General features: G+C 39.4%; 2 protein-coding genes across 4 annotated transcripts; one reads left to right on the plus strand and one right to left on the minus strand.

The window, feature by feature from the left end:
- Positions 1-10,703: 10,703 nt before the first annotated feature.
- On the minus strand, positions 10,704-357,882 carry NKAIN3 (sodium/potassium transporting ATPase interacting 3). The gene is made up of 5 exons (XM_074146537.1): positions 357,829-357,882; positions 180,078-180,215; positions 170,398-170,478; positions 75,517-75,714; positions 10,704-10,775 (listed from the first exon to the last, which is right to left on the minus strand). The coding sequence occupies exons 1-5, from the start codon at positions 357,880-357,882 to the stop codon at positions 10,704-10,706; spliced, it is 543 nt and encodes a 180-aa protein (XP_074002638.1).
- An 82,692-nt stretch (positions 357,883-440,574) lies between these two features.
- Positions 440,575-545,243, plus strand: ASPH (aspartate beta-hydroxylase). 3 transcript variants are annotated; one of them, XM_074146230.1, is made up of 28 exons: positions 440,575-440,726; positions 443,767-443,916; positions 445,980-446,048; positions 461,125-461,169; positions 468,411-468,500; positions 470,075-470,149; positions 470,655-470,816; positions 471,616-471,675; positions 472,941-472,997; positions 473,507-473,551; positions 474,312-474,347; positions 475,003-475,041; positions 476,428-476,472; positions 476,656-476,697; positions 478,150-478,200; positions 479,171-479,215; positions 489,967-490,008; positions 504,613-504,701; positions 506,808-506,894; positions 510,050-510,200; positions 511,252-511,388; positions 517,999-518,097; positions 518,780-518,869; positions 523,780-523,917; positions 531,427-531,562; positions 532,422-532,513; positions 537,204-537,337; positions 542,604-545,243. In XM_074146230.1, exons 1-28 carry the CDS (start codon positions 440,711-440,713, stop codon positions 542,752-542,754), a joined length of 2,373 nt encoding a protein of 790 aa, XP_074002331.1. In that variant the 5' UTR covers positions 440,575-440,710; the 3' UTR covers positions 542,755-545,243. The 3 variants fall into 3 exon arrangements, with proteins under 3 accessions (XP_074002331.1, XP_074002332.1, XP_074002333.1); XM_074146231.1 differs by lacking the exon at positions 461,125-461,169 and having other exon boundaries at positions 478,153-478,200; XM_074146232.1 differs by lacking the exons at positions 461,125-461,169; positions 468,411-468,500; positions 470,075-470,149; ... (20 more) ...; positions 537,204-537,337; positions 542,604-545,243 and adding exons at positions 444,692-444,736; positions 452,600-454,140 and having other exon boundaries at positions 440,711-440,726.
- The last annotated feature ends 1,922 nt before the right edge of the window (positions 545,244-547,165 follow it).

Raw genomic sequence — 547,165 nt, forward strand, 5'->3', positions numbered from 1 at the left:
TGCTCTATCTTCACCTTCAAGTTGTCTTGCTGATCTCTTAATATTTCTTTCTGGCATTACCGTCTCTGTCACCAATTCAAATTAGCACCTCAGAACCCCAAAATGTAATATGACTCCAATCTCAGCTTTGAAAATAGAGCTAAGAATGTAGAGCAATACAAAATTGGAGCTTACAATGGCCAGCTGTCTTCTCGTATATGATGGAGTGAAAAAAGAAATATCACGCGTGTCAGCAAACATGATGGCTAGGAAAATGGTTTTCTCATTGTTAGAAAGTTGGTCTCATTTCATATTAGGAGGAAGATGAATGTGTAAAAGGGGAACAGAGTCTGCAGCAGGATTAATTTTCATTTTGAAGCCGCCAGTGAATCAATCTGTTAATGATAAAGAAATATAATGCAATACTGACCTCATCAATAAAATATCCTCTCCCTGAAGAAAGATGAAGTAAAAAATCCACTTTTATGAAAACCTTGTAACTCTCAAATTTCAGTCCTCCAAAATAACACATCGTCATGATTAAGGAGGAAAAGAAAATGAGTAGAAATCAATGCGAGGGAATAAGAGTCATCATATAAATGGTGAGAGTCATATGGCATTGCTTGGTTTTGCTGCACCTACTCTGTAATACTGAGAAAAACACAGATGTACTGAGATTAAATTTCTGCTAACAAAACCAACTGTATATTTACTGATTCAATGTCAAATGAAGTTTAAAGTGAGTCCAGCTATGACCCAGATCACAGAGCACTGGTAAGAGAAAGACTTGTTATGGTATAGAACTGAAAAAGCATATCAGCAGCACAGACTAAATACAGTAATATAATGTAGACTTTTGAAAAAAATAGGTTTTTTAGCAAGTGGTAATATATTTTACTTGATCAACTGGCCCAGCTGGAAAACCATATCAACTATATCACCTGACTTAGTAAGATAACACCTCTTGCTATGAATCTTGATTCTTTCATATCCTGAAATCATTAGAGCTATTGAAATAGTATAACTAGAAAATCTGAAAAGTACAACGTAGAGACAAGTCCAGATTTACAAATGGAAGGAATTTAGAGAGGTTATTTTATGAAGGGTTGAAGGTATGATGACATCAGAGATACAGTAAAGAGAACTAAAGAATAGGTTACAGTGAAAATTCAACAGGATAAAGAAATGGGCTTAGCAAAAAACTCCTTATGCTGTTTTTAGTATTTTAATATCTTCTCCTTTCTCTTGTTCTTTGACTGCAGTTCTCCTAAGAAATCCTTGTGGTTTTCTATTTGCACTGGTCTTTCTTTTGCTTGGATTTTATCAGTAATCAACACTGTTATCCCTTCCTTTTACAAACAAAATTGACAACTTCTCTTGGTGGAACAGGCTGGTTGCCTTTAGATTTATGAGATTTAGAGCTGAGATTTTCAAAGATGCATAGTGGATAGTTAATTCTAATTAGAGTTGTTTGATTTTGCCACATTTTGAGGAAATACGTATTACCAAACAAGATGATCGTCCAAAATTACCTGACTGTGACCTGAAATTTATGGCTTGGTTCAACGTGCTTCACTGACTTGTGCTGGTGAGTCATCTCTTTTTTAATTTATACAATAGCTACTTTGCAAAGTAGTTGTCTGAGTAATCTCTAGGGCTATAATGTATGATTACATACACTGGGGTGCATTATACATACAATGGGATCCATATTGTATGATTTTTATCATGGATACTCCGTTAAAACAAAAAACGAGCAGCTTTGGCTTTTTTAGAGCTGTATTTCAAAGCTTAGTGTTGTTAGAAAGGAGAATTCAGTGGCAGTCTCTCAGCTTAGCTTGTCTACATGGATCTGTTTTCATTTTTGAGGTTATTATCTGTAAGGAAAAAATGGGGACATTTCTTTCTTCTAAAACGAAACCCCTCTGTCAGTCTCTCAGACCAGACACAGGCATAAAGGAGATGGCGTTGAGAACTCTGGCCATCTATTTCATCCACGAGTCTGTTGAGTGTGTCAAACACGAGGAGATACTTATAACGGGAAGCCATAGGAATATTTATCTCAATTGTAACTGTTCAGCTCACTGAACCCCCAGATTCCTTACCAGCATATAACCCCGATAACTTATGGCCAGGTGCAGAGCCTGATTAATTCTGTACTCTCCTTGTCTCAGTGCGCCGTCTCATCACACGGGCCCACCGCTCGCTCCAGGCTTACGTGTCCCACACCAAAGGCAGCAGTTACTACAAGACAGAGCTCTTAGGCATGATAAAGGGGAGATTTAGATTAGATATTAGGAAGAAATTCTTTCCTGTGAGGGTGCTGAGGCACTGGAACAGGTTGCCCAGAGAAGCTGTGGCTGCCCCATCCCTGGAGGGGTTCAAGGCCAGGCTGGATGGGGATTTGAGCAACCTGCTCTAGTGGAGGTGTCCCTGCCCATGGCAGGGGGGTTGGAACTGGATGATCTTTAAGGTCCCTTCCAGCTCTAACCATTCTATGGTTCTATGATTCTATGTGCTAACTGGGAGATTATGACTCAAGCAACAATAACAATGTAATGCTATTACTTAAACTGAGGCCCAGAAATTAGGATAACCCGCCTGCATGAAAGTTAAGACTTGGGGGAGATGACATTTGCACAGAAGAGCGTGAGTCTGAAAAGTTCCTTTTCAAGCTCCACACGTTAGAACAGACACAAAGCTGTTGCCATTTAGAAATGAAGAAGTAAGAAGATTGGTAGTGGGACTGGAAAATGGATTTGGACAGAGGTTTCATTTTAATGGAGAAGCTGGGCGAAAGGCAGGGACAGGAATGGGCACCACTTAGGCCTGTGTGTGGTGTCAAGCGGAAAGCTCAGGAGAGGGATGCTGGATGCTGGAGTAAGATTGATTTAACAATAGATGCAATTTAAGTGAAAAGGCTAAGGTGCTGGCAGCTGGGGGTTGGGATAGCAGCCATTTAAAAGCAGATTTAATTTAAACAGAAAGGCCAAGGAGGTGGAAGGTGGAGACTTAAACAAAATCAATATTAAATTAGCTAAGTAGAAGCTTGAATCAAATCAGTTAGTTAGAAAAAGGGGATACTGAGTATTTGAGAGTAGAGAAGCAATGCATGGACCTAAGGAATGTCGAGGACCTTTCAATAAACAATATATTCCCTCTAGCAGAATAATTTTTCCACTTTAATAAGAATGTTATTTTTTACAGTAGTAAATCAAAAAAACTTAAAGGAAGGTATGACCGTCATTTTAAGGAAAATTATATGATTATAATTATATTCCTATTTGAAGTTAATTGCCTTTTATAAATATATATATATGCTTGTATATATATGGGATATGGCATATAATATTCAAAATCAATGGTGGAAATATTTAACATGAATTGCAAAATATATAAATATACAAAATACAAAATATACAAACATGTGTCCATCTATATGTATATACATATCTATCTACATACATATATATATGTATGTATTAACCCAAACAGGTAAAAATTGGCCAATATGTGACATAATACTGTTGTGACACATTTCTCTGTTTAAAGCAATGTTAGTAATTTCTGCAAATAATACATAAAAAATACTTTGCTTTCCATACAGGTATTTCTAAATGCTTCACCTGTACTCCTGAAGCCTCATTTAAACCATTATACATATGTGTGTATTTCTACAGTCAGAATCCAAAATCATGGATGGAAGCTGGTGATTGCAGCTCTGTACCTTTTGGTATCTGAGAGCTCACACAATTCATCGCTATAAATGAGATCTTAAAAAATACTAACTTTCACGCTCCTAAACTCTCCCTCAACTTCATACAAAAAAGAATGAGTAGATAACTCCAACTTGATCAAAATGATCAAGTATCATGTCGATGTATGACATAGAGGAGAGTACGTATCATCTACTGAGCTGTCTGTGGCACCAGGCAGCTGTCTGTGGGGACTGGGGCTTTTCTCACCCACACGGGAATATTTCACATGTTCACCATTACTGCTGCCACCTACTAATATTCTGGGGAATATCCATAATAATTCTTTGCTCTAAAGTGATTGAGTTGGTCCTTTCCTGCTGAATTTCAGGAAAAAGTTTCTGTCTTGTACTTATGGAAGGATCAGTGGGAAGGAAATGGAGAACTCTCATAATTTGAGCGATCTACCTTTTTCTTAATGAAAAATAAACAAGCCGCTGGCTTGCATGGAAACGGCATCTTGACTTTCCAGGCAAGTTAGTCTGAGTTTGAAGTCATAATTAAACTTGGTGCAGGAAGAGCAAATTAGAGGCAACCCTGCAATAAGAAATGAGTTCTTTACTGAAGATCAACGGAGATATTTTACTCAAGCGGCATAGAAACTCAAGGGGGATTTCTTCAAGTTGTTTGGTTCGCACATTATGGAAAGCTATGTTCTTTCAATGAATCATAGAATCATAGAATGGTTAGAGCTGGAAGGGACCTTAAGGATCGTCTTGTTCCAACCCCCCTGCCAGGGAAAGGGACACCTCCCGGCTCAAAGACCCATCCAGCCGGGCCTTGAACACCTCCAGGGATGGGGCAGCCACAGCTTCTCTGGGCAACCTGTGCCAGTGCCTCACCACCTTCACAGGAAAGAATTTCTTCCTGAGATCTAATCTATATCTCCCCTCTTTCATTTTAAAACCATTACCCCTTGTCCTATTGCTCCACTTCCTCATAAAGAGTCCCTCCCCATCTCTACTGTAGCCCCTTTAGGTACTGGAAGGGGCTATAAGGTCTCCCTGGACCCATGAAAAAGTGGAATTAGTTTACACATCACTTAGATGATGCTATTTTCTCATACTTTGTCTGCACCCTACCTGGATAAACCTTATATGTTGCAGTACACGTTAAACGTGTGGGACTTTCAAATGCAGAACTTCTGTTGCTGCTAGAAACCTTCCACAGCCAAGACTTTTCATATGCAGTGCACTATCTATTATTTAAAGACAATCTCTCAGATAGAACAAGGTGTTCTGTAACAGTCCATGGAGATTACAACTGGAAATGAAGAGTATTTTGTACATTTTGCTAGTAGAACATAAAAGCAGAGGGTGGCAGGGGTATATCTTTTTTTGAGTTGTTTTCCTGTGAGGCATTACTCATCTATAGTTTTTAAACAGAAAAAAGGAAGGGAGAATCACGCCTCCACTGCATTTTTTTTTTTGCCACTGGCTTAACTAGGGTCAAGATTTCTTCTAGTGTTTAGTATTTATATTGCATAGCTGCTTTTATTTTACACCACCTGAGAGGATTTACCCTCATCTGTGTGCATTATATCTAATGTTTCCATAGGAATGAGAAGAAGCAGGCAATGTATGATAAGAATGTAAAAAAAATGGAAACAAAAACAAAATAAAAATTGTATTAGTATGTAATGGTAATTTAAATCATATAACATCACTGCTGTATTTCTTCCTTCATTAAATACTTCAGAATTTATTTTGTTAGTTTAGTGTAGGAGTGACCATGCATTTTCAGTTAAATCACTCATTAAGGCTGATGATATATACTAGGACACCAATGGGACCACACAATGTTGTTAGAATAACAGGCTTATCCTTTATATTTCTAGTGTGGCATAAAGTGGAGTCAGGTATGAGTAGGATAGTCAATAGCTGGGTCTGCATGTAATCAACCAACTCCAGCTGGACAGACTTCTGAAGTCTTCAGAAACTGGATTGTTATATTTGTCTCCATTAAATGTTTGGTGGGATTGGCCTGGTCCACAGCTGAACTGAGGGACCTCCAGGATAGTCCTGGTGCTATTTCTGGTTACACTTCAGCCTCTCCTTTAGTTCACGATGGACATCTGCAAGGGGATGCGAGCAGCTGCTAGCAGGGAACGAGTCACTCCCTGGCACCAGCTACCCTGAAACGTGGGCAGAACCTCAGTGCAAGGAGCAGCACGGACCACTGATCATCAGCCAGATGTTTTATGGCATTAGCTGAGCTCCCTGGCTTTCCGGATGTCACAGAGCACGATTGAGGACACCTGTGTTAAACCCCTCATCTCTGCAGGAGTCCATGCCTGTTTATTTTTAGACAACCGTTTAGTTGAATGAGCACTTACAGAATACATTTTGGTTATGGATCCAATATAATTGGTTACAATTCTGTGCCTAGAGATACATATAGTCTATGCCTGGAGAAAAGAACTCATTCGGTGGTTTTACCAAAACTGGTATGTCAAAATACTGGGGTTTGGGGTTGCTTGTCTCAGATGAACAGAAAGATGTAAATTGCTTTTCAAGCCTTCCAAAAATGCTGATAATCACTGCCATTTTACAGAAACACCAAAGCCAGGAGAATGCACTCAACCTGGCAGCTGTAGCGCTGTCTCAGTGCCAGGCGGTAAAACTTATTATAATTTTAAAAGTCTGTGTCAAGCATATTCATCCGTTGGTCAGTAACAACCCATTTTGTTTCAATATCTGAAGTCATTATAGTCTAAAGGTAAGAGCAGCAAGTGCTAAAGCCCAGGGATGATCTGTGCTGTTGGATACTGTTGGGAAAGTTTCATAAGGCCTCATTTTCAGTGAGGTAATTTAGGATAGTCACTGTCTGGGGATGTTTGATTCTTGTAATGCCCAACAGAAGCATAGCCCAGGGTCCTCCTTCTTGGTCATCTTTTATATTAACCACTTTATGATAAAAATTCTCTTTTCTAGAAGGTAAATGGATTCACCACATGGGAAATTGCAATTGATGTAAAGATATTAGTAGTGTGTTCCCCAAAACTGCTTAGTTAAGGAAACTTCTGTATTTATATATAAAGGTAATCCCATATACAAACATCTATGGGTCTGTTGCTAATCTAAGATATTGCTAATTCTTAATTCCTTTTGCACAAAATAGCATATTTATAAGAAATTTATCACTGCTGGACCTACTGTGTAAGTAGAAATATTAAATTCTATGTGAAGAAATAATTCTTTCTCTTGTTTGATTCCTAACAACAGATGCACAATGGGGTGTATAAATGTAATGCCACATGTCAGATAAGGCAATGTAGTAGCTTTTCAACAATGGTAATAATGTATCTTGCTTTACTTAATATTTGTCTAATGATGGCATATGGAGGTTCCTATTGATACCATAGTATGGGGAAACTCTTTCTTTTTTAAAACAGATTCATGTCCCTCTCTGTTCTGAAAGTACAGCTGAGCTCTGAATATATTTTTTTTTTTAATTAATTTTTTTTATTTAGGGCATAAGTCTTTCCTTCATGGTGAATGAAAGCCCTTTCCTTTGTTTTTGCTCATGCACAAAAAGGCTTGAGGTTTGTTGGACTGACCTTTTGATGTTTCAGTCTTGTTTTTATAATAAATGCTGAAATCACAATTGTAGGTTTCTAGCAAATCTTCCCCTCTGATATAACCTTTTTTTTTTCCCTTATGCAATTTGTATTCAACTCAGCCTCCACTCCACAAATTCACATACAGTACAGCACTATCACTTCTGATATGTGTTAATGTCATATTCATGAACTAGTATTTAGCAACAATACTGCTATCAACTGCTTCTCAAAGAAAGTCCAGAAACTATTTAGAAATTTAATAATGATTTTAACAATGCATTTTGCCTAGTCTCCACACTCAGCTTTATTAAAACCATTCACTACCTCTGACAAGGTAGCAACAAGCTTCTGAGTTCATTTTTAGGAGAAAATGATTCACAAACAGGATAGCGACAGGCTTTTATGATTACAGATTTCACATATTCTGTTCCTTCAGAAAGGCTTATATAGATTGATAGATCTACAAAGAAAGAAATGAAAAAATGAAGGGAAGAGATATAAATAGACTTTTTCATTAGGATGAATGATGGAAGGTATTAACCCCACTACAGCAGTGTGCCTTTTACATGTCTTTTTCATTCCTTTTGACCTGCTATCATCTTCCTTCTAAGTAAAAGTTAACTACAGTCTGAAACGTAGGTAAGGTGAGCAATATCTGGAAATAAATGTTTCCTCAAGCATTATTACTGTTCAGAAAAGTGTCCATCAGCTGAAATGTCAGGCTCAAAATCCATTTAAGCACTGCACAGAGGCTAAACAGGCAGCTATTATTAATTTTTAAGTCTGCCTGACGGGTTTCAGACCAAGAACTGGGGTTAACTTGATGCACTGAATATTGCAGAGTATATTTAATTAGGTAGGCTCTGACTCTCAGATAGCTGAGGATTTATTCTGAGCAAACTGCTGCAAAAATATGATAGAATAGCTGCATCTAAAAAGCAGGTCGGCCTTGGATGCCAAAGACAGAGCCTGCCCCGACTCTTCCTAAGTAGACACATTTTCTGAGTGAATAAGACCATTAACTTGGCAATAACCAAATTGTGAGGCCCTGAATATAAACCACATATACTCTTCAGCAGGTGACTACATTTTCCAAGAACATGTTGTATTCTTTGGTGGGAGTTTTGTCTTTCTTTCACGCATGCATTTTGTGTTTTATGCAGATGCGTGAAGCGTGCTATAAAGGACTGCACAAATCCCACACTAATATGGCATACTTCTGTCAAAAGTGAAGAGTCTGTCTTCCCAGGTATAGCTATAGCTGTGTATGCACGTGGCTGTGCATGTACACACGCTATTACTCTTTTAAAGGCACCATAGTTTCTGTCTTCCTTATCAGTCTGCCGGCCTTCCTAATCATTTAATGAAGCTTCCCTGTTCCAGGAATTTTGTTAGTAATCATCTCAAACAAAGTTTCCAGATATCCGTATGAAGCCCTAGCTACCATCATGACTCACCACAAACACACGGAAAGGACAGCTGTCTCTGGATTTCACTGACCAAAGACTGTTTGTAAATCCTAAATTATAGTGCCATCTTGTTGCCACACTGTCCTCTGCTGTCACTCTGTGTTACTGGTTCCTGACTGGCGGCAGTTCCTGACTTTCTGAGGGAGCATTGTCTGGGTTTTTCCTCCACCTCAACGCCTACGTTTCAGACCTTAGAGCCCCTTCCAGTCCCTAAAGGGGGCTACAGGAGAGATGGGGAGGGACTCTTGATCAGGGAGTGAAGAGATAGGACAGGTTAACAGTTTTAAACTGAAAGAGGGGAGATTTAGATTAGATATTAGGAAGAAATTTTTCACTATGAGGGTGGTGAGGCACTGGAACAGGTTACCCAGAGAAGATGTGGACGCCCCATCCCTGGAGGTGTTCAAGGCCAGGCTGGATGGGGCTTTGAGCAACCTGGTCTGGTGGGAGGTGTCCCTTTCCCTGGCAGGGGAGTTGGAACTAGATGATCTTTAAGGTCCCTTCCAACCCAAACTATTCTATGATTCTATGTTGCTTCTCCCAAGTGTTCATATTTCTCCTTTGCAGCACCAGTCTTTGTCCAGGCTCCTTCCACCTTTTCACAGTACATGATGTACACAACATGCTTATGACTCCTTCCCACTCAGCTTTATCTGAGAATCTCTTTGATATATTTTCTTCCTATTAGAAACCTAAATGGCAGTGTTAAAATAGATTTGACATTAATGTCTGTTGCATTATGATGAAGAACTGAACATGATACAGTTTGTGGCAACGGAAAAGTATTTTGTTTATGGTCCTTCACCCTGTTTTCAATCAAAAAGTCTGTTTTTCCATCACAGCCGTGAATCACTTGAATTATGTTTTCAGTAAGATTTTCCAGATATTATCAAATGTTTCCCTACAAACCAAATTATTTTTTTTCTGTTATATTCATTTCACCCACTAGTGCTATTCTGTGAAGAAACAAAAAAGCTATGTTAAGATTCATGAATAAAAGTTTATGAATAAATATTTGGTTGTGCATTATTTATCCTATAGGCATAAAGTGTTATTGACATTTGTTCATTTTCCCAGAGGTAGACATTTTACTACTTAATTCCTCGTATATTAGAGGAAGGAACTGACATGATCACATCTCCCTTTTTTAAATAGACTTGTTCTTGTATTTGCTCATCTTTATTCATCCAATATCATTCCAGTCTCACTACTTCTTTTACCAACCCCTTTGTTAGTCATGTGGGTATGGTGAGCTCGTTAGATAATTCTCACAATGTCTTTTCACACAGCATCCCACCAAAATGTTCAACATATTCAGATTTTTCCAATGTCCATTTAATGACTTTCGATAAATGCTTTTTGGAAGGTGTTCACATTTTCAAACCTTTTCAACAATATGGTTATGTATAAAAGGGTTTTCTTGAAAAAGGCAGGCTGAGAACATGGGGTCAGCATTTCAGATGCATGATCTCATTACTTGTAAGCGTTGAACAGGTCTACTTAATTATTGATCACAGTGACATTGTACACTGTAAATTACTTGACCTGTCATCTGCATTAACTTTACTGCTGATAAAACTGTCATTTGGAAAAATAGACTAAATAGTTTCAGGAGCTTTGATTCAAATTTAAATGTACGTACATAAAATATACATAAATAAAAACTTATATACATACACAACACAGATCGCACTCTTTTCAGCAACATGAGCAGCTCATGCAAGTGGTTCACAGCTCCTTATGTACAAGTTTAGTAAGTACAATTCTGATACCTAAATAAGGTGGTAGTACCTAAATAAGGATGTGTTTGAGCAAAACTGGTTGTGCACATGAATGCCAGATTCTGCTATTTTTCAAACTTTGTTCTTCATCTTGGGAGTTAATGTAAGACTAAGTCTCACCCCAGGTTCTGTGGCTCCAGACATGGAGAGGTGTGTATCAGTACTTACAGCTGTCCTCTTCCTCCATGAAAATACTGATCACGTAACAGGCGTACACAAATCCAATCAGCTGCATGAAAGAGGAGGGAAAGCAATCGTTAGAACACATTGAACATTTATTAAGCTTTTCGTACAATGCTATATAAATACAGGTATCACAGCTATATTCCATTTCCTGAATTCAGATGTAAATGTCATGCAAGTGGTCACAAACAGCTAAATTAAAGAGACTTTCTCTCTTTTGTTCGTATTGTATTACATTTTTAAATAATTTCCTAGCCCCACTGAGATCAGTGCTGATGAACACTACTATTGAGTAATACTGATGGAAAACACTTGGACCTTGATGTTCAGCTATTACTTACATTCCTTTGCTTGTTTGGTAGCTCTGTTCTCACATGAACATGGCCCCCCTAAGCACCTAATTATGTATTAAAAATGTGAAATATTTATTGACTGGTACAGGATTAAGTCATAGTAAAGTTTGTATGGAATCCACAAGAGATATTTTTTTGTGTTGCATAAACTGTCCTGGTGAAGAAATGCTTGGCAAAAGCTTAATTTGATATGTGAAAATGGTAAAGCTGGGTTATGATTCATCAGCATCAGGAAACACGTTATCAGAAGAGCCTATTGGTAAATCACATTAATTATGCCAGAAATGAGCAGACTCATTTCCCCAAAAGACGACACCAGCAATTTCATGCCATTATTTTAACAGCATCTCCCACAAAAACATCCTCCTCAACCCAGATCTCTGTCACTTGTGCCACTGAGAGGAAAGGATTAAGATCCTTAGGATCAGGGAACGGAAACTCCTCTCATTTGCTTTCCATATAGACAAAACGTTTTCTTATGACCGCCACCAAAGAAGAAGAAAATCCCACTGGGCAAGGAAACCTATTAAACTGCTCTGCCCAGACATGTCCATGCTTGAGAAAATATTGTTTGTGCAGCTGTACAAAATTCACGCTATCTGAAAGCCTTGAAAAGACTGTTCATGAGAGATTTCTAAAATAACCCAGAGATTAGTTTTAAGAAAACTCCTTTTTCTCTGGTCCATTCAAAAAATCTAATTAAAATAGTTCATCTAAGGGTGTCACGGATCAACCGTCTGAAAAAGAGGTAATTTAATAGTATCTAGACAGGTATAAGCTCCTTCAGAGGCACAGAAATCATTCCAACCTGCTTTCTGGTTGGACTGCATGAGGAGCTTTACAAGCAGCTCCAAGAGCCTCTCTGCAGACAAAAGCTTGTCCACACAAGGGAATTCAGGGAAGTTAAGATGAATTAACTAAAGCTGTGAAATCAATGCACATAAGATAAAGTACATTAAATCCCTGTGTGGCCTTTCCCATTCAGAAATAAAGTGGCCTTAGTTCACTGTAGCTTAATCCTCCTCCAAGGGATTAATCTTCCCCATGGAGACTTAAGCTACCGTACACTAAAGCTGAGTTACTTGTGAATGGGAGCTGTCTTGGCACTGCCACGCAGTCCTGTTGGAGCTTCCTCTCCGGGGCATTCACCTCTGGTGTTTCGGGAAAGTGAGTTTAATCCAACTTTCCTCTCGCTCTGAGAAGGCTGCAGTACCGGCAGCTTCCTTGGCTTTTTTTTTTTGGTCCGGTTTCCTGAGGTGGTGTTGCCACAGCCTCTATCAGGCGGATGCCGCTTTGTTGAACTGATGCTTGGAGCCATCTAAGTGCAAACCAGCTCCTGAGAAGGCACTTGATGAAGATAGAATCATTCAGGTTGGAAAAGACCCTTGGGATCGAATCCAACCATCTACCCCGCTCTAAAAAGTTCTCCCCTACACCATATCCCCCAACACCACATCTAAACGGCTCTTAAACACATCCAGGGATGGTGACTCAACCACCTCCCTGGGCAGCCTATTCCAGTGTCTGACCACTCTTTCTGTGAAGAATTTCTTCCTAATGTCCAGTCTAAACCTACCCTGTTGCAGCTTGAAGCCATTCCCTCTTGTTCTATGGCTAATTACCTGTGAGAAGCGACCAGCACCAACCTCTCTACAATGTCCTTTCAAGTAGTTATAGAGAGTGATGAGGTCTCACCTCAGCCTCCTCTTCCTCATACTAAACAGTCCCAGCTCCTTCAATCGCTCTTCATAAGATTTATTCTCCAGGCCCTTCACCAGTTTCGTTGCCCTCCTCTGCACTTGCTCCAGCACCTTGATATCTCTCTTGTACTGGACACAATACTCAAGGTGTGGCCTCATCAGTGCTGAGTACAGGGGGACAATCACCTCCCTGATGGCTAGGGAGGCTAGGATCATGCTAGGATCACGTCCCTAATGGCTAGGATGGCTAGGATCACGCTGTGCCTGTGCTATCATGCCCTGCTGTGCCCGGTGTCATGGTGGCTGCAGCTGGAGGGGACTCAGAGCCACGGTGGGGCTGGTCAGCTCAAAGCGAGCCCACATTTGCCTGCTGTAGACTGTGAGGGTGGATAAGAGGAGTCTAGCCTCCAGCTATTAATGAAAATGAGATCTTGTGGTTCTGCAGCCCCGCACCTCCAGGACCATCACTGGCTTACAGAATGCTTGAGATATTAAGTGCATTTTTTCCCTAAACTTCACAGTTTAGAGCACCTTTCAGGCACGACAACTGAAGCAGTATGATATAAAGGCTTCCAAGGGATCAAAAACCCAATCGTACTTGAGATATATTGCTTTTGCTACCTAGAGGTTACATATAGATGAAATAATTACTGCATTAAGTACCACACAACTACCAGAAAAGAGGCGGCTTTTCATGAGGGAATGTCACCTCTTTATTTACAGTATTTTCTGTCCACCATTCCTGTTGTGCGATTTGACTGTGTAAGTCACTTGGTTTTGTTTCTTTTTCCTAAGCATGACTGGAACATTTGAAGAGTAAAACTGCTGCATAAATAATGAAGATGATACAAATGAATTGTAGTAGAACTTGTGGGTTAAATGTTTGTGAAGGAAGATCAAATATTTACAATTATTTACCATTTTCCAACCACGTATTTCTTTCTTTTTTCTTCTTTAGTATTCTGTACTAAATTAACTTTACTTTTATAAATGCAATTCCTTCTTTATATATGCATGTGTACTCCATATCCACACATATTATATAAGATATCTATCCATGAGGGCTTCCAGCAAATTTCTCACACGTCTAAGATGTTGGACAGGTGGATAAAGCCCAGAAAGAGACTTCCACTCTAATGTGTAATAAACCACCTGACACAAAGAAGAATGCACGAGGGAAAAATACTCTAAGAGACCTTCCCTCCAAAAAAATTAGGATTGTTTTTTATAGTCCTAACAGCTTACATATTGGTCTTTCAGTACATCTTCTTAAAGTAAATCTTTTACGTCTCTCTTCAGTGTTTGAAACACACTTTGTCTAATCTATGACCTTCTTGCAAAATCAGCAGCCTCTCCCTCCTTCTCAGCATTTCTTGATATTTCTCAGCATTAGTGGATAAATATTCCTCAGTCAGATAGAAATCACTGCCACCTGTTGTGTTTATGGCATATACTTATTTTAAATATACCATTTCCCCCTAGTCTGTTTAGTTATTAATACCAGCAGAAATAAAAAAATACATGCACCCTCTCTCATTTTCATGGTGTTTTTGGGGAAAAAGAAAGATCAGGTCTCTAAACACGCCAGGAGGTATCATAACCCACCATATTCCAAGAATACCTTTCTGTAATTAAATGGCAGAATGCACATTTCTTAAAGAATAAAGCAACAGAAGAAAAGAGCCCTTTAGCATCAATTGTCAGGTATTGCTGTTCAGAGGTGGACAGCAATGTTTGATTTGTAACTAACAAGCTGGTAATTATAGTTGGCTAACTGTTATCTATAGTACAATTAACATAACGTGATAAAGTGGGAATATAGACTTCTGCAGGTGAGACCTGTTTCCAGATCCCTAAACAGAGTTACAGCTACCACAGTGTGAATATTTTTATAAATGAATTAATTAAAATCTCTTCTTTTGCTTTATTGATGGACACACTAATAAAATATTTATTACAACAAATTACTTTTGCTATCTTGATTAACCCAGCTGCTGTTTAATTAATAACGTTATGCTCGTGTGAGCCCATCTAGCCATCATGTTAATTGCCAATTTGCAGTGAGCTGACTGATGTGTACTGTCCAGTTTCTCGGTATTGGAAACATTGGCTATTGGCCTGGCACCAAATGATAGACTTAAATGTGTGTTCTCTGATAACTAAAGAAACTGTGATGCAAACGAGCTGGAAGATACTTAGTTTTCTCATCCTGGGTTTCAGTAATTGTTCAAAGGGACCAATGAAGTGGTTGGAACAGGATGTCCAAAGCATCAAAGGTCACTAGCACTGGAAAGTATAAATGGGAACCTCTGGCTTGATCTAGAGAGCAATTTAGATGCCAAAGTGGGCTTGTCTTGACAATGTTGAGTTTCAAGGCATGGAAACCTGGGATGCCTGCACTCTACAGGGGACTTGCCTGCAGAGCCTAACTTAGTAAACTGTCTCAGAAGACACTTGTCAGTGCTATTCTGCAGACAATCAAGTGGGAAACTTTGGGAAGAGACTATTGTCCCCTGATTTCATCCAACTACACAGTGGTCAGAGTACACATCTTCTCTAGAGAGAATAAGCAATACATAAAATACTCAGATATTTAATGGAATCACAGAATGGCTTGGGTTGGAAGGGACCTTTAAAGACCATCTTGTCCAAGCCCCCTGCCATGGATAAGGACATCTTTCATTAGATCAGGTTACTCAAAACTCCATCCAAAATGGCCTTGAATACTTTGAGGGATGGGTCATCTGCAACTGCTCTGTGCAGCCTGTTCCAGTATCCCACCACCCTCATCATAAAAAATTTCTTCTTTATGTCCAATCTAAATATACCCACTTTCAGTTTTAAATTGTTGCCTCTTGTCCTCTCACTACAGAAGATGGTAAAAAACTTCTCTCCTTCTCTCTTATAAGCCCCCTTTATATATCGAAAGACCACAATAAGGTCTACCTGGAGTTAAATAACCCCAGTTCTTTCAGTTCTCTGGTAATTCTCATGGCCCTCTTCTGCACCTGTTCAAACATATCCCTATCTTTCTTGTGCTGAGGTCCCCAGAGCTGGATGGACTCTAGATGGAGTCTCACAAGAGAAGGGCAGAATCACCTCCCTTGACCTGATGGCCACGCTTCTTGTGACGCAGACCAGGATATGGTTGGCTTTCTGGGCTGCGAGTGCACATTTCCGACTCGTGCAGTTTTTCATCCACCAGGATCCCCAGGTCCTTCTCCACAGTGTTGCTCTCAATTCATTCCTCCCCCAGGACCTTGCACTTGACATTGTTGAACTTCATGAGGTTCTCACAGGCCCACTCCTCGAGCCTGCCAAGGTTCCTCTGGGTAGCATCTGTTCCCTCAAGTATATCAATTGCACCACTCAGCTTGGTGTCATCAGCAAACTTGCTGAGGGTGCACTCCATCCCACTCTGTCATTAATGGAGATATGAAATAGCATTGGTCCCAGTATGGACCCCTGGGGGACACCACTTTTTACTGTTTTCCATTTGGATTTTAAGCCATAACTCTTTGGATGCAGCCATCCAGTATTTTAAGAACCACCAGTATTTTTGTAACAACCCCCTTATTTCTACAATGACCAGCTGTTAAATATTGCTCACATTCTCCAAATCATAGCGATGAACAGGCTCAGGGTGGGGGGAAACAATTGCCACCTACACTAAGCTGGCAGAGACTTCAGTGTGCATTGCACAAAAGGATTTCTTCTTAGTAGAACACTGGTACATTTATATGATGCTATTATCAAGTCTTTTGATGTATAATTTATTTTCTGCTGATAGCCTTAGGTAGAAATGAAGTAGTCGTCTCTGTTATTTTTCTCTTGTGCAGTATAGTCTCTAGAGGACCTAAATGCTTTACTCTAACTAAAATCTCTAGGCTTAAGCTATGGACAGCTGCATGAAATATAAATGCCTAGTTTAATAGAAGTAAAATTAGATTATGTAATTGTCCATCATTAAACTGTAAGAAACTATGAAAACATGTAAGAAATTAAAAAACTAATCATCTGAGCAAATATATGCTGTGCCATGTAATTGCTTTAATAAATTAATATTGCTAGAGTATATCCTATTAAAAAGAAGAACCAAACTGAGTATAAAATGTATATTTACTTGCAAATTAATGTATTTTAATAGTTACCACTTAATGTGGATTAACCTTTCCTTAGGAAAATAAGGACAAATGCAAAATAAAATTAGAAGTGATTATTTAAATCAAGTCTATTGTCTGCAGACTGAAATATTTTTGATTAAAATTGATGATTTAGATAATTTTGATTTAAACCTCTCTGCTTGGCTTTGTCATCAGCTGTGGCCTTTAAATACACTCTCACTGTATGTGATTACTTTCTTATCTATCTGCTTCGCATACTACAGTTCCATGGGTTCAAAAGAGATATGAGTATATATACCGGGTATTTAAGATAACATGAGGCAGTGCCCTAGGCTATCAGGTTAATCTTCAAGATCAGGTGTACAATAGGACACTTATCACTGTTAAGTTACCGTCCAGAGTTTTGCAGACATCTTATTATAACAACATAGGACCATCCAAGTAATCTAAATAAACGTTCAGTAGTCCTGGCTCCTGGAGAATGTATACGAAATTATAGGCAAAACAAATCTGAAAGATTCATCAAATCAAAAAAGTAAGACAACCGTGCTTCATGTCCTTCCTACCCAGTCCACCCAGATTGTCATCTCACTGAGTATGGCTTTTTCTTGACTTGTTTTTTGCTGATGACAGCTGAAGAACTTTATTTCCCAGCTATCTCTTTGGTAATTCAGAAGTGCAACTTGGTGAACACAACTCCTGTTTTCTGCAACATGTTTCACTATTACCCAATTTCCCACAAAGATTGAGGGAGTATGAAAGGAGAAGGAACTTTTAAAATTTAATGTTTATGTATAAAAAGTGTGTAGGATACAAAGCTTGGCAAAATGTCTTTAAATTTAACTTATAAAATGGAAACTGTGTAGCGAGAGTGAATTTACTGAGTAAGAAGATAAAAATGCATTAAATTACAAAACATCCTGACTATTACTATCTCCTGACTAGTATTTTCAGGACAGCTAACAAAATCTGAGGAAAAGGTGAAACATGAGCAGTTCATCTTCTTAGCAACCTACCTGCCACTATAATTTTTAATACTCTGCAAAGGGGACTGTAAAGCCTTTTTCTTCCATTAAAGACTAGAAAAGCATTAAATCAGAATGGGAGATACATAAGAGAAACAGGATATTATCCCAGGATCTGTGTGTATGCAGGAACCGGCAATATAGAAATATGACTAAGATTATCAGACGCAAAGAAATTATAACTCCACATATTTCACGACGATGACAAAGGAACCAGGATCAAGAGTAAGACTAGTATAATCATAATAACCATTCAATTCACTGTAACCGCATGATTATATAATATATACTATTGTATATAGTTATCCAGTTATATGACTGTATATAACTGTGCACTATAACTGCTTGATTATATATATTTGATTAGAAAGACATTGTAATACTATATAATTATAGGCAATTTAAAAACTGAATGCAATTTTTTGAATTAAAGAAGAGAGTGTCTCAAAGGTATATTCTCATTTTCTAGAACTAAATGATGACGTGCACAACATTTTACAGTGGTAGCAATAGGAGCCTCAACCTTAAAGTACTTACAAATCTAAAACCATAAAAGCAGACAAACAACTGGGAAAACGTGCAGAAAAAATAGCAGGACACGGTAGCAGCAATGTGTGAAGTACACTACTTTGTTCAAGCATTATTTTTTTTTCCCTTTCCTTCATCTTCCTAAAATCTATTGGATTTGGCTTCAATAAAATTCAGGCTTTAGGGGCATTGTCTACCAATTTCATCAGGAAGACCCAGAGCCGGTCTGGTCCGACTGAGCTGATTACAGCTGTAGTGGAGAGATCCCAAAGGCTACAACTCTGATAGGCCTTAAAATGTTTAAGGGCTCTAAAAATGGGTGGCAGGAGTTTACAGGTACTTGTGCTTTATATCGATCGAGGAGAAACTAGTAAGCAGAGATACAAAAATAAATGTCTATTCTTAAAGTACATAGAGGTTGCTGTTGGCTAATACTGCAGGAGATAATTCCTCTTGAATGCCATCTACCTAGCATTGGGAGGGGGGAGCAGCGTGCTGGAAAAGACTATACCCATTAGCTACCATGCTTTTTGAAGTCCTACCCTGCATCTGTTCTTCACAAATTCTGGTCTCCACAATGTCCCTTTGTCCTTAAATTAAAAATTGTGTTTGACAGTCTGTTTTTCGCAGGCCAAGATCAGAACCATTGCTACCTGCACTTGGTCTGGGAATTTAATCCTCCAAGAGCACAGGCACATAACTACCCCTATCACCCACTTTCCCAAAAGGACTTTACCAATTAAGAGGGAGGAATGCTGTGTTATATTGGCAAGTCCCAGCTTGGTTAGGGTTGAGAAAAACAGGTGAGAACATTGAGTGTTCTCTTTGCCTTTCTCCCTCTCACAAGTGTTTAGCTCAGTTACAGCTTATTCTCCCTGCTTTGTTCTTGTCGCAGGACCTCTAGGAAAAATATTGTCTGTTCTGAGAACAGAAAGTTGGAGGATTTGGAACAAACTCTTTAATCCAGACTCCTGTATAATTCTGTAGGTCACAGAATTTCATCTAGGTACTCTGGTAGCCCAAAGATAACATTGTCAGAGCATCCCCCACAGACTAGGTAGGGGGTACTTGTGCTCCAGGTGAGTTATGTCCATATAGAAGGAATTTGGAACCTTTGTCCTTTACTCACACAAGAGAAAGAAATAAGCACCAAGAATTAACCCTATTTATTTGGTTGTCTATCATGTGATAGACATCTAAGTTGTACATTTTGAATAAAATGAGATTTTCAATACGTAATAACATCAACCACAATATTTAAACATGACTGGCTAGAATAGTGTGTTTTATCTTGCAACATATTAGTTGCTTGTTAATGATTTAAATGAATACAGTGAAAGTCAAACATTGACAAACCTTGAATATTTAAAGAATAAGACAGTGGAAAAGGAAGGGAATGAGGGTGGTAAGATGGAAGAGGGAGAGAAGGGAGATCTACAGCTAAAGATACTCTAACAAAATCACCAGAAAAGAGATGAGTAAACAAGCAAGAGTTTCTCTAGATCTAGTTTTCCTCTAACGTGCAAAGAATATAAAAGTTGTCCTAAGAATGGGGTCAAGATTCTCATATTTAGTTTAATGACTAATTAGCTTGTCAGCTAAATAACAGCTAGTGAGAAAACCACTTACATCGAATTTTACACTAAGCAGACAGAAAGATGGCCTGCCTTCATTTCTGTAAACCTGCATTTGTGTTATTTGTTCTTATATTTTTTAAATAACTACTTTTATTTGCTTTTACCTTAACTTTTCAGTGTTAAATATAATTTAAGAGCTACTTGCAGATGGCACGATATTTCACATCTTTTGATAAAGCAAGGAAATTCAGGTTTGATTGTGTCTTGTAACCCAAAGTGTTTCTTCAAGGTATCCATCAGGTAATGACTTCACCTCCACTAGGTTGCACGTGTCACTTTGGAAGCTGGTAATGAAATCAGAAGAAAGAATGAAAGAAATATCTGCCAGTGACTACAGCCAGTGTAAATCTCTTTGGCATCTGACAACGTACTTGGGCAGGTTTCTGAATCCTAGGGAACCAATTATGCCTGTAGGAGGTTCCAAAGTAGCTCTTTTCAGAACGGCAGCATATTGCAAATCTTGGCCATTTTTTATGCTAATACTCCTTTTAAAATTCTTCCACTGCTTATACTGCAATTACAAAAGACGTCCTTTGTTGATAGAATGCCAAAAGATATTTTTTCCCTCCTTATTAGATCAGAAGGCCCATAATGACAGTATTATTTCCACTTACTTGTGGCAATAGGCACAGAGAATGCATTTTAACTCCAACAATGCATTGCAAACTGTAAGAATTACTTATTTTCTTCTGCATCATTTCTTTCCCTTCATACACCACGTGAATAACACGTGCATGAAACTATTATATCACCGTGAGGAAAGACAGACAAAGTGTGGCACAGAAATAATGAAAACTAGTTCAAGATTTCAGTGGGGTGACAGTGAGTGTAAGAACAGAATTACTACAGCCTGATCCCCACTATTCTTTAACCTCCTTTATAGATACTTCGTAAATGCCCAGATAATAATAGCTAAGATTGAAGACATACATGATTATTCTAGCTCCTGTTAATCCACAAACATGGCTTGAAAATTGTGTGAAAAATGATGCAAAGCTTTCACTAACAACAATTATGCCAGAGGAAACCTCAGGGAAAAATAGAACAACAAAAGTCAACCTGCAGATAAAACCTAAGCCATCATATTAACTCATGTTAGGAAATGTTATATGATCTAATGAACTGCAAAGTAAGATTTAATCTCTACCCATACCAGGATGCTCACATTAGCCCTCAGTGGAACCCTCAGAGAGGATTTTCAGGAGTGGTAGACACAGAAATGCAACTCAGAAGTAAGCTCCAAAGCCTGAAAGACACGCACCAGCTTAAACATGGCACTAATTAAATCAAAGGGAAGAAAAAGGTTTCGGTAATAACCAAGAGCTGGTTAAAATTCACATGAGTGTAGAGATTCATATAAGGCAGCATTGATGAGCACAGATTGTCTGAAAATTTTTCTTATAATCTAGTCTGCAGGGGGAGCTGGAAAAACAGCGTAGAATCATAGAATGGTTTGAGTTGGAAGGGACCTTAAAGATCATCAAGTTCCAACCCCCCTGCCATGGGGGGGGTCCCACCAGACCAGGTTGCTCAAAGCCCTATCCAGCCTGGCCTTGAAGTATACAATATTTCTCTCTGTGGGTCTCAATTTCAAATTATTTTTGGATATTGCATAGTTCAATTTTCATTTTCTATTAATATTTTGTTGAATACAGACAAGGAAAATCATAAAAAAATAACAATGTTGATATTTTTGCTTGGGTGTATAAATATATACTAGAAATTCTTAAAATCTTATCTTCCTTAGAGGACCGCAGATGATGTCTGCCTATTCTTGGCAAAGAAAGTTTACTTCCATCCTTAGGAAGGTAAAAAAAGACAGGTTGTGCAAACAGATAATGGCTTTTTGATTCTTGAAAATGAAAAATTAAACAAATCACTTCTACGTCCACCAGACTGATGTTGTTTTGCCTTTTTGTGTGTGTTTGTTGAAATACTACAGTGATGAACAATAGTACATCACAGATAGCAGAGGTGAAGATAGGATCCTTCCTCTTGATCATCAATTTGTTTTTCCTGATCAGTTTCCATCTAACAGGACATTTAGCAGATGATCTACCATGTGTGCTTTCATCTGTGTATGAATCTGCCGTATTCAATCCACTGAACAAATGACTCGATTTTGAGTCGCAGTTGAGCTGGTTTTGCTCTTTAGAAGAAACAATACTATAATCAGGAACGTGGCTGGATTTATGTGTTTGGCAGGTAACACAGCAGCCTCTTCACTCAGCTGTAACACCAAAACTGTGCAACACAAAGAATTCTACAATGGCAATCCAGGTCATTTTGAAAAATTCTTGTTTGATAGTTGGTTTTCTTTTATGGATATCCTTCCCACTGTAATTCTTCTTACTATGGCTAACATTGTTTAACTCCTTCAAGCTGCTACCTGAAAGTGCAGATGAAAGTTCATAAAGACACACACACACACGTGTGTCCTTCTAATGCTTTGTGGAGTGGTCTGCTGTGATATGTGAGAAACAAGACTACCATAAAAGCACCAATGTTATCAGTTTGCTCAGGTATTCCCAGTTAAACTGTGTGCTAAAAGGCTTTTGTGCTGGATTCCCACTGGGCAGAAAAGCTATCAAGAATTGCAATGAAGCTTCACGTTCTATCAATGCCTAATGAATTTCAGAAGCCGCTTCTCCAGTCATATCTGACCCAGTGTGATCTCTTATGCCACATCTCCCTGGCACAGTTTATTTGCTTGCAATATATGGTCCCCCGTGTGTACATTGTGGCTTTGTATCCTATTCACTTCTGTTTCTTACTAATGGCTTTCACTTGACACTGCATCCCACTGCTCCCTTTACCTTCACCTGGGTCTGATTCTACAGCCCAAAGCCCAGGGTGCACCCAAAATCGATATTTCTTTCCCAAGGAGGAAAAGCTCAGCCTGTAATCGGGCAGTGTGCAAATACACCAGCTACTCCGAGCCATTCTAGATAGGACTTTGTCTCCCACTGTCAGCACAAAACCAGCAGAAGCATCCCTACATGGCTGGAGAGAGTGCCCCCCTGTGCTGGGTGTACGGGTGGTAGCAAAGGTACTGCCCCAGAGCCAACACCCAGGATGTTTTAGCAAACAGGAGGCAGATTTGGCCCTAACTCCTACCTTGAGGCTACTCCTACAAAGAAATGCAAATGAAGCAAGAGAGGCTGCAGCTGGTAAAAGCAATTGCAAAAGAAGACAAAGCAGAATTTACTTCAGAGAGAATATGTCTTGACCGGAGAGAGATATTAACCGGAAGGGTGTCTTTGATGTCCTTGACACTGGGTCACCCAGACTGAGCTCTTGGCTACAGCACATAGAGTTTCTTTCCAGAAAACAAGCTCAGATTTAAAGAAATCTAGGATAGGTCGTGGTGGTTATTCTGGTCTTGTCCTGATGTGACCACAGCATCTGAAATAGACAGCCTGAAGGAGAAAAAGTCAGGCAGAGAGAATGCTAGCCCACTTCTCCTTCTCCTTCTCCTTGCATCTGGAGCTGGGACTGATCTTTGACAAGAAAACTTGTCTCCTGTACATGGGGGACACCAGGACCTCAAGGGTATGTCCTTAGTCCTTGGAATAAACCTTAATATACATGGGGGAGGCTGAAGACATCACCAAAACGGGCAGCTTTGGACATCTGGAATACATTTCTAGCGTCCCTCTGCTTCCGTTGGACTGGCTGTTTGCTCGAACTCTTTTCCTTTGCTTCCTTGCAGGCACAAAGAAGTTTAAGCCTACTAAACCATGCAGTGCTGCAAAGACTAGCTGAATAAATATCTGGGAGGTTAAGCTTCACGGCACTTTCCCCTGCTTTTACAATTCCCTTATATTGTGAGCAGAAGTAGAGCTGACTCATTTAAAGGAAACTCAGGTAGGTCTATTTTATTGACAACTCTCACAAAGAACACAGTTCTTTGAAATGTTAACTTCTACAGAAAGGCAATTTTCATCAAAAAGAAAATAAAGGAGAGGCAGTCTGGCTCCTATAATAAGCAACTTGGCACAAAGTTTAATTATTCAATATAAGGACACAGGGACAAACATGACAAAACAGTGAAGAATGAAATATGATGGAAGGGGAAAGCCATGTCCCATAATAAAGCCCTTTGGGGGATAAGGAGCACTAGGATTGGTAACAACACAAAATGAAAGTCCACTGTGAAATGTTATAGATGGGTCTCATGACATTGAGAAACTGGGTGATAAAATTAGAATTAATATTCAATGTCCATAAATGCAAAGTAATGCACATAAGGAAAACCAACCGTAACTACACATATACAGTAATAGGCTCTAAATTTGTTATTACCTCTTGGAAAACTTCTGAATAGTTCATTACAAACATCAGCTCAGTGCTCAGCGGCAGTCAGCAAGGAGAATCAAATTGTAGAAGAGCAATAGAAAGAAAGTAGAATACATCATTATGCCACTGTACAAATCCCTCATGTCCTGCATCCTCAGTATTAGGACTTTCATCTCAGAAAAGAAGTAGTTGAATAAGAAGTAGTACAGAGAAAGCAGTCAAAGATAATCAAAGATATGGATAGCTTTAGAATAAGGATATATTAAAAAAATTCACTCTTGGAAAGGAGACAGTTGATGGCAGAATTACAGAAAAAAATAGAATCCTGAACAGCTTGGAAAAGATGAATATAAAATAATTAATTCTACTTTTCACTATATAAGAACAATGGAAAATCAAACCAAATTATCAGATCACAACTAAGGGGTTGCCTTTCATCACAAACTGATGGAAGGACATTTTCCACACAAATCAGAATTAAACCGTGGAACTCAATGCCCGGAACATGCTGGAGAGGTGAGACCTATACATGGGTCAAAAGCTGATTAGGCGCATTCAGGGAACAAGTGTCCATCAAAGGCTATGAAAAACAAGATTTCAGCTACCACAGATTTTTTTTCCCAGGAAGTCCCAGGCAATATTGCCAGGAGATGTTAAGCACTCATGTTTGCTGCATTAAACATGTCAATTTATTACTATTTACATTCGCTAAACTCAGCTGTAAATCACATAGCTGGAAAATTAGAAACATGGAAACCTAACTTACACAATGGGAAAGAGATTAAAATGTTAGCTCTAGGTTTAATGTATATATTATAATTTCAACCCCCTATTTGTTGAATTGAAATGCATTAATCGAAGATTGGTTGCATTCAGGTTTTGGAATTCAAATGAAATGGTTCGGTTTAGGTATGCTACCTATTCCTGATGAAAGGGAAGACATTATGCTAGATACTTCCACATAAAATATTGAGAATCAATAGGAGTGATACCCATCTATCATGCTAGATTTCTAGGATTACTCTCAGCAGTTCATAATCCAAGATTTCCTTGCAAATTTATTCATTGTGAGAAATATGGGCTATGATCGGAGCTTGGCCAGGAAAACTTTTATTGTTTAATTATGAGAAATTGGCTATAACAAAATGTCAAAATACTTTATGGATTTGGTTCTGAAGTCTTTGAAAAGTCAAAAAGTCACACTAGTGAGCCAATCTTTGCTGGTAAAAAGTCATTAATACTTAAAAACTAAAAATATTGCAGGGGAAAAAAACCAAACCTCTCTTAAATGAAAGGAAGGATGCGTTACGTTAATCATTACATTTCTAAAATACTATTTAGCTGGCTGTGGGAATCATATTCACAACCTTATCTCAAAAACTGACATCAGACTTTAAGTACAAACCATACCTATGAGCCCTTTGTATTTTTCAGATTTTTGGAAAATTAGTTCATCCATGGTCAATTTAGCAGATATATTGAAATGAAGAGCTGTGCCACATACACAGCCTTCCTCTGTGACCAAAGACCTACAATTCTGTCCAGTGGCAGAGGAGTGAACTCTATTCATAATCCAGAATATCAACTAGTTGGTTCTGAAATCTGGCCAGAGAAAATCATCCCTGAAGGAAGAGTACTTAGAAGAAAATTGTTCTTTTGTTATGTAGCTTATTTTTTTTATAGACTGGCCTACAAAATTCAATGCCCCTCTCTCTCCATTTAGGCTCTCCAGAAAAAGTAGTGACCTGAGGATTTAGTCAAGGGAGTTCAGTAAGTTTACTAAACTCTAAAGATCTCATATTCATCAGGTAAACTCCTACTGCCCATTTAGAGATATTCACAACTGTGTGACTCAAGCTTCACTAGAACTCATTCTTAATTTTCCTCTGTATTTTCTTAGCTATATGGCTCATTCTTTACATGTGTACATAGGAAAATGTATGTGCTTACAAAAGGACACTTCCAAAAATTCCCAGTATTAAAACCCAAAGATTTTTAATCTCTAAATTATATGTACAGTAAATATTTAAAAATAATTATCAACCAAAACCCATATATTATGCTGAACTTGACCTTTATTTATTTTAAGTTAGGGGAAAGATTCTATGTTACTACATGAAAAGAGGCACAGAGCGACAAACGAATAATATTTGGTAAGTACGAGGTTTAAGAGAAAAATGATAAAATAGCTTCACCATGACAGAGCCAAGGGACATCTGTTTTTTGAGGGAAATACCCAATAGCCATAGTGCAATAGTCAACACACCAATACCTATACTGTGACCTCTGGCTCCTTACATCTTTTGCATGCTTAATGCTAAAATTGTATTGATCAGTGACAGGGTCTTAAGCAGGAAGGAAAATGGAGTCTAAAGAAATAACAAACAATTATTTCCAGTGGCATTCGATCTGATTATCGGCTGGTGTATTAGATGGATGATGTGATAAACTGAACTCAGTGGTTCATTGACTCGGTCTTAATAGTAGTCTTGATTTGATCATATATTCCATCCTTTCCATTAGCTGAATTGAAGTAAATTATCTTAATAATGTGCTTTCTTAGGCTACTTTTTGTTTGCTAAATGTTTTAACAAAATCCATAAGAAGTTTATAGAATAAATTGTCTTCTCAGATTGCAACATGAATCACGAACACAAGCACAGTTAAAGAAGATATTTACAAGGCACTTAACTCTGTGTCCAAAGTGACAGGGATGTTTCAGAATGGATAAACAGTGAATTAAAGAAAACAGTATAATACAATTCCCCAAATTAATCTAAACAAAGAAATCATTTTCAGATCAGTTCTTTAAGACAAAAAAAATAGCTTGCGCACCTTTACTGGTGAAAAAGTTAAAATACAGATCCCAACACCTTTATTTAAAAATCTTTAATGTATTAATTTAAGATAAAAAGAAACTTCTTAAAATAGCTTTTGATAAATTATAAAGGATTGTATAAGGAAATGCTAAAATTTCAGTAATCCCTTTTACAATTAGAAATATTTTTGATTGCCAGGGAGCAGACAATAATGTTCTACATGGAAAATGAACATACAATTTCAGCTTGGGAAATTCTTATATAACCTTTTAAAATTATTAAATTTAGCAGTTTGAGGAACCCAATGCAAACCCTGTAACTGATAATGTTTTTTGTAAACTTGTAATATCCTTAAATAAATATTTTTATTTGTTTTAAGAACACAGTCATTTTGTTTTCTATATGGCTTCCCTAAAATTTTGCATCACCATGAAGAAAAAAAAATTACATATTCCTTATATTCCTTAGAGGTAAGAACTGATGCAAAGGAAACTTTAAAATCTGTATGATCTTACTCATTTTCATGCAGAAAGTCCTGTGAAAGGGATTAGATTTCCATTTTATTTTATAATGAACAAAACTGATAACATCTATTAGAAATAACATTGAATGGGAAGTCAGCTTGCACTACAGAAACCATGAAATACTGGAGATAACAATTCCAGGAGGAGAGCAGTGGAACAAGGACAGTAAACACCCAGGAACCATATTGCAGTGACTTGAGATGGCAGGTAGCTTCTAGGAGCAAACAGGTCTATCAGAAAAAGGAGTTCAAGAACGCAGAGTGACTGGAAGAACACACACTGAAAGAGCATGAACTTTTCCAAGCAGAAGAATAGAAAGTGGTGGATTTGGCTCAATAATGGGTCTCTTGGGTGACCTGCATAGAGATTACCAGAGACAAATATAAAATAAAAACAGAAGTGCATAGGGATGAACTCAGAAAGGTCAAGACACAAGATACAACTAGGAAGAGAATAAAGCATAATAAGAAACATCCAGTGGCATATTACTAATAAAGATTAAGCTCCAGCAACGAGCTGTCATAGTCCTCAGTGATGTGACCCTGAGGCCGTAGGTGCATGTGGCAGCAGTAATTATTTTCCAGCAGGGAAGGTCACCCATCCGCTGGGCAGCCCACTGCAGCTGTGCAAACATCTCCTCCAGCCAACTGAAGGCACGGGTCCGAGCAGCTGGATATAAGGCTTGGCCACATTAAATGGCATTGCCTTTGAGGGTATGAATACAGAACCAAGGCCTCGAGATTGTTGAAAAATCCAATGTCTTTTCTCTTCATCCCCCTCTTCAGTAGAAAGAATAACTGTGGCCAGTGAAGTAATGCCACTGACACTAATGAAGGACTCGGGTGAGAATAAGGAAGAATATGTTATTGATCATTTGATTAAATTAGAAATCTGAAGAAACTTGGATGTACCAGACCTGGTAAATTCACTTTAAAGCATGTAGAAGTCTGACCAAAGCGATCTCAAGCATTTTATGACATACTTGTGAGAATTTGATTAAAGCAGGAGAGGCTGTAGATCTGAAAGTCAAAGATTGTCCCTGTCTCTTTACACAAAGACATGAAAAGAAAAGGGCAAGAGGACACACGGAATTATATCCCTAACTTCATTTTCTATAAACTTATTGAAACCAGGAATCAAATTATTAATGGGTGAATTAACATACTAGTAAGAAGACAAGGTGGTAAGTAAAAGCCAGGAAGAATTTATCAGAAACTGAATCATGTTAAATCAAGTCTGCTCCTTTTTAGGAGAGAAAATGGGCTTTGTGGTTAGGGAAGGAGCAACAGGTGTGACATAACTTGATTTTAGTAAACATTTTGACACTGCTTGACATTCTTACAAGCAAACTATGAAAATATTGCTTAGACCAAAGTACTGTTCCATAGATTGAACAACTGGCTTGAAAATTGCACTCAGAAATAGCTACGCATTGCTGTCCATCAAATTAAGAGACAGTGGCTAATCGGGCTCCACAGAATTCCACCTGGGTCCAGTACTATGCAGTAATTTCATTAGTCACTTGGTTATCTGAAGAGATATTATGCCTTTTACACTTCCAGATGGAGGCAAGGCCCATAGAGGGCAAGATTAGAATTAAAATAATCTTGACAAACTGACCAAGGGTCTGGGAGAAAATAGGATGTGATTCAGTAAGGCCAGGTGCAAATGACTATACTTAAATAGGAATAATGAAGTACTCAAAGGCAGAATAGGGTGAACAACAGGCTACGTAGCGTTTCCACAGAATAATGAATCGCACCCAGGCTATGACTTGATAATATCATAGCATTGGGGCGCAAAACTGAATTTCAAGGTGAATCAGGAGTGCCCTAGAACACAGCACCAGTAAGGCATGGGTTGACAGATTCTGTATATTTTGGAGATTTCCCTTCAGCAAAGATGAAAACCGATTAGAGGAGGTCCAGGTGAGAATTATAAGGATGATGAAACATCTAGAAAATGTGACCTCTGTGGAAAGCTTATGATACTAAATTACACACTCCCTTAAAACTTCTGGATCTGGGAGACCACATTTACAGTTAGCTCACATTGTTCATAGAAATATTAAGTGCAAAGGGCTTCTTCACATTGCTGCCATCTAAACCACTTATGAAACAATTTTGTTCTAGAAATAATAAGTTACTGTCAGAGGATAAAAATCTTAACAGAGCTTTTCAAATTCAATTACAACATGAAACAACTACTAATATCAAAAGACTCAAGGGTTTTCTCATTAGTATTTTAAAGCAGCATGACAGATTATTTTGAGTGTGTCAATAATGATTCATACTTCTTGTTGAGTCCCCATTGTAAGGGAAAATCTTGAGACAGTTGAACTGCCTTTTTTTCAGGCCAATAGATGAAAAACATCATTAAAGTTGTTATGAATCTAGACAGGGCATAACTTTGTCTGACAGCTATAACAAGAGCAGATGAGATGCAAAGTAGAATCTGATCACTTCAGGTTTTGTACTGGGTACTATGTGGGCAAGATTCAATTACTGTGAAAGAAATATGACACACAGGAAATCTGTCCAAAGACGAAAAGAGAAACAAGGGGTGCGTGGGGGGATACTTTTCTCTGGTGGAAAAGGGATACTCTTCAAGGTGGGATATTGCCTTCCCGATAGCCTAAATGAATCATCACCATGAAATAATAAACATCTTCAACATTAAAAAAAAAAAAAAGGCAAATTACTGTTGGAACCTGCACTGTACATGAGAATAATGCTGTGATTCTTTCTAGGAAGAACCTTTGAGACAGTGCCAGCCAGATGTCCAGACGCTCACAGCTATCCAGAAAGTGGATAGAAGCTTAAACATACATATATACATAATTTTAGGAAAGATAGAATATTCTGCCAAGCTTCCAGCTGCCACTCCAGGAGGTCGATACCTTGTAGGTCCCACTTCACACCTATTTACCATATGCAGATGTCTTGGGCACTTAAAATAGCCAGTGGAAAACTTGGTGGGATAGCATAAGGTGCCTCCAATGACACCAAATACTTTCATTTAGAAAGCACAAGATATTCTCCAAACTGGGGAGAATTGACCCAAATGCAATTAGGTTTTGTACAGTTGTACCATACAAATTGCTTGATGTTTTTGCTATCTACATAATACAATCCTGAGACTATCAAGAGAAGTTGAATTAGATGTGGGTTGAGGGTGGTTGTACCTAAACTAAAGTCTTCTCCCCAGAGCAGGCAGAGAAGCACAGGAATCTAGAATTGGTCCTTAGGGCATACGAGAATATTCTTCCAAAAGGCATAGGTTTGTGCTGTCGTCAAAAAGACACCAAGAAACCCAAGTTTCAGATGAAAACAAAGTGGTACGGGTGAAAGATATGTGTTGTACTAAAAATACTGTGTGAGCTATGGAGATCGCCCTCCAGACTCTGGGAGAATAAAATGTTCAGACAAAGTCTGAAATGGTAGTCTCCCCTGTCCTGCATGTACTTACAGAGATGTTTAACTATGAAGAAAGCAGGCAATCTTAATCCAGACTAAGAATCAGGAATTACTTGTTTACGAGACAGTATTGATAAGGAACAGAATAGTTATTATATTTTGGTTTGTGCCTTAAGTTTTGAAAAACGACAACAGAGTTCAGGCAGTATGTTTGTCTTTAGTCTGGACACTCAAAGGAGGACATGAGACCGTTTGTACATCCTTTCCTCTATCAACTTTCCCAAGATCATCTGCAAAATATAGAAGAAGGGCAGAGCGAGAATTATCAGTTTTCCAAAGAAGGTGGTGAAGAAAGCTGGAAGGAAAGCAGAAGTGCCTGGCTGTGTGTGTGTTTATCCAGCAACTTTATTTTCAAGAACAGTTTGATTCTCAGTGCTTTTTGTTTGGGTAATTAGGGAAGAGGAGTTGTACATCAAAAGGCCAGCGAAGGATCAGGATTTGACTGCTTGTCCTACTCTTGCCTCAGTGCATACCTGGCTGCCTTTTGGAAAGTGTACGCAAAATTAAAAGACTGTGCTTTCCAAGCTTGGCTGAAGAGTATGAAAGAGGTAAAATCTTACCTTAGAATATGTTAAGATATAGTCCAACTGCATTTTAGAGAGCAGAGAAAGATGCTGAATAATAGCAATAACGCTGCAGTATAGTGGGGAGGCGACATGAGTGGTGGATCTCACTGTGAAAACCTTTATCAATAAGGTTTGTGTAGCTTTATTAAGATTAAGTTGACTAAAATGTAGTGTACAAACACAAGTGAACAATGACAGGACCAGAGGAAATGATCTGAAGTTGCGGCAGGGGAGGTTTAGATTAGGTATTAGGAAGAATTACTTTACTGAGAGGGTGGTCAGGCACTGGAACAGTCTGCCCAGGGAGGTGGTGGAGTCGCCATCCCTGGAGGTATTTAAGAAACGTGTAGACATGGCACTTCAGGGCATGCTCTAGTGCCCGAGATTGTCTGTGTCTGTTTGTCTGTGTCTGTCTGGTGGGTTTTTTTGTTTGGTTGGTTTTTTTGTGGTTGGGCTCGATCTCAAAGGTCCCTTCCAACCATGAAGATTCTGTGATTATTATAGTGAAAAACTGGTAGTATTATAGAGAATTAAAATATTTTATAATTGCAACATTTCAACACAAGAATTTCTGAAAGCTGTTTCCATCTTAGATTTCAAAGACAGATCAAGAGGTTACATTGGCAAAATAGCTATTGTCTCATCTTTTTTTTCAGAAAAGGAAGCTGTAATCTTTGCAGTAAACAGCAGTAAATACAATTTCCTTACTGCATTTTGCTCACTTTCTTATTTTCTCTTTTCAACATATGCCTAGCCTATCTGTTTTGTATCTATGCCATGTCCTATCTGCATCACAGAAGGAGAATAATCCAGGCTGAAAGACTTTTCTCTGCTTATTTGGCTGTACAGAACCCTGGGAAATGAGATATTTTTACTGGTTTTCTAGTTTATTTTACTGTTAGTTATAGCAATATTATATCTCCCAAATACTTCCTAAAAATGTTTAATTCATCTGGAGCTTCCTTAGATGAGTTGTGCAGGAAAACAATTATTATATCATGGTATATAAAAATTAACCCCTATTGTAGCAGAATTCCTACTTGTGGAAGACAATTAATTCAAAGAAAGACTTAATGCATGTGAACATCATTTTAGGTATTGAGTTACAGTCAGCAGAAAAAAAGATATCGGCATACAGGCAGTCAGGTAAAGAAATCTTCTAACATGCATTTCCCATATTTCGAATAACATCTTATTAGTACAATGTATCCTTTATCCCAATAAAGTGCTTTACAGACCCAGTTCCATCTACTTAAAATATTATTCTTTTTTAAAGTGTTAGACAAGCAAGAATAAAGAATTCCAGTTGGTGCAGTGCACATGAAAACATTACCTCCTCTTAGGTAAGTGACTGCAGTTTTGTCTTCTGCCCATTTAACTAGTTTAACACGACTAATATGCAATAGGCATTAACATAGGCATTAATAGTATCTTATCTTACCTTGCTTCCTACGGGTTTTTTATAACCATGATGAAAATTGACAGAAAGGAGAAGTAAAAGCAAAGAAGAAGAGATACAAAAAGTGAGCTAGAAGTTGTGTGGGAAAGAGGACTGGCTAAACCAGAGCAAAATCCTTCCTTATATTTTCTCATCACTTGCTGGCTGGAGACCAGTTGACTCCACAAAAGGCTATGGAAATAGCTGTCCATTATCTACAGCTCAGCAAGGATTTCAGACTAACTGTTCTTTCTAATGTTATTGCCTTGCTTGTTTTCTCCTTCAAAGGAAGATCTACTGGGAAGTCAGATTTATATTACATATAGATTGCACACCTTGTATCTTGTGGTTAGTGTCTCCAGCTGCAGAGCTCAAGGACACCCTCCATCATGGTGGTTGGCTGTTTTCTGTCCTCAGTTCTCATGGAGTGCAACAAGTCAAGATCAAGAAAAAGAGGCAACTTGGCTTTTAGGATTTATATATCTAAAGCATCCTGCAGTCAAAGCTCAGCTAAATTCAAAGAAAAGCACTTATGGCAAACAATTTCTCTACTTTAAAAGGCATCTCACTCTAGCAGTAGATCAGATTGGCAACCCCTGGTTGGCACACCTGAGACTGCTGGGGTCTTTAGGGGAGGAGAACTGATGTCAGCTGGATCCAGGTGGGCTGCCCTAGTGATCGATACATGGACAGAAGAATGGGTCACCACAGAAACTCTTTTGGCATGGCTCAGGAAAACCTTTTCTATTCCTAAAAAACTCAGTAGAGGGTTTACAAGGCCCTACAACAACTGTTTGAACTGTTACCTTTATAAAATATTTTAAACAAGTGCTCAATAAAAATACGGTACACTATTGTAGAGAGTGGATATTCAAGCCTGCTCAGATAAATTTGCAAAACCTCTAAAAAATCCTCACTAGATATTGCAACTGAGGCAGCTGAGAGAGAAGTCATTTCTTCAGTGAAAAAAAAAACTGATACTGAGATAGTATTTACTGGATTATAAACATGGTAGCATTCAAACATGGGTTTATTGAAACATTATTTTAATACTGTTTAAGATCAAATGATTCCAGATGGTTAATCTGGAATCCCCACAGCTAGGCCTGTCAGATATACTGAAAGTTTAATCAGACTTTTAACACATCGATGGGCTTTGAACAGCCTGGATCCTCAGGAAAAAAAAAAATTCCTTAGGAACAATCATGAAGAGATTGATGAAGATATCTGAATAGTAGGCGGCTGCAGTTATGAACATCAAGAGAATGCTTGGGTGCACTGAATTCAGGCAGAAGGTAACAGCATATTAAAGCAAAGCGATTGTAGCCAAGAATAATGCACTTCTAACATAAGAAGCTGTGCTTTTGATTTTCCCTCCGGTGCTGAAAAAACCTGTCTGAGACTTCAAATCTTGAAAAGAAAGGCACATATATAAAGGATTAGCAAGTATTTATTTTAATGCTTTGTGCAAGACTTACCTGTAGACAAAGATCACATTAATCGTTATCTCTAACATTTCACTACTGACCGAATATGACAAATGACTGACCCTGTTTGCTGCGGACAGAAGCTATTGGGTTGAGTAGAATGAGTCCAGAGTAGTTATTTTCCACAACTTTCCTTTCACAAAAATGCAAAACCTGTGCTTACTTCTATAAGTACAAACACTGCTAATTAACCCTCATATGAGGTACATAGCTACATACTGATATTTTCATGTTGTAGTTATGGAACCATAACTTTAATTCCCCCCCCCCCCCCCCTCAGTATCAAGGCCTATTCTTGTGAACCACTTAGATTTTGTCTTAGTTTTTAAATGTACACAGTGTGCTAAAAGATATCATCAAATAATGGTAATAATGGACATATTTTAGAGCTTTTGTGATTAAGGCCCAAAGAGACATAAGGTCTTAAAATTACACCAAAAAAAGTTAGGTACTGTAGTTTAACTATAACCTGGCAGAATAAGAGAAGCCTAAATCCTGTTCCCACATCACATGCTGGCCAAAAATCTTGTGTTAATGTAAGCAAGACAGGCAAAACTCCCAGGTGCAAATCAGGTCTCTAACTCATTCTTATTTCTGTTTCTTGCCTACAAAAAACTTCTGGTAGTACCTCACACTGAATTTTTCCAAGGCGAAGCAGAAGACAATATAATCTCATGACCAATAAACACATTTCAAGAGGTGTTTCTGAGAGGTACTGTGATATAGTGAATAAGAAGCTGATCTGACATGAAAGAAAATGGGCTTATTCTCTCAGATCAGCTAAATCATCCCACTGAGTCCACTGTGTCCTCTATGTTTCACCTATCACATCAGTAAAACCAAGTGAAAGGGCAAACCCCTTTCTTAGGGATGTGGCATCCCATCACCCAAGACTTTGGAAACATCTGCCTCTCTCAGACACTCCCTAGAAATGCAATTCTCCTGAGGCTCATGCTGTCCTGAAAAGCGACTCTAAAACCCAGTCGTACTCAAAGGCTCTTGACAGCATTTCTGTGGCTTTTCACAGACGGATTTGAGGTTCCTCCACACCACCCACCTACCCCTGGCTCCCCAGAGGAAAATCCACTCGGTGCAGGAGTCTGAGCCACTGCACCACTGTCCTCCTCCATAGGAAAGGTGGGGGAATAAGGATGTGCCACACAGGTAATATTGGCCGGATTAATTGGATGACTGTATCAAAATCCCTAATAACAGCGTTATGTGTACTACAGCCCCACAGAACCTCTCCTGTCCACAGCTCATTATTTCTGCTGTGGGTATCCCCGGCCTTATAGGGGTGATTAATAACACATTCTCTCATCACTAGAGTTTACATCTCCCATATCAGGTCATAGCCTATTTCTCCCATAGGTAAAACTCATTCAGAGCAAAATGAGGGATCTTGTGTCATGACAATTATTGTCTCAATTAGTGACATTATTAATATGCTCTAGCAAAAGAACAACCTCACTTTACTGCATTAACAGGTGGAAATGTTCAATTCTTAATTAACTTTATAGGACAGAAAATTATTAGACTACATCTAGAAAGGTCAAATTAAAGGGTAAGAGAAGAGCAGAACTATACCATAATAAATTCTGTAGCCAGGGAGCCCATTTCAAGTTGTGGAACCCTCTGCAAGGGGTAGAAATGCAAAAAGCCAAAGATCTCTTCACACAGGGAAAATTTCTGTATGCTATGTTCTTCTAAGAAATCAATACTGCATTTGTAGAGCAAATTACTGCACAAATGCTAACCTGCAGATACACCGTTGCCTGCCTCCGCATTTAGAAACTCCCAATCATAATTTGGAGTAACAGAAAAAGCCTCCCCAATCTGATTTTTCATTGACTACTTAGCCAGCCACGCAGCAGGAATTCTCTCGCCTTTCATGCCATATGTCCTTCTATTATTTCCTTGGTTTCCACCCTTCTTACTCAATGAAAGATGATCTGAGGATGATCCACAATCTAGTTGAGAAGAATGTAAAAATAACAGGTTTTACACAGCACTTGCAAACGGTTGAACGTTGCTGAAGCTTCAAAACTCAATACTTGGCAAATCTAGGTTCTGTTTTGAAATTCCCAGGCTTCCAATGAACCTTTTTTTTTTTTTTTTAGCCCATTCACTCCGGTTTTAACACTCTCTCTTCCTGTTTATGATGGATTTTTCTAAGGATTATCTCATACAGTGTTTACAGAATTAGTGATTGGCTTTTCCGAATACCACTAAACACTCTGTTTCTGTGGAGGATTAGTCTCAGTCTTTAAAGACTGGAGCTTTTTTCCCTTAATAAAGCCTGTTTTCATATTTTCAGTCCTCAGAGCTTCACCGCAACAGAACTAAACAATATGGTGTTTCACATGCAAACTTAGCCATGGAAATCCAGAACAAAATCTTCAAGCTTCATGTTTGGGTACACAGCAGGTCAAACAGTCTGAGGAGGTCTCAGGGCACTTTCCCAAATTATTTTGCATTGTTGTATTTCAAAATTGATTTAGACTGGAAACTCATCTCTGTCCAGAGTTTTTGGCAGATGCCTTCAAATGCTTAGACATGGAGGGCAAATTGAATAAACAATTATTTATATATTTAAGAGGATTTATGTGTATTTCATAGAGTCTAAAATCCTTGCAACAAACATTGCCTGTTCTGCTGAGAAGCTTCTGTAGTTGATATGGTGCCAACGCTTGCTTTCAGACTTTGTGTGGCCTCAGCGAAGTTGGCCACGATGGAAGGACTGACAGCCAAGGAACACGTACAAAGGGAAAGAGAGCACTTTGGGGTATGGGAATAGCACAAGAAACTCTGTGAGATGGCAGAATTAGCTTGAAAGTGAGTAGAATATGGTATTCTGTAATGATTGCCATGGTCCTGGCAGCAGACAGATGTACTAAGTGAAGAGTTTCTCTCCCTTTCATTATTATTATTGCTGTTTGTCCCGGTTTGAAGTAAAACCGAACCAATTTTCTGTTCTGTAACTTTACATCCTAGCTAGGCCTCCTCTAACTCTCTGAAATTAACGGCATATTGTGGAGAAAACTGCTCGTTCTCAGAGTGATAAGACCAATGTTTATGCTCCATGCCAAGGAATGGTATGCAGGGAGGCCCTTGCTTATACTTATTGCTATAACAACCAAGGTCAGCCAATTTCGTTATTTGCCCCCTTAGAGGGTCGGAAACGGAAAAAACGTAGAGGGGTCACATCGGTGGGGAGGAGCAGACAGGACAGGTGACCCAAACCTGACCAACTGGGGTATTCCATCCCATCTGCCCCATGCTCAGTATAAAGGCTGAGGGATCAAAGGGTCAGCCTCCTTCCTGCGATGGCCGACGTCCAGAGAGGACTCTGTCTGTTCATCTGCCTTTGATCCCGATCCGTGTGTTCCTGACTCCAGAGCTGGAATCCAGTTCCCATTCGTCACTGAGTCCAGTCTGGGACTTCCTCAGTGCCTGCCGGTGATGTAACTGACATCCTGGGAGCTTGATACGGTTTTGTATATATTGTATCTATTTCATTATTTTCTTCTTTATTTTTATTTTAATATTAATTTTTCATTAAAGTAGTTTAGTTCATTCTAAACTTCTGAATCTCCTTATCTCTTTCTCCTCCTCTCTCCTCTTTTAGGGGGGGGAAGGGGGGGGGAAGGGCCATCTGCCGGTCCGGTTTTGGTAAATTCAGCCAAAACCACGACACTGTTGTAAGGAAATAGTACCTGAAAATTGGTCAGGTTGATGCGTTATTTCTTTTTCATTAGCTGTTGTTTTTACTTAATCTAAACTACAGTTATCACTTAAACTCTCAGCATTTTTGGTATTTAAATGGCATTGGAGAATGTATTCTGTATATGTAGTAAAAACTGTACACAAAGTTAAAAAAAATTCCCTTCTTGTCTAAACCAGTGGCGGTTTTGTGATTCGTTGCACCTGGGCCAGGATTTCATCCACACTCTTAACTTCTCTCAGCTTCCTGCTTCTCAGTTTGCTAACAACAGTGATGTCTAAAACTAATTTCCCATTTTAGAAACTCTCTCCCTCCCCTTTCCCTGTTAACTGTTTCTGTGTCTCTTGTCTGACAAGGCGCGAGTAGGGGGATTTAAAGACTTTGGTTGTTTCCATTTGTATGGAAAAAAGCAAAACATTTTCCTTTTCAGCCCCTAGAGTCTTTGGCAATGGAGGCTGAAATTACCCAGGCTCTTCCATCACCAGCGAGGTGGGTTCCTCACCCTGAATCCCCCTTGGTGTCTCCTGTTTGCCCATGGCATGATCTGCTGCTCTTCTCTCAGCTGTGCTGTTGGCACTGTTTGTGCACACAGCCTTGTAAGACTGGTGGTAGAAACATCCAAGCTTTTGAAAAAGGTGAAGAAAAAAAGCTTCAAAATATTAAACAGCAAAGAAAAAGACTTAAAGCGTGACAGCACAAGTATTTACATCAGTAACGAGAGAGCTGATCCGATGCCGAGTCAGAAGATCTTCTGAAATTGGCTTTCCCACTCTGAAAGCAGGCTGGTGTCACTGCGCCCAGAGAGGCTCTTCCCCCTTGGAAAGTCCTGCCTTGTGGGGGTGAGATTCCCACTCCGCATTGCACAAGCAGTGATAAAGCTTTTCTTACAAATTAAATGACCTACAATCTCAAATCATCTTCAGCCTTCAAGTTTTTTGCCCTCTGTCTTTCTCCGTGTCTTTTTATTTATTAAAATATGGATCAAAATCACATTTTCCTCTCATGCTCTTTCATCATGACTTTGAATGAGTGTGAAATTTTCCCTGGAAATAAATGACTCTGTTCATTTTCCAACAGATATTCAGATAATGAAAATGCTTTCATAAGTCATGTCTTTATGGATTTGATTGAGAGTCTATTTTCAAGTAGAAGGAAACAGTCACATTTATTTCGGAGTTCCCCAGATCAGGCATTATTTGTCAGGCATATATCCTCCGTCTTCTTCAACTCTCTAATTATATGTTTTATAATGTACTTATATCATGATACCTATTGTGACTACTTTTAATCCAGTAGATTTATGTTTAGACCTCACTTTAGTATCTCAGGTGGCATATGCTTAGAATGGATATTGTACCTCTCTGCAAGGTAGCAGACTTTGCTTCCAGTTTTATCTACTGGATAAAAGCAGTTTGGCTTTTTTTTTTTGTCAATAAAAAAAAAAAAAAAGGCAGGAGACAGCTGCTTAGTTTTACTGCTCTTGTCTCCACTAACATCCTCATTTGTTCTTATGAGATGAATCATTTTCTTCCTTCCAATCAGAATCAGTGGTCAAATGGAAAATGTGAATGGCACATAACGAAGTAAATAAGGCATGATGCGAGGGGAAATTTGGTTGGTTAGAGCAGAGGTCTAGGATATAAGGACAATAATAGAGCTCTAAAAGTGCCATATGGTGACTAAAAGGCTCAATTTGTTTCACAAGCGCTGCATTACACTAGATAAAAGACCTTTTATATCAGCTTCTTTATCTCTCGTCTTTGCAAATCAACCCTACTTTATTCCTTCACTCATTTACATTTTTTTTCTGTTGTTAACAGCAAGTGTAAGAAAGCTCAAAATTTCCCAAGTTCTGTGAAAAAATCAGATTTATTCTTCACAAGGTTGCAAATGTATGAATAGTCTTAGAACTAGAAAATATATCCATTATACTGTTAGCCATGATAAATATAGTAAAATACACTATATGGAGTTATCTATAAAATCAGAATTCACTAACATATAACAGATGATTGTGTTAATCAGCTAGACCATGAAATAAGTAATTTGCATATTTTATTTTTTGATTGACATAACGTCAGTTTAATGTATACATATGAAAATATGTGATCTGTATTTCAATTTTAGAGAAAATAAGGCAAATGGGGTTTTAAGAAAGAAAATTAATATCTGGCTACAAAGAAAAATTACATTGGGGTGCTAATTATATACACCCCAAATTTGGCCAAAACAATGAGCTTTATATCTAAGCAATTCAATTGTATGAGTTTTCATTTCTGTACAAATAACAAAAAGATACATAAAGCCAGCACTTGATATATAGGACTTGGTTTTAATCTTGCTTAAACTAGCATAAATCAAAGGCTGCTTGGCTAATGGCAGTAGAAATACAGCAATGGAAAATAAGTGTGAAATGAGAATTAAGCCCGTACTCTCCTTTTGGCATAGCTTTTTTTCTCCGAGATGTAGTATTATGTGCTGTTCTCTCAGCTCCAAAGACACTATCTTTGCCAAGGGCATAAAATGTATTGCCTGGCACACAATAAAAGAACTCATATGAATGCAGAATGACACTTTAGAGTAGGGATTGGTTTGCCATATACTCCTGAAAGACATAGTAAAGGATAATTGCTATTTTCATTAACTATCTCACTTGCAGAGTTACTTGCAGTGGTTTAGAGAGCCAGCAACTTGGACTGATCCCAGGAAACCACAGATAGCTGTCTCTCTGATACCCTGGTAGCCAGAGGCAATATTCAGTCACTTCTGATAGACATGCAGTATCTTTTAATTGAATGCTAGCACTTCTTGTACAGTCAAGCAAAAATCTTGGAAGTATATGGAACAGGAATGAAAACTGGCCAGGAAAACGTTTTGCAATTGAAATACTCCACTGCAGACAGCGGGACAAGATATTTATGGCTGTGAAAATGCCACATGAATCTCCACTTCTCACTTTAGATTCTTTCTTTTAAAAAGAAAAAGAGAGGAAAAAAAAAGGCATAACAGCATGACTATTATAGTTCATATTCCACTAAGGCTTCATTCAGTTTTATTTTCCATAATCCACATAAGAAATGCAGGTCAGTGGCCATTAGCAGCAATGTATCCTCAGAACATTTAGAAATATGTGTCAGAAGCCCAAGTGTAATAAAAGACAGAGCAGAGAGTAAAAGTACAGCATACTCTACCCTTGAGTATCCAATGTTCTTGGGGAAAAGGCAAGGAGTCACTGGATAGACATTTAGCAGCGAAAGCCAGCCAAAGGAAAATGGAAAGAGGGGATGAAAGAGAAGGCAAGCAGACTGTCTCTTTGCTTCCCTTTAACCTCTCTCCTTGAGGTTCACTGCTTTAAAAAAACAAAATAAAACAAAACAACAACATCAGGAAAACCTGAATCTGAATCTCCAGCAACATGCCCAGTGGAGAATCAAAGAGCGAGCTGTTATGGCCTGGGGAGTATGAGCTTCCCTACACCATAAATAAATGAGTGCGTAAAGAGCCATGGAGCTATGTATTTTTCATGAGAGAAAAGATGGACACCAGAATTTAATGAGAGGCTGACATTTTATAACAAGGAGATCATATTCTCCTTATAGTTACCTAAAACAGGAGATAGTGAGAGCAGTATATGAGAAAAACAGAACAAAAAGCATATATAAGGATTTTGTTGTAAAAATGCCATTTTTAATACTTAAATGCACATTGATTTGGACTGTTTCATATCGTCTCATGTATCTATTTTCTGGAAAGATTACAATTTGGCCATTAGCCTTTGTGCCTGAATATCATATGAAAAGATTAATTTCTGCCATATAATTTCAAAAAAAAACCACAAACAAAACATTGCACAATACCCATTCTTCTTTAGATAAACCCAGGCCAGTATTTTCAGTCATTGATTTACAAGAAAAATGTTGGTCCAGGACTTACTTAAGTCTTGCTGCTTGCATTCAAATATTGTTGCTGCCAATGTGCACTCCGTTTGTACGAGTGAACTATGCCACAAAAAAATGGCATTCCTGACTTTTAACTCTTATTAATAATTAAATTAGAGTGTGCTTTGAAAGGAAACCATTAACAACGGAGCAAGTAGAACACTCCTCAATTCATCCATTTTGTTCTGGGCCTCCAGATAGCTGATTCTTTCTCAAGAAGAGTGTGGCCAGCAGGTTGAGAGAGGTCATTCTCCCCCTCTACTCTGCCCTGGTGAGGCCCCATCTAGAGTACTGTGTCCAGTTCTGGGCTCCCCAGTTCAAGAAGGACAGGGAACTGCTGGAGAGGGTACGGCAGAGGGCTACAAAGATGATGAGGGGCCTGGAGTATCTCTCTTATGAGGAAAGGCTGAGAGACTTGAGTCTTTTTAGTCTGGAGAAGAGAAGACTGAGGGGGGATCTGATCAATGCTTATAAATACTTAAAGGGTGGGTGTCAGGAGGATGGGGCCAGTCTTTCTTCAGTGGTGCCCAGGGACAGGACAAGAGGTAACAGGCACAAACTTGAATATAAGAAGTTCCACCTAAACATGAGGAGGAACTTTCCTGTGAGGGTGGCAGAGCCCTGGAAGAGGCTGCCCAGAGAGGTGGTGGAGTCTCCTTCTCTGGAGACATTCAAAACCCACCTGGACACATTCCTGTGCAACCTGCTCTGGGTAGACCTGCTTTGTCAGGGGTTGGACTAGATGATCTCCAGAGGTCCCTTCCAACCCCATGTCATTCTGTGTTCTGTGATTCTATGTTCTGACCGAGCGTACAGGAGCATTAAAAGAGCTGTATTTTCACCCTGCTTTCAGTGTTAAAAAAAAAAAAAAAAAAAAGTGTTAAAAGTCATCACCACCTTACCCTGTAATTTCCTGTGATTACTTTGCAGATGTCTAACTCATAATATAACAGTGAAGCTGTAGTACCCTCTTACATTGGAAAGCTGATACAAAGTTTCCTGGAATCAATGAAAGGCGGAGAGTGTTACACTTATTATCATGGTAAGCAGAAAGTGTGGGCTGCTAGACAGCCCATTGAGTGTTTTCAAGTGTTCATTCAAACCCTGAACTTCAACCGTTCTCTCTTTTTTTCTAATCAGACAACTGAGAGTGTAATTATCTTGATATAGGAAAGGAGGAGGGCTGAGCAGAAACAATTAATACTTGCAGTACTTGTTTTGTCTGCTGGCAGTGGACTTCACCATCCCTCACTCCCTCACCGTGTCATTTAATTCCTGTTTAAACAGCTCCTGTCTTCTTATTTCTTCAGCTGTGACTGTTGGACCATTTCTCATAGTCATGGCTCTCAATATGATAATGGCTTTGCAATTTTCAGGCACCTGTTCCAAGAGTTGTTTTCCTTCAAGTTTCCTTTATGAACATATATCTTCTAGACTTACTATCCAGCATGAACAGAATAATTTACCTAGAGTGGACTAAAAATAACACTCCTCCACGACTGAATTTAGAGGATTTTTCTGTCAGCTCCTAACCCTCCTAATATATGCGTTTATGTGGTTCTCCGTGTCTCTGCTTTTTGCTTTTGTTGTGTTAAAATACATTTATATTGATTGACCACATTTGAATTAAATAAGCAAAGCCTGTGTTGAAGAGAAAATCAATCCTGCTTTAATTCTGAACATGCACTTTGCATGTAGGAGAAAAATATATCCCCAATTAAACATATGCGTGAAACTACACAGAGAGAAATACAGGCTGATCTTTCAAAACCATGTCCTTTAAATATGTATGTGATAAAAATGGGCCAGAGTTTACACAGCCAGTGTCAAATAAAGAGAGAAAGGACAGGGATTCAAAAGGACCTACTGAAAAAGACAAAACTATTTCCATTTTTCTGCATCCTCATTCTATATTTATGATGTTTTAACTCATTTTGCAGCTGTCTTATCCCTACCTCTGGAATCTATATCTTATGCTTTTAGCAAGAGTCTAGCTTGTCAATTTTTATCAGGGGCTTTTAGAAGATGCTAATAATTTACATCAATAGATATAGATTACCATTACCATTGAGCCTGGTTAAAAAAAAAAAATATTCCTGAATCCTAACTGTCCATTTCTAATGAGAATATTATAACTCTGCATTCAGTAGTTTTGCATTCAGTGTGCCTTTTGATAGTCCTAAGGAACTCGTTCATTGTGGGCTTTCCATTTTAAAATCCACAAGAAAAATGAAAGCATGTTACAAAGGATAAAAAATAACAGCACTCATCATCAATCAGTTTCAGGACTATAGGCTGCTCTAATCTCCCTATAGATACTGGTTGCCCGGATACAATCTTAACCTTTGTGTTTCTAACCCTCATTTTGGTTTTTCCTCCCATGAGCATTTCACTGGTAACCAGAGCCACATAATTCAAGCTGATAAGTCTACGAACATACTTAAGGATTATTTACATAAACCAAGATTTCTAGGACTGAGTCTCCAGCTCCTCAGCCCCATCTCGCACCTTCCACTGTTTTCAGAGTCAGTCTCATCAGACTTATTTCAATAAAGCCTGAGTTTGTATATGCCTAACATGTATTTCAAGCAATGTCTAAAAAGCATCTTCTGCTTCTTTTCTTTCTCTGCAGTCCTGGATTACTTACCTCTTCAAGGAGCTCTCGGATACACTTTCTGTCGAAATGTCTAAAAGGCAGCTGCCACTGTGCTGTATTGCTAAAGAGGAGATAAAATGTTATTCTTCAGAGCCAAGAGACCTTCTTTCTCTGAAAATAGCCTTGAAACCCAAATGCATTCCTGAACCGAGATTTGTCAGGGCAAAGAAGTAGAAGATAAAAGCAGTGGCGACTCTTCCCACATACATTGCGGAGAACCAAAGACATCTAGATTGTGGCTCGACTAAAATTCAAGATCAATAATGAGAGGCTATCAACAGAAGCAGCATAAACACTGCTGGCTACAGTAAAATGAATATTGCATTTTCCCTCCTTAGTGGGAACTCTAGACATCACAGGCTATTGCTTCACACCACTTTTTAGCCCTATCCTTGTCAAACATACAAATCCTACTATTTTTCTCTATAGTTTGGTGATGTGATGGATCTTTCTGGCAAGGTTCAAAGGCAGAAATAGGACACACATTTTCTCTGTTCCGTATTAGTTCCTTTATCGCTCATAAAGCCATCTATTTTATTTCCTCTAAAAAAACGTAAAATGTGTTCTCTCCATGTTCTCTGCTCCACCCTCCATCATTGCTTGTGTCTCAGACCTTGTGATCATGACATCAACTGCTTGTTTATGCCAGCTGCAGTGTCTCAGTGTTACCCATTCTGCTATCACCTTGTTCCTCCACTTGGTGTTCTCATGGCCTCTCCCTGTCCCCATACCTTTACATTTGACTGCCCATCCCCATCAGCTCCTACAGTCTCTCACATGATGCCCACAGTCACAGCTCTCAAACATAGCTCTTCATCCGTGGTGTGACTCCCTGCTCCTGTTATTTCATGTGTCTCTCTGTTTTCAAGAATGTCGACCCTTCCAAAAGCAGAACTGCTGCACCTCTTCTGTAGAAGCTACTTTCATATTCCCTTTTTTTTTTTTTTCAACTACCATATTATCTGAGTTTCTCTGATATAAAATATTAAAGTTGGTTTTGATTAGTTTCCCTTTCCTTCCTTTTATGTTCGTATCAGTATTCTCACACACAAAATAATCTTCTTACTTCTCCCCTTATAACTGTTCTAAATTCCTCTGTTCTCCTCCACTGTTACCTAAAACCATGATACGGCTATGGTTTTATTTTTTCTTTGTCTCTTATCAGAACAACAAATCATCCTCTTTTTTAGCCTTCTTGGACTTCTTTGCTTTCAAAAATGAACTTACAACTATTTATAGCAACAAAACTGGAGGACAGTATCTGGAAGGACAAAGCATGTTCCGATAAGACTGAAATGAGTAATCTGTCACAGGATGGACAAGAGAATGAAGTAAGGCCACGTTCATTAAAAATGCATGTTAATTCCCTGAGCAATGTTTCTCATAGCCTTTCTTACACAGCCTAAGCCTTTTACTGCTAGATGGGACTTCTCAGAAAATAGATATTAAAGAAGGCTTACAGCAGTGATGAATAGAGAGTAGAAGAGCCTTCAGCTCTCTGTGAAAAGAAAATGTCTTTTAGTGGCAGAAAATTAGACTTTTATTCTCTGCGGTCCAGAGGGAGCCTTCAGTTATGCAGTTAAACAAATGGCATGTACTCCTCTTCTCTTCATTTGTTCTGTTGGCAGTAGCCGTGCAGACTTTATCCTTGTGAGAGTGTTAGCATTATGCCATTTAAGATTAATTGAGCAAGGTTAGGAATTAAATTAATATGATTCCATTAATATTTGAACAGCATGTTATAACTGCCTATAAGATTATTTATAGCTCTTTGTGCACGACAATATCATTAATATATATTGTCTAACCAAAAAAAACTTGTATTCAAAGTATGTTTGATATTGTGAATTAAAATACATACTACAGGGCGAATGCATGTACTAAACACATTAATTATTAAAATAAATGCATATGTGCATTAGCTAATTATTTTGTTCATATTGCCCAACTAGCAGCAGAACGGATCCATATGTGTGACACAATTCCATAAATTAGTGACACCATTAGTAAATTGACCTTGCTTCACCTTTCCAAGCACCCTCAGAAATTTTTTTTAAAAAAAGAATATTTTTGCATGCTCAGAAATTCAATTACTCAGGCCCCAAACCCTAGACTTATTTATAGAAAAAATGTACTAATCTTAAGTGAAGTCATAATTTTGGTTTTACTCTGTTGGCCCAAACACAGGCAGTTAGATAGAGTGAGGCTCGGAGAACTCCCCAGCACAGCAAACGCCCAGACCAGTCAGTGCAGCGGTTAATGTTTTATACAGAGGAAAGATCAAATTTGTTGGTGGTATAAAAAAATTTGTCCCAAATATGCACATTATGACAAACTAGGAGAAGTTAACGAACAGAAAAAATCAAAATAACAAGGAACAAGGTGGCATTATGGGCAGGAACAGGAGCTTGAGATTTGAGTGGCGAAAAAAACAGGTCAGCACATTCTGAAAATAATAATCTAAACCATAACTTTTCTGATGGAAATACTGGGAAAGCAATAATGCTGGGAGAGACCAAGGGGAGATACAGGGTAGTAAATTGGATGTGAATCTGTGCTGGGAAACAAAGGAAGCCAGGATGATTTTGAGCCGGATACACATAAACACTGTGTACCGGGACACCGATAGCCCCTTTCTACACACCACCAATAAAACCACATCTAGAATCTTCCATCTCAGTATGAAAAGATGCTCACAAACAGAGAGAAAATTTGAGGGCAAGAAATAAATATGTGCATGAGAGAAATGGAGTTTTCACATGTGGAAAGATGAAAATAATGAAAAACCCCACCCAAGACTCTAAAAATGGGAATATAACACTGGACTCCTGAATTTTACAGTTCTATACCTTTATGCGTGATTTAGTTAATGACTTAATGCTCAACACTGTTCAAGTAAAGCTCCTTAAAGAAGAAAAACAAAGATATTAACACAGATTTAAATTCAACAGATTAACCCACTTTGTGTTACTTTAATTTTCATTTTCAGTTGTTGGCCATTAGGCCATTGTTCAGGTGAAGTGCTGAAATAAAGAATATATAATTCGGGAAGTACAAAACTGAAGAGGAAACAATAAGACTTTGCTCAAAGATATAACAATAGTGAGTAAATAGTATTTCTTTAGACTTCCTGAAGTTCAGTGTGTTCTGAGCAAGTGGTCGTGTTTCGCTCTTCTTACAGCTGTAGCAACATTTCCAAGCTCTGGAAGACTTATGTCAGAGTCTTTTATATACAGCATATATTATATATATAAGTAAATAAATGTTAAAGGTTAAAAAGATGAAAGAATCAGAAAATAGCTGTGATAATGAGATAGAAAAAGAATCAGATTTTTTCTCATGTTAAACAATGGGAAATATTATAACTGTCATTTAGAATTGAATTGTATGTTTTGAAACAGACTTCTTTGACCCTGATGGATGTTGAACAGAAGACCTATTATTTTTGCTTCTGTGATTTAAATGGATTGTTAATTTCTACCTTTGCTTGTAGGAAAACAGAGCAACGACAGAAAGAGGGCAGGAGGGTGAGCCAAGCCAGGCTCTAAGCCACGACTCGAGGCAAGACGCAGGGCGACAAATTGCTCAGATTCACCGTTTTCGATCTGAAAATCACTGAGGTCGCACAGAGAAATTAGGGTTGCCCAGTATTTAGTCCCTGATAGTTCCCATTTCCTCCTATCACTCGTTCTCCAGGATGTGAACCAGCCAGTGAGTTCTCTGGTTTCCCCGAGCATCTTTCTTTGCTAAAGCTGAGAGATTTGCCATAATTTATCGCCGTGCCTGGAACAAAATGTCAGATGGTTTTAACCAGCTGTTTGACTGAAGAGCAATGCCTTGGGTTCATTAGGGCAACGCAGGAGGTATTTGCAGACAGGTCTTTATTGCTAGGTCTTTACTGTTGTTTCATTTTCAAATTAAAGAAAATAAAGAAAATGCCAACTAGGCAGAGTTGGCCAGTTAGAAATGCTGGAAAAAAAAAAAAGCCTGATTAAGACCTAGCATATATGGAATTTAATATTAATGGCAAAAAAAGGTGCATGGTCTGAAATGCAGGTACCATATATAAGTATCTCCGTGTCTTGGATAATTATAATTAAAATAATACTGCTTAACATCTTGAAGAAATAAGAGGGGATTAATGATAAAAAGAGCAGGTATTTCATTTAATCCTGGACCCCTTCTGGAGCTTTTGTTAGTGATAATGACTTTTGAAGCAAACTAATTACCTGATCAGAGACCTACCCCTAAAAAGGCCTGAAGCAAGGGTCACTTCAAAGGTTTTGCTGAATGTAATTCTGGTAGATTTTCAAGGCTGTCACATTTTGAATTGGATACTTTTGATTGCTCTGATTCCAACAAAGATTTCTTTTCAACTGGGAAAAAAAAAAAATCTTGTGAGAAATACATGAACGATCTCACAGAAAAAGATATTTTATGGAAATGAGAGCAGTGTTTCAGAGAATGCAGAAGTGCTCAACTCTCAGGGGTTTCTTTCTCCCTGTGCTTCAGCAGTGTTTTAGCATGTCTCTTCAGAAAAATTTCCTGCAGACAATTGGGTTGGCAGAGCGTTTTAGGCAGTAACCTCTTAAATTTCTCCACAAGGCATTGCCAGGGCTCACCTGCGCACCTGCTGAGTTGCTTTTTGAGAATTTTTGTAAGCAAAAAACCTTTGGTCCTCACTGTTTTATCCCTTTACAACTTCACGCTAACAGTCCTTTAACTTCTGAAGGGAGCTGAATTGACCAGGGAACGATAGCTGCCCTTTCAAAAGGATGGCTAGCATAGAAAGTGAGCATAGTAATATGTGTCACGGCAAGTCAAAGGATAGGGAAGACCGGGAGGAGGAGATGCCAAGGAGGCACGTGAAACCTTGTGCAAGCAGTGGGACAATTGGGAGGGTGCACAGATGAACCAGGATGCAGTTCAAGCCCATTTTGAATGCACATCTCTTGAGATTAACGTCAGAGTCTGGGCCTCAAAATTTCTTTTCCTGGTTTGGGTTTTTTTTCCTTTTTTTTTCTTTTTTTTCTTTTTAGGTGAAATGAACAGGTCTTTTTATCGAACTGACCAAAACAAAGAACAATTTTACTTTTTAAGCACGTGTATCACAAATTCCAGACATTTGCAAATCTAGCAGCAGATGCTGCTTGAGGCTGCTGCTGCTACACGGTATATCTTGATTTAAGTTGAACAAAATAAGTCTTTTCAAATACATCTGGTGATTATTCGAGCAGAATTATGCACAATGAAAATTTCTGCTAATTTATTTTAAATAAGGAAATGCATTTTCAGCATATATCTTTTTTTTTTCTCAGGATGTAACTTTCCAAATTGATCTTTGGAAAAGATCCTATCCAAAATTAAGCTAACAAAACCCCAATAACCTCTAATCTATTCCTCATTTAAATACCAGATATTAATCAATTGAAATGAGTAAAGACAACTTTGAAAATAAAATTATGTAACCTTTTTTTTGAATTTAAGATTTTTTCAACATTTTACAGCCAACTCTACTTGCAAACTGAAGTTCATAATCAGTATAAAACTTGGTAGTTTAGCCAAAAAAGGGAAGAAGAGTTTGCCAACAAAGCCAAATTATGCCCTGTAGCAAAATAAAAAAAGAATAAAGTATGATTACTTACTGTTGTAGTAAAGCACAATTTGAACTGATTTTAGGAAAATTATTTTCCCACTTTTAAATACCTTTCCACAACCCTAGAATTCCTAAGAAATTATATCGATATATATTTATAAATACATATTTACAATATATAAAGTGCTTATTATTTTATAAGTGTAATAAAATGTCATATATATTGTCCCTCTAAGGGCTCATTTCTGTATAATTCAACCACAAAAACAAAGACAGAAGGAAATACTGGAATTGTTGAGAACTTATGTTTTCCTTCATATAAACCATTTAGGTTAATATGTTTTTTTCCCCTTGCATATTTTGGGAGTGGACGGCAGTTACCCCATGAAGCCAAGTGGACTGAGCAGTGAAACAAAGCCTGAGAAAGGCTGGCAGTTTATAATAGCTGCAACATCATTCCTGCAAAAGTTTACTTTTCCAAGGAGAACAATATTTATGAACATAAAGTTACAATGCAATTAGTGTTTTATGAAAAATATTAATTTATTTACATTGTTTCTTCTTTCCTGAAGAATATATATCAAGGTGCAATTCACATTCAGATTGTATAGTCCTGTGAGTATTTTGAACGTAACGAAGCTAAGATAGAGGTCGGCAAAGTGCAATATCCCTCTCATTTTTTTCTGCTTGTAAAAGCATTTTACAATGAGGTAATAGGGCAGAAAAAACATAAAGGTAAAAAAAAGTGCCTGCATGCCTGTGAACCACACTTTCAGATAGCATCGATATAATGAGATTAGTTCAAACTGGGATCATTTCCCAGCCTCATTTCAACCCGCAGGTCTTCCTCAGACACTGGGCTTACAGGTTCATTTGAAGCACGGGGGTGCTCAATTAGACTTATTGATGATGCCTATTAAATTATACAAGGTGGTCTATGCTCCTGTAACCTTTAAGGCACTCATTAGTGTGGCCAGTAAGCTGGATTGCAAAAGTGGAGGCTGAGCAACTCGTTCGTGTTTTCTGAATGAAAATGGTTTTAATTGCCTGCCACCTTCTACTCTGTGCCATTGCGATGCCTCATAGAGCCATAGAATCATAGAACCATAGAAATGTCTAGGTTGGAAGGGACCTTTAAGATCATCTAGTCCAACCATCAACCTAACTCTGATAAAATAAACCCCAACACTAAACCTTGTCACTAAGCACTATGTCAACCCGTTCTTTTGAATACCTCCAGGGATGGCGCACACCTCCTCGTCCCAACCAACAGCATCAAAGGCTCTACCAGGTGTGCCCACCCTTCCATCTCCCTTCCAGTAACAGCCTACTCAAGAGAGCTTAGGACACAGGACCGTGTTTAACCAAGGGAAGGCGAGCACTCCACAGAGCCCCTGGAAGAAGGCAACCCCCCCTCCAGACAATGAGACCAGCACAGCTCTGTGCTCAGCTGATCAATGGTGCTGCAATCCCTGATGGTGTGTTTGACTCTCAGATCAGAAATAGCCAGCTTGACTTGATTGCCTTAACGTGCTCCCAACTCTCTCTCTTGCTGCTTTCCAAGGCTGCCGGAGCCTGATGAAAGTTTCCAGCAGCCTGGAAGCTGTCTCTGAGCTTCTTATTTAATTTGATGTTTCTCTCAAGCCCTCGTGTTCAAAGGGAGCATCAATCACTCCAAATCAGAGACTGATAGCTTGCATGAAACATGTCTGTGAGTCCCACGCCTCTGACTTGCATCCCACCTTTGTCTGCTCTTAACCCTACCACTCCTTGCCTTCTCTACTCATTTCTACCTCTCTTGCAACTACCCCATAACTCAGCAGAGATGGTGACACACTGTGTGGCAAGAGTATGTCAACACCGAGTAGCGAGAGGTCGCAGGACTAAACCAGTTAATAACAGAGTAAGGGCTGCACATCCCAGGAAGGGATGACACCGGCAGTGCCTCGCCAGGGAAGAAGATCCCCCGAGAGATGCCTGTGGCTGAGGCCGTGTCTCCTCTCCCCACATTTGGTGACATGTTTGTTACTTCACTGATTTTGATGAGCTTCCCTCCATGGTCGGGTGCTGCTCAGCCGGCAAGACGCGGCCTCATGGAGCAATCGCCCGAGGTAGTTGGCAAACCTGCTTCTAATCCACAGCGCAATTTCAGGCTACATTAGACTGGTGCAAAACACATTTAACACAAATATTTGCTAAGGGATGACTAACTAAGTAGTACTGACATATCCCTTACTGTTTCTATTCCCACATTGACCTCCTTAAGAGAGAATCTATACCTTCTGCATATTTCATTTACAGCAAAAGTAATTGAAAAATCGCTTTGCCTCTGGCTGCTATGTAGAATATGGGAAAATGGCATTTTCTAGGTTTGCTACACAATGCTCACTTCATTTTAAGGACTCTCTGAATGGAGGAAGTGACTTTTAGTGATTGCCTCAGTAGCAAAATAATATACGTACAGCAAGACAATATCTGTTATCAGATCTGCTTCCAGACATGAAGAAAGAATCATGTACCTGGAACCTTGTTTGTTCTTACCCACTACAACCGTTGGTCTGGTTTCCATTTCCCGTGTTTTGTACGACCTTTGTAGGTGCCCAGGGAAGAGCCTCAGAGATGCCAGCAGAGAGACATGATAAAAGTTTAGACTGGCAAGACAGCAGAGGTCAGAGTTAGGGAGGCTCTTTGGTCACACCGTGAGAGCAGAAGCAACCCATGAAGAAGTAAGGCCATTTTAACTAAGATATAAATGAGGCTCACTGCTCAACTCTTCTTTATCATTTAGTGGGTGACATTTTTAAATGGGGATTTGGCGCAAATATGTGGTAGGATGAGAGCAGTGGTTAAAGTTTACATAAGCTACCATGTGCTCTGCTGGGCACCACACTTCAGGAAATATTGGAGAGAATTCAGAGCACAATGACAATGATCACAGACTTGGTGAGAGTGACCTAAGAACTGGAAGAAGTAGCTAATCTGGAGAAGAAAAGACTATGGTAACCAGCAGGATGTATGATAACGGTTTTAAAATATATATAAAAAAAAAAATCCAGAGAGAAATGGACTTTTTTTCCTTGTTCACTGAATGAAAAATGTGGGGGGAAAAATGGTCTTTATTTTTAGCAAAGAAAATTTAGGTTGGAAAACTTTCTAGTTATGAGAATTGTTAATGAGGAAGACCGGAAAAGACAGCGTGGTCAGACTTTGCAGAACAGATTGTATGAACATCTATAAAAGATAGTAAAGCTTACTTGATCTTGTCTCTGTGCAGAAAGTGAGGCCTGATGATCTCTTGGAATACCAGGGAACTTTTTTCAGATATTCAGTGATGTCTTAATGAACAAATATTACATGCACTAGAGTAAGCATTGCAAGCAGTAGAATTTTTTTAGCAAAGATATGTAATGCCGAGCCACATTAATAAGCATTGCAGATTAGAAAAAGACTTAACTGAGAGCAGGTTTTTTTTCTATGGCTATATGCCTGGGTCAGTTATTTGCTTACCTGTTATCCCCAGCAGCTATGTCTGCAGTAAATTAACCATGTAGGCTACTTTCTCATAGGAAAAAGACACAAAGAGGATAATAAGTCAATGTCTAATCATTTCTTTTTTTTAGGTATTGCATAAATACATATTTCTAATGCTTTTCAGAGTCCTGGGAGCTTGAACAATGGTTTCACACATATGTCTTTCTGTGAAACGCATACTGTGTGTTAGCAAGCTACAAGCAAAGTGTGTGTGTGTGTTTGTGTGGTGTATGATAATAGAAGGAAAGATCTAAGGAATTCTTTATAGGCTGTAGGTTAGATAAGGCAGGTGCTAGTAGTTGTCTAAAAGTCTCCACGAACTACTGATGGGTGGGCTGTTATCAGTTGTGGAGAGGTTCAAAGCAGAGAAAATAATTCCTTGTGCATGTCTCGAAGTCGTTTCTTTGGACATGTCTTTCAAAAAAGGCGCTGAATAGCTCATTGGCTAGTGCTATTTACTCCAGAGATAGTGCAAGAGAGGAAGACAGAAAGAAATGTTGGCAGCAGGATGAAGAGACTTGTATGCAGTGCCTGGAAGCAGAGACAAGATGGGGCACTGGTAGTGTTCATTTTCATACCTGGAAACCAACACACAGTGGATAGCTTGCCTTTTAATACTTCCACTCAGCTCAAAATAGAGTCCTTAAATGCAACAATAAGAAATGACCATGAAGTGCCCTCACCATGGGCATGGAGAAAAGGAAGGACCAAAAAAATAAATCCTACGTAGGGGTTGAGAAGAAAGGCACAAAGCACTGGATGTGTTGCATGCTTAGGGAGGGAGGACATCTAGGTATTTATATTTATATATTTTTACTTCTTGTCCCATTTTGAGCAGCAGGTAGTAGAAGGGTGAGAGAAAAGAGACTTAAAGCTCAGGAGGACAGAAGGGTGATTAGAATGGTGGTAATGCAATCATGCTCACAATCAACACAAGCCTTTCTTACAATCATATTAATATCACACTGTGCTGATTGAATACAGTCTCCTCTCATTCAACAGATGTGTGATAGCTCCTCAAACAAGTTTTAGACAGTATGAAGTCTCCCAGAGGCCCTATCATTTCGCTAGCACTCCTCCAACCTGCCACAAGCTCATCTGCTTTACTGCATTGCTGCCTTCCATCCCAGCTTGTTTATCCCGCTTGCGGAGCTGCTAGGCAATCCTGTTAAGTGGCTGTTAGTCACTCAGAGGGACTCGTGCTTACCCTCTCTCCAGAGAGGAATGGTACCAGCAGTCATAATGTGAGACTACCCAGAAACATCTGCACACCCAACAAGGGGCGACATCCAGCTGCACAGCCACCTTTCACCAGGGAGGTGACACCGGGCTGGGGTGGTCTCAAAGCACCAGTGGCACACACAGGCAGGCTGGCAAGCCAGGGGACACCCATGAGAAGGCATGGTCATTGCATGTCACTTCTAGGAGAGGAAGCATGTGGGCTTGTTAACAAGAAGGGCAAACCAGCAGCTTCCAAAGGAAGTGTCATAGTGCTCATAAAGCGGACATACTGTACCCAGGCACAGAAATGGCTTATGAAAGGAAAAGGTGTGAATTAAAATCATTCCTAATTCACCCACAAGAAATCTGAAATTCAGGGACATCCTCATCCCCACAAGAAATATTCCTTTTTACTCCCTGAGAGAATCAAGGGTTCCAGCACTTGATCTTAATAGTCCTCCTCTCTATTACAGTCATGTTTGTATAACTAGAGAACAAGGCTTAAAACACATGGCCCAATGACCCATTTCCAGCTGATAGTTATTTACAATTAGTAAAATCAAAAAATTGTGCAGGTAACAGACTGCCTAAACTTTATTTGTGTGGAAGGTTTCCGGAATAACTTTCTGTAACATAATAACAAAAATAACAGTCTGTTCACATAAGATTCATGAATGAATGTGGGAAAAAAATTTATTTGTAATTATTTGCTGCTAGAAGTTGTCCCCTCTAAATATTCTCTCCAATTTAACAGATCCAGGCTGTGATTGCACAATCACAGATATTAATAGTGGCAAAGAACCAGAAAATTCTCTCCTCTGGCTGAGTGCTCTTGTTCTTTCTCTTTGTGATATGTTTCCTAGCAAAAAGCTGCGAGGAATTTCTACAGTATCTATGCATTCCTTTGATGCTTTGTGCTTGTCCGGTCTCAAAATCTTCAGCATTGCTTTGAGCGTGTCTGCTCAGTTGAAACCGTGTTAATGACAGTGGTTTTTTTACTGCTTACTGAGACTGATGCTTTCTTTGAAGGCTCCTTGCTCATTTAAATCTTTGCCTGGTAGTTAAAAAGCAGTAGTACATGTCTGTGTGACAGGCACCCGTGTTCTGTCTGCTTCGTCCCACGTGTCTCCCTTTGGCTGTTGTAAATCATAATCCACAGACAAGGCACTACTAAAACTTAAGTGAACGGATGTTCTGAGAAACTCGAAATGCCAATTAGCAAATGACAGTCAGATGCAATGTGTGCCTGCTTATTCAGGATTATAACTTCTAAAACAAATTGATCTTGGTGTCTAAACCAGCTTTTCTGGCCACTAAATTATCCTGAAGAAGCTCTGGAAAGTTTCCGATTACCACTGACCTGTACGACAGTAGCCCAAGGTCAGGCAAACAAACTGGTGAAAACGGTCACCCACTCTCTCTTAACCAGATTGTATTTTCAGATACATATCACTGGATGAAGCCTAATCACAGCATCTAAGCAACTGCTCACAACACAAAAGGAGAGAGGAAACAATGGGAGGGAAAAACCATCTCACGGTCTGACTACTGCTATGAGCCCTTCCTCCAGGGCTGCCTTATTTTACTCATTGGCAGATGATGGCGTTTCTGTTTGCCAAGCACTGGGCACTGTGCTTACCTGTGTGGACAGGCACAAACAGAATCACTCCGCCAACACATTTACATCAAAGAGTTTGATCAGGAAGGTGCTCAGAATCTGCTGAAGATCTCCAGCATTTTTTTTTCAGAATCAGACAGATGAGAGAAAGTCACTACAAAGGAAAAAAAGAATGATAAAAATAGTGTAATTTGCCCTAGATTTTACAGTACACGTCACCTGAGCAGCAACTAGCAATTCTTCTGAGCCTTTGCATCCTTTTTTTTCTTGAAAAAGAGTAAACAGCAATTAGTCCTAATATGAGCAGCTATGAAATAGCCCAGTGTCAATTACTGTCTACATAAAGGCATAGAAGAATAAAGCTAAGAGAATTGGGGTATTTCAAAATTGGTACTTAATTAGTAATGGTCTTTCACTTGAGTTCAGACACACTAACTGTGGCTAACACTTAACCCAGAAATGTCAGGCTAGATTAGGCAAGCACAATAGTTCAGGTACTGATATGGAAAGGTGCTTAACGCTAACTGTGAAGGATGGATCAAAATGTGTACAAGAAAGAGAGCATCTGTGCTTTCATATGGGGTGTGAATGTACTGCCTAGAGTCAGCTTATGTCTTCTCTGAAGAGCACACCTAACACTAGAGGCAGAGAATTTCCACTCTTCTTTTATCACTTGGCCTCTTCATGCATTTTTCACTTTTCTGTCTTCTCTGTTGGTCCTTGTTTACCTTGCCTCCGCACATGTCATCAGCAAAAACATGAGATCAAAAGGCAATCCCTTTCGGTCGCTCCTGGAGGAGCTACTCTAAGTGAAAGGTTTGCTGGTTTCCCCTTGCAGCTCATCTATGGGGACAGTGCAAGGCAGCTCTGAGGGCTGGAGCCTGCTCTGCATTAACAGAATCATCAGAGAAGGAATATGCACATGTAAGAGAAATTACTGAAACAAGACTCCGTCAGATTTCTGTGTAGTCAGAGAGCAAAAACATTGAATGTTAGAGTCTCCCTTCCATCTCTTCCTCCCAGCAGACTCCTGTTCTACAACAAGGATCTCCTCATTTTTTCTAACTGGCAGAGTGGAGCAGTTTATCTTGGTCTCATTCTCAGAAAAAGTTGGATAGTTAAGTCCGGCGTTAGCTACCAGGGAAAATTTTAGGCAGGATGTTTCAAATTTGGTAGAATTATATGCTAGTGGAAAATGTTTTATAAAGGTAGGCAACCTCAATGACAATGACCACCAGGGCTGTGGGTAGACTAGCAAGCAGTTCAGACCAACAGGCACAGAACTGTGCAGTCAAACAGCTGGACGTGAGACCCTCATATCCACACTATGTAAATACCAGGTTCTTCTGTTTTGGTTTGGCTTGAGCTTTTGGACTGGCTCTAATCTGATCCCATCAACTGAATGCCCCTTTGGGGCTCTCATGACTGAAGTGCTCATCTGCCCGATGAGTTTCATGCAGAGGGAATGCAGCTCATGTACTTGGAGATCTCTCCTTGATGTGACCCAGAGCACAGGAAGCTGGCATGGCTGAGAGACGTGCTGTAAAAGTCAACCCTCATCAGAAGTGAAACACCAGTATAAATGTACACTATCAGTACTAAGTATTGCAAGAACTGTAACAAGATTATTCATCAAACGTTAGCCTGTTCCCATGGGTTCTGGACACCTTAATCTTCTGTGTGCTCACACTAGGGTTCACCTGGCATCTCTTGTGTTCAGAATTAGAGGTTCTGATTTCAACAGAACCTGATCTGGGGTTCAGCAGAAACCTGAGTTAATGCCATTTGCTTATGTCCACTCTTCAGAGTGGAACATACGTGACATGACTGATCAGCAGCAGAGAGACATGTCAAAACAGGAACATAAATGACTTAACCCTCAGTTTAGAACAACTGACAAATGAAAAAAAAAAAAAAAGTCCTAAAGTTGATAGGTAAGAGAAAAGTAGGAAGGGAGCGTATTTTTTGCAGTCTGTTTTATAACTAAAGGTGAAACATGGAGGAGGTAGACAAGGAAAGCATGGAAATTGCTCTCAGCTGAAAGATATTAACACTAAATTTGAACTGAGCGTAGACTTATTCATGTGATAGTATCAGAAACCAAATGAGTTACCTATTTCAGGAACAGGGCAGCTTTGCAGACCATAAGGCTCACTGAGTTGGCAGTTGGCATTCTTAAAGCCATTGTACCTGCAAAAATCCAACCAATAAAGTCTAATTTGATTCTCCTGGGGTTTTTATGTTTGTCTCCATTACTTTCCAGTAGGAGTGTTGCTCAGACTGAACTACCCATTTATAAACTACTAATCCACAGAGCCCAGCTGATGCTGTCTCAGGTCAAAGTGTGAAACAACTCCTACCTTACATCCTCTTCAGCCCCACCGTATGCTTCACGTATTGGCTTTGAAAATTACGTGGTCATAGACTAGTTCCTCCTGAATTACGCCCCAAAATATTGTCTGTGAGTAACTGTCTAGAGAGTACGCATATGTGAGGCAGAGCCATGCTGTTAGATGTATTAAGTAGTAACCAAAACATTAGGTTTTACTTTGAACTAACATGGTGCACATTATAAAATCTCCACATGCTGGAAGAAAGAGTAAATCCTCTGTGGTTTACTCATAAATATTTATAGGATTATTCAGTCCATTGTGTAGTGAATAACCAAATGCATTCTGATGTAAACCAGCCCAGCTTCTGTGTTTATAGAGTCTATCTGACAGACCACAATTACAAAACATGTTTTTCTTTTTTAAATTTCTACTTGAGCTCCTTGAAGCACCTAGAATTTGAGCATGGCAATATAGAACTGTAATTGTCCAGGGACCTGGCATCTTACAGATTAGAAGTGCATGTATTCTTCAAGGACAAAACTATATTCTGTATAGTTTATATTCACATAAATGTATTCTGTAAGGACAAATCAATATATTACATTCGTACATCCAATATTTTTGCTCCTGGTAGGAAATTCTATCAACAAGCAGAGCAAACCCACAAAAACAACTTATCTCTACAGAGTCAAGAAAGGAATAACTGCATTTAGTTTTTATTACTCTATTTTATGTTCAGAATGAACATGGCTCAGGTGTAGGATGTGAATTTCAATTTAACGTATTCATGACTGGGGCAATTGGCAAGGTCTGCTATTTCTGACAGGTGTAAACAGTCAGGCTTAGCCCTAAATGTGTCTTGTCTTTTTGTATTTATTCTGGTTGTCCCCCACTATTCAGTTTATTTGCTGTTGAAACTTCTCTTTTATCAGAAAATCATAATCTCAGCCAGAGACTGAAATGCTGACATCAGCGACAAATTAGAAACTGAAAAATAAGAGATGAAAGGAGTTTGAAAGTGAGTCTGTGCTGTGCAGATGCACTTTCATTCTCAAGAGCCTCCGTTTCCTCTGTTTCCTCAAATGAAAGGAATTCTGTCAAAAAAAAAAAAGGGTTTAATTCAGCATGGAAATATGCAAAACTTTTCAAGGAAAAGTCTTTGCATATGCTAAAGGCACAGATGATGTTCCATGTAAAGCATTACTTTTATCTTTATTGTTTTGAATATGTTGGATCATAAGAATGGATGCACTCCAACTGCCACTTCAAAGCTGTACAGATAATCCCACATCCCACTTACTTTATTGACATTTTTAATTTTGCTCAAGTAAAAGAAGAATCAAAGCTCATACTTTATTCTCTGAAAAACTTCTTTACAACCTGCCTCAAAAGTCCAGCTCGTCTGCACCAGGGTAAGTTACAAAGTTCCTAACTCATTTCAGGATATTTCCATTTACTGTGTGTGTTTGCCTTATTTTACGTGATAAAGTGCTTCAATTTCTCACTGGATGGAGGTCATCAATCTCCACCATGCTAAAAAATTCTTCCTCTGCAGATCAGGGGGCCCCTAATCTGTGGAGCAGGTGTTGGTGTTGAAGCAGGGGCAGCAAGAGGGGTGTAATTGTTCCTGATGCATGTGACAGGCATTGTCACTCAGCTTGCAATGCAGGTGTCAACAAAAGCAAGGTCAGACTCTGAGTTGCAGGACATTTTTGCCTGTTCTTGTCCCTGAGCCTGAAAAATGGAGCTGAGACCAGGCAGTCTGTCCCCAGTTTCCTTATCCCCTGGCTGCAGGCTCCGTGGGCTGGTGTGGTGCTTGGGGTGGCTTGCTCAGAGGAGAGAAATGGCTGCAATTGTAAAATTCCTTCATTCACTGGTAAAACTTTCCCAGGTGACAGGGAGCAGAGAAGTCTGGTGCCTCTTCATCTCCCAGCTCTCTCCTTTCTCTCTTTGAAGTCTTTGAATCTCTATTCAGGCTCTAAAGAAGACCCCAAAAGATAAGTCCCCATGTTGACATCTACCGCTGAAAGACTTTCCCCTCAAGAAAGAGGTCGAGAATATTAATATGAAAGCGAAACAGTTGGTTTGGAAGGGTTTATAGATCAAGTACTTTTCAATGTCATTTCTGTTCAAAGCATTTCAAAACACAGAAATAAATGCAAGTTAGGAGAGCTTTAAGCGAATAAAGCCTTTTTCTGGATGACATTATTCCCTCGGGTGGCTTGATATGCAGTGGCTGGTAGTTAGAAAGAAATATATCATGCTGATATTCCTTTGGTCTTTCATGAAATCAGGCACCCTGTATAGCACATGTGTGGATGCATCCCTTCTCACCAGAGGGAATACAACTTCCATCCCCTCTGTAAAACCCTACAAAGAAATGAGTGTCTAGAAACACGCTATTTATTGTAATGAGCGCCCTAGGTTCAATAATGCTGCTGGAAATATGTGAAAGTCCTGGAAACTGCAAGGCCTGGGCAATCTTCTCCTTATTCATTGTTTCCTATATAAATTCTTTATCAATGAGCACCTAGGGGCTTATTTTTCACTTTCATCAGCTTTACAACTGTGTATTTCCATTTATTTCACCGGAATTATTTCTGATGAAAATGGTGGTGTGTTTTAGTGGTGTTAGTTTACAGTATTTTAATAAAAATGAATGACTCCCCTATGAAAAAGAAAAATCCCTAATCAGCTATTTTCAAGTGGCACCTCTAGACTGAAACTAACAGACCAAAGGAGAAAACACCAGTGGCTATGAAATATTCTTAGCCTGGAGGTATGAGGATATGCCAATATAAAATCATGAAAAAAACAGTGCCTGGGAGATTTCAACATTATTTATGCTTCTTGTCTACAGACCTCCTATGGAGCCCTATCTCCATCGTCTGGGGACAAAATCCATAAATCAGTAAAATAAGAAGAATTTCTGAAAGGCTTAAAACCGAAAGCAAACACCCAACTCTTACAGCCACTCTATCACAAGAGTAAATTGGATACCTCCCACATTTGGTATAGGAGCTGAAGAGTGCATTTCTATGAAATAACAAACTGATTTGGTACCAAGCAGTCACGTTCTGCTGAAATTGAGTATGTTTCCTCAAGAATTCCTGGAGGTTAAGTATGAAATCTTGTTCATGTGGGGTTGTGTGTGATCTCAGACCTGGCCAATGCAGCCTCTCTGTACCAATGAAAACTGGACAGGAAATGTGGAAAACAGGGGAACAGGGAAAAAAAAAAAGACCAAAATAGTCCCAAACCCTGAACAATTTTTCTAACTGCGTCAGGCACAAACACCATGGAAACGTCCAATTCTTGACAGTGAATCATGGAAAACCCAAGCAAATAAATCCCACAGCACTCTTGCTTCCATGGGCTACATGGTAGGAGTAAATAAAATGGGCCAAGGCACAATCTCGGCTGCCGCAGGGTAAGTGGTGTAGCTGGCATGGCTCGCACCTTGGCACCTATGTCCTCTCCATCTCACCCCCTGCACAATCCAAACAGGGTGGGTTCATCCACCTTGGCTCATGGGCATAGTCCCTGACCTCCACTGTGCCCAGCGTTGGCATCTGTCATGGCCAAAACTGTGATGATAATACTCAGAGAATCATAGAATCACAGAATATATCAAGTTGGAAGGGACCCATAGGGGTCATCGAGTCCATCTCCCTGCTTCTCACAGGACTACTTAAAACTAAACCATATGACTAGCAGCATCGTCCAGACGTGATAGGAAATAGAGGGTGATGCTGAAACTCATTTTCTGGCCCTGCTGGGTTCATTGGGAGCATCAGAGGGGAATGGTGAACTGCTCTTTTTATGACTTTCATAGCCCACTTCAGCTGACTGTGCAAAAATGAGCAGATTAAGATATCCTGAAGTCTTTGTGCTTTTCCCTTGGAGCCTAATTACTTGGATTATATTGTAGTTAGGTAAGATTGCTAGGGAGAATGATATTATTATTTATATATCATATGATAACATTAAGATAATTACACATTATACTGTATCACTATAATTTTATATTAGTATTCTAGCTCGCATTAGAAAAAATTCTGTGGTTAGAAATAGCAGACAAACTCTCTGGTACAACAAGCCCTGATTAAGGTCCCATCTTTACATCATTTATGTAGGATTTGCACAAGAAAATAAAAAAGTTAAGGCCAAAGAGAATGTTGTAATAGGAAAATTTCTCAGGATAGTCACTAAATTTGATCATTATATTACATCTATTAAGCATTCCAGTTGGAAGGGCCTGTCCCGGATGTGTATATTGTATCACATGTTAAAGCTTGGTAGCATGAGGCAGATACTGCCCACATTACCAGTGAACAACACGATGACACAGATAATGAGACTTTCATTACTGAAGACTGAAATGTGTTTAAATGAGGCTATGGTTTGTGTCCACAAATGAGTTAAACACGGCTTCCACCACTCCCTAAAAATAACAAATGGAGCACAGAGATTTTTCTCTTCCCTTTAAAGTTTGGTTTTGGTAAAGAATCACTTTGATGGGTGTTTTTCTGCTTACATGAACACCTAAATCACTGCCTTCCAGAATAGGGGGAAGTTTCAAATGTCTGCTGAATTTGGCTGATACCCTTGCCTATGTAGTTTATGCAGATAAATCTTTTCTTTTCAATTATAGTAGCTTTGTTTGGTTCAGTTTGAGATAAAAGCAATAGAACAGTTTAATCTATCATAGACTGTTGTTCACCCAAGCTTTTAAGTAAATAAAGTACTGAAGGAAAAAGTTCTGTTACATTTAGAAGAAAAAAAAATTACATAAAATGACAAAAGTGTGGAGAAAGCCAAAAACTTCAAACCTTCAAATATTACTTAAGATCTCCCCTCTCCACAAAACAAAAAAAAAAAAAAGAAAAAAGAAAAGGTGCAAATACTACTAACAAACATTCATAAAATTGTCCCTGGACAATTAATATTGATCCTGGGTTGCTATTCTCCTACACAAGAGTTGTTGCTGGGTCTTGGGTTGATAGAAACCAGGTTAGGAAGCTGGTTTCAAAATCGTTCTTAGGTCTTGTGAATGTAAGGAACTGATCATTAAACAGGGCCTGTAAATGCTGCCATGTGGACAGAAAATGTATTTTGAACCTAAGAAGGGGTAAGATGTTAATAAAATCTTTTCTCTTTATTGTAATATTTAATTGGCTCATTTTTCACTGTAAAATCCAGCTCTTTGTATATCTTTTTAAGTACTGAGCTAGTAATACAAATTGTTAAAACATTTGATATGTAAGATATCAAGGAAAAATTTGAATTAAGAAAAAAAAAGGAAAAATCTAGTATTTCTTTCCTTCAGGTTTGACTGGGAGAGTGAAGAGGCGAGCCATAATGCGGCAGGTCAAGCTGCCTTCATTGAATGCATGAACACGTGGCATCCAACCCGTGGCAAGTGCCACGACAGTGCCACCTCCCTGCCCACTGTGTATTTGGGCTAGAGAGACCCTGGGGAGAGACAGGCAAATGACTATGGGACATGACATATCCATAGCTCCAGATGTTGTTCCGCATTTTGGGTGGGAAAGGCATCTTTAAGATGATGTTTAAAGGGGAGCTTTAAACCTATGTTTTTAACTCAGCCTCTTCTCTTCTCTTCTCTTCTCTTCTCTTCTCTTCTCTTCTCTTCTCTTCTCTTCTCTTCTCTTCTCTTCTCTTCTCTTCTCTTCTCTTCTCTTCTCTCTTCTCTTTCTCTTTTTTATTTTTATTTTTTTTGTTTTTAAGAAGTAATCCCCTTCTCTATCTGAAATTTTAAGGAATAGCACCAAAGTTGCTTTCTAAAGCAAGTTAGGTGAAATGGTCTGGGGTAATCTAAGCTTGACTTTTTTCAGACAAAACAAGATAAACACATGCCAAAGAGTCAGAATATATAGGTTCACTTTCTAGCACTGGCGCTTACATGTCAAGTCGGTGCTGGAAAACCCCAGAATGACATGGCTGCCCATGACTCACTTCCACTCTTGATCATTTGTACCCATAACAAAATATTTAGAAAACTTTAGCTGCCTAAAGCAATGGTAGAGTCACAGCAGTGAGGCAACAGATGCCTTTCTTTATCGTTAAGCCAGATCTCACTGCACAAGTGGTAGAGAAAATAAGGAAATAAAGTGGAGAAGTAAAAGAAATTTAAAGCTTGCAGTCCAGTTGTGTTCTGGGCTTAAAGCTACCAGTCCTCTAGGGACTGGTTCAGGGAGATCATCTTCAGGTGGAGTTACTGGTGAAATTATGGTCCCAGGAAGAGGCAGGGGAGAAGAAGCAATAATGAAATGCTTGGTTCTTTCCAGTTCACTCCTGTTTGCCTGAGTAAAAAGTTAGTATCCAGGGAGGATGAACTTGGCAATCCCTGGCTCTTAGTGATGAGAGCTACCAGGAAGATCAAATTTGTAAGAAAAGCCTACAGGTGATGGAGAGGGTATTACAAATAGCCACCATGCAGGACTTTACTCTTGAAAACTCTTTCTGTAAATCAGTGTTTTATTTGAATAAGCACTCAAGCTACCTGGTATAAGTGACCAGAATGCAGCTTTAGTTTTCTATGCTGATCTTTGTATTTTAACTATTTATTTGAATGTGTATACTGTACATGTGTGAATATATCAGGTGCAAAGTAAAAATAAATTAAACTAATCACAAGTAAAAATGGAAATGATCATGTCCTTTTAGAAACTGTTTAATTATCTACTACTTGTTACTGTCATTCACAATGATTATCAATTAATCTACATAGCAGGAATTTACATAGGAGGTAATGGAAAGTTAAGCTAGAAAGGTTCCACATTACTAGGAATGTTTTCTTGAAAGAAATCTTTACCTGTATCATAGATTCAGAGAGAGATCTGGCAGATGTCTTTCACAACACCTGATTTATTCGATTATCATTTTAATTCAGATGAACATTAGAAGTACGGAGCAACAGCATTATTCATCTTTTTTGTCATTCAATGTAGGCAATTGTTTCAACGGAAGCCTTCCACATAATATGCAAGGGTGAGAATAAATGAAATTTGCTTTTCAGGCTTCTACTCGAAGGTCATTTTGTTCTCTCAGAACAGTTATTGACACCAGACAAAAACTTACAAGCTTGAAACTAATTCACATCAGTCTCCCTTTCAAGACCACTAGCAATATTACCTGTTCAAATCATAATCAAACCACAGCAAATAAATGCCTCAAGCATCCGTTTCACTCAATCTCTATCTACTCCGACCCTTCAGAGAACACAAATATCCTTATATATACTTATTCCTAGCCACAACCTCAACTGCCGTCCTCCTCACCTCTGTGTGTCTTTCCATGACATGAGACTCATTTCTTTTGTTCTGTAAAAGTGTATTAAAAGTGCTTACTTCCTTAGGCAAGCCTGACAGCCACTGGAAAACAAATTCAAGCTGAAAAAAAAACAAAGAAAAACACAACTTCTACCTAAATTACTACCTTAATATTGTAAAGCATCACTTCTTGGGTACTTCTCAACATGTGCCTTGGCTGTTCTCATGTAAAAACTTTGTATTAGTCTCCCGTGTTATATTGCAGTGTCACCTAAACTCTGCTGTCTGCTACCTGTGTGAGGGAGTCTTGTGGGTTATATTTTACATATAGGCTCAGTGTCTTTCCCTGCACGCTGTGTCTAAGGGATTTGCACAAACTGGGCTGTTTCCATGCCCAGCACCTCCACAGGAGAGCCGATAGGAGCTAAATGGATCTTTGTAGCAGAGGATGGAACAGCCCCATAACGAGTGCACTGTGCCCTGTTTCCAAACCTGTCACCTACGTGAGTGCTGGGGAAACACACCCCGTGCTGGACTGTGTACCTGCTGGTGGAATTCCCTGCTCCGCTTTGCAGAAATATAAAGGAAATAGTTAAAAGAAGTTTTACGACAGTTTCTGCAATACCAGACAGTGAAGAAAGAACTGTCAAAAGACACACATATACTACAGCATTTGGGCCAGCAGTGTTAACTATAAAAACTTCTGAAGGCAGCATTTAAAGAACAGAGGCCTTTTAAAACTTAGTCTGCATTTCCATCTTCCTAAATCAAACTATATTTTTCCAGAAAACTCTGTCTTTCTGTGAGTTGTCCTAAGGTGAGCACACACGCACGTTGACTTTATTCCTTGGTGAAAACCAAATCTTTCCCTCAAAGCTTGAGGAGTATGAGCTGTTTCACTGCTTGTTCAGTGAAATCCCTGCTCTGACTTCTCTTATTTCCCTAGGACAAAACAGAGCGCGCTGCAAATCATCGGGGACGGTGGCTGAGAGAAAAGAAGAGTTCTTTCTGCAGTCAGGTCACATTCAGGGGACATATTTTAATGGAAGAGCTAGGCTGTGAATTCAGTACATGATTAAAAGAAAAATGTCCTGTCAGCGGAAGCTTACACAGAGAGGGGCTTTAATCAGTGAATATTTTTTCCCCATATAAGAAAGTCTGGTCACATGGCTATCAGCTACAATATTCAGAAGGAATCATTCTGGTGAGTACGAGTGAGCACAGCTCTATTGCTGTAAGGATCGGAGAGACTGTAGCGTGAGGTTTCCCGCTGCTTTGCCAGCATCCTTCATGCTCCACGTACACGTGCAGACTAAGGAATCAGACCCTCTTAATTAAAATATCTTTTCATTACTTACAAGCACGTCTGCATGTAAAAATCAATTAGAATTTTGTTTTCTGGAAATAAAAAACAACAACAACAACAAAGTCAAGCCTATTCAACCAGAGCTGTCAATCACTGTGCACACACTTAGCCTAGAGAAGGAGTTAATTTCCTTGGCTGGTTGATCAGCTTTGCAACTGGAGCAGACCTGACGCAGCCAGTGCTGGAGACACAGCAGAGCTGCTGCATGGAACTGCAGGTTGCCAGAAAGGTAGGAATTTGATTCCACCTTCTGAGGAAACTATCCTGATTGTTACAGAGGTTGCTGAAATCTTGGGAGTGTCCTGAGAGGCATGAAGATAAATACCCTTGGGAGCACCGTGTGTGGTGGTGCAACCCTCCTCCCCCGTTAGGTGCTTGGCGTGATTTTCTCCCACCTGGGCCACGTAACAGTACAATGGACCAGAATGTTATCACAACAGATTAACACCTGGCGCACACGGTGATCCAACATAAAAGAAAGAAAGAACGTGTAGGGTGATGGACCAGAACGTTATGGCAAGGCCCTTAACACACCTGGGTCCTGTGTCCCCTATTGCTTGTCATCAACAATGATAATCGATCACTCCTGACATTATATAGATCATGGCCCAAAGAGGGGGGAGCGATACCAGAACTTCAAGATCTAGCAAGTTCTGGGCTTGCACAACTGGTGGAAAGTACGAGAATATCCCATTGTCCAAGTTGGGCTGCAGTGGAGCAGTACCTGACGAAAGTTTTGCATCCTATAAATAGTGGCTCTAGCAAGACCCTTTGAACTCTCCTGTATCACAGTGGGCTATGACCAGCATCTCCCCTGAGTTGGGACACCGCTCAGGCAAACAGCTCGAGGATTAAAGGGCCAGAGTGAGTCAACCCTCTGGAGTCTCAATTATTGCCCGTTGAGGAATGTCAGTACATTGTGAGAATCTACTCTAAACTTGAGAACAGGTAAATTTTAACTGTAGGTTAGCTTCTCTTCCATCCACTTCTCTGCCTATGGGTTTCTGATATACATATTATCTTTTATGAGTGTGGTTGTTCTTATATTTTACTGGATCCAAATACTTTCTGTCTGTTTCTCTGTGTGTGTGTGAGGAGTCGAAAGGAGTGACCCATCTGTTCACTGGAGTCGCCGGCTGTGAAGGGACCTTGGTCCAAGCAGTTAAAGACACTGTGCGTGTGTGTGTGGCCCCTCGAGCGATGTTTGTGTCCATACACATATGTATTGATTTAGAACACCCTATAGTAAGTTAGAGTCAATCTTGTCATTTTCAAATCCGTAATTAAGTCGCCGTTCAATTATTTTATTAAATCACCTCGCAAAATCGTGCAATTGTACTGAACTCATCGTGCCTCTGTACTCGGCACTGGTGAGGCCTCACCTCGAGTGCTGTGTTCAGTTCTGGGCCCCTCACTACACGAAAGACATTGAAGTGCTGGAGCGTGTCCAGAGGAGAGCCACCAAGCTGGTGAGGGGTCTGGAGAACAAGTCCTATGAGGAGAGGCTGAGGTAACTGGGCATGTTTAGTTTGGAGAAGAGGAGGCTAAGGGGAGACCTCATTGCCCTCTACAACTACCTGAAAGGAAACTGTAGAGAGGCGGGGGTTGGCCTCTTCTCCCAAGGGAATAACGACAGGACCAGAGGAAATGGTATGAAGCTGCGGCAGGGGAGGTTTAGATTAGATATTAGGAAGAATTACTTTACTGAAAGAGTGGTCAGGCACTGGAACAGCCTGCCCAGGGAGGTGGTGGAGTCACCATCCCTGGAGGTATTTAAGAAACGTGTAGACATGGCACTTCAGGGCATGCTCTAGTGCCCGGGATTGTTGGTTTGTGGTGCGGTGTTGTGTGTGAGGTTGTGGGTGTGGGGTTTAGTTGGTGGGTGCTTTTTTTTTTTTTTTGGTGTGGGTTTTTTTTTTGTTGTTGTTGGTTTTTTTTTTGTTTGCTTGTTTGTTTGTTTTTGTGTTTTTTTTTTTTTTTTTTATGTGGTTGGACTCGATGATCTCAAAGGTCCCTTCCAACCACTAAGATTCTGTGTGTGATTCTGTGTGAAATCCTTAAATCGGTTAATGATTAAGTGCTGATAAAATGCAACCTCTTGATCTACCTCAAATCATTAATAAATTTTTGAATTGCTGCTGAATCATAGCCGTGTGAAATATTTCCATCTGCGACACCGTGCTCTGAATTAAACACGTGTTTCCAGGATCTTTGGTGTCCCAGTCGCCCACCAAACAGTTCACGGTTTCAGACAATACAGTCAATAAAACATCCCTAAAGTATAAAGGAAACACTGCTTCACTTTTTCTAAATGAAAAATATTGGATCTCCTCATTCTCTAAAAAAGCGTTTAAATTGCTGGTATTTGTTGTAGTGCAGAACGGCACTTTCTCTTATAATTTCAAAATTCCTGACATAACATAAATTCTGCTCAGCTCTGTATTCTGCTCAGCTCTGAGGATAGCATTTAGGCACACAATTTTGCTGAGGCACTTTAACATGTCTTTACCTCTTCCACCGCCTCTCCTGCCTATTTGCAGAGATGCTGCCTTGTATTTGAATCAGCGAACACCGAGTTTACTGCACAGGGGGCCACTGCAGTTCCCTGTTCTGTGTTAGTTCAGATTAACTTGAAAACACTGGAAATGGATCCGAATGAAAGAATCTAGTGAGAATTACAGTAAATAAGTTGCAGAAATATAGTCTATTACACTGTTTCTGCCGTGGGGGAGGTAATTTTGGGCAAAAGGTGAAGGGGAAAAAAATGGATATTCTCCAAATCTTCATCTCCAATGTTTCTGCATAATTTTATTGAAATATTAATGAACTAAAAAAAAAGAAAGGAATTTACTTTTATTTTTAACCTAAATACTTTTCATGTAAATAAAAATATTTCATAATACCTGCACACAATTTCACTGAATTTTTGGTACAATATTGAAAAAAATGCCATAGTAATTTTCATGTAAAGTGGAAACCAAACCTATATCAAGTACTGCAAAATGTCTATTTAGTTCTCATATTGATTAGTTGACAAGGTGAAGGCACTACTGTATTGCTAGTGCTTAAATTGCTAGTGCTTAAATCCCCTCACCTTTAGCCAGCTCCACTGCAGAAGCTGCCTAACTCTTTTTCACAAATCCATATCATAACAGTTAATGAATAAATGAGTGGTTTCCGTTCCTTTAAATGAGCTGCTTGAAAAAGCAGATGCCCCCAGAGAGGACAACTGAGATGGAAAAATCACAGATTTTTCTTGATTGTGTCACATGTAGTTGTTCTATTGACCCAGACTGGTAATTAGACAAATATACTTGTGTGTTTTACTACCTACGCACCACCATGCATAACGAGGTCTAACTAAATCTAACGAGAAGCGACAAGGCCGTTTCTGGAATGTAGGTGCAGATACAGTCTCTCACTAATTTTTTTTGCTCTTGGTAATATTTTTTTAACACTGAAGGCTTGATACTGGCAAAGGGCTGTATGCATTCCTCATCTAATGCCATAAACTCTGGAGGAACTGCACGAGGCATAGATCGGTGTAAAAATATAATAAAGCAACTGCTACTAAGAACTGGGGGTAACTTCAAAAGCCATTTGCACAAGCCATCTTTTCTGCAGTCTGTTCTGGAGACCAACAGCTCTTGTGTCACATTGCTCAGGCTGAAAACATTCTTCTGATTTTTAATGATCTGGTGATCACTAAACTTACTAACAAATCTTTGAGAATCACAGAATCATATGGGGTTGGAAGGGACCTCTGGAGATCATCTAGTCCAACCCCCCTGCCAAAGCAGGTCCACCCAGAGCAGGTTGCACAGGAACATGTCCAAGTGGGTTTTGAATGTCTCCGGAGAAGGAGACTCCACCACCTCTCTGGGCAGCCTGTTCCAGGGCTCTGACACCTTCAAAGTAAAGAAGTTGCTCCTCATGTTTAGGTGGAACTTCTTATATTCAAGTTTGTGCCCATTTCCTCTTGTCCTGTCCCTGGGCACCACTGAAAAAAGACTGGCGCCGTCCTCCTGGCACCTACCCTTTAAGTACTTATAAATATTGGTCAGATCCCCCCCTCAGTCTTCTCTTCTCTAGACTAAAAAGACCCAAGTCCCTCAGCCTCTCCTCGTAAGAGAGATGCTTCAGGCCCCTCATCATCTTTGTAGCCCTAATGGCCCCCCTTAACAGACTATTTACATGGCTAAGAGACAAGTGTTCTTGGTGGTGATGATGATGATGATGAAGAAGAAGAAGTATATCTTTCATACCCGCTTTGGAATAATGTTGAACATTGTTAACATGTTAACATGTGATATGTTAACTGTTTTCTAAACAAAAAAGGTGAAAAAGTTGCAATTAAAAGTTCAAGAAAATATGTCACAAATACAGAAAGAGCCTTACTGTGTTAGAATTAAATAAATCCCTGTCGAGCCTATTCCTTGAAGCAGGGTCTAATGTAGTCACAGCTGCAAGATTCTGTGCATATAAAATTTTTTATAATGGTAAAAAAAAAAAAAAAATTCAATAAAAGTCACCTTTCAAAAATGGAGAGCTGCTGCTAGAGAGTTATATATCTCGACAGCTATCCAATATTTACCCCTGGAGGGATTTCTTCCTGCAGAGACTCTAACCCCTTACCCAATGGAAGTGCTCACCTTCCCAGTCGTTTGGCCAAGGGTTACCATGCTAAAATGATTTGTTATGCCAATAAAGTTTTTGTTACACTGTAAAATGGTTTGTTACGCTACTACTGCTACATAAAAATGTTATGAAAATTAAGTAGGTTGTAAGGTCCAAAAAGGAATAAGCTAAGACCAGCTACTAGGAAAAGGAAAGAAAAAAGAAGACTCTTCTGATCTACAATTCTTCAGTACTGTAAAAAGACAACCTAAATGACCTTTTAACTAACAATTGAAATTGGTACCCCAATTAGGAAAGGAGTTATGCATCCGAAATGAATGGGAACTTCCTCAGGTCAACAGTACTCAGAAAATGGGAGGAAACTACAACAAATCTGATAATCTAGGTGGTGACTTCTGTCCTGTGACAGTTAATTAAACAAGCCTATATTACAATTCAGAATGGAAACTGAAGTACCGACTCATGGTATGCTCATCATAATGCGTCACAGATGGGATAGCAAGACAATAAGACTGGATGAAAACCTTACTTTGTGTCTGGGATTTTAATTTTAATATTGTGTATATCAGTCAAAAGCAGTATCTGAAAGTGGCAACTATTTAATTCACAGTCAAGCCTTATAAATTCCTGGCACATTTTGAACTTGCAATGAATTGTATCCAGAGTTTATTTATGATTGTTTCAGGCAATCAGTCACTCCACAAGAAAGGGAAGGCCTGTTACATCTTATGCTTTATAATTATTACAAAATCTTTAAAGTTTTCCATTTTCATATTTCTTTTAGTTTGTATATACTAAATGTTTTAATTCTATTATTCTAATATTAATATTTTTGTTCCTGTCATTTGGTAAATTTTGACCAGAACTGTGCTGCACTGATAAGTGCAGAAGAAAACATTTCCTGATTTCAACAACCAGCTGTATTTCCACTAAATTCTAAATTTGTTTCTAATCACAAAAATTCTAGAAAATTTTCTAACACAATGCATTTTTTTTTGTAGAAGTGAGGAAGTATTGGGAATATTTATGGTTTTCTCCTGTTAAGCCAACCACACTTCAGTTTCACTTGTTCAGGCTCACTGAGGCAGAATGAATGACACTGCATTGGGAGGGGAATTTGCTACAACTGAAGAGCTCATAGGAGAAGCAACCTGCTTTGAGTTTCAGGTCCCTACAAGAGCAAGGAAGGTGCATTCAGTGAAGCTTTGCAGATGATGTGTGCAGAATTCTTCCGCAAGGCCTGCTTTCACAGAAACATAATGTATATTGAGGTACACAGGGCTGGGCCTCAAGAGAAGTAATTTTGTCTTCACTAGAAAAGATCCTGACTCAAAGTCTTTGCTGTCCGACTGAATGACATTCAGGAGAAGGCTTGTGTAGGTGCTTGTGATGTCACATGTTGGATATTAGGAAGAAAATCTTTACTGTGAGGGTGAGGAGGCACTGGAACAGGTTGCCCAGAAAAGTTGTGGCTGCCCCATCCCTGGAGGTGTTCAAGGCCAGGATGGATGGGGCTTTGAGCAACCTGGGCTGGTGGGAGGTGTCCCTGCCCGTGGCAGGGGGTTGGAACTTGATGATCCTTAAGGTCCCTTCCAACTCTAATCATTCTATGATTCTATGATTTGGTAATGTAGAGAAGTTACCTTCAACTTGTAGACTACTTCATTCTAGACAGTTGGACAGGATGACAGATGTAACCATGTGCACTGATTTTTTTCTTTCTAAGAAGAAATGTCCTTATCTTGAAAAAATGCAAAAATTAAAATTTGAAAATAATTTTAAACTAATGTGTGAGATTTTTCCTGCACATCACATCCCTTTTACTTTGCTAATGGCAGTATTTACTGGTCAGTTGGTAAACCAGCTTGAAGTATTGAATACACCAGGAATATCCAGTCTTTCTGGCTGCTCAGACCAGGAAGATCCCTTGACTACTAGCTGTGGACTGCAGACTGCATCTTTTCTCCCACTGCCTGACAAGCACTGGTGGCCACGGTTAGGACCACTACCCATGATCATTTATGTTCTCAGAATAGGTCTGGACATCTGGGGTGTATCAGACTTCTGTGCAACCACTTTGGGTGGGTTGGTTGCTATGTACTACACACAGCTATATAGAGAAAGAGCCACCACTTCTAGGAGATCATACACAGCTCATGCCAAACAACCCTTTCATCACAAGCAGAAGCAGCCATCAGATTGAGGAAAGACTGTGGCCAAGACTGGGCTGTTGCTCCCAAAGCAACTCATCCAGCCCCAGCGCTTCTCCACATTACAGGCTTTTTATAACAACTTCATGTGTTTGCAGTTTTTATTGCAACTTGTAGTTGTAAGTATTGCGACTACAAAACCTTGATCATGGAGGCAGAGTATTCTGACAACTCAGAGTTCCAGGAAAGAACAAATAATATGGTTAAATATAAACGAGTACTTTAGTTCCTAATACTCTCACCTTTTTCAAGTGTTACATCCATATCTCACTTTGGGAAGAAACTTAGCCAAGTATCATGTAAACTATATCTACATTCAGGGCTCAATAAATACCGTCCTTAATTGTGAACTTTGGAACAGTTTAGGCAAATTAATTTTGGACAAGTCTGCTCTCCTTTGCTGTACATTTCTCAATGAATGAGGGCCAAGAACTCAATTTAATTTTCACCCATCCCAGCAAAGGCCAGAATGGGGACTATGCCTGTACAGAGCTTTATGAGATATAAGGAAAGAAGAGAGTAGTGCACATTTTAGGATCATTATCTCCTTCTAAATACAGTTAAAAATCTGTGCTGTTATCCATTGACTCCTACGTCCCCCTTTCAGGACAGAGGCACCCAACAGCAGCAGGCTGCAGGCGAAAGGACTGCCAGGATCCGAGTACCGGAGGAAACGGGAACTTACGGAGAGGAGTATTTGGATAGCGCTGTGAATGACCTCTAGGTACTGGAAATCAATTATGCAGCCTGTGACGGAGACGTAGGAGTAATCTTCTAGGACGCCAGGAGCAGAAGGACGCACCACCCTTCGTACGCAGCCGGGCCCGTGTTCCCGCCACCAAGAGCGGTGCATGGAGATGTTAAAGGTCATGAGATCGGTTTCCTAGGAGACAGGGAGGGGAAAAAAGCGTGAAAACCTCTGACTTTGTGTTATTTAAGGTAAAACAGGGGGAATAAAAGATGTTTTCAATTATTATAAGAAAAATGAGATAAATAACTTGCCTCCCCCCTTACCCCAGTAATTTTAACATGAAAGTAGGCCATTAAACAGGAGAAACAAAATTGCAAACATTTATCGTTTATTTCGTAATTGTGCTTAGGAGCTTCTGTCTGGCAGAAGAACTGTCATACCAGGTACTATACAAAACACAGTGCCTATCCTATGTCTCCATGGACTTACAGCCTGAAAAGCAACTTCATTGATTAGAATGTCACTTAAGCATTAATTTTTTTTAACAGGCAACAGAGATAGATTTACCCCATGGTACTGGAGACAATCTAAAACAAAATTCCACCATATTTATTTAAAATATTAACTATAAATTATTGCTATTAATTCAAGTAGGACCACAGCCAGGCAGACTGTTCCAGCTGCCAAAGATTCAAATGAAAAGTTGTCTCCAGTAGAACACCCTGCTCTCTTTTCTCTCTTCTGCCCTCCATCCAGATTACCATAGTCCCAGTTCAGTGAAGAAACCTGCTTCTTTGAACTGATCTGGGTTTAAAATACCTGTCTTTGCTCAAATCATCTTCAGCCTCAACTACTGCTTGTCTGATCAGGCCTTAAGATCTACCCTAATGGGTACTGGCTGCACTGCAACCCACACAGTATATATAATGTCTGCTTAGTTTAGTAAACATCACCCACCCTCATTCCACTTGGAGCAGTGAAAGTGGCAAACATAGTAACGTACTAAAGATTTTCTAACAGCTTATCAATGAAGTACAAACAGGAAAATTCATCTGAATTAACAACAAATAGGTCTTTAGGTCATGCTCAAGGGAAATACACTGAAGTTGAACGGATGCCACTTTAATGCCAAAACCCAACTTCCTCACTGGAGATGAATGAGACTTGAGTTATCCTGATACTTTAAATAATTCATTCAGATTTAGATTTCCACATTTCCCCATTTCAACTCCAAGGTAGCTGTAAAATATATGTGCAAAATTGTCAGCTGTATGCCCACAAAATACTCCCGTTTCCACACACACCAGTTTGTGAGCATCTCCATGACACTGATTTGCCCTTTTCATCCCACCCCAAAAATCTGTCCTCTCAGTCCGTCTGTGGCCATTTACATTCACCCTGACCAAAGGGACACTCAGTGCAGATTCCGGCTCCAGGAGTCCTTTTGTTGTTTTCCTCTCTTAACTGCTTTATTCTGGCCACACCTGAAAATTAATGGGTGAATTACATCCTGCCAGTCTGTTACTGCTAGTTACCAGCAAGAAATCTGCCTTTGTGATTTGCTGCTTTGCTCTCCATAACTTCTTTACCCTCAAAATGCAGATTTGCTGGAGCATTATTTACAGTTGATGAGGCATTTGTCTTTTGACTTTGCATGTCATTCCTTGATATTGGCTTAGAAAATTTTCAGCTGCAATATGAAAATGACTTGGGAAATCAGGAGCTGACAGACAGTTCAGTTTAATGAAAATATAATTATGAATATATAATCATAGGAAACAGCCAAGGCTTTCTGTGTACAACAATGCCAGAGACTGCACAGTGTTATCGAGTGCTTTTAACAATTGTCAACTGTAAGGAATGCCATTTGTCTAACAGCACACACAGAGTCACTCTCATCTATTTCAGTAACTTCTTCTTGAGTAGGAATATGGATTTGCCATGTGGGTTAGCGTCTATCAAATGTTGCGAAGTAACACTTTGTTATCACAGCTGTGGGAATAAACTGTGAGGTCTGAGGCATCGGTGTCACAGCTTTCTTTGCTCTCAAGGGGTTTTGTCTCTTTTTTTTTTGTTTTGGTTTTTAATATTTGATTATTATGCCCTGTTTCAGTGTTTGCGCTTGGCTAGGTCACAGCCAATGGCAAAGAAAAATGGTAAACATGCAGAGGAAAACAGCTTGATAAATGTTGCTGACGCATTTAAAATGTAAGTATCTGGCACGTGGTCAGTGCAAACACCTCTTGTAAATAAAATCTTTCATTTCTGGAATACTGTTATGTTTCGTTCCCAAGGAGATTTTAAAAGATGCTCAATTTGATGGTCATGTTTAGAGAAGTCCCTCTGACCTTGTTTACTGAGAAACTGATGAACATGAGACATGTTTCATATTTCAAGGCTGCTGGTGATGCAGCAGGAGAAGGAAGGAGCAGTATTATACTTACAATTCCTTCATGAAAACCAAAAGAGATGTCATCACAGCACTTGATGCTCTTCTTTTTAATTATTAGTCTGAAATTATGGATAAAGGCTGGGAGAAGAGCTTTTCAAAATTACTTTTCACTGTGTGCATTACGTCCCGAGTCCTCAAAGCAGGTAAAAGCAGATAATGATGCCCAAGCAAAGATCAGTTTTAAAAATGCAAACAAAACCACCTGGTGCATTAGCTTGACCTATAAAATATCACTTCACAAAATGGCAGCCATAAGCTGTTTGAGCTGATAAATGTTAAGCTGCCAATCAATAAAAGAAAGCCTGACAAAAATCAATTTTTTTTAAATATTTTTTTTTTTTTTTAGTGGCTGAAACACACTCCTCTAATGTCTTGGAGATTCTTAATCCATAAAATGAGTCGAATGTGCCAGGCATTACAAAATTAACCTGTATCTTTATCGTCATTTACAGAAGTACAGAAAATTCAAAGACTCTTCACCTGGGTGTACAGGTTTTAAGTATCAATGACCTGCTGAAAGTGTTTCAATATTTGTGAATTCAGAGCTTGGAAACCCTGTGCCTGGTGGAAAAGCTGCTGCCCAAGTGGCTTATTTGCAGTTGTATGTTTAACAAAAGTTGAGATTTCTTTCAAAAAGCAGAAGCAGATGCTTGAATTTTTCCCATAGATCACATACTGTTTTCCAACATCACAAGCAATCATTAAGCAAATGATCATAAAATGCTTAATCTTCAGCAGGTGATGTAATGTAAACTGCTTATTTCTTCTAGAAGAATGCTGCTGCTTCATAGCAAGAGACTCAACTTCAGGCTCGGTACAAGAGACACCAAGTAGTCTGTTTAGATGAATCCAGTTGGGACTCATTTAAAAACTGAAATTTCAATCATGGATGGAAAACTGCTGTCTTCCGAGCTTCAGACTCATGACATATACCTTGAATTTAATTTCATACATCAGCAGGTAAACTATCCTTCCTCACCTGGTAACCTCTCAGACATAAATAAAAAGTGAGCAGAACACAGATAACAGGACTTCCAGGAAAATAATGCAGGACTTATGGAAGTGACACAGGGAGGGTAAATCCTATGTCCCACTCCTCCCTTTTTCAGCCAGCACTGAAGCAATACTCCAGTCTGCGGTAAGAAGTTTGTTCCTGAAGTGTAGGATCAGCCCAATAATCACACTTCTACTGATCCAGACTTCCACTTAACTGTCTACAGTTTTTAAGCTTTTAAACTATGTATAGTAATTGTGTTGGCTGTCAGCCCAAGGATTAATTTTGATCATTATTGGAAATCATTGCTATGGCAGGTACTTTCTTTTAGGTGAGATGTAATCCCTTTAAGACCCAATAATACTGTTTTTTAAGTGTTTGGAGATAAAGTTTAATTTCCATATATCTGCTTGAATTCTCCATTTGGTTTCAAGTGGACATTTTCTATTGGGCAGGGTTTTGAGCAACCTGACCTAGTGAAAGATGTCCCCACCCATGGCAGAGTTTTTGTCTAGGTGATTTTTGAACGTCCCTTCTGACCCAAACCATTCCATGATTTTATGATTCTACTTTTAGGTGGTGAATCTAGATAAATTTTAACAGATCTAGCACAACACAGTTTATTTTAAAACTAAAGAGCAATAATAGTTATTTGTGTATACTTTAGGTACAGTGCTTATAACACAACATGAAAAATTAATGAGAAATTAAGACTAAGTAAAATCAGTAAATATAAAGACAAAACCCCTAAAACTCCAGGAAAAAACCCAACTCACTGAGATAGCCTTGTATAACAAACAAATTATGATGTGACGATGATTGCGCATTGCAGATTTTTTTTTTTTTCCACTGTACGTTTCTGCTTTAGGACATGCTGTTTTGTATTTATTTCATTCCTTGTTATTATCTGAAAAATACACTCTTGGGAAAACTGTGAAAAAGACATTAGCATGTTGAGTGTGGTGGAAGAGAAGCACTTTTTCCTCCACATGAGAGCAGTCAACACTTAAAATTTCTCAGAAAGGTGCAAGAGCACAAAGACAAAAATGTTGGAGATCTTGACTTTATTGTTACTTGTGTGGTACCTAGCCCTTCCTAGCATTTTTTATTTTATTGATATATACTATAATGTTTATTATAAGCAAACATTAATTAGGCTGAGGCAATAAATATTCCCATCCCATTTCCTAAGAATAACAAGGATGCTCTAGTTCTGACTTGATACCCAGTTTCTGTTTTTACCAGTGAGGAGAAAAGATTTTCAGTCAAATACCTGGTGAATAGGTAATAAAAGATAATATGCATAATGTGAAGAAAAAAACAGTACACTTCCTTGTAATTCCCTACACCCAATTAAGCTTGCAGCTAAGGTGCAGTGGTGTTGGCATGGACAAGGGACACACAAATTCCTTAGTATCTAATTTCAAGGAGACATTAATCCTCATTAGATACAAATGATGTGTTCCAGCGTTAACGAAACCTGCTCTAATTGTAGAAGTACTTTGAAGCATGAGCATCAGCTATTAGCCCAAGACCCTCATTGGCAGCCTAACCTTAGTTTTCCACCCTTTCACTTCCTGAAACCACAGGTTCTGATCCCAGCTTGCTCTGTGTGTGACCAGTTATACTCCATCTCCTCTCACTACTGCTGAACCAGTTGGTTTTGAAGGCCTGGGCAGATAATACTAAAGAAGTATATTAGCAAATAGGGAAACTTGTGTCCCTTGCTCCCACACGGTCTTGATTGGGATGATCATTTTTGAACACTGTCTACTGGCTCAATTTTTTTTTCTCTTTGTTTTTAACTTAGACTCCTGCTTCAGTGTTACACAGATGGCTTTTACCTGCCCCGTGAGCTAGAGGTCAAAGGTAGCCCACTCAATAATTGTGACATTCCTGCTAAGAGGATGGAACAATGAACCAGGCTGCTTCCAGGCAAGCTCTCTAGGTTGAGGTCTCTGCTGAAAATGTAATACAGTCAATATCTTGTCCTCTTGAGCACTCTGGTGAAGAGATTACATGAAGAGCATTCTTAAATTGAAGCTTATGCGTTGGCTCTATTGGGACTATTCAGCCTGAACTGGCTGATAGACTGGACCTAGCAAATTAATCTCTTTGTAGTAGCAAACTCAATGCACACTAAACCAGAGGAACCAGGTGATAACCCTAAATTAATTACTGCTAAAAGAGAAAATTCACAGTATCAAGATCTTCAGACATAGACCATGAAGCAACCCCAGCACCATGGGTTGAGAGTGGTTAAGAGAGGTAAAGAGGCAAAGTCACTTTTGGTTGGTGTGGTTAGGGGTTCATGATTCCCACTTACCGAGATTAGAGGTTCACCGATTGAACAAACCCTGTAACCATGACATCAGACCACGACTACAGGAAAGGATTTTCATATCAAGCATAATTAATGTTAAAAGGTTACACTGATTTAAGCTATTTCTTTCCCAATCAATCCACATTATAACACTTGTTAACCATTTGGCTATAGGCTACCCCCCCCCAACCCCCCCTCCCTAGACCCCCCAAAAGACGTATATAAGTTAGTCAGTACTGTCTTCTCCTTCTTTTACTCCTTGGGCTGTAGAGAGTGTTAGATTTTATTCTATTTTTTAGAAGTGAACAAAAGAACTTTTGAAAATCTATTTGACAAACAGGCAGATGATCTAACTAAATGATAAAAACAGTTTCTCTCCAATATTTAATTTTCCACATGCTCAGGGATCTGTTTACTGCCTTGCAAAACAGGTAATTTTAAAATTAGATTTGCCAACCTTACTGGCAGAGTGGAATGTATTTAGAAAGCCAGAACGCTTTCAAGTCAACAAGTCAACAAGAGAAGCATACTGCTGTCCTCTTCATGTAGTGTTAGTATTAGTCACAAGAACAAGTCATAAGAAACAGCAAGGGGCTGTTTTCTGAAACTTGTTGCCCCTAATGATGAGCTCTAATCTTTGGCAATATCCACGCTCAGATCCCAGCTCCATGGCTTATGCCTTTTCCATGGTCTACCTCCCTTTTGCGTCGGTCTCCCTGTCTGAGAAACAGCCCAGAGAGGTAACACAGTATGGCAGAAACAAGCTCCAAGCCCAAAGGAGAAAACGGCCTGAGACAGGGAGATTGGATCAATATGAGCCTTACTCATCTCTTGTCACAGGGAGTTCAACATGAGCACAAAGAAGTCATGGCTGCCCAGCAAAGCTGTTGTGCTCCGATGGAATCCTTGAGATGTGATAAAGCTGAGCACTTAGTTTGAAAATTGCTCTCACCTGTTCTAGGTGATGTCCCAGAGGTATGAGACAACACTAATTTGGAGTGATGGCAAACTGCAAGCACTGCTTCAAGTTTTGAAGACTGGGAATAGGATAAGGGTTTGTGTGAACTCAAGGGTTTGTGCAGGTTAGTGTCAGGCCACATCATTGGCAGGCCATATATAGCCACCAGCACAAATGCTGTAGGAAAATTTCTCAGGACAGAGAGCCAGGAAATGTAAAAGAAGGCTTGAAAAACTCTCTGTATTAAAAAAAAAAAAAAAAAGTTCCAATTATGCGCCATAAAAAAATTCTGTCCCCAAAAGGTCATAAAACTATGAACGTTTGAAAAAGGAGTTTATAACGTAAAGCAATTTTGAGTCTCAGCAAGAACATTTTAACCTATCATTTTTATTTCTTTTTTTTTTTTTTGCTGTTGCTTTTAAATGAAATTGCTGAGATTCCTATGGGGTTATGCATACATTTGATATATCACAAAATTAAAATTTGTCATTAGCTTACCTTCCCTCAAAGATAAAGTGCCCCCAAAAACTATAGAAAGCTCTTCCCACACTATTTTGCAATATTTTATTGATACCTAAAGCAGAAGGGATCGGACTCATATGCCTACGTATGTCACCACTGTATACAGCCTCCAAGCACACAACAAATACATTGGTTAAGAAAGTACACACCTATTGAGAAGTCTCTTGCAATGTTGATGGGGACTGGATTTCTACCCAGCAAATGGACAGGTCTGGCCAGGCTTGATCATGTTAAACCTGTTTGTTCTTCTGTAGTTCTCTATCTTTTGTACCACGGACACCCTAATGTGACAAACCCTGCAAAACCAGCCCTTTCTTGGGGTTTTAGCTCTAACATTACTAGGAAATGTATGCAAACAGGAGAGACAGTTTTTGCCAAAAGCCCCCATAATCCAGTATGAGGAACAGATGCAATGTAGCCTCTAGATACAACAGGATTCAACTTTGTTGTTATCCAAATAACTGTATATTGTGCACAGTGGTTGTGAACAAAGACAAAGCATGGGGATAAAGGCATGATTAAGAATACAATGTTGCAATAATAGTACAGTTAATGTTAATAATTTCCTTCATTTCTGGTGGTTTCTGTGCTTTGTGTCTCTGCCCCAACTATAAGAATACCATAACATCTTTTGCTATACAAGGAGATAAATGCTACGCTGGAGATAAGTGCCTGAGAGAGTGGGTCCTAAATTTAAGGGTCTGTTCCAGATTCCAATGACATTAAAAAGCACCATAAAAAGACTTTTGAAAAATCACTTGAATGTTAAAATTCCTGACAAGAAAAATAACTCCCTCTTTTGAGACTAACCAGAATGTTCCTACCTGCATCCAGGAACACTTTTAAAGATTAATAGGCCAGTTTAAGCAGCTGCTGTTGTGTTCTCCGCTTTGCTTGCTCGAAGCGATGCAATTGCTCACGATATTGCCAACTCTTGTTGTTTTATGGCGAGTCTGGTTATGTTCAGCATTTTTGTTAAAGCCTCCATTCCCAGGGACATGAGATTACAATAAGAAGTTTGGCTTGTTACAAGAAAGTGAGCTGAAGAGTAAAAGCTTCAAAAATCACGAGCCCTACCACTAGGCATTTCCAATCTGTGCTGTAACTTGCATTATTTGCTGCTTCTCTTAAAGCTGTGCTCCTGGAATCTATATGGGAAGCATCTGCATGACCAGTTTGGATCACAGCTATCCAGGGCACCATGTGCCATAGTCCTCCATCTCAGACCATCATGGATCCATCAGGGTATAGGAAAGGACCAACTGGTTTTTAACTGTTTGACTAAAGAGAATGACCCAAGTGCAGCCCAAAAGCTTAAAAGACAGAGGTCATAAGAAATACCCAATTTTATTGATATTTAAATCAAACTGCCTGATTTCATGGAACTTCTCTCAGGAGATCCTGATTTTTATTTTAGAGCGTGTGCAAAGGGCAACCAGAAAGATGTGCTAATTCACTACACCTTTTGGGTGAACACCTATATAGCTCATCGAGTAAAACTGTCTGCTGCTAACAGATTGCCAAGAAGTGAGAACCTGCACTGCTGAGGCCCTCCCAAAGACTCAGAACCCAAAATGAGACAAGATGCAAGAAACAGCAGAAGGGCATTCAACTGCCAGGGGTCTATTTTCCTACTATTTTCATTTCAATGAAGCACAAGATGCTCCTAGAAACATATACTTCCTTGTGACACTTCTGTTTCTATATTTCTTGTCGGTGATATCTGGTCGTCATTTTTTTGCCAGTCCCTCAAGTTTTGTGGTGCTGTTTGCCAATGACCTTGGCTTTAGCAGAACAATCCTTTAATCGCAGGCCTCGCTTGCATTCTGCTGGAGCAATGACAGCCTCCAAAATGAATTTGATACACATTTTTAAAAAAGCAGTGACAGTCCCTATAGAAACTTTTAAGTTCAGATGATTAAATTTGAAATCCTCCCTTTCCTAGCAGAGGAAGTGAAACGCTGACAACTATGGAAAAGAGAATCTGCTGTAGCAGATCTCAGTTAATATGATTCATTTAATTACTGATTTCAGATTGACTATAGGCATTAATCCACATTTTAGGTTCCTTAAAACATTTTATGTATTTTTGTATTTTATTTATGTACACACAGTATGTATATATTTATATATTTACATAAATATATAAAATAAGTACACATATAATTATATTTACCTGCACAAATTAGTGACTGAACAGTGCTTTCCTGACAACAACAGTCAACCATAGGAAGGGAGCATTAACAATCTCCTTCAGCAATGCATTTTATCCTGGCCTTAATCATATTAAATTAATTTACAGCCTAATTCACCTCCAAAACTCAATAACTCTCAATAACTGTCAAAGATGTTCACACAAAAAAGTGTTTTCATTTGTCCTCTTCAGTCATTTTCAGATTTTCAGAAGACTATTTCAGGAGCAAGGACCCCTTTTTCTCTGACATACTCTCTCTATAGCAGGTCTATACTCACCATAATCATAGAATCAAAGAATCACAGAATGGGTTGGGTTGGAAGAGGCCTTAAGGATTACCTAGTTCCAACCCCCCTGCCATGGGCAGGGACACCTCCCACTGGACCAGGTTATTCAAAGCCCCATCCAACCTGGCCTTGAACACCTCCAGGGATGGGGCATAATCAAACTTCTCAAGTTATTTTGATGAGATTAATCAGAAGGATCTGATGGTGTCCAATAACTTTTGGATAATCTCATGTTAATCATGCCAAAGGAAATCAGTGAGGTTTTTCATTCTGAAGAAATTTCTCACAAAAGTTCCTTTAATAAACATGGTGGAACGTGTTCCCCGAAAATGTAGTTTAAAGTCAAGAGGGAACTTTGAAAGTCTCTGTCAGGAACTTCAAGTCTAGGTGGATTACTTTATAGTCTTTTTAACAGATGTTATATAAATCTGGTCACTTTAAGAGATTAATAAAGTCACAGAGAAACCAAATGATCTGTTCACTCTTTAACATCGCAGACTTATCTGTAATCCCTCATCATGCAAGTTTTAATATATCCTGCTTTAATAAATAAGAGCAAAATGAGAGCACTGCAAAGATATAAGAGCATATTGATATTTGAAATGATAGTTTCATTTCACTGTCAAATTTAAAATAATATTAACAGACAAAGGGAAGAACAGTAATCAGTTATTAGATAGGCCAATAGAGTTGTGAATGACAGCAGGACACAATTGTGAAAGGACAAGTAATATTAACATCAGTTTACATACTTATACTGAGTGTACAAAATCAAGAATACTGTGTAAAGAGTTTCCTCAAATATAATAGAAAAAGGATTTTTTATTTGTGTGAGGAAAAAAACCCAAAACATTGCCAATATGAGGCCTTTTTCTGAAAGCTTCTGATTATCTAGAAAATCCAATACACTTTGGAGACCATTTACAATAAATAATAGTAACTGCTAATACAACTAGCATATTCACTTTGTCTTTCTATTTTTAAAACTGGTTTTAAAAGCAGTGATGTGAGGATGTCGGTATGACTCCAGAAGGCAGATGAAAGTCTGAGAAGTCTACAAAGCTACGGAGCTGATTCGATGAGCACGCACACGCCTTACCTAATTTCAACAAGCATCCCATTGACGTTGGGGATCTACATATATTTGCTGGATTGGGGCCAGCAAGAGAGGCAATAAGAAAGATCTGAGAGGAAAAGGATGAGAAAGGTAAGAACATGTGAGTATATTCTTACTAGCCTAATTTTATACATCTTGGAGATAATTTCTTTTCAGTATGGTATGTGCCATACACAGTCGTGTAGCGCATTGATGCATAGAGGAAGGTTTCCTTGAACAAACACCTTTTTTGCTTTTAAAACTCTATATTTTGCTTTAAAACTCTAGTTAAGTCTGTGAAAACAGTTTGCAGGTAACTGTAGTGGATGTTAATGTTACTCTCAGGTGCAACTGCTTCAGAGCATGTTTTTAAAGGTGAATTTCCCTTTCAGCCTCTGGGAAAGGAAGAGGAGCATGAAGAGAGTAAATGTTGCTTACAAGCTTATTCCTTGCTTGTAGCACACTTAGCTTATTCCTTGCATACAGCCAGCTAATGTCTGTGTGCTAATTAGCGAAGTTATAGACAAATTCAGAGCTAAGCATGTCTGAGGGGTGACGGTAGATAGGATAAAGCAGGGAAATTTTGAGATGTGGAGATATTTAGTGGGATAGGAGAAAGTTTCTTGCCTCTAATCGCTCCCTGGCCCTTGCAGACTTCCCCACTGCTGCTGTCTCAGTAATTGCCTCTTCTCAGAGCCAGAGAATGAACAATAATTTTGCTTCTTAAAGCACTGCTGAGGGCTTGCTGGATGAGAGGGGATGAGGCAGCTTTAATTGCTCACCGGCTGGGAGCAGGTTGCATGTCTGGGGGCATCACAGCAGCACCAGCTCAGGTGACAGCCCATGTGGGGAAGAAGAGAAAACAGCCCTGCCTGGGAAAACCACCACCTCAGTGGCTTTGGATCTCATCAGTACTTGGATGCTGTCTAACGGGGCTAGGGATCAGGAAATATGATGGGGAAAATCTCACCAAATGCTACCCTCCTCTTCGTACTTCTAGATAACCCTCATGTCTTCACATCTATAGCATTGCAAGTCTTAACAGCTACACATTCGGTTTTAAATCCAAGTTGGTAGTAGCGATATAGCCATTGGTAATAAAGACCCTCGGGAACTTCAGACAGCTTTGGATCAGGTCCCTTTCAACCTAACTCTGGGACAGGGAAGCACACACCCCTTCGGTCTAAACCATAAGGACCTGAGATGACAGGGCAGCTACGGGTGGGTAGCTATAAAGGCTCATCGACATGCCCACCTAGAACATTGGTAGGCCTTCACTGCCCTCCACTGAACTTTGCTTTCACTTTTGGAATCAAAATAGATTTTGCGAACTTGATATTTTCTTTAAAAAAAGAAATACAATTACTCATGTAAACACAAAGACGGCATTAAGTCATTCGTATACTGTAATGAGGTATGTCTTTGGACAGCATGCAGAACATTGTGGGGAGAGATCACCTAGTTTTGCAAGTTAGAAAACACAGCAAACATCTACAGACGTCTGAATTTGACAATCCCTTTAAAAAATGAAATTGTTATTTCTGAACTTTTCTCTTGTCAACAGGAAAAGCACAGTAAAGACGTATGACCTGAACATGGAAAATTTAAATACCCTAATGGAAAAAAACCTAAACAAAAACCACTCAGTGTTCACATTCTGTTTCATTTTAAATGCATTGGAAAGGAAGCAATTTTTCAGCTGAAAAAAAACCACTTCCACAGTAAGAGTACTAAAAACCAGTATTAAAAAGACCATATGTCTCAAAGTTTAACTCTGAAAAAAGAATATGGCCAAGTTAGAAACTCATGAAAAGGAGGATTTCTAAGGAGAGATCTGATCTAATTTCACAGCTTTAAATATAATCTAGAATATGTTCCTGTATAATGCTGCTATGGGTCTATTTCTTACAGAAATATTACAATTATTTCACATGATTTTATAAAGTCATTATCATTATCAAAATTTGAAACAAAAAATTACATGTTTGAGATGTCACTTTTAAAATGCCCATTCACATGATTGTATTGAACTCTCTAACCTGGAGTTAGTGGTCTAGTTACCATTTCTTTTTTTTTAAAAAAAACAAAACAAAACAAGCTACCTGGTTTTCAAAAGATTCCAAAAACTTTACAATTAACTTGTTGCACTTTATTAAATACAGATTTTACTTGGGAGAAAAAAAAAAAAAAGAAGTTTTAATTATTTTTACTAGTACAGTTCAGAAAGCACGAGTCTTGTAAACTACACTAACTTTACTGCACTGTATTTTAGAGGGGTAAAATCTGTGGGCTGCAATTCAGATCTGTAAGTCCTGAGTTGTCATTCACTTTTCAGCAAATTCTCCCTACTGGAGGTATTGTGGGCTGCTGAGTGCTGGAAGCCATGTAACATAGTTCTGGGGGGAAAAAATCCTATCCTATAATCAACCATACTGCTCCGCTTTCTTTTCAGAAGCAGCACAGTGGATTGGATGCTCCATTGGTGTATCTTGAAATTGGCCACTGGCACAGGTTGCCCAGAGAAGCTGTGGATGATCCATCCCCGGAGGTGTTCAAGGCCAGGCTGGATGGGACTTTGAGAAACCTGGTTTAGTGGGAGGTGGCAGAGGGGTTGGAACTGGATGATCTTTAAGGTCCCTTCCAACCCAAACCATCCTGTGATTCTATGCTTCTATGAAATAATTCCATGGATTGAGGTTCCAATAAATACAGTTTATGTAAAAGTATATGGCAGGGCTACCTCTCCTTTTTGAATGAGCAACTGCTGAAGTCACTGTGAGTCAGTAATACCTTCTAAGACTACCATTAAATCCCTAAACCAAAAGTGAGACTTCAGAGTCATTCAGATTAACTCTTTTTAAAATGTAGATGACTACTCTTAATTCAACTTTGAAAAATATGCGATGAGAGATTGACAAAAGTAGGAAACAATGTCTAAATGTTGTTGTCAGATTACGGTGTTAACATGTTTACACATTAAGTAAATTTAAGTAGTGGCTGGCAGAAAGGAAACAGAATCACAGAATCACAGAATCTTAGTGGTTGGAAGGGACCTTTGAGATCATAGAGTCCAACCACATAAAAAACAAACAAACAAAAAAACCCCCCACAACACACAAAAACAAACAAACAAGCAAACAAAACAAAACAAAACAAAACAAACAAACAAAAAGAAGCACCCACCAACTAAACCCCACACCCACAACCTCACACACAACACCCCACCCAAACAAACAATCCCGGGCACTAGAGCATGCCCTGAAGAGCCATGTCGACACATTTCTTAAATACCTCCAGGGATGGTAACTCCACCACCTCCCTGGGCAGGCTGTTCCAGTGCTTGACCACTCTTTCAGTAGAGTAATTCTTCCTAATATCTAATCTAAACCTCCCCTGCCGCAGCTTCATACCATTTCCTCTGGTCCTGTCGTTATTCCTTTGGGAGAAGAGGCCAACCCCCGCCTCTCTACAGTTTCCTTTCAGGTAGTTGTAGAGGGCAATGAGGTCTCCCCTCAGCCTCCTCTTCTCCAAACTAAACATGCCCAGTTCCCTCAGCCTCTCCTCAAAGGACTTGTTCTCCAGACCCCTCACCAGCTTGGTGGCTCTCCTCTGGACACGCTCCAGCACTTCAATGTCTTTCCTGTAGTGAGGGGCCCAGAACTGAACACAGTACTCTAGGTGAGGCCTCACCAGTGCCGAGTACAGAGGCACGATGACTTCCCTGCTCCTGCTGGCCACGCTATTCCTGATACAAGCCAGGATGCTATTGGCCTTCTTGGCCACCTGGCACACTGCTAGCTCATGTTAAGCCGGCTGTCCACTAACACTCCCAGGTCCTTTTCTGCTGGACAGCTTTCCAGCCACTCAGCCCCAAGCCTGTAGCGTTGCTTGGGGTTGTTGTGACCAAAATGCAGGACCCGACACTTGGCCATATTAAACCTCATCCCATTGGCCTTGGCCCATTGATCCAACCTGTCCAGATCCCTCTGTAAAGCCTTCCAACCCTCAAGCAGATCAACACTCCCACCTAGCTTGGTGTCATCCGCAAACTTACTGAGGGTGCATTCAATCCCCTTGTCTAGATCATCAATGAAGATATTGAACAAGACTGGCCCCAAAACTGAGCCCTGAGGGACACCACTGATGACCGGTCGCCAACCAGATTTTGCTCCATTAATCACAACTCGCTGGGCATGGCCATCCAGCCAGTTTTTTATCCAGCGGAGGGTACACTTGTCTATGCCATGATTCTCCAGTTTCTCCAGGAGAATGCCGTGAGGGACGGTGTCGAAGGCCTTACCAAAGTCCAGGTAGACAACATCCAACAATTGACCTGCAAGGCTCTGTCATGGAATGACACTCCTTTATATCCCAAAATGAGCTTCTTGGAATGTAATTCCAGAATGGAGCACATCTAGGTGGTACTATATAATGAGAGGAATGAAATAGCGGTAAAAATGAGGGCAACTTTTCATGGAGGTATAACTTTCTCTTTCTTCCCATATCAGTACATTTCTGCTTTAAAATTCACTTTCTTATGGTTTGGGGAAAAACATCTTTGTTCTTCATAAAATTGTGTTAGTCTTAATTGTCAGGCAAAGTCAAAAACGCTGTGATAGAACAAAAAAGCTACTGTGATTACATTAACAAGGTTAACAAATGGACTTGGCAGCAAAAGGATGTTTCAATAGCTATGATTAGCTTAACTGATTACTTCTGTGGAAGATGCACTTTATTCAAGTGGGAAGACCACCTCCACTATATGATTTAGACTCAATTCAAGTACAATCCCTCCCACAACTTTTTGAATTTCAAGGTACATATCTCAGAAAGGCCAAGAAAGAGTGAGAACAGAAAAAAAACCCAAAGATAGCCTTCTACAGAGCATCTAATTTCTAAGAGAGCAAACAATCTGTTTTCCCTGAAATAAAAATCATAAAAACCTGACAAACTTTATACATGGATCATGTCTGTAGAACTAATTCTTTGGAGTCTTCTTACTGAAAGAAAAAAGGAAAAACAGTTCTAAGCAAAGGAGCTTGCTCCTGCTCACGTTAAATGCTGGCATAGATGATTCTTTCGACAGCCTTTAATCTCTAAGAACACTATTCGAGTAGGTTGTGCTAACTCATGAATGAAAAGCAAAAAAATAACCCAAATCCAGACAAAACAAAAAATCCCTATTTACACAGCATGAGTAAATCGTGCAGAAGCAAATCACACAGATTGCCACAGCCAAAGCCTGGTCAAAGAGTGGTACTATTTCAGCTAAATAGATATAATTAAATTGGTATGACTTCCACTGCTATAGAAACAATTATAGTGTTATAAAGGCATTTTAACAGTCTTTCTCATTGTGCTACAGTATGGAGAATAAACCATAATGGTATAAGGTAGCATCATAATATAAAGCATAATAATGACCACAGTAGTGACTATACCGTTTCAATAATTTAATTAAAACTAAAAGTTCACCCCTAACTCTTGTAGCACTATTGCTGTTTAGCCCAAGCCTTTACTTCCTGTAAAGTGTAAAATGATCTTTCAAGGAGTGAATTACCCTGCTAACGTCATACAAAAGGCCCTAACAAAATTACAGTTGGCCCACACTGCTGGTGTGATTCAAAGCCCACTAAAGAACTTTTCTGCATGTGGTTCTTAGAGACACTTTTTAAGGGAATGAGAAAGCCTGTTTAATCTGTACCTAACAGCTTCATCAATATGCATGGATGCAGTACTGCTTTTGGTGGTTATCTACTCAATTCTGATAGTGCTGTACCACGTTTCTGCACATCCTAAACAAAAGACCACACCTCAGGTAGAGAGCAACTCAAACGTACATTGTGCAGACTGTCCACGTATCTCAGGTCAACTGAGCATTTGTGGAACATTCCTAGTGAGAGCTGTTGGACCTATCAGTCTTGGATGGCCAGTACTCACGGGTGTATAATAAATCAGGTATGGTTTTTAGTCTGATCCTATCTGGTTTTAGTTTGATTTACTCCAGAAAGCAAGCTCATAGCATCTCAATACATACATGTGTCTGCCTCTCAGTCCCTTCAGGGCACTTTAAAGCATTTGCAAATGTGGAAAGGTCTCAAGTATATTAACTTTCCTAAAGATTTCATTAAAATAAGAAAACAGAAAGATGAGAGGGACCGTAGGGAAAGTTTGCCTTTTTCTGCTATCAGAGAAACCATAAGGGAAATTGATGCCGAAGTACAAACATAAAATCATTATACATAAACAACATTACTTCTGCTGCACATACAACTACTTGCGTTGCATATTTACTAGGGTTTCAACAATGTTATGATTGAATGTTGTCAGCAATTGATCGCTACATTTTTGGGAGAATGACCATCAGAAATTTGGAATTGTTTTCCAAGTATTGAAATATATTATATATCCGTTAAAAGGAAAAAGGAAAAAAAAAAAAAAGCTTGCCCCACTGGAACCTAGAGGCATAGAGTGACCATTTCCTGCCTGCTACATTCAGGCAGGATGTCCAGGGGTGCCTGACTTACAAGAAGATCCTGTAAGAAGCAGCTAAGTTGAAACAAAACAGACAGCTCATGTGAGAGAAGGAGTTTAAAATCCTAGAAACTGCTGCTGGTTGATCAAAGACCCTGAGAGGTGAGAGGAATTCTGCCCCACTGGCCAGCCTTGGCTGTTGCAGTAAGAACAAGCAGCAAAAGATCATGTTGTCATCGAGTTTTACGGGCAGAGAAGGATGTTTGAAGACTGGGCTGAGGAAGGCTCCCAAAAAGTGAGAGAAGGTGTCTTGAAATGAGACAAGGGAGCTTCTCAAGAAAACGGGTCTCAGCTCCATTGTAAGTAATCCCAGCCAGGGGAATTTGGTAGTTCTTTTTTCCCTTTTTGATACCTAAAGATAGGGGGGAAAGCAACAAAAGTCCAACCCAGGGTTTGGGAGGAAACATGGCTAAAAAGAGAGGAAAGGCTGTGAATAAACAACCAGATACAAACTGGTGATCTAAGGAAGAGAGAATGGGGATCTGGGAAACTCACTTTAAAACCTGTATGCAATGGTTGTTATCCTAAAAGTATATATGACTTAAATTTAAGATGAGAAAGTAAAAAAAAATCATAGTAGGAGAAAAAATAGAAGTTGCAGGCTGGGAAGGTATAGGACAAAGTATTAAAAAAGTCTGAAAAATACTTCACCAGATTTCTGGTCTGTCATGACCAGGAGAAACTGATGAGTGAGAGAAAGCATATAAGGAAATGAAAGTGCTTAGGACTGATCTTGTTGAGCTCTACATAATAGCAAACACCCTCCCCTCCTCAATATAAAGCAGGGAAGTCATCAGAAGACAGTCCCAGTTTAACTCTTAAAAGTATTTTGTGATACTCACTTTAGGTATCATTTCTTTCAATTCCTCAGCATTACTTCTACTTAACACCACATGCATTATTCTAAAGAAACCATCTGGGTTTCATGTGTCATTATATTTTTTTAGATTTGTGTCTTGTTCTAGCTATTACTTCAGCAGATATGAATCATTTATTCTTTATTGCTCTATTTTCATAATATAGTCAATTTTGCATACTTTGATCTGTTCAGAAAACAGCTGCAAAAATTACGTGAATCACATCTGGTGAAATGCTGGTCTACTGAAACCAACATATGTTTCTTTGTTGATTCCACTGGAGCTAAAGTTTCCCTTCAGCTGCATTACTTTTGCATCTGTCTCTGCTTAAATTTCCACATCCTATGTTGGAACTTGTCCTTGCCCTCCAGACCCTACTCATCCCCCACTCAGCCACCATGCTGGATTGCTATTCCTATCACAGTTATCTTTGATCCTTTAAATTTTGCCAAAGACTAGGTACTTTTTCTGTGCATTTTTAATGCCTGAAGAAGTAAACAAGAATAAGTGAAAACAACTATTATCTGCTACAACTCAAACTATTTTAAAAATGCTCCTCTGCAAATAAATCAGAGAATTTATTTTCTACCATGGTACAGTCTGCAAACAAAATATATAGTCATGGGAATTACTGCTCCAGAACATGACATAAAGCTATGGCAGTATGGAACAGTACCTCCTTTTATAATATATGCATACTCACCTGCAATACTTGGCTTCTTTAAAAGGTTATGAAGAGTTACAAGCCCTTCCATATTACATAAACAACAAAGGAAGAGAAAACATAACACAAAACTAATACTATGCTACAGGGGAAAAAAAAACCCACTTTGTCTCTAGAATATTTCCTTTCCTTCTGCCATAGCTTAGGTTCTCTGCTAGAGAAAATGGGCGATGAAATGCATTTATGCACCTGCACATAAGGGAATGCAGACAAGAATGTTTAGCTTGCTGAACAATTTGGCCTAGGCAATGTGGTAGTCAGGGAAGAACAGAAATTAGGCATTGGATTTTAGCTTGGAAAAGCCAATAGTAAGAGAATAGGAAACACCAACAGTTACAAATACTGACAGCATCACTCGGGTAACTGGGGTTTCAGCTGCAGCAACATTCTAGGCATTAATGCCATTGCCATTATAGCCATAGAGTAATTGTTAAAAGTTTTAAAATCTCCTGTGACTGAGGTTTACTCTTGCACATTAGACTTACAGTCAAATAACTGCTGCCATCGTATTTTACAGTATTGTCTATTGCCGTGAATAATTCCAGGTGTCTGACTGGAAAGATACAGAGTGATGTTAATGCTATCTTGTTAATATCTAATCCCTGTCATGTTCAGAGAATTCTGTTTTCCTATTTTTTTTTGCTTTCAGGATATCAGGGTGGATTTAGAGAGGTATTTTCGCTAATTTTTACAGGTAAAATTAGTTGAAATTATAAAATTGCAAATATCAAAAATATTTCTCCTATTTCAGTACTTGATTTTGTAAACTGTATAAAATACGAAAGCTGCAATCATGTTTCATTCAGCATGTTGATTAGTTAGTCCAAGGTCATTGCAGCCCTGCTTATTATGGATTGCTTAGGCTCAGTCTTTACGTGCATGCTGGCTAAGGAAGCAGAAAAGTACCTCCAAATCAACCTTATGCTTCTGCCAAATCTTGGCGTCAGGCTAATTTGGAGCATTCTTTTTGTAACTCCCTATCCCACAAGCTAAAATAATCCCTCTTAATGGAATCTCCTGCATGTAATGCACTTCTCAAGTGTTTTTTTAAAAACTCCTAGTGTTACAAACAGGTGAGGTAGGTTTACAATACAAGAGTCTCTAACTTTGAAGGAAATCCTCACTACTTAAGTCCTGATTTCAGCTGGGATTGGGTTAATTATATTTCTGGTGGCTGCTGTGTTTCAAATTTGGTATGAAAGGAATGTCAATAATGTATATTGTTTTAGTTGTTGCTAAGTGATGTTTATACTATTCAAAGACTTTTTGCAACTTCCCGTAGAAGCTGAGAAGGAGCATAGACAGACAAGCTGGCCAATGGAATATTCCATACCATAGATGTCATGCTCAGTATATAAATGGAGGTTGGCTGCGGGGTGAGAATCCGTGATCGCTGCTCAGGATGGGCTGGGCAAGCAATTCACCGGGTGGTGAGAGTGACTTGTATTGTATTACTTTATCTTATATATTCTTTTACCATTATTATTATTGTTATTATTTTCCTTTTTCTGTTATTGTTCTATTAAACTGTCTTTATCTTAACCCATGATTAAACCTTGATTATGTCCTCTCCTCTTCTCTCCTCTCCTTTTCCCTCTCTTCTCCCTGACCTTCTGGGGGAGAGTGGGAGAACTGTGCGAGCGGCTGCATAGTCCTAGCTGCTGGCCGGGGTGAAACCATGACAACTTATTTAAAGCAGGACTATTTGGATTTCCTTTAAAGTTCTTTCCAAAGAAGTACAAAGAAGAGCAGCGTCTGTTCCACTCTCTGTCTGTTTGTCCCTCCAGTTCTTCAGAAATGTCTAAAAGTGGCACCTGAGAGACACCATCTGTATCACTAGGATCATCAGTGGGATGTTGTCACAAACAAAATGCTGGAGGCAATGTCATCATTAACATCCTCCTCCTCAGTTTAGGCATAATTTTTTTTTTCCTGAAGCAGAAGATAATGTAAAATAGATTAGCAGTACCAGCCAGGCAGGGAGATATCATCAGTACCAGCGGCAATCACATAATTACTCCCACTGCATCATTTCTCAGATGTCACAGGAAAAGCCTAAACTATCCGTTTTCCAGAATGTGGCTAGTTTGCCCAGTGTCAAATAGTATAATAGCAGTGAAGGAGCTCTTCTATTGTCTGAAAATGGCTACAGATTGCTAAGGAAGGGCTTGAGTGTACTGGGAAACACAGTGTTTGCCTCAGTGCTCCTCTGCGAGTGGTTTATGCTCTCAGTTCATCATCCAGTGCAGTCTTTAATGTTGCTAGTGACGGTCTGAGAAAGAAAAATAGGTAAACACAGCAGCTAATGTTGAGAACCTCATTTTTTAATGATTTCTCTGGAAAATTTCCCAGATTCCACATCTGCCCTGGCACAACAGCCTGCACTTCAGAAAGCAAGTCTCTCTGGAGATGCACTGAGAACAGCTACATTTTCTCACAGTGGGTAGGTCCCCTCTCCCTCTCTTCATTTGAAATACTGTGCCTGCTACTTATCCTTTCAAAAAATCCAGCTGGTTAGTGAGAACAATATACTTTATAAAAGCCACAGGTAAGTCATTTTCCAGTTCCTAATATGCCAATTGAGATATCAAGCGCAGAAAAGGTGGAGAAATAGATCCACATGACAGACAGATGTTCAACACACTTATGATGCTTTCTTTTGTTGTCTCGTTGCAATATTTTTAGGTTGTTTCCTGTGTTTATGTCCTTAGTTGTAATATGGAAGTGCTAGTTATGGTAAAGACACAACAGGTACAGTCCCAGGCATTAAAGCTTTGGATAATTTTTCTAAAGTACAAATATCAGACTCAATTTCCCTTATGTCATTTTTTATCTCCCACAGAATTTAATTTTTAGAATATCTCTGTTCCTACTGCACAGGATTTATAGCCAAGAGATGTTAAAAAATAAATGCTAAAATAAATCAGGACATGACTTCATGAAAGTCATTGCTTTTATTCACAGTCAGTGAAGAGGACATCACAGAGTGTATGAAGGATTCACCTTATTTCCAACAAAACAAAGAAGTGGCAAGTATTTTGGTGTGTTTTTCCAAGGCATCCAACAGTAAAATGATACATGCTAAATAGACTGACTGGCTATTATTCTTAAATTAAACTACGTAAGTTTGAAAACAGTGCAAAACTCAGCCAGAGTTTCCAACACTCTCATATTCCATTTGTCCCTCTAAAAACAACTCTGTCTTCTTCTTGTGAGGAGAGGGAGATAAAGAAAATCCTAACATGAAACAAAAAAATAGCAGAATTTCTTGAGAAAATTGCATTTTCTTTTACAACCTGAAGAGAATTTAAGAGAGAAAACTCCTGTTCATTTCATAAGGAATTTTTGTGCTTTGCAGAGGGCTATTTATTTTTGTGTAAGGAACGAAAATTGAGCGACCTTAACACACAATGTAAGAGTGTCCTCTCTTTTCTTTATATGGTTAAAGGGGGTACTATCCTCACAGGACAGACCTTCCAGTCCTTTCTCCTGCCTTGTCCCACCCCAAAATAATCCCTTGCATTGAGGTCCCAGATCAAAACATTGAAAGAGTTTCTAAAAAACCCCAACCCCATAATGGGCCCTGTAAGGTCACATTTTTGTTTCATGGCTATTCATTCTATGGAGAAAATAAGTTCTGTATTGGCAATGAAATTCCATTTTTCTTCAGTCCCATTTAAGCACCTGAATGCATGTTTCCCAAGGACCCAGGAACATCTCGAGACAATCATGGCCTCAGGTGTGCTCAAAAGGTTATTCAAGAGAGCCCAAGGGCAACCACAGTCTCTTCATTCATGTACCTTTTGTCCCCAGTAAGGCTCCAGCATGCACACACAGTATTGGACATATTTTTTAATAAGTTTGAGATCTTTCTCATATGCTGGTTCGGTGCTCTCCCTGGCCCATAAGTCAGCTATTACATCATATTTTTCATAGGTTTCACTATAATTTCCTTAAAATCTCACAAAAGATGCTCGAACATCTATGTGACTGTAAATGCACATAAACCCCATTCTTGACAGGAACAGAGCAAAAGAAAAAATAAAGACAAAAAAACCCAACAAACAAGGAGAAGGAAAGCTACCGTTAGTTCAAAGGCTAGGAAAGGAAAAGATCAAAACCCCTTAACTCAGCTGAAGGAAAATTAACTGCTGATGATATAGACTAGGGGACTAAAAGATTATTTGTTAACTGCTGAAGGTTGGATTATGGTAGTGGACCCAAGGCAAAGAGTGACTGTTTTTTAAAGCTATTTCACTTAGTTCAGAGGACTACACAGACAGGGAAACTGAGCAGAACAGAAAGAGATATTCAGGTTAGTCACCTGGGAGTAAGGTGTGAACTGTTGTTAATATGACTTGTCACAAATATAATCAGCTGGTATAATAACTTACCTTCTCCAATTAGAGAGGGGCACCAAATTAGGTGCACCAAATTTAGTGCCAACAGGCAAGTAATACCTAGAGTTACTCTTTAACAGTGCCACTCTGACTGAAACTTTGACTTTCCCATCACTATATATCAAACAAATAGCCATTTTTAAAGATCTGAATTAATATTTCAATGGAAGGATGAAATGACACAGGCTTCCATTATTTTCCCTTGATAATAATCTTTTTTTTTTTTAAATAAAGAAAATAGAGAAAGATTTTTATGTAGGATAACAATTTCTGAGTCAATTAATAGCAAGCAGAGTGACAAAGAAAAAATCTGAGGCATCTTAGAGGCAAGAGAGATAAAAAGAGAATTTTGTCTCTCTTTATCAGTTAATTAGTTCAAGCTTACGTATAATTTTACCAATTCTTACTACTCATTAGATGGAACTAATTTGTAGAGCCATGCAGTCCATTTACCATTTATCTGAAGTATTTCAATGGCCTACAGTAGGAGTTCTTTTATAGGGTATCAAAAGGAAGCTAATGATTAGACTCTCAGGAGAAGAGATCAATCTCACCTATCTTCAGTAGGTCTAAAGTGTCTAAAAGTTAAGTACCTCATTTCACCCAATTGTCTATCCCTCCTGGAAAGAGAGACATACCTCCAAAAGGCATTTGTTCCTGCAAATGCCTATTTAAAAGTAGCGTGAGAGGCCTCTGGAGGACGTCTCTCCCTCTTGCCACTGAGGATGGAGGGAGCCTACATGATCAACCAAGAGATGATTAATCCTCCAAAGTGTTTTGAAATGTAAATCAAAACTTTAAATCCAGCAGACAGGATGTGCACTAGATGCATTTACTTAATAATTGGCATTTTTTAATCATTTAGAGGTACTGATGAGGCTAAATCCATTTATATGTATAAGTTGCTTTTCAAATCCTGCAAGATGGTGCATAATAAGGTGACTACTTCATATTTCTAAATAGCACACTGAAAAGCTGAAATATAGTAATTTTAAAAGCAGGCGACAGTTTGTTTTTTTTTAAAATATAGTAATCATACTAATAAATTATATTAGTAATTATTAATAATAAGATTTTCCTTTAATAAAATAGTTCATTCCAGATTGACATTTCTATTTTTTTCTTTTAGTGGTGAAAATCTAATCCAAATTCCCTCTATAAATAATGCGGTTCTGAGCTCTTCAGATTTTGAAAGATATTGACAAATAGAGGATAAAGTAGAAAAGAAATAAAATTATTAAGGAACTGAAGAGGCTGATATATGAGAAAAGTATTAATCATCTTTAACTTTGACAGACAACAAGTACAGAGAAGATATCACAACCATCTACAAGTATGCTCGGAGGTGTAAACACCAACAAGCTCCTGAATAATGAGGCCAGCTGGAGGAGGATAAGATCCCCTTCCCCAAGTGCAGATCTTAAGCTTTTTGGGTACCAGGTACTCCAAATTGGAAGAATATGTCCAAGTGCATAAACTGGATTTGGACCCTTTTACAAGAGTAATGGGGTCTTAAGAAGAAATCCAACGGAAGTTTGGGAGCGTGGCAAAGGGTAGCTTGGTGGGCAGCCCCACAAGGCTACAAGCCCTCCAGCCACGTTGCTCTGAACAATAACCACTGAAGATGGGGTTAATTTGTTCCCATGAGAATAAAAGGCTGAAAAAACCCTTGGAAACATCATGTTTTTCAAGCCTCCTCTATAAGAGAACCTTTATAATCCACCTTCATAAACAAAGATCAAATAAGGCTTATATGCCCTAAAATACATGGTATTGTGGCATTGTTGTCACCCTGTGTGGATGGCCAAAAAATCTCCAGTTTGCATTTTAGAGCTGATCCAACACTAAATCTCCTGTTGCTTTCAGATTGCTCCATCAGATTGCCATTCTTCTTTCCTCTAAACAATCACTGTTGCCTTATTTATATGCTCTGTTTCTGGTGTATAAGACATTTTATAACCCACAATCTCTGCTGTCCCCAGAGAGACTTTCTGGAAGGGCAGATAATTTCTTCATCACTTGTAGACCTTTATATTTACACTGCATTTCAGGAAAAAAATATTAATTTTTGTGTATTCACAATTTATCAGTATCTACAAAATAATTATTTCATAATTATTTGATTCTTTCCAAATTACAAAATAGGAAAATAAACTGAGGTCCTAATGTACACAGGAGCACAAAAATCAGTGTACTTCTAGAATGACTTGGCATTTTGTAGAGAATAACGTACGTGCATTTATCAAATGGAAAAGATCCTTTCCTTGGGGGTGCATAATCCTTTCTGCTCCTTGCATTATAATGAACTAGATTTATCCCTAACCTTCTCTTCTGTATAAAATTTCGCAGACCTACTGCCTGTAGGTTTTAAACCAAATCTGCAAAGCTATTGCTTTCCAATTTTCTCCAGAAAAGCAGTCTTAATGCTTTAAGGAAGTGACTTACTACATTTCCTTCTTGTTCTGCTTCCAGGCACGGAAATCACACCATTAATCTCCATAAGACTGAAAAACCCTGAAGTCTCCACCAGCCAATATTTTGCGAGTGTGTCTATTTTAATAGCTGCAGTTACTCTTGCAAGTAGACTGGCTGGATTCTGCACTTAGTGCCAGTTACAGAATTGTGTTAAATATGAAAGCCCAAACCCAAATAATACTCTATGTGTAAGAGTCAGCAATTTTCTCAGTGAGTAGTGGATAATGCTAGGGAATATCAATGACAGTTCACTTCAAATCCAAAGAGACATTTGACTTCAAAGTATTTGTCACAGAAGATGAATACATAACAGAAAAAAATCTCAAATATCCCTTTAAAAATAGCATGAAAAAAAATTATTCAATAATCCACTACTCTTCTTCACTAATTTTTCATCATTTATAGCTTAACATTTCTAAAGTCAAATTTGCAGAATAAGTAAGGGAAAATATTATTTTTTCTAATGAGGTGTAATTCTTTTGATCTGATGTAATTTTAAAGCAAATTGGGTTAGCAAAGTTAAGTTGTACTTAGAAATAGTCAGAAATATCCATGAAACCAAATGAAACAAAATTCACTGTTTCTCTGAACAGCCTTATCTGTGTAGGGAAAGACATAGATGTGAATCTGGCAGAATGGCTGCTCGCTTGTGGTATGAAGTCACATTTCCCTAAGACAGGCTACCACCAATATTTGTCCTCATGGAAATCATTGCCAAGGGAGAGTGAATGATGAGAGAAATTAATTACACTAAGATAACGGAATTATTCTTGAAAGAATGCAGGAAGATATAAGTTTCAAGACCGGTTCAGAAAAAAAGTTCTCATGCATACCCGAAGAGAAAGATATGACGTATGGTTATGTTTAGTCTATTGAATCCAGTTCATAGGTATGAAATTGAAATGCAATAGCTATGAAATTGCTGAGATTATGTGACATATGGACAGAGCAATAGTGTATTTGATTTCTCTGCCACATTGGAGTCCAGGCTCAGGACAAAACCAGAAATAGATGTGGTGGATTTCTCCTAGAATTATTAAAAAAGGACCAAAATCCTAACATTTTTCCATATTAACTTTTCCAAATAAAACAAAAGATAAAAAAGAATTCCAAGTTCATAGTAGCAGACGTATCATACACTCCAGTCCAATGTGTACCACATCCTCTAATTTGCTGGCTTTTCCTGGCAGCAGTGTCTGCATTCACCATGTGTTTGATAAAGAGGCACGAATCAAGCTAGTACCCCTATGAAAACTAAACCCTTCAAAAAGTTCATGGACAAAATAGGAAAATAATGCACTGTGCTCTTATATATTATCTCCTTCTTGACTGAAGGAAAACCAGTAGTGAAGCAAAACCAAACCAGGAATTCCTCCCTGAGGAAGACAGATTGGAGCTTTTTCTTTGATTATATTCAGGATGAGAATTTGACCTTCTAGCTACATTTTAAAAAAACTCTGGAAAACTTGCCCTCTGTTGCCTGGTATCACATTTAACTTTGTACAAAATCCATAAACAACACCGTCTCTTGCCTTGTGGATGCAAACAGAAGGATGATCATTGTCTAACTGAAACATAAACTAACTGGTTTTAGCAAGTAACTTTTTTTGGACCAGCAGGAATTTTCAAATAAAAGAAAAGCAACTCTGACATCAAACACCACTTGAGACGGAGCTTATCTCCATATGAATAATGGTGCATATCCTTTTGGATGACAAAGGACTGCGTGCTCACAGCACCTCTAAAGCTCTGCCAGCAGACTTATGTTTTCAGATGACAAATACAAAATGATGGAGAATGTCATCTTCAAGTAATCAGATATATTCTGAAGCTACCAGCAGCAACAATATATAATTGACACTGGCAAAGATGATATTCATGTAAATTAACTTTCTAAATGGCTACTGCAATAAGTAACTGCTGAACTAAATTTAGGGGAAATTATGGCTTTAATTTACAGCACTTGGGAGAATATTCTTTATCTTTTTTCAATGCATGTACAAACATGAAAAAATATTTAATTATTATATGAGAAATGTTTTATACGTCCCACGCAATTATCTATTTCCTCAGAACGTTTGTCAGCCACATTTGAAATAATCCAGTTGTTTAGTGACTAATTATCATGCAACCTGCAGTTTTTAGATCTCACAAAAATGGTGACTTTAAGAATACAGGAAAAAAAAAGGGGGGGGATAATTATGTACTACAAAGGATACTGTGTCATCAGTTTTTACAGTATAATTAGGAAGACGGCACATTATTGAATAGAGAAATAGGAGCTGACAGGCAGTGAGGCTGCATAATTAGGACTCCACCTCAGCGGTGATGTCAGATGTAAGGCCAAAGAGCGAATCATTTTCTCTCCCAGAAAAAGCAAGTAGGGAGTGCGCTCCCATAGCTGCTGATATGAGGTAGGATTTATGTGTAATGAGGGACACCAGATTCAGGTGTTATTGCCAGGGCTATGACTTTTAATACCATTGCAAGCACTTAAGAACGCTGTCAGGGAGAAATACGCCGAGTGCTTCACAGACAGAACCATACATGGGCAGGGAACGCAAAGTTCTTTTTGAGCAGCTCAAGCTAGTTCTTAGTTTCGAGCTACCCAAATCTTAATCATGATCATTTTCATGACCTTGTTATTAGGAGTTATTCCAAAACACTGAAAAGATTCTGAAACACTGAAAAGTTGGGCTGACAGCTGGAGAAGGCATGGTTTTAAGTCATTCAAATCCCCTCTCTGCATCTCTCATACTCCATTCAAACTAAAAAAGGTGCCATAACCAATAAACTAAAAAAAAAAATAAAAATCTTCTAAACTAACTTTCTGAATTACAAAGACATGCTACGAGTACCACCCCAAAAAATATCCAGTGGAAATTCTTCTTAGTGAGTGAATTTACTTCAGCAATTTTAGTTACAGAAGTTCCTACCACAGCCGTGATGATCATGAGGACCTTCCAGAGAAGGAATATCAGAAAGGAGAACTTCCTGAGCTGTTTTATCCTGTACCCCACTTTCAACAGAACCCAGAAAAAACTTTAGAAGGGGACACAAGAGCTATAAAGATTATGGCAATAGATTTTTAGTTCAGAAAGATCCATATGATTATCTTTCTACCTATTCCCATATCTATCCATAAAACCCTTCCCAGAACTTTATCGAAAATGTAAAACCTGCAGTACAAAATATAAAAACTGCAAAAATGTAACTTTTTTATTCTGAGTTCATCATGGTGCTGACATGACTGAATGTATACATCTACTTCAAGAAATTGCCTTGTATCCAGATCCCTTCATCTTGTGCTCTCATGGAGGATTTCTCAAATCAAAATTAGGAGTTCAACACCACCACGTAATGCTCTGTTCCTCTGGAATAGGGTTTTTTCTGTGTTTGGGTTTGTTTTTTTTTAAACTGTTATCAGAGCATCTTGCACTGTGTAATAGCTGACACAGCCAACATTTTTTCCAATGCAGTTGGTTAATTTTTCTTTTCTTACACTTCTTTGGGGAAAACTGTTTGACTCTGGGTTTGTACCAGCAAAGGAAGGATCAAAGCTATGTCCTTGCCAAGTCTTCCATCTTGGAAACAGAGCTGAGGTCTCAGTCTCAGTGTGTAGGATTCCATTTGGGGACGAAGAATTATAAGGCCAAGAGCTATCTATTTTATTTTATTGTATATATTACGATCTTCCAGCTGGGCTCCTGGCAGGCTGACAGCATAAACCTCAGCTGGGAAAGATCTGGGGCATCTGAGCCTTATCTCATTTGTGTATATTTATACCTGCCAAATGTCATGGCCACATATTTGTCCTGATGGCTCTGACCCCTCCATAAATACCACCCTTTGCTTGCTGCAACATAGGAGGAGATTATTTTCACTTTTCTCTTGTAGCCACTCAGGTTTGTTGATGAGCCATTAGATCTGAAATTGTTTCTCTACCTCATTCAGGCAACTGTGGATTTCAGCACTGTTTTCCTTCGGGAACAGCATGAAGCTATTCTATCTCCCTTTCCTAGGAACCGAGTCAACTAATTTGGGAATATTACAAAGGCTTATCTCCCTGGCCTTCCTGCAAATCCTACGGTCTTCTCTGTGTGCACCATAAAAGTTGAAATAACAAACAGACATCACTAACATTTGATGCTGAGTGTGCAAAACCATAATTTTTAATAGCTCCAATTGAGAAAGCTAAAGCTGCTTTAAAAGTACAGCTAAGAGGGAAAGTGAGGAGGACAGGGAAAAATTAGTGGTGAGGAGGAAGAACAGCAACGTCTACTTGTATTCTTGTCACTTGTGTTCTGACTCTGCATAGTAACAGAATCAAATTAGAACTGGAGAGAAATAAATGAGAAATAATACTGGGGCAGAGGAAGATGGATTGAGCTAGTGGAAAGTTTGTGTGATAGCACATAAAGAGGGCTAGAGCTGAAGGAAAAGGCACTAGCAAATATAAGAAGGTAGCAGTAGCAGAGAAGAACACAAAAAAGCCAAAGGAAATAAAAAGATTAAAGGGATACAAAGACAGAGAGAGGTAGGCAGAGGAGAGAGAACACTACAGATAAAAATAGATCTAGGAAACCAGACCCAATTATTAAAAAAGCTCCCTTACTTCCCGTGATCACAGTGATGAAAAACATCCCCCTTGAAGCTACGCCAACCTTCACAACTACGCATCCTGCCAAACACAGGATCACTTTTCTGTATTCTGCAATACCTGCTCACCTCTTCACAAAAGTACATTACTGAGATGAGCCATTAGCAAAAAGGTACTTAAAATTCATTTTTTTTGTGAGCACTTTAATTTCTTTCTTTCTCCTCTGTTCTGTCTCTTCATTACCTCACTGTGCTACAGAATCACAGAATCTTCTTGGTTGGAAGGGACCTTTGAGATCATTGAGTCCAAACAACAACAATAACAACAAAACAAAACAAAACAAAAAAAACATCCCAAAAAACCCAAACAAACAACCCAAAAAAAAACCCCAACCCCAAACACCAAAACCAAAACAAAACAAACGCCCACAACCCCACCCCACACCCACCCACAGACACAAACCAACAATCTCGGGCACTAGAGCATGCCCTGAAGTGCCATGTCTACACGTTCCTTAAATACCTCCAGGGATGGCGACTCCACCACCTCCCTGGGCAGGCTGTTCCAGTGGCTGACCACTCTCTCAGTAAAGTAATTCTTCCTAATATCTAATCTAAACCTCCCCTGCCACAACTTTACACCATTTCTTCTGCAGTCTTTTGTGCAAACCATTATTAGCCCATGCTCAAAAAAATTTTTAAATACTGGACACTTAGTTGTTTTGGAAACAAGATGGAAGTGGAATTGTTAGCCAGACTGATCCAAATTTAAGCTTTTAATGCTCTCTTCTTTGACTTACTGCTGTGACATTGTAAAATTGTATTTAATTTTCTTTTTTCCAGATCTTCAACAGCTGAGAAGCATGTAATAAAATGTAAAACCCTCACTAAGTACCTTTCTTGCCAAGCGTATGTAATGTATTCTGCCTCTGTAATATTTCATGTGTTCACTGATGATCTGGAAGAGAGAGTTTGTTATCAGCAATAAAGTTCAGGTAAGACGCCAAACTAGAAGATGTTTTAAATAGCAAAAAGTTTTGAGAAGAATCTTACTAAGATTGAAATCCATACACTGTTGAAATTTCATGCAGTGGGTGAACATCTTCTGCTAGAGAACCTTTTTTTTCAGAAACTCCTCTCCAGATGCTGGTCAGCTGCAAAGCTGAGATGCAATGCCAGGCTGCTCCTTGCGTGTCCAGATCCAGATCAGGGAGGAACTGGGGCAATAGTGGCAGTTCCCACACAGAAACCCTTTGTGGTTCCAGAGCGGGCTGCACAGAGCAGAGACCATTTAATTTTGTTGGGCTTTTTATTTTTTTGGGTTTTTTTTCTGTACATGACTAGTGCAGAGAGTGCAATTTATTGCTGGTGAAGTCAGAAGACGATTTACCACTTGTGAGTAACCAAAAATGCTGCAGTCTCCTCCCAGTCCTGATGTCTTGGCATTGAAATGACCTCTCAGCTCCGCAGTCTCTCTTGTGGCTGCAGGTGGATGTCACTGGAGACCTTTCACAGCAACACCCACCATGTAAATTGGTGGGTGAAATGAAATTCTTTCCTGTGAGGGTGCTGAGGCACTGGAACAGGTTGCCCAGAGAAGCTGTGGCTGCCCCATCCCTGGAGGTGTTCAAGGCCAGGCTGGATGGGGCTTTGAGCAACCTGCTCTAGTGGGAAGTGTCCCTGCCCATGGCAGGGGGGGTTGGAACTGGATGATCTTTAAGGTCCCTTCCAACTCTAACCATTCTACGATTCTATGTAGTAAAATAAACTTTAGCACATTCAGTATTAAATCATCACTCTGCATCCCACTCCACTCCATCCACAGTTGTGAAAAAACAAAACCAAAACCCAACTAATTTGGTCTCCTTTTCTCCACATCTCTCGCCTGCCGGAGGTGGAGGGCAGCCCTTCTCCCTCACCTCCCCACCTTGGCACAGGGCAGAGGCTCTCAAAAACGTGAGGAGCCACATCAAAACCAAGGAAAGCAAGGAGACATGGTTCCACTGACACCTTATGGAGCTGGGGGACAGTTTCTAACAGTTTCCTTTACATCCTCTGTCTGTTAGAGTAGTAGTGAAAAACAGGTAGAAAGAAAAGAAAAAAGCACAAAGGCTTAATGGTAGATGGCTATCTCAGCCAAAAAGAAACAGAAAGTCTCCCCAGGGAGGATCAAAAGCAGGGGGACGAAAAGGATGGCGATTGAAAAAAACCTGAGAATAAGTAATTCCTCCTTGGAGAGTAAGGACAATAGAGTAAAATACCAGTTTGTTCTTTAAAAATGAAGAGAATAATATGCCATAGATACAAAAATGTGGAAAATAGTTATTTAAAGGGAACAGTGATATGAGGAATAGAAAGCAAGGAGGTGATATAAAAGAGCAGAAAACAAAGGCTATCTATGTCTAATAAAATTTATTGTTTAATGTAAATTCTAAGTAACATCTCAATTCTACAAAAAGCGTGTTTCCCTCCTTCCATGCATTTACCCAGTTTGTGCAGGCAGGGAGACTGTAGTAGCTCACAGACCTTGAGAGGGCTTACACACTAATTGGGTGAGAAAGAGGAGTGAAATAGAAGTAAAGCACTGAAATGGTCTTTCTAGAAAGCGTTGCACATTCTTGAGGAAAACTGAGAAACCTCTGCTTCTTAAGATAACTAATTAAAATAATAATAATAAAAAAGATAAGCTCTGTGTAGAGAATACATTGTCAAAGACTAAGTCAGACCGAGGACATAACTAGCTTCTGGTAACGGACTTCTTCACTCCCCAGGTAATTTTCAAGATTCCATACTCCTGTAATTTTTGGTGCACAGTCTATGTTAAGAAAAATAAAATAAAAGAAAAGCATTTGCATGTAGAAATACCATTTGCATGGTAAAATTGGGTAAGAAGGAACCTATTTCATCTGCATGAATACTAGTTCATAAAGATCTGAGGGCCGAAATGCGGAGGTAAAGTCGACGATCAGTTACAAATTAAAGGACTTGGACTTTTTCGTTGTAATCTTTGAAATCTCATTTTGTTTTTCTTTCCATAGCTCTGGGGCCAAGAACCACATTGCTTTCAGAGAACCAAAGATGCCAGAAGGGCACGTCAGAGAATAGTTTAAAACATATGGAAAACAAAGACACTCAGAATAAAGGCAGAGAGAATACTAGGATTTTCTTGGCCACAGATTGCTGCTTTAAACCTCACAGAAAAATAATTGAAGAGAACAGATCATTACCCATAGATGAAAAACACAATTATTTCAGTTTCTTCTGGCAATATTGCAACTTCAGAGGTCACAGGAGAAAATAAACAAATATAATAATTATTATTATTATTAATAATAATAATTCTGCTAGAAATTATATTGGAAATTCTGTAGCTGTGTTGTAGAGCTCAGTGCAGACTAACAGAAAGAATCAATAAAAAAGAGGAGGCTGCAAATACATTGTGCTCCGCAAGGAATTAGCAGCACCACAGCGTAATTTGTGGCTGCCACAACAGCAATTGTTTCAGAGACCCAATTCTTGCTTCTTTTTCAGAGAACAGAGATGAATTGGATCCAAGGGAAATAAGATTCTCTCTTAAACTAAGAGTTTCAAAAGTAATAAAATACAATTTCAGACGAAATATCTTTATTATATATTTCGAGGACTTGTGCTTGTACCATTTCTTCCAGTCTTGATTGTGTTGGCTGCGTGTTATTTAATGCAGAGGTGGTTTAAAGCTCTGCTTTCAGGCTGTCACCAACCACAGATGCACATGCATTCACCTCCAGGCAATTTTACACACACAGAACACTTGTATGGTCATATGGATAACTCAGAAAATGGCAGATGTTTGTGTAGGTTCTGGAGAAAAAAGTAGGTAGGGCCTAGTAAAATTTTACTCCTTGGGACACACCAGAAGTAGATGGTATCACTTAAAAAAAAAGAGAATCACAATAATAAATGGCGTGAATCAACTGAATTTTAATAATGGATGAAATCAAATATTCCAAAAGTCTTTCACTTGGGGAATGTTAAAATTTGCATGCTATAAAATGATCATTTGGAAATAACCGAGTTTAAGCAAGAATGGAAGCACTAGTATATTTTGGAACAACTCAGAAATGCCAGTGCAAAAAAGGAAAAGGCAGCTGTGATCCACCAGAGGTAATTTCCAAAGGAATAGGGAAGCTGTGACACAAAGGGCTGGTGGGACCCCCACCGGGTCAGGTCACCTGTGTTCAGTTCAGATCATCCATGCTCAGAAGCTGGAGCAGATGCAAAGAAGATTTACAGGGCTGCTCAGGGCAATCTGGAAGTACTGGGTGAAAGGAGACGAGAGGACTGGCATGTTCAGGCCAAGCAAAGTGAAGTCTAAAAGGTTTATGCACTGATCAGGGGAAAAGGGGGAGGGAAGAGAGGAAAATGCGGGTGTCAGGGGCAGCGGGAGGGGAGGTATCAGCAGGAACCCACCCCCATCACTGACACCAGCCAGTTTTGTATGACCCTTATATTAGCATTAGTTAGGATCAGAAGCCAAAATCTAGGATCTAGAGGAGACAAGAAGGAAGCTCCCTGGAATACATTCAAGTGTGGCTGCTCAGTGCCTGTGAAAATCAGATCACTTTCTTGGTGCCTTCTTCAAACAGCCAAAATATACAAAATTAATCTTAACTCTCACCATGAATAAAACGAGGCTAATACTACCTAACATAGCATTGAAGATCTGTAATTTATACCAGTTTATATTCCAGGTTGCAAGGATTATCAAATCAACGAAAGGAAGCAAACTATTATTTTTTGTTTCTAAGTACTTAATTTTACATTAAAACATAATGATTGTAATGGTTTATGTATTTTTAATACAAAAATTTTAAAGTCATTCTGGATATATGACTCAACTGAAAGCAATGGGGTCCAGAAGCAAATATACAGAAATCTCCATGCTCTTCATTATGGAAGAAAGACTTGTGCCATTTCAAATAAAGTTAAAATATAGCACTCAGAAGACTTATGGAACATGCAACTGCAGCTTCCCCTGAATGCAAAGACAAGGAGAGACTGAGACAAGTTATCTAAAGGTAAAGCACCTAGTATTTTAATTTGAAATGTCAAAGTGATATGATTTACAAGAAAGAACTAGGAGAGGATCCATAAAACAGAAAGTATTATTGTTTTGTCCTTTCATGACACAACTTTTCTTATTCCATTAAAGTAGTCAGATTCTTAAGACTTGGTCTCTAAGTTCCATCCAATAAATATGTGATACTGTCATGGATTCATCTTCGATCCGTGTTTAGGTTAGAAGGGCAGTATTCATTTCTGAGTGAAAATCTCTGAGGACAGAACCTTTGTGAAATCATCTGTCTGACATGCTTAGCCTGTACAGGAACGAAAAGTACCTCTTAAATTACTTCCAAATCTATATAGGTTCTCCCCTATACGCTGCTTTATTAGCTTGAAAAGTGGAGGGGAAGGCAGCTCCGACTTCCCACAGTACAGCTGTTAGTAAACCTAATGCACTGGCCCAATATTTAAATACCCAGCTCAGCAGGATTTAAGACAGCTCCATCCATCATAGCACAGCTCCTTCCATACAACTATACCAACCAAATGGATGCAACATAACGGTTGCTTTAGGCAGTCAAATGAAAGAAGACAGTGAAAGCATAATATAGAATCTCTGGACACTCTAGCACTTCTTGGAAATCTTTCTCTTTCTCACTCTGCTCCAAGTTAATTTATTTGCTATTCTTGCAATATTTATTTCTGTAGCAGAGACATTAGGGTGAACATTGCATTGCAGGGGATATTAAGACTTTCTCATCTGAACTGAGATTACAGTAAAGAAAAAGGGTTAAGCAGGTCTGACAGCAAACTAAACAAATACAAATACTAAATAAATAAATACAAGCAGCCAGATCTCGGTCTCTAGTCCAACAGCTGGATGCTGAGGGTTGCATAAATAATGCATAACAATTTTTTTTATTCAGAATATTTTTATATTTTTATATATATTTTATATATATTTTTATTCAGAATATGAACTAGAATATGAACTAGAAAAAAAAAACAAACAAAAAAACCCCAAACATGTCAAGCTAACCTTAAATCACTTTTCTATAGTTTCCTCACTTAAAGGAAAGTTCACAATGTTACTTAAACTAATGTCAGAGAGAACTAGAGAACATACTCGTCTATTAAGTCTCAGAAATAGCTGGGTGGAACATTCTCACTTTACCAAAAACGTTCAGAAGTTTTATACAAATGGGTTACACAGCCCCTGTGAAGGATCTGGAGATTTATTTGGAAGCATAGGAAAGCAACTTGTAAAGCTGTGATCTGAGGTCACCTATGGCCTTTGAGTTCATACACTGTACTACAAGGTAATTAAATAAACTAGTTCTGCATGCTTTTAGGTGATTTTATTTAAAAGCCTAAGCAAGCAAACATACATGTTAACAGGTATATAATAACACATTTACTGTAATATAACTATCCATTAAAATGAAGCAACATCGTGATCAATCTGAAAGTGAGGCTCAGGCTATGTCAGTGCATCGTCTTTTTTTTTGTTAATAGATTAACGCAGTTCACAAAGAAGTAAAACAAGTGAACACAGGGGAAGGCTAATGTCTGCGGGACCTATCTTGTGCTAAGATTAAAGGTAGCAACTACAGCACTTTGACCCTTGGTGGATGGTACTTGGGGAAGAATAACCGCAGCAGCATTCACCCAGTTTCAGCATTATGCTGACATTATAGCAATATTTTCTGTTTAAAGCTGACTAACTGCTGCTGGGGCAACACAGAGTTCAAGATCAATGAACGTGCCCAGAGAGTCAACACCATATATTGGCTTGGTTTAAGGATATAAGGCTACCCAGCACAATCTCCTTGTATTTCACTGCTATCAGAAATCACTGGCTGGTTTTTTTTAACAAAAGATTCTACTGATTAATTCAATGACGGGTGGATTTGGTGTGCAAGTGTATGTATATAGAAACAAATAATAAATGATAGTAAAGTATCATTTCACTAAAATATAGGTTAAAATAGTTTGCACCTTTTTTTTTTTTGCCTTTTGTTTCTTGAATAACCTGATTCATGGGTACTATTTTCTCCCAACAGGTGGGACAGGCTTGAAGCCTTTCTTAAAGTTGCAGATTGTTCAGATTAATCCCAATAATTCACAGCTTTCACCTCCTTTTCTTCCAGACAGCCTGTTCAGGGGGCTTATAACTTCGGATCTTGACATAGATACATCCAGAATGAGAACTGTCTGCCTCCGGCATGCTCTTTTCTTACCTATTGGCTCTGCTCAGTGAATATTTTTCACAGTTTTAAAGCTCAGTTAGATCACCTTGAGAGTTTTCGAAAGGCGATGCTGAATTGTTCCTTCCATAGCGGACAGTCCTTAAGCTGGTTCATGCACAATACCTAAAGACTATGAGTCCATTCCAGGACTATTTACTCTGAAAAGATAAGCATGTGCAGAAACGCTTTGCCACACTGCCCTGGAATAATCATGGAGAGAAGTAACACAACAAAATGGTCTTGTTTCCCCAAGGTCAGCTCACATACTCTCCGAGGTATGCAAAGGAGGCTTTATGAAGAAAGTTTTGCTTTCAAAGCTGAGAGGCAGGAATCGTAGAAAGACAGAACTGGTACAGGGATGAGAAGGACCAGAGACATTAGAGGCACATCGGTTGCACCTTGTGCAGGAGAGATCATGCCACTGTGTCTTCTCCTCCCTCTTCCCCTCCCTGCTCCCCACCTCATGTCCCAACATCACCACTATGGTTCAGTCAACCCTTGATACTGGAAATGCACTTGAGAAAAATAATTTCTGTATTAAGTAATTAACACATCCTAAACACAATTCTCTTCCTGGCAAGTTCTTGATTTTTCTCCATACTGCTTAAAATGTTACAATCTTTTTTTCCAAAAAAAAAAAAACCCTGGAAGATTAGCAGAGCCCCCATGACTCTCCTTAATGGCTTTTTACCTAAGAGGACTAAACATTGTACTGGAATAAATTATTTAAAAATTTATTTACCTATCAGTATTTTTGTCTGAACCATTTAATTGGAACTTTCCAGAAAGAATTAAAATTAAGATAATTCAAACATCAGGTCTGGAAATGATCATCACAAATAGCTTTAAAAAGAAATAGATTATTACCATTTTTATTTACAACTCTGAACAGCAGACAAAGTGCTCAAATGTAATAAATTCAGTTTTAGTGGGACTAATCTGTTGCTTTCCCAGGCTGGATGAGAATGATCAACACCTTGGAACCAATTATCATTAAACACATTTCCACGCTGTCACATAACTGGTATTTTCAGTCATTTAAAAAACCTTAGCCAAATGTTAACTTATGCATTGGGCCCTTGCTGCCTCGAACTGACATTTCCCAATCACACCCTATGGAGGGACAGGAATTTTTGCACACAGTGTAGTCACTCAGTAAAAGCACACAGGCTTTTGCTCAAATGCATCTATGCATAACAACTTTCATTTATTCAACCAGAAAGATTCTACTTCTACGTGACCAACCGTACTGTTAAATCTTGATCAGAAAGTACTAAGCATCGAGTAAATTGTGTGTGATGGCTTTGGGAGGGCACTGTCACTCATTTTGCCCAGCAGACCATACCACAATATCCCCATTTGTATAGGGAAGCTGTTCACGACTGCAAGGAAAGAAATCTGTGCTGTAATGCATCATTAAATCAAATTAACCCAATCATCCACCTGTTAAGTGAACGAAATGAAGGAAAACCTCATTCTCAGCAAGTTGCTTTGCACTCAATTGGCAGGGAATGGTTGCATCATGCCAACAGTTCCTTAATCTCATTAGTTAACTTTCAGTTCTTTTATAGCCAAGTAATGTACTTTGCTTCTAATGTTTTAGCACATCTATTGCGGCCAAAACCACAAGTTCTTTCTGAAAATTAACTGCAACAGAAAAATTTTACTTCCTTTGAATGCTTTTACCTGTTTTCATGGGAAGTGAGGTGTTTTTGTAAAATAAATAGATAAATAAATATCCCCAAGAAGAATTATTTAATATTGAAGATGTCACTATGGTAGTTGCTACTTTTAGTTTGCGTGTGTTATGCACCCCATCTGGGCTTGGACTTCTACCTGAAACTACATTTTTCTTTATTTACCTCCTCTTTTTCTTCATTTACCTCTGTTAACAGTGACATGATGCACTGGGAACTCCCAGCCTTTGCTGGTTCAGAGTGGGGACTGATTTGCTTTTCTTCCTTGCCAACACAGAATCATGAAAACAAAAGAACTATCCTAGGGCATTTTTTCCTCTGTAAGACTCAACTTCAAGGGAAAGTGTGTGAAATTGCAATAGGGCCCTTATTAGAATATAAACTACCACCTATGAAAATTGAATCCTACTCCTACTTCAGTTTTACAAATCTGAGCATCACACTTCTAAGCCCTGCAACAGAACTTTTGTTAATGTGCTCTGACACCAGATGGTTTTATTATTCATACAAACATGGTACCTTTCTTGCATTGGCGATTTATTATATCAATAGTATACAGTTTTCCGATCTGGTGGAAAAGTGAGGTCTTGCTTAAGAAAGGGGTAGTCAGGAGAAAGAACATGATATATTGGCTGACATAGGAAAAGTTATAAGCCATTTTCTGATTATTAATTATGCTAAAAGAAATGAAATTATATTTGGATTTACACAAATAAATGAACCTTCTTGTTTATTAAGAATCCTTTCCAAATACAAATTGGAAAAGTAAAATGAAATCAGGAACGACTGCAGCTGATCTGATTTCCATAGCATCTGGCAGGTAAAGAATTGCGGATAGAAAATTTGAAGAGCTGTGGAAGATATGCATTTGTTGTGTTTATTATAGCAAAGAATGAAGAGAAAGGCCTTAGGTTTGACAAAAATTCAGAAGCCTTGAAGATCACACCAGAATATCAAATTGTTTCTTATAAGATGAAATGTTTCTTGTGATCCTACTATTAAGCCTTGGTTTTGGTTCTGAGGGCATACATACATATACCAACGAAGAGACTCAAAAAAAAACCAAAAAAAAAGGCAGCAAAAAAAATATTAATTTAAAATAATGTACTAAGGTTTCTATTTAAGATTACCTTTTTCTACACCCTGGTCAGTCTATTTCATAACTGTCATTCATGTGTTTTGAATTTAAAATGTGGGATAACACAAATATACAGGAAATCCTGACATTCTACAATTTATAACTAATCAGGTCATGACGGGAAAACCATCCAGCAAACAGAAAGTGAAGAAATGTGTGAGCAATAAACATTTTATTGCTCATTTTCCTGAACAAACAAGAAACTTTCAGTCTAGCTTTCAGATAGGATAAAACTTGATAAAATAGGAAAAAAGTGTGAAAAATAATTAATGCAAAAACCTACTTCTTTCAGGGATACACCAGGCTCTCTAAAAATTTTATACATTTTCAACATTTAAATTTTTTCCTGTACCTAGAGTAATCTGCAGGAGGTATGTGAAATTTACAGTGGAAAAGGCTTTTGTGATCAATGCTGTGGAAATACAAACTCTATTGGCAAAGAAGCAAGGTTCTTCACCCAAGGTGAACTGCTGTTGCACAGTATAGTAGCACAAAAGGAGGCACTGAAGAATAACACAAAACCATCATCCTTAATGGCCTGACAGTCATCAGGAAGAAAAAAACCCACCTGAACAACACCAAACACCAGCCCACAGAAAAAGAACCTGAGAATAAAAGCATCTGCTTTCAAAGCAGCACAACAGTAGCATTTGATGCAATCAGGACCATCACCCATAGCTCTGACCCTGACCTTCTTGAGGAGAAGGAACATGTGGGGTCAGTGTTACCAGGGGCTGTGAAAACGTCCTGCTTCAAGCAATGTTATAATTCTTGTACGGTATGAATTCTCTCTTCTACCCTTTTAGCTAACCTGGGAACCAGGAGTGTCAGCCTTTTACTCTCTCAGTTGCATTTAGGGCTTGATCCCAAGGTGAGACCTGGTGCTACAGACCAGTAGGGTGTATTTTCATGCTGGTCTCCGAGACGTCTCTTTGATGTTCACTACTGACAAACACCAAGTATATTTGTCCTCTTTTGAAGAGGCTGTAAGGGTGTTTGGGAACAACCTTTAAATGACTCCTGTTGCTCAGACTGAATCCCTACAGGCAATATTTTGTCTACATCAAACCTTTTTCTTCAAGAGTCAAAAGGCTCATCTACTATTGCACGCAGTTAAATAAGATTTCACAGGCTGATTTCTAAAATTAAAAACACTTAGAATTCCTCTATACAAAAACAAACCACCTTTCTCTTAGTTTTCTTAATGATCAAAGAAAGCTCCTCAAGCGTTACTACTTTTTAGCAAAACATTGAAGCAAGGGACTTCCTGACACAAAAATGTTCTTTGAAGAACATGATTCCTTTACAGCATCCCCCACTAGGGACAGGATCTTCACCTGTGTGGTTAAAACACCAGGATACTTGGGAGCTGCTTTTGAATATCAAGCAGATGGTGCTCTTGAATGTCCAGAAAAAGAACTGAGGGAAGAGGATTTCAAGCAATAAAATCAAGCAGAGAACAGAAAAAAAAATCCTTGTATATGTGACAGTCAGGTTGATTGAAATAATATGAATTATGGAACTACCATCAGAGAGTAAACACATTAGTTTCTCCACTGGATATCTCAGGTTACTTTGAACCTACCTCCTCTTCACTCTTTGCCCCTGACCAAGATCTCTCCTATGATATTTTAAACCCTCTGTAGCTAGATGTGATGTACACTTCAAAACTGTTAAACTGAAGAACAGATGAAAAGTTTAAACTCAGGAGAAAAACTGAAAACTCTCTAAAGTGAAAGACCAAAACCTGAATATGAGCTCGACCAAGCAGGAAATCAGATGGCTCCACGTAAAGAACATTTGCGGGACTTTATATTTCACAGTGTTCCCTAAATATATTTTCCTCTCCCTGTCTCTCCCTCACACACTACCTTTCTACCTCTACTCACTAAAAACTATAAAGCAAGTGAAGTGTCTCTATTACCCAAGTTATTCCCTTTTCAGCCAGACTGGGGAAAGAAAGAGCAAAGGTTCTCTCCACTCATTACTCATGAAATACCATGAGCTGTTCAGGCACTATGTGTTTTTTATACCACATAAGACTCTAAACAGATAGGATTCAAACTACTTGCATCACCATAACATGTAACACACAGAGAATTATGCTTTATAAAATTCATATTACTGTAGGTGAGGATACTAATTAGCACATGATATAGGTTTATATAATTATAAAATTTTAGTTGATAATTAGGGGAGAAGCTGGCAGTTAGGACCCAATATGGGGCTGAGTAACGCTGAATAATGCTGGATAATACTTAATGCTGGCAGGCAAAGGACACAAGGGACCAGCAGCTCAGATGAGGCTGAGCTTGTGAATAGCCATATATATATGCCATCTCCTTCAGAAAGTCACTTGCGAGCTGGAGCTATTCCAAACACGACTAGGGTGTGCAAGGGATATATGGTGGCAGAAGACACATATATGTACATATATATATCCATGCACCTGTAGTCTATAACTATATTTTGAAGTTAGGATATAATGTCCTGGAATATACAATGTAGAGAGAAGCTTTGATTAGTAAATGTTGGATTTCTAGCTCTGGGGAGCTAGAAATTTCTTTGTGCTCCTGCTTCCTGACGCATAATATAAACTGGGTTTTTGCTCTGCATCTTGCTATCTTGTCTGACAATCCTCCTGCTGTACTTGGTGAGGCCGAAGGAACCCAGCAGGAGGGGCAGCCACCACATAAAAAAACAAAACCATGTTGAAACAGAGGTCTCCAGACTAAGCTCTGCATATCTTTACATGACAAGTATACCACAGGAAAGCAAAACGCAGATCGTGGGTGATAAGCAAACATTTCATCTCCTCTATATATAGATGTATATATATATATGTTACTAGGTAGTGCTGCTTCTGCTTTCTCAGTGGGCAAGAACAAATTAGGAAATCCCTGTGTAGAACATGCCTGAACAGGAAATAAACCATAGGGCTTCTGCTGTAACAAATACAGCTCTGAGAAATTTCCTGCTCTGCTCCAAAGATTTTCTATCTCTTTCACTCCAAGCTTCACAGTTTCCTCAGCTGCAGGGTGGATGGCATGAAAGAAGCTTTTAGCAGTGATGCTGAGCAGCCCAAACATCTGCTTGGCTTGGAGAAAATTTGTTGAAAATATCTTCAACACTGAAGATCAAAAATTACAACTCTGGGATAATTAATTCCATTTAAAATGCAGACTCAACTTACAGAATCACCATGAAAATAGTAATGCAATAATATTTTATAGAACCTTCTGAAAAATATAGCTGACTGCTCATATCAGTAAAAGCATTGGAAATCATAGTGGATTGTACACACAAATTACTGAAAAGGGAGACAATTTTTAAATTTTCATTTTAATACTGATTTTCTCCTATGAATAATTTTGACTTTCTGGAACAATCTTTAAAAGTGGAACCTCTTTTATCATGCAAATGTGAATGCAAAAATGTGAACAAAAATTAAACTACAGGTTACACAATGAAGAAAGAAACATATCAAAGTTGTTCTGAAAAGCTCGCTTCTCCCTAGGGAAATTAAACTTGCAAATGTATTCTCTTTCTTTTCAAACATTTTTCCTTTTCTTTTTTTTCTCCCTTTTTTTCCTTTTGCAGGTGCTGGTGGGAAATCAGGGAAAGTATTCAAATGTAGATTAATTTAAAAATATACATTTGATTGGATACTCTATTTGCTGTGAGCTTTTACTGACTGCAGCTCAAAGGCTCAATTAAGACAATAAGAGGAGACTAAGATGAGGCTCTTCTAATAGAGGCCTTTTCTTTCCGTGGAGAGCAAAGATTGTTAATTTAAAAGAAAGGTCTTGTACAGCCAATTCCATCTGTATAGCTGAGCCACAGAAATCTTTATTTTCAAACACTCTTCCATAAGTGATGAATAAACACACACACACACAGAGGAATAATCACCAACATGCTGCAGACACACATTCAACATCCAATATTTAAATCTATATATTTTGCAAGCCTGACACTCATTAAAATTCTGGCACCCAGTGATTACAAACATTGGTGACTGTCCAAAAGGATTTCTTGTTTTCTTCATCAAGAATATCTGGTACTTGGAGAACAGGAGAGAGGAGGAGGCAGGATACTAATCACTCCATTTTAAAAAAAAACCCTGAAGCAAGTGAGAACACGTGAAACAATACAGAGAAAGCAGATTTTTCCCTTTCATACACCTTTGCTGTGGTCGCTTCCTGCATTTCTCCCGCCTTGCTAAAGTCTATGTTGTGACTACCAGGTGTGTGTGCAAGTTCTTTAGTTTTCCCATAGCATCCCAATGCAGCAGCACTTTGCTGGAGTGCTGGTAGTAGAGCCTCAGCTGGAAGAGGAACCCTCAGACACATTGGGTGTACTGGGCCTATGCAGTGGCCACATCTGGAAGTCCTCTCACCCAAAGCACCCTAAGTCTTCCAGTATCTATTCTGGTGAGTCACCCAGTACAGCACCCACACCGGTGCCCTCGGCATCGTGTCAGAGTTTGGGCTAATGCATTTACTAGGCAGTGGATTTGCTCAAAGTACTGACTGGAGGATGGCAGGCACCAGTCAGGATAATGAAAGCCACAGCATTTCCAATGTAAAAAAACCCAAAGACAAAGACATATTCTGTTAAAACAAGGCATGAGAGCAACTCTGACCATTCAAGAGCAGCTGCTCATCCTTTCTCTGATGCCTTTCAGCAACTGCCTTCACCTCATAAATCCACCCAAACCAGAAGCCCCTGGAACCTACCACATCACGCGGTACTCGGGTCCCTGGCTTTCCTTTTCAAAAGTCTCAACTTCGATCAGGAGGAAAATGCCCTGAGAGTGGACGTTTGAACTCTCCTCGTTAGCTGTTGTGGAGCTGAGGTGGATGGTGGAGGAACCCTGAGGGATGGTGGTCACCAGCACGCTGCACTGCACCCTATAGCAGGAGGTACCTGCCTTTACAGCAAAGATGTTTGTTCCAGCCGGAGCCACTGCTTAGTGACCTCCTGCTCTGTTCTGGAACTAACGCAGCCCTGAGAACCCTTTTGCTGTCTCATTACAGCAACCAACTTCATTGAAATGTCCATTCACTTCCCAAGTCTCCCCCATGCTGACAAAAAATGTAAGACAAGCCAATATAATCAAAAGTCAGGTCTTTGGAGACTGTATGCTTTATCTCCAGTATTAAATACATTGAATTTATTTCTTTTAATTATATTCATATTACTAGCTCTTACACTAGAAGCTGCTTAAACTGATTTATTCTGAGAAAGGAATTATGAGAACGATGTATTTATAATTTTACTTCTGTTTTCATCAACATTTATTACTCTGATGTGTTTTGTTTGTTATTGTTCTTAAAACATTTGTTTTTATGATGTTTTTCCTGCAGTAACTTGTTTTTCTATTAGAGTCACTGTTTGTTTACGCAGTAACGAGATTTGCTCAATGTGCTATTTGCCTGGGCACCAGGACAGATTAATTGAGGAGAAATGTCATTGCTCTCCATTCAGGCACAGTTGTCACGCTGCAGTTTTATTTTCCACTGAATAATACCTGACTATGATATTTTTCAACTGATTTAGATTCTTTGATCCTCAGTTCTGCAGAAGATTTAAATTAAGAATTACTGGAGGAATGTTGAAAAAAATATGTTACTTGGAAAAATGATTTCAAACACTTGTTCATGTCATCGCCATTACCACTAGCAAGACTGCCACTCTTTCTTCCACAAAGCCCATTGAGCAACCTGCTCTAGTGGAGGTGTCCCTGCCCATGGCAGTGGGGTTGGAACTCGATGATCTTTAAGGTCCCTTCCAACTCTAACCATTCTATGATTCTACGATTCTATGATTATCACTTGTAAGTGCAGCAAAAACATTTCATAGAGGTTATATGTATAAAGGCATACTTTATGCAACCTAGAAAAAGATGAACAGAAATACGAGTGCCACATGTCTTAAATGCTGGGTTTTGGGTGACCATCTGTAGTTTCTGCCTGATCTGTTTTTCTGTAGCTGTCATCACTGCAGCTTCTGTACCTGAGCTTCTGTCAACAGGACCTGCAAAACAGCTTCTCTGTACAATGTGAGGTACATGAGTTAGGGTAGATAATTTCCTTTTTTTCTTCTGTTCAGAGATGTTTATGACGTGTTCTTATACATCTCTACACAGGTAAATGTGTATATGCCTTTAGATATCCATGTGCATCTATCTGTAGATATCTCAATATATACGTACATACATGTGTGTATACAGGAGCCAAAATGCAGTGCTATTATGCATATAGCCCAGATGCTATGGTAATGACGTAAAAAATGCTGGAAAACAGGAAGATTTGCTGAAAAAGTAAATACTTTAGTGGCTGTTACATGCAAAACGTATTGCATAGAGGTCTATCGCATATATTTGAAAGACGAAGCCAGGGTTGAGAACGCAAACACAGAATTAAACTCACTGTCTCCTTTCTGTCTCTAAAGGTTTTATCAGTTACCATTGTTTTCTTTTTTGTTACAACATTTATGGATTTCTGGCTTTCCTGTAGAATATGTTAATTTAAACCTGATTCCCTATCACTTACCACTACTTTTACTTTAACCATTACATTTTAATGCTACAATTACTTATTTCAGATCAAAAAGATTCCTAGAATCCTAGATGCTTCTTAGACAACACCAGCAATTAGCAACAAACAAAACCCATAGGTTTTATACCTTGATTCTGGGCTTTAAAATAAAATAATCACAAAAAAAAGAAGTATTAGTGATCTTGTTAGGGAATGTAGCTCATTTACCCATCCCTTTAGTGATGAGTAGCTTGTGTCTTAATAGTTTACATAAAAATGACTTGGTGTCTGTGAACAGTAAAACTATTCTAGAATGGAGATACTTATAGTTACTATAATACATTGGTTTAATACACTTCAGCAGCACTCCTACAGCATGTTTTCAACTAGGGAGGAAAGATTGGGTAATTTTTAATTACTCAAACCTGGTTTTAATGTAAACCCGCTGTGCTCGGCTGTACTTCAAAACTCTGAGGCCTCTTACTATGGTGGAACAATAGCGTGTGATAATTACCACTTCTGCCAGAGCAGAAGGAGTGAAACAATATACTTGATAAAATTCAATGACCTTGAGGCTACACTGTCTGTGCTCTCATATATAAAACTGTAAATGCCAGGAGGAATAAAAGCTCATCTTGAAAAAGAAAATGACTGCTGCCAACAACATCCCTCTGCAAGAGGTATGGCTCAACTGGCAAAGCTCAGAAGACACTAGCAAAGGAAGATGGGGAGAAGCACTGCTAGGCATCCTCAAAGAAATGATTGTAAGTGAATGCCATTTGTCCTCATCTAGAGTAGAAATATTTACTCCTGGCATCAGTGGCAAGTATAATCTTCATAGCACATATACGCCGTTTGGTGGTAGGTCCTCAGCTTAAGCACTGCAGAAGCGTGTTGCCCAGGAAACCCTCCCGTGTGTTTCATGTGTGAGGAGATAAAAACAAAGAAAATTGAGTCCCACAGGGACAACAGCAGATGATGCTTGCTGCAGTACATTACTGGTCTTACTGGTTATTGGCCCACAAAAGTCAGTGACTACTACTTTAGCATATATGCTCCTCAGGCAAAATACTTTGTCATCTTATTTCCTTGCCGTGTATTCAAGACATTTCATTGACGAGGCCACCATTCATCATGGTATTCAGGAATACACTGGATTTAACAGTGAGCGACTCAGAAGTCAGGCACGCATTTAAGTGTTTGGCTGAAAGATGGTCTATATTGTGAGAAATAATAAAATGTCTGCTCTTATTTTCTAGCTTACCACATATCCAACTTGATGTTTATATTGCCATTAACACAGCAGGCAGACATAACCAGGCACTAGGCAATGAGTTTTAGCTGAAATGACCCAAGACCTTAAATACCTGGTGGGATTTTTTTTGACTCTTTTTCTTAATTACTCATCAGAATCTCAAAATAGATTTATACAGTAGAAATTTACACAGACGTGCTAGGGATCCATGTAAAGCTCACTATAAAACCTGTTTAAGGGGGGGTGAAAACAGCATAGGAATTTATGTTTTGCATTGAATGCCTTTTTTTTTGTTTCTTTAAATAGACACTGACATTCACTGAATAAACTCAGTGAGTGAACAGAAGAATTAAAACCAGATCTTCTTGAAGAAATTCACATTAATGTGTAAAAATAGAATAATGAACATGTTCATACTTTATTTCAGCTAGAATGAATAAATTATGGTACAATTGTAATCTGCAAACTGTGAGCATCTGCTGAAGGTGTGTGGTACACTCTTTGATAACATTCACCGATATAGAAACCAAACCCAATGACAACCTCAAGCAAGTTCGGCAACTTTCCTAAGAGGATTTTGAGTCTTGTCATTATAAGCAGCCCAGTTGCTTTTCCTTTTCAGTTTTCCACTGGAACTAGGAATGAAGTTGACTTGAACTGATACAATTTACCTCATTTGTGAGATAAGAAAAGCTACGTGGTCCATTACTGCAGTTTAGAGAATGTAGAGTCATTTCTTAAACTCTGGCAGACGGATCACTTGTCTGAGCCATTGCCACCTTCAACACTGTTAGGTACAAAAAATCTGATTTACAAGGTCTGGTTGCTTACTGGCCAGTCCCAGTATCCCAGTATACCACCAAAAGTGGTCTACATTTTCTAGTTTAGAAAAGAAAAGACACACAAATACACTTGCCTTATTGTCTGAAAATTCCCTCTTAGTTCTGGAGCTTAAATATAGATGCTTGTGCCCTGTTATTTCAGTTCACAAAGACTGCTGTTCATCCTCATAGCAAATATAGATAGACGATCTTCAAAGCATTTTTAAAAAAGCCTTTCCAGCTTGATTTGCAACTTGTGTTAAACAAAATCAACCCTCTCCCCCCCCGCCAAAAAAAAAAAAAAAGAAAAAAGGAAAAGATAAATGTTTCCTGAAACAAGAGAACCCCAAAGCGGCAGCAGTGTCTCACTTCAGAGACCCCTTATTCTGTTCCAGAGAATGAAGGTGCAAATGCCATAACAAATTGAGAAAAGAAAAGCATAACGGTGGAACCCGCATCCCCAAGTGAGTTATGAGGGAGGGGGTGACTGATCACAGGCATGTAGATATGCACAAGCTGCAGCTTTCATTTATGCAACCAGCTGCCTCACCAGGAGAGCACCCAACCTACATTAGATGAATTGATGCATTTTACAGCTATCAGTACCACTAAAAAACAAAGTGGTCAGACAATATGTAAGGAATAAGTGGGTATTAATATAAGCACAAGACCTACAGATGGTGTGAAATCTGTTTTAGAAGCATAACAAGGCAGAATTGCTGCCAGGCTACCTATTTTATTTCAAATGTTGGAAGAGGCAAAGCAGACAATGAATCTTTTCTTGGATGATTGCTTTAAGAAACAAATGGTCCTTTGGGGATGTTTGCTTTGTTTCTTTTTTTATTTTAAGTCAAAATGCAGGAAGAAGAATCCTCTTGATTTCCACAAGATGTTCATGGCACAACAACAAAGCATCCATTTCTCAGACTAAATAGCCCCCGCATTTTTAAGGCATCCACTGTTTCTCGTAACTGAAGCTTGGTAGTGAGCAGCTATGAGGTCTGCTGTCCTGGGTTGGTCAAAAAGAGATACATTTATAGGAGTAGCCTATTGACAGCAGATAGCTGGTTATTTTCATTCCCACTTGGATCTACCAGAGAATCTGCCTGCAAAGCTGAAGATATGTAAACATAGAGAAAACAAGCATCTGAACAGTTACATATTACTACAAAGTACTATACATTACACAGCCATTGCTTTATCTACCCTTATGGCTATAAAAACTAATTTTTTTCCCCTTTAAGATCATAATAGTAATGAACACGTATTTCACTCATTTCCTTGCTTTTAAGGAATTCTCAAAAGAAATGCCTGAAAGGGTGACACTACTTTCTTTTCTAATGCCTTCAGCTATTGAGTTCCACATGGTTCAAATTACCTTCCATACACTGGGAACCCCTGAGAAGGCAACAATGGGTGAAGCATCCTCATTTTATATAAAATGCCCAAATCTGCATCTTCTTTAAATAACAGTACTTTCCAGCTTTCAAAATCACCATGCATAAAAAGAGGTGCTAATTGTAGGAAAGACTAATATAACCAGGAAAGAGATGGAGTACTTCAGAAAAATAAAAAGACAATCTCATTATTTTGGAATGACCTGGCTCAGCTTGATTTGTTTGGGTGACAGGTACTAATGAAGCTGTCAACCTACAGAGGGAAAAATTTCAGATGAAAACTCTTAAAGAAGCTAATAAGAGATTAAGATTGTGCACATTCAAGAGCCTAAACCAGTCATAGATTTCACTACTTTGCAAAAACTCCATTCTCTACCTTTCATAATTTTGAACACACAAAACCACAATGCACCAATTCATCTCCAAATAAAGAAGTAGATAAAATTCTAATTAAGAGATTGAAGACTGGGAAAGAAGCAATAAGAATTAAGGATTAATAAACCATGAATCATTGGCACAGGTTTGGACCTGAAAATCAAGACATTTCTAGGGTGAAAAAAGCACATTTTTTCAAATCCTATTACTAGAAAGTCACTAGGAGGTAATCTTTATACATCTCAGAGAAGGAAGGACAAAAGGTGTGCTACTTTATTAGCTTCCCTTAGAGATTTTGCTACTTTTGCTTTGATTTTCACCTGAGTTAAAAACTGGCCATTTCTTTGAGGTAATACTCAAACCAAGCCACCGACAAGCAATTCTAAAATTTAAGGATTAAGAAGTGCAGTTTGCCAATGGCCTCCTAGCGTCTCTCACTAGAAGCATGCACACCTAGGTTAATGATCCCTTTATTTCATTACTGCGAACCAGAAACTTCCCTTATTGCAGCTTCAATAGACCTGTTGGCATTGCTCATCTGGGAACACCTTCTGTACTGGAACAGCTCAGCAGGCAGCTCTCCTAATAGACTCTGGCACTTAGAGTGAAGGCTTCTGGACCCGGATGGCTTCATGCAGACGTGAGGCACAACAGGAATGTTTGTAAACCTTTATACTTCACTGCTGCATTACAGATCATTGGAGCATTTGAGCTGTCTGTGGGGTCCAAGAGTATGATGGCTGATCTATGTCATTTCCTTGATATCTGTTTCTGTCAGTGCTTCATATGGACAGAACTCTACTGCCAAGGCAAAATGAGACATTGCCTGACTTGCTTCCCATGCACCTTGTGATTCAGCAGCCATAATGTACCCTCTTCTTCAATCTCCTCTCTATTTTCTTTTCAATAGGTCTGCTTATTTTAAACCCCCTGTAACCATTTACCATGACTTTATCAGTAGTTGCAATTTATTTCATTATTTATAGATACTATATATTATATCTTTTATATTAATATGCTATACTACCATTGCAGCAGAAGAATGTTTATTTAAGATCTGTACCTTGTTCAAAATGCAAGGATTTAGCCATTGTTATTATAGAAGATATTATCAAAATCCTCTAGAGATCTGAGACATCTGAAGCCAAATTAATAATAGTAATTTTTTATTTTGAGATCTCATTATTTTTCTGGCCCTGATTCATTACTTTTGATTGTCTGGGTTAACAGTACTTGACCTTACCAATAATTCTGAGGTAGTGCTGGACTCAATTCTTTTGAAAGATATGGCAAAAAAAATAAATCTAAATAAACAATTGGTTCTTAAAAATCCTCATGTCTTTTGCTATACAGAATAACAGCAGCATTGCCAGACTTCACTTCAAGGATGCATGTATAGTAGTTTCACATTGCACAGCCACTCGATGGAACTACTCAGGAATTATCTGACAAAATGATTCAGACAAAAGCTATTACCTACAGAAATGTACTGCTTTGGGTAACACACAGTGGTTTCTGATAATAACTTTTTGGGTTTTCTGACCTTCTGAATCACAAGTCGCTATGTTGTGTGAGCTCTCAAAATTTCGGCCTACTGGGCAGCACCACTACATGATGCTGAAAGACCCCTGGAATAATGAACCCAAGCATTTAAAATTTTAGAGTGGCTTTAAAATGCCTTAGAGATAGGTAAACCACACTCCCAGGAGGCTGGAAGGACTGGAGCAAAGATTATCAGGGCCTCTGGTTTGCCTGTTAGCAGGAGATTGCTGTGACTCCTCTATATTTCCCAGGAAGTGCCCAACTTCCTGGGAATAGCATCTGTTTGGGCCAGGGCAGCTGGGAATATACAAGACTCATACCCAGTTGTTTTGGGTTACTATTTTTTTAAAAAAAACATTACAAAACATAAACCTGATCACTCATTTCAAATGTATTTTTTCTTTCAGAACGTCTTTTGCTGATAAGTTTTGGAGTTTCTCATTTCTGTATTGATCTCTGAGTTTTAATAGCTCAATTTCAACAAGACTTGTCGGGTTCTGCACCAACCCTGAGGACCATTCAACAGCCACCGCAAAAAAACCTGTAGGAAATACATGTAGCTAAGACAGGATGTGGTGCCAGCTTTGATTTAGTTCATTAGTAGAAATGCAGAGGGATTGTAGCATTTTCATCTTACTATCTCCATTAAAAAAAAATGTTTTAAAAACATATGTGCAAGATTGAAGCATGGATGTTAATAGGTCCTGGTCTTCTACAGTTCTGGTGGCTGCATCCAGCCTTTAAGATTAGATGGGGATAAAACAGGTGACAAGAGTGACCTCATTGGACACCATCCCTCTCCCTGGTTCCTCTGGCTGCCTGACATGGGAGCTGCCAGCAAGGAAAAGCCCCTGACCATGCTTAGCCACTGTGAACAAAGTCCTGCAGCCCCTCCAGTTTCACTCCATCTGAGCCACTTTAACAAGGTCAGGGTGCTGCTACGAAGGAGAAAAGAAACATTTGGCGTATAATAAAAAGTGCTGTTAATCAAGAGAGAGACTTTCTTTGGCCTTTGTCCAGATGTGCAGGGCTATAAACAAACGTGTGAGGAGTTTTGCTCTTCTCTTAATCATAGAATCATAGAACAGTTTGGGTTGGAAGGGACCTTAAAGATCATCCAGTTCCAACCCCCCTGCCATGGGCAGGGACACCTCCCACTAGACCAGGTTGCTCAAAGCCCCATCCAGCCTGGCCTCCAGGACCACCCCATACCTCCAGGGATGGGGCAGCCACAGCTTCTCTGGGCAACCTGTTCCAGTGTCTCACCACCCTCACAGGAAAGAATTTCTTCCTATGATCTCATCTAAATCTCCCCTCTTTCAGTTTAAAACCGTTACCCCTTGTCCTATCACTACACTGTCTGATAAAGTGTCCCTCCTCATCTCTCCTGTAGGTACTGGAAGCTGCTATAAGGTTTCCCTGGAGCCTTCTCTTCTCCAGGCTGAACAACCCCAGCTCTCTCAGCCTGTCCCAATAGGAGAGGTGCTCCAGCACCATCTGAGCAAAGGCAGGCTTTGAGGAAAGCAATGACTCCTCCTCCTATCAAGCCCTGAATTGCAAATTCCCCCAGAGGTGCCCCGAAAATTGGAACCACAGTTTCAGCCACAGTCCAGACTCACGCTGTGGTTGTTGGCCAGCTGAAAGGGAGCATGCGTGCTGTTATCTCTTTTGGGCAGAACCACTCAGAATTAATGCGTATCAACACACATTTCCTTATTTATAGTTTAGTTTCGAGAAGCTTTGAAGATGTGTAACTAATCACCAGAACAGTCAGGACCTTGTCTCTTCTTCCCCATTTCCTTAAAAAAAAAATCAATAGAATAAACAGAATTGTGCTCTGAGACTAATTCAGTCTCATTAAACACCAGTGTAAATATCCATGCTTTTCCCATTTAAAATGCAATTCCAAATTAAATCAAGCATCAACAATAATACCCAGATACATAGTGCTCTAAGCAAGTACAATTCATAGTATATATGCTAATTTTGCTGTAACTTCCATACTAACAGTTCATCTATTCACCAGCTGAGCAGTGGTGAGCCTATGGGAAACTATAAAAACAACAAGATGCACATAACAAACTGCTTTTTCTGTTGGTCATTAATGTTACAACTTTGTTGTTTTTATTCAACAGCTCATCTAAGAAATGCTCAAGACAATCCTGATTAATTGGAGAATTCTAATTGAAATTTTACAGACTATCTGCCTTCCTACCTGAAAATTTGCATCTCTATTGCTTCTGCAAAAAAAACCTCCTCATTACCTAAGAAATTGTATATGAAAATCAGGAGCTTACAGAAAACAACTATTTTTTCAATAGGGTTACTAAGTGTGTTTTCAATTTTGCAATGCAGGAGTGACCAAGGTTATGGGTTTGGGGTAGGTATTTTTTGGGGTGGTTGGTTTTTTTTGTCTCCAGCACTAGAAATCTCTCTGTGGCTGGGAAGACCAGGTCTCCAGTTTAAATAATAATGAATTGTATCATCAGCAGTCATTTCCTACTCTTTGACATAGAAGTCTGTAACGTGATTCTTTATCAGCCCCACCGGACCAATGCATCTAAGAAAGAATGACACAAAGTCCGTATTTTTAAAGGAACTACATAAGTAGGCCAGCTGCCAAAAAAATATTTAAATGCACAAACATGTGCATACATGTATACACAAACAAAGCATTTCAGAAAAATTCTTGTAGCAGGCTACAACATAATTCTCTCGGTCATCAACACCTACTATGATTTATTCACAGCTTTTCAAGATGGAGATGAAAGGACTGCTCTTCCAACATCCATCCTTAGATGACTAAATTTACAGTAGCAAAATAGTGATAAAAATAAAACTTTCAGAAATGCTGCAAGTTTTAATTCATGATGTTGTATCATACTGAGAAATCGGATCTCTGTCTGAATGCTAAGTGACTACGTAGGAGTCAAACATTCGTTTCTGTGTAAGTTATATCTTCATGACAGAATTCCTGTAGAATTTTTATTATTATTAACTGCACTGGAACTGTCTGATCTTTTTATCATAACTCAGTAGCCACTGTATCAAGTAAAACTTTCAAAATTTGATTGCCAAGAGCTACTGCCCTGTTTACAAGTTTTCCAGTGTGGTAATTTTCCAGATAAAGGAAGATGTTGTCAGTCAGCGTAAACTACATGGGACCTCATTACTGAGTACAGACATTCCAATTAATCTTAAATACATGCGGTGCCAAGAGAGTAATTAGTAACAATAAATTGCTGTGATTTTTTAAAATAACAATCGCTCCTACAAATCTCATTAATGCTTCATAAGCCCCAAAATATCAAAGTGTATTATTTAGTAGTGCTATTTTTAAAGAAACAAGTTCTTCCTGATTTTCACCGATGAGCAACCTAATTTGCAAAGTTAGTCATTTTGGCAAACTCCTCCATGGAGGTCCAAAGAAAGCATGCGAATTTTGCAAAATGAAGCATGAAAAGTTATTAAGTGCAAGAATTAAAATTGCTTATGCAGTCTTTACTTTGTGCATACCCCCTTTGTGCATTTACAGTTTGATATAATCTTTAGTTCTGTGAACACATGCTTTTTTTTTCCCTTAAGAATTTATGTTCTTTATAATAAATATTCATTTAATTATTCACTTTTTCCTCTCATATCTGGGATTTAGTGCATAATCCTAAATCTTTACTGCAATTTGCTTGTACTGGATGTTTCTTGGGGTGGCACACTCTAAATTTACCTCCACAGTTTCTTTGGCAGATGAAGAGTTATTACCACCCTCATTTCACAGAAGCAAGAGCAGCTCCAAAAGATTAAGACCAACATGGCGTATTTCCTGCTTTTGAAAACATCAGCAAAAAATACACACTTTGTTTCTGCAGAAGAGATCTTGAACTAACCTCCTCTGAGAGCTCTTGGTGTTTTTGCCACTCTAATCAGTAAATCAGAAAATGAGGAACATGCGACTAATTACTATCATGATATTTGTATTAGGAACTATCTTGTGCTGGGCCAGCAACTAAAGGGTTAAAAGAGGCTATTCGTCTACCTGGATGTTGCCAATGGATTATCCAGCAACAGCAAAGGGGTTGCAGGTGAGGTGGGACTGACGGCACAAGCACAGGCATAGAAACTTCTCTAGCACTGGCCAGTTGCAAAGGAGGTGCAGGTAGGTCACTATGTGGTGACACCAAAAGGAAGTAGAAGAGCAGCAACAGCCACTTGGAGGAGTTGGGCAGCGCTGCCTGAGTCACTACCATGTCCCTTGATGGCCACAGCCAAACCCAGTAATAAGATGTGGTTGGTGGGTGAATGTCTTTACTGAGGCTTTTTTTTTAATTTTTAATGACAAATTGTAGTTGTCAGGATTGACAGTTATGACCAGTTGCTTCATGCTATTTTGAGGGGAAGACACAAGCAGCCTGCCATGGTCTGACGCACAAGCAGCTCTTGGCATCCAGCTGTGAAGGTGGCCCTACTAAATTGGCATGCTGGATTGTGAGAAGGTCTGATATCATGCTTATACCAATCTTTTTTTTTTTCAGTAGAACCACTGCAGTAGCTGGACCCAAGAAGAGCTTTTGGATAATAGCTGGTGGCTTCAGGCACTAGACACTATTGCACATCATCCTATATCATTTCCGCTTGTTCAGTCACAGCTGACACTGTAGCAGCTGGGCTCTTAACAATTTTGTGAGAACTGGCCTAATGAGAGACTGAAGAACACATTTCACTCAATTGCTGAGAGACAAACTAACCCACAAACCAAGGAATTGATTTGAAGCTTTAATCAAAAGAAATGAGAAAGAGCTTCACATAGATGTGCCTATACCACTGGGAGACGATTCTCCTGTAATTTCAGATTGCTGTAAGAGAAATCTTGCAGGCCTCAGCTAGCTTTTTTTCTTTTTCTTTCTCCTGGGAGCATTTGGAGCCTAGTGAGAGAAAGCTAAAATCACAGATGGACCCGTTCCTCCATGGTAAAGAAAAATTTGTACAGCAGAGCCTCCAGGAAGTCCAGCTGTAGCAAACGCATTTACAGAAAGCATCCTCCTAAACATGGTAATTAATACCGTTCTCTTACTCCAAGTTACTGAAGAAGCAAGGACAATGCGAAGACTCACAGAAATACAACTTACAAAGTTAATTAACCAAACTGCAAGAAAGACAAACTATGATATTAGGTTAGTTATAGGATCATAGGATACTTCAGGTCGGAAAGGACCTTAGAGGTTCTCTATTCCAACCTCCTGCTCCTTGCAGGGTCAGCTATGAGATCAGATCAGGTTGCTCTGTTGGGTCTTGAAAAAGTCTCTCAAAACTTTGAAAGATTCTCATAGTCTTCTACCTCAACAAGTTCAAACTGGGACCCATTATAGATCATTTGACAGAAAAACTTGACCTCAAACTTAGGACCAAGCACCATGTTTGACAGATGCCTTCCATGTTTAAGATCTAAAAAAAGATGGAGGGATGGGAGGGAGAATAGGAAGAGCAACATTCAGAACACTTAGCTATGCCAGTTCCTCTTCTTTAACCCTCACTTCCCCAGGATAAAGGCAAAAAGTCTTTACATAGACTTAGGCTGCCATGGTGTTTGATTTGGTGACTTGCAGCAGAAAAGGTTGCAGAAACCAAGATGACATTTGCAGAAATTTTTCTGTAGGAACTAAATTTTTAATGCTCATAATGGCTCCAACTTCTATAACATAAAGCTAAATTCCATCCCCAGGAAGTCAGATTTCTTTTACAGGAGCTGGTGAGTAACCTTAGTGTTGTAGAACACAGGCTGCATTCATCATCGTTAATACATCTTTGCAGCTATAAGATTAAGTGGAAAATACCTAATCACGATAACAAAAACTCATCAGTGATCCACTAATGCCTAACAGCACATTTACTTCTGTGTTGGTTTGCACTAAGTAGCTCAATGAGAAACCAATGTTCAGGAAAACTGAGCTGAGTCTTTGTGCTACTTAATAACTCAATCGCGAACTGAAATTGTTCAAACGCACAGAAATGTTTCTTGAGAGAACTAATGCACCTATTTAGCAGAAGCTGAAGGACTTCTTGGAATACGTACCTTTTCTGAGAACTTGTTCCAAAATAAGCTGGCCTATTGCACACTGTCTACTTTTGTTTAACTCTTGGTGTGGATGTCAGCATGTGTTTCGTGAACTGAATTAATTCACATATTTTATGTACCCAGGATTTCCAGAGCGGATATTAAGATACAATAGCTAATATAAATTAAAATCTTAGTGTCCTTCACAGATTTTTCCAGGGTAGGTAAACCCATAAGACAAACCTAGATTTAAAACCTGTCTTAGTATAATAACACTTAATGACAACTTTTTAACACCTTTCTTAATATTGTCAAAAATCTTCAGATACTCAGCTAGAAAGAAAAGGTTCCTTTGCCACAATACCTTCCTTTTTTGTTCTGGAAGCTGATACAAAATAGTAGCTACTGGCACTAAAATATGAACGCTATGCCACTATAAATTCTTTTCCAGGGTGGACTCAGCCTTGTAGGCAATTTCCCAGGTCATTCCCCCTTGCTTGTAATTGAAGTCACAAAAAAGGCATATTAGGAAAATGTTATATTTTGCGATTAAGAGATTTTCTAGACTAACCTGAAAATTCATCTTTTGTCTCTCCCTTAATTTCTTCTTCCCCTGATAGTATTTATTGTTAATTTTGACTCATTTACAGCACAGGGTTTATTCCCTAGTTTGAAGGTTGTTTGAAAGATACCATAGGAAATAAAAAAGCCATGTGGTACGTTTATTTCACTGCCAAAAGTGGCAGGACTCTTGGACATCTGATCGTTCCATCCAGATGTCATGATAACTGTGATCTCCAAGCACAAAGGAGTCCATGAAATGAGATGGACAGTGACCATAAGAATTATGGCTGCTACTGTTCTCCCTCTGAACTGCCTGTTGTCCCCATCCATCCATTCCCTATATCTCAGACATCCCTCTTTGTCTTTATTTTCTTGAACACTCTTCAGGCTTGGTACAGCATGATCCAAGTCAGGCCCACTATACAAGGAGGGCAGTAAGCAATACTATTAAAGGGATTAGCAGCCCAGTTTTGAGGCAAGAGACACGACAGAGCCTTGTGAGGAAAGAAGGCAGGGTCTCAGCAAGCGCGAATGGCCAATGTTCAGCTGGAGAGTCTCATGGCACCAGGGGAGCTGGGAAAGGCCAAGGTGTGCCCAGCCACACTGCTGTGTGAAACGCTCCCACAGGCTCAGGAAAACTCTATATACCATCTGTATATGCAATATACATTTTCTCCAAGTTGGTTAGATCTCCAACTAATTGGTATTGGCATCTCCACCCTGCACTAGGCCTGCTATAGATTTTACCCTAGAAGTATAGGCATTTCTGAGTTCTTCCCACCTAGAGCTCAGGGAAAAATATAGCTTCTGTCTCCTAGCTTCTTAAGACAAATACTCCACATAGTTAGGACTGTTACTGCAGCATCCCTCTTTTAAAAACATAGTAACGTATTGTCTGAATATTTGATACAGCTCTCATTAACTGGGAGGGAAAGAGACTTTTCCCAGGAGCTGTCAAAATATGGAAGATTGCTGTTTGGAAGCAGAAGAGGTCTAGTCATATCTGTTCATTCAAAAGGCAAAACTATGTTGTACCAACTTCAACAGTTTTCTTTCTGTCTTTTCATACAGTATCTACTTTCTGTGATTTTAATTCATTACCCACAGTATCCATCCAGGAGTCACGTGGAGAGTTTCTGCCTTCCCATTTGGCTTGGTCTCCTTTTACAAATGAGGTACTAAATGCAATTAGCATCCTTATCTATTTATTTAGTGCTGAAACAATATATAAGAGCCAGCAAAGAAGGAAGCAGTTGTTGAACCAAGCTTGAGAAAGCAGCCTGAAAGGCATTTGACTGGTGGCACTTAATCTATAACACAAATGGAAGACATGATCTCCCGCAATCTCCTCCTCTCTCTCCCATTCATGAGAGCTGAAAGATAGTGCCCTCATCCTTGGCTCCCTTGGAGACAGATCTTACTGCCTGAGTAATACACAAGAGCGTCTTCCTCTGACAGATAGTGCAGGTGTGCCACAGCGGAATTTGCTGTTGCCAGCCCACTAAATGGCTGCTCAACGTCTAGGGTCCTTGACATCCAATATATCTTTTTCAAAGCACACTAAAGCAAGCGGTCCACTGCTGCAACAATTCTTTTCTTCAGAAATCTGGGTATGTGTCTGTCCCTAGGAGGCGGCCAGCTCCCTTTGAAGGTTTTTATGTAGCATTTATGTGGTGTAAAAGCATAGAATATTTGTATGAGTGGCATAAATTCTCAGAAGAAATCAACAATATTTCATATTTCTATGTTGTCTTTTCAAATAGTGGTTTCAGCTTCTTTACTGATGTTAATTGATGCTAAAATACAGCCCAGCAAGTAACCAGAACATCTATAGAAGGATTATTTCATCAATCTCTTGGGTAGGAACACATTTCTTTTTAGTACTGATAAGAAATACTTTGTCATGTCGAAACACTGTGGGTGCTGCATACATTGGGATCAGAGTGCTCAACTTCAACATCAGCAAACTGTGCCAGAGCATCTTCAGTGACTACAAATGGGCAAAACTACATTTTTAAAAGATGGCAACCTAAGTAGTGCTGTGCCTCTTGGCACCACACCAAACACTGACTGGTTTGGGCCTGATTTATAGGAAAAAGAACAATTTAACTGTTTTCCCAGAGAATCTCCTTTCTATTTACATGTGTCTGTTGCGCAGACCACAAGAAGAGACTGGTTTGATTACTACTGCAAAGAGTATCTAATTTAGAAACAAGAAAATAGCTCCCCATCCTAAGCAATGCTCCAGCCTAACCAGAAAAGTAGTGTACAAATTTAAGGCTATGCTTATCTGCAAATGTACTGGGAAACAATTTTAAGGTAGATTTAAAGATACCTGCTTTTTCCATTAACAACAGCTGACTAATTGCAACATACATTAACAGCCTATATAAATAGCCAAAACATGAAAACTCTGATAAATTTTATTAACAATTCCTAAAAATGAAGAGTGAGCTATTTAAAGGAGCTCTACCTTGGTAATATTCACCTAAAGAAAATAAATTTGAAAAACTCTTTAAAACAGTTCTCCTCCTTTTTAATTTTTAGCAGCAAAACTCATCTTAGAAGGATAAACTAGACTAATCTAAATATGGGAATGGTTAGAGAAAATAACTTTTGGAATGAAAACTGATAATTTAATAGGTTAAAATTCGATTGTAAGCACTTTGGAGAAAGAAACTCCACCTTTTTTTTTGCCTAGCACAAGAAGGAGAGGGACTCTAGGCTCCATAGGAGAGACTCTGAAGTGCTACATTAATACAAACTAATAATAAAGTATTATGTTTCTGGGAAAGTTAGTGATTAAAGCTACAGACCAGGGTGTTGCTGCAACCAGCATATGCAGGACCATCAGCCTGAGCAGTGGTCCCTCAGAGGGCACAGCAGAGATGAAAATACTGTTCACTGTATCCACTTAAAACTCCAAGGTTTTAAGTACCTTTAAAAAAAGGAAGACCATTATTAATTTTTGAGTTTACTTTGAAGCATCTTCTTAAATTTATTTTGGATAAGCTTAATTGTTTGTTTATCTGTTTTCTCAATCAAAATGAAAAAAAGAAACAGTAGTTCTAGATCAAAGACATATTTCACTTCAACACAGAATATTTTAGTTCAGGCAGATCTTTACTAAAAACCAAAACAGAAGAAACAAAGGTGACTAGAAATAAGAATCTTCTCCCACTTAGAGTACCATTTTGTTAGAGCATTTAGCCAGGCTATGTAAAATCCAGGTTGTTACCCTTTTTTGGATCAAAAGGAGGAATTTAAATGATTATCATCTGCCTTTAAAAAAAAGTTCCTTTGAGAACAAGCTACACACCCTTCTGGGGGATGTTTTTGCTTTGAAACCATTCCACTGCGCAGGAGATATTTTAGTTTGTGTCAAAGGAAAAAGCACCCTCGTGGAAGCTGTGGGTCCACTCTGGGAGAGAAAAATATTAAAATGTAATCAAATAGATCCTGTCCAGAGCAGACCTAAATGATAAAAGAGAGCACAGAAGTGTCTGCTCAGCAGTAAAATTAAGAAATAAAAGCCCCTGTACCATCAATTGCCCAACTGCTTTCCCAGAACCACCTCTCTCTCACACTGAGCCCTATGATTATCTTTTTTTCTCAGAGCCCCTTCACTACCAGCTGTGACTAATAAAATCTACCCATTTTCAAATATCCCTTCTTAAGTTTTGCCTTGCTGCAAGTAGTTAAGACCATGAACCTCTCTCCCCCACGTTGTGGCTATGTCCTCTGACCATTGATGACTGAAAAAAAAAAAAAAAGCAGGCAGTAGCGTCACCGTTTTCACTCAGTTTGTGAATCTAGAATGGGGAGAAAAAAAAGCCTCCAAAAAATAAAACTACTGAAACTTTGGGGGAGTTGGGGTCACTCTTTGCTGCTTGATGCTTTTCAGCAGATAAATATTCTGTTGGAAAAAAAGCATGGAAACTTAAGAGTTTGCTACAGTACCTGTCTATGTCCACTCAGAGCACAAAGTATTCTCTTCTTGATGCTAAACCAAGCTTATCCAGCCGGCATAAGAGTGCATACAATGCAAACTTCTCACCTACTTAAAGCATCTTGGACCTCACCTGACGGAAGCAGCACACAAAGGCTGCTTCAGAATCAGAATCAGAATCGTAGTGGTTGGAAGGGACCTCAGAGATCATCGAGTCCAACCAACAGTAAAAAAAAAAACAAAAAAAAAAAACAAAAAAAAAAAACACCACAAACAAAACCACCACCCACCACCTGAACACACAACAACAACAACCAAACCAAAAACCATCACCCACCCACACAGCACCCCACCACAAACCAGTAATCTTGGATCTTCTGCTTCCTGTAAAGCAGCACTATGTAGCAGAAAATGCTCCTAAAATCTTTACCACATCTTATTATTGCATCAACCCCCTCACACCATTTAACAAGGAGTTTTAACACATTAATGCTATATTAGTGTAGTGAAAGTATGTGTGTCTATATGGATGACATGTTGTGCATACATTTTTAACAATTAGTTTTTTCTAATGTCAGCGTTCCCAGCATCGGGAATGGTGCCAGTTACTGCATTTGGAAAAAGACACTTTAAAATGCAGTTCATTAGTTCTTGGCCAGTGTTAAAAATGACTTCCTAATGGCTGGGCTCTGTTCCAGCAAATAATGATTTGCTTTACCCCAGTCCCACCTCTATAAGCTGTCCCATATGGACAAGGATGCTGTCAACAGAACTGAAATGAATAGTTTATTACTTCACCTTTATCTAGTAGTTTGGATTAAAAAAATAATATTAAAAAAAAAAGACACTGAAGGTGAGAAACCTTAAAACTAGATCAAAGTACAGAACGTTTTAAAAAACATTGTTCAAACTGCTCCGTTAAAATCATTTTTGTAGGGGTGCTCTGTTCACTCTTGGAGAGTGAAAAATTTCTGTTGTTTAGTGACATCTTAGACTTAATATACAGATGTAAAGTGACACACATACCCCCAACCATCAGCTTTGTGGTAACAATTTGAAATGGAAAAGAAAAGATTCTGAAGTATCATCTTGATGTTAAGAGCAACTGTAGTTTTTTTCTTCCTGCTATTCCATTTATTTTAATTATTCCTGAATTGCTCAAAATATTACCTCAATTCAAGTGAAAGTAATTTTGTAGCATCAGTGCTGAAAAAAAAAAAAAAAGATGATACAGTAGGAAAAACTATTCTTATATTCCATATTTATCCTTTCCTCACTGAGGTCAGAGACAGAGCTGTAACCTGGAATGTACTAGATGAAATAATATAACTTTGAGCTATATCTCAAAACAGTGGTCCCAATCATATCTGACCACAGGCAACAGTACTGACAGAGAACAAGCACTAGGCAACATCATCCCTTGCTTCCTCTGAAAGTCCACATTTTATTTTTATGTTTTTTAATTTCCTATGCCCACAAGCAAAGCTGGAAAGTCTTGTAGGCAGCACATTGCCTGTGACCCTAGGATAGAGAACAGTGTATTTAATATTTACCCACCACACATCAAAAGATCACTTATGCCATGTCTTAACTTGCCAATTCTTCTCGTTTCTCATTTCTCATCCCCAAAGTGATAAGCTATAACTTTCCATATTTCTGTTGTGAGATAAGGCTAAGAATCAGGGGAAAGAAGAAAAGTTACATATTTGGTAATTTTCATGCAAAGATATGGCCGTAATTAACAGTTCTAACTCAATATTGGAAGTACTGAAGAAAGTCCATTTTTCTTAGTTTTTTTTACAGTTATCTCTTAATACAGAAAAATAGTGTTTTCCTTTACAACAATGTAACACCGTAACACTCCTATAAAACAATATAATCACCCTGGCTCAGCTGTGACCTTAGCAGATCTATTTACACACCCTCGGCACAGTTAAATTTAAGAGCAAAATGACACGCAACTATTCCAGGTGCTTTTCACGTGGTTGTGACAAATTGCTTATCTGAAAAAGAATTCAGCTTTTTTCTTTAAGATGTCCTGTTGGCTATTCTGTGGAAATAAAAATCTTAGTCCAAGAGAAGTAGTTCAAAACCACCCTCGCTCTTCTCCTGTGCTAGGTGGGATGGTGTCCTGAATTTATAAAGCAGAGATCTTGGGTAAGAGTCTCTGTACAAGAAAGGTTGAAGTGTAAAGAAAGAGGGAAAAAGAGACAAGATGGTTAAGGGTTTTTTTTTAAGATGATAAAAAATACCTAGTGTCATGAGAAGTCCATCATGTTATCCAACAAATCCAAAATTTGCAACTGCAAATGATTATGTGGTACATGGATCATAAAATCTATGTATTTTGTGATATGGCAAAATAAAACAACACTGGATCATATAATCACAATATGTTATAAGAGGTTAGTTTATGAAAGAGGTTATATGACAGGACTGTTGGTTATTCAAAAGAATGCACATGGCGACTAAGTGGCTTTTATGTCCACTTTTGATAATCCAGTCCCCTTTTACCTGTTGGCTCAGAAAATGGAACTATCCTTAACAGGATGCACCATTGGACACTGTTCCTGGATTTTTCTTCTGCTTCGAGACACTTGCTTTACTTGGTTGGCCTAGGAAATACCAACAGGATGCGTATCTCATTGCTTGGGCCATGACTAATTGATTTGCACAGCTTTGGTATATTATAGTGTGTTTGAAAAGGGGAAAAAATCTTCAGAAAACTCTGAGGAAGAAATAATGAAACAAAGACAGAAACTGTTAAATCTGTCAAGACTTTAAGAATGGGAAGAGCAATGTCACTGAGAGGAAATTTTCAATTACTAAAATTATTTTGGCAGCCAAGTATGAGATGTTATTAAAGTTTTCTGAGTTCTACTGTTTGGTTTAAAAGTACGTAAAATACAATGTAAAATGTACAACAGAGAGGTAGAAATCATAATAGTTAAAACTAGTGTGCAATTTCTGCTATAGCAGTTTTACAACGATTTAAATCTCAGGTTTGAGGGAGCTGATATTCTTTCTTCCTAATCATTATGTTTTCCAGAAAATGTGAGCAAAGTATGGCAACCTATTCTTTAGTTGTTCAAGGAAAGAATGAGTAGTTTATTTCATTGCTTGAGTTGATATATGTATATCTTTGAGTATACATAAGGTCCCAGTCTGTGAAAGATTATTCACAGATATCACAAAAGCATTTTCTAACAGATTCCTTTATTCTGAGTAGTTTATTTCGAAGATGTTTGTGTTCCAGCAACATTTTCTACCCCTTCCAGTCACCTTAAAATAACATAGTATCCTGGACATTTCCGGAGGATCACAATAGCACACAAACAAAAGAAAAACAAAAAACAAACAACAAACAAACAAACAAAACCACCACCAAAAAACAACAAACAAACAAACAAAACAAACAAACAAACAAACAAAAAAAGGGACGCTGTAAGTGTTCATTTTAAAGATGCTTTTCTTGGTCTGTGTATGCGAAAAATTATGCCTACTCCACCTGTTTACATCCATCTCTCTTAGGGGAGACCCAAAACGTGCAATAATATTTCATGATGTGAAAACATTTTCTGACCTTAACACTACAAAGGGATCACTTACCCTTCCAATAAATCCACTCCTGTTTTCTGACTTACGTTTCTCATCTATTTAACAAATATAATTCACTCTGATAAAGATGTGCTAAAATACAGCAAAACTTGTTTTAGTGACCCAAATCATGTAAATATGCGGAGGGAATGAAAGGTTATGTGCACCACAAGGGTTGCATACAGGACACAAAATGAGATGTCAACACAGATGGGATTTCATTGTTGGACTAGATGATCTCCAGAGGTCCCTTCCAACCCCATATCATTCTGTGATTCTGTGATTCCTCATTGATTTCTAGTGATAACTTCTTGAGAATTCAGCACCAAGTAAAAGAATATTATTTACTTTTTAACCTGAAGTTGCAACCTAGTAGAAATTTAAAAAAAAAGGAAAAGAAAATGTTGTCTTCTAATTGAAGGTGAACGTCAAACCAGAAAATTAATTTACAACACACAAACATCTTCCTCACAAAACACTCACTAAGACATCTAAATATGTTTTCCATTGGTGTCCTTGTCCTTCTTCTCATTTTTTGGCTACACCTTAACTTTTTTTTTTACCCTTAAAAAGAAATAAAACAACTCTTCCATTGTTCTGGAAAAAAAATGAGCACAATTATCAAAGAAAACTGACTGTACCAAGGAAAGCTGCATCAAAATATCATGATACAATATTTTACATCACACAAAATATTGCCAGATGTTCAAAATAAAAAAAAAAGTCCCCGAGGTTTTTTCCCTGTAAGATATAAATAGTAAAAAGCAACAGGTTAAAGACTTGCAGAGAAAGGTCAAGATTTTGAAATCAGTACGCTACAACGGAAAATGTGTTTATTCCTCACATCAGTATAACTATTTCAATTACAGGCAACATTGTGAAAGGAAAACAAGCACAAATTTTAACAAGACTGCCATTAACTGTGCTGGAGAAAAACTAAGATCAAAATCTTACTGCTAAAGACTAGCCTAATTAACAGGCCAATTTCATTACCACAAGTTTTCAAATCTGTGATATTAATTAAGAAGCAAAAGGAGACAAACGGCCTGGAAAGAGACGTATCTGCCTTCTGGCCTACAAATGAGCACTTGCAATCTGTGTAATCGATACCAAGAAATGCGCTGGAATTAATGCCCAATCTCACAGCTTTCTGCGCCAGCTCCTTCATTTACCTGACCTTTCAGGTAAATGTATCTTCTGGTTCTCAGATGACTAACTGGCACCTCTCATTAATTTAATCACTGAGCTAAAAAACATATGTAAATGTCAGCCTTTCCAAGACCACTCTTTGATATATCCATACTTTCTGTATGGATAGGAGCGTCAATAGCTTGACAGCTAGGAAATGGTCAAGCTTCGTGAATTTTGAGGGTAAGGGCGAAAATTAAAATTTATTTTTTTCACCGCCTTCCAGCTGTAGCAGTAGTAGGGCTGCTGCTCCGTATGCCCCTGAAAAAGCCTTTACATTTTATATATATGCCACTCCCTGATACAAAAGACACGTACAGCTGGCTCGAATGGCAATTGATGTAAAAGCCATGCTTCAAATGGAGATGTGTGGATGACGGAATCACGGAATCACAGAATTCTCAGAGTTGGAAGGGACCTCTAGAGATCATCTAGTCCAACTCCCCTGCCAAAGCAGGATTGCCCAGAGCACATCACTCAGGACTGCATCCAGGCGGGTCTTGAAAATCTCCAGAGAAGGGGACTCCACGACCTCCCTGGGCAGCCTGTTCCAGGGCTCTGTCACCCTCACCATAAAGAAGTTTCTCCTCATATTTAAATAGAACTTTAATTAGGAAAGTAAAGATTCTTTAAGCTTTTACTGAGAAAAATCATGACGTATTACATAGCAGGGCCTGGAATACTGAAACCACAGGTATTTCCCTCTATCAAGATTAGAGTTTAAATACTTTCAGACAATCAACAATGAAGAAAGAAGGAACAGCCATTTTATTTAACAGTCTTTGAAAAGAGCAAAAGAAACAACTCTCTAAACCAGGTACCTCTATAAGGCCTGTGAATATACTCAACTGCCCATGCAGATGGAGATCTGCCACACAGAGGTCATTGAAAGAGGCCTAAAACAAGAAGATAATGCTCAGGTTCTTGCAATAACATCAACCTAAAAGGCAGTCTGGATGAGCAAACTGGTTTGAATAAAATAAGAAAATCTAAAGCCTTCTTCTAAAAATAAATTCACTTTCTTGAACTTCAAGTCACCAGAAACAAGAACAAAAACTTCCACAATAGCAACAGAAACATTTGCTTTAATAAGACTTACACAAAAATTTCTAGAACCCATGTATGTTTTTTGAATAAAGATTATGAGGAAACTAGCAGCTTTCCACTCTCAATTAGTCACATCCACAAAGGCTTGGTTTGGTACAATAAACATAAAGTTCAGGTTTCAAATAAACCTTCCCTTCTATGTTTCATAAATGTAGATGTGCCTGTGAAGTGAGAGTACATCACGCCATTGAACAAGTGCATCTGATTATGGAACAAACTATCAAGGCTCTTTTTTGTTTGTTTGTTTGAGTTTTGTTTGTTGTTTTTTTTTTCTTTTTGTTTGGGGTGTTAGTTGGTTTTGGTTTTTTTTTTTGAGGGGGGGGGGATGTTTTTTGGTGGCAGTTTTCTGTTTTTGTTTTCTTTTTACTAATGGGAATGGTTCAAAGCTGCATCAGGGGAGGTTTAGACTGGACACGAGGAAGCATTTCTTTACCTAGAGGGTGGTCAAACCCTGGAACAAGCTTCCGAGAGAGATGGTCAATGCCCCAAGCCTGTTGGAGTTTAAGAGGCATTTGGACAATATCCTTAAGAACATGCTTTAACTTTTGGTCAGCCCTGAAAAGAATGGGCAATTGGACTAGATGATCGCTATAGGTCCTTTCCAACTGAAATATTTGGTTCTACAACTAAATACTAACCCCTCCAAATACTAATTAATCATTGCTGTACAATACAAAATTAATGAATTACTCCCTGTCAAAAAATTGGCTCTGGAGAAAAAATGTCAAGACAAGATTTGGGAGAGCTAACATCTGGGAGTCATGTTATGACTTAGGATGGTCTCTAGAAAACAGTATCTTGCAAAAATTTGCAGTCATGGTCCCTTAACCCTTCACAAGCCTGTCCCAGCTGAAACACACTTTAATCAGGAATTCTGCTTATGCATCTCATATATTTTCTGGTTCTTTCTCTCCTCTCCAGAATGTAATATGAGGCTTGATATTTACGTTGAAAATGCCAATATTGTTTAAATTTGCTACTGAATTAGATTCACATAGAAGTACTTGCAAAATTGACACTTGCAAAAATAAATAGTCTAGTGAATTTATAGTGTTCTTCTCTGCAGACATATGCTCCTGTATTGTGTACAAACACTGATGATGGGATAGAATGAGCAATTGAAATTTTGATCAAGAGAATGACACTAAATTCAAACCACAACATCCTTGTCCACCCTGATGTGGTGTCTACGCAACTACCACCTCCTGCTTTGCACTCATAATGTTCTCTCCCATTTCCATAGCAGAACCCATGAGTTCACACAATATGCTCAAAGGCAACATATGGCAAAATTACTTAACTAGTTCATTACAACATATTCCATAAATTCATTGCAAACTGCTTTGGTTATTTTCTTAAAGATCTTGCAATTCCAAACTACTGAGATTAAGAATATGCTTTTTCATCTTTTTTCAGCAGTTTTTTACCTTCTTTGTTCATCAAAAAGCATTTTCCATAGTGAATTGACCCCAGATGACTCATGTCTCTCAAAAAATTTTGATAGGTAGATGTCAAAGCAGCTTACATTTTCCAATATAAAAATTGGTGATAAAATGAGGGCTGAGGGCACTCAGAGATTTTAAGTGGAGATGTTCCCTGACAAACAGAAATCCACAGATAGAAAGTGGTTTTTACAAAGCCGAGTTTTCCATAAAGTCACTTGTTCTGTTACTGTTTTGTTTTTTTCGTTTGTTTTTTTTTTTTTTGTTGTTTGTTTGTTTTTTTTTTTTGTGGAAGCAGATAAAATAAGATGCTCTTTGCATTTACTAAAAAATGAAGATAAAACAACCAAAGAGTCAGAAACTGTCAGTAACAAGAATTTACAAGTTATGTGTCTCAGAATATTTTAAACCGTGATTTAGATATTCCATTGATAGCGAATACCAGGAGATGTTACTCAGTTTCTTAATTATATCCAATAATCCAGGGATCCTCAAACAAGTCACTAATTATTAAACTTTCACTCTCATGATTTACTATTGTTTTGGTTGCATTGTTTTGACATGTTTTCATTTAAAATGGTAATTAAACAACCAGAAACAAAGTTTCTTTGCAAGATTACTTTTAATTACAGAACATTCTGGAGCTGGAAGTTCCAAGTTATTTTAAAAACATATTAAATTCATGCTAAAAGTTGCCTGCACCTTCCTCAGATCAAAACCAGATGCAGTGAATGTATAAATTGAGAAACATAAAGGATTCATCAACTGTATTGTTAGGATATGTTTAGCTACAATGCTACAATCAACTTGCTTAAACCAAGCCTTCTAAATAAACAGTTTTTAATCAGAATGTTTTTTAAATCAAGTCTTTATACTCGAGACAGGGCAATACATATGGTAGCAATTTCAGATTTTTTCTTGCTTATTGTTCTTTTGTGGTGCCATTTGGTACTTACAAGTATCTATTTAAAGACCTTTTCTTTATTAGATGTCAGGTGGCCAAGAACAACATAAGGTGTTGCACAAGATCAGAGGCAGACCAGCGGGAAATATCCCAGGGATGGTTATTTGGAGGGACTAACATTTATACAGTGTCAGAGAGAGACAAAGTAAATGAGCTCACATATGAGAACAAAGTATTTAATACTAATTCTAAAATGTGTTTACAAAAATTAATTTGACAGCCTACTTTGTTTCGATTCAACACTGGAACTAGAGCTCATTTATAACAGTTCAAAAGAGCTAGAAATTTGCATTCAGTCACTTCTCATAGGAGAAGGTTGTTGTTTGATTTTTCTAAAGAAGAGAATACGAGCGAAGGAACTGTGTTTCTTCCACATAATTCAAAGTAATGCGTCTGTTATCAGGTCAGATCTTATGACCTTGTGAATAACACGTAGCCCATATCTTCCATGCTTGAGGTCTGGCTGGTAAAATAATTACTATTGCAGACTCAATTTAATGCTGCCTTTGACACTTCCAAAAAATCAAAATCTGAGGAAAAATTTCACAGGCCACTTGGAACTAGGTTGTGTAATATTCATCTGACTTATGAAATAACTCAGGTAATACCAGACTAATGGGCTAATATTCATCTGTATTCACTGACCACTTCACTTTTTAATTCCTGTGATGAAGTTCTAACGTTTTCTGTTCTTGTCCACAGAAGTTGAAAATGGAAAGAAAACTGGTAATTTACTACAGAACTGTCATAGCTTTCATTTTTTAGAAATACAAGGTGAGGGTTGGCATTCAGATAAATCAAAGATGAAAGCAGCTACTAATTTGGAGTAGGCTGATTTGAAACACAAGGAATAAAATAATATTCTAGGATAGCTTTAGGCAAGGCTTGCCTTGTTTGACCACAAAGCAGCACTGCTGAACTTCCTGGGAGACTGCATAACTCATATCGGCACCCAGTGAGGTGAATCCATGTACTTACATGTGAGGCAGGAGATCTCCCAACAGCAACACCGTGCATTACCATTAGCAATGTAATCTACACCACTTCTCATTGCCACAAGGTCTCGCGCAGGCAGACTTGACTAATTCCGCCAAAAGAAATGAACCACATGGACAGTAAACCCGCCTTGCAGAAACTAAAAGGGGAGCTTTTAACAAAGCAAGTTGGAAAAGGAGCCTTTCTGTGTGTATGCATGTATACATTTTGGGTACAGGGATTGAATTATAAATCAAAGATGCATAAATAAAATGCCACAGCAAAATTGTTTTCTATAAGGTTTTGTCCTTTCAACAAATCAGAGACTAGGGACTATTTTCTAGTGGGAAAGTGACTAAAATATTGGCTGGGGGCAATTAGATCCTCAGATATGAACTGACATTTTTTCAACACAGGGCAATGAATAATCCAGGTCCCCTCTGAAGCCAAACTTTTATTTACTGAGGGATAATTCAGTTCATTCTATTTTCCCCCCTCTCTATTATTTTATGAATATTCTTAAGAACCTATTTGTAGTGAAATATCCCAATATCTACTACTCTCTGTTACAACCTCATTGGTTTAGTATGTTCTTCCTAAAAAGCTGTTCAAGCCTAAGAAGAAAGAGAATTAATTTCTTCCTTGATGCTTGCTTTTTTTTGCCTGTCTCTTCACTTGCTTTTCTTTTTTTTCTCCCCACCCTCACCAAATACTTCGCAAAAGCAGAATTTTCCAAAGGCAACTTCACCTGGCACAACTGAAGAAGGTACAGGAATCCCAAGCTAGCACCTAACCCATGGGTGAATACTGATACACATGGGTACTAATACCAACAGAGTGAATATGAAACATTGAATTCACTGGTATAATAAAGCAACGATATCCATTTGTTCCGTATAAACAAACTCAAATCCACTGTTAGCAGCTGTGTTACCTGAGATGTATACTGGCTGAAGCCTTTCACCAGTTTGGCTGAGGTAATGTGAGTGACAATGCCTGAGGGATCACCTGGTTCCCAGAAGACCAAATTGTCACCTGCCTGTGACAACTGTAGCTTCTCTGGTTTACAAAGAGGTCCATTCTTTTTTTATTCTAATCTCTGTTAGGTTTGCCACTCATTTCCATTACTCCTTGTTACTACCCGCCTGTGACACAAGTGCTCATCAGCTCGGAGGTATCCCTGGCTCATAAAGCTGAACAAGACCATCTCTGGATCTCCTTCTCCAATGTATTCTTACACACCATTCAGGCCCCAGTGGTCTGCATCTTCTCCTTTGTCTCTTTTTATATATAACACTATCTTCCCAAGAGATTCTTCTGAAAATGTTCAACTTTCAAGTTACAGTGCACCTCCTCACTGTCACCTTTTAGAAAGTTCTCCCATGTTTATGATAACTTTCTGCTTTAATGGTTTCCTGACTTTGAATCATACTGGTCAAACAATTTTCCAAGTGAGCAGCACTACGAGACATTCTTCTTCATGCCCATCTGCAAGGGAAGAAGAGTCTGGTGCAATGACAGGTTAATGGTGAATGAAAGAGTCTCCTGTCAATAGTGTTAACTTCTGGGTTTACTCACTTGGACACCATGTCCACGATACTCCAGGGAATGCAATTTTAAACTGACTGGCTTTTTCCCTCCTCAGAGAGTTATTGAAAGCAGAGGCATCTTAAGCTTTTATGCGAAAAAATTTTATGCAAAATCTTTCATGCAATACCTAGGTATGTCATGTCCCTGATAAAGAGAATTCGATTGCCTCGTAACAAATAAGGAAGTTTTGGATTGAAATTGCCAGTGAAAATTTTGGGAAAGATTTATCATACCTGTAGAATATACCTTACAAGATGGGTTTTTAGAAAAAGTCAACTTTAATTTCTTTGGTATTTTGGCAGTTCCTGGATGCTTCACTAACTGTGATGACTTCTTTATACCAAGGACCTATCCAGACCAATAACCTGCAAAACCGGACAGGTTTTGAATGAGTGACTACCAGAAAGCACTTTTCAACTATTTAAAAGACAGAGAACCAGGATTTATTTCATGTCAAAAATAAGTTTTGGAGAACATCAGGGTATCTAAGTTAAACTGAATGCTTGCTCATTTTTGAAGGTCACTAGAGAAAGACAAAGAAGGTGGTGTCACTTATGCTGAAACTGCTCCCATGACGTTAAAGGGAAGGTAGTTAAGACAGTAATGAAATATATTCCTTAGGCCACGTACTGCATGTCTACATGCCAGGGAAGTATAATGGGAACTGAGTTGGTAGGAAGACTTCGAGTTTAGTTGATAATTAAAAAATAATAATAATTAAAAAAAAAAAAAGTAAATCAAGATGAATATTCCCCCCCTCTGGCCTAATGTCATATTCTGGAACCCAACAGATCATCTTAAAAACTGCTTTGATAAACATCATTTGCAGAAAGCAGACAAAATGATGAAGCTGATGTGTATTGCTATACTGCCAGCCATCTGTAGCACTTACAGCCAAAATTTCTGACATACCTCAGAAGAAGGAAAGTATTTCAGAAGTATATTACTGTGTTTATGAGATGTAAAATGTCAGCATAGCACCGTACACCACTGCAGCACATGAATGACTAAAAAGATCATGTATAATTTCCCTTGAAAGTGCTAATTTGCATGCATACATACTTCAGTTGCGGTAGGAGGTCTACGTGCTCTTCTCTACCCGAGCAGAAATATAGCTCAACCTCAGTGGTAAGGAGTCCTTCAGTAAACTTTATAACCTCATTCCAAACTCCGGCTGTCAGTTAACAGCTTTTCAGAATGACAGTTTAAATCAAGAAAATGTCACATGTGTATAGTAACGGGTCTAATCTCATCTGTAAATTGCTGCCTGTGGTTTTGAGAAACACAGTAAATTGCTGGCGATTTACAATGAGTCTCACTGCAAGGATAACTTGACTTTTGCACATTTAACAAAACAGTCCTAAATTATTCATGCATATCATTCAATGTTTGGGCAATTTTGAGAGTCATTGATTTCAGGAACCTGTAGCCTGGCTTTTTACTACATAAATATAAATCTTGTATTTGACTTTTACTTCTCGAATGTAAGACTGAAAGTCTATCCTGGTACCAACAATCTATAATACGTTATAGCACTCACTCATCAAGCTTAAGTGGCCAATTTTTTCCAAACAGTCCAAAACATTGGTTGCATTTGTTGGGTATCTCTGTACAGTACTTAAGGTGCCTCAGGGCTACTGGTATCTACAACAGAAGAGATCTCATTCTGGTGATCTAGAACACTAAACACCCATGTCCCTTTTGAAAACACAGTGAAGCCAAGTTTGTCTTCCATGACTCAAACATCTAAACAATGGCTGTTTGGAAAGCAAGGGGTAAAAGAGATCCCCAGAGGAAAGCTACACAGCTCAGGGTGAAAAGCAGTGGCATGAGTTGGTGGACAGTGCTTTATGGAAAAAGGACAGCACAGCAAAATTCTTTCTATCCTGGTAGATGGATGAGGTGGGACTGCAGCATCCCTCCTTCATGGCTGGGAAGAAGCATGGCCTATTAATGGAAAGGCACAGTAGGAGAAGTCCTGAATACAAAGATGATGCCCTCTCCATCCTCTGGAGAGGCAACAAGACTCTCAGAAACAGTTTCCTTCCCAGCATTGCCATCGAGGCAGAGTCTTCCAAGGAGAAGCTGCATCCTAGCCCACGAGAGGCCTATGTGAAACTGTGGCTGCATCCCTAAAAACATATTGTTGATGCTAAGTTAGCTTTACATCACTGCCCTCCAGGGTTTCTCCCTTCTCAGAAAAGGAAACAAAACCCCATCTCTCCTTCAAGGTTATTTTGTGTCTTCCTTTTCTTTAAAGAAGAAATGACTGAGTCAACAAGGTCACATTTTTATCTAGTCTGTATGATCGGGGTTTCAATGCTTTTTCCTGTAGGTATGTCAGTTTATAGAGCCTCAGCAGAAAGCCAAAAACTTTGAAATATTAACAACATTTCATAAAATGAGATCTTTTTTTTTTTCCCCCTAAAAATTGTATTTACCACCAGCCCATACACAAGCAGTAGAAAAACCTGCAAGTATTGAAATAACTACAGAATCACAGAATCTTCTTTGTTGGAAGGGATCATCGAGTCCAACCACAAAAAAAATAACACCCCAAAAAACCCAACAACAACCAAAAAACAAAAAAACAAACACACACCAAAAACAAAACAAAACAAAACCCCCACACAAAACAAACGCTCACAACCACCCACCCACAAACAGACACAAACCAACAATCTCGGGCACTAGAGCATGCCCTGAAGTGCCATGTCTACACGTTTCTTAAATACCTCCAGGGATGGCGACTCCACCACCTCCCTGGGCAGGCTGTGCCAGTGCCTGACCACTCTCTCAGTAAAGTAATTCTTCCTGATATCTAATCTAAACCTCCCCTGCCGCAACTTCAGACCATTTCCTCTGGTCCTGTCATTATTCCCTTGGGAGAAGAGGCCAACACCCACCTCTCTACACCCTCCTTTCAGGTAGTTGTAGAGGGCAATGGGGTCCCCCTCAGCCTCCTCTTCTCCAAACTAAACATGCCCAGGGTTTTTTTTTGTTGTTGTTGTTTTTTGTTTGTTTGTTTTGTGTTTTTTTTAAATTTTATTTTGTTCATTTTTATGTTTTCATTTTGTTTTCAGTACCATGTATAGTTATTATGTAATACCTTCTGTTTATCTTCTTGTAACTCATAAGTCCCTGTGTTTCTTTTCATCTACAGTACAACTTGAATTAAACAGCCACTCAGTGGACTGAAAAAATAATTTATTAAGGCACGTGGAATTACAAGTAAAGGGGAGTGATAATTCTGTTAGAAAGGGAGAACACAACCCTGCAAAATATTGTCATACTTATTCGACGCACCAACTTACATTACTGTTGGCAAAACATTTAAATACAGGAACATGTTTTTATTTCCATGCTGGTAAAGGGACTCAAAAGGCAAGTACTAAATTAAAAGACAAACTATGTTAGAAAGATTATTTGTTGCACTATTCAGAGTCACAGTGATGTGATGTACCAGGACAAACTGTAATGGGTGAGTTGCAGATCAAAAAAGCAACATATGGCATCATTTTTTTTCACACAAACCTAATGCTTTCTTTGGCTCTGAATCCTTTTTGAGTTCTAATAGTGGCTTTAATGCTCAGTGGCATTTTATTTTTCTTTATAAGGACTACATCTAAGTTTTTTAAAACACTGAATATTTCAGAGATGCACTGAAACAATAAGCTAAGGCAGATGATAACTTAAAAAAAAAAGAAACTTTCACACAAGTTTCATACCTCTACATATCCTTCCTTGACTTTTTCTGATTCCATCGAATTTCTCTCACCTCATGTTATGTATTGGAAGAATTTACTAAGCACAAGCACAACAGAAGAGGTGCCACAGTAATATATACAAGATCAATACAAGCAAATGCAACTTAGATGACTTGGAATTGCTGTTAAGAGATACTATTAGGCAATATTGTAATGTGCCATAATATAAAAGCATAGGACAATATCAATAGACCCATACATCAATATTTGTTTAATATATTATGTATCAAATATATCAAACCTTTGCATTTCAATCTTCTTGCATAAGACAAGATTTTCGTACCTGATGAATATTTAGGGATTTTTTTTTTTTTTTCCAGCTTTTATATTAAAGCCTCCTCCCTTTCCCAAGCTTTAATATATGAGAAGTGGAGAGGTCTATGGATTGCCTCTTATTTTAATGCTGATTCTGCAAAATACTTAAACGCATAGTAAGCATGTGAGTAATTTTATTGAGTTTAATGAGACCACTCATGCATTTTAAGTTAAACATGTGTCTTGCTGTACTGAAGCTGCAGAAAAAACACATACAGAAATCTAAATAGTGAGAATACACAATGTTATAGGACAATAATCACTGTAATTTGCTCACACCACCCCTGTGCTTTAGGTTACAGCAGCCCTTTGGGCATGTTCTGCTCTCACTGCCTTTCCGAAGCAGGTTGTCCTGGTTTAACCCCAGCCAGCAGCTAGAACCACACAGCCACTCACTCATTCCCCAAGCTGGGGTGGGGAAGAGAATTAGAAGAGTAAAAGTGAGAAAAAAACTCATGGGTTGAGATAAAGACAGTTTAGTAGGTAAAGCAAAAGCCGTGCACACAAGCAAAACAAAAAAAGGAATTCATTCATGGCTTCCCATCTTCAGCCATCTCCAGGAAAGCAGGGCTCTGTCACGCATAACGGTTACTTGGGAAGACAAATGTTATCACTCCTAATGACCCCCCCCCCTTCATCCTTCTTTCCCCCTCTCCCGCTTTATATACTTAGCATGACGTTATATGCCAAGGAATATTCCTTCTGTCAGTTGGGGTCAGCTGTCTCAGCTGTGTCTCCTCCCAGCTTTTTGTTCACTCCAGACCTATTCATTGGTGGGGCGGTGCAAGGAGCAAAAAAAGGCCTCAACTGCTTGGCAACAACCAAAAACAGCAGCGCACTATCAAAAGTATTTCTCATCCCAAATCCAAAACATAGCACTACACCAGCCGCAAGCAAGAAAGTCAACCCCATCCCAGCCGAAACCATGACACAGATGTAGGGGTTGTGCATATTAAGAATGTAGGAAATGCTTCTCGGTGAGGGAAAATACATTTTTACCATACTTTCCTGAGGGACTCAGAGAAAGTAAAAGTCCACAGTACTGAGCAAGTCAGGGAGAAGGGCTTTAGGTGGAGTTTCAGGGGTTAATAAGATGAGGAGTATTCTAGGTCCAGAGCTAGGATGCTTTGGGTGCAGGAGAAAAACTGAGAAGGAATACAAAAGGGTCTCTTTCCCTTCTCCTCCATTGCATTCTTTTTTCTGGTTTAGTTTAAACTAAAGACAGCAATTATAAAATGTCTAATGAGAGGTTGCAGCAACTTTTCTCTATGTGGAGGCACTACACAGTTTCTTCTGTCCCTTCTTCCAGCTACCTTTTTTCATTTGTAATAGTACACATGTATAAGAATTTAATTATGACAGATTCATCCTTTGCAAAATTTTCTGCAGTCAGTGAGTACAAAAGTTTTCAGCACCAGGCAAACAAACACACGCATATACCAATAGTGTCAGCCTGTTCCTCAAGAAACCAGAATAGAAATGGAGAAAAGATTTCAGTCAATATAAATTAGAGGATATATAGTGGAGAATATTTAATGGGGAAGAAAAAATACACCAGGTAGAATCCATGCTAGCAAGATTAAAGGCAGTAAGAAATTGTTCATTAAGCTTATTAGGAACAGAAGAAATTATAGAGATGACCCAGACCTACTAATAGATGAATACTGTGAATTTTTTACAGAGGCAGAAAAGGTAGACATATTTAATAACTGTTTCTGTTCTTTATTTAGTAAAGAATTGAATAAGAAGAGGAGGAAGAAGCACTTTCTGAACCACTAGTGAACGATCTACAGATTTATAAATCTAATTCAGTCTTTAGGCTTGGACAGTTTGCAACCACAAAAAAGCATTGGATGTTGAGACCCATGAACATAAAGAAGTTAATTCTTAATAAATCTTGGGAACTTCATGAGACTGAAGAATCTTAAAGCTTATGTAAATTTCATAACATGCACATGCAATGGGTCAAGGACAGGCAGTCCAGCATCAGTCTCAAAGTCATTGAGGGAAAGATGACTTAGAAACAGATGCTTGAGAACCAACAAAAGCAGTACAATTGATGCCAGTCAATAAGATTTCATAAGACATTAGCACCTGTTAAACTTGATTTCATGACTTCAACAGGTTAAAAATGGAGTTGATAGAAGCATCTGCAGGAAGATAATATACTTAGACCTCTATAAGGCATTCACAAAACATTCTTATTGAAAAAATTAGAATGCCAGCACATTTTTAATGGACTGAAAATTAAATAGATTGAAAACTAGCAAATTAACATAGTTATCAATGGGAAATCATAGCTGAATAAGAGTGTTTCAACCAAAACTCCCTTGGGATTGAGGTAAGGTCTGATGTTATTCAACATTTTCATCAGTGATCTAGAGGTAAATGTAAAATCACTGCTTGTAGTGGATATATTTGCAGATGACACAAAGAGAGGGAGGAGGGTAAATAATGAAAAGGCAGGCATCTGCACAATGCCATCTGGACTACTTGGTAAGCTGGGATCAGCGAAACAGAATCCATTAAATTACAGGCACAAGCCAAGTGATATAACCTGGAAGCAGGATGTAATGCAACAGAATTGGAAGCTAAATCCTAGAGAAGAAAATATTTGGGTAAAATCTTGGAATGTTTAAGCAAGCTGGATAGTTACAAATCTAAAAAGCAAATCTTAGACACGTAGGAATGAAGAAATCCTAGGATACCGATGACATTGCTAACATCTAGGAACATTTTAAGACTCTCTAGCAGCCTCTTAAAACCATTTGGTTATTTTATGTATTAAAACTAGGTAAACTTGTTTCCAAAGTGCATTTTAAGATGTAGACTTTTTCACAAATATTAGCATATTTTATCAGAGTGAAGTAAGATGATTTCAAAGAAAATGATACCACAAGATCATTTAAATTTTTATAGGAAATTGCAGTTTTCAAACCAGAATATAAAGTATATTTTTAGCTAATCATCAAGTAGTCAATTGATTCATTAGAGTAAAATATATACAAACTAAACCTAAAATAGATAAAAATATCAAGAAATACAGATTAAAAAGTGATTATTAAGAAATGTATATCACTGGCTTTTCCAAACTAACCATTTACAATGACTGTGCTAATGTTTGCGGGGTACACACAATGTCTACATGCCTACAACATTTAACAATAAAAATAGCTAGCTTGTGTGAAAAACAAGACATAAGGATGGACCGTACCCTGAAGCAAATCATAGTTGCAACTCAGGGTAGACGTGAAGCATATGAAAATAGTCCCAAAACAGCGTGAACAACTCTGAAGTTAAACAACGTGCAAGTATATTTGAAATGAATATCCAGTGGAAATCAGTTTCTTCACAGCTGGACATGTGCATAGATTTTTTCCTCACTGAATTCAGTCTTTTAGCCAACAGCCCACCTTTGAAATGGAACAAGTAAGAAGCGCTTGTGAATGCCTAAGCGATGGGCAAAGAGAAAGGAACATTAATTTAGTAAAGATGGGGTGGCTCAAAAGGAACATCACCTGCGCTGGCAATATTGGCCACAAGAAAGTTGGCCAGTAGCTTGGTCACTTCTGATCAAACTGAGGAAGACTACTGAACTGAACAAAAATAAAACTGAAAAGTAAAGATATCATCCATAATTCACAGAAAATGAAGGTAAAATAAATCAACTGTGTTATATCTGCTGCAAAGAAGTAATCTGGGTTTTAGCAATAACATCTATGCCCCTCACAGCAGAACTAGACAGAGGATTCAGCAGGCAGCTCAGGGAGTTCAAACTGTCTTAGCATCAAAAAAACCATATGTCCAAACCTTCAAACATATTTGAGATAAATGAGGAAAATGCTCAGTCAAAGCTCGCAAATCAAACCTGAATCTCTCTACCAAAGGAGGAGGGGAAGGAAAAAAACCCACAACCCACCACCAAAGAAAGATGCAGACTGACGCCGCTTCTAAGCATGCAGAAATAAGATCCATAGCATTAACACAGAGCAGCAGTTCTCAGCAGACGGGTATAATATATTCTTCCCCTGCAATGGAAAAGCTCTTCCAAAACAACATCTTAGATAACTTACACATGCTCTCTAAAGATATAAGCGGAGAGGGAATCTAAGTATACAGAACACAATGCTGCTATAACACAGACACAATCATATTATTCATAAACAGCATTTGCCCTTGGAAGACAGTCTGAAGCAAACACAGTCACATCACTGTGACTTCTCTTCCAACACTTCTGCCTTCCCCATTTGACTGAATAGGTCAAAAAGACCCAGAATTATTCCTGGTGTAGTAAAGCCACTCTGACAATAAACATCCTAGCAAAGCAGAGGGCAGGAGGGCAGCCAAATCCCCAGTAGGATTCTCTCACTCTTTCCACAGTAATCCAAACTGAAGAAGTCTGCTCAAAGGAGTGCTGATACTCATGAATAATAAACACAGTCACATCATCAACATGAGCAAGGAATTTCCCTGAAGGACAGCTGAAAAAGGAAAAGAAAGAGTATAATAATCTAGACAAGGAACAATACCTGCAATTCCCTTGTGCACTGAAGAAGAGTTCTCAAAACCCATTCACCTTATGGAGGTTAGATAAATTATTATACGGAAGCCAAATTCAGGATATAAACTTGCTCCAAGATTTGAACTGCAAAGATTAAGAGATTACTTCCTGTGACCTACAGAATCAAATGCCGCCTTCTAAGACAGAGGAACACAACAGGAATGTTAAACATTCTACAAAAAAAAAGACTGTCAAAACAGACAAGGTGTTAATATATTTACGGCTTACCCAAGGTATGTTATTGAACTAACTGGAGATTTTTTGTTTGCTGAAGCTTCCAAAGAAGTGAGCAGTGGGAGTAAGGCAGGGACACTGCCTTATAGTCCTCTTATTGTGCGCCAAGAAAGAACCAGTCAATGGAAGCTGAACAGAAAAAAATTCTTCCAGATGCCCTTCTGAAAGATACTAACTCAGAAGGTTCAAGACTATGCCTGTCTAATGCCAACATACTAGAAAATACTAAAGAACCAGAAAGTCTCTTTGTGGATACACAGGGTCTATATAGATATTAAAATATCCCTGGTTGTCAAATGCAGATCTATGAAAAGTAAAACAAACTTGTATTCTCCTTTGCCTTCCCTCTAAATTAAGTAGAGTTTGTGAATCGTAAAGGATGCAAGTACAGTCACCTGGATGACATCTAGAGACGATGATCAGTCTCCAGCTTCTATTTCTTTTTCAGGTCAAAGTTAGGCCTTTGTTAACACATCTATCTACCTAATATCTACAGAGGGATCTGGACAGGCTGAATCAATGGGCCAAGGCCATTTGTATGAGGCTCAACAAGGCCAAGTGCTGGGTCCTGCATTTGGGTCACAACAACCCCATGCAGCGCTACAGGCTTGGGGAAGAGTGGCTCAATGGAAAAGGACCTGTGGGTGTCGGCTGACATCAAGCTGAATAAGAGCTGACAGTGTGCCCAGGTGTCAAAGGCAGCCAACAACATCCTGATCTTTATCAGGAACAGTGTGGCCAGCAGGACTAAGGAAGTGATCATCCCCCTGTACTCGACACTGGTGAGGCTGCACGCCAAGTACTGTGTCCAGTTTTGGGCCCCTCACTACAAGAATGGCTAGAGAGCAGCCCTGAGGAGAAGGACTTGGGGGTGTTGGTGGATGAGAAGCTCAACATGAGCCGGCAATGTGCACTGGCAGCCCAGAAAGCCAACCGCATCCTGGGCTGCATCAAGAGAAGTGTGGCCAGCAGGTCACGGGAGGTGATTCTACCCCTCTACTCTGCGCTCATAAGACCCCACCTGGAGTACTGTGTCCAGCTTTGGAGTCCTCAACACAGGAAGGACATGGACCTGTTGGAACGGGTCCAGTGGAGGGCCACGAAGATGATCAGAGGGATGGGGCACCTCCCCTATGAAGACAGGCTGAGAGAGCTGAGGTTGTTCAGCCTGGAGAAGAGAAGGCTCCAGGGAGACCTTATAGCAGCCTTCCAGTATCTGAAGGGAGCCTACAGGAGAGCCGGAGAGGGACTCTCTGTCAGGAAGTGTAGTGACAGGACAAGGGGTAATGGTTTTAAATTGGAAGAGGGGAGATTTAGATTAGATATTAGGAAGAAATTCTTTCCTGTGAGGGTGGTGAAGCACTGGAACAGGTTGTCCAGGGAAGCTGTGGCTGCCCCATCCCTGGAAGCATTTAAGGCCAGGCTGGATGGGGCTTTGAGCAACCTGGTCTAGTGGGAGGTGTCCCTGCCCATGGCAGGGGGGTTGGAACTCGATGATCTTTAAGGTCCCTTCCAACTCTAACCATTCTATGATTTTATGATTCTAAGAAAGACACTGAAGTGCTGGAGCATGTCCAGAGAAGGGCAGCAAAGCTGGTGAAAGGTCTAGCAGAGGAGGGAACTGGGGTGGTTTAGCTTGGGGAAAAGGAAGCTGGAGGGGAGACCTTACCATTCTCTACAACTGCCTGAAAGGAGGTTGTAGCTAGGTGGAGGTTTCACTGAATTTCACTGAATTTTTAGAGTTGGAAGGGACCGTAGAGATCATCTAGTCCAACTCCCCTGCCAAAGCAGGATTGCCCAGAGCATGTTACTCAGGACTGCATCCAGTCCTTGAAAATCTCCAAAGAAGGGGACTCCACAACCTCCCTGGGCAGCCTGTTCCAGGGCTCTGTCACCCTCACCGTGAAGAGTGGTCTCTTCTCCCAAGTAAAAAGTGATAGGACAAGAGTAAACATCCTCAAGTTGCACCAGGGGAGGTTTAGATTGGATATAAGGAAAAATTTCTTCACCGAAAGGGTTGTCAAACATTGGAACAGCTTGAAGGTATTTAAATCCCTGAAGGTATTTAAAAGACACATAGATGAGGCACTTAGGGACATGGTTTACTGGTGGACTTGGCAGAGTTAAATTTACAGATGGATTTGATGATCTTAAACTCTTTCCCAACTTAAATGATTCTATAATAACCTGAAGTCACACTATTATCAAGTCACATAAGAAGCATTTGGCATCCTTAAGAATCCCACACAATTCAGTATCATCATTCCTGGGAAGAACTTTTTCAGGTTGTACTACCACCAACAATAAATCCTCTGTACTCTCATCAATGTCTAGACTGTCTTACGTGTAAATTATTACAAAAAACTTATTTAAAATTCCATGTTCTTCCAAGCAAAATTCCATTTTCTTCCATTGCCTTCAAATGGAAGGAAAAAAACAAAACACCTCAACAACTTAAGAATCAGTGCAAAATTCCCTTCAAAAGAGTAAAATTGTCTTAAAGCGACATCAGCTGAATGCAAATATTTATTAGAAGACCCATGAAATGAGAGGCTTCCCCATAAATCGGAAGAACCTCTTACTTGGCCAGCGTAGGAACTAAAAATACACTGCAACAAAAAAACAGTATATAGAAATTATTAGCAAAATTCATCAATTCGACCTTAGCAGGCAATAAATAGAGCCCGCACTAGTGTTAAAATAAGTATACTGCCTTACATAAGGGTCAAAACCATTACACAGCAGTCACTCTTGTCAGTAATTAGAAGTCGCTGGACAGAGAGCAGAATTGGTTGATCCAATGGGTAAACAAGACTATTATTAAAGAAATAATCAAATATCTTTCATTGCAGTTTTGCCAGCAGGACATCGCATTTATGAAGAAGAAAATAAAAGTCTCAGCAACCGTCTTTCCTTTTTCTACAAAAGGGCATAACAATCACCACAAATTGTCAATAAGTAGATAAAAATATTACCCTGAGCAATGAAACCTAGGTTTACCCTTATCTGCAGACAGGTTTGCCATACTTGCTTACAGGCAAACCAGGATTCAGAGAAATCTCCCTTCCTCACTCCACGAACAAACTAATCAATTCAACTTTTTCCAGACACGAGGTTAGAATAGATGACTAGATGGCCCTTCCTGCCCTTATACACTCTGATCCCTTATTCTATATGTTTTTGTTCTACATCTAAATACCCAATCCTTTCTCAAATTTTGCTATGTGCTTCAGGCACATATTTATTATAGGTACTCAGGGATTTACCCTCTCTGCATCACCAGCCATTCCAGCACGCACTCCTGCATGACAGGACCCGTTCAGGCTGGGACTACAGCCTTATTTCTTTTTCACATCCGAAGGGGTCTTTGCAGAAATTTTGCAGGCTACTTGAACTACTTACCTCTTCCCTGTGAGGCTGAATTTTAGCTTTTTTTTTTAATCTGCAAGATCCTAGAAATTAAGTTAATGAACTCAAATATATATATGAATATGATGCCTGTGTTATTAAGTTTCTTTGTGTAGCAGTTAGCTAACCATACATATCACACCCATCATTCCCAAAGCCAATCAGCTATGGATATTAAATGGATTATTTAATAAAAAAAAAAAAGATAGATGATATCTCAGTTACTTAAACCAGTGAAGATGATGGTGGCCTACACTCCAAATACCAACCTTAGAATTTAGCATCAAGGGGTTATTAAAGAACACACATTCTGTTTGAAAAAACCTTGTAATGGTGCTGATTGTATATAATATTATGAAGCACTGTAAATGTCACCTGAAAGGATATGAAATTCAATTTTTGCACCATCTGGAATGTACTCCTGATTAAGTTGTTCAGCAATGTGATCGTATCACCTAAACAAACTAATTAACATCAGAATGACACATTCTGCAGTTTCTGTGGCATTTATCTGTGTCCCATTTGTTCCACACAATTTTTTTTTCCAGGATGACCTTATGCTCAAATTGTGCCACTAAGCTCGCTGCATTTTAATTCTCCTTCCAAAAGTAAGCATATATTTCATTAAAACTTACGTGATGCTACAGCTTTACACAGTAGAATGAAGCAGACAATAACAAATAACATCAGTTACGTGAAATCTGGAACATGAAAAAGTAAACACAAAAAAGTCTCTCTTCAGCTAAAATAGAAGCCTTTGAGGCTAGTTCATGGTTGAAAGTTTTGAATTGGAGGAATGTGCGCTGATTTCAGTATTGGAGTACTAACAGTAATACTTTTCAGGTCTTTAATTTGCCTTATTTTTTTTGCCTTTATTTTTTTTTTAAGAGAGCACGTATTAAGTCATTTTCTTAAGCATTCTGCAAGTAGCACTCCTTTAGTTTTGCTTTCAAACGGCAAGCACGAATGTGTAGTCATTACATTTTTCAGCAAAAAAAAAAGGGAAGTTGTAAATAAAAAGATGATGCATCTTTTCCATAGCTTCACCATTATGAATTCACAGTTCGTGGCTAATTGTTTCCCAACTTTTCATGGAAACGATCATTGTATTCTAAACAGAAACTATCTCCGTTCCTGCTCCTGCATGCACTGAAGTCAGCCTAACACCACATCAAAAAATACTGTTTGCAAATACCATGTAAAGGCACACCACCACCACCACCACCCTGAATCTATGATGTACAGTACCTAATACGAGCCAAGGCCAGAGCTATTATTTTTACATGCTGAAACGTTGTTTCTGTTCAATATTACACTGCATAACTTCACAGTAAATTGGTTTCCAGGTTTATTGCTGAAGTAATTAAAAATTCAAAAGGTTGCTGTTTGAACAGAGCATTATGGAAAAGCATTAAATCCTATTGAACCTGAAGATTATTTCTTTTTAGAGTGAGAAAGCAGCAGGATGGGAGGAGCAACTTGCACAAGGAAGGTCATATTAAAAGCCCATATTTTAACAAACACATTTCAGTGGAACCTCTGTAGTAGGAAAGGGCACAAGAATAACAAAAAGGAGGCAACTGGTTCTAAGAACTTGGTGTGTTGCTTTTTTTTTTTTTTTATTTAAAAAGCAAAACCACAAACAAGAAACAAAACTGTTACTTCTGAGAGCTGGTTCAAAGAAAAGTGAAAGCCAAAGAAATTAAATGGATTACATGACACAAGTTATATTAGGTCCATTTTTCTTGGCCTTTATATTAGTTTAATTCTATTTACTTAAATGGTGTTTAATTAGCATTCCTCATTTTTCCATGTCAGAGAAGATTCTGGAACATTACTTTTAAAGGAACAATTCTTTAAGCCCTTTCGGAGTAACAAAGTTGGGGAAGGAGGAGGCAGCAAGAGGGTCCAAACCTCAAAGAAAAAAACCCAATTTTTTCAGTAGGTTTAATTTCTGCAAGTTGAATTTTACTCGGGTGTACATCAGGAAGAGATTATATTTAACTACTGCTATAAAACTAGTCATTTGTGATGTCTAGAAATTGCTGAATGCCTACAGCTACTGCCACTGCTTTAGCATGATCCCTTATTTTGCATATCACAGCTAGTGGCAGCTGATGGCACCAGCTGAAGCAAATGGACATATGGCAATGGGGAGAACAAGAAGGTAGTGGGCACATTGTCTCCCAAGGCCCAAGAGAGATGCTGACCAAAAGCAACTTATGTGCATCAGAGCTGTGTGGGAAGAAATTCTCAGCTGAGATAGACATGAACGTATGCACCATGTCCAGCAGTGAAGAAATATACTATAATCACTCTCACATTGTTCTCAGTGAAGGATGTGTTGCTGTGAAAGGCAATGATTTGCGTTCAATTAAAAATCCATCAGCAGAACAGAAAGCTCATGAGTCTTATCTGTAACAGATGCCTAACCTCTATCAGGAGTGAAGAGCAACAATAGCATTGCCTCTGACTTGGTGTCACACAGCTGAACACCGAAACCTCACCTACACACACTCAAGAACTGTTGTCAGCCTCCTTGGAGCCTCCACTGGGGTCCCCCATTTTCTGTGCCTCACAAACTGGCTGGGAGGAGAAGGTAGAGACACCCCAAGTTTCCCAGCTGGAACGTTGCTCCTGCCAAAGTTAATAAGACTCTGAGTTGGCTGAAGAGGATGTGAGGGTGGTGAGACACTGGCACGGGTTGCCCAGAGAAGCTGTGGATGCCCCATCCCTGGAAGTGTTCAAGGCCAGGCTGGATGGGGCTTTGAGCAACCTGGTCTGGTGGGAGGTGTCCCTGCCCATGGCAGGGGCGTTGGAACTGGATGATCTTTAAGGTCCCTTCCAACCGTTCTATGATTCTAAGATGAGGTTTTGAGTCTTCAACTTGTACTCACATTTTTATTTTTATTTTTTTTAAGCACTCCTACCCTAAACCATCCATGGACGCCAACTTGGGTTTTCATCTTGACAGAGGTTTATTTCTATAGATTAAAAATGGAGGGGCAGGAGAATTACCTAGATCACCTCACATCAATATTCCTTTAATTCATTTTTCAAAATATCTAGCAATAAGGCTTTAACAGCTTTAGATCCTATTGAGTGCCCTTATTAAATAGCTTTTCCTGACCTCCAACCGAATCTTCTTTGCCACATGCTCAGCAAACTATTTCTACTATTTCTTCCCTTTCTTCCCAGTGAATATGAAAAAATCTGATTGCTTTCCTTCACATAAAAATCACTTGCATGTGAGTAGATGTACTATTCCCTACCTTCATTCTTCTGTTTAGAGAAAGGAAAACCTCTACCTCCCACCTGCTGATTTTCCATATAGGTTTTATTTCTTAAGTTTATCATTTTTTACTGCTCTCCTATGGATGCTGCAAACTTTGCCCACAAGCTTTTTGGAGTGGGCTATGACATAGACCTAATTATGATGTTAGTTACACCAAAATAATTGTCTTTTTTTCTCCCTTATATCAGCACAAGTTAGAGTGAGGATCACTTTTTTTTCCTATTGTTAGCCAAAATTTAAGCACTGCTTATGCTCTCACTTCACATTAAAAAAATAGACACAATCCCCAGGATATACATTTACATCTCTATTAATTACAAAACTCCATTGGTTTTGAGCTTACTCCATTTGAGATCATAGATCATTAGATATAATTGTACAACAATTAAGGATTGAGTGACATACACCAGATGGAATAAATTGGATTCCAGAAGCAGCCAGGATAAAATCCACATGATTAGCCCCCATTCTGATGTACAATATTTTGTTTAGAAAAAGAGTATTAGGTTTCCATTTCCATTCCCACAGTGTTTTACTAAGTAATTTATTAGCCCATTTTGTTGTTGGCCGGAATAAACCATTAATTTTAAAAGAGTTATAATCCTTACCTCCAACTACGGATCCATATGAAAATTTAGTCTATTGTTCTGTTTCCAGCTTCGTAAAGTTGGCTGGGAGCCCTAGAGACTTTGAACTTCCATTGATAAAAGTAAATATTATCAGAAAAAAAAAAAAACAAACTATGGGAAAGATTGTTTTATTAATTACCATATGCAAAATTTCCTATGGCTTCAGGGAAAAGGTTAATGAAGCTTGTGTCACAGGCACATTAGACTTCACATTCACCCACATTCAATACCTAAACTAAGGACCAGATAATAAACATAAGCTGTTTTAGAGGTAGTTTCCTAATGAATATTTGAGTGTTTGTCATGTAAATTCTTGGCCAAAAGCAATAAGAGTCAGTTGACAGAGAGCTCAACTTTAAGACCTAAACTTAAAATAATCCAGGATGAAGCAAAGTTCATTCTCAAGAAACATCTGCAGAAAAACCAGACGGAACAAACAGAAACATCATAGAAAAAGAAAAGAGCCCATTAACATTGTCCAACTGCTTAGGTAATGTATATCAAACAACAGGAAAGGAGTGTGCAGTACGGGAGGGAGGCTATACATTTACTGGGTACAGACAGTAACACGTGTAAACAAATGTCACTGTAACCCACAGTAAAAAAAGGAGTAGAAAAATGGTTTATCAAAGAGGATCAGTTGGCAGAATGCATGATAAATACAAATAAACTCAGCTATTTCCATACTGCATCTCAAGTACTGGAGGGACACAAATGATAGAAATATTAACAGTGCACACTAAATAAATGAGGTCTTCTTTGTAAAGTAAGAAGTACATAAAAGAATGTATTGCTGGGGATGGAGGGTTGGCTTGTACATTTTAGAAGTTCTCTTGTCCACATTTAAGAACATACAAAAATTCAAAATAACAGCTGCTGGTATTACATCAGGTAAGCATATTATAACAGATGTGCTTTGGAGAATTTCTTTTTTTTCCTCTTATTCCTTGAGATTTATGTCTATGTCTATATGTTTAAAATTGTCTATACTCTTGAATTTGGCAATTAGAACACATTTTCATGTCAAGACATAGAATAAGATCTAAACAGCTAATGAACCCATATATGCATGTAGCAATCTGTCATCCTGCAGCAGAGGATTAAAAGGTCATGTTATAATAGCAGCTTTGTTTCTCTCATAGAGTGGTTAACACTAAAAATTATGCTTTCAATTTCATAAAAGTAGTAAAAGAAAAATACAAGCAAATTTAACTTTCATACTGCCAATTTTTTCACTGCTAAAATCAGAAATGAAAAGAAGAATTAAAAAAACAAAGTTAATACAAAGAATCATGTTTATTTTATTCCTGATCAAAAACAATTTCTTTTGTCCTGAAAAAGCATTAAAATTTTATTCGCACATCTGTAACATAAGTGAAAAAGGACCTTCACTTATACATTGTTTATAAGATAGCTAGAAAGGAAAACTTTACTCATTAGCTTTCTACTTACAACACCCAGCTGTGAGACAGTCAGGTTTATTTCCCTTTCACACCTGGGACAACTTAAATCCATATCATCCTTTTCCCAGGAGAAAGGAATACACCCTAATTACCCTACTGTAGTTATTGGAGAGGTGCTTTCAGAGAAAGCTCTTCTGTGAAGCTTTCCATCTTTATACAAAATAATATTATAATAGTTGAAGCAGGGACCGAAACCCAAGTGAATTCCTCAACAACAAGCCTACAGCCATACATACAGTCTTCCAGTTCTCCTCAACCTACCCCTCCCCACCAGCTTCCTCCCCTCAGATTCACCAGTTTGGCACTCCAGATTAAAACACAAACTTTGGTGTGAATTGGGGTACATGTGAAATTGCCCCTTTTTTTATTTATTTGTTTGTTTTGGCAAATTACTTTAAAACATGAAATGTATTTTCAATTAAAAATGTACTTTCCATGTCACTTGTGAAGAAATTCTGAAATAATTGAAAAGATCAAGTCACAAACATTATGTTTGATGCTGGGAGGGTAGGTGGTAAGTTTTCATCACTCCTTATCAAGAAAAGTTTAAAGATCTTGGTGCACTAGATCCATAAACTTTAAATAACAAGATGTTCCTTTAAAAAAAAAAAAAATGAAGTCAGTTTACCAGGAAATCTGAACATTATGTATTATAATTGAAGGAAAAATATTTCCTTCAAATTCTCATAGCAAAGAACAGCCCTAAATTACCTACATCCTTCTTATTCAATGTTCCATTAAAAGTAGTGGAACTTCTTGGTAGAATTCAAACAGAGAATATTCAAAGGAGATCTTGCTTTCTGCCAGAAGAATAAGATCTGAGCAAAATTTCAGCAGTGAGGGTTTTTTATTAGGACATTTGAAAAGTCTGTCCATGTTGTATGTGTATTCCATGTGAAGACATTGCATTAAAATTACCATTTAACATCGTAGTAAGTTATATTTTCTGATACTATTCATGATAGAAGACATAATAAATTCACAGGACTAATTCACAGCTAACTGATTCTGGTCAGAGTAAAATAAGCATGATAGTGCTTAAAAACAAACAAACCAACAGAAATTAGTCAGGTGCCAGACAGCATCATAGCTTTCCCTGATAGTATTTCAACAGAAGTTAAAAACTGTAATCAATCTGCATTCATTCCAGAAACAAAACTTGTTTTTAAAATGGAAAAATAGAACAAGAGCAAGAAAAAAGGTGAATATTCCCTGCCAAGATTTCAACGCTGAGAAAATAACCCATCCCTGAAAAGCTGCTGATGGTGTTTGATTTCCCAACCACACTAAAGTGCCTTGATAACTGCACCTTTCCATCATGCCTGACAGCACAGGAACATATTCATGGAAAACAGTGATGAAATTTTTAAGCTAGAATGTTGGGTAAAATGTGGGTCTCCATTAAATCAGTGTCAAATACCCATCAATTTGTAAATACCCAGGATTTTATGCATATGGTGCAAAAAGACCTCAGTCTCTTGATGACCGCATCATCTCTAGCATAATTTTCAGAAACAGCATCAAACGTAATAATAAAATAATTTTGTATCTAACACTTTGTTGAGAAACTACTTTTCAAGTGCCGTAATTATAAACCACAAGATAAAAATTCCACCCAATTTAAGAGATCAAGCAATGTAAATACTAATAAAAGGGTTTTTTCTCAACTGTTGAGTAATATTCCTGCTACTATTTCTCTGCATTGTGATTTGCCATAAAAGTTAAGTAAAACGACCTAAAAGTGGAACATGGCGATGAAACTGGAAGACAAGACTTCAATTCATACCTGCTGGCTTATAATCCCCTCACACTAAGTATATGATCAGATTCCTTTGCAATCAATGGAAAGAAAACTCAAATTTTCAGAAAGTCGGGGGTCAGACTAAAAGTTTCACTTCACTTCCTAGGCACTTAGATAAAAACACTAATTATCTATAAAAATATAACAGTCACTATAAAACCAGTCATCACCCACTGATTGAAAAAATACAAACTCTATTTATCATGAAAATGAACAATAACTTTGGGCAGTCATCACTTCCATGTGTTGCTCTTCTGTTCATCTAATAGATTTTTTTAAGTCAGAACATACCAATAAGATCATTTATTTTTATTGTCTATGAAGTGCACTAATTTCCTCATTAAGCCTATGACTTCTGGTGAACTACATCATATTTGGAGAAAAAATAAACTGCTGTAGCTTTTCATTATGGAATTTTATGACCAAAGGAATCTATCCCTGAAAGCTTTAATTTTAATGGAATTTTTACTGCGTAAGTTCAATTTTATTTCTTATTAAATCAGTTTCACCGTTTTTTTGTTTGTTGTCACCCAAAAGCTAGGAGTTTTAACGCTGAACCCCAAAAAGTATGTAGCTCACAAATGTTCCCATCTGGACTGAGTGGAGCTCACAATTCTCTAAAAGCACTGCATGAATTAACAGGGATGTGGTTCATCTGACTAAATCTACAGCCAATAATGGGAACATATACCCTATTAATAATACCGGGAACAGCATGTGCTATGGGTATAACTGTGCCTGGAATCATTTAAATATGAATGTGGTAAACAGAGATGAATACCATCTATGTCCAACAGGAGGGTAAAAACCAGCAGATGTTGTATGGAATTCACTGTAGATCCAGTGCTAAGTATAACCTATAGCTAACATAAGTGCTACCTTGTATGGAAGCAACATGTATCTCGATCCTTCCAACAAATATTTCTGCTCTAATCAGAGGTTTGAATAAGGAATCAGTAACCGAGGGCATCGAGTATGATGTACAGGAAAGTTATATTCAGATGTAAAAAAAACCCCATCATTTGCCATTTATTCTTTTTTATAAACAATTAACATTCTCACCATGAGACCAATTTACCCAACAAGCTGTTACATTAACCTTCTTAGTAATTTTCTTAGCTGCTTTCAAAATAGTCTTGGAAATTCAGATGTATTTTTCATCCACACTTGAAATTTTGACCAAAATGGCATTGTCTGTTTTTCAACAAACAGCAAGAACCTCAAATTTTCCATTGAATAGTATTTTTATCTTTCCCCCCCCCAGATGGTACTTCAGAAGGCAACTGTAATTCAGATTCATTGCGTTTATGTACTTCAAACCCATGACTATTTACTATCGGAGAAAAGTTCAAACACTCAAGTTCTTGTTGGAGGGGAACTCCGAAGATCAAATTGTGTGTTCAAACAACCACTTTTTCCCTCTCTGGTTTCAGCCTTCTAAAACCTGAGAGTCTTGCTGTTAAAACACCCTCCCATAAGCCTGAAGAAGGATAAGTGACCTACCTTTGAAAGTCCGCCTACTTCCAAATAGAAGCAGATAATGAAAACATTCCAGGTGACCCACAGGGCAGTCCACACCGTGTACTAAACACAAAGCCAGATGAAAGCAAAAGAGACAGAAAAATAAAATATGAGGATGAAAGAGGACTTTACACTGAGGAGATCAATAATAAAAAAAAAAACAAACTTGATATCAGTAGGATTTGTTCTTCTGGGAACAGACAAGTGCAGAGAGTTCAGAAAAGGAGTTTTCCCTGCAGAAGTCCCTTAAGAACTATAGGAAATTACAAATCCAATATTCATTGCTGCTCTAAATACATACCAATAAAACAGATTTATTATTTACAGTTTTACACTATCCTACTGATGCCAATTAAGTCCAAAATGCTGACTTAAACACTGTTTTTTAGGGCAACTATGAGTCACTCGTAAATAATGATTTAACTCTGTTAATGGAGATTCCAGAATTGCACAGTAATTAAAGAAGCAAATATTATTAAAATAATATTTAAATATTATAAAAACACAAGAAAAAAAATCACCAAATTAAACAGTAGATATATTGATCAGATATTTTGATATTTTTCAAAAACCAAAGAGGTAAAGGCTAAATCTGACCTCTTAACAGTCTTTCAGTAAAAGGTATTTTAATTACTTTAAAAATAGCCCACTACTCCAGCTCTTGTGGGCATGAACCCAACCCTACAATGCACTCTTTAAGAGATGAAAGTATCTGTATCTCTTCTGGGTTCTCCGGTGTCCTACCCCAGTGCAAGACCAAACTCATACTCTACAGCATGAATGAGAAATTAATTTGTCTACCTTAAACCATCTTTTGTATTTTAATTGTCAACACAATTGACTTGCACTATTTCCTTACAGATGCACCGTTTACCTATATATAACTGTAAACTATGCCCAGTTAACTCCCCAAGGAGCACATGTCAGAAACATTTCCATCTGACAGGCCAAGGACGCGCTCAGCCACGCTGGAGCTACACCCACCTGAAAAATGCACTCAGCAGCAGCACCACCACTTCTCATTTCATAGAATCATAGAATGGTTTGGGGTTAAAGGGACCTTAAAGATCATTCAGTTCCAACCCCCCTGCCATGGGCAGGGACATCTCCCACTGGAGCAGGTTGCTCAAAGCCCCATCCAGTCTGGCCTTGAACACCTCCAGGGATGGGGCAGCCACAACTTCTCTGGGCAACCTGTTCCAGTGTCTCACCACCCTCACATAAAAGATTTTCTTCCTAAGATCTAATCTAAATCTCCCCTCTTTCAGTTTAAAACTTTTCCCCCTCATCCTATGGGTCCACTGCCTGATCAAGAGTCCCTCCCCCTCTCTCCTGTAGCTCCTTTAGGGACTGGAAGGGGCTCTAAGATCTCCCTGGAGCCTTCTCTTCTCCAGGTTGAACAACCCCAACTCTCTCAGCCTGTCCTCATAGGAGAGGTACTTCAGGCTTCTGATCATCATTTATGTGCTTATAATCTTCAGGATGGAGAACTGCTGCTAAGTGCCTTTGCAAGTCTAATTAGCTGTGACCAGGTGAGGCTAATATGCTATTGTTTTGCATCAATATATTCAGTAAAGCTCAACACCCTAATCTACAATATGCTGGATCCCATTTCCATCACACAGATGCCATCAGGTTGGCTTTCCTGGGCAGTTTTGGGTGATGTTTCCCTCTTCCTTCCCCTCTCTGTGATGAATAATGAAAAGTTCAGGTGGAGAGGATTGAAGTTCTCCCCACTTTGATTATCCCTGACATTTCTGGACAGGTTAACTGCTTTAATTTAATTTCTTATGAGGTACTCAGGTGGTTTGGAGATGGCTATGGCATGAGAAGTAGAGCATTAATAAACAAAATGAGAGTGACACCCCTGGGCCATTTCCTCTGGCTTACAGAGAAGGACAGTGTGGCAACTAAAGGCTGGGTTATTATAAAATATACAAAGCTGCTGTGGCCTGTGAACAGTATGAGGTCTGTACTATTCATAAGATTAACCTAAAAGAGAATATCACATTTTTCCACATTTGCTGACTCTGTAGTAACTCATCATAAGCTCCTGATTTTCCAGCATAGGTCCTCAGAACATCAGGTGCAGTGTGTTCAACATTAATAAACACTTAAAACACTTAATAAAAGACCAGCTGCTCGTAAAAAGCAGATTTCAGAATATTCAGGACGATTTGCCTTTTTAAGAAAGAATTTTTTTGTCCATCCATGAATAAAATTAGTCATCACAACCACAGGAAACCTACTTGATCTGCCAGGCCAAGCCAAATCTGTTCATGGCTTCATTCTGTCCCACGGGCATCAAGGACAACTCTGAGTCACTCTGAATCAGGCAAAAACTGTCTGAACGTGCTTTCCCAAGGCAAGCTATGCTGTTTTACACAGTCAGGACCTGTTCGGTCCCTTATCTGTCATGACGACTACTGGAAGGGAAGCGCAGATGCAAAGTGTGGTGGACCTGGCAGTGTTAGGTTTATGGTTGGACTCGATGATCTTAAAGGTCTTTTCCAACCTAAACGATTCTATGATTCTATGAAAGCAGGTGTGCACCTCCAAACCCAGCTGCTGTGTATAGAGAGGGTCCTCCTACCCTCTCACTGAACTGCAGGAATATAAATTTAAGATCTATTTTGCTTTAAGAACACAATAATTCATGTTTGGCAATTAGTACTATAGAATTTTTAAAAGTAAGAAAATTATTGTCCAAATCTGAAAACATATCTTTTTGGGTTTTTAGCCTTGTATACTGTCATAGGTAGTTAAGGCATATTACATTGAAAGAAAAGTTTTAAGATAGCAAAACCAAGAAAGAAAAATTAGGAAATGTCAGGATTCTGGTTACATATGCCGTCTTAATTTTTCTCTTTTGTGGTTATGCAATACAATGCAAACAATTAAATCAACATAGGTATATTTTTATTTTAAAAGACGCCTACTTTCCTTAATACATTTTATGAACAGCTAAGTCAATACTTCATTTCTCTTTGTCGCTCAGGCCCCGCTCTGAGGACAGAATATTAATTTCCTCATGAGGTTTTCTAAGATGCTCATCGCTGTAATGTCTGAGAGCTGCACAAACATTAACTAATTTATTTTATGTTATAAGGGAATGATACAGCTCTCAGAATGCAAATTATGTTCTGATACACGCAGAGATTACATTCAGAAGTATTCATACATTACAGGCATCCAACTTGAGATGCTTAAGACTTCATTCTTCAGAACACTTGGGATTTTAGAGCGCTTTATAAGCTCCCTGTGTCTGAGCATTCAGCGCTTCTGCAAATGAGACCACAAGGTCTCAAGACAAGAACTCAGAACGCAAAGCACATGAGAAATTTGGTTTAAGTGATGCGCTTTGTGTCAGAAAAGGTTCCAGTGGTTGAGAGCAGAGATAAAACTCAGCTACCCAGGGCAGCCTTCACGACAAAAGCAATCCTTTTACTTTTGCTGTCACATGCCTTTCTTCCCACGTCTTCTGTTTCCTGCAAATCAAGTTTCTATTCTAGAGCTACAATCACCAGAAAAACCCCAAATATCTGTCCGTTCTAATGTAACTGAGGGTTTTTTTGGCAACTGGAAAATTTTGTGACTAGAAAATTGCAACTGGAAAAAAAATGGTTTGTATCTGTGCAATTTAAAACTGTAAATATATAAAAGGATCACATTAAGATAGCACAGGAGAGCTTTAATAACACCTTTTCTTAACTTTGGAGTGTTTCTTCCTGAAAAATGTGTAATATGTTCTGATCATTATGTGTATCATTATGTGTGTAAATATACCTGTGCACACCTTCGAGGTTTAAAAGAAAATTCGTAACAATATTCCACTATGTGTCATCACACTAACACCTGCTTGGGTCGCTAAGAGAGATGTAGCTTTTAGATCCACGATGAAGACCTCTCCTTTTTGCCAGCAGAGAAACTGCCTACCATCCTGGGCTGTTGTCCTCTATGTGGAGGGACATATCATGCAGACGTTAGCTGTCCACGGAGGAGTGGTTATGGTCTGAAACGTCAGGTCCACACTGATCCTCAGGGTTCGTTTCCCTCCTGAGGCACCTCACCCAACCTGTTTCATGACCTAATCTGCCCCAGCCTCTCCAGCCCCATGTCCTGAACACCAACCTGATGGTCCTGCTGCATCTGCTCACTCTTACCCACCCCCCCCAAACCCAGCAATTGCTGCCCCAAGTCTTCGGCCAGCCAAATTCACTCTCCCCCTGGTTCAGCTGGTCTCATGCTCAGCATCACAACCCTCACCATACCTGGCATGAAGAAGGAATTTTCCACACAGGTTGAATTAATAAGAAGAGTTGTGCTTTTATTTTTTTTTTTAATTTTATAGCCCATATGATGTACTAAGAAATCACCCGGATGTTTTTGCCTAACAGATTCCTGGAAGGACCTATAGGACACCAGTAAAAAATCTGTGCTGATTTCTCCCTGTGATGCACTGTATACTTTCTTGCTTTTGGTCTTTTGCACTAAGGATTGCATACTGTGTGGTGTGAGGAAGCATTTGGAGTCTTATAAGTTAAGTGGAGAGGGTACTCCCTAACCTTACAGGTTAAATATCTATTAAATTATTGTCCGACCCAGTAGGTTCATTTCAGATCCCCTCTATTAATGCCAGTCTCAGTAGTGATATTTCTATACTTCTTTTGACTCTACAGGTCATATTGAGACCAATGCAGAGATACTTTTCATATACTAGTGAAATACAACCATTTCTACAGTTAAATCATTGGTATTAGAGGGACAAAATGTCACAAAAAGAAAGGGTTAAGGAAAAAGGCAAAGGATGGCTTCTTAAACTGAAAGCTAAGAGAGAAAAGGGAAATTTCTAAGTTTGAATATTACAAGGACTGTGGGATAAGTTTAGCCTTAATGAATAAACTGTCTCAAGTGTATATTTAATCTGAAGTGCAGCACCTCCTCTGACAGTGTCTTGGCATTAGGGGAAATGAATGTTGGCTCAGGGATACTTCAAGGCAAAGGCAGCAACTACTGAGTCATCAGATTGGCTTCCTGTAAAACCTGGCTGTGCCTTTGAGGTATCACTACTTACGGAGCCCTATTTAGTCATGTTCGAGAAAGATGACAAGGAAAATGGCATAAATCAACATCATGGAACAGTAACAACTCAGGACTTGCCAGGAAGGATATTCAAGGAGTAATTTTGGATGCCTAAATATTTCACTGGTGTTTTGAAACTGCAGGAGTGTTTGTATAGCATTTGCTTGAATACTACATAAAATACCCTGTATAGCCTTTTTTCTGCCTTTTTTTTTTTTTTCCTAAGAAACTGCCTCCCGGCTTCTCAGGTGTACACGTTGCCTATATATCTTATTACTTAATGGTATGATTTAAGGCAAGCAAAGCAGAGGTTTCCACCTTATATCCCTCTTATTTAAGTGTATTATTTTCATCTCTCAGTGTTCATTAATACATTTATGTTCAGCTTTGGGCCGGGTTTGTGCAATCTTAGCTATATGACTCATCGCTCAGAAGGTTTTTGAAGTCCCATATCAGAAGTAGGAGAGGGGGAAAAAACCCAACTTTAACAAGTATTCTGTCATCATTTTTAATCAATTTTAACAGTTTGAAAATCTTGCTGGTGATAGCAAGTTCTATCAAGAAAGGAAAAGTATGCACAGGGAAATGGATCACAGCAGAGCTCTGGAGCTGTGTGACGGATGTGTTACAGCATAGTTAGAACTGAAATTTAGCTGTTTTTTTCTTGTTTGCAATTGTTTGGGTAAGTTTCAAACAAGCTAATATGGGAAAATTAGGAATCAGCTCTGCACTTTTATGTCCCCTGAGAACTTTGCACTGATTTATTTCAGCCACAAAATATTCAAGTACTGAAAGTAGCACATCCGCTTAGTGACAGGACAAATTGTTCACAAAAAATTGATCTAAATTAGAAATGAATAGAAATACTCTTAGAAATAATTATTGGATTTAAACTAATTAGGACACTTGGAGTTAATACAGTTGCTCCCTCTGCCTCTCTGTTTCCTAAGCTCTGAGGACTCAGAATTTTACCTATGAGCAAGTGAAATTTCAGATTTAGTTCAGAATCACCATCCTTACAGTCCTATATCTGAAAGGTAGGCAGCTGCTTTTGTGATTATCCAGCACTGAGTTACGTGGCTCTAGGTACCTGCACCAAAAGCTTGCTCAGTTGTGTCTGCAGAATTACACTCTCATATCCGACTGCAGTATTGATGTGCTTCATTATGGCCCTACATGTAACATTTATTCACTTGCTTTTGTATTCCTGCTGTATGTTAAATTTTGAGGGAGAGAACATAACATAGGCAGCACAGGATGGCAAAGTGAAAGCTTTTATGTAAGTTCTCTTGTCAGGGAAACCTTCAGGTGCAGCCTTCATTGCACAGAACATTAAAGACCTTCTCTTGAGGTCAAACGAAGGGCCCTAAAGTTTACCAGCTTAAGTCAAGATCCCTATGAAAGTATGATAGAATACCATGGAGACATATACCACATGCGCCAGATCAATTTTGTGTACACAGTTTACAGAAGTAAACTGTTGTATCTGACTTCATTCTCTCTTTACTTCAATTTTTTATACCCTAATGGGATCATATGCACTAGAAAAGCTGATGTACAGGGAAGTTTTAAAGAAAAGACAACGGATACTAAACATACTTTTCCTGAAGTATTTGGTTACTTTTCCATTAAACTGTATTTAGCTCAATCTAAACCAGAAGCTTCAGCAACCAGACTACATAAAAGCAAGACTCAACATATTTTTTTTGCTAAAGCCACAGAACCAAATTCTTACTTTAAGGAGGGACAGCAGCCACTAACATACCCAGGGACTTAGATGTGACTGAGGCTGCAGAAATGGACTTGGAAGCCCATGAAGCTTCTCAATGAAACTGGAGCCCAATTCACTACTCAGAGCCTGGGTAGGAATCTCTCTGCATATTGTATTTAAGTAATAGTGGAATTCAGAACTCTACTGAAGATTTGTATTAAACAGAATTTATATTTGAAACCAGTAGTAAAAGTTTACCACTGTAACAAGTGGAATGTGATTTATATAGGGTTTCAGAAGCAGGGAGGCAGTCTACGTTCCTCCTTAGGAGAGGTGCCTCTGGATTCCTTTTTGCCTTAGAGAAGACATCCTGGAGCTAGCACTGGTAGGGGTCTTTGCTGTCCATACCAGTGACTCCTCTAGGGCTTCTGAGGATAGCTGGCAAAGCCCAGCTGTGGTTGGGACAGCCCTAGGTATCACAGTTTCTGGGGAGCATGTGTTATTGGAAGAATCTCAGACTACAGCTCAACCAGCACTTTAAGCTGGTGTAACCCTGCACTGCTGCAGGACTCCATGCACTTTTCCCTTTCCTCTGGCTACTTGCTCCTGTTTCCCCTCTCACACCTCCTCCCTTCTGCTGGGACAACCCTAATAGTGAAATGGGTCAGAAAACTGACTGGCACTTAACACCGGAAAAGAAAATGTTTGCTTTTCAGCTGGATCTGTTCTGGTTGGATAGTTTATCAAGTGGCTGAACTGATGCTTGTGCTGGTGCAAATGAAGGAACAGCACAGGGACTGCAGGTAGCAGCAGAGCAAAGGGAGGATTATTGCTTATGCTGGCTTGAGGTATTCACTGAATTCAGCCTGAGGGTGAAGCTGGACAAGAGGCTGAACTGACAAGTTTGTAACTTGCAACAAGGGAAGTCTTGCGTCTCCTCCTTTCCTTTCCCCTCCACCTCTACACTGCTGTTCACGACAGCACAGTCCCAATCCCTGCTTTATGCTGGCACTGGCATCCATTAGGAACCTCACAGAAGGGATTCAGCTCACCATCCTACCAAAAAACCCTCCACTTTTTCCTAAGTTGGTTTTCTGACATCGAAGGAGTGGAACCGGCTTATTGAAGGGTCTGGTTAACTGCTGCCAGATTTGGTGGAGAGGGTTTGGAGAAGTATTCAGCCAGGGAGAAGAACAGTGGGAATAGGGAGGGCGTGCAAGCCACCCCCTTCTGCTGGTGTTGAGCTGTGAGCCTGATTCCAGACAGCTTGTGTACTTTCACCCTTCGGACTTCAGGATTTGGCTCAAGCTATTCCTACTTCACTGGGAACATTACATTAGTAAGGACAGAAGCTGCTCTAAAGTCTTGATCTTCCCAAGTAGTGAGTATTTGCACCTATTATACCTTGAGTATTTTCACCTTTTATAGCTTGAGCTCTTAAATATGTGCTTAAACTAGAGTATGAGTTCAGTTAAATTCGAGGATAAAGTATCTTGTTGAGGTGTTTCTTTCTTTAATTACAAGTTTTATACCTCTACTTTAAAACAACTTTAACATAGTCTGAAATGTTCATTTACATGGCAAAAGATATAGAAACAGTCAACATCTGTTGTGTTTCATTTGAAAACTAAGGCAGTGCTGAACCTGAGGGGTAAGAGATTTTGTGGTGTTGCACTTCAGACATGAATTTCCTACGTAATTTTACAGATGCTTACCCTCACTTGCTTCTGATGTCTTATGTATAAAACAGAGAACATGAAGCAGAAAGGTGAGTCATCAAGATATGGCTGTATATACACTGCTGCCTGGTTCTCCAACCACAGGTAATAGATAAAAGTGCTATTATTTACATCAATCTGCTTGCAATTACATATAGTCTGCTTGTGAAGCTTAGCTAATGTGAGTATAAAGAACCTTAGGTGCACTTTTTGTTCACTTTTTCTTTTAAGACATGACAAAGGATTACAGGATTACAGGCCTGACTATAAAAGATGAAGCTTTTAAAGTATTTGTTTAATAAGCTTTCCTCAGTAGACATTTGTTTCACTCTTTTGTGAGGAAAAAAAGAATAAAATAATAACTTTAGCCTCTTAAAATCCATTACTGACAACACAACTGAAATGTTCCAGATACAGACACTGCCAGGTAAAGACATAATATTCATCCATTCAGGAGAGACTGTGGGGGAGGAAAAGGGATATTTTTTTTGTTGGCAGTTTCCTTCACAGCTTTGAAAGTTGTGCTTTGTTATTTTTTTTATTCCTGGCTATGTTGAGAACATGGGAGAAAAATCTGTGAAGCTTCAAGTTACAAGAATCAGAGACAATTTACAACCATTTAGGGTCAAGGCCGTAAATACAAATCTTGGCAAAGTTAGATATAAGTGAGAAGGAGGTTCTTTTGGAACCCATGGGTCACAGGGAAAAAGGAATTTTTACAATCCTTGCTTCTCCCTGTTTAAGAGGAAGATATAGCTAAATATAACCTGACCATTACAAATATATTTTTTTAAATGGCCACTGATTCTGCTTGCCTATTGCAAAAAAAAATTGTATTTTTTTCCTTCATTTATGCATAGTCTAATCGTAGATGCTCCCATGACACATTGAGGTATTTCATTCTTTAAAGAACCTTACTAAGAACTTGTATCACGGTCATACTTTTGGTAGCACTTTCTCTAGGTTACCCATAGCTTCCAAAATCTCAGAAATGCCAGTCACTAGTCCTAAATTTGAAAAAAGACATGAAGAACTCTAAAATTTCTACAGATATACTATCTGGTGTTTTGAGGTCAGGAAAATTCTGTTTTGCATTGTAACAGGTTTTAAAACAAATTGCAAAATATAATAGATATATAAATGAGACTTACCACGACTATATATCGAGGCCTAAACTGGATAGTTCCAAACAAACCCAAAATGACAACTATTATTTGTAGGAAATTGCCGAGGATAGGAGCCCATTGGAAACCAAGGAAGTCAAAGATCTGTCTCTCTAATGCTGCCAGCTGTAAGAAAACACAGAAAAAGACCATCCTTTTTAATTATGGGTGAAAGAGAAAGCTTGACATTTTGTTATTCGCACCAGGTTTCACCAAGCAGAAGTACAGCAAAATTCTGAAACTATGGTTCCTGGGTGTAACCTTTGTCAGTGTTTCAGTACACTGGTATCTGAAGACAGGTACTAGTCAGCATACAGTTCTCCTAATGAAAAAACACTTGGAAAAACTTTAAGAAAATGCTTGTAAAACCCTCATATAACATAAAACTACTTCTGTAAACCAAACACAGACAAGTTTTATTCCATTCTCGAATGCTGTAAACTCTAAGGCTTGACAATATTTATTTAAATACAAAATTTGTCCTTGAAGGAGCTCACCTAGATCGAGCAAAGCCATGTAAACCTTGCTATTGTTAATGAAGTATCATCATGCTCCCTCCCTTCCCCATGTCTTTGTTTTCTTAGATTTAATCTCAACTAGACTTGACTGCAAGTTCCTCAGTGCATTCCTAAGGAGAGAGATTTTGGCCAAAAAGGGCAGAGCAGGCTCAGAGGAGTCTCAGATGTAGCTGTTGGGTAAGTTCCCTAATCAAGGAATTAAGGAAGACTGCTGGGACCTCCTCGCTACCTGAGGCATGGAGGTAGGCTCATGGACTGAAAGGCTGTAGAAAATGTTGGAAGATGTTGGTGTAAGCTGCTTCAAAACCATCAGACAAATGAGCTATCTGCACTCTGCCAAAAGCTGCTATGTTGCTTTGATCAAGTACAATCAGAAAGAGATGGTGGCAACTTAATGGCTCTCTTCCCACTGTCCTCATGGTATTTTGGGGGTGGATTTAGTTGGGTGTGGAAATGGAGGAAGCTAAGAAGCATCAACCTTCATCCTTGCATCAGCATGTGGTCCTTACATAGTTCTGCATTCGTGGATGTTAAGCCAAATTAAAAAAAAAAAAAGAAAAAAAAAAGAAGAAAAAAAGCCAGATTAAAATTCCTCTGCAAACACATTCCTGTCTATTTTTCTAAAGATACTAAAAACAGCTTTCTCAGCAGCACACTTGTTGAATTTTAAACTTGGTTCTATATTTTCCCAGCCATAGCAAGACGTTTTTGAGCATCTAAACAGAATCCTACTGAGAAACAACTGAGTTTCTGTGCTTGCCACAATTTATTACACATCTACTTCATTTTACTACATTGTTACAAACCCTAAAATTTACTGAAATATGCACTTAAAATATTTATAACTGAGACAGATGGAGTAAGCATGGCCCTATGAATACCAACAAAAGTATTATCATATGTGGGTATTTCATATAAAACATTTCATTTTACTCATAACGGCCAGATTCAATCCTGACCTACAAGACGGGGTGAGGTGTTACTGAGAGCAGAATCTATCTTCTCTGTACAGAAATCATTCCTTACACCGGTCATGAAAAATGCATTCTCTACGCTGAGGTTAATAAATACGATAAATCCAAACAATTACATGAACAAAGGTTGAATCATCAACTTGGTGCAGCTCTTCTGCAGTCAGTGAAGTTACATTGACTTTTATCAGCTAAACATCTGGCCCAGTAGATAGCAATGAAAAATTATCACACATTAGACAATGTTAAAATACAATCCTCTTAGACATGTAAGATATTCTTATCTTAACAGAAGTTATCTTATTCTTTTCATGCTGTAGGTAAGGGAGAATCCCCTGTGTTAACAGGCTTGGTACTCAGCTCAGACCTAAACTGGACCAGACACAAAGTTTGCCTTCACATGTACCTTCTTGATATCTGGCAAGCAAGCTCTGAGCATGTCTAGCAGGACTGGGCTCCCACAAAATAGCACAATGACCACAAGTACCTTCCCAAAGATGGCTGCAGAAATGTGTATATGCACCATAGGTAGACATAAACATATACAAAAATAATTAGTCCTTTTATGGACTATGGTGGTAAAGGCACCCACCACAAACACAGAAAAATAGGGTTCAGTTTCCTCTCCTGCTGCCTATCGAGGTATCCATTCCTGTCCTCCCACCTCATATCCATTAGGACACCAAGGGAGAGAGCTTCTCCTTGCAGCTGTGAAGTCATCCAAAAAATAAAAAATTGTATTTAGTGAGTCAAAAAGAGAGCACGAGCAGAAACATGAGTTTGCAGCTGACTGCTTATGGTACTTATCCAGGATTGGGAGAGTTGCTTGTATTTCTTGTCTACAGGGCTCTTTCTTTATTTTTATGTACAGTGACAGCACGTAAACCACTGATGGAGTCCTGAGAGCAGGACACCAAACACACAGCACCATTCCTTCCCCACTAACAAGTTCTTTCACCATCAGGCGATGCAGTGAGACTTTTCTGTGCAACTAAATCCCATTTATTTTGCTCGTCACCAACACAGAGTAATTTGTCTCATCCCTAAATCCCACAGAATATATTAGCGAGACGAAAAAGATCTAAAGAAAGGAAAGAGGTAGGAGACATCTATCCTGCTCAAATTACTACTCTCTTCTAAATTATAAAACCTTCTTATCAACAGTGCAGATAGAAGTTAAAGAACTAATCATTAATTATAATGGCAAAAGAAACATATTAACTTGTTGTTTCTTTATACCATGAGCAATATACACTAAACAGAGTATATAGCACATAAGTGCTGCTGCTCTTGTATCTAGTATTTCACCCAACAGAATCCCCAAACAGAGGGGAAGGACACAGACTTTTTAGCTCTGTGCAAATGAATGAAAGCAGTCCGTAATCTGGTCTGTGATTCAGGTAATTAAACCACTACACAGAAATCAACAGAACAAAGGGAGAGAAACAGGTAGCTGTGCACAATTATGGACTGTTTTTATACAGATGTGAAGAGTCAGTACTGTTTGCACAAACGCAAAATCTCGGTAGCCACAAGTGGCCACCAGACTAACCTATGCCACGTGGTGCAGGCAGAAGGGGGCAGACACTGCGACAGATAGTTTCACTTGGATATGTGTGTGTGAGTGCTTTGAAATATTTCACCAAAAACATTTTGATGATAAAGAGGCTATTTTCCTGAACAAGAAATTTTCCCAAGAGAACTTCTGCTTTCATCACCATTTCCAGATTCTTCTGAAAACAACCAAAAAACCTCAACCCTGAAAGCAAGGCAGAGGTTCCCAAAATTAGCTGGCTCAACTTCTTCTATTGCTAGAACACAGATATCAACTTAGTAGGGCAGAGGAGCTTGAGGCTGGAGAAATGGTGTATGCTCCATGGGACTGGGGTCCTCTGAGGGTTTACTGTCACACCACTTTCCTAACAAGCACGTGCTGGATGAGGCTGCCACCTCCACCACTCATAACAACTAAGCCAACAAAGTTTGGGAGTGTTCATCATAAGTTGTTGTTTGATACTGTTATTTTATGATTAGCATAAAAGTGGAATAGAAACCCAAACCTTTCTTGCAAACGAAAGAGGAAGATTTCAGTTTTGGCAAATTAAATACTGGGGGGCTGTTTTTAGTGAAACCTGTGTCCAGTTGTGTGAAAAATTTTCATGAGAACTTACAAAAATCTATCAAAGTTGATAGAAAAAAACATTTTCTTATCATAGCAACACTTGGAAAAGGAGACGTAATATTTCCTGTTACTGCTGGCAAGGGAGCACTTTGTTATTTAGTCATCATCAGCACCGACAATCTTGTGATGTAAAGTGCACAACTCAGGAGACAAGGACTAGTAGCAAAATGCTCTAGTGGGACTGTATCAGACAGCTTAATAAAGATGTGCCACATTTGTCTTGTTCTTTTACCTCTTCGTGTCACTAAGTCTATCAGACATTCCCCATGCCCCTCTTTCTGCAGAGTGCAAGGAGAAGGTCCTCAGCTGCATGACTGGGCTGCGTTAAAGTCCCACAGGCTGAACTTTCTCTTCTGGCCATGCCCAAGCCCTCTTGTGTTAAGAGCAGAAAAAAGTTCAGGTGAGATAATCTGTTTGAATTTTGAGCTTATCCACCTCGATCGATCAACCAAATGCGCAGTCCATTTGGAACATCCCGACAGAAGAAATACGGCAGCTGTAGCCTTAATGCCCTGTATACTGCATATGGTGAAGGAGAAACAAAATAAAAGGTGAGGCAGCAATCAGCAGTGCTGCTTAGGATCTACAGAAAGAAATCACCAAGACGGTCCCAGTCAATAGAGAGATCAAACAACATTTTTGAGAGCAGACTTCAACAAATGCCCCCTATGGTGTAAACCCCTCCTCTAAATTCTCAGGTCCTATTATACTTCAAAATACATAACAGAAGCTGTCTGCGTGATGAGACATCACAGCAGAGTTACAAAGTCAATTTTTCAAAATGAGTGTAAAAACTCAATTCTTTCTTTTGTCAGAAACCTCATGGATAACAGTCAGTTTCATATTTTAATGGAAAAGCTTTTGTAAACAACACATTAGTTTGAGATGAATAAATAGATCTACATCCACAATAGAAGTCATAACTGGATCAAGAAAAAGAGGTTTAATATGTAACAGATCATTTTAGACAAGACCTAGAAGTGGCTTGACATAAATATAAAAACATAAAATTGCTTAATATAAAAGTTAAAAGTTGATGATATATAGAAATATATGCACATTTGATACCTTATAAATTGCTGAGTTTATAAAATTGGCAAAGTATAATCTACTCTGCATTTTATATTAATAAGCTGCTTCAATTTGTCATGTAAGACAATCCCTAGAAATTATAATAACCAGAAAAGCATCCATTCTATATCTAACAGACTTGTCCTCAAGAAATCTAACAGCAATCATAAATTTAGAAACTTAATAACTTCAAATTACATAGTTTTGAAATAAAGTCAATTTAAAAGCCAGCAAAAACCCCTACAAGTTATTATGACTTCCCAAATGGACATTGTTTTCCCAGCTTTCAAAAATGAAAATAGCGTACAGAAAATGGAGAATCCAAAAATTATAGTCCACAGTATTCCTATTCTAAGTTCAAGTCAGGAATTATGTGAAATATTTGAATTATGCATGTAAGACTGAGTTGGCTGATGCTGTTAATAATTATCACAGGAGAAGTGCCAAGGCACAGCTCATCACCCATACTAACTACTGCTCCTAAGGATAAAGACATTTTCTCTCCAAAACACTCTCCTTCATCTTATGGCCATAAATTTAACTTGTGTCTTCAGCTTCAGAAAGAGTTTCCTGGAGATGAGGAATCTTTAAGGACTATTGCTCATTTTATCATTACCACTAGTTTCCACATCCAACACACCGCACTGAATTACAGACATTTCAGTCCAGTCTTGTAGATGCAACTGTTAAAAACAGAACTGGTTTCCAAGCCTCCTCCAGGAAACTCTACCTGGAGCTTTAAGTGCCCTGTGTTCTGAAGCCCCAGGACACTTCTGCTGAGCTCAGCAGTGCGCTCACCTTTCCTTACCAACCCACTTTCCATCCTGTCCCATCCCATCCCATCCCATCCCATCCCATCCCATCCCACCTGGAGTACTGCACCCAGCTCTGAAGTCCTCAGCACAGGCAGGACATGGACCTGTTGAAACAGGACCAGAAGAGGGCCACAAAGATGAACAGAAGGCTGGAGCACCTCTCCTGTGAAGACAGGCTGAGAGAGTTGGGGTTGTTCAGCCTGGAAAAGAGAAGGCTCCAGGGAGACCTTAAAGCCCTTTCCAGTCCCTAAAGGGGGCTACAGGAGAGATGGGGAGGGACTCTTAATCAGGCAGTGGAGCCATAGGATGAGGGGGAATGGTTTTAAATTGGAAGAGGGGAGATTTAGATTAGATCTTAGGAAGAAATTGTTTTATGTGAGGGTGGTGAGGCATTGGAACAGGTTGCCCAGAGAAGCTGTGGATGCCCCATCCCTGGAGGGGTTCAAGGCCAGGCTGGATGGGGCTTTGAGCAACCTGGTCTGGTGGGAGATGTCCCTGCCCATGGCAGGGGGGTTGGAACTCGATGATCTTTAAGGTCCCTTACAACCTGAATCATTCTTTGTTTCTATGATTCTATGATCCCATCCCATCCTCTCTCCCTCCTTCCTTCTTTCTTTCTTTCCCTCCCTCCTTCCTTCTTTTTTTCTCAGACTGCTGCACACCCCCAAAAGGCTACACACCAGCACAAGGAAGAGGCAATGCTGAGGCAGGAATGGAGAAGAGGATTGGGGGCTGCTTACACCACCTTGTAGCCGGGGTACTCAGCTGGAATACAGAAGACCTTGGATCAAGGTTATTTTTAACACCAGCCACATTTGACTTAAACCGAGTCTTCACATTCCAGAATTCTTAGGCATGTATTTTCTTTTTCTTGACAGATGTTCCACTGAGAAAACATTTTTGTACAACCCTGGGGCAAATGCAAAATGTTCACATCATTCTTTTATATTTTTTTTGAGAATACATACTTTCTAATTTAAGGGGGAAAGACATCAAAAAGCTACCAAACTAGTCTGGATAAAACCACAGCACTGGAGAGTAAAATACTGACCTACCAAATGCTAAAACCTAACAGGTGAAGCAAGAAAGTTAAAAAAAAATTAATGAAAAATTTGTTACATCAAAGACCAGTAACACATAAAACACTTTTATACAAATCTTATACTCTTGCTGTAAATTCAGAATTTTATTGACAGGCTTGACTTTAGTATGAAGGAAAATAAGATTTAACATGAGGGAAATGTCAGGTTTGTAACAGGGGAGAAATTTAAATTTGCAGTGGAAGGGTGTAGTCAGATGACCGCTCTTGACTGAAGAATGCTATTTAGGAAGTTACTGTCCCTCAGCTGAAAGTTACAGCCTCCTTACCTGTGACTAACCACCTTTCAATAGAGGCTTCATCATCAAAGACAAGTATAGTTTGTGTCACAATGGATTGTTAGAATTTTACTTAAATCACTTCTTTATACCTTCAGTGATGGTTAAAGCAATCATCTGACCACAGAGGAGATTCCCATTAGATTTTTAGTGATCTGAACTCACTTGTCTAGGAGAAATACTGGCCTTCAGGTGATTTTAAGATGGTAATCCCTTATAATATCTCACTAAATACATTTATAAGATTATGTGCCATGAAGGTTATTGAATTTCAGGGAAGGTTCTGAGTAAATCACTAATGTTTATAGAAAGTTCAGTTTCATGGAGCAAAAGAGAAACTGGTAGCTTTCTGACAAGTATTTGTCAGAGGAAAAAAAAGAAAAAACATCCCAATGATCTAATATCAAAAGTTCCTTTGCAGTGTTGGCCAGATAGGTCATCGGCTGTCAGTTGGGTAGCTGCAAGACTGGATAAAATATAATGCAAAAGAAATATATATGCTGAAAGAGCTCAGTAAAGGAGTAGTAGCCAAGGTTAGTGAAGGCCAAAGCACAGAAACAAAGAAAAGAAAGGTGGGTACGAAACAAAAAACATCCTTCTTTTTAAGACAGGCTGTATTGCCTTTCAACAGTGAACATTACTCTTATTCATCAGCTATTCAACTCATATGGAAAATATTCAGAACTAGCTAATGGTCTTTCCACCATTCTTGTAAATGCTTTATTGAATGAGTTCATTGGAGAAGGGTGGTAGTGATAGCACATAATATTGCAGAAGACATCATATTTTGGCAAAAATAATTCAAAGTATTTTTTCGGAGAAAAAAATGCATTACTCATCAATACTTTACGGAAGGTCTTTAATAATTGCTTAAGGAAAAAGTAGTGAGCTGTACATGTTCAATTCTTTTTGAAAGCCAATACACTGTACCAGTGTCTCAGAACCACTGAACTACTGGCAATAGTTGATCCCATCTAAGAATTTAGTGCACAGTATAACAAGGATAGCTAGTAAATTGCAGATCTTAGAAATCTAAAAACGTAATTATAATATGCTGAAAGAGTTCTCTTCCTTAGCTCATAATCTTCACATTTTCACAAATACATATTTTATTTTTTTTATATCACTATTTAACATCATCAGACAGGCACAAAACAAAGGTAATTCATAAATGAAAAATGTTTTCCTAATTATGTGTACTACAAAAGCCTGGCAGCTACACCAAATGATGTGCAGGAAGATTTTAAGTGATGCGTTTGATGTGAAAGTGTGGTGTACTTTAACCAAGCTGAGCCTGAGCCTCCAGTTTTAGCTCAGACAAAACTCCCGTGGAAGTCAAAAGGAGCTGTGACTTCCTTCATCAAGGAAGGATGCAGGACCTGGCTCAGAAACGCAACAGTAAATTATTTTAGACTCTCATCAGAATGGAAGGAAAAGTTTGTTAATATTTATTCTGCAGTGTTGCCTGACTGCAGTGATATAAAAGGTGGCATCAAATAGTCCCACTCTGAGAACACTAAGGGTGCCAGTGTGATATATCCAAGGCTGAGTGCTACATCTGCACCAAACAGACACTATAAAAATGCAGTTACAGTCCATGGGTAGCCACGATAAGGAAGAAGCCAACTATTGAAATAAAACCCCGTAGCGCCAACTCGTTACAGCACAATGATTTAAGATTGAATTTCAACCCTCCAGTGAAGCTGTAACTGATCCCAAAACACTCAAGTCAAGCCCCTTGGCTGGTTGACCTATAGAATCCTGCAAACAGCTGGAATGAACATGCTTATAATGGCATTTAAGAGTCCCTTGGTTGTTTCATTTAAATGCCAGCCCACATACTGCAAAAGACGATGCGAGAGATGGTTATAGGTTAAAGATCTTTAAAGATGTCTGTCTTATTATGAATGATAAAGTCCATGTCAAAAGATACTAGAGGAAAGGGAAAAGCAAATTAAAATTTGTCTTCTGTGTAATTATATCAGGCTACACATGTGGTGGCTTTAATCCAAAATTAAGCTTTTATTTGCCACACCATTATATCCCTTTGTGTATTCAAATCCTAAATTCTCATAATTGTAAGGTGTGTTTTTTTCATTTATTTGTACATTTGAACACATCCAGTAAATCTATGTACCTTTACAGGATTCCTCAATCGCTGCTTAATGGTGGAGTAAAGCACTTAGTAAGTAAGTTACTTACAACTACTAACAGTAGTGAGAAACGAACATGTTTACCACTATTTTAAATTCCCAGGGCATTGTAAGTAAGGCAAGGAGGTAACTGGTGATGTCGATAACAGTGATGATGACAGCCCTAGATCCCTCTTGGATTCTGATGATTATGGTATCCAGCGAAAAAAAAAAAAAAAAAAAAAAGAGAGAAAAAGAAAAAGCTGGGAACACCTGCTGCAGGATCTGTCCCCAACTCATCCCCAGCATGAACAGACAGACTGTGAGTGTGTGAAGGGAGAGAGGCTGAGATGGGCACCCAGACTGCAAGGCATGAGATGAATCAAAATCCCTGTAAAGTAGACAGATAAAACAGCATTTAAAGCCTTTAGTAGATGAATGGCGTGCTCCTTCTGGCCAAAGAACAACCCTCTACTCTTATGAAATACATCAAGGGATCTTTAATGCGCTATAAACCGCTGGAGTTTAATATAGGCTCCAAAAGAAGATAGAAATTAAAGCAGACGGAGCTCTCCTTCCTTGACTAAGGAAGACACATGTTCAGAGCTCACAAGGAGCTGGACAAGTCAAACAGTTCATTGAAGGTCTGAGTTTAACTGAGTCAAATTGTTTGATATGAGCCTTGGCATAAAACATGAAACAGTACTAATTAGCTCATGCCAGGTCTGGTGAAGCATAAGGTTTCCCCCAGGACGGTGCATCTTCTGTTAGGGTGTAGTTCGTGGTTCCAAAAAGGCAGTTTATCTTAAATCACCAACTCTCTTCAGGCAAAACAAAGTATTAAGCCAAGGCAGCAAAGTAATAAAAATCATTGTTGCCTGTTACCCCTAATTTGAGCCACAGCATAGAGGCTATTTCCACAGCAGGGAGGAATTCAGATGTCCGCCTGAATGACTTTTCCTTTCTTTCCCCAGAAAACTTCTCTTAGTGCCTCTCTCGAGCCCCAGCCATGCAAAAATAGAAGAACAAGAGGCTGCATCTGCTTAGATTTGCCAGATGCACAAGGGAAAAACAAGCGGTTTAGCACCAGCTCAGAAGTCTGACAACGTGTCTGATCAATCCCTGCATTGCAGTTCATTCATTTGCTATCTGATACTGAGTTCAAGCATAGTGGAGACAATCATGTATCCTGTGACTTCATCACACATGGGTTTGACAAGAAAACTCTGATATTGGATCATTTCATGTTGCCACCTAAAACAGAGAAAAGTCCTTCCCTGTTTAGAGCACGGCAACAATATCCCTTCACCTCACGAGTTATTTAGTCAAGAAGAAGGGTTGTGGTGAGGACAGAGGATGCAGTCCCTACTTTCACATGCTGAAAAGGCTTTCGGGTTTTCTTTATTTGATGAGAGGAAAAGATATTTAGTGAGTATCAAATTGACCTGAATCTCTTCCATAGTCTCCTTTACTGTTGTCTTCTTTTTCTTCTTTCAGAGCTCTGTCTCATCCCCACAAGCAGCCAGGCCCACCCCCTTGAGGCAAGTTGGGTGAGACTGTTCATGACCTTATAATTGAATAAGTCAATTTACCATGTTGTCCCGGTTTGAAGTAAAACCGAACCAATTTTCTGTTCTGTAACTTTACACCCTAGCTAGGCCTCCTCTAACTCTCTCAAATTAACAGCATATTGTGGAGAAAACTGCTCATTCTCAGAATGATAAAACCAATGTTTGTGCTCCATGCCAAGGGATGGTATGCAGGGAGGCCCTTGCTTATACTTATTGCTGTAACAACCAAGGTCAGCCAGTTTCGTTATTTGCCCCTTAGAGGGTTGGAAACGGAAAAAACGTAGAGAGGTCACATCGGTGGGGAGGAGTGGACAGGAGAGGTGACCCAAACCTGACCAACTGGGGTATTCCATCCCATCTGCCCCATGCTCAGTATAAAAGCTGAGGGATCAAAGGGTCAACCCCCTTCCTGCGATGGCCGACGTCCAGAGAGGACTCTGTCTGTTCATCTGCCTTTGATCCCGATCCGCGTGTTCCTGACTCCAGAGCTGGAAACCAGTTCCCATTCGTCACTGAGTCCAGCCTGGGACTTCCCCAGTGCCTGCCAGTGACGTGACTGTCATCCTGGGAGCTTGATACGGTTTTGTATATATTGTATCTATTTCATTATTTTCTTCTTTATTTTTATTTTAATATTAATTCTTCATTAAAGTAGTTTAGTTCATTCTAAACTTCTGAATCTCCTTATCTCTTTCTCCTCCTCTCTCCTCTTTTGGGGGGGGGGGGGGAAGGGGGGGGGAAGGGCCATCTGTCGGTCCGGTTTTGGTAAATTCAGCCGAAACCACGACACGTGTGTTAGGAAGGTAAACTGAAGTAACTGAACCTAAGGCAGCAACATTTAGAGCAGATGTCCAAGCCCATTATTGAAAAATAACAAATACAAAACTGCTCTTTGTTCATTCTTCTGCATAATCAAGAATACCTAATGTTTCCAGCAGTTCTGCTGTAGCCTGAAATCCTGCAAACTCTCAAAACATAGTGCAGGATCTGGATTGGCATATACCGGCTTGCATCTCTTAATTCCTACAGATCCAGGTTGGATGTGAGCCACCAACGGTTCTATGTGGAATGCCCCTTGCACTAAATCTTTTTTTTTTTTTTCTCTTTTAAGTACCATACTTTAATATCAAACATCTGATCATGCAACCTGGACACATATACAGCATCCCATGAGCATCCTCTTGCCAGCTGCTATCAACAAAAAGTAGGGCAACTGTTTTCTTTTCTGTTTCTAACCTCTTCCACTAAGGGAAAGAAAAGGATAGGACTGAATAGCAGCATGACAAATTATTTTGACCTTGTGTTATTTAAAGTAATTCATCAACAAAGTTTATTGTATGAATATCTTCCAATAGGGGGCTATATTTTACAAAGCTTTCTGCGTTGTGTCTCAAAGCTTTTCCTGCTCCTGTGAAGAAAAGAACAAGAAAATGGAGAGTGGGTACTAAATTCATTGAAATATGAATTATAGGCTTACTGGAGAACTGGGAAGAGAAAGGTACTCTGCTAATGCCCAAATTAGTGTTAGTGGCTGTCATGTTAATCCTGTTACTTTGTTACTTTAAAAAGAAGAATGTTAAAGAGCACTTAAAGTGAATGTAAAAAGCAGAGTTCAATGCAATCTGCCTGTAAAAGTATACTCAGTGTGCCATTTCAACACATTCATAGGGCAGGGAAGTAAAAGGGCATTTATGGCTCTTTCAGACATATAAGAACACTCTGAATAAAAATAATTGGAGGTCCGAGATTATTCTCAAACATGGAAGAACATAACTATAGAATCAGAATCAGAATCAGAATCAGAATCGTAGTGGTTGGAAGGGACCTCAGAGATCATCGAGTCCAACCAACAGTAAAAAAAAAAAAAAAAACAAAAAACAAAAAAAAACAACAACAAAAAAACCACCACAAACAAAACCACCACCCACCACCTGAACACACAACAACAACAACCAAACCAAAAACCATCACCCACCCACACAGCACCCCACCGCAAACCAGTAATCTTGGATACTAGAGCATGCCCTGAAGAACCATGTCTACACGTTTCTTAAATACCTCCAGGGATGGTGACTCCACCACCTCCCTGGGCAGCCCATTCCAATGCCTGATAACCCTTTCAGTAAAGAAATGTTTCCTAATATCCAACCTGAACTTCCCCTGGCGCAACTTGAAGCCATTACCCCTTGTCCTATCATCTGTGACTTGGGAGAAGAGACCGACCCCCGTCTCTCTACAGCCTCCTTTCAGGTACTTGTACAGAACAATAAGGTCTCCCCTCAGTCTCCTCTTCCTCAGACTGAACAACCCCAGCTCCCTCAGCCTCTCCTCATAAGACTTGTGCTCCAGACCCCTCACCAGCTTCGTTGCCCTTCTCTGGACCCGCTCCAGCACCTCAATGTCCCTCTTGTGGTAGGGGGCCCAAAACTGGACACAGTACTCGAGGTGGGGTCTCACCAGTGCCGAGTACAGGGGGACGATCACCTCTCGGTCCCTGCTTGCCACACTGTTCTTGATACAGGCCAGGATGCTGTTAGCCTTCTTAGCCACCTGGGCACACTGCCGGCTCATGTTCAGCCGACAGTCGACCAACACCCCCAGGTCCTTTTCTGCCAGGCAGCTCTCCAGCCACTCTGCCCCCAGCCTATAGCGCTGCCTGGGGTTGTTGTGACTGAAGTGCAGGACCTGGCACTTGGCCTTGTTAAACCTCATCCCGTTGGTCTCGGCCCATCGATCCAGCCTGTCGAGATCTCTCTGCAGAGCCTCTCTACCCTCCAGCAGATCAACACTGCCACCCAGCTTGGTGTCGTCTGCGAACTTACTGAGGGTGCACTCGATCCCCTCGTCCAGATCATTGATAAAGATGTTGAAGAGAATTGGCCCCAGTACCGAGCCCTGCGGGACACCACTCGTGACTGGACGCCAGCTGGATTTAACTCCATTCACCACCACTCTCTGGGTCCGGCCCTCCAGCCAGTTTTTAACCCAGCAGAGGGTATTCCCATCCAAGCCATGGGCAGCCAGTTTCTCCAGGAGGATACTGTGGGAGACTGTATCAAAGGCTGTGCTGAAGTCCAGATAAACAACGTCCACTGCCTTTCCTTCATCCAGCAAGCGGGTCACTTTGTCATAGAAGGAGATCAGGTTTGTCAAGCAGGACCTGCCCCTCGTGAACCCGTACTGGCTGGGCCAGATCGCATGGGTGTCCCTCGTGCGTTGCATGATGGCACCCAGGATGATCTGCTCCATGATCTTCCCAGGCACCGAGGTCAGACTGACAGGCCTGTAGTTCTCTGGATCATCCTTCCGGCCCTTCTTGTGGATGGGCATCACATTTGCCAGACGCCAGTCGGCCGGGACCTCCCCAGTTTGCCAGGACTGCTGGTAAATGATGGAGAGTGGCTCCGCAAGCACTTCTGCCAGTTCCCTCAGTACCCTCGGGTGGATCTCATCTGGTCCCATAGACTTGTTTGCATCTAGGTGTTGGAGCAGGTCCCTCACCACCTCCCTTTGAATTGCAGGGGCTTCACTCTGCTCCCCGCCCCTGCCTGCTAGTTCAGGGGTCTGGATATTTAGGGAACCCCCTATCCTACTACTAAAGACAGAGGCAAAGAAGGCATTTAGGACTTCAGCCTTCTCCTCATCTTTGGTTACTATGTTACCTCCCTTATCCAGTAGAGGATGGAGGTTCTCCCGAGATCTCTTCTTGCTATTGATATAGCAAGACGTCTATAGTTAGACGTGGGTGACAAAATAGCAATATCCCGTTTTAAATCCTGCTCTTTTGCATGTATTTTATGGTCTGGCCACTCTCTTATGGAAATAATACCCCAAATTCCCATTGATTTCTGTGATTTTGTAGCATCCTCACATTGAATGGAGAATGAAATTCTCAAAGTGTGTATATATATGTATAACTGCATGTGTATTTTACTAGAAAGTTGTCAGCAGAACCATGGAACACTATGTACAGTCTGCAGAATGAGGCTTTAAACGTGAAAGTGCCCTGCCATAAGGATAGTACCCCACGCTGAGTGCGGGACCTGCAAAGCCTCTGACTGGTGACACTGGAAAGTGCTGCAAGATTGATTGGGGTAGAGCTACAGGGGACTAAAAGATGTTTTTTGGGTCATCTAAGCCAGTTCCCTGATACCAAAAGCAACTCCACTCTCTTAGTCCTTTTAAGAATTGTTTAGGTTGTATCTAAAGTGGCCTGATCCCACTACGCTTTCTGGAATGCCATTCCAAAATGTTTTCTTTTGAGCAGCAATTATCTCACCTACTTCACCTTGAATTGATCTTTCCTGAACACGCGTGGCCAGAATTGTCCTAGATGTGCAGATGAACTCTCATTTGTTCCTTTTCCAGTGGAAATACCTATTTTCATTTGGTACCAAATAAAGCATCTCAACTTTTGCTTGGCACTATCCGGAAATCCATAGTCCATAAGAGAGAGAGGGATGAACTAGGATCTGAATAAAAAACAAGCATTTAGAAGTACAGATGATACCCTTTAGGGCCATTTTGAAACTAACATAAAGAAGTTTTGCAAAAGTTCTTCGTATGTGATATATTTGGAACTCTTTTGTAAAATACGTGTTCAAATTGTTTAATCTTAATATTTCTAGTCTGATTTTAACAGACCTTAATTCATGTCTCAGTGACTTACTTCCATTTGTCCTGTTATTTCCATTTAATCTCCCAACTTCTGCTTTTTCTACCTTGAATGACCTCTCTTTGACAAACAACACTGATTTAGCAGCTGGCCTGTAGTGTTTTGAAAAAGTTTATCTAGCCTGGTCCCTGTAAACTACAGATACAGCAATTATCTTCCTTTTCCTTCACAATTCCCGCTGCTCCCCACTAGCCCCAATGCTGGTATTTCAGTATACACTACAAAAAGAAGCTATCATCTAGTGATATTCAGGGGAGCTCTTCATTTATCTCAGCAGTGTTCTCTCTATTTATCCCATCAGTCAAACCTTCTCCAGCAGCTCTTTTGTCCATTCCTAAGCTCAGCCAGCAAACAGACATACCCAAACTTGTCAATTGTCTCTCAAAAGGCTGGGAACAGAAAAAGCAAGTTCAGGAAAGCAGGGGGGCTACCAGAGTGTTGCGAAATACACTAATGGTGTTCAAAGGCTAGAGGTAATTATCTCTAATTATCTAGAGATGCTCAGCAAGACTACACAGACAAATGGGAAGAGAGAGACTGGTCTGAAGCCATGCAATATAATAGATTCCCATGGTAAAAGATTTCTCCTTTGGATTTCAGGGTACTGATCCTAAGGGTTTGCAAAATTCCCGAAATATTTGTCACTGTGTCATCAAAAGGAGGTGTTTGTGTTAGCCCTATATAAGTAACTTTCCTATACAACTGAGGTAAGAATGCAACAGCTTTAATCAGTTGTAGAACACCCTCTTCTGCTGCGCTTTTCTGAGCTGGAGCACAATGATGTCTCTCCAGATTATTTGCATTGCAAAGGCTGTTTATGGATAACAAAAATACCAGAGCCAGTGTGCTGTGTAAGAGACCTCACAATCTGTTTCAGACATAATCCTTACTGTAACAGATGCTGAGCAAATACCTCCCGGCTGTCATCTGAAACTGTACAAACTGCCCCACGGGAAACACAAAGAGACTGGGTGGTTTTACAGAAGACCAATGTTAAAGTCATTGCATAGGTCCTACTTGAGTGTTAGTGGAGCAAAAATATTTCATGGAATGCTTAAGGTTGGAAGGGACCTTTGGTAGTCATCTGGTCCAACCTCCCTGCTCAAGCGGGGCCACCCAGAGCAGTTTCCCCAGGACCACGTCTAGATGACCTTTGAATATCTCCAAGGATGGAAAATCCACAAGCTCTCTGGGCAACCTGTGCCAGTGCTCGGTCACCCTCACAGTAAAAGTGTTTCCTTTTTCAGTGCCTTTAGCATATGAATTCTAGTGCATTCAGCAGATGTGCTATGACAGTATCCTTGGAAAAGGGGTAAATTTGTGCAAATACAAGAAACTCCAAGGCATGTTTCTGTCTTCAAAACACGCTATTTTTATTGCTGTGGCAGACCTGATAGGACTAAATCATGATCAAATTTATAAACTTGAGCAAGTTAGCATTTCGTAAGGAGGACAAAAGGAAACAGTAACAAATAAGAAGCTAAGACAGGTTTAGAGCAACGGCCCTGGCAAAACTGAGGGCAATCATGCCAGCAGCAGAATCTGAAACCCTCATTTTCAGCTGTAATCCAAATGAAGTTGATGGAGTTGTTCAGGAACATATGATCTACAGGACGACATAAAGGAACGGTAAGTGTGCTAACGGGTAGGACTGCCCAAATTCACCCTCAGCTCTATGAGATAAAGGAAGATTTTTGTAATGCAACTGGAGCCTCACAGCACTATGCAATTTCCTCTACAAAATCATGATGTTAACTTAAGCGAAATGCATGTCAGATGAATCAGAATCTCATTAGAAATACTTGCAGTGAAGAAAAATGTAAGATCAACCAATGAATTGATCAGTCAATTAAAAATAAGATAAGGACTGAGAAGTGTACCTCACGTATCTGTAGAGGAAGACAGCATTGCTGCCTGAATGGATGAATAAAATTACACTTGGGAAAAGCAGATGCTACTAGAAATCTCTAGCATTTGCTAGACCAGAGTTATTGGGACTACAGGCCACGGTGGGACTTTTGGATGATATCATCTAGAGATATTTATTATGCAGCTATTGAAGTTCATACTAATGACAGCACATGCAGTTGAAACACTGCAATGCCCCTTGTCTCCTCTATGAACAGGGCACTAAACATGCCTTAGAACATTTACTTTGCCTAGTTTTATGCAAAAAACACAAATCACATGCACGTAGTTTATAGTGCTAGAAAATATTCTCACCTGCCCAACAAGAGTAAGGCTAGAGAGAATATCTCTATCAAATTTAACTTTACTAAATTCTATGTACTTCAAGGCTTTCAAGAAGTTGTACTATTTATAAGATGGCAGATTTTTGTCATTGTGGCACAATAATCTCTTTCCCAGTAGAAGCACAGTTGTGGTCTTGAAATTTCAGTATTACGACTTGATTTTTTGATTCAGAAAAAAAAGGAATGAATCAGAAGATTTCAAATTCTTAATTGATCACAAATACTACCAACAGTGAGAAAATGCAATGAGCAAAATTGTGACTATCAGATAGGTACGTTTCATCTTTAGTATAGCATTTGTCTGAAGGTCTTACTGATGTGAAAGTCACATTTAAAAGTTAGTGAAAGGAATCTTTGAAAAGACCGAGCGCATAAGTATGTTACTTGCCTGCCTTTCTTACTCACATTTTATCTACCAAAATAGCTGGATTAGTACAAAATGTGAAGGGAAGCCTTTAAACTTGGGAAAAAAACCCTGCTGCAGACCTTCTGCCTCATTTAATTTTACTGTGCGAGTTCAGAAAGGGAAGACCATGGAGAGAAAATATAAAGCTGGGTATCATGGTGAATACCAGTAACCACATTAGGCGGTCACCCGCTTATATATCCAGTGGGTTTCAGTCACTGTAGGCTTATTTATTCCAGCTTCATCTCCCTGGCGAGAGACACCTGGCTTTCAGCAGGGCTAACCAATCAGTCTGTGACAGGGAGCTTTCAGACCCCAGGGAAGGCGTGCTGTAATCTCGCTGCTTATCACCGCTGGAATAGGCATAAAAACAAGGCGAGCCTGCCTTATCTGATGCCATGGCAAGAAATGATAAACATTCATTATCTTGCAGGAGCTCCTGAAAATCCGTTGTCAGAAGAGAAACCTCTTTAATCCAGTGATTCAGCAGATGGGAGTAATATGGAGGCAGCTGACACAATGAAAACCTGCCGTATTTCCCCATGTGAGGCATACCCCCCATATCTCTGTTCTCTCACATCCTTTGTAACTTCAGAGTTGGAGAGGCTGCAAACATGTTTATTCCTGCTTCCACCTGAGCTGTCACATCTCTTGTTTCATCTTGCCGTAATGCCCTCTTTGGGCACTCACACATCTCCTCTGGGACATGCTGCCCACTAAATCCACAGGTCTTCCTTTTACTTCTTTGGGACCAACGTATCTCTTGTGTGCCTCTAACACATTCTTCTGTAAACTCTTTATGACAATGATTGTTGCATTTTTTTTTATCACCTGGGGTATATCCCACCATCTGGTGTACTCTCTATTTCTAATGGATTCCTAGAGTTTGAGGTGAACCATGTACACCTTAAGCCCTTGGTGGCGTTATGTTTGTCCACGCATTTGGATTCCAAAAATGCACAGCACATATATCATGTAAGTTATATTTTGCTATTTAATGCTCAACAAGGTGACAAACAGGTTATTTATTCAGAAATATGCCGCAACATGGACACTTTCACCATTAAATTTATACCTTACAGACCTTTTATTCCTGGCCTAAATTAAGGGTTGATGTCCACCTGTTCTGCTCGAGGGCTACAAATAGCTATGATGAATTTTAATTACTTGGCTCTACTTTCACTGAAGAACCACAGTAAACCATAGGACGCAGGAAAGATGCAGCTTATATTGGGTTCTGTGCCCTTTGCACTCTGCCCCCTCTCCGTTCCCTATTCCCTACAGGAGAAATGCAGGGAACAAGAAGCAGTTTCATGCTCAAGAGTCGGCTGCATAGTGTGCTAGGAAGGAATAAAATATTTCTTACTGTAATTCTTTGGTAAAACTAGTTAAACAATAATCTATTTTGATTTTAAAAGGGGATTGTATTAACACCATCTTTTCATAAATTTTCTGACTGTCAAAACCCCCCATAAGTCCCTGTGTGTTTCTTGCACCCTTTCCCTAAAAATCTGAGCACTGTTACAGATGGGAAAGTGAATTACCAAAGTACTTGCTCTGATCCAGTATGGCCATTCTTATGTTCTTGAATGTTCTTGAGTTCCTGGGAGTAATTTATTGCAATCTACTGCTACTTCCAAGCCTATTGCAACTCAGTGAGATGAATAAAATATCAACTTTTATCTCTGTCTTATGACCACTTACAAAATACAGTGAGAGGCTGTTATCACTACATTCATTCTCTACTGTAAAGTCATCATATTTCCTTCATTATAATGTATTCTTCTACAAAAGTAAAAAAAAATGCTATTCCAATTGAAATACCTTTTATATTCAGATGAAGACCTGGAAGCACGCAAAATATTTATCCAGAAAATATGTAACTTTCCCTAGACTAAAACGACAAAGACAGAATCCAAATTCACTTTCTCAAATGCAATCCAACTTTCTCGTGGATTACTTGCTCATGGTATCTGACTTCCAGACTCTTAAAAATACCATGCACACGAGTGCCCCCAGGAGGCTTTTCATTTTCAATCACTTCCACACACACTCGTTCCCAACCTCCATCTTTCCCCTACCACTGGTAGATGATAAATACATACAACCTTTTTTTTTTTTTTATGCTGTAAAAAGAGGATTATTTTTTTTTTTTTCCTTGAGGATCTGCAACACAGCTTTCACCTTTTATTTCAAGATTATTCCAGACTCTTGGAAGAGAAGAAAACTGCCCATGACTAGAGCAGCTATGCCTTTGCACCAGAGGCACACCACAGGGAGCCCAGAGGAGCCTGCTGGGCTTCTTTCCCTTCTCTATTTGGTAGTATGGAAGTACTCCGCATTTTAGTTCAATTGGCACTTGCAGGGCCTTTTACTAGGCTTCCTATTTTTTAATTCTAAGTTTCTAACATAACATACATAATATAGATTAATAAAACTATTAGCTATATTGCTTATTCTACAATGAACACCTGCTTAACCCGGTAAGATACTCGTCTTCTTTCTATTTTTCTCCATAGCCAAGACAAATTAATTTCTTAAGGTGAAGAATGGGTAGGAATAATCGAACAGGGATAATGTACAAGATATGCATGTCCTCAGGTATACCTTTAATCTTATCTCCATTTTGACTCTCTAATCATCCAAGTTATGGTACATCTTCTCAAAACTTAAATTCAAGATCCTACTTCTGAATTCACAGTATACACCCTAAAGTGCCTTATGGTCTAAAAAATGTGCTTGTTCTGATAAGCTCTTTGTATTACCAACATAAAAGAATTGAATTCAGAACCATAAAAATTTCTCCAGGCTCATCTGTGAATTAAAGCTGCCACTTTGTATTGAAAGCCTGGAGATGCTACAAGGCTTCGGGAACACACAAGGAAATATCACTTTTCTATCTTATTTTTCTCTTCACATGTCATATTTCTGCCTTATTTTAAGCATTTCTCTCCAAATAAAGATCTTCCAGTTTGTTTTTAGTGAGGATTTATTTCTGTTACACAAACACAGGATTACACCACAAAGCCAAGATTTCAATCAAAAGTCAATGAAAAATGCTGAGTCTCTCTACTGGGAACACTAAATCATGAGTGTGATCTTTTACTGTTTGCAGAGTTTATGTAACTAGATTATGCTGTTGCATTACACTTTTATCCACCTTTGGTATTAATTTCCTTTTTTCCATGGTTTTAGAAGTTACCATGTTGCATTCCCCATCCAAAGTTTGTAAGAGGGCTTACAGAGAATATAAGCCAGTGAAATAGGAATATATCATTTACCAGAAAATGTTTCGCTAAAGTCATTCAATCAAGTCTTTGGAAGAGCTGGAAGCAGAACACAGTTCTTTGATTTCTATATCTTAAGTGTTCCCTTACGATATATCCCAAAGTATTCAAACTTTTTTTTTTTTTTTTTTTTTGTGATTAAGGAATAGTCTTGTGGTCAAAACAAAGGAGACACAACAGTATGCTGCACTTCTCCCTGTAAAGCTGTGCATGATCTCTTTGAGAAGGTTGGCATTGGACACGCAGGCAAGTCATGTATGTCCATGCAAATATCCAAATTTATATATATATTTGTAATTTCTCCAGTGTCCCTAACTCTTTGGATACATAAGCAATTGTATAGAACACATTCGGAAAGTCTGGCCCATTCACACACACAGTCTATATAGATTCAAAATTGTTCCCTTTTCCAAACAATGGAAACACTGCAAATGGTATGAGTGAAAAAAAAAAAAATCATACTACTATAATAATAGGGAAGTAATTTAACCCAAAAGCTGTTCCCGCAGGAAAACTACTAGGTTCAGTGGAGCTTGTGCACATGTGAGGAGGGCAGGGTCATGTCTGACATCCTCCCGGGAGCACCAGCACCTGCAGGATCACCCAGACTAATCTTCACTGTCCCCACACCAGCACTGAATTGAGTCATCAGCTGTGAGGTCCTTATTCCAGGGGGAAGAACTGGCATGTGGCTTCTCATCTCCACCAAGCACTGGGACAAACTAACCTACGGCAGCCAGTATTCCTCCGAATCCAGATCTGCAGCACCAGGATAAGGTGCAGGAGGTGGAGAGCAGATGTTCAGGGAGCCCTTTCTGACCACAGCTACTTGCAGCTCCAGGCAGTTTCTTACCCCTGAAGACAGCTCTGCTGGCAGGGTTGTTTGGCCCTGTACAACACGGTTATTGCAAAGACTGAAATCTTACATCAAATACAACTCCCTAGGAACCTGCTAATTGCATTTCTTCAGTGTATTTTCTTCTTGTGTGTTTGTTTGCATTTCACCTCTACCAGCTTTCAGAAACATGGTAAAATTGGTTATCGACTCATATTTGGTAAAGCATAACATTGCTTCACTAAGAATTAAACTCTTGAATTTGAAATAAAACAATATTTTGAAATCAAGAAGGTTTATATACTATCTGTCTTCCAAAAGAAAATATTATCTTTCAGTGATTATACGAGGGTGCAGCATTAACACAGTAGTAATAGTTCTTTTCAAAGAACTTAATGTATTAGTTCTTTTCCAAGAATTTAACTATCCACTTTGATGTGAGGAAATATTTACTTAAATTGGAAGGTCTGATTCTTCAGACCCAATGAGAACTTGACATAAGGCAGTTACTCAAAACTACCACATAAACTTTTCCCCAAAGATGTTTTCTTTGACGGACCAAAAGCACTGCAACTAGCCTCATGTTACAAGATAAAGTCCATCTTGGCCAAAAGCATGCCAGACATAATGTTGGAGTTCTTTTCCAAAGATACATGTTTAACCCGTTTTAAAAGCTACTGCACTAAAGCTTTTGTTTTCCTAGAAGATATGAAAATGTATCAGCTCAGATCCAGGCTATTTTTAAAAATAGACCCCAAAATAATAGAACAATCCTGATACAATACTTATAGGATTCTAAATAATTTGGGGGGTTCATGGCTTTTGGGAGACAAGAACACTAGAATCTCAATATTAATCTTCAGCATTTCAGTATTTATCTACCAGCAACCTGGTCTAGTGGGAGATGTCCCTGCCCATGGTAGGGTGTTGGAACTAGACGATCTTTAAGGTCCCTTCCAATGTAAATCATTCTATGACTCTACTATTTACCACTTCCCTACCATTTCATCCCTGCAAATCTTATAAATTATGATTCTAGGTTTTCTGTTGGTCATTATTGAAATGTTTAGCAGCACAGGGCCCAAAGCACCTATACAACCATTAGGAATATAGGCTTTAAACATAATATTCTTAAACAGAAATCCCTGAGGAAATGGTTATATTTTGAGAACCAGACAATGTATTTTTAGTGTATTTAAGGTATGCCATAAAATTTTCATAGCACTTTAATTTCTTGATTGAAATTTCTTAAGGTGCCCAGTTAAGCACATTACTAAGCACAGAATATAGTAGTAAATAATTTACTTATGATTCCTTTTAAATTATTACATAACATCAGCTCTCTTCTGGAACTACTTTGGTGTTCCAAAATATGGCGAAAACAAAGATCTAATCCTGAGAGAATGCCTCACCTAATTCTTTCAAAACTTCTGGATGCAGGATAAGGGACACACTCTTCAAAACGTCTATCCTTTTAATATTTAGTGCTAGAGATCTTCTCAGATTGTCACAGGATCAAAAAATGTTTTGTCATCATTATCTTTTCAAACACCTCTATCATTTACTTCTTTGGATTTGTTTTCCCAAAGATGGACAAGAAAAACTGAGTTATCATTTCTGTCATTTCTACATTTTCAAGCAACTTGACTATTCTATCACTGTTCCAGGGGCCCACACCATTGTTAATATCCTTTTTACTCCAAACACATTAATAACACACTTATTTCCATGCCCTATTTCCATTGCCACAGTTTTCTTCCTTGCACTCTTATGATGATTTTAGCAATTTTCTGACAGCTCTACCTTCAGACATATATTGCTACATACTGGAATAGATATTGATCTTTTCCTGATGTACTTTCTTTTTCCTTTCTAGTATGTACATTTAAATGCTAACATTGGTTTCATTAGATTTAATATTTTCTGTGTTAACCTAAAGCTAAGTGGCTTGTTTCTTGTAACTGATCTTCATTTCTTGAGTTCTAAGGGAAAGTAAAGGGAAGACAAATTCTTTTCCAAGGCCCAAGATGTACATTCTGTGTTTTGCCCAAATCCCAGCAAGTTGTACAATGTGACCACTGTATAGCTATTATTTTTTTCTATATGTTGTACATTTATTAAAAAAAGAATGTGAAATTGAAAATGTTCAGCCATTTCTAGGCACAGTGTCTTGTTCATTGTAGCATATCATAAATTTAGTTCTCTAGACCTTTTCACAGAAATGACAAATACTTGTAGAATTGTTAAAAACTATTATGCTCTACGGTTCCATAAAATAGCCCCAATAGCAATCTAGTAGAGCATGACAAAGCTACTGTGCTTTGATCTTTCCTCATTATTATCCTGCTGCATCTTTTGAGCTAAGTAAAATAAAGTGAAGATGTACTGGGGAAAAAGCTCCCCTTTATATACAGCTGTTGCTTCCTCTTTGCTTTTCCTTTATTTCCATATTAATAGAATGGCTACATCAAGTTACCAATCAATAATCAATTGTAAACCAGGCTTTTGGTTGATGCAAACTCCTTTATGCGAGCAATAATTCTGGTCTTATATTTTATTGCGGTCCTCATGACATACCCCCAGGGGAACTACAACTACTACAAAATCTCTGCTGAGTATATGAGTACGTGTCTGCAGAAAAGGGCAGACAGGGTGAATAATAAATAGCTGCTGTTAAAAAAATCATATTTAACACTATGAGATGTACAACTGTAGGTTTCAGAGCCATATTTTAAAATTTTACTACTCCACTTTTTTGCTGCTATTTCCATGGAAATGCAGTAAAATGCCAAGCCATATTTACTAAGCAAGTATCTGAATCACAGCTCAGAAAGAGGACGACAAATGAGTTGAAAGAAACACATTAGAGTCAAAGGCCTGCATTTCAGAGGTATTATTCTTCACCTGAAATGAATTATGAAACCATTATAGGCCCTTGCATTTGGTCTAGTATCTGTAAAAATACCGAATGTAAATAAAATTGGTCCTGTCCCTATGTTATAAAAGAAATCAAAGCTAGTGATGAAACCAAGGTAAAATATCTAATCCAGAGACCAAGCCTATTGAAACTGCATCCAGTCTCAGCTCATTTTCCATCAGGAAACAGCAAAACCCCTTTTACTTAAAGGTTAAGACAGAATGTATTTAAGTTAGTGGAATACGTGCTTTTGTTTAAAGATGTAAACTCCATCAGCAATAAGGAATTATATTCCAGCAGGCACCTCTGGTAACTAACTGTGCAGCCATTAAATTCAGGTCTGAGTCCACTGGATTTCAAGTTGGATAATTACACTTAATGATAAACAGATGAAACCTCTCTTTTACCATGTCCTATGATGCAAATCAGAAAGTTTTCTCAGCTTGGAAGAATTGCCCAGACATGATGAGACCTCAGAACAAAACCCTGCTGAGATGGCAGTATCAAGCAAAATGAACCAAATCCACTGCCCACCGCAGGGGAGGAAGCCAATACTGCCACTCTCGACAGTATTTCCCATGTGTTGAAATAAGTATATGGAGTGATGATGAGATGCTGAAGAAGATGAAGAAAAGGGAAACTGGTCACTGCCCGGGCTCCCTTTGGAGACTGAAATACACATTTTGTAGCAGTCGTCACTACCGAAGCGTTGTGGGCTGTTGAAAACCTTTTTCTCCCCTCCATTGTTGCTCATGCTAACTTTGGCGTGTCTGTAATTCCCACATAAGAACACTTTCATCAATAACTTTTAACAGTATTAATATTCATTATGAGAATTTGTGGCATAGTGTTCAGCATACCGCTCTGCATTACTAGAGCAAACCAGCTAACTCTGGTTTTTAAACTTGTAGAATTATAGAGCTGGTGCCGGTTGCAGAATGGAATACGGGCTTATTCATCTGTTTCCTACAAAGGCACCAGTGAAGGTGGAGGTGACAGGGTAAAGGATTGGTATTTTGTGGGCTCTGATTTCAGGAAACTTTAAGGCTGTGTTAATCCTGATGTGCAATTAATGCGTTTTAATTTGACTGTATATACTGCTAACTGGAACAGCTGTTCAATCTGAGCACATTGTGTGTCCTCTGGGGGCCTGTGTTCATTTTTAAAATGTCAAGATGTGCTTGGGAGCAAGCAGGGAGCAGTCGCAGCTTCCTATAGAATGGGGAAAGTGCTCTTTAGAATAAAAGAGTATAAATATCACAGTTGTTATGTTGAAAGCCTTTAAAAGGAAAGCAAAACAACCTGAAAATCCTCAAGGCCTATTTTGGCAAGCCATGGAAATGCCATATGTTACAAGGGGATTTTACACGGGTGCAATTACCCCAGGCTGCAAGGGTTAACCAGAAGTTTTGGAGGTAAAACCAAAAGAACCACTCAAGCTGAAGGCTAATTGTGTTTTCTCTTACGACCTTGCTCTTAAATGGCTCCTGCTGCTTCATGCACTTTCAAGAAATTAGTAATCCCTATTTTTCCAGTATTGTCACTGAATTACTCTTTCAGTCAATCAATAACTAATTCAAAATTGGGGCAAATGGGGGTATAAATCTCCAGAAAGGAAATGCCTCTTAACTAACACTGGAAATTTCAAAACAAGTTACTAATCCAGTAAATATATTTCTGTGTGAAATTACACTAGGGTTTAGATCTGCCTGTAATGATTCAGGGATAATATATCCAATTTTATGGCATGAAGTGACACAAGCTATTAACTACATCAAGTTCTTAATGTCTTATCTTCCCGTAGTGCACTATGGAGTCCTACCCCTTTCACATGGAAAAATCACTGAATGTCACTCATATTGAGATTGATTCTCATATATGGGAATCATTATGACATTACAACATAAACACAGTGTAAATACCTTTTATACACTACGTATAATTTAGAATCAGTACTTCTTAAGTGTTTTAGAAGTGTGAATAAGCTTTACTATCTCCATTCCACAAATGGCGGGTGGGGGAGAAAATCACGCAATTATGGGCTACATTTTTGCTCAAACTTCATATGCGTTCAAGGAGATATAAATTAAATCTTTGTATGGTTATTGGAGATAAAAAGTCCAAATGGAAAGTTTCCAATAGAAAGCAAGTAAGGACTTGCATGCCGTGCATCAAATAAGGAGTGAGCGATATGAAAGCTTTAACAGCTAAATGAAGCAGATGAGCAAGTGTGTGTTTATGTGAGGTTTTCTGTGCTGATGTTGAGTAGTTTTACTACAGACAGAGGTAAGCAGCTGATTATTATCCCCCAAGAGCAAGAGGAAGCTGGTAAGCAATTATTCTGAATTGTGGTACGAGGCAAAATGCCTCCCAGAGCTATTTGTAGGTTGATGCAATTTACATACCATTGTTTGCTCAAGCTTGTGCTTAAAAAACACAGTTTATCCAAGGTAATACCAATGTGCATGAACAATCAGGTCTGGAACCGAACAAGCTTTTCTGTCTCATCGTCTCCTTAGCTGCTTTCAGAGACATTCTGTAGCTTTGTTTGTGAAAATGGAGTGTCCCCTCCTTCAAACTAAAAGATTAGCTGAAGGAGCAGTGTTGTTTCTGGAGTGTCAGTGGGAGATAAAAGATGTGCGTGTCTGACTGTTATGGGAAATTAGGAAGGGAAGGAATGGACCAAGTCTTTGTTTTCCATTCTTAGGGATGGAGATGGAGCAAAATAGAAAGTCAAATTGCATTTCTGAAGAAAAACTTCCAGCTTTTTTTTTTGTTTGTTTTGTTTTGAAAGACCACAATATTCCCCTGTTCCTGCCAAGATGGAAGCTCTTCTGGGTCCCAGATTCCTCCCCAGCCACACACAGAAGAGGGTCTGGGTGAGCAGGCAGGCACAGATGTAAGTAGGCAGCAGTTATCTCATGTTTCCAATGGAAACCTCCTAGAGTTCAGTGGGAATCTCTCCAAACTGACAAACTCTATGATTCTTTTTCATTTTTGTTTTCGCAACATCAGAAAATTTCCACACAGCCTTTGAAAATTCAAACTTGCATGGCATATGCTTAATAATAGGCAGCTCAGCCAAAATCTGTAGTTGGAATGTGTTTATATTGCTCTTTGAAATGTGTTTAATATGTGAAAAACTGAGGGTAGGAGGGTTTGTATATAGAGAGATATCTATCTGTATATAAATAGATCAATAGCTGAAGATTGTAGCAAAGATAGCATATGAAGCTAACATGAAGACTTCTTTTATATACCTAATATACATTTTCCTTCGGAAATGATTTAGTTGAGAAGAGGGATTTTTTTTTTTTTTGATCTATTGTGTGGCATTGCCCTTTAAATTCTCACTTTCTTGTTTTCAAATTTTCATAAAAGAGAAGCAAAATATAACCATAACCCAACTATTTTCTCTGTTTAAAAAGCAGATATTTTTCTGTAGCCCACTGATATGAAATGTGAAATGTCCAGACTTTGCATAAACTTAATGGCATGTAAATTAACTTAGACCTAGAAGAGACAAGAATGCATTTCATATAAATTATTGAAGGATGCATACTGTGAGATAAGTGTACAGTTTAGCAAACAGCATAATTTTAGACAGAAAGGATTGTAAGCAAAATTGAAATAAAGGAAACAAGGCAAAATAAACGAGAACAGGTGATCTGGGCTGGCCTTACAAGGCATTCAAAGTGAACCCAGAGGAAGTGAACCCAGGCTCATTTGTCTCTCACCAAAATGTCACATAATGCTCATGTCTTACTTTAAAGACAGCCCATATTTCTAACCTTGGATAAGCTGAAGAGTGAGTCCTCCCCATCCTGTAGCAAGGAAAGGGTCACCTTGATATCAACCTAGTACTGTGGCAAATCGGTAGCAACCATTTGAAATGTTAAGTAGTTAGGCATGCTTAAAACAATGTAAACGAGAGAAGAATTAAAACTCAGGGGACAGAACCTTGCCTGGTGTAAATATCACAGCACTGTTAAATCAATTGTATTATGATAATGCACTAAGAATGAGGATTTCCTTATATGTTGGTTTTTCCATAAAAAATATAAATGTATTGTATCTTAGATATTTTGGGTTTTGAAAGCGATCACCACTAAAAAACCTTCTAATATAGCCTGGTCTTGTAATTGAGTTTGATTTTGGACATTAGAAGCTCTAAAGGAAAGTACATGGAGGGCAAAAGAGTTAGAGGGGGGAGGAAGACTCAGAAATTGTTTCTCTTCAGCATTCTTTTTTTTATTCCTCGTAGCTCAAACTATATTCCTCATCTGTTCAGAGATCAAGTGTATTTTTGTAACTAATTCCGCCTTTCAGGAGACAATCCGATAAAAGACCTCATTGTTTCATTCTTTGAAACATATAAAACTTCATTATTAAGGCTGCTTCCTTAAGGTTAACCTATTGAGTGAAATTAGACTGCCTACACAGGTTCCTCGTCTGCCAGAAAAGCATCTTTTCCCTTTTCTGAGGCTCACAATGAATCTTGCATGAACCGTGCCTGAGATAAAAACACCTATTTTTGCTCATTCTGTGTTTATTTTATTATCAGCATGTCTGATTTGCTTTAAATTCTGTGGGCATTACTCAGAAATTGTTTTGACAGTGCAGCTCCTCAGCACAGGCCCTGCCAAGAGAGTCGCCATTGCAGCTCATTAGGATTCAAACCAAATTCAGTCCCCTTCCAGTTTCCCAGGGTTGTTATCTTGTAGGCTGTCTTGAATGTTAAGCCCCAAGTCGAGGAAATTCTATCCAAATAATGTCCTAAAAGATCTACATTGTAAAACATAAATAGCTGATTCAAGCCAAGAGGATGTTCAAAGTGTTTGTTTCGATCTAAGATCAACAAAATCTCCACAAAGCACATAATTCACATGAGGGAGCACTGTCTATTATACAAGTGTGGGAGATTGGGTTGTCTCACATAAAAACCACTGGGCAACAGTTATTTACAGTTATTTACTGGGCAACAGATTTTCTAATCCGAAGAGCACCACTGGTCTATGATCTTAAACCATACGATGTTCGCTGTGTGCTAGATATGAACCTTGGCTAGATAACAAAGTTAAAATTCTCTTGTACACTCTGCTGTTTATACTCTTGACTAGAAGCAAAGTATGAGCATATACAACTATAGGAAAGTTCAAAACGCTTGTCATGACCCTCCTCCCCACAACTGGATAGCAGAAGAGCCTGAAGATCATCATAAAAGTAGAGGATTGGTGTTTCAGTGGTGGTCTATAATGATTTAATGCCTGGGGATGCATTCAAGCATAAGTGCCTTCGCACACACAAACTGTAAATTTCTAAAGGCAACTCTAAAACTTGAGTTCTTGCTCACTAGACAACATACTATACACAGAAAGTGAAGAGATTTCCTTGATTTAGATGAGATTTCTAATTTCTAATAATAAGATTAGGACCTGAGGCTGTTTCTCTCACTAATGACACTGTGAAGGCTCAGTGATGTCAATGAGTGAAGTCAAGGAACTAATCCCATATTTAGCAAATTAAATCTTTTATTCTGCCTTGGACTAGAGTTTAGAAAATCATCAGAAGTTTCTACCTTTGTGTTCTAAACCAGGCTTAATCAACACATAACGTTTAGTTTCAGCTATTTTCAAATTGTACAGTTTTTGTGGATTCACTTGTTGAAGGCTCATTCAGTATATCACTTATGTATCATATTTATGGACTTTTTGATCATGCTTCATTTATGGTCTGTGCCCTTCCCCAGATGAAATAATCAGCCGTGATGGTTCTGAGATATTCTTGAGGGATTTGAAATCCATTCCTCTGCAAAGAGCCAGAGGGAGCAGTTTCTGCATCATTAAATTCCAATTTAACCCTTCAAAACGAGGCTTCAGTAAGTACTGAAGAGACATATAAGCTTTGTGTTAACCTTCCTCAGAGGAATGAATTTCATTCTATTATTATCATCTTTTACTGAGTACTGTATAACTATAACTCAGTCACCAATGGAAACATCATTCTCAGCACAGTTTTCTAGACCATGTTGCTAAACATATTTCTTCTTTTTTTAATAATAATTTGATACAAGAGGTCATTGCCTTTATGCTGTCCCTTTTTTTAAAAAAAATCCAACTCACTACTGTAATGAACTTTTAAATGAACTATCTTGTCCTGCCACATTAACAGTTTAATTCAAAAAACATTTTCCACATGTGCAACAAAGCATTAGTATAAAATAAAATAAGTATAAAACTTAACAGCTAACATTTTAGTTTGTCTGCTGCAAAACCACAATTTGACTAATTCTACTGACAAACTACAAGAAAACATCTGTAAAATTATTCCATTCCAAATACAAAACTAATAGAATTTCTTTTTTTTTTTTTTTTCAGGCTGAAGGAGACAGATTCTCTATCTGGATCAATTTTTACTTATATTCAACTTTTTAATAGCAATTGAAAAATAGAGAATGAATCATTAACATCACTAGATAAAAATATCAAAATATATTGTAAAATCCATAATTCTGCCTGACTGTAAAAATGTTCTTGCTTTTTCTTCCTCTGCTCCTTTCATTTTTCTGGCATTGACACATTCTTTTATGGTATGATTAGCAAGAAATGCTAACCTGATGAAAGTGTCATCACCATATATTGTATGTGTCCTGTGAAACAAGCATTTTTCACAGCCATGATAGCACAGTCAAAAAAAAAATGGTTTCACTTTTCAGAGATACATGCTGAAAAATTGCAGATGTCAAAATGTCAGTGTAATCAGATGGGACCAGATACAAAGCAGGCATATATCCCAGCTACTCACCTAAGAAGCTGCAGCAGAGATCCTTATTACTATTTCAATTGTAACTGAAATGCATTTCCATGTGGACAAATTGTGGGAGCACCTACATGGCCCTTAAATTCTGCTTTAGCATCTTAAGTGAGGCTTATAGCTATGGCCTCTTCATTTGGGTTATTTTCACCATGAATGGGACACGCTTTATATAAATCAACATACGGCAGTACAGACATATCGGAGAGGTTTAGAGTGATGAGTCTGACATGAAAATTATTTCTGAAACCAGCTTAACCACTTGAGCAAGGTACTCTGAGTTAAGAATTGCTATTATTATTCTAGCGGCATAAACATCCAATGCACACAGAGAGGCAGAAAATGATTAGGAATCATTCTGATGGAGCAGACCAGCAGCCGTTCTTGCTACTCACACGACCTGCTTTGTCTTGCCAAGAATGTCTCTCTTGCATGGAAACAAAGCTAAATACTATTATTTAATAAAGTCTATTTCAAGAATGCAGATAAAAACAATATATATATTTATATATATTCACATTGGTCAATCAGAGCCAAGAAAGTTATTCCAAATAAAATTAAAAGTATTTTTAAATCTTAAAAAATCAACTAGGCATCTACACTGGAAGATATCAAAAACACTGTTAGAAGAAGAGCATGTCTGTAACATCTTGCATAAATAAACCCTACACATTACACTTCATCATCCACTTTTTAAGATGATTTACTAAGGAAATGCAGGTAATCACTTTATGCACAAGCATTTTTCTGTGTCTGTCCCCTATCTCTACTCCCCCTTTCCTTGCATGGCCTATTTCAACTGCACGTTGAAATATGAGAGAGGAGCAGAGGTCTCAAAGACAGTATTTCAAGAAAATAAGGTAAAAGAGACATCTTCTTAAGCTGGAAAAAGCTACAACAAGGAGTCCCATTTGGTAAAACACCAGGCAGAGATTACATCAAGGCCTACAGCAAAGTCAGTTAACTGGAAGACAAACCCTCAGAAAACCTGGCTCCTCCTTCCCAAGCTCATAAACCTTGCTGCAAAACCTGGAGAAAGGGAAAGATCCAACTTGTGTGTCTCAGCAGATCTGCGGAGAAAGGCTGACCTTGCAGGAGGTTGTGGTTATGAAGTTCAGTTCATTTATTGATGGTACACTGCTGTCTCTGAACTGAGACAACCAGCACCGCACATGGGTGCGGAGGGAAGGATGAGAGTGACAAGGGTCCCAGATAGGTCTGGGAGCTAAAGCACCCACAGGCCCTTTGAGAGATGGGTTCCACTCTTGGGACCTCCTTTAATTGAGATGGGTGTTTTTTTCAGGTTTTATGTATTAGGGAATCACAGAATGATATGGGGTTGGAAGGGACCTCTGGAGATCATCTAGTCCAACCCCCCTGCCAAAACAGGTCCACCTAGAGCAGGTTGCACAGGAACATGTCCAGGCAGGTTTTGAATGTCTCCAGAGAAGGAGACTCCACTGTACCCCTAGGCAGCCTCTTCCAGTGCTCTGCCACCCTCAAAGCAAAGAAGTTCCTCCTCATGTTTAGGTGGAACTTCTTATATTCAAGTCTGTGCCCATTTCCTCTTGTCCTGTCACTGGGCACCAGTGAAAAAAGACTGGCCCCATCCTCTTGACACCCACCCTTTAAGTATTTACAGGTGTTGATCAGATCCCCCTTCAGTCTTCTCTTCTCCAGACTAAAAAGACCCAAGTCCTTCAGCCTTTCCTCATAAGAGGGATGCTCCAGGCCCCTAATCATCTTTGTAGCCCTCTGCTGTACCCTCTCCAGCAGTTCCCTGTCCTTCTTGAACTGCGGAGCCCAGAAACAACTCAGTCGACTGAATGCCTCAGTCGATCTAATATATAGATGACATTATAGTATCCTTGTGGAAGTGGAACCTTTCTCCCTCCCACAGGCCAAAAGATGTTGAGAAAAAACATTTAACTAACAGTTAACCTTTTAAATTTGTATCAATTAGCAGCAATTTGACATAATAAGGTGAAAGTTCATCATGGTGCACTAATAAGGGAATTTCAAGATCCACAGATAATAGGGTAAAGTGACTCTTATCATGTGCAAAGCACAGAGAAGATACAGCTATTTTATTTGTTCACTTCAATATGTCTGTTGGCTTCTGTTTCACTAGAAGAAAGTCAAGAGCACAGGCCAATGAACAGACTAAAATTCCACTTTGACCATGCTCAGCTTTACTGAAAGGAAGTTGGAGGATCTGAAAAAAGACTTAGATGCCTGTATTATATTCAGCTCTAAAACCATTAAATGATTCACACTGTACATTATAATCAAAATAGGTTCTGAATAATTATCTCTGAAAGATGATTAGAGGATAATGTGTTTATGTGAATACTAGCATACTGAAATAAACATATTAAAATGAAAGAGATTGTGGCAAGAGCAACAAATTGGCATAGAAGCCACAACATTTGACTTACTAATACCTTTTGTTTAAAGTCATTTAGCATATTCTAAATACTGTTTGCCATTTTTTTTTTATTAAATGCATATTTAGTAGTAAATGGAAGGCGTTTCCTTTATGGCTGACAGAATTGCAGTTAAAAGCCACATTCGGGACTTTACCACAAAATTGTAATGTTTAGTCTTTTTGACGTTTTCTATAAAATCCTCAAAAGACAAAATTCTGTCGTATGCTCATTCCACAAAGTGTTACACAACAGCACAGAAAATAGTCTAAGGCAATTCTATATAAAACATCGAAATACATTGCACATACATATCAGACTTGCTGACAAAGATAGGCTTGCTTATATCAGACAGTATCCTTGTATTACAGATCTTTAGTATTTAAAATATTGTAAGACTTTATGACCATACTGAGAGGTTTTAAAAAAGTAAAAAAGGGAACGATTGCAAAATACGCGAGCTGCCATTTTGTAGAGAAGAAATCAAGAGGAATGGAAATTTTCATCAGCTTATACTGGTTATGTCTAAACCAGTCGTGTCTAAACATGTGAATGTTTCTCAGATGTCCTGGTGGACATCTGACCTCGCTGGACAGAAAGCCAGGTGTGCACCAGCATGTCCTGCCTCTCCCCCTCTCCCTACCTGCCTCTTTGAGCACATCCATGCTCCTGGATGATGCCAGGTGACACTGGGAGTACACACCTGCCAAAAGCCCCCATCGCACAAATGGTGGTCTGGGACCTTCAGCAGAGCGGCCAATGGAGCACGAGATGAACTGGAACTACATTTGAGGCTTTTTTACCCGGCAAATGTGTTTGTGTTGAGACTTAAAGCATTCTGTCTGCAAAACTGCCAAAAATGTTGAATGTAAATACACTAACCCTGTAACCAGGCCAACCTCAGAAAGTGGGTTGGGAACACTGCCAATTGTAAATTCTGGTAACGTATATAGGCAGAGCTTGGGAGAAGGTGACCGAGTCCTACCTAAGAGATTCATAGGGGGCTGGATCTAAACCTTTGTGTGGAAGTCGATATTACATATATTCTCAGTAAAACTAGCAAAGGAGTGGTATCTTTTTTACTGGTCAGAATGGAAACGTGTAAGGGCAAGTTTAAAGGAGGACAGGTCTTTATTTCAAGACCAAGGGAAGACTCCGAACAGAGTTTGTTTTCAGAACTGGCAGTTTCACTTGGAGAAAGAAGGAAAAATCACTGTTCATCACAGGAGCACCCTCTGAAGTTCTTAATAATGGCAAGGGCAAAAAAGTGAGAGCAGACCAGGCTCTTTAGAAGAAACTGAATGAAAAAAAAAGCAAAGGTGCTTTATAAAACCATGGAGAGACAACAGGGGTCAAAGCATCCCCGATCCTGCTGTGAGTTTTCTTAAATTTTAATGCAAACAGTCCAACTTTGTTCATAATCTGTATCTACAAAAATGTCATCCATGGAAGATAAACAAGCAGATACTTCTCTGTAGTGCCAATTTATACCCATGCTCTTAATACTACCAGTCCCCAAATATCATGAATATCAGACCTGTCATCTATGAAAAGAATCCTTCTTTCAGTGTTTACACCATTTAAGAAAAACCCCAAAAATAACCCTGGCAGTAACAGTTCACTAACAGTCACCAACCAGTATCTCTCCAAATGTCACTTAATGTGCTTTCTCTCTCTCACCTTTTACTTTTTGTGTGTGTGGCTCTTCTACAGGCTTGTTGCTCCCTTGATGGCATTTCCAGTGGGCCGCCTCAAGTCAGATGTCTGCTGTCTCACAGACCTCACCAAGAAAAGGTCTACTAACGTATTTGAACCATCTGAGGGAAAAGCAGCAGCACTTTAGCACGAGGAAGGACAAAGATGTCACAGTCCCATCCCCGTGATGTCTTCCAGAAGTCCTCATTCATAAAATGATTACAGGCTAGGGGATGAGGTATTAGAAAGCAGCCCTGAGGAAAGGGGCTTGGGGGTGCTGATGGACGAGAAGCTGGACATGAGCAGGCAGTGTGCACTTGCAGCCCAGAAGGCCAATCACATCCTGGGCTGCATCAAGAGATGTGTTGCCAGCAGATCCAGAGAGGTGATTCTGCCACTTTACTCTGCGCTGGTGAGACCTCACCTGGAGTACTGTGTGCAGGTCTGGAGCCCTCAATATAAGAAGGACATGGACCTGATAGGGAGGGTCCAGAGGAGGGCCACGAAAATGATCAGGGGTTTGGAGCACCTCTGCTACGAGGACAGGCTGAGGGAGCTGGGGTTGTTCAGCCTGGAGAAGAGGAGGCTCCAGGGAGACCTAATAGCGGCCTTCCAGTACCTGAGGGGGGCCTACAGGAAGGCTGGGGAGAGTCTGTTTACAAAGGCCGGCAGTGACAGAACAAGGGGTAATGGCTTTAAACTGGAAAAAAGCAGATTTAGATTCGACATTAGGAATAAGTTCTTTACCATGAGGGTGGTGGAACACTGGAATAGGTTGCCAAGGGAGGTGGTTGAAGCCCCTTCCCTGGAGATATTCAAGGTGAGGCTCGACGAGTCCCTGGGCAACCTGGTCTAGTTGGGGGTGTCCCCGCTGACTGTGGGGGGGTCAGACTAGATGACCTTTGAAGGTCCCTTCTGGCCCAGATGATTCTATGATTCTAAAAGTCAGAATAAAAGCAATTTCAGCTTTGTTGCTCCCATTGAGGGAGAATATAACTTCAGTGGAACCAGTGGCTTCATGTAACTTCATGGAAATAATGAACATAGAAACGTCTGTAGAAAACTGAGCTAAAGCTGAATATATTAATACACATAAAAAGAGGCACAGGATTCAGTGCATCTCCCCCCCAAAAATAAAGCCTATATCAGTGTGAGGAAAGAGGAAAAGGAAATGGATTGCTACATGTCTGTCTAATAGAAGGGAAAGCACTTTGATTAACTCCACCAGGGACCAATTAGGCCTAGTGAGACCAAATAAATATTTATCAGCATAGCCAAAGGGCATGTCCCTGTCCACAGGTTAATTGTGTAAGCTTGTATTCTGTGACCATAAAACTTGGAAACCAGGGAGCTCCAATTGACTCCGGTTGGTCAGGGGTTTACTTGCCAGTGTAGCAATGTGATGTGCCATCTTTACATAAGTGAGTGCAAACTCCTTGGTGAAACTTCCATCCAAGCTCTTGAGATTCATTTGGGATTTGAGATCTCATACATACTTCTCTAAATTAGAGATAGTCATTGACCAGAGGTCTCACACCATCTGCCTCTCTGACCCCAGGAAATTCAAGGACATTTCAGGGAAGGCAATAAAGTGCGATGCATTTCTTTTTTCCTTTTCTTTGAGCAACATAGCAAGGCCACCTCCAGTTTTGGAGTAGAGCGGAGATGGAGCTTTCATCTCTCTGAGCACATAAAGTTAATATTAAATGCTATCAGAGCTCACCAGGCTTTTTGGCAGTGAGCATTCCTCGATATGCCCAAGTTCACTTACAGAGGCTCAGCATCCAAGTCTTAGACAGTAAGCAAGATATATAGTCTAAAACACAGACACTACATGGAATTTCCACACATTTGGAGTTGCCCAAGAGCTCAGAAAAAAAAAAAGACAAAATAAATAGACAGTTTAAGTCAAGTAGGGGCAGAATGGCTACTACACACATCTTTTTGTGAGGAGCCTGCCTCACTGCTTGTGTCTAGTTAAGTGAATACAGAAAGAGAAAAAAGCACTGAAAAGGAGAGTGGAAGAAGTAGTAACACAATCTTGCTGACTCCGCCAGAAAAGTATACAGGAACCTAAGAAAGGAGTGAACAGAAGTAAAACATAGGAAGGCTAAAGCACTGGGTGGGTAGAGACCACATTTTCCGTTGCCCATCAAAATCATGTACTGAGGGGTGAAATGTCCTTAGGCTCAATCAATGGGAGAATAAGCAGTGAAGGAGGAATGAATTATTGGATTTCACAGCATATTCCTCATGTATGGAAATTCAACAAATGCTGATCACAAAGGTGGTGTTTCATGGTGATTTATCCCCGTGGTCTTCACTATATTACAGAAAATTATGAACTCTAACTAATAACAAGAGCAAAAAATTTACAATATGAAAGAGCTTCCCACACACGTCGTGAATGAACCACATTTACACCACGTTATCAGTTAAAAGACACAAATAAAATAAAGTTTTCAAGACCACATCTCTGACATTAATGCTTATTGTGAAAAGCAACACACTCCAGTCAAAGGTCGACGCCTTGTAGGAGGCACTTAGAAACATATCACAAAACAATGATTTCTGATGCAGGTAGATTTTCCTTTGTCAGTCCCAGAACAGCACAATGGGATTTGCTGTAGAAACCCTCAAAACAGAGGTAAGATTTACTCAGAAAAAAAGTGAATCCAGGAATAACACGGCAAATCTGCTGCTTTGCTGTGACAGCCAGGAAGGACAGACTCAAAAGAAATCAAAATATTCCTTCTCTTCTGTATGGTCAGCAGGCAACCGGATCACAAAGGCATCAGCATACTGCAGCCTGAGAGCAAAAGCCTTGCTAGGTAAAGAGAGGGGAATCCATTAATGCCCTAGTTTATGTAACAGAATATTTATTTACAGCATCCAGAGAATCACCATCTTTTCATAAGGCGCATATACAGGCAGAGGAAGGTTTGAATATGAGATGTAAAGGACATAAAACCACTTAGCTAGAAGGTCTGAGCTATTTTATAGGACCCTTGAATAACCTGAGAGGCAAATGTATTCACCTCGCATTTTAGTGGGACGTAAGAGATCTCACTCTCACACAACAAATGCTGAAATCATAAAAACTCCGTGCTTTGACAGTTCTCTAACAGGGGTTGAGCACTTCTTGGGACTTCCTGGGAGTCTGTTCATTTACATACTTAGGATCTATAACAATTAAGCTTATCAATGATATCTTGACAAGGTATCTGCTTCCTCCTTTAACTAGTTCTGCCACTGAACGTAATAGGCATTTTAAAGGAGGATTTTGAGCACTTCTGCTTTTATACAACATTTTGATAGAAAGTAACTGTCTGTGGAAGAGCCCCAGATAATAAATCACTGGAGCACTAAACTATGTTGATAGCACATCTGTTTTAAAGTATGCAGTGCCACATGGTGTACTGCAGAATGAACCGTTCAGCTGGAAGAAGTTTTTACATCTGTTAAAGGACCTTTTCAGATGTTCACATGAATTCAGGTTTCATATTCCATTTTTTTTTTCTGAAATTGTACCTGTGCAAAAACATCCAAAATTTTAGGAACAAGCATGGCTGGGACAGGGTATAGTAAGTTAAAATAAGCAAGTCAATTTTTTACTCTCCCTCTCAGTAGCTGAAATCAGCAGGAATCAGAGAAAAAAACAATGATGGGAGTTTAAAAGGAGGGCATTATAGACCAGAAATGACATAACAGCAGACAGAGAGGAAAGCAGAAGGAATCCAGAAACCAGAGATAGCGGCCAAGAGGGAAAAAGGTATTGGTTGTACTGATGACATCTTAAACCTGAACTCAAAAATCTCTGAGCTGTACTCAGAGGTACTGTGTCCTTCCATAACATTTCACCACACTGTATCTCAACTCTAGACTCATTACATGGGGACCACAACACTTTCCTAACTACCCAATACTAACACTGACAGGGTAATGGCAATAATGTCTAGATATGTCTAGACACTCAGAAGGACCCTGCTCCCAAGGACACAGCCATGAGGAGATTACTAAAACCTGAAAGCAGCACTAACGAAAAAACCACCCTAGTACATATCTAAGCAGAAGTCACAAATTCTGATATACGAAAATAAAACTTGCTTTATTAAATCAATCAATCAATTTACTTGCAAATATATTCCTTTGAGAACTTATTTTTTTTCTTAACTATATTAATTAGACACCTAAAAACAATGCTTTCCTATTTAGAGTATATATTTTTTACTTCTTTCATGAGACCATTCTTCAGAACTTAAAAATCTTCTGAGAGTCACCCATCCTCAGATGAAGCAGGTATTCTTGTTAGCTTTTGGCAAGAAAGCTCCAGTTTTTCATGTGCAATGAGTCATGAATTTAACTCTTTAGAAGTCTTAGTAAGTAACAAATTTAATCCCTACTAACCATGAAAAAGAAAAGCAGGACTGTATGGAATAACATCTTGTTACCTTCTCATTTTACACAATTACAAACCAAACAAAATGAAATGCAGACATACACATTGTATTTTAACCCACTGCGTATCATCAACCTAAAACATATGGAAAAGGAGTGAGGAGAACCACCAGCACGGGCTTTGTCTTGCTAATGGGCTTAAAGGAGATTGGCCAAGAGTATTCCAGATGGCTGGGTTTTATCTTAACTGTTCACAGAGTGAAATGGTCTGTTGCTGTGAGTGATGCCCCACATCAGTAAATGTTGGTCTTTCTCATCACATAAATCATTAGTTATCTATCTTCCCGATGCTATCAGTCCTCTCGAGATGCCTCAACTGTGACAAGAAATAATGAGAGATTAATTAAACCATTAACCCATTCTGTAGTACTAGCCTTTGTAAGAGAGAGGGAAAGATGGTCCTCATGGAAAATCCCGTCCCCACACCACACCTTGGAGAACCAGCACTCTGAATCAGCCCATGACTCTACAGAACGTAGAGAATTTGCAAGAATTACCTTTTATAATTTTATAAAAGAGGATTTAGCCTGCTGTGATTACAGCCCATGTATACAATGAACTACTGTATTAAAGGGTACAAATGACGACAATTTCAGATAAGGTAAAGGCAGCCCTGCAGGCATCTGATAAGTTTCCAGCCCATATGATATTTTCCAAGAATAAACATATGCTGCAACTGGCAGGGACACAAGTAAAACATGAAAGCAAAGCTATCTGGATATATCAAATTGTCAAAAAATCACATGCAGCAACATTGTCTGAGATTGGAAACAGAATTATTTCTGTTCCTTGTAAAGAGCAATACTTTTAAAAAAAAATAATATCATTTATCATCTTTTCCATTCAAACTCATTCCTGGCACACATAAGCTTGTGTGTGCAATAGATGCAAACAACGCTGTGTAGCAGGAGCAGGTCTATTGAGCAAAACATCCACCCTACAGCATATGGCGGGACGTACTTTGAACTAGTCTGGTCTCATGGAATGAATGCTCCTGGTTTATTTTGATTTGAAGGAAACCTAGTCCATGATAATGCTAATGTAGACACGAAGTTTGCTTTCAATGAAAACAAAAGAAGCATAATACATAGTTAATCAGTAGTTCTGTGTTCCAGTAAGAATGAATTAGATCCTAAAAAAAGGAACCTGAAATTTTAGGCTCCAATATCACATATATGAAAACCCTTATTTTCATGCACACAAGTCCCAGCAGATTGGCTTTGGTGGGACTATTACAAGTTGCCATGTCAGCAAAGCAATTTGAATGTGTTTTCACAGTCACATGCAGACACCTCCATTCATGCTTTGAGTTGAGTTACCCGAGCATGAAGTCCTGAAAGACATGAAAGGCGGGTCTCACAAACAATGCAAAATCACATGTTGGTGTGTCTATGTGTATTTAACACTACACATACTTCATGTTTCACCAGTTCACTATGCCATGACTGTCTGCACTTGACCGGATAAACATGCCCTTCACTGTCAAAGGGACAATGATTGGTTGAAAGGATGTTTTTAGATTCATACCTTAAGCAGAGCTGAGCACTGCAAGCAAAGCATCCGTCTATTAGAATAAAATGGAGGAGGAACTATGGAACAAAGAGTACATCACAAATTTGTGACACAGAAAAATGACTGCTTCAAAAACTTAATAGTGCTATATTTAAATTTCACATATGTAAAAATACAATCACTTGCATTTATATTTTCTCTCTACTTCTGTTGGGTTGAACTTCAAAATTTTGAATAAAACCCGGACACAAATAGCCCTTTGCTGTTTGCAGAAGAGTATTTCAGGCAGGTTCTGGGATCAGGCAAAGCTGATTCATCCAAATGAACCAACATGGGAAAAAAACAAAGAAACTTTCTTACTAAAATATCCTCTTCTCATAGGGCAGTAAATGTCACTAGGGAAATGACTTGGGTTTTTCCTATTTGAAAAAGACTTTGAATCAATGCCCTCTTAATTGTGAAATGTATTAAGAGTTTTCAGAAATGACATTATTCTCTAATGCCCCTGTCCATTAATGGAGCACATTCATTGTACTTATTAAGATGGTAAAGAATCATTAGACTAGTGGGAATGAGGGAAAGAAAATTGAAACATTCCCTGCTAAGAAACTAATTTCACAAAAATGACAGGAAGTCAGTGAAACTGAAAAGCAGGAGATGTTAGAATTAGGTCTAGTCATTTGAGTCATGTTTGATGGCATCAACAAAGGCTGCTTTGAAGAAAACCATCCTGGTCCTCCTGCTCTCTGTATTTTTCCACAGAGTACTCTGTATTCTTTATAGTCTCTTCTGCCAGAATACCTGTGCCCCTACTTTATCCTCTTAATGGCTTCTAAACCAGGGACTGGCCCCTTCAACAGTGCTGGAGTTCCTACTACACTGCCTCAGATGGCTTTAAAACGCTGTAACGTTACAGTCTGTTGTATTCTGGATGAATTGTAACCATTTCAGTTCACCAGTGCATATAAAAGGTTATTGAACCTTCAAGGCATACCCAAAAAGCACAGGCAGGAGGAAGATATGCAGTAGTGTTAGGAGGGAAATACTTTTCCAAAATGATATTTTTAAAGTTTTTTTGAGAATTCAAAAATGTTCTTCATCTCTACTGGAAGTACCTGTGCTCATCCTAGCATTAAAAAAAAAAAAAAAAAAAAAACAGGGAAGGCAAATTCTGGGCTAATGGTCATCTTGTAGCAACCAGGGAGTTAGCCTGGGATGTGGGAGCTGAAGACTTATTTGGACTTGACCTGATTCAGACCCAAGAATTAGATCTTGCCATCCTGCATCCAAGGAAATTATCCTAACATGTATGAACCACATTCTTGGTCTGGTACAGTAATTATTTTCTTTAATACTTTAAAGTGGAAAAGGTAAGATACAAAGGATGGGCCTAAGTTTTTAGTCTGGAGTGATGGACTTCAAATAGAATAAGAGATACTGACGTTCACTTCCCCAGTCTGACTCAGAGCTTAGCGCTGAACATGGGCGACCCCATATCCTGGCTGAATTTTCCAGGCTCTTGGTATTTTGGGGGTCTTGAATTTCTCTGGGTTTGAGAAAAACAATCTCAGTTATGGCATACAACGTTTTTCTTCTCAAAATGGAAAACAGAAAGGAAAGTAGTTCCTACAAAAAGGGAAAGCAATTACCATTAAATTCCCGACTAGCCATGCTCTGTGGTAAGACAGTAAATGGAGATGAATTTCCAAAACAAAGTCTGTATCAGGTTTAAGTCTCTAGAAAGTGGTAAGGTAGTTGATTCAGTGTTTAACAGTTTTGCTGCCCAAGTTTGTTACTACACAGGTGAACTATAAGAAGACTGACTGCATCTGTGTGACACTCCCCCCCAAAATTCAAGGACACAACTACTAGAATGATCTTTTTTCACAGGTTAAGAGATAGTGTTGCCCAATAGTCAGCTCTAGACCCCAATTTTCAAACTTTATTTTATACTTCAGGACCTCAGCATTGCTTTGGCCTGTTTCTAGTATTAACCTGCAGATATATGATCTACATCAGAAGACAGCAAAACAGGGAGCAAGAGAACTAATCTTCCAACCATTGGTTTGCTATTTTAAATTCAGGGATGATAATAGCAGTAGCTGTTGAGCTGGAGGTGCAGGGAATCAGCCTGGGGAGAACAGCATTAGCAGGGTTTTAGTGTGCAGGCTGCTGGGAGCAGAGGATTCAGTACGTGGGTTTGAGCAGCCAGGGTGTTTGGGGAAGGGAAATCAAGCAGGTGGTGAATAGGAAAGCTGGATCAGTAAGTGGAAAAGAGCTCCCAGGGGAATCATTAGGAGCGGTTGCCTGGCCAGCTCCCATTTAGGAGCAGCAGCTGTGCCAGCCTGATGAGGGGAGGGGATGCTGCTCCACGCCAGATGTGCACAGCATGAGTGCTGCCTTGGCTGCCAGAGACCGGGAGGAATAAAGGGGGAAGCCATAGGGAGGGTGGTGCAGAGAACTGGGGGAGCAGCTGCCAGGTTACCACAGCAGACAGGCGCCGTGAACAGAATAGCATGGACCACTGCTGCAGCCCTGTGATGTCTGTGCCATTTCTGCCTGGGAGCAAGGGGTTAAATAAATGTCCAGGGAACAAAATATTTCAGGGGCTGTAGGTGCTGATTAGGCTGATCCATCCCTCTGTGACTGCTTCCTGCAATCAAAATGAGCTGGTATTTTCTGCTTGAACTACTGCTTAATTTTATCAATGTACAGTAGCTAAGAATTATTTCTTGGAATAGGCACTGGTTTAAAACTGCAGTGAAGGATGAAGTCTTCTTTTTCTCTCTCTTTCTCAGCTCAAATGTAATTCATGAATTCACTCAGAATAGACACGTTTGTCCGGCCGCTTCTGAAGCCAAGATGTGATGAACACCACAGAAGGCGATTGATCAAACGTTTCAAGACGGTGTTCATGCCTTGGGACTACGAACATCTATTTCTATTTCCTCTCTTGGTGCTATGAGATGCCTCTACTATGCATTCGCACTTCTTTAACCATCTTCTCCCAAAACCGTTCTGACATACAGTAGTGATTATATCTCTGACCATATGAGGAGGTCTAAGCTATGGCTGGAATATTATAACCCAGCAAGTACGTTCTGCCTCCCCTCTTTTATAGCAAAAGTTCACTATTTCATCCTTCATTTTCTGCAGTTTTTTCATCAAATTCCTGTCTTGTCCCACTCTCAGTTGTTATATCTGTAGAATATTCCTTGTCTCTTTGGGGAGGTCTCAAGTTTTTTAAAACATAATTTTTTTATACATAAGCCTTCCAAGCAGGATTCTGACACCCCATTCCCCTGTCATTGCTGCTGCAGTACAGTAATACGAGCCACAAAATCAAGTTAAAACAGCATTTTCTGTTCTTTTACTTACATTTCAATTCATCAAAGACAGCATATCTGATATAGGCCGATCCTTGATGCCTGTTTAGAAGTCACAATATAAACACATATCAATTTTTATTTCTCCCAAGAGATCTAAGCTAACTGCCATAATATATAAAGAAAGAGGGAGCATGTTTTATGCAACAGAAAACTCCATCATAAACATTGTGCAATGAGCAGGATGGAGCAAATAATTCATAGTGATTACATTATAAGAGAAGCTTAACCTGTCTTTTGTCTAAGGCACATGTGTCAGGAGATTTCCATTCTTTTCAATATGTACAGTATTCAGTGTTTATGCCACTTTTTAACATTGAAACAGATCAAAATATGTATGTGCTAATACTTCCTAATTATTATTCACTGATTGAGTTATACCATAATTGATCAGACAGGTCACATAGCACACATTTTGAGTCTGCATAGAAGTTGCATAACAATCTTTTAAAGCAAAAAGATGCATGTGCAAATGCAAAATATGTTCTGCTAAACTGGGTACTTTGATAGATTTTCTTTTTTGTCTCGTAAAAAATATAAAAAATATAAAAATGTTATAAATAATATAAATTGCTATATAAGAAGTTATAAAAAACCATGCAGAAATAAATCAAGCATTGGGATAAATTTTGTTAAGATATACTTTCACAGCTTTAAAGAAATGTTATATTGTTAAAATATTATGGATTACTTTTGTTTAGGCGCTTTTTGACACTCTAATGATGCATACATTTAGATAAAAGCAGGAATAGGTATGATTCCATGCTAATAAAAGTAAACTCCTCAGTAAAGTTCTACAATCATCTTGTGCTCCAAACTCAGGTCTTTAGTGTATTTTCGATTTCATTTTCGCTTTAAATAGAATTAGTTCTTGAGCTTGTAGCCTGAATTACTAACGTGAAATAGAAAAGACCAGACTGCGGTCCCAATTCATAACACCAGAGTAAATAGTCCTTTGTGAGTTTCCAGTCTGTATTAACGCCACCATTCACAAACTTCTCAATTCCACAGGACTAAAACCAAGCTGGTGAGAAATTATGAAGGCAGACCGTGGGCCATTAGTCAAAAAAACGGAGGCTGCTTTTCTAGCCAATAAGTCATGCTTTAACTATTTACTCTGCCCTGCTGAAGCCCCCACAGTAAAGTTCTCTTCTATAGGACACCCATCGTCTCTGACTTATTTATTGTCTTAATTGCTCCCTCCTACTCCATATATAATTTGAAGTAGGCAATTAAACACTACAAATTGCATAGTTGAGGCTTCTGGGTGTAACACAGAGACTGGCCTCAAAACCACAGGAAAGATTTCCAAGGTGCAATTTTAAGACAGTTTAAAAGCAGCTTCATTATTAATTTCATAATTATAAGACATTGTCGGGATTCCCATTATTGGACAATATTTAAGAAGTACATCATGTTTATCACTGAAATGGGTATTTATATTTTTGATAATGGTTATCATATGCTTTCACAGAATTTAGCCTCTACTTCAAAAAGAATTGTACCTACTAAGCATATATATTTAAGCTATAATCGTATTTTACACAGAAAGATGTGCAACATACTTGGGTGCTCTAGCCCTGATTTAGGCAAGTGTTTAATCAGATGTTTAACAGAAAACACCTAAAGAGGACAAATCAACAATTTTTTTTCTTCTTTGCCTTTATTTAGATAGAACAGTTCAGCACACAGGCCGCATTTCACAAGGAACATTGTTCACCAAGATATACACTGAAATCAGTGCAATGCACTTGCAAGAATTTTTATGCTAAAACATTGCTTCAACTTTCACACGCGCCATAGAAAGGGAAAGTACTGCTTGAACTAGGGGAATGAGAGAAGCCACTAGACCAGAAATTGTAAAATGAAATAGGTGGAAATGGTGTAAATCTCTCTCTCACTCAAAAAAAAAAGAAGAAGGAATGAGAATTTTGTTTTTTCTGCTTTCAATTATCAAGATGAGCTGGAAATAGCCTTGTTTCAGAGAAATTTGCATCCAGATTCTCTACCAACTCATTCTAAGTCTAACTTGAGGCTTAATATAAAAGCTAACACCATTTTTAGGAATCCGTCCCACTAGAAAGAGATAAAAACAATCACAATATTGTAATCATCTTAGGTCATTCTGCCAGTTTTCATTTAAAAATAATTTTCTGTTTTGTTTGGGGAATTTCTTAATGCCTTAGTCAATTTGTGGTCAATAATATTATTCTGATGGGTTTCTTCCCTGAAATGGCAGATTTTTATCTGTTTGACCTCTATCACATAAATAGAAGCAGCTAACTGAAGAGTCCAGTTTAAAGATGGAAAGTAGCGGCATAAGGCCTGTACTCCAGCCTACTTTATCCAGGGCTTGCATTAAGAGACATCCTCAAAATATCTCAGTTTCCCATTTTAGACACTGCTTTTGTCTTGCCCTCTGCAAATAAGCAGAGATTTCAGTGGAATTAACCCCATGAAACACTTGAGTCTGGCTTACCAGAACTCAACTTTTCTTCTGTCTTCAGCCACAAGCCCTTACTGATCAGAGAAGTACCTGAAACTCGAAACCCAAAAATATTGACATCACACAAAATGCCCTCAACTTCTATTATCCATCAGACCAAAGTATGCATTTCAAACTCATTTATTGGAAGTATCTACTTACTACCCACCCTTGTACAAGAAATAAGACTTTCCTTGGTCACGGCACGCTCTGCCATAAAAGACAGCCACGTAACCCTACCATCTGCCCTGAAGTGATATTGTGTCTCACCTCAGTTAAATACAGTGATAGGATAAATATACGCTCTACCTATACATCTCTGTAAACTCAAAATCGTTCCCGTTGGCCCGTTAGCGACTGCAGTGAAAGAGATCACAAGAGCTATTTTTTTAAGCTATCCGAGCCATTAACAAATGTTTTCTTGTTTTCAAAAGTTTTCTAAACACCCAAGAGAGTGTGGTTCAGAAAATTCTGCAGGAAATACAAAGACTCAGTTAGTTTCTATTTTTCTTCTCATTTTCACCCTTTGCCTAGGAGATGTCTTGCTAGCTTTCCTCATTTGAACACTAATTTATTACATATGTTTATTCCCTCTTGTGTACTTAAAACATTTTATAGTTCCTAATTTCCTAGTTATAAGATTATACCCTCTGATTTCTGTGGCTCTCTGCCAAATATAACAGTTCATTCTGGATTATTGAAAACATATGCAGAAGCTTCAGCAAGCCTGATTTTCCATTTCTTCCACCAATGTTCCTTCTGAACACACTGGTGCCTCAGAGCTTTTAACATTTATTTCTTTTCTTTTCTTCATGGACTTGCTGCGGTCACTCGCTACTGTCCCTTGCAACATTAACTGCTTCAGAAATTGCTCAGCAGATATTTTGTAGTAAATGGGGTGGACTCTCAGCAGAAAGAAATTGTACAGATGGAGTTACATGAGCATCCAGCTGCTCTAGCGGAGTTGCAGGCTCACCTAAAGGAGGAAACTTTGGACTCCAGGTTACCCCAGCCTGCCAAAGGCACTACAAATATCTAAGGATTTGCATATGGGCAGACTAATGAAGCAGCTGTATCTAGAAAAAGCAGCTGTCATGGTTATAGTGTGATGCTGATCCACTGGTATCCAGCAGAAATCCTGTTTGTGTTGATTTTTGCCTTGTTTATCACCCTTTCTAAAAACACTTCCATGTCTATTATAGAATCATAGAATAGTCAGGGTTTGAAGGGACCTTTAAAGGTCATCTAGTCCAACCCTCCTACAATGAGACATATTCAACTAGGTTGCTCAGAGCCCCATCCAACCTGGCTTTGAATGTTTCCAGGGATGGGGCTTCTACCATCTCTCTGGGCAACCTGTGCCAGTGTTTCACCACCCTCATTGTAAAAAAAAAATATTTCCTTATATTTAGTCTAAATCTACCCTTCTTTAGTTTAAAGCCATTATCCCCTTCTCCTATTGCAACAGGCCCTGTGGAAAGCCCCCTTTAAGTGTCAAAAGGCTGCAATAAGGTCTCCCTGGAGCCTTCTCTTCTCCAGGCTGAACAACCCCAACTCTCTCAGCCTGTCCTCACAGCAGAGGACATGGCCATCCTCTGGACCTGCTCCAACAGGTCCATGTCTTTCTTCTGCTGAGGACCACAGAGCTGGACACAGTACTCCAGGTGGGGTCTCACCAGAGCAGAGTAGAGGGGCAGAATCCTCTTCCTCGCCCTGCTGGCCACGCTGCTTTTAATGCAGCCCAGGATAGGGATGGCTTTCTGGGCTGCAAGCGCACATTGCCCGCTCACGTCCAGCTTTTCATCCACCAGTATCCCCAAGTCCTTCTCAGCAGAGTGCTGGTCTCAATCTCTTCTTCCCCCAGCCCATATTGATACTGGTGGTTGCCCCGACCCAGGTGCAGGCCCTTGCACTTGGCCTTGTTGAACCGTAATTAATTAATTAGTTAATGGAGCAATAACACTTCATCTAACTCATTTGTATCCATGACATCTTAAAGCTTTCATGCAGCCCATGAAAATCCTTTCTGAAATTGTTTCCACTAAAATCCTACAGGGAACACTACAATTTTGACTCACAGGAGCACCAAGCATGTCCTCCTTGCTCAGTGTCCTACCCGCTGCCTCCATCTGCATAGACTTTCCTAGTCTGCCTTTTCATTCTGCCCACGGATGTCTGTAATACTTCCCTGTGATTGTTCTTTTGGCTTTCCCGTGCTTCACTTCAATCAAAGCTGTCTCTGCACTGGTAGCGAAACCACATGTCATTTCATCCTTCCGTCAGAGCGTTCTCCCTTGTCTCTCATATTCCTCTGTATTGCTGCAGCAATTCATTTTAAACTGTCTGTGACCCTCTTAGACTGCAACAGGGAAAAAAGTACATGCCATGCAATCTCGGAGAAAGACAGGAAAAAGAAACATGAGGAGAAAAAGCAAGGAGAGGACTAAGTTTGGGCGAGACTTTCTGCTGTATCTAGTGAGACAAAGCACCCGCCGCCTGCAGAGAAAACCTGCTGGTGGAAGGAGGCTCATGGTCGCCCCGGGGCAGTCACCCACTTTTCCATGCCGCTCTGCAGGTCACCATGAAGGTACAGGCATGCTTTCAAAACCTGCTTCACACCAGAAGTAATACTGGGAAGAAAAACAGAGGTAAAGCTGTTCTGGGAGACGTAGTTCAAATGAAAGCATCTGCTGGTTATTTTTCTTTAAGCCCCCTACTAAGGTGACATTTTACCATTCTGCCCCAGCAGCTCCAAGAGGAGTTCTGAAGAAACCTGTGCATTTTCACTGGCCACATGGTGATTTGCCCACATTTCTTTTCACCGTTCCTTGCCACACTCCATTTGTATCTTAAATCTAACCAGCTGAAAAGTTCCACAGAATATATTTGGTTAATCTAAATACCCAGTTAAAACTCTAGGTAATTGACAACCATTTTGTGCAGAACTAACAATATGAGCTTGTTTGAGCTCCCCAGCTCATGGTCACACAACAGCTTGCAGTTGTGGCCTCCGTACCCACAACTACACTGCACCTGTAGCTGAGCAATGGTGTCTCCACACACGCAACACAAACGTGCCTCTCGGAAAGCAACTCACTCTTCTCCTATTGCAAAAGACTCTTCCTATGCCATGTGGATGAAGACAAACTGCTAACAAGGTGACAGGGAATAAATATCACTTGTGGTTGTTTATTGTATCTCTACTCAATTACAGGCTGAACACTCGGTTTATGTTAATATTTTTAGGAAAAATGTCTTCACCAAAATAGTTGTCAAGCATTGAAACAGGCTGCACAGGGGAGTTGTTGAGTCCCAATCCCTGGAGGTATTTAAAAGATGTGTAGATGTGGTGCTGAGGGACATGGGTTAGTGGTGGACTTGGCAGTATTAGTTTAATGGTTGGACTCGATGGTCTTTTCCAACCTAAACGATTTTATGGGGTTTTTTATTATAACTGGCTTTCATCTGTGATGTGACCAAGATGAGCTTGGTCCGCAGACCAGGACCAAGAGGGACAGGAAACAGACATCAGTCCCACAAGGATTCCCTCTCCAGAGGCCACAGCTTCCCACCTATCTTCTTGGCTACAGCACTTGAGTCCCACTACAGCAACATGGATCCTCAACAGCTACAACAAACATTTGAATTAGATTGCCTTACTCTTTGAAGCATAGACAGTGTGAATAAAACGTTCATTTGCTGTCTGTTATACACTCATTTTGTTCAGAGTCATAAATCACAGAATCACAGAATCACCTAGGTTGGAAGGGACCCTTTAAGATCATCTAGTCCAACCAATGAAAAAAACAAAACAAAACAAACAAACAAAAAAAAAAAACCAACAAAAAAACACCACACACACACACCACACCACACACAACCCACACACACACCACCACACCACCCAACACTAATCCATATCCCTGAGCACCATGTCAACTCCTCTCTTGAATACCTCCAGGGATGGTGCCTCAACCACCTCCCTGGGCAGCCCATTCCAATGCCTGATAACCCTTTCAGTAAAGAAATATTTCCTAACATCTAACCTGAACCTCCCCTGGTGTAACTTGAGGCCATTACCCCTTGTCCTATCATCTGTAACTTGGGAGAAGAGACCGACCCCCGCCTCTCTACAGCCTCCTTTCAGGGAGTTGTAGAGAGCGATAAGGTCTCCCCTCAGTCTCCTCTTCCCCAGACTGAACAACCCCAGCTCCCTCAGCCTCTCCTCATAAGACTTGTGCTCCAGACCCCTCACCAGCTTCGTTGTCCTTCTCTGGACCTGCTCCAGCACCTCAATGTCTTTCCTGTGGTAGGGGGCCCAAAGCTGGACGCAGTACTCGAGGTGGGGTCTCACCAGTGCCGAGTGCAGGGGGACGATCACCCCTCGGGTCCTACTCACCACGCTATTCCTGATACAGGCCAGGATGCTGTTGGCCTTTTTGGCCACCTGGGCACACTGCTGGCTCATGTTCAGCTGACAGTCGACCAACACCCCCAGGTCCTTTTCTGCCAGGCAGCTCTCCAGCCATTCTTCCCCAAGCCTGTAGCGCTGCCTGGGGTTGTTGTGACCCAAGTGCAGGACCCGGCACTTGGCCTTATTGAAGCTCATCCCATTGGTCTCAGCCCATCCAGCCAGCCTGTCTAGATCCCTCTGCAAAGCCTCTCTACCCTCCAGCAGATCAATTCGATCAAATCGAATAGAGTGTCAGAAAAGACAACAGTTTGTTACCTAAAAATTTTAAACGATAAATTCTGCTAAGTCATTTGAAATGGCTACTGTTTGTGAAAATACATTTTTCACACTCTGTTGCCTTTCTTGATCAAATTATGAGCATTAATGTACCACCAGCAGGTTATTTTTCTCAAAGAAGTCTGAATTACAGTGAGCAGGGAAGCAGTGAGGGGAAGTGAGCCAGAGATAATTCTTAGACAAGGTGACCAAAATTACGAGCATGCCTACAGACTCTATTTCCAGATTGATTTTAATTTCATCAAAAGGCTACGATGCCTGATCTAAATAACAATAATAAAAAAAAGGTTTTATTGGAAAATCTATTGGTCTGTCAAGCTAATTATCTGACACCACTGTTGCAGTACATTAGATTCTGCATTAACAAGGCACTTGGCATCCTCATTTGCTAAACAACAAGCTACTGGGGAACAGGACTCCTCAAGTTCTTATTCCCAGGTTCCATTTCTCTCTCGGTGTATATACACTATGCTTCTCCCCATGCACACTGTGCATCCTTCACGTGAAAGGGAAAATGAGCTGTCTAACAAGCAGCTGGAGTAAACCACCTTTCCAACCAAGATGTTTTGGGATTTCCTGTAAAGGAGAATGATCACACTGAACTGACCCGTGTCTGGATCAGTGTGATCCTCTTCTTTGACTGAATTAACTTTGGATGTGTCTTGATTTACAATAAGACACAGCCATTGAAAACATGGCACTATTTAAAGTAGTAATGAAAGCCTTGTCATCCCCTGGGCAACAGGTAGGACAAAATCACTCAGGGGAGTCACTGAAAGCTTGCTGGGTCTCCCCTTTGCACTCATTCTAGTGGGAGGTGTCCCTGCTCATGGCAGGGGGGTTGGAACTTGATGATCTTTAAGGTCCCTTCCAGCTCTAACCATCCTATGATTCTATGATTCTAAGTGTGAAGAACAGAACTGAGGAAAGAAAAAGCGTTGTCTGCTCCCTTTGCATTTCCCAAATCCCACAGCTACCAGGAAGAAGGCTACAGGGAAAATCTCTTCTGGTGATTTGGGTTGACTTTGATGTTGCTTTGGGCCAATGGAGACTCCTAAAGTTACCACAAGAGGTTCTATGTCCCATAACTGGGAGCTTAGGGTTTCACAGATCTCGAGGTACCAGCTGCTGTAATATCCAAGTATGTCCAGTTTATCACACTTACAATATAAACTAGCAATAAGAATCAATTTAATGTCAGAGGTTGGACAGAAGGAACTCTTTAAAATTTTACATGGCAGTTTGCTTCTATAAAATCCCATTTTTTTCTTTTTCACTGTTTATATTATGTTTTATAACCTTGCTAAGCTCAGCTACAGGCAGAGGTGGTGAACACATAGCTTGCATATAAAATAAATGAGCTTTTCTAATTTTTGCTGATAAAATAAAAACTTTCACCTAAATTAGATTGAAATACGCATCCATTCTTCTGCATTTATGTGGCTTTATTTATTTTAAGTGCCTCTTTGTACTTCAGTGAACAATTACAAATCATTTTCCCAATTTCTTCAGACACTCAGGCATGCCAAGAGCTAATTAACTAGTGTGACAATTGCAAGAAGCAGCAACATAATTCAGTTTTTGAATGACTGGAAGGTATTTAATTTGAATAAAAGTGGAATTAAATAGCAGCAGTAATAAATGGTATTGACAGGTAGGGTACACATATCAGAAAGGTCGCTACCAAAGTATTTGCAGGTAATTTCAAAACTCCACTTACGAGTTGTGAAATTAGGATTAATTGGCTGGAGCTGTTTTATAGACTATTTCACACATTTAATACCTTACAATCTATTGAGGTAATCAGCCATGTGTAAAGAACAAGTTTTGAATCGATTCCCTGATTAAATATAATATAAGGGTCTTTGTATGCAAAATGTGGAATGTTTAATACAAGATCCATCTGGCACAGTGGAAAACTGGCAGAAAAGACCTTTTCAGCATTGTGAATCCCAGTGTTTGAGACATAGTGCTCATGACAATGAACTTAGCAGAATTTGATAAAAGTAATAATTGAATTATGTAGACTTGTATTTGGTAACCGTGTTACCCTCCATTCACATTTTTTTTCTTTTTTAGTTTAAATAAGCTTTCATTGTGTCTTTGAAAATACCAAAAATAAGAGATGCAATTGGCTAATGGGAAAATATTCTTCCTTTCTCTCCTTGTAACAATAAAAATATAAGAATTAATAAGTTTCCCCAAAAGTTTGCAAAGGAGAATACAGTTATGAGCTAAAACCCACATTGCCCAGAAATACTGACCCTATGGGAACTGGATTTTGCTTGACATTCTGCCTCAGCTGCTGCTCTCAGGTTATGGACTCAAACTACTCATCCAGGGCATTCCATCATTCTTGCCCCTAGTTTGTGCACTCCCAGTATTGCCCTTCCCTTGAATCAAATATCTTGTAGCAGCAAAAAGCAGTTGGATCAAACGCCTGATGGACTTGAAAGAAAGAATAGTTCTCCCCCACCAACCCAGAGAAGGGAGATACGAGCGTGGCCTGACTTGATTAAAGAAGACTTACATGGTCAAATCTTAAATTAAAATCATAAGTGCAGTCGCATTTTCATGGAGAAAAGGTGTAAGATATATTGGGCAGATATTAGTAGTAGGCTCTGCATAACCTGGTGACGGTTGAGGGTCTCCTCTCCTCCTCACATCTGTGGTCAAAACAGTGACAAATGAAAACCATTACAGGGGAAGAAGTCCTAAGGAAATCTTTGTTCCTGTTAATTCCTCACTCAGCATTTGGTAGAGTGGCCCACTGAGGAGCTCAGAGACCAGAAAACAAAGATCAGTTTTCATCTGAAGAGCCTCAGGCAAGAGGTATTGGGGTTGTTAGATCTAGGGAATCATCCTAACTCTAGCCTAAAGTAGAAACTGATGTCTTCTATGGTTCAGGAAAACAAGACTTACATGTTTTTATACATGTAAAACTTTGCATCAGATAAATATCTGGGACCATTGCAATTTCTTCTAAATAAAAGTCTAACAATATATATATTTTTTTTTTTCCCTAGGTGCTCACTTAAAAATGCTTACAGGTTAGGAAAGGCAAGTACAAATTCATCTGTATATTAAATTAGATGAGGAGGATCCTTATGTACTAGCTCTTGCCAGAAACAGATGGGTTCAATAACAGTCTGCTGTAGTTGTGCAAATGCTTTGCACTCCATTTCCTATGTAATGTATCAAACATTATTTAAATTCTATGTTAAGTGCTTAAATACATGCTATAGCAGTGCTACACCAACAATCTTCACTTTTTATTGTGATACAAAATCCAAATAAATTATTACAGTCAGATGAATTTTAGCTCAACTGTTCTTGATCAGGACTCCTTGCAAAGTACAAAGTAGTTCTTTATCTTTTGGGGAGATAGTCATTTACCATAAATCTCCTGTTTACCAGTCTGGCCGGTATGTGTCCCTGGGAAATAAGAGCATCAGCTTTCTACCAGTTACATTTAGTTTCTCAGGTGAAGAAGTGAATCAGCAAGGACAAACTTGGAAATATTCTGCAGGTTGGACTAGGAATCATGCGACTGATAGGAATATATTTATAGGAAATTCAGACTTTGCTGGGAAGTCAAGACATCAAAAGTAAAGGAGATTTTTTTTAAAATTTTTTTAAAGAAAGTAAGACCTGATTTGGTAATTTTTTTGGACAGCTGCCTTTCCCATAATCTGGACTGCCCTCTAGACAGATGTCCTTGCTTCAGTTTCAAAGTTTGAGTTCAATTTGCTTCTTTGCATTCCCCAGTCGAAACAAGGGGCCTGAAATGACAACTGAATAATGGTACATAGAATTCAGTTAGGGCATTATCCTTCCTTTTGTTTCTCAGGTGCCTGTTCATTTTTATTTTTTTTAAATATGAAAAACATTATGAGCCATTCTAACATATCCCTTTTTTCTTGCCATTTATTTCCTGATTTTTTCCTATTTGAATTTATCATTGCTTCCTTTTTGATTTTTCAAGAATATGTCTACAAAAGTGTAAAAATAAGGCTTGTGTATCCTGAGGAAATGCCCTCAGAATGAAAATATATGGATATATTCATCCCTGGTGGCAGTCTAATAATACATACTGAGTTTTGTCATGAATGAACTTACCCAATTTTTGAGTGAACAGATTGAAAGAAGAAAAATCTTTTAGGCCCAAGAGAAGTCTCTCCTATTTAGTCTTCCCATACAGTCTGGAGTAGGATAAGATTACTAATCAATGAGGGACTGAAAATGTACAGTTAGGAGATTGAAAAGCATTATCTTGTAAAATTTTTCTTTCACTAAGCCAGCCATATATTTTGCTTCAGTGGCAATCACCCTCACAAGAAGAGATTCTCTCAAACGCTTTGAAAATAGATCTAGCAAGAAAAAATGCCCCCAACATTTAAATTTACAGTGCTAAAATTCATGATGAGAATACATCTATAGAGATAAGGAAAGCACCACAAGCTTTTCCAGATTTTCATATTCTATGACCTTGCTTAATCTCACAAAGCTCTGTGCAGCAGCATGGAAAACCACCTATAATTTCTCTAACAATATGATGTGCACTTCATGGAATAGACAGTTGTTGACCTATTGTAGTAATTGTTTGGTTTCCAATTACACAGCTTGAAAAACATCAAGTCCTTGTGAGAGTCTGTAAATTTTATCAGCTAAATGCACCCCTTATATTACTTCACTATAGTCAAGCTATTCTAATGGAATTACATCAGAGATGAACTTTGTGTGAAGTATTATTTATCCCATGTTTAGCAAAAGAAAATCAAAATATCAATTAGCTGCTTTGAAGAGAAACAACAAAGAATATAGAAAAGGTTATTCATAACTTTTTTTTTTTTTACCTTTGGATGCTAGCCAAATTCCAGAGCTCTGTAAAATGTTTGCATTTTGAGGAGACACTAATAGGGGGGTCTGGCGTGTTTAATGTTACCCTGCCTGCCCACAAAGGCTATACAAAGCCTTGTTTCTCGGAATTCAGTAGGAAATACCTTGCTGATGGCTTCAGCAGGGTTTCATTAAGTGTTCAGCTCAAGAGTTATCCTTCTAAGTTTTCTCTCTGCATCCACAAACCTTCCCCTTATCCTTTGAGACACAAATCACCTCCCTGCTACAGGTTTATCCAATATCCAACACAGCAGCCCCATTGGAGGAGATGTCACAATATCTAACAATAAAAAGTAATGATGCTTGAGCTACCTCTGTATCTGGTGGAGGGACAACACAGCAGGGCACAAGCAGTCTAGGGGGTTTCTGGAGTGCATTGATGACAACTTCCTAACACAGAAGATCAAGAGGCAGGAGAGGAGAGATACTCTGCTGGACCTCACACTTGCAAACAAGGAAGATGTGAAGACTGTTGGCAGTCTTTACTGCAGCCACTGTGGGATAGTGAAGTTTGGGATTGCAAAGGATGAGAACAAAGTAAATAGTAGGATCACAACCCTCAGCTTCAGGAAAACAGACTTTGGCCTGTTCAAAGATGGACTTGGAAGAATCCCATGGGTGATGATTCTGGAGGGAAGAGGGGTCTAGGACAGCTGGTTGATTTTCAAGGATTGCCAGACTAAGACTGCTAAGACTGGTCCATGCCCATGTGCAAGAAGTCAAGCAAAGGCAGTAGGGAGCCTGCACAGATGAACAAATAGGTCCTGACTAAACTCAAACATAAGAAGGAAGCATACAAGAAGTGGAAGAAGAATTGGGTAACTCAAGATGAATACAGAGACACTGTCAGAGCATGCAGTTATGGAGTTAGGGAAGCCAAAGCCCATCTGCAGTTGAATGTGGTAAGGGCCACGAAGGGTAAGAAGAAGGGCTTTTACAAGCCCATTAGCAGCAAAAAGAAGACTAGGGGACATACGGATCTGCTGCTGAATGAGGCAAGGGACCTCATGTTGTCAAGCTAATATTGGTGATTGATATAACTGTCCAAAAAAGCTGTTCTTCACTAAGGATTGGAAGGAGGAAAAGTGATTTGCAAAATAAGTTTGAATCCACATCAAACTTTTAAAGAACTTTTGGAGCTCCCAGGATGAGGATCATGTCACCAACAGGCACTGGGAAAGTCCCAGTCAGATGGGAACAGGATTCCGGATCTGGATTCAGGGGTGCATAGAACAGGATCAAAAGCAGACAAACAGACAGAGTCCTTCTCGGATGCTGGCCATTGAAGAAAGAGCCTCAACCCTTTGATCCTTCAGCTTTTATACCAAGGATGATGCAGATGGGATGGAACACCCCATTGGTCAGTTTTGGGTCACCTGTCCTGTCCGCTCCTCCCCACCGGTGTGACCCCTCTATGCTTTTCTGATTTTGACCCTCCAACTTGGTACATAACAAAGTGAGCCGACCTTGGTTGTTATGGGAATAAGTATAAGCAGGAGCCTCTCTGCATACCATTCCTTGGTATTCACTATAAACATCACACCTTATCTGCTAGAAGCCAACATTGTCTGAAAAACATTCAGTTAATTTCAGAGTGCAATTAGTTAGAAGACACTTAACTGAAACGTAAAGTTATCGAAAAGAAAATTGGTTCTGTTTTACCTCAAATCAGGACACATCAATGAATAGAACAGATGAAAATGTGATTTTATACTGGCAAAGAATGAGCAGAAAGTAAAGAGTAATTGTAACAGACAAATTCAAGTGCACAAACAGACACACATATTATTACCTAAATGTTTTTACAGCTGTTTTGGCCATAAATGGATTTAAATAGATGCTGTGTATTTCTGAAGCTCTCATAGAGATATAACCCAAACAAAGGGGACAGAAAATCACTACATGATCAATAGTGAAAATACTGCAGTTACTCAGGTGATTTCTGGACATTCACCTAACACACAGAAATAACAAGATACTAGTGCATGCTGCATAGATGAGCAAAGGGCAAATTTTGATGCTAAAAACGAGACAAAGCAGTTTGAAATACAAGGTATTCTGCTAGGCGTAAAATACTTCTTTGCCTTAAGTAAATAAACTGTGATTCTTGATGAAAAGCAGAATCGGTGATAAATTCTTCCTGCAACCATTGTATTAATTACACTTAGAATGAGGAGCAATGACTTGTTAGTGAGAAAGAGAATGTGATTTTTATGAAAAAGAACACACCTATTTAAGTATTCTACTTAGCCAGACGAAAGAAGTCTTGCACTGTACCTTTGGATTTGCAAGTCATATAGACTATATATAGGTGTCATCTTTAGCCAAAAATGGATCTATGAAGCATGACTATTAATAAGATTATTGAATAAATATCTTAAATTCAGTTAACCAGATTGTACCAAATGTTGCACGATCCAAACTGTTTCAATGAACAGTAAATTTTCTTGAGTTATTTTTCAGGAGGGAGTACTGTAAATCATGAAATGCTGGCAAATTCATCTTCCTAACAAGCTATTGGTATAAGACTGGGATTCTGTCCTAATGACTGACTCCACCATTATTTTGGGTTGTGTTAAGTTTCTTCTCTCATACTAAATACCATCTTACTCATTTCAATAGTCTCCCTTACTCACTTTCCCTGAGTAAGGGACTACTTACTCAGTAACATACAACTCAGTGTGACTAACATGGAAGAATCTGATCCTAAATAATTGTCACATAGGGAGCTGTTGATTATATGATGTTGAAATATGAAGACACTTAACTAGGCCTATTGTAGCTCATACTCACATAAGTCTAAAGATAATGGCAGTTGAATTACACGATCAAAAAATGTCTCCTTTTCAAATTTGAAAACCATGCCAAGAAATGTGGTAAAGTTAATAAACTGTCATGCTCATTCTTCTTGTATGCCATATGAAAGAAGCTCAAAGGAAAATTTCCTTGCAAGAAGAAATGCAATTAAACAGGACAGAAAAATAAAAGCAAAAAAAAAGTTTCATGATAAAAGCATCTAAGCGTCCTTTCCTTCTTTTTAAATATTCAGATGTTTCTGTGCCAGAGATTAACATCCAGTTCATACTCTCAAAAAAAAAAAAAAATAGAATGCAGAAGAAAACAGCAGCTTTCTTCTCCTTTTCTGCTTGAACTGCAGTATTCAGTAAAGTGAATGAATGATTTAAAAAGAAGTTCTCAAGTAGACACAATGTGCTTTGATTTGTACCTTCTACAATATCACTGAAGTCAATTAACTCAACTGAGGGTTTGGCTTTTATAAAGCTTGTATAAAAAATATGAGATTCAAGAGATTATATCACGAAAGAAGGGTATCTACTCAGAACAAAGCTGGCTAAAATGCAGGACTGTGTTTTCACAAAACATTTATGTTTGTTCAGAATTTGTTTTCATTTCAAATTGAACCTTTTTTTTTACCCCCAAAAAATTTCCAGTGAACTAGAAATTCTGAGAATAGGAGTTTCAAGAAACAAAAGGACTGATTGTTGCTGCCTTCCTTTCAGTTCTTATGATTGGTCAGTCCATATCTCCTCAGGTAATGACGAAATCAGAAGACAGTATAGAATCATAGAATCATAGAATGGCTAGAGTTGGAAAGGACCTTAAAGATCATCTAGTTCCAACCCCCCTGCCATGGGCAGGGACACCTCTCACTAGAGCAGGTTGCTTAAAGCCCCATCCAGCCTGGCCTTGAACACTTCCAGGGATGGGGCATCCACAACTTCCCTGGGCAACCTGTTCCAGTGCCTCACCACCCTCACTGTAAAGAATTTCTTCCTTATATCTAATCTAAATCTCTTCTCTTCCAATTTAAAACCATTGCCCCTTGTCCTGTCACCACTCTTCCTGACAAAGAGTCCCTCTTCAGCTCTTCTGTAGGCTCCCTTCAGGTATTGATAGGCTGTTATAAGGTCTCCCCGGAGCCTTCTCTTCTCCAGGCTGAACAACCCCAGCTCTCTCAGTCTGTCTTCATAGGAGAGGTGCTCCATCCCTCTGATCATCCTCGTGGCCCTCCTCTGGACCCGTTCCAACAGGTCCATGTCCTTTCTGTGTTGAGGACTCCAAAGCTGGACACAGTACTCCAGGAGGGGTCTCACGAGCACAGAGTAGAGGGGCAGAATCACCTCGCGAGACCTGCTGGCCACACTTCTCCTGATGCAGCCCAGGACACGGTTGGCTCTCTGGGCTGCCAGTGCACACTGCCTGCTCATGTTGAGCTTCTCATCCATAAGCACTCCCAAGTCCTTCTCCTCGGGGCTGCTCTCCAGCCATTCTCCACCCAACTTGTATTTGTGCCTGGGGTTGCCACGTCCCAGGTGCAGGACCCTGCACTTGGCTTGGTTGAACTTCATGCAATTTGCATGAGCCCCACCACAGTACACTCTTTAAGAGCAGAAAGGGTCAAGGTGCTAGGAATAGCCATCCCTGTCCACCACCACATAGGACTAAATACTAATTTTTTTACAAGAAATAAAAGATTTTCAATCTTAATTTAATTTCACATAAAGTTCTACTACTGGTTGTGGAATAGTCTGCTGACAGTGGTGTCACTCAGTGTAGACAGGACATACAGTCCATCCTCAGTTTTGGTAGGTCAGCAACCCGCCACTATACAAAAGCTTCTGTGGAAGCTTCCGATACCCCTAGTTAGGATCAATGTTAAAGGAACAGGAGGACACATCAGGTTACACCTGTACCAGTGACCGAGCAAGTTTCTTTATGGGTCTGAAAGGAGGCAAAATATCTCACCGGAAAGTGGAGAAATGCTAAGGCTGAACCTCTGGGACATCTGTGAGAATCACTGTAGTACCATCAAGCTCCCAGCAATAACGGACTGGACACGTCAGCTGGAGCCTGCAGGTCTATCACCCTCTGCTGACACACATATGGATGTTAAGAATGCAAAACCCTCGGCTGGCACCTGTCATTCTACCAACAGGCCACAAAGATGATCAGAGGGCTGGAGCACCTCTCCTATGAAGACAGGCTGATATGGGGTTGTTCAGTCTGGAGAAGAGAAGGCTCCAGGGAGACCTTATAGCAGCCTTCCAGCACCTAAAGGGGGCTACAGGAGAGATGGGGAGGGACTCTTGATTAGGGAGTGGAGCCACGGGATGAGGGGGAATGGTTTTAAACTGAAACAGGGGAGATTTAGATTAGATCTCAGGAAGAAATTGTTTTATGTGAGGGTGGTGAGACACTGGAACAGGTTGCCCAGAGAAACCGTGGCTGCCCCATCTCTGGACGTGTTCAAGACCAGGCTTCGAGCAACCTGGTCTAGTGGGAGGTGTCCCTGCCAATTGCAGGGGGGTTGGAACTTGATGATCTTTAAGGCCCCTTCCAACCCAAATCTTTCTAGGATTTTATGATTCTGTGAATGCAGTATGACTGGAGAAATATGGATATACAGAAGTTGAGAGCCTGACCTAGCAGCTGAACCCTCTGTGGAACGGGTGGAAGAAACCCTACCCATGCAACTTCCCATGCCGAGAGACAGCCACAACATCCTCTTCGTGTGCTGAACCTCCACATGCACAATCCAGCAGCTACAGCTGTGCTAAGAGCCTCCCTGGACTCATTTCTGATAAGAATCAAGCTGGAACTTCCATTGTGGACCCACAGGAGATTCTGTCAAGTCAACTATTTATCCTTTGACCTTTTGCAGCGAAAAGGGTAATTGAAAAAACAACAGCAACAAAAGCCCGAGTGTGTTCATCCCTGCAGTACCTTCAATACATTACTTCATTAGAAACAGAAAGTTAACAAGGAAATCCAGTGCCAACTGGCACCACTATTAAGAAAAAAAAAAAAATCCCAATGGCGGTAAAGAGCCTTCTTTATTAACAATACTTTCTATTATAAAAAGCCTTCCTTCAAGCAGAGTGTTATTAGTAATGACACAGGACACATTTTGATTCATTTATTGAATCCCTTGCTCTTCTGATTTATTAATAGGGGACTTCCCTGGGTTGGTGGGGCTTATTACAATCCTGTTTAATTCTTCTTCATTTTTCATTATTAGATTCCTATACACTTTAAGCCACTACTTTTTTTCTGCTTTCTGAACTCCAAGCAACTGTGCCCAAAGACATAGAACAGGAAGAGAACGCAGATAAGGAAAATAAAAAGCTACAAAATTCTAAATATGCTTTAACTGGACAGTGGGTGGATGAAGCTTAAAAGACATTTTGATTCAAATATTCTTCACTTCTTCCCTAGGGACAGTGATACTCTTTTTATTCTGCAATTTATATACATACCCTCCCACACATTTCTTTTAGTCAAAGCTTCCAGGCTAAGATGATGACAGGTGGCAGTCCTAGCCTGAGAGGACCACATACTGTGGACATTAATGAGTTTCCTCCAGGCCCAAACGGAAATTTTATAACCTTAGGTTGACTTACTCTCATCTTCAGTTAAATAAAAATATTTCAGCTCATACAAACAGCTCAGCAAGGTACAGAAACAGCAAGAGCCAAATGAGTGGAGGGATTTAGAGCTCTTCCAAGGTTTACTTCCAGTTCAATCATTTTCAGTCACTCATTAGGCAATGCAGTAAATCTCTTTCTTACTCTCTCTTTTGGAATCCAACATGCATTACCCAAAAGCAAGTGTGCGAGGAAGACTGGGATGGTAAAGTATATTACAAAGTTTATTTTTACTTCCGTGATGGACTTGAGTGAAATATAACAAACCAGCAATTCTGGCTATAGCTAACAAGCTGCAAATCTTGCCCTAAAATACTCAGTGTAATGCCACGCATGTGGAATAGATCATTTTGATGTTTGCAGTGCCTTATAGGCTTTAAATATTTTATGCCTTCCCCATTTGTTAATGTTTCCAGTCTAACATGGAAAGAAATCAGAATACAGCAAGTTGACTAAAGCAGCAGATCACGAGGACAGAAACATTCTTAGGAAACTGCAAGTTTCAGTCGTGGATTAAAGGAACAGAGCTTTGGCGTTCCTTCATTCAGCTGGACTTTTGGGAAGCTTCAAACCCATGAATTCAAATCTTAGATGGCAGAAAAGAAACACGGTTTTTGCTCGTGATAATCTTTATATCATGCATGAAAAAGGAAAAGAAGCCAGAAGTCTATGTAACACACTGTTTGGCTCTAAATGACCTACGATAAGTAATGGATATATACTCTGTCTCATAGTACTAATAATTCACATTTATGGATGACATCTGGTCTCACAGTGACTGTGATAAAGATTATGATGTAGAAATCTAGACATAAAAAAGGCTGGACAAACAGAATAAGTAACAGAGAGGTAGCACCATGATACTCAAAAAGTTTTAGCTTTACTGCAGGACATCAGAAAGCAACAAAGTCTCTACATCTATCCAATTGCTTATCTTCCTGTTTTAAGTACCTCCTGCTGGTTTTTATCACCAGGATAAAAAGGCCCCCAGCAGGCTTCAGGTGATAGAACCACAGCAACCTGGTCTGGGATTTAAATGAAGAATTTTGAGCTGAAAGATTCTCTTTTTTATTTCCATCTGCGTGAGTCATAACTCATTTATCCTGCCCTTAAAATAAACCACATTTCCAAATGTGTGCCTTGACATCTCTTCGCCTTCCCTTCAGTTATGACAAATGGAAAAATTTGTACAACATGTGTTTCTACTCTGACTGACAGCTTATACAAATTATTCCTTTATGTCTTTGTAGTTTTACATTCAATATTTTAAATTCCTTAAATTGCATATAGTTGTATTGAATTCCATCAGGATTCCTGAGTCTGTCAGAGTAATGATATATTTGGGTTTTTGAACTTCATACATACTTCATTTAATTTACAATGGTTATGTTAAAAAGCCTATTTTCTTATCCTTTTAAACCAGGTACAGAACAAATTCTAATCATTATCCCATGAGATCATGAAAATTTTAATTTTTCTATCAGTGTTTGAAGGTAGTCTTTCAGAGAGGGCTGCAATGTATGCACTTAAAAAGATGTGCATCCATCCAAAGGTCCTCTGTTAACATCCCTAGTTTGCATTACGCACCCAAGATTCCCTCTTAAGCTTATGGACGTAGAAGTCATTCAGATGGTGCCTTCAATAAAGCCATACGAGAGACTCTCTACCGCCCAGAGAAATAAGAAAAATAGGACCCTATGGCTCCAAAGGATATGACTGCGGAGACAGGAGGAATCAAATTTGTACAGTAATGTTTGATAATCTGAATATCAATAGTAGAATATTGTTTTGCTCTCAGTGTTAAATAGACCTATAGAGCTATATTAGCAAATGGTGAGACAGGCCATTCAGCCAATTTCCACTCATTACGTGATGGTGTTGAGGTAAATACTTACTAGGTCATTTAAAGCTTTTAGGGTCATATGCTGCAATCAGTCTGAGTGCTGAAATTTAAAGCATTAAGTGTCAGAATGTTCCAGGTGTTTTTAGTCAGGAGCTGAAAACCCAATTTCCTAATCGTATCAACAGATGTTCTGCATACACACCATGAACAGTGTATATGCAGGCTTCGAGAGAAAGGGCTTTTCATAATAGGCATAATATATGGACATAATATATAGCCATAATAGGCTCCAGGAGCAGATTAGAAATTAAAACTGTTATAAATCGGAATCCTTATCAGGATGGAATGGAATATCTGAATTATGCATAGTGTGGGGAAGAAGAAAACACAGTAGTGCACATGCACACACTAAATTGCAGGATGAATATCAGAGCCCATCATATTTCATCCTCTACGTCCCCTCCGCTAATAAACCCTGCCAATGAAATAAGCCTCAACAAGTTTTTCTCCTTTGTCAGTTCCTCTTGTTCATTCTGCCTTACACGTCATCCTGATTTACTGGTCTCTTCATACCCCAATCTCTCCTGAAGACTAATTTTTCCCCCACAACGCCCCAAAGAAGCAAACAAATAGCACGTATTAAATTCCAAGATAAACACTTCCTCAGCCTTTGCAGTACATCCTGCCTTTCTGCCTCTTCATTTAGAGTTTGAATAGCTCAGGTTAAGGATTTCATTTGTCTGCTCGTACAGAGAAAACACGTACAGTGACATCTAAGAAAGAGTCAGCCATCATGATAATTAGCTCCTTAGGTTAGCATCCAGAAGCTGTTGCTGAGGTCACAGTATATTGCGTGATATCTATAAGCTCATACAGAGAATTCACGTATAAACTCATTAGAAGACAAGGCCAGTCTCAAAGAGTTCATGGAGTGAAAAGCAAAGGCAGGTGCTCGGCTGCACAGAGCAGACACTGAGTCTCTGCTGCTGCAAAGTAGGCGCAGGGCACCTTGGGCATGGCCCTGAGCCTTGAACGCCGCTGAGGTCACCACCCAGGTAACTTTCCTCTCCTCCACTTTTGGCTGGGCGCTTGCAATAGACCTGGACAGACTGGAAAGTTGGGCAAAGAGGAACCTGATGAGCTTCAAGAAAGGCAAGTGTAGGGTGCTGCACCTGGGGAGGAACAACCCCATGCACCAATACGGGTTGGAGGCTGACCTGCTGGAGTGCATCTCTGAGGAGAAAGACCCAGGAGTCCTGGTGGACGATAGGATGACCATGAGCCAACAATGTGCCCTTGTGGCCAAGAAGGCCAATGGCATCCTGGGGCGCATCAGGAAGAGTGTGACCAGCAGTTCGAGGGAGGTCATCCTGGCCCTCTACTCTGCCCTGGTGAGGCCCCATCTGGAGTACTGTGTCCAGTTCTGGGCTCCTCAGTTCAAGAAGGACAGGGAACTGCTGGAGAGGGTACAGCAACAGGCTACAAAGACGATTAGGGGCCTGGAGCATCCCTCTTATGAGGAAAGGCTGAGGGACTTGGGTCTTTTTAGTCTGGAGAAGAGAAGACTGAGGGGGGATCTGATCAACACCTGTAAATGCTTAAAGGGTAGGTGTCAAGAGGATAGGGCCAGTCTTTTTTTCAGTGGTGCCCAGGGATAGGACAAGAGGAAATGGGCACAAACTTGAATATAAGAAGTTCCATCTAAACATGAGAAGGAACTTTTTCACTTTGAGGGTGGCAGAGCACTGGAACAGGCTGCCCAGAGAGGTGGTGGAGTCTCCTTCTCTGGAGACATTCAAAACTCTCCTGGACACATTCCTGTGCAACCTGCTCTAGGTGGACCTGTTTTGGCAGGGGGGTTGGACTAGATGATCTCCAGAGGTCCCTTCCAACCCCATATCATTCTGTGATTCTGTAAAAATCATTCTCATGAAGGTGAAGGGGAAAAGGTAAGAGAGATCGGGACCAGGGAGAGAGAGTACCTCTTGCTACAGGAGGCTTGGATGTCCAAGGGCACAGAAACATAAAATTTATTGTTTTCCCTTCTACCTCCCCCACTCTCTCAATACACCGAATGGGCTGTGAAGTCAGGAGAAGTATTTTCCACAGTCTAAGCAGGTGTAATGCCCTGTACACTCATCTTCTCATTACTCCCATGGATGCCCTCTCTGCTATATGTCACCTGCAGGCAGCCAAGGTGGCCATGACCCCCAGTCACTCCCGGTGTGGTATGGTCTCTAGCACCAATGGACCTGATCATGTTTATCCATTTATGTCCAAATGTTTGCAATGCTAAAATAAATCAGTTTTGATTTTGAACACATACATTGTACCTTGAACAAATGCAGAACTGAAAGCTTTTGATCATATGGGTATACAATTGGGCGTTATTCCAACTGTCTTCTGGCTAAAAGAGATTTTGGTGTATAAGAAATTTCTTTTTCACTCCAGCTTCTTGCCTGTCCTCAGGGATTTTGTCTTTATTGATTAGATGCAAAATTAGATCATAACCTGACTAAATAAAATTTCCTTTCATATGACAGTTCTTTGGTCTCTGCTTCTCGTGTCACTTTATTACTCATTGTGCAAATTATATTAAAAATTTAATTTTCCTTTTCATGTGAAAAGAAAAATCAAGATATCAGGCTGCATCCAATTTACATCTATCATTCATAATGACAGAACAAAAATAAACCTGTCTTCACATAACAAATGAGCTTCACAGTTTTGATTATAAACACAATCATCACTTGCATAAAAACCTCTAAAACGCACTCTCCCACTTCTCTAAGTTCTTCTCTAAGACTATTTCTCACTATTTGGAAATTCCTGCTATTTAAAGGGATTAAAGGGAAGTTGTACCTTGTGCCAAGAAGAACCTTGTCCCAGAATAGTACAGGGTTAGACATCTTGACTGTCTTGTCACCCCAGTATCTGACTTTTCACATGGTTAGTAAAATAAAATACCAAATCCTTGCAGAAATGGATTTTCCTTTGATACAGTTCTATACATAGCACTTTTTATCCTTGTTTATTGTGCTGGCTAAATACTGAAAAACCCTCCTGTGATACAAATGTTGCAAGCAATGCATGGCAAAGACTGACAACACGGAAGATTTCAGGTCAAATATTCAATAATATATTTGACTTATCGTCACAATTTGCTATGAACAAAGCATGCTGAAGCCAGCTGCTAGCAGGGCAGCAAAGTCATGTATAGCTAGTCTGGAAAAGAAAGAGCAAACCAAGAGAACTTAAAAATGTTTTTAATTAAAATTCTGAAGTTATAATTTAGGTGCTGCCTAATGCTGCTGCTGCTCACAGCCTTGCGAGCTCTCCCTCTTGGCACCTGAGCAGCGCGAAATCCTGGGCCAGTTCCGAGATGGAGTTTTGGGGGAAAGAGGCTGTAACGAATCAGAAGAAAACTTGACCTCTGCCCTAATTAAAGTCAATTTTAGAGCGGAGTTGGGTTTTAGTTATGAGCATGACCACTGAAGACCATTCCTGTAAAGTGTAGGCTTGTCTTTTTTGATCATTTTGGTCGTTTATGGGTCTGTTAAACAACTACAGACTGTGTTGATTTCCTCACCAAACCCACATGAAAGCCCCAACAGCAACTAAGGGACAGAGGGATGGATATTATTATTTTTACATGACAGTGAAACCTGGGTACACAACAAAATAAAGGTAGGTCTTTAAGAAAAATCTAAAGCAAAAGATGAAGATGGAAGCAGAGAGATAATAAAATTGTAAACGGAAAATCAGAAACCACTCCAAATAGTAAACCATCCAGACTCTACAACGTGAGTCATGCTTCAAAGTAGGAAATCACTATTCCTTTTGTATGGGAAAAGAACAGCCTATTCACTTCGCAAAATCCCATGACCAGAAACATGATGTCAAAACAGAAGGAGTTCAGATATTTCTGTGCCTCCTTTTCAGTTTTAATAGATGCCATATCCCCATGAAACAGGAGAGGAAAAAGGTCAGCCGAGCTAAGCCACGTGAGGGAAAGAGTACCTAATGGAGGGAAAAGGAGAGAAGCGATGAGGACAGATATGTATTGTAAAGGCAATGCCTTGGGAACAGAGAAACCTACTTTTCACTTCTCGTGTCTTCTCCCTGGCCCATTGCGCAAATATCAGCAAGTCACTGAATCGCTCTGCACATGAGACGAGAGCCCCGCTCCTAACCAACAGGAGAGAGGGAAGATGCACAGGCAGAGGCAAAACAGAACAGCTCCCGCGGCATTTCTGTAACGAGGTTTCTCGTATCACCAGCAAATAGTCCCGGCAGAAAATACTTTTTACTGTTGGGGCTGAATTATTTATTTTGCAGCTGGGTGTAAAAGCCACCATTGGGGCTTGCTTAGCCCTTCGGTGTAAAACAAAACATACATATGGTGAAAAGGTAATCACTGCCCCAAAGAGACGACAATCCACCTGCAATGTGGGGAGTAACAGATGGAGGCCCAAAAAAAACCGGGGGGGGGCAGCATAAAGTGCACATGAAACAATTACAGGTGGTGTCACTGGCTGGGGTCATATCTCACCACCTGCTAAACCTTCGCAGAGTTCTCCTCAGTCAAAAATCCATCTATTATTGCTAAGTTATCCACAAACTCCACAGGAGATGTAACTCACTCTCTCTCCTCCGCCTGGGGGGACTGGTACAAAACCCAGCCTACTTCACAAATGTCAATTCCTGCAGTATTCAAAACAATAAGTATCCAGTGCTTGCTTTCAGAAAGATTTTCAGTAAGACATTTTTCCAGAAAGAAGCCAAGCTGATGAAAACCCTCTGCAAAAACATGAATTCAGTTTTGTAAAAGGGTTTTTCCCAGCCTTGTCCACAACTGGGTTAGAGACAAATTACCCCATACAGCCATTATGATCAACATTAAAATTACTCCTCCTGAACATGAAATTTTGCCTAACACAGGCTACAGACTGTTCAACTGGTTTTCAAGGCCCAAGGGCATGTGTTTACCATCAGGTTATTGGTCATTGTGGTGGGATGACCTCTTCCACCTTGTATAACTAACGAACTATTCACTGGGGTAGGAATGTGAGCCTGATGTGCCCGCATGCCTGTTAAGCACGATACCACCTGGACCGTGGTGCCTGTCACACATGCTTATAAAAGTAAAAAGAAGATGTTCCAGCTAAAGACAGCAAGAAAGTAAAGTCCTACTGTTTATGGGATGTTGGAGATCCCAGTCTTCTTGCTTTAGTCAATCTTTAATTATTGATACAAAAATAGGGAACTCTTTGTGGTAGAAACTGAAGGGGATGCTTCAAACTTGCTCCTAGTTCAGTGGGTAGATATTATTTGAGACCCGTATCTCACTATGTGCAGAATGTGCAGATTCTTCTCCACTATGTGAAGAAGCACTCAAAAAAAAAAAAAAAAACAAAACCCAAACCAACCAACCAAACAAAAAAAAACCCAACAACTTGAAGATTTCTTAGAGAATACTTAACACATTTAAAGTGTCTCTCCATTCAACTCCAATTTTGATACTAACACATGGTCTACTTTTCAGAAGTACTCAGCAGTGTCATCTCCCATCCATATCTGTTAGACATGAACTTGGAATGAAGATGAGGTCACTGGGCATTAGGTTTTCTTCCAAATGCAGAAAAGTATAACGTTTAACTTTGCTTTGCCAGACCGCTTGTTTTAGGGGGGGAGGCAGAGTTTATAGGAACAGAGGAACATAAGTGTCAGTGAAAATGAAGGGTTTTTTTACAGTATTCATAAAGAAGAATAAAATCTGAAGTCAACAGTATCATTTGAATCTTTCAACAGGAGAATAACAACTGGAGAATCAGGACTACCATAAATGTGTCAGGTGGTATTGAGCAACACTTCCTGTGTAGCAGTTTATTACTAGTCCAAATTTTTAGTATGAAAACAGTAACTTTTAAAAGTGGGGGGGGGGGGGTAACAATAAACTTTTTCCTCATTGGATCCATTTAACCCCATAGTCCTCATAATGCTCCATTTTTATTTTTTTTTTTACACTCTTTTTCAAATTTGGGAATAGTAAAACAGATTATTAAAGAACTAAAATTTATTCACTAAATTCAACTGAGTTTTTTTCTGTTTCTAAAGGACATGTATAACTTTACAAATTCTTTCCTAAAACAAAATAGTTCAGTGTACCCTTTATGTGAAAGTATTACAGATGCTTATATTATATTATTACATTTACATCTTATTTCTCACAATGTTCTTCACATTTGCTATTTGTGCTCTTTTATAACACATTAAAATAATACTATTGTGTCTCCTGACATAATGACTAATTGCACTTCTTACATGTTCCAGCGGGGACATATGACCGGACAGGCAACTTAGTATTCACATATAAATGAGTGCCTCTTCATTTATGAAAGGTTCCCCATACTTTCATGTTAACTTAGTCAATGCTCGTTAATATTTTAATAAATTCAAATGACTCTTCATCCATTCAAAAATTTATGAACATTGACTGAGTGTGGTATTTAGAAACTCATTGAATGGATTTTGCTGTTTCTATTTATAAAAATATTCACGGATAATGTCCTGGATATACTTATCATCTTCAGCTCTCACTGTGTAAAGGTAGGATTTGAAAAAGCATGTTCTTATTGCAACATTTGCAGGTGCAGATGAAAGTCAGGCACCATTTTAGTCTACTGGAATGGTAGTGTTTACAAGCATAAAGCAAAAGAGGATCTCAGCACCAAGGGGTTTACAGCCTGAGGCAATAGCTACAGACAAAAGGGGAAATATAAAAACAGAATCTCAAGAATGGTTCTAGGGAGTCAAATGTGCTTTTCTTGTAACTAATTATGTGCAGGAATATAATGAAGATTGTTGTTATCTAGTACAAAGAAGATGAAGACAAGATGAAGTTGTCTAGTATCAGTTTGGCCACGTTTCAAAACTCAAGGGAGAAAACAATATTAGCAGTGGGATCGCTATCAGGAAACCTACTGATAAAAATGACAGGCCTTACTGAACTCGGCACTGAAGAACCGTGTCTCACCCACACCATTTGTTTGTTCTTGGCACTCCCATCCTCTTGCCTCTTAAGAAGCCTGAGAAGCCTGCCAGCTCTCCATTTTACCATTTCTCCATTCCAATAATCCCAGAAATAGTATCTTAAAATTCAAAACAAATTTAATCAAAACCAGTGGTAGCCTTTCCATTAACGTAAGAACTGGTCAGGCCTTCTGATTGGGAGATGCTTAAGGCAAGAAGTTAGCATTTCTTCATGTACTAATTGTATAATAATTAATAAAAGTAAATTAGATCAAATTCAACTCAGAGAAAACCACTCTCCTGAATTATGATTGTTGAAACATAGCCAGAGGAGCACTTTCAGGAGCCTGCTCGGCTGTTTAATGCTGATTTAATTATGATGTTTAGACATGGTCTACTACTGAGATACCTGCTGTAGCTTGGTAGCTACACAAGACCTCAGGTAGATGAGCTTATGTGTTAACAGTCAGAAAGGCAAAAGCGCAATGTACCAACACATGAATGAATACGGCTTATTTCGTAGAGGTTCCGTTAGTTTGACCCAAGAAAATTAAAACCTGCGATTAAGTCTGAAATGTAGGTTTTGGAGAAATTTTGTCAAAATTCATCTGTACGCAGTTTTTCTGCATTAAAACGTGACTGTACCTGATTCTGCAGATTCTCAGTGATTTGGAAGTAAAATCCATCGATCCATCTAACTAACTCATCAAGTAATAGAGCCTTTCATCCCCAAAGTTTCTTCTGACATAACTCTGGAGACACAGCAAAGCAGACGCAGAATCTACTGGTCGAAGTTCAGTGTTACAACCTCATCATTTTAACAAAAGTAAATAAAGACTGTGCACAGAAAAAATTCACTAAGTAATGACTTTATTACACATTATATATTTTTCTGGCCTGGGGAAATTTAATCTAAAAAGCAGAACAAATTTTCTTTCCCATAACTGGCAAGGTGTTTTGTTGTTTTTTTTTTAAACTCACTAATGAAAACAGGCAATCCTGGATTTTGTTTCATAGTGCTTCCCTAAGGGCGAAGATAAACTTCACTCTTATCTGTTCCTCTGTTGTTCCTAGAATGATTGCTCTGTTCATTATATTGTTTGATGTTGCCATCTCAGCTTTCCAGCGCCTGATTTGTTCACTTAATTCTCTAAGTTATTAGGCTCTCCATTCCAAAAATAAGCTGTTTTTCTCATTTAAAAAACAATGTCATCTTTATGCATTATGGATTTACAGTTCACAGTTTTAATGGTTCCTGGAAACAATGACATGAAAGGTTAAATTATGAAAATATATTACACTTGCATAAAAAAGAAACAAGTGATAGTGCCGTATAAGAGAATATGGATTATTACTGTACAAAGATGATAATCGAAGGGCACCTATGAGGCCCATGAGCCATGCCCCTCACAAGTTCACAGAATGCTAAGAGGCAAAATCTAAAAGTGTGGATCATGAGATGGCCACACGTCACTCTCCTAGTGTGCATCCATTCAGCTGCACACTGAGTTTACCTCCAAGGTGGGAGTGACAAAGACAATTTCTCAGCCACTTCACCTGTGCATATGGACCCTGGGCTGTGGGCACAATAGGAGCTGCAACCACTCCAGCTTTGCCTCACCTAACTTTGTCTTTTTACACGGCCATCACAAATCCTACTAGATTATGAGTTCCCAAATCCTAAATCATTAGTAAAGATTAGAAACCAATATCCATGTTGCCTTCACAGGATATGGAAGCTTGACCACTGCCCAAGTGATCTGTTACAACTGATCATCTTTGGACTATGTGCACATAGCATACCAATCTACTGCTTGTCTGCGCAGAGAAAATCAGTACAAAAATAAGGCCAGCACATAGTTTTACAGCATTTGCAACCCCAAAGGGTCAGTATAAAGATCTTCTCCACTACCATTTCAACCTTCTTCATGTAAAGATAAATACCACCATAAATCTCCTTGCCAGTTCAATAACCAAGCTGTTACTTACACAACCACTGAAAGCTGATGACTCACAACTAATGCCACACTCATCATGACTGTGAAGATGAGATTATCACACAGGAGCAGCTTTAGGATGTGAGCGTGCAATTGTCTACGCCACACTAAGTCCTCTTCTTGTGTATGAGCTGTTGCTGGTGTGACATATTGTGAGTCCATTCAATCCAGTGAGCTGGCATCAAACTAACAGGTTTGTTTTCATTATGTGGTCTTAATTTTATGCCTTATCAGTGAGCTGAACTGGCTTACTGCTGGGTGAGAGAACAGCTATAGGCTGCCAAATGAGAAGCAAAACTCCTGTGAGCAATGGGTAGATTCTGTTCACCTTTGTTTATCTCATCCATCTTGTAGGTATAGAGTACATAAGAGAAAGAAAGTCGCCTATTCCTAAATACAGATGCTGAGGCGGGCAGAAGCAAGAAAACAAAGACAGCAATTGTAAATTGAGTTGGAGGCCAGTTTAAGTGGATGACACTTGAAAGTCTCACTTTGGAACAACGTGAGAAATGCTTCTAAAAGGAAAACTTGCAAGTAACAAGCACCTTGCTTACCTGTGTCTCATTAAACACTTTAAACTTGAGGAACAAGTCAATCATTTGAAGCTGACACCCATCCACTTTTAGAATTAGCCATTCTGTAATTCCAGCAACAGGAAGTATGCGCTTTTACAGAAATAAAAGCAATTTTGTCTAGGTTTGCAACATGCATGCTGCACACTTGCATTTCCTTTAAGGGTGCTGTTCCCAGCCAAGAACTCTGCCCTCCAGAAAGGATCAGAGACAGCATGAAAAATATAAAGTCTAAAACAAGGCATCAAGTATCATGTTAATATGCAGTGTCTGTCACAGATTAATTTTAATGCACAAGCCCTTGGGTCACATCAACATCATAGAGTTTTCTGGGTCACCAGATTAAAAGGCATGGCATCATCTTCTTTTGACACAGAAGCAGTTCATTAAAAGTATTTGTAGAGATATAGGAAAGTAATCTTGGTCAGACATACGCTTTGAAAATACTTCTTCAAGTTCTGCTGGCTTGAGCAGAGGCTCGTACAGTGACAAGGTCTTCTGGGAAGAAAAGTCAAACTTGAAAATTATACTTGATGAAAGTTCTCAGCTGGACTTTGTTCTCAGAGAGGCGAAGTACACCCTTTGTGAATGCATAAATTCCTGACATATCATGTACAGACAATAAATGCTCATTTTTTGATGGGTTTCTGAACCTACTGTACCCCTGATTTATCATGAGAACAATGTCTGTGGTCTTTCCAGAATGATTAAATTTTCCCTCTAAAAACAGTGCTCTATTCCAAGTGTCAATTTTGATGAATAGCCTGTCATGCCATGAAGCAGTCAAAGAGTTGAAATAAATATGTCATCACATGGTGTTTTGTAATTAAGAAAACCATTTGTGCTTTCTTGAGTATTGTTTCTATTTGTTACTACAGCTACATAAAAGTATTGGAGTTTCTCGTATTATCTAAGCAAATTATTTGTCAACTATAATTAGAAAGATTATATTTTGCAGAAAAAGTTAATTCACTCCTTTTTATTAAAGTTGTTTCAAATATTTTTTTTGAATCTCTAAAAACAGGATAATTAGAGCTCTAAGCCACTGTTACTGTCAGTCTTCACTGTAATCACCACCAACAACAGAAAACAAAGAAGATTCTAGTGTCAAGTTAGCTGAATACATAAAATATTATGGCTGATAAAAAACACAGAAAACCCAATCAATATAACACAAGCAAATAATGATTTCAAATACAAGACTATGGAGAGGATGAACAGAGTTGGACATCAGATACGTTCCAAAATCTTTAACATTATCTGAAAGAAGAATGTGTACTTGTTCATTCAGCTGTTGGATTCTTGGCCCTGATGTGGTAGCAAATGCAAACTCATGGACTCCAGTACAGTGTCATGTCATAATAAGAACTCTTAGGTTAACCTGAGTTTGTACAGAAATTTGCTCTGAATGTGCCTGACACATCAAGAAGAATAAAGTGATGACTGAAAAAAAGGCAATATTACTAAAATGTTTATTTAACTAGATGCTGTTCTGAGAACATGAGTCAGTTTACATCAAAGTCATGGCAGTTTTGCCATTCTGTTTTACTTCTCTACATTCTTTCTTTGTTCCTTTTACATCAGTGTCCTTAAAATGGAAAGCTGACGTAATAAATACACTAGCCTATAGATGCATTCATGGAATTTTAACTCTGGATATCTTTAAAATGTGAACAAGACTGTAGGCACATCAGAAATTAGAACTGGATGCTCAAAAAAAGAAAATTAAATTTCCTTTAATATCCATTCTTTGAGAGAGAGTTTGACACTGCATCTGAAGGACACAGCTGTTCCACAAAAAGGCATTAAGCTGGTGTAAACTGTGCTGCCAATATCTTAAACTCGGAGACATGGCAAGAGAGATATTGTTCGTTCTTCTTGCGCACATTTCTGGTTTTGCTGTTTTTGACAGCTCTGTTTTTCAGAAGAATCCTGACACCATGAATGTTTGTACATACACTTCATTTTATATGAGTGCTCCAGCTATGTACTCCTCAAAGTTCTTGTCTGTCCTTTTTCAAATATTAATTACAGTATTCTTATGATTAAGCTGCAGACACTTGTGGTGCTATGGTTCGACTAGTTTCCTTCATTTTCCCATAGCTGATGCCCCTACAGCTAAGTAGATAGGATAGTCTAACACTTGCCTAGATAGGACTCATGAATTTTGCTGATGATAAACTGCAGGATATCTACAGGATACTTATAACATCATCTAAACAGTGATATGCAGGACATTCCAGGGGCTCTGGCATTTTCCTACATTCTTCACAGGTCTTCTCTGGATAATGTTTGTCCTTCTGTCTCCCAAACAAGAAATCTGTTTTACCAGATGCTGAAACAGCCCACACACCTTCTGAGAGAACACTACTACTTCTCAATATTTCTGAGCTCATATGACAAGTTATTAGAGAGTGGAATAGTTTCCTGCTTATTGCAGGATACTATTGGAGGAAATTGCAGTATTCATGCAATGCTACTGCATAACCCGCCACCTTTAAACCACTTTTTTAAACCCAGAAAACTGACAAATAAAGAATTAAATTACCTTAGAAACAATTTATTAAGAAATTATTAGAGTCAGATCTGAAACAGAAATTTAAAGAAGTTTGGTTTTTTTTTTGCAGAGATGTAAAAAAAATACTTTTTAAAGCCATCTACTTTTCAGTTTACCTCTCAGAGCTCTCCTCTATGTTCCAACCAGTTATAAAGCTGTTGAGGTGCTTGGGCAGTTGGATACAATTCTAAGCCATGATCTTCATCCCATGAATCAGTTTCACTGAGCGAGGACCATCTCCAAATGGATTTATAAGCATATACCTATTTTCCTCTAGGAATTTCATTTTGTATTCACACTTTCCTGAAGACTACCCATAGTTCATGAATGTGATAATTAATTACAATATCAAGCTTTCATATTCCTCTCCAAAGACTATCAGTTGACCCCTACCTCAATCTAGAAACAAAAATATCCCTTGGGCATGGCTAGGTAGAGCTATCTCCTGGCTAGACCATAAACAGAACATGCTAATGATTCCACTAGTGCTTAACTCAACTAATAAAGAAAGTGTTTACCTGGCTGACTGGCAGGGCAGTGTTCAGACCTCAGCATGTAACTCTTACATACTGAGAATGATCCCATACCATCACACGAGTTAACAAGGAGAAACATCCTAGTCATTCATTACTAGCTGTCGATAGACAATCTTAGCTACAGTAATACCCAAAGTTTGAGGTAATAATGATCCTAGGGTAAGTGGTGCACTGATAAAAACATTTCTGCCACAACAGTGGATCTGAGGGAACCGAAATCTGTAGGGAAAAATTAGGAAATTAGTCAAGCTTCTGTAAAATCATGAATGAAAATAATGTGAGCATGAACTTGGGTAAGAAATTGGTTGTGGTAGTTAGCTATGCCACAGTATGTCTCTGTGTCCATACAAATTCCCACCTTGATCATCATTTATCCCTAGGAGCAGGGATAGTAACTAAAGTTGTGAAAACGGTATTCATAATGATTTTTGCCTGAAGTATTTGAGGCCTGCATCTCTAAATCTGGTCTTCATAATCCAACTGATATTTCCAATAAAGTTAGAAGAATAAAGATTAAATTATTTTGAAGCTAGAACGATTTGCTTTTAATAAGACAAATAATGACACTGTCACAGGCAGTAAAATTGTAATACAAGAGAGTGCTACTTTCTTTTTACCAAGATGCACCTCAAGGCTTCTTAGATATATATAACATGAGCTTTGCCATGAAGGAAGATGCCTCACAACCTGGGCAAGAACTGACCACTCCTTTCAAGTAAAGGGTTGTGAGGGAAGAAGAAGAGGGGGAAGCAGCCGGCAGTCATGGGAATATAAAGGATAACTGAAGCACCCTCTGGGAGGATCTGTCTCCCTACTTCAGCAGAAGACAACACCTCGTTCATCCATTACTTGAAAGTAATGGTAGCACTAGCTGACTGCTCTCCCCTGGTCCACCAAACCAGTCACCTCCTTGTAGAAGGCTACTAGGTTTGCTAAGCAAGGTTTCCCCTTTGTAAATACACGCTGAATTCTCCCAATCACCTTCTTGTCCTTGAGGTGTTTGGAAATGGATTCCAGGAGTTTTTTCTAGGGGAGGCTAGGAAATGCCCACTAAAAACATCTCTAATCCTTACCAGAACTGGAGTGAGAAGAGAAAGTGGGAAGTAAGAACACCAGTAGGTGAAACTAGTAATGTCATGATAAACAGCTGTGCACGGTTTTTTCATTTCACTTCCTTGCTTCTAGCAAAACACCCTTGGAAAGGCAGAAAGTATGCTGTATTAGGTCATGACATAAATGCTTACAAATATTTAACATGCTTCAGGATGGATTTAAGTAGTTATTTTTAGGTTCCCAAGTTTGACAGCTCCGGCTAAGATCTCTCACTTTTTCCACGAACATATGGTTACAGCCTAAATATTTTTTCTAGAGAACTTCCTCCCCAAACTAGAAACCATTTCAAGACTTTTAACTGATGATCTGAAACCTAATAGAGAATCGTGCTCTACAAGTACACCAAGCAGGCTACTGACAGTCTTGAGAAGAAACATGGAGGAAAAAGGTATGTAGGAAAGAAAAGGAAAAAAGAAGTAAGAGTACTGCTGTCCTGCATGCTTAGTTCTCCAAAGGTGAATAAATAGAGATGCAAAATTGTCATAGAGACATTCCTTTCTTTTAAAAGCAACAAAAAGCATTATTTTGCCTTTTAAATAGCTGGTCTGTTGTTAGCTCTTCTGTCACCATGGAGACTAACGCTGCTGCGGCTGATTTTCCCTAACTGGTCAGCACATGTTTGTACCATCACCTGATATCAACCTGAGTCACCAGTAGAGAAGTTTATACTTACTCGGAATGAATATCAGCCTAGTAATAGGAATGTATTCAGTTTTGGTTTGTTGATATTTGTATTGCTGCCTATTTTTTATCATTTACACATTCTTATGAATTTACTCTCCTTATTATCACTCCAACACAAATTCCAGGGCTGATAGAAGTATAATTAAGGGACTGCTGCTCACACTGCAGGTGGTCCTACCTGCTTTTAATCTTCTCTTCCACTTATTAAATTGGATAGAAGAAAATGACAATGACTTAGTGCTGTTAGCTGAAAACACGATGTTTGAATACCTTCCCCAAATTAATACTGATCAAACACTAAATCTCATTGAACCTGAATTTATCTTCTTCCTGAAAAGTGTGGAGGATGGTACTAAGTATAATATATGACATTCTCCAGCAAACACCATCTAATGTATTTACAGCTATATTTAAAAATCAGCTATATCAATTTATTTTCAGATATTCAATCATGTATAAAAATGTAAGCATTATTTACATAGTTACTTATAAATTACTCAAATAATTTCAGAAGTAGGCTTCCAACTCCAGCATCATGAGAGTTTCTGGGTTTTTTTTATAACAACCTCAACATAGACAACAGCAGCTTCATTCAAATTCTGTGGAGTGTTTTAGATACTACATTCAGAAATGAAAAATAACTCAGAGAACATTGCTCTCCATTTTAGTACTGGTTTCTCTGCAAGGGTAGTAAAAGTACAGAACTTCTCAGAAGCGACAGCAAGAACGCAAAGGATTTGAAAACAGAAAAAGAAATGTTCTAAAATTTCCTTGCTCAGAGTGCACCAAATGAGAATGTTACAGTGATGAGAAAGAGAAGACGCAAAACAGTCTCTTTCGGTTACCTTTTCAGACACACAGCCCTCATTTATTCCCTCTTGATTTCTTGCCTGAGCCTAACTTCCCCTATAGCAGCAAATAATGTTTTTCATCTTACCTAGACACGTAGAGTTTGCCACCATAACAGGGATGACTCTTGACATGGATCATGTTGCTCCCACTTTCATCACATCTTGGCTGGACCAGGGTGGTAATGGGACGCAGATGGACATGCAGCCCTCAGTGCTTAGGAATTGCCAACTAGTAAAGATCACTACAACACATCTGCTCTGCAGAATATCTTACTATGAGCTAATCAAGCCCTTCTCTTGTTGACTGCTATTGATTTCCATGAAATTTCAAATTGGATGCAAGACCTTGTCCCAGGTGCAGGTGTAAGACACCCCAAACACCTACTTATCATCTAAGGGTTTGCTAGTAAAATTCCTCAGGTGGCTAACACTCTGTTTTGGCATAAATGTTCCGCTGTTGTTTGTCAGTGTTGAATAGCTTGGAATGCCCTGTACATAAGGGCTCTTCCTTACATATATGTCCACTGCAGTCCCACTCAAAATAATGCAGCTCCTTAGTGCACATTTTGCTTTACATCTTCTAGAGATGCTTCATTGGGTCCTGCTCTCAGAAACATACTGGTGGCCATGATTTAACACAAAACGGCATCCAGAACAGGAAAAGCTGTTCAACTTACAACAAGCACAGTCAACTCCCCCTTCTGCCCACAGGGCTTCAAAGAGATTGATTCCTCCAGAGTACTCTAATCAGATGGCTAGAAACTGTGCCACAGTGAAACAGTAGTAACCCTCATATGTAAAACTGATATTCAGTATTGAGAACAAGCTGAACATTCCAGCTCAAGTCAATACATAATTGAATGAGCATCCCTGACTAGATAAATTTGTTGCTTTTACTCTAGATACTGTCTCCTATGCGCTGCTTGGCAACAGTAGTTAAAATATAGTTTTGAAATCCCTAACTTATTCTGCTAACCAGTATTTGCACTATATAAACTTAAGCAGCTTAAAACAAAGAATAGCATCTTAAAACTGCATGGATCTCTCAAATAGATAGTGCCAGCAACTTCTCACAATCATTGTTTATTTTTGGATTCACCATTCTCACCTTGATGTTTCTCATGGGCTCTTTAGCTGAAACCTTTCAGATGAAGAGCGATTGAGTTTTGAAGGGAAAGAGAAGGAGGAGGCATATCTATTTAATATGCTGATACTTTAGCAAAGCATCAATAAAGTTCTCAGAACTTTCTATGTTCAGTTAAAGGTGCACCCTAGATTAAAAACTAGGTATGTTGGATTTTGATGATGACTTAAAATTCTGAAAACTACTGAGCTGGATGTGGCATCTCAGCCAATAAAGAACTCAGCTCAAAGGATATTTCTGTCAAACTATGCAGACAAAAGCTACACTCAGAAGAGGTTCTTATGTACAACTGCAGATGAACTGTATATATCCTAGTTCTGTAATTTCAGACAAACCAGGCCTGATCATAATTCCAGGCCCTTGAAGTAAGATTGAGTCAGTGCACAGTCAGGTTATCAACAAATTTTCACCTATGTTTTGGTAAGGTTGAGCTCTTCCTTTACTGGAGCTGGAGTCTTCCACTACACAAGAAAAAAAATCATCAACACCCAGTGAAGGAAATATAATTTTCTTATCATAGTTATCAGTGGAATACTTTTTCAGCTTAGAGTAATTAGTCTTAAACTATGCATCTAACTGAAACAGTTAACAGTTCCAATTATCTCAAGTGTTGATGTCTCTAGACGAAGGCAAACATGATGTTGGTTTATGTTTGTAGACAAACACAATGTGTAGATATCAGTCTTCTAGACCTAAGACATGTAATTGAGACCTTATCGCGCTTTTCACTATACCAGTAAGCATTCAAATAAAAAGAGATTTTTATAAACCAATAAGGATACACATCAAAAATCTTCAGATATGGTAAAATAACTATTATGAGGATATCAGCTACTGCAGCATTAGGCTAATGACTGAGAGTCTTTCAACTCAGCTTCCACTTATGCAAATGTTCCATAAAAATAATTGTAGAGGTTGTAACCTATGCCAAGTATGTTTTTAGACTTACATATTGGATAAAGCCTTATTTTTCACACTCTTCAACACAACCAACAGTGCCATAACTATTTGAGCTCCCTCCCTAACGTTTAAATTATATTAAAGATTAATATCACATTCTCCTCAGCATCCCAAATCAAGTAAATAACCCATAGCAGCTAGCTTATAATCATATTTAAAAGTCTTCTTCCCTGTGCTAATCTCATTCTGAAATATTAAACCTGATTTTTTTTAATCTAATTTACTTCTTGTAGCATACTACATGTTTACTTTTTACACTTTGCTGGCTGAATCATGATTTGTGCAATATTAGTATACAGTTGATGAGGTATTTATGTCACTGAAATGACTTACGATTTTTTTTCTCTTTTGCAGCACTCTTGGTCTTGTAGCACCTTATTGCTCTCTACAACCCCCTGAAAGGAGGGTGTAGAGAGGTGGGGGTCGGTCTCTTCTCCCAAGTCATAGGCGATAGGACTAGAGGAAACGGCCTCAAGTTGCCCCAGGGGAGGTTCAGGTTGGATATTAGGAAGAATTTTTACACTGAAAGGGTTATCAAGCATTGGAATGGGCTGCCCAGGGAAGTGGTTGAGGCACCATCCCTGGAGGTATTCAAAAGACGGGTTGATGTGGTGCTGGGGGACATGGTTTAGTGACCGTTTTTTTGTCAGAGTTAGGTTGGTGGTTGGACTAGAAGATCTTGAAGGTCCCTTCTGACCTAGATGATTCTATGGTCTTTTTTCTAATTCAGAAAGACTGAAAAATCAACAACCTAATGAGAAATTATTGTCACAATCAGCACACACATTTGTGACTATCTTGCTACAGTTATGCATGTGTGACTAATCAATCACTTAAGCTAGAAGACCCCTGGAAATGGTTTCATTCTCTAGAGATATTTCTGAACACAGCAAGACAAGTCATTGAGTACAAGAAGACATTCCACAACTCAGAGCTCAGGAATAAAAGAAGTCCTACCCAAGAGGTCTTTACAGACCATGTTGCTGGCAAACTTCAATGCTTTTAAGAAAGCTGGTCACTGAAAAGACAATAAAGTCTTCATTTTAAAAAACAACAGAGGAACGTGAGAATAAATGTGGGAATAAGAGTAACAGAGAATCTCCCTAACAACTCTATGGAAAGCCTAAAGTTCAGCTCGTTCCTATCTAAAACAGGCAAATCCAACTGGCTGAGTGCAGAGCCCATCCCAACCGTCTTTCACCCACTTCATTTCCAGTTACCATTAGAGCTCTCCGGAGCACCGTGATGGTTCCCAGAGAGACCTGGAACCCCTTTACCCCAGCGCTGGTGCCTGCTTCATCAGATACAATGTCAGCATGGCAAACTGAGGTGCATCTTCTCTCAGGAGGACACCTGCACGTTAAACGAAATTCAGCACTAATGTCACCTTGGAAGTGGAAGCCTGATGCTATTCACGCACAGCGCATAAGTAATTACACATGTCTTATTCCTCTCAGGTATCAATGCCACGACATACTCATGGAGATTTTATAAAATCTGGGATTGTGATACAGCAGCACATCAGCTCCATTCACTTGAGGACTGGATCCCAGGGCGACAGTCCCACCGGGAACCCTAACGGGAATTTCAGAGAGTGAGGTCAATGTTTCTTCCATGACAGAACAGAGCGTTCTCGTTAAAGGCTGATGTGAAACCAGCGGAGAGACTCCCATTGACTTCAGTGCATTTTCCGTCATGTCTTTCATAATCCCACCAACTGTGCAATACAATTTTTAAGCAAAACGTGAAGAAAATATTTAATATCTTTGAAAACAAATAACCTTTCTTTTTTTAAAATAGTTCAGGTGGCTTCTAGCACATTCGCCCCCAGTTCTCAGCTGAGCACTTTGGGGATGTATCTACAGTCCAGAGCTGGCCCTCTCAAAACTGTAATATTTGAAATTTCCACTTTCTTGGGCACAGACAGTTAATTAAAACACTTATCCAGGCAATGATAAGTGACAGTTCAGTGACAGCTACATGCGAGAGTCAGGCTGAGAAAATCTAAACATGAAATCTGAACATGGAAAATAAAAACCTGAACACAGATGCATAATTTCAATAGGCTAATTCTACATTTTGCTCACATTCCTGATATCTTATACATGCAGTGTGTCACTCAGATGAAGGGAACTCACGGAGAAACTAATAACTCATTCAGACAAAAAAACACAGTTAGAGAAGGCTGGGAGGAGTACAAGAAAGAAGCCTGTCATGTCTTTCATTCACAGGTCTTCAGTATTTCATCTTCTCTGTTAGATTTTCTAACACAGAAAATCTTTGTATCACTCTTTAGCTTTTCTCTTTGCATATCATTACATCAAAGGGAGCTCAGGAAAAAAAACTGGGCCAAATTTCATATTCAGGCCAAACACATCTTTACAAGACTAGCAAGGTTGAATAGGAATTAATTTGACCTGTCCCTATTAATTTCAATGTATTTCATATAAACAGCAACACTGCATAGTAAAATGCATCTGAAATATTACTTTATTAATTGTCAGCTTTGAATATCCCAGAGTGGATTCAGCTCATTCTATATTTTAATTGTAGCTGAGATGAAGAGTGATTGGATTAGATTCAATCTATGTGTAATTGAAATTAATGAATTTGGCTAATGAAATATTTATAGGTGACCTTTCCCTGAATTGATGAAAAAGGCTGTTTTTGTTTAAAATGTCTTTGATATTTACAGTCTAAGGTTAGATTTAAATTATTCCTTTGCGTAAGAAAGCTAAATAGACATCTGTTACTCCTGTAGACTGGCAAAAAAATCAGCCATATTGCAGTTTTCTCCTGCCAGACATATTTAGTGCTTCTTGTCAGGTATACAAGTGCCATTCCCAAAAGTTAAAAGTCTTACAGAAAATCATTAATGCACTTGTTTGTATGTGAATAATTTATTCTCATCTTGGTCCACCCAACAATTCTACTGACATTTAAATGTGATCTAGTCTCAGGCATGTTGTCATTAATATTAAAGCAATGTGAAACTAGGACACAGGCCCGTGCTGCATTAATGAAATTCTTACCAAATTGAAGTATGTTACCATTGTCAGAATTAGCAATGCAGAAATGCTAATACGATTCTCCATGGATTACAGTTGCATATTCCACTTTGTTAGAGCTCTGGTGTTATGATGACTATTATGAAACCCTGGCTGCAAAATACTGACCTAGCAACTTTGTAAACTTTGAAATAACCAGCATACTTATCTCTACTTAGCCAGATGTGAAACTATATTAAATTAAAATCAGATAGAAAAATGCATTAAAACTCCTTGAAATGTATTTTAAAATGCTGCGATGACATAAAGTGATAGCATTTATTGAAGTCAGAATCCTCCGTGTCTTACTCATGCGATTAGCCCAATGCTGTCTGATGGACCACTCATTTAAGGAAGGTGAAAGACATTTGGCCTTTTAAAACTCCTTTTTCCCTTCTCCTGCTGCCAACAGTTTCACACTACCTGGAACGTATAAAAGAGGAACAGCATCTGTGAGATACACAAAGTTAATCAATCTCCTGCTCACCTGCGCAGGGGTAAAACCCACTCTGCAGCATTGCACGGTTTTGATCATGATACTTCAGGAAAAGATGTGGATCTACCAAAAGGTACTAAGAAGTAAACAGCAAGAATGATCAGATCTAGAAAACTTGATCAAAAGATCAAGAAAAATCAGGACTCAGCTTAGACTGAGGGGAGGCAGGGTAACAGTCTTCAGAAATATACAGAGGGCAGTTGTTAAAAAAAAGGCAACGTTTTAATCTCCCTGTCCGCTCTGAGAATGGAAAGAGAAGTAATGGCTTAAAAAGCAGCAGGAGACAAGCAGAAAAGACTTGAGGGGAAAATACAACTTTCTAGCAGCAAGGAGAGTCAGGCAACGAGGCAGACTGCATGAAAGCATTGTAGAATTACCACCCTTGGACCTTTCCAGAGCACACTATACAAATACTTAACAAGAACAGACTAAGCCTATTTGGTCCAGTATCATACCCAAGAGACGGAATGGATGTAGCCTTGCAACCCCTTCCTGTACTATTTATGATTCCGTAAAGTCATATCCAAGTATCTTTAGCAGCCATTTCAAAGACCAACAGTTTGCTTTCCCACAAGTAGGTGAGACAAAGAGTGACATTATCTGCACACATGCACATCCAGGTTCACAGGAGGACACATTATATCCAGGATTGCAGCATTCAATTATATTTGATACTCCAAGGTTTTACTGAGAAAAAATATCCTGTACTATTAGCTTTATATCAGTTAGATCTCAGAGAACGTAGGACAGCAAAAAGGCAAACAGAGAAGTGACAGCTTTGTGCATAGAAGCAAAGAGAAACAATAAAGTCTTTGCCCTGCCAAATTTGCTTTCGAAGGACTTAATGTTTACTAGTTTAGGAGGCTTGGTCAGAGGGTTAGATGGATTTAACTCTTGACAAAACACTCTGTGACAACAATTTTGCCAGCTGTAAGTTATAAAGTGCTAAGAAATATGAATATGGAAACAAGAAGGACCATTTTAAAGCCTTTAAGTATCCCTTTATATACCTTCTGTGGTGTTTATCTCTTAATTTTCCTCTTTTATGACCTTAATGTGTGGATAATCACAGGTCCAAATACCTCTAAATACAGCACACTTTAAAACTGCACGTTATCTTTATAATAGGGGATTTCAGATAAACAATTCTTGGCTGGTCTCTAGAGACATAAAGAGAGCTCACTACAAAAGAGTGAAATCTGACGCAGCAGAAGCAAAACAACAAGGAAAACATTATGGCCACCATTTAGATTTACAGTAACAAAAGTTACGCATTGCAGATTGACAAGTGTAGCCTGGAATGAATAAACAAAATCAGGAAAGGGAAAGGTCAGCAGTGTTCTGCAGTGACAGCTTTTCCTTAAGTTTTATAGCTGGAGCTCGTACTTGCTCTTCGGTGCAGGGAAACTCCAAATCCAAAGGTAGCAAATGGGAGCTTCCACCCTACTTGTCCATTTCCTTGTTTTATTCCTTTTTAGAGCTGCATTTCACTGTGATGTGGGAGTTCCCCACTTACAAAGATGAAGCTATTGCTCTCCTCGTTTCCTCCCCCCTCTCCCTTTCCCTCAGAGCAGACAGCATGGAAGGCAGAACAAAGAAACCTCGCTTAGAGGAAAATGGGAGATCTGCACATGGAACCGTGACACAATCTATTCTGACACAAAACGGAAACTAGACTTTTCCTCAGGGAAGGAGAAAAAATACCGTTTATTCTAATCAAACCACAGTATCTAAATAACAGGGAAGACCACCAGATTTTGCAGCACTCTGAACCAACATGCAGGAACCCAGCAGGTCTGGGAACTATCACCCCAGGCAGGATAACTGATGCTTCTCAAGTCCTCCAGCTTCAGAGTTGCACCTGGGAGCTCTGTGACCCCTGTCAGGTGGAAAATTAGGAGCTTCCTGCTCCAAAGCAACAGCTGGATCTCCAAGAGCCCTCCCTGGAGCTCAGACTCTCCCAGTTTCCCCCCTCCCAGCTCGCAGGAAGCAGGCTTGGAAGCCTCAAAATCACTGACACAGAGGCAATGCGTCTGGCACAGCTTCCCGGTAATTAGAAAACTCAGAAGGTACTCACTCTTGCATTTTGCTGAAAGTTTGTAAAAGCATGTAAATATTTTGGCTTCAATAAACTGTTGCCTTTGAAGACCACGACTTTGTCAAAAAGATCCTGCCCATCTCTAAACATGATTAATGTTCACAGCAGGAACTAAGTGGCCACTTGAAGACTTGGCCACTTGCTCAGTATCAAAATACAAACAAAACCACAGACCTAGCACTTTTCCAATATTAGTTTCTTTAGCTGCAGAGCCACACTGCAGCAGTCACAGGACAGACAGAATAGCACCTACAAATAAAATTAGGATATGGCAGACAGTTGCATACTCACTGCTTTGACTTCCCTTCTAGCTTTCAGCTGCTAATCAATAGTTTTTAGTGCATCATTATTATGCTGAGACAATACAATAATAAATTTATTAAGAAGCATTCCATCTGTATTCCCTGTGTTTGACCAGATATTGACAGCCTGCATAATGCGTTAGAGTCCTCTTTTTCCATCTCCGTCATAAACCCATTACGTGGAAATTCTGCATCCATCAGTGTTGCCGTGGTGACATCCCCAGGAGGCCATCCATGACCTCCCAAGATACTTGGCACCTACCCATAATTCTGCACAATCCAAATCAAAGGGAACTAAATCTAATTACCATATGGATGTGTAATTATTATTTTAGTAATTAAATATATATCGGAACATACACATAGTCTAAGGGACTGAGCATAGACCAGGGGCTGAAGAGATCTGAATTATGCTCTCAGGTTGGCTGATGACTTGGACAAGTTTGAGTTTCAGAGACACCAGGCACTTGCAACTCACCGTGACTTCAAGTGGAACTCTAAATGCTCCACACTTCTAACATTCATGTCTTTAACCTCTCTGTCCTTAATTTTCCATTTCGCAAAACACAGTCACTTTTGCAAATAATTTTGTGGTTTCTATTCAAAATGAACTACAGAATTTACACAGTATTATTTTTACCCTTAATAAAGCACAGATTGTGTAGCAATATAATCCACATGTTTATTATTTTTCAGAGAAGCATAATGTTCCCAGTCAGAAAATTATTTTGTTCCTTTAGCAATTCTGAATCTGCAAAAAGAAAATGAGAAAGCTTGGAAACTTCCTTTGCAAGTCATAGATAATTCTCTTCCTAATTACCTTACCTCTTCCTAATGAACCCTTACTTCATTAAGCCTGTTCCGGGGGTAATGCATACCTGAAAGGACCAGCTCTGATAGGTGTTTGTCCCCATGTATAGTACACTGGATTTCAGCTGAGCTTAATTTACAAAGCGAAAGTATTGTACCTCCCTAGATGACTTATAAAGATAAGATTTACAGAGGTGGAGAAGAAAGCAGAAACTGGAGACGAGTGAAAACATGTCTGAAAATAAACAGCACAATCATTCAGACAGGTTGTGTGTAAGCTGTGGGTGACTCTCCTCTGAGTTCCTTAACATTTGTTAAGGAACATTAACACAAGCATTCTTAACATAGGACTGTACGTATATAAACATACATTATGTGCATGCATGAAGCAGCTGGATAATGAAGATTAAATATTGATGAAGGGCCACATTCTTTACCAATGTCCACACCAAGTCCTTTAGCAAACCTAGGTTTATAGCTTTGCCTACAAAATCATTGTGTCAAGATGACCTGAGCTAAGGCAGCTCAGCAACCACATTGAGATCTTCCCATTTCCTCAGAAGTGAAATAATCCAACAAATGAAAGGGGTGAAATTCGTGAAACAAATTCAGACTTCTTTCTCCTGCACAGCTGCAGGGTTCTGCAATGGGCTCACATCAAGGTGTCACACTACGCCATGCAATAGGTAAGATGAAGTACAGCTCTGCTCCTCAAAGCATCACACAGCCTTTCCTCTTGTATGCTAGAGACAATTTCTGCAGTTACAAAATCCCTCTAGGGCAAAGGGAAGACTTTAAAACTTGTGCCTCAGGAGACGCCTATCCACCTCCTACCAGCAGTGCAATGTGGCATCTCAGGTTCAAAGATGAATTTGAATGAATTCCTAAGAACTATAGTGGAAAATTCACAGCAGGAGCAAAATACGATTTTACAGGATCCGAATCCAATGACTTTCTTTAATAAAGACAGACTTGTGAGCTATTTCCTCCACTGACTGTTGTTTAACATGATGGAGTTAATTAGGTCAAACCAATAATCGATGCATCACCATTTACCCTGTTAACACCAACAGCCCGTGGTTTGTTATGGAAGGCAACAGACATGATTTAAAAGGAAGGCAGTTCACTGCACTAGGAAGGAATACTGTGGTGACTCAAAAGGAGCCAAGGTATGCTTCGGGTGTGTTCAGAGTTAAGTTAGTACTAACCACATCTGTAACCTTGCCTGGCATCCTTGCCTGGTTTCCAGATAGTATTCCTGCTGTCACTCAGATGGATCATGCACTTACTGTGAGCTGTCTGGACTTAAGAACTGGTATAGCAAAAGGCCCAGGTAAATTACTTTTAAATTTAAGTGAGAGGTGAAAGGACTTAAGTTCAAAATCCATATTCATTTCTCCATTACACTAGCGTAAATCCACCATAGCACCGTCAGGAAAGTTATTTCAGATTCATACTGTGATGAGAGTCCAGTCTTGTCATTTGAGTTCAGTTAACTCAGACATGGAGCTGTGTGCCTTTTTTTGTTACTAAAGGATTAAACTATGTCAGGCATTTTACAATTTAGTGCCTGTTTCAGATTGCCAACTTAGAATGTGATATAAAAATACTCAGTGTCTATCCAGTGGCTCTTTCATTTTAATTCCAAATATATGTATTATTCATACCAAAAGTTTAATTGAAGTGCCTGGAATGCAAAAGAGATATAGAGAGTTACTGACATCACGTATGTAAGGCTTAGCCACAAGTTGTAATAGAAACAGGAAAGCTGCCTACTGTTGTAAATGAGAAAGGTAAATGAGCTAGGACTCCAAAATACTTACTAATAAGGATTAGAACCTGCAGCAAAGTATAATCGTTTCACTGCGGGCCCAGCCTGCTCCCTGCTGTGCTGCAGATGTTCCATTAGCGTTTCACCAAGAGCGGTGGCCACTAGGATTCAGTACCACAGTGTGGTGCAATCTAATGGACATATCTGTCATTCATTAAGCAGCAAATGGGTTAAAAGCTCTTCATACCCAGGACCTCCACCACTCGTCTCACAAGAAACGTATAAATGAAGTAAGCAGCAACCCACCACATCCTCCTCCTGCCTTACGTATTTCTCATTTGCCAAAGCATCAGTCTGTTCAGAAAGCATTGGGAACTGCGATCATGCTATATTGTTTCGTTCTTTTCTACCGAGTGCAGCACACATTCAGCTCTTTCAAAGAATCACAGAATCACAGAATGATATGGGGTTGGAAGGGACCTCTAGACATCATCTAGTCCAACCCTGCCGTCAAAGCAGGGCCACCTAGAGCAGGTTGCACAGGAATGTGTCCAGGAGAGTTTTGAATGTCTCCAGAGACGGAGACTCCACCACCTCTCTGGGCAGCCTCTTCCAGGGCTCTGCCACCCTCACAGGAAAGAAGTTCCTCCTCATGTTGAGATGGAACTTACTATGTTCAAGATTGTGCCCATTTCTGCTTGTCCTGTCACTGGGCACCACTGAAAAAAGACTGGCCCCATCCTCTTGACACCCACCCTTTAAGTATTTACAGGTGTTCACCAGATCCCCCCTCAGTCTTCTCCAGACTAAAAAGACCCAAGTCCCTCAGCCTCTCCTCATAAGAGAGATGTTCCAGGCCCCTAATCATCTTTGTAGCCCTTTGCTGTACCCTCTCCAGCAGTTCCCTGTCCTTCTTGAACTGGGGAGCCCAGAACTGGACACAGGACTCCAGATGGAGCCTCACCAGGGCAAAGTAGAGGGGGAGGATGACCTCCCTCGACCTGCTGACCGCACTCTTCCTGATGCGCCCCACAATGCCATCGGCCTTCTTGGCCACAAGGGCACATTACTTCTTCTTCTTCTGTATTTTTCCTTTGGCTCTACAATCTCTTCCACAGCTTTCAAGCCACAAACCTACAGCAAACATCTGTGTAGGTCTTTAACGCAAATGTAACTTACCTATTATGCCTTGCCTATTAGTTCAAGAAACTACCACCAATGAATAGGAAATCAATTTATTTGGAGGTTAACTAGCAATATATTCCATGGTATATTGTTACAAAGAATAGCTATACATTTCATATTTAATTCTAATCTAACTCTTTAAAGGTGACAAGCACACATGAATTATAATTAAGCCCAAATAGGAAAATTGTTATTAAAAAATTGGGCTATACCATTCACCTTGACAAACAGATGCAGCATTTTGACAGCTGGTCACCCTGGGCTTTTTCCTCTGCATCCACCCAAGTTTCATGCTGACCTATTAATTTTAATCACTTGCTGGACTCCCATTTAATGGTTCAATGAATATAATACACTGGTGCTTTTCTTTGCATAATCAAGAGGTTCAGCAAGTAAAATAACTTTTTTAACTTAATATACCGAAAGGTTTCTGTAAACATTATAGACATTTCAACTTTTTATTTATTAATAAATCCTTATCTAAATGATTTTTAAACTAAGCTTTATGCCTTTCAACAGATCTATGAATATATTACCTGTTCCTGACCATGCCATATCAGAATACACATTCACTCTTTAAGATGCATATCCTTAATAAGAATAAGGAGCCTAATCTCAGTGAGATACTGAGTCTTTTTTTAAGAAGCCATTCTTTTTCAACCTTTTACCAGCACACTCAAATTGCACTCTCTATTTTCAGGAGCCATTCATTCTTTTAAAGGATCAGGTTCTGTTTCCTGAAAGTCTGATGGTTTTAGGACTATAATTAATCCTACAGTACTTTGAGCACTAAAATCTCCTACTGCAAAGAAAAAAAAATCATTTGCTTCACCCAACCAATTTTGTGGCCTCCTAGAAAAAAGCATATTTATAATGCATATTATTAATTAATACTTTCGGTATTCAGACAGCTCATACACATTTTTCTTCCACCTGAAATACTATGATTTCTCTGCACATCCTCCTTTAGCTGAAAGTCAGAGAGCAATTAAAAAACTCAAAGCAGAAACTAAACTATTACTGCACTTACAAGGGCCAAGGTAGAGTAAAATCAAGTGAACTGAACTTTAACATCAAAACTGTGATAAAAAAGACCATTCCTTGGCCATTTTACAACTAGTTCAGAAGCTGATGAATAGGCAATTACAGTAAAGCTGCTCAAAAGTTAACATTCAGTTTTCACAGGAAATCCTGACATTTCAAAGAATAGTTCATTCTTGTTAAGCTCAAAGGAGAAATTTCAGTTTTTCCTCTACCAGAATAAGGATCCAGATCCTCAGGTTCTTGTCATGAAAATTACAAATCCAGAATTTTTAAGTCATCTAGTTGATCAAGACCTTCCTCTTTCCTAAGGTGGCCAAGCCTCTTTGAAAGTTCCCTAGCTTTCCACGCTCTTGAATTCATGGCAGACAACCTGGAAGTGCTGAAAACGTCAATTTAAGTAGAGCTTCTTTGTGCCTTCAGCTTCCCTGTTATGAAGTTTTGATTCAACTGGAATTTTTCTAAGATCCATCCAGTCCGGGAATACCTAGCTTTGCCTTGGAAGCCTCAAATATCTGATTTCACAGTAGCACACTAAACACATCCTGGCGGCAGCTCCAGAATGTAGCCCTTACAATCCTAGTTGGTGGATAAAACCTCCAGATCTGCAGGACCAAGGTGAAATCTAACATTCTGAGATACCATCCATAATTATTAAATGGTAATAAACTTTGCTGATTTGAAAAATTTATTATTAGGTATATTCAGTCCATTGAAATTCCTTGACTGGTAGCCTTGAAGATAGAAGAGCTCCTCTCAGCCACAGAGTGGACACAAGACAGAAACGGGGACATGACTGACTGCTTTCCACAGTATGTCAGAGCCAGACTCTGAATTTGGTAGAAACGGGATGAAGACTCCTTTCAGCCAGGCTGATGTGGGCCTTCATACGCTGGCGGAGGACTTGGACTGTCTGGGCTACTGAGCAGCCATGAGTTGATAACGCGTTTTAATCACTTTTACAGGAGCTGGAAAGGAGCCAGCAATCTACAGATAAAGGGCTACAAGTGACTTAATGTACCCACTAAATATGTCTTATTGTACTGAAGATTAATGAGTAAAATGAAAGTGAAAAGATAACACTGGTAGGTGACAGTTTTACTTAATCAAAGAGCCTCTGGGGCCTGTAGAAATACATCAGGGTCACAGGGATTTATTTTCTTCCTTGTTTATTTAGACAGATCTGTTTTGCAATGCTGGTATAGAGACTTCTTATATTTACACTATACAAAAGCTGTATCAGAAGACAAAGGCAAAGGTCTCATATTAATAGCTCCAGCCCATGGCTGGCTGTCAGTCTCTGCTCCTCACAATCTTCCTTGCTAGTTTTGGATTACTTGCTGAGGCAACTCAGGTACTAAGCTTAGCTAAATCTAAGGGAAGGGGATAGTCTTCCTCTGCAATCAATGGAAATACGTAAGTACGTAATATTACATTTAATTTGCATTTAGGCACCTCACACCTTAAATGTAATAAATTGTACTATATAGAGGTCTCTTATTATCCATTGACTAGAGGGTCAGATTGGGGTTTTCTTGCTGAAGCACTTCAGTTAGATGCTTAAAGTCAGACTGGATGAAATCTGGGATACGGCTCAGTGGAGTACCAAGCAGAGCTGGGAGCTCAGATCCCAGAGCAACATAAATCCATTAGCTGAGAGTCTGATACTTCACAGTCTGTGAAATGGGAGTAACTCTACTTCCTTCTCTCCCAGTGCTATTAAACTATACACATTTAAAATTTCAAATACCCAGTCCATGAACACAAAGAACTTCAAATCACTACATGCTATGAAAGAATGTTACAGCAAATATTCAGAAGTTTAAAAGTACCTGAATTAAAGGATATTCTTGGAAGTAACTTCATCTAAATTTTTCAAGGTAATCAATTATTCTTACACTTCCCATGTTTGGTACTCAGGTGAGAGACTCCCAGGACCTCAAACAAACTTGAACATAGTAAGTTCCATCTCAACATGAGGAGGAACTTCTTTCCTGTGAGGGTGGCAGAGCCCTGGAAGAGGCTGCCCAGAGAGGTGGTGGAGTCTCCGTCTCTGGAGACATTCAAAACTCTCCTGGACACATTCCTGTGCAACCTGCTCTGGGCAGACCTGCTTTGGTGGCAGGGTTGGACTAGATGATCTCCAGAGGTCCCTTCCAACCCCATATCATTCTATGATTTTGTGATTCTGTGATCTATTTTTTTTAAACAACAAGAAATATCTAATGGAAGGAAACATCTACCCCGGGAAAAAAATAATAGAAAATTGAGTTACTTGAAAAATAACTTCTATTAAAGTTTTGTGAGAAGAAATTAGTTAATATTTGTGAGGCACTGATTATGCAGATAAGTGCTCTTGAGTATTTCCATGAGGAAATTAATAACCACATATTCAAAAGAACCAAGTACTACTTGCATAAGGGCTATATTAGCATACTGCCCTCCATTACAAAGTTGTTGACTATCTGCACATCTAGTGGATCCTTTGTCTCTGAGCTAAATTTAATCAGACATGAAGGACATGAGCCCATACTACGGGTCACTGCCTGAAATTCCCCAAACAGCAAAGTGAAGAAAACTATTGAAAGTCAGTGGCAGTCGATGTTACTTCCTGCTGTAGGAACGATGAGATACTACAGAAAGGAGCATCAGGTTCTGAGTTTTAGCAAAAACATTCCCAGGGAACTCAAAAATCCTTTACAAAGGAAACACTTTTTCTCATCATTCAAGCACGTGTAATTTGGTTCAACTAACAATTCAGAATGGTTCTTTTGGCAGTAGTGTTGTATGTACTATGGTAGATTAAACGCACTTATGTTGATTCCAGAAACAGTAAGTAAATTGCACAAATTGCTATGACAAAAATTGCAATGATTATTCAAATTCATAAATAATAGATTAGCAAGTGCCCCCTTTCCCCATTCTCTTAATACAATGACATAGGGGGAAAAAAAGATATTTTCAGCTGTTTTCCAATGAGTACCTAATATTTAAAGTATCCACTTTTTGTGGAATGATAAAGCATTCACAGTGAATTGCGAATATGCACTAACTAATTTGGGAAAATTATACCTATTTTTGCTCTAGCTTTACATTCTGAGGCCTTTTTAAGTCATTCTAGGAACTAGTGGTTGAGCAGCACAGAATGAAGCTTCACAACTAGAGCATGTTACACCTGGGAAAAGTTCCTTGATGAGCAAAGCTAGCTGTTAAATGGAGAAAAAAATCACATTGATTATGGTCATGAGTCCAAGACAAGCTTAATTAAAATCAGTGGAGAATTTTCAAGTGAAAGAGAAAAAAAATGAGAGCAGCAAAGTCTTATCTCTTAATTATGTTATGGAAATTTTCTCTAATTGTTACCTGCCCCGTGTCACTATAACTAGAACAACCTACAGATCTCAGATGATAAATATTATTTCACATTATCAACCCTGGAGCTTAAGTTGGAGATGGTCCTTTCTCCTTCCTCTATTCCCTCCACAGACTTTCACCAGGACTGACAGCCCTGTTCGGCTTTTCTTTGGTGGCTTTTCTTTTTTTCCTGAAAGCTGTGGGTGGTGTTCTAAGACAGAACGGAAAGCAGGGGCAGCAATTCTGTCTGTTGCTCTTTTCCTTACTTACGTGATCTGCCTGGGCATGTCACTTCTACCCTCATTTCCCAGTATTTAAGTGCATAGAATTATTCTTTAAATGTTCAAAACTGCTCAGGGAAAGCATTGGTCTAAATATAGATATTTTTACGTATATGTTATAGAATGTTTTGGGTTGGAAAAGACCTTTGAAGGTCCAACTGGTTTCAACTGGAGTTAAGGAAAGAGTACAGTCTTGCATTATCTGCATTTAATCTCTGATTTTCTCCCAACAAGCTGCAGGGGGTCTCAAATGTTGAGCAAGCCAGAGTGACTAGAAAGCTCTCCAGCAGTTCTTGGAGAACAGCAAAGTACTGGAGGCAAATGCCAAAGCCATGAAACAGAACAGGAGGACTCCAAAGATACTAACTGCTCCTTATTCATGTATTACAAGTGACTTGATTACTCTCATGACTTATTCTTTCAATACAAGAGATCTTTGACATCATATCTACATACAGCTACTGTCTTCCCCAAAGGGGTCCTACAGTCACAACTGCTGCTACTGAAATCCATCTACCAATCAGACATTTTTGGAGACATTTCTGCTCAATTTTTTCTGCTCTGTACACTCTGCTCATTTATTTTTTTCAGGTTTTTATCTTCATTCTGTTCAAACCACACAAGTAGAAACTAACTCTGATGTCTCTGGTCAGATCTAAAAATGCACCTGCACAAAGTTCACAAAAAATTAGTGACTAGGATTCAAAGCCTGTTGGGATTCCTTATCCAGGGTCTAGCACAACTTGGATGCTTAAGAAGAACATAGTCTACTTTTTACTGGGACTTTTAATAAGGTAGCACAGCTAAAATAAATTTTAAAATTATAAGTAACCTTCCCTTGGTCACCCTATTCTCAAAAAAAGAACTGGCTACTAGGCATCAACAAAATAACCCCTGTGATTCCACTGAGCAACAAAACTAAAATCCACTATTCTCATGACAGCTTCCTTGTTTTCACTTTCTGAACACAAATTACTACTCACAATGCCAGCAGTGAAGCTGTGGTCAGGCTGGTGCTAATAAGTTGGCAATCATGCCTGATACAGTACTGTTCATCAGACGGTGCTCTTTAACGGAGTCCCACTGGTGTTAGAAAAAGCTCTAAATGGCAATAAAGATGGTGCTTCATCCTGTTAAAAAGAGTTCACTTGAAGACTCTGTGGTACCTACAGCCATGGAAAGGAACAGAGGCAATTTGTGTCTGCTAACATCTTCTTTTCCTGGTTTGTTTTCTTGTAAAAAACTGAATGTAATAAAAACAACAGCTAATGAGGTAAGTTTGGAAGTTCTCTTCTAAATACCAGGGAATACAACAAATGTCTCCTGTTAAGAGTATTAGAAAAAAGGATTTGCCAACTAACTTAACACTACTGTTCCACTTTAATTAACCACTGCTCCGATTACTTATTAATTTTTAAAAATGAAAAAGGCCCAAATCTTAAGCTGATTTCAGAGAATTGTTCAGCCTAATGTACACAATAATAGCTAGGCTAGGACTCTTTCCATCTAGGCTCATTGCATGTATTGTAACAGGCCACTAATTAAAATAGCAAGTCATGCATAGCTACATTGATTACACTGTCATATTCATGAAAGAGGGGTGAAACTCCTACATAGCCCACCAAGCTCTCTAAATTTGAATATCCCAAGAACTGAATGGAATAAAGATCAGATAAGTGTTAGACATTTTGATAATCCTATTAGATATAGTGACAGTAGCAATAATTTTAATGGCAGAGCTACCTGAAAGCTTGTAGTAGCTTTTTCACACCAAAACCTGCTCTGGCTGAACCTGATGAAGGGCTGGGGATGTGCAGGTGATTTGCAGTTCAGAAGAAGGGAAGGGAAGGCCTTGTACACATTCCTCTGAGTAAACCCCCTCTGGCCCATTCGCGTGCTGAAGGGAGAAGGCAGGGAGTGAAGCATCCCCAGCTCCCCCCAGGAAGGGTCCCTGGTGGGGCAATAGAGGCTAGAGAGGAGAGAAGGGTAAATCAGCAATGTTACGTCAATATTTAAGTAACTTCCGTTCCATATTACAAACACATATAGCAGCCAGCATTAGAAAAGCAAGAAGAGAAACATTCAGTTGATGACTGAACTTGATGATCTTAAAGGTCTAGATAATTCTATGATTTCATTATTGCAGAAATAGTCTGTAAGCGTTGAAAGGGCAAGAAAGTTCTGGAAGAATTTACTGACTTTTTGTAGAGCCCTATGCTTCATTTACGTTGAAACCCTTAAAACATCACGGCAAGTAACTAAAAGAAGGCTACATTTCCAAGAAATATCCATAAATTTGTGCTACTCAAAGCCAAAGCCAAAGCAAGTCTAAATGGGTTTTTTACAAAGTCAATTATAAAACCCCATTTGGAATGGAATACCTCTTAATATGAAAATCAGTTCTCAGCACTTTATAGATGCTGTGTTGTTTTAACATGTAATACAATAGAGTTTCTACTTTAGATGGTGAATTGTCTGAATATAACCATGGTGATTTCTTTTATATCATTAGTTTTTCTTAAAAACACATGAAAAGAACCAAAGTTTTTATTAAAAACACATGAAAAGAACCAAAGATACTACACATCTCTTTTCATTCTCCTTATTCTTTTAGAACAATCTAAATTTTGGATACTCCTGAATGGAGCTGAGATTACAAAATTACAAAAAGCAGCATTCTCAATCCTTGAAAGTCAGTGTACACAAATGACACAAGAGGAAAATGCCAGGGTTCTGCAGTACATCCAAAATCCAATGGTATTTTGATTTCAACACTCCGTAGTATTCTATTTACTCAGAAAGGTACATTAAAGCCTTGGACTTGTTCCTTGTTTAGTAAATCAAAAACTAAAATTACACTTGTCTAAAACAAGAGCCAGTTAGAAATATCCTTATAAAAATATATTTCATTAAAAATTACCTTTAACCAAAATTAAAGTGCTTCATGGAATTATTTTATCAATGAGCTTTCACTGGTAACCCTGGTTGTTCTGGAGGCTCTCGTGACTTCTAGGACTTTCCACAAAGAGCCGGGAGGTTGAAGCCCAACAGCCGAATAGTGGTTTCTGAGATCCCTCCCTGCCACAAGTCTTTGCAAAGCCAGACCATGCTGAGGTCTTGGAACTGCAGCTGGAGGCAGGTCCTTCCATGGTTTTCATGATGGGAACTGAAAGCCTTCAGCCCTGCTGGGTCCTAGACTTGGAACCCATCTCCTCTCATGTGTCAGGAAGCCCATGAAATCAGTGGAGGCGCAGAACTGCCATCGCATTTGACTCACAATAGTGTGCATTCTCTAAAATCACAATGCCAGGGCGTAAAACGGAAAAAAGCCAGAAAAGACTGGAAGACTGGATAAAAGATTAAAAGATCTCTTCAACTCAGACTTCTCTGTAACATCAGTCATCAGCATTCAACATCAATTTAGGTCATGTACCCAGACAGCAGCCTGTGTTCAAAACACCACTGAAATATATCTTTTTTTTTTTTTTTACTGTTTAGTATTTAAAAAACAACACCTGTCAATGATCTTCCAACTTTTGAATAAATTTGAAAGCTATCAGCAAATGAAGTACAATGAAAGATTTTGTTGATCATGATACGTGTAAGAAAGCTGGGACAAGGAGCATTTTATAGAAAGCCTGTGTTTACAGGACTCCCAGATAAGTTTTCAGGCCAATAATTGAACAGACATTCAAACTTCAGCATGTTAAACTGAATAAAAGCATTGGATTTTTTTTCAGACTTTTTCTTGTGACTTTAAAATGTAAGAAGGAAAAGTTAGCTCCATTTCTGAGTTCTACCAGCTGCCTTTGTGGCCCAGCAAGAACATGGCCCAAAGTCACTCATTTGTAGACCAAAAGGTGACATAGAACTACTCCATCTCTTAAAGGCTATTCTGACTCCCTCGATGGATCATGTATCCAACATTCTTACTACCGCAAGTAAATAGCTGCAAGATTAAATCAAAACTAACAGTAAGCTATAACGGTAACAAAAATGTTGAACTCTTCAGGATTCTCAGAGACACAAGAACTTAAAATCAGAGAAAACTCAAATTAAATGTTTAATAGATACTGATTTAACTTAGATTACATGTTCTAATGGTCTAACAAAAAAAAAAAAATATTCACAGCATAAAAGCACTACAGATTGCTGCAAAGGAAAGCAAGAATCCCTGATACATAGAAACCAGGCGATAGAAAGAGAAGTACAGGAATCTTTGAGAGGGAGAAAATGGGTCTGCATTTGAAACCATCTTTTGAGTAGAGAGTGAGTAAGATAGAGAGTGAGTGCTAATACATCCCCTGAAGGCCTTGAAAGCAAAGAAATACCAGAAATCTGGAAATGATTATATTTTTTATGTTAAAGGATGAAAAATAAATTTAATTAGTTAGCAAAATGCAATTTTATTCCATTTGGAGTCATTTTCCAATACATTAACTTTCTCATTAGAATTCACTTTTGTTTTGCTAAACAAAAGGAACCACTTCAACCCCTGTGGCATGAAGAATCATCTAGAAGATGAGTTGTGCCCCAAATTACTGCAAATAATTGAATGCAGGTTCTACAGAGTAACACCAAACAGAAGCACTTGGGGAGACAAGCCCAGCCTGACTGAGCAGGCAGCCAGCATAATTAGCAGCATCATTTGTATACCAAAAAAAACCCCAAAACCCAAGGGATTTGGAAGCAGTGACTAACTAGCAGAAGGCAAGTTCAAATAGCCACTACATTTTTGCTCCGGTCCCTCTTTTTCCCTCCTCTTCCACATTCTCCTTTAAGGTTGCTCACTCTCAGCAGTATTATAGGATGAGATTAAATGCAACACTCTGTTCTTCTAATTAATTTTGCAATTTAAGATACTTTGCTCCATCAGTGCAAAGAGTCATCTACCTACACAGCTTAAGCATACATAAATGAAGCTATTCCAGTTCACTGCCTCTGCCTCTAATTGAAATGGCTAACCCTAACAAAAATAATGTTCTATATAGGAACAAAAATTGCTTCCACGTCAGTTTACATTACACGAGTACAATCACCAGAGTTTGATGCAGTTTCCATTTAAATCCCCAGACCGTTAGCTCAGTTCAGCTTTTAATACAACAGAACCATGACTTACTGAAGCATTGTGGTACTACTGGAACAGAAACATGTTTGAAAGACAAGTAATTATGAAAAATAGGAACAACTTGGCTAACGTTCATCTGTGTCAATAGGAGAGACAAAAAATGGGGGTTAATTACTGATGTAACTCTTCTAAAACTCATGTAATTTGCTGCCATACCTGCCACGGACAAGGACATCTTTCACTACATCAGGTTTCTCAAAGCCCCACCCAACCTGACTAACCTTGAACACTTTCAGGGATGGGGCATCCACAACTTCTCTGGGTGACCTGTTCCAGTGTCTCACCTCTCTCACAGTCAAGAATTTCTTCCTTACTTCCAATATAAATATACCCTCTTCCAGTTCAAAATCATTGTGCCTTGTCCTGTCACTGCAGGTCTTGTTAAAAAGTCCTGAAATGGCCCTGTATCATCTCTGTGCTTTTACTCCTCTGTTCATGATCCATCCTCTACTCTACTTTACGGTGCAGGTCTCTTTATTGTTTGGCTTTTGTAATTTATGAAGCAATTTTAAATATTTAGGGTATTAGATTCTTCTAGACCTATTCTGTTCTCATTTATTTAAAAAAAAAAGCTGACAAAAAATCTCAAGTCGTTTTTTCACCATTGAAAAACCTTCAACCATGTAACAACCTCTGAAATAGTTCCCCTCAGAGTTACATAGCACCTTCCTGAATGAGACTGTTACCTGGTTCTAGACATATCCTAGTTCATTTTTTCTTCTGTTTTTTTCTGTTTTGGGCTGTAACCACTCGAGAAGTGCAGAAAATGAAAAATACCTATAAAAATGAATTCTCTGCCAGATCTGGGTACAGAAGCGAATGTCAAAGAAAAACTTTATTCGTCCTTTAGGACTTGTGTGATGGCTAAGATCAATCATACCACACAAACTCTGAATGCATTGGTATTCAGGTATTTTTATATATACACATGCACAACGCAGTGGGGAATGTGTGCATATCTTTCAAAAGTTCACTATAAGTAATTCTTCAACTTGCAATTTTGCATCATTCTCTCATTCCTCCTTCCTGGCATTGCAGGGCTGTTTGCACCTTAAGTGACTTACACCTCACAGTTTTTTCTTTTCATGGTACTTTTCTGAGGTGTCATGGTTTCAGCTGGGACGGAATTAACTTTGTTGCCAGCAGCTGGTGCAGGGCTATGTTTTGGATTTGGGATGAGAGTGGTGTTGATAGTGCACTGGTGGTTTTGGTTACTGCTAAGCAGTGAATGCCTTTTCCGCTCCCCACACCGCCCTGGCAGCTACTAGGCTGGGGGTGCAGAAAAAGTTGGGAGAGGACACAACTGGGACAGCTGACCCCAACTGACCAAAGGAATATTCCATACCATGTGACATCATCTTCAGTATATGAAACTGAGGGAAGAAGAAGGAAGGGAGGGTGTTCGGAGTGATGGCATTTGTCTTCCCAAGTGACCATTACACCCGATGGAGCCCTGCTTTCCTGGAGATGGCTGAACACCTGTGTCTTGGTTTGAGGTAGAACAGAACCAACTTTCTGTTCAGTAATTTTACTTATTCACTAGGCCTCCTTAAGTCTCTGAAATTAACAGCATATTGTGCAGAAAATGTCATTCTCAGAGTGATAAGACCAATGTTTACAGTTAATGCCAAGGAACAGAATGTAGAGAGGTTCTTGCTTTATACTTATTGTTATCACAACCAAGGTCAGCCAACTTCATTATTTGCCCTGTTGGAGGGTCAGAAATGGAAAAGCGTAGTGGGGTCACACCTGTAGGGAGGAGCTGACAGGACAGGTGACCCAAAACTGACCAACAGGGTATTCCATCCCATCTGCTCCATGCTCAATATAAAAGCTGAGGGATCAAAGGTTCAGACCTTCTTTCTTCAATGGCCGACATGTGAGGAGGACCTTGTCTGTTTGTCTGCCTTTTATTCCAATCCATGTGTTCATGACTCCAGGTCTGGAATCCAGTTCCCATCCATCACTGAGTCTGGGACTTCCCCGGTGCCTGCCAGTGATGTCATCCTGGGAGCCTGATACAGTTTTGTATATATTGTATCTATTTCATTATTTCCATTTTATTTTATTATTAATATTTCATTGAAATATTGAAGTAGTTTGGTTTCTTCTAGATTCATAAATCTCTTTATCTCTCTCCTTCCTCTCCTCAGAGCAAGAGGTGGGGGACAGGATCTGTCGTCCATCATTGGCCATTCCAGCCTAAACCATGACAACCTGCCTGCCGATTGGAAGTAGTGAATAAATTCCTTATTTTTGTGCAGCTCTTGCTTTATTGATTAAAATGTCTTCATCTCAACCCACGAGTTTTCTTATTTTCACTCTTCCAGTTCTCTCCCCTGTCCCAAACTGGGGGAGTGACGAGTGGCTGCATGGTCCTAGCTGTTGACTGGGGTTAAACCATGACATGAGGTCACTCATCTTTGTCCTAAGGATCAAGAGCCTTTGAGAAAGACACAATTCTATTATGTGAACTATAACCACAATCTGCGGTAGTGAATATTGTTGTGTGTTGTTCAGATACTTCTAAGGGTTAACAGGTGCCACCATCACCAAGAGGAACACAATGCAGGATCCTGAAACGGGATTTCTAATCTAGATTGGACTTAGGGTTTGAGGTGCTTTTCTTTTAAAAACAAACAAACAAACAAACAAAAAAATGAAACAAAACAAAAACCTTAAAAAATACAGGCTGCCTGAAGTGAAGTAATTCTGAAATTATAACTTTTACAATACCTATGTATATACATACAGATTGATACACCTCTAATATCTCTATGTATCTAAGTGCATTTATTTAGAGCATTAAACCAGGCAAATTAATTTGAAATTGATGCCCTGATTCTACAAAACATTAACTTGTTTGTTAACTTGAATCCTTCACTCTTAACAATTTCCCTTCAATCCAAAATGATTTTTTTTTCCCTTATATTTTAAGCTTAAAGATCTTCCTGTCACTCTAATGACATTCTCACCTAAAACTCATAACAGCACATCATCACCCAGGCTGTCCCCTCATTCTTCTAGGAACTTCCAATAACTTCTGCATCAGTTCTTGCCTGTTCCAACCCATATTCAGAGCCCTGGCTGAAAAAGCATTTTAACCTGCAACTTGGTATTGGCAGGTGCACCAACTGGGTATTTAGTATTTGCAGGTGAAATTTCTTCCCATACAGTCAGCACTAGCCCAGCTCTGAAGGCAGCGTGCACCAATTAAACTACAGTGGGTAGGCAGGAACTATTCATTAGAGCCCATAGAAACATCTTTTAGAAGCCACTTAGCGAGATTCTGGCGGCGACAGTGTCCTAATTCCCACAACTTTGCTTATTAACTGCATAAGGGCAGCAATAATGTTAAATCTGCAGCAGACCATATCTGAGCCTGCAGCCCTTTACAACTTGCCAATAACCCTCATTCTATGGGTCAAAGTGCAAAATGCCATTAGGAACTTTCAGAAAGCGGCAAGTCCTGCCCATTTTTTCCTTTGACAGCAGAGATATTCTTTGGTTTTGACCCTTGAGACTTCTCCAGAAGTGCAGAATAATATAACAGTGCGGCGGAGTCTGAGGGGGCCTTTCATTCAGCCGTCACTGCGGTGAGACAGGAACAGTGCTACATAGCGAGAGCTAATTAATTTGGTTCTGTCTTTTGGAAGGCTCTCACCTTGTATTAGAGGTGATTTTCAGGGTTGATATCTGCCTTAAAAGAGTTCATCTTACAGCATCACTTCTCCAAAAGCTGATAACCAATACACTGTTAAATGAAGGCTGTATTTTCAAAATTTAAAGAAGGGATTCAGCCTTCAGGGCTGTGTTGACAATCTATACCTTAGCACTGCACTGAAAATATACTTTGAGGGCAAACCCTTCATGATACCAAGGATGAGAGCTGGGTGACTGATTTGAGTACAGATTAGAATTCCACCTTGTATACGATGGGAGAATCTCTATGTTCTGCAGCACTGTTGTCATTGTTATTTAGAGGACATCACTGTTTTGTTTACAAAACATGCTGTGTGATCTAAATAAATATCTGTGCATGCTTAGTCTGTTAATGATGCAGAAGAAATGGAGTCAATTGGATTTTTCTCCCGTGAATACTATGTTGGTGTTTTGTGGATTATTTGAGAAGAGGTTATAGACAACAGTCTATCGAGTAGACTACGCAAACCATTTCTAGCATGTGGTTTTCTTACAATCATCTAGCACGTTATAGCTGTTGTGCCACATCATTGATCAGCTACACTGCATGGACTGGAAAGAAAGTGTTATTTAAAAGATCAATAAGGGGAAAAAAAATTCTCCCCTCAATATCTTCTAGGAGCAGAGAGGACAAACTCAACACCCTCCTAGTATTTTGGAGCACAGATCAACAGGACAGAAACTAAGAGCTCATCTATTTTTTATCTATAATTTCAGAGGCAGCGTCAAGAACAAGGGAAAAAATCTGCAATATGTAGATAGCTTAAATGTCTCTTTAAAACAAGCCAAGTGGCTGGGCAGATTAAGGAAGAGAGAGGAGGCTCCAGATCAAAAAGACTAAAAGAAAGTAGAGTATATTCCTTTTTCAAAGCCTAACAGCCAGGGGTAAACAAATGTTTCTGCTACAAAGGTTTCTCTTCCCGCCTGTTTCTGGAGCGTTGCAAACAACTTCTAGAGGAGATGCAAGAAAAATAGAAGCATCCAAATTCTGCTATCATCTACTCTTGATGACAGGACATCTGCAGACCCAACTCAGGATTTCTCAAGCCAAACTAATCATGTGGCAGAGTAAGACACAGGCATCTATCTGACTCTTGCAACAATTACCAAAATCTGCTTTTTGAAATGCTCTGTTTTCAAATAAGTAGCTCCTGTGAGTAAAAAGAAAGTAAAATGCTAGTGAAAAGTAATTAATTCTCATACCACAAATAAGAAAAAGAAATAAAAAGGGGAAAACTAAATGTCAAGAGGGAAAATAACTCCTTTTATTCTTTCTAAATTTCTTTCCTGGTCACAGGGCTCCGCTAGAGGAGGCTGTGGATGGGGAGGGAGAGGAGAAGGAGGAACAAATTCTACGAAGTACTAAAGAGACTGGGAAGAGTGGAGAAAGGATGGATAAGAAAGGCCATAAGGAGGTCCAGCTAAAAGAGTGAATAAAGGACAAATTAGTAAGAGAGAAATAGCACGTATCTTTCCAAAGCTCATTGCAAGTAATGGAATGATCACCAACAAAGCTTCTTCATTCACTGTACCTCAGCAGGTACCTGACAGTCCTTAGAAGCACCATCTACTTATCCCCAGCAGAAATCAGACAGATAGAGTAGAAAAGAGAAGGGAAACAGTAAAGGTTTACACTGGGTCAGAGGCTGGAGGAGTGCAATATATTGTGTCTCTGTAGGTGAGAGTTGCCAACAAAAACTGATGGTGTAAGAACCTGCATTTTTCTCTGATCTCCTCCAGATGTTACGTTACCAGAAGAAATTGGAAATGAGGTATTAGCTGTGCTCAGGCACCTGCCTTAAACTTCACTTGAAAGCAATTCCACAGGGAAGGCTTAATCAAAAGCTCCACTGCCCCCATGACTTAGACATGATTCAAGTGATCCATTGGAGAGAGATCTGTGATTTTGCTCCCACATCTCACTGCCTTCCTGTGTCTCCAACAACCATTCTGCCATGCAAACATTTTTTTAAGCCTTTTCTTTCGAGGCGAGAATCCTCAAGGAAGCCTCCTCCTTCAGCTCGGGTCCCTGGATTGCCGGACCAAGGGAAATTTCCCTGCACATCCTGGCAGCCTCCCTACCCAGGCAGCAGCATGGGCTACCAAGGGACCTCCCCCTCAGACAGCATCCCTGGGCGGCAGCTTTAAAGTTGAGGTCCCATTTACCGCGCTGCAGTTTTACAAACAACGGCTGCCTGGGGACAATGATCTGGTCCATGAAGATGAGCTCTAAATGTGGCCCATGGTTTCATTCACCAGAGTTGAAAAGCACAGAGGAGATGCTGCATGGCTTTATAGCAAAACAAACCATTTTGCTTTTGGGTCACTAGAGTGCGGTGACACAAGACAGTAAAATCCCAGTGTACCTTCCGCATGGTAGCTGTTTGATGATCTGATACTGATGTAAGGACGTTTGCTTTATTCTTGATAATGAAAGATAATCTGACTCACACCTGGCAGCCCTGATTGGAGAGGGCAGAAATTAAATGGATGCAGAAGATCAAAACTACATCTTTCCCCTGTAAAGATGATCTTTCTGTAATCAGTACGGGGAAGTAAGGAGTGCAGGGAAAAATATATATATGTACTGAGGAAAAAACATGCAGGTTCTCTTATGTAGCATCAAAAATTCAGGCTTGATTATTTTGATTCCTTTTAGGATCAGGAGAGCTGTATAAACAGAAAAAAATATATTTACAGGAGAAGTTCAGCTGGTATAAACTGGCTTAGCTCCATTTAAAGGAAAAGGATTTTGCCAGCTTACATTAGCTTGCTGTCTACATTTTACCCACACCCTCTGAGAACATCTTTGTTTTTCTCTCACTCAGATAAGATACTTTCAACACACTTAAAATACATTCAACTTTATCTTGCTTACTTGAGAAAACAGTGCTCTTCTGAAAGTGATTCAGAAGTAAAAACAAAAGAAAGGCCTGTCTGACGGGCTAATATCTGCCCATATCTTTATTACTAATTACATGTACAGCTTCCTCAGTGGCATACAGTTATAAGCAAGATTAAGAACACAACGGGAGGAGACAGGAAGAACACAAATAATAGTTCTAGAGAGCAGTAAGTCATGACACATATGTGGGGAAAATTGGTGAAAAGATGGAGTTAAATGCAAAGTCCATTCAAATCTGACTAAAATTTGCAGCTGTTTGAGGAAAAAAAGACTTTTCAAAAGTTTCCATTAAACTGGGGGGAGGAAAAACAACAACAGCAACAACAACAAGAAACTATTTATTTCACCTACCCCTTTTTCCTCCTTCCACAAGGACAATAAATAGTTCCGTGTTCAGGGCACTTGCCCAGAGTAGAGAAGACCAAAATACAAACCTTCTCTCTGATTAATTCCAATCAGGGCTTCGACAGGATCTCCAACATCCCATGTGAGCACCTTATCACCTGATTAATTCTGTGTGGACAGTCAAATCAGTCTCTCGTTTGCAAGAGAAACTGCAGCTTGTGTTTCCTGGAAAACCATAGTTTCAGCAATGCAATACTCTTCTCACTCCAAAATAACCATATTGTGAAATTCCTAACCAGATTTAATTATTTCCCCAAAGCAAAAAAAAAAAACATAAAGAAATAAAGAAAAAGCTGCATACAAACTGTATTAAGACCTTCCGGATTAGTGTGGATTCTTCCAGGCAGAGGGTGACCCTGGCCTAAACAATGACTAAGAAGGCAAAGACTTTATACGTCATGAGTAGAAGCCCTCATCATCATATGTAATTATTTTAGATCTAAGGCTATAAAGTGATTAATAGCAGAAGCCAGAAATAAATTCTTCTAATAAAGTACTTGTTGATCTTAAAAACCCATCACCAAAATTACCTGTACATATAATACTGGACAAGCTGAAGCACTTCCATGCTGCACTTCAGTTCTAAAGCAAGTCCACACACTGTGGAATGCAAAAAGCTAATTCTGGGTTACCCAGGCCTAGATCCTCTTTGCAAAAGCTGTATTTCAGATGCCAATGTCAAAGAAAAAGTAGGGACCAAGAAGAGTCAACTGCAGACACAGAAAGCAGCTTCGTGCTTCTCAGATGGTTTGTAAATTGCTTCTCTACCTACTTCTAGGCCAAGACTCACAGGCTTCCTCTTAGAAGCCTTAAAATGACCCATTGCTCAGGACTTTGCAAATGGACACATTTTCTCCATCAGATTCTGATCCAGATGCCATAAAGGAATTGCCCAGCTTTCAGTGCCGTTCCACACTCCAGCCCCTCACGCTACGTACTGATAACGCAATAACATACAAAGTCCATCTAGTGATATCCTTACCAGATATGGTTTGATCTTTTCCATACAAGCTAACACACTACAGTGCCTGCTGCTTCTACATGCAGTCAGTTCAGATATTGAGATTTCTACAGTGGCAAGGACTGAAACTGCCCGGTGCCTGGCAATGATTAAGTATATGTCAATAGTCACCGCTGTTTCCATTCATAATTTTGTACGGGTGACATTTGAATTATTCTTACTATTCGTACAGCAGTTTTCTTAGGACTTCAGCCTATACACTCTGCACAGACATAGAGGACCAAGGGCTGATGCTGGTAACTATCAAAGGATATCCTCCTCTGCCTCTTTCCTTTCCACTTTCTCATACTTCAAGCCTTGTGGTTTGCGATTGGATTTTGTATACCCTTGCCTTCATAGTTTAGCTAAAGTCAGGGTGGAAGGAAACTCAAGCTACAGCACTTACTGACTGCAATTCAATCTGATTTATCAGACAGGACTGTTGAAACACCTCTTGGAAGGAAGCAGCTCTTGGCTCGGTCCTCATGTATTTTACAGGAATATCAGTATAACAAATTGACTTCCTGAGTTTCCTGATATGACAACTCATTCAATCAAACCCTTCAAAGACAGTCGCAAAGAGAAAAATACTACATCAAACAGTGCATTCTACAAACCATGTACGATAATGTCTGCAAATCGGGTTACGAGCACGCACCTCTACAGCCTGATGCTGCCAAAGTGGGGGAGATGTTAAAAAATACCAGATATCAAATAAATACATATGCACAGCTGCAGTCCAAACCTGTCTCCTAGTCAGGCAGATTCTGCTGATTTCTTGTACAGGTCAAAGAGGTATAGCAACCATACATTATTGGCTGCAAGTCTTATGATCAGGAAGCACTTTGCTTGTCAATCTAGGTAATACATTTTTAATTTGCAACCTCATTTACAAAGGAAAGGCAGCATGCCAGATATTATAAAAATTATCATCAGTATTGAAAGAAATCTATCCCTTTTGTAACAGACTCTTTGCAAAGTTATTCCTTTAAACACACACATACATTTGCTACCACCCTACCTTACCTTTCCCCCTTCACTGCAGCTTGGACAGAAGCAGCATCAGGAAGCGCCTCTCATTTTTAAGTCCAATAAGACACAAATTAAAGTTTATTGTTGATTTACTTTCAATTTGTCAGGCTCTATGTCTCATCATTTGTACATGATCTATTTAGTTTTTAAGCTTCTTCAAGCAGAGACTGTTTCTTTATCTTTCTGTACCATTTCCAGTATATTTTGGAGTTGTGTTTGCAATAAACAGTAATACTGAACGGACAAGATATTAGCAAAGCTTTTGGTTGATTCATTTCCCTGTGTATCCATTACATAGCAAATATTTGCTAAAATTATTCTGTACCAGGGAAAGAAGTCACTGGTTTTAAGTTAAGTACACTCTTAATCAGGCAGGCTGTCCTTAGGACTTGAATTTATTAATAAAGAATGAAATCTTCACTGAACAGCAGTCGTCTGCATTAGAACAGCAACGATGCAGAAATGTGAATAAAAACTTGTGTGCACACTGTTATAAAGAACACATATAGGAACAAAGGACTTTATAAATATACAAGAGCAAAGCACCACAGAATAAAGCCCTCTTCTTTACTCTCAAATGCATTTTAAGAAACATGCTGTGATTTAGAAAAACCTGCTGGACTTAGAAAAAGGAACTGAATCATGGAAATCCTGTGGCTTCTGTATGCAGGACATTTTGGGGCCAGGACATCACAACAACGTTAAAAACTCTGAGTCTTTGGGAAAACAAATCATAGAACCATAGAATGGTTAGAGTTGGAAGGGACCTTAAAGATCATTGAGTTCCAACCCCCCTGCCATGGGCAGGGACACCTCCACTAGACCAGGTTGTTCAAAGCCCCATCCAGCCTGGTCTTGAACACCTGCAGGGATGGGACATCCACAGGTTCTCTGGGCAACCTGTTCCAGTGCTTCACCACCCTCACAGGAAAGAATTTCTTCCTAATATCTAATCTAAATCTCCCCTCTTCCAATTTAAAACCATTACCCCTTGTCCTGTCACTACATTTCCTGACAAAGAGTCCCTCTCCGGCTCTCCTGTAGGCTCCCTTCAGATATTGGAAGGCTGATAGTCAAGGCAACAGTCAAGTCTATTGAAAAAACCCAATACTGGCTCAGGAACTGTTTCTACTGAGATCATGTTGAATACCACAGGGGTCAAGTAAAAGGAAAATAATGAATTCTCTTCCCAGTCTTTTTCCTAAGTGGACTTCTGGTGCATACTCTCATAAGTCAGGCAGAGTCACAGGCAACCTGCTATGGCAAGGGACACCACGAGCCAGGCCTTAGTCCACACCTCAGGTCATCTTTGTACATGCACCCCGGCAACGCCTCGCCTCCCTCTCCCAAAGGCACCAGTGCTCACACAACGGCTTGAGAATGTCAGACAGTAAATTTAAAGGTCACATTGTAGAAGGTATTAAGCCACCTTGGTATTTTAGAAAACAGACCTCATACCCATCTGAAAGATAGTCAAAATCAGATCAGTGTATTCCGTGTGCAAGCCTGGTATGTTGTACGTGTTGTTTAGACATAAACTGCCAGAGTGTTCAGATTAGATTTAATTCAGGCTCCCAGGCAGCACTTTTCTTCGGAACTACGGTATGAGTTGTGTTTGAAATAAAGCTGCTAACACGTAAATAAGGAAGGCACCGCTGATGGCGTGGCTTCAGGTTTTTCTAGGTGGGTTGCCAGACCTTCGTCCCCTTACAGACCCTCATCAGTGAGTGACGGTGAGCACCTGCACTTCCCTCCCTGTCACAGACAGCAAAGGCAAGAATCTGACTGTCACAGCTCCTGAGAGAACTGGCATCTTATCACCTGCGCTGCCTGCCTCTCTGGACTTGGAGTCCACAGTCTCATTCTGGAGTCAGAAATGTCTTTGTCTTTAGCTCAAAATAAGGAAACGGAGGTCACTGTTAGTGCCCGAAGATGAGAGGTAAGTTTTGCACCCAGTGACGCTGCACCCCTCTGAGTCAGCCCTCCTGGAGCCATCTTCCCTGCATAGCTTTATCAGCCCTAGTGGGGATGGGCACCCAATTAGTCCTTGACAAAGCAGTAATCCAGGAAGCAGTCTTTAAGGCATCTGTAATGAAATGTACTTCTCATGGTTGTTTGTCTGTATGCTCTGATAATGATTTGAGGACCAGGAAGAATTTTCTTTTTTTATTAGTTTTTTTCATTTTCTTTTTTTTTATTAAAAGCTCTCACATTTCACCTTTAAGGCATTATTGCAAATTTTATCTTGTTAATTGACTGCTCATATGGTAATCATTTCACACCACATTAAGTAATGTTTTAATATGTTTTAATGCCCTCACTTAATGGGAATAAAATGCAGCATATATAGAAATTATTAGCTCCTTTACATACTCAGTATACATGCATGTCATCTGGTTTTAGGTAAAAAAGGGTGTGTAAACATGAGAGAGAAATGTAGGAGGAATATACATGCAGGAGAGGATGTGAAAAGCAACACAATAAACTGTCAAACTGAGAAGAATGAAGCCGAGACACCAATCCAGCAGGCATCAATTCCACATTGTTATATACATCACTGAACGCTTTCTGCTGCTTCAGTCGGGCAGGAAAAAAGCAAGATAGAAGTAAGAACCTGATTAAACACATGACTGAATATACCAGGGATGACAGATTCAATGAATGTGTTTCTTTCTATTTAGACAAGGGGATCGTCTTTAGTTTGTGTGTGCCAGTGGTAAAGGATCAGGGGCAGTGAAAAGAAAGCATCAGAGCTGCTGCTGCCGCCCCTGCGCCGAGCAGTGACCCCTCCACAGCCCCAAGTCACCCATGAAACCCATGCGGCACCGAAGCAGGGGAAATTGTCTCCCCAAGACATTTCTTCTGCTTTTGTAGGGATCCGACTCCGCGCTTGGCTCCATTATAGTTCCTTAAACTGTAAGTTAAGAATAAAAAAGCAGTAAAGCAGGCACATCATGAATATTCAAAGTTCCCTGCAAAACCTCAGAGACTTGGAACTTTTTTATATGCATTTTCAAAAATGCATCAGTTCCAGCCTTTATATATAATGTTCCCCAGTAAACACCAGAGTAACAAGAATATTTGTCCTTCTATGTCCTACTCATGTACACTAAAGCATATTAATGACTAGAAACTGAACGGCATAAATTGAGCTCACAGCTGTTTGCATTCTTGGTGGTGGCTCTCAATATTCCCAGAGCTACCATTTGGAAACTATTACTTTTCTGTCACTCGCTACTCTCCTGCAGAAGGTCTAATGAAGTACATAGGTCAACTTTCTGTCTTTGTCTTAGAAAGAAGAGCTAACATCTTTTCATGACCTGATCTGATTTTTATTGCTGTACCACTGTAGTTACACACTTCATGATATTAGACTTTGCAAGAATTATGTACATCCCTGAGGACACAAAAATACTGTGAAAGGATCGAGATAAGCTATATAGATTAAAAAAACTGAATGAGATTTAGTTTTTTTCTAAAGCTGCAGATTTAAACATGTATAGATATGACAATTAAGACCTTTGCAAACAATAGTACTAATAGTACTAGAATATTCTTGTCATTTTTTTCCATTAATCCAACATTAAGATTACAATACAGGGATCTCCCTGGTTATCTTTATGCAAGGATAATTGTATTACTGTGATCTCAAAACCTTTAAATCAGACAGCTAACACAAAGTTCCAATAGTTATTTTAAACCAGATACATTGAATGGACTGGCCAAAAGTCAAAAGACTTGTTGGTATTGCCAACTTCTGTTGGGGTCTCTGTACACAAGATTTCTTACCAGCATCACTGGACGTGTCAAATACTGTATCATCCCTTATTGACCTATAACAAGTAGAACCTGTACTTCTGATTTTAAATTTTTGAGTCAAACTGGAAATACTTATTGACAGTTATAAAGATAGATACGTGAATATGTATAGATATAAATTTATAAGCACTGCCAAATTTCTGCAGTGCTTACATAAGCTATTTCTACACAAGCCAGTGACCTTCGGCTGCTCCTAAAACTTATTTAGCAAATAATTTCAATAACAAATATCTCAATGAAAATATTTTTTTTAAATCACAGATAAGGAATTTTTTTCTTCCCGTGGATTGTAAATTACTCAATACAAGCATAAGCATGATCGTAGAGGATGACCAGTCAACCAAAATATTTTGCTTCACCAAAAACAAGTTAGATAAATAAATATATGAATGAATGAAACTAAAAATGCTGAGAAACCTGAGGAAAATATGAAGAGGGAAGAAGAGAAGAAGTAGAAAAGTTACAACATACTCTGTGGTTTTCACCTTTCACTGCAGATACAAACAGGGAGATAAAGGCTAAAGCTTTGAAGCATTTTTTTAATTTAAAAAAACAAACAAACAAAAAAAACCAGTCAACCAACAACCAACCAAACAAAAAAACCAAATCAACAGAAGTCTTCCATTTCAAGAGCAAAAAAAGTTACCTGTAAATGCCCTTCCAAAATTTTCTTGTCTTTAATAGAAGTTATAAGGTGTAAGACAGCAAAGCTGAAGTACGGCATTTGTGCTTGTGTGTCACCAACCCGGCACTCCTTGTTTGTTCTACATAAGACACCAACCTCTCAAATCACACTAACTTTCAGCTCCTGAAGATGAGCCCTTTCCGCTCCCATTTTTCCAGAACATAGAGTTTTCCTTTTTTCCCCAGCTATGGATAACCACATGGACGCCACATTCTGTTCTACCACTAACATTTTTTGATACCTCCAGTCATTTCTTCCCGCTACCTCAGTAGATACTGACCACCACCTTCCCGCTGATAGCTTGGTCTCAGCTACCACCATAAAGGTTAGTATCCCCACCATAAAGGTTAGTGTCCACACAATAAAGACTGATCAGGCTTGGTGAAAGAAAGCTTTGTATTAACTGCATTTCACTGACTTCCCCTAAAGACATATCTATCTACTGTTTCCACACTGCAAATCCTTTCTTTATTCGACCACAATGCATGTGCAGCCTTAGTCACAGTGTACCAGTGCAAAGAATGCCATCATGTAAAGGAGTAGAAAATGCTATTTTGACTGCACTTGTTTCTATTTTCATGGTCATTCCGGGACCATACGTTCTCATTTGCCCTATGCACAGAACGAGGGGAGCAACTTGTTTCTTGCGTGAGGCTCTCAATAATACAAGTGAGGGTTTTTTAACTGCACTCACAGTTAAGTAAACCTGGTTAAGGAGGTCAACTGTTAATCTTCTCAGCATCCTTAAAGCATGACTCCAACCAATACACACTTGTGGGAGGATAAAAGATAGCACACTCTAGAAACTTTACCGTGAATACACAAATCACACAAGTCTTATACTGTAGGTCCAAAAAACGCTTAACTTTTCTGTTAAGTACCCTCTACAAATGTAAAAGGCATTCAAACCAGGACCAGAAATTTTTCATTCCCCGTCTCCGATACTGGTCTGCAAGAACTTCTCCTCATTACAGGTACCAAAAAAAACCACCCTAGCAGGAACGTATTCTGCTCAAAAACAGCCTACGCATGACCTGTTTCCCTAGCGAGTGGAGGTTCCTGTGCAGCAATTTAAATTAAAAGCCTGCCCAAAGGGGACCTGCTTCTAAACGCTGTACAATTTGACATTCAAAGCATTTCTTCTTTTCCTCTGTATCATGATATCCCCAGGGCTGGAGGCATCTCTCTCCTTAGCAAGCTGCTGTTTTCAGAACAGGTCAGCAGCAGTTTTCAGTCCTATTTGAAAAAGGCAAAAACACCGCTGCAACAAATGAGAATTTGTTCTTCTTTCCCCTTCCCACAGTGACTTGCAACATAGCCCTTCAGAAAAATATGGAAGTTCTAAGCACTGGAGACATGCTAATACTAAGGAAAATTTACTAGAAACAGATGGCAGGTGGAGTAGTTGGAGGTGCTGGCAGAAAAATCTTTTCTGTGCATTTTCTAAAATGCCAGGTTATACTTACTGCTTTCATTTCTAAGGTTTTCCTGACTTGAGATACTGAAAAGATTTGATATGCAGGGGATGAGTGTCCAAAACTTCAAAACCTCAAGCTGGGAACAGACAGCACACAAACTGTTCTGAAATTTTTGGTGTTATATTTTAAAATTTCTGTAACTTTTTTTTTTGCTGTTGTTACTGTAGAGCATGTCCATCCTATAGCTTGTATTTGACAGGAGATTGTATCAAAGCTCTTCTTGACACACACCTCAGGCAGAGCTGGATACCTTTTGGCAGCAGATGAAGATGGAACAGAAAGCAGGCAGCAAAAGATAGAGGCAGCTCAACTTAAACCCATGAAAATTAAGAAACTGGGGTTTCTGCAAAGCAATTTGACACCTTGTAGCATTGTTAAAAATCACCTTTCTTTTTCACCCTAGTACAAAGTATAAAATGACAATTCATGCCTGAAAGGCCTAACGTACCTTGTCATGAGGAGATGTTGCTGTCAGCAGTAGTCGATTACTCATTGTAGCATCATATGAAGGGTTTCAGTTTCTTTTAACTGAAGTAGAAAAATGTAAATCTATTTATGCCTGCAGATTTAACCTATAATGGAAAAGAACCTCTCTGTCCAGCTTACAAAGCACTTTGCACCTTATCAGCTACCATTAAAATGCATTAAATAGCTCAAATAATGGTGCACACTTGACCTGCATGGTGCCTCAGCATTTCTAATCATCTCCAATTTGTGTCTAAATAGGAAACGCAGTCTAATTATCAAACTACTAACTTCAGGCCTTTCGAGTATTAAAAAAAGCAGCATATTAATTAGTTCCAACAGCATGCTTTATGAACTTCAGAAAGTTCAGCATGATATTAACATTAGAGTGTGTGTTATGATTTGTCTAAGCTTGAGAGTTATTTTGCACGACAATCTTCCATTTAGGCTAATCAGGAATGTCTGTTCTACAGATTGAGCATCCGCACAGTTTTGCTCCCGCTGCTTCATGCATTTCTCTTCTGTTGCACAAGTCTCTAATTTTCCAAAGTAAATATCATCTGGTTGGGCAGAGATGCTAACAGCAAACCCCAGCACAAAAACTGCAAATTATGGACTTTCTATTATCGTGGTAGTTTTTGGTGTATCTTCCCTCAGCCTTTGGAATTCGGATCAGATTCTCATAACCCCTCTCCTGTTATGCCTTTACACCATCATTTTTGAACTGTTGCTGAGCGGCAGGGTCTAAGCACAGAATGCCCTGTTCCTGGTGGACTTTAATAAAAGTAAAACAACTCAGCAGTGACAGAGGCCAGTGGCATTTAGTGCTTTGCGAGGCAGCAATAGCAGGGCTGTGTACGGACCACACTGCAGCCCGTGAGGGTGGCTTCACTAACGTCCCCAGCATTTCCACAACTCTCAACAAATTCCTCTACTTCTGTGTAGCTCAAGGCCATGCCAAAAGTATGAAAAAGGTAACTTCATTTGATGTTTACCTATTTTGGCATCCCGTTGACTCTCTACAGCTGGAAAGTTCTAGACTTGGGCATAAGACAAGCTAAAACAATGGCTGTTTTGCACCTGGTATGCAATGACGTCATGCACATGGATTTTGCAAAAGCTAGAATCACAAAAAGAGTAGAATTACAGAATAGTTTGGGTTGGAAGGGACCTTTAAAGGTCATCCAGTCAACAACCCCAGCAATGAGCAGGGACATCTTCAACAACATCAGGTTGTTCAGAGCCCTATCCAGCCTGGTCTCGAACAGTTCAAGGGACGGAGCATCTACCACCTCTCTGGGCAACCTGTGCCAAGGTTTCATCACCTTCATTGTAGAAAATTTCTTCCTTATATCTAGTCTAAATCTACCCTCTCTCAGTTTAAAACTACCCCTTCTCCTATTGCAACAGGCCCTGCCAAAAAGTCATCCACATCTTCCTTATAAGCCTCCTTTAAATACTGAAAGGCTGCAATAAGGTCTCTCTTCTGCAGGCTGAACAACCCCAACTCTCTCAGCCTGTCCTCATAGCAGAGGCGCCCAGCCCTCTGAGCATCTTTGTGGTCCTCCGCTGGACCTGTTCCAACAGGTCCATGTCCTTCCTGTGTTGAGGACCCCAGAGCTGGCCACAGCACTCCAGGTGGGGTCTCACCAGAACATGGTAGAGGAGCAGAATCATCTCCCTCAACTTGCTGGCCATGCTTATTCTGGGCTCCATCAAAAGACAGTTGGCTTTCTGGGCTGCCAGCACACATACAGAAGATGTGAAACCAGATGAGCAAGCCCAGATCTGAAGAACAGCAGTTAGTAAAAGAAATGTTAATATCACCAAAAGCAAGACTGCAGTTTTGAAATGGGGAGGTATCTACATCTACCTTACAGAACAATTTATTCCAAATTCAGGCATTTGGTTTTCAAAAATGTAAAATAAAAATGCAAATAAAGGAAGAAAATGTAAATAAAAGATTCATGTTCATCTGCCCTACACCTTCCAGCTCTTTTTCCTTCTTACTTGGCAATTTAACCTGCCTTGTTCTTAAGTAGTTATTCCTCAGGCAAATCCTTATAAAAAATATTCCTATGACCACTTTCAGATGTGAATGAGTGATAAAAAAATAAAGCAGTTCCTTTTTCAGAGAAATTAGGTGAATTTTGTACTGTCCATAAGGCTGGAACAGAATATCCCTCTCTAACAAACTACCTAATGAAGCTTACACAAAGACATCTCCTATTATTTAAGGATACTCTCCAGGCTGCCCTTGGCTCTGGGATGGTAGCACTGCAGGATAAAGACGAAAAATTACTCACAAGACTTTCCTTATATTTGTAATTCAAGTAGACCATGTCTATCCTACAATGACTGGCCTGTCTGAGTTTGGAAGTGATGGTTTTTAAAAAGTTAGAGTTGACAAAAAAGCTAGAGTTGAAAACATCACTACCTTTCTCAAATAAAACATCTGAATACCACTTCAAGAGGAGAGCAGAAAGGAAAACAAGGCAAACTGCAGAAAGGGATGCATTTATAGCAGAAAGAGTCTCATTTGGGCGTGTGAATTCCATTTGCTGCTTCTTGAATGTGATGCACTGGTTCGTGCTTGGGGTGACTGAGTACAGGTGCCAGTGAAAGGATGGAAATTTACTTAACTTCATAGGTAGACATATAAATATCACCTTACTGAACACTCAGCAGTTCTCTTGTCCCCACTCACAGCTTTGGGGGGAGACATAGATAAGTAAATGGGAGAGATAAAAATAAGCCATCGCATGGACAGCACCATACAGTTTAATTACTGAATTTATCAGATGTGCCAATCGGGGAATACACAAGAGTTATACGAAAAGTCCTGGGAAAAGCCCTGATGCTCAGGCAATTAATCAAGCAACAGAGACAAAGAGAAATGACCATACTCACCATTCACAAATGGCACTATATATGCAAATACAAACATAAATACTTTGTGCTCACGTGGAAGAAGAATGCTGACTATAGCACCTACACAACAGCCAGTACGTGCCATATATCTCACTCTCCCTCGTGGCCAAGGAGGCATTTTCAATCTTGGGTTATGGGAATAGCTCAGTCCCATAAGGTGTCAAGCATCTCCTCATGCTGATCATCTTGAACATTAGCTGATTTCACCAAAAATCAATGACTGCTGATAATGAAGTCAGTTAAAATTGAGTCTCCTCAGCACAGCTGAGATGGCACCCCCAAACTGTAGGATCAATGCTATCTTCTGCAAAAAAGATCATCAACACCCCAGATCTATTCTTCAGTTATTGCTCTAAGGAAATGGAGGACTGATGATTTCTTCTTATTTTTCCTAAAAATTGTGAAGGGAAACCACACCAGGTCCTGTACAACAAATGTGAGAAATGTACTGCCATCAAAGGTAGAAATCTGTACTCTTATATTTATATAAGAAGCCTATACTTTTATATTTATATTATATTTACTTTTATGGGAAGTAAATATAATAGACAAGCTGTGCTTGAACTGTTCATTAAAAAGAAAAATTCTACATAATACTGCTCATAACAAATAATTCAGCCCTTTCCTGGATGAATATATTCTTGATTCCTATCACCAAGGTTGCACTGAAATAATTTGGGTCAAACTCCTTCCAAGTTCCTGGTATTGAAAACTATTTTCTAATTCAGCTAACATAGATTTACAGTGATTGCTAGACATTTTGTCACCCTTTTTTTTAAAAAGTCACCTTGAACGTCACAGATAAGCCATTCCGATTTTCTTGACTCACCAATAGTTCCCATTAACACTATAGAAATTAAAGGTGGAAAAAAATACTGGAGGCATAGAGTTGCAAGAATTCAAAGTGGAGAACAAAAAGCCACTAAGAGGATCCTCATCCTTTTTTAATCTGTATGTCGTTTCACTAGGCTGAGGTAGCTATTTAATGTCTTTCACTCCATGTATCTTCTGATCTTGGATGTCTTCCAGTACTGGACTACGCTGCAATTCTGTGCAAATTCTAGAGGGATTTTCTTACTTACATAAAAATCAGAATGATTCTGAGAGAACCACATCTAAGTAGTCCTAACATTAAGCAACACTGCTCTTGACAGACCACAGAAAAGATACGTGCTCTTACAACATCAGTTGTTGGTGTTCCAACTAAAAGTAACAGTGAATAAATCTGGAGCGCAAACCCAAAATGTATCACATAGGTGATATTTAGGTCTCCTCTAGGGGGAAAAAAAGTAGTTTTATACATTGTATATATACAATAGATGATTGTGGGAAAGGTAATTATATTATTAATATAATACCTTATAATATTAATATAATTAATATAGGTATTTGGTCTAGGTATTAGGTACAGGTATAGGTATTATATTAATACCTAATACCTGCCAAGCTGCCAATAATGCTAATTTGAGATAGGTTTCTCAAAGACTGGCTTTCTCTATACCTGTAAAGAATGATTATAAATCTCTTTTGGTCATTTCTAAGTCCCATAGCAGTAAGTTCCTTAAAAGGCCCAGGACAGTTCATGCTAAGACCTCAGATATTAAAGGGCTTGTCGAATACCTTCATGGGATTTATTACTGGGAGAGCAGATGTGATATTTCAGTAAAAAGTGTGTGACAGGAAAGTAAAAATAACCAAGATTTTTGAAAAGCTGAAATACTCTTGGACGGGTGTATCCTATTTCACAGTGACACATGATCCATGGGGTACATTTATTTGATTTTCAGAAAGGTGCAGATCAAGCTCTGCCATCTCATTCAGCTCATCACTGAATCTTAAGCGAGGTCTCCCATCTGTTTTCTAACATCACTTGCAGCTTCTCCTGACACCTCTGTAGAACATCCTTCGTGAATAAAGCTGGGGGGACGGGGACAAGATGACTCTTCAGCCTCAGCTCTCTCCAAAGAGGCTGCTGTAGGACTGACTGACAACTCGAGACAACTGTTGACTCCAGTAATATATTCTTTTCAGGCTGTGTGACAAAGGATGGAGGCAGGCAGTGCCACGTAGGCTGTGGCTGCTGCAATAACCCCTCTTTCATCCAACACATCAACGAAAGAGAAGCCGAGTGGCTCTGTGCCACCAGATTGTGAAAATGAAAAGCTCTGAGAGTTCCTTTGTCCCGCAGCCTCCCCACTCCCGCACCAGCGAGGAGCCGTGAACCTGCTCCTGTGCAAGAGAGGGGGATTCAATCCGCTTCCATGAATGCGGAGTGCGAGGGAAGGAAAAGCTCTCTTACAAAAGAAGAGTGTCAGGATTGCATGGATAGCTAGTGCTTGGGAGAGGTTTTTGTCACCTCTGCAATGGATTTTAGCAACTGCATCGGGTATGTCGGGCCTCGGCAGCAGTGTCTGACTGCGTGGCTGCCTCCATCAGACCAGCAAGAACTAGGCTAATACTCCTAATACAAGTTTTACAAGTAAATACAATACAATTTACAAGTAAAACTCCTCATATTCCCGAAGAGATTTGTTTTCTTGTTGATGGTACCAAGAGTAAGGTGGGCCATCATCTCTTCCCATCACTAAAAACCCAAACATAACTGTTTCATTGCTAACGTGCCCAGCAATCATGGAAGGAGTTACTCAACTGCAGAGGAACCAGCTTTCCTCATCTTCTGCCAAGTGGCAGTTTTTACTTGCTTATTCACTATACAAAACCAGGTTGCTTGATCTGCATTTATTTATCTACAGGAGAATGGGTGCCAAGACATGAATATTGCCCCCCACCCACCAGGAGGCAAAGAGTTGTCAAAGGTGACTGCCAGCTGAATTGCAAAAGAAGAAAACAGGAATGATCTGAATTGGAAAAGATTTGGTGCACTAGGAATTGCTTAACCCTCTTCAAACTTATACCAAATCCCAGCCAAAGGTAATCATCAGCAGTTTAAGTCAGGAACATCTGAGATCAAGTGTTTGTATTTACTCTACTTAGAAATTAAAACACTTGTTCTTACCTCTTGGCAAAGACATTAGAAGGTCCCTCTGGGGTGGGGTTTTTCCTACCTCTCCAAAATGATGTAACTTTCAATCCACAGACAAAATTCAGTTTTTAACCACATAATTCCACAAAAATTAGGTGAATCATCCTCATTTATACTGGTATTGTTTTATGTTTCTAGAAGGATTTTTCCAACTAAGTTTATTCTGATTTATTCAGAAAAAGGGGCAGTGCATTGCCGCTTCCTCGGATGTCTGAAAGGAAAACTATGTCCACATTCCAGAACAATTTTGCTGCTTGCTTGTTCTGTTTATGACTGTTTTAAACATTTAAGCTTCTTTAGAAGTAAAGGAAAACAATGTCTGAAACTGCAGGTTCATTAAGCAAACAGATCAGAACTGTACACAGCTCAGAAGATACTAAACTATCCCACCTGTCGCTGGGTTTGAGAATACCATGGAAGATAGCATGGAGCTTAGTGAGATGTAATTCAAAAAACTCCATTAGTATAATAATAGCTTTGTCTACCGGCTCTGTTTCCCAGCCACAGTACATTAAATGTCATTTAACTGTTCCAATAAATTCAGGCTCCTGGGTACAATTGGTAAGCAGGAGAATGGAATAAACTAGTATAATAGATGGATCAATAGACAACACAAAGATGTAACGAGCACTTAATGTGTTGAGGATGGAAGCGATATGAAAAAATCATTATTAAGTTAATAGTTTTGAAATTTTAGCATTCAAAAAATTATCATCTGAATTAAGAGTTAATTTATTGTATGCTGCTACAAGTCTCCTGTTAAATTTCAAATGAGCTACTGCTAAAACTTACTTAGCAAGAGGAAGAAAACATTTACAAACATAGATGAAGTTGCTCCTGCGTCAGATGTAAACTTGTAACAAGATCATTAGCGCTGTGCTTTAAAGACAAACTGAATGTTTCTGGGGATTTTCTGGTTCCCGTGAAAGAACAGAGCACAGCAAGAAATTGCCTTGTGTACCGTCAACACCGATGCAGCAGGGAGAGTTTATCAAGAGATTTATATTTTCACAGCTCACTTGCCTACAAATAAATATTTCCAAATGGAATGTTTTCTGTGGTGTAGTTTAATAGCTAAGCCAGATAAAAGACGACCTACCTTCAGTGATGGTGCCTGTAGGCAAACTTGGCACACAAACACTGGCCAAGGCACCTATGGCCACAGCCAAGGGAGCTCCTTGGCACGTCGGTATGGCCAGCAACAGCGTGTGGCACGATGCCTTGGCCAGCAGGGCACCATCACGTATCACACTGCTCGTCTTCAAAGCTTCTGTCACCGAGTGAACAGGCGCCGCACGATGCTTTTAAACCTGCTCTGCTGCACTGCCACCCAGTCTGGGATTTTAAGCCTCCTTACAGACTTCCCTGAAATAGTAAGAATTAGCTGCCGTTCTTTAGAAGAGGCTAAAGTCAAACCTTACAGAAACTTATTAAAAGTCAAATAAAACATCCAACTGGCTCCATCAGAACAGGGCACAGAGCTCTTGACTGCAGAGACACTGCTCCTGACAAAGATGTTCTTACTCAAAAAACAAGCCACGCACCCCAGTAAAGGCAGATACCAAACAGGCACATGGACATGCTGAGAACCTAGTCCATTTATTTCTGAAAGACAATACAGCAAGAAGAAAGATGAGAATGAGAAGAAACTGGAAATGAACAACAGTGCCCAAGCACCAAGTCCTTAGGCTTGGATTGGAGAGGAACACCTGATGGGGTAGCAGTGCCTGCTTTCCATGACTGATGCCAGGTGTTGGTGTTGCATTTCTCACAATGGGACAACAATGATGTATTCTGAAAATCATTGCGCAAGGTATTTCTTATGTCCTACAGTGATAAATGTAAAGACAAGGCTCAGCCCGTTTTCCACTTTTTTTTGCAGCTCTTGCTCACCTGCACAGACTGGGAATGCCACCACGCTGCAGAGGCTGCCCTGCTTCCTTCCCCAGAGACGCACAGGCTTGGCCATGAGCTAGCTCACAACTTGCCCAGCCACAGGGGCAATGTGCTCACATTCCTTTTTCTGATCTTTCTGTCTTCATTTTCAGAGAAGGAATAACTCAGGCCATGAAAAAACCTCTTCACATACTCTCAGCCCCTCATCAACCACACTTTTTATATTCTCTTTAAATTTAGAAGGAACTGAATGTTGCTTCCCAAAACATTTGCAAAAACAACAGAAAAATTGCAGATTTCAAAATTAGGGAAAACAATATAGACAATGCATCACAATAATTTTAATCCTTTTTTTTTTTTTACCCCAGAGAGAACTCAGCTGCTCATTAATTGCTGGACTCCTCATATTATTTATGATGCAAACCCTGTGAAGGAAGAGCCAATCTCTTTGCTATTTGCATACAAAATGTTTAGCAAAGTGGAAACCTGATTTATACAAGCTCCTAAATATCACTACAAAAATAAAAACATTACCAATAGTAATAATACAACTTCTCAGTGATGTTGGCTTTTATGCTTAACTCTTCCCTTTGGGGAATCTGCGCCAGGGAAATGATAAGAAAAGTGGCCTGGTGTCTCCATTATGGCTAAGTACTTTTCTCAGTCAGAACCATAATCTGCGAACGAGGTAATTATTTCAGGAAGGTCTTTTTTTCCACACATTTGTTCAGTGAGCGAACAATGTTGAAATAAGTAGGTTTGAGATTAATTATTTTTCTCAGGAGCCCCAGCAGGATTCAGTGGGAGGTCTGTTGCAGTGATTTTATTAACTGCTTTGAGGATTTGTGGTTTGAATTTGCTATTCAGGGTTACCAAAATTGTGCACTACAGGTGACCTTCCACAGGTTTTAAACGAAAGAAATGGAGCATGTGCAAGTTTGGCACAAAAGAAGGGAATAACACACAACTGAGGAGAAGTGTTTCCCCAGATCTTTCTTTTGTTGAGGCAGAGGGAAATGAAGTGCCCCCTCTCTCTGGCATCCACACAGTCACTACCTGCATTGAGACTATTTTCTGAGTGTTTCTCTTTATACTTTCCAACACAGAAAGAAGAAGTTGAAGGTGGAAATGACATGGAAACTTACATCAGGCACATATAGATGGCTTCACCCCAATTATCCAGTGTAAGCACGTCAGCAGGTGGAGCTTCTCTTTTCAACTGGTGGGCACATACACTGCCTTTGTAGCCCTTCTTATAAAAGTTAGTACACAAGACACCTAATGACTTTCAAAACACAACTAGATGCACTGAGTGGCCTAGTCTTAGAACCAAACTTGATTCCCATTTCTTCCAGGTATGGTTTGGCCAGTTCTGTGCCACCAGGTTTGAATCCTGCTTCCGCTCCACTTCTTCCATGAGCCTTTCCGAAAACTGTCTTCTGTCTTAAGAAAAATTACCGAAAGCAGCAAAGTAGCAGCTACTAGTATTCACGTAAATTAATTCAGTATTGTGATTGCAATTTCCGCAACCTCTTCTATCTGACTGGAATATACTCTCCAGTTAATGATTCACAGTGATCCATTACTCCTCTCTTGAAGCATCATCCCTGTACTTTAACATGTTGCTCCACCTTCTAAAAGAAGGATGAAAATGAACAATGGAAAAATCAATTGACAACCGATAAAGCAAGTCTGCTGCTTGTAAATACCAGCTGAAGCACAGGATGCTACTCAACCCCCATGAGGGTCAGGCTAGAAATGCAGCTGAGAGCACGAGCAAAGAGACAACAATGAATGACAATAAACCAAGGTGGAATTATATAAGAAAGAGCCTAATTTAGCACAAAGGGAATGTTGACAAAGATTTATAGTTTAACACCAATCAATGGGTGTCCTCTGTAAAATGCAAGTTCATCTTTGTTGTTGAATTCTGCCAGGGATTTCTATTTATCTTAGAATATGCACACTTTTGCATTACTGAGGGCCAACAATGCATCAGAATTCTTTTTACGTAAATCACATGAAGAAGACTTACCTTAATTCTTTATTCAGAAACAGCATATAAAATTCAGGTTCCATCACGGTACGCTTTTTGCACTGTCTTAAAAACCTAAGACCTAGAAACTTAGGTTTTTAACACGTATGAAGCTACTGAATGATTTTGTACTTTCTCATAACATAGTCAAACACATGCACAGTGGCCAAAGTTTTTGACAAAGATGACTGAAAGAAAGACCGTATTTCACATACCACTGTAGAAAGTCTGTTAGCAGCTGCTAGTTTTTTTTATTTGAAGGAATAAAGGCAGAAAGTATCTCCTCTTTTACTGAATACAGCTTTTGCTATCTATGAGATTCCCACTGGTGAGATCTAATTTTTCATCCTTGAGCTGTTAATAATTAATAAGAATTCTCATGAAATTTCTGATATACACGTCCTTGGGCACTTATTTTCCTAAGTAGAAAGAAACTCCTGTCTTGCAACACAATTACAAATTAACCCACTAGTTGTGTCATTTGTATTTCAACGACAACATAGCTGAACAACAATGTTTGTCTGAACTTTCCATGAGGCGTGTAAAGCTCAGTATTAAATTAAAATTATTCTGCATTTATAAATCTCCAATTTGACTTCAATAAAGTGAATTACCCAGAGTCATTTAATATAGCATTCACACAATCTAAAACTTTGTGTTCAGAAAGCAGAAGTTGACTAATGACTTATTTTACAAAGAAGATTTCTCATCAGCATGCTATACAGATATTGGTAGACCTCATGGTACTTGCCTATGTTTCTACTGAAGCGTTGAGGTACTCTAGATTTCAAAATAAATACACATAGCAGATATTTTACCATTAGTTGTAGCACTTGCCCATGCAAAAGGTTCCTCAAAATTTTCTGATGGAATAGCCCACGCTCTCAAAGAACGTAGTCAATCTAATTCAAGGGATCTTCTTAAATCATAAAAGTTGTATAAACTTCTCTGATCAGTGAAAGAGAATTTGAATTGCCGTTCAGTGGGCTGACCATGACAGAATTTCTTGATGTATAGTTTATCTTCTACATATGCTTGATTGCTATTTAAAGTCCATTAAAAGCAAACCAGTGTACGTTTCCTAGGCAAATTACAAATTCCACCACATGACAGCAGAAAGGCTACGCTTATGTGCCAGGTTTTTCATGACAAGAATGTGTGGAGAAAAACTGTTACAAATTGAGACATAAGTAGAGGATTCTACTTTATTAAATACCAACAGTTTCAAAAGAGCTGCAAATTGCTCGAAGCGGACAGCACAAAAATGACCATTGCATAGATAACTTCACAGATACTACAGAATGCACTGCTCACTGTTTAAAGTGAACAGATGCACAACTGCATCTTTTAAAGTGTCTAATGCCAAAATAACCCTTTGATAATGATAAAAATGCCTCATTTCTAAAGCATATTGCAACATACTAAGTGGTTAACTTGTCAGAAGTAAAATTGTGGGTTTTTACACCACATCGAAAAATAATGTTTTATAGCCGATTAGGACAAAAGAGTTATACAGTATACATTAAAAACAAAACTATTGCAGCCCCGAGGTTTGCACAAGGATCTCCCTTCAAATCAGCATTGAAAGTGAAAATGCATCTATATCTAGAGGAGATATATCTATGGGGGTTATTCCCAGATACACACAAAATTCAAATAGATGAACAGGCAGTCTGGAGCTGCAACGCCTTTGGGGGGTGTGTGGGAGGGTGTTCATTCACCCTCTCTATTTGCCTCATACAAGAAGGCTCCGGAACCTTGTCCCACCTGAATCTGCAGTAAATTTGCTTTCAGTAGAAGTTCTTGTTACGGTCTGCAGGTAGATGACCGGTCCTTGACCTGACATTTCTCTAAGTGAAGAGAACATGAGGAACTCTGGAGATGACACCAGAAATTGCTGCAGAGCAACAAATAGCAGAGTGAGGAGCTGACAGAAGTTACAGATAGTGCCATGAAGGTGGGTTGGACTGCACGGTTAGTTAAGGGGAAGCTATATGAGAAACGGCCAAACTTTGCTGAGAAGCAGAGAGGACTACTGAGGACCTCCAAGAGTCTTGCAAGGCCAAGAGGTGGCCATATCAGTAATACCATATAAAGCTAAGAAGCCCTAGGTAATGCTGTCAGCAATATCAAATTTGGGCATGCATGTAGTGAAACTGGGATTAGTAGGGGAAAAATAATTAGGAACAGGTTTCTTATATGGGAAGGAGGCAAGGGCAGAGACTGAGAGAGATAAAAGTGGGTGGGGGAAAGAATAAGAACGGAAAAAAGGAGAGAAGATAAAAGGGCCCAGTACTGTTTTCTGGCCAAGTCCAGCACCTGATCACCAGTCTACCCTGTCTTATTAAATCTGACACCTAACTGTTTTCTCTGTAACTATGCTTAAACGTGCTTTCTGCTCTGTGTATGAGGGCGTGTGGGAGAAACTTCATGCTGGGCTAGTCAAGGAGTAGGGTAAAAGATCTGAGAGCCAGCTACTAGAAACAGCATGGTCTGCAGAGCCTGAGAGTGGGCTATTCTCAGGAACATCACAGGATGTCTTACCAGAAACAACAGATAAATAAATTGTGCTTGAATATTTCTCATGGCATGTTTACTTTTAATCAAGAATGGGCCAGGAGGCGTTTTGTGATATACGGCTAAGCAGCAGAGGTGCATTATATCTTTTGGTCCCTGAAATTTAAGAACGAAAACTACATGCAATAGCCAAAGATGAAATAAAGCTTTCTTTAGGGACTAAACATAGGAGGAAGCGATGGCTTGTAGGTCTACCTTCTTTAATACATCCTAACTTACCAGCATTCTTTTTTTATTTTCCTCCCACCTCTCTTCCCTCAGCTTTAAAACCACCAGAAACCTCTTAGCCAAATACATATCTTACTCTGTGAGACAAGAAGATTTATCTCCTATTTTTAGCCTGTCAACCTCGGACCCTAAAGGAAAAAACATTATATTGTTCTCAAAACCATATTCCTGTAATGTAAAACTTCTCCCTGACCCTCACCTCTGACTGCTCTGATCTCACGCTCACCCACTCCCTCTTCTCCTGGTGCTCCGCTCATCCCTTTTGGTGTCCCTGCATCCCTGCCCGTTGGGAAGCTCATGCTTTTGCTTTCTCTACCTCCTTTGTCTGTAATTCAATACTTTCCTTCTTTCTCCACCACAAAGGCAATTTATCTCCTTAAATCACACCTTAAAGGCTTGGTTTGTCTCTGTCATTTAGAAGTCATTTCCTTCTGAATCATTTTGTGATACTCTGTATAAACACCACTATGTGATATAAATTATCTTGTGTTTCATTTGCTGGAGCTCCAATATAAGTTAAGAGTTCCAAGTAATCACACAAACATGTGCATCATTAAACATTTCCCTTTAAAAAAATCATTTAATTAGAATATTCTTTTCCATAGAATTGCAGTATTGGATGCACAATTGTAACTGAAACAGAATGCAAAATTAAAGTATTTCAATCAATACAGAAGCATAGATACTAAGCTCCAGGCACCAGGGTAGCCTATCACATTCCATCTATTATTCCAAAGTTGGAGGTTTTTTTTTCTTTTTTATGTAATTTTCCCTGGAGCTTGATGTCTCTCAATTACAAGCTGTAGCGTCTTCTCCACAGCAGTCATAAAGTTGTATATGCATTTTCTAGCATGCAAGTATATGAAGGGAAAAAAAAATAATCATTTGAATATTTTCACTTGATAATCTCTATTTAGAAACACTGAATTAAGTGAGAAGAAATAATAAATGAATTATAAGTGTCAATACTCCATCATGCACTACATGCTAGTTTGTTCAAAATACTGCTTGTAAGAGTATATACATTATATTAAAGACACTAGGTATTTAATAAATGTTTCTGTATTCACTCCTGTTTTCAAATAGTATGTGCATTTGTTAAAACAGCAACTTATACGGGAACACTGAAAGGGACTTTATGGGTTGTCACATCCAGCCTGTTGCCAGTGCACTTTTTTCCTAACTGCTTACAGACATTTTCTAACAAATGACAAATTACTGTCTTTCTCCTCCTCAGCTATTTGCAACAAAGTAGCTCTATGTTAGGAACAGTAAATCCCAATACCAGTCCCTAAATACAGGGTCTCGCATTTTGCACTGTTAAATTTCAACCCATTTCTCTCCGTTCGGTCACCCTGCCTTTGGTTTGACAATGCCTCCTGGCTTCATCCATCACCAAACTTCACAAGCGCTATTACACGTGCAAGGTCATCACTGCAAATGCTAAAACTGGCTCCAAAAACACTTTTCAAAGCACTGGACCACTATCCTCTCTCTACATCAACAATTCCACACGCAAAAAAACCCTACCACCCCCTCTTTCCTTAGTTCCTACTAAACTCACAGTACTTAGGCTAATCGCCATGATCTACATTTTTAAAAAACACTTCCTATGCAGAATCTTTGGGTTTTTAATTGTAGGTTGATTTCCTTATTCTTTAAGAGAGTAGCCCGCTGGTAACACCAAAGAAACCCCAGCCAAACCCACAGCCCACATTATACGCTTTTATATTAATATTTGTTTATTCTGTCTTGTTAATATCCAGGCCTGGATATTAATATCCAGCATAATGTACATAAACAGATTATTTCCACATAATCTGAAGTAGAATTCAGGTTTGAAAATTGGATGTAGTTTTTTCTTTATGATTTTTTTCAAACTAACAAATATTTCAATCAGAACCCAATTAAAATTACACTATCAACATTCTTTTCATACGCTATTTTTCATCTCTTTCTTGTAAACAGAATTTATCATCATTATAAGGTGTAAAGTTATTTATTTTAATAAAGAAGCACTTAACAAACAGGGGTTCCCTCACTGAAGGCATTACCGAAACAATGAGCAGTAGTGACATACTACCTGCTCCAAGGGAGTTTACACAATGTACAACATATATATATATATATATATATATATATATACACACATATACAAGTAACAAGCAGGAAGGGGGAGATGTGAAAATAAATAATTAATTGTTCAACACAGGTACAAGTCAGGGAAGACACTGTAGTAGAAAAACATTACCTTTACCATGTACATGGAATATGTGGAACAGCAAAACATCTTTGCACTTGTTTAGTTCCCATCAAAAATAGGGTCCTGGTGAGGCCACATCTGGAGCACTGTGTCCAGTTCTGGGCTCCCCAGTTCAAGAAGGACAGGGAACTGCTGGAAAGGGTACAGCAAAGGGCTACAAAGATGATTAGGGGCCTGGAGCATCTCTCTTATGAGGAAAGGCTGAGGGACGTGGGTCTTTTTAGTCTGGAGAAGAGAAGACTGGGGGGGGGGATCTGATCAATGCTTATAAATACTTAAAGGGTGGGTGTCAAGAGGATGGGGCCAGTCTTTTTTCAGTGGTGCCCAGGGACAGGACAAGAGGAAATGGGCACAAGCTTGAACATAAGAAGTTCCATCTAAACATGAGGAGGAACTTCTTCACTTTGAGGGTGGCAGAGCCCTGGAACAGGCTGCCCAGAGAGGTGGTAGAGTCTCCATCCCTGGAGACATTCCAAACCTGCCTGGACATGTTCCTGTGCAACCTGCTCTGGGTGGACCTGCTCTGGCAGAGGGGGTTGGACTAGATGATCTCCAGAGGTCCTTTCCAATCCCATATCATTCTGTGATTCTGTGAATTAGTAACAGGTGATAGTGACAGGTCAGTCTACCTGCAGCCATCCTTTTGGTTTTACTCAGTTAGGGACCCGTCCCTGTCCAACAATTACTGAAAAAGAGCCAGTTTTGCAGCAAAGTTATCTGCAATTAAATAGAGTGATCCCTGTAGCAAAAAGCTCACTTGGTTGTTTTGAAATATAGTGAGTTCCTTCCAAATACCTAATTTATTTTTTGTACAAAACATATTAAAAAAACATGAAGCAGGCTTTGAGTTGGCTGGAAATTAGACCTGCACAAATGGGTTATATTTCAAGACTCCTGTGATAATCTTAGCAAATTAGAAGGGAAAAGATCTACTCACACTAGCAAGTATGTCCAGCTTTATTGTGCTGAGACAGAGATAATTCAGCACTTTTACACATTTCATTTTAATTGTCACAGAATTAGTCGCCAAAGACTACAGCTGCTTTCAAAGGAAATGTTAAATCAACAACTGCAAAAAATGTATTTGAATACGTTTTCCCAACAAATACTAATTCACTTTTATTATGAAGCTTTAGCCTATGGCACCATTAAAATGCATCAAATCTATGACTACATAGAAATTAATCTATTTGAAGTCCTGATTTTCAGTTTACAACCTTGCTGGAAGTGTTTCCTCTATGTTACTTGTCCTGTCTTTCCCTTCATCTGTCCCCGAAAGACCCATCAACAACTGATTGATTCTGTCCTCATAGCACAACGTTGTCCTGGTAGCACAGTAAGACCACCAGCCCAGAGCTGTTGCTTTTCTTGTGGCTCTAACTCACTGAAGATTGGAAGAGGGGAAAGTCCAAGAAGAAAGGGTTGGACTGCTACAGAAAATCAGGCTCCAACTGCAACTAATAGCCGGGGAGGGGAGCACTGTCTGTGGAAGACACTGAGCAGCCCCAAATAGGCTGTCAGGAAGCCAAATGAGGAAGATTTTGTGGCTAGACACCTACTGTTTTTCAGTGCCTCTCGTGCTGTGTGCGTGATGGAGTGCATATGGCTTACACTGTCATAAGACCTTTCCAAGGTGAAATAGTAATGCAGCACGTCCATGAGCACAGAGCTCTGGAGGGGTATTCGAATCCTCTCTAAGGAGGAACTGACTTCTCACCATTGATCTTTGGGCATACAGTAGCCAGTCTCAGACCTCCACACCACGGGGAAGCTCGCTATCCCATAGTCCAGACTTAAGACAGTTTCTGAACAGTCCTGAGGCTCAGTCATCTTAAAAGTCACGGACCCCAAACAGCAGTCTGGGGAGCACCCACAAGCAGAGAGCAAGCAGGGACATGACTTTAACAAAGATTTTTTGTCTCACTCTGCGCTCGTGAGACCCCTCCTGGAGTACTGTGTCCAGCTTTGGAGTCCTCAACACAGGAAGGACATGGACCTGTTGGAACGGGTCCAGCGGAGGGCCACGAAGATGATCAGAGGGATGGAGCACCTCTCCTATGAAGACAGGCTGAGAGAGCTGGGGTTGTTCAGCCTGGAGAAGAGAAGGCTCCGGGGAGACCTTATAACAGCCTATCAATACCTGAAGGGAGCCTACAGGAGAGCTGAAGAGGGACTCTTTGTCAGGAAGAGTGGTGACAGGACAAGGGGTAATGGTTTTAAATTGGAAGAGAAGAGATTTAGATTAGATATAAGGAAGAAATTCTTTACAGTGAGGGTGGTGAGGCACTGGAACAGGTTGCCCAGGGAAGTTGTGGATGCCCCATCCCTGGAAGTGTTCAAGGCCAGGCTGGATGGGGCTTTGAGCAACCTGCTCTAGTGGGAGGTGTCCCTGCCCATGGCAGGGGGGTTGGAACTCGATGATCTTTAAGGTCCTTTCCAACTCTAGCCATTCTATGATTCTATGATTTTATAATGGTCTTCTTTAAATAACCTGATTTCAAATTTGTCATATATCCTCAGAGTTCTCAAAAAGTAAAATGCAGCCCAAGATGGACAGCTTGCAACGTGCTCTTAAAGACTGAAGCGCTACCTGGCACCACAGTGAAAACTACAACTGCAAGTAAGATTACAACACAGAACAAACACTCAAGAACAAAAGCAGCTTGGCATATCCATCACCCTTTCTTCTACTTTATAGGCTCTGGTCCTGACAGTGAGTACGCTGTCACTCTGAATCAAGTCCATAAATACCGCTGTAATCTCTGACCTTGCTCATGTACACATGAAAAGCTCCATTAACTTGAAAAAAAGCCAAAGAGTAAAGTCAACTCACCTATGCTTCCTTGTTGAATGGCTCCACCCCAGGACAAGCAAATAGTAGAAAACTCCTATCAAGGAGCAAATTACTCAATCCATTTCCTCAATTTGTGTTTGTACACATACATAAATACCGGGAGCTTTCAAACCCCGCAGGTAGCCGTCTTTCATGCAATGGAGCAGGCACAGAAGGCGGCAGTGAAATGCTATGGCTATGCCACAAGTGCTCGTGTCATCCTCCTGCGACACGTGGCTGAGACTGAAACTGTGAGGCAGAAATTGGATGCACAATCAAAACCTCCTCAATAACACAAGCATCTCTATGGCCAATGCTGACTTCCAAAACATCAGACTTAGGCAAGCAAAGGGAAAAAATACATAATGAGGTGAGCACTAACTGTAAATGGATGATGCTCCAATTCAAGTTTGTCAAATGACCCTCTGTCCAAATTAAAATTAAACTCCATTATTTTTCCTACTTTCTAAAAGCTCTTAGTCCTTGTGAAAAGAATGCAAATGAAAATTTGAAATAAACTTATTAAAAAAATAGTGTCCCAGTTACTCCACAGTACTTTTCCTCACTTTTAGAAGCAGACAAATATTCTATCAGAAAACTTGTCTGTTTTCTTAACTGTTGCATTTGGTAATAGGTACGTTTGTAGGGACAGGAAAAGAACTTCAACAAACAGTGAAGAAATTCCAACAGATTTGACACAATCTCAAAGAAAAAGAATCAACTTTCTCATTTAACTCACAATGGCACATATATTTCAGGGAAGTACCAGTGATGGACTAAAAATTTGTTATTACTGTTAAATTTGAAAAAAAAAAAAAAAAAGCAATAGTGTAACTAGTAAACACAGTCACAGTGTAAGTAGCAAACAGGAGGAAGAACTGCAGCTCTGTACATCCAGCAGCTTGTTAAACTTCTCCTAAACTATGTTTCCTCTGAGATTCCTATCGAGCAAAAATATTCATCTTTCCTGCCCCTGCAGACTCTGCCACACCTTTCCGCACAGATTTCTTCTGACAGGAATATAAAGTTGAATACAGCAACACCCTAATTGTGGAGCTATTGCAAAATCATGTAATTTATTTCTCTGCTTTATAGAATGACTGTTTATACTTCAGAAACTACCATCTCCCTCTGGTTTTCTGCACAATTTTTGCCAATATTGGAATCGAGGGGGCATTTGCAGTAGTTATTCCCGCTGTGAGCACCTTAGGAGTCTACTAGGTACACAAGAGAGACAGAACTGTGTCTAATGTGCTTCAGTGTTCAAGAGGTGGAGAACTAAGACTAAGAACAGATGACTACAAGGCTGATGAAAACAACACTTCTCAGTGGAGAGTGAAGATCCAGTGGACCGGATGGATGGACGGACAGACGGAAAGGAACCATCTACGACTTTCTCCCAAGGAAAAAATGGAAACAAAGGTTTTAAGACACCATTGGCAGACTAAATCATTACGAAAAAGCCTTAAATTGGAGACTTTTGAGTAGGAAAGTGTAAAAGTTTTTTCAGAATTACTACAAACACCTTTGTTGTGAACCCTCATTGCTAAATGAAAGCCCAGGAGGAATATTTTATGCAATGCTGTACATTTGATCTGTGTGTTTGTGTTCATTCAGGACTACACAGCAGAGAGAAACTATGGCTTATCAGCAGCAGACAGTACAAGACAACTTGACCTCTCAGCCTGAGGTTTATGAACACTATTCTGCTACTTGTTCACTCGAAATTTTTTCAAAGTATTAAAAGAGGACATTTTCACAACTCAGTTTTTTTTCCTCTAGTATAGGAATTCCACCTGAAACAGACTCCTACTGCACAAAGGTGTGCTTGGAGGTGGGGAGGACTGCCAAACCTATATTTCAGCAGGAATATTTTCCCAGAAAACGCCCCATCATCCCTAACTTTAGTACCACATTAAATTTGAGCACAGTCTCACAAAGGAAGAGCAAACAGGGAGAGAGTCTTACTAGGAACCGTGCCTCAGAGGTCTGTCAACCCTCCTTGGGTTACCTCCTTCATACATAGGATGGGGAAACAAACCCACACCAGCTTTGACACAGAGGGCATATTGTGCTTCCTTCCTTTCTGTACCAACAGGGTACCGGTTCCTTCAGGATAAGCTAAAACAAGCCACATCCCTTTTTATTGCCATGTACAAACACGAGATGCCTGGATTTTTTTTACAGCCAGTGGACATGCCTAAAGATCAGCTGCAACCCAGTGAGATGGTGCCATATCTCACATTGCGCAGCTCACAGCGGAACGTTTCTGCTTCATTTATTTCCGACAGCAAACCTGAGCACACTTGTGGTTTGCCTGGCTGTGCTTCTGTTAACATTGATATCATCTGGCCCATACAAGTCCGTGCTTTAGTTATTACAGGCATTACAATGATGCGGTATTAAAGATACAACAGCAGCACTGAAGTTTAAATACTGCCTCATGAGGAAGGAATAGAGGGATTTCTAAAATAAAATCTGTAGTAAATCTGTACTAGATTATTCCACATTTAACCAATTATTTTTTCCATTAATAAACTCACACAGGAATGATGAGCTTTTTCCTTTCTGGAACATGCTGAGGTAACAAGAGGTAACCTACTGTGAGAAAAACTACTTTTAGTCACTGATTCAGTATCGTGCCAGCTATCTCAGACAGAATCTGAGATTTCAGTTCCGAGTGCACTGCCGCTGGGTCTTACAGAAAGAAAACCAACCCCTACATAGAAAAACTTTATTTTGGATGGGAGCTGGTTATGAATTTAGAATAAATCTGGTTAGCTTTGGACAGGCATATCAAAGAGAAAGCCATCACCATAAAGTTCAATTTTATTTTTTTGAGTAATTCCTGGGAATGAGAGGGGAGTGAGGAGGAAGAAGGAAGCAACTCAATGTGGGGCTGTAAAATTCCATTTTGTATTCAGAATTTTAACTAATCCTAAGGGAATGTTTCAGGTCATCAGCCCTGAACTGCTTTCCAGTAGTACAAAACCGACTGCTGAAGGTAAACTGACTGATTTTTTCCTATGGTTTTGACTTATTGCTATCTAAACTGAAAACCACAAACTTTAATAACAGCTAGGTAAACAAACCTTGCTGTAGTGCTGGGCATTTCGTATTGCCTGTTTATCCAAAACCATCAGTAAGTAGCTTGCCACATGCTTCTCATGTCTCTCAGGACTAATTAAAACTGGCCATCCCTGTTCCTAGCCACCTGAGTACCGATTAGATCTCCCTGGGTAAACATCACTCCCAGCCTCCATCCGCTGGTGCTTTCTCTGCGAGCCTCTGCTGCTTTTGCATAGGAGCTCACTATTAAATTTGACCTGTTAATTCAGCAAAACGGTGCTAAACTGCAGCCATCCCATCTATTTTAGTAAAGCAGTAACTTACGTACATAGCTGAGCTACTAACGTTAAGATAACGAGTCAGGTGGATGATAGCTCCTAAGTTGCTGGTAGCTGGCTCAGCCTGCCTTTGCCTCTGGCCACTGCTGCCAACTGCACACTCCACCTGCTGTGCAAGAACCCCAGGCTCCAAAATGCTTCCTGAAGGTCCATGCCTCCAATTCGACCTACCAAAAAATCCTGCCGATAAAGTATCTCCTTTAAGAAGGCATTACAGAAGCTAGCCCATTAGTAACATTAGTGAGAAACCTCAAGGGTACTAGTACCCTTTGTAATTATTACCAAGTACCGTGAGAGGAAATAAAGGAAATAAAAAAAAAAAAAAAACCACACAACAAACAAACAAAAAATCAAACAAACAAAAAAAAAAGTCAGGTTGTTAGAACTATTAAACTGTGAGGACACAGAGAATTTGGATTCAAGGCATCTCAAATTATTCCTTCCGTTGCACTTTGTGTTGCACGTATTTATAATGAACCTCTCAGGCTTTCACGACACCGAGTTCCATTCATTCTTCATAGAATGGTTTAGGGTTGTAAGGGACCTTAAAGATCATCGAGTTCCAACCCCCCTGCCATGGGCAGGGACACCTCCCACCAGACCAGGTTGCTCAAAGCCCCATCCAGCCTGGCCTTGAACCCCTCCAGGGATGGGGCAGCCACAGCTTATCTGGGCAACCTGTTCCAATGCCTCACCACCCTCACAGGAAAGGATTTCTTCCCAATATCTGATCTAAATCTCCCCTTTTTCAGTTTAAAACCATTTCCCCTCATCCTATCACTCCACTCCCTAATCAAGAGTCCCTCCCCATCTCTCCTGTAGCCCCCGTTAGGTGCTGGAAGGGGCTATGAGGTCTCCCCGAGCCTTCTCTTCTCCAGGCTGGACAACCCCAACTCTCTCAGCCTGTCCTCATAGGAGAGGTGCTCCAGCCATCTGAACATCTTCCCCACGCCTGAATTAAGACGCCCAAATGATATGTTGCCTGCAAATGTGCTGATGACTCCTGCTCTTTCCCTTCTGTCAACCGACAGGAAAACCTTTTAGCGGCACCTTATCCAAAGAAGGAATCCCCTCTTACCATTTGGCTGTATCAAGTGACTTTCAGGTGCCACACAGCAATTCTTTACATCCTAAATCTTGCAGATTAGGCAAACAGTATTAGTAACTATTTACTCCTAACTGATTTTAATGTTATTACACCAAAAAAAGGGCACCTAAAGCATAGCATATTTTAATAATTAAAAAAAAATTTAAAAACCCTATCAATTTATATATCTTGTAGAAATATATGAATATAACACATGGCAAAGGAAAAAATGTCCATGATAAAGATGCAGTCAGAATCCCCTAGCATCTTGCAAGGAAGTGGTTTTCTTTGAGGGACACAAATCTGGACACGGCATAAGTCTAACTCATCCCTTTGTACATCAGAAGACAAGGTCTTAACAGGTAGCATTGGAAAGCTTTTCTTCCCACTGAGCTAGAAAACAGGATTTTACACAGCTTATGTGAGTTTCTCCTTTCAAGAAGCTAACCAGTCCACTTACATCTCCCCACGAAATGATTAGTTCTGGCCTGCAGGTGCTCATGGATGCTTCTCCTTTGGATTTTGGTTAGTTAAGTTTAACTGCCATGTTTCAAAACCTGTGGAGATATTTTTCTATGTACGACTTGTGAAACAAACGTTAGACCATCGTGGATTCACATAAAAGACGACCTTCACATCCTACCAAGAAACCTGACAACTGGCTGTAGGCATCTTCTTGGAAGGGGCCAGCATGGAGCCATGAATAATATGTTAAGTACTGCCCTGAAAGGAGACTCCCCTCTCTTTCAGCAGTGGAAACTTATGGAGAATTGTACCTAAACAGAGTAACTTTGAAGGCAGTACCAATACTTTTTTTCTAAGAATAAAAACGTTCACGAAGGGACTGCTTAGAAAGCTGCTTCCCCTTCCCTGCAGAAAGGAAATAGGTGATAAGAGAAGATGGAGCTCAAAGGACTGTTAAGAGGCTGAAAGACTTTGCTGTGAGACACTTTGCTGAGGATGCCATGCAGAAAACAACAACAAAAAAAAGCCACAATGGAAAACAAGAGTTTCCAGATATACGACAAGCTCACATCAGGCCCAGAGTAGTTACAATGTGCTCACCTTCACAGAACAGCATCCCATGCACAAGATGATGTGGTTTTGTTACTTGATTTGCAATATATATCACTTACAAATTATTGCACCATTTATACATATTTAAATACAAAGGCAAAATCGTATGAAAAAACATGAGCTTTGCAATTAAATCACTTCAGCACATGATATTGCGTTCCTGTAAAATGCTGGGAGGTTATTGTTCTTCTGAGTACCATTACAATGAAAGAGCCCATAGTTAATGTACCACAAATTAGCAGTATCAAACAGCTCTCCTGAATAAAAGATGCCGACATATCAGAAGGCAGACAGCACTATAACTGAGATATTAAAATTTGCCAGCAGTAAGCAAGTTCAGAGAAACACCGATGCCGGTCAAGTGAAGAAACAAAGTTTTGAGGTCAAGGCAACCTTATTTGTGAGGACTAATGACAAAATGAAGTTCATTTGTGTTGAAGTATACTGGGAAGGACAATTATCCAGGGGATTACGTTTCCAGATCCAAATTGATGTCTTGAAGAGCACTGTACGCTCACAGCATCCCAATCAGTCTCCCTGGGACACTGACCTGTTTGCAGGGTGGCAGAGGACCTCAGTTTGTGTCACCTGGGCCTGTCAAGCTCCGGCAGAAGCCACGTGGCTGATCCATCATGAACCCATTTGCTGTGAAACAGAGAGTTCGAGAGCTCCTCAGCCTCGTCCTCCCATCGCACTAAAACCTTCTGCTTGACAGAAAATACCCAGTCAATGAAGAGAAGGCTCCGGGGAGACCTCATAGCAGCCTTCCAATATCTGAAGGGAGCCTACAGGAGAGCTGGAAAGGGACTCTCTGTCAGGAGATGTAGTGATAGGACAAAGGGTAATGGTTTTAAATTGGAAGAGGGGAGATTTAGATTAGATATTAGGAGGAAATTCTTTACTGTGAGGGTGGTGAGACACTGGAACAGGTTGCCCAGAGAAGTTGTGGATGCCCCATCCCTCAAAGTGTTTAAGGCCAGGTTGGACGGGGCTTTGAGCAACCTGCTCTAGTGGAGGTGTCCCTGCCCAGGGCATGGGGGTTGGAACTCGATGATCTTTAAGGTCCCTTCCAACCCAAACCATTCTATGATTCTATGATTCTATGAAGGGAGGTGGCTGCTAAGATTGGAAATGGGGTTTTTTTTTGCTTCTAACACTTCTCTACTGTGTCTAAATAAAGAAATGTAAAATGTTCCAAAGGCGGCGACAGCACGTGTACAGGGCTTCCCAACAGACACTTACTGCTGCAATTGCCGACATTGTTGTTTGTAAAAGATAATTGCCTTTCTAGATCATTCAGGAAACAAGCCCGGCTCTCGGCTTCAAAACTCCAAAACATTTGTGTTTAATTATATTTAGACATTAGATGCCTTTTCTTGTACACAGCAAAAAAACAACCTGGGGTTACATTAAGATTCACACACAGAGGTATTTTACAAAATATTAAATACCAAGTATACTTTGAGCATATTTTGAAAATATAACGCATGTAAATGTTAAAAATTAATTATTTATCGCTAGACCTGCTGAAATTCCATAATACATTTTGAAATATTAACCAGGGCTATGCTTAATTTGGTTTCATATAAATTAAGGGAGGGTAACTTTAAGAGAATTCACAGCAAAGGAAGTAATAAGAATAAGAAATATCCTGAAAATATTTCCTCAGTTTCATACATCAGTTCTTTATGTGATGCTCTGACCTTCTCGTGTGCATTTTCTACAACTATTTGTGAGATCAGTTTTTATTACCCTGAGTGGGAATTTCCACCTTATCTGTAGAAACAATATATTAAATTAACCTGACCCCATATTAACAGTATGAATGTGTAGTCTCCCCATTCGGTTCCATATTAAGTAGAAGGTTTTCCAACTTACTTGTTGAATTAAGTATTTACAATAATTAAAAAAAAAAAAGTAATATTGAACTTGTTTATATATTTTTCTTAAAAGCCAAATGGAAATAAAATGAGAAATAAATATAATCTACTTAAAAAAAGAGTTTAACATTTAAAGTGATATAATACTCAAATACATTCAATTTTAGCTGTTGAATACTGCCCTGAAACATTAGGAAACCTGGGTTTTGTGGCCACCTAAGCAATTTCAGTTTGATCCAACTGCAAGTAGGCATCATGCTTCAGCCTCGTTGACTTTTTTTGATTGATTCCTAGCTTCATTATTATTTAGATGCTGTATTAAAGTGACAGACTTCACAAACACATGACTGGATCTAAGTTTCTAGATCCTTAGCTACCTGTAAACTGTTTGTTCAGAAGTGTTGAGCACCCAACAGCTGACTCAAACTGAGCTCATATCTTGCTGACACTTAAGTGCCTTCACCTGTAACGAACCTCTGAAGTGGAATGGTCATAACACTGTGTTATTTGGACACTAAAAATAGGACCGAAATCAGGAACTCCCTTAATTATCAAGAGTTTTTGTAAGAAAACAAAACACTGGTTTTTGGGTCCAGTCCAGACTCCTTAAATTCACTATGATCCTTTCAGAAGACAATTGTCCATGTTACTTTTTAATGTCAGAAAATGGCAACTGAACCAAAGTGAACGCCAAGGACACAGTATTGTTCCCGGTTGAAATTTGTTTTTAAAGTATTGCAAAAAAAAAAAAAAAAAAAAAAAAGCCTGCTTATAGCCCTGAAAAACATCCTCCATATCACACAAATCATGTGCATTCAGTACTGTCAGATTTGCCTCTGCCTCAGCTTAACTGAATTTATTTAAACTATTTGATTGGAGTGCTTATACATATATAAAAATGTATATTCCATATACTTAAAACAATATATAATAGCTCTGTATATATTTCATGTTGGAATTCAGATTTATTTCAGCCAGGGTTTGCAATATGGAATAAAAGTACAGACAGTTTCTTTATACTTCAGAAAACTGAAGTAATGTCTTTTCTAAAGGTTACATGGGCATCCTGTATAGAAGACATTCTTCCAACATCAAGCACTAATTCTTTTCATGTATTTTAAACCTGACACACGTTATTTACTGTAAATTTTAGACAAAATTTCTATTCGTAGATAAAGTTCAGGAAATAAAATGCCTATTAGCTTTCTACAAAGCTAGAAAAAAAGGCAAAGAGCTTATTTAACAGTTTCAAAACTGCACAAATGAAAAGAGGAAAAGTCAAACTCTTTTCTTTACAGGCTTCTTAAATATTCCAAACCATCAATTTATGCTTGTAACAGGAAGAAATAAACTTTTGGCAAACTAAGAAAATCAGTTGGTCTCTTTCTAACCTAATTGTTGTCTCCCAAGGGGATAAACACGTTTTGTGACAGGGTATGTTCTTACGGTACTACTTACATTTACTCTCAATGCATTTCAGATCCAGAGATCAAAAGACAGAGATGGAAAACAAAGCTCTTCATCTGTGCCCGGAAACTGCAAATGTGTTAATATTCTCATCTTTCATCTTTTCAAGGTAATTACAGTAAAGAGGTCTTAACTGTAGACTTCAAGAAGTAACTTAACCTCTGAATGTGGTGGACTTTAAAACAAGTGTTGCCTTTATTGCAGAAGAACTTGGTGGATATTTCCTGGGTTTAAAATTGAAGTCTTTATATCCACTATGCTTACAAATGTTTCTAAAGTGTTTTATACTCAGGAATCCAAAAAGCACCTGCTATTATTTGACTTTGTTACATTTACATAATGTAGAGATAAATAATACTAAAGCTTTGAGTAATGTGTGTGCTCACCAAAATTAACAAGAAGCCGTTCTTAATTAAACTTTTATAGCTTCAAATTTATAATACAAACTTCACCCTTAACAAATTTACTTCTCCCCATGCCCCTTTCTCTATTTCTAAAACAGAAATTATTCTATTTATACTTCAGAAAGGAGCTGTGATGACAAATGAGGGAAAAAAAAAAAAAAAAAATCTTTCTTTGCCTTGCTGACAGTTCCAATAAATACATACATGCATTATTACTGCAGATCAATATAAAACCAAGTTTACTCCAGTTTTTTTAGTGAATAAAAAAAAAGTTTCCTCTTTTTCATTTTTAACTTTGTTAATCAAAGCAAAGACAATTTAGAAACACAGGGCTGGATTAAGTGGCTTCAGACACCATTCACAGAGGACAACAATTAATAATGTCTCATGTACTACATCTTAATAATTAGGACGCTAAATGAGCCTGCAGAAAACTTCCCTAGAAAAGTTCACTTAACCAGAGATGGAGCTTTCCTACGCGAACAGTCTTTTCAAAAGGCTCCCTTCTATACTATTTATCATTATGTTGCAGTCTTCATGGGCCACTAACATTGATGTACAGTTTTTAAGTCACTGAAATCTTATCGTGTTTTATTTATGAAGTGCTACATGCCCTGTTTCAATTTTTTAATTTTTATATTTAATTTTTTTCCAGATTAAACTGCCCTGTGAATTTGACCGCGCCTATGCATAACCTATGTTTAAAATACCTGACTCAGGCTGAGAGAATTAATTCATTAATGTTTATAAACTGCTGCAAAGATTTAAAATGCATCCTAAAATCTAAATAGCATCACTTCTGTAATCCATGCAATTGGGCAAATAAATTGTCTTCTAAATGGTTTGAGTGTACCCTCAAACAGACTAGGTTTCAGCAGCCACTATCAAGTTTTAGATTCTTGTCTCAGTGGCTTCCTATATCTCTCTGAGAAAAAAAATTAAAAAAAAATAGTTACGATTTACAGGGCTTGTTTAACTGTGCTGTCTTCGTTAGAACTATTTAACAGGAGACTGTTTCTTCTCCTTTATATGCTCTGATTTTGGCTTTTCTTTGAGTCATTAATAACTTCAGATTTCCTTCTCTTTTTGGCTTTTGCATCTTTTAAGTGTATCTTAAATAATTAAAAGCACAGCAACATGCATTTCAACTCAATGAAAAGCTGTTTATCAAAAACGTGCGGTGCCCATGTCACCTCTAATCCTCTCATGGCTCTTCAGAGATCAAACAGATGACAATTCATCTAAATAGAAGTCAGTTCTCAAAAGGTTACAGGCACCTGCACTAGAAAGGCAGTAATGATTCCCTGAGAGCACCGTAATAATCAATAAACCTTTGTCTTGAAAAACATCAGTACTATAGCTCAGATAAACCACAGGAATTAAGCCAGACAATGTTACACACTGGGATAGCTCAAGTCCATGCACTAGTTATTTAAAAGCCTGAAAAAAAATATATAATTCTTTTCAGTCTTGTAGCAAAGAAGAAGAAAATTTCTTGCCCCCTAGCCCAGATGTACGCTCCTACACAATGGAACGTATGGACTACAGAGATGCCACGAATGATGAAGAAGATAGACCAGTTTTGTGCTGCAGCTCTTGGACTATTTAATTCTCCTTTGATGTAAATCTGCTTTGATTTTTAGGTCTTATTTTATCCAACCCGTAATTGTTTTAAGCTTACAACAGGAAACACAGCTGGAAATGAGCAAAGAATTGTTGACCCGGCTCTCCACATTCACCTGGGTATGCAAGCAACTTGAAACGGAATTTGCTTTTGTATATAAAGCATATAAGTAATTGCATAAATAAGTATACCATGGACTTCAGTAAAGCAGTTTACATGGTATTTTACAGATTAAGAACAAAGCAGTGGGTATGTTGTACAAGTATGGCTAAGAAAGGAAGGGAAAGACAATTCCTCAGCTCCCTACACCAGGCACATACATACATCCTAAACCAAGGTGAGTTTTTGATACGACAATGCAGGGATGTTGAATGTCATGGAAGAGCTCTCCAGGAAGGACAGGAGAACCACAGCGAAAAGCACAAAGATATCAGAGCGCACAAGCTCAAAGTACTAGAGAGGGTCTCAAGATCAGTTTGGACAAACAGAAGCAAACCCACCCACAGCTCTTCCCTCAGATTCTGAAGAGCATTTCCTTTCAGCCAGGCTTGCGCTGCCTTTTCATTGCTTCTGCCACACTTCTGTTGATAAAGTTTTTTCCCCATGAGCGCTGTGGAAATATTTAATGCCAAAACTGATTTCAAGAAACTATTTTCATGAATTGTTAATCCTGATATAGGACCTGTGATCCTATGACCCCCTAAAGATCCACTGCCTTCAAAGGAAACATCTTAAGAACACAAAACCAGCTGGATCAGCAATTCTAAGATTACAGACTAAAAGTGCTGTGAGGATTTTGATGCCTAACTCTGAACCTGATAAACTCTGCACAGCCATTAACTATTCCCAATCTCATTTTCAGCCACAGCTGTTTCCTTAGATCTCCCTCAGCACTTAAAAATGTAGTTTTCTGCTTTATGCCAAATTTTCTTAAAGAGGGAGGAAGTATTTGACATCCAGTTCATGCCTAAATCAATTTGAACCCAGAAACTAAGGGGATATCCCAACTGGGGCACTTCAGAGTTGGGTGTTCACACTGGAGCTTTCACACTTTTCAGAGTCACTTTTTCAGAGCAGCTTCCATCACTGGCTTTTTAAAAAGCATCCTGGGGAGTTTCCTGCTTCCTCTCCAGAGTAGCGAGAGCACTTGCCTACGTTGTGGGATACAAGATCAATTCCTTCTTCTTCAGCATTCAAAAAGGCAAGCCTACAACTCTAAACACGAGGGTGTCATCTAGTCCGACTCGTCATGACAGCGAGTGTTTGTATGAACGTAGAAGAGAAGAAGGATTAAAAGGGGATAGGGTAGCAAGGGTATCTATTTCGTTCATTTTGTTGGTGACAGAGAAGAACATAAATCCGTATTTCAGAACCTATCAGGCCACCTGCAGTTCAGGCTCTTCTCCAGGCTAACTGCTATATTTTGGGCAATTACTGAAATGTGAAAGCAGCCCTGAAAACACATTCAGAACCCTTTCCAGTGTTAATAGCCTCATTCACAAGTGACAGGGTAATGTACTCTCATGCAATTCTTGGTATCTCTCCAGCACAGTGAATACCTCAGTGCAAAGTGACCTCTTCAGCAGGTGCAAGAAGCTCCCCAAAGAGTTTCTAGCGATGCTGCCCCAGCCATGGCCATCCACTGCCTCGGGACATTGGAAAGGTCAAGCAGTGATTGACAGAAAAAGGAATGGACAGTGTTGTCCTTACCACATTTCTTTGTCACTACTGTATGCCCAGTAAGGTTTGATCATCCAGTTGGGAAATAGAGATCGTAGAATCACAGAACGGTTTGGGTTGGAAGGGACCTTAAATATCATCGAGTTCCAACACCCCTGCCATGGGCAGGGACACCTCCCACCAGACCAGGTTGCTCAAAGCCCCATCCAGCCTGGCCTTGAACACCTCCTGGGATGGGGCAGCCACAGCTTCTCTGGGCAACCTGTTCCAGTGTCTCACCACCCCCACAGGAAAGGATTATCTTCCTAAAATCTAATCTAAATCTCCCCTCTTTCAGTTTAAAACCATTCCCCCTCGTCCTATCACTCCACTCCCTAATCAAGAGTTCCCTCCCCATCTCTCCTGTAGCCCCTTTTAGGTGGCTCCTAGAGCCTTCTCTTCTTCAGGTTGAGCAACCCCAACTCTCTCATCCTGTCCTCATAGGAGAGGTGCTCCAGCCCTCTGAGCATCTTTGTGGCCTTGTGTGATTTAGGTAACTGATCATGTAGCTCTGATACCTAGAAGAAAAACCATGAGTGGCTTCCAGACAACCAAGAGCCTGAAATACATCCACATGAAGTGTTTAATCACTTATCTTGAATAATGTATAGATGTGTGAAAACAGAGATCTCTATGTGCAGAATTTGCCTCCATCCACTGGAAGAAAATACGTCTAATGAGTAATGTTATCAGCTCAACTGCAAACAGCAGGCATCTTCCACGCTGCTTACGTTCAACTCCCAGTGAGTAAGGTAAATGGCATAACTTCTGCTTTAAGTTAGCATTCCCCCATTACAGCAGAAAAAAGGATCAAAACCTTGCCATTAATCACAACTTTGCTCTTAAGCAGCACCATACCATTACTTCAAGATAGGTTTTCAGTAAGTAATAAAGCACTAACAGGATAATGGCAGTGGAATAGCAAATGAAATCCGTTCTTGCTCACATTTGTTCCACTTCTCTGCACTGATAGTAAAAATACATAAAATGTGACACGAAGATATCCATATGCAGTGCATTAAAACGAAGAGAAAAAAAAACCCCACCCTAGTGGATACCATTTTCTCTCATGCATCATCAACTACTTTCTGCCTAAGTCATACTAAGCTGCTTAGAAGCAATAAAAAGCTGTAATTGGAGAACTACAGAAGATTCAGGGCATGTAAACATACGCTAGCCTAAAAAATAATAGTTCTCATCCATAGAGACATTCCTCTTATCCATCTTCTTTTCCATATTTTGGACATCCTCTTGACTGAGAATCCATAGTTCTGAGGTTTTAGTTAATGATTGGATGTTCATCCCAAAATATTTTTAACTTCAGCAAACTGTGAGTCTGGCAATACTCATGTCATATTTGTTCCAGAGCCTAAAGCTCAGCCAGCGTGTGTACAATCCTTTAACACACTGAATTTCCAAAAGTTTTCCAATAGACCACTGTGAAGGCTATATATGCCCTATGCTCACCTTGCATCCCCATATCCAAATCCCTATATCTTACTAGATTTTAGGGAAGACATCAGCTCAAGATAAGTGGTCAGTTCTCCATTAGAACAACAGGATGAGACCAATTGTGGAGAGACTCTTCCAGAGAAGCTGTGGATGCCCCATCCCCGGAGGTGTTCAAGGCCAGGCTGGATGGGGCTTTGAGCAACCTGGTCTAGTGGGAGGTGTCCCTGCCCATGGCAGGGGGGTTGGAACTCGATGATCTTTAAGGTCCCTTCCAACTCTAACGGTTCTATGGTGGTTTAAGGAATGGCTCTATCCAGTGGACTCGAATCTTCAAATACCCACCACTTCATGGTAAGGAAGTTACAATTTAATGTCCTTAAGGAAGTATATCCCACCAATACTTGGCATGTGAAAACTTCTTAAATACTGTAGTATGTCATACAAGAGAGTAATCACGTGATTACTATTAGTTCAAAATATATGTCATGGCTAACTATGGCTAACGTGACTAACATGGCTAACTGGGGAGGTCCCAATGGACTGGAGGGTGGCAAATGTAACACCCATCTACAAGAAAGGCAAAAAGGAGGATCCAGGAAACTATAGACCTGTCAGTCTAACCTCGATACCAGGGAAGGTCATGGAGCAGGTCATCTTGAGTGCCATCAAAACCCACATAATGGGCAACCAGGGGATCAGGCCTAGTCAGCATGGATTTATAGAAGGCAGGTCCTGCCAGACAAACCAAAACAAATCAAATCAAAACAAAAAAAAAAAAACCAACCCAAGCTACCACTTAGCCCCTGGATCTTTGAACTTCATAGTCATTGCGCAGAATCTCAGTGCCAGAGTTTCAGGAGACACACACAGTGTCAAAACCAAACCAAAACAACCGTCCCCCAAAATCCCTAACCCAAGATCCAACCAAAAGCTCCAGCTTTCACTTGACAATCGCAACACTTCCTGTCAAATGTGACATTGGTGGCCCTGAGCTCTCCAACTGGCATTATCAGTGTTCTTGAAGACAACAAGCATTACTATAAACTGTTTCTGGATTTGACCCTATGGGCTCAGTCCAGACACAGATATTAATAGTCTTTCAAAATAAACCTGCCTGCCAAAAATTGTGACATTCGCAGGGGACACATTAACTTTCTATATTGTGCACATCTTCCCAAACAGTTGGGTACTACTACAAGAACAAATGAACAGGAAATTCTGCACATGCCAGCTAATACCTACATGACGACAAGTAATGGCATGAGCCAGAAAGTAAATAAATACATACGTATATGTGTGTATGTGTATTTTTACATGTATATTTGACAGAAAAGAATAAGAAATTAAAGAGAAAAAAACATATTGATATTATTCACCTGATTGTGATCAACTTTGATAAGAAATACAACTAAAAAATACTATTACTCATGAAAAATGTATTTACAAATTCATTCATAATACATCTTGCCGTTTTCATAAAGACATGGCACTTCTGCTTAAAGAAGAGAACTGCAGTACAAGATTAAAATGATCACCAACTCCTAACACTGCTGGTTTCTGTTCAAACAATTAGAAAACATGGAAAATCGGCTTTTGATTTTCAATTTTTAAAATATTGTCAAAGAAAATTTACAGCAGAAGCAAGAACCCGAGTTCCTTCTTAGCACTATCTGGACTGTACACATAGCTTCAAATTACCAAGACATGGTCTTAAACTACTTGACTACAACAGTGGAACAGAAATGTAGTAATCAAGATGCAAAATGGCAGGTGCATATTAATGAAATTAGTAAGAAAAGATTACACTTGTCACCATAAAGACTGCTTATTTAAATTCTTTTGCAGTGAGCAGAATTTGGCCACAATTAGATCTTCAGGTACACCAATGCAGCACTGGGCCCTCAATACCACTGTAGATCGGGTGTAACACTCGTGAAGACTGAATTCAGACACTAAAGAAAACACTCCAATACCCAATTACAGCTTCCAGCTCTTCTTATATGTTCTAGTGTTCAACCATTATGGTGAATCTATTCCTGTTAGATCTAATTATTATATTTCTGAATCCTTCTGGCTTTACTGCAGTGAAGCTGATTATCAAAGTACAACATGCAACACCTGCTTTCTCTATTCTGCTGCCCAAGTAACTGTCTGCTTGACTACAAGACGAAGGTACTCAACAAACAATATCCAAACTATCAAAGTACTCATGGATACAGCTGCTTTACTGAAAAAAAAGAAAATAAAAAAATCAATACTGGAACTACCTGCGGTTTTACACCTATCATAAATGCTCCCTGAAAAACAGTTCTGAAAAATACTTTGTGTGTCCTTAACTAAATGAGAAGAAAGCAATGTATAAACCAACAGGTTTGGGAGGCTGCTTTAGTTCCAACTAATTACAAAGAAGTCAGGTCTGTAGTGCAAACCCATAACTTTCGTCTCCACTTTGTTCTTATCTTTGACCAAGTAATGCATGGCTCATTCACATTTTCTCTCACTAAATGATAGAATGATTTGGGTTGGAAGGGAGCTTAAAGATCATCTGCGTAGGGACACCTCCCACTAGAGCAGGTTGCTCAAAGCCCCATCCAGCCTGGCCTTAACACCTCCAGGGATGGGGCAGCCACAGCTTCTCTGGGCAACCTGTTCCAGTGCCTCACCACCCTCACAGTAAAGAATTTCTTCCTAATATCTAATCTAAATCTCTCCTCTTTCAGTTTAAAACCATTACCCCTCATCCTATCTCTCCACTCCCTGATCAAGAGTCCCTCCCCATCTCTCCTGTAGCCCCTTTAGGGACTGGAAGGGGCTCTAAGGTCTCCCCAGAGCCTTCTCTTCTCCAGGCTGGACACCCCCAACTCTCTCATCCTGTCCTCATAGGAGAGGTGTTCCAGCCCTCTGAGCATCTTCATGGCCCTTCTATGGACCTGCCCTAAAGAGGGTATATGGTGCATTTTACTCCTTAGGCTTCCACATTTTCCACAAATGAAAATTCGTGCTGCGAATCCACCCCACATAGAGCAAGGGGAACCCAATTTTCCCATGATTTTCTGAATAGTTTCAGCTTCATAAACGTACCCAGCACACACTGTTTCCAGCCTTTGTTTTGACCTTATTCATGTTTCTAGTTTGTAATCTTCTAATATTGAATTTCTCTCACACCTGGCCACTCCGGAAACTTCACTAAAATTTAGTCTATAGCTAAAATAAACTCTGTCATAAGCCTGCTACTGTTAATAGAGTTCACCGTTATTTCCAGCGTGAACATTTTTGCTTTCTTAGAACTATGTTAGCAGTCAGAGGGTTGTTGCAGAGCTGGTGGTTCAAAAGGCATCAGAAAATTGTATACCAAATATAGAATATTTTTTTAATTGTATATGCATAATTGTCTACACATAAGCACACAAACAAGCAAAACTATGGAAAATTTTTTTTTTTTAATGTATTAAATATGAGAATTATGGTAACATCCTACACCTTCCAGTCTCTTCAGAAACTTCTTTGATTAAAAAATTGTGGAAACATTGGACTACCTGTTAAGGTAATGGAAAAAAGACTAGGGAAGGTTTGGTCAGGGTGGCTTTTAAGAGTAGAAGAGGGAAGCCACTGTCATCACGTATCTCAAACCAACACCTTACTAGTAAGTACAGGCGTTGTAGCTGTGCTGAAATAGCTACTGGTCCTGCCCCAAGAAGGAAGAAAACTTCAGATAAATCATCTTCAGCTCTATCAGCATGAACATGACCTGGAGCCAACTGGTCCCTGAAAATATTTTCAAGTGTTTCTGCCGCATTTGAAACCTACATTCTGAATATCTATTGGGCCGGAGTTAGCACAAACTTTGTATTCAGTGAAAGGCAATGGAAAGAACAGCCAAGTCAAAGGTTTATGGAAGGAAGAAAAGCTATCTGTTTTAGCATGTAGCTGTCATGAGTTATTTTATGGGATATAAAAACCTAGTAAATCACATTCGCATCAAAAAGAAACTATATCCAACAGCGACTGAAATCCATCCCCTTCCTATTGCTGCAACCTGAAAGTCTGATTTTCCACATTACATTTAATAGGAGACAGAAAGAATGAGAGCCATATATAGCAGAGAATAATCTATGAAACCTCTTAAAAATAAATATTTGCAAGTCCTAAAGAAAACGTTAAGAAATAAGAGGTGTATGAAAAATTGTTTATGAGCTCAAATGCACAAAAATTGTCTTTTTTCATATACGTATAAATTAATCCCTTTGCAGAAAGAAAGGGAAGACTAGGCAAGCATATATCACACAACATAGAATTCCAACAATTACTTATTTTTTATTTCCATCTATAAATTTGAAAACGTAGTTGCCAGCTTTTTTGGTGCCTACTGTAATTTTCCTGCAGATTCTAGAGTCTCCAGACAATTTATGATAAGATTGATACATTAAGTATGAAGTGGTTTCGCCATTTAGCCCTTATGTCACATTCACAATTTGCTTATCAATCCCTTTAAAGGAAAATATGGTTTATACTAAAGAAAGCCACGATAAAATTGGTAAGGCACAATTATTCATAGCTTAAAGCCCAGTCTAAGATATGCACATGCATCACATATAGCTGCAGCTATATGTATCTATTGAATTTCGTGCCTATCAATCTACACAAAATAACAAATACTAGTTTGTTTTTCAGTAGGGGAATCTCTTCCCTACACATTTATTTCAAATGCTGAACCTACCCAGAATTAATCGCAGCCCATTCACTGGCAGCTGAAATCTATGTTTGAGCTTTGCATTCATTATTATCAAAGACGCTGCTCACAGGCTTGTGCTTAAGTATATGCTGATTGTTAAGGAATTATTGGAGAGAGTTGCAGTAATGAAGTCTAAATGTTGCTCATGAATAATAAACTGATCAAAAAAAAAAGTTACAGTGGAAGACTTTTTATCCAAAAATTTTGATTCAATAGTAAGAAAACTATTCCATGAAAATCCATTAATTGTTAAATTCCTAACAAAACAGGTGGGCTTTCTACAAGTCCAGATCCCCCAACTCCTCATGCTGTTGCTTTTCTGGATTGACTGAACAATTCCTCAAGGAGCAATTCCTTCCCAAGAGCCAACCACTTGGGAAGGTAGGCAGCAGAAAGCAACCGAAAACTGCGTTTACACACAAACTTACTCAGCTTTAGCAACATTCTTCTAAAATACTCCTATTTTCCCATTTCACATATGTAGGTGCTCATATTTTTTAGAGAGATGGCTGAAGTTTCTCTGTAATAGCTGTTAGACCACATTATTAATTGAATAAATTACAATTTTTGCATTAGGTGAAAATTTGACTTCTCGTTTAAAATATTTTGCATTAAATTCAAAGAAACAGAATTTGACAGTGCTTTCTAGTGCTTCTTGGCAATTTTTGTGCAGCTTGTCTTCTTTCTTCTAGGTACTCTTCACCTGTACTGTATCTGTCGTGATGCATTAAGACTAGAGATTCATATTATATGACAACAGAGAAAAGTATGTCACTTTTCACAACGCAGAAGTCATCTAGACATCCACAGAGAGGACTGAAGGTACGTCAAGAGGTGTCAACTCTTAGAGAGGCACGACAATAGAATTTCTGAATAAAGGTAATGTTCTCTGCCAAAAAGTTCTTACTGAAGGTATTTTTGCCTATTAAAAAAAGAAGCTTTGCTTTTCTTTCTTTACTAGCTCTAATTTTTTCAAGTAAAACAATACCATCATATAGTAAAGGAATATGTAGTATTTCATTCCGTATGGCAACAGCATCAAGAGATTTATAGTTTGCATTAAAAGGAAGATTAAAAAGGAAAATATTGACAGACCTGTTATCAGTAGCTACAAAAAATCCTGCTGCTTTTCTAGCTGTGAAAACATCCAGCTGAACAATGAGCTGTCATTAATACGGAAGTTCTCCCACAGGGAACACATTTGATTGACTGTTAGAAATAAGTGACCACTATTGTAGCTGCTTCTTAAACCAATGTATTAACGGAGACACTCCACAAGTTTATATATAAAGTTTGATCTTTACATCCTACCTTTGCTGATATAAAACATCCCATTATATTGCATACCTTACACGTTTATATAGTTCATAGACTCTGATCTACACATGGCAGAAAAAAAAAATAATGTATGTGCCTCAGTGTTCCAGCCCCATAGTGCCAGATGTTGTACAAACTAAAAGATTAAGATTTAAGTAGTAAATTGTCAGTTATCTGAAACTGGGCTCTTTGACCTTCACTGGCCAAACAGAATGATCTAAATTACTGGGATAATAAAAAAGAGCACATGTACCCACTTATTCCTCTGACCACTTCTCTTTATGGTTGTTTTTTCACCAACCAGGAAAGCAACAGGATCATGTTTGAACCTTTGATCCCAAAGAACCTGTAGTTCCCCTTGTATTTAACCTGGTGCTTGTGATGGTCCTTGAAACAGCATCACTATTTGTTTTGTAGGTCCACAGGGAGTGGATGCTGGGTGACATGCTGACCTTAAAGTCATTAACAAACATGTCTTTGTAAAGAACAGAGCACATTCTGAAAATAAAGAAATAATGATGATAACTAAAAACAAGCCCTTACTAGAAAAGTATTTTGCAACTCCATTGAGCTTTGAGCCTTCAAAGAACCCCAACCAGCAGAAGGCAACATTAAAATGCTATGCTCAATACACAGAAAAAAAATCCTAGAGCCCCCTGAAGATTGCCACGCTGCAGATACTATACAGTTTTCAAACTGAATAAACTGCGGGACTCAACTTCTCAAAAATTAGGATGAAAAGTTAGGGAAAAAAACACCTATGAAAAATATTAAGTCCAGTAGTGCCAAGACTTTCCCCCTGAGGAACTTACAGCAGACCTCTAAGTCTTATCACGTTTGCCCCTCATATTACAGTGTTATCTTATCAGCAGTGTTCCTGGCTAAGTTCCAACCAAATGGAAGATCTCACCTGAAAATTACTTTAGAACATGCCTCTGTGAGGGTTTACTTAACAGAAATTCACAACGCCACCAAGAGAAGACATTCATTATTAATTGTGAGGTTTCAAAAATATTTATTTAGCAGCCTACGGCGAGGACAAAGAAAATAAATTCATGACAGTGAAGATTAATGAAAGTGTAAATTACCACTGGAGTCTTTTTTTTTTTCTTTTTCCTCCAAATACATGGGCTTTTCCACTAGCAATATCCACACTAACCACTTCATTGTTCTTCTAAAACCTCTTGGTTTCCATATATATCAAATTACTGGTGGACTGCTGAGGCAGAGCTGCTAAAGAACTTCTTTCCTATAAAACGCATTTGTAATGTCCACTTCTGAATATCTGCAAGGATGGGGACATTCTCCGAACAGCCTGTTCCCCCCTCTCATTATGCTTGAAGATAAACCATCTCTCCTGACCCCATTTTCTCTTCATCACATCTCCATGGGATCCTGCCAAGCAGATCCATGAGCAAGTCAAAACCTGCTGTACTGAAGGCTGGGATTATAATTCTGCAAGTCTCATTCACTTCTCTCAGGATTTTCAACTCTACAGTCTCATGGTCAGTAGTACAAAGGCTACCATCATGTACTGGCACCTGAAATAGGTGCCCAGTTCTGCTTTCCCAGGGGAAGTGCTGCTGTCCACCCACATCTAAACTTTGCTCCAGATTTTGACCACAAGCCCCAGGAAACAGAATCTGAAGCCTCCCTTGCTAGGTTAGCAGAGATGTTCTTGCTATACTGCCTCAGGCAGATCATGTCTCAGGATCCATCAGGAGGACTGTTCCTCAAAGAAGTTATAAAAGCCAAAGTCATTTCTGTAGTAACAGAAGAATTTTGACCAATGATTACTGACAGATGGATTAACTAGGCCTGCTGGAGGGTTTGTCCTGGTTCCACAGAATAGATTATTTTACAGATACTTTAACAACTTGGCTGCTAGAATAAAACATATACTTACTAAATTTATGGATAACGTGAAGGCAGGAACCATTGCAGTCATGTTAGAGAATCACAGAAAGGCAAGGGTTGGAAGGAACTTCAGAGATCATCTAGTCCAACCCCCTGGCAAAGCAGGGTCATCCAGAGCAGGCTGGACAAGAACACATCCAAGCAGGTTTAGAATATCTCCAGAGAAGGAGACTACCACCACCTCTCTGGGCAGCCTGTTCCAGGGCTCTGGTCACCCTCAAAGTAAAGTTTTTCCTCATGTTGAAATGGAATTTCCTGTGTTCCAAGTTTGTGCCCATTGCCCCTGTCCAGTCACTGGGCATCATTTAAAAGAGTCTGGTCCCATCCTCTAGACACCTGCCCTTTAGATATCTATAAGAATCTATAAGATCAAGAAGGGAAAATAGTATTTTAAATTATTTTGATGAAATGGGGAAATGGTCTAAGATGAAGGATGAAATTCAGTATGGTAAGTAGGTATGAATACACTGTAGACCAGTACATGCATAAATACCTGGGCACGCTGCTGGCTCACATTCAGCTGGCTGTCAACCAACACCCCCAAGTCCGTTTCTTCCAGCCACTCGTCCCCAAGCCTGTAACGCTGCATAGGGTTGTTGTGACCCAAGTGCAGGACCCAGCACTTGGCCTCGTTGAACCTCATCCTACTGGCCTCGGCCCATCGATCCAGCCTTTCCAGATCCCTGTAGAGCCTTCTTACCCTCCAACACTCCCACCCAACTTGGTGTTGTCCGCAAACTTACTGAGGGTGCACTCAATCCCCTCATCCAGGTTGTTGATAAAGATATTAAACAGAACTGGCCCCAATACTGAGCCCTGGGAAATACCACTTGTGACCAGCTGCCAACTGGATTTAAATCCATTCACCACCACTCTCTGAGCCCAGGCCTACAGCCAGTTTTTAACCCAGAGAAGAGTACTCCCATCCAAGCCATGGGCAGCCAGTTTCTCCAGGAGAATGCTGTGGGAAAAGGACAAAGGCCTTACTAAAGTCGCGGTGGACAACATTCACAGCCTTTCCCTCATCCGTTCAGTGGTTCACCTTGTCATAGAAAGAGACCAGGTTAGTCAAGGAGGACCTGCCTTTCATAAACCCATACTGAAATGATTCAACATGAAATATGATTCAGTATAATTCAATATGAAAAATATCCACTCAGTAAATGGCTTTGGATAGTCTAAGGCATGGTCATCCTTTTACATTCAGTAAATAGCAACAGAACGACATGTATATGGAAGAAAACTACTATAACATCCAAGACTGAGAAAACAGATTTCTAAGTCACTGCCAGACACTCAGCAGAAATGGGCCTTTTATCAAGTTTGTGAGAAACTGCGAGCTCTCCAGATTGAAGACATAAAAGCAGAGAAGCTGACCCCAGAGAAGCAGGCTTACTTGTTTTATTTAGAATCTGAGCAGCAAGGAACGCCCCTGGAATCAATACGTCTATCAGAGGTCAGACAATACTCTAAAAGAATAAGGCTGGAACGATACAGCAACAGAAACAAGACTCTCACATGCAAAAGCAGACCCATTTTCTCTTCTCCTCCCATAGCCCTCCCTCCTGTCCTTTTGGCTGTTTATTTTCTGCCATTATTAGAACCCTTGATAATCACTTTTTAAAGCAGCACGATACAAGCTTAAAACAAACATATTTGACCTAATTCATAATTAACAAAAGGCCTTTCCGATTATCAGCGTTCAAATGGCGTGCACAATTTTCTGCTTGCCATTTATGAAATTCTCACTCTTCAAAACATGCCATTTAATGAACTGCTTTAAAAGGAAAAAGGGTTACCTCATAACTTAGCGTGGAATAGGAGCAGCGCAGAGAGCTTTCACATTCATATATTAGAATGGATAACCACTGAATACGTTGCTCACTTTTACTCAGGCAGGTACTACACATTTTACATCACAAAGTTGTGCCATCACTGCCCTCTACGTCTATCAGCTCACAAGAAAACTTCAGCCCCACAGCCAACTTGCTCCAGGTTGGCAAACCCTCGATACGGGACATGGTTGCATCACGTAGGTAAGAGCTGTCTTAAGCTAAGAGGTGGTACAACAGCCTGCAGAAACAAGGAAAAATCCTGTTGGCACGTCACCTCTGCGCTGAAAGGCTCTTGCAATGAAGCTATGCCCATCTCGCTAAGACTGCAGCCTGCAAATTAGACAAATCCTAAGCAATATATATCACTACAATTCCAGTGTGTTTATTATATGAACTTTATCTCCAACATAATATTGCGAGTCCTTAGGAATTTTTCTTCAGCTTGTGCACATTTCCTTTTGTCCATGTCTGAAATCAGGGTCAGAAGCAGCCACAAGAGACCATCTGCCTCAAGACACAATCAACTGTACAAATGATGTGTTCTTGTTCCCTGCACAGAACCCCTAATGCCTGAGAAATTTATTGTTTTCATGAAAAAGTAAAGCTGGACTGGTGTTTAACCCATATAATAGAAATATTTTACAAGCAAAAATAACTCCTGAATGAGGCAGGACAGGTGAAAACGTGTGCCGGCCAAACCGGAATCATAACCCTTTTCCCATGAAAATTCAGTGAGAATATTCTCCAATTTTTAAAAAGTAGGATAACCAAGCCAAAGCTTTCTTCACCTGCCTAAGTGGAAAAGTCCATCTCTATCTGAAAACACCATTAAAACCATTCAGGTTTTGCCTTTCTTCTTGATATTCCCATTGCCCCGGTTCTTACCACTCCTTGACATAAGAACTGAAATGATGTGACTTTCTGGAAATGAATCGAGGGGGACTGTTACAAACTCTGAGGCCTCTGAGACCTCTTTGACATGTCCTGGAGGGATTGTGGGGTGTAGGGAGAATAGGTAGAAATGACAGAAAGAACTGATAAATAGCTAAATCATGTCTCTGTGGATGCCAGCAAGAGGTTAGATGTTGATAAAGTTGTAACTTTCACATCCTTCATAGTTTCTTCTTTTCTCCCATAACAAAAAAAAACCCACATGTAGTAAAGACAAAAATTACCATAGAAAGGCCAAAGTGGGGGCAGCCTTAAATACAGACTTATAGTCTTGACAAAACCAGTGTCGCAGCTTGTCCCTAACCTTGGCTAATCATATATAAATACACTTCACTCCCAATGGCACGTAGATCCTTAGTGGTGTATAAAGACAAACCTATTAAAAAATACTGGGTAACCGTGTTACCCTGATCTCAAGCCCTTGATCCTGTGCAACAGCCAAGAACTGTAAATGGGTCTTGCCTCAAAAGGTGTGCGATGGTCATTGGAACAACAACAGCTTCACCTGTCCACAAGCAGAGCCATTAACCACAGCTGCTTCTCACACACACACACAAAGGGAAATGATGGTGAACAGATCTGTCTCTGCTGGCCACACCTGCAACTCCTTTACAATCATCCCTCTGTGATCCTTCAAAGGAGACTTAAAACATGTTCTGGAAAGGTCAGAACTTACAGGACTATTCTGACTCTTCCCTGTAACAGCAGCTTTCTGCTAAAAACTGTGAGAGTCCTGCTGACTTTAGGATCTCTACACATTCCAAAATAGGACAAGGATGAAGGAGGTAGAGCAGATAGAGAGACAGACTCCCTAATGAAGATAGTAGTATGAGAAACTACTAAAATAAAGGTATTTCAAACCAGTGACACCATTATAATCTCAAACCCTATTAAGCATTTTATTGAAATCTGGAGTTAAGAATTATTTGAAAACATAACTTCATTGTCAAAGCAATTTTTTTTCAAATATGCGAAAGACACCATCAAGTATTCAGCTGTCATCTCTTAAAACTGATAGTCAGCAAGTATAAATGACTGTAACTCCATTGATGTTAATGGATTTACAGAGGCTAGAGAGCCAGAGAAAGTGAGTTTTGTGTGATCTAATAATAGAAAAAGCAAGTCATAATAATCTCAGTGGTATCACCACCACACACCCTGTTGCTCATAAACAGACAAGTGTGACATGGTCCAACTTTACTAAGGAAAAAAAAAAAAAAAAATCTATGTGTGCACTATGAAAAATCATAAACGCTTCAATCTCAAGGCCAACTTTTCTGAGAATTTGAAAGCATCAGACAAGAAAGGCTTATAAAAGACAAATGGGGATCTCGTGCTTAAGACACAAGCCTGCGAGTCACGAGTCTGGGTTTTTTCCCTGGCTTTGTCCCAACTTCCCTGTGGCCTCAAGCAAGGTCTACCCGCAGCAATGGCAGTAAAAGGCTACAAGTCAACTTTTGAGCATAGCTGTGGGAAATAGTTCAGAGTTCCCAAAAGATTATTTTTAATCTGCAAAGAGGACAGGAAAAAAAATAGATCAACTAAGCAGGAAGGGCTATTGGTGAAATCCAATGTTTGTGTTGGGCTTATGACTGGTAAGGTAAAAATAAAACTAGAAATTAACAGAGCAAAACAGCACTTAAAATTAGGCCTACATCAACTAAATAATAAGGGGAAGTTTTATTCCAACAGCTCCATGTAGAGTTTTAGAAAACCGAACTTCAGAAATCAAAATAGCATGAGATTTTCAGGGGAACTCTGGAAAGCGTGATGCTTTCCAACCCAGTTCCGAGAATCCATCCCTCTCTGCTGAGCTTCAGCCACAGGGGGCAAAGGCAAAACCACTCCAGCTAAAGCTGGCCTGCAGCAGCAGGATATTAATGCAGCACTTGTGAGCTTCTGCTGGTGTACTTCTTCTCTGTCATGATACTCCTCATCTTTCTTACCTTTCACCTAATCCTAAAACCACATTACAACAGCATTCTGGATGGCCCATTCCGTTCTGCTGCTCAAGAATAACCAACACAAGGCAGAAACCTGACTGGGATGACCAAATCGGCTTCTCATCAAAGTGATAAGCTCGAATCCAACAAAGCAGTAACTGGTGGACCCAACCTGCTCTCTCAATGTATCTCTGTTAAAGAATGTCCGTTCTTACATCTTGCTAACTCTCCTCTTTTTATGCCAGCTGGCCTCAAACAAGGTAAGTAACTATTATTACTATTACTTTGATCAATGCAAAAATCTAAATGAGGCTGGATGACAGGCCACTGACCCAGCTCCCCAGACCCACACCCAGTTACCTTCCCCCATGAGAAAGGAATGAAACGTGCAGTCCAAAAGGGGACACAGGGTGCACGTACACCAGGTACGTCTCTGAGCCGGGCAGTGGGTGGCCACAATCCCAGTTTATGCTACAGAATCTGACCTTAGTTTTGACAGTCTGAGAAAACTCAGTCAGGTTTCTTTGCTCACAGGAAGTTTACAATGGGCTCAAATAAATATATCTAGTGTAACCATTCAGTTTCAATATACTTAGAATTTCTTTCTTACTCTCCTTTTTTTTTCCTTTTACTCTTTTTTTTTTCTTCCCTTATCTGTATGCTAATCAATAACTTTCCAGTCTCTGATGTGGTTGGTTTAATCATCCTGATAGATGATCTAGCCGATGGAAATCACTGGAGTCCAAACTTTGTTTAAGGTTGTTCAGTGACAACATCATCCCAACGCCTTTGGCTCTCGGGTAGCAACTCCTCAACCAGAATTAACAGGAAATACCTCAATGACAGTAGCTGGGAAACTGAGATAACAACATCTCTTTACAGAATAAGTATCTAACAGTATTAATCTTACCACGGTGCATCTCTTTTCCAGTGTGGGTCTGACGGCTTTATCTATACTCCAGCCTGTCCAGATACAGACCAGCTTCTGTCCAGAAGCCTTGTGGACGTGCGAGCGCTGTGCTGCCTGAGCTGCAATATTCTCTGCAGGCTCATTAACCAAGGACCACACCACGCCAACTCCACGGTTCCCAGATGCAAACCGGCTCGCCTCTGGCCATCTTAAAGCAGAATGAATATGCGACTGTCTCCATTGACTTGTGTAAGCAAACACAACGTTCCTTCTCTAACTGTGAGTTCTGTGAATTCTGTATGCATGCCAAAGAATAACTGGTTATAACAACAGGAGAAAGTCTCACCTTGCCAAACAGCCAGGATGTCTAATGCAAAACTGCACTTGCATATAGATATGCACTCAAATAGCACAAAGGAAGTATTTTATAGAAACTGTATATGAGGCTTAAAGACAAAATTATATAATAAAATGGCTTCAAGATCTGAGGTATTTTCTTGCTTATCCAGAAATCAGCATATATTAACTTCTGACATTTGAAAAGCCTTTGTTCCCAACTAATAAAATGAGAGCAGAATAGACCTTGAAAACATCTTAAAGTAATGGAAGATTTAATAAGAAAATGGATAATAAGGTACTTTTAGTCTAGCAAAAAACAACGCGAGCATATTAATAATAGATGACCAGCACTACTCAGCATGACGTAGGGATCCCTGAAACGTTACAAACCTGAGTCTCGTGCTAGCGAAGTGCTGGCTGGTAACACTGACAGAGTCAGTACGTGTGAAAGAAATCTTCCCTTGAGGATGTCCGATGAGTATATTCTCAACCACACCACTTTCCAGATTAGAAGAGGGTGCTCGTTTTTTGCAGGCTTCCTAATGGTTCAATGACTTCATCTAATGGCACCCTCTAATAGTGTCTGCACTTCCCGAGCCCAGCCGGTGGCACAGCTGCCTCCGCTACAGCTCGATCCCTCTGGGCAGCGATGCCCGAGTGGAAGGACATGAGTATCCCTAACTCCTGTTGTTCTCGGTGGGAGATGAGGTTACTCACTCCCATAGAGGAGGTTCTCGGCACTTAGCACAGTCAGACCCTGAGAGTTTATGTTCTTTAAAGCCATGGATATTACCCCTTAGACACCAGCATAATTTACTGTTTTGTTTTTAGAGGAAGAGAATTGAATGTGAATGGGCTGCCTTTGAAATTACTCTTCTGCCTGGATGGTTGGGATTCACTGTCAGATGTGCTTTTGTCATTCAGAGAAAAAGGTACACCCAAAAATGAAGGTTAGCCTCACAAGAGATTAGCATTTCTTCTTCCTATTGCAGTGAATACGCTGTAATTTCTTAGCCAGTTCCAGTTACCGAAAACTGAATTGAACAAATGGGTTGACAAAGGTAACTTACCAAGAAAAACCATGAACTCACAGTTCTTTCAGCACACATTAAACAGCGCTTCTATCTATCAGCAGAAAGAAAACAAAACTCTTCCCTGACTCAAAATTGTCCCTTCCCTGTACACAGATGGTCAGTTCCAGCACTTTGAGGACACTTGTTTATTTTCCCGTTCTCCAGAACACCCTTAAGAGGCTGATTCCTGTCTTCTCCAAGAGCCTGTGTCCAGAGGTGACAACGTGAGGGGGAATCCCCAACTAAGCACACACTCAGCACAGGTGTAGGTATTTGCAAGTCTCACTCTGTAGGAGAGCTAATGCTGTCAGGATCAACCCAAACCTGTCAACACCCGAAAATAATCTTTCCAAACAAGAATCCAGAGTTACTACGTTCCTCCTCAAACAGAAAAAGATTTCTGTCTTAGCAATGAGTTTTGCAAAAGAACCACTACTGTAAACAGTACACAATTATAAAGAAATGTGTTCTCCAAATTACGAGCCCACCCAAATATAGAGAATTTGCCTATCGAAATGTTAATATGCTCATAGTCTCTTGTGGCCAATATAAAAAAGGAATTATGGTAACTGTATGCAAAAACATGAAGAAGTACCAAGTAGAAAACCAGCCCAAACTAGGACTCCAGAGACTTTCTGTAGGGCCTAAAGCAAAACATTTGCATGCTTCTTTTTCTGGCTCTATTCCTCGTTTTAGTTTGTAAGCACTCGAGGCAAGGTGTATCTCAGATATACATCCTAGTGCAGAGCCAACCTCTGCTGCAATGTGCTTCTAATGATCTTTAAAAGTGCAAACCCAGCACCGGATTTGGGGCATTAATTACTTTGGCTTCTCAACAGATGAATAAGCAGAGTGAAACCCCAGCAGTATTGGAGCACTCCAGCACTAACTACAGCTCAGCCCAGAAATCCAACTACAGCCCACAAATCTCACAGAAATCTAAGAGATTCACGTGGCAAAGAACTTCACAGGTCAAATCAGAACCAAGAGAACCAAACTCATAAGAAAGCTAAATAACAAATAATTAAATTATTACCTGGACAAGGAAAAGGCCAGAATCTCCGCTGCTCAGAGAGATCTCAGATTAACCTTGACACTCTTACGGCCACAAGGCTCTGCAGAAACAGTTCTTCAGCTTTCAGTGCAAATAAGTATCCCCAGCCAAATGCTGAAACCTGGATCCTTTCATGGATACAAACACACAAGGGAACTATTTGACATCAGTTTCTCCCACAGGCTTTCCAGATGATCCAGGTTTGTTCACTGTGACCAAAAGAGGTTACAGGTAGCATTGTTCTCCAGCCATCATGCAACAGACCTCTTTTAAAAATGCAGGGCGTGTAGAAAATTTCAGCAGATCGGGGTGGATACAGGTGTAGTACCTGTCCCGCAACAGAACAAGCAACAAGGTGCATGTACCAACGTGACGGGACTCAATAGCACCCTGGTGTGGCTGCTCCACACCACAGTTAAGGACAAGGCTCCAGGCACCCCCTGCTACTGCTGTGCAAGGCGACACACCGTGTCTCGGCTGATTACAGTTGGAAAAATTAACAGATGTACCTGGTTACAGTTAAATTCTAAACACACTTATCTTCATGATGTCTCCTTAACTCATGAAAAAAAAAATACATATTAGATAAATGGAGGACTTCATCGCTCAACCCAATTTAAATAAACTTTGGCACTTTGTGGTTACTTCTGGCACAACTCAGTCAGCTTTGGCTTTCATCAAACCACTATGACTAAATTATACATTAGTAATACAACTTAAAGCCATTCATGGCATCTAATATACTTCAATACACTTAAACTCATTTGTGACATTTGAATGAAGTTTGGATTTAGGCTACTGTCATTCATACATCTAATTTGTCATTGTAAATTCAGACTTGGAAGCACTTTTTCTATTCCATTCCAACACTCCTGTTGCAAAGCCTCTGACAACAGCATTACAGTAAATCACGCTGCTAGTGTGTTTCTCAGGTATCATTCGTTCTCATTGCCTTCCTTCCTGAACCAACCAGACCTTTTTATAGTGCTGTGCAACCAACATGATGTGAAGAACCACAAGTAACTGTGGCTCAGACTACAAGAAATTTTACTGCTGTTGTGTAGATGCAAATCAATCAGGTAACAACCACGTATTTGATATTTCTACAAGTGAAGAGAAATGGACTACGGTACCACAAATGTATTTCTGCATGCCTTTGCTTTTCTTAATAACGATGGAAGAGAAGTTAGAGAAATACACATGTAGATCCTTAAGACTGAGATTCATCCTTTTTTTTTTTTGAAAGTGCTCAGCTAAACATCATTAATTACTGTCTGTTTTAGCTGGCAGATTCTATCTGTCATTCGTAACTGCAAACACATTTGCCATTTTTTCCACTTCTCTAGAATGATGCTGTACTTTTAGCCACAGGTTACGGGATAACTCGACCACAGAAGTGAAGGATACTTTCAGGATGGGAAGAACCTTAAACCTGATGTTCACTGCAGCCACAAGTAAATTTTAACAGTCTTGAACGGTTTAGGGTTGGGGGGAAACAGGATCTGGACCTTACGTTGGTAAAACCGTTGAAGATCAGAACTTGGAACTTGTTCTGAAATAGTTGGGAGGAGAGTTGGGAACCAATCACCTGGCTCAAGAGAAAAAGCAGAACAGGGGAATGGAGATAGCGCATTATTTCACAGCTATGCATTGGAGCCAAGAGTTTCCTGTTGATGAGAACGGAATTGGTTTATGAGAAGAAGGATGAGGCTGAGTACCAATCTGCAACTTTCATCAACATAAGAATTAACTGGAAACAGCGGGAATTGGTGAAAATATCTTCCAATTCTGGGTATTTTTAAGGCTTCCTGAATGAACATGTTAGTAGGTACACTAAAACAGGCATCTTGCAAACGTAGAGCTGGCTGATTAAACTCTTCAGTAGCTCAGGGGATCTCCATGAGAAGACCATCTCTCTTCAGTTTTCTGAGTAGCTCCATCCGCATTAGAGGGCAGAGGGCCTTTTGAGGTTTCTATGATGTAAATTATTCAATCTGTAGGAGCAGCAAGATTTCTGTTCTGGTTAAAATCTAAACATGCTTACCTCAATGATGTCTACTTAATTCATGAAAAAAATACGTATTAGAGAAATGAAAGACTCTGCTCACTCTGCAGTAGAAAGAGCAAGTTTTAGCAGGAAAAAATAAATAGCTCACAAGCAGAGGTAAAACTACATAATTTTGTGATGTTATTCCTGCATTATAATGCCCTGCAGTTTCCAGTTTTAGAATTCTTCAGCTTTTTGTTCTTTGATTGTGGAGACTAAACTTCTGAAATTATTTTTCTCTATGCTCTCTATTTTAACAGAATCACGGTTCCAAAATGCATTTAGACATATTGTGAGCTCTTTTCAATCCAGCTAAAAATCTGCATTTAATAGTTTCATGGGTTTTTTTAATTTTGTAGGGATGCACAAGGCTGATAAGGATTTACGTGTCTATCCATTTCCACTGTGGCTTGCGCTGAGCTTCAGCTGCGCGTTCATAAGCTCCAGAAGCACTTTGCTCACACGAGGTTCCCGGAACTGCCGACCGGGCAGTGAAGCTGCAGCATTCCCAGAACACCACAGAGTATTCAAGGCTCAACCAAAGAAAAAAAAACTAAAGTTGGATCAGAGAGACTGCCAATCATCCCAGTCTCCCTAGAAAATATCATCATAATGGGGTTTTACCTCCTTGGCTCTTCTCATCCAAAAGGTCTGACACTAACACAGTAACCTTACAATAGAATAGTAAGAAATCAGCTTACTGGCAGTGCTGTGTTAGAGAAGATAAATAAAAAAAATTTTTTTCTTAAGATCTTGTTTTCAGTGAAACCTTGGACAGGAATTCCTCCCACACACAGAGCTAACTTTCATCTGTCCGCTGAAGAGGGCTTCCGTGTCACACTTTCTTGACGCTCATCTAAATGCACCTTTCTACACTTTTCATCCCGTGCTCCCACATCGTCTCCCTCACTACAAAAGCATTTCAGGATCTTTCCGCTCATGGTTCATCTCCTAATTATTATTCTTGCTTTGCTTTATCCGTAGCTTCTTTGGTGTGTGTCAAAACCCTCCTTAGGGAAGTTCCATTTGGCTCACTGCCAAACATATGCTCTTTATATATATTTATACTTAGCCAAAACTTCTGTACTGATGAAATAAAAAAAAAAAAACACAACACCTTTCTCTCAAGCCCTTTGGAGAGATCTGTGGAAGAACCAACTGTGATTATTCAGGAGAGTCGCTCTCAACATAAATAATTGTTTTACAATAATCTTCCTTTTGCATTTCCTAAAATTTTCAGTTTTACTACTTTGTGATGTTAATTTCTATAAGGGATATTTGTCTGACAAACTGGTTATTGTATTAAGTACTAAGCTTTTCTTTTTCCTTTCCTTTTACTGTAATGCTGGCATTCACTAGGTGGAAGGGGTCCACTGCTGCTTTTGCTTGAACCTATCATTATAAAGAGCCTATATGTAAAAGAATGACTTTCAACAACTTTAATGAGAGCTGGAGGGCATTCAGCAACTCCTAAGAACAAGTCCCAAATCACCACAGCATTAAAAAAATCCATCTGAGCTAAGATTACATGCAAGGTACGGCTGTGTTTGAAGAAAGACAAGATGATAAGGAAGTACAGTAAAAAGTAAAAAGACTAAAATAAAACCTTTTACTACCTTTTTATTACCAGGGTCTTAAGCACTCTGTACGTTCCCGAGATCACAGGACAGTGATTAAATCCAGCTTACCACTGGCTTTTACAGACCTGCCAAAGGCAGAGGTCTGTAGTGAGAAAGATTTCACTGGTCACACATGGGAAAAAAAAAAAACAAAAACAAAATCACCAACAAAAAATGTTCACGACATACTAAAAGCTGTAATCTGCTGCTGGCACTGCTCTGTCAAGGAATTGCAGGTCTCACTAAAGCCTAGCAGTGTATGACCCGAAAGCTGCTAGCACACCTTTTAGGAGGGTATGCATTAACTGCTCCTGATAGATGAGGAAAAAACTGTTTCATCTCAGGTAAATCTGAGCTGCTGCAAGATTCAAAGTGAGGTATTTTCCATTTGCTATTGCCTGAATTCTATTTTCAAGGCAAAACGTACTAAATAAAAAGGAGTAAAAAACGTTCTTCTTTCTGAGCAATGAACAAGATGAAATTTACACAAAATCAGTGCAATTAACATTATTTTTCATTGTGATTTAATGTGACTCATAGAGCTTATGAATGCCTCCCTGTGCTGACATCCCTAGCAAAGACACCAGATCCAGTACGAGCAAAGGCAGCACAAACTTCATTACGTTGTCCTGCCAACACCACTGAAAAGATGACCTGAAGAAAACACGGGCAAAAAGATGGCTTTGGTCTTCACAACACCATGGCCACCAACCTTGACCCTCCCGGTATAACACAAAAAGTGGAAATTAGGACTAATATGGAGATGATATTTTTATATTGATGCTATAACAAGACCACTAACAGTTCACATAAACCATAATGACATTTGCCCTCATCTGACTTGCAGTGGATTTTAAAATATGACCTAGAGATGAATAGCTGTATCATATCATCAGTCTCTTGAACCATGCAGTCACTTAATACTGCTCCTTTATATTACCCATCTAGAAATAAGATTAGAAATAACAGGCTCTTTGCCCCCAAATGACTGCAGTCTTGCTTAGAAATTAATTACAGGACTGAATGAATAAAATATATTTTGCTTCAATACTAATGAGTTCAAAAGATCTGTCATACTGTATTGTATCATAGAATTATTATTTGTGAAATAGTAAATGACAAGGCCATCACAGGTACTTATTAATTTAACATTAAAGTTTGATATGAAGAGATACAACTGAATACTAGGATTGTTATTGCCGTTTCAAGCCTACTTCCACAGTATTATGCCCATAACAAATTAAGAAAGCAATTATTTCAAAGCAACCCAAATTACTGCGTGTTTTAAATATCCTCCCAATAAAGAATCGAAGGCCCTTATTCCCTATGCTCTAGTAAAATCATATAATCATGGGATAATCTAAGTTGAAAGGAATCTCTGGTAAAACCTGGTCATCTGGTAAAACCTTTACTCACAGCAGGGCCAAATTCAACATCAGATGCCCTTCAGTTAGACCAGGTTTTTCAGAGCCGTGTTCAGCCGGGTTTTGAACTTATTCAAGGATGGAGTTTCCACAGCTTCTCTGTGAAACATGATCCAACGTGTGACTGCTCTCACTGTGAAATTTTCCTTCCTAACATTTAATCAGAATTTGCCCCTTGTTGCATCCTGGGTCCATTGCCTCTCCTCTTTTCACTCCGCACATCCAAGAGGAGACCAGATTATCAGTATCTGTACCGAGGACGTGAATTGATTCCAGTCCTATTCAAGTGCAGTACAAAACCTCCGCTCGCTTTTCCTGTGCAATACCAGAGCCAGTGGTCAGTGTGACTGGTTTGACTCTCTCTTTGTTCACCTGATCAATTAAATTCATCTATTTATGTGCAAAAGTAATTTGGATATCACAGAGGGAGGCAAAATGCAAAGTATTTACCTGAAAAATCAAATTGTGATTTTGTCACTTACTTGACAATTTACCAGGCTGACCCCTAAACTAAAAGGATACACTTCATAGCTCTAAGATACATGTAAGATATATATATATTTTTTGAAGGTCAAGACCTAAAATTACCTAGTCTTAGAAGCTTTTATTGGAGATCCAAACCTCACAAAGTCAGCAAGATTTAAATACCACTTAATCAACTGCCAGTGCAGTAGATCTCATTTCACCTTTATGCTTAAACCTAGTCTGTGTTCAAGTTGCAAGTCCTACCCAGATCCCATTTGGATCCAACAACACATCCTTCTGAATTTCAAGGACTTCCAAAAATGCAATCTTTGTCTCCTAGTCCCAAGAACTGTGTCTTGGCAGAATGTAGCAGATCTTGAAATAGAAGCAGATCAGCAGCATATTCCATTATTCTTAAAAATAATTATTTCCAAAAGTTACTGATCTTATAGATAGGAAGGACAGCTATATAACTTCCAATTTTCAGTGAATTAATTGCCATTATTATGGTTGAACCCTTAAGTCACTTCATTGCTGTAAAAATACTCATTATATTTTCACATGACAATTTACCATCAGTCCTACAGCAGCAAGGAATTGTAGAAAAATAGCCTCCTGTGGTGAAAGAAGCCTAAAACTAAGCAAGAGCAGCTTGGCTTCTTTAAGTTTTGGATTCCCAACTTTGGATCACTGAACTGAAAGAAGTATTACGTGTAGCTTTGCCAGGAGAGGATTTCACTACCGAGGCTGAATTTCTGGTGCACAGTGTGGTTAAACTCTACGGTGCTGATGCACTGGGAATGTGTGGTTTTCTAACAGATACCTCCCAACAGTTTTGTAAAAATAAACCAAAAACACAAAAGGGAAGAAAACTTATTGCTAGTCCTTACTCATTTGTCCCTGACAGGGGACGTCATTGCCCTCTACAACTACCTCAAAGGAGGGTGTAGAGAGGTGGGTGTTGGCCTCTTCTCCCAAGGGAATAATGGCAGGACCAGAGGAAATGGTCTGAAGCTGGGGCAGGGGAGGTTTAGATTAGGTATTAGGAAGAATTACTTTACTGAGAGAGTGGTCAGGCACTGGAACAGCCTGCCCAGGGAGGTGGTGGAGTCGCCATCCCTGGAGGTATTTAAGGAACATGTAGACATGGCACTTCAGGGCATGCTCTAGTGCCCGAGACTGTTGGTTTGTGTCTGTTTGTGGGTGGGTGTGGTGTGTCGGGGTTTGTTTTGTGGGGTTTTTTTTTTGGTTTTTGTTCTGGTGTTTGCTTTTTATTTTTTGTGGTTGGACTCGATGATCTCAAAGGTCCCTTCCAACCAACAAGACTCAGTGATTCTGTGGTAGACTCTCATCCATTTTTCAGATTGCAAAGATTTAACTCAAGTAGTTCCACTGGATGCAGTGTCTTATTTCCAAATCTTAATGTTAAATGCAATTATACACCCGTAGAACAAGCACATCAGCCTCTTAGGCCCTGCCACCAGCAACAGCTACGTGTTTTGGGGGATGTTATTTGAGTTATTGGAACAAATGACCATTCACGCGTTAGTTGCCTTAACAGAAGGGGAAACATCCTGCAACCAGCACATTGTCCAGGGCTAAAATCCCAAGCCTCCTCCACCCCTGCTGGCACAATAGGCACCCCCCTCACACTTCCTCCCCCTTTATCAGTGGACAGATGCTTCATCTCCAGATCAATGGGCCAGTGATTCTTTTACCAACATAAAAAGATGCAGCAATTTACCGGTTCAAGGATTTTACTTTCTCAAATTTATCAAATCCCTGGAATCCCTGAGCTGTTAACTGAATAACTGTTGTCTCTCAGTCCTAACACACAAGCACAGAGTGCCAAAATCCGAATTTAGAGTTTCCAGCTTTATAAAGCATTATAAAATAAGATGAAAATCTATGCATGGCATATATCACTTCCCCGTTTAACTGCTGAAACTCCACCATGTACAGGAACAAATGATGAAATGTTATCCTTCAGTCCAATGGATAGAGTCTCATCTCCAAGCGTAAGGATTTACATACATCAGTATAATTAACGTTAATGGCAATCACAAACATAAATCTTCTGAATGTTGAAAGGAATTAGTCTGTTACAATGACCAACTGCACTCCTCAAACAACCACTAGTCAAAACATTAATACTCGGAAGCTGTGTTTCCACTGGAATCACTTCCCAGTGTGGTCTGATGACACTTAAATTATTTGGAACGTAACAGGATAAATAGGGAACAGCCTATTTTACACTGACTATACTGGATAAAACATACATTTCTAAATCAAGACCTATAATGAACACAGTGCAGGGAAGTCCAAGGATAAACACATGAAATGTGATTTTCAAAGCAATGAAGGGGACTTAGCCACACGCTTTCCATTAAACTTCCCTTCACCGCTCCGGAAATCTCATCCGTGATCTCCGCTATTTAGAGTTCTTTGTGTTTGTGCATCTAGATACTTCCAGGTACCAAAAACTTCCACTTTCTGTAAACGTTGCAACAAAATTATCCTGCAAGGGTAGTTCCTCAGAAGCACATTTTCCAAGCAGCATGAAGGCTTTCACTGTGTGACACAAATTAACATCAATTGGATTCACACAGCTAAATCTCTCTGCAATTCGTTGTCAATTTACCCCTTCCAGAATTTAGCATTTTTTGAATTTGTTTTATTTTCCAAACATTTTCATGTTGCAGTATTTTATGGCATGGCGGCTACACCAGCCCAGGCACCATCTCTGGCAGCTTCCTAGTACAGACAAGGCCAACAGCTGAGACTTCTAGTGGCACCAGTACGAATCATGGCTGTAATCCAAAGGAATCATATGTCCTTATGATATATTTTCCTGATGTATATGTAGCGCCTAATAGTCTTAATGACAGATTTATGCACAAAAAGATACACGTGCACTTCTGAGTTCTTAGCCTGACAACTCAGGAAATGGCATATGACAATGTTTCAGTCAAGAAGAGCAAAGCAGTGAAAGATCGCGGGGTGAGGGGGCAAGCTGGGGAAAAACCACAATATTTTTCTCCTTATGCAAAATTCCCTTGGCTCTTAGAAGCAGAATCCACCTGCAGAGGTTGAAGGAAACCCCGTGGCTAAGAGTTTTTCCTGACCTGGTGCCACCTAGAACCTCCTCTCGGTGATTATTTCCAGAATCCTGTATTACACATAATGACACGGATTCACATTTAAGAATGAGGTTATGATTAAACGCTAGAAGCCTAACTACACACTGTCCTTGGGATTACTGAATTCAACATTAAAATGTGTTTATTATAAAACCTAAAAGCTGTCAGAAATAAACATTTTCATGGATCAAAACATAACTGAAAACTGTTATTATTGTCATTTTTATGTCAAAATCCTCCAGCTGACAAACAGCACTGAAAATTACAAACAAATCTTCTTGAAGTTAATACACTTAATGCATTACCATTAGAGAAAGGGTATTTTCTAGAATGTCACACAATAACTGCTGTTCTTTTCTTTACCTTGGAATTCCTCATCCCAGCAACGTACAAACATGCAGACTAGGCAAAAGTTAAAGATAAGTTTTAAGGAACCAAAAAAAACCTGTGCTTTGAGGCCACTAAAGACTGCGTCTTTCTTTAGAACAAGAACCAAATCTTCAGTATGAACAGGTTTCCAGGAGTTTGGATTTTTTACTTCACATCGTCTTAGAGCAAAGAGAATCTACTTAGTGTGTGTATGCTAGAGAAGGTGTTGCCAACTGTATTTTATAAGATATCTCTTTCGAAGGTGGTATCTAAAGGTTAATTTTAAGGTTAAGCCTGAACTGTTCCCAATATGCCTAAGGTGAACAACTTTCTTTTTAAAAAATACGTGCCCATCTGTCTCATTCTCGAAACTTATCCTGCAAGTCCTGTAATTCATCGGTACTTCTGAAATGCTACAAAGTAGCGCTATAAGTGTTTGGGGTTTTGTAACATTTAACCTAAATGTTGTCCACCCTCAGCAATACCTCTTCCACCCCTTCCTAAGTGGATGCAGGGTGAAATAAATCTTGCTTAATGACACTAATGTCCGGGGATGCTGTTTTGTTGTTCATGCTTTACACCTGGGACCTCTGAGGCGTTAGAAAAAGATCTAAAACCACCTGTGGCGACAACTTCTACAGACACAAACCGAACGCTACCACCACTGAGATCACAAAAAGTACCTGAGCTTTAAATTCATATCGACTAGATTATTTCTTGGATCTAAAACACGACTTTAATTTTTAAATGAAAATAAATTAAAATGCAAGCATTTTGGCATACAAACATTTATCAGTGCCTGAAAGACATGGATATAACAGTGGAACGTTATTATAAAACAGGTAAGTACAGTAGAAAAAAAAAAACCCTACACATTAAAGTCATTTTTGAAAGTTGTTATATCATCTGAAGGGTCTTTTATAAAATACGAATCTTTTTCTGAAAGACTTTGTACGCATTTCTCTGCAGATTATGGTGGCTATTCACACTTTACTTCAATTTTATAGCCTCCAAGTAATTCTACAGAATAGTAAATACAGTTATTATAACCTCCATAACTGACGGAGAGATATATTTGAAGAAAACAGTTTTGTTTCCCCTCCCACATCCACTGAAGTAAATCAGGAGCGATTCTGCTGCGGTCGATAGGACAGTATCTGCAAAACTGATGCAAAGCAAGAAAAAAAAAAAAAAAAAAAACAACCAAACCAAAAAGGCCAAAAATGTATAAACAAAGCTTTCCTCCCACTAAAAGTACAAACCGCAGGTCTTCTCTGCTTTCTGCCAAGGTTGTGGCACTCAAGTCCTTAGCCCACACTTAGCTCCATCACACTAAAGGACACCTGAATAAGGTTCAGACTCGCAGTGGAAACAATGGAGATACATCGGGTGTACACAGGCTGAGAGCCTGGCATAAAGCCTTGGAAACGAAGGAGTATCTTCAACTGAAGCAATTGTACATATTGCGTTTAAGCGTATTCCCCCTGAAACTGAAGCGATTTCAAAGCGCTATAACAGAAAACTAGAAAGATTAGCAAAGGATTAGGAAGGAAAAAAAAAAAAAAAACACCAAAAAAAAACCCTGAGTAAATGAATGGCACTTTGCTTCTTTACAGACACAAGGAACAGCACTCATCTTAAGAAAGATCATGTGGCAAAATGATGACTCTGAGTCACTTAGGAAAGAGAAAAATCTTTTAAAATACTCTTGGGACCAGGGACTACTGTTAAAGGGAGAGCATTATTTTATCATCTGGCTAATGAGCCGGAGGAAGGATTATTACTGTTTGGCGGCGTTTTGTCTCAACGACTCTTTTCCCCGAAACAAATATGCCAACTTCAGTAAACAAAGAGACGAAGACGCACCGTTCCGTTGTTTCAATTGCCCACTGAGGAATATTTAACCGGAGGAAAGGAATCCCCGGAAAAGTCACAGGGGGGGGCCGGCAGACGCCGCTTTGACAAAGGTTAAGAGAAGCAGAAGAAGGAAAGCGGCGGCGAGGACGGCGCTTTTCCACCCCCCCCCCCAAACCCCTCCCCGCCGAACTGGCAGGGGCGACCCGCAGCCCCCAGCACCGCCCGGCCCCGACCCGCTCCCACCCCGCGGGCACCGGGGGCGCCCTCCTCCTCCTCCTCCTCCTCAGCAGACGGGGGAAGCCCCTGCCTGGCACCGGGGTGGCCGGGCCGGGGGAGTCCCCACCTCCCTCAGGCAGGACGGACGGACGGACGGGCTGAGGGGTCGCGGCACCCGCCGCCTGTCCCCTCCCCTCCCTCCGCACCGCAAAACTTACGGGCCGGGGGTCGTGGGGGGGGGGGGGGGGGGTGTCGAGGAGCGGGGTCGGGCCGTCGGGAGCGGTGCCGACCCGCCTGCTCTCCCGCACGGCGCGGACACCTCCGTGCCCGGGGCGGGGAGACCTCCCGTCCCGTCCCTTCCCGCCCCCCTCCCCGTCCCTCCCCGCTAAGCCGAAGCGTGGCCCCGGGGCGAGCGGTGGCCCGGGCGGTCACTCACCAGCTGCAGCGAGCAGAGGAAGATCAGCGTGCAGCGCCCCGAGCAGCAGCCCATGGTGGCAGCCGGAGAAGCCGCCGTTTCTCCCTCTCCTCGCCTTCCCTCCCGCGTTGACGCGGCCCCCCCCGGAGGCGAAGCGGGGGGCTCACCGCATCCGGACAGAGCGGCCGGGCGCGTGTCTGTCTGTCTGTCTGTCGTCCCGTCCCCCGCCTTTCGCCGCCCTCCCCTCCTTTGTTGAGGGAATTTACTCCTCGGCGGCGGGAAGGAGAGCGCGGAGGTCAGCGCGGCCGCGGGGAGAGGAGCCGCCGGCGGCGGCGGGGCGCGGGTCTGGCTGTGGGGAAGGGGCAGGGGACGGGGGTGGGCGTGTGCGGAGCGGGGCGTGGGTGGGCAGAGGGGAGGCGGGGGGGGGGGGGGGGTGGTGTTGCCGCGGGGGGGCGGTGTGCGGGGGGCTGCGGTAGGTGTGAGGGGGGAGAGGAGCAGGGGCGGCGGCGGCGGGCTCTCCTCGGGGTGCCGTGCGGGGGGATCCCTTGGGGTGGGCCGGTTTGCGGGGTATTTTGGAGGCTGCGAGGGGAAAGGCGGTGCGAGAGAAGCGGGGGGTGTGGGGGGGCGGTGCGGGCAGCGGCGGCCGAGGCAGCCCGGCACCGGCCGCTTGTTGAGGGAGCCCCGGTAAAGTTCAAGGGACTTGGGCGGCGGAGGCGGGGCCGGCCCCGGGGCGGCCGGGGAAGCCCGGGGACGGGCGGCGGGCCGTTGCTGGCAGCCTGCCCTGTGCCGGGGTGGGCGGGTGGGCGGGGGGGGGAGGCGGCCGAGCCCCCGCTCCTCCTGGAGCCCCCCCAGGCCGAGTCCGGGTGGCCGCTCCCGGGGAGGGCGGCGGGGGGGTGACGGGAGGCACCTCAGGGACTCCCTGCCCCGTCCTCTGCCCCCGAAGGCGGGCAGGGCCAGCGGGCTTCACCGCGGGCGGCGAGGGGCCTGGGTGTCCCCCCCGGGTTGTTTGATCCTCGGCTGCTGCCAGGCGGTGTCGGGGGAGGGAGTGTCGTGTCGTACCCCCCCCTCCCCGCGCCGGCATCGCCGTTGTGGCCAAGGGAAGCCGCCGGCTCCTGCGGCCCCTGGCGGGTGTGAGCCGGGAAGGGCAGCGGGGCTGGGCCCCGGCCATCGCCCCTCTCTTGGCAAAGGTAAATGGGCTCCCCAGAGCCGCAAAGAAGAATTCCTGCGTGCACGGAGGTGGCTGAATAACTACAGCTCTCCAGGAGCCTCGCCGTGGGCAGCTGGGAGAAACGGGATCTGCGGAGATGCTGCGGTCCCTACATCTCCGTATGCACTTTGCTCGACGACACGGAATGTTTTAGGGAGGAAAAGCAGTTACAAATATGCCCACTGTCTCTTAAAAATAATTTTTACACATGAATGAAGTGTGAACTACCCTTTTTTTTAATTATTATTTTCCTCTCCAGCAAAGTATGGATAAATCAGATTATTTTTTACAGGCATTAAGGCAAAAGTGCCGGGTTCTGCTCACCAGACAGTCCTCTCCTACAGCCTGTTACCAGCTGCTGTTCCATCGTACACAGACTTCTGCCAAATAACACTGAAGCACACCCCACGTACAACTTTTAATTCATGCATTAAATGGTAGTGACGATAGTCAAATAATTACAAAACTACTGCAAAACAGTATCGTCTCACATCACATTTGGGAAGCTGCTTTTTCTGCCACTTCTCTTTTAAGTAGGAAAGCATTAAGGTTGTTTTGTGTACCAGACCAAAGGAACAAAAGAAAGGCAAGTAAGAACCAGATTCTGCTCATCCAGGATATGTGTTTGAGTAGGTGTGACTGTGAGGAGTGCAAAATATAACCCACATTGCACAATATACAAAACTTCAATAAAACAGCCTGAGATTTATATTTCTATGCATGGCCTTAAGATAAAATTCTACCTGGGGCTAAACTTTGCTAAAGTTACGTGTTCTGAGAACATATTTATTTTGAAGGATGAATACTTGAAGATATGGAAGTAAATTGAAAAGGTGATAGTTGCCAAAAATCCATTGTGCCAGCCTGAACTGGTAAATTTTATGGATAATTGGTTTTCCATACTGTGTAGAGCAGGCATCATCTCTCTGGACTTCACTGAAGTATTTAATACACTAAAGATCTTTTTAGTTAAACCCAACAATAAAGAGATTAATAATAAGAATTTCAGGGTGGGTAAGGAACCAGAAAAAATGAAATGACAAGAGCCAGCACTGAAGGGATCTTACTTGTACTCACCATATTCAGCCCCTGCTTGTATGTCAGTGGCTCAGAGGTCCAAAACTTTTCCTCCTTTATTTCTCCCCAGGGGCAGTGCCCTTCCGAGAAGAAGCTAAATCCTTGCCTTTCCTTCTCGCAAGAAAGCAGACACCTTCCAGTAATACAATAGTAGCTGACATTAACCCATGTTTTTTGTTAAGGCAGAACTGTCTGAAGACCTGGATAACATACACAAGGCACTTTTCGCCTGTCCAGCTATTGTTTTAGCAACCTGCAGAACCAAGTGGGTATTGCTGTTCCGGAGACAGGCAGTGCTCAAGCTGTCTTAGAATCATAGAATCATAGAACGGTTTGGGTTGGAAGGGACCTTAAAGATCATCCAGTTCCAACCCCCCTGCCATGGGCAGGGACACCTCCACTAGAGCAGGTTGCTCAAAGCCCCATCCAACCTGGTCTTGAACACTTCCGGGGATGGGGCATCCACAGCTCTGGGCAACCTGTTCCAGTGTCTCACCACCCACATAGGAAAAAATCTCTTCTTAAGATCTAATTTAAATCTTCCCTCTTTCAGCTTAAAACCATTACCCCTTGTCCTATCACTCCAGTCCATGGTCAACAGTCCCTCACCATCTCTCCTGTAGCCCCTTCAGGTACTGGAAGGGACTATAAGGTCTCCCTGGAGCCTTCTCTTCTCCAGGCTGAACAACACCAACTGTCTCAGCCTGTCCTCATAGGACAGGTGCTCCAGCCCTCGCCCTCTGATCATCTTCGTGGACCTTCTCTGCACTTGATCCAACAGGTCAATGTCCAATCATCTCCAGGCTTAGTGTTCCAGACTACAAGAGGCATAAAATTCCTTTTTTAAAAAAACAAAAACAAAAACAAAAACAAACAAACAAAAAAACCCCCAAACAACCTAAAACAGAAAAAAGTTGAAGTCACTAATGGCTATTACTGTATAGACAGTTTAACTCACCCATCTTCACAATTTCTAATCTGTGTGGTACTGAACTTGAATTCCAGAGCCAATAACTTTCAGAGCATATAAGAGTCTCAGAAGTGATATCTAAGAAGTGGGGAAAAAAAAAAAAAACAACCAAACTTTTCCAAACCAGATGCATCTTTGACTATTCTTATACATGATGGAAATTCCCATCTTCACTGAGAGAAGTTTTATAAAACTATGAATCTCTAATATTTTGCTGTTTGCTTTCTTGCGTTCCTGAAGTATTTTGCAATTTCTGTCCTCCAGCTGGCCAAAACTGACCCCAAAATGAAGATTTATTCCCGACTATAAGGTTCCACAAACAAAAAACTGTTACTTGGTCAGGAAATCAATAAAAAAATGTTAATTGACAAGAGAACGCTGTAGAACATGACTTCCACAGGAGCACAAGAAACTAAGCTATTAGGATGCAACTGTTGCCCAGAGAAGCTGTGGCTGCCCCATCCCTGGAAGTGTTCAAGGCCAGGCTGGATGGGGCTTTGAGCAACCTGCTCTAGTGGGAGGTGTCCCTGCCCATGGCAGCGGGGTTGGAACTCGATGATCTTTAAGGTCCCTTCCAACCCGAACCATTCTATGATTCTATGATTGCCCTGCAGCTGAAAGCACTGGGCTTAGGAGAGATACAGGAGAAAGAACCTGGGTCAGGAGGAGGTTAAAAATGAAGTATGATTATAAGAAGGCATAGAATTCCTAGAACACATCAGAGAACACAATATAAGAATAATGTAACGTACAAAGCAATGAGGAAGGACTGTATATTGTAGAACTCTCTACCCATGAATTGGGTAGAGAAGCTGATAGTCAAATAACCATAGAAACCCATTTCCAGCTTAATAATGAAGACAGCCCTAATATAGCACTGTGCGTGCCAAGTAGGGAAAAAAATGGTGTAAGCACTAAAAAGCCCCGTGGACTAGCTTCGTGCCTAACAAGATCCGCTCTGTGGATGCAAATTCAGTGCGCTTGAAAAGATAGCGTGTGCTCAAAAGCTTTATGTCCATGTAGACATGGCCATACCCTGATGTAATTGTATGATTCCTTATGCTAAAGCTATAATTGTAGGCCACCAGAGCTTGTGCTTTTAACCTCTGCACTCAAAGAAGAGAACCAAGGTTGTTCTCATTTATAGGAAAATAGCATCACAAATATCTGTAAGAGATACAACTCTCATACAACAAATCTACAGCTATGTAGTAGAGACTTCTGTTTCCTATAGGTTTATTCCTTGGTATGTTATGCTCTTCAGAATCAAAGATATGAAAACTTTAGGTTTTAAGAACTAAAGCCATCAGTAAAAGATCTCATATCAAGAGGACAAAATGAAATTCCTAATCTTTGACTGTCCTTGTAGCTCTTTGACAGTGTACACTATCCATCTAATATGCCATTTACTTGTCTGCCTGTGCTGGAGTTTTCCTTCAACCTGCATCAAACTCATCCGGCCACTGACCTGGGCTTAAGGAGATGCGTTCTGTTAACTGTGCCCACTGGACTACAGCAAAAATCACAGATGCCAGCAGAAACGGCTTCCCTCATCGCCTGACTTTGCCATCTTTGATCATTAATATTATTCAGAGGAAATTGCTGATAAAAATGAGTAAGAGTGTCAGAGGATAACCCTAATCCTGGAAAGATTTGTGTATTTACTTAATTTTAAACACTGAGAGGAGCCCTAGATATTGTGCAGAGATTAGGTAAATACATTCAGGTTCTGCAGAATCAGAGCTTAAGAACAGATTCCCGTGGCCACGGATTTCACCTTTAATTTTGGCATTTACGCCAGAAAGACCGGGAATCAGAAGCTTCGTAATTACTTTTTAAGCTTTCCCAGAACAAGAGAGGATGGAGGGATCAAAATACGCCTCCATACAGCTATCAACAGGTCACACTTTAGGCAGACATACAGTTGTAACAGCTTAGGAAAACATTCCACTGTGTACTCCCCAAGCAGTCCTGAAATACCTCAAGCAAACTCGAAACCCCATGAAATTTAATATACCTTTAAAGACAAATGAGGGTTTCAAGATATTATCTGTGTTTTTCAGTAAATCCTATTTTCAATTTATCCTTCCAAAGGCAGATACACAATATAATGATCTAATTTTTCATTTCGATGTTAACACCTGCTGCTAGAGAACTGTATTCTTCATTAAAATGCAAGTTACTTTATGGAATGGAAATATATGTTCATTATGAATGTTGGGGATTTTTTTTATTTTAAAAATAGCATTTTAAATCACCAGTGTGGGGAACCAGGGTCAGGCACAGCCCCTCGATGGGCAGGTACGGCCATGGGGACGGGGACGGGCTGATGCCAGGACAGGACATCAGCAGGACATCAGGGTCGGGCTCATGGCCAGGGAGGGCAGGGACATGGGGAGCAGGACACCGGCCGTGCTGTGGCGTTGCTGGGGCAGGGACTGACAGCCCTTGGGGGGCCGAAATGGGATCCTGGGGCCTGGGCAGGGTAGGGGGAGCCCCAAGGGGGTGGGCAGGGACAGGCAGGGCGGGTGGTGTCCTCGTGGAGCTAAGAATATGAAAGCAGTTTTGAAAATATGAGTGCCTTAATTACACAGACTGACTCCCTGTAACTCATTCTGGTTTGTCAGCAGTAGACTCCAGATCAGCTTTTTTCTGGTTTTTCTGGTCTGGTTTTTCTGTCTCTGCCTCTTGTTTTCCTTTTCCTTTTCCTTTTCCTTTTCCTTTTCCTTTTCCTTTTCCTTTTCCTTTTCCTTTTCCTTTTCCTTTTCCTTTTCCTTTTCCTTTTCCTTTCCCTTTTTTTCTATTTTCTTTTTCTCTTTCTCTTTTTTATTTTTCTCTTTCTCTTCTTCTGCTTCTTCTTCTTCTTTTTATTTTGTATAACGCATGCTACCATGTCCCTATATATATATTATATATATATATATATACAATTGCAGGACCATCATGTCAAGGGAGGTCATTCTCCCCCTCTGCTCTGCCCTGGTGAGGCCCCATCTGGAGTACTGTGTCCAGTTCTGGGCTCCCCCAGTTCAAGAAAGACAAGGAACTACTGCAGGGAGTCCAGCAGAGGGCCTACAAATATGACCAAGGGACTGGACACCTCTCTTGTTAAGACAGGATGAGAGAGCTGGGTCTGTTTAGCCTGGAGAAGACTGAGAGGGGACCTCATCAATGCTTATCAATATCTAAAGGGGGAGTGTCAAGAGGAGGGGGTCAGAATCTTTTCAGTGGTGTCCAGCAATAGGAGAAGGGGCAAGGCAACGGGCACAAGCTGGAAAACAGGAACTTTCATCTGAACATGAGGAGGAACTTCTTTACTTTGAGGTTTGCAGAGCCCTGGAGCAGGCTGCCCAGAGAGAGTGTGGAGTCTCCTTCTCTGGAGACGTTCCAAATCTGCCTGGATACATTCCTGTGCAGCCTGCTCTGGATTACCCTGCTTTGGCAGGGGGTTGGACTACATGATCTCCAAAGGTCCTTTCCAACCCCTACAGTTCTGTGATTCTGTGACAGTTTCTGCATTCATGCTCTGCTCAGCTTTTGTGACCTGGTGAATGAGATTTTGGACCTGGGCATTAGTGATAAACCACCACAGGTCACCGTGGCACAGGTTTTGCCACAGCAGGAAATGTGGGAAGTGCCTCCTGCTTGGGATACACTCAGAACTCCCACTGAAATCCATGGGAGCCTGGGAAGCCGTGAACACATTGCTATAAGGCCTCAATAGGGCTCGTAGGTTGAGGTGACAGGTTGCTCCAAACAATTGTTTTGAAGTTTCTGTTGTCAGCTTTAGCAGAGGCAATATTTTTCTCTGAGTAATTCACACTCATTTTCCAGCTATTTTCAGGCATTAAATGTCAGCTTTTTATAAGAAAGGCAAAAGTGACTTGTCCACTTGACGCCAAATAACAAAATTGACCTAAATTATGGTTATTATATTTGTAGTTTAGAAAACCTTCTTTTGTTATGTGTACGAAGCTGAAATATTTTAACTCAAGTTTGTGTGTTTTTTCCTACAGTGTGCAGGGTTGCCATTTGGATAAACACAACTTCTCTCTCTTCTCATAGAATGGTTAGAGTTGGAAGGGACCTTAAAGATCATTGGGTTCCAACCCCCCTGCCATGGGCAGGGACACCTCCCACTAGAGCAGGTTGCTCAAAGCCCCATCCAGCCTGGCCTTGAACACCTCCAGGGATGGGGCATCCAACACCATCCATCCAAGGAGATGCACTAGGGGAGCTTTGGTTCAGGGAATTGTTCACCGTCTGACTGAATTTTTAACCCTCTGGAGCCAGCTGTAACCCTCAAAAGAAGGGTTAAGAAACTAGATCTGCATCTGATGCAACCTACCCCAACTCCATTAATGTCAGGGGAGATGCAGTGATGGATGCAACTGGATGATTTGGCTACATAAGGCATCCATAGGCATGGCAAACATCTCGCGTCTTTTTGTACAAAGCCATCAGACTAGATTCTGGGAGCCATGAATTCCTACTTACATGACCTAATTGGTGTTTATATTTTTTATACAAGTATTTTTTGCCATGTTAATTTTTTCCTTTCAGTGAGCTCATAGTACAAACAATAACTTTCTAGGAAGTAATTGTCTGTCCTTTCAGTTTTTCATCAGAATAAATTTCTGTTTGCTAAATCAACCTGATTTACTAATTAACATCTGGATCTCATATGCACGCTATGCACACACACAATAATTCCACAATTATATTATATTAGCTATTTAAGGACTCATCTAATTTTACTCTATACATAATCCTTGAAAATGAGATTTGCATAAAGTAATTTAAAATAGACAGGGCAAACTAGAAGTATATAATTATGTGTCGCTCTGAAATAAATACATTTTCGGTTTTCAATTTCCATAACTGAGTTCATTGGAACATAATTTAGCCCTCTGAATATCTGAATTAATAATAAAACGACAGTATTCCCCTGTCATAGATGTAGTCACATGGAATTTACAGACACGGTCTCCTTTGTTATATTTACGGGATTACCTGTGGGGTGAGTAAACCTTGATAACATTGAAATGATCCTTCTCTGGGAGCTGGGGGAAAGGAGGAAGGTGAGAGGCAATTTCCGCTCTTGTTTATTAAACAACTAAAGGGGCTTTTTCCTATCAAGAATTTTACTGCTTCCCATGTGGCGAACTTTGGTTCCTAACCTTGGTTCTCTAAATTGTATTGGAATTTGATGATTATAATAGCCTAAAGTCTACAACAGAAGTATCTCTTCTAACCTCCAAAATGAACCTGGTTTTGAGACTGGCTGTTTATCTGAGACCAGCCTAACACACTGTTTTTAGAGATTTTAGCAATCTTCCTCACGGACAGTTCATAGTTTATGAGCTTGTATGACAACAATCCCTGCAGAGTGAGGTAAATGCACTCCTTTTTTTTGTTTTCTCTCTCAATAATTCTGTGGTAGGCTTTGAATTGCACACTGCTCGATGCCCATACACACTGGCAATACGTGTTACCATGTACGATGAATTTTATCACGTTTGCTGATATTTGTTTGTTGTATAAGACCAACTCCAGGAGTGGAGTGACTACCCGGGAAACCTAGTTTGTGTGAAGAAAAATAAATCGAGGTTTCTCCATGACAAAATAGAGCTGTTAAGTGTGTAAGGGTAACAGTAATGTATCACTTGAATGGAAGCTAAATCAGTTCCAGAATCTGATAGCGCACACTCTGACTGTTATACATAATCAGGCATATTATATACTGATCAAGAAGGTAGTACTGATGAATTTTCAGCTCGAGTGACCAATACTGTTGGAGAAGTTGGGTACTAGTTAATTATTTGAATTCGGATAACGTAGCCACATAGTTTGGCATTCATTTGACATTCCTGGAAGTTATAGCGCTATGCTTAAAGTTAAATATGCTGCTGGAAATTTTCAGTATCTCATCAAGCTCTGTACTTGCTTTAAAAGGGCTCTTAAAGAAAAAAAAAAAAAAAAAGCCCTCAGTCCCAGGATTCAAAGATGAATGTAGCAGCCAGTGTTCAGATGATGACTTTATGCTGGGAATTAGGAGGACTCCAGCCAACAAAGGAATGAGATTCTAGAACAACTTTCCCAAGGCTATTGGGAGAAAAAAATTAGACCAATTAACTTTGAGATGGAGTTGACAAATTAATGAAGGGAAGTGGATGACACACAGACACTTGCAATACCAGGACACTACAGGATACCAAGAAATCCCTTTGAATTATAGAAAGATGTCAAAAAATCTAACATAAAGAGAGTATCAGGAGTGAAGGAGAAGAGATGTGTCAGAGACAGAAAGCCATCATGTCACCAGGGACACTTCTACAAAGATCCTGGACTGCATGGATGCCTCTGGGCAACAGATCCTGCCCTAAGTTGAGCAGCGCTCCAGGATGCTCAGAAGCAAATGAAAACAGCATTAGGAAACTTATCTGAATGTTCCCCTGTACAAATAGCAAATTATGACTGCTTTATACTTGAGAAAAATGGCCAGAAAGGAACTCAGGAGCAGTGCATAAACTCTAATACAGCTGCATAAAGAACTCACCGAGTAACTCTGAATAATAGGCCAGCACATAAAAATCAGACTGTTTGCAGATAAATTTCAATAGGGAAAAGGCGAAAAATAAAAGGCTAAATTCTCTGAATAAATGCTTTACTGCAAATAATTTTCCCATCTCTAATGAAGAGTTTGCTCTAGCAGCAGACAGAATAGGGTTGTGATGATAGATGATACCTTGGTCATTTAAAGCTGCAAGAATATTCTCTTCAATACCTGATCTTTACCCATCGCTAAATGCAAATGGTATCTCTGAGTCGTTTAAAATTACCTGAAATGTAAAGTCCAGACAAAAGCCAGGTCAAGCAGATCTTCAATCATCACTCAGGGAAGACAGGACCAGGCCGACAGCTAAGTGGGTTTCCTTTTTAGTCCTGGGAGCGGTGCTAGCCCCCCCCTCCCCTGTCCCCATCGCTGCTGCAGCTGCAGCTCGGTCTAAGCCCCTTAAGTATAATTCCAACTTGACAGCTTGCATGGGTGTGAATACATTCAAGTAAAAAAGAAACCCTGCCAACCTTAGATGAATTAAACAACTGTGACACACACTGGGCCAGATTCTCTAACGCATCACAACAAATTTACAGTGCTGTGACTCTTAACTGGAGTCCCAGTTCATTTTTAACACCGTAGTTAACAAAGCTCTATATAGATGCAGCGATTGCTATAGACGTTAAAACGTTTAAGTGCTTTTGTCCAAGATTGCCATTTGTGGTGACTTTTCCTATAATGCTTTAAAATTAGTAATCTGAAAGGAGGGCCATGACTGCATTTGCATGTCTAGTATCAGAGTCTGCTATTCATCTTTAAGAATGTTTTCTGATGTGTCTTGATATATTCATATAAAACTTCATGGCAGAGACTGTGTTCCACTAACTAATCCCCGTCTGGCTCTTGATGAATGTCTCAAAGAATGTTTCCATGGTAAACATAAAAAACCAAACTTCAGAAAAGTTTTTGTGCTCTTGTCTTAAACGGCTCATACTTCTGCTTTTTTATCCACTTGCCTATCTAAAGGAAAAAAAGGGATTAAAACTTGGGATCAAATAACAATTTGTATAATGTTTCTGCAAAAGCCCATGAAACCAGCAATAGCTGTGTCTGTCACTTGTTTGCTGAATCAAATATTTCAGAAGAAATGTAATACGTTAGTTCTGTATTTTCAAATGTCACTATTCGGTAGAAAATGTCATCTTTTCAGCAGGAACATGGAACTTAACAATATCATAATGGAACTGCAGTGAACTTCTGGATATGAATTTGACCTACCTGTGGTTCATTCTTCACGCCTGTGAAGGGTTTTGTTAGCCCCAAGGAACAGCAAGGTGACAGGAGCCGGGCTGGGGACACACAGGGGCTCTTCACATGCAGCTCCGCTGGTTTTTGGCCGAGGGAACTCCTGCGGTTCAAATGTTACAGTAAATATTGAAATCTGAAAGAAACGTGTAATTTCAGGTGAAATGTTTGCTGTTATGTAAACGTGTTACCAGGTTTGATCAGCTCTCTTCTGGCAGAAAAAAAGAAGAAATAGTAAGAAAGAGCTAAGAGAGAAGCTGCTGTGAAAAGATGACATCTTTGCATTCAACAAGTTCTGCTCCTCTGGGTGAGGGACTACGCTCATTAGTCTTTCTTTTGGAATAGGATTTGAAGGAAAGTACCTAAAATCTGGTTGGTAGAATTGTGCGGCTTTTTTTTCATGTCTGCACATCCACATTCTTCCTGATTCCAGCAATACCAGGCTCTTTTTGACAGAGCGCATTTTTGGGAGCCAAAAAAAGAGGAGCAATCCTTGCATTTTGGTTAAGTAGGTTCTTAACAGGAAACCAGTATCACTGGACATGCAAAAGATGTTCTGTTCACCTGTAAAAGGAGCTTACGCTATGTTTATTACTCTGAAAACAAAGGGCTATGAAGGGCCACAAAGATGATTAGGGGCCTGGGGCATCTCTCTTATGAGGAAAGGCTGAAGGACTTGGGTCTTTTTAGTCTAGAGAGGAGAAGACTGAGGGGGGATCTGATCAATCCTTATAAATACTTAAAGGGTGGGTGTCAGGAGGATGGGGCCAGTCTTTTTTCAGTGGTTCCCAGTGACAGGACAAGAGGAAATGGGCACAAACTTGAACATAAGAAGTTCCACCTAAACATGGGGAGGAACTTCTTTACTTTGGGGGTGGCAGAGCCCTGGAACAGGCTGCCCAGAGAGGTGGTGGAGTCTCCTTCTCTGGAGACATTCAAAACCTGCCTGGACACACTCCTGTGCAGCCTGCTCTGGGTGGACCTGGTTTGGCAGGGGGGTTGGACTAGATGATCTCCAGAGGTCCCCTCCAACCCCATATCATTCTGTGTGATTCTGTGATTCCGTGATTCCGTGAAAAGACACTGCCGTGAAAAGTATGTTTTCTGTGTTATGTATTGTCAATAAACATGTTTCAGCTGTTGAACTTTGATAGGATCATACCAGGGAGAACAGAGCTTTATACTCCAGATTAAACTTCAGATGACAGGGGCCAAGAAAAACACTTTCTAGCGAATGCTTTTAAAAAGACTTCAAGTGAGGATTGAGAGATGAGGAGCAATAAGAACAGAATAATAGTGTCATTTTAAGGGCATTTGAGAACAGGATCACATTTACACCACATCTCTATGAAAAGTGTAAGCCAAGAATAGCAGCCTTGCCCTTCATCTGCCTCTAAATACAAACTGCTGCCCTTCCAATTGCCCTCCTCTTCAGGCTGACGAAGGCATTCTCATCGCTGAGCAGCAAAACAGTTCGAATTAATCATCTGGCTTAAAATTAATCATTACTATCTTTTATTTCAAGTTAACTTTGAAGCGGACCCATTCTCCCACTTAGTTCATTGCTTGGCGGTGCAGATACTTGTACTGGCAGCGGGCAGGGAGCAACGCGGGGACGAGAACATGCGTTTGGGAAGAGGGAAAGGGCAGGGCTGTTCTTTTTGGCAGCAACGCCGTACTCGCTTGCAGAATTGCACTGTTAAAGAGTCCCATCCCCACTGTGTTAGGCTATTTCTGCTTACGCTGGCAGAACCGAAGCAGATGAAGCTACACCGAGGGGGAGGCTTGGACAAGGCAATCCAAAACCTCACTGTTACCCCGGCTGGAGCGTTCACTGGTAATGAGGTCTGGGGCAGTAAATAGAGAGTTTAAAAGCCAGTAGCGGCGGCCATCAGTAGTGCAGGTTCTGTGAAGAGATGTGGACACCGCATCCAGATTTGTGCTGCAGCTGGTTAGCGCTGTGCTGCCGGCACAAAGCAGCTCTACAGCCGGGGTGAGCAATTAATGCGGGCAACTGGCACAGCACACCTTATGCCATTGCTTTCCTGGCAGCTGGTACTTCTCTGCCTGGAAAGGGAGTGTAGTCAGATCATCCCTGAATCTGTGACTCTCTTAAGTGTCCCGGTGGCCCTTATTTGTTGGTACAATCCCGAGTCTGTAGATCTCATTTAAAATCGCTGTAAAGGAGTGAATGCGGACACCTCCAGGCTGCTTCTGCTCTGAGCGAGCTGTGCGCCCTTCGGCTGTGTGACTCCTCTTATTTCACAAATATGCCCACTAACAAAAAAAGCTAAGAAAACAAAACCTTTTCAGTAAAATAAATTGATTCTCTTTATTGTTTACGTATACTGAAACACTTGCTAAGTGATAGCTTAAAACATGTATTTGATGGAAATGAGAAATCGCTTGTGATTTGGAATATACAAAGCCCTTGATGGCTCCCTGGTAATGTTACAGTGCATAGAAAGTTCACTTCCTAGAGCTTTCTGGGCAGGAGAAGCCACGTAACTTGTTACGGAGGCGTTTAAAGCACGTAATTACCCCATCTTTTTCCAGGAACATGAAGTTACTTTCACATGATCAAAAAGTCACCTTATGAGGGAGTGTAGTGATAGGATGAGGGGTAACGGTTTTAAAATGAAAGAGGGGAGATTTAGATTAGCTCTTAGGAAGAAATTCTTTCCTGTGAGGGTGGTGAGACACTGGAACAGGTTGCCCAGGGAAGCCGTGGAAGCCCCATCCCTGGAGGTGTTCAAGGCCAGGCTGGATGGGGCTTTGAGCAACCTGCTCTAGTGGGAGGTGTCCCTGCCCATGGCAGGGGGGTTGGAACTCGATGATCTTTAAGGTCCCTTCCAACTCTAACCATTCTATGATTATACGACAGATGCTTTTTCAGTCAGGAGTCCAGGAATTGCATGACTGACGGTTCCTTGCATGGTCAGTGGTGGGGTGAGATGTGCACTCACCCAAGCCAGTGCCCTGGCAGGAAGCCCACTGCACTGGCGAGAGCAACACCGCTGTGGTGGGATGAGGGAAGGGTCATGGGGCTGGGAGAGGGATCACCAGGGGACTCCCTGGATGGTGCACTGACCTGTAGCCTGCTCACACCACTGTGTTTTCAGGAGAGGGGAAAAGAGGGAGAAGGCCTGGGACTGGTGAACTGTCCTCACAGCTTCTGTGGGTACCAGCCCTAGGAAAAAATGAGAATTCATAACGCAAGATGACCTTATTGTCTAAACTATCATCGCGTGATGTTAAGAGGATATTTCTTGGAGGCAGCTAAACACTGTGACCTGTAGATCATAAAGATGCAGCGTGTTACTGATCCACAGAGCACCCTTTACACTGTAAAATCGTATTATTGAACTGCCACATTTGGCCAAAAGAATTTCCTGAGAAGAACTAATGAAGAGATGTGTTCCGTATGTGTTTGCTCATACCTATGGTGATTCTGGGTTCATGAAAGACGTAGAAAGTTCAAAGTGTTCTTGCTGTAATCAACAAGCTGCAGGGAACAATGAAATTAAAAAAAAAATGTGCTCATCCCCTGTTCCAGCCTTAGAACCAAATTCTGCACTCAAAAAGAAAAACGTGCAGTTTCCTTTGTTTGTACAACTTTTAATCATATCTGTGCACTTAAGAAGTGTTTGAAATTATTCCAAACTTTTACCTCTTGATTACTTCAAATATGTATTTGCAGGAAAGGCTTTTTTTAAGGCTACAGACCCATATTTCTACCAAAATTCTTTATATTTAAAACTTACCAATGGCTGTATACCAATGGCATTATTTGTACATGTTTCTAGTCCTTCAGCTTTCGTACTCATCTGTCACAAACAATTAAATCACTGGATTTTTCATTGTTTGAAATAACTGGTTGCATTACCATCTGGAAACAATACATTTTAAGTGCATAATTACGGGTGTTTGAAAATCCCTAGAACCCAACTTTATATGCAGAGGACTGGGAGGCAGCAGGCTCGGAAATGTATTGTCAGCAGCATGATGAACAGTTAAGAGGAAAGGAGGAGCCATTCTCAGCGCTTCTCTGCTGCCTTCCCACCACCAGCCTGAGACAGCCGAAGTCAGATTCGACTGCAGAGCAAATGAGAACATCTGAGACCGCTCTCACTCGCACGGAATTTTAACGATTGCAGTGGCACAAGGGGGCCCTAGTTGAGCTGTGGCCTCTAAGTCCTCATCCTTCTCAGAGCTCGCTTCTCATATAAGGCTGGAAAATCAACTTTGTGTAAGTTTTCAGGAAGTGCAAAGGCACGAAGCACGCTACATGACAGGACTATTGAGGGTAACTGTGCACATAACTTCACAGTGGAAAATGTTTCAAGATTTTGAGACAGAAGCTGCCATATAGGGTATTGAATTTCCATAAGAAATTCATATAGGAATTGCCATACAGGATATTGAAAACCAGCACATCTCAAAGATATGACTGTTAGTCAAAACCTCACTAAAACTCTATTAGCTAAACTTCAACTAGTCCATACGGCTGCCTCCATCCCATTTTCTACCCTTCCTTTCCTTACATATGACCTATTTCACAATATATTCTTTTACCACAATACATTCCAACTGAAAAGAATCAGATGGGCCCTCCAGCTTCACTGATGACAGCTGCAGGTCCATATCAGCCTTGGAAATTGTACCAGAGCATGTCCTTTATACTGCCAAAAATGGTATCAAGCAACTAAAAAAACGTAAAAATAGTTCACTACCTTCAGGCCCAAACACACCATCAAATGTAAACTCTATTTAGGTCTGTTTTCATAGTGTCTGTATTTCCTTCTCCCCATTATCTTCCCGATTTTTTTTTTTCCTAGCATCACTTTGTACTGAAAGACATTTATTTGCTAGTTCTTTCAAGTCAGTTTGTGCCAGAACACCCATCAGTCGGTTCCTCTTCCTCTTCTTCTTGACAAACTCCATATTTATACAAGGCGGGAGAGGGGAAATTCTCAGCTGTACGCACTTCAGGAGATGTCAGGAGTTTAGTCTCCAGAGCTTCCAGCTGTCAAAGCTTTTCACCTTACTGATCTGGTTGCATGATGGATGACTATTCAGACTAATAGCTAACTCTTAGAGACCTCTTTAGTAACAGACAACGTGCTGGAGTTGTGGTCTCTGTAGAAGATTATAGTCAGCGAAGAAGCATGGGGAGAAAAGAACAACGAGAAGTAAACTGGATACCACATAAAGTGGTTGATGGTAAAACTTGGGGGGTGGGTGGGGAAGGTTCTTTCTGGGACCTAGACTTGCTGTAGCTGCAGCTGCAGTGGAGCAAACCCTCACCTGGCTGGACCATACAGTCTGTTTCCCAGTTAAGAGATGTTGAGGGAAAACAAGTTATTTTTTGTTTGCATTACAGTCGTGTATTATAAAGCTCCCAGACAGTTCCAAGACCTGGTGTGCTAAGTAGTGATCACACATACGTCTCAAAAAGTTTCTTGCCTCTAATGTTTTTCTATTTTGTAAACACGCTAATGTCCATAAACTTAGCCAGCTTACCTGTTACTGGGTGGCAGGTTTCTGGAGGCATCATAAAAGAAATGACTCTTAAGGTGTCTCAAACAGAGAATATCAAAATGGCCTAATGGGTTTTAACCAGAGAAGACTCCCACCACCTCCTCACACAGAGAAGAGGTGATGTGATTAAAGGGAAAAAGAGGCATTTGGTCAATTAATAACCACTGACATTCCAAAAGCACAAAAGGCAACAAATAATACAAATTTCAGAGATTTCACATCCTCTTTGTTTATATCGGGAGGGACACTAAAGATGAACAACCAGATATTACCAGCTTTGCAAACCCCATTTAAGCTCTTGGAGTCTCTTTCCCATGCTATTCAGGGTTGACACACGATTACCTTTTTATTCCTAGAAAAGAAAAAAAAATAAATCAAACCTTGATGGATGCATCCTACTATCAAACCTTGTAACAGATTCAGTACTAGTTGGCTGAGGAGAAAAGCTCAAACCTCTGACCTGCATACCAGTAAAAGCCTGCTTGATTTAAAGTGCTTTTCCTAAATCAACAAGTTAAAATCCACACAAACATGTTTACCTTTGTGAAATTTATTTCTCCATTTCCAAATCAGTATATTTCAGGATGATAAATCATGTCGCTTCTGTGCATTTTTACCATACAGATATCATTTTTACTTGAATTACTGTACAAAATGCACATGCAAAAATCAATGTATCAAATTTCCTAAAAAGCACCCATGGAATAGCATTTTGCACCAATAATTCCGCTCCCCTTTCCCCCCCCCCTCCTCCACCCCCCCGCCATCTCGGTTCTGCATTACAGAATCACAGAATGATATGGGATTGGAAAGGACCTCTGGAGATCATCTAGTCCAACCCCCCTGCAAGAGCAGGGCCACCCAGAGCAGGTTGCACAGGAACATGTCCAGGCAGGTTTTGAATGTCTCCAGAGAAGGAGACTCCACCACCTCTTTGGGCAGCCTCTTCCAGGGCTCTGCCACCCTCACAGGAAAGAAGTTCCTTCTCATGTTCAGATGGAACTTCTTATGTTCAAGTTTGTGCCCATTTCCTCTTGTCCTGCCACTGGGCACCACTGAAAAAAGACTGACCCCATCCTCCTGACACCCACCCTTTAAGTATTTATAAGCATTGATCAGATCCCCCCTCAGTCTTCTCCAGACTAAAAAGACCCAAGTCCCTCAGCCTTTCCTCATAAGAGAGATGCTCCAGGCCCCTCATCATCTTTGTAGCCCTTTGCTGTACCCTCTCCAGCAGTTCCCTGTCCTTCTTGAACTGGGGAGCCCAGAACTGGACACAGTGCTCCAGACGGGGCCTCACCAGGGCAGAGTAGAGGGGCATGATAACTTCCCTCGACCTGCTGGTCACACCCTTCCTGACGCACCCCGTTCTTGGCCACAAGGGCACATTGTTGGCTCATGGTCATCCTGTTGTTCACCAGGACTCCCAGGTCTTTTTTCCTCATTACCAGCAGCCTTGTACAGGCCTGTGAAACTATGCAAGCTGAGGACAGTTTAATAAGAATAGCATAAGACACAAGACCAGGGGCCTTGACATAGCTAACATATAGCATTAAAAAAAAGGCAAAGGCCATTTTAAAAACACCAGTCAAAAGAAATTCCTATTCCAACTGAAAAGATCCCAAAAGATGCCCAAGCACCTGGTGGAAGGACTAACTAATTGCACGCTCTTCGGCGTTAAGGAAGAGCATTTCAAATTCCGTGGGACTCTGTACGTTTCATTGTATGAAGACAGATGCCCTGCCCTGCACTAAGCCTAGGTAAGATACTGCTAAAAGTTGTATAAAATGCCAGATGTTTTTCAACGTTTTAAAATATTTTTATACATTTTCTTAAATAAAGAAACTTCAAAGAAAATCAAGCGTTCCTGAAGTGGGAGAAAGAGCCAAACTGAATAAATGCATTTCTTTTCCTCTTTTGAATAAAATTAATAGCATTTATTGGCTCATGATATACTGACTGAGACACACACAGGAAAGGATGTGATTAAATAGCTTTTCATTTGGTGCATTGTTTATGTATTCAGCCCTGATGATAATGTTCCCAAAGACAATCAATCATTGATTTTAATTTACTTTATTGTATTAAAGAAAAGAGTGAATTAAATGTAGAATTTGTTTAGCCTTTCCCTTGCATTCTGTAATAATCCAGATGGACCATATACATTTTCTATTTAGTGACACCAGCGTGATTAAGCACTAAGACTTAATGAGCAGTGCATTTTTTTAGACCTCATTAATAAAAGTTAGAGATAGAAAAGATCTATTGGTCATCAAGTTTATCTCTTTACTCTGTTTGTGGGTTTATTATAAGGTCAATAATGATGTATTATCGCTAGGTTATATACAATTGCTTATGTGAGAGGGACCTTAACTGAGGAAGCTTAACTAACTTTAAACTGAGATCTTTCTATCCCTAAATGGCTCCAAATCTAAGATGCGTAAGTCCCTGCACAAGACACAGACTGAATCCGGTGCAGATGTATGAAGAAAGATGAGAGTAGAGAAGAGCAAGGCAGGAATAATTCACAGAAGAAATAGGTTTGACAGAAGGAAGAAGTATATGCGAAAGAGGCGAAAGATAATGCTGCAACAAGAAATAGGAGACTGATTTTAAAACAAAGCAATATACAACAGAAGGCACACAGAGTAGAGTGAAGGGTCTGGGCAAGGAATTGTAGTAACTCAACCGGGTTATTAATTTGTTTCAATGCGAGGATGATAAATTACATCAAGCTTTAGACCTGAACATTGTCTTGCTAAAACCAGACAACAGCTTTGTCGCTGTTGTAACACAGGTAGAAGCATTTTAGAATTAAAAAAAAAAACAACCAAACCTAACAGGTGGTTTATGTCTCTTAAAACTCCTCCTAAATGCAGTAGAGCATCATGTGAGAAAGGGGAATATTCCGGAAAACTTCACATACATAATCTGATTTCAAAGGGCAATACATTGGGCGGAGAATGGCTAGCGAGCAGCCCTGAGGAGAAGGACTTGGGGGTGTTGGTGGATGAGAAGCTCAACATGAGCCAGCAGTGTGCACTGGCAGCCCAGAAAGCCAACCGCATCCTGGGCTGCATCAAGAGAAGTGTGGCCAGCAGGTCACGGGAGGTGATTCTACCCCTCTCCTCTGCGCTCATGAGACCCCACCTGGAATACTGTGTCCAGCTTTGGAGTCCTCAACACAGGAAGGACATGGACGTGTTGGAACGGGTCCAGTGGAGGGCCACAAAGATGATCAGAGGGATGGAGCACCTCCCCTATGAAGACAGGCTGAGAGAGCTGGGGTTGTTCAGCCTGGAGAAGAGAAGGGTCCGGGGAGACCTTATAGCAGCCTTCCAATATCTGAAGGGAGCCTACAGGAGAGCCGGAGAGGGACTCTTTGTCAGGAGATGTAGTGACAGGACAAGGGGTAATGGTTTTAAATTGGAAGAGGGGAGATTTAGATTAGATATTAGGAAGAAATTCTTTCCTGTGAGGGTGGTGAAGCACTGGCACAGGTTGCCCAGGGAAGCTGTGGATGCCCCATCCCTGGAGGGGTTCAAGGCCAGGCTGGATGGGGCTTTGAGCAACCTGCTCTAATGGAGGTGTCCCTGCCCATGGCAGGGGGGTTGGAACTCGATGATCTTTAAGGTCCCTTCCAACTCTAACCATTCTATGATTCTATGATTCTATTATTACCTCTATAGCTACTCCATCTCTCTGCTTCTCTCCTTAAGACAAAAAAAAAAGTCATAACCAGAACCATTATACAGTAGCATAATAATATAGTGAATGGTAACACAGAACAGACAAGCAGCAGCAAGGTGCAGTAAATTGCACCTGGACTTAATAATATGCTTCTGGGTTTAATGATGAAATGAATTCACATTGTCTGTTTTTATGTATCTCCATCATTACCTCCTAACATACACACTCTCAAGCTTCTAAAGCGTCCATCATCTTGGTCACTTATAACTTAGCCTGATTCTTGCCCTGTTTTAAAGACAGTCTTGAATAATGATGAATAACAACAGTAGTATCAGATTTTATAGCCATGAAAATGGAGAATTTAAATTAGAAAGGGATTTTTTATATCTCATATAGCTTTGTATTTACCTGCCAGTAGTCTCTGCTTAACGTATTTCAACAAGCTTGGTCCTATTGCCTCCTCTTAAATATAAATTAGTAAGTTTAGGTCTACAGTCCCAATTCTTTATAGTGCTTCCCTTGGTGCAGTCACCAGGGGTATCTGTGTTCATAATGGTTTGCCTCTGGTCACCACACCTGGAACCAAAGCTGTCTGCAAGCCTAGAGCCACAGGACTGCAACACTGAGGAGGTGTGTCAGTGACAGAACTATTCTGAGTTTCATTTTTAACAAAAAACCCACAGAACGTACACCACACTACTATGCCTGCAGTCAGTACTAACAGGCACATCAGCAGAAGATGGTAAATTGGCTGTTTTGAATTTATAACAATAGAATAACTACAGTAAGTCACAGTCCTCTCCTGCAGAGCCATGGGCACCATGGGAGTGCCCCAAAGTGATCACAGAATCACAGAATGATATGGGATCGGAAAGGACCTCTGGAGACCATCTAGTCCAACCCCCCTGCCAAAGCAGGTCCACCTAGAGCAGGTTGCACAGGAACGTGTCCAGGTGGGGTTTGAATGTCTCCAGAGAAGGAGACTCCACCACCTCTTTGGGCAGCCTCTTCCAGGGCTCTGCTACCCTCAAAGTAAAGAAGTTCCTCCTCATGTTTAGGTGGAACTTCTTATGTTCAAGCTTGTGCCCATTTCCTCTTGTCCTGTCACTGGGCACCACTGAAAAAAGACTGGTCCCATCCTCTTGACACCCACCTTTTAAGTATTTATAGGTATTGATCAGTCCCCCCTCAGTCTTCTCCAGACTAAAAAGACCCAAGTCCCTCAGCCTTTCCTCATAAGAGAGATGCTCCAGGCCCCTCATCATCTTTTTAGCCTGTTGCTGTACCCTCTCCAGCAGTTCCCTGTCCTTCTTGAACTGGGGAGCCCAGAACTGGACACAGTACTTCAGATGGGGCCTCACTAAGGCAGGGCATCAGTGTACAAGGACACCTGAGGGATGCTTTCTGTGAAACGGGCTCTGGAGCTCCCCACTCGCCCAATTCTGCCAGAAAAGGGCACACACACCTTCTGTGCATCATTTCCTAAAGGGTTGTCTTAACTGGTCCACATTGCAGCATCCTAATCTTTTGCAGATCACGCTGGGAGCCAGTAAAAAAACCCCACTGCTGTGCCCCAAAATTGTAAGGAGACAGAAAATCAACCCAGATTTTCAAGCCGAGAACAGTGAGCACGAACATGGCAGAGGACAGGCCCTGGTGTGCTCTGGCAATTGTGATATTGTATCTCCTGGAATCATTAAACCCTGTCAAATATTCCTGAGTTTATTATGGTAGCACCAAGGGGCCCCGATCACGTATCAGAGGTCCATTATGAGAGCTGATACACAAACACATTTAATTAAAAGTTGTCAAGGCTCGTATGGACAAACAAGGGGGAATTCTTACTCGCAGCTGTTCAAATTTTCCAAGTCACATTCCAATGGAAACTGAGTCAGTATGAGGGAGCAACTGAGAACTAAAAAATATTTCTTGATAAAAAACCCTGGTTCTTCAACATGAAATAGGAAAACAAGCCTATATTTATTAAGTTAATGCAGTGGTCTGTCACATGAATTTAAAAATTCAAAAAACTTTTGTATGATCCCTGGAAAATCATATTTATATCATTTATTAGCAGATTAACAAATTTACTCTTTGCATAATTAGTTTCTTATTTTCTCCCCACTACAAACTATTTTTACTTTCAGAAAAATGGGTCTCCATACAACACTTTCAATTCTTTATTTTCCTGTTTTCAACAGCTTCCTTAGAAGTCAGTTATTTACTTATTCAATTTCCTTTCCCTTTTGCACACGCAGCATCTTGAGTAATGACTCACCGTTTTCTCTTGGGCAGGTAACAAAATCCCTCTATAGATTACGGGAGCAATGAAAATCACGACAAGCTGCAGTAACTGCATGATAGTTATTGTTCCACATTTGATGGTAGAATTTCAGTATGTACGGGCTCCAAAACTGGCAACTGATGGAAAAATTCTTCCCATTTAGGTAAATGTACCAGCATTTAACTAGCAAAAAATCCTGTTGATGGGGGACTCTGTTCTCAAATAGTAAAAAGGATCATTTCTCACTCCTCCCCCCTGCTGCCTATCAGGAAAATAAGCAGGTGCAGAGAAGAAAAATCGAATCAGGCTATACTTTGGGGTGCAGTAGTGCGTGTTGCGGGAATGTAGAAGACTTCAGGAGACCAGAACATGGATTTTTGCTGCTGGTAGCAGCACTGATCTGTAACAGTGCTAGTTTATTAGTATCACCCCTGCCAATTTAGAGAGCTGGGAGAATTTGCCATACATAATCCTTGGTGCCTTTCAAGGTGAACTGAAACATGAGTGACGAGAAACAGGAGAGTGAGAGGAAGAGAAATGTTACAGCCAGTGGCAAAACAGCTGTGATGGCAGCGTATAGAGTACTCTCACTTATTATCCTTAACTTGTAAACGAGCCTTCAATCTTACTGTTCTTTGTACTTATATGTTGTTACAAGTGGGGGAAATTATACAAGCAGTTGTGAATACCCCCCGCCATAGCTCTTGCTACAATAAATTATTTATATCATTATGTAGCCTACAACAGTCCCTATCAATATCAGCCATAAATCAGGACCCTACTGTGCCAGCTGCTGTACACACACACAGTAAAAGTAAATCCCTCTCCCGGTGTGTTTGCACCTGAGGTGAAATAGCAAACGCTTGTTGCCAAGTTGCTTCCTGCAAACCAGATATACATTTTGAGCAGCGTCTAGAAAGACGAATTGGCTTTCATCTCATTTGGCCAGCTCTCAGGTGTGAAGTAGGCATGTAAATAACTGTACATTTGCATCATGGATTCTATCCTCACTGGGAAACTGAAGATGCAGCTTGGACATCTGGTACTGCTTGGCAGATCGTCACAACACTACGGGACGGACCTATTATAGTGAAAACAAGATATTGCACTGGCTGTCGGAAAGGGTCTGTTTGTCTTTTCCTTTCACATCCAGAAGTCGTCCTGGGAATTTTCTAGGCTGCTGTCTTCTGGTCCATTGGATCCTAAACTGAAAACTTTAGATGGCACTATCTACATAATATTCACTCATAGGGATGAGGGCTAAAACCATAATACATGCTCAGAAAGTCCAGTATTGTTTTTATCCTCTTTGATAAGAACTTGTATTCAAAATGTTGCTTCTGCATTCTTAAAGCAGTAGGTATGAAGAGGTACCATAAAGCCCCTTTAGCACCTACTAAAACCTTCCCTCCTCCTCTTCTGACCCCTCAAATACGCAGGAAAGACTAGTAGGATTAAACATTTCACCAAGGAAGCTCACTAGATTAAGATGGCTTTCTTTAAAAGAGTTGACATTATTTCCAAACAAGGAAAACAGAAAATAACAAACTCTGACAGGTTAAATGTAAGAATCCTATAAGGCAGGCCAATCAAAGTCTCAGGAACAATTCTCAAAAAGCTTTTAAAACTAATAATAAATCTTGTTCAAATACACAAGGAAGAGGAAGCTGAGCAGATAGTCTGTAAAGCTAACAGGTGATGAAGGCATAACGGAGCACAGGAGATAAGGCCACAGCAGAAAAGTTAGATGAAGATTTCGCATCCATCTCTGGCACGCAGGACTCTTCAATGTGCAGGAGCTCAGGCAGAGTCCCACACTGAAGCTCGATAGCAGATGCACCACAGTATTGTCTCAAATTGAAGTGTGAGTAGGAAACGTTTTTGGTCAGAGTGACATAATGGATAGTAAGAAAAGTCCAGAAGCAGCGCTAAAGGAAGTCAATCATGAAACAGCTGAAATAAGCATTGCAGGGTGTAACCTCTCTCACTTAAAATTGCCTCAGTGTCAGCAAACATGATGTGCTTCCAGGAGGTATCCAGGGAACATCAGAGGAATAATACTCCACTGCGCAAAATGCTGTAACAGTGAATAGAATCAGTGGGTATCTGGATAAACCCTGAAAAACTTCCAGTAGTACCTAGGAACTCTGCTCAAAGTCCGCGACCCCATTATGCCAAGTACTGCAAAAGCACCGAGCAGATTGCTTCTAGCCCAAACAACAAGCAGGAAAAGTACAGAAAAACTGCTACAGGAGATGCAGGAACACGGATAGACTACTGTAGACCTTTCAGTTGCATCTCTGAATGCTTGTATGATGGCTTATAAGTTAAGTGTTTAACATACACAGGCAAAAATTGAAATTCCAGGGAAAGCAGAATCAAAGAAGACAAGATTGGCAAGAAAAGGAGCTGACTGCAGAGATTGCATCTGCTTGCCTTATTTGTATTAAAGTAGTCTTACACTGGTGATGAGATGCCCCAGCAGCATTCCTCTGGCCCTGACTAATACTGAGGTCCCTTTCTGTAGATGTGACAGTCTAATTTCTTTGCAATTTACCTCTGATTCTTGAATACTATTTATCTCTCACCACATGCTAGGGTTTCTTAAAATTTTAAAATCTATTAAAAAATTAATATTATGATTTCTTCTCTTCTGTTAAGTTTAAAAACATTACATTATTTATATAGTACCATGATATTATAGTTACATTATTTTCAGCACATTTTCTTTGGAGTGCTTCGGTACTCAGGATCTGGTTCCATGCATATGGTTGGGAGTCAATAGTTTGACATATTTGAGAAGAGCTGACATGACTTTCATGAAGGGAAGTAACGTTTCGCATATCTCTGCCAGTTCTGTGAAGGACTCAGGAGAAGTATGTGAATCTTGTGGATATAACCACTTAGATCTCCTGAAGACATTCACAAAGACCCCTTTGAAGAGCTCCTAGAGAAAAAAGCTGCCTTGGGATAAGAGGAAAACTCTTTATATAGCTGACTGACTACAGGGTCAAATGGCAAATGGTTAATTTTCACAAAAGAAAGAAGTCACCAATGGAGTCCCCATAGGAGACATATACACAAGCCTATATGTTTTGGCATATTCATAAATTATCATGAATATCAAAGTGACAAAGCTTAAATCATTCATAGAAGTAAAAAGGCTGACTAAGAGGAGTTGCAGAAGGACTTCACAATACTGTGCAATAAAACGTCAAATTAAATTCAATAAAGACAAATGTGAAGTAATGCCAGGAAAAAACCAAACAATTCTAACTTTATAAAGCGAATGAGAAGCTCTCACCCAGCTATTACTACTCAGGAACAAAGTCTCAGAGTTATACTACATAGTTTTACAAAAATGTCAACTCAGTGCCTCACAGTGGTGAAAACAAAAGCAAGCAAAAATGACCAACAGTTTGGAAAGAAATAGGAAAGAAAACAAAAGATGTAGCAATGCTCTAATATGGTAGACGGCAATCCCAGTCCCAAAGAGAGCATAATGGAACTGGAAAAGTGGCATCATTGGCAACAGTGATGATGAAATTTAGGCAACGACTGTTAGGCAAGGAACAATTAAGTCAACCTGGATTCCTCAAACTGGAAAGAAGATAATCGAGGGGACTATGACAGGGATCTATAAAATCATAAGAGGTATAGACAAGGTGCAAACCCACCACCCCACCAAGGGGAGAGACTTTTGGACATCATGTGTAGTTGAAATTCTTGTTGTAGGGCGTCATGGATACCAAAAGTTTCCATGGTCTCAAAAAGATTAGACTAGTTTGTGGAAGACTAATACATGAAAGACAAAGACACACCTCTGAGTGAGAAAATACAAAGTTCATTTACCATTAGCTCAAGCCATATATAAATCTCCTGTATTCACCTGGGCATATAAACTGATAGATAGGAATCTACTTGTTGAAATCCACCTTGAAACTAATGTTATTTCAATAAGGCAATCTTAGTTTTGAAGCTGCTTGTAACACAGCTCTGTGTTAGTGCAAAATTATAAACTTGAATCAATACAACTAATTGAAGCCAAAATCACTGAAGAATACGTAGGTATTCAAAGGTATGAAAACTGGAATTAGAGTCACAGTCATTGCACTAGAAAAAACAGCTCTACAATTTCAATGTAAGTGCGAAGAACTGCTTTCATTAGAAACTTAAGCATCCAGGATCATTCAAAGTAAAAACAAATAAGGCTGACATTGGTGTATTGTATGTAAACACACATACGCTGACAATGGCCTAAGAGCTAGATGTGCATTCAGCTTTGCTTCACCTGTGACAATATCCATTGTCACAGTCATTGACAATATCCTATCCTAGACACAGAACGATACCTAATTAAGCAGCTGAAAAAAGAAAACTGCATTGTGCCAATCTGTTAGCAGGCAATTGCAAAGACACTGGGAGTAAACTACCCTATCAAGTCTAGAGATGGTCCCTCCAGCTGTAGAACATTTCAGCCACTATAAGAGTATATGTTTATGTTCCACCCATTAGCTGGATAAACACAGAATTTCAATCTTCATGTCTGCCAATAACTGAACTCATACACGTGTATGCTCCAGCTCAAAAGTGGAATGTCTCTGAATGGCTTTTAAAGTGTAGACGAGAACAAAGATGTAGACAGAGGAACGGGTAGAGAAAGGGGCTTATGCTACTTTAGAAAGTCAAGGGTCTAGAGAAGCACCAGTGCTGGCCTGTGAAGGAGATGAAACAGGATCTTCAACAAGAGTTTCAGGTCAGACTGTTCTGTGGGACAGAGGAAAATTCTCCTGCCTGGCATACTGTTTCTGTGTGGCTGTGCAGTCAACCGAGCACTGCTAGAAGCCTTGCACTCTTTAGCTCCTATCACAGGAGAAGAGGTTCACTGGTGCTGGCTTTGCCAGGCTTCCTTCCAGGGAGGTCCTGGGTACTCCCAAAGGACAGTCATCCAGAGGGCCTGAAAGGGCACAGCAGAGAGTTCTGCTAAGACCAGGTTGTCCTCTGTTTCTCTTCTGGCATTCCACATAAATCAATACGTAGAAAAAAGGTGGCCTCAAGACAGCAAAGTAGATGTGCTTACAGGGCAGTGCAGGTGCAGTTATTCATCATTTTATATTTGAAAGAAATATTCTAAAGTGCTGCCACCTTCAAAACTTTTCTCTTCTTTTCTTTCTGAAATAGCATTAGTGTAAGATTACAACAACACATAATGCCAAGTCGTGTCTGTCTTTCAAATCCTTGTGTTCTGTTACCTATGCAATAGCATCAGTTTGCGTAAGTCTTGCCACAGCAGGACTGGACACAAAAACGTTGGGAGGCATCCACAGATTCCTACTGAGTATGTGGAGAAGTGGCATCTGGAAGCCTCTGAAATGCCAGACTTCAAGGTCAAAGCAACAGAACAACTACACACAACATACAGCGCCGGCAGAGAAACAACATTATGCCAACCAGGATGTCACAGGTACAGACATGACCAGCATGCATCCTAAGCATCCAAAGCAAAGTCAACGGAAGCATCTGTGGAAAAATTATAATCAGAGAAAATTTTAACTCCAAAAAAGCAAAGTGTTGTCCTTTAAGTAAATAAGTCTCATGTCAAAGTAAGAGAGTGCCAAAATGATCAGTCAGAGGAGATGAGTGGGGGCAGGAGGTGGCAGTTTGCCATCCGGCAGTAGGGCTACAGAAAAGTGCTGCTTTGTGCTTTGGGTTTTCTACAAGGTTTTTATGGGCACTTATGTGCCTAATTAAAAAAGATTGTGAAAGACACCAAAATGGGAACACTCTTCTAGGCACACTTAAGTAAGGGAGGAGAAACAGTAAAAAGAAAAGAAAAGGAGATTGCAGTTGATGTCTTCTTAAGCCACAATCCTGGGACTCTAAAAAGGATGCAATCTGTCCTCCTGTTTCTACACTTCCTTTTCATTGACGGCAACTCTGCCAAATCACAGGAGAAAGTTAATGGCAAAAAAGATCATCTGTTTCTTCCAACTGGTTTGTTGAGTACTTTAAAAATTGGCAGCCTGGAAACGTTTCAAGCCAGAAGGGAAAATATTCATGTACCCACACATCAAAGTGTTTCTGAAGACTGAGCGTACGTAGTTCTGAACATTTCTCAGGTGATCAAAACAGAAGCGCATTTCTGAGATGCTGCTTACTATATAACAGGCAGTAGGTCAGGGACCACAAAACTGGTTGATCAAACTGAAGCACTGACTTTACAGCTAAATGAGAAGCAAAAAGGGTTCTCGAGAGGGTAGAGAGCAGAAGGAAATATTAGGTGGGGAAATTACCGGTACTATAAACAGCAGAAAGGGAATCCCGCTGAAAGAGAAGAGTTTCAGTAAGAGACAGATCTATACAGCTAAAAAAGAAAAAAGGAGTTAGGGAGGATTAAATAGCAATCTGCAAGAGATAATTTTTGTTGTTTTTTTAAACTCAAGGCATTGGCAAGGTATCTATCCGCAGATGGAATGAAGTGATCTTTGGGAAAATATATTTATGTAAGGACGATTTGCCCTGCTTTTTGCCCTTGCATTCTAGTTAGAAAATGTAGCTCCAAATTAATTTGAATGTTTAATTTTAATACGGGGTTACAAACCTGCTAACTATCAAATTGTCATGTATTTGGAATACTCTGCCTGGTCTGTCTTTCACATACTGTTTGCTATGCTCTGCACTGAGGGGAATCTCACCCAAATGTCTTCTTAGGGAGACAACAGTCGGTTTCATAGTTAGCAGTCAATTAAAATTTAGTATGTTCTGCCAAGGGTCCCTTACCTCTCCTTTCTCTAGCTTTGATTTCCATTATAAAGCTGTAAGTTATGGTGCTACAGCAGTATTCAGTATCCTGTACATACAGATGTCATAGAATCATAGAATTGCCTGGATTGGAAGGGACCTTTCAGATCATTGAGTCCAACCATCAACCTAACACTGACAAAAACCATCACTAAACCATATCTCCAAGCACTATGTCTACCCATCTTTTAAATACCTCCAGGGACGGTGCCTCAACCACTTCCCTGGGCAGCCTGTTCCAATGCTTAATAACCCTTTCAGTGTAAAAATTTTTCCTAATATCCAATCTAAACCTCTTCTGGTGTCCTTTTAGAGTCTTCCCCTCCCTGGAGTCTGGGTGTCAGCCTGTAAAGCCACCACACACTCTTCAGGATCTTACAGATGTGTTAGAGAATATGAAACAGGTGATATAATGCAGATGTGCTAACTTTGCCTAACAGCCCTGCACTCAGCAGCGCACATCAGCCTGTAGTGAAATAATACAGCATTATGTGAGGTAACATTTATAGGTCTGTCCTGTGCAGCCACCCAAGGAAACAGACTTTATAGAATTGTATTTATTATCAGATTACTCTCTTTTCTTCATATAATGGAAATAGCCTGGAAGTGTGATAGAAGACAGAAGCCTGATTGACTCAGTTTCCTATATGACTTGCATTGCTCCTGAGCATTCTGCAGAGACACTTTAATTCATGAGCTTGAATGGTTTCATAATGCAGATGTTGAGTTCCAAAATGAGCAAAGCGAAACAAGTAGAAAGGAACTGCAGCGTCAGCCACCAAAACCACAACTGACACTGGAACTGTGCTGGTAGATTAAGAAACACACAGAGAAAGCAAGTTGAGAGTCAGCTCTGCTGAGAGCCACATGAGAGCACGCCATGTTTAGCTTTCGTTAAACTGCTCATTTAAATTGTTAGTAAACATTGATTTAAGAACTCAGAGCTGATCCCAGGAACTGCGCCTTAGGTAACATTTTTAAAAAAAAAGGAGAATTTAACACCTCAGAAAACAGCCTAAAAGTGGTCAGAATGGATCAGCAGAAGCAGCTGACCAGCTCAGCTTGGGTTTCCCCTCTGCACTGCTTGGGGTAATGATGCTCAGGGCATCACACAATTTCTTAGAGCTTTTTTACAGGTAAGAGTAGGTACCAGAAGAGGCACAAAGACAATATTACAGCTAATGTACTATTAACGAAGAAGGGCTCTAGAGTGAAATACAGAAACGGATCCAAGCCAAACATTTTGAATCCAAATTGCTCCAAATATTGTAGGGGTTTTGTTCAGACTCAGTGGTTTGAAAATCATTTGCCCCTAGATGGCTACTAGAAGGAAACCAAATCAAGAAGAAACTGGTCTGTGATTAATTTTCTGGAGCTGGCTGGGGGGCAGACAGAGCTCATACCTGTGAAAGAAACAGACTGAACAAGGACATACACAAAACATTGTTTCCTTTAATGAGGCTTTTCTTTTCCCAAAGGCATATGAGCAGGTGTATAATAAGGATCCTCCACTCACAGTAGGGCTCCAGTGGATTTGAGAGGATTCAAAATTTGGGGTGGTATGAATAATTCCAATGATCAGCAAAGTCCCAGTAGGGCACAACAGGCATAGTAGAGATGAGAACATATCTGACATATCCTAAAGCACATTATGGTCTGTATGGTTATTGAAACTCCAGAGCTAAAACTGAAGCACGCTATTGTGTGCATTTATTTTTTTGTTCTTCAGTCACACTAGAAAATAGTTTAAGGCACGAGAACTAAGAGGCATCAGATATCCCACCTCATATCCTGCCCTGGCTATTCTGTCAGTTTCATCCAGTTGAACCCTGGTCTCAAAGTTATAGATGGGCTGCAGAATTGCTGTCCTCACCTACCAAGGGTAGTGTGATCTGCTAAGGAGAAATAAACACATGATTTTTCCTGTTTCTTATCTCATGGCTGATGGGTCTGCACTGGGGAAGAAAAAAAAAACCGTCATCTCCAACACAAAGGCACTGAGAAGCCTATGTGGTGATATCAACAGTCAGTAAAAGCAGCAGTGTCAGTACTAATGCTGCCCTCAGACTCTCCTAGGACCATCTTCTCCTTCCTCACTTCAGGCTGCAGTTACATTTTATGCAGCTTTCTGCATTTCTCCTACATGATCTGAAGCAGAATTTCTTGACCTGTTGTATACACTCATTATGTGTCTTGCACAGAGGACAAAACTGGACGGTGAAAGTATTCTTTTTCCTTTAACATTTGTGAGACACTGACTCTCACTCCAAAGCCTTATCTTTCAATATTTGGGATGCAGAGCACTGCAAACCAATGTTCTGTCTAGGTCTGATTGGGTGTAAGCAAGTGGCAGAATAATTAATACAAGTGGGCAGAGCCAGCGTCCAGAACACTAGCCTGACCATTTCTGCATAACATTATCTTTTTATTATACATCCAAACAAAGTTTGGTCTAATGGGCATAACAGTGAGCCTTGATCCCAGAACACAAGACCTGCCACCATGTTGTACCAGTTTTTCCATCCATCAGAGTGGTATAAGACAAAGCAAACAGGTATCAGAGCCCCACAATATTAATAGACCTATAAGATCCACCTTCCTCTCTTTGCTACCTGTCTTACCTTAGGAGGAGGAATATGGGATACAGCTCTGTCTGTCCCATCATTGTTCTCACCATCGAGATAGACGGTGATGCGATAAAACTAGAACAGACCTTCCTTTGTGATGTTTAAAACCACAAAACTCAGGAAGAAGCAGGTGAATGGAATGGAAGTAGTATCGTCCATTGCCTTGTAACCTTCTTGTGTTATCTGGCCCACACATGCACAGCTGGTATAAGGGCTTTCTGAGGTGACAGGAACGTCCATGCTGGTGCATTATCCCTGCTGTGAGACAGGAAAAAATGAGGCTCTGGAACTGTCAGATCCTACTTCCTCTGCAGCATTTTAAATGAAACAATTTTTCACTCTCTGAGTCCTTGGAAACAAGTTTTATAGTGCTTTCAACTTGAGTCTATCGCATGTTGCCGGAGAATTGTAAGTGTTTAGGATTTAAACCCTTTTCTCAGAACATCAGGCTGGAAGAACAAATAAAGGCTTTATCTCTAAAAGCTTTCAGAACCTTCCAAAACAAAGTTCTTGCATTTATTAGTATGAGGTGGCATAAGACACTTAGTGAACAAATTGCTCACTCAAATGAGAAAAGCTCAAATGAAAAATAAATAGAGAGTTTTAAAGTTCTCTGTTGCATCCATCTTGCCACCTACGTCCTCTGTTCATAATCGCAAATACTTCAGGCATGGACCTGTCTTTTCACATCTGCATCAAATGCCTAATCCAAAGTACACCACCACAAGCTTCTGTACTTAAGTTTTGGATTAAAGCTTGGATAAATAGCTAGATGCAGAGAAGCTCCCAGCAAAATATCTGGAAGCTTTGAGTCTGAACTTTGCACAACTATTGCACAATATTCATAGAATCATAGTTGGAAGTGACCTTAAAGATCATCCAGTTCCAACCCCCCTGCCATGGGCAGGGACACCTCCCACCAGACCAGGTTGCTCAAAGCCCCATCCAGCCTGGCCTTGAACCCCTCCAGGGATGGGGCATCCACAGCTTCTCTGGGCAACCTGTTCCAGTGCCTCACCACCCTCACAGGAAATAATTTCTTCCTAAGATCTGATCTAAATCTCCCCTCTTTCAGTTTCAAACCCTTCCCCCTCGTCCTATCTCTCCACTCCCTGATAAAGAGTCCCTCCCCATCTCTCCTGTAGCCCCCTTTAGGTACTGGAAGGGGGGCTGGTACTGGTACCAGTCCAAGGGTACTGGAAGGGGAATAAGGTCTCCCTGGAGCCTTTTCTTCTCCAGGCTATCACTGGAGAATCCATTCTGCTATCACTGGGCTAGTACTTCCACCTCTCTCACTGCCCTCCTATTCATGTATGTGCCACAGAAGTGTCCCCATGAAACTCAATGCAAAGGAAAGAGGCAGTGAGTGTAGGTTCACAGGGGGCGAGGGCTCAGTATGAAGCACGGAATAATACATATTCTCCAGCCGAAGTCCAGGAACCAGCCCATTGACTGCTTGCAAATCTCTAATCTGTCCTGCTGAATGTTGCTTTGAGAACTGCTCATTTGTTCTTTTATTTATGGAGCTAGAATACAGTATTGGAAAACTTAAAAAACTCCGTAACCAAACCTTAGTTAGCTCTTCGGACAGTGAAAGGGGACACTGAATCCAAGCGGCTCCCAAACTGGCAGTTTGCATCTGTGTCTTGCAGTTCTACAGAGTGAATCAAGGTAAGCATCACGGCATCACAGAATCACAGAATTGTTGGAGTTGGAAGGGACCTTCTAGAGATCATCTAGTCCAACTCCCCTGCCAAAGCAGGATTGCCTAGAACACAAACTCAATCACACCAAAATCAATGCAAAAACTCCTACTGACTTCAAGCATTCCGACTGAGAGGAGGACATTCTGGGAAGAGCATATTCTCATTTACTGGCAAAAGTTTTTGTTTCTTTCCAGCAACAGAAACATTCTTAGTGTGACACCTAGTGTCAGCAACAAATACCTTACAGACCCATCACACGCAACAGGCAAAGGAAACAACTAAGTCAACCATACTGAAAACTCAAGTAACAAAAATTACAACAAAACATTTTAAATATGAACTAACATCTAAAATACATAAAATTGGGGGGGGGAGGGGAGTTCGTTTCTGTAAATAAATCCATTAAAACACATACTGGTCATCTTCTCTATTCAAACTCAAATATGATCTTATTTCTCTGGTTACCTCAGTGTATCTAGTCCTCTGGACTCTGCTTATACAGTGCCAACCACAAGACAGTCCAGTTCTGTGGAGTGTTTCAGGTGTTATTCTGGGATGCAAACCCATTCCTGTTGGCTCGAAAGGGCAGAGAAGAAACTGTGGTGAAGCAGACTTTAGAGGTCAACACCCTGACTTGAGCTATTGCTGCATTGGTATGTTTTTAGGTCCTCACGAAACAAATTCAAAAAGGAAGCAAAGATAATACAAGGATTATGAGGTGATGTTCAAAATGTTAAATTCTCTTCAAAACCAAGTTAGTAGCACCTCAAGAAAGGTGCGGGAAAATGCCTCTGGATCTTATTTCAAGTCATCAATTCAGGAAAGCCATGAATTCCAAACAGTACTTACAATTGATTATTAATCAAGGTCTGGCACTTTTAGGCCCAGACATATTATAAATATGATTTGTTACCATAATTATGCTGACAGGTTACATTTTTACCTTATTCTCTCTGCTTTGTCTTGAAGTTCCACAGCTTTACTGATGTTTAAACTCAGAGGATAACACTGTCTGGAAGTGGACTTTCTCACTGCTGGTGTCTCATGACCAATTTTTGGTAAACGCAGGCCAAATACAAAGGGAAGTATAAGTTGCATGCCAAATTTTTGAAAATTGAAGACTAATCTGGAAATCAGGCTTCTGGAAGCTGATTGACAGCTGGATTTTTTGACTTAGCAAACTGCAAACATTTATTTTAAGGAGCAAACTTCGAACTTCTTCCTGCAGAGAGGAATTACATTTTGAGCAGGCACAGTGACATACATTGCCATCTCCTGGAAATGCCTCTGCACTGTTAATGACTTAGCAGTGTTAAAACCACAGGGGAATCACTGATCTGACATCAGTTCTCTTACAGAACCAAAACTTCCTTCCAAAATAGGAATTTTCCCAAAGTTTTCATTTTTAGGGAATAGTTTCCCACAAAAGACAACTGCAATGACGTATCAGCTCAATTGCTCAACAACTGCATAGAAAGCTTTTACATCAGCAAATTAATCCCATTAATAAAAGTTCTATTGATAAAGGTACCTGTACACAAGCTCATTGCTGTGATTATATTGATCTGATCATTTCATTTTATGAACAAAGGTAGTTACAACGCAGCAGCAACCCCCTACAATATTGCTACAAGCGTTATATACAGGCAAAGAAGCAAAACATACTGTCAAATTTGTAATGTACATACATTAAATACACACACTTATATAGATAAATATATATGAAAGTGGATATTTTATTTTTAGCTGCCTCACTGTCAGTCATTATTTCCTGATTAGCTGGCTAAGTTCTTGTAGGGATCATGATTTAAAAAGGCCTGGAGGAATAAGTTCAAGGAAGCTGTCCTAGACATGAAAATTATTAAAATGTCCCAGTGCAAAGGAGCCTGTGGATATAAAATCTCTCTGCCCAATATTTGACAGTGACAATATTAAAAATGATGAGAGCAAAAGAAGATCTCATGTCATGAAATTGCATGGAGCTCATCTATCTTGCACTAAAAGTAAACAGATACCACGTGGTCATGGTGCCCTTCTTGCCAGGGTCCTTTACCACATGACACAGAGATCCTCCTCATGGATCTGGTTTCCTGCAGCTAAAAAGAGCAAACCAAAATCAGGATGAAAAAAGTCCACACCATCTACTGCTGCCAGTCTGTGAGGAGTCCACCAAAATAATAAATCAGTCACAGAATCTATGGCTTCTCAGCGTACCTCAGCATGAAATTATGCTTTCCCTCTGCAGGAACTGCATGGGTTAGGCAAGCAGGGCTGGTAGTGTGTCCCAGGAGTCTTATTTCCAAGGGCTGGAGAGAACACCAAGTGCTGGGAGGGGAGTGCTGGGCATCCTCACAAATCCTTCTGACCCCCCAATACTGACAGAGCTTTCCATGGCTATGTCAAGGTACGGATGTGAGAACTTTTGCCTCCTTCAGTGTCCTTATCACTTCAGTGTTAAACAGGTCAGGAAACCTGTAAAGCATGGGCATAAAGAGATTTATTTTTTACTGGTTACTCCCAATGGGTCTTAGTTCAGAAGGCTGTGATTCCAACCAAAACTTTTTATTTAGCTGTAAGAGAAATACACATATTCAGTTGTGGACATTGATTTCTTTCAAGGCTATTTTAATTGGAAGTGATTTTCAAAAAGACAGAATAAGACCATAGCCAAAAAGTACTTTGAAAATGCTAACAACAGAAGCTAGAAATTTCTGATGAACTCTACAAATACTTTTCCTTGGTTTAAACTTTCATCGGTATGCAAGATGCTCAGCAGAAATTAATTATCTCAATTTATTAGGAAACCGCTGGTAATCAATAAGGTGTCTGCTTCCTCTGTGTAATACATTTAAAGCCCACTGCATGGGCAGCGTGGAACACATTTGCTCTTTAATTATGGTTACAACAGATTTATTCTGCTGCATCATTGAGTAATCAGTCATCTGTTACCTTCATGAATCTGAAAGATTTCTATGGCTAGTAATGAAATCACAGAGCAGAAGAATAAGACTGTAAAAAGGGTTTGTATTTTCTCTATAAGTTTGTTGCGAAGACTGTGAAAGGTAAATGAATCCTGACTTGAAAGCTTTCTCTCTCTTAAGTATTTCCATAGGTGTCTTCTAACAGAAAGTACACCTGATGCAGTTTTTAGGTACTTGGATGCAAACCTAGAGCCCAAACAAAGCAACGGCTCAAATTTCATTTCAAAATCAGAATTAATAGATAATATTTTAACACAGAACATTTCTTTTAAGAGGGCTTCTTCTTGGGGAAAATAAGGGGATTCCCAAAAGAAAGAGTTCAGTCACAGAAATAGCATGTGTCAGCGATGTGGAGGAAGAAGTTATTTAAAAAGCATACATGCACGGGTAGTGAGTAACCACTTATACCACTTAGTACATACAATGACACACATCAAAGCCTTTATTCATGAACTCAGTCTAACACAAGCTGAAATATTTTCTTAATTTTTGAGACTCACTCATTAAAATCAATGTCAAAGCTCTAAGTAAAGTTGCTGCATAAGGTCCCTATAACATATGCTTAGCTTTAAGAGTATGTTTAAACCTCATTAAGTGTTCTTTAGAACCCACAGTGTGGGGTTCAGCTCAGTGACTGAAATATAAATAAATATTCATAGAATCATAGAATCATCTGGGCTGGAAGGGACCTTCAAAGGCCATCTAGTCCGACCCCCCCCCGCAGTCAGCGGGGACACCCCCAACTAGACCAGGTTGCCCAGGGCCTCGTCGAGCCTCACCTTGAATATCTCCAGGGAAGGGGCCTCAACCACCTCCCTTGGCAACCTATTCCAGTGCTCCACCACCCTCATGGTAAAGAACTTATTCCTAATGTCGAATCTAAATCTGCTTTTTTCCAGTTTAAAGCCATTACCCCTTGTTCCTGACATTCTTCCTGACATAAGTACGGTCAGGAAGAATGGAATATATATTTTAATGTTTTAATACAGAATTTAATTTTTCAGTTAATTTAATTTTAAACGAAAACAGTTATCCAGTTCTACTGGTGTTCTAAACTGGCAGCAGTTTGACTTTTCAAAATAGAGAGGTTGCTTTCAAAAAAGTTTAAAGTACAACTGTCAGGAGCATAAACCTGTAAAGCAGAGCTAAAAATTGCAACTTTGTCTGGATCACTGAAGGAAACTTGGCATAAGGGTGCCTGATGTCATGGATATGTTTCTTAATAAAAAGGTTTTGTTGATTTGATAGTATGAAGTTCCTCTAGTACTGCTATGATGTGTTTGTACTTCCTATTTATGATCCTGGGACACTGTCATCATCCACCATCCAACACAGTTTCCCTCTGAAGGGTGGAATTTTGCATTTGTGAAATGTTCCTCTATTAGCCCCACTTCCTTCTTCCTCAATCCCAGAAAAATCCTCTTCCAGAAACTCTGTGAAGACTCAAAACTAGAAAGATCAGCTTAAATGGAAACGGGCAAGAATATTAGCATTCTTTAATTTCTTGCTTTCTCAAACACATGGAGTTATAGTGCCTACCACTATCCCACACATAATTGAGCAATAGTTCAAGAGGAAAATTTCAAAGGACTTCCAACTGTTGCATTTCATATATGGGTCCTTGTTGTTGGATGTTCTAGTACATCTGGGCTGACATCATCATAGTTTGGTAGTAAAATTACTTTAGTCTATCCCTGTTTGATGAGTCAAATGCTGTTTCTTTTTGCACTATTGAAACTATGAAGTCATGCAACAATTATATTCCCCCAGGATGGATCAGAAACTGCCCACCTGGCTTGCTGGTTAACACTTTGGTCATGCATCCTGAAACACGCTACTTTAAAAAATCCACATAGACGCAGATGCCAATTTTTGATCTGGGCAAGGATTCAATCAGAACTGTCCTTCTCCAGTATTAGTCCCAGGAGAGTGTGCTTGATGCACCTGCATTACTCTATAGAACAGCAGTTTTTGCTCTGCTCACCAAAATTTCACTGAATTTCACTGAATTTTTAGAGTTGGAAGGGACCATAGAGATCATCTAGTCCAACTCCCCTGCCGAAGCAGGATTGCCCAGAGCATGTCAGAGCATGTTACTCAGGACTGCATCCAGGTGGGTCTTGAAAATCTCCAGGGAAGGGGACTCCACAACCTCCCTGGGCAGCCTGTTCCAGGGCTCTGTCACCCTCACCCTAAAGAAGTTTCTTCTCATATTTGAGTGGAACCTCCTATGTTCCAGCTTGTGCCCGTTGCCCCTCGTCCTCTCACTGGCAACCACTGAAAAGAGTCTGGCTCCCTCCTTCTTCAACCCACCCTTCAGAGACTTATAAGCATAAAATGCTTTCCAACCATTCCTGCATGGCCCGTCAATGAATGCTTTGCACTCTTTGTCCTTTCCATCTTTTCTACAGCTTCTTTCTTTGAGGCAAGGATGAATAAGTAATTTTTGAGCTTTCAGAGAAGGTCATGCAACCGCCATAGTAGAGAGACTCTCTACACATTATGGATCTGTGAAAGGACTATCCACAGTTTAGCCCACAATAACTTTCTATTGATTACTTGGGATTTTCAAGCTATAGTTACTAATTTTACCCCACTTTTGTACAACTGGTCTCTACCACAGACCAGAGTATGCAAAACGTCTTTAATCCTATACCAGAAGCTGAAATGAGGAAGGAGCATCCCTCTCAGACTTGTGTCAAGGCTAGAGCCAGCCACCTGTCCTTCACAGAAACAATTATTAATCAAAGAAAAATTAAATGGATGTTGATCCAGAGTTCGCTTAAGCTAATGGTGCGATCAGACATTAGTGTGACTAATGGTAATGGGCCCTCTGGATGAGTTATATGGTAATAGCGCTCCAGCTGCTTTGGCTTTGCAGAAACCAGTCAGATGGCTGAGAATCACTTTTCTGGTCTTTCTACAATTAATCTCTGTTGAATGAAATAACAAATGAAAATTGTGAGCAGTTCTACTATGTCTGTATTAGGCACTAGAGCATACTTACAATCACCTTGGCTGTTTAGAATCCATATAATCACGTACCAGCTTCTCAAGACTTAGATTTAACATTGCATTCACTTGAAACAAAGGCCTGATATGGAAATCCTCATCCAGCAAAAAGCACTGTAGCAAGGTGTATCGTGAACATGTCAACTAAAAATAACTATGCCCCAAAGCCCTTTGCAGTCATTAGCAATGTATATGTTACAAATAAAACCTGCAAGGCTATTAAATTACAATGCCTATAATACTATAATATTTATAGTATGCTCTTGATCATTTTCTAACAGAATTTTCAGCCAAAACTGCCTATTATTTTTCACTGCCCCATATTTCTGGCCAGCGTGTGGGTTCTCAACAACCCAAAGTTTCATTTTCAAAAAGCCTCTGTCCCCAGATCACTGAGTAAAGACTCCACGAGTACAACTTCTTTTCAGAGATTTAGGGAACAATGAAATTTGGTCTAAGTCTAAGGTATGATCATTCAGCAATCACTATGCTGCAAGATGCTGATGGTACGGATGAGTAAGATAGAATCACAGAATCATAGAATGATAGAATAATCTAGGTTGGAAGGGACCTTTAAGATCATCTAGTCCAACCATCAACCTAACTGATAAAAAACCACCACTAAACCATGTCCCCCAGCACCACATCAACCCAGCTTTTGAACACCTCCAGGGATGGTGCCTCAACCACTTCCCCGGGGCGGCCCATTCCAATGCTTGATAACCCTTTCAGAGTAAAAATTTTCCCTAATATCCAACCTGAACCTCCCCTGGGGCAACTTGAGGCCGTTTCCTCTTGTCCTGTCGCCTGTGACTTGGGAGAAGAGATTCACCCCCACCTCTCTACACCCTCCTTTCAGGGAGTTGTAGAGAGTGAGGTGGTCTCCCCTCAGCCTCCGTTTCTCCAGGCTGAACACCCCCAGCTCCCTCAGCCTCTCCTCATAAGGCTTATTCTCCAGACCCCTCACCAGCTTCGTTGCCCTTCTCTGGACCCGCTGAAGCACCTCAATGTCTTTTTTGTGGTAGGGGACCCAAAACTGGACACAGTACTCGAGGTGGGGCCTCACCAGGGCCGAGTACAGGGGGACGATCACCTCTCGAGTCCTACTCACCACACTGTTCCTGATACAGGCCAGGATGCTGTTGGCCTTCTTGGCCACCTGGGCACACTGCTGGCTCATGTTCAGCTGACAGTCGACCAACACCCCCAGGTCCTTTTCTGCCAGGCAGCTCCAGCCACTCTGCCCCAGGCCTGTAGCGCTGCCTGGGGTTGTTGTGCCCCAAGTGCAGGACCCGGCCCTCGGCCTTATTGAAACTCATCCGGTTGCTCTCAACCCATGGATCCAGCCTGTCCAGACCCCTCTGCAAAGCCTCTCTACCCTCCAGCAGGTCAACACTCCCACCCAACTAGTGTCGTCTGCAAACTTACTGAGGGTGCACTCAATCCCCCTGTCCAGATCGTTGATAAAGATGTTAAAGAGAACCGGCCCCAGTACCTAGCCCTGTGGGACACCACTCATGACCAGCCGCCAACTGGATTTAGCTCCATTCACCACTACTCTCTGGGCCCAGCCCTCCAGCCAGTTTTTAACCCAGTGGAGAGTACTCCCATCCAAGCCATGGGCAGCCAGTTTCTCCAGGAGGATACTGTGGGAGACTGTATCAAAGGCCTTGCTAAAGTCCAGGTAAATAACATAACATAACATAACATAACATAACATAACATAACATAACATAACATAACATAACATAACGAATGCCTGAACAAAACTTCTCAGGGCTACAGTATAGATGACAGACAATTAATGGTGTGAGGTCTGTTGCTTTTGAAAGAAAAATACTGAATTTTTAAAAAATTACCAAAATTTTAGTGGAAACAATATTTCCACAATAACTCATGGAACAAATTCCACTGTAGTTTGGCAAAAGTATCTTCTTCCCCAATATGCTCTTACTGAGCATAAGCCTGAGTATAGTCTGATTATATATACAAGGGAAAGACTACCTTCATGTTCATCAGAGTGGTTTTGAAAGGAAAGAGTTCATGTAATGACTGTTTTATCATCTTTCCAGAAGTATCCATTTGTTTTATATCCTGATTCCCTTCCTTCCTGAAAACAGATAAAAAAGTGGTAATGGAATTAGGACAGATCTGAACTAGAAATATAGAAATATAACTATAGACAGAAATATATTTTTAGAATATAACATATTCTAGAGACAGAACTAGACATAACATAACTAGAGACAGAAACAGTATTTGATAAACCTGTAGTGTCTTACAAAACATAACGTGTTGAGGTTTCCAGTTTTCCCATGTTAGGCACTGAAAATATAAAAATATTCATGCAAGAATGCAGAATGGAAAAAAATGTTCAATGGTCTTTTCTTCAGACATCTTATCTCACCACAGACAGTTACATGATAATGCAAATAGGAACATACCTAAATAGACTTTCTGGATTCCTTCTGTTACTGTTCAGCATGAGGCTTGTTTTGTGTCTGAGTCGGGTCTCACATTGTGAAATCACTTGGGAAAACTAACCTGTCGTTGGTGCAGAGGGTTTTCAGATCAGGATTTTCAACACATTGGTGCGTTTTACATCATTTTACATAGATAAAAGTGCCAGAAAAATACAAAGCAAGGAAAAGTAAGGTCCGCAACACACTTGCTATGTTAGACCACCGCTCTGGAACATTTCCTGGAGAGAACAGGACAGCAATTGCACTGAGCCAAACACAGACTGCCTGGGAAGCCAGACTGGTTTTTAGTGCAACCTGCAGCAGTACCTGAAAGTTACAATTCTCTGGCAGACCAGCGAGTTTTCCCTGCTGCTTCACTGAAAGAGAAATAAGGATAAAAGATCAAATTATATTGTAATATGCTGAAAGTTGAAATCCAGTGTAGAGAATTTTTTCCCCATGCTTCAAACTAGGAAATAAGGGTAGATACAGAATATATGTCCTCCACAATTTAAATGAATACAGCTCCACGCTGCCACAGCCAAGTGCTTGGACTGCTCTTGTTAGCTAGATTAAAGCCATATTGGAAATCTCTACACTACACTGTAGTCACTTCTCTTGCATGTGCAATACAAGTATGACATGATAAAGATTGGAGAATTATATTAAACTATCTTTGTGCCTTTCTGCTCCTTTTTCTAAGTACTAATGAGAATTAAAAAAAAAAAAAAAAAAAAGAAATGAAAGACTCAATCAAGGAGACTGATGGGCAGAACTGAACACCTCTCCTGCTATACCTGCTGTTCTTCTTTCTCCTCCTCACAGAAGCCCTGGACAAGGGGAACTCAAATAGGAATTCAAAGCAAATTAGGTCTAGCTGGCTATGCAGCTCACCAAACCTAGCCTTGTATTCGCTGAATTAACCTAGAAACAGTCAGACTGCACAGCCAAAGCAGCATGGAATCAGAATATGATGCCTCATCATTCCCCCATGCACTGCATAAAGGTTCCTCCCACAAAACTGGAAACATGCTGGGGACAATCAAGTATTTAGATACCTACACAACATTGGACCCAAAGGTAGTGAGCGGCTGACTAGGAGAGCACAGGTTAAGATCTTTCAGTATCTAAGTTCACTTCATGTATGTCATGCAGTTCAGGTATGACCAGCTAGGCGAAGTCTACCAAACTCTCACATTACCTGAAAGGAAGACAGGAGAGGAGGAAAGATGGAATAGCATGATAACCAAAAGAGTTTCTTTGCTCACTGTCTCAGAATACATTATGATGGCATTACATGCAGTAGAAAATTAAAGAATTTTAATCTAGCTGTTTTTCCTGAGGAAGGGGAAACTTCCCCAGAAACTCTGTTTCCTCAGAAAATTGTACAGTTACTTCCCACCTTTGAGGCCCATCGATTCAGTCAAGTCTCAAACACTTTTCTCTGTTTCACTTAGCTAGCTCCCTGCTAGGTTGCTTCCACAATTAAACCTTCATCTTGAGCTGTCTTCCACTGAACAGGACTAACTCCAGCATCCTAATATACACAGACACTCCCTGAGATTGTGGTGAAAATGCGGTTAATACTGACTTACTCATTGACATTTACCACCTCACTTTACAAATGTTGATGTCCCTGGGACTGGTAAATAAAACTATCTCCTATGAGAATAGTAAACAGAATATGCTAATGGATTTCCTGGTACTTCAATATCAACAGTTAACTCTGTCCTGCCCATCAGAGCAAGGTTCAGTTCCGAGTGCCTGATTTCTTTAGGTATTTTATGTACCATGTTTATCAAACATCCATACTTTTCTCAAAATCAAAAACGACAATAAGGTATTCCATTAATTTTACTCTTGAGATTAATGTGATGGCAGCCAGATAGTTTGCAAAGGTCAGTGAATGGAGCTGCTTATATCCCTGATACTGCCTGAAGGAATATTCCCTTTTTAGAGGTAATTCTAGCTTCCAGGAAAAGCTGTCAAGAAAGATTTGTTTGATTTCAATAGGAAGGAGCCCAGCTCCTTGCCAAGCTGAGAGAACGGAGTGGAGAAGACAGGGGCTGGATTTTTGGATTCTTAAGGGCACCCTTTCTGTCTTTAACTCAAAACTCATAGAAACTTTTCAAAAGATAAAACGAAGCCCTGAACTTTCTCATGAGAGACACATGTTTGTGCTGACTAACTGTGATTTTTATTCTTATATGTAAAGGCTGAAATGTTCAGCCTTTTCAAGTTGAAGCCTTGGGCAAAACCTAAAGTGGTGGGGGTAAAGGAGAATGTGCAACTGCAGAGGCCTCTGAGAGCACTTCATGCTTATGAGGAACCGCCTTGGCAGCAGTTCACAGAGTGCTGAAAAGCTGTTTTTTGAAAAACTGACTCAGACCGTGTTCAGAAAGCACCAGAATGTAGTAAATGCTTCTATTGATTTTGCATTATTAAATCCTGAAAAATAACCCAGCTTTGCATGATATCTAATTTACTTGATTTAGTACGTTAATAATTCTGTCCCTAAGACCGAGATGAAAACTGCAGTGATTCTTCACTCTGGAATTAGATGTCTGCAGAGGAATTCATTTTTTCAGATTATGTAAATTATTCAAGAATGTTAAAAAGCACTGTTTTAAAACTGTTAAACTGCTTCACTATTTGCACTGGTATGAACCGCTAGTCTCTTGAGGACTAATATTTTAGGGTCCTGACAAAAAGTCGGTAGGAGGCAGTGGAGTCTTAATTGATGGTGAGGTTTGGACTGGGGCCATAATGGGCCTTAGAGGAGATGGGTCTTAATGATGCATATTGAAACTGGAGGATCAGATGTACATTTGGGACACTGATGACCAAGCGAGCGTTATTTTGCAATGTTTGGGCATTTGGCATCCATATTAACGTACAATGGAGGTCATAAAATCTAAAACTTTTAGATTGTATTCACCGTACCTCTGTAGCACTGATCTGGCAGAACAGAAGATGCAGGTCACACACCCTGTCCTTAAGGCAGCAATGTGACTTTCTCTCATGTAGTGTATCTCTGTTTGGAGGCATACTGAGACAATTACTACACCTTTAATTTGTCATTTAGATCTGTTGGGTTTGCCTGAAAAATCATCTAGCTTGCATTCAAAGGATAAGTAGTCTACTATACCATAAATTAAATAATACCAAGGAATTAATGACTTGTATGTTGAATCCAGTGTTCAGGAACTCCTCATGCATTTTAACCTGAAATCTCTTTTAAGAGAATATATTTAAATTCCACATCTGGAAACCAGATTTTTTTTCCTGCTCTCTCAAATACAATAAAATAACTTTCGAACAGAAGAAAACCTAGTTCTTTAAAGAACTGCTCAACTCTTCCTTTCCATCGTGCTTCACTACTGACCTCTAATGAGCAGTAAGCATATTGCCTGAATTCCTTACCTCTTTAAGAGAGAATAAATATGATATTAACACAAGTTCTTCCTCATACGAGTTTATCCTTTCAGAGTAAGCAGGAACACTTGTAAGACTTGCTGTGTTAGACTCCTGCATTACTCTTCCAAAGAAGCTGCTTTGGAACTTCCAAAGGAGTCCAGAAGAACATATAATACAACTGGGAGATGGTGTTTTTTAACCACTGTGAACTAGCACAATTTCAAAGATACTAGCAGATTGAAGCCAAATCTGCAAACATAGGACATGACACTCAAGGTCTGGAGTGCTCCTATAATAAAGTTTGCAAACCTCATGTGAATACAATGAAACCTGAGTGTTTGTGAGAAGCAGCTTTGTAGTATATTGCAAAAATAGCACACCGTTGAAATAGTCTCACACATCTCTCCCTTGGTATGTGCTTGACTGGTCAGGAATTTTTCTCCTGAGGAATACTGTGTCTAGCACATGACATTGAAAACCATACTACATTTTCAAAGTATTACACAGACTTCAGATGGTTAACATACTTTCAGTTTTAATATTTGTTTTAAATGCAATTGCATGAATGTTTTAGCTGTTTATCCCTCACCCAAGTTCATAACATAGCTGTTATTGTCAGTCTTGTAAAGATGTCTAGGTTAACAGCTCTTAGAATTACAGTCCTTCCATCTTCAAACAGTCAATTAAGGTTATCGTATTTTTGCACTGTGCAATTATCTTTACATGATATTGAAAGAACCTCCACTCAATGGTAAGAATAAAGCAGAAAAGTTTCCATGTCCCAAACAACTTCAAATACCCAGTGACTGAAAATGTTTAACTGTGGGCATTTCTCCAGGACTCCTGCATCCTTCTCCAGGACTCCCACATCCTTTCATCCAGGGTGCAAGAAGCCAAGAGAATTTCACTAGCTCTAGTCCTTTGTAGTCAGTCTAATACAAAATTTCTGTTTCTAGTGACTGAGCAATTCAATCCTCAGGAAGAACACAGTAAACCTGAAAATTGCTACAAGGTGTTGCCTAAATTGCTGTCTTCATCTGTGACAATAATGACATTCATGGGATTAAAAAAAAAAAATATTAAAAAAATAGAGAAAGATTTAACAGTTTCAAATGCCATCAGATAATCAAAGGAGGACATAATATGTCCCAAAATAGACTGCTAATAATCAGTAGAACAAGAAGCTGTTTTTAAGAAGGGACAGGGGAATACTAGCACCAGTGAATGACAGGGTCAGTTGGGTGCTATGAACTTCCAAAGAAAATATTGTGAAATGAGGATAAAGTTGCGCTCCCTCACAAAGGGCTGCGGCCACAGACCCTTTGGACCAGCAACACACGGCAGCCTCGACCAAAACCAGATGCTGCATTAAAAGCCATTTCACAACAGCCAGCGCAGAACAGCCCTGCATGTCCTTTTCTGAAGTAACCAAACACTGAACCGAAGAAGGTATTTGTATTCTGGAGCAAGCGGTCCTAACAGGGTAGTATTCCAGAAGCACTACTGAGTTTTAATTTCACTATGCATAATAATTTCCCCCTATTGAGGAGGCCGTGGGCAGTTTTAAACTTATGCATAAATTGAGGACTGGTAAAAGTCACGGAAGCAGCAGCAGCATGCCACTTACACCACTGGGAAAAGGACCAAAAAGACTACAAAAAGACACATATTAATGAGCTCTCTGCCTACAGAGCACTGAGGACAGACACTGAGAAAAGCTGAATCACTCTGAAGGAGCCAGGAGCACTCTTCTCCCTTGGTGCTGCCTGTTTAGGAGAGGCAGGAAGACCTGGATGGGGATTTTTGTCAGAACTATCACTGAACTCTTTATCAGGGAGTGGAGCGATAGGATGAGGATGGGGCTTTGAGCAACCTGCTCTAGTGGAAGGTGTCCCTGCCCATGGCAGGGGGGTTAGAACTTGATGATCTTTAAGGTCCCTTCAACCAAACCATTTTATGATTCTATAAAACTAATGCCTTCCAATTAATGCGGTAGTGTTGCACTAGACATCTGCAGCAGTACACTACTAGTATGGTCACGGTGTTATGGTCTCTGTGCTTCAGCAGCAAAGCATCACCAACACTTCACTCTGCGTTTGCTTCCTCCCCAAGCAGGTGGGAGGCTCTTACCCTTCCCACCGAACTTGAGTAGGAACTGAGTCACAGATATGCTTCTGGACTTTGGGAGCCACCAAGTCTGTAACCTCACTGCATGCAGCAGGAGCTTAAACTGGCAAAGAGGGAATCACACCTTTCCTGAACCTCAAATTGAGTATTGCTATTGGGTAGAAATCTCTTCAGAGAAACTTCAGGAAGTTTTCTAACCCCTATTCTGGAATACTTTGGATAGAAAAGAAATGAGTGGATTTATGGAATTATAATTGCAAATGTGCAACTTTTAAAATTTAAATTTTTTGTTTCTCTTCCTTAGAGACAAAAAACCATAGTCACAGCAGAAAACCAGTGTGGTTATAATTAATTTCAAAAACTTTGAAATCAAGTAACTAATATAAACAGAAAAATTAGTACAAAAGAAGTGTTGGATACGTGCAACATATCTAATAATTGGGATACAAAGAGGATAATAACTTCTAACATTTTTTGTAAACAAAAAACAATTCTGCCCTTACTACAAATAACATTTCTGTATGGAGAAAGACATAACATGCATTTTAGTGTTTTGACAATTTTCTAAACAGACTGTGAAAAACAAAATAGTTAACTCTCTTTTTGTTTTTAGAGACTGTTTAATTGCCATATAATGTTTTTATGTATTTCTCCAAAGGTCCACATTTTGTCAGCAGTAAAGGTGAATATTTATGTTATCCAATCCTAAAGGCGTTCATATTAGTATATCAAAAAAGCTCGTGATCAGTAGTCTTGAGCAACATACTTTTCTTTTTCCAAAAAAAATTTCAACTCTACTCTTATTATAAAAGTAAGTGGTGCTATGTAGGTGTCCTAAAGTGTAAACGCATGCTCAGCTGGAATACATAGGACTTATCTGCTGCCATAGAGTTAAAAGATAGACTAATTCCCTGGGTAGTGACTCAGATCTTAGTGAGATGCTTGAGAGTACATGAGATGTTAGAATTCTTTGGAGGGAAAAGAAAAAGTGATAGATTAAACACTGTTTTATATTACAAATAGATTTTTACTGCAGAATGATAGAGAATGTGGCTGTGAATCCAAACAGAACTCAGGGATTTCTGTGTTTGCCCCATGAAGAATACATATGGTCTGCTACAGCTCTTAGTTACATACATCAGATCTAAGCTCAAACTAACTCATGTTATTAGTTTTGGTAACTGCAACCACATAAAGGAGAGTTTCACCCCAGGACAGAGTTATAGGGTGCAACCTGGGCACTGTCAACAGCCTCCTACATAGTGGGGTAGGATACCAGTCCGTGGAGAGGTTGTTGCAAAATTCGCTCTGCTCTCCGCCTGTAATAGATAGGAGTCTGTTTCCATTTCTAAGGTACGAAAGCTGGTTTTTTGGTTCACACTTTTCCATTTAGTTGTCCCTAGCACAAATCCCAAAATACTGGCCAAAAGGACTGCCATTATACAAAACAAAAATAAATTCAGAAACTGCTTCAATTAACAGCAGTGACAGGACATTCTTAGGATCAAACAGAACTGTAAGACATCCTCTAACTTTGACAGCCAAAAGTAATCACGCAGACTGACAAATACCTTCCTCCACCAGAGCCTCCCCATTGCCAATCCATGGAAGCAGGCAGCTCCTCTCGTCATCCTCTCAGATAAAACCTTCTGCCTTATGACAAGAGTCTTTTTCTGGTCTTTTAATGTAAGCAGCCCAGATCACCAAAGTCAGGCAAAATGAATCCAAACCTCCTCCTTTTCCTAATCCCTAGGAAGTCCAAGAATATTTTCCATGTTTCTTAAGAGAACCATAGAGATCATTCTCTAAGCAGAAACCTGAACATATCAGCATAACATCTTTGGCAACAAGAGAAGTCCTCAGGACTCTCTGCTGTGGGTCAAGTTGTGTAGACCAGGACTCAGGCACCTGAGCACTGGGGTTCTGAGACCCAGACAGGAGACAACTTGTCCACTCCTAAGAAAGAAGCCATTGTCAAAATCTGGACTGAAGCAAAATGGAAGTTTCTATTAAACCCATTAAGTCCCATTATGACTAACTTTTTTTTTTTTTTTTTTTTCAAAAGCATTACTAACAGCCACAACTGGAAAGAAGAAAGAGCTTATCTAACACAAATGTTCAGTACATGATAATCTATTCATCTCACTGTTTTATTTTGTCTCCCTTAATGTTATGCTATAGCATAAGGGCAATTTCTTGACAGATGAATTACATAAACATTGATTTTAAAAATTTCATTTCTCTCATTAAATTGCACTTATCCAATTACCCACTAAAGCGGTTTGTAATGCGAATGCACATTTCTCACATGGCATTCCAAAGCAATGAACTGGAAAATGACACCTTGCCAAACTGGCACATGCACACATCTGATAATAGAATTGAAAGACCCAAAAAACCCACACAAAATCAAAACCCAAACCAACCCCCAGACTAACACCAGTGATTTAAACTAGCTTTTGTCGCTGTTTCAGAATTCATTATGGTATCTTCAACTGAACTTCCTCTAGAACAAAGCAATTTTATCTGTTACAAAATACTGGTAAATCATAAGCCTGAAGAACACCCCACTTATTGTCCAAAAAGTTACTAGAGGAGCTCTAAAGAGCAGAACAACCAGACTCATCTGGGACTCATTCAAAGGACGCTGAAAACAACTTCCCAACTCACTCTGCGTTGATAGAATTGCCTAGGTTGGAAGGCACCTTTACATCTGGTCCAACCATCAACCTAACTGATAAAAAAACACCACTAAACCATGTCCCCCAGCACCACATCAACCCAGCTTTTGAACACCTCCAGGGATGGTGCCTCAACCACTTCCCTGGGCAGCTTGTTCCAATGCTCAATAGCCCTTTCCGTGTAAAAATTTTTCCTAATATCCAACCTGAACCTCCCCTGGCGCAACTTGAGGCCGTTTCCTCTTGTCCTATCGCCTGTGACTTGGGAGAAGAGATTCACCCCCACCTCTCTACACCCTCCTTTCAGGGAGTTGTAGAGAGCAAGAAGGTCTCCCCTCAGCCTCCTTTTCTCCAGGCTGAACAACCCCAGCTCCCTCAGCCTCTCCTCATAAGGCTTATTCTCCAGACCCCTCACCAGCTTTGTTGCCCTTCTCTGGACATGCTCCAGCACCTCAATGTCTTTTTTGTGGTAAGGGGCCCAAAAGTGGACACAGCACTCAAGGCGGGGCCTCACCAGTGCCGAGTACAGGGGGAATGGGTGCAGACAGACCTCAGTGGGCTCTGACTGTGCTGAACATGGTGTAGGGCCAGCACACCGCACAGAAACCCAGAAATGATGAACCAGCTCCAAGCCACAGAGCAACAAAGCTGCATTAGTGCAGCTCTGTGCCCCCGTTATTGTGCAGCAGCAAGAGTCAGAGCTCATTAGCGTAGGAACTCTGCTAAGCTCATTTACACACACGCTGCCTTCAGAACTGAGCTGCTAAGTCTGTGAAATGCTGACCTGTATTTGTGAAGCGGCTAGGTCAGGCTGTATCTCTGCACGTCCTTCCACTTCTCAGTAAGCAGATGTCCCCTCTGATCTCAGCCAAGGTCTGAGGAAGTGCAAAATGACTCTCCAACCTAAACATCACATAGACAGTTACACCTCAGAAAAGAAACTGATCTTTTATCCCTTTAACAACCCATTTAAAACCTTTCTACTAATACAAAACATGTGACTACAATAGTAGTTGGGAGGTTTTTTGGTCTTTTTTTTGGACAGTATACGTACTTGAAATAGTCTCTGAAAAAAGACTATGAGACTAAAGTATAGTCTCTCCAGGAAGATGAGACATTTGAAACACAATGGCTGAGTGTGCAGGGATATGTGCAGGTATTACTGTGCAGACTTCTGTGATGAGTGTCTTTTATAGATTTTTCACATTCCCTTGTGTGATCTGAATCCGTGTCTGCTTTATTTTGGCACAAAACCAGAGGTCACTCTTTGGTGCTTAGTTACCCTGACAGTCAGCTAGGAACTGTTCTCACTCATGACAGCTTTCTGACTGTTGCCTACAGGCCTCTTTTGCAGGCCTGAGAGGCCCCGAATCTCCACGTTCCTGCGATAACTGTCTTCCTGGAGCTACTCTTTGGTCACAGAACACTTAAGAAAGTCTATCCTATCCCAATCCTATTGGGATTGATGTTCTCTATAACACTACTGTGGCGCATCTTACACAACGATCTGCTTTGTACCTTGAAGGGGAAGAAACACAAGATACACCAGAAACTCAGTGAAAGTCTTGTGCCCATCACGATCACAGCTGTGATCATGATGGTATTCTAATCCCTACGCAGGACAGATTATAAAACTTTTTTTCCAGAAATTCCTTCATCTATCCCAGTCACACAATAGCAATTAAAACCACAAGCAAGATACTTGGGTGAACAAACAATACAGCATATAAATATCGTTCCCACAAGTGCTAGAACAATAAAGATGAGATGCAGTCTGTTAGAGGTTCTCTTCAAAAAGAAAAAAAAAAATTGTGCTTCTGGATTTGAGAAGGTACACCATCTCCTTTTTCACCTTTTCTTTACTCACACATCTTGAGAATCTTTATGAGCATGGACCCATGTGTTTGCTTGACAGCCAGCTGTTCAGAATTTCTGTGGTGACTTTATCTGGGTTGTGGGGTGACCTCGTTGTTGGAGGCAGAGTCATCTGAAGTGTGTTGAGCAGCACAGCTTTAGTCTAAAAGCAGTACAGCCACACCTTCACCATCCACACCTGCCGGTTTGGCTCAGCTAGAGGATCTCTGTATTCCACAGCCAATGAAGATTTCTCCTCTTCCCAATCATATTTTGCATTACAGTTTGCTTGGTTAGCTTGTCTGTTAATCACATTTAGCACATTTCTGCCTTATCCAGCCCCTGGAAAATTGAGAGGTGGTTGTACTTATGGAGGAGTAAGGAAAGAAGGCACACAATCATATTTATATTAAATGTTCACATTTACGAGCCATACACTCAATAAAGAAGTAAAATCTACTGTGTAACAGAAGTATGGTCATTACAGCATTCCCAATGCTATCTGGTTTGCTGAGCTACAATTTAGTCACAAAAGAGTTGTGCCGATGGGTCCACTGAGTCATTATCTCAAGTTGGCTCACATCTGTTTTGTTCCAGCAACACGTGTATCACACAGTTCTGCTCCAGTGCGTTCTGACATGATTAATTTCTCTGACGTGAACTCTGCCACCGCTGCCTGGTTTGTGGTGTTCAGGTTGGTACTGCCTGTTCGGGTAAGAGAAAACACTAACTCTCTGCACTGCAGCAGAACTACCCTTCAGATCACCCTTCCCGCAAATCAGCTCAGGGTTACCATCGGGCAACTAAAACTCATCTTCCTGAGCCTGACAATAAGAGTCCCTTTTGTGCCGCAGTAACTGCCACTAGTTCACCCTGGCCCCACACCAGTCCAAGCCCACAGGATCCCACGGACCAGCAAAGATCCTCCAGACCCACGGACCACAACTTCTGTCCTCCAGATGAAGGATTCGGAACAAGAATGCTAGACTAGACTGCTACCATTGGGTTGCTCTTGTTTATTCAGAGAGGCTTCCTGGTTTCTTGGACAGAACTCCATACCCTTCCCTCAAAATGACAGAAAAATTTTGGCTGGAAGGGAAATCTGGAGGTCATCTGTCAAACTTAAATACCATTCGCAATTCACACTTCCCTGCCTGTTAAGTCAGGATGACTCTCTAACCCTGAAACAAAGCACAACACTTGTATTTGTCCTGTCATTTGTACAAAATGTTAACCTAGCCAGAACATCTAAAGAAGCGAGAAAACAGTACTGTGTGGAACCGGGAATAAATAACACAATAATTTATGTAAATTATGTTAGACACAGTAGGTTGTTCCCTTTGGTGGCCTTTGGTGCAAAACAGCTAGTCTTCTCTCCCAGCTCTGATGTTTCTGTCCAGAAGGATTAAACCTATTAATATGCAAGCCTATTGAAAACATGTAGAGTTCTTTCGGTTATTTCAGTTTCAGAAGTAAATACTCGCAGGAGCAAAGACCAAAAATAAAGCTTGTGGAATACCAAGATTTTCCTACAGTAAAAAATAGTGAACAGTTGAATCTGTCTGGGGAGAAAAAAAAAGTTACATTTCCAGAAAATTATGAAGTTCCTAATGAAAACAGGCTTCTGTTTTGTGGAATTATAAGTAATGAGTCATCTTTCAAACTAAAGGACATCCAATTTAACATAAGAGGGATTTATATTAGTAACATTACATTACCCTACAACATGAATATACCACATAGTGATTGCAAGATTTTTTAAGGGGCTGGATGGCTAGTCGGCAACTCAAGAACAGTCACTTGCTGAGCCAGCTTAAGGTAATATGAGCACTCCAGTGTCCCACGTCAGGGCATAACCCGATCACCTACAAAGATTAGAAAGGAATGTTCCTCACATGCATAGTCCTGAGCAGCTGGCTCTGTGTATCACAGATCTTGACGCCTGTTTTTTAACCTTTTTCTTGAGTAGAAGTTTATGAGCATTTCTAGATCAGGTACACAATGGAACTGATTCTTGATAACAAACCCTATTCTCTTATCTTTTTACTATTATGTGCTTCTTCGGTGGAAAAGAAAACAGTCCTGTTATATACTTCAATATGCAAATGCATTCCAAGATCATTTCATTTACATTAAATGTTTTGCTTCCAATTTATTTTCATGGTCCACCATACACTGTAAATGAGCATGTTATACAAAATAAAAATGCATAGCTTTTCACTCGGGCAAATAAGCTTATCTTCATAAAGTTATTCAAATATATAAAAAATATGTAAGACTTTCTTGACTGTAACTTGTGTGTATATATTTCTTATATAATTTAATTGAATTTTACTTACTAGATAACATGATTTAAAAGCCACCTTTCAATGCTGTAGGCATCATTGACAATCTTTTAAAAGCTACCCACAATACATAAACAAGACACTAAAGGCTCCTCAGACCAACTCAGGTAATTCAGTAACAACATGAAGTAAACAGAACCTCCTACTCCCCATAGCTTCCATTTTGCCATTGGCAACCCCCACTAAAAATATAGCTTCTCAGAGCCGTGGGGCTGAGCAGAAGGGACAGCTTTGCAATCAGTTCAGGATACTCAGATATTTTACAGGTCTTCATAGGGAAAAAAACCAAACCTTCACCTGCAACTTTCTCTTCTTAAGTCAAGTTCTGCCTTTGGCACTATATGGTAGCATGAGATGGGAAATGTTCCCAGACACACCTTAGGATATGTATTTATCTGTAGGTCAAAATGAATACCATCAGTTTAAAAACTTGTGAAGATCTGTGAGAAAATGTTTCTCAATATATTTCTCTTTATAGAAGGACTTTAATATACAAATATATGTATGCTCACATAAATACTCACACAAAAAACCATCGCATACAAACTCATGCATCAGGATTACATACAAGCTATGTTTGAGCCTGAGCTATTATATACTGTACAAACTCAAAGATGGTATTTACTCTGTCTTTTGAATGATGTGAACAAAATAGCTATGGATAGTTAGACAAAGGAAGGAGAACAATTTTTAAGACTATACTCTGAACAATGCTGTGCTCTACTGAAACAAAGTGGATGTATCACTGACAAGTTTTCCCTTCTTTTCCTTTTTCCTCAACAGGGCACTTAATCAAATTACAAAGAGGACCTGAAATAAAGAAACACAAGCCCTGTTTTGGAAAAAGAAAGTGACCACAACTATAGATGAATCTATTTTGGTAGTGAAAGAAAATTATTCTTACAACCAAGAAAACGAAATAGGAAGGAACAGAATCAAAGAGGAACACTCCCAGATTCCTCCCAACAGGTATAGTGCTACTTATATAACAGGACTAAAAATTACTGGAAATATAGCGTTCCTTATGAGTAACAATAGTTCTACAAAGGCCTACAAAGTTCTACAATAGTTCTACAAAAGTTCACATCCACTGAACAGGTAAATAAAAGGCGATTAAAACAGTTCAAGTGCATCAGCTTTTTTGACAACTAACTTATGTCAGCTCAGTGTCAGCCAGGGAAGTTGGCTATCAAATAGGCTGATTCATTTCAACGGTATCAGCCAGCTTTTGTCTGCTTACTTAGCAGAACAGTAACTGCATTCTGTAATAACAGAAAATATTGACAAATCTCAGGCAAGAGGGCATAGGAGAACTAAAGTGAGAGCCTGGATTGGGCTGCATTGAAAGAATATGTGAAGGTGGCAGCAGAGAGACCCACTTTCAAAATGTCGGGAATTATTAAAGGATCACTGAAGGCAAAGTTTGCTAGGTCTTAAGATACCCATCACTCACCACAGGATCCTGGGATGAAGCAAAGTTAAAAGTGGGCAGACACATCTGAAGAAAAATACTCCAAGCATGCAAAGGAGTTTTTTGGTTTGACTTGACCTCTGAGCATTTTTTCCCCATGGGGCAAGAATGGAATGGTCTTCTAGGTGGAGATGCAAACATCATTTCCCCTCGCACAGAAATAAAACCTCAGAGCCTTACCTGCTTTCATAGGGATTGAGATCCTACACCTTCCCTTGACGAGATCCCTCAGCCCATTTCTGTCACTGCATTACAGTCATGCTGCTCATCATCTTCTTCTGTTCTTCATTAATCCAAGTGGAAATGGCAGCCTACTATGAAGAAGAGAAAAAGCCTTAGCTGATCTATACCGGGATACTACAAGTGACAGACCTACATAAATAGGGATTCAAAACATGGACTCACCTCTGCTTGTGGGGCTAACCCACCACCACTAGGCTGCTCTAATTTGTGACATGAAATTATGATGAGAAACACCATGAACTTCTGGAGTAGGCAGACAAATACCTGTCTTACTTTTTTGTCATAGCAATATCCTCCAGTCAGGTCATTGATGGGTCTATACATTGATTAGTCTATTTGTCTAATGAAACATTAAGTGCTCATTAACACTTTTGTTTCAATCAACTAAGCACAGCGCCATCTATCTGAGTTTCTCCTCAACTTCACTGCATGTGAACTTGTCAGACGCTACTTCTTTGGCTCCCACACTCCCTTCAATGTCTCAGTATTTTCCCCTTTCAAACAACAACCGACTCTCCCCCAAGATCCTGTCGGACACACCATGTTTGCTGGCATCACGTTAATCTCAGGCGTGGGTATGATCTGTTCTTAGTTCTTACCCCCTGTCCTCCCCACACAGAGAAAGCTCTTGGAGTTGGGAACTCTCTGCTCTTTTGGTAACTTCCATGATACCCACAATCCAACTCACCCTTAGGTTTTGTAACAAGGTAATTGGGAATAATTAAATACATTTAGTAATGTATGTTTGGGTTTGAGTAAATAAAATTTTGTTCGGATCATGTTCACCCACCTAAGCACATAAAATTCCCTAACTCTGCCCTTATTGCCTTTCCTTGACCATTCATTCCCTGCATCGCCGTCCTTCTCCGCTCCATCCCAAAGTCCAAATACCTTTCCATTAATAAAATATTGTTCCAAATGTACCAGCATGCAATAGGTTCCCAGGCTGTATTTCTAAATTAACATTCATGCCATTTTAGTACCCAGTCATGAGTAAAGCAAACAGGTTCTTGAAATAAGATCTTCTTTTCAACATTAGGCTTAACACTTGACTGGTTCAGTTAATGTGTTGTGATAGGTGTTGTAGGTTCATATTACCATCGTCCTGTACATCTGCATTTAAGTCTCACAGTGCAGTGTAATTGGACCTTCACAACATCACCTTCCACCTATTGGCAACAGATAACGGCACAATTTGTAAAACAGCTTATTACAAAGAAAGTAGTGGCCTGATAACATCAGAAATACAAAGAATGACTTTGCAAATGGAAGCCAGTGGAAATTTTACCGCTAACAAATGAGTTTGTTTGTGTGAGTTTGCAATAGAGAAACACATAGTAAGAACTTTGAGGAAAAAGCATCAGAATTCTAAGTCAAGAGTACATTCCGAAACAGCTAACATAATTCGAAGGCTACAAACCTATGGTCAGAGACTTTACAGAGGTAAATCAGTAAGGTTTTACTGAAACCGAGGAAGTTACAGTTGGTACAATCCAGCTCTATGTGCCACTTGATACTATCTTGGAGCCATTACAGGAACAATGCTTATGAATTCCATGTAGGAAACAGAGAAGCAAAACAGGCCAGATTCTGTTATTTCTCACCCATATTGCTGTAGCAGCTAAGAACAACGGGAACCATATAATCATATTAAAAGATAGACTCACCCCCCAAAGGAACTCGCAGTGTAAGGCAGCAGGAGGACCACATACAGGTGGAAACAGTACCATCCTATTAATTACGGTGCACCACTCCTACCACAGGCTAATTATTCTTTTGTGGGCAAAAAAGTTTTACAGCGGAATGTGAAGAAGAAAGGAGAGCACGGAAGAAAGTACACCAGGGCTTATTATAAAATTTAACATATGGGCAAATGAAGTCAGCATCTTAACTGATGAGAAACATTAACTTGAATCCTGATATGGAAAGTCAGATGTCAGACAAATGACAGTCATCTGTCAGCTTGTGGAGCTGGGACCTACTCACGCCCTGAATGCCAGTCTATTCTTGACTGTATAATATACAGAACTTGGCGTCTTGCCTCCATTACACAGAAAGCGAGGGAAGGGAAGCTGAAGGCCCTCAAAAATGAAGTAACTTTAGCATGTGTAATGTTGGTATATTCTGCTTGAAGTTCTTTTCAATTTTTTTCTTTAACTTGCTATTTTAAATGTCATTCTTCCCGGGCTTAGTCCTAAACTTGACCAGGTTGACTAATTGGATGAAAAAAGGAGCAGTCTTGAAGTTCACAGTCATATGAACTATTAAGAATGAAGGGCAACCCCTTAATACAACCGATTTTCTACCTCCACAAAACAGAAAACTTTTCATCAGGATGATGGCGCACTTCCACTGCAAAGCGAAGTTCCCCCTCACAATCTACAGGATACACTGTCATGACCACCACACCCACAGGCTACTCCAGTTGTAAGGTGAATTATTACTACCTGCTCCCCAGAGGAATGCACTTGCTTATACCTGCCAGATGGAACTGACAGCTGGCAATGCAACGCCCCACAAAGACCTTCTGCAAATAAGCTCTTCGCAAACACCCATATTCTGGCTTCCTGCTCCCATTCCATCCAAATCAAACACCTCTTGGCTCCCTCTCCTCGGCTGGCTTTTGGAGTTAGCATTTGTTCCTGCCCCGTTCAGACTCCTTAATACACACACCCATAATATTTTTAATATTTACATATGTCATCACAGCAAATATTAATTACATGCATTTAGTCAAAGACATTGCTTCCAGCTTCTTTGCAAATTTCAACAGGAGCAATAAATGTCCTCTCTGGAAATACTATTACAGAGAATAACAGATAAAGCACTTTTTTTTTCTGGGAAAAAGATACCTGCTCCGCAGGTACCACACATTTCTATGTCACAGACTTTATTCTTTTGCTTGCCAAATATGTATCCCCATCCCCTCACTAAGGGGGGGACAAGATTAATACTACAGTAAGTGTATGTATTGCTGCACTGAATGTTCAGCTCAGCCAAGTGTTTTCTTAAGTTAGGCTACACCTAAACAAGAGGTAGCATGCCTACCTACTTCAAATAAATGAAGCAATTGCTCTTTCGATTGGAAGTTTGGCCAGAAATTGGGGTTTACTTGTCAGTAAGTGCAACCAGATATAAGTATTATCAGTCCAGCATTATTTTTTAAATAGAAATTTCTGAACCTATTACAGTGAAATACATAGACTAATTTAAAAACAAACAAACAACAAACCAAAACAAAACAAACCCCTAAGGGTTATTTAAACAAATGGTAAAGCGAAGCACTCTTGAAAGTGTGCTGCTCCAGTAGGAGGGAAAGACATAGCTGTGAGAAATCAAAGCAGAGCTAATGAAAGCATTCAGCTGGCAGAAAATGCTTACTGCACAACACTTTAAAAATCCACAACTTAAAAAAGAAGTATTCAAATACACTATTTACAGTCATGCACAAAAAGTTAACCAGGCAGAAAACACACGGGAGAAGATTCGTCATCTATCTCAAAGGTGTCATGAAGTACAGTGAGTTTTAGGCCAACTCCACTCACATCTGTCCGCGTCCTACTCACAGCTCCAAATAAAACACAGAACATTTTAACTCTGAAATTCACTCACCTAATGAATAGAGGGTAGTGAGTGTGCTGAGATAGTATGATTATAGCAGCCTTCCAGTACCTAAAAGGGGCTACAGGAAAGCTGGAAGGGGACTTACAAGGGCATGTAGTGATAGGATGAGGGGTGACGGTTTTAAACTGAAAGAGGGGAGATATAGATTAGATATTCAGAGGAAATTCTTTCCTGCGAGGGTGGTGAGACACTGGAACAGGTTGCCCAGAGAAGCTGTGGATGCCCCATCCCTGGAATTGTTCAAGGCCAGGCTGGATGGGGCTTTGGTCTAGTGGAAGGTCTTCCTGTCCATGGCAGGGGAACTGGAACTCGATGATCTTCAAGATCCCTTCCAGTCCGAACCATTCTATGATTAAGTTACATTTCTTCAGCTGCTACATGTTTCACTGAGAAGTCAAATAAGCTTAGAGAGAAATAGAAATAAAGTTTACTTCATGAAAACAGCAACCTTAAGTTACATACCTTCACCTTGTGAAATGAAGGAGCAGGTGAGGGTCCTGGAAATGCGAGCACTAGCTGATATATTTAAGAATTTGTCTCTGTACTAAGAAGTCACAACTCTCTCCTTTTTTTGTGTGTGTTTACCCTTGGCAGAAGCAGTCTCCAGAGGCTGGGAAAAAGTCTCAGGAGGTGCGCGAGCTCATGTTGCAAGGTATGTCATGTCCCCAGAATGACTTGCAAAGACATGAGCACAAGTGAGCTCTGGAATCTGATCAGTTATGGTTTACCAAAATTTGTAATTTTGAAGAGAATGCTACTCATCTGATTTGCTACCTTGCCCCTATGCTACAGCCAGACTGAAACTAGGATCCTTGCAAGGGATCCCTAAGCAAGTCCTCTGCACTGAAAAGGCCTCCTATAGGGAAAGAAAGCTCTAGCACTTACAGGTTTTTGTTCTGTTGTTTTTTTTTTTTTTTTTTTTTTAAACAATACTAGCTATTGTTTACCTAGTTCCTGAAGGCGCTTTCAGTTTTCAAGTTTATTTTAGTTTTATTTTAAATACAGCTAAGTGAAGTTTCTCCACTTTATTTCTGGAATGACTGAATATGTAAAAGCCTCTGAAGGCTGCAGTACATTTTATATGTTAAATAAACTAGAGTGGTATTTATTTATAACTGAAGATACAAAGTTCATTAGAGTGGACTCAGTTCCTTAATTTGCCAATAGGATGACTAATCAGCAAGTATGTGCCGGCCAGCCAGGCCAGAACATGCCAGCCTGACAGCCCTGCACTAACCAGACATCCCAATCATCATTGGGATGATCACAACACTCAGTGGGAGACAGGAGGCTTTTGAAGCAGAGGTGGGAGACAGTCTGGGGAGACAAAGGAAACGAATCTCCAGGAACTTGGCATCATGTATTCTGCTGCTCCTTGGGTAAATTGCTTTCTTTCCTAACGTTGAAAATTCACAAAATTATTATATCAGAAAGTGTGAAGGTGAAGCAAGGCTAGTTCAGACATGGCATTTGGGGCAAGCAGCTATAGGTGGTGGCTGACTTCATGAGAATATTCCCGGTTGATCCTGGAAAGCTGTGAAGTCGCTCACAGTAAAACATCAGGACAACCTGTTAAGCGCATTGCTATTTCTGTTCATATCTGCACATCCTCCAACCTTAAGAACATCCTAATTTATGACCTTTACAGGTTCTTTCTTTTTAAAACAAACAAACAAAACTCTAGAACTTCCGACCAGCAATTTTTGCAGTTCAGATAGCTTGTTTAGTATCACTACTGTTGCTGCAGCCAGTACAGCAGTTTTACCAAACACAGCTGTAGGCTAGAGACCATTTTGATGCTTTCCACCTTTTTGCTAAAAAAGTTTAAGTCTCTGGAAAAGAGGAGGCAGTACACTGGCAGGAAAGTACCCTCTCTTTATTTTTCTTGCTAATTTCAGTAGCAGGTAGGATGGCAAGTGCTGGGAATGGCTGACTAAGCCTCATTCTCTTGCTACCACTCTAATTGGGATTTTATTTTTATCCAAGATAATTTAAACAATACTGATCCTGGTTTGTTGTAGTCTTCATCTGTAGACAGCCTGTGTTTTGCATTATTTGAGCTCCATCAGTTGCTCTCAATCCATCTGGAAGGTATGACTTCCAGTTTAAAGACCTTTCAAGGCTAGCTTCTGATTGTCCTTCCAAGAATACACATTAGAAGTAACTGTTGCAGGTGCACAAAGAAACGTTTGCTCCCTCCTTCTGAGCCTCTCATGCTGTAAGAGGCAAATCCACACATTTCTATGCTCGTGCATAGTGACATGACAAAAGGTCTCACTTAAATTCCAAATAATCTTCACAGTTTATACAAAATCTCATCACCAGATGCAAAATCTTGCTCCGAGTAGCTTGCTTCATTCTCAGCTGTAATTACACTCACAGGGATCAAATTAGCTGAATCAGACCTGGCAAAATCTGCAGTAAGACCCTCAGAATCCAAGCAATGCTGTAACAAATCCCAGACTACTAGGCCATAATACTGATCCAAAGGCCAAATGCTATTTGAGTTATTTATTGGGGAGGTCAACACAAATCAGCTGAGAGCGAGGTGCACAAGCTTTTGACCTAGACTTTATAATAGACAGCCTACATTTCACTTCGGCAATTCTAAACCAAACTTCCTTTCAACTTTAGCTTTGCCTGAACTAGACATGCTTCATCCTCTGAACGCCTCTCCAACAAACGGTTGCTTTCCATTTGTCAGTGTCACCAACTGTTTAGAAAATGTTTTAAGTTTATATAAGAATGCACAAATCTAACAACAGGTGTCTACTGCCACAAAAGTATTGTTAAAACAAATAAATAAATGAGAAAGAATTCCTCCTTAAGAATAACCCAACTCAAATATACTTTTCTTTGCAGCAGATTGAAGTCACTGTGAGTGGAACACCCCCACAGCCAATGCAGTTGTTTAGGCTGGGATAACTGAGACACTCTTTACCTTCTCTTTTCTCTCCCTCTTCCCAAAACAGATCTGGTTTTCCATAAGCAGTTAGTGAATTTTGGCTGAAAAATACAAACAGCTGGATGTTGATTTTCTGTGCTGCCTGTAACCCCATTAGAAACCAAAAAGCTGATTGGCAGTTCAAGTGTCAACTTGATAATCCAGAAAACAAACAGGTGTTTGAAATTCATCACCCTCCTTAACTCCTAAATTCACCCCAAGGCACACCTTTGAACACAAAGTCTGCTGGTGGAAATATCTTTTCCAACCGGCTAGCAAGGCGCTTAGTTCACTCACCATGCATGAAAAAAATATCATCTGGAGAATCAAAAAACTTAAAAGTCTAAATGCCAAAGTTTTCTATAGAAAATCTTAGACTGTCCTAGACTTTTTAACATACTATTTTTATCATGTCCTGAGTATTCCCTACCTCTTTTCATTGCAATGTATTGTCATAAAAATACTTTTCTCCTCTACTTGGAGAATGGGTTTTCCCTTAATGATCAATTGAAACCCACTGAATTTATGAGAAATGTACATAATCTAATGTAATTCTGTTAGAATGATCAACATATGAATAACATAGCTCAGGAACACCAACGGAATAAGGTTGAGCCCTCTAAGCCTTCAATTATCCTTTATACTTTCTTCATACAAGAAATCTCATGGCCTATTAGGAATGTAACAGATGATTTCATGACAAATTCAGATAAACTGTGAATGGAAAGAAATTTGTCAATAGAACACAGAGCTTAAACTCAGAAAAGCATAGCACTGAATTCGGCACAGGTAAAGGGGGATTTAAAATGGCTTATTCAGCTATGACACAGGAAGTGAAAAATATAGGGCTAAACTAATGGTTGCTTTAAGTAGATGTCACTCATTCTTTCATATTAATAATGCCTCTTTTACTCAGAATCTCTTCCTCCTGCTACAGACAGGTCAGATATTTGCAGTTCTTTTAGAAATTAGGAGACTAGAGACTGAATCCTCTTCTTGTGTAATTGTTTCACTGCTGCTTTTGTTTTTTACCTTGGATGTGTTTCTTTCTGTCAAATAGCAGAGTCACTGTGCTATTGAATTAATCAGGTCAGCAAAAGAGCTGTGACTGCATTAATGCAAAGGTATTTATGGAAACAAAATGCACAGTAAAAATATGCATATTTTCCAAGCAGGGCTCATTAATCGGTGGCATTCTTCTAATACAATGATTTACGATATGCAGTATAATTTAAATATAGTTTAGCTGTAGTCTCAACAAGCAGTCAATTAGGAGAGTTTGGCATAGGGGTAAATGTGATTCTTGCCAAGAGGAGGATTTTTTATTTTCTGATTTAAATAAACCTGATCCAAGTGGAAAGACTCCAACTGACTGCTGCAGGCTCTGTCTCATACCTTTTGCCTTTATTTTGTAACTTCTGTTTTTATTCCTCCTATTTTTTCTGGCTTTTATTCTTTGCCTTTGCCTTACAAACTTGTTCCTTCCTCTTTATAACATTCTTCTTCTGCCCTGTTTCTTTTCCTCCTACAAACAAAACCAGTGATATTCATCTTCTCACGGATTACTGCATACCCTTACAATGTACCAAACATTTAGCTCTAAAATAACTGAGCAGATTAAAAAATGACAAGCCATTCCCATGCACATTCACCTACCCACACGGTCTGTTTTTCTCTCCATCATCTTTCCCAAAATGACATTTTAGAAATTTGCTTCAATTTTAATTACATTTCAGATTAGAAGGGATTGTCATATCATTTGCTGCAACAGTCACCCTGTCAAATTTAAATCAAATTAAGAACTACTGTCTCTAGAATAAATCACACCAAGCTGTCCCAAGCTTCTTCAGTGGCACAACATGGATCACATAGCCTGCACGCAAATTGTCTTCAGCTAGGAAAACCAGGCCTACTGCTTTCTTCTAAGTTTATCTGAAAGGCTGCTTTGGCTTGCAAAACCAAGCACGATGATCAGATTTTAAGTAGGTGATCAGAGATATCAGGCAGCAGTATAAGAAAAAGACTCTCTGATCACTAGGAGACAATAGCCCCTCTTACCTAACAGTCTTCTTCAGTTCTGAGTTATCTGCGGACTGGGAGGAAAAAGGCTTCCTGACGCTATAGAAGATCAACAGAAACCTCTGAAAAACAAGGTCATGCAGAAGGCTAGTTATCAGCATAAAGATACAACACTGCTATGAGCATTGCACCTCTGTGTGTGAGATTTTAATCCTGCAAGAGTCTTCTTGGACAGAAGAGTGTACAAAGAGGTACTGAACACACCAAATGCTGGCAGCTGTGTGCCAGTGAAAACAGAAGAAATTTTACAGTCCGTTTACAATAAAAAACTTGTTCGCAGTAAATCATTAGCAATACCCTTCTAAGTGTCACTGCTCACCCAATCGCTTCAATGTTTTTAAAGTATCTTTTCTTATCAAACTGCCACTTCCCATAGCATAGCTTCAGGAAACTGTATCTCACAGTAACCACAAAACGCTGATGTCTTATTTGACAGTAATTACTACTTGCAAGAATATAGTTACACAAGCAGTTATTTTCTATTAATTCTTATGTTTTCAGTAATCCCAGTTACATATTATCAATTTTAACTTACTTTGCTTAGGACGATTTGTTCCTTAGATTATACTTTGTGATTTGCTGAAATGTTAATAATTCATCCTGTTAGCTTTTCTGTGATAAATTATATGTAGTCATAATTATGTCTGCTCCTCCCTAGCAGCTTTTGAAGTTGTTTGGCAGTTTCAGCCTCACTAGACAGAAGGAAAGGATTTCAAAAATGTTAAGGGCTTAACATCGTGTGAAAATAAAACTTTCATAGGGTGCCATAACTAAGCGAAAAGTTTGGTTACTCAACGGTACTAGATACCAATTAATTTTCATGAGAGATACCAGGAAGTAGCCTTCATCAGTTTTGATATTCACAAAACTAGTTGCTTTTACTTCTACTGGCTAAAGTACCCACACTGCCATCCTGTTACTTGACTAAGCTTTTTAGTCCAAATCTCATTCAAAATTACTGATTAATGCTCTTAAGTAAATAATTACTTCTGGTTAGCTTCATTGCACTACTCGGTTCAACACACACTGCCAACTTTTGTTTTGGGAAAAGCCTTCTCTCTTCACACATCCATGCAAAGGCTCTAATTTCCAGAATTGTTTGTTTTGACCTGAAACACTGTATCATAATTCATAGAATGGTTTAGGTTGGAAAGGACCTTAAAGACCATCGAGTTCCAATCCCCCTGCCATGGGCAGGGACACCTCCCGCTAGAGCAGGTTGCTCAAAGCCCCATCCAGCCTGGCCTTGAACACCTCCAGGGATTCCAAGTATTTATGGTCGGGACTCAAAGGTGGGTTCTGCTTTTTTGTTTCAGAGTTTTACTGTTATGCCAAACGGCTATTTAAGTAAGTCTCAATCCAAACCAGTGAGCAACAAGAAGCATCTTGAATTCCTGTGGAAAAAAAAAAAAAAAAAAAGAGGCTTGTCACAGGCGATTTTTAAAGCCTTGAAAAACTCGTTTGAGAATTCATCCGTAGATGTAACATACTTCAGGTTTAAGAGGGGCTCTCTGACAGGCCGAACCAGCCGTGTCCTATAATGTGGGTGTTTGGATGCGTTCTTATCGGCTGAACGCAGCGGGCGGCGGTTTAAGAAACAGGACGGGATGCTTTAAGGAGAGTCTCCGCAGAAATAAGCAACCCCCGCTCAGGCCGCTTCACCCAGCCAAACCTTCTACCCCCGGGCGGGGCCGGGGGGAGGCCCCTCACCCTCGGGGCGCCCCGAGGGCCCGGCCCACCCGCCTACCCACCCGTATCGCCGCCGGCTGGGAGCACTGACTGGACAGCCAGGCTGCCAGCTTCCCGGGCGGGCACACGGACATCCCTCCCCGCTTCCCGCTCTCATTTTTCCTCACAGAACTGGAAGACCCCGGGGCAGCACAACCCTTCCTACCCCACAGCGCAGCCAGCGCCCGCCCCCTCCCCGCCACCCCCCTCCTGCTCAGAGCCCGAGCCCCTTTCCCCGCCAGCAGGGAACGGTCGGAGGCGGTTCCCTCCTGCGGCGGCCACCGATGAAGAGCCTAAACCGCCGGCCGCGACCCGGCCCCTCAGCGGCGGCCCCGGCTCCGCCCCCACCCCCACCTCCCGGCGCGCGCGCCCGCCCGCCCGCGCGGCCGAACCCTCGCGAGAGGCCGCCGCTCGCTCCCGCGCTTGCCACGTTCAAAGGCGCCGGCGGCGGGGAGCGTGGGTCGGCCACGCGCGCGCCCCTCGCCGCTCCGCCCCCTCCCGCCTCCGCCGCCAATCGGAGCGGAGGGGCCGCCCGCCTCCTTCCCGCGGGCTGCTCCGCCATTGGCTGGCGGGCAGGGTGGGCGGTGCCGCTGTGTGGCCGCAGGGCGCTCCCGCACGCGGGGCTCAGGTGGCGGTGCCGCCGGACTCGCGCTCGTTGCTGCCCCGCCCCCGCCGCGCGCGCCGCCGCCACTCCCGCCGCCTGACAGGAGCTGCCATGGCCTCACGCAAGAGCTCCAGAGGCGCCGGCGGCAGCCCCAGCCCTGGCTCTAAGAGAGGTGAGCGGCGCCGCTGCGGGAGCCAGGCCGTAGTTCTGAGGGGAAGGGGCAGCCCGCCGGGGCGGAGCGGGGCGTACCGCTGCGGGGAGGCGGCCGGTGCCCCGGAGCTGGGGGAGGGGCCGCCCCCTCACCGCGGCGCGGGGGGGAGCCCCCGGGCGAAGCGAGGGGGTGCTGCGCCTTCCCCTTTCGCTTCGTCTCCCGGTGGGCTGAGGTGCAGTCGTCGTCGTCCCCCCGCCCGCCCCCTCCTTTCCTCCCTCCCTCCCTCCCTTTCTGCCGGCCCTCGGCCGCCCGGCGCGGGCCTGCGGGGGCCGCCCGGCGTGGGAGCGCTCCTCTGGCGCCGCAGGAGCTGAGAGGAGGGTGGGGGGGACAGGGACAGGTCTGTCCCTCGGGTTTCTGTCCTTCGCCTTCTCGGGGGTTCACGTGGAGGAGAAACTTGTGTGGCCCGGCCTAGCCGTTGGGGACGCCCCTGGGAAGCTCCCCGAAAGGGCTGGGGTGGGCGAGGGGCTGGTGGGCTGCCCGGGGCGGGTCTCCACATCTGTAGGTGTCCCGGGAAAGTGCCTTTTCCTTCGGACCTTTTCCTCCAGAAACACCGGGATGCCCGGTGTCCCTTTGATGCGAGTGAAGTCGTCCTTATTCTTGTGTTTGAACTTGGATGTTGGAATATCTCCTCAGGCTGACCTGTTTAATAACACCGGCCTACAGTTATTAGATCTACGGTAGATATTGTATCGAAGGTGATGGTTTCTGTAGGTATAGAGGCAAGGAGGAATAATCTTGGAAAAATGCAAGCAGAAGGTTATTTGAGATAGCTGCCGCCCCCACACCTCAATAAAGAACACCGTAGCAAATCTGAATATTTGTAAACTGCTATGCGTGGACCCTTTTGGTAGGGAAAGCTCTGTGTGCAGTAGCATTTTTAAGCATAGCAGAACATGTTTGAAAGAGGAAAAAAGTATATACATCTGGAGTCACTGGGCAACCGTGCACGCTGCAGTAAAGAAAGGAAGTGTTCTTATCTGAGGTCGAATGTTTGCTTGTTGTGACTTCTTTGGTTTTAAGCTTGACACGCACAGAGCTCCAGTGATGAAATGTGGTGATGACACTGAAATATCTGTTGTTCCTCTTTGAATATAGCAATAATACGGAGAACAGTGTTAATTAAAGGATGAACCATGTAGGATTAGTTTACCTATCACATGATGAATTAAAAGAGAAGATTTTCAAATATACTTAAGCATAAAAGAGTTTAGAGATGATATTACAATGATATTACAATGTTCATAGAAGTGGGGTTTTTTTATTATTATTTTTTTTTTAATCCTTTTCCAATTGCTGACCTATACTGTAGAGTCTATATTACAATTTTTGCTTGGACAGGGGGTGCTCTGATCATCATCCAGTATTAAGCACGCTAAATGCAGATTTTCAATGACAATGCATTAAGAACATTGTGGATGCCCCATCCCTGGAGGTGTTCAAGGCCAGGCTGGATGGGGCTTTGAGCAACCTGCTCTAGTGGAGATGTCCCTGCCCATGGCAGGGGTGTTGAACTCAATGATCTTTAAGGTCCCTTCCAACTCTAACCATTCTATGATTCTAACATGAATCCCCAGTATAATTTCAAATACTAAACATGGTTCTGTTAGTATTTTAAATATCACTTTAAAAGTTTGTTAACATTTGAAAAATAAATCTCTGGCTAAGTAAAAAAAGTAGGTTTTTATTTTCAATCTGGGTAAAATTTTCTCTCTTTGTATTAAAAGATACCTAGTTTATGTAATTGCACCAGGGACTCTTTATTTACTGTTATCTGTGAGGGAGTGAAGCAGTGTGACTAATGTGTTAGGCACTCTCCTGAGATGTAACCTCTTAGATTTAAACAACTGTTTTGTTAGCTTCAGGAACGCCTAGTTAGAATCCCTTGGACAAGCATAGAAATTACAGCATGAAGCTGATGCTGCTTTCGTGTTTGCAGCTGCAGAAAGAGGTAGCAGATGGTTACTCCTGCGTGCATGAAGGAACAACTAGAGGAGCAGAGTCTTCACAGCCACCAGAAAGCCTGCCACAGTTGAGGGATGTGAAAATGAGTTGAGGAAATAGTTTTGAGGTGGCTAGTAATTGAGACTGTGAAGTATGGAAACCTCAAGTTTTAGGCAGTTCTTGATAACGTTGTAGTATTCACTTTCACAGCAGTTCATGGGAGAGGATGTGGCTTCTTGCCAGGGTATTGCTCATAGCTCTGAAACCACTGAAGTTGATAGCACATCTAAAAATCTGTGCACTGAAGACAATGTCTGCATCTGAGTGTAGTGCTTCTAGGTTTCCGCATCAGAAAATATTGCCAGTAATCTTACAAATAGATCAAGTCTGAAATAGTTCTAAATGTAGTGGTTTTGTAGATTTTTTTTCAGATTCCTTGAAATGTCAGAAGTGGAACTAAGTATTTATTTAGAAAAACAGCTCTACCTTTCACTTTCAAAAGTCATAAACTAGAAGCTGTCAAATCAGTGCTAATGAAAAATAAAATCTTTGTATTTAAGCTTTGTACTGCTACTGATGGACACTTCTTTGAAAGTGACATTTACGGAATTGTATGAATATGCCAGTGATTTTATTTGGAGCACAGAAGTGAAAACCAGGTCAAAATTTGACAGTTTGGGGACACTCAGAGAGGGAAACATATGTTTGTTATTATCTTTACTGGAAAGTTTGGCTTCTTGTCACTACCCTACAGAATCCATTGTAAAAACTGTGGCCACTCAGAAGGAAGAAAATAAATTTTAAACAGTTAGATGCAGTAATGGATACTTGCTGGAATATTACTTAAAGCTTTAATAGATGAGGGACAGAAGTGACAGACAAACTTAAACATAAGAAGTTCCATCTAAACATGAGGAGGAACTTCTTTACGGTGAGGGTGGCAGAGCCCTGGAAGAGGCTGCCCAGAGAGGTGGTGGAGTCTCCTTCTCTGGAGACATTCAAAACCCACCTGGACACATTCCTGTGCAACCTGCTCTAGGTGGACCTGCTTTGGCAGGTGGGGTTGGACTAGATGATCTCCAGAGGCCCCTTCCAACCCCATATCATTCTGTGATTCTGTGGCAGTTTTGTTACAGGAACAAATGCATGTCACCTGGTCATGAATTAACTGCCTCAAATTTCATACGATGGAAATTTGGAAATGTCTTGGGCATTAGCAGGTGGTTCTGGAGAAGCCTTCCAGTAAGAGTGAGGATCAGCAGCCCAGCTACTTTTGAAACATAGATAGCTGGAAAAATGTGATTTTCTTTAAGCTATGCTTACTTGTAGAACTAAAAGTGCTGATGATAAGGCATTTATCATTATGTTGCTGTGTAAATGTCTTTTGTCTTATAATACGTAAGCAAGGATTTAAACATAAATCTCACTGATCACATAGTTGTGCCATAATTGCTGTCTGTCTTCTTTGTATTTCTAACTACAAGTGGGAGAGTAGCTCCTCCAGTAAACTAGGCATTATACAAAAACTGTATTTCCAACACAAGGCATCATCTGTATCAAGAGACAACTGTATTCTCTCTCTCTATATAAAAATATTATCTTCTGATAGTTCTGAGGCTGTGTTGTCCTCACACAGATTGGTCAAAGAACTCTACTGTTGCTTTGATAATTTTTCTTTAATCTCCATAATAATGATTGAGATTATATTGACATCCTCTGCTTTTCCTCTGCAAGATGTTTGATTTCACTTTTTCCTGATTTAACCATGTAGTTTCCTTATATATCCAAATGCAAACGTGTTGCCAAGCTTTTAACCTTTACTCATCTTTTGGACCTCCTAATTCCCTTAATCTAATCCTTTCATTAATTTCTGGCTTTTCAGCTTTCTTCAAATTTGGTGGGTTTTTTTTTTTGGTATGCATTCAATTTGCCCTGATGTCGTTATCCAAATGCAAAGTTGTGCTAATATTATTTCTTTAGTTAACAGTATCACTTCTAGATATAGAGTTGTGCCTGTTAATTTGCGGGAACTTAGACATTTTATCTCTACTGTAGAGACTACTTTATAGTGTTCTTTCTCTGGGTGAGGCTCTCCATTATCTTTTTAATTTACCTGAAGACCAGAGAAAGTTAATCAGCTAAACAGGTGACTTTTTTCCTGCTGAAGCTCTTTTGTGTGCTCTTGGAAACATTGAACCTCACATCGCTGCTTCTGATGCCCTAAGTGGGATTGCCTATGCCTTCTCCAGTCTCTCTCAACTACCTAGTTGTATGTATGCTGTGGTATGGCATCTCCTTTTCTTACACTGCACTATGGATTCAATGCAAATATGATGCTTCCATCTATTTAAAAATTCTGTCTCTCTAATTTCTGACGTGATCTATGGCCAGGGTGCTTGCTTTATGCTCTTGACTTTACAGTTGTGTAGTGTATCATCTGATTTCGTGTGTTACAATCTATCCATTATTCCTGACTTCATTTTAATTGTAATCCTTAGGAAGAAGGGTATTAAGGTGATGGAGTTCATAAGTGAGATGTAAACTTGAGATGCTCTGTGGGGCATAACAAATGTTTTGACTGGTTTGTCCAAGTCTAATTCCCAGTATTTGCTGAGATAATACAAATTCTTATGAATTCTGGTGGTGCCCTTGCTCAGTGCTTTGACTTGCTTATTTAAGCTTAACGTTGGAATGTTTTCTTGTAACATCCTTTGGTATTCAGGAGTATACAACAGAGTTATTACTTTGTTAAGAGTTGCTATGTCACCATTGCAGACAAATGAAAAATTCTTTGTCTGTGTCTCAATCTTTATACACTTTTTTTAGAAATGTTGCAGCAATTTCTTCACCAGGATTATCCTATTGCCTAATTTAGTTGCTTACAACTAGTCAAAGATCTTGAATTATTACCATTAGTGCCAGATATTACTGGTTTTTAAACAGTTTGGCACAGACTGCGAAAAACATGTCTGTGTATTCAGAACAAGATGGATTTAACCAGGAAGGTTGATTAGGACTTGTGAGGCTAATCCTAGATCTCTGAATTTGTGTACCTGGTATCTAATAGCTAACTATAGCTTTCAAAGTATGAATTGCTCATGTCAGTGACAAAGTATCTAAATAGCAACTGTGTATGTGCGTGTCTGTTTCTTCCCTAAATCTTCAGGAAACCCTAAAACATGCTAATACAAATAACAAAAGTATGAAAACGCGGACAGCCACCTCTTTGTGATTCATCTGTCTGCCTTCTGTCTTCTTCAGGGTGGCCTTTCTGGAAAACATTTTAACATATTGTAAAATAATCTTCCAAATGCAATAGTGGAAGCAACAGTACTGATCCAAACATCTGTAATTTACAGGGTATGTTGCAACAGTGCCATCAGTGAAATTACTGGTTTTGCTGGGATTCCCCCCACCCTTTTTTCCTCCCCTTTTCTAAAATATCTTGTACAAATCTCTTCAAACAAGTCTTTTTTCTTATCTCTGATTAAGTGAAAGGCATGTAAATAACATTCTTAAATTTTTTAACATAGATATTCCTCTGCGTACATGAGCATTGGAATAACGAGTCCTCGATATACCTCTTTATTCATTTGTCTAGAACTAGAGTTTAATGAGCTCTAAATCCTAAAAAGGCAATCCTATCATCAAAATTAGGTTTACCTATATGAAACTTTCTATATACTGTTAGCTATTGAAAGCTATGGTAACTGCCAGCTGAGCTCACTCTGCAATGAATCAATTTGAACACAATATATGCTTTTGAGTTATTTTTTCCTATTGCCTGTTAATTGGATTTCTTCCCTTTGCTTTTTTCCACAAAAGTATTATTTCAGATTTTAAGGTTGATACTGAAGTGTATATAGCAGGGTTAACATCAAGAGAGCCTGGTACTTTCCCTCTGGCCGGGGAGAATTCTGGAGCGCTGGGGGATTCCTGTCCCCGCTTCCGGAGATGCTGTCACATGATGAAGACATCACGGAAACTTCTCCTTCCCCTTTTACTCCTGTGTGGGCTGAAATCTTGGGCCTGCTCTGTGTTGTCTAATGTATCTTACCTGCATGCAGGAAGTCATTGTGGCTAAAAGATACAGTGGTTCAAATATGGAGGAGCCTTGCACTTGACAGCTGCAAGGATGTCTGCATTTGTATACTCTTTGTGCATTTCATTAAGAGTTTAAATGGTACATGAGAGAGGTGGCCTTTTCAATAGCCTTTTGGGGATAGAGCTTGTTTAAAATGCTAGGTGGAGAACCTCAAGTATTGCTAATAATCTCAGGAGACAGAAATTTGGAGTGTATTTTCCCAGGTTTTGGCAATCACTCTGAGAATGCATTTGAAAATTCCCTGTCAGAGGTGGTAGCTAGTCTTGGTTTGGACTCCAGGAACGTATGTTATTGGGGCATTGAGGGGTTCAGGCTTTTTACAGCTCAATGCTGTAGGTCTGCCCTCAGCTTAATCTAGTCTGAGGTGGCTCTGCAGACTTCCTCTTTTCAGTTTCCCTTCCCTGTAGCTGTGCAGGTGCCAGGTGAACCACAGGGGGAACTGCTAAGCCAAAAGCTGACTCTTTTCTTCACCCCCCAGGCTGGCTCAGAGCACAACTTTATGGAAAGTCATTTGGTGACAAAGAGTGGATGGGCATTAGGGGAGGGTGAGGTTGAACCTGGAGTTTTATGTTCGATCACATCATCCTGGAGCCATGGTGTGAACATAGAAGGTGAACATTTTGGCTGGATATGGTAATGTAATGGATGCATATTTAAGGACTTCGGTAAAGACAACAAAATTTACTAGCTGTAAAAGTAATGTGTGTTAAGATTATTTGTAATTACAGAGTGCGTAAAGAGGTGAGATTTCAATGTTGCTATTTCTTTAAACTGAAAACCCCTTTACTGATCACCTGTATGAAAAGAAAAAAAAGTTCGTTTTCAGATGGACCTTTTTGAATCATTTTGAAACATGTAAAAAGTGTTCCTGTGCTAATTCCTATGTTGAATTCTTCATTGTAGAGAATTTGAGCAGTGAAGTTCTGCTTTACCTCAAGTGGTTCTTTCCTGATGAAGATCACAAACTGGTAATCTGTGTGATAGCCTGCAGCAATCTTTTTTTCCTAACCGCATCCTACAGACTAGCTCTTTGCATGGAAGAGTTTTGAGCTATGCTTTGAAGTGGAAATCATAACTCTGTGTCTTTAAGCACACTGGAGATTAAGTATGCAGATAAGCGTATACTGAGTTTGAACAGACTGTAGTGTGTGTGTGGTTCAGCTGTGTTTTAAATGAAACAAATTTTAGTCTCTCCTTCATATGCAGTTGCACTATTACAATGCATGTACTTACCCAGCGTAACAAATGCTACCAAGTTGTTGGAAGAATTTCTTTATCAAATACGTAATAGCTAGGATTTTTATAACTATTGAGTAGCGTTTTTCTTGTTTTACAATTTTATTTCCTGAGGTTCTGATTAAATGAGAATCGACAATTAATTACTAATGTAACGTATCTCACTTTCTTGCTTTTTACACTAGTGTTTTTTAAGGTGTTTTTTTCAGTGTTATTAAAGTTCAGATAGCAGTTTGTACCTGTGGAACTGTTTCTTTCCATAGTATCTGGAGGACACAGCTATATCTTTTGTAGCAAGAAAGTAGAGAAAAGAGCAATACTTTTGTGACTGAGATCTCCTAACAACATACTTTAAAAACTATTGATAGATCCAGGACTACGTAATGACTGTAGGTATGAGACACCTACAAACTCGTCTGAACTCTGTAGGAACTGCAGATGCGTAACACCTCTATAAACTAGCACCTAATTAAGGTGACTTAGTGTCAGACTTGCTTTAGGCATTAAAGAAAAGATTTCAAAAAGGTATTTTTTCCATGAGCAGAGACTCATGAATGGCAGAGTTGTAGGTACTTGCATGGCAACTAGAGTTTTGTTTGCTTCTACTTGAAACTCCTTCAAACTATGAGAAAAATTGAAAGAACTGAAACTGCATTATCTGTTTTCTTTCTTTTGTGGCTTAATTAGGACTTGTTGCTAAAACAAATTGATGTGACCCACATTACAGAATAGGAAAATGGAACAAGGAAAAAATACCCTAAAATTAATGCCAGCATGCTATACACAGAGATGAGGATTTTCAACCTTATGTAATAGAAACTTTTTTAAAGGTCACCACCAACAGAATTTGCGGGCTTAAGTATTTCTTGTATTTCCTTTCCACGTTTACCTTTCCTGAACTCTGATCTGGCCTAAATACAACCAAATATTTAATTAACCTAGTAATTATGTAGGGCTATTTGGCTACATTAAATCATTCAAATACAAGAGAGGTAGATTGTATAATTTTAAATCTTCTTATTTCCAAATGTTATGTGGGAGAGAGCCGGTTAATCAAAATAGCAGCTGTTAAAAATCTTTAAGTCATCTGCATGGTTAACACTGAGGAGACAAAATTAATTATGATTTTATAGCTGATATAGATATGTTGCTTTTATAACAGGAAACAAACTTAAAATTTCTTTATAGGCTTGGGGTCTTAACCTTGAATTTCTTGGCTTGATGTTTAAGATGTCAGAGTCAAAATTTTGGGGGGTGGCTTGAAAGAAAGGTGAGAGTAGAAAGGGTACAAAAACTATGCTTGAGCCAAGTAAGTTTACAAGACACTAGTTTTATATTCCGTTTTGGACATTAATTCTGTTTTGTGTTTGCATACACATGGACAAACATACACAAAACTTGAGAAAATTGACAAAAGTGTTTGTGAAAAATATCAGAATGTAGGAAAGTTTACTTGTCTGTACAAATATATTTAGATTAGGTAGATGGATAACAGGATATTTTAGTTCTGTCTTTACAGGACTTTTGTTTTTTTCCTGAAGTGCTAAGTCTCTAGGGCTGTTATTTTACTATCTTTAAATTTGTGGAGAAAAGGTTTTGAATAAATAAAAAGTAATTTAAATTATTCAGATAGTATGGGATGGATGCATTAAATACTACTTTAAATATATTTCTGTTGATAGTCACTCTTCATTGTAAAACTCTTTCAAGTTTTAGGCGGTGTCGTTATTAGTCATTTAAGCTGTGTGTGCATCTGAGTGTATTTTTTCCTTGTAATAAATCCTAATTGAAGAACTATTGAAAAAATGTTTGTCTGAATAACCAAAAAGAAAAACCCAAAACGTGCCTCAGACAGAATTTGACTAGCTTTTGAAAGTCATCATCTTTCTAGCATGCTTAGAAAAGAAGCAGGTGCAGATTCAGGATTTTCTCTTATTAACATAGATCTCTATTCATTTTTACCTCCTCTGACTTCAGCAGTTGCGCATGGATAAAGAGAACTCCAGAGGAAAGCTGTTAACAGCAGCAGCTCTTAGTGGCAAACAGCTGGTCTCCCCAAACCTCACTGAGAAGTGCGACGCCAGCGCTGCAAGTGGAATTCACTGTTGCGCTGTGTTTAGATAAACTGCCTTTGACCAGTCTTACAAAACACGCAGCCTACTGGGACAGAATTTCTCATTAAGTTTCTGTTTGTCTTTGATTTGTGGCTTTTTCTCACTAAAAGTTTTGTTTCTTCAGGGGGAAAAAAAAAAAACCTAGTAATTCATATGATGTTTCTTTTACAAGTAGATTTCTTCTGAATAAATTTTCTGGTCTTTGTTGTATGAGTGTGTCTTAGAAGAATCATTTAAATGGAAAGCAATCAGGATTTGTTTGCTGTTTATAGTCAGTATAAATGTAACTGCATAAGAATAACTTAAAAAAACCCAAACAACTCAACTCTGGGAATGAGGCTTGACATCATTCAGCCAGAGGATAATCTTAGTCTTATTTTGTGTAGGAATTTTTTCTGAAGAATAGTTAGTTCTCGCTTCTTAGTCACAAATCACCTGAGCTTGCAACTAAAAACCCTCTTTTTATTGTGGTGCTTCCTGTGAGCTAAAAAGATATCTATAGGCTTAAAAGTACTTTGAACTATAACAGCTTATATTCAGAAATGGATTAACTTATTTAAAGTATTGATAATCTCTTTTTATAAACTAAATATAAAAAAGGAAAAAACCTATATGTGTTTATTTTACTTGAAGCGTATTTTAAGATAATAGGATTGCAGATCGGATTGTGTGTAGAACAGGGCTGGAAAGGGTGTTTTCTTACTTCTGTGCAGTGCTTTAGACCTCTTACCCAGGATAAGGGAGGAAAAAGATTTAATTCTATTTTCTTCTTGAAGAAGAGAAAGTTTGGTTGACTTTCAGTATTGCAGCTGCTGTTTATGGGGTATACTTGAACAGGAGTGAGAGTGTATATTTTAAATTCTTGCTGAAACTCTTCCAGTCCAATGTGAAACAGATTCATCCTGCTGAGAGTGAGGATGAGGACAGGTCAGTCCGTCCGGAGTCCCCTTTTTTACCTAGAAGGGAGGGGGAAAACTGTGCTTTAGTCTCTGTTCTTTGGAGCTCCCCTCTTAGAAATTGCTGTTGTGGCCAGTTAAGATTTGACTGTGCACAAATAAACAGCTTCATCGTGAAGGACTAAAATGGCTTTGTCCTCATACTCTTGGGTATCCTTAAAAACATGTTTTAGACCTCCGAAGAAATCCAAACGCTGTTCCTCAATGCAGAGGAGAAAACTGAATCCTCTGATCTTTCACATCCTGATTAAGTGCTGAATTCCAGGAGGTGGTTCAATGGAATCACTTCATCTATTGAAGGGAGGAACTTCCTTTCAGTGGGGAAGTTCAGCAGGGCGCTTACGAACCTAGAGGTTTTGTTACATATTTTGTAATGCGTCTCTTTTTTCCTCCCTCCTGCGTGCCACCCTCAGCATCTCCATGATCAACCTGCTTAGTTGTTGAATCCTGAATTTATGATTTTGTTCTTGTTTTCAGTATTTAAGTTGTTCTTTGATTGTTTGTATAGTAGGATACTTTACTATGAAAAATCTTGTAGGGATTGAAAATTAAGGACCTTAAATATTTATGTGAGGATTTATTATATGTGGAATAAGGAAAAGTTCCTCTAAAAATCTGTGAAATGGCAGCAGGAGAGCCAAAATTGCCTTTCATTTGGCTAATTTATTACTTTACCTTTAAGTTATGTTGTGTTTTCTTAAACTCAAAGAAAACTTAACTTAAAGCTCTTTCTTTTCTATCCATTTCCGTGTTTGGGGAACAGGGAACTATCTATTACGTTTCTGATTTAGTTTAGTAAAGTCCTCTCATAATGTGCACATGTATCTTTATACAGACTGGATTATAGGAAGTGCAGAGCAGAGATCTAGTGTTTAATGAGAATAATAATTAAAAAGCCACTTTTTTTCCCCTTGACTTCTGTTAAGGTTTCAGTGCTGAAGATTTCTTAGATACCAAAAGGAAGAATCAGTTTTATATCACAAAGAATTTTTATGGAATTTATTAAAATTAAACCTTTACATTAAACTTTAGATCTTATCTCTAAAGACCCTGTTGTCATGATTGTTTGTAAAAACAAACAAAAATTTCTGACCATGGATATTTGTGAAAATTTAAGATGGGAATATTTTTAGTGATACCATAAGTATTTTAGTAAAAATATCTATCTGTAAAGTAAATGGAGAGAAAAGGGTAACCCTGCCTCCCTTACAAAATGAAGTAGAGTTTGTAAAAGCCCATCAAGAGCTCAGATTTATTCATTAAAAGTGTGTTTTTTCCACCTTTGGTACACTAAATGAAAATTGAAGATGAAGATCTCTTGTTTTCTCAGGATCGTACTTGTGATCATTACGGTGTGTGGACTTCTCAGAATGGAAGTTCAACAAAGGTGCTTGTTGTGTTTAGATTTTAAAATGTATCACAAAAAGTGTGTGTATATATATATACACATATATGACCTATCTCACAGTAGTGGCAGGGGGGAGGCTTGTATTTTAATAGTCAGGGGGAAAAAGTAACAACAGAGAACGCTGTAAACTTCTCTTTAATAGATATTTTACTCAAAGTACTTGTTACTGACCCCACCCAAAAAACCTTTCTATAAAAACTGTTTAAAAAAAAGTAACTGCCATTTTATTACTGTGAATGGCTTGCAACAGTTGTTTTATCATTAATTGTAGTGGAAAAGATAATTTACCAAAAATGTGAAGCAATAGTAGGCCATGCTTAGGCAAGAGAGGTTGTTTTCTGTCATTGTACTGCTCCTAGTAGACCTCTCTTGGTGGTAGGACAGTTCTGTTGTAACTTACTTTATTTTTTTCTTTCTCATATCTGTTCATTATCACTACGCATTTTACTTTTAAAACAAGCTTGTTCTAAAGCCTGCCTCTGATCTAGCTGATTGGCATTTCTTGCTTTTGAAATGCTATTTTCAGGTATTTCTCTGAGGTTAGTGTTTTTCCTTTTACTGTGTTTTTCTGATTTCTAGTAACTGCCTGCTAATGTGCACCCTTCTCTTCATGTGATAATCTATAATTGCTTCTGTATGACTTCCTAATGCACCTTTGTTGGAAGTAATTATGCACATTACAAAAGCTTAGGTTGATGCTTTGAAGTCTGCCTTTATTTTTGTGTTTATAGTTGACTTTTTTTTTTCCTCTAAGCTTCTTTGCTTGCACTTTGGTAGTGGTCTACAGGTGGAATTAATACTGCTAGTCTTGGTTTTGAATTATGCTTTGCTAAAATTAACTAAATAGCATGGAGTGCATAGTTGTAGCAAAACTAACTTGAAAATAGTTTTCAAATTTGAAACAGTTACACAAGTGAGGTGATAATAATAATGTTGAGTGTTAGTGAAGCAATTTGAGTTGCTTGAAAAAAGAATCAACAAACCTGTCATCACAGCATTTGAACACAGTAGAATGAGACCTTGCAAGAAGCCTGTGCTGTTGGCTGAGCTATCCCATTCACAAATTGTGTTTTAAATGTATAACTATTCAATTTAATCTTCGTCTACCACAAAACTAACCAAAATTATGTTGCTTCATATTTTGAACTATTGCATTCAGAGAGATACTTCAAGGAAATTGTGGCTGCCCAAGCCCTGGAAGTGTTAAAGGCCAGGCTGGATGGGGCTTTGAACAACCTGCTCTAGTGGAGGTGTCTCTGCCCATGGCAGGGGGGTTGGAACTCAGTGATCTTTAATAAGATCTAAACCTTCCAACTCTAACCATTCTATGATTCTATATGTGTGTAAGCTGCATTTTTCAAGGTGTGCATTAACGTATGCTGTTCGTGGGTTATATGATTAGTTTTGTGGCCCTTTGGTCCGTCTTCTTTTTGATGAGTCTGAAGAGTTTCCCCATTTTAGCTGTATCCTCCCTTTTCAGGAAGGAGGATGTTTGCCATTTCTTGGGAATACATGTTCTTGCAATCAGTTGTTTTTTAAAGGGCATGAGATAAGGCTGTGGGTACTTGGTTAAAGGTGAACGTATGTGTGTTAGTTCAAATTGGGAGTGTACATTTGAAAATTATGTCTCGAGTAGCTCCACCCTCTTTGCTTTTTTTCATGGTGCTTTTGGCCCTGAATATAGTTAATTAGGTTTGAGTGAAATGAAACAGAAAAGTATGCTGCAATTGCTTATGGGCGTTCAGCCAGGTAAGGTCTGGTTTGCAGCAGTTTCTCCAAAATATGTGTAACGTGAACTTCAGGTTCTTTCCATCAGTTGTGTGCTCTCTGCATTCACTTGTAGTAGGGTCTGATATCTGCAGGTGTAGCCGAAGTGGAGTTGCAGTGAACTGCCTAACCTAACGCCTGTCAAAACAATATAGGTTTTATATACAATAGACTGCATATAATTCCATGTAAAATAATTTTCTTCAGTAAGCTGTTGATTTCTCTGTATATTTGGTGACTTTGACCCTTTGTTTCAATTTTCCCCCTCTCTTGCTTAAAATCACTTGCACGTCACATAAGTTGCTGAAACGTACTAGTCATGAGGTCTTTCTTAAAACATCTGTTCTGTTTGATGATTCAAGTGGCTTTAAACATAGTTAAAAGATACACTAGTTATAGCATCAACTGCCTATAGTTTCTTCACATCCATTTGAAAAGTCTTAAACTCATTTGGGCATTATTTCTCGCTTTCTCTCCCTTGAGCCATTGGGCACTGCACGTGGGAGTTGTTTGCCGGATGTTAAAACCACACGAGATACATGTTGTTTTTCAAAGTAGCTGTAACATTCTGCTGTTCTCTCCATCTACCTGATGGCTATGTTATTTAAAGAAGTGCTGGGAGAGGAAGGTCAGAGTGCTAAATCCTGAAGTTTTTATTAGGGTTGCTGTTAATGAGGCATGAGTTTGTTTCTGTTTTCTACCCAAAAGGAGCTGGCTTTTGTTTGAAATGCAATGGGAAAAGAATAGTTTGCTAAAATTGAAGATGTAAAGAAGTTGAGTAGCGGATTAGTGGATTTTTTTTTTTCCTCCTTTTCTGGTCCTTAAGAAGAAGAGAGTGTGTTAATCATTAGTTATTAGTGTTAGATTTAAATTGTACAGGTAGTGTGCACAGTCAGAATCTAAGGGGGGGGGGGGGGGTGATTGAGATGAGTTAGTGTAGGTCCTTTCTGAAAAGCGAGCAAGAAAGCAAAATCAACACCTCTGCTACTTTTCACAAATATGCAAGGGAACTCTTGCCTGGTTTGCCTTTGTGGCATGTGGAGTATTGCACTCCAGGGAAACAGGCTTTGCTTTGGCAAAACTATCAGTAACCCTTCTTTGGGTCTGCTGGAAACAAGTATGAGGTGTACCAGGGGAACAGTCCTCATCTGAAAATTGTTTGGCAAGAGCACCTGTGTTTGATTTCAAGTAACTCTGCTAAAGACTCAAAACTACGTTGTAGAAATCAGCTGTCTTTTATTCTTAAAGCAGTTAGCAAGTTTCACATGAGCAGTCTCTCCAGGGTACCAGGGAAGCCTGGCAGAGGGGTGCCCAACATGGAGAAAGTTTCTTGGGTGAGGGCCAAGGTAACAAATGCGGGCAGGCAAGCTTTGTGTCCAGACTTGTGTTTCAGCTTATGCCGACGGATTTAATGTCCTGGGAGCTCAGGCACCGAGGCGTACACGGCTGCAAAAAATACTACAGTACAATGCGCTCGGTTTCATTTGCTGCTGTTTGATGTTGGAGGATTAAGGGGAGGGGAAAGGATCAACTACCCAGGATGCTCTGTTCGGAGGAGTAAGTGAATTTGATTGTCGTCAGAACTAGATTGCCATATGAGTTCTGAAAAGCGTTTGGCTCCTGAGGATAACTGCTCTAAAAATAGACTTGGAGGAGAGGTTTCTCTTGGGTCCAGTTTCGGGTTCCAGCTGAGCTGCTTTAGGAAACTTGTTTGCTTCTGTTGCAAGACTACAGTGAAGATAAGTCGTTTCTTATTCTGCCTTCAGCATTAATTTTTGGAGATACCGACACACTCACTCTGTCTGTGGAAATCGGGCACTAATGTTATGGCTGACGACACAGGTATAACCCTCACCTTTTTTGTGAACAAATGGAAAATGCGTAGTTGCAAGTACTGACTATGTCTGATTTTATAATCAGCAGAATAACTGGCTGACTGTGGTATGTTGATGTTTTCCAGCCAGTTTGCTATTCTAGTCTGCGTTAGTCTGCCTCTGTTCTCTTTGACTAAATGTTCTCTGGAGTTGGAGGTATTTCATGAGTTTATGGCAGGTGGTTAATTGTAACTTAGTTTTTGCTTGAGTAAGGCACACCTTAACATAAAAGATTGTTTTGTCTTCAAATATCTGACTGTAAAGTTATTTTTGGAGTATGTGAAATTACTAATTGTCTTTAACCTAAGCTAAAGTCAAAGGAAAAAGGGTTTTGTACATCTTTGTCTAGGCATGACTCTTGATGTGGGGTGGGTGAGGTATAGGACCTTTTAAAGATTTGCCGTTGAGGAATAGAGCCCACTTTAAGACTTTCTGATGTCTGCATAAAGACATCTGGTGGTGTAAGCACAGGCTTACCAGATATGGCCAGTGACCTACTTCTGACATAGCTGGCAGCATGTGCAGAGAAAGGGCTTGAATTGAGAATTAACCGTCTGGAATGAGCTCTGAGCCGGCCTCAGTCCTTGCAATGTTTTGTTCTGCCCCTATGCATAGGGTTATCTGCACAGACCAATGGTAAATTTTATCTTACATAATTTCCATTTATATTAAAGTGTTGCAGATCAAGCTGCCATGGTTGAATTGGTAGCAGAATTTTTCAAGAGTTTTGAAATCTGGTTTTGAGGATATGCACAAAACAATCTTTTAGACTGGAAAAAATATAAACAGCTATGCTTCATTGCTTAAATAAGTTGTCTCTTTTTTTCCCCCCATTTTTCTGTTGGTTTTTTTTTGCCTTCTAATAAGTAAAGCTCCTTTCTTCAGAGGCAACTAGCAGTAAACAGTAGAAAACAGTAAGGCAAATGTGTAAGTGTGAAATACAGTAACATTCTCTTTCCCGTTTGCCTCTTCTAATACCTAGTTTGCTCTAGAACATAGCTGTAACCTGGAATCATTTGAATAGTTTCATTCTAAATATGTACAAAGCTTCCTTTGACTACATTGGAATATAGGAGGACCGAAGTTCTGCCATTACATAGTGTAATTGTTTATGTCTAAATATTAAAACTTCCAGCTCAAGAGTACATTAAAATAAGTTTCATAAACAGTTGATTGTATGTATTTCTGAACGTACTGGCAGACGCTGCTTGCCTTTGCCTCTGTTTTCTATTCCTACTACTTGTACATTTTTCCCACAAGAGAGATGTTATGATGAGTTATGTATATGGACCTTGCATATATGCAATTAGGTTATTGTGCAGTAACAAGCAATACATGCCTGATGTAAGGCGAAGTTGTCTTGATTTCTCTCTGAATATTATTGGACAGCCTGTACCAAGGCAACTTTGTGTTTAATATAGAAAAGAAACTAAATAGTTGGTATTTGATCTTTGTACGCAGTAGCCTTAATAAAACGATTTTTTTTTTTTTTCAATAAATTGCTGAGCTGAATAAAAGCTGTCGTGAGTCAGGTTTCTTTGGGTTTTTTTATTGGTCTGAACGGGGTATATAGTACAATTAATGTAATCAAAGGTTAGATTATTACAGTTGTAAACCTGATGGCAAGCAGGTCTGAAAGTACTTCTATATAATATCTATTACAGAAATAAATCAGTCAGTCACAAGTCTCTCATTATTCATCTTTCAGAGCTACTCCACTTAATTCTAAAAAAAAAATAAATTGTTATTTAGCCGTTGAGAGTATTTTTTTTGTTTTTTTTTTCTGTGATCAGTGTTAATAAATACATCAAACATTATTTGCAGTTAATATGATAAAGTTAACTCCCTAGCTTATTATATTATCACAATATTCATGGCAAAGTTCCTTGAGTACTTAAAAATATGTAAGAAATAGTTTTACTTCCATAACTAGGACTTAATATGGCTGAACGGACGAAGGCTGGTGCTTAAAAGGGAATGAAGCGGAATAGGCTGGTAGACATGAAACTGCGGCCAAGTGCTAGGCTTGCAGTGTAGGATCAGGAGGCAGAAGAGCAGACCTTGAGCTTTGGAGAAAGGCCACAGGCATCCTTTTGGATGCATATTTATTCACTACATGTGTCCCTGTTTACCTAAAATGATCCTAAAGCAATGGACCAAGCAAGGTCTTCTGTGGTGGTGATGCCCAGTTGAAACCCCCTACCCATATGCTGGGTTGAGGTCTTTCTTTTCCTGGTGATTATTTGCTTATAACTACTGTATTTTTTTATATACACATACTTTTCATATGTGCAGTTATAAATGAAGCTGTGATTTGCATTATGTCTCTGTGTCATCTTTTCATTTGTATGTTTCATGGGACTGGAAGTCTAAAGATACTCAGCATGTAGTGAATCTCTTCTCAATTCTAAGCAACAGGGAAGATATTTTTAGCTGGTAGAGTGTCTGAACTTGGGGCTTTACCCTTTAATAAGGTTTAGATTTTAGAGCCTTCATAGACTATTTGAATTTTCATGCTGATTCTGTGAGCAAATCCAACAAGCTTTGAAACATGTTTCAGAAGAAAAGCTTTTCTTCCAAACTGTTTCTGCTGGTCTTATTGCCCTCTGGTGGCAGTTTGAGAACTGTTGGCACAAATGCAAAGCATCTCAAAAATGCTAAGCTCTGTATAAATATACACTAAAGGGGAAGGAAGGAGGGGATTTCCAACTGAGTTGTTAAGACAAATTGCATGTGCGTTTTTGGCGTTTGACTGTTTATAGGGCTTTTACTTAGATACTCATTGAGCTTCCCACTGTAATCCAGTGATATGAAAAGCAAGAAACAGTGGTGAAGTTAAAAAAAGAAGTCAAGCCAAAAAAACCCAACCCGACACCCCAAAAAGTGTTACTCAAATGTCCTGTATTCTGTGTAGTCATAAGAAGTAAGATTTATAGTTATATCCTTAATCATAATTTTCTAACTCTTATCAAATCAATTTTTCTTACTTGTTTGCCTTATTTTAACAGAGTCTAAGCATGGAGGAAGCAAGAATGGAAAGAAAGAAGGCCTCTCTGGAAGTTCATTTTTCACCTGGTTTATGGTAATTGCTTTGCTGGGAGTTTGGACATCGGTAGCAGTTGTCTGGTTTGAACTTGTAGATTATGAAGAAGTTCTAGGTAAGAATTTTAAATCTTAAGATGCTTCTAGTAATTATTATGGTATACGTTAAATGGAGGGCATTTTCTATTTCTAGATAGCTGAACTGGCTGCTGTGGTGTTTGCAAATGACCTACATGATAAGAATAGGCAATGTAGTTCAAAAAGTATGTTTTAACGATGAACTCTATTATGATGTTAAACTGGGATTCTCATAAGACTAGAAAAAGTTATTAACATAATACATTTATTAAAGAAATCTCCAAGGATAGATCTGGATCTTTTTTGTAACATGTATATTGTAGTGCATTTGAAATATCAGCTAAATATGCGTCGTTTCAGTTGAAGTTCTCAGAAACTTGCAGCAGGGGTTGGAAAGGGGCAGCTAATGTTACCACTCCTCTGATGGACTGTGTCGCCTGTAGAGTCCGGACAGCTGATCAGTTCTCCTCTCGTGAATGAGCTGTTGAATGACCTCAGTTTTAAGCTTATAACGGTGATAATTGTCTCTCAGTATGACAATGTTAAGATAGTATTGTTAATATAATAGCTAGGGGTGAAAATTAATGTCTTAAATTTCACGATGTCCATAGGTAGAGCTGTTGTCCCTGATGCTGTGGGATTCAACGTGCACTTTTGCAACTACTGGTTTTGCAAGATTTACATTACAGCTTTACAAATCTGTTGGTACATACTTTTTTGATCTGGACTGATTCTAAGAGAACCTTCTGGTTTGAAACATAATTGGGTCTAGTGATGCAAATAATGGTTTCTGTATTTTTACCACGCATGCAGCCAAAGCAAAGGATTTCCGTTATAACTTGTCAGAAGTCCTACAAGGTAGGATATCAGAGAAATAAACTTGCTTTACAGTCCCTTGGCTAAAAATTTTCATTTACTTTTTTATGTTTTTAAGTTTTTAGAGAATTACTGTTCTCCTACAATGACGTGAAATTCAGTAACTTCTCATCTTTCTCATTCTTCATGGTTTTGAAGATGATGCAATTCTTATTTCTAGAGAACTACGTTTATTCCACCAGTCTTTGTTTAACCATAAACCGATGAAGATCCTTCTAATTGATGGCTTCTGTACAATGGCTATGACTATTTTTGTCTATTCTAGACCCAAGTCTGAACTTTTTCTTCCACAAAACTGTTTTCTAATTTCTAAGTACCATATTAAGAACTATATTTCATTTATTTTTATGGCAATCAAGTTCTGCTTCCACTTCAAGAATGACAAGTCTAATAATAACCTGGCAACTTAGAATTCTTAGAATTCTTCTGCAAACAGTGTGCAGACTTTCAATCCTATTAAAAGTTATGTCTAACTTTTATCAAAACTAATTAGATAGCTCTCTACTCACCAGGATACTTGTAGTCTTCTAATCTGCTTTTAGCATTTCATGTTAAAAATTATTCTTGAATGGAAACTGGCTTCTGATTTTACTTATACTTAGGGCTGGTAGAGCTGCAGTTTCAAAACTTAAATTGAGAAGTCTGATATAAGTCACCTATAAAAGGATGGACAACTTTATCTCTGCAGTAAATGTTATGCAGTTGTTGATAAAATTATGAATGTTTTTCCTTTGCCCAGGAAGTAGGTTGCTTACCTTTTATTATAATTTCTAGTGCCAAGTTATACTTATCTTTTTTTCTTTTTTTCCTGAGAACTTAGAATGGCAGGAAACATATAATCAGAAAACAAATGGTGATTTGATTAATTCTTGTTTTATTATTTATTTTCCTCAAATATTTTGAATGTTCTGTGTGAACAAACCATGTTAACATAAAGCGCATCACTCACAGATTTGTTTTAAATTTGTGAGCACCAAGATAAATGTGTGGAAAAAAGACTAATTTGTATTCAGTCTAAAGTGTAGGAAATGCAGAAAGGAACTTAAAATATTTGTAAGATTTTCCAGGAAATTTAAGATGTGGTAAAGAAGAGTAGGGCTAAATCATTAAAGATATATGGTAACGACCTAGCATTGACAGTCAACTATTGCACATTGAAAGTGCTGTGCTGGAAACAAACTGCTGAATCCCGAATTCTCTTCTTTTCCTCTCCTTGTATTTCTAGGCAAGCTTGGGATATATGATGCTGATGGAGACGGTGATTTTGATGTGGAAGATGCTAAAGTATTACTAGGCAAGTACAAACACAGGTGGAATAATCCATATAATTCAGTTGTCATATTCATGTTTAGGTTTTGTTTAACGACAGAACAATATTTCTGTTTTTTTCCTAGTTGGAGGACTTAAATTGATATAATTGTGGTGCGGTTTTTTCTTAATTCAAGTAGTAGGATTGTGTGTGCAACTTGTAGCAAGTTGTGTTCTTTTTCTCCACATACAGCAATGTAGGTAGAAAGCATTTAATTACTTACAGGATGATTTTGAAGTCCGGTGGTTGATGCTGCTGCATCGACTGTTGAAAAATGGTTGCGATTATTTATAAATAATATCAGATGCAGGGCTTAAGATGCTTCAAGAGTTAAAACATTGTTTATGTTAACATGTTAAGATGGGCTCATTTTAAAATTATTTCCAACAGGCCTTTGCACTTCTTAGATGACTAGTTGTTTATCATATTTTTGTACTGTCTTCCCTCTATTCAGAGTTCTCCACAAGTCTGTTTGCTCTTCAGAAATCCTACATGTCATGGATTTTTCTTCTTTGCTGTTGAAACACTGGTTGTAGGGTTCTGTTCCTTGTAGTTTGGGAGAATGTCTTTTTGCTCACTACGTGTCTTCAAAGAGAAATTTCAATCACTAGACCTGTTTCCCGATAATGCCCTTCCTCCTAGCAGTTAAAGCACTACCATCGTCAGCTTCACAGTCATAGCACTGGGTAGATACTTCTTGCATGCCTGATGTTAGAAAGTTTACTGTTCTTTAATTGATTTGTTCAAACATAAACCTGCTCTGAGTACACAAAGCTAGCAAGTTAAACAAATAAACAGAACAACAGAAAAAATTCCAGCATAGTAAGAATAGCTTGAGCAGAGGGCAAAGTGGAATGACTGAACCTAGTCAAAGGTATCAATAGTGTATCAATAGTATATTAGGATCTTATGACTTGCTATTTGAAACTCATACTCCATAAAAATCAGTTTATCATCCCTTTATTTTTCCCTGCTTACGTTTGCAGAAATAAGCAAGTCTTTTTGGAGGGTTCATTTGTTTAATCCCTTCATGGTTAAAGAAAGCCCGTGCAATCCAAATTACTGAACCAGTTTGCAGTGGTGTGAATGCGAGAGGCGTTCCAAAGAATCTCCAGCGCTCTGAATGGCTTCAGAGCTACAAATTGCGTGTTAAATATAAATGCTGAATAAGATAACACTTCGTATAGTTATAATCCTAATCTTTATCGGTCTGTTATGCAGTGTATAAAAAGTGGATATCAGTCTCTTGTGGGTCATATTAGTTGGATTCAGATTGCCAAGGTGGCAAGCAGAAACATGCTGCTGCTTTGTTACATCTCTGTTTTATGCAACTTGATATAGCTGGGAATTCTGCCAGTAAATGACAGTGTTTCTATTATAAGCTTGTCTTATCAACCATTTAAACCTTATACTTCAAATGTGACATTAAAAGGTCACAGATCAAAAGTTATTTTTATTAATTTTTGAGTGCTTGCTTAGAAATATGATTTAATCTCATTTAAGTTTAAGAATATTTTCTACGCTACAAAGGAAACAGTAAATTTTGAAAAGTTACATGACATTGATGAAAATTATGAATATAAAATTATATGTTTCTAATAACTAGCATATAACGGAACATTAACTGAAGTTCCCAGTAAATTATTGTGCTTGCTTTATTTAACATTTACTATGATCTAAAAAATGAACACCACTCTGCAGACTAAAATTATTTCATTGATGCAGAAATTGGAAGACTAGATTCCCTCTTGAGGAACTTTTTTTCCAGAATGAAGTCTTTGTAGTGAAGAAAAGCAGATACTAAGACTGTATTCAACTACCTTAGGGTAACTTTCTAAATATTGAATGCATAGGTCCTTTTATATTTTGTTTACGAGGACTTTGTTAGTACACATGCTGTGTTTGAAGACTTGTTATTTTCTGGGATTTTTCTCTGGATCAGACTATCATAACAGCAAGTGGTTTCTTTTTTAATTTAATATTCACTTTGAAAGGAGATACTGCTGTTTAATGTTTAATGCTAGGAAGTCATATACCTTTTTCTTTAGCTATTACTAAACTACTGTGTATTGAAATTGTGGCATGTACAGTGGTTTAATGTTGTCCACTTCCATAATCTTTAGTTTTCCTTACAAGTTTAGATATTTAATTTGCATATTAATGATAAATATATTTTTCAGTTAACTTAATTTTGAGAAATGCTTCTACCAGCATGAGTTTATTTTATATTTCAAAGAATGGTTTAGTAGCTGATAACTTAGTAGTTTTCTGTACTTCTTGGACACACCTAAATAGAAGAATTAAAATTTATTAATTTATTTCTTGTATGTGTATAAGGTATGATATGGTCTGTTCTTTTTATTTGTTGAGATCAAGGGAGGTTTGATGGTTAAGCTCTCTCGAGGTATTTGTGCAATTTTACAAAGAGTGCGCAAGAAGCGCGTCCTTCCCCTTTTCCCCACCCTCCCCGTCCCCCCAGGTAAGAGAAAAAGAGAAGAAAAACCCGGTCAGCCAACCAACCCCTAATGTTTGTTGACTTAGTTTTATATCCGTTTATTAAACTTGTAGCTAATCTGCAGTTATCTTGCAGATTCTTTCTTTCACAGGTATTTGTGAGGTTCTGCTTACTGAATTCCTTTTGGTAATGGGAAGAGAGGCTTCTTAATCTGCTTCTTTAGGGGCTGATGTTATCAGTAATTCTCTTTCGGCTTTTTGTCCACCTCACTCTGATTGTTCTTTGAAGAAAGTAATTCTTCTCAGGAGGAGTGTTGTACATCTGGACTTCAGAATGGAGTACAGAGAAATAGTGACTTTTGTAGTATTACAAAAAGTGTACATACAGGGAGTACGGATGTCTGTTGTAATGGAATCATTGAAGCTGAGTCATTTTTTTTATACTTCAGTTCTGTTTAACAGGCAACATTATCCTGAGAAATTCTATTAAATGGCTGCAATAGTTAGTACAATTTTGGAACTGCAGCTACAGAAAGCCATCTATTTATTGTTCTTGTGCATTTAGTTCAGAATAGTCCAGCTATGAAGAAAACATGGAAAAAATCCAAAACAAAACACCATCCTAGTGTATCAGCAAACAAAGGGTAGTAAACAGTAGAATCCAAGTTTCGGTAAACTGGCTTTTCACTGAATTTCACTGAATTTTTAGAGTTGGAAGGGACCATAAAGATCATCTAGTCCAACTCCCCTGCCAAAGCAGGATTGCCCAGAGCATGTCAGAGCACGTTACTCAGGACTGCATCCAGGCAGGTCTTGAAAATCTCCAAAGAAGGGGACTCCACAGCCTCCCTGGGCAGCCTGTTCCAGGGCTTTGTCACCCTCATCCTAAAGAAGTTTCTTCTCATATTTGAATGGAACCTCCTATGTTCCAGCTTGTGCCCATTGCCCCTCGTCCTCTCACTGGCAACCACTGAAAAGAGTCTGGCTCCCTCCTCCTTCAACCCACCCTTTAGATACTTAAAAGCATTGATAAGGTCTCCCCTCAGCCTTCTCTTCTCCAGGCTAAAGAGTCCCAGCTCTCTCAGCCTTTCCTCATAAGGGAGATGCTCCAATCCTTGAGTCATCCTCGTTGCCCTTCGCTGGACTCTTTCCAGTAGTTCCCTATCCCTCTTGAATTGGGGAGCCCAGAACTTTTTTCCGCCTGGTTCACCCATAGTAGAGAAAAGATGTTTGCAGGCAAACATAGTAGAGAAAAGATGTTTGCAATCGTACAAAGATTGCACATCCAGAAAACCTGTGGTGAGATAATAGGAGTTAAAAGAATGCTTTTGTAAGATTCAGCTGTTTAGGATGAGTTTCATACACTTCTCTATTTTTCTCAAATTCTGCTCTAGCACCTTCAAATATTAAAGACTTGCATATGCTCGTTCTCGTAAAAGGGGTGTTTGCAGGAGAAGAAAGACTTTGTCTTGTTAAATGAATATAGGTGAGCCCCCTGTCCCATTGGTTGTGGTAACGCTCTTGAGTAGCTAAAGATTTTGACTTCCTCACTCACTGTTTGATTTAAATTTTAATGTTTAGACTTCTCTTGAAATAACAATTTCCCGTGAGTCACAGATTTAGCACAGCATGGCTGCCTGATTGGGCAATTCTGGTTTTGTCACCGATTTCAGGCACTTCTTAGGTGTGCTTATCAGTATGTGAGATTTACTGTGAAAAGCATTTCTTCTTCATTATGGGGATGAATGAAGACCAGAAATAGTTCCAGTATTCATTAGTCCGGTTTGTTTATTTATTTTAGCTCTTTCTAAGAAAGGGAAAAGGTAAATGTATGGAATAATGTGTTACTTTATGTAACTCAGGTGGAAGTAGTTTTTGTCTGGTGGTTTTTTTTGTTTTTGTTTTGTTTTTTCCCTTTAGATTCAAAAGCCATTATATTAATCTGGGATAGTTTTGTTGGGGGTTTTTTGTTTTGTTTTGTTTTTTTAAAGAATTGTAAAGGAAGGCTTTGGAGTTTTGTTGCTGGGTAGGTTTTGCGGTAAAGGCTGTAAGACGTATTCTTTTAGTTTCTGTGGTTCCCTTAGGTGTCCTAATATTTTCAAAGAAAATGTGCTGCTGTACTCCATGTTATATTTTATAAAGATAATTGTTCAAGAGTCTTTTTCTTGACTTAATCAAGAACAGGGGCATCTATATAGTTCTTCACATGCTTACAGAAATCCTATCTAAAGCCTGGAGTCTTTTGTGAGTGGTGTTTTGGGGTTTGTTTTTGGTTTTGGGCTTGTTTTTTTTTATGCCAGATTCCAACAGAATAGAATGATACAAATATTTATAATTCTGGGTGTATAACTTCAATTTTATTTTATGTTTTTTAGATTTAGGTTTCCTTTCTTAAATTGAGAATTCATTCTTCGCTAAATGTACTTACTTTGGTTTATGTCTTTACATCGTGCTTGGTCCAAATTTTAAAAACAAATTAGAAAGATGACTGACTACCGTGCATAAAGTTAAGTCTATAAAATTTAATTTTTATAGAACTAAGCCATGGAAGAAGTTGGAGAGGGATATTTGTAGTACCTTGATTGCTTCCTGGATTCAATCTATCACTTTTAAACCTTTGCGCTATCCCGTGAAAAATTAAAGAGAATGGCTGGTCACTCAAGTAGAGGTTCTGGACATCCAGGTACAAGGATGTGGAACATGATGGACTTGGAAGTTTCCTCAGAATTATCATTGATACTTTCACTATGTGCTGTAAGAAAAATGTGTTGGAATGTGTTAAATGTCTCTGCCATGAATTCCGTTATCTTGAATGTTTCATTAACCTGCACCTAATATTGCTTTGTAGTCTGCATGCACAACACGTTCACTTAATTTTATGTCTCAACAATCTGTCTTCACCCTTAGCCCTCTTTTCTGCTTCTCCTTCCAACCCGAATGAAGGTTTGTGCTGGTTAGAAGTGGGGGAGATCCCCCCTTCTCCCACTTTAAAGCTTACCAGTAATTGTTGTTTGTCATTGCTTGGTCATTCTGTTGTACTTTTCCTGGGGTGGAAAAGTTGCAATGTTATGTAATAGTAGCAGTAAACCAGTGGATTTTAATACAAAACAAACAAAAGAAAAAAAGGAGAGGGAAAGGAAAAAAAGGAGGACTTAATCCTGGCTTATTTGTATTTTACAAACACCAGTTAGATGAGTGGGTCTTGTAGCCCAAGATACCAACTCCTGGTATCAGAGAGTTTAGAAGTGACGAGCGCTTTCTTTGCTGCTCTGGCCACATGTATTTTAGCTGTCTCTAATCTGCTTTAGATTTTCCGTGTAACAATACGTACACCCTTTCCATTGGCTGCTTACTCATTTTTTTATCTAGGGTTCTGTACATGCTCAGGTTTTGAATTAATTCCTGAGGATCAAGTATATCACGTTGAATATGTATCATAGAAAAAAAAAAAAAAAGATTGAAAAGCATGTTAAAAAAACCAAACAGGCAAACACACTGCGGAACAACCTTCCCAGCAATTAGAATCCTCACTTCTAAGCAAATTCAAAATTCTGTATGGTAGAATAAATGTTATCCTTAACAGTATGTCCGTGACAAGTTTGTTTAAATACTCTCTGCTTTTAAATGTTATTCTCGGCTATCGATTGCATGGTCTCAAATTTGAACATGGTGGTTTGAAAAAAAAAAAAAATAGGCAAATTGGATGATATTAAGTAGCAGAGGATTACATTAAAAAATGTCTAAAGGTAAATGTTGCAGCAAGAAAACTGAATATGAATGGATTTGGATTTAGGAATAGGAAGAAGGGAAAGCAAAGCTGCCACCTTTTTTTTTTTTAAAGATATTGGCATAATATTGTGCATGTTTATTGTCCAAATTATAATCTGTACTTTGAAAGATTCAGCTTTCTTAACATCTTTCTATTTCCTAATTAGCATTCCTGTAAAGACTGCTGTCTGTGACATGAGATGTCTTTCACAGTTCCTGCTTTTACAGTTTCCTCTTTCCACCTAACTGCTGTCTCTTTTTTTTTTTTTTTCCTTCCCTCTCTCTCTCTCTCTCTTTCCTCTATTCTTGTGTAGGCCTGACCAAAGATGGCAGTAATGAAAATATTGATTCCCTTGAGGAAGTCCTTAATATTTTAGCAGAGGAAAGCTCTGATTGGTTTTATGGCTTTCTCTCATTTCTCTATGATGTATTGACTCCTTTTGAAATACTAGAAGAAGAAGAGAGCGAAGCTCCAGATGATGTTGATGGTACGTCACAGAATGAAGGGGTTCAGGGAAAAAAGACTTGTGTTATTTTGGATTTACAGAACCAGTGACTGAGAGACTAATTTGATTGGCTTTCAAAAATGTCCCTGAAGTCATCAGTCTTAATATAACAGGAATTTTATGGCATTGAGGGGAAACTCTCAAATGGACTCTATAAAGATTGACCTCAAGTCAGCCATGAGTTGTAGTTTCGCTAGTTGAAAGCCTTTCAGTGACTTTCCCATTTTTGTGACAGGACAACAAATACTACATAGTTATGTAAATATGTAGAATAAAACATTTATCTGCGGTTGTGTAGTTGGTTTCTGTATGTGCTTCAATTTGTGCACTTTGTGCACAAAGCTGAGTGTAATAACCTCTGCTGTTAACATTATGACATTTGTCTTTCTAGCAAACATTAACTGAAGCATTTTGTAACAGCTTTGATTGTATTCTAGCATGACTGCAATATGTAAATACATATTTATATGTTAATCCTTAATATAAACGTGACAATGATAATTCTCTTGTGAAATATAATTTTAATAAATAATTTATTTTGTGATCCACTGATTTCTCAGATTCTTTTTACCTGTTCAAATAAAAGCACTTCATTTAAAAGTGCTTGAAAATTTTATGGAAACATTATTTCTAAGTTAGCTAACATCTGTTCTAATCAGAAGATATGATGTGACTCTATGGTTTATTCCCACTGATTTGTCTGTTTTCAAACTAAGTTTTCAGTCATTTTTTTAATATAACAATTGCACCACGAGGACTGTTCTAAATTTGTTTGAGTTCTTTTAAGGTGGGCCTTTTATGGAAGTGGGAAGCTGTGATTATGTATTTCTAATGTAATACTGAATATATTAAAGACTAATTGGAAATTAGAATGTTATGTCTTCTATTCCTTGCTAAATTCAAGAACTTAATGCAGTTTTGCAAATTTTAATCTTTTTCCTGTGAAACTGTTTTATGACAGTTGTTCCAAAAATGTTTTTCACGTACGTGTTTGCTGTCATGAAGTTATTGGTATAGAAAGGGGAGTTTATAATTGTGTTCAGCAGCTTGTATCAGGTACTAAAAGCTGAAACTGAGCTGTCATTTTATTACATGAATAGTGTACTCAATCAGATTATGATTAAAATTTTGTGAAATTGTTTATTGTGATGCCTGCTATGCTTAAGTTTGTATCTGTTTCCCATATACAGTTTGTACTCACATTTTAACACTAGTGGATGCAGGCTGAAATTTTAACCTCTTTTTAAATTAATTTTCACTTGCTTTGGTAAGGCAATTTTAAAGCAATTTAACATGCCAGTTACAAAAAAAACCCAAAACACTTTCATTAAATAATCCAACTCAGGGTTCTACTCAATCTTTAAAAAAAATAATAAAACAGACAAAGTGTTAGTGATAAGCAAGTGAAGTGCTTAAAAAAAATAAAATAGTGAAGTGTTAATACTGCTGCTTAAGATTTCCAAATATAATAGAGCCACAGAAACATTTGTCACATTTTCTTCAAATATTTGAGAATTATGATATAAGAAAGTTAAGAACGTGTAAATTTAATGGGGTTTAGTACGATATCTATGAAGTATAAAGCAAAGAAAATTAAAAAACCCTCACACATTATGAAAATAAATGCTAGTAGTAGATCTGTAGAATATTATGGAGAAGTTTCTTAGCAAGTAGAAGAAACTTGCAAAGTATCAGAGATGTAGGAAATAGAGCAAGCTTGGTTTGGTTATTTTTTCTCTTTTAATTTTAGAAGCAGATTTGAATTAAAAATAAGAGTTTCATCACTATTGTGGTATATTATCTCTCAGTATGGATTAGAAAAATTGTCATGGAACATTGAATTCTATTTTAGATGCTTCAGTAATGGGACTAGGTAGCCAAAAAGAGGAGGAAAACATCTACTATGAGAATTCTGTATCATGAAGTTTATACCAAATAGTTAAAATACACATTGATAATCTGATGAAGTTTCTAGTGAAATCGAGATAAATGAATAGCTTGAACCATGAGAAAGCTGCAGGCACTGAAATAAGTAATGGTTACATCGGTATACAGTAAACTAGTTTAACTTGGGCTACGGGGGTGAAATGCAGGCCAAAAAAAGTTCTGATTTGATACCATGGAAGTTCCTGGTTGATTTTATTAAGTGTGTGGAAGTCTGCTCAAAACCAGTTATAGTGGGAATAAAGAACTAGTAGTAGGAGAAAAGGGGGTACGGGGTAGGGAGGTGGAGAGACCCAGGGGAAATATTCACAGTATGTAACTTTCGAGAGAGCTTAATGTCCTGAATATTGGGGTTTTTTGGGAAATGTAGACTCTTGCCTGGTAGTGTTTTGTTGAGTTAACAAACCCTCACCAGTGGTGAGCAGAGCTGTCGAAGCTCTCCTAAAGCTTGAGACAGACGAGCTGGATTTTAGTGAATCACATTAATTGTTGTGATTGTGCGCGGGACTTGGCTAGTAAGGGTGGAAATAAGATTTAGATGAGTCTTCATTTATATCAGTGTGGGAGTTCTCAAAAAAAACCAAAACCAAAATCAAAACATTTTACATTTTAACTGCAAAAAAGTTAAGCTGAATATGATATGCAAATCAGCAAGGAAAACTGAACTGTGGCTCAACCTTTGTTTCTAAGTCTGCATAAAGTGCCTGAAATTAGTTGAGGAAATTGAAACGTAAATTTTTAGTTTGATTTGCGATGACTATCAGTTATATGAAATACAGTCAGTATATGAATGTTTTAAAAGAAGTTCAGAAAACTTCTAAAGTGGTTTTAAACTGTAGGTAAAAAGCTGTACCAGCTTTGCTTTCTGATATTATTGCAGAATAATTATTTTAGAAGGCAAAGCTGCTGCTTTCTACCAACAGTCTTTGGTTTGATCCTTTAAAGTAGGAGCAGATTAGTAGGAAACAGTGTTTCTAATGAGGAAAATATATTGTTTAAGTGGTAGGAACTTGCTAGGTTTTGTAGCTAGTAAAGAATGAAAAATTAGTGATTTTAATGTTAATTTGGACACGGAGCTTTCATTAGCTACCTACATATTTCTTCCGGGTCATTTTTTATTAAACTTTACAGAGCTCCAGAAGTAAATGTCTGTGACTGGAGCTGTAGTCTTCCAGTTTGGTCAGCATTTTTAGAATGGGATGTTTTGCTTTGCCATTTCCTCATGTTGGTAAATGTTTGATATTTTAACTGCCAGTCCACAGCAGAAGTCTACAACCTTCAAACAAAATACTGCATTAACCTTTGTAGCATAAGCCCTTGCTTGCTTTGTTGTGATACTAATGTAAAGAAATTGTAGGGAGGGGAGGAAACTTAGGACCCGTGTCTGAAACGGCTGAGAAATTATGGAAGGTTTGAACCCCAGATTTCTGTGACCACCTTCAACAATATTTAATTTGAAAGTAAGACAGTGTTTTATATGGGGGGGAGAGGGAATCACAATGCTCATATTACTTAAAATAACTTAAATTTGAATAGAATAAACAGAAAATTGTTTGCTTATCTGTTGAAATTCTTACTGTAACAACTTATTGCTAGTACTTTTTTTTTTTCTTCTCAAAAAAACAGCTTTTTTGAGAGCCTGTTTGATCTTTCCCACTTGAAATTTGTTTCAAGGTCATTGAATAAGGCTTACCACCTGTAGGCTTCATTTCATGGTAATTTTGCATTATTAGTTACTCTCCATTGGCTGGCCCTAGAAGAAATTTAACTTTTGTGACAGTTATTCATACAGGTTACAGTTGGATGGAGGGGTAGAAGAAGAATGCATTGAAGCATTGGAAGGATTTTTGTTTCATTTCATTTCGCGGTCAGATGAGGGGAAAAAGACCACCTATATCGTAAACAGGGTCAGGTTGTTCAGCCTGGAGAAGAGAAGGCTCCAGGTAGACCTTACAGCAGCTTTCCAGTATCTGAAGGGAGCCTACAGGAGAGATGGGGAGGGACTCGTTATCAGGGAGTGGAGTGATAGGACGAGGGGTAATGGTTTTAAACTGAAAGAGGGGAGATTTAGATTAGATATCAGGAAGAAATTATCTCCTGTGAGGGTGGTGAGACAGTGGAACAGGTTGCCCAGAGAAGCTGTGGCTGCCCCATCCCTGGAGGGGTTCAAGGCCAGGCTGGATGGGGCTTTGAGCAACCTGGTCTGGTGGGAGGTGTCCCTGCCCATGGCAGGGGGGTTGGAACTTAATGATCTTTAAGGTCCCTTCCAACCCAAACCATTCTATGATTCTATGATTAGCCTTTGAGAGCTGGGGAAAGCTGGTGCATATGATTCACTCTTTTTGAACAGATGCATCCTATTTTCCCTATTGAATTGCCATCAGTTATGCAGCTATCAGAATGATGGCACAACAGCGTGAAATACACTAAATACTGTCTGTCTTGTGGTCAGTTAGGATGGATTCCTCAAGATGAGGCTCATAGAGGCAAGACTTGCTTGTTGGTTTCTTATATCTTCTTGTATAAGAACATAAGCATCTGTGACTTCAGGAAAGAAAATGCTTTCTGCCGCTTGTATCTGATTTGAATTTTTCTTCTAACTTTAGAATTAAATAAGCAGGAGATATTAAAGCAACTTATTGAGAATGTATTGAGATTTATTTTAAATTTTTTTTATGCTAGTTGTATGAATTCAAAAAAAACTCCTGCGTTTGGGAGGGTTATAGGCTTTGATATACTCGGCAATCTGCATACAGGTAATGAGTACAGTTTAAGGTAAGTGGGTGCTAGCCTTCTGTCAGTGAGCTATTTTGTTTAGCAGAAGAATGTGTATATCCAATGTAGCATACTATAAATATAAAATAGTAGTAATAATTATGTGCAGGTGCATATGCAAACAATAATAGCTTTTTCTGACTTGCAGTTCTGGAGAAGGAAAATAAAAAGGGGGGGGGGGAAAGGTTGATAACTCTTTTGGCTTACAGATTTGTATTTCCTTTTTTAGTTCTGCAGTTTTAACATTTTTTCCTAATTTTGTGTGGTGAAGGGGTGTTTTTGATGGGACCTCATGAATTAAGACAAGAGTCTGAACAGAAGCCCCTAATGTTTAAAGTTTGACTCGTCCTGTTCTGTTATCCAGGGTTTGCACAAATGACACGGTCTGTCTGTCACCTCCTTAGCGCTGAGCTTGACCGTACACTTTCCATGGGAAATATGAAGTAGGCTCTTCCTTTTTTCACTTGCGCGTGGCTAAGCCACCTTAATTAGCTTACATTAGTTGCATGATGCTGCAGGTTAGAAGGGTTTATGCAGGTAGATGTTGTGAAATCAATCTACAGGAATTTTTTTCATGCGGCAAAACCTTTTGTTTAGCAAGGTTATTAAAGTTTTCAGCACTATTAATGAATAATATAAAATTTGCATATGCAAGAATAAACTTGTTTCTCAAGAACAATAAGAAGAAAGAATAAAGAGATTTCTCAATATATTGTTAAATATGAGAGTGGTGTCTGTCAACATCTGTGAAACTGCTCAAAAAGACCGGGTGCTCTGTGTTATCTATTATTTTTTGGTTTGCAATGCTTATCTTTATGAATAAAAGTAGTATCCCTGTATTTTTCTTTTGCTGCTGAAATTCTAAAGCTGTGCTCTCACTTGGGGGGGTCTTTTTGTGGAGGCTATTGTCGAAGATTTTTATGAGGGAAAAATAGAGTAAATGACTGGATTTTGTAGCAGAATTCAAATGCTCTGTAATATTCTAAGTTTCAAATAATCAGTTAAGATACTGAGTTATCTACTGTTATGCATTGTGTAAAGATAACCACTTTGACATGAGTATTTAATTTAGCATGACTATTTAAAGCAGTTCTTTGGAAAATATTGGAAATCTAGCCAGCTATGTTAAATTTGAATTCTACTTTTTAATTCACTGACTCCAGTAGTAGCCATCTCTGACATTCCATTATAATCAGATATGTAGTTACAAATTCTGTATTTCTTTTTGTATTGCCAGCACAGGACATTTATAAAGTAGGACTGAGTGGAAAAAAGAAGGAACTTAAAAACTAGCTCAAAAAAGTGTGAAGACACTTGAAGTGTCTTCTCTTACCCAAGAAGACACTTACCCAGGGAGGTGGTTGAGTCACCATCCCTGGATGTGTTTAAGAGCCGTTTAGATGTGGTGTTGGGGGATATGGTATAGGGGAGAACTTTGTAGAGTAGGGTAGATGGTTGGACTCGATGATCCCAAGGGTCTCTTCCAACCTAGACGATTCTATGATTCCATGAATTGGAACCTAGAATAAGAGTCCACAAGTTCAGTTACGTGTTTCATAAAATCCTGGACATTGCTTTGTGTGCCCCAAGACTGGTAGAGCCCAAGTTTTTGCCAGTGAGTTTACTTAGATTTTATCACATGCCCCAGGACATCACTGTCTTGGAAAAGTGAAGCGTTTTGCACCTATGTCTTGCTTCAGATGTCCTGGGGCCGTCATAGGGACCCAGTCCAGGTGGAAATCAAGATGTAGCAGGATTTTCTGTTTTGTGATTATTACATTATATTAAGACTTCAAAATACATTTTTCTCCATACTTTTACTGTAAATGGGTCTGTTCATAATAAGCTAAACTATACATGATTTACAGAACTATGACATCGATTGATAATTTGCTGAGAATTTTAACACTATTAATTGTATTAAAGGAGGTTGAAACAAATTACTGCTTGCCTGAATATTTAGCATGTGAAATATCAATAATCAGTGAACAAAATATTTTGTAATCTTTCAATGTAGTGCATATACTTGTATTTAAAAATAATTTCAAATATCTGTGTGATAATTATTGTGTATACAGGTCTTTGTAAAATTTTCTCTTTTCCCTGTCAAGACATGCTTTTAAGAGTGTCTCTTAAAATATCCAGTAACATGTAATTTTACTATGAAAAGAGGGGAGGAGCTGGAATTTTAAATATGTATTTGTGCAACTGAGTACCTTTTATTATTTACGTTTTAATTGATGCTGTCGTATAACAAAGTTGGAGTCTATTCTTCCTTTTCTATGAGAAAATTGTTTACTTGTTCCACACACTGCTTAGAAGTAATAAGATTGAATATCAGTGCTGGGTAATTCAAAAACATGTTAGGTAGGAATTAGATGCAAGTTGATTACAATGATTTTAATGGCTACATTCTTTAAATTTATGATTTTTTTTTTTTTTTTTATTGTGGAATATGGGAGTTTTGTTTGGTTTGGGTTTTTTTAAGAATAAATGTTGAGGTACATTGATGCAGTTTGGGTAGTTCTTAATTGTTCTCTAGAAACCTAAGCTCAAGGTTCAGATGTCCAATGTAAACACTTTATATGTCTCAATGAGAAGCCTAGTGTGTTGAGACATGGGAATATCTCTTATAGTTTAGTAATGATTTTTAAAAATATATTTACCATAACTTCTATTAACTTTCTGGTTGGTTTATGGATAACAATGTACACAATTTTTGTGGTTAAGGTAGTTGTGTTTATGGGGTTTAGGGCTTAGTCCACAGCAGCACGATGTGATAATACAATCTCATCTTATGGTATTAGAAAGATGAGGCTAATTATCATTTGTGTTTTGGGGAAGGCTTTTGCCTTCATGCCTCTTGTGGAAATAGGTATAAAGCACAATCAAGATGCTGAATGACCTCAATTTCTGTTAGCTGTAATGAGGAAAGAGGGCAGCACCTTATTTTGGAGAGGAAGGTTTATTTTTTTTAATAAAAGTTGTAACAGTCTTAAATAGTCTTAAGTAAAGCAGTGAGTATTTTAACCGAAATGAAATGGCAACTGCTTTTTGGAATATGAGCAAAACCTTTGCCAAAACACGTTTTCCCTTGGATAAAGAAACATAGATTGTAATTCATTGTAAGAAAATATTCAGTTTATATAATCTACAGGACATAGATGTTTGGATATCATTAGAGTTAATATGTTTATTAAATACTTATATTTAATATTTACTGTATAGAAATACAAGTTAGTGGGTTTGAGGGAGAGCTGGCACAATACCTAGCAGAGAAATCAGGTGGGATATTGGTCATGATTATGTGGCATCACGCTGCCTGGAGAGAGCTGAGCTGGCTCTAAGAAGTTAAGAAGCATCTCCAGTAGCGTGGATCTGGTAATGTGGTACTTTTCTTGGATTAATTAGTCTTCCATCTCAGAACTTTGGTGGGTTTGCTACTGAAGATGCTTTATTCTTAATGAGTTAACAGTTGGTATCTCTCCATAGCATTGCCGTGTGCTATGTAAAGGTAACTTTTTATATGGCATGGCAGATTGGAAAATTTTATGTCATGTTTATTGAACATCAGAGATACGTTCATAACCTGTTTCCATTTTGCAACAAATCAGGTGAGGAGCCAGGAGGGGTAGCCAAGAAAAAAACTAAAGTCAAAGGTATTTTTAACGTTCTCTTTCTTGTGGAACTTTATGCAGACAATGATGTCTGAAATGCATGCGCATTGCAAATAGAGATTGCAGGTTATGGTAATGTTCACTAATACCAGCTGTGTTGGCTCAGTGTTTTCTAATGGTGCAGCAAACTATCGTCCTCCCCGGTTTTCAGTGAGTGGGTTTTTTTACTACTGATTATAATTTAATGGCAACGTGAGTGCTTTCCTAACTAGAAATTGTATTTTGTTTGTGCAAATGTTTTTGTAACAGTTGTTTGGATTATAAGTAGTTTATGTTAACTTCATATTTTGCATGTTTAAAAAAAGTTCTGATATATATGCAGGTTTTCCTCTGTCTGAAATCCTCCTTTAGTTCTTACATGAATTCATGATGCTATTACCATGTTGTAATTTGACTTGAGCAGCTTAATTTCTGCTTAAGTCTGCACTTAAATAGTTTCATCCATTCCTTTCTTATGAAAGGAGAAATTTAGGTAAGGTTCAATAACTTCCTCTTACATATTATATGCAGGATTGTTTGCAGTCATTATATTTACAAATTTTCCAAAAACTTAAAGTAGAATAACTTGCAACTGATTTATGCCATGTATTTATTTATAATTACATTGCTGTATGGCAAGACATAATGGTCTGAAAGTGTTCAGTGCAACAGAGAGACTAAAAAAGCTAATTAGCCTCAGCAAAACACCAAACTATCGGATGTACTTCAGGCGCTTAACTTTGTAGATCTGCTCAGTTATCTCTACACAGCGTGGTGCTGTGGAAAGAACAGTCTCTTTGTTGCATTAAAGACACTTAGACTTTAATGTGCTTTTTCTAGGAGTATGTGAATGATGCACGCTGTTCATGTACTAAGTCTCATCAAGAAAAAAAGTTGCATTTGCTGAGGGAAGCTCATGCTCATCTGAATGTGACTTTTCTCAGCATCTTGCATGCAAGCTGAAATTCTTAGCATTTGTTCCCCATTGTGCTTGGTATTATTTGGTTGCCAATTATGTCTTTTCAAGAACATAATAAATGTCATTTAACAATTCCTTCCTGAGTTTTGGATTATTTTTCAAGAAACGGTATGGTATATTACAAATGCTTTATGCCAAATAGCAGTTGGAAGGAAACATGATGTTATTCCTTTTAGTCTGAGCTGTGTGATTGAATTGTTCGCTCAATGGACACATTACACAGCAGTTAGAGGCAGATGTTACAGGAGAAATGTTGTCACTTGCCTGCTTTTTACCTCAACAGACTGCAGTTTCTCTCAAAAGTCTGAATAAAAATTGAGCTGTTGTATTTTTTTATGAAATATTTTTTTAATTATGTGGGAGAATTAATTTTAAAATTAAATACAAATATTTCATACAGAGATTTACTGAAACAATTTCTAAATTTTATTGATTTAAAAATTCCTTATTCTGGAAAATACTGCTGATACTGACAATTTTTTTGAAGCTGTGGCTGAAGTAGAAGTAAATATTAAGCATTTAAATTTCAAGGATGCTGTTCTGATTGTGTTTCTGATATATTATCTAAATATCATGTCACAGCCAAATGTGAATTGAAATAGAGAAAATAAGCACAAAAGATACAACTCCAAAAGTAAAACAAACAAAAGTGTTAGTAATAATGCTACATATGGAAAAGCAAAGATGTAAGAATTAGTTTACAGTTGTTACTTTGATTTCACTGAATATGGTCAAACCAAGTGAACTTTCTTGGAGTTGGTTTAATTCACCAGGACAGTACTGTTTCTCCTTAATTATTGTGCACTTATTTTTTGTCTTTGTAAAATATGTACTTCAGATACATTTTTAAGTCTTGGCTTAGTCTGCGGTATCAAAGTCAGTAAAATGTATTATACATTTGTGTTGTTAATACTTTCATTCGTAGTTTTAGAAAGTTGAGAAAATTGTGGAAAAAAAAATTTCTTTTGGTGGTTCTCTTGACATTTTGGGATCTTACAGTTATCGTACTGTTGTCAAGGATTCAAAATGTACTGTGATTTTCATGCTCACAGACACAACTGGTTTTAGCATTCTGCAGAAGTTAGTTAACAGTAAGATAATAGAGGCGTGTTTTTCACTAGATGAATGCTTCATTCAGAGGCAGTTGCAGTAAGCTAAGATTACTGGCTGGCTGCATGGTGTGAGATATTGCCAGAAGTCAAAACTAATTTGTTTAAATTGCTTAAAGCTTTAATAGTTAATTTTACAAGTTTAAATTGGCATCTAACAAACACTAAGCAAGAATTCGATCAAAGCTTTTCCGTAGTTGTTCATAAGACGTGTTCTGATGTAAGAATGGTTCTCTTATTGAACATTTCCTCTTTTTTAAATGAAAATCTAAAAAGTAAAAGAAGCTATTAAAGAACCGCTCAAGAAATTAAGGGAAAAGCAGGAATCCAAGAAGGAGGAAGTCAAAGAGGAGGAAGAAAAAAAGAAGGCCAGGAAAGGAAAAGATGCTACTGATCGAAAGGACAAGAAAGCTGTTGATACGAATAAATTAAAGAAAGAGTCTGACAAGGCTAAAAGAGACAGAGGAAAGGAAAAGGAAAAAGGCCTAGACAAAAATGTGAAATCCAAGGAGACTACAAAAAAATCAGCAAGTGAAAAGGATGATGAAAAGGTGGGAAAAGACAAAGGAACAAAAAAGATAGTTAAAAACCCATCCAAGGAGGACAAGAAGGAAAAGAAATAAACAGAGTTCCGATTCTGCTAATGAGGAACAGACCTCAAGAATGAGAAATTCAGCATATTTATATGAATGTGGTAAATATGGCAATAAGAAGATAATGTTTTCTGGAAATAAGTGTGAACAAAGGCTATATATAATATTTGTTTGAAATCAAGAGTGTGCTGGCTTTGTAAACACCAAGCAAAAATGTCTGCTGTGAAACTCAAATATGTACATATGTTAATGTGCCTGGCTAATAATGGGTAGTGAAAACAGAAATGTAAAATTGATGCCAATTACTTCCAGCATACTCTACATCTGTGGGTTTTTTTCCCCTTTCTTAGTTTCCTTATATTAAAATGCTGTTTTCCTGGTGCAGGGGTGAAAGGTGTAACGTTGTACATCAAATGCAAGTTTAATATTAAGAGCATTATCTGGACACATGTAGTGGAAACTCAAAAGAAAATATTTCTGTTTCATAGAAAATAACCAAGAGAAGCACAAATGGAATGTATTGTCATAGGAACTTAGCAAATAGATGTAAATTATTTCCTGCTAAAACTTTTTTTCCTTAAGTAGACCGAGAAAACTATTTTATACACAAACACTCAAACCAACTTCAGTGTTGCGATTATTTATGAGACCTCAGTGTGTACACGACCAAAATGTTGCAGCACTTGTGTTTATTGATCCTGTGACAATATGCTCTGCTCTTCCTTTCTTCCTTCCTTCCTTTGTTTATTTATTTCTTAGCTATCTGTAGGTCTGAAAACTTGATTCAGTGTCACTTTCAGTTAACTGGGTCCTGATTTTTCTGAGTTTCCCAAGTTTCTGGTAAGGAATACTTAAGAAAATTAGGCCACCTATTTCTCCATTGATGGGCGTTGTGGAATCCCAATCACATTTTAAGAGGCGATATGCTACTACTGCTCTATTCCGGTTGAGCTTGATTAGAGAACAGGTTTTGGTTTTTTGCAACTATTATTTTCTTCTAACACCACTTTTCAAGTACATGATACTTCTGTAAGCAAGCTCCTTGTGTTAGTTTGCTCTTACAGCTTCTGTATTTTTAGCACTGAGGAATGATTTATCCAGCAGTCTCATTAGAATAAACAAAGTTAAAAAGAACATTTCTGCGGAGATATTCCAGTACATCATGGAATCTATACTTGCTTTCAAGTTTATATGGGAAAAGAATATTTTTTAATTTTATTAGGTAAATATTTCTCCTGGTTTGCTTAGTATATTGAAATATTAATTGCACAATAAAATTACACAAGAGTCAGAACAAAATCTGTAATGAAAGTTGAAGATTTATTATTATTATTATTGTAAAGAGAAGTAAAAAGTAAAAGTATTGTAACATTATTACTGTAAAGAGAACAAAACTAAGGCGTGAAATTGTGCATGAGTAGATGCACGCGGGTGGTGGTGTAAGATTAAAGTCCTGAAGGTTGATTCTCTTCATGGTTTTGCTTAAAGTTTGTGTATAACAGTTGGCAATACACTTATCTCGGACTTTCAATACAGCACATACGTGTCTTTCTAAGGTGCTTTGATCCCTAGAGGTATAAGATGTAGTAATAGGGTAAGATATAATCTGTTTGGGTTTTTTTTTTTAGAGGAAATTATGACAAATAGTTCAAATAAAAGCTGTAGAAAATAGTACATTAGCTTAAGATTCTAGCTGTGGTAACTAACGGAGATGATATACGACCTATTTTCTAAATATTTGTATGTGTGGGAAGGAGGAGGGAAGAGATGTGTGTGTTATGAACCCTGTAGTGCTTAGCAAAAAAACTTGTCAGAATGAAGATCTAATAAATGCACTTGCATAATGAGCGTTCTCTTTTGGATTTTGGTGATGATAGACGTGTTTTTTCATCTTTGCTCTGATAAGTGTTAAGATACATACTTGACGGAGGAACACTCAAATCACGCTTCTCAAGAACGGTGGCACAGCGGTGTAGTGCACATCACTTATTTTTCCCCTAATGTAACACAAGTTGTAACTGTCTGAGGGTGAAATTTGGAATGAGTTGCCTTTCTGATTAACATATTATTGTATCTATGACCCAAAGTTTATCTGGTTCTAAAAAGGTTTGGGGTTTGGGTTGGATTTTTTTTTTTTTGGTTTGTTTTTTTTTTCCCCAAAGAAGGCTTTATTTGAGCAGCACTCTGAGCTATTCAGATAGCCACCCAGTAAAATGAGATTTTTGCCCCAGAGATCTGTTGTGCTCTTGTATATACGTCTCAGTGAAATAGTATTGTCATTCATTTTAACACGGCAAGTTACCACATAAGCTCAAAAAATGCACCACACAAGTAAAAACTGGGTGCAACCATATTTTGATAAATAGTTGAGAGAAAATACTATCTTGCAAAAAGTAAATGATTTAACAGATTATGTACTCAATAGGATTGAATAGGAATCAGTGATAAACAGGATAGATGTGTATAAAAAGCAAAGTTGAGAAATGTGCAAGCAAACCAAAGAAATACTCTTGCTGGTCCCTTCTTTCCTTCTACACACCCTAAGTTCTTGTTGGCTGTGAAATATTGAATATCTTTTGAAATGCTTTGAATCTGTTTATTGTTCGTGAAGCAGAGCAAGTGCTTGTCTGGAATCGGAGGCATGGGTTACCGGAGGATGTGAGGACTTACTTACAGGTGTTTATGTGAGGGAAGTGAACTGGATTTGTGAAAGCAGGGTGGCTGTTTCTACGCTTCCAGATTCTGAAGTGTGAGACAGTGGCTAATATAAGTAACTGGTTTCATCTCCATATATAATTAAAGAAGATTCTGGAAGGAAGTAACTTCTTACTCCTGTAGCTATTAATATTACTGCAGCAAAAGATGAGTGTAAGTCTTAATATTTTTGAGTATTTCAGTGTTTTTTAGTGGCGCAGAAGAAAATTGGCCAAAAATGAAGTTTAAATTTGGCTTCTTTCCTATGGCTTCTGGTCTTGACTGCTTAGTAGTGAACTCTTGGTTATAATAGTTTTAGATATAGCCTAACTACTTATCTTCATGTAATTTAAATAATATAAAAATGTGTAAATAGGATTAATTCTGTTTTCCCTGTTCACATTACTTATTCAGCGTAATGGAATGAGTATATATGTTTTTCTGACAATGCATAAAATAATAAAATCTCGCTAGTTCACACAAAGTTGTTTTGAGGCATACTAGTCCTTTTTGTATTGAGAGATGTTTGACTCCAGGCGAAACCTAATAATGTATTTTTTTAAAATTTATTGACTTGAAATATAATACTTGTCTCACTTGAAGTTCCTTTTACAAGACTGTTAGCAGTACAGTAGTGTTCATTGTAGTGTAGCCTCTGCTTTCTTAAATATTATTTCTCTAGTTTCTAGAGAAACTAGTTTGTTTCGGGCAGTGTGTCTGTGTGTGTGTTTAAGAATGTAGTTTTTTCTTAATTGACCTTGGAACTCATACTTAAATATGAACCTAGGAAAAATTACATAGGATTTTAGGAGAATTCTGGCTGGAAGGGACTTCAGGAGATCCTTATTCCAACATCCTGCTCCAAACAGGGTCATCTCAGGGGTAGGACCAGGTTACACTGGGCGTTATCCAGTGTGGTCTCTAAAACCTCCAAGGATGGGGATGCACAACTTCTCTGTGCAGCCTTTTCCACTGATTTGATTGTCCTCATGGCAAGGGGCTGTGTGTGTGTGTGTATGAAGTTTTTGCTTATGCCCAATCTGAACCTCTCTTGTTTAAATCTTGCTTGAATCCTTCCTATATGATAGTTGAGAGGTGGATTGGGCTAATACCAGTGCATTCTTTCTTGAGAATGTGGTGTCAAGATGTGGCATAATATTTCAAGGCTATGAATTATCTTTATCTCTTACTATGGTGTTGATCATTGCTGTTATTGGTTGCTTTCTTTTCATTGTGTTTTGATCTCTATACCATAGAAAGACTCTATGGTATAGATAGGAAGCATCTTTGTGGTGAAATTCTATCAGTCATACTTTTTCTGTAGTAATTTAGTTGTCAGAAGAAACTGGAGATTGAGATTACCCTAGTTTGAAGAAACTATTGTTTTCTTAATCGGATCTTCTAAGATTTAACATATGAATTCAAAATACCTCTTCTCATTCTGAGCAGCATGTTATAAGGGTCAAATTAGTTCTTCATAAAACCTATAAAATTGATCATACTAAGCACTTTCTGCCCAAAGAGAAAAACGGTGAGAGAAACCTGCTGCCTGTTTTCCTTCTGGATGCTGACTAGATGTTGAGAATAGCATAGTCATTTGTTCAGTTACTTTGAAATAAAGGCAAGTGCTTAAATTTCTGTCCCTTTTTTTCCCTAATTGTATGTTTGTCTTCAAAACATATTTGTTTATTATCTGAATACACTTTAGTCTTTGTATATATCACTGTGCATCAGGACAGCCCTGTAATTGTGATTGACTACATTTTGGAGAGTTTATTGACAGTTAATATAATTAAAACAACGTTCTTAGCTTATAATTGAATCAGATCAAAAAGAGCATAAAGTTAACTTTATAACTGAAAAATGCAGGCCTTAAAGAAAGATCTGTCCCAGCACAGCCACCATCACCAGACTCTGAGGAGACCATCCAGGCTGCTGAGAAGCCATATGTGGAATCAGGTAAGGCCTTTTGTAAACAATAGATGAAACAAAAGACATGATGCTTCGTTTGAATTACAATTCTCTTTCCTCAGCATGTGTGCTCGTGTTATTTCTTTGGGCAGAGAAATAAATTTTTCATTGCTTTTATGTGTTGATTATACAGTATAGTTTGTTTAATGGGTGTTACTGTTGATAACTTTATATGAAGTACTGACCGGGAGAAGTTTATAATTTAAATGTATAGAAGGCATTCTTGTCAGCTCTCACGGTTACCATTGGAACCATATCACATCAGAATAACGTTCTGCTGGTGTACACATGTGGTTTTGATATGTATGCAATAGCACACACAGAGTAACAGCAGATTCTCCACCTTAAAAAAACCTAAAAACCAACAAACAACAAACGAAATCCCCCAACTAACAACTTCATAAGAGAAATCAAATATTCACTTTTCTACTAAAACCAATGATATATCATAAATGCAATAAATACAGCTTGTAGTGTTGAAAAAAATAAAACATTTGAAAAGCCCCATAAGTATTGGTAAAATTTAAGTTCAAGAGGAATTTAAGAAAAAAATATTTTTACACATCAGATTTCAGATATGTGATTTGCATTTTAGCGTTATTCAGAGAGTACATATATTTTCCTTGAAGAGGCTTATTCTACTTCATGTTTATGTGAACCTAACACAATAACCCACAAATGTGGAGCACACGGTTAATAAAATGGAATATAGAATTTGTTTGAAAAGATTTTTTTGTTAAAAAAATATTTTCTAAATATTATCAAGCTAAGAAAAGTTAAGAAATATATCAAGTTAAGATATAATATCAAGTTAAGAAAGTTAAGATGTCATTTCTCTTTTTTTTTTTCCCCATAACTGATACCATTTTGGATCTTTATCTGAAAAATGCAGCTGCAATTTGGTTTTGTGCTGTTTAGTTTCTCAGTGTTAATTTCAGTTCATGTATATGAGGGCAACACTTCATACAAATTCCTGTTCTGTCCTGGGGTGGTGTGTTAGATGTCAATCACTCATCCCAGAAATTGGTTTGTGATTTATTCTGCTGTGAATTACCAGGAGATCATCTTGGTGTTGTAATTTCAGTATCTATTTTCTCTGTTTATAAAACCAACAAACCCCAACTAATGCCAGTGACATTTTGTTGTCTAATATGATATACTGGTGCTGCTGCCTAAGTTGTAAGAAAGTCATGGATGAAAGCATTAGTAAAATAATTACTTGGAAGAGAATTTTTGGTTTGAATAGTTATCTGAAGTTATTAATGTTTCTGCCACTGAGAAAAAGATACGTGCAGAAAATCCAGCGTAGATAAATTCTTCCAATTCATTTTCAGAATAAATCTGATGTGATTGATGCAATACTTTCCATATTGGAGAGTAAGCAAAACCAAGTTGTTTTATGTAATTGCGTGAGTTGTAGAGGTTCACCAAGTCAATCTCTATGGAACTTTATGGAACGGAGTAAGAACTTTATGGAGGCAACTAAAAGCTGCAAGCTTTGAGCTAATCGTTTAGACTTTGCCTTTTGCACTTACCTTCACTGCAATTTATAATCCTTTTAGAGCACAAGAATGCCGATGTAGAATTGGAAGAGGAAATTCAGTCTGTTCTTCGTGAAGCTCTCCGTTCCCAGCCGGGTAATGCATTAACACTTAGAAATCACTGAAGAGTTTATAAATACTGCCATAGGCCAGACAAATCTGAGTTTGGTTTTGGTATGCACTTAAAGTACTTTTGCCTGCACAAAACATTCTAAGCAGCTAATTTTTAATCTTCAAAAAAAAAAATCAGAAGGTTCAGTAATTAAACTGTAAAACTGCGGCCTCTTACCCGGAGGTGTTTGGCAGCAGTAGCTCAAATCAGTCAGTTGACAAAAATTTGTTCAAAATACTGTGTGTAGTGCAAGAATGGTTAAATGGCTTTTCCTGGGACTTTCTCCATGAGTGAAGAAGGTGCTGGCAAGTCAGTGCAGATATTTTGAGCTCATACTGCTGTAAGATGCAGACAAGTCATCTGTCCCCCTCCCCGTTCCCTTTGGGGACTAGCTGAAAAACACAAAAGGTGTGCTGAAGACTGAATATTTGCTGGCAATAGAATTTACCAAAGAGTGTGTATTCTCTAACAATCCGTATTGTTGATTAGGAGAGAGACATGAAGATGTAGATGAAAATATAAATGACCAGTGGCAAGCGAAGGAAGAAATACATGGAGAAACTTTTGAAGCTCCTACAGCAGATGACTTGCTCAGAGAATTAGAGAATGAAATTCCAGAAGCGTATGAGACACCAGACTCAGTTCAGAAAGGTATCTGGATGACTAAATATATTTAAACTTAAATTTTGCCAAAACCAAGAATAGACAAATGGAAATATGTCCCATTAAAAACTTGACTAGAGACTTTGCAAATATCAACCACAGCAAGTATTATTTAGCAAATAAATATTATTTTCTTTTTAATCAAAATGGGATATTTTAATGCCATGTGTTTTGGAATGTAGGTAGCTATATATTATTGTTTACTTAATGCTATACTGGCTTTCAACCAAACAAATTAATCTTGCTTTCAGCTATATATATTTCTCCCCAGTAAAGCGTCTCCTATAATATCTGTATAGATAGATGTCTGCTTCTGGACTTCCGAGGTTGTTAAGCTCAATTTTAAGAGTTTATTAGCACAACCTTTTGTATATGGATTTCTTTTCGCTCCAGTTTCATTCTAATGTGGCTCTCTAAGAGAATATTATACATGAGCTGAATTGCAAGTCCTGCTGAGAACATCGTATAAAGAAGATGCTCATATCCTGCTGCCTTGAGTCATTGACAGGAGAATAAAAATTGTTTGTATTCAGAATATTAAAGCAGAATCATACGGTCTAAATCCAAGTTAGGGAAAGGCTTTTTATCTGCAGTTGTGATGCCTCACAACAGTTTATCTGTTTGTGATGGCCATGATGGCCGTGGCCTGAGCAGGAGCCGCGGAGGGGGAAAACAGGGAGAGCACACTGCCACACTTCCTGAGAACTTTACATATATCTTAATACCTCTTTTTGCAAAACTCGTGTAATGAATGTTGTCTATTTGTAAATACATCTTTGTTTCTCAGATGCTGATCTTTTGGCAGATGATCTTGGAGCAACGGAGTCAGAACCATACGAAGCTCCAGGTATAATTTTGCTTTTCCAAACTTGGTAGTATTTGTTTTCTGCCTCAATGTAGCGATTTATATGAGAAAGCAAAATAGAAAAGGTTAGACTGGTTTAGTAATATAAAATTTTGCATTTTTTTTTTTTTTTTTCCTAACAACGGTTCTGAATTGTCTTGGATATTTTTACTCTGAGATAACTGTATCATACTTGCTATTGCAAATGATTCTTAAAAAGAAGGCATGATAGGTATGGAAGTTTTGCTCTAATTTGTGCAAAAACTTCATTTTTACTTTTTTATATGTTTCTGGCTGTTGTGGACAAAAATTTGCCTGGACTAATCCAATTAGCTTATAGTCCTGTTCATATTGTGCTTGGTACCACAAGCTGAGCATTAGCTCACCTTTCCCATTATGAAGAAACGTCGGGTGGATATTACAGTTTCCCTGCTGTCTGATAAGTGTTTTATTCTGGATGTTAATAATGCTTCTTTATAGTACAGGGCAGCCTCTTCAAACAGACATTGATTTCTGTTTGGACTAGGCTTCTTACCTTTGGCTCAATGTTAGTTCTGGACTTTCCAGTCTTGCTTGATGCCAAATATGAAAGAAAATTAATTTTATTTGTTTGATACAGCTAAAACTGCTTATTCCTATCTCTGTCGGGAGATTACTGCTTTCCACTTTCTGAATCTACGCTGCAGTGCTTTTGAAGTCAAAGGATTGTTACTTTACCTTCAGCACCATGCGTGGCCAGATGTATCATACTGAGTATATTAATAACTTTGCAAAGAATTGTAGTCACAAAAGAATAGTCCACATATTTAGCTATGCAATGAAAAAAAGTAAACTGCTCTAAATCTGTGATGCCAGAAGTGAATGTACTTATTTCTCAAGGTCTGATTTCTGGCTCTTATCTTGTATTCTGTAGATCATCACCAGTGGTCCTCCTGCACATTAGTAAAGAAGCTACTTTAGAACTTTGAGAGTAGGGGGCAATTACATTACAAATACATCGTATTAGAACTATTAAAAAATATTCATGGAGTCTAATGTCCCTTGTGGCTCTAGCATTCATACCGAGGGTAGAACAGAGGACCTTCCACTAGATTGCCATGTGTCAAGTTGCAAGTGTCTGTAAGGTTTTAATTTGTCAGTTTTCAACTAGGGAGCAACATTTAGCTATTGACAGACACAGTATGAAAGCAAGTTAAAATAATCGAGTATTAAAAATATTTCATATTTCTAATTTCAAACATACTTCTTTTTTCATATTTAATTTATAGTGTCATATGACTATGATATGGATGCGGAAAAGACAATAACTGATCCAGACGCTCCAGGTTTGTAAATTTTCATGATTTTAGATTATAATCTAATCATTTAGACATTTTTTTAAACATGCTTGAAAGTAATGTGTCATATTGACTGTTTAGTCACAGTTTTATTTTCAAACAGCTTTTCAGGTAGTTTCAAATAAGGCTGATTTTTGCAGCTGTGTTACCATTACAGTTGTGAACACAACACTCCACAAATCCGATCCACAAATACTTACATATATATCTTGTTCTGTCAGGAGTCTTCTGGTTTAATCAATGGGTTGTCAAAGACCTACCAAAAGCCTAAATACAATTTTGTGTGAGCTAATTATGTTGTGTAACTTATGATGTAGCTCCTGATGTGTTTTACAATCCAGCTGTCACTTTCAGATAAAACATTGTAGTATTAACTCATTATGTTTACTTCTGTTATTCTTGAGATAAACGTGTGACCTTTTTGACTTCTCTTATGCTATTTAGCTGTTGTATGAGAATTTGATTAGAATATAAAATAATAAGTATTTTTATTAAAGGTGACTCTGAACTAACGCTAGAAGATGCTATTGAACATTATGCAGGTACAGTCCAAAACCTTATTTTTCCTGTTGAAGTTTAATTGAATTTTAGCCCCAAACCAAGACAAAGTATTCAAAATATTGGAGTTTATAGATTGGATTAGTTCCTTAGTAAGTTATTACTTCTATATTCTTATTTACATTTTGAAAAAACACAAAGACCTGCATGAATACTACTTTTCTGTAATGTCAACGAAATGGGCAGGATAATATTTTGAGAGTTAAAGTTCCAAGAGAAAGGATGCTTGTATTTTAAATTGCATAGAAGTTTTTCTGTGGATAAAAAATAGTCTGAATTTGCCAAAGATGTTGAAGTTATAGTGTGGTAAGTGTCAGAAAAAAAGTAGTAAACCTGTAAAAAAAAAAAAAAAAAATTTAAAAAACAAGCAAGCCATAACAAGCAGATTCCAAAATCCCACTGTAGAAGTTTGATGTATGTAGAAATGGTTTATGAGTATTTCCATTCTGAATCGTAGGTAATCCATAGATGATTTCATGAACTGTATAAGAAAAGCCTACTAATAGTGCTTTATCTTCTTTAAGTCTGTCTTGTGATGCTGGAAAATTATTCAGTTCTTTTCACGGGATCTTTTAGAAGTCTTCAACTTTGAAGTCTTATTAACTTCAATACAGTATGAAATATTACAGTTTTTAATATCTATTTTTTTTGTCCTGAATAAACTTGACACTGTATTATTTGTGTGTATTTATTGTCTTAAAATTCCATGAATTTTCATATTGATTGTTTTTTTTCTTTAAACAGAGGATAGAGTGCATGAGGAGCATAATGAAGACCATGGTATGACAACTGCAATATTTAATGAAATGACAGTATTGAAGTGTTTCATTAACGTGAAAGTGAAATTACTTTGTCTTTAAATTTTCCATGCTGTCATATTACTTTGCAAGTTCTTAATTAAGGGAGTTGTTTGGTTTATGTTCACACCCTCTGTGTAAGCATCAATTGGTCTTTAACACTGGAACAAGCGTAGAGTATGTGTATAGGTTGTGTTCCCATATTGGTCCTCATTGCCATACTTTATGCTTCAAAATGTCATACTTAAAAATGTTAAAGATTTTGCTTGCCCTTTTTCTTATGCAACCCTGGCCAAGTCAGCTGTGGTTCGTTGTATCTGTATAGCTCAGTGTTACCTCTTCATCTTGGCTGTAACTGCCAGTTCTTTGGAGATTTACTCTGTCTTAGTTTCATTTGATTAATGATTTACTAATGATTGCTAAGACCAAATAAAAAAAATAACCTTTTTCAGATGAGGGTTACTACATGTTAAGCTCCAGTAAAGGTTCCCATATGTATTCAGACCTCAAAACTGCAGAGAGTCTTTGAGAGTTTTGCATTTATCAGTAAAGTAATGAACTGGATTCTTAACAACCAAATTTTTAGGATATTTCGTGCATATCAACCACCCAAGAACTTTATTTTTCTTTCCTTTCAGAACCAAAACATGAAAAGCAGAGTGAGACTCAAGATACAGGTATATACCTATATATATGTATGTGTATATATGTGTTTGTGTGTAGACTCCCACACACATCTCCCCATGTATATGTATTTTTATATATGGAGTGTACTAGAAAAATCTTTGTTTCGTATGTAATTAGAAATACCTCTAAAATAAGTGTTATTTGGAATATAACTGATTTTCAAAATCAGAGAAATATTTTTGTAAAGTTAGCATAAAACCATAAAAATCATTAACTTAATCTTGCTATTTATATATATTGAAATATGTAATCTGTGCGATCAGTCACGATATATTGCCAATTATGGCAAAGGTGAGTTATGGTCTTTGTAGTTATACGGTTAGTTTTTTGACTATGAGCTGAGATGCCTTCTTTTAACATATTCTTCAGGATTCATCTTTAAGGTCTCAAGTCACTTGGGGTCTCAAGTGACACAGAGTGGGGCATGTGAGGCTTTTGGTGGACCTTTGGAACAGTAGTTCAGTGCAGACCCTCAACCTGCTGCCTGCCGCGAGCCTTGCTCGTAACCGTGTAACCAGCACTTAAAATCATTCAAAATTTACACCCTGCCAAGACTAGTTCTACTTTGCTGCATACTTTTTGCTAGTGCCTTTAATTAGCAGAAGCAATTTAAAATTATTTGTCTGCAGTCCTCTCTTTGGGTCCTGTATATTTTTTTTGTCTTGAAATACAATGTCTTGAAAGAGCTTCTTTTGAGAGTCAGCTTGGACAGCTGATTGAAAAAGACACAGTTGATTAGTTTAGAATGAAGTCAAGAAATTCTCTAGTGTAATAAATAAAGTATCTGCTTTGTCACTTTTGTGGTCATAAGCTTGAGGACAGTAAAATGAGTTAAAAGGTGCCACGTTGAGAGAAAATAAAAATTTTTCTGTGGAATCCATAATTTAAGTTGAACTTGCTCATTGTCCTCAGGAAGGAGGACCCACCAAGGAATTGCACGTTTATACAAATGAAAGGACTTTTCAAGTAGAAGTTTATAGGGTTTTTTTGATTTGTTTTTTAAAATGTCTGGCAGATGGAGTTGGTGCTGCAAAAGGTGAAGGTGGGAGTACTGATTATACTTAGAAAGATTAAGGAGTTTTTAACATTTCAGTTATTAAAGTTACTGTGCCTTTATCCAAGCAACGTTTGTTCAGAAGGTACAATTTTGAAATGTTTATCTAATGGACACAGCACTGCTTAAATTTTCCTCCCTGTATTACTAAAGAAGGGATTCCTTTTTTTCCCCTCAAATTCATCAAAGTTCCTGTTTGTTTATACTTTTTTACTTTTCTCAGCTAAGCATGTTGTGGTAGCTGTGTTCTTTTGTGTTGTGTGTAAGTTTCTTCAGTTGAGGGCTTGACTTCATTACTGCTCTGATTTGAATGTTTTCTTAGCTGTTGAGGACCTTCCAGAGGAGGTGAATGAAGCCACGGAGCCAGGTATATTATGTTTTCTAATTGTGATCTTAAAGCGTTTTGATGAAATAAATGCATTTTGAAACCTGATGGGAGGGGAAAAAAGCCAAAATAAAACTCCAAAATCAAAAAACCCCACCAAAACAAACAAAAAAAAAACCCACAAAAACCTCATATACTTTTTTCTTCTTATACTCTCTCTTATAGATGAAATTATTGAAGATTTTGATATTGATAAAGAGCTGTCAGGTATGAGTTTTTATTGTTTGTGAAAGAAAACATTTTTTCTTCTATTTATATGAAAAACCAAAAAAACCTGAGAAATGTGCTGTGTAGAATCATAGAATGGTTTGGGTTGAAAAGGAACTTTAAGCATCATCTGGTCCAGGTGCCCTGCTGTGGACAGGGGCATCTTTCACTACATCAGCTTGCTCAAAGCCACATCCAACCTGTCTTTGAACACTTCCAGTGATGGGGCATCCAGAACTGCTCTGGACAATGTGTTCCAATGTCCCACTACCCTCATCATAAAGAATTTCTTCATTTTGTTTAATCTAAATCGAACCTCTTTCAGTTTAAAACTGTTCCCCCTTGTCTTGTCACTACAGGCCTTGGTAAAAAGTCTGTCTGTCTTTCTTCCAAGCCCTCTGTATACTGAAAGGCTGGTATAAGGTCTCCCCAGAGACTTCTTTTCTCCAGGCTGAACAACCCCAACTCTCTCAGCCTGTCCTCATAGTAGAGGTGCTCCAGCCCTCTGATCGTCTTCGTGGCCCTCCTCTGGGTCTGCTCTAAGAGGTCCATGTCTTTCTTGTGCTGGGGACCCAGAGCTGGACGTAGCACTCCGGGTGGCATCTCGTGAGAGTGGAGTAGAGAGAATCACCTCCTTGACCTGCTGACCACGCTTCTTTTGATGCAGCCCAGGATACAGTTGGCTTTCTGGGGTGTGAGCACACATTGCCAGCTCATGTCCAGTTTTTCATCCACCAGGATCCCCAAGTCCTTCTCGGCAGGGCTGCTCTCAATTGCTTCATCCCCCAGCCTGTACTGATATTGGGGATTGCCCTGACCCAGGTGCAGGACCCTGCACTTGGCCTTGTTGCACTTCATGTGGTTCTTACGAAGTACTTACAGCTTCAGTTTGAGGAACGAAGTATGTTAATTTCTCACATTACTACTAGAAAAGATTAAGTTGTGAATTTTTGTATGTTGCACTGGTGTCAGGGAATTTTGAATGAGTGCTGGGTTTTGCTCTAAGAAGTTAAAAATACTATTAAGCAAGATTTTTTCCACACGTGATGTTAATTCAGTCAGCTAAAGCAAAGTGATCGAAGCAGTTTAGTCTGAGCACAGTGTGTAGGATTTGATGCTATATTTATTTAGGTTTTCCATTTGAAAAATGTGTTCTAATATAGTTAAATGGGGAAACAAACATTACTGTTTCACATTAATAGCAATTGTAACCAAAGTCATTTCTGAGGGGTGTAATAGCAATGGAAGTCAATAACACAGAAGAGCTAAACTTTTGGCCATGAAATACATTCAGTATCTTTTTTATACTCTTAAGTTAACCCGGTTGGTTGTTCTGTAGTTTAGATTTTCCTTTTTGTTTGACGCTAATTTGATTGGGTGGCTGGTGGGGAGTAAAATCAAAATTGTGAACGTAGTGTGTGTAACTTCTAACACTTACTTTCTTTTTAACAGCAGAAAGTAAGCATACAGAAGATGTTGTGGCCACTGAAGCAGACGAATCAGGTTTGTCTGTTATCTTTTGCATGTTTGCTACTTAGAAAAAAAATTATTAAAAATTGAGAATGATAAAAATCATAGAATAGAATTCTGTGCTGCAAAAAACCCCAAACATTTGTAACTTCTTCTGCAGCTTTATTCTTTTAAGGAGAAAACATAATTGTGTTGTTGAAATCTAGCATCTTGAGGTTTTTAATGACAATATTAATGGCTTACGTAGCACTCCTAAGTTTTAGAGGCTGAGAGGGCTCCCAGTTTAGAAAATATATAGCAGTATTTTATAGCAATAAAAACGGGAGTATTAGGTCATGTGAAGCTGAAGCTTTCTTTGCTCTGTTTCCCACCAGCTAGTCAGTAAGTAGTGTGTAGTCAGGAAAGAGAGTCTTAAGTAAGAAATAAAGTGAAATGTCTCCCCAGCTGTGAGCACTTTATTTATGGGCTTCCCGAGTCAGAGTTCCTCTCTTCGATTCTTCTTATTGTCCTCAGCCAGCAACCTGGCTGTTAGGAATTCTTTTCCGGCGAGCCTCACTCCCTCCATGCGTGAACAGGGAGTTAGGTGCAACCTTCAGTTGTGACATGTCTGATTTAAACTTACAGACAGAATTAAAAAGGGCAAAGTCAAATATTTCACAGTTACAGCTGGAAACATATTAATATATGAATGTTTTCTAAGCCTGTACGTTAGAAACATGTGAAAGTAGGAGATTTGTGCTTTGGATAGTCCAGTTTCAGAATTTTAAAGTGCCATTTTTTGAAACTATGCAATCCTGCAATTTACTCATTGATCTACTAAAGTCTTAATCTTTCCACTGGAAAAATTCAGCTGAGGAAAATTTGCATCCCACTTTGCAAAAGCAGCATTACAGAGCAGTCCTGATAGGTCACTGTTTTGAGCATAAGGGAAAAAAAAATGCAGCTTTTTGTAATATTTAAAGAACTCTCCAGTTTGAATTGTTTGTACAATTTTGACTTACAGAAATACCTGTTCAAGCTGAGGATTATTCACATGATGATCTAGTGGGTAAGTTAATCTCGTTTGGCTTTTTCCCCCCAAAAATGAAGCTATAGCGACATGGAAAGTTTGCAAATAAATTACTTTGTGGAGAGGAGTGAAGGGATACCATTATTGTCATTTAAAGTTGCTTCCTGGTTTTGAGGCAATTATTTTTATCTTGTACTGAATAAATGCTAGTAATAGTTACTGTGTTAAATGGGAACATTCCAAATAAAGCTGTGAGCAGTTTTAATTTACGTCTTGATTTATTTTTAATGATTTCAGAGCTGGATACTTTTGCTGTAAAGGGAAATATAAAAATGTCCATACTTCCTTTCTTGAGTAACTGATGGTCTTGAGTAACTGATGGTGGGTGGTGATACTGTCGCTTCTCTGTGTATCAGTCAGGTCTTTTGGAGTCTGACTGTGACAGACAGCACGTTTGGTGGACACTGATCTGGAACCAGTGCTGTTTTGTTATGCCATCGTATTTTTCTTGACATAACTGATTTTAAGAACAAGAGCACTTCCAGCTCTTCCGTCTGTTGCCTGACAGTGGTAAACATAGAGTTTACCAAAACCATTTTTAGAGTAGCTAAATGGCTTCTAAATGTCAGGACTGCATATTGTTACATTTCATCTGCTTTTTGGAGTTAATTATTGCAAGTTACTAGTTTGTTCTTTATAACAAAGTAGTTGTGTTGAGTGAAACAGCTGTATCTCTGGGCAGTAAATCACAGAAGCAGCAATGCAGGAGCCCTGAGAGCTGGGTTTCTGTTTTGCTCTGATTAGCCTGAGCACTCGCTGGGTTAGTTACCCAGGGCGATATGGAGAAGCTCATAAGCAGTGCGGTGCCCAGGCTGTTCTGTGGGGTTTTGTTTTCCCTTGTGGGAAAGGAAACTTGTATTTGGTTCTTGGGCATGCCAAAAGTCATCAGGGAAGTGAAAAAACATAGGAGGCCTTTGTGGTTGCCCAGTCCGGATTGGAGGCATTGTTTAGTTCATGTTCTTAATTTACGTGCTGAACCTTACCTGAGGTGATTTGAAATGCTCATATCAATTCATAGTTGTTGACTGTGAGGTCTTTCTAACCTGTTTATCATAACAACCATGTGGTATGTTAAAGTGTTTGAAGCCATAGGTGTTCATTAAAAGATGCCTTATTTAAAAGTGTTTTGTTTCGTAATGATTATGAAATATTTTTAACCAAAGCTTATAATCGGTGCAGGAACAAGCAGTAGTTACCTTTGACAGCATAGGCAAGAAGTTCAGCAAAGGTAGTGTTCAGTTCATTTGTTGTACTTTAAGTCGGAGCTGTAGAATAAGAAAAGATGTTTTCTCTCAGGCAATGTTGCTGCTTCAAGTTAATATAACAAAGAGGCCCTTGCAGGACTACTGCAAAATCTCAGCAGTAGATAATTCCACTGCAGAGTTTCAGTTGTGTTGATATGAGGGTATTGAGATGATCTCTTGATTTACATATGCTATTTTAAAAACTAAATTTAGAATCCAAGTACCAACCTGAAATCTTTGATTTTTATTTTTGTGGACAGTTAATACTGCTTTTTGTGCTGTAATTTATGTCTTAGTCTTGTAGCAGTAATTGAATTTCCTACCTTCACCAAAAAAAAAATAATCTTATACACGTTGTACAGTAGTGGTTGGTTTTCCAAATATTCTATTTAGAATCATAGAATCATTTAGGTTGGAAAACACCCTTAAGATCATTGAGTTCATTAGTAAAACTAACACTGCCAAGTCCACCACTAAACCATGTCCCTAAGTGCCACATCTACACGTCTTTTAAATACCTCCAGGGATTGTGACTCAACCACTTCCCTGGGCAGCTGTTCCAATGCTTGACAACCCTTTGGTTGGAGAAATTTTTCCTAACATCCATCTTAAACCTCCCCTGGTGCAACTTCAGGTCATTTCCTCTTGTCCTATCGCCTGTGACTTGGGAGAAGAGACCTGACCCCCCCCAGCTACACCCTCCTTTCAGGCAGATGTGGAGAGCAAGAAGGTCTCCCCTCAGCCTCCTTTTCTCCAGGTTAAACACCCCCAGCTCCCTCAGCCGTTCCTCATAAGACTTGTTCTCCAGACCCCTCACCAGCTTTGTTGCTCTTCTTGGCATACACTCCAGCACCTCAATGTCTTTCTTGTAGTGATGGGTAGTGAACACCATATTCGAGGTTGGGGCTTCACCAGTTCCGAAAAGAAAGTGACAATCACTGCTTTGATTGCAGATGGACTTTCAAATAAGATGGTGGAGTTGAACCCAATTCTCCACTCTCCTTTAATTGTATTGTGATACAAAGAGAGTCCTTATTGTTTTCAAACACCATTAGAATAAAAAGTAACTTGTTTTACTCTGAAATACTATGTATTTCTGACTCTTTTGAAAGGTTTTTATAGATTTATTGTTTTTACCTTCAGTTGTTTTCAGAGCTGGTGCAACACACTTCTTAAATCATGAGATGAGCCTTCAAGGGCACGTTAGCTCTATCCTGGTGTATCTTGTGGAAATAGATAATAATAGCAGCACTGGAAGGAGTGAATATTTTCTTTTTTCCCTCAGGGGCAAAAAGTGAAAGAATCAATCAAAACCTATTTATTCATTTATTAAACATGCAAGTAACTATTAGAAGTAGTACCATGTACATGATTCTGCCTTTAGGAAGTAGAAAATGGAAATAATTTGATCAGCACAAAATCTGCAACAGTGTACCGGCATTCTTGAGAATTTTTAGTAATTTGTGCAGTTATGCAGGAGCCACTTTGAAGGCAGAAGAATCGTTGTTCATGATTTTTTTGTAAAAACCTTATTGTGTCAGCACATAAAGTAGAATTCAAACAGCATCTCTGAAAATTGGGAAAAGGAATGGGACATAAGTAAACTACTGACAAGGAATAAAAATTTTATTACTCTCAAATTACTCTTTTTTCCTGCTATTAAGTATTTTTATCTGCCTTATTTGAATGTGAAAGTCAGTTTGAAGGCAACTTTATTCTCACATCTTCCTCTTAGAATATGAAATTCATATTTACCAGTGTCCTGGTTTCAGCTGGGATAGAGTTAATTGTCTTTCTAGTGGTGGCTGTGTTTCAGGTTTGGTATGAAAAGAATGTCGATAATGCATATTGTTTAGTTGTTGCCGGGTGATGTTTATATTAGTTAAAGGCTTTTTTCAGCTTCCTGTAGAAGCTGGCCAACGGAATATTCCATACCATAGATGTCATGCTCAGTATAAAATGGGGGTTGGCCGGGGGGTGATCACTGCTCGGAACAGGCCAGGCAACCAATCTGCATGTGGTGGGAGCAACTTGTGTTGTATTGCTTTATTTTGTACATTCTTTTGCCATTTCTATTATTGTTCTTTTCCTTTTCCGTTATTGTTCTATTGAACTGTCTTTATCTCAACCCAAAAGGAGTTTTTTCTCCTTTCCCCTCCTTTTCTCCCTCTTCTCCCTACCCTTCCTGGGGTAGAGGGAGAAGTGAGCGAGCGGCTGAGTGGTCCTAGCTGCCAGCTGGAGTTAAACCATGACAACCAGGGATTTTATTTATTTTCATTTGTGATGGGGGATTCAGTATGGGGTTTTTTTTGTTGTTGTTGTCAGAAGTCTTTTCTCCTTTGCTCATGTGATTTCATTTCATTGGGTATTCAAAGCTAGCATTTCAGCAGTAATAGCACTACAGTTCATTGTACGAGAGACAGTCAAGAACTCTCTACTGAATGAAGAACTCCTGTGATACGCATATACGAAAGATTTATCCATTTATGTAATAAACATAACTTCAGGTAGTGTAAAAGATATTCAGAAATGTCACTACAGAGTCCTTATTCTCAGGTAGTATAAATAAATTCATTCTACTCCATTTGAAGCCTGGGGGCACCAGTTTGTATCGGGTTAGGAGTAGTTTGATTTTTTTTTTTTATCTGAAACATAGAAACTTATTTGTTTTGGAAAGAAACCAAGAGATAGTTTAGAGGATTAATTTAGCTGTGAGGAACAGTCTCATGTTCCCAGTGGAGAGATCAGGTGTGGGATTTGAATATGCTGGAGTGCACGTCAAAAGGTTTTTGCTGACTTCAGGGCATATCACCCAAAAAAGTAACAGTAGGCAACTGTATCTTTAGGTATCTCTACTAATATGAACTATTTCCTAATTTTCTAAGTTTACTCTGAAAATTGTTGCCAATGTTACTTTCCACAGTGAGCTATTTTAACTATAGTTGTAGTCTGTGTTTTTGGAAGCTAATGCACTTGAGCGGTATCATAGGCCAGTTTGAAATATTACTGATTTAGGATTTTTGGCTAATCCTGTTCTATACTGGCACATACATTGCAGTTGTTGTGATTGAGTGGTACTTCTTGGAGACATATTTTAAGGGACACTTATTACAGTTATTTTGGGATACCTTCATTCTCTGTATTTGGGTTTTGATCCTTCTTGTATGTGTTCAGATTTAAAATATCTAAGGATTATTTACCCCTCCCCCCTTTCATCTTGTATCCTTGACATTTTTAGAACCCTGCATTTATTTTACCAACTGCTGAAATCCCTAACGTGTAGAGAGAAGTTTCCACTTCACAACTTTGACCCTTCCTCATTCCCTGGCTCCTCTTTTCCAATTCTACGTGTCCTTGACCTTTTTTTTTAAAAAAAAAAAAAAAAATTAAAAAAATGTTTCAATGTATTTGTGACATGGCCTAGATTTCCTTTACAAGGTAAATGAAGTGCCATATGCGGAGAAAAAAATTACTGTTAGATAAATATTTAAAAGTTTACATTTCCCACTTTATACGGCAACTTTGTGTGTATTCATTATGGTAGCTTTTTAGAAATGATAGATTTCTCAAATTAACTAGTCTGTTACAAAGTTGCATTTTTTAGCATTTAAGATTTTTTTTTTGTTGTGGTTTTAGAGTAAGTTGTGTTTTGGTTGGTCCTTTAATGTAGATTTCCCCTTATTTTTTCAGATACTTAAAGCTTCAAAAGAAAAGTCCCTACATCAGGAGGACCAGCCCTAACCATACGCTACAAAAGGGGAGCAGATGGTTGTAATAGATCTTATGATGTAATTACCAAGCAGTTCAGGGTTTGGGAAACAAACACTAAGATATTGTAAATGGGTTGTAGCCAGCTGTCATTTTAGTAAGCTTTTTTAACACTTGGATGTTTAATTTACATTCCTGTCTGTTTCTTTCTTTTTTTTCCTCTCTTTTTTTTTTTTTTTTTTTTGGTCAAGTTGAGTGAATTCATTATTTTTCTTCTGTGTTTGTGACAGAGTGGCAACTTGGAGCTGCATTTCATATGTGCTGTTCAAGCAATTGTTAATATGCTATTTATAACGTAGCAGCAAGTACATTTTTTCAGATTTTAATATATATCTTTTGTTGTGGATTCATACAGTATGTACAGAGCAGTTTGGTCAAATGAAACAGATAATATTATGACTTTTTAAATGTTTTATAACTGCTGATATAGCATACAGCCTAACTGCATTTTATTGAAAACACTAATGAGGCGCACGCTATGCTGTGAAGTTTGACTTGTATCTCTTTGCACTGATGTTATGTCAACAGTTACACTACATGAATTTCAGGTGACTTTTAAAATAGGCTAACAAGATACAAAATGTATATGTTTTAATTCATACTAGTAAAAGGGCAGATGACTAAATTACTTTTTTCAGAAACCCCTTATGTGTGAATAAAAACATTTTATTTATGTATGTTGGATTTTTAAAGCAAAAATGTCTAGAAAGTACATAATAGCCTGGCAGGGAGTCAGTGTAGATTGCAACAAAACTGAGTTGTGGGAATCAGGTTGAGTTCAGTAAAATTCTTCTAGTTTACCTACCAAGATAACGATCTCAAAGCTGAATTTAGTTAGCTTTATATTCAGTGAATTCTTTTAAAAGTCAAATTTGCATAAATATTTGATTTGTAAATTTTATTTAAAAAAAAAAAAAAAAAAACTCTGGAAATTCAACCTTAAGAAAAAATAGGGTGTCAAAATTGATGACCTGTAATCATAAATGCTCTTGTAAATGGTACGTCTGAAATTTAGAGTGATTTAGAACTTTAATGTAACAGGTGTACTTTTTACCTGTTCTGTGCTGCTGTTCCACAATTATGAAGACATATTTTATCCTTTGGCATTTTGCATGTGTTCCTTTTTGGCTCAGGAATAATTGCTGTGATTTTAGGAAATTGCCAAGCTTGATATGGGATAAATTTATAGGAAGAAAAAATCAATTTGGTAACCCTGACAGTGGTCGCCTTTTGGTTAACAGGGATGTTTTAAATTTTTGTAACACTATTCTGAAGTCAGGGTTTTGGTTGCTTACATTTATAGTGAAAGGGGCATCATCTATGCTTGCCGCCTTTGGTTTGGGATTCCAGTAAGACTCCACAGAAGTGAGTGTTACGTCTGATCAACAAACACAGAAGATGTCCCAAACTCTGGTACCTTTAGACTTTTCAGGAAAGCAATAATACTCTTAGACTGTGATGTGGTTAGGGATGGGATACTCTAGTAAACTTACCTGTGATTGTGAATTGCAGAGCAATAATTTTTACAAAGCCATATTTTGTGAGGAAGCTTAGGAATAATTTTAGAACGGTGAATGGAGGACTTTTTATATAACGGTGGCAGCCTATTTGTAGAATTATGCAACTGTGAGAGTATGTTATGCTGTGATCAAATTTTAAGTATTTTGTAACTGGGTATGTGATTTTACGTGCTTCATGTTTACAAAAATATGCCAAGCTGAGCAAGGTCAAGAGGACTATTAAAAAAAAAATGTATATTTAATCTGTTTTAATGTTTGGCTGCAATAAAACACAGAAGAATATCTTTGTCTTTCTAGTGTCATTATTTTTTCCAAAACGTGGTAGATATTAACTATGGGAATAAATATTTGCCTCAGCCACTAGGTAATATTATTTTTATTTTTCAGAATAGTAATTTGACATGTTTTAAAATATATTTGAAAGTATAATTTACAGCGAGGAAGAAATATGGCAAGTAGAAATAATTTTTATTTCGGGGTGGTATTATGTGAAGGAAACGGGCATTACATTAAGTTCTGGTTCTTCTGTGACTGGGCTGAGTTTCTCCGTTTGGAGTATTAGCTATTCTGCAACCAGTTTGGCCTGAATTTTGCCCATGATGCATAATTTCTATTTGTAACTTAAAATGGGCGAGATACTACTCTTCAACGAGCGCGAATGTGTGTGGGAAGTATGATATCTACCTTTCATAGAGAAATATTCTAGGTTATGGTCCATAGTTTAAATCAGAAATCTAGCAAGGGTGTTTTGTCTATGCAGTTTTTGGTTTGAAGACAAAAATAATCCTTGAATTTTTCTGTTTCCAAACACTTGCATATTTTTATGATGAGATAATGCTGAATAAAGAACTGTAGTTTAGGAAAAAAAAAAATCAAAAATTACATCTTTCTTTATATTTTCACATTGGTATGTTGCTTCTTGCTATATCTCAGTGAATCTACAAAATCTTGGATTCAGTTGCTTTTTTAGAAATCACAGGAAGAAATATCAGTAAGGAAAGCAAAATTTAAGTTAGTAGGATACTAAATTTTTATTTTAATATTGAAAATTTAGTACAATTTAAAATGACTTTTTCACATTCTCAGTAATTGAAAAAGTATACCATGACACTATTCTTCCTAAGAAGTAAGGAAGGAGGATAAGATTGGATATGGGAAAGACACTGAAAAATGTCATGTTTTCACTGAATATCATTGAGTGATTTTACGTGTTTCAAAAAACACATACATGTAAATAACAAATAGTGTTGATTTGGATTCGTGTAAAATCTACAGTGTCTGAAATACATTTTAGTTGTGACATGGGTCATTGTCAGATGCATTCACAAATATTTAGAAGTATTGTAACATGAAAAATAAATTTATGCTTTACTGTAGAAACCTTCTAGGGAATACCTGGTGCATAGGTTACACAGTGATAGCAGTCCGAGTCTGTAGAGATTGGTTAAAACAGTTTTGTCTCAGTTCTTTATCTAGGTTTGTTTTGCTGGAAGCAGGGAAATTAAGTAAAGGCTGAGACTATTTTGAAAAGCTAAGAAATTTTTCTTTGAGCTACGATCAGTTTAAGCTGATGACAAAATAGTGTCAAGATTTATTGTCATATCCCCGTCTTTGGAACAGCACATTTTTAAACTTTTGTCAGAAACAGCCTAATTAAAACCATTTGCACCATCGAGGTAAGGTAGGGATCGGTGTGGAGGGAATGAAGCGGTGTGTGCTGCATGTAATGGACTCTGGAGAACAAGTCTTACGAGGAGAGGCTGAGGGAGCTGGGGTTGCTCAGCCTGAAGAAAAGGAAACTGAGGGGAGACCTTCTCGCTCTCTACAACTCCCTGAAAGGAGGGTGTAGCCGGGGAGGGTCGGTCTCTTCTCCCAAGGAACAGGTGATAGGACAAGAGGAAATGGCCTCAAGTTGCACCAGGGGAGGTTCAGATTGGATATTAGGAACAATTTTTATACGGAAAGGGTTATCAAGCATTGGAATGGGCTGCCCAGGGAAGTGGTTGAGGCACCATCCCTGGAGGTATTCAAAAGACGGGTTGACGTAGTGCTTAGAGATGTGGTTTAGTGCTGTGGTTTTTTGTTTTTGTCAGAGTTAAGTTGATGGTTGGACTAGAAGATCTTAAAGGTCCCTTCCAACCTAGACAACTCTATGATTCTCTTCTATGATTCTGTGATGCTGAAGTGAATTCATAATTACATGTGGTGAGAGCTGAGAGAAACAAGATCTTCAGAGCAAACCAGACCAAGTTGTGATGAATTTCAAAAGCAGAAGGAGAGGCTGGAGTCTTTAAAGATTATCGGAGAGGCTTTTGTGAAATCAGTGGCAGCTAATCTGGCAGAATACAGGTTTAAAAAAGTCAGCTAGAAAATTTGGAGAATTGATCCTGGTACACAAATGGGTACAGAGAACGGTAGGTTCTATTGTCGCATGAGCCTCAGTAATAAAGGAATGTGAAGCTGGACAAGAAACAAGAGAGAGGAGCAGGCTTTACAGTGACGAGCTCAGACTTTTTTCTTCCTGTGATGGAAAGAAGTTACAGAAATAACATGGATGTCCAAGATGGATGGAAGACCATCCCAAGAGGGTCACTGAGTGACCTTGAGGGAATTAGAGAGGAGAGGTCAGGTGAGAATATCAGTGTTTCTGATAATGGAAAAGATACAGGGAGAATGGGTGACAGTGTGCTTTATCACAGCTTACTATCCTGTAATGAATTGTGCGCTTTGAGTTGGTAAAAATAATAGAAATATTAGTATATAAACTGTTCTGTGTCTCAACTGGAGCTGCATTATTATTCTGTTGAAAATACAATATCTCTGACATGGATGGACATAACCATTGTATTTATTGTGTGGTATGCGCAAACCCCTAAAAATTTCATTAATATACTGTTATAGTAATAATATTCCTTCTCCAAGTTATCCCATAGTATGGAACTGACTCTAGATCTTTTTGACATTTCTTTCAATTTAATTGACAACCTAGATTTTACGATGTAATTGAAGAGCTGAATGACTTTCAGTGTGACCATATTTATTTAATTTACCATATCATCACCAAGTCAATACTCATTCTGCCTTGCAATGAATATAAAAATCAGAGTCATACTGTCTGCACGTTCAGTAGTAGCAGTTGTCAGCTTGTAATAAAGAGTGAATTTGGAATTTTAAATAGTTTGATGTTATGTGTGCACGTAACTCAATTTCTCCATGAAAAAAAGAAATGTTTTTTTAGTTTTCACCTGGTGTATTTTATTCACAATATGATGCTTCTGAGCAGTCAGTTTAAAAGACTGTGAAGATTGAGTATTCTGCTAAGATGTCTTTAATTGACTGAGAAATTAAAGAAAATGTTTTTTTCTATATGTAAGAATACATCAGAATTAAAGAATGCATGTTAGGAAAATAACTAACTGAAAAGCCAACTGACCTCTCTTTTTAGTGTTCTTCATTAAGTTTATTGGGAGGAAATATTGGAAGCTTATTGGGATGCAGTTGGAAATAGAATGGTGATGTTAGAATTTTGAGGCAAGGTGCTTTAAATGTTATAGAGTAGGTGTTTAGAGAGGAGAGAAAGAGGAGGGGACAAACCTGTACCCAATATACACGTACGTAATTTTGGTACAGTATCTTGTTGGGTTGTTGCTACAGACTGTCTGGTGCTTATTTAACATTTACCTGTGCACTCGGATGTTTACAAAACACCTGGGTTAAATTATTTTAAAAGCTGAAGTCAGACAAAAGCTTCCAAGTGCCCAAGTCACTCTAAAAATGAGACCTAGGTTCCCAAATGATTTTAATGTATTTTACATTTTAACCAACTATATCTATTAAGATAGTGTTCCCAAGAGTTTCTAATTAGTGAATGATTTTTTTTTTTTTCTTGCAAAATAGCTTGCATTGTAAGTGCGTGTCATTAAAATCTGCCATGTATCTGAAGGGGAAAGCTTATGAAATATTTTATGACAGAAGCAATTCAAATATGTAATATTTGAAACAGCTGCAGAGGAAGAACTTTGATGTAACTATGGTTCGGAGAGCAATATATGGTTATTTTAAAAATCAAAATTAAACTAAAAATTCCTGTTGGCCCAAGTGGATTTTGAGTACAAGCTGTCATTTTATTGAATCTCTTTCTTATCATAAACTGTTAGCATAAATTTATCTCATTGAAATTATATTTTTAATATTCTAGGGAAAAGTGAAAAAGAAATTGAGCAAGACAAAACAGAAAAAGGTAAGTTTGAAAGTAACATTCTTTTTATTTTGAAATTCAGAAGCGTGCTGTCTGGGAGGACTGATTTAAATCAGATTAAATCGTAGTGAAGCTCATCTCCTGTACACCTTATGTAGATAAACGGGAGTTGAATAAACATCCAGAGTGCATCTGCTCTTATCAGTAAACACACAGTCATTTCCTAAGCTGACATCAGCATACTCCCCTCTTACCTGGTCACAGGCTGCTCTTAAAATGTCTGTTTCAGGAGTAAAATATTTAGTGTCTCACACCTAGTGTGGGACTCCGGAGGTCATAGCTTCACCAGGCTCCTCCACCATCCATGGATGAGAGGTGACCTGGGCTGCCCGGCCCCGATAGCCTGCCGTGCTAAGCCTGGGGAGACAGCTGGCATTAAAATCGGTCCTTGTCAACTCCCTGTTTACCCAGGAAGGGTTTCCATCTGGCTTAGTTTAGGTAGGAACATGCAGAGGCAGGTTTGGTGGAAAAGAAGTGAGGTTTTGCTAAGAGCACTGTGAAGCTGTTCTTCCTGTGTTGTCGTTGGTGCTGGCCCCGTGCATTCCACTGATGGGCTGAGAGAGTTGGGGTTGTCCAGCCTGGAGAAGAGAAGGCAGCGGAAAGACCTTATAGCCCCTTCCAGTACCTAAAGGGGGCTACAGGAGAGATGGGGAGGGACTCTTGATCAGGGAGTGGAGCAATAGGACGAGAGGTAATGGTTTTAAACTGAAAGAGGGGAGATTTAGATTAGATCTTAAGAAAAAATTCTTTCCTGTGAGGCTGGTGAGGCACTGGAACAGGTTGCCCAAAGAAGCTGTGGCTGCCCCCTCCCTGGAGGTGTTCAGTTTAGTTGCTTCCCCCAGGCTGGATGGGGCTTTGAGCAACCTGCTCTAGTGGAGGTGTCCCTGCCCATGGCAGGGGGGTTGGAACTTGATGATCTTTAAGGTCCCTTCCAACCCGAACCATTCTATGATTCTCTGTCGCTGCATGAAGCTTTCACAGCCTCCTTCCTTGGGCTGGGGGTTTGTGTCTGACATCTGTCTACATCACTACAGCTGGCAACGCACACAAACCTCAGGGGCTGGCACCTCCATCCTTCCCACTCAGGTATGGCCTACGGAGTGGTCCCTGCCATAAGTAGCTCCATCACTACTTCTAGATGGAGGAAAAGGCATTCAGTGACTGCTGGTGCCCACTGCTCCTTGGTCATTCTCTGGTTCCATTTTCCTATGTGGCTGTTATTTTATATTTGAGTACTTAGCAATGCTACTTTTACGATCTTTTGATAAGTTTTATTGGTTTGGGATTTGTATATTTGTATTTTAAATATATTTCCAGGACTGTCAAACTTTAAACATTTTATTTAAGTATTAAATATGTCAAAAGTAAGCATTCAATTTAAAAAGTAAATATACCATTTGCCAGTTTGCTTGGAAAGCAAAGCAATTATATCCACATTTCCATTTATAAAAGGACAGATATGGCAGGAAATACCTTACTGCGCTGGGCTTACGTACTTGATAGTAGGAAAAAAAAACCACCACTACGTGCTAGTTTTATTGAACTGTTAAAAAAGTAAAATAAAATGACATAATAACCATTCCAGTGTGGGTAAAACGCATTCATAGCTGAAAATGCTGGCTTGTGTAAGAAAATGAAAATGTACGGATTTACTATTAAACTTTATTAATCACAACTTGTAAGAGAACTTTATGACTTCAAAGTATGACAAGGTGAAGCCACTTCCCTTTTGCACCGTTAAGTGCTGTGTGGTTTTGTTTCTTTTTGAATGCTGAGCAACTAAATAAATGCTTCTGCTGAGTCCTGCTGTTGCAGATGACAGGATTTCTGTAAGTTGGAAAAAGGGCTGCTTTTGTTTTCCAGGTTAAGTTGATAAAATTTTGCATCCTACAGGGAAAAACAACCCTGCTTTTTTTTTTTTTTTTTTTTTAATGATATCTGTTTATAGCTAAGCTGCTTGTGTGGTTTTCATACAAGTTGAATTTTGTGGAACTGTTTAAGTTTTCATAGTTTGAACTGTTTGAGTTTTGACTATCAGTAAAACTGTCTAACTGTAGATATCCTAGTCATAGAAAGTAGTTTAAGTTCTATTGAATTGGTTTATTTTGAATTAATCTATTAAGGTGCAGCAACAAACTGATTAGAGATGTGTTTTAAAAAATTCTGTACTGTGGCTGTCTGGTATATATAGAAACCTCAGAAATCTAAGGAGTTGGGAATTTGAAAATTCATGTTTGGCTTGGGTTTAGGGATTGCTTGTGCTTCTGACAGTGCACAGAGATGCATGTGCAAGGCCATATTCGTTTTTAGATATTTGGACATACAAGCTCCAAAAAGCCTTTGTTCAAAAACCGTTTAGAGCTTTGAGTGGATCTTACACTAACATTTTTCACTGCTGCAGTCTTCATAGTACTTTGTTAGTAAAATGTCTTAAAAATTCTGTAAATTTCAGTTTTTAATAATATTTCCTTAAGGGTATTAAAAGTCTCACTGAAAGTTCTTCTGTATTAACAGAAACTCCTCCGGAAACTCCTCTAAAAAACCAAAGACGGAACTATACTCATTTGTAGTGTACTGCAAGGTTTTTTTGTTATATTTAATTGAGAAGGATTTTTTTTGTCTTCTCCATAAGAACATGATCAGACTTTATACTTAAACAAGTAATGTAAATGGGATGGATGTTTCAGATGAATCTGAGAAAAAAAATCTTTAAAATATTTCACAGGTAGTACAATTCGGGCCATATATACCACATCCATAAGTCAGCTATCCATATGAGGTAGTTTTAGTTGTTTTTGATCACATAGGCTAAGAAAATGGGGGTGTTGGTTGAATGTCGGCTGAACATGAGCCAGCAGTGTGCCCAGGTGGCCAAGAAGGCCAACAGCAACCTGGCCTGTGTCAGGAAGAGCGTGGTGAGTAGGTCTCAGGAGATGATCATCCATCCCCGTGTACTGGGCAGTGGTGAGGCCCTCAGCTTGAGTGCTGTGTCCAGCGTTGGGCCCCTTGCCACAAAAAAGACACTGAGGTTCTGGAACAGGTCCAGTGAAGGGCAACGGAGCTGGTGAGGGGTCTGGAGAACAAGTCTTGTGAGGAGCAGCTGAGGGAGCTGGGAGTGTTCAGCCTGGAGAAGAGGAGGCTGAGGGGAGACCTTCTTGCTCTCTACAACTACCTGAAAGGAGGGTGTAGAGAGGTGGGGGTCGGTCTCTTCTCCCAAGACATAGGCGATAGGACAAGAGGAAACGGCCTCAAGTTGCACCAGGGGAGGTTCAGGTTGGATATTAGGAACAATTTTTATACGGAAAGGGTTATCAAGCATTGGAATGGGCTGCCCAGGGAAGTGGTTGAGGCACCATCCCTGGAGGTATTCAAAAGATGGGTTGACGTAGTGCTTAGAGATGTGGTTTAGTGCTGTGTTTTTTTGTTTTTATCAGAGTTAGATTAATGGTTGGACTAGATGATCTTAAAGGTCCCTTCCAACCTAGAGAATTCTATGATTCTATGAAAATTTAAATTTAAGTAAGGAGCTTCGTTTTTGTACTTTGACTTATATTGGCATATATTGAATGTTCATTTATGTTGGTGAAGAATGGATATAAAAACTGGAACAATCTTTTTCTGCATGTTTTTCATGCAGAAATCTTTTTCTCGAACATGTTTGTTTCATACACTGAACATCAATGTAATTACGGTAATTTCATTTCTCAAAGCTGATAAAACGTGAAAGTGAATGCTTTGTGGTTGGAGCATTCAGTTGTGTTGGGTCAGGGACAAAGGTATACATAACCCAGGCTTTGGACAATGCCATTCCACAAGTGGCCCCGCAAGTGTCATTCTGGTACCAGGGTCAACATTCACCTGGGTTTACTCTTGGTATTTACCTTAGAATGGGGTATGTAGGATTCCACTATAGTACCCATAGAGATCTAACCTGTGCAACCTTTGGAGGCTAAAATGCTGTTCATCTGCCTAAATGTAGGTTTTTGCTGTAGGATGAGATGAGTTGTCCCCTGAACTCCATTGAGAACATTAACCAGAGCTCCATCGGCTCTAGAAACACGTTTAGCTCACCTCCAGCGTTGTTGCCTCAAAGGGTATACATACTACCTATTGATTTACTTATATATTTAATTGTAGCCTGCCTCAGTATGAGCTGTGGGCCGAATGACCGATGTTGTACTTCATAGAAGCGTAGTTCTCAAAGTCCAAAACTGGTGTATGACACCATGCTGAACTAAGTGGATCGGACATTAGAATATTAGTGTGTATTCTTGTACAGAAAGTCAATGAAGACATTTATTTCTGGTCTTGTCAAAGGATTGCTTGAATCTAACCTTTGAATGAAGTCAAAAGACTTTATGATGAAAGGGAGAGGTGAATGATGGAAATACATACCAAAAAATAAAATTATCATTCTGCAGTTGTTTCTTACGATCAACATCTAACCAACCAACAGTAATTTCAGACAGAAAACCCTGTAGAATACTTTTTACTGCAAGGGAAATTGTTCTGGAATAACTGCAGCTAAAGATTTATTATAGTCATTAGATTCCACAGCTTTATTAGTCCCTAAAATGCCTCAGTTTTTATTGTCTGATTACTTCCCCAGATAAGTTGATTATAGAGGTTTTGCCTGTTCTACCAGTACAGTTTAGAAAGATCTTTTAATTATTGTAGTGCTACTGGCTTTAAATTGTCTAGATGCAGTTACTTGTTTTTATACCTTGTAAGTTATCATTTATAGAAGACCATAAAACAAGTAGATCATTTACGCTATCAGTACCTCACCTAATGAGCTTCCCAAACAACAGGACAATGACAGGGGTTTTTAGTCATCATCAAATTCTCATTCAAGCATCCACTGAGAGACAGAACAATTTCAAAAACTAATTTGGGTAATGATATGGATCTAGTATGAGGAGGGAAGACAGTTACTTGAGCAAATTTAGAATTCCAGGTAAAAGTAGTTGGTCCTGCTGATATATATGTATGTTTTTCAGCCCATAACTGAAACTTTGAAACTTGATAGGAGAGGGGCCGGGGGGAATTAGTAAAACAAAAGGTCATAAAATTTATTGGAAAACTTCTATGGAGCATGATATCTGCTTAGCATTGTTCTTTAAGGTCACCATTCACAAGTTGCCAAGAGCATTATTACTGAATTTGTATCACAGCAAGGATAGGAGAGTGTTTAGAAAAGAAAGACTATGGCTGTAAATGCACAACAGCTGAGAGGAAAGAGTGTAGGATGTTCCTGGAGTGTGTGGAAGATGACTTCCTGACACAGCTGGTGAGTGAGCCAACGAGCAAAGGCACCCCATTGGACCTGTTGTTTCTGAACAGAGGACTGGTGGGTGATGTGGTGGTTGGAGGTTGTCTTGGGGGTAGCGATCACAAAATGATAGTTTCCAATCCTTAGAGGAGTAAGGAGGGGGGTCAGCAGAACTGCTACCTTGGACTTCCAGAGCAGAGCTCTTGGCCTGTTCAGGATTCTGGTGGACAGAGTCTCTTGGGAGGCAGTCCTGAAGGACAAAGGACTCCAGGAAGGCCAGACATTTCTTCAAGAAGGAAGTCTTAAACGCTCAGGAGCAGGTCTCCCTAAGTGCTGAAAGGTGGGCTGGCGGGAAAGAAGACTGGCCTGGCTGAACAGAGAGCTTTGGCTGGAACTTGGGGGAAAAAAGGAAAGTTTGTGATCTTTGGAAGAAGGGGCAGGCCCCTCAGGTGGACTACAAGGAGGTCATGAGGTTATGCAGGGAGAAAATTAGAAGGGCAACATCCCAACTAGAACTTAATCTGGCTACTGCCATAAAAGACAATAAAAAATATTTCTATAAATATATGAACAACAAAAGGAGGGCTAAGGAAATTCTCCATCCTTTATTGGTGTGGGTGGAAACGTACTGACCAAGGATGAGCAAAAGGCTGAGGTACTTAATGCCTCCTTTGCCACGGTCTTTAGAATCATAGAATCGTCCAGGTTGGAAGAGACCCTTGGGATCATTGAGTCCAACCATCTACCCTACACTACAAAGTTCTCCCCTATATCATATCCCCCAACACCACATTTAAACGTCTCTTAGACACATCCAGGGATGGTGACTCAACCACCTCCCTGGGCAGCCTGTTCCAATGCCCGACCACTCTTTCTGTGAAAAATTCTTTCCTAATGTTCAGTCTAAACCTACCCTGTTGGAGCTTGAAGCCATTCCCTCTTGTTCTGTCATTAGTTACCTGTGCGAAGAGACCAGCACCAACCTCTCTACAGTGTCCTTTCAAGTAGTTGAAGAGAGTGATGAGGTCTCCCCTCAGCCTCCTCTTCCTCACACTAAACAGTCCCAGCTCCCTCAATCGCTCTTCATAAGATTTATTCTCCAGGCCCTTCACCAGCTTCGTTGCCCTCCTCTGCACCCGCTCCAGCAAGTCACAATGGGGCAAATTCCTGCATAACAGCACTAAAAGCTTCCCCTTTTGGAGGAGGATTTGTGGAATGATCCAGAACTTGGGAAGGGGATTATCTCACTGGATGCTTGGCTAAGTCCTCCACTGGCAGTCACTGTGGAACAACCCCATCCCCACCAAGCCTCAGACAGGGAAGATAAGACCGGTTGTTCTCTGTGTATGCAGCCCCCTGAGCTGGAAGACAGGGATGGGGAGCAGAATGAAGCCTCCATAAGCCAAGGGGAAATGGTCAGTGACCTGCTACACCACTTAGACACACACAAGTCTATGGAGCCCGGTGGGACCCACCCAAGGGTACTGAGCCTTCACTTCTCCAGGCTGAACAACCCCAACTCTCTCAGCCTGTCCTCACAGGAGAGGTGCTCCAGCCCTCTGATCATCTTCATGGCCCTCCGCTGGACCCGTTCCAACAGGTCCATGTCCTTCCTGTGCTGAGAGCAAGGGCATGAGCAACCAGTGTGTGGAAGACAACAGGTATCAAAGAACAAGTTGAGGTTAAATAGGAAGAGCTGGATCAAGAAACAGATTGTAAGTGTAGAAATGAAAGGGAAGAAATGTGGTGGGGCATCAAATTTGAGAAAGGGAGAGGTTGGAAGAAAAGATGACAGGAGAAGGAAAGAGAAAGAAGATGAACAAAAGCTGAATAGTTGAGTAGAAGCTGCAGAACATAAAAGCATGATTGTTAGACAAGTCAGATAACCTGCAGCTGATACATTTGGTTTTCAACTTCAATGTTCTGTTGCTGGCTTAGGGTTAGGGGGAATCTCAGTCACAGTGATGACTGGCACAGCGAGCTTCTGGGGTAATTTCTTTAATTAACAAATCAGAGAAAGGAAGTTCCCTGTGTAATTATAGTCTCGGCGCTCAAGTGCATTGACACATAGCAGTACATTACAAAAGTTGTAGAAAGTAAGACGGGGTGGGACCCTGAAGCTTACTTTGTCTATTCGGTTGACGAAGGGCCTTATCAGCTGTGTGCATCATTCCTGGCAGACGCTTATACAACTTGTTCTTACAAATTTCCAGTAACCTGAATTCCAGAACTACCCTCAGCAGTCTGTTCTTCTGTGCTTGCTCATAGATACTAGCTCCAGATGTTCAAGCCAAATTTTCTCTTGTAGCTATTTTAAGCCTTTTATTCCTTGTCCTGACTATCGTGATATAGAAAATAATTTATTCTTTTCGTCTCTGTAGCTTTTTACAGTACCCCTCTTCCAATAGCAAGCTACTTACTACTATCTTTTTCCCCTTTTTCTTCCTTATTCAGATGTAAATGTTGCCCCCCACCCTTGACAATTAAAGTCAAAATATTTTTAAAACATTCTTCAAAAGTAGGTGATTAAAGCAAAACTTTAATCGTTTACTTACTTTTCCTTAATTTTCATGTGATGCTCTTGTGGTCTGAAGAGTATCTAGCAGAGCCTCCTTTATTTTTCAAAGGGTATTTCTCTGACCTTTGTAGAAAAAGGCTGTCACTGCTTTTGGTGATGACAAGGTGCCTTTCAACATAAAAATGTAAACTATGCCTGGTGTTTTAGTTTTCATATGGCAAAATAGGTATATACAAAAGCTATTTCATCATCTTTCATTGGATGACATTTAATACATTTAATTTCATACATTTAATTACTACCGTTAATACATTACCATTTCCCTTCCAAAGTATTTTCCTTCTCTCTTTTTTTTTTGGTCTTCTCTTCTGTATCTTAATACAGAAGGAAGATACAAGGCTGCTTGTCATCACTGGTTGTTGTTTATTCTCTGAAGGAAAGAACTAGCATGGAGTTCTATATAAGACTTCTCCCTGGCTTGCTGCTTTGACAGTGGAACCCTGTTTTCTCGGAGGGATTCTACAGCAATCCTAGATAGAAAGCCTGTCTTTACATCCAAGGCCATTATTGGAAAATCCTCAGTATTATTCTCGCAAGACCATAGTATGATATTTAAAAGAATTATTACCATGCTCAAGCAGATCTGGACTACAAATCACCCTAGCAGTTGTGTGATCGTGCATTGCTTCAGCAACATGGTGAAATCTGTGAGTCACTGAAGAAAAATTACATGTGTTTTTTTCCTCTGAAAACAGATAAGTTAACTTCTTTGGAACATTGAATTTAATATATTGGGTCACATCTGCTAAAAGATTATTACACTGGAAGGAGGCAGTGGATAATTTATTAAAATACCCCTGCGGGGAGAGAGCAGGCTATCTGGTTAATATAGAGGAATGTTGGATGGTTACACTGAACGCTCCCTGGTGAATCCTCTAACGTAGGAGCAGAATGGGAGATGAAGATGATTGCTCGTTATAGAATGTTTGCTGTGTTATATTGGTGCCCAGCAGCTGAATAATATTTATGTTAACAGCTCCTTTCCAGCTTTTCATATTGATCTCTTGCTGGGCTAGAGCTGATACATAATTGTACTGAAAATGGGAAGATAATACTTTCTTGTAATGGAGGGTGGCGAAAAGGTTCTTCCAACACATCACCAAAGTCAAATATGAGGGGAAGGATGTTTATATCTTTGTACCACAGACTTGTAAGATTTTAATTCCCTTTTTCTTCTGAGCTGTTTGTGTCTCATCTCCTTGCAAATTCAAAGGAATTGTGGAAACAGCGTCCCACAGGCAGTAAGATTTTCTTGGTGGATGGGATCCCATTGCCTTGAAGGAACCGCGCTATTGCTGTGCTTACAAGTTTGAGAAGGACCAAATGACTTCGTCTTTCCATGAATACAGGAAATTAGAAAGCTGACAAATAGCTGTCCTCTCTTCCTGAATACACAGTTTCTGTGTAACTGGCCAGTCATTGATTTTCATTCATGCCATAGGAACTGAGAATTGATATTTTAGTTGACATAATTTCTTGTATGTATGGCCTCCTACTTAAAGAACAGGAACAAACTGAGTGCGTGGTGGTGATGTCCAGCCAGAAGCTCCCCAGATCGTGTACCCAGAGGAACTGACGTGCCTCAGTTTTCCTGCTAACAACAAATGACAGTTTTGCAGAGCAGCTGTGAGCTCAACCAACCTAAAGTGTCCTCAGGGACACTTGCTTTTATTGGCTCCTTGGGCTGATGCGTTCAGGTTCATCCAAAACTACTGCTGAGCAAGCCAGGCCTTAGAAATAGAAATGGTTTCTTGAAAAAATGAGTTGGCGTATTTTCAGGAAAAAAAAAATTAAAAAACCACAAAACACAACAAACCTTTTCCACGGATTGTTCCATGGATTATGAATTGTTCATTTCAGGCCCAGAAACTTCTGTTCCTACTTCTTTAGTCACTGTGGACTCAAGGTCTGAGGTGGAGGGATCCTTGCTGTCATGATGAGAGCTGGTTCTATGAGTTCTGCTGGATGCATGGGGTGTGAATACTTGGAACAAAGCCAGCGCTGTGCTCTTTAATCATTATCATCATTAACTGCATGAAAATGCAGGAAAGACATCACTTTCCTATAAAGTGGTTAATATTAAAGTTAAGACATAGCAAGACTGGAATTGGCCACGTACTTAAATGCATTTCTACTATATTATCTCTGAGCAATGAAGAAAAGACATGAAACCCATCTATATTATTATATTAAAAATAAATACAGCAGAGCATCTCTTTGGCCAGTTTACATTGTTTAAGTGCATTATTGTGTGCTTGAGTATAAATGCTTGATTTAAATTCATAGGGTGCAATGAAGCCCTGAAGTATTTAGGGGAACAAAACCAATACATTAAAGTGTACTATTTGGTGGTTTATCCTGAAAAAAGAATAAACTCCTGTATGTCAGGCAGATTTTTCCTTCTTACCTTCTTGGTAGCTAATGCCTTGGAAAATCACAGTCACTTCTGTTATAAGAAGGATCAACAGAGATATAATAATCCTAATGCACTGCTGCTTTAGTACCTTTCTTTCATAGATCTTAAGATTTTTTTTTACATTTAAAGCTTCATACGACCTTTGTGAAAAAGTAAATGGATTTTGGTAGGACAGCTTCAATCCTGCTTAAACTCTGTTTCCCCCCTGCCCCTGAGAAGCAATGGCATCTCTTTAACTGTGCACAGCAATGCTGCGGAGTAGTTTATAAAGCTAATGTAAGAAAAACTCTCTCCGTGCAGAGCTGTCTGAGTTCAGTGTTGAACGTGACAGTAAAAGAAAGAATCAAAGGTAGTCAGGTTTTTTTTTCATCTCATACAAAGCAGCTCAGACTCATGAGATCCTCTAAGGCTTGGATGGGGTTAGTGTTGGTTTAGCGTTAACCAAGGCGATCGTCTTTGAGGTTTAGCCCAGATGAAGTGATTTGTCTGCCTAAAGCTCGGTGTAGGATCAGAGGCTGAGAGGGAAAGTATTTAAAGAATCATGAGGGCAGTTTCCAGCAGCGTGTGGTGGCTCTTGTCATCCTGAACGGTGCACCTCAGGGCTTAGGAAGCAGAATAAAACATAGCATCATAGAATTGCCTGGGTTGGAAGGGACCTTTAAGATCTTCTAGTCCAACCATCAGCCTAACTCTGATAAAAAAAACATCACTAAACCATGTCACTAAGCACTATGTCTACTATAACGTATGTCTGTGTTATATTAAATACTTCCAGGGATGGTGCCTCAACCACTTCCCTGGGTGGAAGCAGCCCATTCCAGTGCTTAATAACCCTTTCAGAGTAAAAATTGTTCCTAATATCCAATCTGAACCTCCCCTGGTGCAACTTGAGGCCATTTCCTCTTGTCCTATCGCCTGTGACTTGGGAGAAGAGACCGACCCCCACCTCTCTACACCCTCCTTTCAGGGAGTTGTAGAGAGTGAGAAGGTCTCCCCTCAGCCTTCTTTTCTCCAGGTTGAGCAACCCCAGCTCCCTCAGCCTCTCCTCATAAGGCTTATTCTCCAGACCCCTCACCAGCTTTGTTGCCCTTCTCTGGACCATGACAGTTACAATACATGATGAGTTACAGTACCTTGTAGTGGTTATCCAAAATATGTGCTACAGTATTGCAGCAATCCTGTGATGTTAAGCTGTAGGGTGTTTGTGTTTAGCTTTACGCATAACAGATACAGCATTTCACAGCATTTCATTTAAACTTCTACAAACAAAATAATTTTACTTCTTTTCATGCTATTAATGACTTATTGTCCATAGAGGGGGAAAAACAGCAATGCCTAATTTAAGCAAAAATAGGTGCTGCTAATTACAGATACACATAACTGACACATTGTGTCAGCCAATATATATTCCCCTTACTTGTGACAGAAAAGGGTTGGTTTGTTTTTAATTAAGTGCAAAAGCAAAATTTAGCTATAACAAAAGTGGAGAAAAACAGTTATCTACTGTCATATCCTTCAGTAGTGTATTTGCATTTTTTTTAACATCTAGTATACTTAACGCAACCTAAGAGACATTATTTAAGAGTGAACCTCTATGAAGTAAATAGCGGTTTAAATTGACACAGTTGACAAGATCATGGAGCAGATCCTCCTGGAATCTCTGCTAAGGCACATGGAAAATAAGGAGGTGATTGGAGACAGCCAGCATGGCTTCACTAAGGGCAAATTGTGCCTGGCAAATTTGGTGGCCTTTTACGATACTGCCACAGGCTTGGTGGACAAGGGCAGAGCAACAGACGTCATCTACCTGGACTTATGCAAAGTGTTTGACACTGTCCCGCACGACATCCTGGTCTCAAAATTGGAAAGTCATGGGTTCGATGGATGGACCACTTGGTGGACAAGGAACCGGCTGGATGGCCGCACTCAAAAGGTTGTGGTCAATGGTTCAATGTCCAATTGGCAGCCAGTGACGAGTGGAGTTCCTCAGGGGTTGGTACTGGGACCAGTGCTGTTCAACATCTTTGTCAGAGACATGGACAGTGAGATAGAGTGCACCCTCAGCAAGTTTGCTGACGACACCAAGCTTGGTGGCACAGTCGACACGCTGGAGGGAAAGGATGCCATCCAGAGGGACCTGGACAGGCTTGAGAGATGGGCTCGTGCAAATCGCATGAAGTTCAACCAGGCCAAGTGCAGGGTCCTGCACCTGGGACATGGCAATCCCAGGCACAAATACAGGTCGGGTGGAGAATGGCTGGAGAGCAGCCCTGAGGAGAAGGACTTGGGGGTGTTGGTGGGTGAGAAGCTCAACATGAGCCGGCAGTGTGCACTGGCAGCCCAGAAAGCCAACCGCATCCTGGGCTGCATCAAGAGAATTGTGGCCAGCAGGTCACGGGAGGTGATTTCTACCCCTCTCCTCTGCGCTCGTGAGACCCCACCTGGAGTACTGTGTCCAGCTTTGGAGTCCTCAACACAGGAAGGACATGGACCTGTTGGAATGGGTCCAGCGGAGGGCCACAAAGATGATCAGAGGGATGGAGCACCTCCCCTATGAAGACAGGCTGAGAGAGCTGGGGTTGTTCAGCCTGGAGAAGAGAAGGCTCTGGGGAGACCTCATAGCAGCCTTCCAATATGTGGAGGGAGCCTACAGGAGAGCTGGAGAGGGACTCTTTGTCAGGAGATGTAGTGACAGGACAAGGGGTAATGGTTTCAAACTGAAAGAGGGGAGATTTAGATTAGATATTAGGAGGAAATTCTTTACTGTGAGGGTGGTGAGGCACTGGAACAGGTTGCCCAGAGAAGCTGTGGCTGCCCCATCCCTGGAGGGGTTTAAGGCCAGGTTGGATGGGGCTTTGAGCAACCTGGTCTAGTGGGAGGTGTCCCTGCCCATGGCAGCAGGGTTGCAACTTAATGATCTTTAAGGTCCCTTCCAACTCTAACCGTTCTATGATTCTATGATTTCAATTTGCTTTAAATGCAATTTACTTTACACAATTTACTTCAAGGCTGGTTTGTTACGTACTTCTGCTGCTCTGCTACTGTGTGTAGCTTGATAAGCTGTGAAAACTTGATCAATTAAAGAAGTCTTGATCAGACATTTTGGTGTTAAACACGTTTTCAGCAGGAAGTTGGACTACATGAGTTTTTAAGTCATAGAATCATAGAATCATCTGGGCCAGAAAGGACCTTCAAAGGTCATCTAGTCCGACCCCCCCCGCAGTCAGCGGGGACACCCCCAACTAGACCAGGTTGCCCAGGGCCTCGTCGAGCCTCACCTTGAATGTCTCCAGGGAAGAGGCCTCAACCACCTCCCTTGGCAACCTATTCCAGTGCTCCACCACCCTCATGGTAAAGAACTTATTCCTAATGTCGAATCTAAATCTGCTTTTTTCCAGTTTAAAGCCATTACCCCTTGTTCTGTCATTGCCGGCCTTTGTAAACAGACTCTCCCCAGCCTTCCTGTAGGCCCCCCTCAGGCACTGGAAGGCCGCTATGAGGTCTCCCCGGAGCCTCCTCTTCTCCAGGCTGAACAACCCCAGCTCCCTCAGCCTGTCCTCGTAGCAGAGGTGCTCCAGCCCCCTGATCATTTTTGTGGCCCTCCTCTGGACCCTCCCTATCAGGTCCATGTCCTTCTTATATTGAGGGCTCCAGACCTGCACACAGTACTCCAGGTGAGGTCTCACCAGAGCAAAGTGGCAGAATCACCTCTCTGGATCTGCTGCCAACACATCTCTTGATGCAGCCCAGGATGGGATTGGCCTTCTGGGCTGCGAGAGCACACTGCCTGCTCATGTCCAGCTTCTCGTCCATCAGCACCCCCAAGTCCCTTTCCTCAGGGCTGCTCTCTAAGTCCCTCCAACCCTGATTAACTCTGATTTCTATCAACCCTTTTAATTGTTTTAGATAGAGAAGCAGACATATTGAACAACTTTAGAAATTATTAACATGGTCCGGTAATGATATTTTTCATAATATCATATAAATGTGGAAAAATAACAGTTCTTTCTGTTATTCAATGTTAATTGAACCATTTCGGAAAAAAAATAAATCCTTGACTACATGAGGTGAAAATCTTTATCAAAAACTTGACTGCGAAGTTATTCAGTTTTGAATGACTGAAGATTGCTTTTTCATACTGGATTTTGTGGTTGTAATAAGTAAGAAATCGATTTCTTTTCAGTGTATTTTGAAACTGCCTTATTTGAAAATCGTACACTTTACCAGCACAGTACTAGTCTCTAGTTAAAGGTTGCTCCAAACAATTGCTGTGAAATACGAAAGAGATAATGAACTGTGTGTTTTTTAAATCTCTTCCAGCTAAAAAGAAGAAAAAGCCAAAGCTCTTAAATAAGTTTGATAAGACCATTAAAGCTGAACTAGATGCTGCAGAAAAATTACGTAAAAAAGTAAGTTTTGGACATTTCCTGCAGGGCTGTAAATAGTGGGGGGAAATGAATACAATAAAAATTAACTTAGAAAAAGGGAAAATTACTTTTAGATTTCTGTGAAATTAACTTTTTAAAATTAAATATTGAATTCATGATTGTCCTTCAAGTTTCATTTCTGCTGGATAGTTTATCCTAAAATTTTTAAAGTCGTGAGTGTATGTCTCTTCATGTGTGTTCGCTCACCTTTAACCTTGAAAATATTTAGCTTATTGAAGCCGTTGAATTCCTATTATCAAAAAGCTTAAATTAATCACATGGAACAGGGTTAGATATGTCCTATTGCTGTTGTCCATTTGAGTACAGAAGTCAACTATTATCAGAGAACTGAGATAATAAGGATGTTAATGTGGATCTCTCCGGAAGCGTTCCAACGCTCCGTCAGCAGTAGGTGCAAATCTTTGTGGTGGGTGTTTTTTCTGCTGGAATTCCGTATGTGTCCCGTGAGTGTCTGCTCCCGTACAGCTGCTTACAGCACGAAGCAGATGTTCCTGCTTCTCACCAGTGGCAGCGAGACCTTAACATCAATCAGTCAGTTTTGGTAGTTTTGAATTTAATAACTTGTCTGCAAAAAAACAAACAAAAAAAGCCCCAACAAAAAACCAAAAATTCTTCATTCATCACCTCTGATAACTTCCAGTTTTATTCTTTTATTTGAATGTTTCAGAAAACAAGACCTTTGCAGAGGTATCCCTTTTCTAGATGTGAGATTAAATAGTGAAGCAAGACTAAGTGACTTTTAGAAATGAAAGACAGTAAGCCCTTTGGGTGTAAATCTGGTGAAAACTCTGGTATGCCTCATGGACAGTTCTAGCACATGGAGAACAACTGCAAGTTTTTGCTCTGCCCTGGATTTGAGAAGACTGAACAATAAGATACATTATTTTCAGTACAGTAAAATAAAAACCACTTTAGTCACTGTAGGTGTGGGTTTATTCTTGATTTTCAGAAGACTGACTGCAAATTTAGCTTTACATTGCTATCCGTGCAGCCCCAGAGTTCTTGTAGGTCCATGGTGGGGCTGAAGAGCTACTACGTAGACAGCACTAACCTCAGGCTGCCTCTGCTGCTGCTCTTCACTAGGAGCCTTGTTTGCGTGTTAGAATACAATAATAAAAAACATTTTCATGCTTTTTGTTACTTAAAGAATTGGTTGGTCAGAGAAAGGCGTAACGGAAACTTTTGATGAGCCCATAGTTAGACGACTCTTTCCCTGCCTGTGTCTCTTGGTGAGTTGCAGACCATCATGCTTGTCCTGTAGGAAGCAAGATAAATTTAGTGACAAATCAGACACATGTAATAGTTGAAAATAACAATACAGTTGTGTGTAATAATCCCTCATATTTCTAAAGCTGTAGGAGTTGGAAGTGGCAGCAGGATCTGATGCCAAATTTTGCTGAGCAGTGCTCAGCTCCTGTTTGACAGTGCAGCTGGTTCTTCTCAACTTACATCCTTACTTGCTGGTCAGCATCAACCGTGAGAATACCATAGTTACATTTGGACTTTGTATGGGACAGGGAAGAGACACAGAGCACGTGTGAGGTGTCCTGAGGGACATCATTATTCAAAACGTTTGGAGGAAACAGCCATAGGCTATGGATGAGTCTTGTATTTCCCCTAGAAGAACCATAGTTATGTTACTAATGGTCATGTGAGGTATGCACAGAGGAAATTTCTGGGTATGTATAGAACTCGCTTTCTATACTCTGTTACATTCAGTTTGGATTTTGTTATTAGTAATAGAGTCTTTACATTTTGATATAGACAAGTTATTGTCATCTCAGCATTTTTTTCCAGTCAACAAAGGGAAAATGAGTAAAATAAAAACAGAGTTAGTCATTTTAACCATAGAAAGTGGATAATATTGTTTCATACATAATGGCAATGAATTTCTCTTAAATGAGCAGGCAATCCTTCTGAAAATAAGGGTGAAAACTGTTAACTCAGTCCGTGTGTTTTTTGGGTTTGTTTTTGGTTTTTAATTGGGCAAGCTAATGTGTTATTAGGTCATGCATACATCAGCATTTTTATTCAATAGAATTGCTGATAAATATCTCTGCCTTCCAGGGAAAAGTTGAAGAAGCTTTAAGGGCCTTTGAAGCACTAGTGAATCAATATCCACAGAGTCCTCGAGCAAGATATGGGAAAGCACAGGTACTAAAAAAAAGCTATAAATGTTAAAAGAAGATAAAATGAACATTTCTTAACAATAGAGTTCTAAACCTCGGTCAGTCTTCATTTATAATTTTATGGATATTTCCTAAAGAAAAAAAGAATCGTGTGATCTGTCGTACTGTATCTGTTTCAGTCCTCTATCCTTCCCCAGTTACTTTGGGAACTTCTGTCTTACTTTCGTAAATAACAGAAGAACACAATTTCAATTTTCAATAAGACACAACCTGTGGGTGTCATGAAAACTATCAGATGAAGGGTAAGAGATAAATCCCAACTAATGCCCTCGTGCAGGAACAAAAGGCAGAACTCAGTTGTTACATACCGTTTGCTGCAGCTGGTAAATCAACATATCAGTTGAGTCTGGGCTAAATGCTGCTCTTTCTTAAGTGGGAATAGGGAAAAGGATTTGGAGTTTTTAGAGAGAGAGTGTTAAAGGATAAAGAACTCATATTCATAGGCAAGGATTAATTAGCATTTTTTTGTGGAGTGAGTTCTGTTTCAGGTGTTCTTGCCCCCCCCAAAAAAGTGAAAGCATTGGAAAATAAGCTCTGCGTTCATAATACTTTTGAGCTGTGTTGGGATATCTCAGAAGAGAATAATCCTTGTATTTTCATAAACAGTAGAATAATCCCACTGCACTAGATGTAATAAAAGACTGCTTGAACTCCTGTTAATCAAGATGAGCAAAGTGAAACCCTCACTGTACAAGCGAATTGTGCTGTTGTACAGTTAAGGAGACACTTGAATTGGAGTCGCAACCAGATTTCACTTGGTTAAGAATAGTCATGCTAAAACCAAAACCATGATTATCCAAAAAACTATCATGCAACCGCTTGATGGAGAGCAGACCAAATACTTCAGTGCTCTGTGTGAGGGATAGTCTGCTGAACTATTTGCCTTCTTACAGTAGGAGACCGCTTCAGTTCATACATGTGATGGACTTAACTCTGTAAACTTATGCTTTTAATATTTACCTTTTTAATGAATGTACTCATATCTAAGAGTAAGCTTCCTGCCTCCTCACTGCTTATAAGGAGGAGGGCAGATGATTGAAGCCAGCTGTGAAGCTTGGTCGCATTCAGAAGTCCCCCCAGCCGCACAACTTCATTTGTCCCTTTACAACAACTTGTAGTTAAAACCTACTGCTGCAATAATGCTTAAAAGGTCCTGCAGACTAAGATCTGAAGTCGTAATTAGCATAGACTTTCTGGTAATGTATAAAAAAACCCCTATAAATTCATTTTCATTTCCAGTAGCCTTTGTAGACTGATACAAGTCTTTTTACTGAACCCTCATATTAATCTGACCAATGACAATTTATTGAATCCAGTATGTCTAAGTTGAAACTGTTTGAAGAACGGGAAAATCAGGCTTCACAGACAGATGAATTATTCTTAGGACTTATATCGTAACACCATATTACTTTTAAATGGGTATTTATACCAACACAACACATTCAAATTTGCTACTTCTCATCACTAACTAAAGTTAAAACTGCAGAGAAAAGTAAGAGTAAAGGCCAGGAACTCACCACAAGAGTGTATTTCTTCAATTCTATGAACCAACATTACATGCTAATTCTGTAGATTCAGTTTCTAATAAGACATGAGGATTAATTTTTCTGGATCTTTTAATAGCTTTAAAATGCAACTGTTTTCCCCAAAATTCGGCAAAAGGTTTCATAATCAGAAGTGGTTTTCAGAAATCTGAGCAATTCCGGATTTGATTTCTGGAGCTACACTTAGGCCAGGTGAAAAAATCTTCTACAGAAATCGTTAATGCCTTTAAGAGGCTGAAAAGACAAATAGATAGATCTTAAACCTCCTTATATGATTTAGAGCATCTGTACTGATGAATTTATGTAGATTTTATGCTGACAATTTTTGCCTCTTGCTTATTTATCTTCTACTATTCTTTGCCCTGCAATTCCCACAAAAAAAAAAAAAAAAAGGAAAAGCAAGTTTCCCAGTGAATATACATCAGAAAAAAAAAATAATTTCTTCAAGCTGATTTCTGAAGTTCTCTCTGAAACCACCTAATCAGCTGTTTGACTGAGTATCCATGTTGTTTGGTATTTCCCATATTCAGTTTCAAAGTAGCCTGAGGGAAGAAAAATAAAGGGCAGGAGTGCAAAAAGATTGCAGGTATTAACTACTTACTACAGCATATGCAATTAGCACAGTTGAAGCTGTTTGAACTAATGAGTGTGTTTGATAAAACAGTGAATTTAGATAGACCAGTAAGAGCTTCTGCACCTGAAGTGCTTGTGATGCACCTACACCTTGCTCTGCTAATTGACTTGAGAACGAACATAAACCAGTAAAAATAGATGTGCTTGGGAAGAATGCATTAAACACATAAAAATGCATGCTTTTCTATAAACAATTCAAAGTAATGCTTCAAAAATTCAGCATTCGTGGTATAGTCATTTTTTTCAGCTGTGGAAACAAATTAAGAAAATCCAATACCACAAGTGAAGCCAGTAGTAGTTTCCATTGGTTTCACTGAAGCTGTAATTTCACAGTAGAAATCTCGTATATCCCTTGGTCTGCTCCTGAATTTAATGAAGAAATTTAAGTTCTGAAAGAGTTGTAGGGTATATGTTCTATCAACATATGCAAGAGTAAAGCCAATCCCTAATTAGTTTCCTAGGAAAGAATCTAAATAAATTTGTGTCAGAATACGTGAAAGAAATGTTTGTTGGTGTGTTTTGATCTGTGCGTTGCTCCCAGTGTGAGGCTTAGTATACAAATAGTCTGTAGGCAACAATTTACGTTTCTGCCATATTATTAAAACAGATTGCTTCGTTTATTTTCAAAAGCAGATATTATGACTTCTACAAATGTTAACCAAAAATCTGTCTTAATGTATGTTTAAGGTGCAGATTTTCTCATACTTATGCTTTCAAACAGTTTGCAGGAAACAAGAATTAATGATAATTCTAATCTGCCTTACCGTAAAGCACAACCAAATAAGTTATCCATCGTTATGCCAAAATTATATAGGTTAAAGATAATTCTAAAATTTTTCCCATAATCTAACAATTGCATAATTTGCCTTCTAATAAAACAAGAGTATTTTTAAGACTAATGGATTGTTACGTGTTCTGATAATGGTTTTGTGATTCTTTCTAGTCTGAAGATGACTTGGCTGAGAAAATGAGAAGTAATGAGATGCTGCAAAAAGCCATCAACACCTATGATGAGGTGGTTAGTCTGCCAAATGTCCCTTCAGATCTGATAAAGCTGAGTTTGAAACGAGAAGCAGACAGGCAGCAGTTTCTTGGTAAGACCTGAGGGTGATGTAAAAATCTTGAAAGTTGTGTGAGCAAGACTTTCAAAAGATGGCTAAGGACTTAAAAGCACCAATTCCATTGAATATTCAGTAGTGTTCCTAATCTCTGTAATGCTTTTAGAGAAATATTTTCAAATTCTTTAAAATTTTTCTAGGGAACTAGTGTATATAATTGTTTGTGTGATAGTAGTGCCTGTAGACAGCAGTGCACCAGGTGCTATGAGAAGCTATGAGGGGAAGTGGTCAAAAAAATTTTATTGACAGAGAAAGAAGAAAATGTTCATCTTTTTCTACTGAAGCTGAGGGAGATCATGAGGAAATTAATGGCACACACAGAGTAAACATACTCAGAATATACTTTCTGTAAACGTAGAGAAGGATGGAGTTGAATCCGGGGATAACATCTGAAATTTTAGATCTCAATTCTGTGATGTGCGAGAAGTGCTGATTAGAATGTGAGGCACAGTCAACTTTGGTGAAAAGAGTTCTGTTCCCATGGGATGGTTTTAATATCAACTTGTTTTGATCTTGCTGTTCCTCTGCAAGACCTCATCTAAAGTTGGGGAATGTACATCATTTTAAGCACTCGAAGCTTGATTAATTTTCTAGTGGAAATATAGTGGAGCTATTGCTTAACAATAGAAACATGTTTAATTACTTAATCAATTAAGACTAAGTTTATTTTGATATGTTTGCCTAGTTTTTTCGAGCACTTTTGACATCTGTGCATGAAAGAGCAACAGAAGCTTAAATATTGTTATTGCTACACTGTGAAGGGTTCTCCACTAGAGGCTCCCATAACACTGCGGGATATGCATTGGCAGTGATCTCCTGAAATATTCCTTGTATGGCTACACCTCCGGTGACAACCAAGCAGCTGAATATACTCTAATCTGCACAAGTTTTTTCAGGTTCTGCTTCTTGATCGTTAGTGAAAGTTGAACACCTGGCTCTGATTTATGTTTTCTTAGATGTTGTGTAAGCGTCTTACTACTGTTACTCATATCTGCAGTCGTAATTAAGTCTTGTTCCATCACATTAGGTCGCATGAGAGGTTCCCTGGTTACTCTACAGAAATTAGTTCAGCTGTTTCCCGGTGATACTTCATTCAAGAATGACCTTGGTGTTGGTTACCTCTTGATAGGAGATAACAGCAATGCCAAGAAAGTATATGAAGAGGTGAGCTTCCATTCCAGTCAAGGGAAAAAGTTACTTGCATTCATACGTTCGTTCTAAAGATTGCCTGCTTTTAACTTTTTTAATTGTTAAACATTTCATATGTCTGGTTTTGAAGGGTTAGTATAGGTACGATTTTTTTTCTGGTGCAGTTCTTAATTATCATCTAATTTTAATTCAGATTTCCTTATACTGACAGTTCTTCATAGACAGAGAAATGCAGATTTTTTTTTTTTCGTCATATGCTTGATAATACTTGATTTCTTATACCTTCTGGTAGCCAGTTTTGGAATATATTGACAACGCATATAGATGTAATGCGTAGTATAAAAAAAAGATATCCTATCTGCAAGACACTGAAAGCAGAAACCTGTTTCTTTACAGGTACACCATCTCTAACCATGTGATGAAGTAATTCAGTATTCAACATAGCTATTTAACCTTTGGTTTTTCATTATTTTTGTAAGCAGCCTAAATTCTGTTTTTTCTTTCATGATGCTTGTAGTGTGGGCAGTTCATTGGGTTTATATTGCTGTCATATACGGTTATCAAGATGGGGAAAGTTCACTGCCGGGAAGGGCCACCCTGCTCCTGCGATCTAGAAACCCTGTTAACATAGAATCGTAGAGTAGTTTGGGTTGGAAGGGACCTTAAAGATCATCCAGTTCCAACATCTGGAAGCTCTGGGAGATGCGGAGCTTGACGTCACTGGTAGAGCACAAGCTGTTGGCACCGGATTGGAGATGGTCTTGTTGGTGTTGGCACAGGTGTCGCAGTGATTGTTTAGTACAGGCACAGCGCGGCAATCGGCTGGTTGTGTAGCCTGAGGACGAGTCAGCATGACTGGTACCACCTCCTGAGGGTAAAGGCCCAATTTTTCTTCCCCCACATCTGGGAGTCTGAGGGGATTCTTATCTCGGGTGGTTTCTCAAAGAGAAGGAAGACGTTCAACCACATGGTTGGAAGCAGGAGCTGAGCCCTGATAATACGTTTTTTTTTTTTTTTTTTTTTTTTTCTCTCGAGCTCCTCTGGTAGTCTCAGATGTTGCCCAGAGTAATGTTTGCTTTGCTACTGAATTTCACTGAATTTTTTAGAGTTGGAAGGGACCATAAAGATCATCTAGTCCAACTCCTCTGCCGAAGCAGGATTGCCCAGAGCATGTCAGAGCATGTTACTCAGGACTGCATCCAGGTGGGTCTTGAAAATCTCCAGGGAAGGGGACTCCACACCCTCCCTGGGCAGCCTGTTCCAGGGCTCTGTCACCCTCACCGTAAAGAAGTTTCTTCTCATATTTGAGTGGAACCTCCTCTGTTCCTATGTACTTTGGCTACATTGTAGGTACCACCATAAAGCATTTCTGTTGAATAATTTTTGGCCTGCTGTCAAATTTCTCAGAGGATTGGAAACATCAGCTTTTAAAGACAGAATATATTAACCAAACCTGCTTCTCAAGCTGCAAGGAACTTGAAAAAAAACCCAAAATCTTTCAAGTATTTTGCTGCAAACAATATAGATGCTACCATTTCTTAATATCAATAATCACAGGACATTTTAGAAATTAAAGAAGGTAATGAGTTTGCCATATAATTGCTCTGGTACTGAGTTTGATACACTTCAGAAGAAGTGTATACTGCTCTGATTAAGAATAGATATGCAAAACGAGAACTGGTCTACTTTTAATATATTGTTTTCCATGCTTCTGTAGACTTTATCCAGTGTAATTACTCTGTTTTTCAGTTCACTAACCACTGAAATAGAATAGATAATAGTGATGTTCTGTCCTTGTAAAAGAGCACCAAATAAATAAGTTTTTAAAGGAGTTGGATTTATTCTTTTTAAAAATTGTGGGGTTTGTCCATATTCTGGCTCCTTATGGCTTCCTCAGGCTGAATTCCAACAGAGTAATGTAATTTTTTTCCTTTGTTGTAATTCAGGATCAATTTACATGAAGAATTTTAAGAAGGGAAACATAGCCAAAGAAACAGGGAGAAGCTCGTGTGTACATGATTTAATTCTTGGTTATACTGAAGGCTTCTCACATGATTTTGGGTAGATCGCATAAGGGGCCATATGCTCTGCTCTTGAGTGCTTTGCTCAGCTGTTGCAATGCATATTTAGGAAGTGGTTGCCATATGGTTTGGAGCTCCTACCACTGGTGCTCAAGCTCCGTGCATAGTCAATAAAGAGAGGGGCAACCTGTGAAGAGTGGTTCCGAGGGCCTCCAGGAGACGTCTTCCTCTTCCCATGATTTTTGAAAAACCTGGGAAACTTCTGTAGTATCATAAAGTCCTTCTTCTCACTAATGTAGGATGAGTCGTTTGATAGAAAGACATAAGAGAGCACAGACAAGAGAGCATGAACTCAGTGCTGCACAGTAGATGCCTCCAATATTTATGAATCCTGGGTTCTGCTTCCCACTGTGAGGATGTTCATACATCTTTATTCAAGTGTTCTTTAAAGCAGAAGGCATGGACATCTAGGAAGAGAGAGCAGAGCTCAAGATGCATCCTCAAGAGAACATAGCCTTTGTTTGGCTAAAGGCTCAGCTTTTTGCTCATTCCCCTCTGGGGAATTCCCATTCTTTTCTTTGTGGTTGTCTAAATTCTTGTGTATGTGGTACTTGTTTCGGCTCCTCAGGCGAGTTCCCGAGTAGTTGAACACCCTTCTGTGCAGGAGAATCTAGACTCCAAATTTCCCATTTCCTGGGAATCTGCTAGATTCTTCGGCAAAAGGTACTGGTGTCCTACCTTGCTTCCTGCTGTAACATTTAGATCTTGGCTCAGTGTTACCAGTTTGTGTTAAGCATGGGCTGAGCACACACAACAAGCCGGACCCTTCACAGGCACTGTCCCCTACCCTAGGATCACAGTATACACCATTTCAGACCAGTCTAACTGTAGCTGCCATAATCTCCAAGGAATTGAGTAGATGCCCAGGGAATCCTAGTGAATGAAAACTTTGCTCTTTACATTTACTAGCCGGTTTACTTATTTTCTATTAAATTCATGTCTTTTTTGTATAACCAGATTTAAAAATCGGGAACCAATCAAAATTGTTTTAAAATTGTTTTCCCCAAATTTGTTATCTCTTAGCAGCTGCTGAAGTGTTATATTCAAAAGTCATAAATATGATATGTTCCTTCTTTTAGCTACAGAAGCGACGTGTATAAACATTGAACTTCAGCTCGAGAGAGTTTTGTACGAACAGCTGTAGTGTGATATAGTTTAACCGATACAAAATACACTTTTCTATTATGCATTAACCAGACCGTGTGCTGAACCACGAATGGAAAACGGAGTCCAATTGGAGAGGATTTCAGTTTTGGTTAATATTAAAGTATTTTCTTTTGAACATTACACTTAGGGACATGGAAATATATCATTAAAGTAGTCCTAGTAGAATTCAGAGCTATTTCTATTTTCAAAGAAAACATAATGTTAAAAGTACTCCTGGTAGAATTTGGAGCTATTTTTGTTTTCAAAGATCTACGGATTATGATGAATTCAGTGGAAGAGAACTTTATAAGACCAGTTTCTCTGCTAATAGCACTTTTTCTGCCTGCCATGCTGAGGCATGTCTGCATGGCTTGGTGCAATGTTATGTAGACACACGCAGGCCAGCTCTGATTGAGCTATCTGAGGTACCAAAAGCAGAATATCTCCATTAACACAGTACTCTGCCCTGGCTAATTAGCCATTGATAGCCCCAGAGGTTAATTTCTATATTCATGATTAATATTTAATGGGCTATGAGCAGTTTAGTAAAACTTATTTCTAAATATAATTAATATTGCATGCAGCAACAGCAACAGAGTAATACAATTTACATTAAATACTTCCAGTGTAATTTCTGCTGATTGTACCTCTTCACTTCTCTTTAGGGGCTCTGAATGTAGATCATGCCTTAATGCAACTCGGCATTGTTTAAATGAACTGTAATACAGAAAATTCTATTCTGTCTTAATTAATCAGATAGCTTTATCCTATAGTTAAAGGGACTGTAATGAAATTATATGGCTAATAAATATTTCTGTCAGTCATTTTATTCTACCCTGCAGCTACAGATTCTTGGACCAAAACGTTTATACACAGAATACTGTGGCCAAAAGGTGTAAGATGCGTAAGGTGGTAGCAAATTCTTACACTGGGGATCAAACTTACCCTTACTATGAATTTCCATGTTCACTTTTTGCTAATAATGAGTCATATTATGGACTTCAGATAGATTCTCAAATTGATTGTTCCTTCACAGTAGCTTTTTTCTGCAAAAAGAAGTGAAGTGCTGCTATTTTTAACTCGTAAGATTTTATACTCATGTTGTGCTGATTTTGGTTTTGCTTGGGTGTAGTTTGTATGTAGTAAGGTTTGAGAAAGCAGAGCAATTGGCCCTGAGGACTTGTTATGGTTTTCTTGTAATTATTTTGATTGAAAAATTAGGCTAGACACTGACTGGAAAAGGCAGAGAGAAGGGGCTATAATGTACGCAGACATTTAATCCATGGCATAAGTTTAGTAGCTTCAAAAATGCATTTAGGCAAGAGAAGTTGCTTATCTGTCCATTGTTTTGTATTTGGGTGCTGTGCTAGACGTTCAGCAGGTATCAGCCCCTGTAATTCCACTGACTGCCAGGCTCTTGTGATGATCCTCGCAGACTGAGGATCTGTCCTGATAAGACCATCCACCCTTATTTTAAGGAGGGAAGAGGTGTAACAACAGATTAACTTGACCGTGTAATTGATATCACATAGGGCTAAAAATGGTATTAAATATATACATCATAGGTATGTGAAGCTGGAAAGTAGATCAAGGCTTCTCTAATTTTCTCCTTGGCTGAGGCAGACCAAAAGCACTTAAATTATCTGAGTAACATTGCTGGTATATGTTTCAGAACTCAGGCCAGCCAGTTTCGCACCTCCTTTCCCTGAAGCACTGCCCCGTACGCTGATCCTTCCCTACAGCTGTCCCTGTTCTCACAAATCTTTCTCTTTCACAGCGCCCATGAAATATCCATCTCCAGACATTTGCTGAAGGTTTTTCGTTTTTTGCAACATTAAGTCAAGTTATAACTCAGACATTACCTGGAAAGCAGCTCTGTAGCTGTAGCTCTGCAGCTCTGTAGAGAGACACCTCAGAGTCCTGCTGAACAACAAGTTGACCATGAGGCAGCAATGCCCTTGTGGCCAAGAAGGCCTGGGGTGCATTAGGAAGACTGTGGCCAGCAGGCCAAGGGAGGTCATCCTCCCCCTCTATTCTGCCCTGGTGAGGCCACATCTGGAATATTGCATCCAGTTCTGGGCTCCCCAGTTCAGGAAAGGTGGAGAACTACTGGAAAGAGCCCAGCGGAAGGCTACAAAAATGATCAAGGGACTGGAGCATCTCTTTGATGAGAAAAGGCTGAAAGACCTGAGTCTGTTTAGCCTGGAGAAGACCTGGGGGGGATCTCATCAGTGCTTATAAATATCTAAAGGGCAGGTGTCAAGAGGATGGGGTCAGGCTTTTCTCAGTGGTGCCTGGTGACAGGACAAGGGGTAACGGACACAAACTGGAACAAAGGAAATTCTGTGTCAACATGAGGAGAAACTTCTTTACTTTGAGGGTGGAAGAGCCCTGGAACAGGCTGCCCATAGGGGTGGTGGCGTCTCCTTCTCTGGAGATATTGAAAAATCCGCCTGGACACATTCCTGTGCAACCTGCTCTGGATGACCCTGCTCTGGCAGGGGGTTGGACTAGATGATCTCTGAAGGTCCCTTCCAACACCTATGATTCTGTGTGTGAATCTTGCTCAGGATACAAAATCTTTTAGTTTAATTCAGCACGCTAGGTCTTGGTCTTGGGCAAAGAGTGCAGCGCACAACTATACAGGAAAAATTTATCCTTAACCTTTTAGTGTGAAAGCAAAATGCGTTAGACTTTGCATTACCATCTGATGGCTTTCTCTTGGCCAAGTGTGAGCTCTCCCAGAGAGTCCTCTACTTCACTGTAGTGCCGGGAACGCCCTTTGCGTTCCCCGGGTCTGCACAGTCCCATTATGGGATGCAGGCGTTATTTTACAGCTGTTTTTCTCAATTGTACTTGCTGTGCTTCACAGTGCAGTCTACTTCCTCTTGCCAAGACTAGTTTGCCACCAGTATAAACCTATCTAACTTTGAACTATTTCAGATATATTTCTACACTACTCTTCCCGTGGCTCTGCTGTGGGCTTGTTCAAAAGCAGCTGCTTTGCTTCAGATGATTAGTCAAACCTTGGGATATGTAATTTAAGTGGTAATGAATAGTGTTAATTCTGTAATGTAGCATGTCATAACTCAAGGGAGAGGGTGGAGAAAGACAGACACACACACACAAAAAAAAAAAAAAAGCAATGCAGAGATTCCAATTGGAATAATTTTACTTCTGAGACTTTAAAGTTTGGCTTGTTATAAGTTTTTACTGGAGAAACACAAAAGTGAATGGGGAAAAGAAAGAACACCCAAGCCAATAATTTAGCTGAGAGTCAGCAATGGAAGATGATGTCATTACATCGCTAAATAGTAATACGTGCACAGGTTTGTTAATTTGCACAGACCCCCCCACAGACACAGACATGCTTATTTAATTCATTTGCTCTCAAACAGGTTCTGAGCCTGGCTCCAGATGATGGCTTTGCCAAAGTACATTATGGCTTCATCCTGAAGGCAGAAAACAAGATAGCAGAAAGCATACCCTATCTAAAGGTATTTTTCTTTTCTCACCTATAGTAAACATTTTACCTGTAAAAATTAAATTTGGAATGTATAAAACATGTCAAGGTAGAAGCAAACTAATCACAAGTCACAGTTTAAGCTCCGTGTTGCGGCGATATTGCTGTATCACTGCCTATGAACTGGAACAAGCTTGTACTTTGAAACTCATCAGTTCTTCAACATCAAGTACTTGTGGTTAACCCTAAATACAAAGATGCGAGTCTCAAGTTGTTTTGTGTTTGGCAGTAGGCTGCAAACGTAAGGTTCTTGAAAAATCCAGAGAGGGTTTGCGTAGACTTCTGAGTGTTTGGGAAGAAACACCACAAAATAAAACCTTAATCCAACTTTCTAAAATGCTTGTGCCTATGTGTATGGGGTCAGGGGCAAGTGTCCATCTCTGAATACACCTCTGTCTTGGAGGGACTGAGGAGAGAGGCCGTGGCATCTGCAAAACTGGTAACATTTCTCAACGTCTTTTTACTGAAGTGTTGTATTCATTCAACCTAATTTCTGGGCTACCATGGTGGTTATATTTTATAGCCAGTTTCGTAGTCTGTCTCTTGCGTAGAATTTGCAGCCTATGTACAGCAATCAAATGAACTCTTTTAAAAGTCCTATTGAAATTTCTCTTATACTTTTTTGTTGTTGGTTTGTTATTTTTTTTTTTTTTTAGGAAGGACTAGAGTCTGGTGATCCTGGCACAGATGATGGACGCTTTTATTTTCATCTGGGTGATGCCTTGCAGAGAATGGGAGACAAAGAGGTACATATTTAACATGTTCTTGCTTTGAAGTCTAAACCTCTGATGGAATGCAGAATCCAGAAAAACTTTTAAGCATGGGCTCAACGTTGGACACATGAGTAGTCCTATTGCAATAACAACCCAGCACACGTGTGTAGAGGTCAAGATGCACAACAGCAAAAAATCCACTATTGTTGTGGCAATACAATCTCTTAGCATCCCTTGCTCTAGATCTAACCTAACCTTTTGAAGCTTGCATGGGGTATTTTGAACCGAGGGACTACATGTTTTTCAAAAATTCACTGAAGGTGGTTTTAGAGTCTGTTTTCTGCTCCTACCACTTATAACAAAGATTTTAGCTGGAGTTTTAAAAAAACAATTACATGCATATCACTGTATACAAGTTCTCTCATAGCTCTGATATAACTGTTCTGTAAACCTCCCCTCTTTTCGAAGTGACCTTGAGCACCAGTGGGTGAGTATGTGATGAAAGAAGACCATGAGAGGACTGAATGTGTGGGCTGAGTTATGGTATTTTTTCAATAATTAAAGTATCAAAAAGCTCAGAAAAGCAGAGATTTGTGCAACAAACCAGTTGCATGCCCAACAAAAGCAAACACATGTGACTGCAAACCATAAGAGTTACCAATTTGTTTATTTAAAACCAAATATAATATAAAAGCCAAACTTAAATTTGTGAATTAGCACTATTGCCATGGTAGGGGAGCAAAGGGCTTTTGTTGAAGACTGTTATTAGTAGTAGACTTTACAATGGACGTGAATTTAAAAACAAACAAAAAAGAAACGAAAAAACCCTGCTCAGGTTCCTGGATGGGAAATGTGAAAAGAATAAGAATTTCAAAAAAGCATAGTGGAACTGCTTTTTAATCAGTTATATAGTAATAGGACTGAAATATTGATACCTAAAATACTGTAAAGAATGCTGACCTCTTGAGTATCTTGGCCCAGTCATTAGACAGTTCTCCGATATGACCCATAGATGGGTGAACTACAGTGAATCCCATGTTAGTGATCTTTCTGAAGACCAGTTCATCAGATTAATTTTCTTTTTTTTATAAATCTACTATATACTAAATCTATAAATAAATTTACTACAGTACCTTATACATAAATTGAAATGTAATAATATCTATATTTTTTAAGATTGCCTTCTCTGAAAGTACAATAAAATATTCTTCCAATGAAGCTTTTTGAATTTAAAAGTTCATTTACAAGTGAGAATTAGTTGGCCTCTTTCTATACGTAAACACACACGCGTGTGCACGTGCACACACGCACAGCGTCTGCTTGTGCATGCACTGTCTCTCTGGCTGACTCTGTCTGTCCTTCTCTCAAGAGAAAACTGAAAAGGCAATCCCCGTATGCTTCCATGGGATATTCTGGGTTGAATGTTTGAGCCTAGAGCATCCCATTACAATGTTTGACTGAAGATACCACACAGATGTAATTAACGTACATCATCCCAATCCCCAGGATAATTGTGTGTTAATGTTTATGGAGTTAACAGTCAAATCTGCTCTAGAAAAAGTTTTAATCAATGACAAATGGACTTCTTGGCACAGAGGAGACTTTTCAATTTATCAGTGAAAAGTCCACTGCTAAGCTAAATTTTTCTCACTGACCTTGCTAGACTTGCTGAACTTCAAGATTTAATCAAGGAAACAGATCAATATTTAAAGAACATGTGGAATTACTATCACTGAAGGTTTGTTGAAGGTAGATATTCATCTATTAGAGCTAAATTAGGAATTATGAATGTGGTCTTGGTAAGCGTTAGGGAAACAGTGTAGAGTATGCCCTTTCCAACTATAATTTGATAAAATGCCAAATTGACTTAAAAAAAACATAAATTAGAACTGTGGAAGGTATTATAGAACAAAGTGCTGTTCCCACAGAATGTATAAACTGAGCGCGTCTCAAACAATTACTTTCCTGGAAAAGAAGCTATACTGTTGTAGCTGTCCTGAACAGTACAGTGGTCATTATTTAGTCTTTCCACAGTCCAGAACTGCATGCAAAAGGAAAGGTTTCTCGTGGAAACTCAGGACTGGAAAGGCAACCTAAGCCTACTCCATGCTATCAAAGGCAACCTCACAGCACAGCTCCTCTAATAGATAAGGTTTAACAGTATTATACATCGTGATTAGAGCTGATGTATCTTAAAGAGCAGCAACATTCATACTCATCAGTCGGTGGCTGAAACAAGTAATTCATCCTCCTTATCACTTGGGCTAAATCCAGGCATTGCAAATGAGTGCAGGCAGTCAGCATGAACAATCTATTGATGTCCTGCTGCCCTTACCATTTACACCTTGAGGAACATACGTTATAAATCGTAATGCTTCCATTTCACAGACTTAACCAAGATAACATCAATATTTAAAGATATACTATGTATTACTCAAAGGTAATACATAATTCTATTTTTTTTTTTTGGACCCGTACACAATTTTACAAAGCTTCTTTAGAGGAAAAAAGATGAAAGCTTATATATGGTCTGCTGTTATTCTGCTCACCCATACTGATTTTTCCGTAGTTCAGACAGGTACTGTAAGGCAACATTCTATTATGGCCTTTCCTCCCTAGTTCAAGAGGGTTGTAAAGATGAGAGTACCACATTTTTTAAAAGCTTGAAGAAAATTTACAGACTCTCAAAAAATGATCTATGGTTACAATATAGAGACATGAAAAAATGTGAAGACAAAACCACCCAAAGTAATTTCTTACCTTATATCTGAAATAAAAGATCTCTAAGATGACACCTAGACATAATCTTCTACCTGAAGAATTTCCAACAGCTTTTTGTTTTCTTGACTGACTGACTGTTAAGACTAGGTAAGTCTTAGTAAGTCACACACTGTTCTTATGGCTGATTTGTATCCAAAAAAGTTTTGGTTTTCCTTCTAGTTTACTGGCTGACATCAGCTGGTGTCCTAGAGATGTGTTTATTTGATTGTATGTTTCACTTTCCATTAGACCCTATATATAAAATGATTATTCTTTAGCTTAAGGGTTACTACTGTGAGTTTTGTCTCAGCAAGTCTTTTGGTTTAGCCTTCATGTCAAATGTGGGCAGATTAATGGACAACTGTCATATCCTTGTGGGTTAGAACAGGAGAAATGACTCTTTGAAAAACAAATATCAATTAAAATAGTTAGTCATGCAGGGAAACTACCATACCAGATTGCTACTGGGGACAGTGTTCATCTTTTCCAGATGTTGTGGTTTAACCCAGCCAGCAACTAAGCACCACGCGGCCGCTCGCTCACTTCCCTCTCCCCCTGGTGGGATGGGGGAGAGAAACCGGGTAAAAGTGAGAAAACTCATGGGTTGAGATAAAGACAGTTTAATAGGCAGGACAAAAGCTGTGCACACAAGCAAAGCAAAACAAGGAATCCATCACTACTTCCCATCAGCAGGCAGGTGTTTAGGGCCATGTCCAGGAAAGCCTAACGCCTAACAATAGTTTGGGAAGACTAATGCCATCACTCCGAATGTCCCCCTCTTCCTCCTCCTTCCCCTACTTTTGATTGCTGAGCACGATGTCATATGATATGGAACATCCCTTTGGTCAGTTGGGGGTCAGCTGCCCTGGCTGGGTCCCCTCCCAGCTTTTGGTGCACCCCCAGCCCACTCGCTGGTGGGGTGGTGTGAGGAGCAGAAAAGGCTTTGACTCTGTTCACTGCTCAGCAGTGAACATACATCCCTGTATTATCAACACTGTTTCCAGCGCTAATCCAAAAGATAGCCCCAGATTAACTCTACCCCAGCCAAAACCAGCACACCAGATTTTCCGTACTCATGCTGGAAAGAAAAGTGGAGGGTTTCTTTTTTTGGGGGAGAACTTGGGTGTTTTAGGTAGAGTGGAGATAAGAATACATATTAGGTTGGGTGAAGGAGCATGAGAACAAGTTTGGATGAGTGGCGCTTAGGCAGAGGCAAATTGGACAGTTTGCAGGCTTGGGAGGGGGCAAATTTCAAGTGGTGTAGGTAGAGAAGGGTCTCTGTGCATGACTCCAAGTAAAGAGGTTTTTGGATGGTTTCTGTCCAAGGCAGGGATTGCTGCCCGCTTCAGTCCCTCTGCTCTGGTGCTCTGGACTTCTTACCTCCTATCTCCCTGCTTAGCTTTTTTTTTTTTTTTTTTGTGGTGTGTGTGTTGTCTAAAAATATTGTAGCTGTAGCAGCAATGCTGGTCAAAGGAGGCAGCTATATGTAGCCTTCTCTACATATGGTTCATCGCTACTTATGCTGGATGATTTCTTTCCAAGTATCCCGTGTTCTTCCTTTGCAGGATCTTGTTTTGCTGCCATACAAAGTAAAGGAAGTTGTGGAAAGTGACAGTAAGACAAGCAAAGGTCTAGTATTAACCTCAGTAGGTTTCTACCATGGGGTCAGTTCTGGTATGGCAACAAGTATTGAAGGAACTCAAGCGCATATTTGTATTAGATAATTAAGTAACAATACAGCTCCGCAAAGTCAGCACTGTTTTCATCGTCACAGCATCTCCATTGGCAGCAGAAGGCAGTCATCTTTAATTCATAGGTAGAGAATTGAAACATAGAGAAAACAAGGTTGACCAAGGTGACGGACAGTTAGATCTCCCAAGTCTGAGGACAGCGCCTAGATTACTGACCCATATTTGGTGTAGATGGTTGTGAGAAGGTTCCTATTTTGGAATCTTCCTATTTTGCAAATGTTGGATTGGACAGCCTTGGCGTACTGATCTATTTTGGGTTTTTTTGGCTTGCTTTGTTTTTTTTCCTTAAAGTGTTCTTTTCTACATTACATTAGAAGAATAACTCCAGCATCCAAAGAGATAGCCTGTTACCTTACCAAAAAAACGTGTCACCTTTTTTCTGTGGGAGCTTGGCTGATACGAATTTTGTTGTTAAGAACTGCAATCTTTTAGGCATACAAGTGGTACGAACTTGGATACCAGAGAGGTCACTTTGCATCAGTTTGGCAGCGCTCTCTCTACAACGTTAAGGGACTGAAAGCTCAGCCTTGGTGGACAGCGAGGGAAACTGGTTATACGGAACTGGTGAAGGTAAGGCAGTTTGTTTCTGCATGCTTTGATTTCATTTTTTTTTAATAAAAACTATGATCTTAAGTGAGAATAGCAACTATAATATAAGTGGAGAAAATGCTAATTTATATGTTCTGAATCACTGCCTGTGAGAACCAGACACCAGTCTCAGACCAAGCACAAGACTTAACTAAGATACTATAAAATTAGCCCAGTCATTTTCAAAATTGAGAATGGGGACAGGATGGCTGAACTGTATTAATTATAATTAATTTATTAATAACATATTAATAAATACAAAGTTTGCATGGTAGACAACCATAATGTCTCAAGTGCCGGAAGGACAGCAAGCTCTGGTAATGTTTGGGACACCACCACTGTGAATTTTTAATTAGTCAGGAAAGTCTGTGTCTTTCATCCCTTGTGTAATATTTGGTAACTTCTTTGGAAGCTTTTAATTGCATAAGAGAAATGGGTAGATTTCCAGATTTAACAAAAAATAAAAACATAAAATTTAACTTCTCTACTTGCCTTGCATTAAATAAAAACTGAACTTTAGTCTGGTTATTATTCATAATAGTAGTTTGTGTTTCCAAAATTGCAAATTTTTTATTATTATAATTTTTATCATAATTCTTAGGGGAAAAAATAAAAAAGGGGGGAATAACCTTTTATTTCCTGTATGTTTTAATTATTGGTATGTGGTTCAGCAAAATTATTCTGCACAAATAATTTAAAACCATAAATGTTTATTTGCAAGAGACGTATTCCTTCAGAGCAGTTGTTTCATTATACTTAGTTACATGATAAAATGCCTACTGTGAAAGGATGATTTTATTAAAAAAAAAAAAAGAAAGAAATTTAAAAAGGGAAGATTACTCCTTCTTATGCTTTTGATGGCAGCAGAAATAATGCTAGGAAATTTAAATTAAAGTGTGGTTCTCCGGTGTAATCTCAGTCACAGGGAAAAAAAAAACAATTAGCTTTATGGACTAGCATTTGGGAAGATTTCAAATGTGCACGTGTTGAACTCGTTCTTGAGGAATGTGTAGGAATAGATACTCCCTGCCATAAAGGAGGCGGAGAAGCTGAGAACTTGTTCTCATACTTTTGCCAAACAAAAAATAAAGAATATATGTTATTTTGTTGATGTGTTAGAGCTATCTTCAGCGATGTTTTACAGTCTCTTACATGTAAACCATTCGAACTCCTGAGCCACAGAAGGTAATGGTCCCGTCACCCTTGGTGTGAGGAGGCAAGTCAGCTTTGAATGAATTCAGAAATAATTCCGTTTCCTGTTATTAAATGGCCAGGACTCCACCTTGAAGGGATTTTTTTCAGATAGATCAGACCACATATAGAGGTCTTGGTTTGGATCAGCATCCTGCGTGGCTCCTAGAAGAGCCATTCAGGAGACCGACAAGGGTAGGAGTTCACCCCTGACCTTCACAGCTCAACTGCTTGTCGGAAATCCACTCATACTTCTTCAGTCATTTTGTGGTATACTTTTTTAGCTGTTTTACTAGCAATATGTCATTGAATTCGGTCTAAATTCTGGCTGCTGACTTACTTACATAGATATCATAATTTGGGGGTGGTAAGATTTGCATTCTTCAAGATAACGTTTACAGTTGAAAGTATAAACTTCAATATAATAATAAATACAAGTTAAATGCATAAGGAAAAATATTTGTATGTTGTGTTTCCTCCATAATTCAAGAAAGTACTTGAAGTTCAGAAAGAAAGCAGGCTTGATTCTAATAACATATGACGCTGCAAGCAAAATTTGAAGTAGTGTTCTCCAGAAAGGGACAAGAAATAATTGAAGACATTGGTTTTGTTAATTTCTGAAAAATTCCAACTTCTGTACATGTTTTAGTTAAAAAAAAAAAAAAAAAGGCAAAACATTATTTCCCTGTTTTACAGAGGAAAAAAAACAATCAGCAGTTATTTCTTATTGCTTCATCTCATTACGTTCCTCTTACATCTGTGCAGGATGTGTGGGAAACGCTCCCAAATCTCAGTGGTAGAGTTTGACACGGAAAACTGCTGTATGAAGGATAGAGCACTGGAGGCCCGGACCAGTGTTTCACCACTTGTTGTTAAATGTGAACAAGCTATTTTCGATATCTTAGTAGCCTAACAACGCTGACGGAGGATTTATTTGTGGCTAACGCAGACAGACTAGCAGCTGTTTTTGGTTCATTCTACTAACCAGCACAGCTGTGGTCAGTAGCATCTTATAGCACAGACCTGGTTTGATTTTGTTATAAAAGTTCATGTGGTTTCTTGGGACTAGAGATGGAGATGTGAGTTTTGACAGTGCCTTGCTTTTTCCACAGAAAACCTGAAGAAAAAATAGTCCTTTTTTTTTATTATTTTTTTTATTCACAGTTTAATGAACTCCTTCTGAGGGGCATTCAGCTCACCTAACTATAGCCATACAGGCACAGAATCACAGAATCACAGAATCACCTAGGTTGGAAGGGACCTTTTAAGATCATCTAGTCCAACCAATGAAAAAAAAAAAAAAAAAAAAAAACCACACACACCCCACCACACCACCCAACACTAATCCATATTCCCAAGCACCATGTCAACTCCTCTCTTGAATACCTCCAGGGATGGTGCCTCAACCACCTCCCTGGGCAGCCCATTCCAATGCCTGATAACCCTTTCAGTAAAGAAATATTTCCTAATATCTAACCTGAACTTCCCCTGGCGTAACTTGAGGCCATTACCCCTTGTCCTATCATCTGTAACTTGGGAGAAGAGACCGACCCCCGCCTCTCTACAGCCTCCTTTCAGGTAGTTGTAGAGAGCAATAAGGTCTCCCCTCCGTCTCCTCTTCCCCAGACTGAACAACCCCAGCTCCCTCAGCCTCTCTTCGTAAGACTTGTGCTCCAGACCCCTCACCAGCTTCGTTGCCCTTCTCTGGACCTGCTCCAGCACCTCAATGTCTTTCCTGTGGTAGGGGGCCCAAAGCTGGACGCAGTACTCGAGGTGGGGTCTCACCAGTGCCGAGTACAGGGGGATGATCACCTCTCGGGTCCTACTCACCACACTGTTCTTGATACAGGCCAGGATGCTGTTGGCCTTTTTGGCCACCTGGGCACACTGCTGGCTCATGTTCAGCTGACAGTCGACCAACACCCCAAGGTCCTTTTCTGCCAGGCAGCTCCAGCCACTCTGCCCCAAGCCTGTAGTGCTGGGGGACGAGGTATATTGTCCTAGTTGACAGGTCAAAAAAGAGGTATTTATTTCCAGAGGATGACTAATTTTCTCTATGTTAAATAATTATCTAAGGCTGGCATGTCTCCCTCTCTGGTGTTAACTTTCCTACTGCTTTACTAAAAAGAGAAGCATAGACCTTTTAGGCCTGATGTTTAACTGCCTGATGGGTGAGATTAAAGACAATCTCATACTTTATTTACTTCACTATTACTTACTGGCCTGCATGTCTTAAGGAAGAGGCGATTTTTAGTTTCTTTAAAAAAAAAAAAAAAAAAGACTGTGAATATCTCAATAACACGTAACAGGACGTTTGTTCTGGTGGTAATTCATGGTTAGTGCTACCGTGCCAAAGAGAAGTGGATCTTTGTATCTCTTTAGCTGCTGCCTGTTAATGCTAATGTTTTTTGTAGTTTCCTTGAAAGAACAGGAAGGGCCAGTTTAAGCCATTAAATTAGATAGAGTGTGTCAAGTGACTTATGTAGAAATGTTCTGTTAATTTATCTGATCTACAGTATTTCAAGCCTTTGGATCTGGAGATTCAAGAAACCCTTTCTTTCTTGTTAGAACTCCTTTAAAAGGAAACCTGTTCTCCTCCCTTGGGGCAATTAGCTTTCCATGGCGGTCTTAACTGAGTCATTGCGTCATTCTCTGGTACCTTTTGTAGAACCTCAGTGTGGCATTTTTTTTCTGTTCTGGTGCTGGTTTAAAAAAATACTGAGAGGTACAATGCATTTGGATCCTGGAGACTTTTCATCAGTCTCAAACTAATACATCAGTAATGACCGAGGTGCCTTTGTCCTTTCCTCATGTTGTGTCCATTGACTTTTGGAAAGGACCCAGAGGATGCTTTGCCAATGATGTATTACAGTAAATAGCTGACTGGTTAAAGTAGATCTTGTATTGTTGGATTTTTTTTTCTGATGGCTTAGATTTTATTAATTAAGAGTTTAAAGTGCAGCAATAAAAGCACAGACAGAGAGTGAAAGTACTGGCAACAGCACATATCCATAAAGTTTTCTGAAGAGTGACAGCTAGGGCTTAATGGTTTAGCTAATAATAGCTAAACATTCATATTTAGGGGAGAAATTAAATTGAAATATGCATTTAAAGTGTGGTTGAATGCTTTAAGGGGATCCTTGTGCTGAAAAGAGCAGAGATGATGCGTATGCAACGCTGATGTTCAAGCACTGCGGGTGACCGAATGGGTAAAAGGAATCTATTTTGAAAGGTGCAAATATTGCCCCTTACTTTGAGGTCATCAGCGTTGCCCAGCAGAGACACAGTGACTGATCGTGAACACTCTGTTCCAGCAGCAAAGTGAAATAGATTGAAGTCTTCTCCATGATTTTATTTTATAGTCCAATGGATTAAAATGGATGTGTGGTCAGTAGTTATGCCTGACATGAGGGCTCATGACCTCTTAATCTCTGCCTGTGTCACGTGTGACCGTGCATTGAAATGGTTTTACTGCACAGAGTAAGGATTCTTTTAATGTAATAGTCACACATAAAAATAAACCGATATTAAGAAATCCCTATTTAAATATACTAACATCTTTGCCAATAAAATCTACATTATTGCCAGATATACCGTAAACTTCCATTATTGCTAGGAACTGTATTTAAAAAAACATATGGAGGTTTATGGGAATCAGACACTCAGAAACAAGTGCATATGCTCCCAGTGCTGTTTGCCTTCTGATTCTTCATTTGAAATCAGGATATTACCTCGATTATAATATGAATTTGTTGCTATAGCCTGAGGCTTGAATCCCTGCATATTATGGAGCGTAAGCATACTTAACTTTTTTCTGTAGATACCAGCTCTTGGATCAAGAGCCTTAAGTCCGAGTCTTAGTTGTTATGTTTTAATGGTGTTATGTGTTCTTACCCCTTAAGGTATACCTAAGAGTCTGTGAAATCAGGGAGATCAAGGCTGAGCTGTGTTTGAACTCCCTTAACTCCCCCCTTCCTTTCTACCTGGGGGGGGTTGCCTGTCACTCACAGTAAAACACTGTCAGCATCTTTTATAGATGGGGTCCAGGTTTTCAGGAGTACAGACACGCTATTGATTTCAGTGCAAGTTGTGTTTAAAGCCATTGAGGCGCTAGTTCAAAATCAATGATAAGTATTCAGATCACTTCGTATCCAGCATGTTAGGGAAGGAATCTTAAAAGGCAAGGATAAACATGCACCTTTGGAGGTTAACTTTCAGCCCATGGCACTTGTGAAGGTCTAGAGGTGACAAAGCAGCTGTTGCCTACAACTCCTTGGACCACCAGTGCTCTTCATGCATCATCTTTCTCCATGGGTCAATGCTCCCTCTTACCTTTATTCAGAATAGGGAGTAGGAGTAGTTTGAGGAAACAGAGAAGCACTTGTAATATCTTTTAAAGTTTTCCAGTTTTGTAGATCTGTATCGCGTTAATTTGAGGCCCGTGCTAAATGTAAGTTATTTTTTTCTTTCTCTTCTCCAGCCAGTGCAAAATCAGGTACTCGGGCTGGCATAGATACGGTAGCGCTGATTTGGTATGAGCACTGTGCCCGTATTCGTCTCTCATCAGGTGGAAATTTTCAGTCTTCTTTTGTACCCTGCAGGGTAGATTTAGATTAGATCTTAGGAAGAAATTCTTTCCTGTGAGGGTGGTGAGGCACTGGAACAGGTTGCCCAGAGAAGTTGTGGATGCTCCATCCCTGGAGGTGTTCAAGACCAGGCTGGATGGGGCTTTAAGCAACCTGGTCTAGTGGGAGGTGTCCCTGCCCATGGCAGCGGGGTTGGAACTCAATGATCTTTAAGGTCCCTTCCAACCCAAACCATTCTATGGATCTATGATTTTTGGAAAAGTTGGGTTTCCAACAATATTCTATGAAAAATTTCTATTTAATGTTAGCTGTTAAATGATTGTTATGGAAACCGATCAGTGGGAGAGAATAAGGTGAATGTACCAGGAAAGGTGATAATTGCTCTTCTCCTTTAGTATATGGACGAGAGAGAAAACAATTTGCTAGGAAGAGGAGAGTGGTGTAATAACGGAAGTGCAATCTTAATTTTCATAGATCTTAGCCTACCTAAAAGTGTTCTAGTGGGAGAAAGCCACTATATTACAGACAGCCTGTTCTAGCCATGGCTTGCTGAGCCTTTTGTGATATATCAATGTACAACCTATTTTGTGTGATCAGCTTGTCTTTTAATTGAAAAAATTCAACCAGAAAATGCAACTGTTTAATTTAAATGGGGAAGGCAAATAAGCATATGGAGTTTTAAGGCTAAAAAGGGGCAGTGATATCACCTAGTCTCACAGACTTTTGAGTTTTACTCAGCTTTACACATCATATAAAGAGGTAGTGTGGGAACACACCTTAGCCTATTTTTAGTCTGAATTTGATTGAAAAAGTCTTACAGAAATGCTTTGTTCAAGAGCACAAAGGAAAAATGAAAACTATTCACCCAAAATAAGGTTTAGCGAGTAAAGTAAGCAGCTGGAAAATGGAAGCCACTTTTGTCCTGGTCCATTGTTACGCTGTGAGTTTCTCAGTTACATTGCTATAACGTTAAAATAACTTATTATTAGTAGAATAAAAGGTTTTCTATCTGATTTTTACAAATATAATGTCCTAAGGTGGCAGAGAACAGAATTTTTAATTCTACAATCTTGTGGTTTTGGTACGTATGAAGTACAAGGCAGCTTACACGTTTTTAATGGTTGTATCCATAAATCATCACCTGGCATTTCGAGTCATATTTGATCTTTTTCAATAGCATCAGCCTGTGCAAGTGAATCTTTGCAAACCTTTTTGAAGGTTTAAATCATAACTGTCAGCTTAAGTGGCCTGTTTACATTTGTACTCGTTGAACTGTGATGTTCTGCCAACGCCTGGAGTTCCAGGTTATGCGAATGGTTTTCTACTTGCAGGAGTGCTTCCAGGTAACGCGTGCTGTCTTCAAGAAGATCAATACTATTCCTCGCTTGCAATACAAAATGATCTGTTAAGGAGCCCTTAGGCTAATCAAAAAGCAAGTCAAAGCGAGGCCTATTCTGCAAAGAGGCTGGGGATTATTGAAATTTTATGATCCCAGTGTAATTGAATCTGAGGAACGCTGTGAAAGTTGTTTTTCCTGCCGTAACGTGTAAGAAGGGAATTGAATATAAAGAAACTTGATAATGATGATGAACACTTTTTTTAGTGCTTTTAAATTAAACAAAAAAAAAAGTTATTCATGGTAAGGGAAAAATAGAAACAGTACTAAAGCCAAATGCAGTAAGTTCTCAGTGCAGTAACATGGCTCTTGCAACAGTCCTTAGAAAAAAATTGGAAGCTCATTCGTGATGAGGGTCTTGCTGTGATGGATAAAAAAAGAAACCTCTTCCTGCCTGAAGATGAGAATCTACGAGAAAAAGGAGACTGGAGCCAGTTTACCTTATGGCAACAAGGTAAAACATATTGTATTTCTTCTCTTTCCCCAAATTCACTTTCTCAGATTAATATAGTGTAATGAGGAGAAGTAACACAGTTTTTTCCAGAACCATTTTTGTAATCGCTGGATCTGCAGAAGAAGGGAGCTGGTAAAATAGCATCTGGGGCCCCTCCAACAGTGAATAAGAGTTCTTTGTTCTACACCATGTTGTCCCCAAGCACTTCTAAGAATCCCTTGAGGGTAATACTCCTCTTCCGGCAAGGCTGCCAACATTTTGCATGGCAACGCATAGTACAGATCAGCCTGAGGGAAGACGGGACCATGGGAGGAGGCACATCCTTAATATTGTGTTGTCAGCTAGGTGAGATCTATCATTCAGAAATGGTGTGAGCAAAAGAATATGAGCTTTAATAAGCCTGCTGCCCTGTCCCTGAGCTGTGCAGTGGAAGGCCCAACTATTGGAATGACCTTAAATCCTTATAAGACTCTGCATACGAAAGAGTACTGTAAAATAAAATATTAAAAGCAACTTACATTTAAATATGATCTGGTGTTGAAATGGTATGATGTTGGTGGCATTTTTCATGTTTTTTTTTCTGTGCAGCTTCATTAACGATTATACTTCCAGAATCATGTTTAAAAAGTGGTAGAAAGCCTGCTCTTCACAAATAATTTAAAAGCAAAGATGTTGCAGGCTGCTCCAATATTACAGTGTGTTAATAGTTCTGTTTCATAATCTGTAGAATGGGAATAATAATATTTACCTGTCTTGCAGTGTCAGCTCTTTGAAAGCTTTGTTGCTCTTCTGCAAAGCGGAAAACAAGGAAACGTTTGTTCGTTGCTCTTACCAATGCTCTATCCATTATTTTCACTAGGAAGAAAAAATGAGAATGCTTGTAAAAGTGTCCCGAAAACGTGCGCTTTATTGGAAAGATTCCCGGAAGCCACTGGCTGCAGAAGAGGGCAGGTACCAGCATATTGCTTTATTTTTGCAAATTCCTAATGTTGGGAGCAGGCAATTTTGAGGAATGTGTATAGAGGGATACATGACCTAAGGATATTTAATGTCTCAGGCACACGATGAAGTTAACAGTAAAACATATGCCCAGTTCTAGCCCTCAGCAAATACAAGGTGAAATATGTTAGCTGAAGCCTTTCCATGGACTCTTTAGTTGAGTTGTTTTACCTTGTGTTTCCTGGAAGCTCGTGGTAGGTAAGTAGTTATTTGCCATGGGTGGGTCATTACAATAAGTAATGACTTATTAAACCTCAGCCCTAAGTGACCTGATCTGACTCACAGCTAACCCTGCTTTGAACAGGAGGTTGGATAGGTCCTTTCTTACCTGAAATTTTTTTTCTGGTCTGAACATAACTTTACAAGACTAATTCAGTGAGCCAGATTCTCACTGTGATAAACATCATCAACCTACTCCAGCCTGGCTGCATTAGACAGAGGAGAATCACCTTATGGAAGCCAAACAACAGTACTGCTGTCACGTGCTTCTTTCCTAAATGTAAAGGAAGGAAATTTTACATCCATGAGCTGTGGCCTTGGGTGCCAACAAGGTTTTTCTCAAGTACCTGGTCTACACTGAGTACTTGGCTACAAATGAACCTCATTAAATCATGCAGTAGATTTATATGGTATGGATCAATACATACGCAGCTGAATGAATGGCCCAACGTGGATACCATGTGGTTCGGTAGAACAGAATTTTGCATTTTATTTTTTTTTCAAGTTACTATATTTTATCTGTGTTGACGACATGAGAATAACCTTCATGTTGCAAAAATAAGGATACAAAAGCCGGAAAACACAGTGCTAGCATAATCCTAATTCAGAGCCTTGAGAGCAGGCATTCAGCTTTTTCACCAGACTCTTGCTTTTGATGCGCAGAAGCTGTGGGAATGAACAAGGCTATTGTTTCTTTGATTTGTTGCAGAGGCTGGTTGTAGTGAATGTAGCTGATGAGAGAGGTCATCACACTCAGTGTGGCTAACAGCAAGAAAACTGCTTTCTCTGCCATCTGTAGCCAAAATGGATCTATCCCAGAGAGCAAATTCTCTTTGAGAGCTACTATTTTGTTCATCATTTTTTGGCACCCCGTGTGTTATCACCCGGGATATGGTTTGCAGAAACATTGTGTATTCACAGGTATAGCTGTAGTCATTTGTTTTGAACGTGTGAAACATAAAATAATCTGAAAAAGGGTGCTTTAGAAATCTTAAGTTTTACATCCAGTATTAAGGGATGCCTAGGACAATTTTGGTCTTATGCTAGCCATGCCTCAGATTCCTACCGGTAAATAAAATTTAAAGTATTACCTAATCTCTAGTCATGTACTGAAGCACTTGGAAGCAACAGGAACAAACACAATCAGGAAATTAGAAATTCTGTGGTAGATAGACCATTTGGATGCTTTGGGCACCTCATGTATTGACAAAGATAGAAGAAGTGTAAAATAATCAACTGCCTGCTCAGTGCTGCAGAGAGACTGTGTAGAAAAATAGCAAGCCGTCATATTATTAAAAATTATATCATTCTTCTTAAAAATAGCAGTAAACTAAAAGTAGTATAGGTAGTTTTAATTCTGGGTATTTCTTAACTCTTTGGAGTTTTACATTACAACCATAGTATAACTCGTTGGTTAGCAGTAATCATTCCGCGATGCTGGTATGTTAGCATTGAAAACGTTGCTTCTCTGGGATAATATTAACTATCCTGCATAGCCAGTCATTTGCCTTGCATTAGGGCCTGACAAGGCAATCAAGTTAACACATCTCAGTGTAACAGAGGTGATGGGTTGGAGCCTCTGTTCACCATGGCCACTGGAGCTCATCACTTGCTGTCCTAAGAAACTGCTGGTCAGCTGACACCTCAGATGGTGGGAACGGCTAAGACATTAGATACACACTGTCTTCTGCTGATTTTGTTACAGTTGGAGAGCAAGCAATACCTTAAACCTAAAGATTTATCAAAGTTACCCTATCCCAGCCTGATAGATTCCTCAGTTGAAAAGACACTTCTCACCACTCTCATGCGTTATTCACACTTCCCGTTCATCGCATTGCTGTAGAATCACAGAAGGGTTAAGGTGGGAAGGGACGTCTGGAGATTACCTAGTCCAACCCCTTGCTCAAAGCGTGATGAACTAGAGCAGGTTGCTCAGGACTGTGTCTAGTCAGGTTTTGAATGCCTCTGGGCACAGAGACTCCTACAGCCTCTCTGGGCAACCTGTTCCAGTCTACAGCAAAAACTCTTTTTTTCTTATATATAAATGGAATTACCTGTATTTCAAACTCTGTCCATTGCCTCTTTGCCTTTCACTGGATACCGCTGAGAAGAACCTGCCTTCGTCTTCTTCACTCCTCCCATCAGGTATTTATATATGTTGATAAGGTACCCCTGAGCCTTCTCTTCTCCAGGCTGAGCAGTCACAGCTCTCTCTGCTTCCCCTTGTATATCAGATGCTCCAATCCCTTAATCACCTTTATAGCTCTTCACCAGTTTTGCTCCAGTATGTCCGCATCTTTCTCATAGTAGGTAGGACAAAACTGGATGCAGAACTTGAGATGTCTCACCAACTCTCAGTAGAGGGGAAGGGTCACATCCCTCAACCTGCTGCCAAACCTCTCCCTAACACAGCCCTGGAGGCTATTGGTCTTTGCTGCAGGGGCACATTGCTGGCTCATGTTCAAATTGTTGTCTATGAGGACCCCACAGTCTTTTTCTAGGAGGTTGCTTTCCAGACAGCTGTCCACCAGCTTGTATTGGCACGTGGGGTTATTCCTCCCCAGTGCAGAACTTTGCACTTTGTTCAACATCTTAAGATTCCTGTTTGCTCCTTTCTCCAGCCTGCCAAGGTCCTTATGAATGGCAGCAAAAAAATAATGTAGTGTATCAGCCATTCCTCTCCAGTTTTCTACCATCTGCAAACTTGCTGAGGGGGGTGCACTCTGTCCCATCATCTGACTCATTTGTGAAGCTGTTAAACAGTGTTGGACCCAGTACTGAGGCCTGAGGAACACCTCTGATGAGGGGCCTCCAGCTGGACTTTGTGCCTCTGATCACAACTCTTTGAGTGTGGCTGAACTGCCAGTTTTCAATCCACCTCACTGCCAACTTACCTGGTTTCTATTTCATCAGTTTGTCAATGACGATGTGTATGGCAGGGAGTGTTGAAAGTTTTACTAAAGTTGAGATAAACAATATCCCCTAATCTCCCCTCATCTCCCCTCATCCACCAAGCTATACATCTCACCACAGAAAGCTGGTTAAATACAATTTCCCCTTCATAAATCCATGCTGACTGCTCCCAGACACTTTCTTTTCCTTCATGTGTTTGGAAGTGGTGTCCAGGATTATTTGCTCCATCAGCTTCCCAGGGATGACTAGCCTATAGCCTATATATATATTTCATCCTCAGATCCTCCTCCTTGCCCCTCTTCAAGATAGGAACAACATTTGCTTTCAACCAGTCCTCAGGGACTTCTGCTGGTTGCCATGACCTTTCAAAGATTATTGAGTGTGGATTCACAGCATCATCTAGCTCTCTCAGCACTTATGAGCGGATCCCATCAGGACCCATGGACCAGTTTGTTGTCTCCTAACCCGATCCTTCTCCATTGAGGGTAAGTCGTCTTTGCTCCAGTCTTTTCCACTGGTCTCAGTGTATTAGTATCAGTAAAGATTGAGGCAAAGAAGGCATGTAGTGCCCCAGCCTTTTCCATGTCCTTTGTCATCAGATCTCCTGCTACATTTAGCAGCAGGCTCAGATTTTCCCTAGCCTTCCTTTTACTGCTGATGTGTTTGTAGAAACATTTCTTGTTACCCTTCACTTCCATCCCCAGATTCAACACCAGGAGAGCTTTGACTTTTCTAACCTCATCCTTGCATGCTCAGAGAGTCTTCCTGGATGACCTGACCCCTGTTTCCACCTCTTATATGCTTCCTTTTTGTGTTTCAATTTTGTCTGGGTCTCCATGCTTCCTGTACATGAGGATGAACCATTCTTGAGCTTGGATGAGTGGATCCTTGAAAATCAACCAGCTGCTCTAGACCCCTCTTCTCTCCAGCACTTTATCTCATGGGATTTTTTTCCCCAGAAGATCCCTGAATAAGCCAAGGTCTGCTCTCCTGAAGCTGTGGGTAGTAATCCTGCTTTTTGCCTTTCCCCCTCCTCTCATGGTCCTGAACTCCACCATCGCATGGTTGCTCCAGCCAAGGCTGACAGTGACCTTCGCAGCCCAGTTGTCATCTGAGAGGGGCTGATCAGTCTGGCTAACGCAGGCCTTGTGTCTCCTGTGGTCCATCCCTTTAAATGATGAGAGTCTATAAGTCTTTACATAGGAAAGAAGGTATTTTTCTGATTGTAGATAGCAGAGAATTATTTTCAGGTTGAAATATGAGTACTGATTATTTTAAACAAAATTAAAAGTACGCACTTTTACATATGCACACAGACCCCACAAGACATGTTTTTTATAGTATTGAAGGCCTTTAGGACATGAGAAATCACAATCGTTGCTGAGACTCTCACAAAAGGTGACATTGTACTTTTGGCCCATCATCAAGGATGAGATGTAATGAAGTCTTGAACTCCTAGCGGTATGGCTGTGAAGCTGAACATGTTGAAGGCCTTTCTCTCTTCTTGCAGATCAAATATTCTATCATGCACCCAGGGACTCATGTCTGGCCCCACACAGGGCCCACCAATTGTCGGCTAAGGATGCATTTGGGTTTGGTGATACCTAAGGAAGGCTGCAGAATTCGGTGCGCCCAAGAGAACAGGTATGGTTTGAGTTCTTTGGATTTTTTTCACCACCTTCCTCACCTAAGGAAGGCTGCTGAATTTGGTGCACACAAAAGAACAGGTATGGTTTGGGCTTTTTTGGGTTTTCTTCCAGCTTCCTCAAGGCTGAAGGGGGGGGGGTGGGACTGCATGTAATAAAATAAAATTAAAGAAGAAAAGATAAAAAATGAAAAAAACGTGTTTACCGATCAGAAGGTATAATATATTTCATTAAACAGGTAATTTGCACCCTAACTCTCAGTACAAATATGTAAATATCATTTGTCAAACAATGCCAGAAGAATCTTGGGAGACAAAGCTGTTCTGCTATAGCATGGAAATAACAGTGAGTTTAGTCCATGAAGTCTCTGTGTTTAGTTTTATAATGCCAATCTAATATATTTGCCACCAGAGTACTTCTATTTGTCTTTTGTTTTGATTTTTTTTTTTTGTGTGTAGAATTATTTGCTTATTCAGCAAAAGCTGAGACTAAGCTATTACCTCCATTTGCATCACCATAACAGAATACTCCTGTATTTCGGTTAACGCCACTCTGTGAACAAAGTGGTGGTTTTGATCTGCTGCCAGGAGAGAAGGTGTCCACAGCTCACCACCCATTATTATCTGGCTGGCACCCTTCTTAGTCTTAACCTGAACAGAAGGTGGTGTGGAAAATGAACTTTACGGCCTCCTCCTTGGTAGCAACACACCCTCAAAGTCAAGAGTGGAGAAACACCTGTTGCTGGTACACTGCAGACCCGGCGCTTCAGTGTCCAGGCTCCCAAACCTGGCCCAGTCTTACCATAGAATCATAGAATGGTTCGGGTTGGAAGGGACCTTAAAGATCATCCAGTTCCAACTCCCCTGCCATGGGCAGGGACACCTCCCGCTAGAGCAGGTTGCTCAAAGCCCCATCCGGCCTGGTCTTGAACACCTCCAGGGATGGGGCAGCCACAGCTTTTCTGGGCAGCCTGTTCCAGTGCCTCACCACCCTCACAGGAAAGAATTTCTTCCTGAGATCTAATCTAAATCTCTCCTCTTTCAGTTTAAAACCGTTACCCCTCAACCTATGGCTCTACTCCCTGATAAAGAGTTCCCTCCCCATCTCTCCTGTAGCCCCTTTAGGGACTGGAAGGGGCTATAAGGTCTCCCCGGAGCCTTCTCTTCTCCAGGCTGAGCAGCCCCAACTCTCTCAGTCCTTATGCATTGGACTCACTCATTTGAAATATAAAACATTCAAGAGCTGACTACAGCCTGTGCTGGAATGTGTTAACTTTAGATGCTTTTGGCAAGATTGCTTTTGACTCTACATTCAGAGTCAAAGCCAGGATTTTCCCTGAAAGCATTGGCGGTGTGTCTACTGATGGCAATGAAAGGGTGGGTTTTTTTACATCCCTTACCTCATCAAAGGGAAGGTGGGTGAACTACTGTGGAAGGGAATGGTGCCTGGAGGAAATCCTGCCTTGGGCTTTTTCAGTGTCTCCCCTCCTGGTGGTTCAGAGCAGTGGTAAACTAGTGGTTTCAAATAGGAGTGCTGGCTCTCGAATATGAAGGCTAGACCTTCATACAGGGTCAGGCCTCTTCTGGTCTCCTGTCCCATCGCTGTGTGTATGAGACAGAGGACAGAAATAATGAGAATTTTGTACCCACTTACCTCTGTGCTACCCAGTGTGGGTGTTAGGAGGAGCAACGTTATGGTGCAACTCATCCTTTGATGGACATTGGCTCTGTCTACTACTGCGTTTCACTCCTTCACTTGCAGAAGAGTTTTTTTGCGGCTGCTGAGACCTGGTACACCTCATTGGTATTCTGTACAGCTATAGTAATTTTATGTCATTGGGCTATTTTGAAGTCCCAGCTCTGTAAAGTGTAGGGTACAATGCACAAAAATATCTAGGTATCAAAATCGAACATCTCTGTCAGACAAGGTAATCGTGTTCTGAAATGAAGGTGGAGAACTACAGCCTTCTGCAGAAGCCAGTCCAGGATCTTACCCATAACAGGTGACACTAAAGCTGGACAGGTGAGATAGGAACCACCTCAAAGTAGCTCAGCACCAGAGCAGGATAATGTCATCCCTCTGGTCCCACTGTGAAGTGTTTCTCACACTGGAAAGCTTCTAGAAAATACTTATTTGCATGCTAATGGTGGGGTTTGTAATCTATTCAAAAGGGGCTAATAGTTCTGTCAACTTCATGACTTTTTCTTTGTTGTGCAAAACAGTCCATCCGATTATGATGTAAATGATAGATCCTGGGTTTTAACCTCTGAAGCTACTTCATCTGGGTGCTTGGAGTCTTTATTGTCCTTAACCGAGCTGCACTTTCAGGCTATTTAGGGCAGGATTTTTCAGGCTTGGTTTAATTAAAAAAAAAAATAAATAAATTTTAATAATCAACCCCTCAAAACCCAACACACCCCTCCCCAAAACAACAAAAAAAACCTCCAAAACAAAATACCCCCAAACAAAAACAACCCCCAAAATCACCAAAGTCAGCTTGATTTTTTTACCACGTTATAGCATTACAAGTGGTTGACTCCCATTGACTTGAGTAATGTAACTTCAGGGCAGAAGCAGAGACTCAGGGTCTGTATGACATAAAACATTTTTATTATCAGATAACTGACGCGGTAGCAGAAAAAACACATGATCGTAGCTGAAACCTGCAAAAGGCTCATTATCTGGGCCTTAAAGGCTGATGTCTGTGCAAGCCAGTGTGAATATTTTACTATGTTTTGCTTTCTGGTTTATCTACTCTTGCTTAAAATATGTTTAGGTGATCATTTCAGTTGAAATGATCCAATTTCAATTTCCGTTTCTCTTCAGGACATTATGGCAGAACCCCATAAATTTTGATGGTTAACTTTTGCTTCTGTTGAACTGAAATTTAAAATACTGAGATGACTTGAGAGTCGAAATCTCATTTTCACCCTGGTTTTGAAAAAAAAAAGAAAAAAAGAAAATTGTTTTCTCTGTGAATGAACGTGGTTGAATGAGCTAAGTGATGCATTTCCATCTTTGTTGGCAAGATCTTTGTTTCTTTATCATTACTGCTCTTCACAGTTCCTAATTCCCTTTAAAGACATCCAACCTCATGGACTGCTTCAGCTCCTAAGGGACTAATTAAAAATTAAATTAAAAAATTTGATTACGTGGTCATTGTAGAGAGGCTGTAGGAGGAAACACTTCTTTGACCAATATTGCCTCGACTGACAGATGTTCATCCAATCTCACCTGAAGGGGTATAATCAGGTCCATGCTTTTGTCCTGCTGCAATGCAAAATAAATTTGCTTTGTTCATGTCACTGCCTGACTTTACAGTAGACAAACCATGTAAGACAACCAGCTGGCAGTAGGTGAGATTGAGATCTAAGGGGCAGCAACAAATGACCAGCACAGTGGCTTTTTGAACTGTTGTGACATTATCACTAGTGGTCACTGATCAGTTGCTGATTTTTCACAGTATCGGGAATATGCATTTAACCAGGCGTTAGAACTCAAAATTATGAATCCAGGTCTCGGCAGGCTGGAGAAGTGTGCCAGCTGAAACTTCTCAAAGTTCAACAAAGCAAATGCAAAGCCCTGCCACTGATAACAGATCAACCGGGTGATGACTGGATAGAAAGCAGCTTTGAAGAAAAGAACTTAAAGGTCCTAGGGGATGTGTTGAACACGAGTCATAATGTACTCGTGTCTTGATGAAGGCTAAGCACATACTGAACAGTGTTATTGTGTAGGAAGCAGTTGGAGGGGAGCATTTTTTTCCCCTCTCTTCTGTACTCGAGATGCTACTTCTAGAGTACTGTGTCCAGTTTGGGGCTCTTCAGTACAAAAAGAGTCACCGATAAACGAGAGGGACTCCAGCGGAGGATGAAAAAGATGATTAGGAGACTGGAGCATGAGGAGAAGCTCAGTTGGTTTAGAGATTTGAAAAAGAGATAGCTAAAGGGGAGCCTAGTTACTATCTTCAACTACTAATGGGTGACTGAGCAGAAGACAGTGCCAGACTCTTCGGAGGTGTGCAGTTACAGAATGAGAGGTAGTGGACACAAGTGACAGTGAAGGACATTCCCTCTAGATAGAAGGAAATTTTCATATTGAGGTAGGTGAAACATAGGAAAAGATGGTGGACTGTTCATGGTTGCAGATATTCAAAAATCCACTACTCAAGAACCTGAGATATCTCATCTAACCTCGAAGTTGGATCTAACTTTGTGGTGAGTCCTGCTCTGAGCAGAGACTTGGACCAGATGCCCTTCCAGGGTTTCTTCTGACCTAAATTTTTTTGTGGTTCTATCCTTCATAAAATTGACAGACACACTGATTCTTCTGACAATTAATCTCTCTCTTCTACATTGCCTCTTGCCGTTGCTTTTAAATCTGGTAATTTTGTTAATTTTTCAACTGATGGAGGTGCTCAAAACCAAGTCACTTGGAATAAATTCTGTGCATTTCTTTTTGTGCCTAACAAAGGTACGGATCTCGGGGAAAAATACCACTGTTAAAACTTGGCTCTTCCGTGTCGAAATGAGCACTCACCCAGGGTACTCGTGTCCGTTCAGTGATCGGCTCTGCCTAAGCAGCACTCGACGAGCAGAGGCTTTAAGTTACATGGTCTCATCCTTCTGGTCCAGCTTTAACGCTGTAGTTAAACCAGTGTACACTGTGGCATTACAACCTTTCCCTGAAGAAAAATCTTTAGACTCTTTGCTTTGAATGGATTTATGGGACAAGTCTGTGAACATCCCTGAAATTTTAAGCGTGATCCGGGCCTAATTCTGTTGTTCTGATTTTTAGGAAAAAAGCAGGTTGATTTAATGTAATTTATTTTCAAGCCATATGACCATATTACTAGTCATTCCCTCAGTTTCCATCACTCATTTTGTATGTATCTGATTAGAAAAGGAGAAAAGTTGATTACTAAACCAGTATTATGCATGCTCCCTGCTTATTGGACTCAACTCATTAAAAGTATATAAATAACAAATTGTAAATGTCTGAATGTGTATGTGGGCGTAACTATGCAGAGTGAAAGAAATAATTCCTCAGTAATATGAAGATCCAGTGATCTTTCTGTAGTTTATTTCAGTTAAAACTCTGATACTCCAGTCTCTTTATATTAGGTAGTAAAATCCCGACTGTGAAATATATACTGTTTAAATCGTTCTTGTATGTCAAAGAGCATCTTCAGAGCTGATACATGGCTTGCCTGCGCCACGGCCCTTCAAATACTACACTAAAGCATGTTCCTTTTTGCGTTGCAGAACCTGGGAAGAGGGGAAAGTTCTCATTTTTGATGACTCTTTCGAACATGAAGTGTGGCAGGATGCTGAAAATTATCGCCTGATATTCATCGTGGATGTGTGGCACCCTGAGTTAACAGCACAACAGAGACGCACCCTTCCTGCGATTTAAGGGATTCCTTCTAATGTGTGGAGCAGAGGAGCTTTAACTCCTTTGGAGTATGCCAATAATTTATCCAGCATACAAAGAATACTAGTATTTTAAGGGTTATAAGAGATGAAGATGGCATTCTACAATCACAGAGGACTCGATTTAAAAAAAAAAAAAAAGGAAAAAAGGAAGAAAAGAAAAAAGCCATATTTTGTTTCATACTGACACAGCACTGATATGTATTGTTTTTTCTGGCTGCAAGTTTGAAAATACAAAACTTGTTAGCCAAAGGGCAATAGGTCTGGATTTTCAAAACTGAGGAATGTGCAGATGTTTTTGCCGTGCCTGTGTTGTGGGTACAAAACCAGCCAGTCGGTCACCTGCCCGGCCCTGTTCAGGCACGAGACTTGCAGTTCCATGTCCAGGAAATACTTCCCAGGTTTTTGTCTGGGAAGCAAGGTGTAAGATATTTATAAACATATGCACACAACCAACTTTGAAAATCAGGATGCAGTTGTGACGTTAGCTGCTTCAGGCAAAGAACATGTCCCTATGTTATCAACCGTAGATAATGTGAATGGGTTACGTGTGTTTTGTATTTTTTCTACCTGAGTAACTGTATTTTTCTAGCATAATTATGAACAAATCTTCTTTAATCAACCACTATTTTTTAAAAAAACAATATATATGTAAGTGCATCTCTAGCTATCAGCAGAAGGAAAACACTATATATGTACAGATGTCATTTTTGCCGGCCGTGGCCTTCTCTTGCCTTCCTGGAAATGCAGACAGAAACTTGCATAATCAGCTACTTAGTGAAGCTTTGTTCTTCTAAAACAAAATAGTTCTCTTAGTTAGCGGGCAACCTTCAGTTTGATAATGTGATTTTGGAAGATATCGAGCAAATGTGACATCTGTAGGCTCAGAGCTTAAAGCGCGTGACAGTTTTCAGGATTCCATAGTGAACTACTGTTTCTTCTGTTGTTGCAAAAGCTTGTGCTGCGATATCCATTTTCTACCCTGCAAGAGTCTGGGGCACCTCCTTCCAGGGGCTCCTTCTAGGCTGCCCTTGGGTGGTCATTCAGCAGAAATAAACAAATAATGAAGAATTTCTTTTGCTTTGGGCAGAAGGACAAGGTCTAACTTGTTTTCCTCCCGGAATGCAGAGCAGACAAAGAGCTTCAGGTTATTAACTTGTATTAACTTCTGCTGCTGGCGTCCTACAGATGCTAGAATGATCGTTTAATTGACCTAATGGCATTCTCCTTGTCTTGAAATGACATAATGCTGAAGTAGTCTTATCCCAGCGCTGTTTACAGTACGCTCTGTATCTGCCATACAGAATTTACCGCATGGTAAGAAGGCCTATTTTTGAGAAAAACAACTGGTTGGATGTTTAAGCAGTCATCTAGCCTTCTGGGTCTGTACTGTTTAATGGGAGATGGAGGGTGCAGGACCCTTCACCATTTACTTCTCAGAACACTAACAGGGATGAGAGACCTGAGGTTGCACCGATTACGTTTATGGCTGTGGCTGGCTGTTACCTACTGGCCTGCAGAACCAGCTGGCTGCAGATGTGTGTGCCAGGATGCCCAGGGCTCGTCAGGAGCGGTGGCATCGTTACCGAAGGGTGCAAGAGGCAAACACTAAGCAAGGAGACGTTGAGGTCACTTAGTCTCCACAGCTTCGGCTTGGTTGTCCAAAATACGCCGAACAGTCACCTTATCTGTTTAATGCTTGGTGGCGTTGTAGTGCAGAGACCACCTCATGGTACCACAGTGTCCTGGCCAGAATGCCACATTTGCTGAAGCAAAATATAGATAAGAGCTTTGCATTCCCATAAACTGAATGCTTTTCAGATTTTTGTATTTTACTAGGTAATTAAATCTTGTAATGCCATGTAACACGTGGTGATTGCACCATAAATTAGTGTAACCAGTTTCTGGAGGTGTGCACTTTAATTTCCTTTTTGACTATTAAACTGATAAACCCTCTCTGATCAAGAGTCAGTTTTAGACAGCTGTGATAATTAGGCTTTAATGTGTTGTCCGTATCAAAAAATAACACTGAGACTGTACACAATATACAGGAAAGTAACCGTTCTCAGTTAATCGTCATGAAAACTGAAAAGATTTCTATGGTTCACGCTTAAGAAAATATAAAACTACTTCTGGGGATCTTTAGGGAAATCATGTGCAAAACTGGAAATAAGGTACTTGTTGGGGGGGTGGGGGTGGGAGGAAGGGAATCATAGTCAAAAAAGGGTTTTTTTGAATCTCCTGGTAGTTCTTTAGTCAGAAGGTGTAATTTGTATCTCTGTAAAGTGATCAAGCAGTACAAATTATAAACTATTTTGTAATTCTCTAAAATAAAGACACAGTTTGTAAAGAAATAATCAAGAACTGTTTAAAACTGAAATTGGTGGTTTAGGAATATTTTTATTAATGATGCATTTTAGTTTCTGTAACTCAGAGTAAATAGTAAAGGAGGAGTAAAAGCTTTGGAGCTTTATCTATAAAAATCCATGCCGTCCTTCAGATTTTTTTCATTGTTCCTTTGAAGTCTCATACTTCATCTTTTCCGACTGCGATTGGCAAATAGATAAAATTCGCAAATAGGTATAAGTAATCTACCCAAGCTGTGTGTGTGCCAGAGCAGCACTGTGTATTAAATTGTGCAGTGACGTATTGGCCATTTAAACTCTTAAGTGCCTGGGATATGACAAGGTTTATTATGAGCAGCTCCTGCAACAGTGAAGTGAATCTTCTCTGTGCCTACCTGTCAAGGAGCTGAGAGCATATCTTTTTGTTAGGTACAGTTATTGGGTTAGCTTTTTACATGGGGAGGATAGATATAGAGCAAACCACAGAAATTATGCAGTGAATAAGTGGTATATTATTTTAGGTATTCCTGTTTGCCAACCGGTATTTCATCTTGAAAAAGCTTTTCACCAATGGAAGTGCCAATGGAAGAAGTGAATGGAAATGTTTTTAAATGGAGAACAATTGCAATTTAAATATTTTTTTTTTTCTTTAGATTTATTTACAGATGGGAAATGACAGAAAAGGGCAATATAGTCTCCCGTTTGTAAGGCAGTATTTACGCGTCATGATGTTAGGAGGTGGATTCCTCCCTGCCTGTAGTTACCTTGCTTGCAAGCACAGAGTCTGTATAAGATCCCACAGTAAAATACAGGCATCGTACAGTTATATACAAGGAATCATATGTATTTATTCATGTCACAGCTAAAGAAAATAAATAATTCTAATCCTCTGCGAGGTTTAATCCTCAAGGACTAGATTTCAGTGATATTTGCACTTCTTGGGGAGAACAAGTCCCACTTGAATGAACAGTGATTGTAACAGGTCATCACAAAGGTTCAGTGGTGGCGGAGGTAAGTGTATTAACAGAGAAAAATCATAAACCAAAGTATTTCTTCATTAATGCTGCAGTATAATAGCCAATGTTTGTCTTGTTTTGTCTGTTTGGTTTTTTTTATGTTCTGCTTTAAGCAAGCTCACTGTGACAAATCCAAACATCTGTGAGTCCTCATGAGCCCAGGGACAGGAAGGGACTTGTGTCCTGTTACCGGGAGTTGACATCCTAGTTGTGGTAATGCCAGGGGAGAGGGAATGGAAGAAATCCCAAAGATAAATGGGCTTAGTATTCTTGTTTAATGTTCCTGTAAGCTTCTGCTTCTTTTTCTATTCCTGTATTGCCTTGCTGGGACCATCCACTGCCTTAAAGACCTCGCTCTCTGTCGTGGAGGCCAGGCTTTGTGTCAATGACATGCTGCTGCAGGAGGTGGTTAGAATGAATGAGGCTATTTGGTACAAATACTAGTGGGTAAATCCCAGGTGTGTTGATAGGATCTGGCAGGGATGTCCTTCCTGCCCTGTGCGGGCATAAAATGTTGTAGATCAAGGCAGTATTATGTTAATCCACCTGTCTGGGCTGACCGTGTCCAGATGAACTGTATCATCACTTCATACGTGATGATGAACATATCATCACTTCAGTGTATCACTTATGAATTCAGTGGATGTTCCAGAGGCACATTAAAAATTCCTGTGCCCGTTATCATCTCATTTTATAGATATGGTTTACACTGCTACCTTTGGTATGTTGTTGCCAACTGCTTGTTCTAGTAAATTGTCAATGTATGGCAGTTTAATTGAAGACTAAAGGGTGTGTACAGTGGGTGTAACCATTTTAGGAAATAAAGTCACTGCACATGCAATTTGATAACGATTTTTCTTTTATTTCTTTAATCTGGTTTCTGTTTCAATGAAGGGATGGGAATCTCTTTGCAGCTAGAGTATATAGAGAAATAACAAACTGATCTTTGGCATTTCAGTTCTCCTATTCTTCCACATTTCCTTCTAGCAGAAGCTTGTCCTGAAGAATTAATTCTAAGTTTTCCTTTTTCATT

The sequence above is a fragment of the Numenius arquata genome, chromosome 4 (genome assembly GCF_964106895.1).
Source record: "Numenius arquata chromosome 4, bNumArq3.hap1.1, whole genome shotgun sequence".
Taxonomy (NCBI): Eukaryota; Metazoa; Chordata; class Aves; order Charadriiformes; family Scolopacidae; genus Numenius; species Numenius arquata.

Bases quoted from the DNA above. Each gene is read 5' to 3' on its own strand.
- NKAIN3 (XM_074146537.1), bottom strand. From the start codon at position 357,882: ATGGGCTGCTGCTCGGGGCGCTGCACGCTGATCTTCCTCTGCTCGCTG. The intron at 170,479-180,077 runs GTAAGTCTCATT...CTTTGTGTTTAG, and splicing joins GGCCTCGATATATAGTCGTG to TACACGGTGTGGACTGCCCT. The intron at 10,776-75,516 runs GTAAGTTCCCGT...TCTTTCATGCAG, and splicing joins CTATCCAAATACTCCTCTCC to CTGATTGGATTTGTGTACGC.
- ASPH (XM_074146230.1), top strand. The intron at 476,698-478,149 runs GTATGAGTTTTT...TCTTTTTAACAG, and splicing joins TATTGATAAAGAGCTGTCAG to CAGAAAGTAAGCATACAGAA. The intron at 506,895-510,049 runs GTACTAAAAAAA...GATTCTTTCTAG, and splicing joins CAAGATATGGGAAAGCACAG to TCTGAAGATGACTTGGCTGA.